The sequence below is a fragment of the Tenrec ecaudatus genome, chromosome 7, assembly GCF_050624435.1.
Source record: "Tenrec ecaudatus isolate mTenEca1 chromosome 7, mTenEca1.hap1, whole genome shotgun sequence".
Classification (NCBI taxonomy): Eukaryota; Metazoa; Chordata; class Mammalia; order Afrosoricida; family Tenrecidae; genus Tenrec; species Tenrec ecaudatus.
The window spans coordinates 32,870,671-33,447,386 of record NC_134536.1 but is presented as its reverse complement, the minus strand read 5'-3'; the positions used below and the strand labels follow the sequence as shown (position 1 = coordinate 33,447,386).

General features: G+C 43.2%; 1 protein-coding gene, 1 long non-coding RNA gene and 1 pseudogene across 3 annotated transcripts; 1 reads left to right on the top strand and 2 right to left on the bottom strand.

Moving 5' to 3' along the window:
- Nucleotides 1-29,593: 29,593 nt before the first annotated feature.
- LOC142452690 (alpha-enolase pseudogene) lies at nt 29,594-31,056 on the bottom strand (annotated as a pseudogene).
- Nucleotides 31,057-210,504: 179,448 nt separating this feature from the next.
- On the top strand, nt 210,505-560,238 carry PDE7B (phosphodiesterase 7B). 2 transcript variants are annotated; one of them, XM_075554498.1, is made up of 13 exons: nt 210,505-210,897; nt 315,087-315,147; nt 482,485-482,568; nt 516,819-516,970; nt 519,758-519,821; nt 522,894-522,989; nt 526,224-526,324; nt 527,677-527,808; nt 538,755-538,846; nt 543,359-543,503; nt 545,556-545,652; nt 549,947-550,027; nt 555,592-560,238. In XM_075554498.1, exons 1-13 carry the CDS (start codon nt 210,877-210,879, stop codon nt 555,873-555,875), a joined length of 1,410 nt encoding a protein of 469 aa, XP_075410613.1. In that variant the 5' UTR covers nt 210,505-210,876; the 3' UTR covers nt 555,876-560,238. The 2 variants fall into 2 exon arrangements, with proteins under 2 accessions (XP_075410613.1, XP_075410612.1); XM_075554497.1 differs by lacking the exons at nt 210,505-210,897; nt 315,087-315,147 and adding an exon at nt 399,794-400,285.
- On the bottom strand, nt 395,755-399,599 carry LOC142452689 (uncharacterized). The gene is made up of 3 exons (XR_012785343.1): nt 399,181-399,599; nt 397,550-397,720; nt 395,755-396,072 (listed from the first exon to the last, which is right to left on the bottom strand). It is a non-coding gene; the product is annotated as an uncharacterized LOC142452689 (long non-coding RNA).
- Nucleotides 560,239-576,716: the final 16,478 nt, after the last annotated feature.

Below are 576,716 nucleotides of genomic sequence, written 5' to 3'. Positions count from 1 at the left end.
TGGAGTATTAACAATTCTGTGGGAAAGGATCTTCCGAACCCACACCCGGACTGTAGGACCAGGACTCCCCTCCTGCTGTCCAGTGATGGTTTTGCAACACCTAACCCACAAATTTCCAAACTTACTTGGCCTACAGCCCCCCTTTTTGGAAGGAAAATTACTCAGTGGCCCCTGAAAATGAACAACTGCTTCCCATAATCCAGAATAAAGTGTTGATATCTGTGTTTTCAACCCCCAGCCCTACCCCGCCCCCATATGGTTCCAATGCCTCCCAGAGCAAACACTGACCTAAATCCTCATCACCCATTCTCGCCAGCCAGTGAGGCAGACAATGTTCTCAGCTCCATGCTATTGTTGGGGTTCCCTAGGCCTGGCCTGAAGGCAAAAGCCTGGTGAAAGAGGAACTTGGGGCGGATTGATAATTTAAAAAAACTTTCTTTGATTAAATGTAGGAATTAGCTGGACTTTTTTTCATTGTTGTTTGTGCTTTAGATCAAGAGTTGTATTCTTGTTAATTGCAGAACAGAATTCAACTCATTGTTTTACCTGTATTTTCATGTATTTGGAAAGGATTACCTGTATTTTCGTGTATAGGGAAAGGATTATTTACGGGTTTGCGTCACTGAAAAGTCTGGGTATAAATGGTAGAGTTGACTTCCAATGTGTTTGCGTAACAAACAGACTATCTCTTTATATCTCTCAACTCTACTTCCTCTGTGTTTACATCATTCCTACTTTAATAGCTAAGTGAATTCACACACACACACACACACACACACACACACACACAACCCTAACATGTTTTGAATTGATCTCTTCCGTCACTTCATATCAACAGCTTTTAAGTAAAGGTGTTTCCAGTCTATCCTGATGGTTTGTTCTTCATCTTCTCTTCCTCCATGAGTCTTACTTAGCATGTCCTACCCATCTAGGCATGGCTTCATGCTCTCTAGCATTTCTGAAATGACTGCCTCCTGTTTCTCTCAATATAGGAAGAATTATGCTCATTTCATTAATAGGAAAGCTGAGACTCAAAGTGCTTCAATGTTTCCCCAAGTTCTCAGCTGATAATGGTAGAACTGACTCCTTCCAGCCTCAAACTGTTTTTCCTTCCGCTGTGGAATCTACCTCTCTGTGAAACATCTTATTGATTATGCTGTCACATTTCTTTCTTTCTGTGTCAAATGTGGGCAAGATCCCACAAGAATTGAGAACTATGGATGGAAATCTCTAATGAACATCAATGCAAACATCCTTAAGAAAATACTGGCCAATAGAACACAAAAATGCATAAAATGAATAATTCACCATGACCATGTGAAATTCATTCCAGGGGTGCAGGGATGTTTCAACATCTGAAAGTCCTTCAGCATTATTTGCCATATTGACATGAAAAAGGATAAGAACCGCAAGGGCTCAAGTAGAAAGGAAATGCTTTGAGAATGATGATGGCAACAAATGTGAAAATGTGCTGGACACAATGGATGTATGTATGGATTGTGAGAAGTGTTGTACGAGCCCCCAATAAAATGAATTTTTTTAAAGAACCACATGATATTGATAGATGCAGAAAGAAACATTTGACAACATCCAGCACCCTTTTCTGGTTAAGACACTAAAAAAGATAGGAATGGAAGGACAATTCCTCAATATAATACAAGCTATGTATGAAAAACCAACAACCAATGTAGTAGTAAATGGGGAAAAGATGAAAACAATCCCACTGAAAAACGGGACCAGACATGGATGCCCCTTGTCCCCACTTTTATTTAGCATCATTCTGGAGGTCCTAGCTAACAACATAAGGCAAAGGAATGACATCAAGATATTCATCTGGGGGGAAAAGAGATGTAACTGTTGCTATTCGTAGATGATATGATTTTATATATTCAAAACTCCAAAAGCTCCATTGGCAGAATATAAGATTAGCAAACAGAAGTCTATTGGACAGCAGGCACAGGACCATGGAAGAGGAGATAAAAAATGTAGTATCCTTCACAATAGCCAAGCACAAATGGAAATATCTAGGGATATATCTAAACAAAAAAGAGAAAGATTTGTAAGAGGAAAACTACAGAACACTATTACAAGAAACCAAGAGTGACCTCCTCAAATAGAAGATTAGCTCATGCTCATGGATTGGAAGACGTAATATAATAAAGATGTCAGTAATTCCCAAGGTACTATAAGTTTTACACTGTCGATACAAATACCAATATAGTCCTTCATAGAATTGGAAAAACTGACTACCAACTTCACATGGAGAGGGAAAAAGTCCAGAATTAGCAGAGAACTCCTCAAGAAGATGGACAAAGTCAGAGGGCTTGATTTATCCGACTTTACCTGATCACAGCCACAGCGGTCTAAACAGTGTGGTACTGGTATAATGACAGATATTTAGACCAATGGAAAAGAGCTGAAAACCCAGAAATAAAATCAAAAGCATACAGACAACTGATCTTCGATAAGGACCCCAAGTATATCAAATGGAAAGCAGATGCTTTCTTCAATAATTAGTGCTGGAAAAAATGGATATCCACTTGCAGAAAAATGAAGCAATTCTGAATGGCCAATAAACATGTGAGAAAATGTTCCCAATCATTAGCCACAAGGGAAATGTAAGTTAATGGCAACTTTGAGATGCCACCGAACATCCTCAAAGAGAGCCCAATTAAAAAAAATCAGAAAGCAACACGTGTTGGAGGGGGTGTGGTGAGATAGGAACTCTTGTCCACTGCTGGTGGACCTGTATGTATTGGTAGCCATTATGGAAATTGATTTGGCAATATCTAAAACAGATGGAAATCGAGCTACCTTCTGGCCCAGCAATCCCCCTAGTGGGTGTATAACCAGAAGAGGTAAGAAACAGACCATGGCCAGACATCTGTGCTCCAATGTTCATCATGGCACAGTTCACAATTCCAAGAGTTTGAAACATCCTAAATATCCATCAATGGACAAATGCATTAGAAAAACTGGTTTATACATACAGTGGAGTACAATGCATCCCTAAAAAGCAGGGATGAACACATGAAGCACATTATTGCATAAGTAGAGTTGCAGGAAATTATGCTAGGTGAAGTAAGCCAAGCACATCAGGAAAAGTCTAACATGAGTCCAGTAAGGTAAGCTTAAATAGCATAAAAGGCCTAGGGGAAAAGCTACTAAGGACATACATTCCTGGGGCCAGACTCAGGCATTCTTGCTGGGATCCGACACAACCCATGGATGCTTATGGCAGCCAACTAAAAAGGAGAGGAAAAGAAAGGGGAAAAAAGGATGTGGATAGTGGGGGAACAGGGTACTAACTCACCTATGGGGAGGGCATTGTTTATGTCTCCACAGGAAAGGGAGAGAGGGACCCAACCTCAACCAGGTACACTAAGCTTTGAAGGCAACATATTGACATGAAGCAGAGGACTAACAGAGAGGTCTGAGGAGCCAGCCCCAATCCCAGCTACGTCAACCCCTTCCCAGAAAATTACACTACAGAGGACAGCACTGAAGATACAGCCCTGCAAGAGTGGTGGTGTGCCCACACCACGGGGGAGCAAACTAACAGAGAAAGAGAATTGCATCCTGGCCCCCCAAACCCTGAGGACAACACTCCTGCTTGGAGCAGCCACGGCACAGGGAGGACTGTCGGGCAGGCCCCACCATGAAACACGACATTCCCTCACTAACTCACAGTGCTGCAGGGGATATCACTGGCGACAAAGTGAGGACTTGTGTCTGGTCTGACCACTGTTCCCCCACCTCCTGGTCCACTGGGGCATTGCATGAAGGAGTGCAACAGAGCACCAAGGGGAGCAAAGCACCAAGGGGAGGAATCCCGAAAATAGACTTCAGCTTCAGAAGGCAGGGCTTGGCACGCCATTGGACTCAATTGGAAAACATACATAAGGGTCAAAAGACAAACCTGGAACTATTTATAGGCCTTCTTTTTCTTCTTTACTATCTACAAAAGATAGGCAAGATAAACAATCTCAAAGAGAAATCACTGAGATTGTCAGTTCTAGAGGGGCAGGGGAGAGGGGGACATGGGGGAAAGAGAGTGGGGAGCCAACAAACCCAGGGACAAGGGGACAACAAGTAATCTCAATTCTATGGTGAGGAGGGTGTAGAATGCCTGGTGGGATTTGATCAAGTGCAATATAGCTGAGAGGAATTACTGAGAGCCAAATGAAGGTCTAACATGATAGTGGGGCAGGAGAAAAAAACAAAAGGAAATAGAGGAAAGAACTAGGAGGCAAAGGACATTTATAGAGGTCTAAATACAGGCATGTACATATGTAAATGTATTTATATATAACAATAGGGATATAGGTCTATGTACATATACTTATATGTTAAGTATCAAGGTATCAGCAGGACATTGGGTCTCTACTCAAGTCCTCCCTCAATGCAAGAACGCTTTGTTCTAATGACCTGGTATTCTGTGATGCTCACCTTCTTGACACAATCCCTGAAGGCAAAATGGGTGCATAAGCGAATGTGGTGAAGAAAGCTGGTGGAACCCAGCTATTAGAAGATATAGTGCCTGGAGTCTTAAGGTTTGAAGTTAAACAAGTGGCCCTCTAGCAGGGAAGCAACAAAGTCTACATGGAAGAACCAACCAACCTGTGTAATCATGAGACGTTGACGAGATGAGGCATCAGGCATCAATCCCCCCCCCCAAAAGAAATCATATTGATGGGAATGAGGGAGGTTAGAGTGAAGACCCAAAGCCCATCTGTGGACAATTGGGTCACAGAAGGGTCACAAGGAAGGGACAAGCCGGCCAAGGTGCAGTACAGAACCGATGAAACATACAACTTTCCTCTAGTTCTTTGATGCCCCTCCCCCACTTTCATGATCTCAATTCTTTCTTACAAATACAGTAGATTGGAGCATGTACCGTAGTACACACAGAATCCAGGACAGATAACCCCCCAGGAATAGTATTGGGAGTAGCGATATTCCCATGCGGGTAGGGGAAGGTGGGGGGTGAAAGGTGGAACTTTCACAATTAATTATCGACCTATTAACACCCCTTTCCCCTTACCCACCCCGGAGGGGGTGGGGGCGGGCAAATAACAGAAACATGGGTGAAAGGAGACAGCAGATGGTGTAAAATATGAAAATAATTTATAACTTATCAAGGGTTTGCAAGGGTGGGAGGCCAGGGGATGGGAGGAACAAAGAGGAGCTGATACTAAGGGCTCAAGTAGAAAGAAAATGTTTTGAAAATGATGATGGCAACAAATATAAAAATGTACGTCATACAATTGATGTATGGATTGTTATAAGAGGTGTAAGGGCCCCCAATACAATGCTTGATTATTATTTTTTAATTCTGGGCCAGATTTTGGAGCTGTGGAAAGGACTAGATTTATGAGGGGCTTTAAAAATATAGGCCTACAAGGGGGTTTCCATTATATTTGAATTCCATTCTTTCATGAACTTTCATAAGTCCCTCCATCTAGTTTTTCATAAACTAGAAACAGTTTCAACTATGCCATCTATGACAGGTGGATGGCCAGGATGGAAAGAAAGGAGGTGTGGGGAAGAGGTATGTAGATAGACCTCTCTGAATGGGCCAAGAAAGTAAATGTAATCATGTCTCATGTGAATGCTCACCAAAGGGCTACCTCTGAAGAGGAGGACTTTAACCATCAAGTGGATAAGATGACACGCACTGTGGAGACTGGTCCTCCTCTTTCCTCTGCCACTTCTGTCATCACCCAATGGGCACATGAACAAAGTGAACATGGCGGCAGGGATGGAGGTTATGCATGGGCACAGCAAACATAGACTTCTACTCACCAAGGCTGACTTGGCCACTGCCACTGTTGAGTCCCCCTTCTGCCAGCAGCAGAAGCCAACATTGAGTCTAAGATTTGGGACCATTCCTCGGGGAGAACAACCAGCAACCCGGTGACAGGTTGACTACATAGGACCACTTCCATCATGGAGGGGACAGTGTTTTGTTCTTACTGGAATAGACACCTACTCTGGATATGGATTTGCCTTCCCTGCACGCAATGATTCTGCCAAAACCACCATTCATGGACTTGCAGAATGCCTCATCCACCAGCATGGCATCCCACATAGCATTGCTTCAGATCAAGGAACTCACTTCACATAAAATGAAGTGTGGCAATGGGCCCATGCCCATGGAATCCATGGGTCATATCATGTTCCTCATCATCCAGAGGCAGCTGGCTTGATAGCACGATGGAATGGCCTCCTAGAGACACAATTATGGTGCCAATTAGGTGGGAAAAACATTGTAGGGGCTGAGGCAATGTTCTCCAGGAGGCTGTATATGCTCTAAACCAGCAGCCAATATGTGGTGCTGTGTCTCCAATAGCCAGGATTCATGGGGCCAGGAACCAAGGGGTGGGAGCTGGAGTGGCACCACTCACTATTACTCCTAGTGACCCCCCTGCAGCATTTTTTCTTCCTGTCCCAGCAGCCCTGTGTGCTTCAGGCCTGGAGGTCCTGGTCCCAAAGGAAGGAACTCTCCCAACTGGAAACACAGCACGGATTCCACTGAACTGGCAGCTGAGAATGCCCCCTGGCTACTTTGGGTTTCTCATTGCCTTTGGATCAACAGGTCAGGAAGGGTGTCACTGTACTAAGTGGTGTGATTGATCCTGATTACCAAGGAGAAATTGGACTGGTGTTACATAATGGAGGTAAAGAAGAATATGTCTGGACTCCAGGGGATCCTGTAGACCATTTCTTAGAACTACCATGCCCTGTGATTAAAGTAAATGGTAAACTATAGCAACCAAATCCTGACAGGATGTCTAATGACTCAGACCCCTTATGAATGAAGGTCTGGGTCAACCCACCAGGCAAACAGCCACAGCCAGCTGAGGTGCTGGTTGAGGGCAAAGGTAATACAGAATGGGTAGTAGAAGAAGGTAGTTCTACCTATCAGCTACAACCACATGATCAATTGCAAAAGCTAAGTTTGTGATTGTCAGTTTATCTTATTTATATGTGCTTATTGAATATCTTTCCTTTGTTCATGTATTATGTCCCAGATACAATTAGACTCAGTGTGATTTCATTTATATGTATGATAGATGCTTGATTTTGATAGGTGTAAGTGTGATTTCATTAATATCTGGAAATTATATATGGCTAAAGAATGGTGCATAGGTGCCAAGCTGGCAAGGGGTAGACTGTGATAGGTAGGTTTCTTGTGCCAAAAAAGGCCAATAGGAACATGTGGGATTAATAAGGTCACAGTTTGATTGGAGGGCAAAGAGATAAATGGGTCGGCAAACCCCACCTCTCTCTATCTTGCTCTTTGGTGATCGGACCAGCAGGTGTCTGCTAGTTCTCTGCCTCAACTTGTGAGGTACACTCCCTGTGGGACAGCCAACCTATGGATTGTGTTGCTAGAGCTTGAGGTTCCTTCGAGACCTGCTTCACCATGCTGCTGGTGTATACATCGCTTGATCTTGGAACTGTCTCATCCAGTCTTCTTGCTGACTGTTGGTGAGCTGTCCTGCCTTTTGCTGCCTATGGCTGGACTGCTTACATTGACCTTTGGAAGACTCAGCTCTCTGCTTCCTTGACCTTGGACCCAGAGGCCCTGGTGACTTGAAGGACTTCCAGTGTACTAACTGTTCCATGGAAGTGAGTTGAACTGATTATGTATGTATATATAATCACAGGTGTCCTGGTTTTGTTTCTCTAGAGAACGCTGTCTAACATAAACAGAAGGTATAAGATATGAAAATAATAATAATTTATAAATTTTCAAAGGGTCACGAGGGTGGGGGAGAGAGAGGGAAAAAGAGCTGATGCTAAGGGTTTGAGTGGAAAGAAAATGTTTTGAAAATTATCATGGCAACATATGTAAAAGTATGCTTATACAATTAATGTACGGATTGTTATAAGAGCTGTATGAGCCCCCAATACAATGATTTATTTTAAAAGGAGTCTATATATAACAAAACTTTTTCAGTTTCTTTGTTTTTTTAATTTTTTGTTTTTGTTTGTTCTTTAACATTTTGTACATTCAACATGTTCAACCATCTCATCTAAGGATTTTGTGGGTAGAAATGAAGATATTTTTGTTTTGTTGGTTCATTTTTATTTTGGCTTGGAAATTTTTTCCCCCAAAGAAAGGAAATCCTTTTTCTAAAACAAAGCAGAAATAAAACAATGAACCACAGAACTGGAGGGTTTGTGTGTGTGGCTAGAAGACAGAACTCCCTCTCCTTTATCTTCTCCTTGAATGTTGCAGCAATACCAGAGCCTCTCCGAAAAACGCAACTTGGAAATCACTGAACCAGAGAGGGATTTAAGTAGAATCAACATTTCTCACCCATTTTATTTAATTACCTCTTCTACTGTCGTGTCTAATAATCAGTAATGTCAAGTAACTTTTCCATATCTAAAGTAAATCTCTGCAGGACTTCATTGGAAATATTTTAGTCATTTATTTAGGTGGAAAATAAATATTACACTTAATAAACCTCTGTGTATCTCTAGCTTCTGCAACCACATCTCAAAAGGCAGTTAATTACAGCCCTGTGTAAGCAGACATTCTGACTCTGTATTTCCTGAATCACTCTGGGCGTGATGTCACTGCATTATTTTAGAGTTCTTCTAAAGGCATTCTCTATTCCTCTCCTGTGGAACAATCTCCTTCCTGCACATTTCAAGCCTCGGTTGATCACTGAGTTGTGACATTCAAATATCAATAGTCGGACTTGACTGTATTTTGTGTTCCAGATTTGCAGTTCCTACTAACTAATTGCCATCAAATCAACTCTGACTCGGGGAAAGCCACGTCAGTGGCTGAATCTAATTGTGTTCCACAGGGTTTTCCCTTTGAGAAATGGACTGGCAGGTTTTTGTTTTAGGGGCCTCTGGATAGATTTGAGCCTCCATCTTTTAGGTTAAAGTTGAGTTGGCTAACCATTTACACCACGCAGTGGCTATTTAATGAGAATCCACAAAGGTGAACACTAGCCAAACTGAAATTTATCACGCAGTGACTATTTAATGAGAATCCACAAAGGTGAACACTAGCCAAACTGAAATTTATCATCTAGCACCCTGCAGTTTCAGCTTTCCTCACTGAGCACTAAACAGATAACCAACCTCAACTACACTGCATGATCCATCCTTGCCTGTGAAGCCAGTCAATTCTACCGTAAGAGCACACACTGACAGCTGACTGTCTCCTCTCTACCCCCACGGTGATGCTGGCTTAGTTATCTGAAATGCGGCAGAGAGCGCAGTGCTCATTAAACACGCCCCCATTTCCTAGCCTTGCAGTTAGGCAGAGCCATGTAACTAGTTGTGGCTGCAGGAAAATGGCCTGTGTCCATCCAGAAGCAGAAAGGAGTCAATGCAGGGCTTTGTAGTTGTTTCCTTCCCTACGGTGGTGACCATAAAGATCATGTGTTTCAGTTGGCCGAAAGACAGCAGAGCCTAAGTCCCTCAATGACACTGTGGAGCCTAGTCCCCTATTCACCTGTGTCAAGCATGGAGAAAGAATGGGAAATGTCTTTTTGGTGCCCCAAGACAATAGCATTTAAGCATTGTTTGTTACCCCCATCATAACCTGTCTTATGTTGACAAACACAGTCACTAATTGGTCTCCTTTGTCTAGTACATCCCTGTTTTATTCTTGTATACAACCTTAGAGGGGAGTTTTCTAAAAGGAATATTTGAGCACGTCACACTAAAGCCTCATCCCCACGTCCTGCACAAACGCTTCAGCTATTTCTTATAGCACCTTCACCATAAAGGAGCCTTTCAAAAGTTTCATGGAAAATTCCATTTTCTTTCCATTCCATTTTGCCATGACATTTTTGAACCCCCTTGTATTCTAATGACTGGTCTATAAAGGGGCTGTGATGATCTGCCAAAGCTTGCTGCAGTCTCTTCTCCCATTGTCTCGCATCAGCTTCCCTGTGCGCTCACCAACTGTCTGCATATCCTCCTTAGAGCCTATTTACTCACTCCTGGGCCTTCAAGTAGGTCACTTCCCGGTGTGCAATCTTCTCCATCCTGACCCCTTGTCTACTAAGAAACTCGTGCCCCTTGCCCCTTATTAAGGATTCATCTCATTTTCTCATTTCATCTTCATTTTATCTGTAGCTATTCTTCATGGCACTAAAAGCCAAAATATGAATGTAAAAAGACCAGTTGCCTTTGAATGAACTTGAAGTCATGACAACTCCACATGAAATAAGACTAGAACTGTGCTTCACAAAGTTTTTAATGGCTGATTTTTCAAAAGTTAATTGACAGGCCTTTTCCTGAGGCATCTCTAAGTAGACCTGAATCATTAACATTTTGGTTAATAGCTGGGTTTTTTAAGCATTTAAGTCACTCAAGTTCTCTTCTAAGATCTTGTTAAGTACCAGTAAGTCTGTTCTGTATGGTAGTCACCTAATCTGGTGTCAATTTAAAGATTAAGAGTGTAGTCTGTCAATCAGATCATAACCAATGAGACTTCTGTGTGGGCATGGCCTTCTCCTGAGAATTCTGGAAAATCTGGGGCTTCCTCCTTCTAGACACCTCCCTCTCTCTACTATTCCTTGGAAGACATTGCAGCTGACAGGACCTCTGAAGCTGAAGAAGCCATGTAGAGAGACCTCTGCCAGCGCTGAGATGCTTACAGCACCACTGGATCCAAAGACTTTCTACCCACTGGCGTGTGATCTTCTGTATTCAGCATCATTGCATGTGTTTCATGCGTCTGAAGAGGACTGTATGGACTGCTGTCGGACACATGGGCTAATGTTGGACTATGGACTTGATGTGGACTGGGCTGGGATGTTTTCTCAATGTGTAATTGCTCTTGTATAAACCTCTCCCTTATACACATATGGGCCATGGATTTGTTTCTCTAGTTTACCCTGACTAAGACACAGTACATACGTGCATCATGAAGAATGGAGCTATTGCCCAGTCCTGGGCCATCCTCAGAATTACTGTGCAGAGCCTATTGCTGCTGCCACTGTGTCCATCCATGCCATTGAGGGAATTCCCCTGTTCAAGTATAGTATACTTTGTCAGGAATTTCATCTTGCATGGGGTCACAATCAATGCTCATGGAAACAGCAGCCAAGAGGTCAAATGCCACATTCCATTAGGTACATCTGCAGCACAAGACTTCTTTAAAGTATTACAAAACCCCTTTAAAGGATGTTACTTTGAGGACGACGAGGCAACTGACCCAAGCTGTGGTATTTTTAATCGTGTCATATGTATATGAAACATATTGGATATTAAATAAGGAAGACAGAAGAGAAATTGATGCATTTGAACTACTGTGTTGCTGAAGATTATTCGAAGTAACATGGGCTATCAAAAAGACAAACAGATCGGTCCTAGAAGAAGCACAGACAGAACGTACTTATAGGCAAGGTCAGCCACCTTCATCTCATGTCCTTTGGACATGGTATCAGAAGGAACCAGCCCCGACGAAGGACATCATACGGGGCAAAGGGAAGGAGCACTACCGAGAAGGAGGCCTCCAAACAGACGGACGGACGGACACCGTGGCTGCAACAGTGGGCTGGAACCTAAGAACAAATGTGAAGCTGGCACAGCCCCAGGCAGTGTTTCCTTCTGTTGTACACAATGTCGCTATGAGTTGGAACCAACCTGATGACACTTAACAACGATGAAACACCAAATACTTAACGAAGCATCATGTCCTTTTCCAGGGCCATTTCTACAGCCCTTCTGGTGGTGTCCACACTGTGTGAGACAAAGTCTCACCATCCTTGGTGAGGTAGGTAGTTTATTGTGCCAACCTGGCCAATAAACACATGTGGGGTTAATTGAAGGTTGAAGGGATAAAATGGCTCAATGAGCCTTGCCTTTCTAGTTCTAGGGTCTCTTGCTTTGTGAAGGTCGGACCAGGGTACAGCTGCCTTAGCCAGTTCCCTGGGTCAGCTGGCAAGGCTCACTTCCTGTAAGACATCCCTGAGAAGAAGCCACATGTACCTACCCCAATGTAGCCCAGGGTGTTGAAGCACCCATGTGGAGACCCCTGCCAGCGATGAGATGCTTACACATTCACTGACTCAGTTTTCCTCCTGCAGTCGGCATCATAGTGTGTGTTTTGTGAGATGGAGGAGGACTTTGTGGAATGGTGTTGGACATATGGGTTAATGGGTTAATGTTGGACTTGTGCACTTGGGCAGCACTGGGTTGGGATGTTTTCTTGGTGCACACTTACCCTTTATATAAAACTCTCTCTTATACATGAGTTTCTGTGGATTTGTTTCTCTAAAGTGCCCCGACTAACACACTTGGTTCTAAGGATAATTTGGACTGAGCATTTCCCATGGCATTTTTTGCTCTTCTGCAGTCCATGTGTCTCCAATATTCTTCGCCAACATAATCTGGAGGCATCAATTTTTCTTAAGTCCTCCTTGTTCATTGTCCAGCTCTTGTATGCATTTGAGGCCATTAAAATTACTGTGGCTTCTATTTGATCTGCAGAATGCATTGTTCATTGTGTTAAGACTAGTTGTGTTTCAATTATGCATCTTATTAATCCATCAGAACGTGAGGGGAATTCTAAAATAAAATCCTCCATCTGTAAGGTTGTAGGGGCAAGGGGCAAGAACTAGACTCCATAGTAAAGTTGTCTTTTCTTGTGGAATTTTATAATGGTCTATTTGTGTAGATACACATTATTTCATTAGTTAATAATTGAGTAATGATACTAAACAAAGCATTGTAATATGTCCCTTAGCTAAAGCATACCTTACCTAGTTCCAGTTTGAAATTCATGGAGATTCTTAAAAACACTAATGTTTAAATACTGATCTTCTCAAATACTTCAGTTTCTGAAAAGAGCCTGGGATCTGCAGAGTCATTTGCCATCTTTCTGAGGAAGTCTTGTACTCACCTCTCAGGCCTTTCCCTGGAAATTATAAACCTTCTCATTAGCTTAAACCATTTAGGCAGGGATTTGACTTGCCAGATTGAGGGACAGCCTTTCTCTGCTCTTGAAAATGTAATACAGCACTATGTAGTTCCAGGATTCATATGAAATATAGGAGTACAAATGTAAGCAGGTTTGAAGGAGATACATGAGAAGGGGAATGGACGTTAGAAAGAGAGGGCAGACCCACAGGTGTCCCTGCCTGGTCTGAAGTCCACACACAGCCTTGGGCAGGGAGGGGCCAGCTGACCTAAAACAGTCCCGTCAGTGGAGCTAGCACAGCGTCTTCTCCACACCCGGGCATCTTCCTTCATCCACATCTCATTCTGCAGGCCCCTCACCTGGCCTCCCTCACCCTCCATTCTCCTCACTTCAGGGCAGAGGAAGCTAACACTAAGAACATTTTCTGCATATCGTATACATTTATTTCATCCTGATTCTCACTTCTCTCTTTCTGAGGAAGGTGGAATCCCTGTCAAGTTGATGCCCAGAAATTTCATGAGCGGTGTATGCACACTACAAGTTATTCTGCACTTTATCTCTTTCTGTTCCCCATTTGGATCATGTTTTATTAGTTCCACATCAAATTATGAAACAGACTACTCCCCAGAGCACATGGCATCATGCATTTGTAATCGGCGTGACGTGGAAATGAAATGTTCTTAAACTCTGCTGAAACAGTAGTCAGATGGACCCATGACCACACTGCTTTGACTTCTAGTAGGACATTTCATTTTTAAGTGTGTAGAAAGTGACATGGCAGTGAATGGCAGGCTTCCAGCCAATGGGTGTGCAAACCACTTCTTGGAGGAAAAAGAAATGTGGAGAGTCATGCCAGATGGTACTCTTTGTCACCAATTTTCCAATCATGTTCCTTCCAATTTCCTGACCATCCAGCCAAGTCATTAGCCACAGCCCATGAATCAGTATACAATCTCACATCTGGTCATTTCTCCTTCTAGGCAAACTGAGCAGCTAGGTGCACTGCCTGAAGTTCTGCCCATTGGAATGATTTCCCTTCACCACTGACCTTTAGGGAGATGCCAGACAGGAGCTGTAGTGCTGCTGCTGTCCACTTACGAGTGGCATCTGCATGTCAAGCAGAGCCATCAGTAAATCAAGCATGGATTTCTGTTCTTCAGTTAAATTATCATAAGGAACTTCCCAGGAGGTCATAGGTGCAGACTGGGAGAAGGAATTTTCTGTGACAGGAGTGGAGACTGGGTATCTTGGCCCCTTCTTCATGCAGTTTACTGTCCCTTCAGGTCTTGCTCTAGCCTGATCTCAGATACACCACTTCCATTTAACAATGAAGTGTTACTGTGCATGTCCAAATTATGACTCTGTGGGTCAGACAATACACAATTCACGACGGGCAGCTCAAGCCTCATGGTGACTTGCTGGCCCATAGTGAGACATTCAGTCTCTACTAAGGTCCAGTAACAGGCCAACAGCTATTTTTCAAAAGGGGAATAGCTGTCTGCAGAGGATGGCAGGACTTTACTCCCAAATCCCAACAGTCTATGCTTTGATTCACCAATAGGGGTCTGCCAAAAACACCCTGCATCTTTATCTACAACTGACACCTCTAGCACCATCGGGTCAGCTGGACCACATGTTTCCAGTGGCAAAACAGCTGGCAGGGCAGCCTGAACCTGTTGCAGAGCCTTTTCTTGTTCTGCGCCCCATTCGCAATTAGAGGCCTTTAGTGTCACTTGATTAATAGGTCGTAGTAGAACCCCCAAGTGAGGGATATGTTGCCCCCCAAATCCAAGGAGTCCAACTAGGAATTGTACCTCCTGTTTTGTTGGTGGGGGGAGGGGGACCAGATGCAATAGCTTATTCTTCACTTTAGTAGGAATGTCTCGACATGCCCCACACCACTGGACCCCTAGACGTTTTACTGAGGTGGAAGGTGCCTGCACCTTCCTTGGGTTGATTTCACAACCTCTTGCCCACAGATATTCTACCAATGAGTCTAGACTCTTTGATACAGCCTCTTTAGTGGGTCCAATCAGCATAATGTCATCAATATGATGGACCAGTGTGACATTTTATAGAAGAAACAGGTCCCTTCAGACTAAATTATGGCACAGGGTGTAAGAGTTGATGTACCTCTGGGGGAGTTGTGAAAGTGTATTGTTGTCTCTGCCAGCTGAAGGCAAACTGCTTCTGATGGTCCTTCAAGACTAGTATTGAGAAAAAGACATTGGCCAGATCAATAGCTACATATCAAGTACCAGGAGAAGTAGTAATTTTCTCAAGCAATGAAATTACATCTGGAACTGCAGCTGCAATTGGAGTCACCACCTGGTTAAGTTTACAATAATCCACCATCATTCTCCAGGATCCATCTGTTTTCTTTATAGGACAAATAGGTTAGTTAAAAGGGGATGTGGTAGGAATCACCACCCCTGAATCTTTCAAGTCTTTGATGGTGACACTAATCTCTGCAATCCCCCCAGGAATGTGGTGCTGCTTTTGGTTTACTATTTTCCGAGGCTATGATAGTTCTAATGGTGTCCAATGGGCCTTTCCTGCCACAATACCCTTATTCCACATTTCAGGGATCCAATTTGGGGTTTCTGCCAGTTACTAAGTATGTCTATTCCAATGATGCATTCTGGAACTGGGTAAATAACCACAGATTGGATCCAGGGGCCCACTGGACCCACAGTGAGATGTACCTGAGCTAAAACTCCATTGATAACTTGACCTCCATAAGCCCCAACTCTGACTGGTGGGCCTTCAAAACACTTTGCCTCTCCTGGAATTAGTGTCAGTTCTGAGCCAGTGTCCAGTAATCCCTGAAAAGTTTGATTATTTCCTTTTCCCCAATGAACAGTCACTCTTGTGAAAGGCCGCAGGGCCCTTTGGGGAAGGCTAGAAGAAAGACTAACAATATAAACCTTCGGTGATGTAGCAGGGTCCTCCTTACAAGGGACCCGGCCTCCCCCTCATTCAAGGGGTTGTGGGTCTGTAAACTGGCTCAGGTCTGGGAACTGATAGAGCAATCATGACTGTCTATTCTGCTGTTCACCTGATCTACCATTCTTTCGCCTGTACAGATCATGCAAACATTTAGTAGGCTTCCCATCTATTTCATTCCTAGGGACACCGTGGCTAAGTAGCCAATGCCATAATTCCACACGAGACAGGTTGCTTTACTACGGAAACCTTGTTGTCTATTATAACCACGCCCACCCTGTTTCTGTTGATTCAGGGCTGACACCTGCCCTCTACCACCACTGGGACCAATTAGCCCCACTGTGGGCAAATGTTGGCGTTCACTTAGGGCAGTTCCTGGTGTTAATCCTGGTGCACATAAAATAGCAATTACAGGAGTCTTAAGAGATGCTGGGGCCCACTTCACAAACTTGTTCCTCATGGTTGTGGTAAAGGGTATGTCCTCAGGACACCCCCTTTTTGGTCTAGGGGAATATCCTAATAGATCCATTCCAGCATACCAGTTTCCCTAAGCTTTTGGATGCCTTGTTCTACAGTGAACCAAGGTAGGTCAGGTACCTCAGGTTGGTCTAATCTAGGCCATCTGGCAGTCCATGCTTCAGTGAACCAACCAAAGAATGAATTAGATCCTCTCTTGGCCTCTTTCACTGAGACACTGAAAAAAGAATCTGTGCTTAGGGTGCCCCATATCCAGAAACTCTGACTGGTCTAATGTTACATTCCTGGCACCCTTAGTAATCGTTCCCAGGGATGTCCCCCAGACTTGTGCTTGTGCGTATTGGGAAATGCAAGCAGATCTTTCTGAGTAGAGTGCACTTCTTCCTGAGTCATCATCTGATTCTCACCATAAGGAACTTTCTGAGACTCAATTCTAGTCACAGGTCTAGAGGAAATACTGGGTGGTGGGGTGTTTCCTAGGGGTTCTCAGCAGTATATTGTAAGACATCTCCCCCAGGCAATGCTACAGATGCAGCCCCACCTGGCATTTCAGCTTCAACAGTTGGGTTAATCTGCTCAGATGTGGGTTGTTGTACTGATACTTTGTTAATCCCTTCAGGTGGGAGGGGTGAATCTCTTGAGTGGGGTGGCTCAATCGACTCTAGGGACTCAATATCCTCCTCTTCTGGATCATCAACCCATATGTTCTCATCCCATCTTTCAGGGTCCCAATTCTTTCTGATTAATGCCCTTACTTTAATAAGAGACACTGTGCCAGATGCTGTAAGTCAGCTACTCATAGGATGCGACTCTGGGTTTGGTTTTCAGCATTGTCAGGTCTGTTCCTAGAGAGAAGGCTTTCCTTTGGAGCACATGCAGAAGTTTTAGGTCTGTTATTCAGCACTGGAGACGTGCTTCCGAGGTCCTGAGATTATCCCTTTCCTTGATCACATTTTCTATTGGAAGGAGGACCAGCCAACCAGCTTCCCTATGCTTTTCATCCGGACAAAACTGCTGGAAAATATCAAACACGTGAACACCCAGAGCCTCTCCTCTCACCAGCACTTCATCTATTGGTGGTGCTCCTGTGGATATCAGCTTTGCTCCTTCCCACCATGGATTAACACCACCCTCTCTAGTAAGGGTGGCAGACTTATCCATGCTTTTAGGAGTGGAGATGGCATTATCAGTGCTGTTAAGCCTAATCAGACTGGAGAGCCAATTTTGAGAAGCCCATATTTATGACCTTGTTTCTCTAGAACCACTTCCTATACCAATCGTGTTAGACAGGGTTCTCTAGAGAAAAGCAACCAGGACATTTATGATGAGATAGATAGATAGATAGATAGATAGATAGATAGATAGATAGATAGATAGATAGATACAACATGAAGGACTATAACAGCTAATTAGTCCAAACAGCAGCACAGAGGGCTCAGTTCAACTCACTTCTGTGGAACAGTTAATATACTGGAAGTCCTTCAACTCACGAGGGCCACTGGGTCCAAGGCAAGGAAGCAGACAGCAAGCCTTCTATAGGCAATGTAGGAAGACCGATCACAGGCAGCAAATAGCAGGGCAGGTCACCAACAGTCAACCAGATGACAGGATCTGACAGTCCCAAGTTCAAGAGATGTATACACCAGCAACGTGGTGAAGCAGGTCTCAAAGAAACCTCAAGCTCTAGCAACATGATCCATGGGTTGGGTGTCCTACAGAGAGTGTAGCTCAAAGTTGAGGCAGAGAACTAGCAGACACATGCTGGTCTGATCACCAGAGAGCAAGTGAGAGAGGCAGGGCTTGTGAGCAATTTATCTCTTTGTCATCCAATCAAACTGTGACCTTATTAATCCCACATGTTCCTATTGGCCAGGTTGGCACAGTAAACCTACCTATCACACTTCTGTATAGACTTGTTTTTGTTGTTAGATGCTGTTAAGTTGTGTTTAACTCATGGCAACTTCATGTAATAGAGTTGAATTACTCATTCCGTTTGCTTGGCTGCATTCTTTACATAAACCGATCACCAGATCTTTCTCCCAAATAGCTACTGGGTAGATTTGAACCTTCAGACTTTTGGTTAGTGGCTGAGTGTTTACCTGTTTGTGCTATCAGGATTCTTTATATAGTGGAAAACAAAACAAAGCAAGCATTAAAAAAAAATCCATAGTTGAAGCTTTCCTGATTTCTTGCTTGGGTGACTGACCTTCTCAGCACTGGGTTCCCTACATTTGGTCTTGCCCTTTGAAATCCTTCTTCCACATGGCTCCCAAAGTGATCATTCTTGACACACAAATGCACCGGTCCTGAGACTTACTTGGTTGTAATGCTTGTTGAATTACTGTCACATTTAGTCATTGCATTGGGTAAATCTGCCACCTAAGACCTCTTTAAAGTGTTGAAAAGTAAGGATAATACTTTGAGGAACAAGGTGTACCTGATTCAAGCCATGGCATGTTTAACTACCTCCTATGAATGTGCAAGATGGACATTGAATAAGGAGGACTGAAGGAGAGTTGATACATCGGAATCATGTTATTGATAACATGATTATTGAATACTGAAAACTTCATGGAGGACCAAAAACACAACAAATCTGAAGTACAGCTAGAATGCTCCTTAGACACAAGGATGGAGAGATTTGTTTCAAGTGCTTTGGCTAGTTTGTCAGGAGAGACCACTTACATAGATATTTCAAAAGAATAGATTTTTATTTGTTTGATTCATTAGATAAGGTTTAGCCAATGAGTAAATGAACAACAAGCCTCTTAAGGTTTTACTTGTTTCTTTGTACTGTTTGGATTTTTTATAACCTTAAAATTTAATAGTTCTTGTAAATGTTTTTTAAAATAACACATTAAAATATTGAGAAAGTATTTTCCACCCTTTAAAGTATGAAGAAAACTATAACTATAATTTGTACGAAGAACTCTTTTTAAATAGAATACATCACTGAAGTCTTCCTGTTTCAAATGTCCTAGGGGTATTCTTATTATTTTTACAGAGCATTAGTACAATTTTTTTTCTAGCACTGGTTTCCTGCAAGATAAATTCCAAACGTCTTACACCTGGTTGAAGACCTCCCTACGGCGGCCCAAAGGGACTTTCTTGACATCACTCACTATTATTAGACACGTTTTTTTGCCTCTCAAAAACCTTTTCCTCTCATATTTCTACTTGGCCTTTGGTGGAATATTTCAGTCAGAGGATTTCCATCTTTTCTTATTTCTGGAAAATTCTCCATTATTATATCTTAGAATATCATCTGTTCGGTCTTTGTTTATGCCGCTGAAATATATGTAAGGCAGGTATTAGAAATTCTGTTTCCTAATTTCCAGTTTATATACTCTGCTGTTTTATCTCTTTCTATTGTGGTACAGGAATATTTTGTTCTAGCTTCTAAGTTACCCTTAACTATGGTTTGTCATCTGTATAATTTATTTGCTGAAATTAAAGAAATTTTTTCTCCATGACTGTATTTTTCTCTTGGCTTTTTAAAAGTTGTGTATTTTTGCTGAGAAGCTCTGATTGAATAGTAGTTACACATTGAGCTGTTCTCTGTAAAGTCAGAAGTTTGAAACCACCAGCTACTCTGATGGAGAAAAATGAGGCTTTCCATTCTTGTAAAGAGTTAATGAGTCAAACGACGTGATGACAGTGAGTTGTCTTTTTATATATATTTAAAATATATTCTATGGCCCTCAGCCACTGGCCTCTCAGCTTCTGCCCTACTCAGGCAATGTTACAAACATTGTAACTTCTTGTCTTAGGCTGAGTTCTCCACAGAAGGAGAACTAGTGACATTTATGTATGTATATTCAGAGAGAAATTTATATCAAGAAATGGGTTATACAGCTATAATTAGGGCAAGTCCTAGTCCTGGTAGAGTCCAAGTCTATGGGTCAAGTGTTAGGCTAGACTCATCTCCTGACTCATGCGGCTATAAAAACGGATGAACTAAAGATTGACAGGAAGACCACAGGCTGGTGGCTGCAGAGGTGAATGAATCCCAACAGTTCAGGCTTGTGTCTAAAAGTGAATGAATTCAAGGTCAACAGGTCAGATGACAGGCTATTGATGACTCCTAGAATTTATAAGCAAGTTGGCAGGCTATTGTCGCACGTCCACATAACTGGAGGTTGATGTAGATCTAGGCCCATCAAAGGCAAGCAAACTTGTCCACAGAGTCCATTTATATTGGAAGAAGGCCTTTCACTTGGTTGTATCAGGGTGTTATCTGAGTGTGGGTGTTATGTCCCACCCTAAAAGTGATGATTGATTGGTAATACAACTGATTGATTGGTTATAGCAGAGCCCATCATGGAGGTGCACACCATGGGGGATTACATGGTATTCAGTCACACTATTGGGGATTACTAGGTCTTAACTGTCAAGCCACTATGAATACTGGTTCAGCCAAATTGACCAAAAAAACCCCCTAACTATCACACTTGTTGTTATTGTGGTTTTCATGTATGCAGTATCTTCATACTTTGTTTTTTAAATGAAATATTATGGGGTGGCATCTGACTTTATCCAGCTTCACAAGGAAGAAGGGAATGAATAACCATTATCAGCGTCACCTGAACAAGGCAGATTTCTGTCAGGCTGTAGTCATCCTGCCTTCATCTTTCAATCATTTTTATCCTGTTCTGACATCCATTGGTTCTCCCACTGCACTCTGCTTCTGTGGTTTCCTTTGATACGCTGTCGTAATGGCCACCCAGAACTCACTTATAAAGCTCTTCATTGTGGGGTTTATTAGGGAAACTAACAGTTTACGATTCAGTTGAGAAATGCTCAGGCTAGAGTTGTACAGTCAGTATAGGTTCTTCTCAGATGTCCCAGCAGAAAAATCTCTCTGACCCTCAGCTGCTTGGCCTGTCCTCTGCACTAGTCAGGCGATGTAACAAAGTTCTTTCAGGGCTACCAATTGTGGCGGTCACCTAATCTGGTGTCAATTTAAGGATTAATAGTGTAGGGGTGGAGTCTAGGCTGTCAATCTGGAGATAGCCAATGAGATTTCTGTGGGCATGACCTTCTCCTGAGGATTCTGGGAAATCTGGTACTTTCTCCTTGGAGGCAGAAGACACCTATCTCTCTCGGTTCACTCCCTTGGAGACTCTCGACTGACAAGGATGACTTCCTGCGAGGAATCTCTGAGGAGAAGTCACATGGACCTACCCGCATGCAGCCCTGAGAACTGGAATGGCCATGTGGAAGCCCCTGCCAATGCTGAGATGCTTCTACCACCAAAGACTTTCCACCCACTGGCCTGTGATCTTCTACATTCAGCGTCATTGCATAAATTTCGTGCGTCTGAAGAGGACTTTATAGATTGTTGTCGGGCTTATGGGCTAATATTGGACTTGACTGGGTTGGGATGTTTTCCTAATGTACGATTACCCTTTATATGAAACGCTCTATTGTGTACATATGTGTGCCCATGCATTTGTTTCTCTAGTCCACCCAGACTAACACACCAATAAATGCCTGAAGAGCATGCTATTCCAATATGAATCTAAACCCGAGGTTAGTCAGCTTCAGCTCTGTGGCTCAGCAAACCCAACTCCCTCAATTAAGTGCCCCAGTGTGATAGTTGGATTTTGTGTCAACTTGGCTGGGCCGGAATTCAGTGGTTTGGCAGTCAAAGCCTTGTGATCTCCCACAATGAGACTTAACATACAGTAATCAGCTCCACGACGGAATCTTCTGTGAGCAGCAAGGAGTTGGAAGAAGATGAGGGTGGAGCACGCCCCCATTATTCGGATCACAGCATTGATGCACTTGAAAGGAATTTTCCTGGGAGGTGTTCCTGTCTCCTTGCTGTCTGTTCCCTCTAAGTCCTAGGATTTGGAGATTTCCTTTCGACTTTATGGAGCCCTGGTAGTGTAGTGATTACGTGTTGGTCTGCTACCCTCAAGGTCAGCAGTGTGAAACCACCAGCTTCTCCTCCAGGAAAGATGAGGCGCTTTACTCCGTAAAGCACTACAGTCTCAAAACCACTGAGAGACGGTTCTCCCCTGCCTTACGGGGTTATCATGAGGCAGAATGGACTCCGTGGCAGTGAGGTTTTGTGTTTTTATTTTTTATGTCTTGCTTTTCACTTCTGCTACTTACTGCTGCACTCTTGGAGAAGGGACTCTCCCCGTGCTCAGTTGCATCTCACTGGCAGAACTGTTTACTATTTCTCTACAGTCCAAACACGGTATGTAGACTTTCGTTTCCACTCTTCTCTCCATATTGAATAAGCAACCGCCAGTTCCATGCCCACCAAATTGTTACAATGGAGTCAATTCCAAGACCCACTCTGCAAGTCTTTTTTCTTCCAAGGACCAAATTTACCTGCAGCCACTTACTCTGTCGACATCCAATTAGTACTTCATAGGTATTAAGTACCTGATGCCTGTCAGTTGTCTTCTTGTGGGACTCTGAGGTCTTTACACTTTGGAGTCATTCATATTTATCCACAGGGATTCCCCTCGAACTAGGCACCCACCAGACACTCTCAATGCCACTGTGGGATAAGCTAGCCTCGGGGTCTGCAGTTCAAACGCATTGACCTCCTGGCCACACAGGGTTATAGTCTAGGCCATCTGAATGAGCAGTTCTGCTCTGTCCTGTAGGCTCAGGGCGAATCAGAATCAACACAGTGACTTGGTTGATGGGCAGAATGACTGGCATAAAGACACCCGGTTGTGGCTGTCAGGTGTGGGCAAGTCCGATCTAACCCATGGTGAACAAATCACTGCCTGGTGCTGTGTACTCTCAGTCTTATTGCTATTCCGGAGCTCATGTTTGTAGCCCTTGCGTCCACCACTCCCTGAGGGTCTTCCTCTCGTGCACGGACTCTTTACCAGTCGGGGGTTGATTCCTCTTGGTAACATGTTCAAGATAGGTGAGAGGAAGTCTCCCCAAGAATCACCTTCCAGTGTTTGTGACTGAATTGAAGGCAAACACCCAGGAAAACGATATTTGTTGGAACTTTGTTTTATTTTGTAGTCTCGTTCATTAATTTACAAGGCCAGAGAAATTTCATATTAAGTTCTAATTTACTGAAGGAGAACTGATTTTTTTCAAGCAGCATAGAATTAATGACCTTGAGAAATGCGCTGTGCCAACAAAAGGATCTTCCTTAAAGTAGGCAGGAAAATCAAGTGCATTTGTCATCTGCTTGGAACTTGGCCCTGAGTAAATGAACAAACAGCGGCCTCTCTGAACTCCTTTCACGGGGGCGACTTTCGAGTTCCAGTTGACAGGAGTCCGGGATGCAAACTACATTCCAATATTAAACCAGCCAATCAAACCTTGAGTTCTTCTGAAGACTTTCTGCTTTGCCCATGAACATGCGAACACCCAAGGGCACCTTCAAATTAAAAATAAACACACTGTGCTAAAGAGTCCTGGATGTGTAATTTGGTAGAAATTTAAGGGATGTCTTTTTATAGTAACAGAGTCTATAAAGAAAATCACATGCAGGTAAGGTGAGGTTCTTTCCTGTCCTAAGTACAAGGGTCAGGCAAAAAGAATTGCTATGAAATCTTAGAAATCTTCATTCAACAAAAATATCAAAATGTGAAAACTTTGTTTCCTGACATAGGCTTCCATCTAGGTCTGTACATTTGTGAAAGAGGGGTTTCTGGCTCTCTGACCCACCCCTGAAGAATTCTGCGCTTTGCTGTCTACTGCCTCAAAACAGCAGTTTGGGCATTTTCCTGGGACTCGAAGTATGTTCCTTTTGAATGTTCTTTGAGTTCTGAAAACCAAAAGAAGTTTGAAGGGTCAGGAACAGGGCTTTAGGGAGCATGGCTAAGGTGACCCAATGAAGTTCTCATAAGACAGCCCTCGCGCCCCTCAAAAACTGAACCAATGTGTTGTCGTGATAGAAAACAATTCTTGGGGCAACTGGAGTTTTTCTCACAAATTTCTGAACACTTTCCCACAATGCGCCTGGTGGTTATTCAGGGCCCTTTGAAGAAATGGCAAATAAAACTCAACATACACACACACACACACACACACAGTGTCATCTGAGCTGACCTCTCTGACTTGAATTTAACTGGTCCAGCCTATCACAATGTTGCTGTTGTGAGTAAACATTTTTGGGAAGACACCCTAACAAGACTAGGATGATTGTATTCCTGAGAGAACTTGTCAGTAGGGAATGTTGGCACATGTTTTGTGTGGAATCAACCCATGCATGTATGAAGTGGAATCCTAGTTTCAGTGCTCCTGGGCTCCTTCTCATGACTTAAACAACATGTAACTCTACACGTAAATACTGTCTCACCTCGCTCGCTGTACGTCATGGGTAAAACACATGCTACTGTGCTTTTAGTTCTAGTAATTTTTTTTAATGGACGATTTGACATTAATAAAAAGAATAACTAACATGTTTGTATGAGTGTCTTGTATGAGTGTCTTGAAATGGCATTTCACTTGATAGCTGTGCATCTGTAGGAAGTTAGTATGATTATTGTTTGCCTGTGGAGATGCAAAGATAGGAAGGTGTTAATTACTGTCTGCAAATCCTAGAATTGTCCTAAACTACCAGGGAGTCATCAGCACTTCCCATTAACGTCTCAACTTTGGGAAGACATATATATTTGTCCAGGATTCTCTTCGTTATGTGAAGATAAGTTCAAAGACATGGCGAATGAAGGATATGGTGAGAGAGAAGAGCTCGTGTTTTGAGACTTGTGTTTAATAAAGGCCTCGATGATTCTGCAGCCCTACTTTCCGACTCACTCTCACTTTTTACGGAGATGAAGGGAAGAACCTCCGCGTGGATTAAGCCATTGTTGCCTTACTCCATTCAAAAATCAATTCCTTTCTAAGTGCCACGTTCCACTCATACATTTCCTCTGAGATTCTTGATTAATTTTAAAGTTCATTATCACTACTAATGCGAGGCTTCAAAGGATGGGTGCCTGCTACATCTACAAGTTAGCACATCTGAGGCAGATTAAATGTAAATCAAGTCCCAACACTCCAAACCTACCCCTGGCTGCTGCCCTGTCATACTCATCTACACGCATGCTTTCTGCATCCCAGGCTCTAATGCAATCTGTTTTTCACTATCCCAGAGCCTAATACATCATGCTGTGTGCCCAGGACTCTTTATCACAATTACTTTTGACTTACAAATATCTTATAGAGGTGCATTCTTACATCTAGACTGGTGAAAGGAGAAAGTGCGGACAGTATGGCTTCCAGAAAGTTTGTACTTTAATACTCAGAGGATTTGTATATGTTATGGCTATGGCCCACTTCTCTTGTTTTCAGTAACAGTTTAGGTGGTGCACTTGTATTTATTTATGATAACAATTTAGACTTTGAGAATGTGGGAGAAGAAAATACATTTTAAATAAGATTACTATAAGTAAACAGCTTTAAATTGCATGACTTTATCTAGAGAACGGAGAACTGGGAAAGGCTTGGAAACCTCTCTGTAGATCATTAAAAAATTTCACTCGATGACTGGGGTAGGAGGCAAAAAATTTATGGACATCTTATGGTTATAAATTTCTGGTCTGTTAGCTTGTGATTCTACTCCTCATGACAAATGTGGGCCTTTCTAATGTGTATTTCAAGGATGATTCAACTTTCTGATCTGTATGAATAGAATCATGCTGCTGATGGGAAATTTCAGGATGTTGCTGGCACTATCAAGCTCACAGACAGCAAAATAAGAAGGGCCTTAATACTTTTCACAGGTTATCAGCAGAGACCAGTCCCTGGGAAAAGACATCATGCTTGAGAAAGTAGAGGGACAACAAAAAGAGGAAGACCCTGGATGAGAGGGATTGACACAGCGGCTGCGACCCTGGGCTCAGACGTAAGCACCCCTGTGAGGCTGGCGCGGGATCATGTGGCGCTCTGTCCCGCCGTGCCCATGGCCACTGTGAATTGGCACCAATGCGAGGCCACCTACTAACAGCAGCAACAACGTCCTGGGGAACCTGAGAAACTATGTCTGAGTCCCTCTGCCTCTTTCTTCTATCCTCTCCCCCACATGCTGGGCCTGGCATAACAGTGTTTATTCAATTAACAACATTTATTTGTTACCAGTCCCGGCTGGCAGAACTGAGAGCAAGACCGAAAGCGTAGATAAAAAAATGATCTCTGGCTGATTAAGCAAAGAGCAAGATGGTACTATAGCAATCAAAGCAAACCCCTGGGAAAAGGGGCTTTGCCATCCTTTTTTTTCCTTCATTCATAATATTTTAATCTAAGAAGGCATACTTTTTTTACTGAATAATTGAGTGTTATCTCTTCTATATGATTTATTAATGTCTATTGTGGGTATATTTGATTTAAAATAAAATAATTTTAATTAAATTTAAATCAACAATCAAGAAAACACCATTTAATGATTGTTACCCACATAACACATTTTGTATTTAGTCATAGTATCCTCTTAAACACCGTTCTTCTTCCTAACAATACATTGAAATATATTTTGCTTAAATTTTCTGTCATTAATTTTGCATCTCTATCAAAAACAGCTACTTTGGTTATTTGATTTTCATAAGCCTATTGGAATAGCTAGATACTAGTATAGACATTTCTTGCTCAATTGTTTAGAATAGACATTTGAGGATTGCTTCACATTATCTGTATTTTTAAAAATCATTTTATTGGGGGCTCATACAACTTTTGTCACAATTCATACATACATCAATAATGTAAAGCACATTTGTACATTCAGTGCCCTCATCATTCTCAAAACATTTGCTCTCCACGTAAGCCCCAGGCATCAGCTCCTTATTTTTCCCCTCCCTGCCCACTCCTCCCTCCCTCATGAACTCTTTATAATTTATAAATTATTATTTTGTCATATCTTACACTGTCCAACATGTCCCTTTACCCACTTTTCTGTTGTCCATCCCCCAGGGAGGAGGTTATATGTAGATCCTTATAATCCTTTCCCCTTTCCACCCTACCCTCCCTCCACCCTCCTGGTGTCGCCGCTCTCACCACTGGTCTTGAAGGGATCATCCGTCCTGGATTCCCTGTGTTTCTAGTTCCTATCTGTACCAGTGTACATCCTCTGGTCTAGCTGGATTTGTAAGGTAGAATTGGGATCATGATAGTGGTGGTTGTGGTGTGTGTGTGTGGGCAGAGCGGGGAGGAAGCATTTAAGAACTAGAGGAAAGTTATATGTTTCATCGTTGCTATACTGCATCCTGACTGGCTCATCTTCTCCCCACAACCCTTCTGTAAGGGGATATCCAGTTGCCTACAGATGGGCTTTGGGTCCCTACTCCACACACCCCCTCATTCACAATGATATGTTTTTTTGTTCTTTGATGCCTGATACCTGATCCCTTTGACACCTCATGATCACACAGGTTGGTGTGCTTCTTCTATGTGGGCTTTGTTGCTTCTGAGCTAGATGGCAGCTTGTTTACCTTCAAGCTTTTAAGACCCCAGACACTATATCTTTTGATAGCCAAGCACCATCAGCTTTCTTCACCACATTTGTTTATGTATCCATTTGTCTTTAGTGATCATATTGGGGAGGTGAGCACACAATGATATGATTTTTTTTTGTTATTTGATGCCTGATACCTGATCCCTTTGGCACCTCGTGATCACACAGACTGGTGTGCTTCTTCCATGTGGGCTTTGTTGCTTCTAAGCTACATTTGCTTATGCACCCATTTGTCTTCAGCAATTGTGTCAGAAAGGTGAGCATCATGGAATACCAGTTTAATAAAACAAAGTATTCTTGCATTGAGGGAGGGCTTGAGTGGAGGCCCAATGTCCATCTGCCACCTTAATACTAAACCTATAAATATATTAACATAAATCTATTTCCCATCTCATTTATAAATATATTCACACATGTACATGCCTTTATTTAGACCTCTATAAATACCCTTTGCCTCCTAGCTCTTTCCTCTATTTCCTTTTACTTTCCTCTTGTCCCACTATCATGCTCAGCCTTCATTTGGGTTTCAGTAATTCCTCTCAGCTACATTACCCTTGATCATGCCCTACCAGGCCTCCTACACCCCCCTCCCCACCGATTTGGATCACTTCCTGTTCTCTTGTCCCTGGGTTTGTTAACACCATTTCCTGTCCCCCCAGCATCCCCTTTCCCATGTCCCCCTGGAAATGTCAGTCCCATTGTTTTCTCCTCCAGATTGTTCATCCAGCTTATTTTATTTAGACAGATTTGTGGAGATAATAGCATGCACAAAAAGAAGACAGAGCAAACCAAGCAACAAAGAAAACAAAACAAAAAACAACAACAAAAAGTCAATGACAAAATAAAAGAACAACACAACAAAAAAAGAAAAGCTTGTAGTTAGTTCAAGGACTGCTTGTTGGTCTTCAGGGGTGTTTTCCGGTCAAGTCTGATGGGGTACCAATCCCGGCCCCAAAGTCTATCTTTGGTATTCCCTGGGGACTTCGCTGCTCTGTCCCCTTGCTGTTCTGTTGCACACCCTTAGTGTTTTTTCTCAGTGTGGTGTGGTCAGATTGGGTGGAATTCCCACACTGTGTCTCCAGTGTTGTACTCTGTAGGGCTATGGGTCAGTGAGGGATATCGTGTCCCATAGTGGTGCTGGCCATGTGGTCCTCTCTGTGGATTGGCAGTTCTGAGGGCTTTTCAGTTCTATATGTGGACACCAGGTAGTGAACTGAAGGATTGTGAATCAGTAAGATACCGCATTTTTCCTAGGAACAATCATGAATGTGCATTCTGGTCAGTCCCCTTGTTTCTAAATATTGCCCAAACTGGTCTGGTGAGGTCTTTCCAGTAATTTTTTTTTTGCTTGTTTTGTTCCATGACCGAAGTTCTTTTGTTCCAGGGTCAACTGTTTCAGTGTGCAGCTGCCTTAGCCAGTTCCCTCCGTCAGCTGGCAAGGCTCACTTCCTGCAAGACATCCCTGAGGAGAAGCCACATGGACCTACCCCGATGCAGCCCTGGGTGCTGGAGCAGCCGTGTGGAGACCCCTGCCAGTGCTGAGATGCTTACACGTTCATTGTTTCGGCTTTCCTCCTGCAGTCGGAATCATGCATGTGTTTTGTGAGATGGAGGACTTTATGGATTAGTGACCGACATAAGGGCTAGTGTTGGACTTTTGGGCTTGGGCAGCACTGGGTTGGGATGTATTCTTGATGTGCACTTACCCTTTATATAAAACTGTCTTTTTTTTTTCTTCCTAGGGGTCACTGATGTTTATTTTGCAAACAAAACCACTGGGGATGTTGCCTGTTGACACCTCGGGATGACACTGGGACACTTGGTGGGAAGCTTTCAAGAAGGGCAAGGAGTTGAGTCACAAGGTCACAAAGCTGGGGTTCCAACAGGTGTCAGCTGCTCTGGCTTGGCTGCAGGGCAGATCTAGTGAAGCGGAGAGAACGCCGACAAGCTCAGGGAGGGGCTACCAGAGGTCTGCCTGCCCAGCTTATTTGGCGAGGGGATTTCTGAACTTCTGGCGAGCAAACTTGGCCTTGCTGCCCAGCTCCTCTTCAATTCTGAGGATCTGGTTGTACTTGGCCAGGCGCTCACATCGGCACGGCGCACCAGTCTTGATCTGTCCAGTGTGGAGTCCCACCACCAGGTCAGCAATGAAAGTATCCTCGGTCTCTCCAGAACGATGAGACACCATGGCGCCCCACCCATTGGACTGGGCCAGCTTGCACGCCTGCAGAGACTCGGTCACGGAGCCGATCTGGTTCACTTTGAGCAGGAGGCAGTTGCACGACTTTTCATCCATGGCCTTGGCGATTCGCTTCGGGTTGGTCACTGTGAGATCATCCCCTACCACCTGGATCCCAGAACTGGCAGTGAACTTTGCCCAAGCGTCCCAGTCATCCTGGTCGAAGGGGTCTTTGATAGACACCACTGGGTAGTTCGTGATGAAGGACTTGTACAGGTCTGCCAGTTGGTCAGGTGAGATGTACCTGCTGGGGTTATCAGGAGACTTGAAATCTAGGTCATATTTCCCAGACCTGAAGAACTCGGAGGCAGCAACATCCATGCCGATCACCACCTTGTCAGTGTAACCAGCTTTCCCAATAGCGTTCTTTAGCAGTTCCAGGGCTTCTTTGTTCTACAAGATGTTGGGGGCAAATCTGCCTTCATCGCCGACATTGGTGGCATCCTTGCCGTACTTCTCCTTGATGACGTTCTTCAGGTTGTGGTACACCTCAGCCCCAATGCGCATGGCCTCCTTGAAGTTGGCTGCTCCGACGGGGAGGATCATGAACTCCTGCATGGCCACCTTGTTGCCGGCATGGGAGCCGCTGTTGATCACATTGAAAGCAGGAAAGGGCAGGATAACTTCGGAATTGCCAGCCAAGTCAACAATGTGACGGTATAGGGGGACTCCCTTTTCAACAGCTCCGGCCTTGCACACAGCGAGGGACACGCCCAGAATGGCATTTGCACCTAATTTTGATTTATTCTCAGTTCCATCCATCTCCATCATCAGCTTGTCGATCTTTTCCTGTTCTGTAACATTCAGCTTCTTGCTAACCAGGGCAGGCGCAATTGTTTTATTGATGTGCTCAACAGCCTTTGAGACACCTTTGCCCAGATACCGGGTCTTATCATTGTCTCGGAGCTCCAGGGCCTCATAGATCCCAGTCGAGGCCCCACTGGGCACGGCCGCTCTGAAGAGCCCTTTGGCGGTATAAAGATCGACCTCAACGGTGGGATTTCCACGGGAGTCGAAGATCTTTCTGGCCTGAACCTTGAGGATAGACATGATGGATTTCTGGCCGCTGGTTCTCGTCGCCCAGGAAGGAAGTGGAGGAGGCTGCAGACACCGACACGGGTGTTGGGTCAGCAGAGGGCAGATGCTGCGACTGCCCTAGAAGCTCCAAAACTCTGTCTTATACATACTAGTTTCTGCGGATTTGTTTCTCTAAATTACCCAGACTACCACAGAGGGACAAATCTGGTTGTAACTGATACTTGTTGTGGAGGGATACTTTTCCAGGAGGAAAGAGCTCAAAAGAAGTCAACTAACAGGAAGGAAGTCATGAGCGATATATTTCAACATTCTATGACAATAGCTCTTATATTCTAAGCATAGTTTCTTTGGGAAGCTGCAGAATTGACAGCATTACATGTAACTAAGTAAGTTTGGGATTGGGCTCATATTCATTATATATAGCATAATATAACCTTAATGGGATTAAATATAGTATAAAACAAAAATAAATTATTTTATTTTAAGTCATTTATTTAATAATGGTTGAGGATCAGTGCTTATAAAAACCATTTATTTATCCTTTAACAATACCAGATAAACAAATCCAAGAAAAATAAATGTTTGGATAGGCCGGAAAAGAAAAAAAACTATCAACTTCATCATTTTTACCATTCTACATATTTTCAGAAAAATCACACATTACTAAGGAAACACAATTTACCTCAAATTTCCAACTGGGCTTAAGAAATGTTTAGTCTGCATTTACTAATTCTACTTGAGAGGCTGGGTGGACGAAGGGACAATGAGCAGACCACATAAGACAATGGAATTCTGACACATCCCCTGCAACCAGCAGCCCAGGAAGCCAAACCACAACCATTATAGCAGTTGGCCCAGAATGGTCATGGTCAGGACTTGGTCAGTGATTCCCAGCTTCTCTATTTTAGCTCCTGCTTCCAACTCAAGACCAATGAAGTATTACCCTTCCCAAACGATTACATAAGATGCCTGCTCCCTGTTAGCCCGCCTCCAGCTTCCCCAAAGCAATAGCCTCCAATGAGGGCTTCGCTGGAAAATTCCCTTTGTCCACTCCACAGCATTCCCACACCCCTACTTATCTTCCAGTCACTGCCAAACACAAGTACTGCTGCTCAACTCCCGTAATAGTCAAGCTCTGTTCTCATTTGAGTGGTCTTCATTTATTTCCACATAATAATTTAAAAGGTGGGGAGAATCAATGATCCTTACACACACACACACACACACACACACACACACACACACACACACTCACCTCCCTTTCCTCTGCCGAGAGAATATTTCTACTACAATGAGGTAGCAAAACACCCGGCTATACATCCTTGGCAAATCAGTGAACATTTGTCACAGGAGTCAAACTGGGTAACTTAATTCCACTCTGTAGTTTCATGAGATATTTACTGTGATTGCAGTATAAGTTCAAATCAGTAACTCACGCCTTATAAAAATAAAACAATACGGTGCATAGCTCTGATATTTGGAATATGTTCATAATATATTATGATTATAAAAACGTGCAACTATATTCCATCCAGAAGAATCTGTATTATTCTATAAATGAAACTTGTTGCTAGGAGATGAGGGTTAGAGCATGAAGTCTAGGAGTCTGAACAGTCTGAAGCCCTGGAGTTGGGGGATTTCTCTTTTTTTATGTTAATCAACCGCTTTTCATGTAAATATAAGCATTATCAAAAGGACTGAAGCATTGAGAAGCAAAGCTTGGGAACTTTGTGGGAATGATAGGATGGCTTTGGTTCTCAGGAGTGGCTGCCCTTTGGAATCACTTGGGGAAGTTTTAGAAATACTCATACTCCAAGCTCCAATGATTCCAATGTAACTGGTCTGCGTAGAGAGTCAGGCCAGGTGTTTCTGCGATGGAACAACGGTTCAGAAGCATTGTTGGATAATCCAGTCTCTGGTTTACGGCAGCGCCAGGGCCACACACATCTCAAGACACCTCCAGAGTCTCTGACTCCGTTTATAGGTTTGGCAAGTCATCTTGTACTGTTAAATAGGTTTACCCAGGAGGTGTTACCCCTGGAGAGAGACCCTGCTCACTGTAAATTATTAATTGACTTTCCGTCAGATCAGTCCTAGGCGAGTCAGAGCCCTGGGAGGCAGGGCTAGCACACTGACCTTTTAATAAAAAAAGGAACAGTTACTTCGAAGGCTTCTGGTTTGTCTACTCGTTTACACAATTGCTTGTTTCTGAATCTGCTTAATCTTGCTCTAGCCCAGTGGTTTTCAGTCTGGATTGCATGTTAGAATCACCTGGGAGCTTTTACGACACACTGTAAAGACCAATTAAATCAGCATCGCCGAGGGTGGGACCCACACAGCAGTGTTTGCTAAAGCTGTCTAGCAGATGTTGAGAACCAATACCTTAGGCCGTCGTCCTTAAGCACATTACGTATTGTTAAGTTCAAACAATCCCGAACCAGCGTTTTCTTTAGTTGACTTCTGAGAGCTATAGATGTGGACATATTTGGTTTTGTCACTTGAATTCCTCTGATAGAAATTGATTTAAAGATCCCCGAGGTCCCAGGATCACTCATTAGGCTGTTAACAGGAAGGCTGGCAGAGCAATTCCATGCAGTGGCTCCCAGGAAGAAAAGGTCTGTTTGGTCCCTTGAAGCATATGGCCTCAGAACCTCTCCTCTCTCCTGCAATGAATGCCGCCATGAACGGGAGCCACCTCCGAGGGACACAACAACCTCCAGCTGATAGGTGCCATGGGAGATGCTGCTGCTGTTATGTGCTAGCACGTCAGCTCCACTTCGAGAGACCCCATCCACAACAGAACAACAGGAGCTGGAAGCCATGCACGACAGACCAAAGCTCTGCCCGCTCCTAAGCCACCCCTCACGACTGTGTTAGGCTGGAGCCCATTATTATACTGCATCGATCTCTCTCTTTTACACGGAGCCTCTATCTTACCAGCCATACGTCCTTTTGTAGGGAGTGGCTATCAAACACATCACAACTTTTATCTTAGTCTCTGTCTTGGAAAATCCTTCCCGGGGGATAGCCAGTTCCACACAGGGACAAGAACTGCATGTGGATTAGTCATATCAATGGGCCAGCTTCCAAATAGAGCCTTAAGTCCCGGCTGAGCCTTCAGGTGATTGTAGGCCCAGTCAGCACCCTCACTGCAGCCACCTGGGAGATCCTGAGCCAGAATCATCACGAAACTGCTCCCGAATGCCTGCCCGTGAAAAGAGAGAGAATCAATGCTTGTTTTCAGTCAATACATTTTGATATAGTTTATTATGTAGGAATATACACATATCTTCTGCCCTTCTGACCCTCACCTCCCGTCTCCTCCCTGTTTAACTCACTATGCAGGGTTGATCTATGTCCAGGTGCAGTGAGCTCAGGTAGCTTATAGAGCAGCAAGGGAGGGAGAAGTAATATAGTGACTTTAAGGTCTGGCAGAAGAAAATGAAAAGAGATAAAATATGTCAGAACATTCATTACACGATTCTTACAACATTCATTAATAACTTTTCAGAACCTGCTGAGCTGATGGCATCGGGTGGGTTTTTTTCAGGGTCAAGCGTCCACACATGCACGGAAGCAAGCCCATTTCTGCCCATAACTGAAGTTTGCAAATCACACGTTCCTGCCAACAACCCTCCCATCTTGAGGTGCCAGAGAAGAGGCTACCCTCCTGGGGCCACCAAGCTCTCTTTCTCTTCCATCCATCTTGCTCATTAAAATCAATTCACATTTCAGTACCAAGAACATTAACCTGGCCTCCAACCCTTACTCGCATGACTAGAAAGCTCTGATTGTGTACACCAGGGGCACACTTCTATGGCTACATAATAGGCATTTAACAATGTATAATGAGCATGGTCTCTTTCTAATGTCTATTCTTATTGTATCCTTTTGATACCTACTTTAAGCTGTAATGTACTGGATGACCTAGGTTTTGCAGATAACCCAGATTTTCCAGCGTTTGAAGACCTTTTGATTTCTCTCTGCCATCCTTCCCATTGGACAATGATTCCTATGACTGAGGTTCCAACAAGTTTTGTACTCAAAACTGCTTCGATTAAGTCAATAGTCTCCCAAACCCTAAATGAGTCTAGTGACCCTTGTAAGCAAAAGCTAAGCACAAGAACCTGGTTCATTTTCTCAGCTGTCACAGCCCAACAATATGTACCAGTTTTCCAGAAATTTTGTTGAAGGACGAGGTAAGAGGCAGATGCAGTGGGGAGGGACAGGAGGGTACAAACTAAATGTGGACGTTCTGTGTTAACAACTGTGTTGAGCATGGCGACCAAAGCCCACACCACTACTGCTGCCTCCTCTCCCCCAACCCCCAGAAAGAGATATAAAAGCCAAAGCATATCTCATGTGAGTTATTTTAATATTTATCATATGAGGGCTTCCAAATATCACCCAAATCAATCTTTACATGATCCATATCTAATTTATAAGCAGTTCGGGGATGGAGTCCTATAGGGTCTCTATGAGTTGGAATGGATGAGATGGCAGTGAGGTTTTGGGGGCTTTGCTTTGTTTTCTTGTTGTTTTGTGAGTTTTCAGAAGTAGTGGGATCCTATCAAAAGGATAGTGATGTGTGAGGATCTGCTTGGGGCCATGGCTGACCATTGTTCCCGGGACAAAAAGCACACATCTCGGCGTGTGTCCCGGAGTCTCCGACAAGCTCAGATTCCTCTTTGTGGCTCTGCCATAGTTCCCAGCCCTCAGAGGTCCCGTGTCCTTGTATATAAGACGATCTGCAATTCTCGAAAGTGACTGTAGAGGGATATTGGGGGCTCACAACCCACTTGCCACCACCACCCTTTGGTCTGTGGGGATTTGAATGAGGCTGTCATGGTGAACAGGTTCCCACAGGGCTTCCAGATGAAGATAGATGGGAAGGAAAGGCCTAGGCATCTAGCCAGTAAAAATTCTCTGGATCATATGATTTAATCCACAACTCCTCATGGCACAGAACCAGGCAACATTTGTCCCATTGTAGTGTGGTCACCTCAGGTAAGAGCCAACTCCGCAGGAGCTAAGAACGAACCATGCCATACATCTAGCTGCCAACGTTTGCAAGCTCTCTCCTCTCTAGTTCAAAGGTCCATGTTTCCCCCACCACACACCCGCTACCCACGCCACGCTCTCATCTACTCCTATTAAAGACTCAGTATTTGCATAATTTCCTGGGTAAAGGCTTTCCTCCCACTCCCACCCAGACCATAACGACTTGAACTTTCCCTCCTTGTCATCGTTGTGCCTGGCAGGTGCCTGTATGCACATGACTGTCTCCATGTTAGACAATGAAACTTTCTTAAATCAGCAGCTCTGGGGTGGCAGGGTGCGGGAAGGGGGAAAAGTTACTATTTTATTCTTGTTTATAGTCTATTAACCAAGACAGTGGCTGAGACATAAAAGGGATTCAATAGACATGTGATGAAAGGAAGAATTGGTGGCTGGATGGCTGGATGGATAGATAGGTGGGGACATGGATTAATAAACTGATGGGTAAATGAACAAATGAGTAGATGTATTGATGAATGGTGAGGAGTCAGAATTTGTCAACGTTTACCAAAGTGTCAGACCCTTGTGTAGGTTCTGTGTGCATGCCTTTTACATACTCAGTCTCTGGGGAAAGGTTTTAAAGAAAGGAGCTCAGAGAGCTATAGCAACACACAAAGGTGCACATATTAATAAATAGTGAAGTTGGAATAATTTGAACTTTATTTTATGCGAGGCTAGTTTCCCTAAAGAAGCAAAAACAGCACTTCTTATATAGACATCTGAAGGTAGAAATTTATATCAAGAAAATGGTGCACACATAGCAGAAGCTGGTAAGCCAGCGGCAGGCAGGGAGGCAGGCTGATGAACCAGGAAGCAGGAAGATCAAAGGCTGGTGGATGAATCCAAGGTCAGTGGGTCAGGATTGCATCTGCAGAGTCCAATAAATTCAGGGTCAACAAATTAGATGTCAAGTCCCATGGAGGAGGAGGAGGCAGATGCAGGAGCCAGAGCCAGTGAAAAGCAAGCAAGCTCTTCACAGAGACTCCTTCCATTGGAAGGAAGCCACACCTCTACAGACATTTCATCAGGCGGTAACCTGAGTAAGGTGTTGCATTTCACTGTGAGCTTCCTCTAGCTGCTTGGTTCCTCATACCAAATCCCCATGATGGAATTGATTATACTGGGTTAGGTCCCATCAAGGAGGATCAGTAGGCTTCAGCTGCAAAACCACTGAGAATTCGGGCCCAACCAAGTCAACACCAAACCCAACTCTCACAGTCTATTTGATTAAAAAGCCCATGATCTTGCCTTGGTGCCAAATATATACTTACACACACAGAGTTTAATCAAAATGTGTAGTTACAAAGTTCATACATGCTTGGTTTTACGCTAAACAAAGCATGTTTCAACATGCACCTATAATTCTGAAGGGTTATTTATTGGTAGAATTTCTCAGAGCACACAGGACGATCAAGGGATTCACTAAGAAGAAGTTTTGAGAAAACAGAAAACTGGGCTGGTGAGCAAAAGGCCAGACAGTGGCACCAAGGAATTTTTTCCATCATGACAATGTACCTGCCCTTTCTTCATGGGTCCTATAAAACTCGTACTGGGAACCTCACCATCTCCATGCCATACCCTCAGACTTCCTTTTGTTCTGAAAACGCAAAGAAAAATATCAAAAGAACAAGATTTGAGTCCCCCAGGGATGCCAAAAAAACCCAAAACCAACGCTTGATGTGGTAGAAATGAAACAGCACAGAATTCTTCAGGGAAGCGCTGACTCATGGCCATCAAGTTGTTTCTACTTCATGTCTCCTTATGGGACAGGACAGACTGTCCCTGTGGGCGTCTAAGACTACACCTCTTTATAGGAGTAGAAAGCCTTGTCATTCTCCTGTGGAGCAGCCAGTGGTTTCAAACTGCTGACCGTGTAGTTAGCAGCCGACACAGGGCCCTGCCCCAGGGCTTCTTCAGGCATGGGCTAGCAGGATGGAAACACCACCTGGCGAAGTGTATACGTCTCGATAGAAGATGTGTCACACATGCAAAATACCCTCATGTTTAGATAATTTTGTTGACTACATGTCTCTATAATTTTGTAGTAATGCTTTAAAAAAATTTTTTTACTTACTTTCCTATTTAAGTTTAGGGAATGGAACCAATAACAAAAATACTATATTTAATAGAATCTCGTAGAACAGAAATCTCACTAGAACAACAACTGATGGAGCTACTAAGGAACTGGAGCAGGGCTGCCTGCTCGCGTTTCCCAAGCTGAATTCCAAGGAACAACTCAAATATCCTTGTCTACACGCATCCACAACCTTCCACTTGGCTTTGAATCTGCTCCGACTCCCAGGGACTCCAGGTGCATCTGAGGAGCTCTACTGCCTGAAAGGTGAGAGGTTGTGCTCCAGATTTCCATGGATCAACTTTTCTGTAGACGATCTTTCTTCAAAGGTGCTTCTGGGTGCATGCTAACCTCTTCACCTTTCAGTTAGCAGCGGCTATTTCTGCCAACAATGCACTAAACGCATGAAGATCTTGCCAGCAAAACCTCCTGAAACCATCATGAACTAGAATTCGCACAAGCAAATCTGTCCCGGAGGAGGAGGTGGAGGCAGGATGCTCCTTACAAGAGATGGTGGTAAACATGTCCCTTGGACACGTTACCAGGAGAAACCCATCCTTGGAAAATGACGTCAAGCCTGGTAAAGTAGAAGGCTGAAGAAGAAAGGAGGAAGACCTTCCATGAAATGGATGGGCACCGTGACTGCCACAATGTGCTCCCACGCGGCCATCTGAGGATGGTGCAGGTCGGGGTAGAGTTGTGTTCTGCGGTTCACAGGATCTCGACAGGTTAAAGCTAACTCAATGGTACCTAACAACAAAACAGGACTTCCCTGCCAGGAATTCACACCTGAAAATCACTGGCATCCAGTTTTATTTTTTGGTGCAAATTAGCATGGACCTTGTGGCCAAGCACACACAGGATAAAAGAGGTCTTAAATCAGGTTGGTTTGACTTTGAACACAAACTGACTGTCTCCAAGGCTGTAAGCCTTGGGTGAACTGAGGCCAGGGTGAGGCTACGGAGGGAAGAGGCCTGCCCAGGTGGGACTGCACCCTGAATCTGAAGTAGCACCACCTACAGCCTCATCTGAGAAGTAAGCCCAGTCAACACTTTTCTCTTCAAATGCCACCAAGCCCTTTGGCTCTGATGAACAGTGCGCCCACGAAGCAGTGGTCAGCCACACTGCGTTTAACTCCCGAGTGGACAAAAGGACAGAACGTACAGACAGGCCAAGGCTGGAGTCCTCAGTCCAAGGCACTGGATGATCCCAGGGTTGCCGGGCGCCTGAACTGGGCAGTGGCACTTTGCTTGAAAACCCTCAATCAAGCGGGACCCCGGAGGCCCTCAACTATAATTTCAAACCACAGAGGGAAACAAAAAGTATCCCAGACTTTTATTTTGCTGAGGAAGCGGATGGTTTAAATAAGTCTGCTTGACACATGCCTATCGGACTGCCCAGCTCCCTGGGTTTCCTGCGAGTCAGCCATAAGCTGCCCCCACCCCGCGTGTCCTGACAGGATTTATGCATTCTACATCTGGTATTCAGCAAGCGTATTTTTCTTCCCTTTTCATTGAACTGCTGCCCATACACACATACAGGGTCTCATTTTAATAGCCGGATTATTCCCTGTGTATTTAAATACACAGGAAACAGGAAATCATCTAAAAGAACACAGTGATCTCACGGTTATATCACTTTCCCCACAAGCCCTTTTGGAATCAGAGACAGACAAGATTCGGCAGCATATAGCTTTGGAGTTTCTCAACCTGAGACACCAACTGACCTCAAGTTGCCTCTTCTGGTTCTTAACGAGGACAAATTGAGAAAACAAAGCAGTGCGTTTATTCCAAGAGCTGGAAGGGGAAAAAAAAGGAGAGGGGGATGATTTATTATTTTGAATAAGAAACCTGTATTCTACTCTCAGACATGTGGGGCGGGATTTTCTAAGACTGACAGACTGAGCAGGGACTGGGGAGGGGGCAGAGATGGTAGGGAGGGCCTTTCAGGAGGGGCGGGGGCGGAGCATTCAAACATGGGTAAGGACTGCTCACAGCATCCTTCCCAGATGGAATGGGCAGGCGCCTAGCTACACAAGGGAGCTTCAGAAAGTTCTTGAAGAAGTCGAACCAAATTACGATGGAGATTTTTCCTATGACCTTCATTCATGTTTTATGAATGTTGGCATTGATGGACCGTGCTGATCAATGGCCGGTATATTTACTTATTTTTAGTTGAAATCAACCTGTGTGTCACAAAAGAATCCAAGTCCGCTTCAGGTTCCATTCTCCCCTTTTCTAGCCACTCACCCCCATGTTTGGATCTGATGGGTAAGGAAGGGTTTTTAAGACTGTGACCCCCCCTCTCTCTTTTTTTTCAAAAAATTAACTTCATTTATTTTTAGTTTTTATTTATTTATGAATATATCTTAAATGTCCCCCTTTTGTAAGGGAAATATACTAGTTATGAAAACATATTCTGTGTGGTTCCACAGCTAGCTCATCAAATCACATCAGTAACAGAATCCCATTCAAAGCTTTGTTATGCTGCTTTGTTTTGGTTTCTTAACCCTTTCCCTCCCTCCATAATTTCCTGGTCCTTCCCTCACTCTTAACCTTTGGGGTGAAAACCATTTTTATTTTTCTATATTTTCCTTTGTAATAAGGGTGTCATACAGTATTTTTCTCTAGGAGACTGAATACCTTTGCTAAGCATAATGTTCTCTGATTTTGTCCATGCCTTAAGGTGGCTGATAGACTCATGGTTGGTTTTTAAGGCTGCATCAGATTCCATTGTGCAGTCATGTACAGCGTTTGTTTATCCTTTCCTCTACAGTCAGAGTTTTTGATAGTTTCCATCTTTTTGCTATAATAGAAATTGCTGCAATAAACATAGGTATGCATGCATCTGTTCCTGCTTTGTTCTTTACTTCTTGGGGTAGTGACCAATAGAGGTTTGTGCTTGCATTCGCATGTACTTGAGGGAGCGCCATGCTGCTCTCCACAGTGGCTGTGCGATTCTGCAATTCCACCAGTAACACATGAGCATGGCGAGCTTCAGCATATGCCCCAGCTTCATTGCTTTCTGGTTTTTAATTTAATGAGGTGATAGCTCATTGTTGTTTTAATTTGTATTTCTCTTATTGCTAAAGAACTTGAACATTTCTGCATATGATTATTGGCCACCTGGATATTATCTTTGATAAATTGTGTATTCATATCTTGTGCCCTTTATCTAATATATCATTGCTAAATATTTTCCCACTCTGTTAGTTCTCGTTCAGATCTTCTGATGAAGTCTTACAATGTGCACAAATGTTGTCCTCTATTTTGTCTTTATAGGTGGGTATTTTTCATTATGTTTGGTAGCGTATTTATGCTTTGTATTAGGACCCCCATTGAAGGTCTTTGTGCTTTTTGAGTTTATATTTAGGTTTTTAATCCATCTTGAATTCAATGACTGATTTAATCCTCACAAAAACCATATCAGTATGCTTAGTCCCATTTTGCAGATGAGGAAACTGAGTTTAATTTCTTCATATTTTATAATACTGCAAGTGAGTTAATTTTGCCCCAGCTAGATGTTTTTTTCCATGAGAGCGTGTTTTCCCAGGATACATTTGTCCTGCATCTTCTGGGGAAAGGCTTGTGAATACATCCTTCTTACAGCAAACCAGGAATGCAGCTCTCACTCTCCATCACAAACTACCCCAACAGCCACCAAAGATGCTCAAAGCCAAGACTATGAGACACAGTAAGTAACTCCTGAACCTAGCTCTCATGTACTTTGATCTATACTGTTCCTTACATACTACCAACCATCTCTAATTGGTACATATGTCAACTCTGTTCACTTATATATTTGATTAATCTGGATATTTCCCAATCATGCCAGGGAATGGAATACTTGCAAAAATAGGATGTCTTCATTTTGCTTTTGAAACAACTAGTAACTCCAACGGTCACTTCGCAGTTCCAAGGTTTTCCCTTCCTCTTGTTTAGCATCAGGCCTTTTGCTCCTCTGACTTCACTTCCTTTTTCTGCCCCCGCCCCCCTTTGGTGAACATTCTCCTCTCCCACACATCCAAAACCATGACCTTTAAAATGTGGCGCAAACCTTCCCCAAAGCCTACCCCAAATGTCTCAGCTGCATTTTAGTTCCTTAACTGTATCCTTTCACCAGTTTACAACTTTAGAGTGACATTGTTTTATACATAGTCTCAATACTGTTTCCTAATCTTGCCATGTTTCCCTACCCCCACCCTTTTTTGTCTCCCTAGGCTTTTAAAGCTTATTTGCTCAAGGGAACATCATAATTTGTTATTTTGAATTTGAAATAGTGCATGCAATTATGTGCAAGCGGGGCAGTGGCTTCAGTGAACTGTACCGACTTAGCCATTGTGGAAGCAGTTATCTAATGGAAGTTAGCAAATGCTACAAATCAGGCCTGGCTCCCTTCTATGGGGCCAGTTTACCACCACACAGTGTCCTTGCTGCTGAAAGTAAGGTTCCCAGACAAGCAAATACCATGAGCATCGCTTGGGAATTTGCTTCTTGTTAGGTGTCATTGAGTCGGCTGTGACCCATTGCAACTCTATGCACATGGCCTTATGTCTGAGCCCATTGATGTAGCCACTGTGTCAATCCATCTCTTCAAGGGCTTTCCTCTTTGTCACCACCCCTCCACTTTATCAAACATGATGCCCTTCTCCAGGGACTGGTCTCTCCTAACAATAATGCCCAAAGTATGTATGACGAAGTCTTGGCATCTCTGCCTCTAAGGAGCACGCTGGCCTTACTTTTTCCAAGACTGATAGGTTTGTCCTTTTAGCACTCCATGGTGCTTTCAATATTCTTCTCCAGCCCCACCAGGCAAACGCATCGATTCTTCTAGGCTCTTCCTTACTCAATGTCCAAGTTCCACATGCATAGGATGCAATAGAGAACACCACGGCTTGGGTCAATTGTGCCTTAACCCTCAAAGTAACTTCATTGCTTTTCAACACTCTAAAGAGGTCTCACACTGCAGAATTGGACCTAAGGTAATGTGTCTCTTGATGACTACTTCCATGAATAATTGATTGTGGATCCAAGAAAGACAAAATGTATACTACTGGCTTAGTAGTATATGGTTTGTTAGCTAACTGCCTGACTCGGATTTTTGCAGTTTATCAAGAGCTCACAGGTATTTTGCTTGCATATTGAGATTTGAGAAGCAGGGCACTTTTAAAATCTCCTCTTATAATTCAGTTAATTTATCACATGCCTAATGTTTGTTATACTGATTACAATCCATATTGTAAAATCATTCTGATCCTTAAATCAAAATGCTGAGATGTGTTTACTCTATTTACCTAGTCATTTCCCTAAAGCTTAGATGAGTTGGTTTTCAAAAGTCTGAAATGTCCAATGTTCAAATGTCCAAGTTGAAGAAATCTGGATTATATATATTAAATTTTAAATATTAAATTAATAACCTCATAAATGGAATTTATGACATGTCAGTGTCATGGATTTAAGTGGAGATGTTGGGAAATTTTTTTGCTTGCAGTTAGCTTTGATGGCCTTGTGGTCTTCCTTTGTTGCTGTGTGCTGTCTATTCTGATCCAAAGCGACCCCGTGTGACAGGGATAGACATCCCGTGTGGTTTCCCAGGCTCTAATGCTTATGGGAGCAATTTCCAGGTATTTTCTTCCATGGAGCCACTAGGTCAGTTTGAATTTCCAGCCTTTTGATTAAAAACCAAACACTTGACCACTGAGCCACCAGGAACCAGATACATTTCTGAACCAGGAAATTCAGAAAGCAGCTATGCAGCGGTTCTCAACCTGTGGGCCACGACCCCTTTGGGGTGGTTGAATGATCCTTTCAAAGGGGTTTCCAGATTCATAACAGTAGCAAAATTTCAGTGATGAATGCAACTAACATAATTTTATGGTTGAGGGTAACCACCACATGTACTGTATGAAAGGTTCGCGGCATGAGGAAGGTTGAGAACCACTGAGCGGTAGCTTCTCTGTGTTCATAGGCTCTCCAGTGCAGTGGCGGACTGAAAATTTCACAAAGGTTTTAGTTTTTATTTTTCAGCATTGTTGTTTGTCTTGTTCTGGAATTCTGGGTAGACTAGTTAACATAAACTCAGAACTGCCCTTGAGACTTACAATACTAACTCCCAATGGGTTTGTCTGGGAAAGCAATTGCGGCTATTGACGGACCCAGGAACTTTGGCCTCTTACTACTTGCATTCAAATCCCAGTAAGTTGCCACTCATGAGCTGTTCAATCCTAGGAAATGCACTTTGTAGCTCAGTTTCTTCCCAGTAAAATGGAAATATAAGAATATCACCAAGCTCATGGCATCTGGGGTTCTGATAATGACACCCACCAGCTACTTGAGCTCAAGCATGGGGCCTCGTTTGGAACTTACCTCTAACACTGACAGGTATTAAGTTATCTTAACCAACCTGGCCTCAAACTGGCAAGAGTATAACACTGAGCAGATTTCCACACCTGTGAAATCTGAACAGAACAAATAAAATGATCTACATTCAAGAAGTCCTTTATGCATTACCAGAGGATTATATTTAAGACAATATTTTGTGTTTGAGAATATCTATCTCCCATGCACCCACCACCTGCCTGTCTGTTGTCCTGTGGGTGACTTGTATGTTGCCATGATGCTGGAAGTTATGCCATTGGTATTTCAAATATCAGCGGAATCATCCATAGTAAGTAGGTTTCAGCAGAGCTTCCAGGCCAGGACAGACTATGAAGAGGAAATAAGCAATCCAGACGTGAAGCACTTGCTGATGAAGATCGAGGATTGTAGCCTTCAGGATGGATTACAACTCAATGTAAAGAAGACCCTAATCCACACCACTGGACTAATAAGGAAGATCATGATAAATGGAGAAAAGATCGAACCTGTTAAGGGTTAAGTCTTTCTTCACTCCGCAATCAGTGCTTATGGAAGCAGCAGTCAAAAGATCAAAAGACATATTTCATTGGGTACGTCTGCTGCACAAGCCCTCTTTCAGGTGTTGAAAAGCTAAGGTATGCCATGGTGTTTTCAATGGCCCCATATGCACATGGAAGTTGAACATTGAATGAGGAAGATCAAAGAAGAACCGATGCATTTGAATCATGGTGCTGACAAAGAATAGCAAAAGTATCATGCATTGCCCCCCAACCCCAACAAATCTGTCTTGGAAGAATTGCAACCAGAAAGCTGCTTAGAGGCAATGATGGCAAGACTTGGCCTCGAGTACTTTGGACATGTTGTTGGGAGAGACTACTCTCTGGAGAAGGACATCGTGCTTGGTAGAGCAAAGGGGCAGTGAAGAAGAGGACGGCCCTCCACAGATGGATGGACACAGAGGCTGCATTGATGGGCTCAAGTAGGAACACTTGTGAGGATGGCACAGGACTGTTCCATTGTGAGTAAGGTTACTAGGAGGCGGAATCAACTTGATGGACCCTAGCAACATAGCAATAACAACACCACAATGAAAATAGAGTCCCGGTTGGGCTACGGGTTAGGCATTGTGCTGGTAACTGCAATGTCAGTGGTTCAAATCCACTCCGAGGGACAAGAGTTTACAGCCGCTTGCTACGAGGTTGAATCTACTCACTGGCACTGGGTTTGGCTTGTGGTTTTCGTGTTAGTGGTCATAGGGTTCGAAGGGAATAAAAGCACACAGACTTTGGCATTTTAAAAGTGTTACACTTCAGTGTAGTCAGGTAGCCAAGGAAATTGTAAGCAGGTAAAGAAAGATAACACATTTAGATGGTGCTTACTGATGAGAAGAAAAAGAACTAGTGGGTAGAATAAGTAGACTAGATGACCATGGGTGGCCGGGAAAGACCTCTCTGAGGATATGAGAAGGAACATTAGGGAGATTATTATACAAACAGAGCTATCCATTGTGTGTGTGTGGGGGGGGGGGTGTAAAGTAAATTATAGACATCACATAAACAATCCACCGAGAAGTGGGGAGCTTAAAATGTCTTAGAAATAAATTAATTTGGAATGAAATTTTAATCATTTTAGAGGTCTTAAGCATTCATGGCTCTCATTTTACCCTCAGATTTGAACTAGTGGTGAAACTTAAGATAAAAGGAAAAAAATTCAGGTTTCTTAGATTCTCCCAAATATTCACTTTGAGTAAACATCCTGATTGCAAATCAACCTCAGAAATGTTGGATATAATTTCTGTTACAACTAAGCTTTTTGTGTCAGTAAATCCTGAACCAAATAAAGCTTCGTTTTCTGTGTTTTACAGTCACGGCTGAGGGTTTTAAAAATATCTTGATTATTTAACTGAGATTCAGAATCAAAATAATACTTAAAAGTCATAGCACCTTGGAATGGAAGAGTATCGTCATCCCCAAAGCCACCTTGATTTTACGGAAGGTTAAGTGAAGGTTGAAAAGCAAACAACACAAAGAAAATAGGTCATGGTCCGAGTGAGGCTAAAAGCCTTGGTGTGGTGTCTAGTGACTGGGATCTGGCTGAGAACGACCTCACCCATCCAGTGTTCTCTGTGTATCAGGCACTGTTGTTGGCTCTGGGTACTAAAATGAGTAAACAAGTCCCCCACCCCACCCTCCAGGGACCCACTCTTCTTTTCCAAGCATTCAGGATGTTTAAAAGCTAGCCTAAGCAAGTCATAATTCATGATGTCCCCAAATACCACAGAGATGACTGCAAGTGACAAACTGACACACAGGAATAAGTCCTTACTTGGTCGCTGTCTTTCTGCATGACAAAAAGCAATTATGGTATTTTAATGGAGAAGGTTTGGAGTCATAGATTTTAAGCTTAAATCCAGACTTTGAGATTTAGTAACTTCCAGCTTTGGGAAAATGGCTCAACTTCAATTTCTAGTGATAAAATGTGATAGAAGTGGGCAACCCAGTGCCAGGGATATATAGTTATCTAGCTTTTGAATTTTTACTCATGTATTTAAATTTTCTTTTAGGAAGAATATATGCTTTATAAATGTTTGCAAAATGGAATGGCAGGACCAGGGCTATTGACTCAGACAATGACTATTACACGATACGAGGCTTAAATTATTTGCAAATAATAGGACTCATTTATTTAAGTTAATAGAGTGTTAATTACACTATCCATAGAAAGTGTTTGGCATTATATTAATTTGGCTGAATAACTAAATCTTTTAAAGTTTTCATAGAGCAAACAGATAAGCATGTATTTATTCATATGAAGCCGTGACTATGGTCATACAAGCTAATGGAAGACAAAAACAAAAGTGAATTCCTTCCTTTTTATTTGATTCCTTTCAAACTCTTGTTTGACCACAGAACATACTAAGAAACAGAACAGTAACATAGAGTCAGTGATTAGAGTCATGATCTATGGACCATTTGGCAGTCCAGGGAAACAGTCCAACCTGGCTCTTCAGTTCAGTTCTTATACTTACTGTCTGTACGATTTTAGATGGACTAGTTCTATCTTTGCGTTTCAGTAGCCTCATCTGTAATTTATGGGTTATAACAACTACCCTTCGATTGTGAAGCTTGAACAAAAACATCTGTAACTCTCTTAGCACAGTAACCAGCATAGAGAAATCATTTAATAACTGGTGACTATATTTTTGTTAAATCACCAGATAACAAGAGTCCACACAAGGTTGTTTAATCTACAAGCATTCATTGTTACTTTCTAGTGAGTGGGTGAATTGAGAAGGATAGTTGAGAGCCTGCCCACCATTTGCTACCTAGGTATTTAGCACAGTGTCAGTGGTTAGTTGCCATGCCGTTGCATAGCATCCCACCCCTATGGGATAGAGTAGAAACGCTTCTTAGGGGTTCTGTTGTTTCTACAAAAGCAGATCACCAGGTTTTATCCCAAGGAGGCTGTGAGTTTGAACTGTTGATCTTTCAGTTAGTAGCCAAGAGCTTAACCTTTGTGCCACCAAGGTTCCTACAACCAGGGTAGAGCATAATATATTATCTTTATGCTATGTTTTAGAGGTGGTCAATAGGAATATCCTATATTTCAGAGACTTAAAGTTTAAAATTTTATTTCACAAATATCTATTGGATGCCGATTATGTTGGTTTCTCTGAGAGACAAGAAGTGAATGAAATATGAACTTTATCCTCAAAAGGCAGAAAGATATAGTAAGTGTAGAGAGAATGATGCCTACATCTCTTTTAATGTCTCTATCCCCAATCCTCGCCAACTCCTGGAACCCTGCCACTCTGCCCTCGGGAATTTATGGTTACTCATAAGTATAAAGTCTTTCATGTGTCCTCATTCTCTTCTCTAAGTAGATCTAGTTCTTGTCTGACACGATTTTTTCCACTGGCTGCTCAAGAGCTGACCCTTTCATTTGTGTCCCTGGTCCACTGAGTCTAAAGCTAAGGCAGAAGCCCTCCTTGATTCTCCTTGCTACAATATGGTGGCCACTAGCTATCGGTGGCTATTTAAATTAAGAGTAATCCAAATTAAATAAAATATTTAGCTTGTCATCCACACTAAACACATTTTCAATGTGCTCAACAGTAACATGGTGAGTGGTTACTGTACTAGACAATGTAGAGAGCGGTTCCATCAATTCACAAAGATTTATAGGAATGACTATACTAGACAATTCTTCTACCCTTCTCTGATCCTCTAGCTTTGAACCTCTTGTCCTTGGTCTCAACTATCCAATGATTTAGAAGTCACATATTCTCCTTCCAGGGCTTGGCCCAAGTTCAGTTCAACCATCTACATAGAGAAGACTCCTTAACTTCACGTCTCAGTGGAAATTCCATGACCTTATGGAATCTTGTCTTTTTGTTCCCACTTCCACGACCAAACTTGCATCTAATATTCCAAGTCACTCCAGGATTTCTTCCACCGTACACATTTTAGATTGTATGACTCATTGGGATATTCATTCTTTATGCACACGTGATTTTCTTTCCCTGTTCTCCTGTGTTATTCCTCATCCACTAACATCCTACCTTGGGAAAATGAAACACTCTGCCTATTTTATATCCCCTAAGATAACTACAGCTGGAAAATAACTACTATCATGGTGAGAAGTCTCCCTTTAAATTAACTAACTCTTCCTGATTGATATTCCTCACTCTTCTCCTATCCCATCTTCACCCTCAGCAGATGGTGTTTTTTTCCTTGCCACTGTGAACTCAATTTGAAGAACTTCACCCAATTAAAACGGGAATCTTTCCCTTGACTTCATTTTTCTTCTTTCTTTCTAGGGACCTCCTCATTTAGCTGCCTCGGTTGGTCCTGTTCACAGGCAAACATTCTAAAAATTTTCTATACTAATTTATTCATCCATTCCTGTATCCTCATTCTATTGAGAACATCTCTGAAAGATTTTGACTTGATCGCTTTATTACAAGTATTATTTTACTTATTTATTTATCTATCTATTTATTTATTTAATCATTTAATTGGGGGATTGTACAGCTCTTATCACAATCCATCCATCCATTCATCCGTTGTGTCAAGCGCATTTGTACATTTGTTGCCATCGTCATCCTCAAAACATTTGCTTTCTACTTGAGGCCTTGGTATCAGTTCCTTGTTTTTCCCCCTCCCTCCCTCCACCCATGAACCCTTGATAATTTCTAAATTATTATTATTTTGTCATGTCTTTCACTTCCAACGTCTCTCTTCACCCACTTTTCTGTTGTCCATCTCCCAGAAAGGAGTTCGTATGTAGATCCTTGTAATCGGTTCCCCTTTTCTACCCCACCTTCCCTCCACCTTCCCAGGATCACCACTCTCACCACTGGTCCTGAGGGGTTCATCCATCCTGGATTCCCTGTGTTTCTGATTCCTACCTGTACCAGTGTACATCATCTGGTCTAGCCGGATTTTTAAGGTAGAGTTGGGATCATGATAATTGGAGGGGGAGAAGGAAGCATGAAAGAACTAAAGAAAAGTTGTATGCTTCATCATTGCTAGACTGCACCCTGAGTGGCTCATCTCCTCCCTGCAACCCTTCTGTGAGGGAATGTCCAGTCAGCTCCTCATTTCCCTCCTCCCTCTCTCATGAACCCTTGATAAGTTTTAGATAATTATTTTCATATTTTACATCATCCTCTATCGCTCTTCACCTACTTTTCTGTTGTTTGTCCCACTAGGTGAGGATTATATGTGGATCCTTGTGATTGATTCTCCCTTTCTCCCCACACCTTCCCCTTATTCTCCTGGTATCTCTATTCTCATTGTTGGCTCTGAATGGTTTATCTATCATGGATTCCCTGTGTTGCAGGCTCTTATCTATAGAAATGTGCATGTTCTGGTCTAATCTGATTTGTAAGCTAGAATTGAGGTAATGATAGTGGGGGGAAGGAAGCATTAAAGAACTAGAAGAAAGTTGTGTGTTTCATCAGTTCTATACTGCACTCTGACAAGCTCATCTCTTCCTTGTGACCCTTCTGTGAGGGGATGGTCAATTGTCTACAGATGGGCTTTGGGTCTCCACTCATGACTGCCCACCCCCTCCATTCACATTGGATATGATTTTGTTCTGGGTCTTAGATGCCTGATACCTGATCCCATTGACAGCTCATGATCACACAGGCTAGTGTGCTTCTTCCATGTGGTCAAGTTCTCCAATGACGTTCATAATGTTAGTCTAAGGATTATAAGATTGATCAAGCCCTGCTCTTTATTACATATTCTATTACTCAGCTTCCAGGAAGCCATGTTCATCTGAGATTCTCTTAGATCACTGGCCACTCCCTTTCATTCTTTGTTTGTTAGGTTATTTGCTTGTTCCCTCTCATCTCCCTACCCTCAGAATGCCATGCTGTTCCAGGGCTCTGCCTTCTTTCTGTAGTGCTACTGTATAGATCTATGTTACCCTTTGCAGTCTCATACATTCCCTTGGTTTTAAATGCCATCTGGGCATTAATTTTCATCCTTTTTATTTCCAGTGCAAACATTCCTTGGAACTCCCCAATCATGTGCAACTACATACTTAACATCTCCATTTGATTTGCCTTATAGTTACTTCAAAATTAATATCATTAAGTGAGCTGCTGAAAGAGAAGAGGACTTTGGATATTTCCTGTTGAAAATGAAAGAATACAACTTTCAATATGGATTACAAGTCAAAGTAAAGAAAATAAAAATCCTCACAAATTGGCAAATAAAATAATATCATGATAAGTGGGGGAAAGACTGAAATTGTCAAGTACTCCAGTCCTTGCTTATGGAAGCAGACATTAAAAAAATTTTAAAATGATGTATTACATGGAGCAAATCTGCCGAATATCTTACAAATCTATTCATGACACAGGATGCTTCAGTTTCATCTTTTTTCTTTAGCAATGAATAGTATTCCATTGTGTGTACGTGCCAATGTTTGTCCATTCTTCCACCAAGAGGCATTTAAGTTGTTTCCATCTTCGGGCTACTGTGAAAAGCGCTGTAATGAACAGAACACGGGTGTACATCTGTCTATCCGTGCCCAGGCTCTCATTTCTCTAGCACATACTCATATACCAAGTAGAGGGATTGCTGGGCCCTACGGTATTTCTAGTCTCAGTTATTTGAGGAAGTGCTGCGCCTCTTTCATCGTGGTTGCACACTTTCACAGTCGCACCAGCAGTGTATGAGTTTTGATCTCTCCACACTCTCTCCAGCATTCTTTAAAAACTCTGCTACAATGTCAGGAGAAGGTAGCACCATCTCATTGTTTTGATTTGCATCTCTTGACTAGAAAGTGATCACGGACATTTCTTCATATATTTGTTGGCTGCCTGAATATCTTCTTTGGTGAACTGTCTATTCATGCCCTCTGCTCATTTTTTCCATTGGATTATTAATCTTTTTCTTGTGGAGGTGTTGATATTTCCTGTATGTTTTTAGAGATTAGTTCCTTGTGTCGATGTGTCATTGTCAAGATTTTCCTCCCATTCTGTGGGTTCTTTTACTCGTCTGATAAAGACTTCTGATATTACAAGTGTCTTATTTTTAGGAGTTCATTTAAAAAAATTAATTTTAGCCTTTAGCTAACAGGGGACTTAAGAGCCAAAATGATGTGAGAGGGTACCTTAAAACAACCTGTAACATCTAAAAAGAGAAAAATCACAAAGAATTATTTCTATAAATGTTAAGAACAAACCACTGCGTAGGGGAAAAAATAAAAAGGAAAAGAAAAAATTCCCAGCACAAAAGAGAGAAAGTGCATAACAGTGAGACCAAACTCCACGCCAACAGCAAGCTGGGATCACATTGGGACAAAGGGGCCTGGAGTTTTAGCTCTTGCTCAAGAGGAGGGAGCTGAATAAGCATGGCCAAGATAGAGGACTCAAGAGGACCCTCAATGGAAAGTTGGGAATGGGGCCTGATTTGTAGAGTGCTAAGGGTGAGGCATTGAATTCATCCCTCTCAAACAGGAGGAAACACCATCCACGAAGAACTGGCGCCCCGTGCACATCACATGCTTTGGGATCTAAAATGGCTACATGTATTTGGAGCAGGGGTCCCGCGGCTCTCTTTTAAAGATAAAGTTTGGAGCCCTGAAGTCCAAGGGACCACATACTGCAGCACGTCAAGCTCCAGGGGAAGAGAGTTTGGGGAGAAAGGAAAGAGTCAAAGATCTCCACTTGACAGTGTTTGTTGAGGAGATAAAGGCAAATACAACATGGTGTCAGTTTTAAATTCTTGTTAAAAACATGGCTTCTTTCTATTCCTTGAGCCACCTATCGATAATTATTTTAATACCTTGTTAATTTTTCAAAAGAAATATTTACCCAAGAAATGAGGGTAGTAGAATTCTAGTTCCCATTTAGTTCATTTACTAGTATCAAGAGTGATTCTTTTTTTAATGAATAAATGTCAGTTCATAACTTGTTTTCCTTTCTAAAATGTTGTACTGCATTATAGCGGTTAAAATGCACTCTGGCTATAAATATAAAGACTATACACATATCAAATCTGGTTATTTTCTTTATGCCCTTCATAAATTTTGATAGAATCAACTTGGAAGTAACCTCAATGTATGGGTATTCGTATACAATTAATATCATATGGCATTTCATCATGAATTAGTGGACTTATAAGATGCTCGCCTTTCTAACATGATTACTGAAGAATAAAAGGATGTATGAGGGGTTAGGTAAGCAGAACCTGGGATAGGTAAGCCTGAAAGAAACAGGGACTGGAATGACAGTTTTTAACATGTCTTTTACTTTCTTTAAACGGAGATGTATTTATCTATTCTGTCATTATTCTTGTTAGACTTGTAACTTTTTTTTTTGGTGTTTATCTATAAAAGTAATCCAGGATAGGTAACCTTACAGAGAAAGCAACTGGACCAATGGTTCCTGGGGGCATGGGAGGGGAGGGGTGGAATGGGGAGTGGGAAGCCAACGATGATGGGTACAGAAGAATAGTAAGTGTTATAAAATTGATGGTGAGGAGTAAGTAGCTTTTCTTGATGCATTTGAGCAATTGAATTGTATCTGAGAAGAGTCACTGAAATGTGAATGATCTGTACATGTAACTGTAGTGTGGAGGGGGAAAACAATATATATGTGTGTGTGGAAGCAGAAGGACTTTGGAATTCTACTTAAATCCTGCCTCAGTACAAGAACAGTTTATTCTGATAATGTGACACTATAGGATGCTCACCCTCCCAACATGATTGCTGAAGACAAAATGGGTGCATAAGCAAATATGGTGAAGAGAGTTGATAGTGCCCAGCTATCAAAATATATAGCATTTGAGGCCTTAAACCCTTTTAGTTTAAACAAGTAGCCATCGAGCAGGGAAGCAGCAAATCCTACGTGGAAGAAGCATACCAGCCTGTGTGATCATGAGGTATCGAGTAGAGGGATCAGAAGTTCAAAAGCAAGCAACCAACTTGATGTAAAGGGGCGTGGACAAAGTGGAGATCACAAGCCACCTGCAACGTAAACTGCACAGTCTCTCTCAGAAGGGCCACCTGGAAGGGATGATAAATCCAGGTGAGGTGTGGCACTCACCCTGAACCACACAATGATCCACTAGTTCTTTAATATTTCCTTCCCTTACTATTAAGGCTGTTATTTGTTTTACCTCATTAATTATGTTAGATTTGTGTATGCTCATTTGTACATTTAAGATTGTTTGGTACATAAAAGTCAAGATAGATAACCCTGAAGAAACAGTAGCAGGAGTAATGGTCAATGGTTCCCTGAGGGTATGGGAAGAGGCTGGGGGCTGGTGAGGGTGGGTAATGGGGAATTGGTAGCATTGATGATTGTGTAACTCCACTTGGTGGGATACAACAACAGAATTGTGTGTGAATGGGTATATTGAATTGTGTAAGATATGCCAATAAATTATAATGATAAAAAATAAGCAGTTAAATATCTTTGGATTTTTGCATATTATTAATTAGAATTTATATCTTACATGATTGTATGCATGTATTTGTTGCTTTAATTTAAAAGTTTGAGCAACTAGTTTAGAAAATAATTCAGGTTTGGGTGTTTCCTTTTTTTTCCTTTGCCTTGTGAAAACAACTCAGTTCTAAATCTGTGATTTTTAATAATTAAGCCTTCCTGAAAATATCTAGTGAACAAAATAATCAAGATGCTATTCTGTAAAAAGAACAATATTTTGTAAACAACAAATTTCCATTATATTAATACTTCTGTATTAAAAACTTACATAGTCTTTTGGGTGCCAATTTGGAATATGAACTGTTTTCTTATTCAGCTCATATAGAAGAGAACTCTAAAATTGTGTGAAAAATTTTCACTTCCAGTATAATGAAAGTTTTCTACAAGCTTTTTGAAGGCTTCTCATGTTGTGCTTTCAGATGTGGTTTCTAGACTCTTAAAAAATTTCATGTTAAAAAAACCCCAAAAAGTCTCTGCTCTTGAGAAATACTAGTCCTTTGTGAGAAATAATTTGTATTCAAATGTCATTTTGAAAAGTCTGCCTGTGGATTCCTTGCTCATGAATCTGCCTGCTACATCCCGGCTTCTTTTTGTTTGGGCGCATCTTTGAAAGCTGCTCAATACTCAGATTTTCCAAAACAAGTCTTCCTTGGAAAAAGCTCCGGAGTCAGAAGTGTAAAAGTTGGGCTCAAGAATGCTCTTCCAAATTTGAAAAATTGGGGGAAGCTAGACATATAAAATAGGAGTCCTGATGACACAGTGGTGACTCATCGGGCTGCTAGTTTCAAGGTCAGCTGTTTGAAACCAGCAGCTGCTCTGCAGGAGAAAGACTGGGCTCTCTACGGTAAAGAATGACGCTCTCAGAACCTCACAGTAGCAATGTTACTTTGTCTTGTCCAGTCGCTGTTTGTTGGCCTCAAACCGCTGGCAAGGAGTGTGGAGTTTTGGTTTGAGATGTATAAAATGGAATTCTCTTTTATACATTTAACTGTCTTCAATGTAAATTGCTTGGCCTCTCATGCCAGTGTACATATAATCATTTTTAAAATAAATGCTACCTTCTTAAGTAAAATATCTAGTGTTGAAAATGTGCCTGGCATGATAGTTCAACTCTCCTTCTAAGAAATGACATGTCAGGAGAGACCAGTCCCTGGAGGCCGACACATGCTTGGTAAATTAGAGGGGTTTTGAAAAAGAGGAAAAAATCAACACAGCTGCTACCACAAAGCACAGCAACAATAGTGAGGATGGCACAGGACAGAACAATGCTTCGTTTTCTTGTGCATAGAGTTGCCGTGGGCCAGAACAGAGTCCATGGCAGCTAACAACAATGGTGAACATCATTTACTACATTGCAGTATGTGGATCTAATGTCTGAAGGGAAATACCGTGGATGAAGCCTCTGGGGAATCTTCTCTGACCAGAGACAGGGATGTGGACACCTTTGCTACCATGCAGAGTGCTACAGAAAGCGGGTCGTTGTAGGAGCAAACCAAACCCAAGACCAAACAGTGCCATTGAGTCAACGCCAACTCACCGCCGCTCAGACGGAGGAGGAGCGCTGCCACTGTGAGCTTCTGAGAGGGTACCTTGTGATGGAGTAGAAAGCGGGGTCTCTCTTCTTGCGAGTGGCTGGTCATTTTGAAATGCCAACCTTGCAGAGCAAAGGTCATGTGTAACCATTACAGACACAGCTCTTTTCCAGTTACGTTAAAATCTACCATGCTATCATTTAATCTCCCTTTTGACCTATTTTAAATTTGTTCTAGTTTTTAATATTTCCTGCTTGAGGTTTTCTCTGGTTTATTTTGCTATTATTATTATTTAATGTTTTCCAGTATGTGAACTCCAGGACAGGTAAATCCATAGAGACAGGGATCCGTGGCTTATTGGGGATATGGGAGGGGAGGCTGGAGGAAAAGGGGAGTGAGTCAGTGAGCGGAAGAAGGAAGAAAATGTTCTAGAACTGACTATTGTGATGACGGTCTGACTCTTTTTAACATGACCAAGCTACTGAGTGTATGATATGAATCATATGTCAGCAAAGAGTGGTATACTTACTCCCAAGGAGCTCTGGTGGCATGGTGGACTCACAGACACCTTGAGGTTAGCAGTTCAACTCAGTCAGTCAGTCCCAGAGAGAGATGAGGCTTTCTGCTTCCATGAAGATTTATAAATTTTAGACCCCAAAGTGAAGTCTCTTCTGTCCCACAGGGAATCGGTGAGTTGGAAACAACTTAATGACAATGGGTTTAGCTTGAGTTTTTTAGTTCATTTCTTGGTCACCCAGAGAAGGGGGTCTTTTCATTGGAAATCATAGTTGTGGAAATCGGACAATGGAATTCGAAGAGGCAGTCTTAATCAAGGATTGATAGCTAAGGTCGTGAGAACTAGAGATGCAGAGAAAATAAAATAAGAGATCTGGGCCTGATACGTTTCCAGCAAGAGTAAATCCAGGAATTCTAACAACCGCTGGAAATGTTTGGAAATTTATATTCTCATTCATCTTGTACTTGGAAAATCACGTAAGGACTGATAATATAGTAGGAGTGAGGGACATTGCCACCCATTTGTCATTGTGCTGTACTGTGATGGCGTTCAGGTTGCTGTGACCCAGCAGAGACTCCCATATCAAATCCCAACAAAGCCATCCATAGTGGACAGATTCCTGCCTTGCTCCCAGACTCACACAGACTAGGAAGAAAGGCCTGATCATCTTATTTCCAAAAGTTACTCGATGGAACCCTAGAATTTTAACAGACTATTGTCACATAGAGTGCTGGAAGATGGGCCCCGTACATTGGAAGACCCTCCCTAATGGTCACAACAGATTCCAAAATGCCAACCGTTTTGGAGACGGTGCAAGACCGATTAGGCGATGTTTTGTTATGCTGTACACAGAGTTGAATTAGTCCGAGTCCACTCAACGACAATGAACAAAAACAAGGTGAGAGTTTGGGTATTATTCTCCTAGAAATTTCCAAGGCTAAATATAGCTTTTATCAAAGTGAAAGTCATGTGCCATCAAACCATCTCGATGGCAAAGTGATATCACTGAGGGTGTATTAGAAATGAGCCATTGAAAGTATGTTTTATTAATATGACTGTATTTTTCATTGACTTGATCAAGGCAAAATCTTTAATATGTAACTCTAGATCATTTATATTAGGATACTATGTTTGTCTAAAAACAATTTTGCAACAATTTTTTCACATAGAATACACCATATAGGTTGGTATTCCCAAACCTAGCTAATGAACAGGAGCAACTTGGCAGCTTAACAAAGAGGCCATACACACACCCTCCCACTCCACATTCTACCCCCCATTGCCACGGAGTCAACTCCGACTCACACTGATCCAGTAGGAGCAGGCAGCCTTATCTTTTACCTGATCAAAGGGGCTCTTTCCGCATCCCACCACAAACTGATAACATCGAGGGCGGAGTTTGGGAATCTGGATTTTTTACAAACCTTTCACATTTCTTGGCAGCATTAGTCCCATTTTACAAAGTAGAAAATAGATGGAACTTTCCAGGAGCTAACTTGCCTACATTTTAATTTAGTAAGAGGCAGCATGGAGATTCTGCTGTAGCTCTGCTTGATCCTGGAGAATGTGACACTTAGTATAACTGAACCATCCTACAATGTACCGATCATGCTTGGGACCAGCAAATTTGGTAAGAAGTGTTTTGTGCTCATTTCTAGAAAGTTCTGACAATTTTCAACAAGGCATTTGCTCCCATAAAGATTCACACACCTCAGAAATTATGCTAAGTGAAGTCATCCAATCACAAAAGGAGAAGCATAGCATGAGTCCTCTGGGGCAAATGTGAGCAGCATGGTAGGTATGGAAAAGAAGCTACTTCAATCACGACTTTCGGGCTGAGGTACAGGAAGTGGGGGGGAGGTTAGACCAAACCCAAGGATGTACATGTTGGTCCAACACAAGAAAGGGGAACGGGGGAAAGGGGAAGGGAGAGAGTTGGAGGGGTGTGTGGCAAAAGTGAGATGATGACCAAGGGAACAGGGCTCTAACCCACCCAGGGGGTGAGTACCGGTCTTGAGCACCACACCATGAGGACAACGTGGCCACGTGGAAGGATGAATGAAAAGAGAGCTACAGGCTGGCTCCAATCAGAGACAAACTGTCCCCCTCCCCCCAAAAAAGGTGTGACGGAGAACGACACTAAACCTACAGGTTGGGGAGAGAGGTCAGCATGCCATACCCACACGGAAGCAGACCAGGAAGGAAGAAGAGAAAGAGAGAGCAGGACTGGACCCCAGGCTGGCACACCAGGCTCAGAGGATGACGTGCCTGTGGGGAGCTAATGGGACACAGAGGGGACTGGGCAGCCAACAACAGCTGGTGTCACGTTGTCCCATTAATGCAGCAGACTGTGACAGAGGACAGTTTTAGGGTCACACGGTGGGGAGGTAGTGCGGTCTGAACCCCCTGCAGTGGGGAACACACCAGACCAGCAGATGGAGCAAAGCAAAGCTATGAAGCCCTAAGGAGCCCCCCAAAAGGGACTCCAGGCCAGGAGGGGCAGCTCCTGGACAGTCATGAAGGCCGGTGAACAGACCTTTTCTCTTTCCAATCTTTTTTTAATCAGTTGGGGCTATGTCATAGTCAGTGTGCCTACCTCATATAAGACAGGCATGGGAGGTGTACCTGAGTAGGAAGCAGTGAGGCCAACAGTCCCTGGGAGACCTGGGGGGTGAGGGCGGTGGGGGAAGGGGGCGGTGAGCAGGCAGCACCATAGACAGGGGAATAACTAGGGTATTAGAGTAGATAAAAAGGAGGAATAGGGATCCGGGGAGGGAGTGAGGGGGGGGTGGTATCGGAGTAACAGCAAACTAACAAAGAGGAGGTACCAAGAGGCAGGAATAAGGGGAAAGTGATGGTGGGGCAGGAAGGTAAAAGGAAACAGAGGGAGGACCTACAAAGCAAAGCAATGGAAAGAGGTATAAACATAGAGGTATACATATGCAAATACATTAATCCACAAAAATAGAGGTATTTATATGGCAATACATTGAGAGAGTGGACAGACGTTGGGCCTCTGCTCACACCTTCCCTCAATACAAGAACACTTTGTTCTAACCAATCAGCAGTCTGAGGTGTTCACCCTCCCGACACAATTGCTGAAGACAAAATGGGTGTATAAGCAAATGTGGTGAAGAAGGCAGATGGTGTCCAGCTATTAAATGATATAGCGTCTGGAGTCTTAAAGGCTTGAAGTTACACAAGCCGCCATTCATCATAGAAGCAACAAGCTCACATGGAAGAAGTGCATTGCCGGTGAGATCATGGGGAGTCATCGGGGCCGGGTAATAGGCATCAGCAGACACATAACAAACAAACAAGTAACAAACATATTGTTGAGAACGAGGAGAGTTGGAGCAGAGATCCAAAGCCCATCTGTAGACAATGGAACAATTCCCCCCACAGAGGGGCCATGGGAAAGGGATGAGTCTTCAGGGTGCAGTAAAGCATCGATGAAACATGCTATATTCCTCTGGTTTTGGGGTTTCCTCACCCCCTCCACCACCATGACCCCAGTGCTGCCTCTCAATTCAGATTAGACCAGAACATGTACACAGGTATAAATAAGAGACGGGTGTTCAGGACACACAGAATCCAGGAACAGGAGTGGGAATATTGATACCAGAAGTGTAGGGGGAAAAGGGGGAGAGGAAAGGAGAAAGGGGGAACTGATCATAATGCTTGATACATTACCATACAAACCTCTCCAGGGGGGAAAACAATAGAAAACATGGGGGAAGGGAGACAGCAGTCGGTGTGAGATATGAAAATAATAACAATTTATAATCTAATCTATCAAGGGGCTTTGAGGGTGGGGGTAGGAGGGGGAAAAAGAATTATTTATAATTTATCAAGAGTTTATGTGGGAGGGAGGGTGGGGAAACAAGGGGGGAAATGAGCTGATATCAAGGGTTCAAGTAGAAAGAAAATGCTTTGAAAATGATGATGGCAGCATATGTATAAGTGTGCTTCACACAATGGATGAATGTATGGATTGTGATGAGAACTGTAATGCCCCTAAAAAAGCATTTAATAAAAAAGAAAAGAAATAAAAAGACTCACAGCCTCAGAAACTCTAGGAGACAGCTCTGTCCTGGAGACTTGCTAAGAGTCAGAATTGACTCAGTGGCCACGTTGGTGTTTTGTTTTGTTGGATTAAGTAAAAGGAGCTGAATGGCGTTATTAGATAATCGTAGGACTGCTAACTACAATGGTGCTGGTTTAAGCCCACCAGCCACTCTGTGCAAGAAAAACGAGGCTTTCTGTTCCTGTAAAGATTGACAGCTTTGGAAATCCTATATAGGATTACTGTTAATGGTAGTCGACTCATTGGCAGTGGATGGTGGGTGGGTAGTATTAAATAAAATATATCAGCTTTAGACTTTTCTCATTTTGCTTACTTCCTACTTTTATCTGGAGACTAACTAGAACTTGGGTCCATTAAGAAAGGTGATTAAACATAATGTGGAAATCACTGAGCATTATTAATATCACATGTTTACATTTTTGCTGGGGCTAATCAAAAATGACTTCAGTCAGACATCAACAGGGAGCTGTCAGAAATCCGAGCTGGAATGAGAACGTGGCACAAGGGACACACATTGCAGCTGATTGTAGGTGGACCTAGGCCAGCAGTCGGGAAGCTTTTGAGACTGAAAGGACGATCTTGTCCCTGACAACAACTCAAACACGATCCGGGAGCCACAACTATATCTACAAACAAATGAAATCACCATCATCTGAGTGATATCTTTGAAATGTTCTCAATTTACTTCCAAGCCACATGTACGTAACGAAAGAACAGCAGAGGGACTTTCTCCATTTCCAGATAAGACCGTTAGAAAGAAGCCTTTTGTGCTTCTAGATAGTCAGTCTTTTTTTTTTGCTTTTTAGGTTTATTTGTCACAGTCCTAGAGCGTGAGCTAGAGAAAATGTTCACACATTAAACTAATCTTCTTTATTTTCTTTTTATAGCATCACTTCCATCTTAGTTTTAATAGCATTGTTCTTTACCCTTCCAACAAACCATTCTGTACTGGGAAGAAAAAACAATAAATAAAACTCAGAGACAATTACCCACACGTAGCCTAGGAGCTGCTGTCCACAACTACAGCTACTGGCTGGATCAGGATTGAGCAAGAATTCTTTCCAGACTCAAATGCATTTCCCTAAGAATTCTAATTTGGGCTCCCGTAGGCAATTGTTGAAAGGTTATCGGCATACTTAATGCAATCTGCATTGTACTATAACAAACCCTTATACCGTAGACACCCACTCACGAGTTTCTAATAGAAAGGCCCTACTCTGAGTAAGCACTCTACAAGAAATACCGTATATACTCGAATATAAGCCGACCCGAGTATAAGCCGAGGTACCTAATTGTTACCTGGGAAACCAGAAAAACTGATTGACGCGACTATAAGCTTAGGGTGGAAAATGCAGAAGCTATTGGTGAATTTCAATAATCAAAACAAATGAAAATAAAATTACTAAAAATTGAGACATCAGTGGGGTAATGTATTTAAATATTTATTTTAAATAAAAAACATAAATAAAAGGACAACAAGTCATTTAACATTAGTAAACCAGCACAGTAAGTGGAAAATAAGTTCAACAAAAACAATAAGGTATCAACAATGATACCTTATGAGTACTATTCCCTGAGTTCAATCAGCAACCAAGCTAAAATGTAAAGAGTTAAAATCTTTCAAAACTGGATTCCTCATCATCATCCATATCCTAATGCAGAGCTTCAGCTGGTGTGACATCATCATAGACGCTGTCCTCACTGAGATCTGACCCGTGTATAAGCCGAACCCCAGGTTTTCAACTCGGTTTGTACATGAGTATATACGGCAGGACACTAAGACCTGGCTTCATAGAAGCAATATAATATATTCAGACTAAAATGTAAGTCTCCTAAAATTTCGAAGCCAAGTAGGTATAGAAAACCAGAGAAAATTGAATGGATTTTACTTGCTGGCAAAGGAGAAGCACGCTGTTCAGTGCTCTTGGTTCGCAGGCTCCTCCTGCATCCACCATCAGAATGGCTTTGCATATTTTACTCTCTGCTACCTCTGAGTGCTGAGAGATGCAGACAGGGGCCTGAAGATGTTTCTCTGACACTTGGGCCACTGTGTTTGGGAAGCGTATTTCACATTCATTCCCTCCATTCTCCAGTCATCAGCTAATTGCATGCAAGCTGGGTGTTTACAGTCTGGGGCTATGGAGGAGGGGAAAATATTTTGGCTATTGTGCACTGACGTCAATGGCTTAGGTCCCAGCTAGTTGAAGGACTCTTGCTGCTGTTTAGCAAATGCTTGCCCATTTTCTGGTTCAACTTGAACAATGCTTACCATTTTCTTATAAGTCGTATTGGAAGGTGGGGGAGGCTCTGTCAGGGAAGCAAACATCCTTCTGAGTTCAAGCACAATGTTTGGGTGATTAATTTGTACAACTCTATCGTACACATCTATATCGATGTTTAATTGTTTGTTGATTAACTCTTAAGTGTTTGTGTGAGAGAGGAATAAAAATAGGATTTAGATTGTAGCCTGGGTATGTGGCATTGAGTTAAACGATAATGGAATTTTCCCACAAACTGTGTTTACATTGCTTGTGTAAGCACTGGTTTTCTTAGTCAATATTTTGTATCATATAGAAGTTCAATATTTTGAAAGATTAAATAATATCCTATTCTCATACTTTTTATGACATACAGAGCCAGTCCTTGATACTCTGTCATCCTTAGAGGTCATTACTCTGGCAGCATTTGGTGGCAGGGCAAAATGGTTTTACTAAATTGAACGCACGCAAAAAGAAACGCAAGGCCTTTAAGTCCATTCCAACTCATTGCGACCCTATAAGACGGAGTAGAATAGCGCCCGTGGGTTTCCTATGCCGTAAATATGGGCGTGGTGCTGTGCGTGTTTGGTCCCATAGTGACCCGTGCACAACGGAAGGAAACACGGCCCAGTCCTGCACTATGCTCACCGTTGTTCCGATGCCTAAGTTCATTGCTGTAGTCCTTGTGTCGATCCATCTTGTCAGGGGCTATCCTTCTTCACCTGCCTGCCACTTCAGCAAGCATGATGTCTTCCTCTAAAGACTGGTCTCTCCTGACGATATATCCAATGTATATAAGACAGAAAGTTACCATCCTTTCCAGAGTACTCTGGACTTACTTCTTTCAAGACAGATTGGGTTGTCCTTTTAGCAGTCCATGTTACTTTCAATCTTCTTTGCCAGCAAAGCAGTTCAAATGCATCAATTTTTTTTCTGTGTTCCTGTTCAATGTCCAACTTCCTTTTTAAATTTTTTAATCATTTTATTGGGGGCTCATACAACTCTTATCACAACCCATACATACATCAATTGTATAAAGCACATGAGAACATTCGTTACCTGCATCATTCTCAAAACATTTGCTCTCCACATAAGCCCTTGGCATCAGCTCCACATTTTGCCCCCTCTCCCCATTCCCGCCTCCCTCATGAACCCTTGATAATTTATAAATTATTGTTTTGTCCTATCTTACACTGTCCGTCTCCCTTCACTCACTTTTCTGTTGTCCATCCTCAGTGAAGAGGGTATATGTAGATCCTTGTAATCGGTTCCCCTTTTCTAACCCAGCCTCCCTCCACCATCCTGGTATCTCCACTCCCACCATTGGTCCTGAAGGGATCATCCATCCTCGATTCCCTATGCTTCCAGTTCCTATCTGTACCAGTGTACATCCTATGATCTAGCCAGATTTGTAAGGTAGAATTGGCATCATGATAATTTGGGGGGGGGGAGGGCAAGGCAGGAGCGGGAGGAAGCATTTAGGAACTAGAGGAAAGCTGTATGTTTCATCATTGCCACACTGCACCCTGACCGGTTCATCTCCTCCCCACAGCCCTTCCATAAGGGGATGTCCAGTTGCCTACAGATGGGCTTTGGGTCCCCACTCTGCACTCCCCCACATTCACAATGATATGATTTTTTTGTTCTTTGATGCCGGATACCTGATCCCTTCAGCACCTCGTGATCACACAGGCTGGTGTCCTTTTTCCATGTGGGCTTTGTTGCTTCTGAGCTAGATGGCTGCTTGTTTACCTTCAAGTCTTTAAGACCCTAGACACTATATCTTTTGATAGCCGGGTTCCATCAGCTTTCTTCATCACATTTGCTTATGTACCTGCTTTGTCTTCGGCAATTGTGTCGGGAACTTGAGCATCATGGAATGCCAGCTTAATAGAACAAAGTATTCTTGCATTGAGGGAGTACTTGAGTGGAGACCCAATGTCCATCTGCTACCTTAATACTAAACCTATACATATATGCACATAAGTCTATTTTCCCATCCTCATTTATAAATATATTTACATATGTACATGCCTTTATTTAGACCTCTATAAATGCCCTTTGCCTCTTAGTTCTTTCTTCTATTTCCTTTTACTTTCCTCTTCTCCCACTGTCATGCCCAGGCTTCATTTGGGTTTCAGTAATTTCTCGGTTACATTACCCTTGGTCACGCTCTACCAGGCCTCCTACACCCTCCTCACTTCCAACTTGGATCATTTGTTGTTCCCTTGTCCCTGGGTTTGTTAATACCACTTCCTTTCCCCCTACTTCCCCCTCTCCCATGTTCCCCCAGAACTGTCAGTCTCATTGTTTTCTCCTCCAGATTGTTCATCCAGCCTATTTTATTTAGACAGACCTGTGGAGATAATAACAACAAGACAGAACAAAACCAAGCAACAAAAGAATAACAACAACAACGAAAATCCAATGACAAAAAAGAACAAAACAAACAAAAAAACAACACAACAACAAAAAAGAAAAGCTTGTAGTTAGTTCAAGGACTGTTTGCTGGCCTTTAGAAGTGTTTTCTGGTTGAGTCTGATGGGGTGTCAAGCCCTGGCCTCAAAGTCTATTTTTGGTATTCCATGGGGACTTTGTTGCTCTGTTCCCCTTGCTGTTCTGTTGCACATCCTTAGTGTTTTGCCTCGGTGTGCTGGGATCAGATCAGGTGCAATTCCCACACTGTGTCTCCAGTGTTGTCCCCTGCAGGGCTATGGGTCAGTGAGGAATGTCGTGTCTCCTAGTGAGACCAGCCATATGGTCTCCTCTGTGGATTGGCTGCTCTGAGCAGGAATATCGTCTTCAAGGCTTGGTGGGCCAGGATGTGCTCCACTCTCTCTTCCTCCCCCTTCATTTGTCCCCATGTGCTCTCATCAGACATGTCCCTCTCCCTGAGCTCAAGCTTTAGTGCCATCCTCTGTAATGAATTCTTCTGGGAGGAGGGGCAGGTATCCTTGTAGTTGGGATGGGAGCCGGCCCCTCAGACCATGAATATGAGGCCATTGACAATACCATCATTTGGCTAAGGAATACCTTAGTCCTCAGAGTAATATCTTTGCTTTTCTATACTTTAATGAAATCTTGTGCAACTTGTCTTTGGATCCCTTGACTGCCGCTTCCATGAACACTGATTGTGGATCCAAGTAAGACACAGTCCTGACTTCAGCTTTTTCTCCCTTGATCATGATGTTACCTATTGGTCGAGTTGTGAGGATTTGGGACTTTTCTCCCATTGAGTTGTGGTACATACAACAGGCTGACATCCTTGTTCCTGATCAGCAAGTGCTTCAAGTCCTCCTCACTTTCAGCTAGTAAGGTTGTGTCCTCTGCATATTGAAGGTTGTTAATGAGCCTTCCTCCAATTCTGGCACTTCAATCTTCTTCATATCATTCAGCTTCTCTGATGATTTGCTCGGCACACAGATAAAAACGCATGTTGAGATGATACTGCCACGTTTCCTGTTTTTAAACCATGCAGTGTTGCCTTGTTCTGTTTGCATAACGGCCCCTTGATCCATGTACACATTCCGAACAAGTTCAGTGAAGTGTTTTGAAATTCCAATGCTTCTCAAGGTCCTCCTAGTTCATTATGAGGCCCCAGTTGAATTCCTTGCAGGGGATGTTTCATTGTTTAAAATTAGGAAAGGTGGGTGTCAGGGTTGCATCCACTCAGCAACTTTTGATCTGTATCAGGGTGCTATTCTTTTACTGTGCTATTCAATTGGCATGCTAAGAAATCATCTGAGAAGATGGACTGCATGAAAAAATGTGGCAGCAGAACAGCCTATGATATGCTGATGAGACAACCTTACTTGCTGAAAGTGACAAAACTTAAAACATTTATCAATGGATTAAAGACTTTAGCCTTCAAGTATGGATTACGCCTCATCATGAAGAAAAGAAACAACATTACAACTGGTACAATAAGCAACCTCAAGATGAACATATTAAAGTTATCAAGGATTCCATTTTATTTGAATTCAAAACCAATGCTCACGGAAGCAGCAGTCAAGTAATCAAATGACCTATTGCACTGAATACATTTGCTGCACAAGGTCCTCTTAGCAGAGATAGAAAGCAAAGATGTCACCTTGAGGATTATGTTGTGTATGACCCAAGCAACGGTCTTTTCAGTTGCTTCACATGTACGTAAAAGTTGGACAGTGAATAAAGAAGACCAAGGAATTGATGTCTCTGAATTATGATGTCTGCAAAGACTATTGGAGACACAATAGATTCCAGAAGAACAACAGCAACCAAAAGGAAGGATATACGGAAGAAGCTGAGACAGAATGGTCTAAAGATGGTGAGACTTCATTCACACCCTTTTATCAGGAAGGACAAGGTGCTGGAAAGGACACTGCAGTTGGCAAAGTAGAGGGTCAGAGGGCAAACGGAGACCCGCTCCCTGAGATGGATAGATACACAGCTGCAGCAATGGGCTCAAGCGTCAGAACTACTGTGGGGATGATAAAGACCAAGTGTTAGTCTATTGGACATGGGATTGCTTTGCATCAGAACAACTGTGGGGATGATAAAGACCAAGTGTTAGTCTATTGGACATGGGATTGCTTTGCATCAGAACAACTGTGGGGATGATAAAGACCAAGTGTTTGTCTATTGGACATGGGATTGCTTTGCATCAGAACAACTGTGGGGATGATAAAGACCAAGTGTTAGTCTATTGGACATGGGATTGCTTTGCATCAGAACAACTGTGGGGATGATAAAGACCAAGTGTTAGTCTATTGGACATGGGATTGCTTTGCATCAGAACAACTGTGGGGATGATAAAGACCAAGTGTTAGTCTATTGGACATGGGATTGCTTTGCATCAGAACAACTGTGGGGATGATAAAGACCAAGTGTTAGTCTATTGGACATGGGATTGCTTTGCATCAGAAAAACTGTGGGGATGATAAAGACCAAGTGTTAGTCTATTGGACATGGGATTGCTTTGCATCAGAACAACTGTGGGGATGATAAAGACCAAGTGTTAGTCTATTGGACATGGGATTGCTTTGCATCAGAACAACTGTGGGGATGATAAAGACCAAGTGTTAGTCTATTGGACATGGGATTGCTTTGCATCAGAACAACTGTGGGGATGATAAAGACCAAGTGTTAGTCTATTGGACATGGGATTGCTTTGCATCAGAACAACTGTGGGGATGATAAAGACCAAGTGTTTGTCTATTGGACATGGGATTGCTTTGCATCAGAACTAACTCAAGGGTCCAAAACATCAAAACAACAAATCCAAATTACAAATATGCTTAAAATATTTAAGAACTCTATGCATGAATTTAATAACAGTAGCACAGGAAAACATCATGTAAAAAAGACTGATGCATAGAAGAATTAAATTGAAGTTCTAGGAAGGAAAGATATAATCATTGAAACAACTTCTCCATGTGTACATTCAACAGATATAGCTCAAGGGAGAATTTTTATGTAGAAAATAAATCTAATTCTATTTTTCAGCATACATCAGAGAAAGAGAGACTAAAACATCAAACCCATGAAATGGCAATTTAGGAACTTGAAGAGTAAAATGTTTCAGTCTAGAAAACACATCAATTGTTCAACAAATGAGAATTTGGGGGACATAATGAAACTAAATCCTCAAACTCAAGAAACAGGAAAAAAGAAACTCAAATAAACTAAAAAAAGTAAATCAGCTTCATCATTTTGAAACATTCCGGTAAAGTGTCAGAATACCAGAGGTACAAATCAGGTCTTAAACAGTAGAGAGCAAAGTTAAACTGGCTATAAAAATAATAATTCAATCAAGAGCTGACCTCTGAATGAAAATATGTAATAAAAATACTAGGATAATATCAACTTTTGAAAGATAAAAAAGAGTAACTGGGTCTGTATATCTAGAAAGATTCAAGATTGAATCATGTCATTTTCAGGTAAACAAAACAAAAAGAATTTAAAGCTAATGGTCGTTGCCAATGGATGTCTTTCTGAAAAAGAAGTCATCAAAGAGGAAAAATCTGAGATGCAAGCATGGAACAATAAAACCCTTAGGCTGGGAGCAATGCTAAACAAACATCTGATAAAATATGTCATTTGGGGAAGGTTTATAAAAAGCAATGGGCTCACACATAACAATGATCCTGTAACTAGTGCCAGACTGGGCATCAATTTTTTCGTCTCCTACCTGTAGGGTCACCTTGAATCAGAGCAACTCCAGGGCAGCCAGTCACGACAAAGGTGTTCATGCGCTGATCCTCAGACCTGTGAATGGTCTGTGCTACACTAATCCCAGTTGGACAGAGGAGTTAGACAAGAAAAGGCAGATCAGGCTGGGAAGTAATGCACAGCTTTAATGAAACACAGAGTCAAAGTGCTATGTGCTGCTTAGAAGTTTTCTAAAACAAAAGGTCTTTACTTAATCACACTGAAAACTGTCATCACATAATATGCATAACAGATTCCACTCGCAGGATGCCCCTGCACGTCTGCATTTTCATTAAGCTTTCTATACAGTGTATTTTATGTAATCCTCAAGGAAACACTTATTTAATTCTTAGGAATTTCCAATAAGGTTTTCTAATGTAAATATCTTAATTTAATGTAAAATTTTATGTATGTAAATACCACGCTCATTTTTGTTAGATCTACTCCTAAATGCCTTGTAATATGTTCGAGCAAATGATAGTATCTGTAAAATTCCACTTTTTAATGGTCATTTTATTCCATTGCGGCAATGGATTTGCACCCAGCCCCCTGATAACATGTGCCTTGGACATGAGGTAGTCACGCAGTGGCTACAGTCACGGGTTCGAACAAACGAACCAATGTGAGGACGGTGCTGGAGCAAGCAGGGCTTCATTCTATTGGACACAGGACAGCTATGACTCGGAACTAAGCCAGTGCCGCCTAATGAAACCCTTGTTGAACTCCCTCATTAATAATATCAATGCTAAGAATCCTTTGGAATGTTCTCTTGGGTTCGCTATAGAGAAGATAACATTTCTGAAAAGTGAAAGCTGTTTCTTTCCAACCTTTCTGCATTTAATCCGTCGTCTGTTCTGTCTGGGATGACAAGTACCTCCGGTTAAATGTTCAACAGAAGTAATGATAGTGGTTATAGATGACACAGGGTCCCAGACGGCAGTGACGAGGAGGATGCTGTGGTGCTTGGGCTGTGGGCAAGCAGACAGCCTGGTGGAGTGTGTTTATTTACTTTAAAGCACGCTTAGAGGTGGAGCGAAAGATAACTCCCAAACTACGATCTCTTCAGTCATTATGGCTAATACATCTCAGAACCACATTGTAAAGTGGACCAGTCAGCTGTAAGTAATTAATCTGGGTGGAACTGAGGTCAGAGGCACCCTGAATGCGTCCCTCACTTCATTCACTGCTCCCCACACTGCAGGTCTCCCTTGAATGCCATTTCCTCGCAAGGGCCTCCATTGACACTGCCCCGACGCCCAGGATAGGTTATGTGTCCTCTGTAGCAATCTGTTCTCTTCTGTCCCACAAGGCAAGCTGCCGCCCTGTTTCCACCAGCCGTTTGCTGTCCGCCTTTGGGTATGGTACTTGCCTTGATTTTGGAAACCCGCTGCAACAGAATCCCACAAAGTGGTGACTTTAAACAACCAAGCCACACCGTGTCACACATCCGGAGTGAGAGGCCAGGGGGTCTCTCGGTCTGGTTCCACTGGAGTCTTGGAGGGACAGTCCGTGCCCTGCTTCCCTCCTGGCTTCTCCAGGTGTTCCTAGGCTGGCAGCTGCAGCATCCCGTCGGGTCCTCTCGCTGTCGTTTCTGTGTCTCTTCTCTTTTGTGAGGATGGCACTCAGAGGGAACAACACCCTGTTTATGTAACTGATGAGGTGGTTGGTTCTGACTCAGAGTGACGACCTCTGACAGTAGAATGGGTTCCATAGGCTATCCTGGCTGTCCGTTTGACAGAAGCAGCTCTTTCTTCCGAGAGCCACGGGATGGGTGCCAAAGATGGTTGCTAATCTTTTCATTAGCAACGGTGAGCTTAACCATCTGGACCATTCTCCTGGCCACTGAATGGATTCCAACTCACAGTGACCCGATTGGACCGGGAGAACTGCCCTGTGGTTTTCTGAGACCGTGAGTGGAAGTAAAAAGTATACTCTTTCCCCTGCAGAGCAGCGGCGGTTTCAACTGCTGACCTCATGGTCGCCAGCCCAAAGGGTCACCCAAGATGGACTAGCTTAACTGATAACACCAACAGAGCTTTCTTCCAAATGGCTCACCTAAACAGGTAGCAGAAGTTAAAATGTCAACGTGTATTTCTTGGAAGGACGCAATTCAACCTCTGCTACTTCGGAACCCTTTCACCTTCCGTCTTCTCATCTACAATTCCTAGCACAGAAGGAAGTTGCGATGAATAATACATGGAATTACTAATTTAAAGTGCCGAGCATAGTGCATAGTACGTGGTAAGCCTTTACACAAAGCAAATCATTATAAACTTACAACTCTTACCCCAAACATGCGCAGCATTAAAAGTTGGACCTACAGTGGTTGGTTAATGGCGCCTGGTTGCTGCCACTGTGTCTTACACAGACCTATTTCTGGATTTATAAGTACGCTATAATAGTCTAAAACATTGGTTACATTGATAAGAAATGCACTCATTCTTTCAAAAGAAACTAGAAGAACATTCACTTAGATATCAAGAGGACTTGTCTATGGGTGATGGCGTCGTTGTGATTTTATTCCATGATTTGGGTCTTTATGTATTTTCCAAATTTCCTGCAGTGAATATATGTTTCAGTTGACTGTCCTACTGGACAATTTTAAACTCAAGACAAGTCTCCAATGGGGTCTTAATCTTCTAGAAGGTTCCTAATGAGTCCAAGACTCTCAAAGACCTCTTCAATACAATTCACAGTATTTTGCATGGAAGGGAATCCCTGTGTTTCTACAAAATTTTTAAAGTGTTCAATGACCCCTACACACCAAGGAAAAATACTTTCCTGCCACTTGGATCTAAAGCACTTACAGATAAGAATCCAAAGTTGTTGTTAGGTGCCATTGAGTCATTTTTGGCTCTTAGCAACCTGGTGTACAATAAACTAAAACACTGGTCCAGCCCCATCCTTGCTGTTATTCTAATGTTCGAGTCCATGACTGAGCCGCTGTGTCAATCCATCTCATAGCGGGCCTGCCTCTTTATCCCTGCCATTCTACTTTAACAAGCATGATGTCCTGCCCTTGGGGAGGTCTTTCCCTACAGCATGTCCAAAGCGGTAAGACAAAGCCTTGCCTTTAAGGAGCATTATGGCTCCTTCATTTTTTTTTCTTCATTTTATTGGGGGCTCATACAACTCTTATCACAATCCATCCATACATCAATTGTATAAAGCACATTTGTACATTCGTTGCCCTCATCCTTCTCCAAACATCTGCTCTTCACTTAAACCCCTGGCATCAGCTCCTCATTTTCCCCCTCCCTCCCCACTCCCTCATGAACTCTTGATTGTTTATAAATTATTATTTTGTCATACCTTACACTATCCAACAGCTTCCTTCACCCACTTTTCTGCTGTCCGTCCCCCAGGGAGGAAGTTAAATGTAGATCCTTGTAATCGATTCCCCCTTTCTACCCTACCCTCGTCCACTTTAATTCTTCCAAGATAGATTTGTTTATTCTTTTGACTGTTGTGTTAGACTGGGTTGAATAGAGAACAAATCCAGGGATATTCACATATGTATACGAAAGAGCTTTATATGGAAGAGTAATTGTATATTATGAAAACATCCCAGCCCAATGCAGATCAAGTCCATAAATCTGATATTAGCCCATAAGTCCGATACTAGTCCATAAATCCCTCTTCAGATTCATGCAGCATGCAATGATGCTGAATGCTGGAAGATCACAGGCCGGTGGGTGAAAAGTCTTGTGGATTCAATGGCGGTGGAGGTATCTCAGCGCTGGCGTGGTCTCCAGTCGTTCCTCCAGCTCTCTGAGCGTCTCAACAGCCGGAAAGTGAAGCACAGAGAGGGGCTCCCGCAGGGCTCAGCAAATCTCTACCTGGCTTGTCAACAGGCAGACAAGGCAGAAAGAGTGCGGCCCGCCTCCAGGGAGAAAGACAGGAAGTTCCCAGAATCCTCATGAGAAGGCCATGCCCACAAGGAGGCATCATCAGGCTGTGACCTGATTGATAGGCCAGACTCCACCCATATACTTACGTATCATGACATGAAATTATGTAATTGCCACAGCATTCCACAGTACCTTCAATATTCTTTGTCTTATCCATAATTCTAATGCATGGCTTCTTCGGTTTTGCTTATTCGATGCCCAACTTGCACATGTGTTTGAAGCGATGGAAGATGTCCTGGGTTGGATCAGGTGCGCCTTAGTCTTGACTGCTGCTTTCATGAGCCGTGGTGGTGGATCCAAGCAAGACGGAATCACTGATGACTCCACTCTGTGCTCCGTTTATCATGCTGTCACCTGTTGGTCCAGTTGTAAGGATTTTGACTTTCTAAAGTAAGTGCCACCAAGTTCCTTCTCATTTCAAAGGTTTTGTGAATAATCTCTGGGCTCGTGAGCCATTTGCATTGCATCTAATCTTCATGCACAATTTTAGAATTTAATCAAAATATTCATGGGAGATAATAAAATTATGGTCCGTGCTGAACTATAACCAGAAAGGTAAGTTATTTGTTGTCTGATGAGAACTCTAATATATGCCGACCTTCTAAAAATAAGAATGAGAGTTTTACATCACAGCTAGGTAGCATAATGACCTTTTCCTGTTATAAATCTCTTTTATGAAATACATATTGAAACATTACCTGTTGAGGATACATTCAGCTTTGCTCACTCTTGATCCTTATTTAAATAATAATATAGCATTGACTTTTTGCTCTATGTCTTTCAATGGCTTTCTCTAAAAGCCAAATAAAAATCCTAAATTGACTTTAGTAAATGCATTCACATTTTCCTCCTGAGAATGGAAATAAAGAGGCACTAAACGTTGCCTGGTGTGGATGTGTTATTATTATTTTTTTCCTTCTCATTGAGCTGAAAACCTTGCGGGGGCAATACCAGCACCACCAGCATATTTGAAAGCCTGCCGGATATTGGTTTGTTTTTATCCAGAGTTTCCCGAAACATTCTTATTTTGTTCTGATGCTTTCCTTTGGGACCCCAGTGCACAGAAACTCATGCAGACGTCTCTGACTCATCAACTGAAGAAGTGCACTCTGGTTAAAGAGGCCACATCATAAGCACTTAACGAATTTGTAAGTAGAAAGAAGTGAATTCACTTTTAATTTATTAGTCAGTAAAATTATTACTTCCCATTTGGGACAGATACAAAATTTGTGGCTCTTTTGAAATACCAGCCTGCAGCCTCATTTCTGTAGCGCGAACACTGGAAGCTTTTTGAGGTTGGCCCTATAAAGTGTTTTGCATATTTGCTTTTAATTTCAGGGCCAATCTTTTAGTTTTTACACACAGTATCATGGTGAATATTGGAAAGTGGTCTCCATATTCTTTGGGGGAGCGTGGGGGGGGGTAGTTCTTTCTCCCTTTAAATGAATTCATTACAATCCACTGCAGTCAGTTTGGATTTTGAAGACTGTCGTCTAAAACATACATACGGTAGGTTTGCACATTGTAGCCTCCCGTGGATTGATGGTCGAGAATGGCGCCAAAGGGCGTCCACATCCTGCACTCACCTTTTCCTCCTACAGAGTGCTTAACCAGAGCTCCCGCTAGCACGGGAATTTTCATTATAATCCTACATGTTGCTAAGAAGTAGGCGGAGCAGGAAGGACTTTAACCTTCTGCCAAGTCTTTGATAAGAATATCATCAGAATGTGGAGCCCCAGTGGCATGGTGGTTATGCTTTCAGCTGCCAACTGTGAGGTCAGCAGTTCGAAACCACCAGCCACTCGGAGATCTTGAGAAAGATGATGCTTTCTACTCCTATCAAGAGTTATAGTGTCTCAGAAACTCACAGGGAAAGCTCTACCCTACTGTAAAGGGTAGTCATGTTTCAGAATTGACTTGATGTCAGTGAGTTTGATTTTCATTTGGGATAATCAGAATATTCTGAGTAGGCCACTATGGATGACGAATGTTTGCTTAAGGTAACTTTTATCATTTTATTTCTGTTTGGCAAGATCAGGGCCTAAGACAGAAATGGTCCAACTTTTCAATTGGAAGCAAAATAAACAAATATATTTCCCCTAAGTTTTAAATCTCTAAAACCGCTGAGTCCTAGGACATTAGAAGCAATGAAAGAACTTATAGGCAAAGTCCCAACTATTGTTCAATAGGTTAAATGGATACCGAATTATGATGATGTTCAAAATAAAACATATCCTGTATGGAAATGCTACCTTTGTCAGAGATCACTATCAAATGTGCATGGGACTATTTCTTCTGTTTCATGACCAACTTAATAATACCAATGCCATGTCATTTACTAAAGATTTACTGTAACTTTTTATAGATGATCAAACAAATTTCCCTATTTATTTCTTTTCCAAAATTTACTGGGTTGTCTTTGCTGTTCACTTATAGTGATGATTTTTCTAAGAGATTTGTGTAGTTTCATGAAACCTTCTCTTAGGGTTTATGTTTGATATTGTATTAAATCAATGACTTTATTTGAAGAAAACTGACCTTGAAAAAAAGGTGTGTCTTTCCTATACTGTTCATTTATACTCATTACCAAGGGTATATAAGCTATTCCACAATGCTTTTGCATTATTACTTTGTTATATTTGTTCCTAGGTCCCTGGGTGGGTGATGTCACGCACTTGACTACTGGCTGAAAAGCTGGTGACTGGAAGTCACTCAGGTCTGGTGACCTGCTGCAGGAAGGTGACCGTGGACGATCCTGTGCTGCACACAGGGGCTACCCTGAGTCAGGATGACCTGAGAGCTGACAAACAACCATTTCTGTGTCCGGTGGGGTTGTCATGCATCGAGCTGCTAAATGCGATGTTAGCCACATGAAGCCATCAGACCTTCCATGGGAAAAGACAAGGCTTTCTCCCCTCCTAAAGCATTCCACACTCAGAAACCCACAGGAGCAGTTCTACCCCGCCCCATAGGGTGGCCATGAGTCAGGAAAAACCCAATGAAAATGAATGTGCAGTTTTACTTATATTGGGTGGGAGAGCTTCCTTTTAATGTGAGCTCTCTCTTGTGTTCATGAGCTCCAACTCTTTAATTCACTATAATGTTCTTTTTGTTTCAAGAGAACATCTGAAACTTCCATTTCCACACCACCTGCTTTATCCCCTTGGCTTTCTCATCGTCGTAGACAACCCCTTTTTAAAGTGTCACTGATGATTCCAGAATTTAAAGATTCCATTTCCCCTCAGTTTGGAGCCTCCCCAATTCAGCAACTTGGTGTGATATTGGTTCCTCCTTCCTTCTCCATTGGTGCCCATGGCATTTCAGCCTCCCGATTTCATTTAGGGGCCATCTCTTTGATCTCACCTAGCTCTTGATCCCAATGTCTTATAAACATAACGTTCCTCTTGTGACCTTCTCTCTCTGCATGCTTTCATCCGGTGGGCTCCGGATGGCAGAAGTTTCTGAGCGCTTTCATTTAAGGATGCAAATGTTTGACAAACTGATGCTGTTAGGAGCCATTGAGTTGACTTCCACCCTTAGTCAGTCTATATGTACAGCAGAATAAAACACTGTGTCTTCACAAACGATTCTGTTTGAGTCCATTGTTGTAGGTAATCAATGAATGTTTTCTCAAAGGAAAGAAAACTAACAAATCTAATAATCTAATCACAGCTAAGAGCTTATCAATGCAGAAGTCAGGTAGCTATTGATTATTCAAATTTCCACTCTATCTGGTTGTTGTTGTTTTTACGACTCATTGTTCTCATTCTCCTTTCAGTCGTACACTCCAACCAAATCACAGTATTCACTCTTCCTAATGCTGTCTTTGCTTCCAACGCTTCTGATCCTGGGGTGGCTTCCATTTCTACCTTCTGAAAACCTACCATCCCTTAAGGCCTGTATCCTGTCATCCTTTCATGGAAGTCGTTTTTCACTCCCCTTGGTCTGAATCTTCGTGGATACTATTTTATTCCATCCACCCTCATTACACTCATAGTCCTTAGTATTAAACATCTTCAAAACTGACACGAAGGAAAAAACATGCTAGCTCCTCATCTTGGCAATGGGGAAGGAAGTAGGTCTTGGACATTATTGGAAGGAATTTCCAGAGGATAATTTGGCAGTATATATATATCAAAGCCTTAGAAATGTAAATGGGTCCATGGATTTGTAACTTCTACTCTGAAATTTTCCTACAGGAATAGTGCAATACTATTCCTTATGGCATTTCAATAAAAGTAACACAAACACAAACATACGCACAAGCACAAGTAAGTGAACTAAGCACCACAATGGCTTTAGTTCTGCATCTTTTTTGTCTATACATGCAATAAAAGTCAAGCTCATTATGTAACACTAGGCCCAAGTGGGAATACATTTATAATATATGCAGATACAAACAGGGTACTAAAATATTTTGCTATAAGTTGACATTAAGAGGAAAGTAAATATTCTTAGAAAATAATTAAAAGATGCACGCCAAAATGATAACAGTGGTTTGGGGCATCTTTTTAATGTTGTACTTTTCCATTATTTTCAGATTTTCATGTCTGTGAAAAATGTTTACAATTAAAAAAAAGTTAGATTACAGGGGGGAAATGTTAGATGACAGAAAATAAAGGAGCTACAGCAAAGTGTGGTGAAGGAAGCAGATGGGGCCCGACTATCATTTGGGTAGTGTCTGGGGTCTTAAAAGCTGGCATTGAAGCAAGCAGCCATCTGAGCGAGGCATCCGCTAAGTCCACGTGGAAGAAGCACACCAGCCTGTGGGATCCAAAGACGACAGCAACCGAACCCAAATACGATAAAGGGAAAAGTATCAGTGTTTGAACTGTGAACACTTAATTTGTAGAAGGCTGTGGAGGACGGTGGGAACCCAGAGTTTATCTGCAAAGTATCTAGTCAGATTAAGGCTCTGGCAGATCCCCTCTGACCACAGGTGAGAGATTCAAACAGCCTTACTAACAGACAGAGATTATTATAAACTTAATTATGGTGGATCGACTATGGTACTCAGTCAGCTGACCTGCCTCATGACCCAACCTGAATTTGCTGTAGGCTTAACTATTTCTCACTTGTTCCCTGACAGAAATTTCTTCTCTGGCTTTTTAAATATTGCTAGTGTTCTATTATTTTTTTACGCTTTTTTGGTCTCTTTGTTATTATTAATGTTTCTTTCTCTTTCATTTTGTTTTTATTTTTAGTTGTTTTTATTGTGTTTCCCAGGTTATGAAACAGAGAAGGAATGGATGCCTAGAGATGTAACTGCAGCGGTTTACTTGGGACCTTGGTGGGAATGACGGGGAAGGAATTAGGGAGCAATCAATGTGGTGGGGGGAGTGGGTGGGCGGGGGGAGCCCTAGAACTGATTGTAATGCTGTATATGCAACTCTTTTTTACTACACTTAATCTTAGCCAAACGGTTGAGAAGCAATACAACTGTTTTTTAATTTACTTATTTTTATTTATTTTATTTATTTTTTTTTAAATTTTAATAAAATTTTAAAATTTTATTGGGGGTTCTTACAGCTCTTTTAACAGTCTATACATCAATTACACCAAGCACATTTGTCCATATGTTGCCATCAACTTTTCCAAAACATTTTCTTTATATATGAGCCCTTGGTAGTCACTCCTCTTTCTCCCTCTCACCCTCCCCCACCCTCCCACCCTCGTGAACCCTTGATAATTGATCAATTATTTTTATTTCCATATTTTACACTGTCCGCTGTCTCCCTTTACCCATGTTTCTGTTGTTCATTCCCCTGTGTGTGTATGTGTGGACGGGGGTTGGTGGAGGAGGTGGATGTCAATCATTGCAATCAGTTCCCCCTCTCGCTCCCTTCTCCCCCTATCTTACCCCAACTCTCATGTTATCACTACTCTCATTATTAGTCCTGAGGGGTTTATCTGTTCTAGATTCTGTGTTTAGACATCTGTACCAGTGTACATGCTCTGGTCTAGCCAATTGTCTAAGATATAACTGGGGTCATGAGTGTTTCATTGGTGCTATACTGCACCCTGGCTGGCTTATCCCTTCTTCGTGACCCTTCTGTGAAGGGATGTCCAATTATCTACAGTTGGGCTTTGGGTCTCCATTCTGACTCCCCTTGTTCATATCAAAATGGTTGTTTGTTTTGGGTCTTCTGATGCCTGATACCTGATCCCCAACAACACGTGGGTTGATGTGCTCCTTCCATGTGGGCTTTGTTACTTCCCTGTTAGATGTCTGCTTGTTTAATTTCATGCCTTTAAGACCCCAGACAATATATCTTGTAATAGTCAGGCACTCTCAGCTTTCTTCACCACCATAGCTTATGCATCTATTTTGTCTTCAGTGATCGTGTCAGAAAGGTGAGCATCACAGAAGGCCAGGTTATTAGAACAAAGTGTTCTTACATTGAGGGAGGCCTTGAGTAGAGGCCCAATGTCCATCAGCAACCTTAATATTAAACCCATAAATATATGTACATAGGCCTATATCTCTACTGTTATATATTAATATATTTATATATGTACGTGCCTATTTTTAAACCTCTTTTGCCTCCTAGTTCTTTCCTCAATTTCCTTTTACTTTCCTCCCATCCCACTATCTTGTTCAACCTTTACTCACCTCTGTATTTCCTCTTGGTTACACTGCATTTGATAGAACCCCACCAGGCATTGTATGCCCTCCTGGCATCAATTTTAGATCACTTTTTGTTCCCTTGTCCCTGGGTTTGTTAGCTCCCTCCTCTCTTCCCCCACTGCCTCCTCTCCCCTGTCCCCACTGGAGCCCTCAGTCCCACTGGTTTCTGAAGAAGAAGAAGAAGAAGAAGAAATAGCCTCTGAATAGTTCCAGGTCAAAAAGGAAAAAAAAAAAAAGTCCATGGATAGTTCCAGGTCTGTCTGCTGACCCTTATGAAAGTTTTCTGATTGGGTCTGATGCCGTGCCAAGCCCTGCCCCCTGAATCTGAAGTCTATTTTCAGACTTCCTTGGGGACTTTATTGCTTTGCTCCCCTTGCTGCTCTGTTGCACTCCCTTCATGCTATATACAACTCTTTTAAAAAGTGACTTAACTATGGACGTATATGATGTGAATTTTATATCAACAAATCTATTTTAAACGGTTAGAAAAATTGAGGTTAGCACTGAAATAGAATGTGGGGTATGCTTTTCAGATCCTCCCTTCCCAAGTCTTCTTCCCATCTCCCCCTCCCCCCCGCCCCACCACCCATCTCTGACACTGGCTCCCTATTCTCCTCACCTCTGAGGCTCACTCCCCTGCTACTAGAGATACGAATGCTTGACCAGCCATGCTCCTTCCGGGAGACAATGTACACCCAGTCACTAGAGATGAAGGGCTTTAAAGGCCTGGCCCTCTTGTCCCATTTTCGGAGAACGCTATAGGGTCATCCCAATTCCAGAGCTCCTGGTTCAATTGCCTGAGGCCTTTGTTGAGATTCCGGCCTCCCCATCCTTCCTGTCTGTCCAATGCTGTGCCCTTTATTCCCAGCAGCTGCAATCCCGAGAGCACATGCTAATGACCTTCCTAAGGGAAATCTCTACTTCAGAGTCAGGGAAGCTGACCTGGGCACTTGGCGTCTATAATTTCAAAACATGTCCAATTCTGGAAAAATTCTTGCAGTGTAAATTTAAGTTATTGATGCCCCTGCTTTGAACAAGAGTAGTTACATGTGTTTATGCATTATGTGCAAGCCACACTATTAATAACCCTAAGAGCCAGGATTTGGAAGCAGGTGGGTTTGGGTCTAAAGACCATGCTTTCTCCATTAGGCCCCATAGCTCTTTCTCGTCAGCCTTGTGCTTTCTCGTCCTTGTGCTTGTCTTGTCCTTCCTGGTAGACTGAAAGTTCTTTGGCAGCAAGGGTTTTGTTTTATTTCTCATTGGATCCCCTGCAGGGTATTGCATGGTATCTTGCACATAATAAGGACTTTGTGTTTGTGGAATTGACCCGAATTAGTGAAGCCTTAAAATGTAATCTACTCCTGTTTGTTCCATAGGAAGGGAAAAATAAATCATAATGTAGCAGCTATAATTTGTGTCTTAGGATAAAATTTCCTTAAAAAAGAGGGTTTTAGGAAATATACCATAAACACAAATAAATATTAATTCTCTTTTCCATTCACCTTCATATTAAATGGAAAAATACTGTTTCCTGAACTTTTACTTTAATTACTAATATAAACTAATTAGTGAGATATAATCAGTGTACGGCTTTGGTAGTGAATTTGATGTTTACGTTACATCTGTGATTCAGATATGTATGAAATCCAAGTTACTGGAGGAGTGAATCTACCAAGAGGAGAACAACGTCAGAAGGACGTGGGTTTGTTTCTAACATATGAATTGGACATATACGAACACAATTGCTGTTTTCTGTGACAGCAGGCAGAAATGCCTGAAGTGACCTTTCCAGCATTCCCTGGAATTTGTAACTGCAAGCTGAATTTCCTCAGAAAGAACATCCCTCAAAATAATGACCTTGAAAATAATAATTTAAAAAGCACATAGAACAAATATATAAGTGACGTCATGTTGTTCTGAACAAATACTGTTAGATTCAGATTCAAAGAGAGGCGGGGGGTATTTGAACATAAGCTACAAAGGCCATGGCATGAAGGGCTTTCTTTACTGACTACGTTTTTCTGTCTGGGAATGCCAGAGTCAAGGGCAAAACAGGATATTGCCATTACTGGGAAACGCTCGTGCTTGGTAAAGTTGAGGGGCGACGGAAAAGAGGGAGGCCCTAGAAAAGATGGACTGACAGAGGGCTGTGTCAGTGGGCTCAACATAAGAACAATTGTGAGAACGGTGCAGGACCGTGCAGTGTCTAGTTCTGTGTACATGGGGTCACTGTGAGTCAGAATCCACTCGATGGCACCTAACGGCGACAGTAATGCTGTACGAAGGGCCATTAATAAAAGTGTCATTGCTCAAGGGACTAGCCAGGGCACAATGACTCTCTCTGTAGAGTGCATTGTTGATAACTGCCCCAACTATGCCATAACTGATTGAAACGGCAGTCTGATGATCTATCGCCTGGTGGATGAACTACAAAGTCACTAAGGGGGCATTATTTCATGGGCCACTATTTCATCAGTAGGTCAGAAACCTTGAGTTCTAACTCTCCACTCTTAGGAATTTATCATTTTGGTTGACTCCAAGGGTTTTGGATCCTACTAAAATATACATTGCCTGAGAAGATAACACACTTCAATTCTTTCATATAAATATTCCTTTCATTAGAGAGAAACACAAAAAATATATGCTTTAAGACATGAAGTATATCTTTAAACCCTGAACAGAATATACTTTAATTGTAGTTCAACACAGTTAGGAAAACTGTCAAATCTTAAACAGGAGCCTTAAAAGTCTGCCAGTTAGCTTACTTTAGGCCACCTCATCACATCGTACCCCTTTCTAGTCAGCTCTGTTCTAGAAGTTCTCCACATATTTCCGTGTGAAGGGTAAGAACTATCCCCCAGCCTAGAAGATAAATGGCACGAATCACATCATTCTCTGGACTCTAGTTCTTTCTCTGGAATGGAAACAGCCTTTGAATCCATTCTTTAAAATCAGAAAAGGTGTGTATCAGGGTTCTATCCTTTCGTCATACCTATTCTATCTCCGTGCCAAGCAAAGGATTTGAGAAGCCGAGCTGTCTGAAGAATGCAATGCACCAGAATTGAAGGAAGACTCGTCAACAACTTGTGATATGCAGATGACGCAGCCTTGCTTAATGAGACCAAGAAGGCTTGAAGCGCGTACTGGTGACGATCAGAGAGCATACATTTAATCTGGAGTGCATCTCAACATGAAGCACCAAGCACCTTCACAACTGGAGCAATAGACAGCAGCCTGACAAGTGGAGAAAAGCAAGACATTATCAAAGGTTGGATTTCACTTGTATCCAGAATCAATGTCCACATTAAGCAGCCATCAAGGAAGAAAATGGTGAGCTGCACTGGGTGTATCTGCTACAAACAGACAAAAGCACAAACTCTCTGCCATCAAGTCAGTGCTGACTCAGGGCCAGCCCCCTGTGTGTTTCCAGACTGTCACTGTTTACGAGAGTAGAAAGCTAGCCATTCTCCCGCGGGGCTGCTGGTGGTTTCAAACCATCTCAGCCAAACAGGGAACCTCTACACCAGCAAGGCACAAAAGACCTACTTAAAACCTTGCTAAATAAAGAAGCTTGTGCTTACTCAGATGTGCCTGACCCAAGCCTTGATATTTACAGTTGCTGCAAATGCCCAGCAAAGTCGGGCAATGAATAAGGAAGACCACAGAAGAATCGTTGCCTTTGAAGTGGGACGTAGATGAAGAATACCGAATATATCATTGGCTGCCAGGAGAACAAACCGATCTGCCTTAGAAGAAACACAGCTGGAGTATTTCTCAGGTGTGAGGATGGTCAAACTTGTCGCATGCACGTTGAACATGATGTCAGGAGGCACCAGGTCTGCAGAAGGTCACCATGCTTGGAAAAGCAGAGGGGCAGCAAAACAGAGGAAGACTGTCAGGGAGACCACTGACCCAGTGACTACGGAATGGGCTGACAGGAGTATAACATGGGACTGAGGAGTGATTTATTCAATTGTGCATGGAGGCATTATGAACCACGGCCCACCTATCAGTAACAATGCCCTCTTCCTGCTTCCTCTTCATTATGAAGTTCCCCAAGTAGAGATGCCTGCGTATATTGGCATCTATTTCAAACCGACATTAAGCTGTCATTTGCTTACAAATTCCATATAATTCAATGGGACCACTCTTTGATTGACCCCATTCTGACCCCTTCTAGGTCCACCCTTGCGGAGAATTCTAATTTTAACATGAGATGAATGTCGTCTTGAAAAAGCTGACATTTAAAAAATGTTCTGTTTCACTACATTGGTTGAAAAAGTGTTTAATTCGGGAATCATTCAGACTAATAAGCAACTGCTTTGAAAATCGCCAAGTACCATTAATAAAATAAAACATATGTCATTAAAATGTATATAAATTATTTTAAACATTTGGTTCCTTTTCATTTCCACCTGGGGTCATCTACTAAAAGAGTATAATTTTCCAAGTGAGGACATGGAACCAGGGGACTGAAAGAGGCTTTCAAGGACACAGAGTAGGATGAAGAACCGAGACTAGAGAACGGGCAGTCCTGAACTTGTGATCCCTTTGAGTGACGGCCAAGCTCACTCATCTGCCGTTCATCAGCTGTCGTTAGTAATATGTGCTGCATGCAACACTGGAGTGTGCACCTGGCTGATGTCATCACATCTGTAAGCTTCTCGGCAAGGTTTCCAACCCCAAAGGCATAGATTGGATTTGTAAAAATACTTATAATAAGAGAAATTAGAAACAAACAGCTGAAAGAAATGAGGTATTCCACTTATGTCAGGAACAGAACATGATTCTTTGCGTTCAAAAATGTGAGGTTAGGTTTAGGAGTAGAGAGAGCGGGAAGGTTTGGTTTAAGATCAGAGAGAGAGGGAAAGAAAGAGAAGAGACAGGAGAAAGAGAGCAAGAGCAGGGAGAGGAGGAGGAGGGGAAAGGGGGCTGAGGAAAGGGAAGGAGTGAAAGGAAACGAGGACGGCAGAGAAGGATGGGAGGGAAAGAGACCGATGCAGACGTGTCTCTCCTTGTTCTCTTCGGTTGCATGTATCCTCTTCGCTCCTGCTTATCCTCACCTCGCCCTTTTCCTAATGCAGGGCTTGAATGATGGCTGGCTGGATTAAAAGTGGATTTGAACAGCATTATCAGTTAAGAAATGGCTTGGTATTTGTGGCATCTGCTTTTGAATAAAGATGCCTACACAGTTGGAACAGCGAACGCACAGGCGGTATTTTGCAACAAAGGGGTTTATAAATCATGCGTGGAGTTACTGACGCCATTTAACTAAAGAAGTCAGCTGCCCATCAGATGACGTTCAATAACAGTTGACATTAAGCAAGGTGAAAGAATGGTGCCCCATTCATTTGACAGCGCATCCCCAAGTGGCAGGGAGAACCCCGACTGAAAAGGGACATGTGGGCTTGGTAAATTGCTGCGTCAATTGCTTAGTTATGGAAGTCTCTTCTCAATTAACACTCCATGAGTGTACAGTATAGGAGTTTCAACGCTACACATGCATTTTGAGAAAATGTGCATATAACAATAAAACAAAATAAAATACTGCTCAATGCACTCAGAACAGTTACTTAGGTTGATTTGAACATTTCAATATATATTATGATTAGTAGACCTTTGGTTCTTCCAGTTTGTCTTCCACCAGCCCTCCCCTCAATTTCTTTTCTCTTTCCACTCCCTTTTCTTAAAAAGAGTCGCTACTGCATCAGGGCATCCAACTCAGGGCACCCATGTCTACCAGAGTCTGTGTGACTCTGCTCCTTAAGGTTTTCAATAGCTGCTTTTTGGGGAGGATTTTCTTTCAAAGTATCTCTGGGTGGACTCAAACTTCGAACCATTCTGATAGCCATCAAGCACCTAATGAACTGTTTTCACCTCTCAGGGACTCTACCACAGAGCAGAACACACAAAAAATATACAGTCAATGACTTTTCTTAGAAGGGTATTTTAAAAAATATACTGCTGCGTGCTATTTCCTCACCCCTGTGCCTTTCTAGGGACACTGGTGGACAAAGATGATGCTTATTTACCGCTCCTCATTCACTTTGTCAGCACTGCAGCAGTTCCCATGCACTGTCCCCGGGAACCCCGCCTGCTTGGATGAACTCAGCGCTTGTCAAGATTATTGTCTGCAGACAAAGTTTATGGCTGGTACAAAGAAGTTTAGAATTTTAACGATGACATTTATGAAGAATATGGAAACTGAGACTTGTAAAGGAGCTTTTTCTGCTTGAATTTTTGGCAAAGAAAACAGGGCTATGAGAGGATGGAGGATTAGATCATGAAACATGTTACTTGGCAAAGACGGAGCTGGGGAAAATCGGATTAAAGACCTTGAGAAACAAAACACTTGTGTGGCTTTTGCATGTCAGAACCTTTCTCTTTTTTAGCTGGTCCCTATATTACTTTTTTTTACTCCAATTGCTTATTTATTCCTTAATACTATATATATAGAAGCACATGTTGATAGCTATTGAGATTCCTTTTGTTAGGGAGTTCCATCTCTCATTTCAGAGTTCGCTCATATTCTTTTGGTTATTTCATCTCTGACTTTTAGGCTATTGATGAGATTCTTGTCTGCAATGTATTTTTGGTTGGTTGGCCTTCAGTGGGGTATACAATAGAAAAAATATTTTTATCCTTTTTGGTTCTTTTCCCAAAGCATCATTAACAAATATTTTAAAGATATCAACCACAGTGTTGTCATATATTCGTTAAATACAATAAGAATATACAACTCAGGCAGCAATGAGAATATACAACACTGATATCGTCAACTATAATAATTTATTTCTGAATGAATTTACATTTCCAAGAGATTAAGAAAGTATATTCTGATTATAAGGCAAACAGCATAATATAGCTAGCATGGACTAATACTTTAAGGAATATTCAAAATAGGAAATTGAGTAAGTATGCTTTTTCCCTTTTTTTCATTAAAGAGGAAAATCATTTTGTATATGCACTACATTTTTTTTTAGTGAATCCACATTTTACATCATAGAATGTAGAACGGAAATCATGTGAGCAGAGATCAAGGTATTGACTTTATATATATAATTTTCATAGGAATATAAAAAGATCACAGTAAAATCCAGAATTCTTTAAACTAGAAAAGTTACCTTTATATTATCTAGGTTGTCTTACAGTTCAGAAACTTGGTGCAAATAAAATAAAAACAAAATGAATGTTGGGTACAACTTTCCTCTAGTTCTTAAATGCTTCCTCCATCCTCACCCCCCATCACGATCCCAATTCTACCTTACAAATCCGGCTGAACCAGAGAATGTATACTGGTACAGATAGGAACTGGAAACACAAGGAATCCAGGACGGATGATCACTTTAGGACCAGTGGTGTGAGTGGTGATACCGGGAGAGTTAGAAGGAGGGTAGGGTAGAAAGGGGGAGTTGATTACAAGGATCTACACATAACCTCCTTCCTGGACAGTGGAGAAGTGGGTGAAAGGAAACGTCTGATGGTGTAAGATATGACAAAATAATGATAATTTATAAATTATCAAGGGTTCATGAGGATGGGTGAGAGAGGGGAAATATGAGGAGCTGATACCAAGGGTCAAGTAGAAAGCAAATGTTTTCAGAATAATGAGGGCGACAAATGTATAAATGTGCTTGACACAATGGTTGGATGTATGGATTGTGATGAGTTGTACGAGCCCCCAATAAAATGATTTTAAAAAAACGAATATCGGAAGGAAGTTATCTAATTTAAACTGTAAAATAAAAAGGTTTATTTTAAAATTCTTTAAACATGGGATTTTATTTTTATAATCTAGCTAATTTTTCCATTATGTAGAAGCTATTATAAATTTTAGAATAATTTCATTATATAAGCCTGTTATTAGGTGCAGTCCAGTCAGTTCCAACACATGGCAACCCTTTGTTCAGCAGAACAAAACGCCAACCTGCCCTTTGACAGCCTCACAATTAGTCTTGTCCTTGAGTTTGCTATTGGGGCCACTTTGCCAATACTTGAGGGTCTGCCTCGTTTTCATTTTACGAAGCAGGATGTCCTTTTTTAGGGACTGATAACACGTCTAGAGTCCACGAGATAAAGCCTCTTCCTCCTGGTCAAAGAGCATTCTACCTGTACTTCCTACAAAGCAGACTTGTTTGTTCTTCCGGGAAGTTCATATTCGATAACATCGCGATTCAAGCACATAATTCTCCTCTGGCCTGCGATACTCATGGCCGAGTCTTCACAAGCACAGGAGGGAATTGAAAGAACCTTGCTTTGATCCTCCGTCTCCAAAGTTAGTTACATCTTCGTCTTGTAAAACTTTCAAGAGATTTTGTGCAGGAATATCCCTCAATTTAATAAGTCACTTTCTTTTTAAAAAATCATTTTATTAGGGGCTCATGCAACTCCTATCACAATCCATTCATACATCAACGGTGCAAAGCACATATATACATTCATTGCCCTCATCATTCTCAAAACCTTTGTTCTCCACTTAAGCCCTTGGGATCAGCTCCTCATTTCCCCCCTCCCTCCCTTCTTCCCCCTCCCTCATGAACCCTTGATAATGTATAAATTATTATTTTGTCATATCTTCCACTGTCCGACGTCTCCCTTCACCCACTCTTCTGTTGTCCATCCCCCAGGGAGGAGGTCACATGTAGATCCTTGTAATCGGTTCCCCCTTTCCAACCCACCCTCCCTCCACCTTCCCAGAATCGCCACTCTCACCACTGGTCCTGGAGGGATCATCTGCCTTGGATTCCCTGTGTTTCCAGTTCCTATCTGTACCAGTGTGCATCCTCTGGTCAAGCCTGATTTGTAAGGTAGAATTGGGATCATGATAGTAGGGCTGGGGTGGGGGAAGCATTTAGGAACTAGAGGAAAGTTGTATGTTTCACCATTGCTACACTGCACCCTGACTGACTCATCTCCTCTCATGACCCCAGCATAAGGGGATGTCCAGTTGCTTACAGATGGGCTTTGGGTCTCCACTCTGCACTCACCCTGATTCACAATGATATGATTTTTGGTTCTTTGATGCTGGATACCTCATCCCGTTGACATCTCATGATCACACAGACTGGTGTGCTTCTTCCATGTGTGCTTTGTTGCTTCTGAGCTAGAGGGCCGCTTGTTTACCTTCAAGCCTTTAAGATCCCAGATGCTATAATTTTTGCTAGCCGGGCACCATCAACTATCTTCACCACATTTGTCCATGCACCCATTTGTCTTCAGCGATCATATTGGGGAGGTGAACACACAATGATATGACTTTTTTTCTTTGATGCCTGATACCTGATCCCTTTGACACCTCATGATCATGCAGGCTGGTGTGCTTCTTCCATGTGGGCTTTGTTGCTTCTCAGCTAGATGGCCGCCTGTCTATCTTCACGTCTTTAAGACCCCAGATGCTATCTCTTTTGATAGCCGGGCACCATCAATTTTCTTCACCACATTTACTTATGCACCCACTTTGTCTTCAGCAATTGTGTCGGGAAGGTGAGCATCATGGAATGCCAGTTTAATAGAAGAAAGTATTCTTGCATTGAGGGAGTACTTGAGTGGAGGCTCAATGTACATCTGCTACCTTAATACTAAACCTATACATATATGTACTTAGATCTATTTCCACATCCTCATATATAAATATATTTACATATGTAATGCCTTTATTTACACCTCTATAAATGCCCTTTGCCTCCTAACTCTTTCCTCTATTTCCTTTAACTTTCCTCTTGCCCCACTATCATGTTCAGCCTTCATTTGGGTTTCAGTAATTTCTCTCAGTTACATTACCCTTGATCATGCCCTACCAGGCCTCCTACGCCCTCCCCACCACCTATTTGGATCACTTGTTCCCTTGTCCCTGGGTTTGTTAATACCACTTCCTTTCCTCCTATCTTCCCCTCTCCCATGCCCCCACCGGAACTGTCAGTCTCATTGTTTTCTCCTCCAGATTGTTCATTAAGTCAGTTTATTTCTTTACTGATGCTTCCATAGACGTGGATTGTGAATTCAAGTATTATGAAATTCTTGACAATTTCATTTTTTTCTCCTTCTATCGTGATGCTTTCTATTGCCTATTTGTGAAAATTTGGGGATTGATGCCCCTACCCCCGCCCTCAGTGTTCAAAAGTCAGCAGTATATGATTCAATTGTTTATAATGAAGACATATATACTTTTTTTTTAACTTGGACAAATGTTTTTCCATTGTGATGGTTAGATTGTATGTCACCTTGATGGTACTAGCTCACAGTCTGGGGATGCTTTTCTTGTGCTTCTTCACTTTCTTTTTTTTTTTTACATTTTGTTAGGGGCTCAAACAACTCTTATCACAATCCATACATATACATACATCAATTGTATAAAGCACATCTGTACATTCTTTGACCTAATCATTTTCAAAGCATTTGCTCTCCACTTAAGCCCTTTGCATCAGGTCCTCTTTATTTTCCCCTACCTCCCCACTCTCCCCTCCCTCATGAGCCCTTGATAATTTATAGATTATTATTTTGTCATATCTTGTCCTATCCCGTGTCTCCCTTCACCCCTTCTCTGTTGTCCGTCCCCCACGGAGGAGGTCACATGTAGATCCTTGTAATCGGTTCCCCCTTTCCAACCCACTCACCCTCTACTCTCCCAGTATCGCCCCTCACATCCCTGGTCCTGAAGGTATCATCCACCCTGGATTCCCTGTGCCTCCAGCTCCTATATGCACCAGTGTACAATCTCTGCTCTATCCAGACTTGCAAGGTAGAATTCGGATCATGGTAGTTGGGGCGGGGAGGAAGCTTACAGGATCTGTGTGAAAGCTGTATTCTTCTTCGGTACTACATCACACCCTGACTGACTCATCTCCTCCCCTAGACCACTCTGTGAGGGGATCTCCAGTGGCCGACAAATGGGCTTTGGGTCTCCACTCTGCACTTCCCCCTTCATTCACTATGGTAAATTTTTTTTTATGCCTTTATACCTGATCCCTTCGACACCTCGTGATCGCACAGGCTGGTGTGCTTCTTCCATGTGGGCTTTGTTTCTTCTGAGCTAGATGGCTTCTTATTCACCTTCAAGCCTTTAAGACCCCAGACACTATCTCTTTTGTTAGCCGGGCACCATCGGCTTTCTTCGCCACATTTCCTTATGCACCCGTTTGTCCCCGGCGATCGTATCATGGAGGTGTGCAGCCAATGATATGATTTTTTGATCTTTGATGCCTGATAACTGATCTCTTCGGCTGTTGCTTCTTCACTTTCACTTTTAGATTCTGTGACTTCCTCTGAAGTAACTGAAGCGGCCTGCCATCCTTGGGAGCTGTCTGCTCCCTGCCTTGTTCCTGCTGACATTGAATCCATGTGACTCTGCACCATAGGCCTGTGATCCCCCAGCTTCCACCTTCACCTACCTGCTGCATCTCATTGCAGCTGCATAAGAGTGCAGTGGGCTCCTTCTAGCATCAGAACCATGGATTTGACTTGAGTTGAACTGAGCTGGGCTGATTTCTTCCTATAATGTTCTTTCTTATACATATATAAGTATAACTGGTTTTTGTTTCCCCAGAAAACTCAGACTAACACATCCATCTCCTCCCTACTGAATAGGGGAGAGAGACAGCTACAGTGTTAAAATACCTAAAACAAAAATGGTACTGTTAGGTACCATCAAGTCTGCCCCTACTCATAGTTGCCCTAAGAACAATAGAAGGAAACACTGCCCATATCTACAACAGCCTCACAATTGTTATAGTTGAATCTGCTTTGCAATCATTGTGATCATCCATCTTCGTAAAGGAATTCCACTTTTTTTCTGGTACTCCACTAAGCACGATGCTCTTTTCCAGAAACTGGTCTTGCCTGATAACATGCCCAAAGTTTTGCCATCCTCGATTCTCAGGAGCACTCGTTTGTATTTCCTCTAAAACAGATTGGTTTGATGTTTTTGAAGGTCACGTTATTGTTGTCGGTAATGCTCTAGAGTCATTTCAAACTCATAATGACCCAGGGTCCAGCAGGAAAAACACTACTCATTCTTACACTGTCCTTACAATTGTTGGTGCAGATGCAGAGACTCAAAGTTCCAACTGGAATGAACATTCTTTAAATAAAACAAACAAACAAAACTTGCTTTTCTCTTCAGTACACTGAGCTGTTAGGAATAGATAGTACATCATATGTATAAAAAAGAACTTTCTATCAAGAAAGAAATTTTTATCAATGAAGTGGGTCAGCCCAGTCCAACTACACTCCATGGGGTGAGATGCTAGCTAGAGATCCCTCCATCCTCAGCCAGCTGCAGGTTGAAGAAGCAGGAAAGGGAAGCAGGAATCTGGAAGACCACAAGGTGGAAGATCAGTGTCACATGAATTCAAAGTCAGCAGGGAATTTAGCAAGGTGCTGACATCTCCCAAGGTTGGTGTCCCCATGGGTGGCTAGCCCCAGAAGCTGAAAGGGGAGGGCCAAGAAAGAGAGACCAGTCCTCCAATAGGTTTCTTAATAAATAGGCCACAGTTCCATTAGGCTCTGACCTGAATTATGGGTTGGACTACACTCATATCTTCTTTCAGGTTCACTACATTTATAGGAAAATAGAAAAGCTGAACTGTCTGACTAAGTATAATGTCCTTTTCCAGGGACTAGTCTTTCTTGATGACATCTTCAAAGTACATGAGCGGATGTCTCACCAACCACACTTCTAAGGAACATGCCGGCTGTCCTTTCTTCCAAGACAGAGATTTGTGCTTCTAGCAGTCCGTGGCATGGGACTTAACATGTTCTTCCGCAGCATCATAATGCATCTGAAGTGATGGAAACTATCAGGGCTTGGATCAGAAGTGACAACCTTCTTCTTCCACACTGTGAAGCTCTCTTGTTCAGCAAATTTGCTAAATGCAATATGCCATTTTATTTCTTGACTACTAGTTCTTTGACAATGTATTGTGGATCCAAGAAAAATGAAATCTTTAACAGTTTTAATATTTTTTTTCCATTTGTCATGATGGTGACAATTTGGCCAGATTGAGGATTTGGGCTCTCTTTACAGTTTCTCCAATTATTTCCTAAGTACAAAAACTGAATAAATATTGTGAAAGTATACAACCCTGACACAGATCTTTCCTAATTTTAAACCATGCAGTATTGCCCTATTCATTTCCAAAAGACTGGCTCTTGAACCGTGCACAAGTCTCTCATGAGCACGATGACATGTTCTGGAATCCCAGTCTTTGTAACGTTATCCACACAGTGTTATTCACAAAAACACCTTTGCAAACAATCTTTCTGGTATCCCCTGCTTTCAGACAAGAGCCGACAATAGACTTCAGCTATGATATCCCTTGTGCCAAGCCCTCTTCTGAATCCAGCTTGAATTTCTGGCAGCTCCCAATCGACATACTGCTGCAACCATTTTTAATTATCTTCTGCAAAATTTTATTACTGATGCTGCTTGATACTTGCCACATTCTGTGGGGTCACCTTTCTTTGGAATGAGCACACATGTGGCTCTCCTCCAGTCATTTCACGAGGTAGCTGCCTGACAAATGTCTTGGTATAGACAGGTGAGAACTTCCAGGGCTTTGTCAGCCGTTGAAACATTTTATTGAGTAGTCTATTGATTCCCGGCGCCTTGATTTTTGCTAATGCATCCAGCGCAACTTGGGCTTTTCCCTTAAGTGCCATTGGTTCTTGCTGATATGCTCCAGCTCTTGAACTCTTTGATCAATCATTTTTGGAACAGTGACCACACGCTCCTTCCATAGTTTTTGCGTGTTTCTTCTTCCATATTTTCTCTACGGATTCCTTTAATGTTGTAATTCAAGGCTTGAATTTTCCCCCCTTCAATTCCTGACGCCTCATTTATGGGGAGGGCATGCTTCCTCTTTTGACTTTCCAACTCCAGGTCTTTGTACATTTCGTTCTTTCTTTCTTTATATTTCATTCTAATACTCTCCTTTGTCGACTGAAGCTGCAACTTGAAATTTTCTGTTCAGCTCTTTTGCTTCACCATTTCTTCCACTTAAATGTTTCTTTCTTTCCTGTATTTTAATAACCTTTTTCTTTCTTTATGCATGATGCTCTTGATGTTACCCCAATCTGTTCTTGAGATGTATGTAACTACAAATGGGGTCTACTCAACGTTGACTCTCATGCACTTGTTTTCATTTTTTCACCTTCAGCTTGAACTTGCATGTGTGCAACTGATGGTCTGTTCTAAAGTCAATGCTGGCCTTGTTTACTTGTGATACTGAGCTTTTCCATCATCTCTTCCCACAGAGGCAGTTAATTTGGTTCTTGTATGTTCCATCTGGCAGAGTTTCTGTGTGTAGTTGCCACTTATGTTGTTCAAGAAAGGCATTTGCAATGAAGAAGTCATTTGTCTTGCAAAATTCTAATAGGTGATCTCCAGTTTCGTTTCCATCACCAAGGCCATATTTTCCAATTATTGATCCGTCCTCTTTGTTTCAAATTTTTGTATTACAAACAGGAATAATCATGAATGCACCTCAATTACATGTTTGATCAATTTGAGACTGAAGAAGTTGGTAGAATTCTTCAATTTCTTCATCATTAGCTTTATTGTTTGATATGTAAATATGAACAGGTATATTAATTCTACTTTTGTGTGTAATATCTAATAATAGATATTATTAATATTATTACAAACAGCATTGTGCTTCAAGATAGACCTGGAAAGTTTCTTTTTGATGATGAACATGATGACTTCATCTTAAATTTGTCATTCCTGCCGCAGTAAGCCACACGATTATCTGATTGGCCAATGTCAGTCCACTTCAGATCTCTAACGCCTAGAATCCTGATCCTTATGTGTTTCTTTTTTTCATTTTCCACTGAGTTCCAATTTTCTGAGGTTTGTACTTCAATATTCCACATTCCGATTAGTTTTCAGACCTTTCCTGAGTCTAATTTGAATAGTGTTCTACCAGCATATGCAGGTCTCAAAAGCTGTGTTCCGTTCACACCAGTAAGATTGACTCTACTTTGACGAGGAAGCTCCTCACTAGCCATGTGTTAGTGCACTCCAACCTGAAGAGCTTATTGTCAGCCATGATATCATACAATATACTGCTGCTGTTCAAAACCAGTGGCTAATTTTTCACAAGTGGACCGTCTCTTCTTCCTATTCTGTTCTTATGTCTGGAAGCTTTGCTGAAGCCTGTCCGCTAGGAGTGACTCTGCTGGTATTTTCCATAGCAGGGCATGTTTTCCAGTACCACAGCAACGTGCAAGCCACTTCAGTAGGACAAACGGACAGACAAATGGGGCATATGAGCCTAGTTTACAGCTATTAATAAAATTACTTGAAAATGAAGTAGTATAACAGATATTCAATTTAAACTAGTGAAAACATGCTTTTTATCAATACAATTAGATGACTTTCTATTTTCAATATGTTTTTGCTTTATTACCAGGACCAAATATCTGTAGACTTCTCAGATAATCGACAGAATTTCCTTCCAAAGTACATCGCTGACTAACATAAGATTGTCTGCATGATATTGGTATTGTAAAGCAATAACTTAGTTTAAGAACTTCGCTAAGTGATTCCTTAGAGTCAGATGTGTTGATGTTAAAAATCTTAGTGAACACAGCTTACATAACAAAATCACATGCTTTCTTTTATTAGTTCCATATAAAATCCTATAGTTGGACAGAAGAGGTAAAAGTGAGAACCCAAGTGTCTGCACTTCCCACAGTTAGCATGTTACTGAAAGCAAGTAGAAGTTGGATATTCCTTTGGGAATGATGTCAATGTACCAGATGAAAACAGGCCGCTGTGTGCTGAGGGAAAGTGTCTGAAGTCCTCAGAATAAGTCATAGTGGTGTTGAACTGGTAACCACAAGTTTGCCAGTTCAAATCCACCGGCTTCTCCTATGGAGCAAAATTAGGCATCTACTCCCTCAAAGTGAAGGGGGAAGTGCAGAGTGGAGACCCAAGGCCCAAGTGTCGGCCACTGGAGATCCCCTCATAAAGGGGTTTAGGAGAGGAGATGGGTCAGTCAGGGTGCGAGGCAGTACCGATGAAGAACACAGCTTTCCCCCAGATCCTGGATGCTTCCTCCCCCCAACTACCATGATCCGAATTCTACCTTGCAGGGCTGGATAGGGCAGAGGTTGTACACTGGTGCATATGGGGGCTGGAGGCACAGGGAATCCAGGGTGGATGATACCTTCAGGACCAAGAGTGTGAGGGGGATGCTGGGAGAGTGGAGAGTGAGTGGGTTGGAAATGGGGAACTGATTACAAGGATCCACAAGTGACCTCCTCCCTGGGAGATGGACAGCAGAGAAGGGGGGGAAGGGAGACTCTGGATCGGGCAAGATATGACAAAATAACAATGTATAAATTACCAAGTGCACATGAGGGAGGAGAGAGCGGGGAGGGAGGGGGGAAAAAAGAGGACCTGATGCAAAGGGCTTAAGTGGAGAGCAAATGCTTTGAGAATGATTGGGGCAGGGAATGTGCGGATGTGCTTTATACAATTGATGTATGTATATGTATGGATTGTGATAAGAGTTGTATGAGCCCCTAAGAAAATGTAAAAAAAGAAAAGCAAAAAAAAAAAAAGAAGAAAATGATTAGGGCAAAGAATGTACAGATGTGCTTTATACAATTGATGTTTGTATATGTATGGACTGTGATAAGAGTTGTATGAGCCCCTAATAAAATGTTTTTTAAAAAATAAAATAAAATATAGGGGAAAAAAGATTTACATCTTGGAAGCTCTCTGTAGTGTCACCAGGAGGTGGCAGTCAGTTGGATTTCTGTTGGGTTGGATTAGAAAAATCAAGAAAACCCATTTACAAAAGAAACTGGTCGATAGTGCCATGTGAGTATTTTTTATCTTTTTACATAAAATTGTGGAATTTTAAATAGAAGTTACCTCACTATTTATTTCAACAAAACTCTCAAAACAAGAATTCTTTGACCTGATAGGATATAGTTTTCCTATTTGATAATCCTGCACTTAAAGTTTTCTATGATCACTTTCTCCATATTCTAAAGATAATCCATTCAAGTTTAGGCAATCTGGTTGTTAAAATCCTAACTTACATTAACTGAAGTTCACTTCTCTGGTATATAAAATACTCTAAAGCCACCAGGCTTTCTCTTCTGGGAGCATTGACTCCATCGCGTTTTCAGATTCTTTTGACTGCATTTACGTTAGGATTTTCTATTGGACGACCAGGCTCCTTGTGAGAGAAGAGAGAAGCAAAACCCATGGTTTTACTTTTCTCCATGTCTTTGAATAACAATTTCTTCCAGAAAGAAGACTATTCTTGCCCCATATATTATCCCTATGTGCACATAAACAAACAAAAGAGTTGTGACATCCAGTGTTTTTCCATGAGTCAAGGTGTCTTACAATACTCCTTCAATGCATGCAAGTGCCATTGGTTTGCTATCTGAAAAAAGTCAAATAATTCTTCTTTCTTACTTATCAAGTGATAGGGCCATTCTTTCAACCGCAGCAATGAGTGAGTGTTAATACAGTTGGTTTGTTTTTTTTGTCTTCTAAGTTACAATAAGCTGTAACATGGTCATGCTAGACATTTTTATTAACATCAAAGTTCTATTTATTTTAGAATGAATGTTGCAAATGGATTTGGGGCCTTTTGTTTATTCTGTCAAAATCCACCCAAACCCACGGTAGTCAAGTGTATTCAGGCTTGTAGTGATCCTACAGTCTAGAGTGGAACTGCTCCCTGGGGTTTCTGAGGCTACCATCTTCACTGGAGCAGAAAGCTTTGTCTTTCTCCATAAGAGTAGCTGGTGAATTTAAACGGCTGAGCTTATGATTAGCAGCCACCAGGTCTCTGTTTGCTTATTCCATGAGGCAATATAATTCATCACATGCTAAATGAGGTTCAGGAGGTCTCGATTCTGAATCCAGCGCTGGTACAATTTAACTCAGTAACCTTGGCATTCATACGTATATCTCGTGAAACTCACAGTTTTTAAGTCTTTGATTTGGGGTTGAGTTGATGCAATGGCTTTGGATTTTGGTTTACCTGCAGTTATTATTGATATAAATTTGTTTCCATTACTATATAGAGAACATTTTTACATGCTGAAAAATCACATATGTGGTAATGTCCCCTGGAACTAACTAGATCACAAATTGTTTACTTATCAGATCAAGAATCCTCCTTGCAATACAGGACAGAGTATTATGTGTATGCCGTCCTCACAATCATTGCTGTGTTTGAGCTTATTTTTCAGCCATTCTGTTAACCCATCTTGGTGAAGGTTTCTTTTCCATTGACCTTCTGCTTTACCAATCATGATGCCCTTCTTCAAAGCTCAGACAATTTATGCCTACTTTTTATTAAATACTTTTATTGGGGGCTCTTACAACTCTTATCACAATCCATACAGTCATCCATTGTGTCAAGCACATTTGTACATACGTTGCCATCACCATTTTCAAAGCATTTGCTTTCTACTTGAGCCCTTGATATCAGCTCCTCATTTTTCCTCTCCCTGTCCCACCCACCATCTCTCAAGAACCCATGATAATTTATAGATTATTATTTTTATATATTGGATCATTTTCTGTCTCCCTTCACAAACTTTTCTGCTATTTGTTCCCATGGGAGGGGGTTATATGTTGATCCTTGTGATTGATTCCCCCTGTCTCCCCCCCACCTTCCCCTTATCCTCCTGGTATCTCTATTCTCATTATTGGGTCTTGGTATCTCTATTCTCATTATTGGGTCTGAGGGGTTTATCTGTCCTGGATTCCCTGTGTTGTGGGCTCTTATCTGTAGCAGTGTGCATGTTCTGGTCTAGTCAAATTTGCCAGAAAGAATTGGGGTCATGATAATGGGGGGGAGGAAACATTAAAGATTATCTGACACTAATACAAATTTATATTTCAAGGAAATTCTAAAGTGCCTTATACTGATGAACTCATTTAATCACTCACAGCAATATCTGAAGTATCTATTATTATTCCTCTAATATTATAAACAAAGGAACTGGGGTCCACAATAACACTGGTATGAAGTGGCAGAACCGGATTTGAAACCCAGGGTGTCTGTTTGTAAGTTATGTCTTTCTCTCTCATTTACTCGCCAAGGCCAGATATATGAAAGTGTTGTATTATGTTATAGTGAAGTGAAAATACTTGGCATGTCTCTTTAAGTATAGTTTTTGCAACTTCTGCCAAAGGAACTGGCAGGGGGTAGCCCACAAAGAAGATATAAACTACTCTAACTCAGAAATTTATAAGTTTTGTGATTCCTCTGGTTGTAAGAATGAGCCACCTCAGAAGCAGGAACAGCAAATTCTGAGGGTGCCAGAAAGAAGAGCCACCAGCAGACCACATGGGAAATTCCTGCCTGAAGCTGCAGTGGCAGCAGAGGCACCAGAGAATCTCAACACTGAGACAATGAAAAAGAGCAGAGACTCCACACTGAGATTATAACAAAAAACAATGTGCAGATTTCCTGGTTTGGGAATTAGGTAGAGGCCAAGGAATCATGTGGCTGAGAGGCTGAGAACCAGAAGGAGCTATGCATAGCTAAGAAGAGGCTCTCGATAGGAAAGAACTGAATCCTTTGCCTGTTAGCATCCCTAATACACCTTCGTGATCGTGACTATTGTCTGTATGACCATTGTCTGTATGACTATTGTCTGTATGACCATTGTCTGTATGACTATTGTCTGTATGACTATTGTCTGTATGACTATTGTCTGTATGACCATTGCAACACTGTATCAAACCAACCAGAAAAGCAGAGTGCTGTGGGAGGAGCAGTTGATGTCAGAACAGTATAATGGGGGAATCATTTGTAGTCCATCAATCCCTGAGCCTTGTTTTTAGCTAACCCTTCGGTGCAGCTTGGACTTTTTCCTTCAGTACCAGGTCCTGATTAGTTCTTGTTCGTATACTCCCTCCTGAAATGGCGGAATTTGGACCAATTCTTTTTTGTTACAGGGACACTTTGAATTCCTTCCATCTCCTCTTGGTGCTTCCTACATCATTCCATATTTTTCCCATAGAATTTTTCAATATTGCAACTCTAGGTTTGACTTTTTTCAGTTCTTTCAAGTTAAGATATGCTGAGTGTGTTTTTACCTTTTGGTTTCTAACCCTATGTCTTTGCACATTTCTTTATAATATTTTACTTTGTCTTCTTCAACCGCCCTTTGACATTTTCTAATCAGCTCTTTGACTTCAAGTATCAGGGTTCTTTTGAACTTTTATTTCTTTTTCGACTTTCCGATGTCCTTTTGCTTTCTTCTGGAAGTAGGCTCTTGATGGCCTCGTCCTGTTCTCAGGTTTTCTGTCATTAGCGTTTAATACTTCAAATTTATTCTTGAGATGTTCTCAATATCCAGGTGAAATAAACTCAAGGTTGTATTTTGTCTCTTGTGGACTTGTTTAAATTTTCTTCAACTTCAACCTGAACATACATATGAGCAATTGATGATCTAATCCACAGTCAGTCCCTAACCTGGTTTTAGCTGCTGATATGGAGCTTCTCCACAATCTCATCACACAGATGTGGTCAATTTGATTTGTGTATTCCATCTGGAGAAGCCATGTGACTAGTCCCCTTTTGTGTTGTTGAAAAAAAGGGTATTTGCTATGAACAAGTTGTTGGTCTTGAAAAATTCCATCAAAAAATCTCCAGCTTCCTCTTTAATCATTAAAACCATATTTCCAACTACTATTCCCTCTTCTTTGTTTCCTACTTTAGCTTTTCAATGACCATTAATTATCAATGCATCTTGATTGCATGTGTGATCAATTTTCAATGGAAAACTTTCATAGAAATCGTCAATATCTTTAGCACTAGGTTTTGTGGTTACTGCATAAACATGAACAATCATTGTATTTGGCTGGATTTCCTTGAATGCAGATGGATATAATCTTATCCCAGACAGCATTGTACTTCAAGATAGACAATGGATGTAGTTTCCAGCATCACAACTACACACAAGTCAAAACAGTATGACATACTGACAGACAAGTGTTAGTAATAACAGTGTGGGAGTATGCAAATCATGTGTGGAAAACTCTAACTGGGGGACTATTCAGTTTTGTCGTTCCACTGGGTAGAGAAATAAGCCATCCCAGATATGGGAACAAAGAATCCCAAGACCATCAAGAAAGAAGAGCCACCAGTAGAGATCAATCATGTGAATCCCTGCTTGAAGTGGTAGAGAGGCTGCAGAAGCACCACAGACCACGAGACAGTAGCGGAGCCACATCTAGACCGTGAGGCAGAGTGGAGGGCAGGCTTCTTGCCCCATAGAATGAGGCAGAGGGAAAGGGATCACATGGCTGAGAGAACAAAGTGCAGAGAGAGACATATATTCCAGCATGGCTAAGAAGAGCCACTGTGGACCAAAGAACTGTATCCTATTATTTTGAACCTCTTATTTTCTCTACCAGCCTTCATAATCCTGAATTATTGCTTGTGAGTCCTATGTGGCACTGTAACAAATTATCAAACACAAGAAAAGTAGAGTTTCCTGGGAGGGATAGTTGGTGTCAAAATATCATAAACAAGGATAAAGGGTGGAGACAATTCTGAAAGCTGCCCTATTGCAAATGGTCCTGAGCGAGTGTAGAACTGGATTCTCTTTCTCTTCTCTGAAGCCCCAAGAGGCCAGACAAGACGCTCTGCCATTTCCTCATATGCACACTAAGACTGTACAAATCTAATGAGTATATGAAGAGGAAACATGCCATAACTAATAAAAACTAAACTCATGTTATCTCAAACATCAGACCTGTCTTCTGGAGCAATGAACCTAATTTATAACCACTCCAAGTGGAACAGAGAAAGAGAATTGTAAATTGTTTGTTTTAGGAAGTTAGCCAATGGAGCATGATAACAATTTTGACTGTTTTACAGATGCTTGAAAATTTTTTATTTTTTCTAATAATATTAATCACATATTACAAGCGGGTGGCTAATAGTTCTTAAGATCGGTTGCAGGGTACACAAAGCTATAAAATACATTAAGTACAGACAACATCGTGAATACATAACAGGAGAATGCTGTAACCCATTATCTTGACAAATACTTTCCAACTGACTGACTGTTCCTTATCAGTCTTATACACTCAGACTAAATAAATAATTGAATAACTCACTGCCATCAAGTTGATGCCTACTCATAGTGACCTTGTAGGACAGGACAGGGCTGCCTCCATGTTTCCAACACTGTACTCTTTACAGGTGTAGAAATCCCAATCTTTCTCCCAATCATATATGATGAGCTTCAAATTTGGAGGGGATTCAAGTAGCAATTAGTATGCCTAACTTTTCTTTGAACTCTGGGAAATAGTAATAGTCAATACATAAATATACTACAAAAATGATTATACTTATGGTCACTTCAAATCAAAATGGCAACAGTCTTACTCAAGTCTCACCCACAGCTCACAGCAGGCAAATGTTAGGGGTGCTTTAAATTGTCTATTACCGTATGATGGGCAAATAGGATTGCAATGGTAAATTTGGAAAAGCTATTTGAAAGTGATGACTTTGTCTTGGTTATCTAAGTGCCGTTGTAATGCGTGCCCCAGGGCCGTGACTTCAAATAACAGAACCTTATTTTCTCACAGATCTGGAAAGTAGAATTTCAAATGAGGGTGCCCATCATGTTCATCTTTTCTGATTCATGGTCCCTCATATTCCCTGATTTCTTGAAGTTCTATTTTTTGTACACAATTCTCACATGCCACCTTGTCTGGTTTCTCCAATGTGTACTTGCTTCTCTGTTTAATTTGTTCTTTTTAAAATTCAGAAATTATTAAGTTTAGGACTCACACTACTGTGGCATGGCCTTATCAAAATAATAAAGAAAGACAATTCTATTTCTAAACAGGATTACAGTCACAGGGATAGGGGTTAAGAGGGTAATGGCAATACTTATTTTGGAGTTGCACAATTCAGTCCTTAATGAGCTTGAATTGCTCTTTGAGGTTTGAGAATGCGATGGAGAGCTGAGGAGAAGCATTCAGGCAGGAAGACAGCAGCAGAAGCGTGGAGAATGAGAATGAGGATCGTGACAGGTGAGAGTTCGCAGGTGGCTAAATTCAAGAGTATAGGAGGGAAGCTGGCATGAGTGGAGATACTTTTAGAAGCATAGCCTGGAGCTAGATTGTGGTGATCCTTGAATGCTAAACTGAGAAGTTTGGGATCAATTCTATGCACAGCCTAGAGCTAGCGGAGGCTTTTCAGGACAAGTGTTACATAATCCAATGAATTGTAGAATAATATTTCTGGCAGAAAAGCATAGGGTTAGTTGGATCGGACATGACTGGGAGAAGGAAAGCGTTAGGATGTAAATGCAATTGTCCCAGCAGAAAAAGGCAGCGAGTTTCTTTTAATAAAGAGAAACTCTCTCACAAATAGAATCAACAAGATTAAACAGATGACATGCTAGGGAAACAAACGGTAAAAATGGAGAAGTGATGACCTCACGTATTTCTAGCCTGAAGACTGGGAAAGGAGCTCCTAGTGGTGGGAGGAGACAAAGAAGAAAAAGGATTGGAAAAACAGGTTCCGTTTTTCAGGGTTTTGTGTTTGCTTTTTTTGGTAAAAACATCCCCCTCTGTACTCATCGTTACTAATTTGCTCTGCACAGTTTGGTGCTGTGCTGTGTGTTGCTTATCATTAGATGTGTTTGTCTTCATACCCCCCCCCCCACCTGCCTGTCCGTCTGCGTGGCTCTGGCGGCTCACCTGTTGCAATGATGCTACAAACCCTGCCCTTAGTCACCCAGGGGGCGCACTGCAGCAGGGTCCCAGCCCAAGACAGACGAGTGACAGAAGAAGCTGAGTGGATTATCACGGGCATCTACGGGGAGGGAAATTAACCTATGAGATTCATCAGTCAAGTGGCACCAAACCTAAAGTAGAAAGGTTTTCTTCTAAACATCAGCATGGACTGCTTTTTATTTATTGTTGTTGTTAATAATGATATACGAATTCAACGATTTCTATGCACATAATCCAGTGACATGAATGATATTCTTTGAGTTGTGGACCCATTCCCCCATCTTCTTCTGAGTTCCCGGGGTTCGCATCAACCCATACAGTTCCCATCTGTTCTTTCGAGTCGCTGTAGTCACTATTTCACATAGATAGATTTCAAAAGGGAACAGTGTTCAAGGCAGCCATTCTTTACAACTGAAGCTAAATTACTGTGTCGGTTTAGAAACGTATTAGAGGGCGCGTTGGACTTCAGGTTTCAAGATTTTCTCAGGGAAACAATTTCAGGGTTCATCCAGCCTCCATGGCCTCTAGAAGCTTGGATTCCATGAGAACTCCAAGTTCTCGTCTACATTTCCCCCTTGAGACAAGGATTGGTCTGTAGACTCCTGACTAAAATGCTTTCTGTTGGTAGTTTGGCACCATTCAGTTCTTCTGGTCTCATGGCAAAAGAGACAGTGATTTATGGAGGAGATTCGCTACCTATTCCATGTTCTCCTCTTTATTAATGATTCCCCTTCTTTGTTGCTCCCGGAGAAGAGAGAACAAGTGCTGTAACTTGGTGGGGGGTAGGCAAGACAGAAGCTTATTTCTTAATTTGTATTTTGATTGGCTTATGCGAGCTCTGTCAACCTTTCACTAGTCAACAAGGGAATCCTGTCTACAGGAAAGATAACCACATGTTTCAGTAAAGACAGTCTTCAGGGTATCGTCCACCGGACCTCCAATGCTAGTTTGTCAATCATACTCTATTTTCAATCCATTTAACAATAGGAAAAAAGACCTGGTCATTGACTTCCAAATATTAGTCTGTGAACACCTAGTGGATGACAAGAGAACATTTCCCAATCTAGAGCTGGCAGATGAGCCTTCTGCGGCAAACCCCTCAGAGCACACAGTGGACACAAGCAAACGCATCATCAGGAACCTAGCACCCTGGGCACCATTTTGTCTGTTGCCTTAAAAGAGAACATACTCAACAACTCACAACAACAAAAATTACTACTACTATGACAATGCCTTTCCACGTTACAAAATTTCTCATCTATATATGTATTAGAGCTTTTAGAGCACTGGCTTAACATGCGAAGCTGCTTGTCACTGCTCAAAAATCTCTAGGGTTGCCCTCATAATCCTTTAATAGAAGGAAACTCATTCTTTCTGATATTCATATAAATTTGGGAATGGTTGGCAAATTGAATCACTACCTAAGTGATTTTTGAAGTTTGGTAAGACACTCAGGAGCCCTGGTGGCACAGTTGGTTAAGGCTGCACTAATAGTTGCAAGGTCTTGATTTGATTCAAAACTATCAGCTGATCTGCTAGAGAAGGATGGGCAATTGGTTTCCATAAAGATGGATAGTCCTGGAAAGCCAACAAGGCAGGTCTACCCTTCCTATAAGGTTTCTATGAGTCAGTTTTGACTCGACACCATAAGGTTTGTGGTTTGGGAAGAAGGTTGGTAACACTCTATAAAAAAAGGAAGTCATTCTTATCTAAAAATAATTATTTTATTCTGATTTTCATATTGTTTTTACAAAAAAGCTTTTAATAGTTTTCTGTGTGTAATACTTTATCTGATGTCAAAACGTTTGCAATTTCAAGAGTTAGTAATTTTAACACATCAGCTTTTTTGGTTGCACTAGCAGCATCCTATTCAAATATTCGGTGGGTATTTGTAAACTTTTCTTGTACTCATAATCACATTCAAAACGGTGTATGGTGAAGTGAAATTATTTGCAGTGGCTCTTCTAGATGTAGTCCTTATAACCTCTCCCAATGGCAGCATGCGTTGGGTGGGAGCACGCAAATAAAGTAGAGAACACTAGCTTCTGAATGTGTCGGTGTCACCATTTTCATTGAGTATAAGAGTGAAGCACTTAAGAAGCAGGGACAGCGAATCCTAGGATCTTCAAGAAAGAAGAGCCACCAGTGGTGCACATGCAAGGTCTGTCTGAAATGGCAGATAAGCGGAGGTGCCAGAGGCCAGAGCATCGAGACAGAGTCAGAGCCGAGGAGCTATGCTGAGAACATTACCCAGAGCAGAGAAGCTGCACAGAGACCATGAGAAAGAGCAGCGGGCTTCCTAGCCTGCAGAATGAGGAGAGCTGAAGGCTGGCTTGAGGAGAGAGGTGGCAGAGGGAGGGGCCAGTTGTCCATTTATCAGCACTAAAAGATCTTTGTTACACTTGCCAGAGCATGAGGCCAAATGAATTGTATTCTTGCTATTTGCTGATCCTGACTAGCTGTAATCTGGTCAATTCCTTAATAAACTTCCAGAATCATAGTATTGACTATGAGTTGTGTGGTCATTGCAATAGATTATTAAAACCAGCAGAGAAGGAGACTGTTCGGGAAAGGATGATTGATGTCAGAATAAGATAAAGAAAATTGGAGGGTGGCGGTATGTCTAATCTCTGCCACCTAAGAATCATCATTGAGCAGATGTGGAGTTGGATTCTCCTTCCCCTTATATGGCCAGAAGCCTTTACAATGTAGTTTTCACTGTTTAAAATGACCACCTTCTCTTAAATACTTTGGAAAAGTGTATTTTTATATTTTTCTGTCATGATTTTTGTTGTATAATTTTGGTTATGTGTGCTTACTTGTATTTTTTTGCCAATTCATCATCAATACATTATTGAGTAAAAGAAGCTTAATTCATGTCCCTTAAGATTCTATCTTAATACATACAACTTAGGACAAAGGACAAACTTCAGAAAGTTAGTCCAGATATCCTGGCATTGGTTGTAGTATTGTTTCAATTCTGCGGCTTTTCCTACTGGGCCTCCCCTCTTAGGTTAGTTGTTGTTTGGTGTTGACTTACCTCCAGCTCTTAGCAACACCATACATATAATAGAACATATTGTTGCCCTGTCTTGCACCATCCTCCGATGGCTGAGAGGCTTCAGCCTATTGTTGTAGCTATTGCATCATTGATTATTAATAAAGTTAATAATCAAGTACAAACCCTTTGTGCCACCCAGAAACCTAGATATGATAAGCCAATCCCATATTACTATTTTTTTTCAATTTTTCCCTATTAAAGAAACACATAGTGAAATCATATCATTGACACCACAAACCCCCTCACTCTCATTTCTAATTCAACTCCATTTCTCAGAATCCTAGTGATTTCAGTTTTTAAATGAACTTTATATTTCTCTTTATAGATGGTACTACCACTACCATTTAGTCCAAACTATCAATACTTTCATCTCTAGCCTAAAGCACTAGCTACTCTCATCTATTCTTAGCCACTCCTAATCTACTTTCCATACTAGAGGCAGAATAGCCTTTCAAACTACCAATCTTATTCATTTTTCTGCTTCAAACACGTGGATGATTTCTAGTTTCTCTTAGAATAAGGACTACATTTCTTAATAAACCATAACTGTCTTCTTCATCTAGCCTCCACCTCTGCATATTCTTATTTTTTCAATTGAAACATTATTTCTCTATTTTGTATTTTTCTTACTGTATTTTTTTTACAATTTTAAAAAATTTGGAGTGAATATATATGAATACATATGTACCCAAACAAAACCAGATTTTTTAAAGCTATGTATTTAATTAAAAAAAACAACCTTATCACCTTCAAAGTACTCTTAATATGTTTCTCACATCTGGAATTGTAAAATTTGACAAATTCTTGGAAACATTTTCTACACTCGTCTGTTTGGATGGCTGACAGCACCTCATTTTTTTTTCTTCACCTCTTCTACATCATCAACTTGCTGTCCTTTCATGTCCCTCTTCTTTCACAGAAACAAAAAGAAGTTGCACAGCGCAAGGTCTAGGAGTAAGGTATATGAGGCAACAGAGGCACGCTGTGTTTTTCCCAAAACTGGTGCACTGTGATGGCTGTATGACAGGTGCATTATAATGGCGGCAAAATCAGTTCCCTGTCTTGCCACATATCAAGCCTTTCTTGTTGCACACTGTTACACAATCTTTTCAGAAATTCTAACAGAAAGCATGCTTAATAGTCTGACCAGGTGAAACAAACTTCAAATGCACTATCCCCTCACAGCAAATAAACAAATGAGCACTGTCTTCATATTTGATTTCACTTGATGAGCTTTTGGGGGTGTGAGGTGAAGATGGTGTCTTCCACTGGCATGATTGATGTTTGTTTTAGTTGTCATAAGAATAGCACCATGTCTTGTCGTTAGTAATGACCTTGGGGGGGAAAGTCTGGGCCATTTGGAAGCCGTTCTTTCAAAGCATGGAATGTTTCCACTTGCAACTCTTTTTCCTGGTCAGTCAGAACTTGGGACACAAATTTCACAACAACTCTTCTCATTCCCAAATCTTCCATTACAATTTGCTGAACGAAGCTCCAAGAGAGGCCAAATAACTTCCCCATCTCTCCAATGGTCCATCATCAGCCTTCGTACACAAGTGCATGAACTTTGTCCACATTTTTGTCTGCTAAGGAAGTTGACAGACATCAGAATGAGGTTTGTCATCAATCAAAATTTCACCTTTTTTTGAAACGAAAAAGCAACTCATACACTTGAGTTTTTCCCATAGTGTTATCCTTGTAAGCTGTGTTCAACATCGCAACAGTTTCTGCAGCATTTTTCCCGAATGGGAAACAAAATTTCACATCCACATGCTGTTCTCTAAAATCAGCCATTGCTGAAAACAAATTTGTATGAAACTGCTTTTATGAATCATTGACCAGAGAGAACCTTCTCAGGTGACACCCCTGCGTGCACTAATTCAGAGCAAGTTGCTCAATGCTCACCTAGCAGGAAAAAGGTGTATACAAAGATCTGCCCAGTGGAACTTTATACCGTTTGGGGGGTGGAAGGGCAGGGAAGCACCTCCTCACATATTATATCATTCTATAGTTTAATCATATCAAGAAATATTGTACAATTACTACCACAATCAGTTTCTAAACATTCTTTACCTTCCTGGTCCCCTTGACCTCATCACCTCCCTTTTACCCCACCTCCCAGTACTTTGCCCCAGCCGCAAAAATGCTTATTCTACTTGTTGTCCTTATATCAATTATTATTATTATTATTATGGCCATCAATCCTGGGTTTCATACATAAGGAAAAAGCCCATCTTTATAATGCAAAAGCAAGAGAGTGGCCCCCAATGATATAATACATCTGCAATAAACCCTAATATGAACAAACAAAAAAACAAAATAGAAAATGTTGAAAACCCTATCAGGTCCAGCATACATCAGAGTAGGGATCAACTGACAAGGTTTTGACCATTCCCCTATGGCCTGCTAGATCTATTATTTTTGAAATATAAGAAAGGATCATAAATGTATTCAAATTTGAAAGTGGAAAATAACAATAGTTATTTATGACTTTTTCAATATACTGGGAAAATGAATAATTTTGAAGGAAAATACAAATTACTCAAATAAAATGAAGAACTCAAAAATAAAAATACATTAATATCTACAAAGAATATTTATTTTAAATACTTCAACTTATTACTCCAAAACTAACTCTTGGGGTAGGTGTGTTTATCAGTAATTTGTTTAATCTTCAAGAAACTATTAATTTCCTTACAATTTGTTTCAAAATATTGAAAAATTATGCAAAGCTAAGCAGGGTATTTCATAAAGCAAGCCTCAAATTCCTAACCTCAAGCCTACACTTGTAACTTTATATGGAAATAGCGTCTTAGCTGGTCAATGAGGTCAAGGAGAGGCCATTGTGAAGTCAGCGGATCCTACTTCAAGAAGATTGGAGTTTTAATGAGAAGGTACCCAAACCAAACTCACTGCCATCAAGTCAAAGCTGACTCATAGTGACTCCCCGGTGGCTTTCTGAAACTAACTGTTTATAGGCGTAGAAAGCCCTGTCTTTCTCTCACGGGCCTGCTGGTGGTTTTGAACTGCCAACCATGAGGATCACAGCCCAACACGGAATCACCACACCACCAGGAATCCTATACAAAGATCAGAGACATAGAACTGCATGTGATAGCAGAAACCAAGATTGGAATGATATGTCTACAAGCCAGAGAATGCTGTGGATTGCCACAACCCACCAGAAGCTAGGAGAAAGGCTCTTACCTGGAGCCTTCAGAGCGAGCATGGCACCAAATCCTGAGAGAAAAGATGTCTGTTGTCTCTGAGTGAGAACCCCCCAGGGGGAAGAGAGTGGTTTGGTTTGAATTTGAGATACTTTGTGCATTGAAGGTCGGCCTGGGAAACTAATACTCCACCCTTCACTCTTGTCTTCTGGAATACCTTCTTCAGACACAATGTCTGTATACAATCCCTTGACTCTGCTTTCATGCACACGCACACAAAGAAACACCCAAGCATTGTGACTGAGTACATGTCGACTCACGGAGACCCGATAGGACAAGGGAGAACTGCCCCTGCGAGTTTCTGCGACTGTAACTCTTCACGGGAGTAGAAAGCTCTGACTTTCTCCCAAGGAGCCCTTGGTAGTTTAAATAACCAACCTGTGGCCCACGGCCCAATGTGTGACCGCTAAGCCACCAGAGGAATTAAGATAGAAACTAAGTATCTCAGTAACTGCAGTTGGTTCTAATGTGCTCTTAATCTACATAAAGATATTGAAAATGTAAAAACATAGCCAATTAAATTTCATTTTTGTTAAAAAAAATGCCCATTAATGTATCTGGCTTACAAATTGGGGAGTGCACAAACAAAAATTATTGGTAGATCACTGATTTTTATATTTGATTTCTATCTATTTTCAGTGCAATTCTCTGCTTGATACTATTTAAAGAAAATGGAACTATTTTCACGTGAAACCCATTTTTGGAGAAGCAAAAGAATTTGAAATTCGAATTTCTTCCCATGTGGAGGCCCAATCTCCAGTTCAGATAGATGAACGTGGGCTTCCTCCCCTCCCTCCCCCGCTCCACCCAATCACATATGCTTTTATGCTCCCTCCTCTGCACCCCACAATCGATCTATCTCTTGTCTACAAAACATCTACAAGAAGACATCGCTGTCAAGAGGGTCAGGAGTAGTGTTCTTATGACAAAATCATTTTGATCTGTATATCGTGGACAAGGCAGTGGTGAGATTAAATAATGCAGTAACTGGTTCTCTTGAAATAATGACGGTTTAAGTGTAAAAAAAGAGGTGCCAAAATGTAGTGTATTTTTTCACACAGTTAATGCGTATGGTAGAAGAGCTTTACAAATAATGAATTAAAATCTTGACAACACCTGACAAAATAATACAAACTGTTCTTTAAGATATTTCCAGATCACTCTTCATTGGTGTCCTCACTCGCAATGTTCCTCGCCTTTATCTTGGCATCAGCAGCTGTGTGATTTAGTCTTTTTTAAAAATCATTTTATTGGGGCTCACACAACTCATCACAATCCATACACATTCGTTACCCTCATCATTCTCAAAATTCGCCTTCTGCTTGGGTTCCTACTGTGTGATTTAGTCTTAACCATTTCACGGTATCCTCAACCATTCCATGGTGGAAGCAGAATCCTATTCCTTTAGAGATAGGCTAATTAGACAATGGTCATTGCGTTTGATGTATTAGAAACAATTCGGTGACTCTGAGAATATGATATTCATCTTTGAAACTAAAACCCTTCTGCTTCTACGAAAATTACAGTAATTGTGTCCTGGCAACATTTTGAGCACGTGGGACGCTTTCAATAATTGCACAATTCACTCATAAAATCTGATGGGAATTTGGGGCTCAACACAAAGCTGGAAGGAATGACAGCGTGCCACTCTCTGTTTTGGGGGCACTTCTTCTCCCTACATTATATGCTTCTTTACTGAGGTAACAAACCCAAGGGAATAAAAATGTAGAATTTCATCAAAAGTATATGAGTTTTATGAATTGAATAAGTAAATATTACAATAGTCCCGTCTAATTTTTTATACCTGTGAATGTTACTATGGGTGCTTAGAACACTCTGTTGTGTTGATGGACGTTCAAAAAGAGTAGGGAATCTACCTTTGTGATTTGCACATCGGGCCACTGCCCAGCCACTCTGTTTGCAATTGCCATCTGAACAGCCGAACTCAACAAAACATTGGGTATCAGTTCTGCCAAGTTGTTGAAAACTGGCTAAATCCCACCACTGAGTAAAGAATATAGGAGAAAAGAATTTTAGCTGTTAAAAACAGGTACATAAAGACATTTTGATTTCACACAATTTTTACCATAATGCATTCTATTGAAAAACCACTCTTTTATCTAAGATTTTTGCTCTATATTTTTAATTTCTTGCCTTTTAAAGTTTAATTTTGGTTGCTATTTTGTTTTTAAAGTTTTCTCTTGTTCATTTAATTTTAAAATTGTATAACAAACATTCATGTAAAAATATTACATGCCTATCTATATTTCACAAAATGCTTTTAAGGCAAAGAATATTTTGTTAAGTGAGTAAGCCAATGATGGAATGAGAGTAATATGTTCTGACTAGGGACTCTATATTAAATAGTAACATGTCTAGCTTCATCTTTCAATATGGAAAGAGTCACACCCAATGATCTGGACAATCGGGTCTCTTTTGAGTATCTCAATGTCTTCTCTACAGCGGCTGCATTAAATCATAAGCGGCTTGCTTAGGTCCAAGCACATCTGATCAAGAACACCTGAGTTTGCTTCAAATAAATGTTTGGTCTTATTCACTGCCATTAAGTTGATGCTGACTCATAGTGACCTTTTAGAACAGGACAGAACTGCCCCTGTGAATTTCTGAGACTAAGTCTGTATCGGAGTAGAAAGTCCCATCTTACTCCCTGGGCTGACTGGTGATTGCTAACTGCTGACCTTTAAGATAGCAGCCCAATGCGTAACCCAGGGCTCAAAATGACCCACGAAGACCCCTCTCTCCACCTGGCCCTCTAGTTTAAGCTCCTTCCCCATGATGGTGGACAGAGTCATGGTCTACCCAAAGATGCTTGCATCCTAATTCATAAGCCCTGTTACCTTGTGACATAAAAGAATTTTGAGGGGATGATTAAGTTGAATATGTTGGAATGAAAGGTCTCCTGGGATTATCTGGGTGCACCAGTGTAATTACAAGGGTTCTTATAAGATGGAAACAAGAAGTCAAAAGGAGGGAGGCGTGTGCTGCTGGAAGAAACAAGTTGGAGTAAGGTGGGGAAGGGCGTAACATGGGCCACGGAGTTTAGGGACCCTAGAGACTGAAAAGGAGCCCAGGTGACATCATGACTTGTGAGTTGGACCCCTAATCATGAGGTTAGTCATTTGAAATTAGCAGCTACTTCTTGGTGCTACACTCTTGTGAAGAGTTACGGTGTCAGAAACCCACAAAGGCAGTTTTACCCTGGCCCAGGGTGGCCATGGGTCAGAATTGTCTGGATGGCCGTGTGTGTATATGTGTGTGTGTGTGTGTGTGTGTGTGTGTGTGTGTGTGGTGGTGTCTGGTTTGAGAGGCTGAAAGGCAAAGGAATGGATTACTGCCTCTAAAAGGGGCCATCTCTACTGCAGCTCAACTTTGGCCTCGGGAGATTTATTCCAGTCTCTGATTTCTAGACTGTAAGCTAATGGATTTGTGTTGATTTAAGCCACTAAATTTGTGGTGGTTTGTTACTATGGCAATAGGAAACGAATACACTAACCTGACCCCAATCTCCCGATGAAAACACACAACTCTGTTAACAGTACAGACGAGGTTTCATAAGCGCTGTATAGGTAGGTCTTCTACTGAAAGACCTTCCCACCCTTCATTCTCCGAACCACTTACTCCCATTAAATGTAAGTGTTCATGATACAGAAGCATAGGTTGAAAAAGGCTTGGACAGGCAGCATGGAAATGAACAATTAGGTAGGAAAGCAGATTCTATTCTAGTAGAAACTCTTGGAAATCGCACACACAGATCTCCACACAACACGAATACATGCATATACTAAATTTCATTATGTATAATGCATATGAAGAATGCAACATATGTGCAATTTTAATTATATATGCCTAAGTGTTCTAAAATGTACATAAATTAAAAACAATACATCCAAATCAAAAACAATTATCAGTCTCCATAGAAACACCATATTATTGTCACTATAAAAATAAACAATAGGAGCAATTTGGCAGTATCTATAAGGCATTCAGCTGTGTGGATCATAACAAACTATGGATGGCTTTGAAAAGAATGGAATTCCAGAACACTTCATTGTGTTCATGCAGGGAACTTGTACGTGGATTAGGGGTAATTGTAAGAACAGAGCTAGGCGATACTGCATGGTTTAAAATTAGGAAAGGTGTGTGACAGGGTTGTACCCTCTCACCACACTTATTCACTCAGAGTGCTGAGCAAATCATCAGAGAAGTTTGGGATATGTGAAGAAAAATGGAGCATCAGTATTGGAGAAAGGCTTATTGATAGCATTCACTATGACACAAGATGACACAACCTTGCTTGCTGAAAATGAGGAGAACTCGAAGCACTTGCTAATGAAGATCAAGAATTGCAGCCTTCGGTATGGCTTACAATTCCATGTAAAGATGACCCAAATCCCCACAACAGAACCAATAGATATCATCATGATTGATGGAGACAGGCTGAAGTTGTTGAGGATTGTGTCTTGCTTGGATCCACAATTAATGTTCACGGAAGCAGGAGTCGAGAAATCAAAAGATGTATTGCATTGGGTAAATCTCTTTAAAGTATTGAAGAGCAAGGATCTTACTTTGAGGGTTAAGGTACATGTGACCCAAGCCATGGTATTTTCAATTGCCTCACGTGAATGGAAGATGGACATTAAGTAAGGAAGACTAAAGAACTGATGGAGTTGAATTGTGGTGTTGGTGAAGAGTATTGAAAGTAACATGGACTGCGAAAAGGACAACTCTATCTTGAAAAACAGATGGGCAGAAAGCTCCTTAGAGGCCAGGATGGTGACATTTGCTCTTATATACTTTGAGCATGTTTTCAGGAGAGAACAGTACCTGGAGAAGACTGTCATGATCTGTAAAGTAGAGGGGCAGTAAGAGAGATGAAGGGACTCAAGGAGGTGGACTGACATAGTGGTTGCAACCATGGGCTCAAGCATAGGAACAATTGTGAAGATGGGACAGGACCAGGCAGTGTTCCATTCTGTTAAGGTTTCTATGGGTTGGAACCAACTGAATGGCACCCACCACCAACAACATCATCAAATGTAGATTGTAATACAACGTACTTCATATGACCTCGTTAAACGTACTGAAGAGCAAAGACGTCACTTTGAGGATGAGGGTGTCTCTGACCCAACCCAAGTGACACAAGCCATGGTATGTTCCATAGCCTCATATATATATATATATATATATATATATATATATATATATATATATATATATATATATATATATATGAAAGTTGGGCAATGAATATGGAAGAACAAAGACGAATGAATGTATTTGAATTTGGATGTAGTTAGGAATTTTGAAAGTACCATGGACTGCCAGAAGAACAAAAAATCTTGGAAAGAAGTACAGACTGAATATTCCTTAGAAACAAGGATGGTGAGGCTTTGCCTCATTTACTTTGGCTATATCATCAGGAGAGGCCAGCCCCTGAAGAAGGAACTCACATTTGGTAAAGGAGCAAGAGTCTTGGGAATAGAGGAGGACCCTCAGCAGGAGGGCTTGGCACAGTGGCTGAAACTATGGGCTTGAACATAACAAATGTAAGGATGGTGTAAGATCAGGGACGTTTTGGCTTCTGTTGCACATAGGGCCACAATGAGTCAGAACCAGCAAAGTTCAAATAAAATATGATACGTCTTCTAGCTCACCAATACAAAGCTTACAATTGATTCTCACGTATTTCATAAACATGTGAAACTTACTAAAACTCACTGCCATTGGGTCAATTCCAACTCATAGCGACTGTAAAGGACAGTGTAGGACTGCCTTAGTGGGATTCCCAGACGGCAACACTTTACAGGAGTAGAAAGCCTTGTCTTTCTCCCAAGGAGCGGCTGGTGGTTTCAAACTGCTGACCGTGCAGTTAGCAGCCCAAAGGGTAACGACTGCACCACCAATGTTAATTGCAACAAATTGTCTTATATGGATAAATTGAAAACATATCTATCATTTTCTAAATTAAAATTTAATTCATTAACAGAAAAGAGAGAAAATAAAATGTACTCGTGTATAGGAGTATGTCCATGATATATTGAGAGTGATGTGAAAAAGGGAATTTTAGATTAAAATATATCATTTGAGGCATAAAAATTCATATACATACAGATGTATTTTAAGAAGTCTCCCAGACAGTTGATGTATGGACTGTTATAAGAGCTGTAAAAGCCCCCAATTAAAAAAAAAAGAATTCTTCCAGAAAAATGAATTCCATCAGCATTTTAAAATATACAGATTTGAAAACATTATGACATATTACTAGCACAAAAACAGAGAAGGACTTTTAAGTAATGGATTTTTATTTTGAGAGTTAAAGGCATATAAATACGCTGCTATTTTCCTTCCTTTTTTGAAGAAGAAGAAGAGAAAGAAGTTGTTCCTGCCCTGGGGAATTGAGGGGATGTTACATCTCTGAGTAACACTTTGAAAATTTGAGTCTGTTGATCTTATCAAAGGTCATAAATGAATCTTTTTTTATTTGTTTAAAGCATATTTCTTTCTCTATTCTTGAGTTTAAAGTGGAAGAACAAAGTCAAATTGTCTTTCTTGACAGGATTGAAAAGCAAAGTTTTAAAAAATATCCTATGGAATACATTGTTTTGTTTTACATGAACTGTACAGATGAACTTCTCCGTGTAACACCACACACACACAATTGTTTGATGAATTTGGGCAAGGCTAATAAGAAAGTTTGTGCAAACACAGAATACAGCATATTTAAAACATCTCAGTGATGTTTTAACTATACTTGTAAAATTTTAATACGCTGGAGGGATTGTGAGTGGATCAGATCTAACCTCTATCAGTTGAACAAGGGATGCTTAACTGAATCCAACTGCAGATCCGCCCAGGAACAATTCCTAGGAGGCAGAGATCCAACATCCCACCGCCATCCATCCTTCTTTATTCTTACACCAATTCTCCTTGTAACAATACTCTACTTCTCTCTGCATTTGATCATCTATTGCAATGACACACAGAACTCACAGACAATATTCATGATTAGAAGGTTTATTGGGAAAGTTACTAGTCATTATCAGAAAACACTAAAGAGATCACCCCTTCTCAGCCTGGCCGAGCTGCATGCCTCTCTCTGGTCCATTTAGCCTTGGAGTCCCACGGCCTCTGACTTAATTGGACAAGCATTAAAACAGTCCTTAAGCACCAATACATGCCCAAAGGTCACCCCACTCTGCAAGTCAGCCTCCTGTCCCAAGGCACTCAGCTCCCATGGGCTAAGCAACCTCTTATGATGCCTCACTTCTCTGCCGTGCTCCTTTACTTTGTCTTATGGTCTTGGCTGCAGCCTCTGGTGCATCTATTTTCTTTATCCCTTCAGACAGGGACATTACCCAAGCTCCACTAATGCTTCTTCATTTTGATTCTTGTAGGAATCCTCTTACTGCTTTGGAGATGACTCACTTTTATATCCAGCAAACGGTAAAACTGACCAGTCCCCTAGAGTCCTCTCTCTCTTAGAATGCACCACTTGTCTGTCAGTTTGTCATATTGTGATGATTCTGTCACCATTATTTCAAATGCTCACCCAAAGGGAGCAGGTTTCAGTGGGGCTTTTAGACTAAGAACAGACAATGAAGAAGGAATGGGCTACTCACGTCAGAAGGAGAAGGAACCGCTGTAACCCGTATGCATAACTTGGCAACCTGTGTCAGTCTGGGTAGACTAGAGAAACAAACCCAGAGACACTCGTACGTGAATAAGAAAGAACTTTATATACAAGAGCAACAGTACACTAAGAAAACATCCTAGCCCAGTCCAGATCCAGTCCATAAGTCCGATATTAGCCCATACATCCTATACCAATCTATAAAGTCCTCTTCAGCCTCATGAAACACATGCAATGACCCCAAATGCAGGAAGACCACAGGCCAAGGGGTGGGGAGTCATGTGGATCCAGTGGTTTTATAAGCATCTAAGCGCTGGCAGGGTTCTCCACGTAGCTCCTCCAGCTCAGGGCACTAGTGTAGTTCCATGTGTCTTCTCAACAGGCATATCTTGCAGGGAGTCACCCTTGTCAGTAGAGAGGCTCCAAGGAAGTGAGCAGAGACGGAGTGTGTCTCCCACCTCCAAAGAGGAGCTACAGGAGTTTCCAGAATCCTTAGGAGAAGGCCATGCCCACAGAGGTCTAATTGGCTATTTCCTGACTGACAGGCTAGACTCCACCCCTACACTCTTAATCCTCAAATTGACACTAGATTATCTAACTACCACATAATCTTTCAGATAATGAAGGCCTAATGAACGGAAGAGATAGTGCCAGAGGATGGGCCCCTCCTGTTGGAGGCTACTTGAAATGTGAATAGAGGAGCTAGTTTCTCAGAATGGAGTCCATCATGGTGACATAACTGCAGAAAAGCCTATGGCAGTGGTCTTTTTGATCTTCATTTGCTGATGGGACATGACACAAAGTAAAAAGGAACAGCTGCAAAAATTTGCTAATGTCCATAAGCTTGAATGAGCAAAGTATGAGTGTAGGAAAATTGAAAGTAATAAAAAATTAAACAGAATGCATAAAAATGGATATCCACTGCATTAGTGAGCTAAAATGAAATGGTATTGTCATTCCAAATCAGAAAATCACATGATTACTCTGCCAGGATTAACAAAATTAAGAGGAATGGCCTTGTATTCATTGTCAAAAAGAAATTTCAAAATAAATCCTGAAGTACAATACTGTCTGTGATAGAATTATATATATCTGCCTTCATGGAAATCTAATCAATACCACTATTATTTAAATTTAAACACCAACCAAGAGAGCTACAGATATTTATTTAAGAATTCTACCAATGATTTCTGTTCGAAATTTAACAAGCATAGAATCAAGATGCATTGGCAATTACTGGAGATTGGAATGCAAAAGCTGGAAACAAAGAGAAAGGAACATTAGTTGGAAAATCGATACTTGGTGATAGAAACAAAGCCGAAATCACACGATAGACCAACGACTTGTTCCAAACAAACAGCTTTTTTAAACAACACAAAATGCAACTATACATAAAGACTTCTACAGTAGAATACGCAGCAGTAAAACTGACTACATTTGTATGACAAATGCAGACACTCAACATCAGCAACTAAAACCAGGCTAGGGGCTGACTGTGGAATAGACCATCAATTGCTCATATGGAAGTTCAGGCTAAAGCTGAAGAAAAAAATTAATTCCAGGAGAGCTTATCCCTCCTAAATTTGGAGAAATGTGGAAAACAGATAGGCTGTGTTGAACACTAATGACAGAAGACATGATGAACTGTAGGAGAACATCAAGAACATCATTCGAGAAATAAGTAAAAGGTAATTAAAAAGAAATGATCAAAATGGATGTCAGAAGAGACTCTGAAACTTACGGAGAATGGGAGAAAGCAAATGGAAGAAAGGATGACATGACGTCAAAGAGCTGAGTAGAAAATTTCAAAGGGAAGCTCAGAAGGAAAAAAAATTATAATGAAATGTGCAAACGCATAGGGCTAAAAAAAAAACCCAAAAGGAAGAACCAATCCAGCATATCTTAAAACAAAAGAACTCAAGAAATAATTCAAGCCTCCAGTTGTAATGTTGAAAAAATCCGTGGCCAATATATTGAATGATGCAGGAAACCTCAAAAGAAAATAGTAAGAATACACACAGTAACTGTACAAAGATGACTAATCGACATCCCACCATTTAATTTCAGGAGGTAGCATAAAGCAAGAACCAATGGTGCTACAAGAAGTCCAAGCTGCTCTGAAAGCATTAGCCAAAAACAAGACCCTAGCCATGGACAAAATACCAATTGAAATGTGTCAACAAGTTGCTGAGGTACTTGGAGTACTTCCTGCTCTCTGCCAGGAAATTTGGAAGAGAGCTACTTGACCAGCTGACTGGAAGAGATCCATATTGGTACCCATTCCAAGGAAAGATGACCTAACAGGATGCTCAAATTACAGAACAACATTATTGGTATCACATGCAAGAAAAATTTTGCTAATGATCATCCAACAATAGTTGTAGCAGTACGTTAATGGACACTGCCGGGGTTCAGGCTGGATTAAGAAAAGGACTTGGAGCAAAGGCTATCATTGCTGATGTCAGAGTAGCAGAAAGATGTTTACTTGTGTTTTATTGACGTGCTAAGGCATTAGACTGTGTGGACCATAGCAAACTATGGATGACCTTGAGAAGAGTGGGAATTCTGGAACGCAAGAGGAGAATACTTCATAAATTAAAATTTTAAAAAGGTGTGCACCAGGGTCGCATACTCTCACAAAACTTATTCAATCTGTATTCTGAGAAGATCACCAGGAAAATCTGCATGATGTGAAGAAGAGTGAGGCATGAGGGTAGGAGGAAGGCTTATTAACAACCTGAAATATGCAGACGGCACACCTTGCTTAAAGGAAATGAGGAGGACTTGAAGCACTTGCTGATGAAGATCAAGGACTGCAGCCTTCAGTGTGGCTTATAACTCCATGTAAAGAAAACCCAAATCCTCACAGCTAGACGATAAATGGAGAAAAGATGACAATTTTCAAGAATTTTGCTTGAATCCAATCTCATGGAAGCAGCAGTCAGGATATTAAAAGACCTGTTGCATTGGTTATACCTGCTACACAAGATGTCTTTTGAATGTTGAAAAACAGGGATGTTAGTTCGGGGCCTAAGGTCTGCCTGCCCCAAGTCATGGTAGTTTTAATAGCCTCGTATGCATATGGAAATTGGAAATTGAATAAGGAAACCTGAAGAAGAATTTCTTCATTTGCATTGTGGTGCTGGAGAAGAATATTCAAATATCACGGGCTCTTAAAAGTACAATCTGATCTGTCTTGGAAGTAGTATGGCCAAGGCCCTTCTTTGAGGAAAAGTTGATGAGATTTCATCTTAGATATTTCAGACATGTTGTTGGAGCAGTTCATCTCCTAAGAAGGACAGAGAGTTGAGGGGCAGCAAAAGAGAGCAAGGCCCTCAAGCAGTTGATTGACACAGTGACTTCAACAATAGGCTCAGGCCTGGGAAGACTTTCGTGAATGACTCGGGCCTGGGCAGTGTTGCATTCTGCTCCGTGTAAAGTCCCTACGGACCAGAACTGACTCCAGGGTTGAACACCTCTTCGAACACTCCTTAAAAGCAAGACTTTGTCTCATGCTTTTGAGATGTGGTTGGGAGAGACCAGTGCCCGGAGAAGGAAAACCTGCTTGGTAAAGCACAGTGGCAGGGGACAAGAGGACTCTCCCGCCGTGATGCATTAACACAGTGGCTTCAACAATAGGCTAGCACATGCTTTTAATAAATGTGAAGATGGTGCCGGACCGGGCAGTTTGGGATCCCCCACCCCATTGTATATTGCTATACGTCGGAACTGACTTCAGAGCACCTAACAACAACCAACACCTTATTTTTATTCTCCCACCCAGTCACTGGTTTGCAGTACAAAATTCTAGATAGAAGAGTGATGTCCAGTAAATTCGCTTCAGTGCACCTCTGAGAAACAGGAGTATGGTATAAAATCTGTACCTCGAGCATTTTCTTCTTCTCTTAAAAATTAATATTTTATTGTGTTTTTAGTAAAAGTTTACATAGCAGTGTCTTTTCATTGTCATTAGGCGCCATTGAGATGGCTCTTAAGTCATCGTGACTCCCAAACAGAAGGAAACACTTCCCAGTTCGCTGCCATCCTCTTGACTATGTTTGAGCCGATTGCGAAAGCCACTGTGTCAATCTGTCTCACTGAGGAGCGTCCTCTCTTGCTGACCTCTCCCTCACCAGACACAATGTGCTTGTCTAGGAAATGAAAACACTCGAGGCAAAATCTCACTATCTTTGACCTAACAAGCATTCAGGCTATACTTCTTTCAAAGCAGGTTTGTTTATAGTCTTGACAGTTCATGACATATTAGGTATTCTTCACCAGCACCCTAATTTAAAAGCATTGAGTCTTCTTTGATCTGGCTTATTTTTGGTCAAACATTCACATGCATATGGGGTGATTAGAAACACCATGGCTTGGATCAAGCATACCTTGCTTTCTGACATGTCTGAAAAAGATTGCCTGGATTCTATGGCTGGCCCCTCCAGCTCGACTAGGGCAAAGGTGAACGCAACTGCACATCTGTCCCAGGATGAGGGTTATGAGGTAGAAATGAGGCATGCTTTCACCCTCCATCTATCTTTTCTTGGTCATTTTACTGGTGGCTCTTACAGCTCTTATCGCAATCCATCCATCCATCCATCCATCCATCCATCCATCCATCCATCCATCCATCCATCCATGCATTCATTGTGTTGAGCACATTTGTACATATGTTGCCATCGTCATTCTCAAAACATTTTCTTTCTCTGAGCCCTTGGTATTGGGCTCATTTACCACCACCACCACCCTTACTCCCTCATGAACCCTTGATAATTGATAAACTATTATTTTTCCATGTCTTACACTGACCACTGTCTCCTTTCACTCACTTTTCTGTTGTCCGACTCCCTGGGAGGGGGTTATATGTGGATCATTATGATTGGTTCACCTTCCCTTCCCCACCTTCCTCTTTCCCTCCTGGTGTCACTATTCTTATGTTGGTCACACGGGATTTATCTGTCCTGGATTCCATGTGTTGTGAGCAATTATCTCTACCCATGTACATAGTATGTAGTACAGATTGTACATAGTACTGATCGTACATAGTTGTTACTCTGCCCATGAAGACGGTTCTCATGAGCATTTGCACTACCTGCTGCTTGGCCACTGCCCAAGAAAGTCTGAATTAGATCCAGCCAGAATCACTGCCTGGAGTAGGGGACATTTTGGGTGACAGGGACCCCAAGTACCAAGAGAGGGCATTGGCTATAGGTCTGAAGTCAACAGGGCCATGAATGCTGTTCTTATCCATTGGAGACATAAAGAGGTCCTCATCTGTACATTACCCAATGCTCCTGCTCCAGCTGACCTACGATCAACTCAACTTTTAGAACACCTGTCATCTTTCAGCTTTCCCAGCCAATGAGCACCCCCAACACCCACCATGCCTTTGTGCTGTGCTTTGCCGCTCCTCTTTTTTTTTCTTTCTTTGACATCCAAAGATTCCTGGAGAACTTCATATTTCTTAGCCTAGGCACGTGGCCCTTTGAGGTCCTGAGGCCAAGACAGTGGCTCACTCCTTTTTTCTGGAGTCACATACCGGAATCCAGCTCTCAAGCCCAGAGTGGGGACCTGGGGCCCCCTCCTCATTGTGGGCCTGGAGGGCTCATGGAGGGATGATCCCTTTCCTTGTACTCTGCTCCTCCCCACTTCCCTAGATGACTTTTAAGCTTTTCAATAAATTTTTCTGAAAATAAAAATAGGAGGGAGCATTAAATAACTAGAGGAAAGTAGTATATATCGTCAATGCTATACTGCACCCTGTCTGGCTCATCTCTTCCTTGTGACCCTTCTGTGAGTGGATGTCCAGTTGTCTACAGATTGACTTTGTGTCTCCACTCTGCCCTCTGCCTCATTCACATCAATAAGATGTTTGTTTTGGGTCTTTGATGCCTGATACCTGATCCCATAGAAACCTCATGATCACACAGGCTGCTGTGCTTCTTCATGTGGGGTTGGTTGCTTCTCAGCTAGATGGCCACTTGTTTATCTTCAAACCTTTAAGACCCTAGATGCTATATCTTTTAATAGCTGGAAATCATCAGCTTTCTTCACCACATTTGCTTATGCACCCATTTTTGTCTTCAGCAATCGTATCAGGGAAAGCAAGCATCACAGAATGCCGGGTTATTAGACCAAAGTTATCTTGCACTGAGGGAGTACTTGAATGGAGGCCAATGTCAATCTGCTACCTTAATACTTAACAAATAAATATATGTTCATATATATATATTTCCCTACTGTTGTATATAAATACATTTGCATATGCACATGCCAATATTTAGACCTCTATAAATTTCCTTTATCTCCTAATTCTTTCCTCTATTTCCTCTTGTCCCATGATCATGTTTGGTCTTCATTCGGGTTTGAGTAATATCTCTAAGATACATTGCCCTCGATCAAGCCCCAACAGGCGTCCTATGCCCTCCTCACCATTGATTTAGATCACTTGTTGTTCCCTTCTCCCGTGGTTTGTTGGCATCCCCTTTACTTTCCCCCACTGTCCCCTCACCCATGTCCCCCTGGAGCCATTAGTCCAATTGTTTTTTCCTCTGGATTGCTTATCCCGCCTATCTTATCTACATGCAGAGACAATAATAAGCACAAAAACAAGACAAAACAATATATAACCAAAAAAGAAAACAAACAGCAACAACAACAAAATCAACAGCAAAAAGAAAAAAAAGCCTATAAATAATTCCAGGTCTGTCTGTTGATCTTTAATAGTGTTTTCCAATTGAGTCTGTTGGGGTGCCACGCCCTGGTCCTAAAGTCTATTTTTGGTATTCCTCTGGGACGTCATTGCTTTGCTCCCCTTGCTGTTCTGTTGCACGCTCTTAGTGTTTCACCCCAGTGCAGTGGGGTCAGATCGAGCACAATTCCCACACTGTGCTTCCAGTGTTGTCCCTCATAGCACTATGGGTCAGGAAGGGGTGTTGTGTCTCGTGATGAGGCCAGTCCTATGGTCCTCTCTTGCATTGGCTGCTCTGAGCCAGAATTGTCCCTCCCAGAACACTCTACTTCTCTTCTAGTTTTGATAATCTGTTACAATGGCTAAATAGGACCCCTAAGGCAATACTCAAGATGCTTATGGAGTTATAAACGAAGTTAGCAAGTTACAAGTCAGGATCATAAATGTTAATGATGCCGTTCTTTTGTCTGCTGTGTCTTTTCTCAGTCATGGCAAGAGGCTTAGTTCTCTGGTTCTCCACCTCTCAGTCCAATGGCTCCTTGGTCTCTGCTCTGCTTTAGCAAGGGTTACAAATTTCCTACAGTGCTGAGACATGCCCAGAGGAAACCCCATCCTTCAAACCAGCCTTATGCCTACAGGCGCTCATCTTATTCATTCTGTGGCCTAGGAAACCTACCACTGTTTCCTGATGCCTCTGGTGATTCCACTTTTCTTTGGAGGGATCTTGCACATACTCCCCTCCTCTCTGCTGATCATGGGATTTCCTCTTCCCTGCTTCTGAGATGGCTCACTTTATACTCAGTGGAATGGAAAAACCAACCAATACCAAATTAAGCTCCATATTTATTTGCATATTCTCAACCAATTCATTTGGTGGGAGTTACAAAGACTATGAATATAAGACCCATACCAAGTAACTTAAGTGCACCACCATTTTAAAGAGATCTTTAGCAGCAAATTTTCCCAGGGCAATACATCATTTGATTCCTTAGTAGTTGCTCCCAGGAGTGTTGATTATAAATTCAAATTGAGAGACACCCTTGACAACTCCAGTTTTCTCTGTCTATTATGATGTTGTCTATTCATCTAGTTGTGTGGATTGTCATTTACTTTACATCGAGTAAACTCACACTGAAGGCTACAGCTCTTGACTTTCATCAATACATGTTTCAAGTCCTCTTTGCTTTCAGCAAGCTAGGTTATGCCAACTGCATCTCACAGATTGACAGGGAGACCTCTGTCATGCCATATTCTTCTTACACTCCAGCTTCTTGGATGATTTTCTCAGCATACAGATTGAATAAGCATGATGCGAGGACACAACCATGACACACCTTTTTCCTGATTCTAAACCATTCCCGTATCCTTTTGTTCTGTATAAATAACTCCCTCTTGGTCTATGCACAGTTTCTGCTTGACCACAATTATTGCTTAATTTTCTCTTTTTTCACAACATTAACCGTAATCTGCTATGATTCCCATAGTTGGATACCTTTGCAGTCAATAGAACCCAAGTAAACATCATGCCGGTGTTCGCTGCTTTCAGCCAAGATCCAACATATGTCAACAGTGATATCCCTCATCCTATATCTTCTTTTAAATCTGACTCATTTTCTAGCAGCTCCTTGTCAATATTCTGCTATCGCTGCTTTTGCACTAACTTCAGCCTGCGTTTACTTGTGCGTGATATTGTTCAGTAATTTCACTATCTGTCAGGTCCTCGTTCCTTGAAGGGGCACAAGTGTGCAGTGCGTCTAGTCAGTGGGTCAAATTTCTTGGCATCAGCCGGGAGAGTGCATCCAATGCCACAGCACTTTGTTGAAATGCTCCTACTGGTTTTTCCTCAAACCCTGGAGTCTTAGTGTTTTTCACTATTGCCTTCAGTGAAGCTTGGACATACACCTTTGGTACGATTGGTTCAAGTTCACGTGCAACATGAAATGGTTGAACAGCTACCAATTATTTTGTTACAGTAACTGTGTATTCCTTTGGTCATACTTCTTGCATCATTCAACATAGTGTCCACAGAAACCTCAACATTGCAATTCAAGGCTTTACGTTTTTCTTCAGTTCTTTCCATTTGACAAATGCTGAGAATTTTCTTCCCTTTTGTTTCTATCTCCAGGTCTTTGCACATTTCATTATCATATTTAAGCAGTTTTATTGGCATGTAATTAACAAATGGTACAATTCAAGTTTTCAATCATGTTAATAAGAGTTGCGCAATCATCACCACAATCAATTTTAGAACCTTTTTTCATTCTTATACTCATATTAGTACCCATTGTCCCACAACCTCCCCTGCCATAGCCCCAAAGAACCATTAATCCAACTACTGTCTCTATAGATTTACCTATCCTGAATTTCATATACAGAAAAATATTAACAAAGAAAACTAATAACAATAACAAAGTAAAACAGAAAAAAATCTCAATGAAAAATAAAGGTGAAACTATTAAAAAACTAGAAAAATTAAATGTGCCAAAAGGTAGGTCAAATACAACGTGCTAAATTTTAACCCAACTGCATTTAATTTTATACTTTCTTTAAATATCAATTAGAATTTAATGTACAGTGTGAGAAGCAAGCAGATGTAGTTCTAGATTTATTCTCTTACAATTTCTGCTGTGTTTCATTTCTTCTCGTAGATCATAGTTCCTGTTGAGCATCACTTTCCTGTGGACTGATGGTGAACTGTTAGTGTTTCACGTTGTGTAGTCTGCTGGTGGAATATTCTCGGAGATTCCATTTATCTCCATATGACTTTATTCCACCCTGGGGTTTGAAGGAATTTTGTTGTTGTTGTTGAATTTTGAATTCTGAGTTTCTAGTCTTTTATTTCAGAACATTGAAGATGTCGTTGCTGTCTTTCCTGGGTTCCAGTTTTATCTGACAATTTCTACTGTCATTGTTCTGCTATCTACTATCTGTGAAATTTGGGGTAAAAATTATAATCTTTTTAGACTTCAGCATCTTCCCCCCACCTGAAATGGTTCTAATAATATATGCTATTCATGCCATTCAAATTCAAAATGCAGAGCACACAAAATAATAGATTTAAAAATACCTTGAGTATAATAAGTATTCACAAAATATTCAATCTTATTTAACCTATTTAGATTTCGAACTTAGTAAACCCGTATAATGAGCCTAAATTAAAGTTTACTACTAAAATTATATGTGCATGGCAACAGTGTTATCAAAGAATATATTTTGAGCTAAATTGTACTTTGCATCATATCCTAATAAATCAAACCAAAACCAGAAAATGAAGATTTATCTGATTAAACAAATTATTATGGGAAAATTTTGCTTTAAATTTTTTCAAACTTTGCAATTAATTAAGTTTTCTGATTGTGTGCTTATGATTGAACTCATACTAACATGAGACTAAGGCCCAGAGAAATAGTTTGAATAAACATGGGAAGCTGTTTCAGGGTACAATTTCAGAAAGAAATTTAAGGGCTTGAGTCACGTATCTGTTTGAGGACTTCTCAATTTTAAACTTTTCAGTTGTCCATAGGGAACCACTTTTTTCTTTCTCCTATAAGCACACATTTAACAATACATTTTGTTGATCGAGACACCTGTTCTGCCTGATTTAGAAACTCTTGAATAATTCTATTGTATTTATAGTCTTTTCCTTTTGTATTGCAAAATGTTTATATGCAGTGTAGGAATTTAGCTGGTTCACACCAGTTCGGCAGAACCAATACCTAATTTTTGTGGAGGTTGGCAAACTAGTTGTTTACACGGCACTTGTAACCTGGCTTCTTTCTTACTCTTTTTAATGTCAATCTACACAAGTGTGTTCTAAGCACCCATCCTAACATTCATTCTGTCCATAGGTATAAAAAACTAGACAGAATTTTGCTTATACTGTTTATCAATTCCTTTCATAAAACTCATACTTTTGATGAAATACTACATTTATGTTCTCTTGCATTGGTTACTTCAGCAAATGGCTATATAGTGCAAAGAGGAAAAGTGCCAGTAACCACAGGGTGACGCACTATCATTCATTTCAGCTGTGTGTTGAGCCCCAAATTCCCACAGGATATTATGAGTGAAATTAACAATTCCTGAAAGTGTTCAAAGAGCTCAAAATATAGTCTGAGCAATTGCTGTAAGTTCAGCAGAAGCAGGAAGGGATTTTTCAAAGATGAACGTAACATGTGCATAGAAGAGAAGTGGCCGACTGTTGATAATATATTAAACACAATGACTTTGCTAATTTGCCTAGGAATGGGGTCCCACTACTACAGTGAAAAGACGGTGAAGGCTAAACCACAAAACCGGTGATGCTCAAGTAAAAGCAAAGGCTATTACAAATGAGGACCCCAATCAAGAAGCAATACAGAAATACAAATACCTTAAATAATCGTTTTATTGGGGTTTTTTGGTCAGGTATTATTTAGTGTTTCTCATTAATATTTTAAAACTTTTTTGCAACATAGTCCAGCTTGTGTACCTTTTTACTGTTCTTATTTAAGTATTAATTATATGACAGAGTAAACTACCTTTTCATATATTATTTTTTCATACTTAAAATGGTCATTAAAGTAGGGAACTGGTTAAATTATGTGAATCCCGCTACTGGTTATATGCAAACTTGGTTAAGAAAATGTGTATCTTAAATTGAAAGGGTTCTAACCCAAAGAACCCTTATGCACAACAGAACAAAACACTGCCTACTCCGGCACCACCCTCACGAGTGTTCCTATGTCTCAGCCTAGTTTTGCAGCCAAGGTGTCAATCAATCTCCTTGAGGGTTTGCATCTCTTTTGCTGCCCCTGTACTTTACCAGACATGATGTCCTTCTCCAGGACTGGGTTTTCTCTAGCATATCCAAAGTATATGTGTTAGGCAGGGTTCTCTAGAGAAATAAAACCAGGACACATGATTATATATATGAAAGGATAGATTTATATAGCAAGAATGAATACAGCAGCGTGTTAAACAGGGTTCTCTAGAGAAACAAAACCAGGGCACTTATGATTTCATATATATATATATATATATATATATATATATATATATATATATATATATATATATATATATAAATTTATACAGCACAAAGGAATATAAGAACTAATTAGTCCATGTAGCAGTACAGAGGACTCAGAGTTCAACTCACTTCCATGGAACAGTTAATATACTGGAAGTCCTTCAACTCATGAGGGCTGCTGGGTTCAAGGTCAAGGAAGCAGACAGCTGAGTCTTCCCTATGTAAGGCTATGCAGGCAGTCCAGCTATAGGCAGCAAACAGAAGGATAGGTCACCAACAGTCAGCAAGACAACAGGATCCAACAGTCCCAAGCTCAAGCGATGTGTACAACAGCAATGTGGTCAAGCAGGTCTCAAAGGGAACTCAAGATCCAGTGACACAATCCACGGGTTGGGTGTCCCACGGGTAGTGTAGCTCACAAGTTGAGGCAGAGAACTAGCTAAGGTAGCCACATACTGGTCCAATCACAAAAAAGCAAGAGGGGGGGGGGCTCACCAAGTCATTTATCTCTTTGCCCTCCAATCAAACTGTGACCTTATCAATCATACATGTTCTTATTGGCCAGGTTGCCACAATAAACCTACCTATTACACCAATGCATACAACTCTGTGGATCACAACAAACTATGGGTAGTTTTGAGAAGAAAGGGAATGCCAGAACTCTTAATTGTGGTCATGTGGAATTTTCACATGAATACAGAGGTGGTTATTAAAACAGAACTAGGGAATAGTGCATGTTTTCCAATCAGAAAAGGTGTGCGACAGGGTTGCATCTTCTCACCATACTCAGTCTGTATGCTGAGCAAATCCTCAAATAAGCTGGATTATATGAAGAAGAATCTGACATCAAGTTTGAAGGAAGACTCATTAATAACCTGCAATATGCAGATGACACAACCTTGTTTTCTAGAAGTGAGAGGACTTGATTATAGTCTTCAATATAAGGAAAACCAAATACAACTAGACCAATATGTAGCATCATGGAAAATGGAGAAACAATTAAAATTTTCGAGGATTTTGTCTTGCTAGAATCCATAACCAATGCTCATGGAAGCACCAGTCAAGAGATTAAATGACCTGTTGCATTGGGTAAGCCTGCTACACAATTGTCTCTTTATTGACAAGCACAGAGATGACTTCGAGGACTAAGGTCCACCTGACCCAAGCCATAGTATTTTCAGTTGCCTCATATGCAAGGTTAAGTTAGATGTTGAATGAAGAAACTGCAGAAGAATTAATATATTTGAATTGCGGTGTTAACAACAAATATTGAAAGTGCCATGGACTGTCACAGGGGCAAGCAAATCTTCCTGAAAGAAGTACAACCGGAGTGCTCCATGGAGGCAAGGATGGTAAGACTGTGGCTTACATATTTGGACATGTCCCTGGAGAAGAACATCATGCTTGGTAAAGTAGAGGGGCAGTGAAAACGAGGAAGGTCCTCAATGAGATGGATGGACACAGTGAATGCAACATTGGACTAAAGCAAATGAGCACTGTTTACATGGTGAAGGGCTGGGTGATGTTTATTCTGCAGTGCACAGGGTTGCTGCGGGCTGAAATTGACTTGATAAACTCTAACAACAACAGCAATAATTTCCCAGCGGTGGAGTTCCACACTTACTCACTTCCATTGAGTCAACTCTGATTCCTGATAAGCCTGTGGGTTTTTCTTTATGGGGCTAGAAAACCCCATCTTTCTCCTTTGGAGCACCTGATGATTTTTAACTGCTGACCTCCATGTTAACAGTCCAGTGAGTAACCACTATGCCACCAGGACTCTGTAGTGCTGAAGGAGCATAAATGAGTTTATATTCATTGAAGAAATAGTTAAGTATAACAAAATATCTTTGGAAATATAAAGTACAGTAATTCTTTTCTTATAGCATTAACCAAGAAGATAACATTTTTTAGCTTAATGACAATTCTTCAAATGTTTTCATGTAACAAAATGACTCAAGTACTTACAAGTTTGTGTCTTTTGCAGTGTACAAATGCACAGCATTTTATATTTAGAAATTTTATTGAGTTCCTGTTATACGTTTTCCCCATAAAAATATGGATACTAATAGCCCTGAAATTTCTGAATAATTGAATTATTTAGCAACTACCCCTGGAATGTTTTGAAAAGAAGGGGAGAAACGGAATCTTCAAGAAGTTGTGTATTGTAAATGTTTTATTAAATAAGTTAATAAAATATGGGTAGTCGCATTTATTTGGTACTTAAAACATTTTCCTACAGATTAATCTACTGAGTCACATGGTGGGAATTTGTAGACCTATCTTACATACTGACTCTTAGTGACTTGACAGGACAGGGTAACTGTTCCTGTAGGTTTCCAAGATTGTAACTTTTGTCAGGAGTAGAAAGTCTCGTCTTTCTCCCATGGAGCAGCTGGTGATTTCAAACTGCCAAGCTTATGGCGAGCAGCCCTCCGTGTAACCACTACACAACCAGGGCTCTCTAAGAGTCAAAATTGACTTGATGGGAGCGAGTTTGTTTTGTTTTAATGTTGCATACCAAAACTCAGAGAGCCAACACTAACTGAGTTCCAGTAAATAGCAAGAATTAGAGTGGAGCCACAGGCAGATGGTATAGCTCGATAATTTCAAATTAAAAGCCAAACTAACAAAAATATAATGTTACCATAAGCATGTTCTTTAAGACTTTTGTGTCAGATAGTGGCCAATTTGGCCTGATAGGAGAAAAATCCAAAGATATTATAAAAATATAGCTGCACGAAACTTTCACAGCTACACATACTATATCTAAAATAGAAATTTCTCTGGGAAAAGCTACTATAACATTTTAAAAATCATATTTTTTTGAAAACTAAACAGATAAAGAAAATATTAAAATAAAAACAGAAGACATTTTGAACACAGAACAAAGATAAGAATAATCACTGAATTGAATACAAGCTATGGAATGATGTTATATTAGTATAATGAGAGAAAACAAAATTATCACCTTAGCATTCTATGTGTGGCAAGACCACCCCATTTAAAGCAAAATAAAGATGACTTAGCACACAGGTTGAGAGAAGGTGTCACTGTGCGTCAGAGGGAAGGAAATGAGTAGACGGGGCCTTGGGCCAACACAAAGGAATGAACAGCTCTGTCTGGCAAAATTGCATTGTTATGGCAAAAAATCATAATGATCGATGGTAGGATATAATTTATAAACAAGACAAGAGAAGATGATATTATGGAAATGGAAATATATTGCTCTCAGGTTTTTTGTTATTCGTGAACACAGGCAATTTGATGGTAGCCCATAGGTAGTTGAATATGAATATGTTAGTCCCTTGAACATCCACCCTAAAGCAAATATCTAAGCAAATATTTATAACTAATGTACCAGTAGAATTTAATATAGAGTTCTAAAATTGATCAGTCAAAAAGGCAGAAATCAGGAAAGAATGAACCCAGAACAAATAAAACCAATGATCAACATGTACCCTAAACGACCCTGAGCATCTTTAGTCATCTGGGAGCTACAAATTGGTACCATGGTGACATTTCATTACACACCCATTAGGATGTCTATTTTTTGTAAAATTGCCAACACAATTATTGAAGAAATATAGAACAACTGGAATTCTCATTCATTGCTGCTGGAATTACTTAACGATTACTTTGAAGACTCTTTGAGAGCTAATTATGAAGTTAATACACACATACTCTATGACTTAACAAGTCTACTTGACCGCACAAAGTGGCTTCAGAAAGTTCATGGAAAAATCCCATTTTTCCACAAAATTTTTGAATCCTCCTCATATTTATGCAAAACGAGCATATGCAAATGACTTAATATGAAGATTTTTTAAAGTTTATGGGAAATGAAATGAAAAGATCATGGGATTTTCCCACAAATTTTATAAGCCTTTATGTATAGGAATATTCAGAGAAGCTTTATTCATAATGGCCAAGCTGGAATAAACGAAAAAAAGTCTCATAATAGGTGAGTGGGTAAGCAATTGTTGGTATTTTGTTATACTGAATAATAACAACAGCATTGCCACAGAATTGGTTCTGACACCTAGCGACCCTGTGGGACAGGATGAACTGGGCCTGGCTGGAATGCAAGAACAACAAACTAGCGATACAACAGACAACTCTTGCTAAGGGATTGGGGGTATGGGGAGCCGAGACACGGAGTTTGTGGAGTGAAGAAACGGTGTGAGGAGGGGAAGGAATCCTACTTCACATCTGCCCAAGGTTAATTCCTCATGCCTCCACCCTCCAACCACCTCCACCTTGGCTTCCGTCATCCATCCCTCCCATGTCGCTCTACTTCTCTCCCAGGCCTGAGAATCCATGGCAATGGCCACAGGGAAATCACAGACAGTGTCCACAGTTATGATGACTTATTCGGGACGTCAACAGGTTCCATCAAATCAGGATCAGAAAGCATTAAGTATAAAGTCCTTTGTCGACAGCAGTCTCTGCCCCACCATACTATCTCTCTCTGGTCCTGTGGGGGTGTGAGCAACAGGTTCTAGACCCTGATTTTAGTAGTGTTTAAACAGCTTTACATCTATCAAAACTTCTTACATAGGTGCACTGGGTAATATGGTAATGTGTATCAGGAGGGACCACTTCCTGGAAAAGGACATCATACTTCGTGAAGTAGTGGGTCAGCAGACAGGACATAGGTGTCAATTTGGGTGTACTGGATGACTGCAATCACAAGAGGGAGAAAGATAATCAAGGAGCCAGTGAAGGATAAAATTTGGGGGTGTTTATTAGGAATATAAATTGTTGAATCAATGATACAAACTATAACCCCCTCCTAATTAAAAAAATCCTAAACAACAATAATGATATATGCATAACTATATAGTTATATATGATTACTCCTATCTATCTATTTAGCTATCGATCTATCATCTATCAATAGACTTTCATAAATAGCACAGAGAATTGTCACAGAGCTGCAACAATGGGCTCAAATGTAACAACTGTGAAAATCGTAAGGATGTTATAAGACCAGCAATGTTAGTCCCGTTGAGCATAGGCTTGCAGACACCTAACAACAATCACATTATACATCAGTCTATATCAGTTCTATATCAGTACATTATATATCAGTTATATTTACTAGTTATTTTTACTACAAACTATTATTTGATTTACACCTTCTAGAAGAATTCCCCATTTGTCTCTTGGTTTGGAGTCTTTGGGTGGCATAACAGTTACCATGCTTGGCCGTTTGCCAAAAGTTGGAGATTCCAGTCCAGCCAGATGCACCTCCGAAGAACGGTCTGGCAATTCCCTTCAGGAAAAAAAGTCAGCCATTGAACCCTCTATGAAGGATAGTTCTACTCTGAGACACATGGAGCCACTCTGAGCTGGAATGGACTAGACGGCCATTGACTTTATCGTCTAGCTTCCCTGAGGAAGTCTCTTTACATTTCTCCTCATTAGCAGACCCTCACCAAACTAGCAATTTATATCTTTTGAGCTTCATGTGAGTTTAAACAACCCCACAGATTTCTCCAAATATCTGAAACAGGTAACTGAATATGTGTGTGATGTAAAGAAATTTTTATTACAATTGATCAGCTTGCTGTTAACCAAACCTTCTCAGACTGATTGCAATGCAAGGCATGCTGGGTGAGGAAACGTGCCGAGTGTCTGCCTCTTGGGATAAGGGTGTCTGTCCTCAGAGTACATAATAAGTGTTACATGTGTTTTGCAGATTAGTTTAAAATAAGAATCATGCATGAATTATGTTCACATCTAATATAAAGGTATTTTATCTGCATGTAACAAAGATAGCTGCATGTAACACAGATATCATTTCATCTACATGTAAATCTCTAGAGTGTGTTCGGGTTGGCAACAGAACAGTACCAAATAAATTGCTTACCTGCAAGTATTTTTTGTTTCCACCCTCTGGCTTTGGTTAATCATTACAGGCAACTGACTCTCATAACTCTGATTTTCTATACCACAGGGAAATGTGCAAAGTAATGATTTAATTCATTCCTAACAAGGGTTAAAATGTTTAGTCAGTTATTAAACTATCACTCATCAGTGCCAAACAACCAAATTAACACTCTCTTATTATTTCTATGATCACAAAACAAAACCTCAATCACTACGAGTGTGTCTTCTTTCCCTTTCACCGGGACTAAGAGGTGCCCATGAATCTGAAGTCAGCTCAACGACATTCTCACTTTTCTTTCTAAAAGAACGGCCTGGCTTTCAGATCTCTAACATAGGTGGTGGAATTTAATCCAGAAGCATGTTTTAATTTCAAAAATACTTTTTGACTGCATGAAGTTGTGATTGAGAGCTGAAGAAAAGTTTTATCCAGACTAATGAACCCTTTATAAGATCCAAACATATTTTCTAATCACCTTTTAGGTAAATTTACTCAGATAATGTATTACATTATCAAAACAAATGAAAGACAGGCATTTTAAGAATAAGTATGAAACAATTTAACATTTGAAATGGAATCCAGGACATTTGGGACCAATTTTTAAAATATATATTGAAGTAGATATTGAGTAAATTGCTACCGATTACATTTTAGGGGAAAGTTGCCACATGTTTATTCTGTAATCATTTCTGTTAATACTATTGACTTACATAAAATTATCTTTAAAAGCAGCCATGCTACTTTTCTTTTGTAGAGCATAGTTCTATATCACGGAGTAAATGATAATCTTGTTTTTGTTGTGAATCAAAGAAAACTATGATTTCTCTTTATTCTGATTTAATTGCCTATGTATATAGTTTCTGCTCTTCAATTCACTCATACATCTGTTCCTAATGTTCCTCTGGAAATAATATTATGACCACAAGGATAAGGTTTTGATGAGCGGCTCTGAAGTTACTTAGGCACAATATAAACAACAGAACATAATGCCTCCATGGAGAGTCATAGACGCTGCAGCCTCTTCTCATGGAGAAAGAGATGGGGTGGGGTATTCTACAGTGTCTGCACAACACAGCTGCAGAGCCAAAGATGCCAAAAATTAGCAGCATGTCAGCCTGCACACTCTAGAGGTTTTCTATAGCTATTGCTTCCAAATGTGAAAGTTTATCCAAAGTTACTTTGACTTTATTCTGTTCTGCCTATATTGGAGTTAAAAACGTCTAAGGACAGATAGACACTTCCCAGGGAAACTTCTAAAACATCACATTAAAACAATTTAAAAACTTCTTTGAAGGTATGGGGTAGTAAGTATTCTTTGTTAAGAAAGCAACCATATGGAAACAGATTTAACAACTCTTCAATGAACTGTTATGAGTAACATGTTAAAAATTGAGAAAATAATTCTACTGTGCTAAATATTTAGACAAATACAAATGGCAACCTGTCTGGAGAGAAGCAACAAGTTTCAGGACCATAAAACAAGAGGCATAAAACAGTGTCGCTTCAAAAATGGAAAGGACGAGGAAAACAGGGGGGCTCTTTTGGGGTTCTGATTCTCTACAATTTTCTACTTAAGATGAACAGTGTTAAATAACTGAATTAAAAAGACATAAAGGGTTTGGTTATTGTTTTTTGCTTAAATAGAACAGCATATACATGTAACTTAACAATTGAATAACAGAAATACAAGTCACAGTGCCAATTACAAAATGGCCAAAGGTTATGAATAGACATTTAACTATGAAAGATATTCAAATGGTCACCAAACATCTAAAAAGATGCTCAGTGTCTTAGCCATCCTTGCCTCTAAAGAGCAAGCATTCTGGCTGTACTGCTCCCAAGACAAATTTGTTTGTCCCTTTGGCAATCCAACGTACTTTCAATATTCTAGGCCAGAACCACAATTCAAACGCATCGCTTCTTGGCCTGGCTTCCTTATACAATGTCCCACTTTTACATGCATATGAGGCAGTTGAAACTATCATGGCTTGGGGCAGGTAGACCTTAGTCCTCAAAACAACATTCCTGCTTTTCAGCAGTCAAAGAGGTCATGTAGAGCAGATTTGCCTAACGCAAGCCATCATTTGAACTCTTGATAGCTGCTTCCGTGAGCATTGATTGTGGATTCAAGCACAATAAAAGCCTTGACAATGTCCATTTTTTCTCTTTTATCATGATGTTATCTATTGGTCCAGTTGTGAGGATGTCTGTATTCTTTACATTGAGTTGTAATCCACACTGAAGGCTGCACTCCGTCATCTTCACCAGCAAGTGCTTCAGTTCTTTTTCATTGCCAGCAAACATGGTTGGGTCATCTGCATACCACAGGTTGTTCATATGCCTTCCTCCAAGCCTGGTGCTGCATTCTTCATGTTACAGGCTTTGGACATGTGAGGAGAGAACAGTCCTTGAGAAGGACATCATACTTGGGAAAGTTGAGGAGCGGTGAAAAAGAAGAAGACCCTCAAGTAGATGGATTTTCACAATAGTTGCAATAATGGGCTTCAGCACAGGAATAATTGTGTGGATTTCACAGGTCTGTGTCAGGGTCTGGTTTGGAATTGACTCAATGCCACCTAAAACAACAACAAGGACAAAGGGGTTGCGACAAATAATATTAGGCCTGATGTTTTCACGCCTGTTCATGCTCTACTTTAGAGGAGGGGTGTTGTTGTTGTTAGGTGTCATGAAGTTGGATCCTACTCATTGTGACTCTGTGAACAACAGGACCAAACACTGCTCAGTAGACACCGAGGTGTGTTTGAGCCCATTGTTGCAGTCACTGTATCAACCCTCCTGCTTGAGATCTCTTTTTTAGGTGACCTTCTATACTTCCAAGCATGAAGTTCTCTTCCAGGGATTGGTCCCTCCTGACAGCATGTCTTAAGTACACTAGATGAAGTTACTAAAGAAGAAAGTTTGTCCTTTTACAAATCCCTGTTCCCTTCTCCTCCCCCGCCCCCATTCCTTATTTCCTCCTTAATCCTCCATCAGTATTTCATATTTGTCAATATTAACTGTAGTTTTACTAAAATATAAAATCTTAATTTGTACACTTTACAAAATTTTCGATCCCCTAACTCATGCTAAGAAGTTCCTGAGAATGCTTAGTTTGATTCTTACTTTTCTTTTTTCTTGTAAAAAGAATGTTTTGACAAGTACATGAGTATTCCACAGCCCACACCTAAAAAAATTAAGAAGTGCAATGGCTTAGGATATTCAGTGTATTAACTATTAAAATGAGCCTGTCACTCATTTTGATAAGTAAAACAGAAATATCATTATTCTGGAAGAACAATGCTTCCAACGCAATCAACAGTGAAGCCTTTGTCAACATGAATAGCTCCGGTGAAAACACGACTTGTATCACAACACTCTTGACCGTGGTTTTTCTCTGAACCTGAAGAGGTCCTTGGTACAACCTGAGAAAATGTTCCCTGTGCTCCCATCCAATGGCTCCTCGCTACTTTTCAGTGTTTGATTTTGTTTCTAGCTTCCGAGTCGCTGAGATATTTCCTTACTTATTGTTCATCTGTTTTAGTCTTATAAAGATAGAATAGAGTACCACGTCACAGCCACTTTGCTTTGTGACTCATTGAACACTAGTGACTGAAGACTAAATAAGTTGTGGATAATATAAAGAACATCAAAGAAGGGAAAGGAAAAGGTCATCCAAAAGACAGGAAAGCAAAACAAAAGACCCAAGTAGATGTCAGAAAAGGCTTTCAAACGTGTTCTTGAAGGCAGGGTGGCTAAAGCATATGGAAGAAAGAATGCAGCGAAAGAGCTGAGTGAAAATTTCCATGGGCACCTTGAAAAGGCAAAGTAAAGGTGTGTGTCAGAAGTATATCCTTTCACAGTACACATGTAATCTATATGTTAAGCATATATTCTGAGAAGCTAGAGCATATGAAGATGGAGGCATCAGGATTGGAGGAAGACTTATGCAGATACCATAACCTTGCTTGTTGAAAGTGAAGACTTGAAGCCCTTGCTGATGAACATAAGAAACTACAACCTTCAGTATGGATTGCTACTCAATATAAAGAAAATATAATCCTCCCCAAAGACCTAGTAGACAATATAATGATTAATAGAGAAAAAAATTGAATTGTCAAAGATTTAATTTCATTTGTATACATAATCAATGCTCACAGTCAGTCAAAAAAATCAAACAGCAGATTGCACTGGGCAGAACTGTGGCACAAGATTTCTTTAAAGTGTTAAGGAGCAAGGCTGTCACTTGGAGGAAAAAGGTGTGTCTGACCCAGGCCCTCGTGTTTCAATAGCCTCCCGTCCCTGTGAAAGTGGGGCAATGAATGAGGAAGACCACAGAGAGTCGATGGTTTTGAATGATGGTACCAAAGTACAACAAGCGGCCAAATCAAGCAAATCTCTCTTGGAAGAAGTACAGCCAAAATACTACTCGGAATCTCTGGTAGACATGCCAACAGGAGAGATCAATCTCTGGACAAGGACATTATATTTGGTCAAATAGAAGGTCAGAGAAAAAGCGGAAGACCCTCGACTAGCTAGACTGACACAATGCTGCGTCAATGGGCTCAAGTGTAACAATTGTGAGGATGGTGCAGGCTGGGCACTGTTTCATTCTAACGTACCGAGGGGCGCTTTGAATCACAATGGACTCATTGGCAGTGGGTTTGGATTTGAATTGTTGTTCCTGCCTATTCATAAACAGAGCATGAATATTGGTAAAGAATATTAAATATACTTTGAGCTGCAAGAAGGAGGAACTCATCTGCGTTGGTAACTATACAGGCAGCATATTTCTTAGAAGAGAATAGTGAGAGTTTTACCTGCTATTAGAAGGACCCGTCCCTGGAGAAGGACATCATAGTTGGTAAAGTATAGATAGGATCAGTGAAAAACATTATTTATGCCAATGTCAAGGAAAAGGCTATATCTCCTGAAATCTATATAATCAAAGACTGTCATCTATTTGACTAGCAAATAGAAATTTCTTCACGTGTTGTCATCAGAACAATTCACTCTGGTTAGCTCTGGCTTACTCTTCAATTGTAAAGCCTGGCTATGTCATATAATATAATATCTATTTCTAGTTCTGATTAGAAAACATGGATATAATAATTATCTTTAATAAGATGTGAATTTAACTCAACCTATTGTAAAATTAAAAAACAAATATATGTATGAATATGTACTGACAGGAGAATTGTCTGCATAATAAATTTCAAAACTTGCTATTTTATTTTTTAAATATCAGATTTAGAACCAGAAAGTTGATTAGCTGTACTGAATTATAGCAGATAGACTTATAATATATTATAAAATTTTAAAATACTTATTTCTTCAAATTAGCATTTTGAAGAGCATCCATCACCTTCATAGCAAATTCAATTGTTTGTTAATAAAATCCTATATAACTTGAATTTTAAAATATTTAATTATAATTTGAATTTTTATATCTGCATTTTAAGACAATAAAATGTTATTGTGTAATAACTGAGATGACAAAACTTCACAACATGTTCTCATTAATGCAATCTCTTATGTCGGAGGTAATAAGAGTGGCTGATTTAAATATTATCCCAGGTGTTGTAGACATGTGTTGTACATGCAGAGCAAGGACTGGGAGCTATAGACACTTGTCAGAAAACAGAAAGGAGAAATTTGTTTGGAAAAATTATCTTAAAAATTTTTCATTCAACCAAAACAAGAGTATGGTAGCAAGGCATATGCCTTTGGCGTGTGTGTCTGGTGATATAATTTCATTCTTAATATCTCAGAACCATATGGAACAATTTCCCTTTAAGTTAATATAAGTTAACAGATATATGCAAATATCTTTATATGTTTTCTCTCCCTCTCTCTTTCACAGCACAGTGTTTCACATCAGCTGAGTTCTTGGAACTGTAAAAAGTATACAGTTCTTTGTAGAACAATAAAAAATATATTGTGTATACAAAAGTGATTCTTCTAAACCCATAAAAAAGGCATTACCCTTTCTCATAAATAATAAACAGATAAAACAAGCTGAGATTATTACTGAATGCAGAAATTCTAATCTTAGAGGACTGGAAAACAAGTATCTTCCCCTAAGCCGAAGAATAAGAATGCCCAAGTGCTTTCTTCCCAACAGAGAATAGTAAAACCAAACTCCCGCCTATAAACCTGACTGCGCAGTGTGTCAGCTGAAAGATTAGTGTGTATTTCAGAAAATGCCATTGAAATCAATGCTTTTTATTAGTTTGAAAAGTTCACTTCCATACATTGAATGTATTTATATCTTTCTATTTGTTTATTAAAAGCCAGAAGACTTCACATTAACATCCCTGAAAATATTTAGCCAAGAATGCCAGTTGCTGATTATAGGCTTTGACAAGAAAAATTGGGCATATTTCCAATCAGATGCCTCTACTATAACCCAAACATAGCATTTGAAAATATAGTGCTCCTCTGCTGAAGCATGAGCAATCCCCAAATTAGCAAAACTGAGCAAATGAAATCTGGGCATTGATGCAGAACCAGTAGAGCAGGGAGTAAGCATAAGGCAGGCCGACAAGAAAACCCAATGATGTGAAACCACTCCAGAGCAGAACAGATCACAACTCTGCACGTACAAAGTTGTCGAATAACAACCACTAGCACTTTTGAGTGATTCCGTCTAGGCACGAAGTGATTTCCATGACGTGTTGCTGTCAAGCTGGCTCTGACTTACAGCAACACATTATGTATAACAGAACAAAACATCAGCTGGTTTGAGCCATCTTTGTGAGATTGGTACGTATTGAGTCTTCGATTGTGGCTGTAATGTCTAGCCATCTCATTGATTTTTTTACATTGGTTCTCTACCAACCATGATGTCTTCTTCTAGCAATTGAGCTTCTCTGCTAAGGGCCATAGAAACAAAGGGACGTAGAAGAGAGGTTGATGTCTTTAAGGAGCTGAGAGAAGATCAAAGATACAAAGAACCTTGGATATAAGAAAAGTGCAACGGTTCAAGGGAAGCCAGGTCATATTGGACCTTAGAAATCATGATAAGGAATTCCCCTTTAAAAATTCAAGCCACGAAATCACCGTTTGACAATGCTGTGGGTGCACCAGAAAGGTCATTCTTGTGGTTTTCCTGACAAAAGTGCATGTAACCTAAATCTAATCATAGGGAAAGATCAGATGAAATAAGATGTGACAGAGTCTTATGACCTCTATTCTTCAAATATACCCAGGCCATAGACGATAAAAATATGGAGGAACAGAATGATAGATTTCAGGAGAATAAAAACGTGTAACCACCAAATGCAGAATGTGTGATCTAAATTGGATCAGAGAGAACGTGTTCTCACCATTTTCTACTTAAAATTTTCAAAATAAAGTTTATAAGTGAGGCATTAATACTGTATTAATAAGAATCTGACTGTCATTATTATACTGTGATGATACCATGGAACATTTTGGATGCTGAGACATCGTTTTACATACGCGGCACCTCGTGGCAGCAGAGACCAGTTCCTGGAGGGAGGTCGTGCGTGGTCAAGGAGAGGGGCTGAGAGGAGGTGGGCGCACAAAGGGGCCGCTGAAGCATGGGAAAAATTATTTGGATGACGGAGGATTGGGCAGTGCTTCACTCTGTTGTGCATTGGGTCTCTATGGGCCGGAACCAACTTGCTGGCTCTAGTAGCCTAGGGATCTTCTTTCATCGTAAACTGTACATGTGCAGACTGAGAACCATCGAGGGAGGGCAAAGCAACATCCACTTCTATAGGAAGTAGGCTACATCCCTGAGGAATCTTCCTTCCAATTGCATCAGGACTGTGACTTGGTCAAGTGGGTAACACTCCACCCGAATCTTCCCACAACTGCTTCTCTGCTCACAGCAGACCCTCTCACGGGGTTGATTGCGTTATATTAGGTCACATCATAGAGGATTCCTGGACTTCAAATGCCAAACCACTTAGAATCCTGCCCAGTCAAGGTCGCATCACACCTAACTATCACACTTGGGAGTTGGTCAGTTTTGCCATTCCACTGCGTATAAACAGAATAAAAAGCAAGAAAGGAGATTCTCGGACTCCCAGCAATTTAGAGCCATGAGCACTGAGCATACCTGAGATCCCAGCATGGAAAGGTGCAAGAAGCGGTGGCGCCATGGACAAAGCGGTGCGCTTCGCCGGCCACAGAATGAGGCAAGCTGGGTGAGTGCAGGTGAGAGTCCGGTTTGCAGCACTAGAGCCACCTCGATGCATTTGTCGGCACTAAAGTACCTTTGTGCTGAAGTGAGGGGGGGCCCGCAGCTGAGAGTCTGAGAACCAGAGAGAGAAGTGTCTGCCTGTCAGCACAGTGGAGAAGAGCCAGTGTGGGATAAATATGTTCCTAATGTTTTCTAATCCTGACCTACTGAAGCTGTTACCTTCCCTAATAACGGCCCATAATCAGAAGTATGGAATATTGTCTGTTAGTTCTGGCCACTGTACTGGATTGAACCTAGCAGAGAAGTAGAGGGTTATAGGAAGGGCAGCTTGTGTAAGTTGGAGGGTAGAAGCATGTCTCAGCTCGGTCGCATAGGAATCATCCTTGACTGGTGTGGTTTGATCCTTTCCCCTTGAGCACCCCATGGTCAGATGTGGGCCCATGTCATTCCCTCCAGGTAACTGTATCTGTATATTCAATGCCGAAGGATCTGAGCTGGAAGCAAACTCAGAGCTTGGCTCCACATTCTGCTTCCCTATGCTATCATCAGTGTCCAATGATCACTTAGGGTCTATCAGTGCTGTCAAGCTTCATCGCCTGGAACGGTACTCACCGGCACCTATAATGGCTGCTGAATGATTTCTCCATTTTATTCAGTCAATGAATGAAATCAACTCCGGGAACATCAAACAAAAGAACACAGTTCTTCAGTCAGAGATGCTGAGAAGGAAGAAACACGCATTGTGAAGCCACAAAAACACCCCTCACTTTCCTTTATGGCAAGATTCCTGTGATGTTCTTCCCCTGAAAACCATTTGCCTTTAATATCCATACTGAGAAATAATTTCTCTGTAGCATATGCTGTCATGTTTTGACTCCTCTCATTCAGAAAATTCACTGCACAACACCTGTTGTCTTACAAAGAATTGAGCTCATTAATAGTCCGATGAGTAACAGTATATTTCAAAGGTGGCTGTAGGAGGCAGCTCCAAAACTTCGTGAAAAAAATGAAAGAAGAAGATCAAAGAATGTTTCCATCATTTCTTTCATCAACTTGAAGCCCCCTAAATATGTGTTTCATAAGTTATAGGTATGAATTTTCAAGCATTTCTTATTCATTAATTCAAATGTTGGCAGCATTTGGATCTCCTGCAGCTACTCCTAATAGTAGCACGAGGTCTACATTGTTGTTAGGTGCCATTGCGTTTGTTCTGTCTCATAGCAGCCCTGTGTGCAACAGAGCAGAGCATTGCCTGGTCCGGGGCCATCCTCACAGTTGCTCTTGTGCTTCAGCCCATTGATTCGGCAACTGTGTCAATGCATCTCCTCTAGGGTCTTCTTTTACACTGCCTATGTCAGTTCAGGTAGACTAGAGAAACCAATTCATAGATAGGCATGTGTCTAAAATGAGCTTTATATATAAGAGCAATTGAATTTTAAGAAAACGTCCCAGCCCAGTCCAGATCAAGTCCATCAATCCCATATTAGCCAATATGTCCGATACCAATCTGTAAAGTCCTCTTCAGACTCATGAAGCACATGCAATGGCGCCAAATGCAGGAAGATCACAGGCCAGTGCGGGGGGGTGGGTGTCTAGTGGATCCACTGGCAGTATAAGCATCTCAGCGCTGGCAGGGGTCTCCATGTGGCTTCTCCAGCTCCAGAGGTCTAGCTTCATCAACCTCTCTAGGTGTCTTCTCCACAGGAAGGCCTAACAGGCAGTCAGCTGAGAGAGAGAGTTTCTCTCACCTCCAAGAAGGAAATACAGGAGTTCCCAGAATCCTCAGGAGAAGGCCATGCCCAGACAGAAGTCTCACTGACTACATCCTGATTGACAGGCTAGACACCACTTCTACACTTTTAATCCTCAAATTGACATCAGATTATGTAACTACCGTACCGCCCCTCAACTTTACCAAGCATGATACCTTTTCTCCAGGGACTGGTCACTTCCTAGCAATGTGTCCAAGGTACTAGAAATGAAGTCATGCCATCCTTGCCTCTAAGGAGCACTCTGGCTGTACTTCTTCCAAGATGGACTTGTTTGTCCTTTTGGTCGCTGGTGTATTTTCAATATTCTTCACCAGTGCCATAATTCAAACACATCACATGTTCTTTGGTCCTTATAAATAACCACCTTTCACATGCACATGAGGCAACTGAAAATACCATCGCTTGGGTCAGTCCTCAAAGTGACCTCCTTGATTTTCAACCTTTTAAAGAGGTTGGGTGTATCCCATTGGCCCAACACAATGTGGCATTTGGTCTCCTGACTGCTGCTTCTGTGAGCATGGATTGTGGATCCAAGCAAGACCAAATCTTTGACAGCCCCAATCTGTTCTCCATTTATCTTAATGTCACCTACAGGTCCAGTTATGAGGATTTTTATTTTCTTTACCTTGAGTTGCAATCCATTCTGCAGGCTACAATCTTTGATCTTCTTCTGCAAGCAAGATGGCACCGTCTGCACATCACAGGTTGTCAGGAAGCCTCCTCAAGGGGGCCACATTCTTCTTCAACTAATCAAGTGTCTCTAATTATTGTCTCAGCAGACAGACTGAATAAGTATGGTGTGAGGACACAACTGTGAGCCTAGGCACACCTTTCTTGATAATAAATCATGCAGTATACCCTGGTCCTGTTCCTCTTCATCCGTGTGTAAGTTCCACATGAGCACAGTGTAGTGTTATGGGATCCCCCTGCTGCTCAAGGCTATCCACAGTTTGTTATGATTCACACAGCCAAATTCCTTTGCATAGTCAAGAAAACACAAGTAGACCTCCTTCCGTATTATCTGCTCTCAGCTAAGATCCATCGACATCAGCAAAATCCTCTTCTGAATCTAGCCAGAAGCTCTGGCAGTTCTCGGTCAATGTACCTTTGTTGCATGATCTTCAGAGAAATTGAACTTGCAGGTGATATTAATTATATTGTTCTATAATGATATTGTTTTATCATTTGTTATTTTTCTGTATTAAAGCATTGTTCTAGAAAATCTACACTATAATCACAGTTTTGATTACCTTGAAGTGCCTCAATATAAATATTTACTTTGGAAATTCAAAAAGAAATGATCCTTATCTTGGACCGTGTTTCATTTTGTTGGGTACAGGGGCACTATGTGTGAGAATTGAGCACATCTTGTGCATAGTTCTATTGAAGAGCAACTAGCTCAAATGTTTCAGGAATAATAGGTGAAGAATGAAAATGGCAATTCTGTGTAAATTCAAACTCAACAGTGGAATTCTTTGCTTAATAAATATGAAACAATTTCTGAGTCTCCAAGCTTGATTCTTATCACCAATCTAGAGACTCGGATCACAGTGAAAATTAAATATGATACAAAACCAAATCAAAAACCAAGCTTACTGCCATTAGTTGATCTGGATTCATAGTGTCCCTACAGGTCGGTGGAAAGCCACCTCATTGGGTGTACAAGGCTGGAAGTCTTTATAGGAGCAGATAATCCCATATATTCATCTGGAGGAGTAGCTGATAGATTCAAACTGCTGACCTTGGGGTTCGAAGCCTACCATGAACCTCCTATGCCACCAGAGCTGCAGAAGAGCACAAAGTAGCATTTTATGAGAGATTTAACATTTCCCAAATAGAGTAGCGGTTGGAAACACGTTCCTAGATATATGAAAAGAAAACTTGCTGAGTGGGGGTGGGGAATCGTCTTTATAATTTAGTTCAGCTTTTCCTTCAACTAGAGGTCTGGTAGAGTTAACCTGTAGCATAGAGAATTGAGAAAGCCTAAAGTTCTCAAAAAGGAGAGGCTTCTTGGGCAGCCAAGCAGAGAAGATAAAAACAAGCCTGAAAAATACTGCCCTGGGAGAAATTAGAACTACAAGGAGATGCTTTCCAAAGTTAAATTTTCTGTGGTCGCATAAGCGCCTCATGCTCATGAAAATGATAACTTCTTAGAATGGACACACACACAAAATAGCAACTGGAGACTGCTGGCCTGCTGCCGGCTTCTCGGAGTGAGAGACTGCTGTTTTTCAACCCAGTGGCCAGTTGTCATTAAGTTCCAGGCAGAAAGAACTCCTCGGCTCTGGAAGTCTCTCCTTAGCCATCTGAGTTGGGGCACGTTCTATGTACAGCTCTGTTGTGTAACCAGGAGCCTCACTGACACAGTCACAAAACTCTGCCAAGGACATGAAAAGATAAAAGAGAAGCCAAGGAGAAGGATGACCGACAAGTAGCATATGAGTCAAGGAGCCATCTGTGGGTTACGCTGTGAACTTTGCACAGGCGTAATTTAGTGAGGTGACTTTAGGCATCGTGAGGACAAAGGGGTGACGGCTGGTATTAAAAGTGAGACAGCTGGGGGATAGTGAAATCTGTTGGAAGAGTCGAGCGGTATTGGGTATTTTTGTTGCTCATTACAAGGCATTTTGATGACCCAGATGACCAGCTAGATACAACTTTCGGCAAGAGTTGTTGAACAGACAGATCGTGTTTGCTTCAAAAGTAGTTTCTGTCAGGGACATCTGGAGAAAGGAGAGCTGCAGAGAGACTGCTAGCAATGTGATCCAGTATTCCCTTACCTGCCTTTTCATGTAAAGTCATGAGTCAACTCTGACCCACAACAACTTCATAGGAGAGAGTACAACTGCTCCTGTGGGTTTCAGACTCTGCGGTGTAGAAAGTCTCAGCTTTCTCCTGTGGAGCAGCTGGTGGCTTTGAACTGCCGACCTTGTGGTGTGCAGCCCAAAGTGTAACTCCTGTGCTACAGGGCTCCTCTAATAATGTATATTTGACAAAATATCCCTCTGTGCTTCTAGTATGACATTTTATGTAAATTATTTAACACTTAAACTGAATACGAGAATGTTGTAAAATGTATAAGAAACTCAATAGGAAAGATGAACTGTACAAAGCCGGGCAGACACCCAGACCAGGCCTGTCACACAGTAGTTCTTTTCAAAAGATTTGCTGATACACTGACTGCTTACTTAGCTTAAGGCTGTAATAGTGCAGCATCAATTTTTAATGAGATGCTTTCCAAGTATCTTGCATTTATCTCCTAAAGGTAGCTTTCCTATATTCTGGGACTGACTTTCTTGCAGCTCTGTGGTAGAACAGGCACAAACTGAGATATTAGTTTGGCTTTTCTTTGCTTTTTATATTGCTCTTAAATATTTTAAAAGTATAGCATGAGAGCTATATGATTTTTTAATATCCAAGCTTGCCTCTAAGCTCATTCAATGTTTAAACAAATGAGGATTGGGGGTGCCAAGAAGGAGACGGGAAACTTTGTGAACTACACCCTCAACTCAGAATTCCTCTGTCAGACACGAGAGGAAGGATCAAATCTGCAGGGAGCTGGGGGGAGGGGGAGGAGGGTGCAGATAAATCATCTGTGGCTCTTTCAATAAAACTGCACGACACTGGGCTCGGGAGTCAGACAGACTTGGGTTAGGGTCTCGAATCTTTCACTCAGCCTAAATGTGCCCCCATTTATTTCCTGTCAGGGTGGGGCTGATAGGTGATCATGAAGACTACATGTTAAGCCAGTCGGTTCCAGATTATAGTACCTGCTCAGCAGATGTTACTCTCATTTTCATAGAATGGCTGATAGCGGTAAAACAGGATTCTAGGAATCACTGATGGTGCACAGAAGTAGTCCTGATAAGACAGTAAGTTAAGCATTGGTCTGCTAACTGTAAGATCAGAAGTTCAAGCCCATCAGCCTCTCCTAAGGAAATAGGTGACATTATCTGTAAAAATGTACAGTTTTGGAAGAAACCCAGGAGAACATTTCTACTTTGGCCTGCAGGATCACTATGTATTAGAATTGCAGTGGGTTTGGTTTGGTTTGTGGGCAACCATTATGGGCGATTGGGAGCAAAGAGCCATGGGGCCTGAGACTGCTGGGAGCATGGCTCGGGACCTTCATTGAGCCATGGAGATCTGTTCACGCCCCTGGTCTCAGACCCAGAGACCAGTGTGGATTGCTTCAGGCCAGGATCCTAATACGCCAACTCCGGGAAAGAATGTGTTCTGAGAGAAAGCCATCATTGCCTGCAGGAGTTCCTGGCACCCTATAGGACAAAACGTAGCAGGACAGGGCAGTCAGTCGGAACCTGGAGAACAACCATCAACTTCCCACCAGTCCAACTAACTGGCACAGGTGTGGAGAAAGCTTGACTTTGACCACTCCCAGGATGGCAGCCACTTGGGGGATCCTTGCCACCAGGTGCATTGATAAAAACAAATAGCAACCTATTCTAAACCGCCCAGCAGCAAATCAGAAAGAAGAATGGAATCTGGTCGATAGTGAAACACAGTTGGCCAAGGAAACAGAGATTCAAATCTAGCTCCCCAAAGTTTGCAAGAGTTAAAAGCAACAGAAGCAAAGACTGTTATGTACATAATCCTGCAATAGTGGTGTATTTACCTTTGTTGTGAATACCCATGCCTGTGGTGAAGCATACAGCAGGAAAAGTTATGAATAAAATCAAACCCCTTGAGAATGTATCACTGGGCCTGGGGGCTCAGGACCATAGTCCTCGGGCACGCCAAGGTCTATTGATGTGACAGTTAAAAAAAGACAATGTTCTTCCTCCTGCTTAGGGGAGTAGGAACTGTGGCTTTGAAAGTTCATGAGCAGCCATCTAAGGTGCAACCGTGGGCCTCTCCCCCTTGAAGGAAACAAGAAGGATAAACATCAAATGACATCTCGAAACAAGCAGTCCAATGGACTAATGGATCCTGCAAACATCAGTTTCCACAAACCTGAGACCGGAAAGAGAACTTCATGATGCCTGGCTGCCACTACCACCTGCTCTGAAAAGGATCTCATTTGGTAGTCCTGGATACATGGAGAGAAACGTGTGGAACAAAGCTCAAAATTATAAAAGAGAGCAGGCTGATTGGTTGCATAGACACAGGCAACACACACCATGGCCCTTAGTGACCCTAGAGGCCTGGCAGTGAATTCAGGCCTGTGTAGCCCGGGTGATCATTGAATGAGCGGTGGGACCTGTAGGGAGTAGCAATGGCTGAGTTGAAACAAAATAATGTATATGAATTATTGAAGGTAAAGCTGATTATCTGCTCTGAAAAACTTCACCTAATCCACAATAAAAGGGCTTTTTTCTTGTTTGTTTTTAAGTATAGCACCCAAAAAATTTCCTGCAACTAATGAGCATGATTTACCAATGAAATAATTCAATAAACTAATTTTAAGGACAGGTTAGTCACAGTTGGTATGTAAATTAGTGATTTGGAAGATGTAGCAAAAGAGAAAGTTTACAGAGTAGAAGTGCCCAGAAATGAAATTTATGACAGGATAGACAAATCAAAGGATAGCAATATGCTAAATGAATAACGGAAGATTTCAAAGAAAAAGCATATGAGGACAGTCCGTATTTAAGCAAATAACAGTGGAGAAATACCATGCACTGAAGAAAGGACAGAGCCTGCAATCTGAAAAGGCTTTCAGGAATTAATGAGAAACCTTGCACAGTGAAAATCCTCAGTGCTTTCTTAACACACCCCACCAGGGAATTTAGACCCAACTTTTTACTGAAGCTACTGAAAAATGTAAAAATAGGATTTAAAAAAATTGGATACAAAACATAACAAATAAATAAAATAATAGAAATTGGATAGTATGTGCCTGATGGTGTACAAGAATTACCAAGATAAACTTAAAAGAAAATAAGAGGAGGAAATCACAAAATGTGGATGCAGCATTGGGGCCCTTTTGTGTTCAAGAGGCGATTGCTAATCTGGAAGAGGCTGCTGTGAGTTTGAACATGATTTTTTAAAAACTATTCATGACTAAGAAAATCAAATTGAAGTCTGAGGCTGTGTTGGACAGGGTTCTCTAGAGAGAGAAAACCAGATTGTTAGTAATTATATATAAATATATTTATAAAGATAGATATATATAAGATAAGAAATTATATACAGATAGATAAAACAAGAAATTAACAGTTAAATTATAAAGCAGTGAGACACTAGCAGTCCTTTAAGGCTTGAGAGCCGCCAGTTGCCAGTCCCTTTCTGTAGAGAGAGCTGGGCTATATGTACCCAGGCAGCAAACAGCAAGGCAAGTCACCAACTGTCATCAACTGTAGGTCCCCAGCTCCAGAGACGAACATTCCAATCGTGTGGGCTTAAAGGGACCTCAACTTACAGTGACACAGTCCACAGGCTAGGCATCCCACAGGTAGTGCACCCCTTTAAATTGAGGCACAGAACAAGCAAGGCGAGGCTCACCGAGCCATTTATCCCTCTGCCCTTCAATTGTGTTTATCGGCCAGGCTGGCACAATAGACTATCGCAGAGGCCCACTGAGGTTGAAGTCTAGAATTTTGCAGTTGTTGAGTGCACAGTTCTCTATTGCCTTAATAAAATCAAATATGTTGATCTCTTTGTTTAAAGTTTGTATCTTCATAGATTAGTGGTCATCTTAGTCTGTTAATTACTAAAAGAATCATGTAAAATTTTCCCAATATAATTGTGGGCTCATTTACTCCTCCTTTTAATTATGTCAACTTTTACATATTTTGACAGTGCTTTATTAGGCGGATATAGATGAGTCAGTCAGGGTGTGATGTAGCACCAATGAAGAATACAGCTTTCCCCCAGATCCTGGGTGCTTCCTCCCCAACAACTACCATGATCTGAATTCTACCTTGGAGGACTGGGTAGGGCAGAGGTTGTACACTGGTGCATATGGGACCTGGAGGCACAGGGAATCCAGGGTGGATGATACCTTCAGGACCAGGGGTGTGAGGGGCAATACTGGGAGAGTAGAGGGTGAGTGGGTTGGAAAAGGGGAACCGATTACAAGGATCTACATGTGACCTCCTCCCTGGGGGACGGACAACAGAGAAGGGGGTGAAGGGAGATGCCAGATAGGGCAAGATATGACAAAATAATAATCTATAAATTATCAAGGGCTCATGAGGGAGGGGGGAGTGGGGAGGGAGGGGAAAAAAAAGAGGACCTGATGCAAAGGGCTTAAGTGGAGAGCAAATGCTTTGAAAATGTTTAGGGCAAAGAATGTACAGATGTGCTTTATACAATTGATGTATGTATATGTATGGATTGTGATAAAAGTTGTATGAGCCCCTAATAAAATGTTTTAAAAAAAAGAATTATGTATATTCCTAGTGGATTAATGCTCTTATCATAGAATGTCTTTATCTCTGATCTAGTTTCTTGTCATAGAGCCTCTTTTGGCTGGTATAATTATGGATATTCCTGGTTTTCTTTTGTTAAGTTTGTATTCTTTGTTTATCTCTTGATATTTTCGTAAGTTAATATCTAAGAAGGCTGAGTTAGAATATATTCAATGTGGTTGGTTTGGTTTCATAACTAGCGTGTCACTGTTATTGTTTTTTATTTAATTTCATCATCTTTTTTCTTCATTTTTTAGTCTATTTACACATAAAGTAATTATTGATATAACTGAGCTTAAACCTATCGCCATACTGTCTATTTTTAGTTGGTCTTTTTTGTCTCCTTGTTGTCTGCTTTAGAAGAACTCAGGTGTTTCCACTCACCGTGACTTCTTCACGAGCTTGTTAGGCTCACGTTCTTCACTCATGTCTACACTGCAACATGCACTCTTTCTGATGAGAGACTAAAAGAAACAAATTATTTTTCAATATCCTGGATAAGCCAAAGGTTTTCGATCACCTGAATTATCCTAATCCTTCTCAATATTTTGTGTTACTCTTGTCATGTATTTTACTTTTTTGGTTATTTTAACCCCACAAGACATCACAATGGTTAATTATGCAGTCATTATGAATTTAGAGTTAAGAACATATTTACTCGTTCCATTGTTCCTCTTGTTTTCCTTGGTTTCTGCTGAGATCATTTTACTTTGCCTTCAAGAATCCCCTTCAATGTTTCTTATAATCGAAGACCTCCTGACAATATATTTTCTCTTTGGGGTTATAAGAAAATAGTATTATTCATATCCCATAGCATGGAATATTAAAAGGTTAAAATTTGATCCTAACATCCTATGTTTTAATCTGGGTGAAAAAGAGAGGTTGAGATGAGATCGAAGGAGAAAAAGAAACAGATTTACTTCGTGGAAATGATAAGTCTGAAACTTGTGAGGCAGGTGGAAAGCTATGTTTCATAGCTCATAAAGTTGCAGGGGGTGGAGAATCCAAAATCAGTAGGGCAGGTGGCAGACTGGAGATTTCTCCATTCTTCTGTCTCAGGAATAGAGACAGGATGAGGCGAAGAATGGAGGTTTGAGTGAGAACAGGCTTTGACGCAACTTTTCTATGGTAAACAGGCTATTCTCCCATCCCACTGCCCCAACCCCCTTTCCACGCACTGGCTAATTCCACCAGATGACATCACAGACTGTCGCTTTACATTATGGAGGAGCACACAGTTTAATATCTGCCAAATCACTAAGAATCATAGCCTAGCCAAGTTGACCCACAATATTATCACAGTCTTGGGGACAGTTTGGTTTCTTATTAACATATGTATTTTTCTTCTATTTATGACAGGATCGCATGTACTTCCCACTATCACCCTAGCTAAGGAACCTTGAAGTCCCTCGCTCAGCATTTGGGTACCCTAAAGTCCATGTGGTGCACAACACGGAAAGCACTTTGGAGGAATATGTATGGATTCAATTGGCCCCCTTTTCCTGTGGCCCGTTGTCATGGAGATGAGTTGGCCACTCTCATCTCATTTGCATATGCTGACAAGCTGTGTGGTTGTTTCAGAAAAATAAAGCTGTTGCCATGGTGTCGATTCTCACACATACCACATTGTAGCACAGAGTAGAACTGCCCCCACAGGATTTCCCAGGCATCCAGATTGCCACCTCCTTCTTCTGGGGAGGGGCTGGTAGGTGCAAACACAACATTTTGGTCAGTGGCCAGGTTCTTGACCACTGTGCCAACGGGGCTCCTCGAAAACCAAAAGGCACCTCACTTGATTGGCCGAGCAATAAAAGACACTTGATTGGCCTAGCAATAAAAGACAACACCTAATTATTGGCCCGTGCTTGACCCCCTCGGTCTTTGGCTTTAATATTTATTCCTTCTTTATAGCTAATATTTAGAAAGTTACTTCTTGTGTTCCTTTAAGGCCATCTATATTACAAAATCTAGCAGGAAGACGGAATAAGAAAGACATGGCTGCTGCGTCAATCCAAAGCATAGTCATGAAATCAAGAACAAAGTTCCCCTTTGGGGTCACCATAAGAAAGTGCACTAATTTTTGTGGCCATTCAGAAAAGTTGAAAGCAAAGGACTACTGAAAAGTGACTTTAAGCCCTTCAAAGTTTGCTTAAATGCTATTTTAAAGAGAACCTATTTCCTTTTCAAAAATACCTTCACCACTCAGGTGGTCAATCCCACAAAATTCACCACTACAAAGTATCTAAATGTTTATTCCTTCGGCTTAAACTTTGCCCTTTCCAACCATTCCCTTATGAAATGCAAATAGTCCTGGCTGTCTGGATAGTTATGCTTGGTGTGGCATAGTTTATCAACTAGCGCTTTACTCTTGGCAGTAGAGGCCTAGGTGCCCACCAAAAAAAGGGGAAGGGGAGTGCTATGTGCAGGCTTCATGGACAGGAGTAGCTATAATCTTTGCCAAATGCAACCCAAAGTTTCAATGCCACTCTGGAGAAAAGTTTTGAAAACTCGAACTTCCAGCTCTGCCTTTCACCAGCATGCTGGTAGCGTGATGAATTGCTGCCTGCTGAGATCACCATGCTGTTCCTGCCGCACGAGTGAATAAGACAGCCTGCTGCTATTAAGTCAATCCACCAGAGAGGGGCAAAAGCTATAGTGAGAGTTTTTATTGAATACCTGTATTCAAGGAGACAGAGTGGATCTTGTCCAACACAGCCTGCCTTCTCGAGCAACTGGTTAATGGGGTGTTTTTATAGGCAAGGGAAAGGAGTTTCAGGAAAGAAAGTTAATGACAGATGGAAATCGTGCTAGGAGATCTTCTGGAGCAATCAACTTTACGTGGTCAGGCTCCAGATAGGTTGTCTGGTTCTTAGATTGTTCTCTTTTTTGGAGGAGTTTGTCCACATTTAGCTACAGGTCTTGTTAGCAACTTCTGCCCTTCAAATGGAGCTGGGTGTAATTTCTACTCTCTAGAGAGAAACAGCAAACATTTGTCTTCATGAAGTGTAATAGAGCTTCAATATGAAACAAAAGAAAGCAAAGTACATGAAGACCTAGTTTCTTAACATCAACACTTTCATTTTCCCTTGTCTCTCCTCTCTCAGTATATATGGACCTGTGTGTGTATACACGTGATCAATGTATCAACCTAAGAATTCCCCCCACCTTTTTTTGAGGTTATATACTTCACTAATTATTGTTGTTATCCTTTCAATTAGGAACAACCCAATTTAGGATAATAAATACAAAATTACAAATGTAAAATGGATACAAAAGTAAAGGTTTGTTTCAAATGTGGAAAGAAATGGTAAAAAAAAAAGTTATGAACATTCCTGGGGTGAGGTCCAGGTAGTATGGCAGGGGCTAGACCAAATCCAGGGGTATATATGGTAGCCAACTAAGAAGGAGGTGGGGGAAAGGAAAAAAAGAGAGAGAGAGAAATGGGTAACAGGGGAATAGGGCACTAACCCACCCAAGGGGAGGATATTGTTAATATCTACACAGGGAAAGAGGGATCAAACTTCAACCTGGTACTGCAAGATGTGAATGCAACACACCAGCATGAAGCAGGGAACCAGTAGAAAGGTCTGAGGGTTTTGTTTTGTTGCTTTGTTTTGATCTGTCTTGTTTTTTGTGCATATTAATATCTCTGCAGGTCTATCTAGATAAGATAGGCTGGATAAACAAGCTGGAGGAGAAAACAACAGGACTGATGGTTCTAGGGGACATGGGAGAAGGGGAGGTGGGGGAAAGGAAGTGGTGTTAACCAACCCAGGGACAAGGAAACAACAAGTGATCTCAAATCGATGGCAAGAAGGGTGTAGGAGGCTTGGTAGGGCTTGATGTAACTTAGAGGATTACTAAAACCCAAATGAAGGCTGAACATTATGGTGGGACAAGAGGAAACTAAAAGGAAATAGAGGAAAGAATTATGAGGCAAAGGACATTTATAGAGGTCTAAATATAGGCATATACATATATAAATATATTTATAATGATGGGGAAATGTATCTATATACACATATTTATAGGCTTATTATTAAGGTAGCAGATGTAAGAATATTTTGTTCTATTAACCTGGCATTCCATTGTGCTCACCTTCTGGACACGATCACTGAAGACAAATGGGTACATAATTAAGTGTCATGAAGAAAGCTGATGGTGCTTGGCTATCAGAGTTATAGTATCTGGGATCTTAAAGGCTTGAAGATAAACAAGTGGCCATCTAGCTGAGAAGCAACAAAGCCCACATGGAAGAAGCACACCAGCCTGTGTGATCACGAGCTGTTGATAGGATCAGGTATCATGCATTAAAGACCCAGAACAAAAAATCATATCATTGTGAATGAGGGTGAGTGCAGAGTGGAGACCCAAAGCCCATCTGTAGGCAACTGGACATCCCTCACAGAAGGGTTGATGGGAGGAGATGAGCCAGTTAGGGTGCAGTATAGCACCGATGAAACATACAACTTTGCTCTAGTTCTTTAGTGCTTCCTGCCCCCACTATCATGACCCCAATTCTACCTTACAGATCCGATTAGACGAGAGCATGTACACGGGTACATATAAGAGCTGGAAACACAGGGAATCCAGGGCAGATAAACCCCTCAGGACCAAAATTAAGAGTAGCCATACCAGGAGGGTAAGGGGAAGGTGGGCAGAGAACAGGGGGGAAGATCACAGAGTACTATGTATAAACCCCTCCAATGGGGGTGGACTATAGAAAAGTGGGTGAAGAGAGACATCAGTTAGGGTAAGACATGAAAAAATAATAGTAATTTATAAATTATCAAGGGTCCATAAGGGAGGGAGGGTGGGAGAGGGAGGGGGGAAATGAGTAGCTCATACCAAGAGCTCAAGTAGAAAGAAAATGTTTTGAGAATGATGAGGGCAACAAATGTACAAATGTGCTTGACACAATGGATGGATAAAAGAATGTGATAAGAGGTACATGATCCCCATAAAATGATTTTTTTAAAGAAAACGAACATGCTATCACTCCTCTTCCATTTGCCAGTCCCAGCATAGACACCTATCCACTGCAATTCACTAACACATAGAAATAAATTTTCAAGAGGATACTTCATCTTTGTCAACTTTATAATTTTCCTTGATTCATTTTTTCACACATTCCATGTTCTGATTTTTAATGGATGTTTGTAGCTATTTCTTCTCATTAGAGTCAGATAGTGCTACTATTATTTACAATGTATAGGGGGAGATGCTGAGTAGAGTATAGTACCTTGCCTATAAATAAAACCAAGATGAGAAGTAATCTTATGTCTCTATTGTGTGTGTGTTAGCTGTCATAAAGCGGGTCAATACAGCCAAGGTTGTAGCAAAGTCAATATTATAACTTAAGAGTCACCTCCAGAGTCCATACTTGTGACACACTATTGACAGCAGCATGTCACTGTTTCTAAAATTCTTTGGGGAAAATAATCATCCAGTTGGAAAATAATTAATAAAACTTTTTCTTTTATACAATGGCTTTTTTTATTGCTATCATCTACCTGGTTGTAATTGATTCATAGACTCTTACCCCACATTTATAGCACTGGAACAAGGATGTGACATATGTCTTATGGAAAATAGTTAAAGACCATCTAGAACTCCATCCAGTATAATTTGTTGGTTGTGTTCACTCGGATATTAAGATAAAGCAGTTTCGATATATAAACATATATCGATGGAATGTCAGTATATTATGATCCATCCCATAAAGAGTTCTGGCTATATGAATTGATTATCATGTGCCTAAATAAAGTTTCTTTCTTTCGTTTTTCTTAAAGAAGGACATATCAATCAATTTAAGTGTATCCAGAGGTCAGTAATTTAAACACATCATTTCAAAAGTTGAGTGATGAATATGCTTGCTTCAAGTGAATGGTTTTCAAAATCCCATTAATCATACCCATTTGAAACACACACACAGGGAGTGACGTGAAGAGTAGATACCACATTGAATTTCTCCTAAAATGTCTTTCCCAGTTTACAACACACCTTTAAAGCTGACGTACGAAGCTGCTACGACTTTGTAAAAATGACAGACTGATGGGAATCCTGAGCGGCACTTGCTTCGTAGAGTAATTGGAAGGTACCCTGTTTATGTAAATCAATGCTCCTCAGCGCAAAGAAGGAAAGATGTACCCTGCACCTGCAGCTGTGAAGAGCCGCGGCTGCGAACTGGGAGGCAGAGAGAGGAAGCTACGGAATGTGCAGTCAGGGGCGAAACATGAGGAAAGAGGACCGTTCACCGGTGTCTTGATGTGCAGATTGGATGTTCAAGTCTTGGTGTGCAGATTGCATGTTCAAGTTTTGATGTGCAGATTGCATGTTCAAGTCTTAATGTGCAGAATGTATGTTCAAGTCTTGATGTGCAGATTGGATGTTCAAGTCTTGGTGTGCAGATTGGATGTTTAAGTCTTGGTGTGCAGATTGGATGTTCAAGTCTTGGTGTGCAGATTGGATGTTCAAGTCTTGGTGTGCAGATTGGATGTTCAAGTCTTGGTGTGCAGTAAGTATAGATAAAAAGAAGATGAGTGGTAGCTGATGTCTCTATTTTGATGCTGCTAGTTGCTATTGTGTTGGCCCTGCTTCGGGGTGACCTAATGCACAGTGAGATGAAATGCTGTCTGGTCAAGGCCATTGGGTTATCATTGGCTTGTTTTCAGAAGGTAGGGTCCTGGGCCTTGCTTTCTAATGCATCTCAGTTTGGGAGCTCCACCTAGTCTGGAAGCTCCCACTTGGCATTGCAGCAGCCTGCAAGCATCCAACGCACATGAGGCATGCAGTGCCCCTAAACGACATTTGGGTTTCCTGAATGGAAGGCGCACATTCTACCATGGAGCCACCAAGGCCGTATCTTGTAGCTGTAATGCATATTCATTTGTTATAAACGCTCATTAATAATAATGTCTGTCTCTACCTCTTGGGATTGAGTCATGTCCTGCCTGAGCCACTAGAGGCAGACTTCGGTGCTCTCCAGCCACCATGTTATGCATGTCCTTTAGTTTCTCAAATGCCCCGGAGGCTCCTTCCCCTGCTCTGTAACGTCACTACCAGTCTGTGACACCCACATGGGGGATGACCCATCTGCCCTTGGCCAAGGGGCAGAGACGCTAAAGGAAATATCTTTTGCTCAGTAACATGGATGTGGAGTGCCAGATCCAAGTCTGTTCCCTGTCAACATTAGGGGCTGAGACAAGGACTACCCACCTTGCCTGACACATCTCCATGATATTTTTGAAGGACTTGCCACCACCTCAAGCTCTACCTTAAGGAGATGCCCAGGGACTGTCTGAGCAGAATGCGGAGCACAGAGATCACCACAACACAGAGACCTCTGGTTCCTCTCTCAGGTTCCTCCTTCCTCCAGCCAAGGAATATTTTCTACTTGTGTCAGCTGGAAACTTGTCATCACCTTCATACATCCTCCCTATCTTCCATTTCCCAAGCCACACAGACATTTGAAAGTCTCTCTCTCTCTCTCTCTCTCTCTCTCTCTCTCTATATATATATATATATATATATATATATATATATATATATATATATATACACATTTATATGTAGATATATAATCTGTATAATCATTCAGAAATATATGGAACATGTATATATACATGTGTGTATGTATATAATATGTATATATAATCATATATATATACAGAGAGAGAGAGACTTCATTCTTTTCTCTATCTGTAAGCATCCCTTCCTTGAGGCAAAGAATGTTTTTCTATAGTAAAGAGTCATGAGGGAGAAAACAGTTAATCTCATATTGTATAATATCAGGGGACTTCAAAAAGGTTATGGAAAAATTGAATTAAAAGATACTTGAATTTTTTCATGAACTTTTTGACACCGCTTTGAATAAGAATAGAAAAAAAGGGAGGAGGTGTATAGATCAATATGCTGCCAGAAGTTATGCTGAGTATGAAGACAGGCAAATGTTTTTAAATTTACTAATTTATAATCCAGTCTTTCTGTATAAATATGAATGTGTTTGTGTATTTGTAAATATATATCAAATAAATTTTAAAACAGCATTAAATCATTTAATTTTATCAATGGTTTTGAAATTAGCTAACCCTCATTTGAGTGATTTACTTCACAAAAAAAAAAAAACTGGCCACACACATTAGTAGCTAACATTTATTAAGTGCTTAATATATTCAATCACTTTAACTAGATTATTTCATTCAATATCCCAGCAGCCCTAAGAGGCAGGCACAATGATTACTCTGAATTTAGAGACGAGAAGACTGAAAAGTTGAGTAACTTTTCCACATTACCCCAGCTAGCAAGCTGCAGAGCTAGACTCCCAACTCCCACAGTAGAACTCCTGGTCAGTGCCCTAAGCTTTCTTTCTATCACTCTGGGCATTTCCTTTGTCACTGGAGATTGACCATCAAAGTTAGGATTTGGCTGTTTTTCTTGTGACAGTCATATCCCCTTGAAAGGGAGCAACTGAATCAATGCAGTTTGGATTCCCTCTGGCAATTGCTATGATATGGGTTTCAGGAGAGTGTTGGGGAAGCAGAGAGAAAGAAACCAGTTTGTCCGAGGCCAAAGAGTTTGCTAGAGATGATGGCTATTCGATTTAAGTCTTGGAGCATATCTGGAAATCAATAGAAAGAACAGGAGATGGGAGCCACACAGACAAGAGTGAACAATCTTAGCAAAGCACAATGTTGAGACATAACCCTGCTTGTGCAGGGTCACTGCCCAGAGTTTCTTGTTGGGGGACTTGAAGCAAGCATTGTGGGAGGAAGGAACCTCCAGGCTCAGCCAGGACAAGCCATAGACTGTCTCTCAAGCACCAGGGTAATAGCCTACAGAAGATGGGGAGCCTTGAGCCATGCTGAGAAGATCAGGACAGAAGTATGGCCAGTTGCCAAAGTACAATCTCAAGATGTCCTGCAGGGATGGACGATGTATTGCAAACTTCCCACTCACTGGGTCATCAGCATTTTATTTACTCATGGGTAAATTTATTTTTATGCTGATATTTATTATTTGTTCAACTCACTGCCAGCAAGTCGATTCCAACTTACAGCGACTCTATAGGACCCAATAAAACTGTCTCTGTGAATTTCCAAGACAGTAATTTTATCTTTATGGGAGTAGAAAGCTTTCTTCTATGGAAAGGCTAGGGGTTTCAAACCCCTGACCTTGTAGTTGGCAGTCCAAGGGATAACCCCTAGGCTACAAGTGTTTTTTCAGGGGAGTCCTTTTTCTTTTTGTTAGGTGTTGACACTGTCTTACAAGTGATTTTCAAAGAAGCAACATTACATTCCAGGAAAGGTTCTTTGTTCCGTTTTTAAGGTGAGTCTATGGGTCTCTCTTTGCACTTTCAGGGAAACAAACAGGGCAATTTTTATCCTTTCTGTTTTTAGAGCAGCAGCTGTAAAAGTAATTAATGGCTAAAGAAACTCGAGCACATCCTGAGGAAGGCCATTCTACATATAGTACTAACTAGCTGGGGAGCTGAAGCTGCTGTCTCCGTGGTGGTTCACAGAACCCTAGTGCAGACCCTGATGCGAGCTGAAGGACTTGAACCCCAAACTAGGACTCTACTCAGCACCCCAAGTCATTCTGGCAATAGCTATTGCTGCTGAAAAATTGGGTATCAACAGGTATTCTCAAATGATTTTCAAAGATCATGACTTTGATGCACATACAGGTTTTGTTTGGTATCATTTTATTTTTAATTGTTGGAGGTTGACACTGCTGCCTGTTGACACTTTGTGTCTAACCAGTAGGTAAAAAGGAAATAAACCTAAGTTTAGACAACCCCAAGTGATGAACATCCTCCACCCTCCCCCTGCCTTATTATTTATTTACTTATTTATTTTCATTTTCAGCCTCCAATCTGTTTGCCTCTTTTTACCTTTCTTCCAAATATATGAGGCCTCCTGTTGGGTCATTTCTGACGTATATGTACCATGTGCTTCGTTATTAGCATTGAAGTGAGACTGAAATCAGATAAACTGGATTCCCAGCCTAACAAGGCCCTGCTGACCCCATGACCTTGGGTACACTGGTTGCCTTCCAGACTTTTCAGGTTCTCATCTGCAAAAGGAGAGTCATACCTGCCCAGACTACTTCACAGTGTCCATACATGTGAAAGGATTTCGTAAGCTGTGATGTTCCATCCAAATATAAGAATTGATGTTATTGCTGGGTTGGAAAATTGTTCTTAAATATATACACTAAAAAACACACACCGGTTCAACAATCTATGTGTGCAATTCAGTGACACTGATCACTTTCTTTGAGTTGGGCAACTATTTTCAGCCTCCATTTCCAAATAGTTCCCCGTATAGCTTTTCTTTAAGGCACGATGCTCAAAGCGGCCATCTGTTTACAAATTAAGCTAAACTAGTGTTTGGTGGAAAGAAGATTCTGAGGGGCAAAGTTTTGGTGTAAGCTCTAAAAATTTTCTTGAGGCAGTAGTTGATTTCAGCAGAATAAGACTTCAGCGGCAGAGTGCGTGAGAGAGAGGGCAATCGGGCTGAATTTCCTTGGCGTCTTCTCATTGACTCACTCATAACAGCTTGTTGCCTTGTTTTCCCTTGCGGACATGGGGAAATGACATCTGCTGCATATGGAGGTTATCAAGAGCCTTCTGGTCTCTCTCCTCTTCCTAGCTCGGAGCTGAAGCCAACCTGTTCCCTGTTAGACCAGGAGAGAGACAGTCAGACTACACTACTGCTGCTCCTGCAAAGTGCTTGGCAAAGTGGAGTTAGGTGGTTATGGTTCTGGCCCGCCCTTGGGAGAATGCCCAAGGGATGTGGACCGCCCTGAGCCTGGCCACAGGAAGTTGGACCAGAAAGCACAGAGTCACTGAGTCCCAAGCACCAGGATCAAGCTCTTTCCTCCACCTTGTCTGTTTTCCAAGGGCTGTTCTTGCAAAATTGTCCAATATTTGGAACAGTCAGGAAATACTTTATTAGTCTTTGATTCCCCATTTTGAGAAGGTAAGGTAATATTTATCCAATTGACATTGGATAAATTTGGTAATAATTATGACTGGACTGTAGGCCCTGGGCCTAAAATTATTCTGACCAAGTGAAAACAGTAAAGGCTGAAAATCACATTCAAGATTTTAGTGAAAATCCATCTTAAGCCAGTTCTTTTTTCCTCTTTTTCTCTAATGAGTATGGAAAGAACTGGACAAGGGATTGTGCAAGGACTTAAATACTGCATCTGCTAAAGTGAGAAATAACGATTTCACAAATAAATGTTTTAATTTCTGCAAAGCTTCTAAAATAGCAGTTCTCAAACTCTTGGCTTGCTGGATTCCCTTACATACATAAATTATCTAAAAACCACAGGCATTTTATGCTTATGTAGACTAAGTTGCAAATATTTATTGTGTTGTAAGCTAAGCCTGAAAACAATTAATAATGCATTAAAATGAACAATAACAAGCCCATTGCTTATTAGCAAGACAATTATATGATCATGTGTCATGTCCCTAAAAGCTCAAGACCAAACTCGCTGCCATCAAGTGGATTCCATCTCCTAGCAACCCTGTAGGACAGAGCGGAACCCCCCGTGGGTTTCTGAGACTGCCGCTTACAGGAGTATGAAGCCTCATCATTCTCCTGAAGAGAAAGCACGATGCCACCTGGGCGCTTTGCTTTTCAACACTCTAAAGCGGTTCTCAACCTGTGGGTCATGACCCCTCTGGGGTTGAACGACCTTTTCACAGGCATCGCCCAATTCGCCACAGTAGCAAAATGGCAGTGATAAAGTAGCAACGAAAATAATTTTATGGTTGGGGGGAGGGTCACCACAACATGAGGAACTGTATGAAAGGGTCGCGGCCTGAGGAAGGTTGAGAACCACTGTTCCAAGGAGATCTTTTGAAGCACCTATGACCAATGAAATACATTAGTGCTTCAAATCCACCAGTTGTTCTGCAGGGGGGCAAAATGAAGCTGTTTACTTCTGTAAAGATCTGTAGCCTCAGAAACCTTATATAAAATTACTATGAGTCAGAATCAGCTTGGTGCCAGTGGGTTTGACTGAGTCTTTAGTAGCAGAGTGAGTTGCCTATTGGGCGACCAACAGCAAAGTCAGCAGTTCAAATCTACCAGCTGCTCCCCAGGAGAAAGGTGAAGGTGTCTGCTCTTGCAGAGACTCACAGCTTCGAAAACTCCAGGAAGCCATTCTACTCTGTATCACATAGCGTAGCGTCCCTGTGAGTGTGAATTCACGGAACTGATTTACCGACTGCACCTTCCATGGATATTGACTGTGGATCCAAATAAACTGAGATCCTCGACAACTTCAATCTCTTCTCCATTTATCATAATGCTGTCTGTTGGTCCATTTGTGAGGATTTTTGTTCACTTTACATTGAGTTATAACCTATCTTCAAGGTTGTAGTCTTTGATCTTCATCAATAACTGCTCAAGTCCTCCTCACTCTCAGCAAGCCAGATTGCGTTTTCTGCTTATCACAGATTGTTAATGAGTCTTCTTCCAAATCTAGTGTTATATTCTTCTTCATAAGGTCCAGCTTATAGAATTCTATGTTCTACATGTAAACTGAACAAGTAGTGGTGAAAGGATGTGTGGTGAACTCATGTTAATTGGTATGGCTCTTCTGTTCATCATCTTTGTAGCTCTCACCAAATAATTGGGTGGAAGCATACAAATCAGGTATAGGAGACTCTAGCTCAGCTATTGACAAGTCTTACCATTCTACTGGGCATAAACCTGAGCCACCACAGAAGCAGGAGCAGAGGAATTCTATGATCATCAAGAAAGAAGCACCATCGGCAGGTCCCTTCCAAAAGTGGGGTAATCTGTAGAGGAACCAGAGGCTCAGTACCAAGACCGTAGGACAGAGTGGGCAGAGGCCAATAGGCCATGTGGCTGAGATTTAAAGGACCAGTGAGAGACATGACTGTCAGCATGGCTGAGATGAGGTGCTCCAGGCAAAAGAACTGTATCCTTATCATTTTGTCACCTGTTAGCTCTTCACACCAGTTTTTTTTTTAGTAGTTCCCCTAATGAGTCCTATAATCACAAGTATTGTCTGTAAGTTCCATGTGGCTATTGAAATTAATTATCAAACACAGGAGAGAAGTAGAGTGCTGGGGGAAGTGGTTGGTGTCAGGCAAGTCGACCTTTGCCTCGTGGCAATCAACTGGTGTGGAGTTGGATCCTCCTTCTCCATGATGAAGCCAGAAGAGGTCAGATATAGCCCCATCACCTTTGATTCAGTATACAATCCTTTCAAATGCTTTTCCTGATTTTAAACCATTTGATATCCCCTTATTCTATTGAAAAGACTGTCCCTTCATCTGTGTACAGAATGTGTATGAGCACAATAAGAGGTTATCCATAACTCACTAGGATCCACAGAAACAAATGCCTTTGTATAATCAATGCATCTCTAGGTAGTAAGGATTTTCTTAGCTTAGAAATCATTGAGGAAGTTATAAAACCCCAATTTATTGATGACATTAAAGTCACCAATATGAAGGAGAACGAATTAAAGAAAAGATATCCACAAGAATAGTCCCCACGTGAGAAAGCCATCATGCACCGTAGAGTACTATGAGTTTGTACCAATTGAAGAAGTACTGGTGGTGCACTAACCCACTAGTCACTTTGCAGAAGAAAGATGTGGCAGTCTGCTTCTGTAGAAACTGGTTATCTTATGGGGCAATTCTGTTTAATTCTACAGGGTTTCTATGAGTTGGAATTCACTCGATGACAGTGGATGGACTGGATGCAAATTGACAAGAGTTATTTAAGACCCCAATAGATAAACCAGCAAAGGTATCTATGCTGAAGTAGTGTCTTAATATGGCTCTACTATCCATGTGTCTTTATGCATGTGAATTATGGTGCTGGATAAGAAATATTGAAAATACCATAGACTACCAGAAGAACAACAGATCTGTCTTGGAAAAAGTACAGCTAGAATGTCCCTTAGAAGCGAAGATGGCTAGGCTTTTTCTCATGTGTTTTAGATGTGTTATCAAGAGACAACAGTCCCTGAAAGAAGGACATCATGCTTGGTAAAGTATAAAGGCAGCAAAAAAGAGGAAGGCTTTTGATGAGATGGATTGACATGGAGACTGCAACAATGGGCTCAAACATAACAAAAAATTGTGAGGATGGCACAGGACCTGGTGGTGTTGCAGTCTGTAGTCTAGAGGGTCGCGATGAGTTGAGGCTAACTCCATGGTACCTAACGAACAGCATCCATTTCTCTGTAACTTGCACCAAATGACTATGTGACAACGCAAGTCGGGCATTTGAAACACTGATGGAAGGGACCGGGCAGTTCGGGTTGCCATACCCCTGTGTATAAGAGTCGTCTCAGAAGCAGGGGCACAGAGGATTCTGGGGACCATCAAGGAAGAAGAAGCACCAGTGGAGATCTCTGCCTGCAGTGGTGGAGGCTGAGACCAGAGGCTAAGACGAGGAGACTACGAGACTGAGCGGAGGCGCAGTGCTATGGTCGGCGGGCTGGCTTCCAGGCCCGCAAAGGCAGAAGCCAAGTGACCATGTGGCCAAGAGGCGGAGAGCCAGAGAGAGAAATCTGGCTGCTGATTGAGTAGAGGTGTTGCTGTAGATTAATGACCGTATCCTTAATATTTAATGAATGTCCTGGCTGGTGGTAGGTAACCTATTCACATCCCCCAAGAAACCACCATAAATCATGAATATTGTCTATGAATTATGTGTGTTTCTTGCAACACATTCTCAAACCCTGTAGTGAAGTGACGTGCCCATGGAGGAATGGTTGGCGTCAGCATAGGAGAAAGAAGATTAGAGGGGACGGTATGTCTGACCTCTGCCCTGTGGCAGTCATCCTTGGGGGGTGGGAGGGTGGAGACGGAGTCTCCTCTCTTGGGCAGTCGAAGGAAGTCCAATGTGGCCTCTGTGTCATTTACTCAGAGCCAGACTCGTCTGTCAGTTTCCTCAAGACAAAAGCATGAACAAACACAAGTTACTTGTTGTCATGAAAATCCATGTAAGATTCCTGAGAAAATGATAGCAGGACAAGGAAAAGTACCCTTTAAATAGAAAAGGTATTGCAGGTCCCACAGTCACCTGAGCTTGGAATGGGTGGTTCACTTCAAAAATAATTTAGACAATTGCTTAGTGTAGAAAATCCTTTTGTTTACTCAGAAGGTCTGCTTCATAGAAAAGCTCCAATTAGATTGCTTGGTGATACTTCAAGGATTGAAGAAGTTGATTTTTGAGAATACATTCTGGAATGGATTTTGAAGACCAACAAATATGATTACCATATATACTCAAGTATCAGCCGACCTGAATATCAGCCAAGGCACCTAATTTTACCACAAAAACTGCATTAAAAGTGTGCTGAAAAACTTGGCTTATATACAGCAACTAATTTATAAAACTTTCATTGTTGAAATTTATATACAATGGTTTATTTGAAAGTCTGGGAGCCTGCTTTTCATGACATGTGTACAGTCATTCCAACTATGGCCTTTCAGGACCCCTAACCCTCTGATGGACGAGGAAACACTGTCCATGCATTGCCTTCTCACAAGCATTCCGCCCACCCCTATGTCTCAGTACCACATATGAAAACAATTGCTTTGAAGGTTTAATTGGTATTTTTAAAAGGTATTTGAAGAGGAAGCCCAAATCCGCATGTTCCCTTTTTCCTACCATTAACAGAAAAGTCACAGTGAGGACACCGGTTGACCCCTGTATCTGGTCGCCCTAGACCAGAAGAGAAGTTCTGGCTTGACTCATGGGGGATTGGCTAAGTCTGCTGGCAGAAGAGCCAAACCATGATCCTGACGGTTGTATAAGAGCCTTCTGTGTGGTCTAGCAGAGAGGATGCTGGGCAGGGAGTCAGGAAATTCGAGATTGGCTCCTCCTGGTCCAGGGTGACATCGCTGCACTCCAAGTCGGGCCTTATGCCTCCAGCCTTCGGGTCCCTGTGCTCCGCGAAAAGCAAGGCCTTTGTATTTTGGGTAGAATCGCTATCACTTGTGATCTTCGACAGTATGGTTTACTCTCTGAATCTCCATTTTCTCATTTTTAAGTAGGAGAAGCTACCAACTTGCGATTTAAATGAAATAAAACTTACCGTATTGTGCGCTTTATTTCTGCATCTGTATCTACATCCACATCGGTATCTGTGTGTAGTATAAAACAACATCAGTAAATGTCGTTTTCTTCCGTTTCTCTTGGTGCTCACATGTTATTTCCTAACAAACGCTCTTCTAATTTATTTTCAGAGGGAAAAAGACCAGACACATCCAGCTTGCATAGTGTGGGTTAATAATGTATTGTAAGTGTTTCTCTATAGATATATTGACATTTTAAGAAGAAAAAAATTGACAAATTTGCATTATAGGTTCTACTTAAATGGTGAGGAAAAGCTAGTAAGAACTATGTCTGGACAGTTGGGGAAAATATCCAGAAATTCTTTGCATCCTGGATTTTTCTATTCAATTATTTGGTGTATGCCTCTGATAAGGATTGAATTTTGTCCCTCCAAAATATGTGTTGGACTCCTAAACCCTGTAATTGTGGACGTAATCCCATTTTAAAAAAATAAGGGGGGGATATTGTTTGTTATGTCAGAAGGCAGATTAATGTAGGCAGAGTCCTAAACCTAATCACTCCTGAGCTATTAAATGGGCACAGCAAAGACACAGACAAACAAGTACAAAGGGGTCAGACTAAGGTTATCTGGTGTCACTGCAGCTACAGGAAACTAAGATAGTTTCTAATAGTGAAATCGCCTCTACTGTGGACCAAGGAGCATATCAAGATTAGTGTCAGTCACGTATACTTTTCTTTGGTTTAGCTTTTCAGATTCCTTTTCAGAAGAGGCATTTTAAATGCCTGTGCATTGACGAACACATGCAGCTCATGTAACCTTGGTATATAAAAGGTGAAAGGGGAAATACAAAATAAAACTTTCCCATCATTCACACTGTACCCAGAGTTGCCACCGCTCACAATATGTTTGTCGATGTGGTCCTAGTGCTGTAAATACAATCAGGGTCACCTGTGGTGACCAGGTTTCGATGGGGCTTTCAAACTAAGACAGACTGGGAAAGAGAACCTATAGGTCCACTTCTCAAAAAATAAGTAGCTAGCCCAAACATGGCAATGCAGCGTGAATAAACAGTGCTGGAAGAGGAGCCCCTCCGCTGAGAAGGCACTCACAACATGACCCCGCAGCAGGGCGGCCTCCTCCAACTACAGCCATCTTCAGCCAGGTGACTGACACAAAGTTCTCGGGACCTTCCTTTGCTGATCTGGCAACGCACGCAAGGCAAAGAAACAACTGCAAGCTCTTGCTAATAATTGGAACATGGAAGGTACGAAGTAGGAATACCGGAAAACTGGAAGCCACCAATAATGAAGAGGAATGCATGCGATCATTCTCTTAGGCAGCAGTGAGGTGAACTGGACCGGGACTTCCAGTTTTAAAGGTTTTGTTTTAATGCTTTACTGTGATGAGAAGGAGTTTATAGAGCAAGATGGTTTTACATTCAATAATCCATGCACATTCTGTTTCGTAACCCTGATTGCGGGCCCCACAATATAGCAGCCCTCTTTCCATCTCCTACCTGTGTTTACTAGATCCATTCTTCCTTGCTGACTATCCATTCATGCCTTCGGAACTCTATCCCTGGACAACTGCTGCCCTTTGGATCACTTATGCTCAATCGTCCGAAATGTGCTACCTCCCTCTAGATGCCAGTCTGTCGTTCGAGTGAAAGTTGAGCCATGGAGTGAGTTCAGTTCCAGGCCTAAGTGATTAAGAGTCATAGTCTAGGCCAGCGCTTCTCAACCTGTGGTTTGTGACCCTCTTGGGGGTCAAACAATCCTTTCACAGGGGTCACCCGATCCATAACAGTAGAAAATTACAGTAATGAAGTAGCAACAAAAATAGTTTTATGGTTAGTAAAGGGTCGCAGCATTAAGAAGGTTGAGAACCATGGTCTAGGCAGTTCCACCAATCTCCACCAGACCAATAAGCAGGTCTTTTTTATATGTAATATTGTGTTTTGTGCCATATTTTTTCAGCAAGTCTATCCAGGACCCTTTATTGTAATCCTTTTTAGAGAGCTTAGCAGTGTAGCCAGAGACCACCCAACTCTTCTGTTCTCAGGGTCACTAAGGCTGAGATGTGCATTGTCCATTAGCTGTTTTTTCCACGTGTCTTTAGCACATTCTGCCTTTTTTGCCCCAGTGATGGAGACGCCTATAGCTCCACATTAGATGGCCACTTGTCAATAAGCACTCAGCACAGTAGAATGCAGAATGACATATGGAAGAGGACTAGCATTGCATTCCTTGTCAAAATGAGCATTACAAGATCTTTTCTGAAATACAACATTGTCAGTGATAGGGTAATAACCAATGCCTGCAAGGAATACCAGTGATTATAACTATTATGCAAATTTAAACACCAATCACTAATGTCACAGATGAAGAAATTGAGGTTTGTTTGGTTTGTTTGTTTTTTACCCAATCCTGCAGTCTGAAATTAATGAAAAATCCAATCAAAATGCACTGGTAATTGTTGATGATTGGAATGCAGGAGCTGGAAACAGAAGGCTTGCTAACTGGAAAACATAGCCATGGTGACAGCAATGATATGTGTGATCGCATGATAGAGTTTGGAAGACTGGGAACATTCAGTTTTCAACAGCATAAATGGTGACTGCACATGTGTACTTGGCAAGAAGTAACATGTAGGAATCAAATAGACTATATCTGTGGAAAGAGACAATAGGGAAGCTCAATATCACCAATCAGGGAAAGGTCCAGGGCTAACAGAACAAGGTCAAGGAATTGAACATCAACTGTTCCTATGAGAGTGAAGCTGAGGGAAATTAAAGCAAACCCATGAAATAAAAAATGTGCTTTAGAGACCACATCAAGAATAGATTCGTCACATTAACATTAATGATGAAAGACCTAGTACATCATACATGAAGAAAGGAAAAGATCCTTAGAAAGTAGACTAAGGGTTTCTGGGGGGCGGGCAGGGGTGGGGAGGGAAAGGGGGAGCTGATCTGAGGAGTTCAGGAAGGAAAACCATGTTTTGAAACTGATGGTGGTAGCAATTGTGCAATTGATGTGATTGAACTATGGAGTAATAGGATTCTGTATTAACTCCCAATAAAATAGTTTTGAAAAAATAACAAATGAATAATTAAATATAAATAAACTACCAACATCATTGTCAAGAGAGACTGAGACTTACTCTTGAATGTACAATAGTAAAAGCAAATGGAAGAAATCAGGAAGTAAAACAACTGAAAGAAACATTTAATGAGGCTCTCAAGAAGGCAACGTTAGGAATTATAAAATGGACAAAGACTTGGCATTAGAAAACCAAGAGGGAAAACACATTGACATTTTTCTAGTTGAAGGAACTGGAGAGCAAATGCAAGCCATGAGTTGTACAAGGATTCTATGGGCAAAAGATAAATGTTGCAAGACACATGGAGACCTGGAGCTGGAGGAGTCACATGGAGACTCCTGCCAGCATTGAGATGCCTCCACTGCCACTGGATCCACAAGACTTCCCACCCGCTGGCCTGTGATCATTCTGTATTCAACATCATTGCGTGTGTTTTATGAGTCTGAAGGGGAATTTATAGATTGGTATCGGCTATATGGGTTAATATCAGACTCATGGACTTGATCTGGACTGGTCTGGGATATCTTCTCATTATACAATTGCTCTTTTATATGAAGCTCTTTCTTATGCACATATGAGTGTCCGACTGACGCAAAATCGTAACAAACTATGGATAACGCTGACAAGAATGGGAATGCCATACACCTCCTTGTGTGAATTGAGAGCATGCTCATGGATTAAGAGTCCGTCTTTCAAAGAGAAGGGGATACTGCCCAATTTAAAATCAGGAAAGGTACGCATCAGAGTTATACTGTTTCACCCTACTTGTTCCATATAGATGCTAAGCAAATATTCCAAGAAGCTGGACTATATAAAGGTCTAGTGTACGTCAGGATGGGAGAAATACTCATTAACAACCTGTGCTATGCGGATGACCAGCCTTGCTTCCTGAAGTGAAGAGGATTTCCAGCACTTATTGATGAAGATCAAAGGTTGCAGCCTTCAGTATGGATTATGCTGTAACCTAACAAAAACATAAATTCTCACCGCAGACCAGTAAGCAACAACAACATAAACTAAGAAAAGGCTGAACTTGTCAAAATTTTCATTTTACTTTGATCTACCATCAACGCCCATCCAAGCAGCAGTCAAGAAATCAAATGTGCTCACGGGGTAAATCTGCTGCAAAATACCTCTGGGAAAGTGTTCAAAATCAAAGGGACACGGTGTTCCTGATCCGAGCCATTGTATTGTCAGTCACTTCATATGCATGGGCAGAGAAAGACAGGGCTTTCTATTTTCATAAAGAAGTTCCGTCTCGGAAACCCACATGAGCAGATCTACCCTGTTGATGGGGCCACGTGAGTCATCCTCTGTTCGACGGCAGTGAGCTTATATGCAGGAGAAAGGTGGCCACCGAATAAGAAACTGCCCAGAGGAAGTGATGCATTTGAATTGGAGGTGTTATCCAGGGGAGTCAGTTTCTGGAACAGGCCATCATGACTGGTCACACGGAGGGTCAGCTAAAGAGAGACTTTCCATGAGACGGTTGCAACAATCGGCTTGAACATGGCAAAGCTTGTCGGGATGTGTTGTGAGGGTGAGTCCGACCTGACTTGATAGCACTGAACCATAACAATACCGCTCAAGATTCCCAGGATAAACTAAAACCACTGCTGTACAGAAATAGTCTCGTGTGAAATGGTTTTAAATCCTCAGGCATGACACTTTGTATTCTTTCTTTCGAGCTTTTTTATTCAAAGGTGTAGTATGAGCATTTCTAATGGTTACAAGTACCTGACCCCTTAGAGGTAAAAGTCCCATAAAGCCCACATTTTATTTACTTTCTTGTTAATTATTGCTCTCCAAATAATATTCATGCGTTTCTAGGATTTCCTTGTTTATTTGGTCTCATGGTGGTGTTTGAGACAGACGCCTATGTGCATGACAAGGAGAATGCATGGTGCCTGAAAGTTACAAGGACTCGCTATCCTGTGGTCGGTAGAAGGAAATTATCTAACCTTAGTTGCCAATATGCTGTTAAGGGAAAAGTCAGCACATTTCTTCAGCCTGCCTCCTGCCCTTGTCACTTGCCGCTAATAGTAGGTTTTGCAAATAGGTTGGGGTAAGTGGACCCTAGAGAACTATTCTCTGTACCCCAAAAGCCCGCCCTACCCTTCCGCTTGGTTATTTTAAATCAGCAATGGGCCAATGTTGTATTTAACATCCACACAACTTTACTCCATCTATTGTGTAAGAAAACCATGTATGTCGAGTGCCATCCATCTATACTCTTATGCATTTACAGAAAACATTACTTAAAACAATCGTTTGTCTGAGCACGCAATTGTCTTGGCCATTCCTATTATGTTCTTTTGTTGGTGGTAGTGGTTTTCTGTTTGCTTTTATTTGAATTGTTTTGAGCATTTACTATTTAAGTGAAAAAGGATAATACCAAAGGTGATGATTTCTAGATCTTTCCAAATGCTTAGCTTCTTTTTCAAGTAATGGATTTTCAAGTTAAATCTCTGCTCATCTTTCCATTCAGAGGAGCTGCTCCCCCAGGGACATGCAACCTCATGCCTCATGCAGCAAGGCTGCCTGGTGCTTGCCCTGACCCCACATCTGGATTGTGTTGCCCATGATTATGGCTCTTGCTGACAGCTCAGTGGTCCATGGATTGTGGGTCAGAAAACAATACAGAAAAGTTGAATTATAGGGGGAAATGATGCTTTAAAAGGCAAAAGTTTACTGCTACCTCTTTTCACACTAAGATACTTTCATATTTCTTATTTCAATCAAGTGCAGGATAGGTTGGCTGCACTCCCTAGAAAACTCTATTTCCATAGAACGAGTCGTAATGAAGTAATCTGGTTGTGTGCTGTGGAGTTGACACCAGGACATAGCTATGCCAGTGGTAGGGCTGGGTGTCATTGAGTCAGTTTTGACTCACAGAAACCCTACACACAACAGAGCAAAACCCTGCCTGGTCTTGGGCACTCCTCCCAAGATTATATTTGAGTACATTATCGCAGCCACTGTCAATCCATCTTCCTCTTTTTCACGGACTCTTCACATGACCATAGACAATGTTCTTTCCCTGGTAGCATGCCCAAAGGATATGAGACAAAGTGTTGCCACTCTTCTTTCTGAGGAACATTCTGGCTAGATAGACCTCCAATACAAATTTATTTGTAAGTCTGACAATCCAAGATGTATTCAATATTCAAGTCTTCTTCCATTTTAATTGTCCAGCTTTCATGTGCATCCGAGAGAATTGAAAATATTGTGCCACGGGCTGGGCACAGGCCAGTCCTCAAAGTGAGATCATTGCTCTTCACTATGTTAAAGATATCTTGTGCAGCAGATTTTCCCAATCCAATATGCTGTCAGTTTCTTGACTGCTGCTTCCATGAGCATGAACTGTAGATCCAGACAAAATGAAATACTAGAAAATGTCCATCTTTTCTCCATTTAACATGATGTTTCTATTGGTTCAGTTGTGAAGATTTTTGTTTTCTGTACATTAAGTTCAAATCCATAGTGTGGGCTGCAATCCTTGATCGTCATCAGCAAATGCTTCACGTCATCCTCACTTCCAACAAGCAAAGTTGCATCATCTGTGTATTACAGGCTGTAAACAAACCTTCCTCCAGTCCTGATGCCAAGTTCTTCTTCACATTGTCAATGTTTATATTCTTTGACCAGCATCTGGATTGCATGAATATGACATAAGGCTACCACCCTGAATTACACCTTTCCTGAGTCTAAACTACGCACATCCCTTTATTCTGTCCATACTTCTTCCTGTACAGGTTTCAAATGAACACAATGAAGTTTCGTGGAATTCTCATTCTTCTCAAGGTTATCCATTGTTTGTTATGAGCACAATCAAACTGCCTTTGCATTGTCAATAAAACATAAGTAAACATCCTTCTGGCATTCTCTGGTTTCAGTGAAGATCCACCTGGCATCCGCAATGATACTCGCATGCCATGTCCTCTTGTGAATCCAGCTTGAATTCCTGGCAGTTCTCTGTGAATGTACTACTGAAGCATTGCTGGATTCTTTTCATCCAAAGTTCACTTGTATGTACTATCAATAATATTGCTTGATAATTTCTGCATTCTACTAATTCAGCTTTCTTTGGAATGAGCACAAATACGGATCTCTTCCAGTCAGTTGGCAAGGTAGCTGACTTCCAAATCTTTTGACATAGGTGAGTAAGTACTTTCTGGTGCTGAGTCAGCTTGTTGATATCTATGTCAATGTGTGTTCCATCAAACCCAGGAGCCTGTTTTTTTGCTAATGCCTCAGGGCAGCTCAGACTTCTTGCTCAGTATCGTTGGTTCTTGATTCCATACTACCTCTTGAAATAGTTGAATGTCAGCCAGTTATTTTGTTTCAGTGATTCTTTGTATTTCTTCCATCGATTTTACACTTGATCCTCTGCCAAATAGCCAAGAAGCTAGTCCTTCCATTGTCTTTTGATGCTGCTTGAATTTTTTAATATTTTGCCCATAAAATCTTTCAATATTCAAGTAATATGAGGCTTGAATAATTTTTCTCTAGTTCTACCAGCTTGATATATTTTGAGTGTGTCCATCCCTTTCTGGCCAGCCTATAGGATAGTTGAGCTTCTCCTGTGAGTGTCCTGATCTGTGATATTCATGGAAGCAGATCACCACATCATTTCTCCCTGGATTTGAACCATTGGCTTTTCTGTTCAAAATCAAGTGCTTAATCATTGTGCCTCGGGGCTTCTTGAATTAATCCCTGAAGACTCTTCCAGATATTACATTCCCAGATGTAGTGCATGAGTGGAAATGTGCAACAAAGGGCTAGAGGAATGATAGGTATCTACTCTGGGAAAGGGAAATGTGTTAGGCAGGGTTCCCCAGAGAACACAACCAGGACACCTATGAGTATCTATAAATAAAAGGATAAGTTTTATGCTGTAAGAAGGAATAAAACAGCCAATTAGTCTACACAGCAGTACAGAGGGCTCAGTTCAACTCACTTTTGTGGAACAGTTAATATACTGAATGTCCTTCAACTCACACAGGTTGGTGGTCCAAGGTCAAGGAAGCAGACAGCAGCCTGGCCTTGGGCAAGACTGGTAGAGTCAAACTTCAGGCAGCAGACAGCAGGGTGGAACAGCAATAATCAGGAGAGGGGGAGTATATTAAAGCAGGCCCAGAGGGAGTCTTGAGTCCAGCAATGTACCACAACAACATGATCTACCACCAGCATGGAAAAGCAGTGCTCAAAGGAGTGACAAGATCCATGGGTTGACTTGGCCCACAGGTAGTGCAGCACAGAGTTGAGGCAAAGATACGAGATGTCCACCTCAGTAAGCATTTATCTCGGTCACACTCTAAACAAGCTGTGACCTGGTTAACTCCACCCACCTGTTCCTAGGGAGGCCTAGTTGGCACAAGAACGCTATCACAGGAGGATAGAGATTCATAAGGAGAAGAAGCCCCAGGAGAGGAAGGTGGGGTAGAATACTGAGGGGGGTCGGGGGTATCGACGAATGGTTTAAACTGTTAAATGCAAAGTTGATGGCCTGAAATGTAAAGCCTCCACCTAATTCAAAATGAACATTCATTTAAGATAAATAAATAAATGAAGTATTAAATTCCTAAAGCTTTTTACTCCTAAGGAACACTGAGTCTTAAGTGTTAAAAGTAACATATATCGTGGAGTTGGCTCATGATATGACTAGTTGTAGATCTAAACTTTTTGATCCATAAGCTTTCCATTCACTGATTTCTGAGAAGAGATCACCAAGCCCTTTTCTCTAGGCCATCTTAGTCTGGAAATTCTGCTAAATTTGCTCAGCATCACTGCCAATGCAAGTCTCCACTTACCAAAGGATAGTATCCACACATGATGCACTGAGGGGTGGAGGGACCTAATCAGAGTCTTCCTCGATGGAATGGTGAATTCTACCACTGAAAGACCACTGCCCCCATATAATTTGCTTAGTTAAAAGTATCAAACATATTATTTAGATCTTTTGTTCCTATTAGCTAGTCATTCAAATTTATTATAATTGTCCCTGAGGCTAGCTAATCACTTTGTGTATTTAATTCAGTGCTTAGGTACTTGTAGATACTAGAAAGAAAAAGAGAGAAAGGAATGTAGATGAATGTAATTAAATAATTATGCCCATTGTTTACTATCACTACTTGAATTTTTACACTGATGGTACTGTAACTTATTTTATATAGTATCAAAGATAATTAAGGTGTACTAGTGGCATAGTGGTTCTCAAGTGGGCTGCTCACCACTGGGTCAGCAGTGGGAAATCACCAATTCTGCTGAGGGTGAAAGATGAGGCTTTCTACTCCCATGACAGCCACAGTCTCAGAACCCCCAGGGGTAGTTTTACCGTGTGCCAAACGGTTGCCGTGAGTCAGAATCAACTCAATGGCAGAGAATCTGGTTGTGGTGTTGAGTGGCATAATGGTTAAGTACTCATTTGCTAACTGAAAAGTCAAAGATTTGAACCAATGAATCATTCTCTGGAAGAAAAGACCTAGAGGTCTACTCCTAGGAAAATGTATCTTAGAAAGCCCTAAAGAGCAATTCGACTCTGCCCTATATGTGTGCATGTATAAACTCCACGGCACACAAAAACAGAACAAAGGTAACTGCTGAAATGAATATTTCCAGTAACAAAATTTTAGAACAGAATGTCTCTCATATATGCTTCTCACAATTAATTTTAAATTCATCTCTTTCATTTCAAACAGCATTTCTAGTTTGTTCAATTGTTATGCATTACTGGTGTGTTTCTTATGCTACCAGGTTTGATCCAGTCAGGCTCCTGAGATGAACTCCAGGTTCCTGGCAGTTACAAAATCATTCAGGAATGTAGACTTATAAGTAAGCCATTAAGGAAGGCTACATAACCCAGAAAGGCATGTGGTATTCTTACTGGGCATCAGATGATATATTTTCCATCACTCCTTCCCATTGCCCCAGATACCTTCTCTCAAAATAGACAGCATTTTACTCTACCAAAGCATATATATTACCTTTGCTTTCTTGTCCATTTGAGTGAAGACTGGCAAAGAGCACACGATAACTTTACAAGAAAACATAATTGCTAATTTAAGTAAATCATTGGTTGTGTGGTTTTGCCCTGTATTTCTATTCAGGCTTGTGTTGACTTTAGAGCCATTCTTTCTTCTGTTATTTTCCCTGATTTGGTGTTGACTATTTCTATTATGTTGGTTTAGTTTAGTTGTTTTTTTTTTACAGAAAAACATTCAAAATATTTCTAAAAGCTTGGATTTACCAAATGTTTGCATCAAAACCACTTGGGTTCCAAATGGTCCTAGTCCCCACCCTCCACCTCTGGACAATGGAATAAAATAATCTGGAAGTGGACAGAGGACTCTGTGTATTGAAAAAGTACCCCCATAGCCCCTACAGAGGAAGCTAGACCTACTATCTACCCAAAACAATTCCTCCAATTTTGTCAATGTCTGTATTTTCCCCAACTGAAGTATCAACTCCTCTATTTTCATGAGTACAATATTATACAGCTAAGTCTTGTCCACCAAATATCCATTCTGCCCATAATGACCATATATATGAAACACTGCCCAATCCTGCAATATCTTTACAACTGTTGCAGTGTTTAATTTAAGCCTATTGTGGCAGCCATTGCGTCTGTCAGCCCACCTCATCGAGGGTCTTCCATTGCTTTGATCAGCCTCTCCCATACCCAACATGATGTCTTTCTTCATGGACTGGTCCATCCTCATAACCGGCCCAAAGTCAGCGAAAGGAAGACTAGCCATTCTTGCCTCTAAAGGACATTTCAACTGTATTTCTTCAAAGACAGGTTTGCTCATTCATCTGGAAGTCCATAGTATATTTAATATTCTTCACCAAGCCTATAATTAAAACAGACGATCCATCTTGGTGCTTATTCATTATCCAACTTCTTCGCTCATATGAGTGAATGAAATTATCAGGGCTTGGTACAGACCAGTAGCACCAATATTAGTAATCACCTGTTTGGAAGATTCAGACTTGCTCTATACCCCCAAGTCCCATAAACTGTATTTATTCATTTTGCAGAGTCTTGGGAAGAACCAAAATTTTGCACGCTCAGGATCATACCATTGAGTGGATCGTCCCTTGATGTCACAAAAGTCAGTTGTGAGATTAGGTTGCATACACATGAGATAACATAACACACTTTTATACATGTTGAGCTTTTCCTTTGCATATCTAATGCAGAAAAGTTCCAGGTCCTATCAGTTTCTAGATTCTGTCCAATTCCTCTTGCCCCCTGATCTGACAGCAATGTTCTCTGAGAAAAGTAGGCATGCATGTCTGTTGCTATTGCTGTTATCATTTTTATACTATTTATGACATGGCAGTAAATATGAATAGTGCCTCACACATGAGCTATAATCTTTAAATCTTATCTATTTCAAAATTTTAATATTACAGAATTTAATATTCATAATTACACAGAAGCTGCCTTTGAGTAGGAGAGCATAGCACATATCAACTGCAAAGGCTCAATGTCTGCTTAATTAATTTTTTAACATGTTGGTAGAATTTAAAGAGATCTTGGCATTTGTTTCATTTTTAAATGTATGTGCATTGTTACGAAGTATCAACTCAGAATAATGAACACATTTTAGTCTATCTAATTTCAACTCACAAGATTGTTATAACCTTTAACATATAAACAGATGACAAAAGATATAATGACACCCAAAGTTGGGTATTTTGTGGCCCTCTCATTTAGTAAGAGGCCTTGGTGGTTCAGTGGATTAAGAATTTGGGTGCTAGCCACCAGGTCAGTGGTTCAAACCCACCAGCTGCTCCTGGGAGAAAGAAAAAGCTGTCTGATTCCTTAAAGTTCACAGACTCAAAATCTGATGTAGGCTCACTCTAGGTTGGAATTGACTTGATGGCAGTGGGATAGATTGTTCGATAGATAAACATGTGTAAACTGTGTATATCACCCTCTCTTTGATTTGGGGCAACTTATGTCCATCTACCCCATAACTCTTCTCCAACCTGACCCCCTATAGATGTGGCTAGTTTTCTTTGCTCACTAGAGGTCATTTGACCATTCAACTCTGGGTGTCATGTCCCACCTACGGGTTCCTATGCAGCCTCTCTTTCTCTGCCACGGATGACATACGCCGTAATTCCATATGCCAGCCTCTCTGGTAGCCTGTCATGTGGACTGTTTCATATTGTAATTCTAGGGGCAAGACAAGGAACTAGACACAAATGGATATAGTGCATATATGCAAAGACAAGACATGGGTATATTTTATGGCACCTAACTCAGGAGCTTCCTCATTTTACTTTGGGTTCATGACCACTCCCATCTTTACCTTGTCCAGTCCTTTGGATCTGCTCCCCATTTGGAGCACCAGATGTGCTGCAGGAACGTACCAGTTGGCTTCGGTTTTTCATCTTCTGGAACTCTCTGCACACTCTGGCTCTGTCTTAGCTCTCTAAATCATTCTTGTCTTCATAGCTTTAGGAAGATCCACCGACCTTGTTCCTGCCTCTTAACCCAAACTCTGGGGCCCTCTAGAAGCAGAGGTCCAAACATGGCATGGCCTTGGAAGTGTTTTTAGTCTAGGGGTCTAATCTTCTTGAGATAAGAGCAACACATGTTTTCTTTGATTCATTTTATCTAAGTGTTTTGGACAGTTCAATAAATGAATTTGTTGATAATGATTATAAACAGGCTTTCCTTTTAACTCTTACTGAAGAATATTCGGTGGTTTCCGAAGAGAAACTTTTGAATATTTGCATGGGGTTTGAAAACCTGAGGGCTAAATAGATGAGGCTGATTTTGAATGGTCTTACTAATGTATGGTGGAGGAAAAAATGTTGTGTGTTAAAAAATCTTATGTGGCTCACCTCTTCTGTCTGCAAAGACCAGAAAAAGGCTTTCACCTCCCAGGCTAGCCTCTGGAAGGACACAGGTTCAGATTTCCACATAATACATTCCATGTAAAATATTTCAGATTTCCCAAAGCTTCCTAGAGACATGTGTTTTAGGTTTGTTGGGTAGATTAAACAAAAAGCTAAAGATATATTTGACTGGGCATTAACCTCATTTTACATCTGACGGGGTCTCAAACATTTTGGGGAAAAGCCTCTTTTTGACCTATTGGTTCCCAGCTTTGTCCCCAGTACCTCGTGAATGTCGATGGGCTGCCAAGGAGGAGAGCCTGGCTCCTGAGCCGATGGCTGGGGAGAGCTTGCAGCAGAAGAACGGACGAGATCCAGCCATCTGAGCAAGGTGTGGAGAAGGTAGAGAGGAACCAGCATTGCTCCTTCGATTCAGGAAAGTTGGTCGGAGTACGATGCTAAAGTCTCCCTGGAACGTATCCTTTCTACAGTGGAGAGCACTTCAAACTCTGTGTGTCTCTATGTATTTATTTAAATAGTGAAAGGATTCATGTGTAAGCTCATTCCTGTTAAGGACATAGAACTCTGGGCCAGGCCTGGAGAGGAGGCTTTGGATCTGGCAATGAGCAACCTCATGTTGTGCATCATCTTCAAATACCTTCTCGATTTTTACCAATTCCAAGAAGGAATCAAACCTAACCCCCATTAAGCACGTTTAGGCCTATTTACTGAAGCAATTGATTACCATACCCAGAAAGTCAGTGGATAGGCTGCGACGAAATCCCTTGAACCCAAAGGACGGGAGCGGAGATACTGGAGAGGGTTTGGTCTGCCTCATCCATAAAAAGTGCATTAAAGACAGCGTGATGGGGAGTGCTGCTCTTTGGGGGGTCCAGTGCCAAGCTGATGGGAGCTTGGCCTTAGTGAAAACAGTCTTCTCTTCCTGCTGTCAGGCCTACACTCTAAGTGTACTCTCCTTGCTGCCCAGTTGTTGAAGATTGGCCCTGAGCTGCTTATGTTAAGCCTTGACTGTGGGTAAGACAAAGACCTTATAAGCCAACTTCGTTGAGTGCCAGACACAGGAAATTGGGGAGCTTGCCCCAGGATCCTGACTCCACTTTTGAAGTGGCCCTATACTTCTCATGCCAAGAAATAAACTATTGACGGAAGGTAATCCAACAGCTACATGACATCTTTCTGAAGAGCCTGGTGCATTCAGGCTACTTTGCGTTAATCTTCTTCTCCTTCTATTCTATGATTGCCAGCTCGCAGATCAATGAAAGTTTTACTCTTGATGTTTCTGGTTGAAGGGGGGGTGGGGATAGATGTGGGTTGATGGGGAAGGTAGAGATTGGGCGGAGGAGAAATCAGCAGCTGTCTGTTCCTAGAGGGTTGGCAGGAGCCAGGCTACAGAAGGGGAAGAGCTTCATGAAACTGTGTCTTGGAAATACCCATTACTGTAACAGGAAGTCAGGAAACAGGCTGCTGGACTGGTGGTCTGTGACAACAGTCAGGTCTGTTGAGAGGATGGGTTTAAAGACAAGCTGCTGCCTTACAGGAGTATATGCTGAAAGATCAGGGCACAATGAATCCAAAGAAGAAGAGATAGATTTGAATTATGTTGCTGGTAAAGACTATTTAAAATACCACGGACTGCCAAAGAAACAAACACATCTGTCTTAGAAGAAGTACGCCAGAGTGCTGCTCCTTAGAAGCAAGGATGGCAAAATTTTGCCTCATGTTCTTTGGACATGTTGTCAGGAGAGACCAGTCATCAGAGGGCATCGCGGTTGGTGAAGTAGAGGAACAGGAAAAAGAGGAAGGTCCTCTCCAAGATGGGTTGACACAGTGGCTGCCTCAATGGACTCAACATGCGAACCACTGTGAGGACGCCACAGGACTGGGCACCACAACAGGTTTGACATGCAGACGGTGGACAACAACGACAATAATAGTCACGTGTGAAAGGCAGCACTGGAGAGTCTCCAAAGAAGCCAGGAACAAGGAAGGGGGGTGGGGGAAGCTCCTTTGAGAGCTGGGAGTGAGCAAAAGTTGATAGCTCTGGTGAGTTGCCAAAAAGATTTTCAAGGTTACTACCTCTTCAAGAGGCGCCCTCGTGGTGCAGTGGCTACGTATTGGGCCGTGATCCACATGGTAAGCAGTTCAAACCCACCAACAGCTCTGCGAGAAAAAGACTGGGCTTTCTTCATCCATAAAAAGCTACATTCTCAGAAACTCACAGGGGTTTGCTGTGAGTCGGCATTGACTCGATGGCAGTGAGTTTGGTCTTTGACCTTTTCTTGATCAGTGACTATCTTGAGAAGGGTAATACTTGTGAACCAGGTTCTAGGGAGCTAAAGAAAACCCACGCCCTAAAAGTTAAATTTTTAAAAAGCTAAAACAAAAATTTTATAGAAAAAGTACATGGTGTATATGTATTTTTTATAAAGTATAAAGTGTATATGTGTGTTTCTTTTGAGACTTTTTATTTTTGAGGCTAACTTTCATAACTGGCTCTTTATCAGATTATTTGACTTTAGAAATACCCAGTCTTCAAAAAGTTAGTGGAAAAGTAGAATTTAAAGATAGTGGAATGTGAAAAATAAATAACATAATAATAATAATGTATAAATTTCCATGGGTTCATGAGGGAGGGAGGGTGGGGAAGGGGGGGAGAGCTGTTACAAAGGGCTCAAGTAGAAAGAAAATGTTTTGAAAATGATGATGACAACATATGCACAAATGTGCTTGACACAATGGATGGATGGATGGATGGATGGATGGATGGATTGGGATAAGACCTGTATGAGCCTCCAATAAAATTATATATATATATATATATATATATATGAAAGATAGTGGACTATTTCCACAAACTTTTGAAGCCCCTCCGTATTTTACTATCAAAAGAAGAAATGGATGTACTGGGATGTGTACAAGTGAGTTACATCTCCAGACAGTCTCACATTCATAACCCCGCCCCCCCCACACACACACACATGCAATTTTAACAGAATTGTTGTTTGGTCAAAGTTGGATGGTTTGCAGTTTGGAAAGTTGGGTGTTTATCAGCTTCTTCGCTGGCCTTCTGGAAAACTCGGTCCTCCTGTCACAGATGAAATTATGGCTCTGGTGGCCCATACATTGCTGAAGGACTCAAGGGCAGAAATGTATTTCATAACTGACAAAAACTTGGGACCCGTTCTTAATTACTTGCGTGGACATTGAAATTGATACTCAGAACATCTCCTTGGACTATGGTGACATTAGTGCCAATTATGACTGGCTATCCACATTAAATGAATACTATCAAAAGAAAGAGTGTTGCCACATAACTCTTTTCATCCCAATTTCAATTATAAAGGATATACACAAACACATGTGTAAAAAATATGTGCGATAGTTAGAGATTTCTGTGTTTTGACTGGGTCAGGAATTCTCAGTGGTTTTGTAGTTTAGCTTTAGTATTCTCCCATGATGAGATCTCCTCGGGGATGTTGCCTGCTTCCAATAAAACTGGATGCTGTGGAAAGGCTTGTTTGCTTTTTGCTGGGTATCAATTCTGCATCAGCTCTCCAGTTCACTGGACTTGAGCTAGTGGACTGCTAAAAGGCATGCTGCTGCCAGGCATTTCAGCAGCCTGCCACCTTACCTTTGACTCAGTCACCTCTCCAGTCAGAAGCCCACCATCTGACATGCCAATCTGGGTTCATCAGTTCCCAAAGCTCTGTGAATCAAGAGAAGCCTGCAGCTTAATATCTGATCCATGGACTAGGAATTTGACTGCCTCTATAACTGTATGAGACATTTCCTTGACATGAACTAACAATTAACTAGCTAAATAATTAACTAAGCCGCTCTCTCTCTCTTTATCCCTGACCCACAGAGAATATAAAATTGTTATTGTTGCTTTTGGTGTGGCCAGGTGTTTATTCTATAGTAACAGATCACTAGTAAACCACCCTATCTTCAGAGGGGAAAGAAATTATTCTGAAGTGGTTAGTCAATCGGCTGCATAGTAAGTGGTGGCAGAGATGACAAAAAAATCAACCCAACCTGAGCAATAAATGAGACTTATGATCCACAAGTCTAGTCCCGCTGAACACAGGTCCCGCCGGCTTCAAAAGAGGAAGGAATAAATCACTTAACAGGGAAAAAATGGAGAAAGAAACAATGATATTATGGTCAAGACTCAGAGTTCTGAAGTCAAACATCTTTGGACTCAAATCTAACTGGTGGGATGGGTGTAAGAAACAAAGTATTTCCAAAGTGAAGGCGGAAAGTTGGGGAGAGCAGCTGCGGTGAGCAACGGAGGTGGGAAGTGGCGAAGAAGAGACCCAGGACCAGACACTTATATCGCAAATGCAGAACGTTCTCAGTGGATTTCGACTTCCCCACATAGTAATTATGTGTCACATTGTGTACATACTCTATAGCTTGTTTCTGAAAACATAGTTGTGGGTCGGTGTTTGCCAACACTATTTTCCTAAGACTTGTTCCAACTGAATGGCCAGAAGCAAAAGCCTCCACGTCCTGCATAGTGTTTGTTCTTCCCTCTGCTGGAATACCCAAGGGCTTCAGATAACGAAATCGATAGTTTCCCTACCTATGAAAGGATTATCTTATAAATTCTTCAGCTAACCTACCCTGATGCTGCCTGGATGTCTAGGGGTGACAAGCCGGGAGGGAGCTCTATGTTGTCCTTTTGTGGTTACGGCTCACTTGGCACAAAGGAAGGATATTTTTTGCCACTCTGTTTGCTGACATGATCTACAGAGCCCAGTTGAGAAAATACTCTGAGTGAAAATAAACAAAAAACCCACCAGAACAAATGAGGGACGGAAGAACTTGGACGCAGTGGAAGTGTTGCGAAACCATCCGGGCATCTGATTTAGGGTGCTCTTGCACGAGCTTTAGAATTTCTGAGCACTCTCTTTGGGGTGGCTTTTGCTTTTCTTGAGAAGTGCTTCAGGACCTGACAACGTGCGGCTGCGCACAAACACGGAACCCCGCGGGCATGGCTCGGTGTAGCCAAAGCATGCGCTCATTCACAGAAAACCTTTATTCAGGCCTCCTGAAGAGGTAGACCGCGATCTGTTTCTGGGTGTGCAGATTGGAGTGCACAGCCATGGCCAATTAAATCAACAGGCAGATTTAACTTTAAAAAAAATAAATCATTTTATTGAGGGCTCTGACATCCCTTATAACAATCCATACAACCTATGTATCAAGCACACGTCACTTTGTTTTTCAAGCAACTACAAGTAGGAACATATTAAAATCTATCCCATTCGAAACCCACCATTAATTTGTAGTTGACATAACAAGCAGGGCCTGCTTCAGTACACCGGGGAGAGATCCCTTGGATAGTAGTTGGTTAGGACATGAACTAGGGCCCTGCAAAGATCACGAAGATTTTAAAGTACTAGACTGAAACAATCAGATGTGGGAAAGAACATAGATCTCATCTTCCTGAATTAGCTGCCTTTAATGCTTCTGAGGTGAAATTTTAGAGAAATGGGAAAGGCATTTCAGACACAGGGTACCTGAAGAGCAGCTATCTGCAGATGTAAGTAGTCCTAGCCAGGCTCGGCCAGAATGTTCTCAGATAATCCAGTGTGGCTTTATGGGCACAGAATTATTATCCCGAAGGGGCCCTGCTAGATAAAGTCCAGCTCCGCTGGGCCGCGGCATGACCTTCCCTGCCGGAACTTTCCTTTCTCGCCTTCAGAAGACAAGAGCGAAAGCATCGTGCATGGACGCACACTTAGAGTTCTGTTCTGACCCTTAACCCCTCATGCATCTTAATGGGAGTGACAGTGACAGTCTCTCTGAGCCTTCTATTCCTGCTTCATGAGATGGTACCAGTGATGTTCACATCACAAGAGCTCAGCTTACTTAGAAAAAGCACCTTGCACAGAACCTAGAATACAGGAAGGATTCACACCCTATGTGCTACCTCAGCTGGTACCCGTGATATTTCTTTGGAGACACTGAGTGGTTCAAACAATAGCAGTTGGGACTTCAGGGCACCCCAGAAGTCTCAGCAGCAAGGCATGGCAAAAACCTAAAGAGGTACAATCTCCTCCTACCCACATGGACTCAACAACAATCAACTCGCTTAATATTTTCTTTCAGAGAGATCTAGGCTATTTCTTGTTAATCAACGTGAACCAGCTGCCCTTATGGGCTGTTATTATTTCAACAGCCAAACTCCTTCAAAATTGGTGTTCTCAGCGTAGAGCTAAGCTGCCACCAGGTTGCCATCAGCCGACTCTGACACACGAAGAGCAGTGCGTCACAGTGTTTCCACGTTAGGCAGTTCCTCGGCACTTCTGATCCACACTCAACTACTGCATAATGATGGAGTGTTTGGGGCAGAGCTTGAAAACAAAAATAAATCCAGATTTGGTTGAGATTTCTGGTAGTTCACATCTCTTCAGCAGAGGACAATATTTGAGTAGTTCTCTATGAAGAACCACGCATTTTTTTTCTTTAAATCCCTGAAGTGAACCAAACAGTCAAAGGAGAAGGGCATATTCAGAAGAGAGCATTGCTATTTAAAAATGCCTTTCAATGGGATTCAGCACCACAGAAGGAATGTCGTGCAACTTTCCCCACTGAATGTGAATGTGGCTAGGATTGATCGTCTTGTTCAGTTACTCATTTTTCCTGGTGGATCTTAAAGGAACGTCCCACAAGCAAGCAAGACCACCTGTCAAATAACTACCCTGAGCAACTAGGAAACACCATCAAAAAGACAAATGACACTTGGCTGGGTCACATATTTATCATGGTCGGAAAGGAACTTTGATCATGTTCATCAAAGCCTGTGCCTGTTCTCTGAGAATTCATTTGTATTGTGAATGATCTGAATCTCAAATGATCTAAATTCATTAAAATCACAAAGACTAGACTCAATTAATTCCAATGATGATATGTGTTTGTTTTATAATGGCAGTTGGGTTTTCATTTGAAAAATTTAGAGGAAGAATCTCCTCTGTCTTTAGTCAGCCTCCTAATTACACTCATCTTATTTGATTGACAGATGAGGCTCTGGGGGCAAGAGAGACCGGGGAAGAGTGACCACAATGCAGCCCCTTATTCTCGGCTCCAGACGGCACAGGAAATCCTCAATTAAATTGTACCACTTCCCTCAACACTTAATAAAAGACATGCATTATATTTAATACCCTTAAACTCATTTTAAAAATGGTTTTGTGTGAAATAATGAAGTCGACTCATTTCTGCTAGGTTTTCTTTTTACTCACATTACAATGTCACATTTGCATCCTGGAAGAAATGGCCAATGTCCAGAGACTGAAGGGTGAAAAAATTACAGTTCTCTATTTCGCCCAATGACTCTTTTTCTGTAATACTTTTCCTCACTATGGAGAGGTAGAAAAGAATCATCTCACACATAGTCAGAAAATGATGCCCGTAGTAACATGTTGAGTAAGGTACTTAAATACATTGAGAGGAATGGAAGAGTCCCCGGGTCCAGAGGAAGAAATAAATGCAGCAATATGGCATCTCAGACAAAGACCAAAGTCTGGCTATAGATTTTTTTTTCCACCCCTAGTTCTGACTTAGAACAATGTCTGCCTTGTGTGTGTGCTTTCAGAAAGGAGGGGCTGGAACCTGACAATTAGCAGGTTGGCACATAGCCTACCCAGTTGTGGCTCCAACGAGTGTCTGGAACTGGGTTTCCTTCCACCTCTGTCTCCCTGGCTGGTGCATGCCATGGCCCAGGGGCATGGTAGCTAAGGGAGAGAGCTCCCCTATGGGAGGAGTTTCCATCCCCCGCTACCCACAACTGCACACGCACACACACACCACCTCGACACTTGGGTGGATTATAATTGTGAGGACGTACTTTTACCAAAGAAGAATTGATGTGCTTGAATGATGGTGGTGTGACGAATATTGAGGATACGTGGTAGTTCCACAAGAAGAAACAAATCTCTCTTGGAAGAAGTACAGTCAGAGTGCTCCTGCAAGACTTTGTCATACAAACTTGGAATATGTCGTCGTGGAGGAGGAGGATAACGTGCAAAAATGAAGAAGACGCCCAGCAAGATGAATTGACCTTTGGTTACATCAATGAACAGAAACAGAAATGACTGTGAGGGTGACCCAGGACGGGGCAGTATTTCATTCTGCGGTACAGCGGGTCACTAAAAGTCAGGACTGACAAGGAGGCACTTGGCAACACATTTACTCTGGGGATGTAGTGATTGAGTGTTGGAGTACTCACCTTCCATGTGGGAGACCTGCCCACTTTGTGGCCAATGTACCTCCTGGGCCATGACTACTCATCTGTCAGTGGATGCTTGGCTGTCCCTCGGGATCTGAAAGGGTTTCAGAAGAGCTTCCAGATAAGATGGACTCGGGATAAAGCTCTAGCAATCTACTTTTGAAAATCAGCCAATGAAAACCCATTCACAGAGATGGCACTGGACCAGACAGGGTTTCATCTTTTTGTGCCTGCATTTGCCACATGAAAGGGTCCAGCTCAGCAGCAGCTAACAACAACATCTACATCGTGGTGAGCATCTGAGAAGTATCCCTCACCCACCCACAAACCCAGCCGGGAATTGCTCATCCCATTGTGAAAAGATAAATCACCCTGTCTATGTTATGTCCACCACTCTCTACCCCAGTGTGGTTCTAGCAGTGTCTGCTGTCCCCAGAACAAGGGCCTATGGCCCTCTGTGGGACTGGATTAAGGTGGCCATTCAGGCTTCTGTCAACAAGCAGAGAGTGTGGCCTCAGGCTCAGTAGTTAACTGTCCTGAGACAGTTCTCATCCAGGTAGAAACCAGGAAGGGGGTCAGGGGCTGAGAGAGGCTCAGCACCAACAAGAAAGAAGGCACTGATGGAGAGCAGGGCACCTTTCAGAAACAATGTAACTATACTGGGATTTCTGGCAAATCTCTCTCATCATGCATTCTCAGAACGTTCTTAGAGATTCTGTCCTAAGAAATCACCTTGATTCTGTGATGATTCCCATTCCCATGGGAAGTCGATGGCAGCACTGGGAACAGATGGATGACAGATCACCATTCATCAAAACCCAGGAACCTTGATCCTATCCTCAAGGGTTACTTTGATATCCAAGGTAAGAATTCAGCATCAGTGAGAAGAAAGGTGGAGACATCTGGGACAGGTACCTCTGGGAAGGCACATAGTGACCAGGAAAGGCATTTAGATGGTTAGGAAACATCTCAAAAATTATCCCTAAGTCTGTTGGTGAATTTTAACAACATTTTAAGCTTCAGGAGATTATTTGGTTATAATACTAGCTTATCAACAATTATGTTTAAAAAGTTATGTTAGCATTATATCTAATTTATACTCATGAGAGATTGCTGTTAAGCACGGTTATTTTTACTTTTAAATATTTTATATTCTTTATTAATATAATTATTTAATAATAGAATTTAGTAATATAATTATCATTATATTTAATTATTTAACAACATAATTTCTCTTACTCTCAAAAATTTTTTAATCATTTCATTGAGGGCTCATACAACTCATCACAGTCCATTCATCCATCCATTGTGTCAAGCACATTTGTGCATGTGTTGCCATCATCATTTTCAAAACATTTTCTTTCTACTTGTACACTCAAAATTTTATATTATCCAGATAACTGTTGAGTTAGGCTCAATTAATACGAGGTCCTACCAGATGTAATCCTTTGTGTGATATATAATAATTCTGGATCCAGTATGCCTGCAGCTGGGGTTCTATTTTAGAGGGCAATACCTGCTAACAATCCGGAATGAGATGAGATGTTCTGATCTTAGTCGAGGGTGTGAAAGCACACTCTTTGTTTAATAGTTATCTTAGTTATTATTCCTCAAGCGGGATGTTAGGAATTATACACTACAGCTGAGAAGAGAAAGAACACTGTTTCTGGACTGACCTGGAAAAATGCTGACTGAATAAATTCGTAAGACGCCAATGCCTCCTGGATCGTATCTGGAGAGATAGGTGTGGTTCCCTGGGGGAGAATAGATTATTACATTGGGGTCAAATTTGATTGTACCATGTAACTTCCCTCAAACAATCTTTTCATGCATGTTGTCTTGCGTGGTATAGAACAAGTCCACTTAGAAGCAGGGGATGTGATCTCATCACCAGCCAGAGCCAGGGATGGAGCATGCCCTCTCGCCTCGCTTCCAGCTTACCCCTGCCTAACCTCCTGCTTTGGCACGGCACTGCATCACAGCGTCAGACGGTTCCTCAAACTTGCCTGAGTTCTGTGGGACACTGCAGTGATTTTCAGAACCCAGAGACACGAGCGAGTATACTCAAGGGAGGAGAGGGGTCTGGGGAGTGGGGTGGAGCAGGGCAAGATCTTGCAAGAGTTGGACTTGGGGGACTTTTTCGATCTCCAAGTCCTTCGATCTAGTTTGGTATTAATCCTTACAAAACAAATTACTACGACAACTGTCATCAGGTCTAGATTGCCTGTCGTAGAAGGCGATGGCAATTTCTCTTTCTTTGTCTTGGGATTTTTGTACCCACATGTCCACACAGCACTTCCCATTTGGTGAGAGTTCAATAATTTATTATAATAAGCACTGAGAACTGTTCCTGTTACCTTGATGCTGACTCATAGCAACCCTATAGGACTGAGAGGAAATTAGTCATAATTTGTCCAAGGCGGTGATCTTTGTGTGGGTACCCTGGTGGCATAATTGGCGACACGTTGAGCTGCTAACCTCAAGGTCAGCAGTTTGAAACCACCAACCACCCGGGACTTTCTACTTGCCCTGAGAGTTACAGTCTCAGAAATGCCAAGGGGCATTTCTACAGTGTCCTACAGGCTTGCCATGAATCCGAACTGACCCGACGGTAATGCGTCTGCCTTGGTTTAGGAACAGCTTTTTTTTTAAATCATTTTATTAGGGGCTCGTACAACTCTTATCACAATCCATACATACATCAATTGTGTAAAGCACATTAGTTTGGGGACATCTTTATGGGAAAAGATCTCTGTGTATTTCTACCATGGAGTAACTAGTGGGTCCTAATCACCACCTTATGGTTAGGGGTGATATACATAATCACTACACTACCAGACATAGCTTCAGGTGCTCAAAAAACACTTGCTTAAAATTCTGGATGGAGAAGCTAAGGAATGCATGAACGAATAAATCTACGTTATCCTTCAACTCAGAGACACATCTACAATAAACAGCACATTTGGCAAGCGTGGAAACAACCCATCCACATACTGACATCTGTCTTTTCGATAACTTTACCATAAAAAAACAAACCGACCCTACTCCCACGCAGCTGATTCACTTTACCATCGTTTCCGCTTACAATTACAAGTCAGTCAAGCTTGTTTATTTTTTTTAATTTGGCACAGTGTGGCACTACATAAAAATACCAACTGTACCAACCTAGCTTTCAATGATGAAAATTGGTTTACGATGGGCCCGTTAGGATTTTCAGTTTCTTTTCTTTCTAGACTGAGCAGAGCAAGATCACACAGTCTGCCTTAACTCCATACCCACTGACTCATCCAGACCCTAGAGAGAGCAGAGTATGTAGAAGTGTGCGTATATAGCCACAGAGAACTGCTCCTGGAGCTCTTCAATACTGTGACTCTGTGCAGAAACAGCCTTCCCTCTCTCCAGCAGAGAAGCCGGCGAGCCTGAACCACGAGTCTTGGGTCGACAGCCCGAAGCTGAACCCACAACATCACTAAGGTTTCTTCCCTGACCACGCAGGCCTCTGATCCAAAGATGAGCTTTCACTTGCTGATCAATCTCCCACAGCAGGTGCTGGTTAATAGAACCTGCTCACGAGTGCCCTGGGCACGTGGCAGACTCCTCATCCTTGTCACATGCCTCTGCTTAGAGTGCCACTTAGAGAAACAGATGGCCACGTTGGAAACCTCGTGGATGGCTCAGCCTTGACTTCTAACATGACTATGAGTTGCAATGGACTCAACACCAGTGGTGCTATTGAAGCTGGAGTGAACGCTGCTTCAAGTCCCTGGGTGACACAAATGGTCAGTACTCAAATCAGCAGGAAAAGTCCTGGGAATCTGCTTCTGTGAAGAGGACAGTATGGAAAACCCAGGGGGCCCGTGTGGTTCTGTGCTACATGACGTCGCCCTGGGTCAAACGCAGCTGAGACAACGTGTATGGTTTGGTCAGGGAACACTGCGAAGCCAGTGCCAAGCAGCAAGGCGGCTTACGAAGAAAGGTAAGACATCATCTCTGTTCCAAGGAATTGACCACCTGTTCCACCTTCGTTGTTTCCCACAAGATTTTCCTTTGTGGAGAGAGAAGTCACAGACCAAAAGTTGGGGGTGAGGAGGGTGGGAAATTAAAGCAGGACACCTGCCTTCATGCTGTTCTTGGACAGTGAAGAGCATAGCATAGGAAGAACTTGCGAAAACAAGGCAAAAACCTGATCGTACCCATTATGAACTCGCGCTGTGCATAGCAAACCAAGGGAAATCGTGGAGCCCTCTTCCGTTGATAAGAGTTAAGTTATGCTTGGGTTGTGGAAAGACCTCTGACGTTGTCACTGGTATGGATCATGTTTCGTTGTTCATCCCATCTGCGTTCTTGGTATGTCTATGGATTCTCTTGATCTGAGCTGACAAATACGTCTGGGCTATCGGTAGTTAATACCCTCCCATCCCTAAACTCTCCCACATCACTGAGCTGAACGCCAGCGAGTTCCTGTGTGTTAATACTGAAACCCAGGTGCATCCAGGGTAAAGGCTAGGTCAGCCCCTTTGCACCTTATCTTTGAGAAGCACTATTTTCTCAGCTTTAAATCTTGGATTAGGAGCCAAGCCTGCATCTCTTTCAGGCATAGCCGCTCCAGACACCAAATACTGAGTAAAGGCTCTTTGACCTTTTGCTTCTGCCTGATTTGGCAAGCATGAAATAGACCTGCTCATTAAATTTGCTTCAGAACGTCGAAGAAAATGCACAAGCCATCCTAGTCCCAAGAAGTGTTCGCTGCCTCCTCGCCATCCCCAGTGTGGGCGGGAGCTGGATGCTGACAGCTGTCTGCAGGAAGGAATTTTTAGCCTTTCTCACCTGTAGTTATCTGTCACTGCGGGTGGCTCGCTTTCTGAATATGGAGATGGGGTCTTGTTAATGGGAAAATCTGCTCTGCCTTCTGAACTCCACAGGGTTTTAGTGAGAGTGAAGATGGCTATTGTATAACCAGGCTAGTGTTGCTGCTGGGCCCTGTCCTTTTGACCTAGGGCAAACAACTAATGCTGTACCCGACTTTCTGGAAGGCCATCCGAGTCCTGTGCAGAAGCCTCGCCTTGACTCGGCAGAGAGCTGGCGAGGTTGCGGAAGAGACTGGGTCAAATTCAGGGTTATAAAGGCCAGCAGCTCTAAAGGGTTTATGGAGCATTCACCTCCTTGCCATCTTTAGTTTGACTTTCTTGGGTGCCCGTGCTCTGGTCTCCCGCTGTGTTGGTATGGAGTCTTCGAGCAAGAATTGTCCTTATCAGACACCCTAACTAATAGTTCTAAATTGCTCCATATTAGGGATTACATTGTATGTAGGCTGAAATCTTAAGTCCTGGGGGTACAGTGGTTGATGCTTGGCTGTTAAATGGAAGGTTGACGGTTCAAACCCCTCGATAATGATTCTTCGGGCGAAAGATGCAGACAGCCTCCTACTGTGAAGATTTGCAACCTTGGAACTTCTACTCTGTTCTACTCTGTTAATTGTCTGCAAGAAGACAAAGGATTCAATGACAATATTGTTTTGTCGTATACCCGTGTATGTCCTCTAGTTTGGGGAATTATTTTTAATAATCATTTTATTGGGGGCTCGTACAACTCTTATCACTATCCATACATCCATCCATTGTGTCAAGCACACTTGTCCATTTGTTGCCATTATCATTTTCAAAACATTTTCTTTCTATTTGAGCCCTTGGTATCAGCTCCTCATTTTCCCCCTCCCTCTCCCACTCTCCCTCCCTCATGAACCCTTGATAAATTATAAAAAAATTTTCATGTCTTACACTGACCCATGTCTCCTTTCATCCACTTTCCTGTTGTCTGCCCCCCTGGAAAGAGGATGTATGTAGATCATTGTGATCAGTTTCCCCTTTCTCCCCACACCTTCCCTTTACCCTTCCTGGTATGGCTACTCTCAATACCGGTCCATAGGGGTTTATCTGTCCTGTGTTCCATGTGTTCCCAGCTCTTATCTGGAGATCCTGTCATCGTATGGTATTCCCTACACATAATCAGTTTTGATGGCTGTGAAGCAAATGGGATACAGATGCAAGCGCAAAAGAGGAGGAGAAAGTCCAGCAGAAGATCACCAAAGACCGAAGGAACAGAAGCTACAAGAGACTAGAATCTCCTCCCACAACTGACAGAGAGGTAACCTCACCCTACTCTCAGTGCTCAGGATCCCTAATGGCACCGTGAGTTAAGCACTAGGTTGCTCACTGCCAGGTTGGTTTTTCAAGCCCAGGAGTTGCACCACAGGAGAAAGATGAGATTTTGTGCTCCGGTAAAGATTGACAGGCAGGGAGATCCTGTGCAGGGTCCCTGGGAGTCCGAATCAACATGAGAGCAGTGTGTTATAGTCAGTACCAAATTGAACTCATTCATAAACTTGCACATAAGAAAAATCAAATAGGATAAGACAATATTGAGAATTAAACTTAGTATGTCAGTTGTTGTTACAATAGGTTGCTTTTAGAAAAGAAAACTAAACAGACAAAACAACAGATTAAGCTTTTAGTAGGACAGTTATTCTTAACCTTGTTTTTCTTTTTAAACACCAAGATTTCTTTACTGTCTTCTCATGAATAGATTCTACATTTCTGAGAGATCTGTTCTGCCAGAAGGACGCATAGTGCACTGATTCTTACGCTCTACTGCCGAGGCTTCTCTTCCAACCATCCTGTGTCAGAAAAAAACATACTCCTGTGTGATTACTTACTGACATAGGCAACCATCAACTGGAGCTTATGAGGAGCGGAAAGTGATCGGCCGAGATCTGTCACATAAGCTAGCAATGTCCCAGCCCAAAATGAAGACCTTTAGCCAATGTGTTAGTCTGTGAAACTTCATTATTTCAAGTGAGCTTTTTACAGATGTTAAAATCACTCTAGGATGCCGACCCCCTTACTGTGCTCACTGAATTTCAAGATCTTCTAGTTCAGGGTCCCTGGTTAGGGCTTGTAGGGAAGCCCTACTTCCCATTCCCTGTACAGCAGCTTCAATTCCCATAGTTCAGGGCTCAAAAGATGCGCACCTGATATGTTGTGGTCCTAACCCGGGGTGTTTGAGTGGCTTGCAGTGGGCTGCGAGTGCTCCTAATCTGGGGTGGAAGAGGGAGGCGGAAAGCGGTCAAGAAGGGGAGAGGGCATGAATTAAGAGGGTGTGAGCAAAGCAGCTTCCGCTCTATAGAATTTTTTTTAACCCCGAGTAGAAATGTGGTATCCAAGGAAACAAGAGCAGTGCATGCTAAGGTTACATACTATCTGCAGCTACAAAAGACTGTTTATCTGATCCGAGACTACATTCAAAAGTCACAGGGGGAAAGTGTTTGAGAAAAGGATTGAATGGTTAATCAGATAGCTAGCATCTGCAGGATTTATGCAAGGTCATATGAAAATATATAATTTTTTAAATCCTGCCATCAGTTCTGATTCATAGAAACTCTCTTGGACCAAGTGGCACTGCCCCTGTGGGTTTCTGAGACTGTATCTCTCTATAGGAGTAGAAAGCTTGTCTTTCTCCCACAGAGCAGCTGGTGGTTTCGAACTGCTGACCTCGAGGTCAGTGGCCCACCTCATAACCACTACACCACCAGGGCTCCTAAAATATATAATAAGTGATGATAAATATAGGGTCCCTTATCTCTCTGTAGAACTGTTGACAACCTTTTTTTTTCAGCAGTCTGGCTTTTGTTCCATGCATGCAATTACATTTAAAAGTATGAAGACACACCCCTGTCATAGATCTTTTTGTACCTTGCTTTTGCAAAACACAATCCCCCAAAGGTTAGCAACTGCAAGCTGGAGATGCCCTGAGACTTGCTTTATACTTGAGTGATACACAAGAAAGCAAGCTTCCTTAGAAATTGAAGCTGATTTTTCACAGCCTCGCAGGTTGAGGTAGAGGGAAATCGATCGCAGAGAGGAGCCAACGCTGCGCAGCGCGCTGATTTCCTCGGGGCAACTGGCTCCACAGGCAGCAGGAGGAAGACAGGGGGGCCTTCAGAGGAGTCGTCCTGAAACCAGAGCCATTCGGGGAAGTGGGTGAAGGTTAGGACGAGGAAGGGGCAGTTCACAGACATTTCTGAGGGCATCGGAGGAGAAGGACTCTTTTCTGGGCTGCAATGCTGCGTTCCTGTGAGGGTGGGTTATTGAAATTCCACCTTCCCCATTGCTGGGCTTGCTTCATAAGCAGTAGAATTGGGCCTTGTCTTTTGGCATTGTCCTGAAGACAAACGTGGCTGTCTAGAGGTGATCAAATGTTAAAAAATTAAAAGCTTAACCTTATTCATGCTGGATGCAGAAAATGATATCTTCGGACCAGTTTTATAGTTTCCTAAGAGCTAGAAGATATGCAACTGTTGATTTTTCACTGTCTATCAAACATAGGGATGGTGGGGATGTCAGGATTGGCTTGATGGCGTCTAGCACAGAAAACATCGAGTAGGCTTGTGCCTGGCAACAAGTAGGCATGTGAAGTAATTAGGGGAAAGTTTGAGTTTTGCATTCATGTCTTTAATCTCTAGTTGTTCGTTAGTTTTAAAACTAAGAATATATTCCTGTTGACTAATATCTTTCTAAAAAATAAGGTGGATGAACCAGTCTAGGTATTTAAAGAGCTGTGAGTGGATGGTGTGTGTTAATACCGGAAACACTTGGAATGGCTTGTGTGTCGCAAAAGTCATTTTATATGTGACTCATTTACTAAGTTGGACCTAGTATTATGAAATAGTTTAATAGCATTAAGCATTTATACTAGTCAACATTGATCCTTCCCCCAGACATCAAACAGCAAGAGATTCATACGCTTGCTTTGCTTCTGAAGTTTTTCATTAAAATTATTTAATGATGTTGAGATGAAAAGCAAGAATGGACCCACCAGTTTGATTGTTCTGGGTGGGCTTTGTTTTCCTGTTTTGTGTGTGTTGTTTTTACAGAACTCATCTGCTGTAGCCAAAATGACACAGCAAACACTGAGATGGTTTGTTTCATATGTACACTTGGCTGGGCTATAGTGATAGGTTGCTTGGCCAAGCTCTTGTCTAGATGTAGCTATGATGCATTTAGATATGGTGGGTGCAGCATAGCACCAATGAAACACACAACTTTCCTCTAGTTCTTTGATGCTTCCTCCCCCCCCCCCCCAATTCTATCATGATCCCAATTCTACCTTACAAATCCGGCTAGACCGGAGCATGTACACTGGTACAGGTAAGAGGGAATCCAGGACAGATAAACCCCTCAGGGGTTTAATATCTGATATTAAGGGGTATAATATCTGATATTAAGATTAGCGATACCAGGAGGGTAAGAGTGGGGGAGAGAGGAGGAACTGACCACAATGATCTACGTATAACCCCCTTCCTGGGGGGCAGACAACAGAAAAGTGGGTGAAGGGAGACATTGGGCAGTGAAAGACATGACAAAAAATAATAATTTATAAAGTATCAAGGGTTCGTCAGGAAGGGAGGGTGGAAGAGGGAGGGGGAAAAACGAAGAACTGATATCAAGGGCTCAAGTAGAAAGAAAATGATGATGGCAAGAAATGTACAAATGTGCTGGACACAATGGATGGATGGATGGATTGTGATAAGAGTTGTATGAGCCCTCAATAAAATGATTTTTTAATAACATCAGTTGGACTTACGTAATGCAGATCCCGTTCAATAACTCGGGAGGGCCTTGTGCACTCAAGTGATAGGTTCAAGAGAAAATACCAAGACTTCCCCAAAGGAGAGGGGTTCTGACTCAAGACTCTCACAGAGGCAGCCAACTAGGCTTTCCAGCCTCCTGGCCTACAGAAACAGTGGACTCGCACACACACTGTACCCGGGCGCTTCTACATACCTCCTCTAGCCAGAGCCATGTTCAAACTTGTTTGTGATCATAAATCTGAAAAGTAAGGCCATTCCACACCCCTGGGATCTTTGTAGAAAGTTCCGCTCGTATATACAGTCAAGGCCCAGTTATCTCTAAGTGGATTTAATAATATAAATATTGACGCTCTGCCCAATCTCTTGTAGTCCAGCTACAAAAGATCCATGCACTCACTCTGTGTCTTAAAGGATTGATTAAAGTGACACCCACTACACTGACACCAACCATCCTTCCCGTGGCCCTCCATGTCTAGGCTGGGTCCAATAATTCAGTGCATTGGCCACACAGAACCCACATACAAAATTCATGATGATGGGGTAGTTATTAGGAAATTAATGAGTGCCCACAAGCCAAAATAAGTCAACAGTTAGCACACAGTCCTTGGTCCACAGCAACATCTTTCCTCAGCTGCAGCCACGTCTCCTCTCAGCTTTGTGGTCCTTCGGCCTCCGTGGACCAGGATGCCTACCTGCCACTCCCAGAGTCCCAGAGTCTCGGGGCTGCTCCTCTGTTCTGTCTGTGGTTTCTTGGTTTCTTCCTCCTTGGTCTCAAGGTTTCCAGTCTTGCCTCTGGCTTTCTGTTCCATTGCTGCCGCCCCCCACCCACCCCGCCCCTAATCTCTGTCCTCTTACAAAATGAAAACCTCATGTCTTGATCACTCAATTAAGTGTCCAATTTCTTTCCCCTTGACACACATAGTTTCGAATGCCACAACAGCTGAGCTGCTTCTGCATCACTGAGAGTGCTGTTGCAAAGGCCCCCCTTTACATGTTTTAGGGGGTATTTGTTATTATGCTAACATGTAACGTGTCCACCCACTCCCCCCAAACCATCACCGCAGTCAGTCATGAGAAGGCTATGAATCGATGACTTGCTAAATGCCAAACACTGCTCCAGGTGACGGAAACACGTGTGACCTCTATCAGCCAGCTATGGCTTCAGTAGCTTTGCCAGGTTCACTACTTAGTCATGGTATATGACTGACTACTTAAGACAGAGATGATGTGCTTTCCTAAAACGCGGGAAGGTTGTTTTAGTAACTTGGCGCTACTGTCACCCGAAATGGGTGGCTTTAAAGGACAAAAGTTCGTCTTCTCATAGCTCTGCAGCCTAGCAATCCTAGTCAGGGCCTCCGCCATGTTGATTCCTCCTGGGAGCCTCTCTCCTAGCTTCTGGGTTCTGCCAGCACAGTAGTTCACGGCACCATAGTATTCCTCTGTGTGTCTCTATCCATTCTGCTCACTCATGTAACAAAACCCAAACCTTGTTTCTAAATAGAGTCCTATCCACAATTGCAAAGGCCAAGGATTCAGCATATATTTGGAAGGGATGCAATTTAAGCAGACAAAGAATCTTCCTTCTCAGTGGAAGAACCCCCACCCCAAATAATTTGTGAGTTTAGTGGAACCCACATCTTAAATGCCCTCATGAGGCTTGGCCATGTTAGGGAACCTTACCAGATTAACCCGTAAATTCTAATTTAAAATAAATTTAAACTTTTGCACTATTCATGCCCTTAGTGTTGATCACTTTTATAATAACTACAAACACACAACAAAAGTAAACTATATAAATGCGCTCTGTAGGTCAAATGCACTAAGGGAATTTGCCATGTAAAGGAATCCTGGTGAAATCTTTGTAAAGAAAATCACTAACCATTTACTTATGATCGATAAATCAAGAAATAAACTTTGAAAGGCAATCTCTATAGTACAGAAAACAAACATTTTAGCAATGTATAAAATGTGACCCCTAGGAAAAAGCTATGCAACATGATGGGGAACTCGACCCGAACATACAAGCAATCTACTGAAAGAGACACTTTTACCTCTTGGGGTTTGAGGAAGCAACTTTGCCCATAATCTTTGCTTGAGGGTGTGCTTTATGGAACACTGTAGGTTAGAAAATTCTAATTTGGAGGGGAGAAAAGGTCAAGCTACATTAACCATTTTGGGGGGGGGGCTATAAAACTTCAGTGTGGTTTAGGTTATCAGATAATTTTTATGTTCAGAACAAGCACTTTCTAAACATCTATTGATGACAAGATACCAGCTCCCCCTTTGGAAAACGGAGTATAAAGAATGAAAAGCAGACTCTGAAAATGGAAGGAAGAACAGGGCTGAACACTGATCTGAGGGTGTGGGCTTGCAGGTAGGTGGACACACAGGGCTGGGGAGGGCTGCAGAGAAAGGCCCCAGGTCCCTGCAGGGAAGGGGGGTCCAATGCCATACAGGGTAGAGACTGTCGGGTGTTAAGCGGATGCTTGACCACCCTGTGTAGACCAGAAGGAAAGCTTCCCAGGCCCTGGGCCATCTTCCCCATCAACGGTCAGCTGGAGCCCCTTGTTGCAACCATCTCGTCAACCCATCTTCTTGAGGGGCTTTCCCTTTGCCGTGGACACTTCACCAAGCAGAATAGCCTTGTCCAGGGACAGGCCCCTCTAATAGCTTATCCAAATGACTCATTCTCCTTGCCGCCGAGGAGCATTCTGACTGTACTTTTTACAAGAGATATTCTACCTTCTGGCAGTCCATGATTATGTTCAATAATCGTCTCCAACAGCATGCTCTTTTTTGGTCTTCCTTATTTCTTGTCCAGGTTTTGCATGCAGATGAGGCCACTGAAAATTCCTTGGCTTTGGAAAAAGTCGTCTTAGCCTTCTGAGTGACATCTTTGTGGGTTTTTTTAATACTTTAAAGAGATCTTTTAGAGCAGATTGGCTCAATGTAATATGTCACTTTATTTCTTCCCTGCTACTGATTGGGGATCTCAGCACCCTAGTTTCTTTCTTGGTCTCCCTTTCTCCAGATGTTCACTTCTCTCAGCAGCGTGCAAACATTAAAGTCATATTTCAAAGTTCAAGTCCAATCATCCCTTTGCTGTTAAATATCTTCATAATCTGCAATGACTTGTAGGAGAAAAAGTCCTAATTCTGTCACCCGATTAAACGATCCGGCTATGGCTTTCCCTCTTGTGTCAAATTGGACTTCCTTTGGTCAAGGCTGAGTTTGACCAGTCTGCCCTTCTAAGTGCTACTGTCTTGCCATGCCATCCTGCCCATCTTTTCTTTACCAGGGCACCACCCATTAATCTCAGGCATCTCCCCTTTTACCATAGAGCTCCTACTTATCCTTAGGCCTCATCTTAAATGTCACATTCTTCAGGGAGAAGCCTTTGCTAAGGTACAAAACGTATTAGATTTCTCTACTGTAATGTCTTTGTCTAGACCTCCATAAATGCCCCTTGATGGAGGTCTAGACAAAGACATGTACATGCAAATATATATATGAGGATGGGGAAATAGATCTATGTGTCTATATTTATAGGTTTAGTATTAAGGTGGTGGAAGGACCTTGGGCCTCTACTCAAACATTCCCTCAATGCATGAATACTTTCTTTTATTAAATTTGCACTCTATGATGCTCACTCTCCCAACACAACTGCTGAAGCCAAAGTGGGTGAACAAGTAAATGGGTTAAGAAAGCTGATGGTGCCCGGCTATCAAAAGAGATAGTAACTGGGGTCTTAAAGGCTTGAAGACAAACAAGTGGCCATCTAGCTCAGAAGCAACAAAGCCCACATGGACGCCACACCAACCTGTGTGATAGCGTGGTCCCAAAGGGATCAGTTATCAGGCATCAAAGAACCAAAACTCATATCATTGTCTGCACACCTCCATGATACGATCGCCGAAGACAAATGGGTGCATAAGCAAATGTGGCGAAGAAAACTGATGGTGCCCGGCTATCGAAAGAGATAGTGTCTGGGGTCTTAAAGGCTTGAAGGTGAACAAGCGGCCATCTAGCTCAGAAGCAATAAAGCCCACATGGAAGAAGCACACCAGCCAGTGCGATCACGGGGTGCCAAAGGGACCAGGTATAAGGCATTATGCAAAAAAAAAAAAAAAGAATATATGTGTGTGTGTGTGTGTGTGTGTGTGTACCATAGTGAATGAAGGGGGAAGTGCAGAGTGGAGACCCGAGGCCCAGGTGTCTACCACTGGAGATCCCCTCACAGAGGGGTTTAGGAGAGGAGACGGGTCAGTCAGGGTGCGATGTAGTACCGATGAAGAACACAGCTTTCCCCCAGATCCTGGATGCTTCCTCCCCCCAACTACCATGATCCGAATTCTACCTTGCAGGGCTCGATAGGGCAGAGATTGTCCACTGGTGCACATAGGAGCTGGAGGCACAGGGAATCCAGGGTGGACGATACCTTCAGGACCAGGGGTGTGAGGGGCGATACTGGGAGAGTGGAGGGTGAGTGGGTTGGAAAGGGGGAACTGATTACAAGGATCCACATGTGACCTCCTCCCTGGGAGATGGACGGCAGAGAAGAGGGGGAAGGGAGACTCCAGATAGGGAAAGATATGACAAAATAACAATCTGTGGATTATCAAGGGCTCATGAGGGAGGGGGGAGCAGGGAGGGAGGGAAAAAAAAAAGAGGACCTGATGCAGAGGGCTTAAGTGGAGAGCAAATGCGTTGAGAGTGATTAGGGCAAAGAATGTGTGGATGTGCTTTATACAATTAATGTATGTATATGTGTGGATTGTGATAAGAGTTGTATGAGCCCGTAATAAAATGTAAAAAAAGAAAAGAAAATGATTAGGGCAAAGAATGTACAGATGTGCTTTATACAATTGATGTATGTATATGCATGGATTGTGATAAGAGTTGTATGAGCCCCTAATAAAATGTTTAAAAAAGGGGAAAAAAGATTTCTCTACTGTGTGCTCACTCCTAAATCATATCATATTCCATATCCCCTGTATCATACCATGTGTTTTACCATCTATCTTTACTGCTAACCATTTTTAAGCAAGAATACACTATTCTACTTCACTTGTTTATTTGCACCTGTAATAATCCCTCATACCCTGGAGAAGGCTTAAATTCCACATTTGATTTTAGGTTACTTTGCACTAATTTACCATGTTGAGGTCATACTAGCTAATTATTTTGTCCATGTCCTCTAGTCTCATTATAAAGGGATAGGACTAGAGAAGTCAGTCCCTCAACATACTGTATATCTTCCTGCCAGAGCACAAATGAAACCTTCTACGAAGCCTTTCCAGTTTCCCAGATAGAAGTAATTCCCCTGAATTATCATTGTACTTTTAACACCTTATGTCTTTTGTAAACCTTCTTTTTTTTTACTGTTATCAGAAAAAAAGCCTTATACTTGGAGCAGAGTATCAAACTTTAGAGAGCACATGCTAGGGATCATCGTCAGCCCTAATATATTGAGCATCGGCCGCTGGGTTCCTCACTGAGTATTTCTTGAATGAATTTAATACCCACATGTTCGTTGAGAAATTTATCATTACCCTAGAGCCGTAGCAAGAGAAGACTTGTATTTTGCATTCTCTTATAAAAATATAGGAAGTGGAATCGCTAGGACTTCGGAGTCATTTGTGTAGTGAATCTAAGAATAATTTTGGGAGGAGGGTATGAACAGACTGAAATAGGACTGCTCCTTTTAGAGTAATTTTACAACTCGCAAATTGCCCAAAGTGTGATTATTTCAGACAAGCTTCAAAGACCATTCCAGAGTATGCATTAATGGTGGTGTCTCTGAAGGCTAGTTAATGATAGCATTTTTAAACTCAGTAGTCTTAAATGAGTTTCATTGCAGTTGATGGGGAAAATATACAGCCATGTCCAATATATACACATGGAATTAAAAGACAATATGATGTTAGGTGTATTATGTTAGGTGCTGTCAAGTGGGCTCTAACCTGCGGCACCCTCCATGTAACAGAACAAGCCCCGCCCAGTCCTGCACCAGCCTCACCTTGCTTCCTTCTTTGAAACCACTGTGGCAGTCCGTCTCCATGAGAGTCTTTCCCTTTGTCACCTGCCCTCTGCTTTACCAAGGATGATGTCCTTCTCCAGGGGCTGCTCTCTCCTAATCACACGTCCTGAGTATGGGAAATGAAGTCTTGCTAGCTTCTCTTCGAAGGAGCATTCTGGCTGCTAGTGGTCCACTTCAGACTTGATCCTTCTGCTCGGAGTCCATAGTATATTCCATATTCTTGGCCAACACCATAATTCAATGGCATCATCTTTTCTCCGGTTTTCATTACGATCGTCTAGCTTTCACATGCATCTGAGGTGATTGAAATCAGCCTGCGTTGGGTCAGGTGTGTCTCTGTTTTCAAAGGGACACATTTGCTTGCTTAACGCTGTAAAGCAAGCAGCAGATTTTTCTAATGCAATTCTTGTTTAATTTCATGACTGCTGCTTCCATGGCATTGAATGTGAATCCAAATAAAATGAAAACCTTGACAACTCCAACCTTTTCATTTATCATGATGTTGTTCATTGGCTCAGTTGTGAGGATGTTTGTTTTCATTATATTGAGGTATACAACCTATATGAAATCCATATTATACATAATATAATGAGTGAAAATGAAATGGTTAATGAAGTTATTCCATTATGTTTTAATTCAATTTTCCCATAAACTTTTTGAAGCCCACCTCGAACATTTCTGTTATTTTAAGGATAAAGGTGGATGATGGATGGATGGATGGATGGATGGATGGATGGAAGGATGGATGGATGGATGGATGGATGGATGGATGGATGGATGGATGGATGGAAGGATGGATGGATGGATACTTAAAGTTTTCTAAAACTGCAAGTGTCAGGGGGAAGATTGCCAACAGTCACCTCCAGGATATATGGATGATATCTATTGAATTTGACTTATTAGAACAAATAATTCTTTTATTTATGAGTAAGAAAAACCCAATGTAAAAAGCCCCAGGCAATAATAATGATAATGCATTGCCTCACATAACTCAATGTTGGAACTTCACTTCTGAAGGATCATATCTAGGTTGGATACCTGCCTCAGTTGTGACTTCTAATGGTTCCCTTGGCTTGATTCCCCCATAACTTCTTAATTTCTAAAGTCCAGAGGGTCCCAGAATGTCCCTGTCATTCCAGTGTTCTGCCTTTCTATGGCTTCCAATACCATTTTCTCTGGCAATGAGCCTCTAGAATGTTATCCTGCCCGTATGACATTTCTGTTTGGGTGTCTCATAGGTTTTGTAAAAGCTAGGTTGATGTCTGTTACCACTTTCTGTTAAACTCAAGTGGGTGCTTAGTTTTTTTCCTGGCAGTATATTATCTCAGATGAGAGGCCTGGTGAGCCAATTCCAAGAAGTTAGCTATTGAAAACCCTATTGCATACGACTGTAGTCTGACACACAAAAGGCTTTCCCAGAGTTGGAACAGACTCCAGGGCATTTGAGAGACTGAGAACTGGTCATCTCGACTTTCCGAGGTGATGATTTGGTATCTTCTCTTTCAAACAATGCCACCACTTCTCCTATTGTATCTTTCTACCATTAGTCCAGGTTGTTATTTCACTGAGGAATGAGATGCGCTCAGAAGAGAACTCAGACCAGACTGCACCATTATTGCCGCCCACCTACCAGCAACTGAACTGTGCACTCTCCCTTCCGTTTTGTTCTGGTAGACCAGTGGTTCTTCTCCACCTTCCTAAGGCCGCGACCCCTTAATACAGTTCCTCATGTGGTGATGCCCGCAACCATAACATTATTTTCGTTGTTACTTCATCACTGTAATTTTGCTACTGCTATGAATCATCATGTAAATATCTGATATGCAGGATGTATTTTCATTGCTACAAATTGAATATAATGAATAGTAATTCATCACAAAACAATATGTAATTGGATATTGTGAAATACTTATTTCTAATAACAAGTCAATGAAATTGAAAGAATGCCTTTGTCTTTCAGCATACTCTGTTGCTTTATTTCATGTACGAGAAAGACTTAGCTGTCTCCTGATATGGTTTTTTTTCACACTTCCTAGCTTCTTCATATCAAACTTTGTGGTGCTTTTCCAACTAAACTCATTACCTTGGTAATTCCATTGCATTTAAAATTAGCCTCATGACTTTAAAACTCATTCACATACAATCACTTCTAGATTGTATTCACAGTCCAGAACTAACACCTGAATTTCATTCATGTATATTCAACTATCTACTCAACCTTTCTATGCTGTTATCTTAAAGATGACATTAATATAGTCCATGTCAAATTCCTCTCACTTTCTCTTGCTTAATTTCTTTCCCTTTTTGGCCATTTAAAAAAATAATTTTGCTGAGATCTCTTACAGATATTATAACAATCTATAATTCAATTAGACCAAGCGTAATTGTACAATCACTGCCACCATCATTTTCAATACATTTTATTCCTTCTTGAACTCTTTGATATCAACTCCCCTTTACCCTCTCCATCTCCTATTTCAATTTATGGTGCCTTTGTGAGTTGATAGGCTCAAATTTTGAGAGAGGCTAATGTACCCATTTCTCTCTCTTAGTATCTGACCCATTTAGGTACAAATCCTGTTGTGTCTAACATTAAAAGATCATCAGAAGCCAATCACTGTTCATCATTTCCAACAAACCCACTTGGGTCAAGACCACCATCATCTCTTGCTTCTTTCTTTGCAATGTCCCCTTACCACACAGAATTCCACACAGACACTAGAGTGATCTTACTAAACTGTGAATCAGATCACTTCATCTCTCTACTTACATCCCCACTTCTCGATTAAAATCCAAATCTTTACAATGACTAGAAAGTCCCTTATCATCTTCTGCTTCTTCTAGATCCAAAGCCATGTGTCTTACTACTGAACAGCCATGCTCTCCCTTAGTCGATGATCTGTTTGATGTTTGCTTGCCCTGTAAAGCTCCTTCCTGTACCCTCCCCTCACCCCCTTCAAGGTTGTGTCCCAACATCATCTTTGCAGTGATGCTTTATATACACATTCTACTTACGTTTGTCAAACCCATCTGACCAATCATACTCTCCCATATTTTTTTCTCCAAACTATTGCCACCAATAGATAGATTTTTCGGTTACTTTTCTACTTGGTCCCTATGCATTAGAATATAAATTCTTAAATAAAGGTCGGGAGTTTTGTTTTTGTTTCGTTTTTCATTGCTTTGTCTCCATCGATGCTTGGTGCAGGGTGCACAGTGACGGTATCTTTGCTTTGTTGAATTCTTTCCAGTACCATTCTTTTTATGACCCAAGACCAGGTTCTGGTCTCAGACTTTTCCTCTCACTAAATGTCAAGTCTGTGCTAATTTCCTCAATCCGAGAACCTTGACATTCTTCTCGACTCCTCTCTTTCTATCACATCTCACAACTTCAGAGCCTGGCAACCATATCTGCACGTGCCCCCGGAACTTGGGCCTCTGGCCTCCTCCACTGCTTTCACCCAAGTTCAAGCTCAATGGATTCATTAGTGCTGCCCTTGCTTCTACCCTTGCTCCCTAGAGTCGATCTTCCAATAGGAGAACCAGAGAAATTATTCTAATCATGGGCAATTCTCAGCTCGAAGCCCTCTGATAGCTTTCCCCACTTCGAACACAGTCCAGATAGTTTCCATGCCTGACCAGACACTTCCTCACCTTGTCCCAGACATACCTCCAAGCTCACTTATTCTCTTTGTTGATTAGCTTCCAGTCACTCAATTTCTGTTTTTGCTCCTTAAATGTATCATGTGTCCACCTGGGCCTTTAGGGCCTTTATACTATTTCCTCTGTTTAAAGAGCTGGAAGCGCATGACCTGCTTCTTCCTTTCATTCAGGTCTCTGCTCACAGTTACTGTATCGGAAAGCTCCCTTAACCACCCTACCTAATGTCTCTCTCTCTCTCTCTCTCTCTCTCTCTCTCTCTCTCTCTCTCTCTCTCTCTCTCTCTCTCTCTCTCTCTCACACACACACACACACACACACACACACACACACACACACGCCTTCCTCTGTCCACCTACTCTTCTTTATTTTAAAGCCCTTATTATAGATTACGCATTTTCTTATTTCCATGGCCCATCTTTTGCCATCCTGGCATGTAAACGCCAGGAGAGCAGACGCTATCTGTTTTATTTACCACTCTTTCAACACCCAAGGTGAAACCCCACCCACGCAGTATTTCTTAATGTCTAAATATAAATATCTTTCTCAGAGTCAAGGACTCTGGCCTTTCTTGGGTGTTGTGCCTACCTCGAAAACATTTTCTCGTGACCAGAGTCATGGAGAAATCTGACTGGCCAGCTTGAGACCCTGGCTTCTCTCTAGGTTGGGTGATGGGGGCTAGAGAGGAGACTATGCGATCCATACATACGAAGATAGAAGGAAATTTCCCAAAAGCAAACGGGAGGTTGTTGGCAGACTGCGAGGTGGGATACACAGGGGAGGTAGAAGCAACAGATGGTCACCACAGAGATTTTCCAGAGTGGGAAGAGAAGCAGGGATAGGTTGGGGTCTCTGGGAGAGAAAGTACCTCTAAATAACTGTATCTTGGTGGAGTTTGGGGAGGACACCCTAATACCACAGGCATGCCTGCCCGCCACCACACCGCTGTGCAGGACGCTCTTGAATGAGTCCCTGTGGGGAGTTGCAGGAGGGATCTCCCTTGTATGGAAAATCCTGGGCTTTGCTACAGGAGCTGAAGGAAAAGTCAGGGAAGCAGAGACCAGCTGCATAAACTGATACGTGGTTTCTATTTTCTACCGCACATAATACTGCTTGGTAGCTCATTTGCACAATTCTGCGTCCCTGGCTATCAAGATGAATTAACGACTCATTTTTAGGCTGGAGGGCGGGGGTGGGGGTGGGATGGGGGTGGGGGGGAATTTAGCTCAAAACCTAAGCAACAGCTGTGAAGTGGGCACATGAACATACACACGTATGCAAAGACTATAAATCTTTCTGCTATTATTTAGTTCAGGGTTTTGTGTTGATTTTCTGGTTTGGAGCTTAAAAAATGTTTTCTCTCTTTTTATATACCCTGCAAGGTCTTAGAAGAAAATATAAAAAATAAATAAAAACTTTAAATTTTTAAATGTATTCCTGACTATAGAAAATGTTTTTTGGGTTTTTTTGGGTTCTCCGGAGAGTGGGGTGCCCAGGCTAACCACAGGCACACATTCTTCCCATAGTACAGTCCTTTAAAATTAATAGCACATGCAGGGGAAAACTAAATCCTTTGACGTCACTCCTGAAATGAGGAAACATAAACAGAAAAGGCTCCACTCCAGTTAAGCTGCCAAAGTTGAAGCCGATTGGTCTCTGCTTTCCTTGCCTCTGGCGACTGACAGCGCGCCCCGCCGCCTCCCGGCTGGCTGCCCGCTCCCAGCCACTCGCCAGGTCTGGGCACTGCAGCGGCTCCCGCGGTCCCAGCCCGGTCTGCGGGGGAAGCGAGGGACACCCCCACAGAGCCTTCCTTCCACCTCCTCCCTGATCACTCTCTCCGCGCGCTCTTCGGTTTCTTTCTTTCTTTTTTTTTTTTTCTTCCTTTTTTTTCCGCCTTAATTCGATTCCTAATCCTGGATGAAGTTGCTGGATTCTGCAGCACAAGTCTTCATGACCGAGCAGCGCCGCTCGGAGATTCCAGGGCACTCCGAGGCCACAGAGCTGCCACTATGGTTAAATGTCTTGTTTAATGGTTGAGGTAGGTACAACACATTTAAGCGACCAGGTAATTTTCTCTTTCCAGAAGGGAGCCACCGAGCGAGGGCAGGGTTTTGATTTTAAATGAACCTGTTCATAGACAGATATCTAGATGATTTTAACCCCCCTTTGGGGTCTGTGATTGTTACTACAGCAACCAGCTTTTGAATTTCCTTCCTTTTTTCTAGGCGAACTGACTAACCGTGATCACTTAGCCTGTGTTAACCGTTTGGAGACAGCAGGGTTCATGGAATTCACCCGGTGTCATGAGAGTTCTGAGATTCCGGCATGGACTCTGAGCCCGGCTGGGCAGGGCGTCTCAATTTTAGCTGTTGTACTTTTATGCACGCAGCATTGGTCCTCCAACACGCGTGGAGATGGGTCCTTCTGTTCCGTCCTTGCTGTTGGGAAGGGGATTCATGAGGGCTGCGACCCAGAACAAAACCTGTTCGCTTGTTGTTGTTGCTTTTCCCTTGAGTTTGTCGTGTTGGTTGTTATCAAACTTCAATATGGAAAATATATATATATATATATATATATATATATATATATATATATATATATATATATATACATATATATTAGAAAGGGGGCCGTGGGGGCTGTGAGGGATAGAAGCTGGCGATAAGACTATCATAGATCACAGAGCGATTTCTCAAAAGTGTGTCAGATGAGGGAATTATCGGGAGAAAACTCACCCTGTTTCATTGAGAAAAATAAAAGATCTCAGATAGAGAAGTTGACAGAGGAGATGCAGGAACTGATATATATATAAAGATATAGATATCATTTGTTTTTTACAAATGAAAATAAAGCATTCTTTCCTTCCGCTGTAAATTTGCCAGTGATCTTTTTCTTTAAGAGTTGAATGTGGAGTAAGACATTCACTTAGTGACTTAAATCAAGGGGCCTGCGGGCTCATTACTGATCTCTAGAGTCTGTGCTTCAGAGTGGCGATTGCAATGTTGAAACTAATCTCGTTGCCGGGGAAAGAAGGCGTGTGCATGTATATACAGTAACCATTCAGTGCCGCAGGAAGCAGGGCAGTTCTGCCCAGCACTAACCCTGCCACGTGATTATGATGTATTGAAAGGGACTCTTGGCTAAAATGTTCTCTACCCCAAGAATTACTCTCTGTAGGAGTCAATCAAGAGACAGGTGGTTAGTATGCATGCATTTTCTGATTACTGTCATACAATCACAACTAAGGATGATTGGAAACCATGACTCTGTTGTCCAGATATCTTAATTGCTGCTTTTAAAGTTTCCTGTCTGGACCCTGAGAACCAGAGATCTTGAAAAGTGGGTCAGTTTCACCGTGCAATTAAGGAAGGTATCAAGCATGCGTTGCATCCAAAGGGTGAATAAAATCGTGGAAGACCAGCGTGTACCAAGTTAGGGACTGCAAAAATATCAGCTCTGAAACGCAGGGGGCGTGCTGTGAATGGGCAGTTGCTTTTCCGCAGCGCCCAGCGGGAAAACAAGGGCTTGTGTGTTGCGGAGGCATGGCGGCAGCTCTTCCATTTCCTCTGCTTTATCTTTTATTACGGGCTGGCAAAACAAAGACAGTGTCAGTAGTTACGCCTTGATTGGCATCTTTTAAAAAAAGAAGTTGCTTTTTGTCTCAAGTAGAAGCACAAAGTTCACTGTTTGCAACTCCAAAACCTGTATCTTTCTCTTTATAAAGATTTTGGCATGACACCCGAAACTCTGCTTTCAGAATATCCTTACTCAATTGGACAACAAGAGACAAAACCAATGGTGATTATATGTCTACAAATGAACTGGGAGAAACTTTTTTTTCCTCCAAATCAAGTTACTTAGGGTAAGAGTGGAAAAATCCAAGTGGCGTCAAGGACAGACATAAATTTAGGGGAAATAATTACAGCTATTGCATCTTTTCATTCCCTACATGATGTCCCTCACAAAGCCGCCCTTGTCAGTTCTCCGTCAACCCCTAGTCAAAATGTTTCAGATTGCACCAGCCTTCATCTATAGTGCAGATGTTACATAATTTCAAACACTTTCAATCTTGGCTTAGAAGCAGAGTTTGGGGGTCAGTCCAGCCCTAAAATATAATCTAGAAATCAACTCATCAGTGGTCCAGAGGAGGTCATGCCAAACGTTGACCTGTGTTATTTCAGCCAAAGAATGTCTTACTGCAAACAGATGCGAACACAAAATGAGAAAATTTTCTCAGAGTGGGACTGTGCCACCTGGAAAATGCCTCCGCCTAGTAATTAATCTTCCAGAGTCTAATTTGTTGTTAGCCAGCCTCAAATCACAGGGGAAGTAGCTTGTTGACACTCAGAACATAGTGTTGGAAGGAATTTATTAAGTGGTGAACTAATCCAAGCGAGACTGAAAGGGACTCCTTATATTAAAGAGCATCGTCCAAATTCAGCATCAGAACAGAATTTTAAACATCTCAGATGTTAACGGGTAGTCTACGTTCCTGGAGCCAGGTATCTCAACAGAGGACCCTCCATATTCAGAAACCCAAACCCAATGAACGCACCTTCCTATGGGTTCAGCGCACGTACCCAAAGAGAAGTCCCCAAACAAGGTTGGGCTCCCTGCTAAGAGGTATATCTGGCTGAGGACAGAGGAAAGTGGTCTTTGGGGAGGTTACTGGGTCCCTCGCACAGTGATGAGACCATCCTTCAGCAGCAGGTTCCTACGGTGGCTGCCTCATTTCTTCTCCAAATTCACCTTCAGGTGCACACTTCTATCGTCTGCTTGGAGGGCTCCATTGACTCAACACTGTTGACTTCTACATACATCACAGTTGGTTCTGTCAACTTCTCTATATCCTTCTGTGAGAAGATGTCTGCTCGATAAATTGGCAGTACTTAAAGCAGTTAAAGGAATCTTGGTGTTGTAGTGGGTTACATGTTGAACTGCTAACTGCAAGGTCAGCAGTTCAAATCCACCAGCCATTCCCCCCAAAAAAGATGATGTTTTTTGCTTCCATCAAGATTTATAGCCTCAGTAACCCCAAGAGGCAGTTCTACTCTGTCTGTCAGAGTCCCTAGGAGTCAGACAGAACTCTAGGACAAGGGGTGAAAAGCAGTTGATGACTGGGGGAAATGGGGTGGGAAGGGGGAGGGGGGAGGGGATGTATAAATCCAAACTTGTGGAATTTCCATTATGTTTCAGGCATTGTTATTGATTTAAAGTGAAAATGTGCCACAATTTTAGTGTAAAATCAAGGTGTTTATGCTTCTCTACCTTTTCAAGTCATCTAGATAGCCAAGAGGTTGCTGGTGTGGTGTGTTTTTTTTTAAAGCAGGAGACAGCAAGGGACCAGGGTCAGCATGGTCATTGAGAGGCGGCCTAGCTGGATGACTTGAGCCATTCAGTCACTCTTGACCCTGGGTGCTTCCTTTGTAAAAGTAATTGGTTGTGTTGGATTATTCCTGACATCTTTTTTAGATGTAGCTTTTCCTAGTGTTCATGCTCTCAATTTGGGGAATTTTTAAATTCTAATGTCCTAGAAAACTGAACCTATTAAATTTGTATTCATAAAACATTACTGCATATTTTCTGCAATCAAAACTTGTCTGTTGGGTATGAGTGGAAAAGATAGGTATGGTTCTCACCTCCCAGTAGTTCCTATTCTGGTAGATGTCATGAACAAATTAGTAGAATCTGTATAGACAAATAAAAGAATCAAGAAGGATACGTTTAGAAGAGAGAGTGATGAAGGAAGACTACATCAAAGAGATGATCTTGAGCTACAGAAAATTTAAGAACAAAACTACATCTTCCGTGTATCTTTGTAGATGATGATGGTGGTGGTGGTGGTGGTGATCACTTGAGGACATTGTAGTCCTTTTGATGTAAAATACTTGTAATGGTGCTCTCCCTCCCATTTCACGGTGGTGCTGTTGGGTAAGCATTGGACTATGAACCTCAGGTCCAGCAGTTCAAACCCACCAGCCCCTTCCTGGGAGAAAGATGAGGCTATTTGCTCCCATAAAGAGATACAGCCGCAGAAACCCCGAATAAGGTAGCTATGTATCAGAATAGATTCGATGGCAATAGGTTTTGTTTTAGGCTTTTAAAAATGGTGTTCTTAAGAATATAATGTTAGAGAGAATATAAATGTTGCCAGATGAGGTATGGGGGGTGAGAAGCTACTTACAGCACTGAGATAGCCATTTAAATCCGTGCATTAGCATCTTCTTTATCATTTGAGTTTATTACTCCTATGAATTAAAGTAAGAGTTCTTAAAGAGCTTGGAAGGCAACCCCTGATCCCAGTAGGCATCTGGTATACGCCAGGAATGTTCACCAGCTGTGGTGGACTTGACACTAGCACAATATGATGTCATGGGAAATGCTCTTGCTGAGTGTCAGAAAACCTTAAATAGTGGCTCAGAACATCCAGAAAACACCTGTTGGAATTATGGGAAATTTCTTAAAGGATAGAGGCTTCCAATTTTTCACCCTTAAAATGAAAATGTTGAAATACTTTTAGGATGCTTTTTTTTCTTTCCAAGTTTTATCATTCACTCCATTCGGCTTAATATTTTGATATTAGCATGCACTGATGTTAATTCTTGCATTTGTCCCCTCCCTGTCTGCTCGACTTTTCTTTATAGTTTGCCTTGGCTGGGACACACAAATTTACATAAGTTCACCCCAGATTGCTCGTTGCCAAGAAAAACGAATATCCAAGCAAGACCTTGGACTTTGGGGAGATTCTGGTCCCCCCAACCTTGGCCTGTTTCCCTCCTAACAGGCTGATGTGCAGCTCAGGGCGGCAGTATTCCTCGAGAGGGAAAGGGGAAATGCTTTTGTGTTTACTGTAACTGGGGACTTGACGAGGCAGATGTGTTTTCCTTAAATGCCATTCACTGTCCTACATTTTTAATATTATTTTACTGAACGTCTTCTCAACTCTAATTTTAGTTCCTTTGATGAAGAATGATTGAAAATCTGTTGGTAGCTAGCTTGAGGAATCCTCTGAAGAAATTGTTCTGTAGATTTCCCACGGAGACGGGTCCTGGGTTGCCCACTCTTACTTCGCCCCTCTAGTGGCTTGGACGCAATCTGGTTGCTCGAATGCAAAGGTTGGTAGGACCCTACCTGGTGCCGAGCTTTCCTGCGAGGACCTCCTGAGGATGAAGGTTCAGAACAGCTGAAGCCAGGGCAGTAAGAAGCAGTGTTCATACTTGTAAAATGATATGACACAAGAAAAGCACCGCTATTCAACAATATATAATTCTAATGCTATAGAATAACATTAGTCATAAATTTAATATTATGTATACTTTCTAATACTATATAAATACCTTAACGATATGAAGGTCTAGCTCAGCGGTTCTCTACCTGTGGGTCAAGATCCCTTTGGGGGTTGAACGACCCTTTCACAGGGGTTACCTATGACCATCGGAAAACGCATATTTCCGATGGTCTTCAGAACCGAGACGCCCACTCCTGTATCCATCTCTAGGTGGGTCCGCCCACATGCAGATACACCCACATACCAGGACCCGGCGTGAAGGCTGTTACCCATGCTACAACATACTTCAAGACAAAATTTCATAAATCTGTCATTAGAAAAAAATATTTCACAATATATAATTACATATTGTTTTTGTGATTAATCACTCCGCTTTCATTACGTTAAATTTGTAACAATGAAACCACACCCTGCATATCAGATATTTACATGATGATTCGTAACAGTAGCAAAATTACAGTTAAGAAGTAGCAATAAAAATAATTTTATGGTTGGTGGTCACCACAACATGAGGAACTGTATTAAAGGGTTGTGGCATTAGGAAGGTTGAGAACCAATACTCTAGATTCTCCCACTAATACTTTATATATGTGTCTGCATACAGTAGAGAAATATGACATGAATAGCATTAGGCAATATAGCAATAAAAACGCTGTTATATATTCACATTTTTTTCCTTCCTATAAATTTCCTCCTTCCATGCTTCTTTTTCTTTGTTTTTTCCTTCGCTCCCCCTGTCCCTCTCTCAAGTTCCTCCTTTATTCCTATCTACCATTCTGGTATTTGAAAAGAGAAGACAGAAAAAAATAAAGATTAGTAATAAGGTTTCAATGAATTTCCTTTTTTTTAAAAAAAGTAAAGTTTGTTTGTAGTTTTTGCTTTCTAGTGGTTTGTAAACTCACATGAACCATTTCATCGAAATTATGGTATATATATTTTTCTTATGTATATTAAAAACCCACCCCGCTATGATTGAGTTGATTCCAATTCACAGTGATGCTCTATAGAGTTTCCAAGACTAAGTCTTTACTGAACAGACAGCTTCTTCTTTATCCCATGGAGCAGCTGGTGAATTTGAACCACAGACCTCTGTTACCAGCCCAGTGTTTACTTGACAGTATCACCAGATTTCCTTTACATATAAATAGTCATCATGTAACATTTCCTTTCTACAATATAAAAATCATCATAAATAACCCGGTGCTTCATACACACAAGAAGTGGATTCTCTTCAAAAATTGTTTATATGTGACGTAATATACTGAACAATATTAAATTGTTTCACACTCTAAGAATCTCCTTTTCCCCTGAAATAGGAGACAATAGCCAAGGGTTAGTTTGTTGCAGGGGTATGTTTCCCTGGACCCAGATGGAGGTTGACACGAATAGGCTGCCCCATGTGTCTGAATTGTTCAACTCTTGATATCTAAGGATACCACAAAATCAATCTTTTACAAACTCTTTGACTTTAACAAACTGTAGTCTAAAGGCGTATATATACGTATGTTTACTTTGGTATTATTTGTAATGAAAAGGTCAGATAGTGTATGAATGCATTAGTTAGACAACCCCATGTCATTGATAGAACTTTAAAATAAAAATGAATTATAGAACTTATTCAAAACAAAGTAGAAAGCATTGTTTACATTAAGCTATGTAGTGGATGGAGTAATTCACGCAACTAGTGCTTTTCCAATTTGAATATGATTGATACATTTTGGGGGCTTCTAGCAGGGGGCACCCTTCATTTCCCTTTCTCATTGTGCTACTTGCCAGCTGTGCCCGGTCAGAAGACAGAACCCAGTCATTCACAAAAGTGTGGTAAGCATTCTCCGCAAAGGAGATGCTGCTGCAATCGCTCCAAAGCATGCCTTGATTTAGAAAAGGTCACTCAACCTTAGGGGAAATGTTGTTTTCTCTGTGATAGAAATATCGCATATTTCTCCGTCTTCAAAGCAAGCATTCTTGCTTTTTCAATTAAACTTTAATTGTAACTTGTCTTTAGCTTTTTTTGAAACACATGGACATTAGTTATTTAATTACTATGTAACTTTAAAAATTTTTTCAGACCTAAGTTTGGAGTAGAACTTTCCGGTTAGAATAAAACAAATGAGGTGAGCATAAAGCTGATAGGAATTTATGTGGCACCCTTTTGAATGATCAGAATCGACCTTTTCAGTCCTGGAAAAAATCATTAAGTATTACACAAATAATTTCAGTGTTTACCAAGAGAAGAAGTGAGAAAGACCATCCTCTCTTTCACTGACTGTGTTGCCCCAAGTGTCCATGTATGGGTGCAGGCGAGAGCACACGAACCCAGACTTCCTCAAACTGGCAGACCAGATCTGTGTTAAAGCTTCTGACACGTTGTGTGTGTCGAAAAACCAACAGTGGGACTCTCGTGATTATGGCCTTTCCCGTCCTGGAGTTAACCTCACCTCCGCGCTAGAATAAACAACCTCCAAGATCGAAAGGGCAGCCTTTCCCCAAGGACGAAGCTCAGGAGGAGACATGGAAACGGGAGACAAAGGAGGATGTGGGATAAACGGTCGTCCATTGAGGGGCTAGCGGTGGACGAGTTCTGTCAGAATATGTATGAAATGTTGAATACAGAACTGTGTTATGCTCTGTAAGCCTTCGCCCGATTAAGATGCATTAAACACAAAAAAAGATAAACAGTGATTTGGAGAACATAGGCAGTTTAAAACATATTGTCTCCCTCGATTGTGAATCTCTCCAAATGAAATAAATTACATGCATGTATGGAATTAAATGACAACAATATATAATGCTGAGGAATTAAATTGGAGCTTTTTATGTGAAGGGAGAGGCAAGATAGTAAAAAGAAAGAAAACAGTGAAGTTCAAGGTTTGTTTTGTTTTTGAAGGAACACGGAACTTACCACCTGGTCCAAGGTCCAGCGCTTAGAGTTACTGAGAGAAGAACTTTGGGCAAGTGGTCTTGCTTGTCGTGTTGCTAAGATGTAAATTTGAAGTGAGTTATGCTTGAGTCCTAAGAATGCCTAGGATTTCCTTAGTTTGGCTTTTATACATAATTAGTAGCTGCATTTGTTCATCAGATAATGCCATTCCACTTCATTCTCAGAGCATTCCTGGAAGGTGAGTATTGGCTCGTCCCAAATTAAAACCAAAGAAATTGAGACTCAGAGACTGCACACCTAAAAAAAAAGTGGGAGTCAATCCCAGCTATTCTGATTATGATTTTATTTGTTTTTATATATTTTAAGTGAGCTATGGTAAAAATGCAGCTTTAAGCATTCCAATCATGAGTTCAATGAAAATATTTGCACAAAAATATCTTCTCTAAAAACGGCAACTATACTCAATGTATTTATGTCCAAACATATAGAGAGGAGTTTGAAAAGGCTTGTATGAAAATGGAACTAAGAGACTATGGAAATTTGATTGAATGATTAAATCGTATGACTGGCAAAGGAGGAGGAATGGAAATAGGAAATATTCCTGATATGTGAAGCATATGCCAATAAAATTGTTTTTAAGAGACAATAATATATTTTCCCACAAACTTTCTGAAAGCACCTTTGTGTGCATGGTACATTTATGTATAATATTCTATATAACGTGCATCTATACATACGATAACCAAGGATATAGAGGGGGGACAGCACTTCAATTTAAATGCATTCACAATGACCGAATCTGACACTTCTGTCTCCCAAAGTTCTGCTCTCAGAGGCATATACTGTAGAATCTGGCCGGTTCCCTCCCTGACCCTTACTAGCTGTGGGACCTGACCAAGTTATTTAATCTCTCTGTGCCTCATTCTACTCATTTATACGATGAGGGTCTTTACTGTATTTGCATCAAAAGGTCTTTTGGAATATTGAGTGAGGCTTATTTGCAAAGTGTTTAGTATGGTACACTCATCATGCAAGTGCACCAGCTGGTGTTATTTGCTTAAAAGTTTAAAAAATCATTCCCTGACTTTAGAGTCCTTCTGAGCACAGAGCTGTCGGTACAGCTAGCTCTCATGTGGGTGTGTCCCTGTAGCTTATTGTGAATCTAATGTGCAGGTTTGTGATTGAGTTTGAATACCTCCTGACCGGCTGGCTGACCATTCACGTAAATACCCTCACTAGTAACTGTCTAATCAGGTTTGGAGGTGGAGCAGTTTGTATATTGGTTTGCAAGATGCTGCATATGCATATGTATCCTGCACAGTCAAAAACCACCCAAGCAAATCCCATCCTCATGGACAACTGTACTGAAACAGGCCAGGAAAGCTAAGATCATCGACCTCTGATGCCAACTGTGTGGTGGGTAATAAATCCCATGCCACATGCCATCTGAGGCTGCAGACATCTCCGCTTCCCTGCCCTGGCCAGTCCAGACCCCACATGCCGACACAGCAACTTTCTCGTTCTCGCTTACTGCCCAGGCACTAGGTGAAAGTGTAGGAGCGGACTCATTTGTATTTCTCTCCCTTCCCTGTCCCTCTCCCTCTCTCAATTGATTTCTTGACTGCTGCTTCTATAAGCATTGATTGTGGATCCAAGCAAAGTGACATTCTTACTAACTTCAGTCTTTTCTCTGCCCATGATGTAATCCATTGGTCCAATTGTGAGGACTTTTTCTATGGGGAGGTTTTCTTTACATTGAGTGGGAATCTGTACCAAAGGTTGCGGTCTGGTATCTTTCTCGGCAAGGGTTTCAGATCCTCCTTGCTTGCAGCAAGCATGATTCGACCTTTCAAATAAATAGATCTTGGCTTTGTAAACATTCTCTATGCGCACATGAATATCTGTTATCTTTTTTCATGTATATGTGTTTGTTCTCTTATTTTCTTAATAATTATTGTTACTTTTATTCTGTTCTTCCTTTAGGGTTATTTGCTGAGGCTTTCTTTTGCAATTTTCTTAAGATATTAGTCTGGTTCATTCATCTGCAGACTTTCTGCCCATTAAATTGATACGTTTAAAGATATAAATCGTCCCCAGACCTTGCTGAATCCAGGAAATCCCCATTATTCATCTCTTTTAATAGTGATTTTCCCCGGTTCCTCTCCACTTTCATAATGGGACTAAAATTACATTTCGGCTAGAATTATTTTCCACCTTGATATCCTTTTTAATAGATATCTCTTTTTATCCTCTAGTCCCTGTGTCCTTTATTTTGAATATTTTCTTTTGACCAATATTTAATTTTCCTATTCTTTCTTGAACTATATATGATGTGTCAGTTAACTCACAAATTGATTTCTTAATCTTAATTATGCAATTTTCTGGTTCTAGAATTTTTAGGTTTTAAAATAAATATTTGTTTTAGTTCTTTTTGTTTGCTTGCTTGTTTTTGGAGCTCTAAGTCCCTGGTAGCGTAGTGGTTATGCATTGGGCTGCTAACCTCAAGGTCAACAGTTCAAAAGCACCAGCCACTCCTTCGGCGGCAGGGAAGGCATTCTACTCCCATGAAGAGCCACAGTTTTGGAAACCCACAGGGGCAGTGCTGCCTGGTCCTATAGGGTCACTGCGAGTCAGAATCAACTTGACGGCTGTGAATTTTGGGGGGAAGGCTTCTGAAACTAAGTACAGAAATGTACAGCGTCTCAAGACTAGGAGTGGGAAACCAAGAGATCAGCCATATTGATTTCCTCTAAGGACTCTGAGCCTCTTTGCTCTATATCTTCTCCGCTTCTGGTGACAGCTGAGAATCCTTGGTGTTACCTGACTTGTAGATCAATCCAATCTTTACCTTTGTTTCCAGTTGGCTGTCTTTCCTCTGTCTCTGTCTTGCTTCTCTTTTATATGAGCACCACGCATACTGGATCAGGACTCCAACTTGACCTCCTGTTCACGGACACATCTTCAAAGACTTGATTTGCAAACAATGGTCACATTCACAGGGAGGACTTCAACATATATTTTGGGTGGAAATAATTCCATCAATAACATGAAATTTCTAGGTCTCTGTCAGGACTGTGCATATTTATTTAATATATGTGAAACTATATTATTTGAATCTCTGTGTACCTATTTCTAACATTTGTTAGTGCTCTTGACTAGACCAAAGTGTCTTGTCTTTCATATGCCAGGTTATTTTTGTTGGAGTACTGGACATTGCAGATAAAAACATAGCAATAGTTTTAGGCCCACTAGAATGTTGTCTAGGAGCCCTGATGCTATAGTGGGTTACACGTTAGTCAGCTAACTACAAGGTCAGCAGTTCTAATGACCATCTTCTTCATGAAAGGACGAGGCTTTCTAAGCCTGTAAAGATTTACAGTCTTTGAAACCCAAAGGGGTAGTTCTACTCTATCCTATAGAGTTGCCAGGAGCCAAAACGGACTCCATAGCGGGGAACGGATGAGATAGCATTCTTTTTTTTTTCTAACTCTCTCGATAAGATCTGCATTTGTTGGTGGCAAGTTATCAAGGGCACTTACAATATAGATTATCTAATATGATTTATAAGGTGTTTAAAAGTGATTAGTATATAATAGGCATTATATAACTACCCTCTCCACCCATTTTTTCTCTTTCTTTGATTCCTTTAAAGATTGTGGAAAGAGAAAAAGAAAAAGAAAACATCAATATCATATATGACATAAAAGACTCCAATATACACCAAAAGTAGATTTTTAATACATTTTTTGTTTTTTCATTATAACTGAAATAAATTTAAAATGAAATTTGTGTTCACAAAAATCACATATTTATTATAAGTACATAAAAATTAAGATGCATGTCTTTAATTTCCATATTTTACTGTAGTCATTATAATGTTATGTAAAATTTTCAAAAGAATTAAAATTTCAGTATAGCAATTACCTCATTTTATAATGGCTGTTTACCAGTGAAAACCTAAAAGCCAAACTCCCTGCCAGCCAGTCAATAACAAAACTGTAACTCCTTATGAGAGTAGAAAGCCTCATCTTGCCCCCTCAGAGGTGCTCGTGATTTGAAACTGCTGACCTTGTGGTTAGCAGTCTAATGCATAACCCACTTTGCCATCAAGGCCCCATCTTTATCAGTAGTACTTTAAAAAGCATCATTACTATCCCAGGAAAATCTTAGATTAATGAGTTATTTATAATAAACTCTTTCATTTCCACTTAGCACTCCTAATCAAGGATATTGACCAAAATGTACCATTTAATTCCTGATTTATTATTTTCCGCATGGAAATTAATGTTGTCTTAAATAGTAGTCAAGATAAGTTAGCTACCGTAACTTGTTAGCAGCATTATTTTTATTATCCAAATTGTTTTTCAGTTTACAGCGTCCATGCAAACAAATCTAATTCTCTGAATAAAAATGAAATTGACTCAATGGCAACCAACAAGTTTTATGGAATGTAATGTTTTCCATTAGTAATGTCATAACTCACAAAAAAATTAGTTAATATTAAGCCAAAAGATTGAACTAGTTCATGAGTTTTTAAACTGACTAAATATTTTTAGCTTTAACACATTACAGACGACAGCAAAGAGTTACTGAAAATTACTGAGTGACGAAATAGCAAATGGGAACATTTTTTATTTTACAGGTCCTCAACTTCTTGTGAAAGGGCATTTGAATTATTTTTCCTTCATATTAATACAGTAAACATTTTTACTGTGTTCCATCTTTAAAGAAATAAAAGCCAGTAATTGAAGGAATCCATAAAGGAATTTTTCAAAGGTAATTTTATGCGCTGAATTTCAGTAAAAATAAACAAAGAACCTTGGTATTAAGACCTGAGATCTTGACTGTTCTGTACTTCAGATCTCATTTAACAATGAAATAGACCTAAAATTTATGTCAAGAGGTCTGAATTCATAGCCTTTTTTTAAATGAGCATTTCACACTAGGAGAAATATTTCAGTGTGACTGGAGTCATGTTCAAATTCTACCAAAGACTTCTCTGCATCCTTGTCCTCGCCTGGAGCCATGTGTTTCTCTGGTCAAGGCCAAGATGACCATGCCAACCATTTTCCCTTGGCACATAGTGATTGATTATTTCCAATATCACTTTTGAAAGTTTATACTTTTTAAAAATTTAAGAGAATGATCCGGAAAATCAAAAGTAGAGAAGATTTTTTAAAACAAAATACTTGTTGTAGGAGCTGCCATTGAGACCAAAGACAGAAGGCTGGTGGGCTTTTTTGTCTGTGTTTCCCCATGGTGCACGGGAGGCACAAGAAAGCGCTCAGAACGCAACCCAACTGAATTTAGACACAAGCTTCAATGCAATTGAACGTTAAGCACAATATTCTACACCAGGGGATTTCCAAGGGCTCATGGGGGGGGGGTGGAATATAAAGATAATATAATTTTTCCATAAATTTTTGAAGGCCCTCATATTCTGTGTACTGCTTAGTTTAGCCTAACTGATTTTAGCATGCTGGTTCAATTGCTTATTACTGAGAGAGCCTCCGAATAACTATCAGTTAATTTGTGTTTCTTAATGTACTAGGTTGTGCACTTATTCAGGTGTCCACATATAAATAAATACGTGTAGCAAACCATTGAAATCAACATTTTTGTCAAAACAGTTAAAAATTAGCAATTTCATGTATGTGCATACACATACATGTACAGATGTGCATGCATTGAATATACACATATACACAGAAAATGCTACCAGGGTATGACTAAGGAGTAGTTATCAGGTCCCTGATTGAGTTTAGAATTAGAATTATTTTCAATAGCTAGAACTGGATAGACTTTCATAATGTGGGCACTTATAAAGTGTATACACACATTTGGGATGCAGCTGGGTAATAAGTACTATGTCTGCTGTATGTATTGTGTGCACGTCACTTAAATAAAAGAAACGAGAGAAACTGGTGACAATTAGCCTGTTAGCTTGCTTCACTAAGGGGCGGCATTGGCTCAGTGAAGACCATGTCTACTGAAGGAAAGGAGATGGAATCCAGAGTTTGGGTGCGAGATCAAAGCTGAGCCTGGATTTGTCGATACATATGTGATTGAAAGCCCTGGGACCGGATGAGACCACTTTGGAAGATGATGGAAATGACCGGGGTGGAGGACCAGCCTTCCACCAGTAGTGAGAAGTCAGGAGGAGGAGGAACCAGGAAACGAGTCAAACGTGTACACATCTGCCTTTTGCGTGGCATTCCCTATATTGTGGGAGCCCTGCCAAAGCTCGAGCGATGGAAGACTGCTCACACATGCAAGGCCTTTATGCATTTCTAGTGGGGAGGAGCCGAGGCTCCCGCCGGGCCCTGGTAGCAAGCACTCCCCATGTATACTTGAGAATGGATGTGGTCCTAGTATGGAACTCCATGTCTACTCTCAGGTTTGCTTTGCTTTGTTTGAAGAGCAATCATAACTCTATGTGACCCCTAATGATGGGTCAGTCAACTCTTTACAATCACGTCACTATCAGCTTTTTCTTTGTAAGAAAGGATTCCCTGGTCAGGAGCAATGGTTAAAATCCTGGCTGCTCACTCAAAAGCCAATGGTTTGAACCCACCAATGGGTACCTGGAAGAAAGAGGTGACAGTCCATTTCTGTAAAGACTTATACATAACTAAATACATACACAAGCACACTGCCACCAAGTGGGTGCCAACGCATAGCTACCCTATAGGACGGGGTAGAACTGCCCCCATGGGTTTCCGGAAACTTTATGGGAGTAGAAAACCTCCTCTCGCCTCCTCTGAGCAGCTGGTGGTTTCAAACTACTGATCTTGTGGTCGGTAGCTCATTATCTAACCCACTCTCCTTTCAGGCCTCCTGTTGTAAAGATCTACAGCCTTGGAAATTCTATGGGCAGTTTTTTCCACTCTGCCCTATGTGGTTGCTATGATTCAGAATTGATTCGACGGTTGTGAGCGTACTTGAAAGTCTGAGCGTTTCCAGTACACAAATTTGTAGGGCCTTACCATTTGCTGTCATTTGACCCGTTTTAGCGTCGTTTCAGTTTTTAATATGTTCTTTCTTTTTGATTGAGATTCTTTTTCTGTTTTATTTTGTCATTATTGTTGGGTTTTTTGTTTTGTTTTGTTTTTTGTTTGTTTCTTGTCTTGCTTTGTATGATTTCTGCATATGAAATCCAAGGTAGGGAGAGCTATGGAGACAGTGACTCGTGTAATAAGTAACCTAGGGACATGGCAGGGAGGTGGGGACATGGGGAGCTAACAATAATGAGTGTGAGAAGAAGGAAAGCGTTTTAACATTGATGGTCGTGGTGAACTGTTGAACTGTTGAATTGTATGATGTGTGAATTTGATCCTGGTAAAACGGTTACAAAATTTAAAGCTATTTTTGGTATAAAAGTCAACCATAGGAACCATAGGCGAACCACCCCACTGAGGCATGGTGAGTTGATTCCTAGTCAGGTCACAAAGCCTGTGTGATCCCCAATGGCATGAAGTCCCCGTGCAATGAGCACATAGATCTTACTGCTTTACGGGGATGCTTTCTTACTGCTTTTATGTCACAGAACCATTTTCTTCTTCTCCTGTTTGGGCCGACCTGATCCTCCCAGATAAGGACCAAGAGTTGCCTGTTGGCAGAGAGTGGAGAGGGGCCAGGGAAAGGTAATCAGCGGTTGTAGAAATTGTGTGTATATGCATGGAGGAAGGGAATCCTAGGCGACAGGCAGGCGATCGGAAATGGATCCCGCCTTTGACCACTACCTACACTACAATATCTAGAAAGCTACCAGGTTTCTGTGAATCCGCTGCCCTGCTTTTCAGATGAATTCCAATAATTCCCGAAAAGTGTTGTTCTAAGAACCGGTGGTGCAGTTAACACACCCTGCTGTTAACTGAAAGGTTAGTGTGTTGAGTCCCAGGGAGAGCGTGAAAGAAGGGCCTGGTTGAGGTGTTCCACCCCTGCAAAACCCGCCGTTGAAAATCCCATGGTGCGCAGTTCCACGGGTTAGAATCCTTTTAACGACAAATGGTGGCAGGCGAGGTAGACACCAACATACACATAGGAATATGCGTGTGTATACAGATTCATTGTCATCGAGTCAACTCTGATTCATAACGGCCCTCAAACATCTGGGCAGTGGTGGAGATGGTGGAAGGATCTATGTCATGATTATCTACCCTTCATTATTTCTATTCTTCTTATCTTGTAGGCTCCTATCATCTTTGTTTCTTATTTGAGTGACTGGCACTTAGGGAAAACTGAGTGGCAGGATTTTAATAATGGGGAGCAGTCATGAAAGGAAGGAAGGAAAGAAAGCAGTCAAAATGGGAAGGAGATTCAAAAGGAAATGAGTTCAAGGAAGTCAGAGGCAGGGATTTTTTTGGGTTGTTTGTTTTCAAAAGTAACTGGATGATGAAGTCACCTGGTTTTTCATTAGCTCGTCTGATTGTTCCTCACAGATGCCTCAGCGAGTTGTCAAAAACGATCTCACTCCAGTTTTCTCCAAGGCGGAAGAGTTCAGTTGCCTTGGCGAGTTGCTACCTTATGCAAATAAATTCAGCAACATCCTTATAATTTGCCTCCAGAAAGCAATCTAAGAGTTCTTTTTACAGATTGCAACTGGCTATTTTACTGTCGCTCCATGTGTTCGTCCGGGAAGAGGCCTACTGAAGAGTTCCCAGTGTTATCAATTGCTCAACTGGTCTCATGCGGGACCAGCCACACCACGCTAACACGGCTTTGGGCTCTTGAGAATGCTTTTCAGACCATACATATGAGGTTGAGTCAAAAAGTATTGCTGCTGGGCCCCAGCTCATGCATACCTATTTCTCTTTTTTTTAATACCACAATTACTTAGAATTATGTAATTACTTAGGATTGCATAATTACTTTGAATGAGTATTTTAAATTTCTCAGCGTGGGAGGTAAAGAAGAGGTTGTCTGTGTCACTACTGGATTCTAAAGTTTCATTCTTTGGAGTCAGGGAATTTTGCTCGTGTAAAATTACTCTTCAGCTTGTTTAAGAGTTACTTTATAGCTTCATAAGTTGCAAATTTTTGCAAAAGAACATCCCATGGAAGAGAAAAACAAATGTATTTTCTCTAATTGTTGGAAATTGTATTTATATAGGTCAATCGTGGGGACTGTGTTGTCAAAATCATCCTTTCTCCACTAGTGTCTTGTCTGCTTGATCAATTCCCTAGGACGGGCCTATTAAATCTCTGTAGCTATGCATTTATAATCTCCTGCTACATCTATGGATTTGAGAAATTTTCCTTGCCAATCTGTCCATTCTTGCTCTGCACACTTGGAAGCTGGCTGGGAAAGACTGGCAAAAAGGCCAAACCTCCATAATTGTCATTTCTTTCATCCTAAAATTATTCGTACTATGAACTCTGCTCCATTTAATAGCAAAAGCTGCTATTTCATTCTTTTACCTATTGTTTCCCTGGCATATCTTTTCTTTCCTTTGTTCTTTTCTTTTTAACCTCCTTACTTCCAACATTTCTCTGAGTTTATTGTGTGTGTGTGTGCGTGCATTATGTGTGCCTTTATAAAACAATATGATTGTTAATGCAACTGGAGACTTGCTGTCTTTGCCCTGTAGCTACATTCATTCAGACCGATGGTTTGTTTATTTGTGCAGGTTTAACAGTGGTTTGCTGTTCATTATTCTTTTCTGTTACTTCTTTATCTTCTTTTGCTGGGCTTTCTCCTTGAAGGACTGGGCTTTATAATGCTTTGCTTTCCCTCCATTGGGTCACATGACATGTGTTATTTTTATGGCTTCAGTGAGTACCCTTAACTTGCTTGTTTTTAATATTTTCATATTAGAATCACAGTATAAAATGTTTCTGTTCATTCAATATCGTTACCACCCTTCAAAGCTACAGAGGGAACTTACTTGAACCTAATTGTTGCTGAGTCCGTTCCCCAACTCGAGGCCACTCTGTGCGTGCCAGAGTAGAAGTGTAGGGTCTGACACAGTGGCTGCAGCAATGGGTTCACACAGACAGAGAGCTGTAAGGCGCAGCACCGAGTGGTGTTTGTCAGGTGCACGTAAGTTGGACACTGTGAGTTGGATCCCACTTGAAGGCACCTAACAACCACCAGGTTTTCAGGAGTCAATCGCCACGCTTCACTTGCGAGGGGCCTCTGAGTGGACGCTGGCCTCCACCCTCTTGGTAGCAGCTTTCACTACTCACTGTCCACTGTCTGCACTGCCCAAGGACCTAATTATCATAAATCAGAGGACATTTACACCCCCTACCCCCAAGCAAAACAGGTTAGTATTGTCGGATATGTGAGCGCCATCTTGTTTTTAAGAACCCCAGTGGCATCATGGACTAAGCATCGAGCTGCTAACGGACCAGCCACTCTTCAGGATAAAGATGAGGGGTCTGCGCAGTGCATAGCCCACCATAATTCACATGCATCCATTCTTCTGCTATCTCGTTGTCCTTGGCCATTTCCCCATGCTTACGAGAAGATACCAAAAAGACCATGGTTGGGATCAAGCATCCCTTCATCACTGAAATGACATCTGTACATTCAGAAACTTTAAAGAGGTATTTTGTAGCAGTTTATACAAAACATTACTTCATTTGAACCACTTAGTCTTTTAAACTTATTTTTGTAAAACTCCTATCGATAGACATTTGTTTACAGGATGTCACAGTTATAAAGAATATAATAAATATTAGTTCTTATGTTCTTGCATTCTCATGCTAGTCTTTCTATGGAAAAAATCTTGTAGTTGTAGAATTTATGGGTTAGATTTTTAGCACATTTAAACTTCAGAAAAAATATTATAAAATTACTTTTACTAATGGTCAAGTCTTATGCACAATGTGAGGCTACCTTTTCCCTTAGCCCTCATCAATGTATATTGATCATTTGATTCCTTGACAATATGGCACTGAAAAATGATAGATCACTTTAAATTGTAGTTTATCTGAATTATTACTGAAGATAGGTAATTTTACATTTTTGTCCTTGTCGGTACTCTTATTCTGTGAATTGCTTGCATAACATCTGTTATATTGTTATTAGCCTATTCATTTTTATTTGATTAATGGAAGCCTTTTATATTTTGAAATCGAGTCCTTTCTCCTATTTCTTAAGTATATTTTTGAAGGTTATATTTCATCTCTTGAATTTGTTTATTGTGTTTTATTTCCCCTGAAAATTTTTATGTAACCAATTTCATCCATTTGACTCTGTGGCTTCTCATTTTCAGACCATGCTTTTCAAAATTGCAAACCATTAAAAAGTTAAGTCGTTATTGAGTGCTTACTATGAGCTAGATATACCATGGCATGGGGGGGGGGGCGAGGAATAAAGATGAATAAGAAGCTTTCTATTACTTCAAAGAGTATCATATTAAATATAAAATATTTTGTTCTGTAGAAGGAATGAAGTAAATAGACCTTTTCCCCAATGCAAATAAACAAGGGAACAGATAACAATTCTCCAGATTTGTGTATTTTTAAAAGAAAAACTTAAGCCAGTCAAAACATCAACAAACATAGTAAATAATAATATTTAGAACCGAACAGCAAAAAAGCCAGGTTTAGAGCTCAAGGTCTGTTTACCTACTAATCCAGCCTCAAACATTGCTGCTTCTCTATGGAGGCAACTCCTACAGGAATCACAAAAAGAGAAGTTTTTTTGTTTTGTTTTGTTTTGAATGAATGTTAATGTTTAATCAAGACTTGTCTCAGTAGCATTTTTAGACACTGTATGAACAAGCTGATAAATGTGATGCAAGAGAAATACTGTCTGAGGCGTAACCCCGACTTTAAGAAAACATAATTGGAGAGGCAAACTATACCTAAGTGAAACACCCAGAGAATAATTAGAAGGCAAAATAGTGTGGGGCAGAGAATGATCCTCAGCGTTCATACTAACTCAATGTAGAGCTCCTTAATGTACAGTGTTTCAGATCATGATGACATTTGCTGACAAAGAATTCTTCAACAGAAGGAAACATAAATGTAAATAAAATGCATAGGTATAACATCATATAACAATTTCTGCTGCTACCATTAGGTGACATCAAGTCTGACTTTTACTTATATGGTCCCCAGTGATGGGGGACCACTACCCACACCCACCCCCACAGATTATTGTTAGGCTTTAAATTTTACAGAAGTAGTCTTTCACTCATGAAGCTACGGGTGGGTTAGAATGGACAACCTTTTAATTAGCTTAAACATTATGCCAGTAGGGTTCCTTTGAAGTATAGGGGTATATTTTAATACACACACACACACAGAGGGCACACCCCTGAGACACCAGAGTGGCAGCAAGCGTCTTTGCCAAACGTCTCCCCCAGGAACGACACTCAATATCAAGCCACCATAACTAGGGTCGATCTGTGAGCAATCTACGTGAATGCTATGTCACCTTTTAGTGTTGTTTGGTTTGATTTAGTAGGTCGTTCGGGGGAGCCTAGAAAAGCTCAACAAGTGTCTGATATAAGTGGTTAATTATTTCTTCTTTGGACTTCTGAAGGTTCGCACAGGACCACTCTACGTTCAGAGAGCAGAGGAACTCTTGGGAAGGTGCACACACAGACATCTCTTCTGCTCTCCGAGCGTAGGTGCCATTGGGTCCACTCTGACTCATAGCAACTCTATACGCACAGCAAATGACAAGACTCTGCTCCCTTGGCGTTTGTGCAAGTGTTAGTTTGGGCAATTGTGACTGCTACTGGGTCAACCCACCTTCCTCCTGTTCACTAACCCTCTACTCTGATGTCCTTTTCCAGGGACTACCATGTCCAAATTCATGAGACAAAGTCCCACTATCTCTACTTGGCGGTGCTTCCTCCAGCACATATCTTTTTGTCCTCTGGCAGTCCAGGGTATTTTCAGTATCCTTTGGCAAGTCCACAATTCAAAGCTATGAGCGCTTCTCCAGTCTCCCCTAGTCAGTGTTCAGCTTTCTCATGCAAGTGCGGGGATTGAGAAAACCATGCCTTGGATACCCCCAATTCAATGATGAAAAATGTTATCAGTTAAAAAGAAATACATATATATTAACATTTTAATATAAACATATACCAACAATGTAAAGACTACCCGGGAGGCTTGAGTTCTTTGGTACTGTAGTGCGGCAGAACAGTGAACAGCCCAGGAAGGTAGATGTGCTAGAAAAACCATTCATCTTTGTTTCCAGAGACATATGGCACTGAGGTTGCTGGCATGGCCCCCTCCTACACCTGGCCCATCAACCCTCCTGGGCTTCAGTTGACCAACACCAGAACAGATTCAGAGGGCAGAACAAAGGAGAAAACAGCAAACTACAGATAATCTTCCAAACAGAAAACAAAATCTACTTAATGATGGAATTTCTGCTCATGGTCACAGACATGTTGGTATATAATTTAAGGTCTCATAGATTTAGTCATCCAACAAAACAATTGTTGAATACATACTCTACGCCAAGCACTCTATGTTTAGATAGAAGTCTAGAGTCACTTTGTAGTCCGTTCCAGGGAAGCAGAATCTCAGGCAAGACGTGTGAGCCAAGAACATCGCAGACGCGGTCTGAATGCTCGGAGGATGATTCAGACTGAAAGTGTGAACACTGAAAGTCAAACAGAAGGGTATACAGAAATACGTGTGTCTTCCTTCTCGTGTTCTGGGATTCAGAAAAGAATCATTGGCTCTCGCCTGCCACTAGATCTTAAAGATGAGGGAGAGAGAGGAATTACAGGTGCTCAGCAAAGGGCATTCTGAAGTGCTTAGCTGAAGAATTTCCCATTGGGGCTGGCAGGGGGTTATCTGGGGCAAGAGGGCCTATGGAGATCAGCTTTAAAGTTCTGCAGGATCGCCCATAGCTGGCGATGCAAAGATGCAAACACACTGTTTCCACCAAGTGCTGCTCAGAGCAGTGGCTCTTCCTGGTGAACAGGAGGGAGATGCAGGGAGTGAAGAAGGGGGAAAGCGAGAGGGGTCTGGATGCTTTCTCTGCATGCTAGACTATAGACCTGGGGCTGATTCTGACTCACAGCGACCTTGGAGGGCAGAGAGCACCGCTCCACAGAATTTCCGAGGCTACAGTCATTACGAAGCAGGCAGCCTCAGCTCGGTACCTGGAGAATTCCAATTGCCAGCCTTTGGGTTGCAGCTGAGACATAACCTCCGTGCCACCGGGCACGGCTAATGAGACGACAAAAGCATATAGCTGCTAGCTGTTTCAATCCCAGGGATGCCGGAGAAGAAGGGGCTGCTTCGGTTTCCAGAGCACATCTCAGACCAGGCTGGGTGTTTGTACATTTGACTCAGTGTAACTGAGAACCGGGAAGACCAGAGCCACCCTCCCCCCCACCCCCCAACGAGACTGCATCATTGGCTTTTATCGCATTGAATTTGGGGCTATGCGTGTAGTGACCTGTGTGGCTGCATCAGGCTGAGGCCGTGGTGGGTGCCGCCTAGTGGACTTCTGCTCATAGGGACCCCAGTGGCAGAGGGTTCCCTGGGCTGTAGTCTGTACAGGCCGTTAAATGTGGAGCTACCGGTGATTTAAGCATCAACCCTGTGGTTTCCATGGTGCCACCAAGTTACGTGGGGCCTATCTTTTGAGATAGCCTGGAGTGGCATCACTGTGCTAGCAGCTAGCTAGCTAATAAAAAGCAGGAAGGTCCGTTCTGGTGCCTGCAAGCTAATAGCCACACCCTGAGACATGTGTGATAACCGATACCTTTGCCATGGCCTGTCCTACAGCAACCCTGCACCTGTCAGCTTAGAGCAGTGGTTCGCAACCTCCCCAAGGCCATGACCCTTTCATACAGTTCCTCATGTGGTGGTGACACCCAACCATAACATTATTTTCGTTGCTACTTCACACTGTCATTTTGCTACTGTTATGAATCGGGCGGCCCCTGTCAAAGGGTCGTTCAAGCCCCCAAAGGGGTTGCGACCCACAGGTTAAGAACCGCTCCTGCCTTAGCGTCATCTAAGGCTTACTAAGTCTTAGAGAGTGATAAGTAGACAGCAAAGCTCAAATTGGGGGTGAAGAGGGCAACTTGCACAGATACCAGATGGCATCTGTTGGCAAGTCACTGACATCTCACTGGACCCCACCCCCACACCCCTTGCCTTTCTCTATACTGTACCGCATTTAACATGAAAGGAACTCATGATATTCTAGAAGAATGCAGTTAAAATAATGTTTTTCTGTTGTTGAAGTAATGACACAATTTAATTTGTTCATGTTGTTTGTTTGTTTGTTTTAAGCATGAAAATGTATTGCAAACAAGCTTGGAGAAAATATCTCTACTTAACTTTTGCTCCCCTCCCTCCTGCTTTCAAGTTGTGGGACAGGTTTAGCATAAGCAGACTCTCTCTTTTTCTTTTTCTCTTTTTCCACAGGGAGGTAAAATCCTTTGTCTCTCTCTTTAAGAACACGATTTGAAACCATTCTTCAAATCAGTCTCCAACTTGCAGCCCATGATTACATTTGGGACAAGAAGTCCAGCCAGCCAGAGCAGCTGGGCTGATTTGTGGAGGAAACGCAGGCAAAGCCTTTCCCGTGTGAGGATGGTGACTCCCTCCTATTGGGCACCACAGGGCGCCCAGAGCTGCTTACAGCGTGCAGTGACCACCTGGGGACGCAGAGATTTGTTAAATTCTCTCCTGCCTCCCCTCGTGCTTCAGAGTGCTGAGGAAAATCTTCTGCGTACTTCATGTGAAAAAAAAGAACTGTCCTCAACTGAGAAAATATTATTTTCAACTTTTCGTGCCCTCTGCGTTTCCCATGCCCCTGTTTTTTTAGCCTCGGTGTAAAATCACATCCCACGCAGTTACTTTCCGTTTGAACATTCTGCGTTTGTCTCTTTCCAGTCATCAACTCTTCTGCCCCAGTCCCCTCAAGCAGTTCCTCCATTTACACCTTATGCGATAAATAAATCCACTGCACAGACTACACAGACGGGTCAGGAGACTGTTGCCCTGGCATTTCTAGCTGCAGCCATTTTCATTTCCTGAACAGGACAGTGCAGGGGCTGACGACAGGGAGAGAGGTGTTCGCTCTTTGTAGCGTGTTGGTGCAGTTTTTGTAAATCTGTGTCTGCATCTGGCGGGCAACTTCAGAAGGCAGGCTCTCCTGCGTTTGATGTGTCGTTTCTATTTAGTTCATTTGATCCATTCTACGCAATGATTGTGGCATCTGGTGCTGGCTGAATGTTTCCCAGGACTGATGGAGGCCTCAGTTTGTCACTAGGTACCCCGCTTTTTGACATTTATGTGCCGTTGTTCCATTGTCATGACCTGAAAGCTTTCACTGTTTGTGCGGAAGAGGGTAGTGTGCTTCTCTCCACAAGGCACACACGAAATATTGGGAGACACGTCTCTTCTTAGTCAGAGGAAGCATCCTCAATTGTTCCAGGCATTCTTCAATTGCCAGGGTTTCCAGGCCCCTCAACGTTCATTGTTTCGATTTTCGGATGCATGCCCATCCGTCAGGTTTCTTTCACCATTGACCAGGACAAACAGACTGCTCATACACGCTTTCTAACCATCCCTAATGCATTCATATGAACCCCACCTGTCTGTCAGTGGAGGTTTGTGCTCACTTCAAAGGTTGGGTGTTTGAATCCACATGGAGGCATCTCTGCCGAAAGACTGGGTGATCCACTTCTGAATAGTCAGCCACAGAAAGCCGAATGGAGCAGAGTTCTCTTAGAGAACTCACTCTGAGTTACAATTGACCCAAAGGCCAGTGAGCCTGTTCCCCTCACGATGGGACAGAATATAATCACCTTCTCTGAGACATACAGGCCCCCGCCCCCATCTTGACTTGAATTTCCAGTAAGGTTTGCTTCTTAAAGAAGTGTTTGTTGGTTGGATGTGACCCTACCACAATGTTGTAGGGTAGCAATTGAGGCAACTACTTCCTATCTCTGAATCTTGAGACGGTGACTCCAGCTGAGGTGAAGTCTCCTCTATCAAAGTGGATTTGAAGATGGACACATAAAGGGGGTGATATCTGGTTCATGGGCACTAAGCAGACTCTTTACCTGTACTTGGGAGGCCAGCTTAAAAGATTACATGGTATGCGGGCAGAAGTCTGCCTTTGTCTTGGTGTTTATATTAGTGGACTCTTACAACGTTTTCCTTTTGTGATTGACTAACTTCACTCAGTATAATGGTTTCGAGGTCCATCCTTGGCTTGAGGTGTTTCATCACTGTTTTTCAGGGATGTTTGTACCAAAATTCCTTTAGCCATGTTTCAGCTAAGGAGCCTTTGGGCTGTTTACAGCTTCTTGCTCTTGTGAACTGTGTTTCAAGGACCATGGCAGAGCATGCATCTGTTCATCTTCTGCCTCTTACTTCCTTAGAGTATCTGCCCAGCAAAGGTATTGCTGGTCCTTATGGTGTTTCTGTTTCCAGTTGTTTTAGATGTTGTCATGTCAGTTTCCACGGTGGTGACACATAGTTACAAGTCCATGAGCAATGTATAAAAGTTTGAATCTCTCTGCACCCTTTCTCACAATTGTTGTTCTTTGGTTTTTGTTTTTTTTTTTTTTAATCAATGGGGCTATGACGTGAGTAAAGTGGATCTCCTATCTGTTTTTATTTGCATTTCCTGAATGGCAAGAGCTGGTGAGCATTTCCTCATGTGTTTGTTAGACATTTGAGTGTCATCCACTGTGAATGGTCTATTCTTGCCCTTTGCCCATCTTTTAATTGGATTTTTTTATTATTGAGATGTTTCAGATTTCTATAGATTTTATTAATTAGTCCCTTGTCCATTGAGCCATTGCTAAAATTTTTCCCAGCAAGTGGGCTCTTGTTTTACACTTTTAATGAGCTCTTATGTTGTGCATAAACTCTGTCCATTTATCATATTGTATTAGATGGTGTGTTTCTGTGATTTTGAAAGCCGTGTCCCCGTATTCCAAATACCAGCTGGGTCACCCAAAGTGAACAGGTTTCCCAAGAGCTTCCAGATGAGGGGGAAAGAATAGGCTGTCCACGTACGAGACATTAACCACTGAAAACGTTGTGGACAGAATTAATCTGTCAGATACAGACGGCCTAATGAGTAGAAGCAGACATTGCCCGGGATACTGCCAAAAGATGAAGCCCTCAGGTCAGAAGGCTCTCAAAACATGGCTAAGAAAGAGCTCCCTTCCCAAAGTAGTGCCAACCATTGTGATGTGAATGGAATAAAGCCTGTGGGCGTAACGCCTTCGGAATCTTCATTTGCAATGCTGTCTGGGAGAAGGTAACATCTATCCACATGCAAGGAAGCCCAGTCAATTCAACTATTACTCAAATTTGGGTACCAACCACTAAAGCTAGTGATGGAGACACTGAAGAATTCTACCAAAGGCTTCAGTCCAAAATGGATAAAACATTAATCAAGATGCATTGATAATTATTGGGGATTGGAATGCCAAAGTTGGAAACAAAGTGGAAGAAACAGTAGTTGGAAAATATGGTCTTGACAATAGAAACAAAGTTGGCTATCCCGTGATAGAATTTTGCAAGACCAATGACTTATGCATAGCAAATACCTTTTTTCAATAACATAAATGGGTCTATCACATGGACTTCTTCAGACAAAATACACGGAAATCAGATTGACAACAACAGTGGCAAGTTCGGTATCAGCAATAAAAGCAGGCCAAGGTCTGGCCGTAGAACAAATCATTAATTTCTCATATGTAAATTCAAGTTAAAGCTGAAAAAAAATGAAAACAAGTTCAAGAGAAACAAAATAAGACCTTGATTGGGTGGGTCTGATTGAATCTACAGGCCTGGGTGGGAATGTGCATTCTCAGGAGGGTGGGCTCACACCAGAAGAGGAAGTCAAAAAGAACAAAAATTAAAATATTATGCTAGAACAAAAGTACAAAAAAATGAAGAAAATAAAATCCAGTAAAAAATGAAACTACTGTGGGTGGGGGTTTCAGCTACTTTTGCACTGGAGAAAGAGGATGGAAAGAGGAGAAAGCTACATGAGAACAGTGTAGCTTGGCTCCTGAAAATATCTGCATCCGTCTGCCCGCTCAGACTGCTATCCACTCAGAGCCCCCAGAGGTCTTCAGGGTGAGAGGTTTGGCAGCTGGGTTACCTCAGATCCAGCAAAAACCAGCTGTGCCAGAGAGGAGCGGCTCACAGAAACAGCTTATGCTGTTGGTCAAGGCGGGGGAAAGGGGAATCTGTCAGCAAGTGTTGCTGCTCTTCCATTTTAATACTTAGATTTTATGTTCACTTTCTCTCTACCCCAAAGTACGGGCTATGCCGCTTGTGGAGCCTCTCTCGGTAGTTGCTGAGGGAATGTTCTAGCACTTGTTGTCCGGTGGCCATTTGTCCCCCATCCCTCTTCTGGAAATGCCAGCCTGATTTGTGTTGTTGTTTGTTTTTATTGGTTCTGCTGTTAGGAGAAGGGAATCCTGCTTACTAACCTAGAGGGTCAGAGAGGAAGAGGAAGACCTTCAGTGAGATGGACTGACATAATGTAACAACCTAGCACTGTCGTCAGGACTACCGCAATGTGACAGCCTAGCAACTGTCGTCAGGTGGCCCAGGAGAGGGCTTCTTTCTGCTGTGCAGAGCGTTGCTAGGAGGTGGAACCAACTTGAAGGCACCTAAGCAGCAGTGACAGTAATGATGGCTCGCACAATAGTGACACAGAGAGGGTTAAAAATAGACACGAGGGCATTGAGATTTATTTAAATTTTGTCCTGTATTCTGTTTTCAAGCAGTCTAAGCAAAGTCTCTTACTTAGCAATTAGCCCATATTTCTTGAGAATGTCTTCATTAGTTACTTTATTGTACTAAGAAGATTTAATTAACTATGCTAATGTGTGCCCACTCACCCATTAGTGTAGTCAGCTGGTCTATAGAAGCACATAGATGTATTGGCATTACCTTACCGCCAGGGCTGCCAGGGAGTCGGCGCCAACTCATGGCAGTGCGCAGTGAGTCTGTCTGAGGAGCCCCGGCCCGGGGGAATTTCCTATAGCGGCAGCTTTTCAGAATCACATTGACAGAATTTCCTCTGAGGTGCCCCATGGTGGACTCAAACCCCCAACCTTTCCTTTTATCGACTGAGTGCATGAACCGTTGACACTACCCTGAGACTAGTCCTTTGGTATGGCTGAAGCTCAACCAGAAAGCTAGCCTTTTCTCTGCGGCTGCTCTTGTTTCTGACATCAAATTCAATCCATTCACTTGCTGGTTAGTTTATTTCATAATCTAGTCACAACCTACCTTTTGCCCATTACCTCACCCTTGATGACATGACTCCCCCGCTCATGACTCGACTGCCCTTACAATTTTCCTACATGTATTCTTTCATGTGTACTCACACCATTTTGCCTCTTGAAGAATCATCTCATAATGCTTTCCCTCTAAAATACTATTGCTTTTTAAATACTTCTTGTGTCAGCTACTGAATTAAGTGGTTTCCTTATATTATGCCATGTAATCCCCACAGGACACATGATAGTCCCACAATGTCCATTGTAAAGAACAAATGACCGAGGTTGGGAGAGACTAAGTCACCTGCCCGAGGTCGCATAGTTAGAAAGCGACAAAGCCATACCTGAGCCCAGATTTGTGTAACCGTGATGTCTAAGTGTCTAACCAAGATATTTCACTACTTCTGAGGCCATATTGCTCTGGTTAATTCTCTTTGTGACCCGATATAAATTATCTGGCATCTCTAAGCCCCAGTAAAGCTGATATAATATACACGCTGGCATTAAAAAGGTTCTTGGGATTTCATGAATGCCTATCACAGGTATAAAATAATACCACTCTCTTGAATTATTTAGAACCACAGATCAAGAAACAAAATGAATGTCAACAGTGAAGTATAATAGTTTCATTTTTCAGTATTTGTAAATATTTTCCAAATGTATGCCTCTAGGTACCTGGAAGATGAATGTGGCTAATATACTCTACCCCAATGTATATACACTAAAGGGAAATATGCATATTAGAAGCATATATGTAAGTTGTGGTTTTTTCTTCAGAAAATGAATTTCAGTAAACATCCGGTCCAGATTTTTCTAATTACTTATCCTTCTTAAACAAAATATACTGGAGGGCTATTGATATTGTTTAAGAGAACCGGGAAGCATTCATTCACTTATGACTTTGTTTAGGCAATAGAGAATGCAGCTATTTTGAGCTAGCTACTGGACTTAGGAGACACACCAGTGAGAAGACGGATCAGGTTCTTGTTTCCATGGAGTTGAAAATCTGAGGAATAAGTGTTTTATAAACAATCGCCTAAATAACTGATTACAACTGGGGGAAACACTGTAAAGAGAAGCGCGCGTGTTATGACTGGAGTGTGTGAGGGTGCAGGAACATGGACTGGGCAAATAAAATGTGCTCTCTATGAAAAGGCTTTGAAGCCCTAATACAAAGGATGTGTAGCAATTGGTCGGCTGCAGCAGGTGGAGAAGTACTGCTGGCAAAGAAACAAGAAGGTCTTGGAGACTGAGCCAAGACAGAGGTGAGAGGGTCCCCACGTGGTTCCAGACACAGCTTGAGTGAGAGCATTGTGTGCACATCGAGATGGGGAGGAAATGCGAGGCAATCACACATTGAAAATGTATGTACATGTGTAAGAATGAGCAAGGATGAGTAAGAATGAATAAGCGTGATCAGAGTTTTACTTTAGAAATAGTTTTCTGACTGGTATATGGAGAACGGATTGGGAAGAAGGCCAAATCCAAAGCATTTGCCATCTACGCCCAAATGCCTGTTGACGGATTTGATACAGACCTTAGAAGTAAAATGGGAAGGGACTGATGAACGTTTGCTTGAGGAATGGGATTGGGCGATCAAGAAAAGCTATCCAGGGTGACCTCTAAGTTTCCTTGCAATAACATACTCAAATGTCCACACTAACCTCGTTCAAAATAGGCAAACCTGAAACAATTAAAATGTTTAACTCGGACGGTGAAAAGGAAACGACACAACATGTGTAATATGTGTGCAACAGCATGCTGTTCGTCAGTAGAAAGGAATGAACTACTGAAACCTGCAACGACACGGTAGACTTCTAGAACATTATGCTAAGTCAAATAAGCCAGCCCCAAAGCAAACAAACAAACAAACAAAAAGCACAGTGTAGGATTTCATTGAGATGAAATGGCTTTTACAAGGCAAGTTTATACAGGCAGAGGGCAGGTCCGTGGTTGCTGAGACTAGGGGTGGGGGCAATCACATGGGAACGTGGGAGGATTACAGAAATGTTTTGAAACCAGATTGCTGAAATACCAGTAGTACACACTGGATAACTGAACTAAAAATCATATAACTGTAGACTCCCAATGGGTGGACTTTGTGGTAAATAAATTCTACTTCAGTGAAGCAGAAGAGGAGGAGAAAGAGGAGGTAGGGAAGGAGGAGGAGGAGGAAGAGGGGAAAGAAAGTTTTGCTTGGAGCTGGTGCCCCTTCTTGATTAACCAATAGCGAGGTAATCTTTATATACAATGTCTTTCTTCCACCCCCACTTGTTTCAGATAATCCTAGTGAACTAAAAATCCATAAATCCACTTACTTTGTACCCTAAGTTCATTTCTAAGCAGAACTTCAACTCTGGAGTTGACCTGAGAATATAAGTGGATCTCATCATTCCACAGTTTGGTCTTCAATGCGTCATGTCTATCTTGCAGATTCTCAAGGGTTTCTTAATCTCCGTTCAGGAAACTGGTTCATTTTAGAGAAGACTTGTGGTTCAGAAATAATGGCCAGCCGATAGATGTGCAGGTCTACCTCAGAGTCCACTCTCATCCTGGACTTGGTAGGGCCTCCACACTGGGTCCACCCCACCTGGCATGCTCCTCCCACAAGATCTTACTTCTTTTTCATATTAACCTGAGACTGTCAAAAGGAAGGCAAAAGTTATGTAGGTAACAGTTGTTTGGCTTGTAGAAAATATGTTTAACCTACATACTATAAAGCAATCCACAATATTTTATAAGCTTGTTCTAATGAGAACAATGCCGTTTCAGAAATGAAGTGGCATGATCAGAGATTTCTGAGGAAGCATGATGTTAGGATGTGATGATCCAGTCCAGAGTCACTGCCCTTTACTCTCCTGCTTGTTAGCACGGCCAGGGTTATGAGGCAGGTGCTAGGAACTCCCTATGGGGATTAGAGCTACGGATACCTTGTGCATTCCCACAAGTCCAAGTCATGGATCAGAGCGCTGATATTGATTCGTTCCACTCTGGTGAATGTAAATGATTCATGGGCAGCAGCACTTGTCTTACTAGAGAGAAAACAGAAAGAATAAAAAGGGCCCAGCTTCAAAGCTGCAGCTGGGCTCTACTGGTGGCTCCGTGTGTCAATCGGATAGATAGCATTTTAAATCGTCTAAGTGTTTCATAAACCCTTCCAAGGAATCAGCGCCATCTTCCTTGATCCTTCTCCAAGCTCTCCTTCTACTCAGTTTTGTAAATATATAACCACCTCTTGGGCAGGGATGATGCATATAAAATCCTAGATATAAAATGTGCATGTCACCCAGTGAAATGGCTAATTCCCTTGATCTTTTTCTACCATTTGGTAAGGATGCAATGCTCTTGTCTCATTAAGAATGCTAGGAAAATTGTGATAAGACTTGTATGAATCCCTAGTAAAAGGATTAAAAAGAAAGCTAGGAAAAGCAAGGCAACTTTTCGGAGCATTGGAGAAATTATGGATGCATATTAATGCAGTCCGAGCACAGTTGAGGGGATGGATTTAGAGACCTTCGGTATGAATTACAAATCGATGTAAAGAAGGCTAAAATCCTCATAATTGGACCAATGGGTAGCATCATGATAAATTAGGAAAAGGTTGAAATTGTCAAGGATTTTGCCTTGCTTGGATCCACATTCGATGCTTATGGAAGCAGTGGTCAAGAGTTCAAAAACCAGGTAAATCTGCACCAGGTAAATCTGCTGCACGAGACCTCTTTGGAGGATTGAAAAGCAAGGATGTTTCCTGGAGGACTAAGGTGCGCCTGACCAGAGTCATGGCATTTTCAAATGCCTCACGTACATATGAAAGTTGGACGTGGAATACGGAAGATCAACAAAGAACTGATGCGTTTGGATTAAGGTGCTGGGTAAACATACTGAAAGCACCTCAGGTAAAATACTCTGTGTTGGAAGAAGTATGGTGAGAGGGCGCCTTCAAGGCAAGGATGGCAAGACGTCATCGTCCATATTTTGAACATATTGTCGGAAGAAACCAGTCACTGGAGAAGGACATCATGCGTGGTAGTGAAAGGGCAGCAAACGAGATGAAGACCCGCATTCTGTCGGCTCACCTTTCTTAGGAGTAGACATGAATATGGATTTCTGGCAGTCAATTGGCCAGGTAGCTGTTGCCAAATCAATTGGCGTGTACAAATGGCATGGCATATGTTGGTTGAAACATCTCAGTTGTTATTCCGTCGATCCCTGAAGCTTTGCGTTTTACCGATGCCTTCAGAACGGCTTGGGCATCTTCTTTCAGGGCCATCCGTTCTTAGTCACATACTGCCTCCTGAAGTGGTCCAAGGCTGGTTAAGGGACTGCACATTCCTGTGATGCTTCCGTCATCATTCATTTGTTTTGCCCATTGAATGCTTCAGTATTGCAACTCGAGGCATGCATTGACTCCTTCAGTTCTTGACGCTTGAGAAATGCTGTGTGTTTGTCCCCTTAGGCTTTCTAACTCCGCGTCTTTCCTGGGGTACCTTGGTTACACTGACTATGCAAAGGCATTCGGCTGTGAGCACTCTAACGATAGTGGCCAACGATGTGAAGACTGTGAGCTGTGTTCATGTGGAACCTGTGCCTGTGTCGAGAGGCAGCTGTTCATGACAATACGGTACTCTGTCTTCGTGCGTGAGCCGCTCTGTGAAATTTGTCCACCAGTTCTTTCCCTTCATAACTCCTTCCACTCCCATTTTCCCCTCGACACGACAGAGAAAGTTCCAGAGTCTTTTCTGACATCCATTTTAGTCTCTCCTTTGCTTAGTGTACATTGAATGAAGGTTTTGCTTTCTTCATGAACATTTCAAATCTTTGTGGGTGATAAATCATTATGGATGCCAACTGCCACATCGTTCTCCCATGGGGTGGCTGGTGAGTCGAACCCTTGGTCTTTTAATTAGCAGTCAAACACTTAACCACTCTGCCGCTAGGGATCATCAATGTTGGCATCGATAAAGTAATAAACTCATATAACTATACTGTACTGCTTCTGTATTATTCAAATACAATGATAAATGGGAAATAATCCAGAATGCTAGCTAGGAATCAAGTCTGGATTATCACTCCAGATGTGGAAGAGAAGATTTTAAATGTTCAGCTACCTACCTTTATGTGAATTATATTAACCTGCATTGGGAGCTGGGTTGCTAACCCCAATGTTGACGGTTTGAATCCATCAGCTAGCTGATCCTTTCCGCTCTCATAAAGATCTGCAGTCTCAGAACCCCCAGGGGCCGTTCTACTCTGTCCTGGAGCCCTTTAGTCTGAATCAGGTCCACCACCGTGGACTGAAATATTTATCGCCACCTTTATTAAAGATGCCTGAGCATTGTGTACACTATATGTGCAATGGACCAAGCGGAGGATATGTAAACCAGGTGTGTGCTTTGTGCTCATCTTCACCATTGACTTTGTATTCAATACAGTCTTTCTTATTCTCCTCTCTTTGCCTATGACCTTGACTATCTTTGACCCCGCATGACATTCACTTGTACAGTTAACTTGTTCTTCCTTCTTTCAGACTTTTAACCAAGTGTAAACACCTCCAAGGTGGGCGTCTCTTACTCATCCTGTCTCTTGCTATGACAAGCACATAGCAGGTGCACAATTATAGTCTTATTAAACTGATAATCCTTTATCCAGAAATTAATAATGACAATATATTTTTAATCTCAAAAATAATTACCCCATTGTCACTGATAAAAAAAGAACACTTAACTTCAAGTTCTAAAGTCTTTTAAAAGTACATTTTCAGAAGATGATTTAAAGTAGATCTTTTCGGCTGTCACCAAAGGCATCTATTCTAGTTGAAAATCTTAACTGTCTATCTGTATTATATATATTCTGCATAATTTATACCCCACCTACTTCCAAAATTAACCGAAGGCACGATTAAAATAATACCGCTTATGGAAACTGTTAAGATACCAATACTAAAGCCACTTGTGAGAAGTTTTAGGCCTCAAATCATCTCCAGATTTGTAAATGCTTATGGAGCAACACACTGACCATGCCCATGTATGCCATTATCTCTGCAGCAAGTAGCATTTTGAGAGATAATTTATTTGTTAAATATTTTAAACTAGTTGCCAGTTTAAAATCAAATTATATGATTCTCCTTAAAATACAGGATGTGATATTATAGTTACTATAACCATTCATTTACATTTATTTTCCATATTATGACCTATACAGTATGTTTCCACCTCTCTGTGTGTGTACACGTAAGCATGAGAGGGAGAGAGAGAGAGAGAGAGAGAGACTAGAATTACCTTCGATGTGATAGCTACTGGGCTCATATGACTTGGAATCGTCTAGTCGAGGCAATGAATGATCTTGGCCCCAGCAAGCTTTCACCTCAATGGGTGCCAAGAATGTTGTGTAAATATCAACTAGCTCTAAGAGCTCAGCTTTCCATCAATGTTTTCCACAAGATGAAGCCCATGAAGACGATTGTATGGAATGAATCCTAACTGGAGATGACTCATGGATTGACCAATATGATCCGAAGAGTGAGGTCCAACCAGACAGGAATGTCAGAGGGTATCTGCTGAGTCAGTTACATTCAAGGCACAGGGGACAACTCAGAAAGGTCTAGAAACCGTTATTTGGAGGATTCGAATGGCTTAATCTTGATATATTTTTCTCTAAGGCTACAGGATGGTCCTGGGGACTTATTACGGAGAAGCTTCAAGAAAATTGAAAGCTGCACTGGTTAGAAAAGAAGCCAGGAAAGTCATGCTGAGGATTCTTATGTTCCATCACAACGTGACACCTGCTCGTTCTTGGAAGGTAACCTGGGTTACCTGCATACAAGGATTTCTCTGGAGAACTTTACTCCATCTACCCAACAGCCCTAGTCCTGCCCCTGCAGACTTCCCTTTGTTTCTGAAACTAACAGAACCACACGCAAATCCCTCGAGGACGCTCAACTGCTATTTTGACCTGGCGTGCATCCCCGAGCACAGGGGTGCAAAGGGCTTGTGTGCTAAACTCGCCACTGAGCCCTGGTGAAAGATACAGCACATCTTGAAGATCTCATTTAAATAGAAATGAAACCTTTGGAAGCATCCGTAGTAGATGGATTCTGGGGTGCAGGCCTACTCAGAGGGGGTCCAGTGGGACTTCTCTCGAAACACAATTTCAATCTAACTTAGAAAACTTTGTTTTTTAATGCCTTGAGTTTTCTCTTAGGGAAGATTTCTCACAAGAGACATTGTAGTTCATTTTTAAAATACTGAATTGTTGCCATTTCGTATCTTTATATCTAACGTTTTAGAAAGGGTGGCCATGGGGAATCCCTGTGTGTTCAAACAGAAGGCAATTGGATAAACCATCTGCACATCTGATCTTCTGCGTGAACGGGGCGGTGAAGGCTGCCCGCGGGCTTTGAGCAGGATCGTGTGCAGTAAGAGAGCTGCGTCCTCCTAAAAGAAGTCCAGACGTGATGCTGAAGCCATTTGTAAGGCTGGTGCACGGGAAGGCTAAGAAATGTTTAAAGGAGCAGAATGTTGGTACTTTCTCAAGGGCGATGCCGAGAGGACACAGGGGCAGGGAAAGGAAAGCACAGCAGAGTAGGACCAGAATGCCACTAAAGAGGATGTTGACGCCTTGTAAAAATGCCATGAAGTCCCTGACCGGCTCATGCAGAAAACAATTTAGCTCACAGGGGAACCTGATTAGTGAGGGAGAGTCCCACTGAAAACACAATGAAATGCGTGCTTTTGGAAATGCTAAGGAATTTTGCATTCAAATCAGATGCTCACGCTCCGGAAAATAGACTCTTGTTTTCGTCTGACCCTGGAGATGAACTCGCTCCCAGGGGCGAGGGGCTGGGACAGCGTGGAACAGAGGAGGAGAAGACCTGTTTGTGGACTACAAAGAAGCCCGCGGTCCTATAGCATCTCTTAGGGCTGCCAAGGCTGCCCGGCTCCTGCGTTATTCGGTCAACGAGTCTGTCTCTTCTTGACCCAGAAAATGGAAAGCAAACGTTGTATTACTTTTGATCACATTTTATTACATTACTTCTGTGCTGATCTGCCTGTAAGGATTTCAACAAAAATAAGAATCAAATATGGTCGTAGGCTCCTCCAAGGCAGATACGAACAACAGTGGTTTAGAAATACTATGGAAAAAGGAGACGCAGGGTAGCCTGGGGAGTGACCGTGAACACCTCATGCGAGGTTCTAATGTCTGCAGTGGAGTGCTCTGCAGACAGCTTGTGAATAAAGTCTTCCGTAGCCTACACTGGATTTGCTAAGCCATTAACTTTTATTTTCTTGGAGGGGACAAGGGAAGAGACACACTGGAGGGTGCTTTCTTAAGGAAGAGTACTTAATCGTGTACGTAGTGTCTCTCCTCCAGCGACTCTCCTTCAACTGGTGCATGCTCCATCTCAGGGTCACTGCTCACCCAATGGCTCCTGAGCCCTCCTCCAGCCCCCTCTTCTTCCTCGTGTTCTCTGTGTAACAGCCATTGTCTTTCTTCCCTGCAGCCGGTATCCTTCTTTGTGGTCAGCTTCACAACAGTGCACCCCTTAACTGTCAGCCAAATCAAGGGGATGCCTTCATCACACAGACACAGACACACACACACACACACACACACACACACACGCCAAGCATTTGGTGGAAATTACAGAGGCATAGATAGAAGAGTCATATGAAGAAATGTTACTCCACCACGGTACTAGAAGTTCAATGAACATTTTAAATAAATAAATGAGTGAATTGAGACCCTATCTTTGCAAGAAAAAAACCCACTGAAACAGGTGGGGAGGCTCCCATGAGAATGAAGGAGAGCACTTCTTCCTTCCCTTCCCCCAGCAGCCACCGCGATGCACTATGGGAAGTCAGAGACTGAGAACTGAGCCGGCTTCAGTGAAAGAAGGGGTCAAGCTCTAACTCAGTGTCCAAGAGCACACCTCCCGAGAGAAACTGTGCCCAGCAGCATTTTCTAAGTCTCAATGACCTCTCCAGGCTAGCCGGTTTCCATGAACCATACTCAGTTCATTGTCTCCACAGCAACTTGGGGGCCTCTGCTGTGTAGCGAGCTCATCGTTTTCACAGCCAGTCACTTCCGTGATTGGAATTATATGAAGAGAGAAAAATTCACAGAAACATTTTTATGACACATTCTATTGCCCTGAGCAGGGAAAGGAGCTAGAGGGCAGATTTCCTAGGTTCTAATGCTCTCTTTGAGGTTTCTGAATCTCAGTTTCTGTATCCAAAGCTGGGAAAATGGAAGACTTGAACCAGACCTTCTCTAAAGACATTTCCCTCGTGTCTTGGTCATCTAATAAAAGAAATATAAACACGCCACGTGGTTGGCTTTGACAAACAGAAATGTATTGTCTCACTGTTTAGGAGGCAAGAAGTTCAAATTCAGACCACCAATTCCACAGGAAGGTCTTCGTCTGCTCTCAACATCTGTGGGCCTGCTGCTCCTTGCGATCTAGCTCCATGTCCCTTCACAGCAAGGGGCTTCCAGGCCCCTGGGTCCAAAGCGTTCCTCCCCTCCTGGCTCTTCTTTCTCAAAGTAGTGAGACCCCGCTCCCCTCTGGTTGCATCCATGTCCCTTTTTTATCTTGTAAGATAGAAAGTATGACCCTAGCAAGGGTGTGACTTGAGTGTAGGTTCAATTTAAGGAAGGGTGTAACATAAGAGAAGGGTGTCTCAGAGTAAGACTCAAAACAACGCCCTCAGAGAGTCTATTCCACACACGCGCACACACACACACACACACACACACACTGCCACAATGACCCCAGGACTGCTTTCATTAACATAGAAAAGTTAGGGTTCACAAGCCTTCTCAAAATGAAGGCGAATCCACACAATGGAGAGGGCAGTCACACCATCCTGGGAATCATGGCTGGCCAAGTTCCCACATAGTGAGGGAGGGAAAACATCCCACCGGTGACAGGTTGTCACACCCAATGGTCCCCTTTGCACATAAAGAGGGTACCATCGCTCCCTGAGGTGGACGCTACGCGGTTTATTCTGCAGGTGTCACTGTCTGAGCTCGACAGGTGTTTATTTAGACGTACACAGGGAAATGGTTTATGGTGCTGCTCTCCTTACTGTAGTTTGAGATGAAAAGGGTGCATTTTTCCCCCACTATGTTCAGTTTTCAAAAGACTTGCCGGAGGAAGTCAGCCAATTTCTGCCCACACAACTTCCAAATGACGTCAATGGGAGCCGAGCACACAGATCTCTAGGCAAGTTTTGGCTCGGTATGTGAGGATTCTTTTTTTTTTTTTTAAAGAAGAACTGCAAAAATGATTCCTCTCAACTCAAATTACACAATTTGTTCTCCTTTGTGCCCTGAGTCAGCAATAGACATAATGTGGAAAATAAAGCTAGTTCTGCTTTTCGTACATCAACTAAAAACATAAAACAGGACACATTTACATGGAACACTGGATATTGGAGATCGGTATGTGCCCTCCAACCAGTGGGCGCCAGCCATGGCTCCCTGCTACATTCAGTCCAGAAGGTTGATAGATAAATGGACGGCCGGGAAAACTTACCTAATTATTCTGAACTGTATCTTAGATTTGATGCCCACTCCTGTTATTGATGGTGTATACCTCGAGCTCTGTCCTAACCCTCCGAAATATCTCTAAAGGAATTGCCTGGCAAGAAAAATAATTTGTGTTTTCTCCTCAGCTCAGCTTTATATAATAAAACCAGGTCGCTCTGACAATTTTATTATACTGAATAGAAATGTAGCCTAGAAGGAGAATAAAAACTAAGCGTTGCGTGGCTCTTGTGTATAATAGACACACAAAGCAACGGTAAGACTGGTGTCATAATTCTCTGGATTTTACTGGTGTGAAAAGGTCCCAGAAAAAGGGGTCTCCGAGAGGGTCAGCAATTTGTCCAGGGTCACACAGCTGTGCAAGTGGCATCTGGCTTCCTATCCAAGCAGTCTGGCTTCAAAATTGGTCTCCGTGGCCACTGCCTAGAAGGTCATTTTGTTTTTGCATCAGTTCGATCTTGGTATGAACAAACCTTCAGAGAGGGACTCGATTTCTCCTGGGAAACACCCCCGGCCCCTGTCCCCCCTTTCGCTCTGACCTCAAGTCTGTCTTTTCCCAACTTCCTGCTGAACTGTTCCAGGCTCTGAGTGGTGTCTATTTTTCGAGGAATGCGGGATAATGACGCAGAAACAAAGTCAGCAGAAAGGGGGAAAATTCATATTTATTTAGTACCTACAAGGACGGAGACGCCCTGGCGACATAGTGGGTTATAGTTGGAGTGTTCACCCGTGCCCAGCATCTCAGACCCACCAACCAGTCCTTGGAGGAAGGTCTGCTTGTCTTCTGTGCTGCGGTGGACTGGGCTTCGTACTAGACCACCCACATTTCTGTAATGCTGACAGGGCCGAAGGAGACGGGGTCATCCATGATCCTGTGTTCATGAGGAAACTGAATTTTCAGGAGGTTGTCAGCTGCCAAAGATCACACAGCTGGCAAAGTGGTGAGGCTAGACTGCTAACCCTGGGCTATAAATTGCCATCACCTGCACTAATTTTACTACACCATGCTATCGCCAAGGAGGAGGCGTACACAACATACAGGGCGGCGCCTTCACTGGAACAAGGGACACACTGGGGTGCTGTCATACACACGATCTAGTGTTTCAGCACACAGCAAGTGCTCAACAAACTCTTGAAGAATGAAGAATTTGGTCGCAGAGGAGCTTGCTATTTCCTTCATCAAAGCAGTTAACACGAAATAGCTCACCCAAGGAAAACCTCTTCAGTAACTCTGCCTGTTGTTGTTGTTGTTAGATGCCATCAGGATGGTTGTGATTCACAGCCATCCTCTGCACAGCAGCGTGCCCACGGCCAGGTCCTGCATCATCTCACAACCCTTGCTACACTTGGGCCCGTGGTTGCTTCGACTAGCTCAGTCCATCTTTTGCATCAGTCCTCAATTTTCCCAGCATCCTTTCCTTTCCCAGGGACTCCTTCCTCTCATAACATGGTCAAAATATGGGAGACAAAGCCTCAACGTCCTTGCTTCCAAGGAGCTTCTGCGAAGACATATTTTTTATTCTTCCGGCAGCTAGTGGTCTATCCGATATTCTTCGCCAACAACATAATTCGAAGGAATCAATTCATTTTCAGTCTTCCATATTAATTGTCCATTTTGAATGCATATGTGACTAGTGAAAATGCCATGACTTGGGTCAGGATCACCTTAGTCCTCAAAGATGGGAGTAGAAAGTCCCATCTTTCTTCCAGAGTGGTTCATGATTTGGAACTACTTAGCAGCCCAACTTGGAACCACTGCACCACCAGGGCTGTACCAGCATAATTCATGCTGTGAGTGAATCTTCCTCCAATCGTGATGCCACATTCTTCTCCATAGAGTCTATATTTTCAGGTTGTTTCCTCAGCCTCAGGAGTGAATACCTAAGGTAGAAGGATAACCCTGGCATACATCTTTCTTGCTTACAAAATATACAGTATCCTCTTGTCCTTCTCTTGGTCTGCGTACAGGTTCTGCAGGAGCACAATTCAATGTTCTGGAATTCTCATTACTCAGAGTATTGCCCATAATTTCTATGACCCACAAAGTTAATCCCTTTACACAGTCAATGAAATGTCAGTAAACATCTTTCTTGCATTCTCTGCTGTTAACCAAGACCCATCTGATATTAGCAGTGATATCTCTTGTTCTACAGCCTCTTCTGGATCTGGCTTGCATGTCTCTCAGTTTCCTGGGGGTGGACAGTTGCAAATTTTTTGTTTTAATTATTTTCAGCATAATTTTACTTGCATAAGATAATATGATAATTTGTGCATTCTGCTGAATTATCTTTCTTGGTAATAAGCACAAATCTGGATTTCTTTCAGTCAATTGGACACGTAGCTGTCTGCCAATTTCTTGGCATAGAGGAGTGAATGCTTCCAGCATTGCATCTGTCTGTTGGAATGCCTCAACTGCTACGTCAATCCCCAGTGCCTTGTCTTTTGCTAGTGTCCTCAGTACAACTCGGACCACTTCCCTTCCTGCCATCAATTCTTGGTCGCTGTGCTACCCTCTGAAATGGTTGGAAGTGGATCAACTATTGGGGGTGTTTGTTCCATCATCTTTTGAGGCTTCCTGAATCGTTCCAATTTTGCCCGGAGAATTCCTCAGCATCCCAGCTGGAGGCTCGCATCTTTCCCTCAGTGGTTTCCTCTGAGAAATGTTGAGCATCTTCTGCCGTTTTGGTTTTTTTCCACTCCAGTTCTTTGCTCATTTCATTTTGATACTTGTTTGTCTTCCCGTGCTGTCCTTTGAACTCTCCCGTTCAACTCTTCATCATTTCTTCTATTCACTTATGTTCAGAAACAAATTGCAGAACCTCTTCTGGCACCCATAATGGTCTTTTCTTTCTTTCAGGTCATTTGAATGACCGTTCACTTTCTTCGTGGATGATTTCCTTCATGTCATGCTACAATTCACCAGGTCTTCAGTCGCGTGTGTTGTCAAATCTCTTGTTGAGATAGATGGTCTCTAAAATCAGGTGGAATATACTCCAGGTTGTACTTTGGCTCTCGTGGACTGGTTTAAAATGACTTGAGCTTCACCTTGAACTTGTGCAATGGGTATGATCAGTTTGTATTACTGCTATATTATAGAACACTGCCATCCATTTTTATTAAACATCACAAACATTCTATTAAAAGAGGTGGGGAACAACATTTGGGGGCTGAAGAAGTACAAGGTACCTTCAATATTTGGGCAAGTCTTCAATGTCTTTGATTTGTTTGTTTACTTTTTAGGGCCAATAGTGGACAAAGAATTTCCGAGATTTGAAATTTTCTATAGGACTTACTCCTTTGTGCTCTGCCCAACTCAAACATTGTTGAGAGGATTTCACTGAATGCTAACCCCAAAAAGGTAAAAGGACAAATAGCATATGATGTTAATAGTAAACCTTTGAACTAAAACCTAAATCCACTGCCATTGGGTCAGTCCCAACTCCTAAGGATTCTGTATAGGATTTCTGAGGGTACAAATCTTTATAGGAATGGGCAGCTTCATCTTTCTCCCATTTGCTTACTAGGAAGTAAAAATCAGAGTCTGGTCAGCCCAGCTGGGTCCATGAGCCACTCAACATCCCCCAATCTAGGGTTTCAGCCCAAGGTGAAACCCCTCTTGCTGAGACTGAAAACAGGGATCCTACGCCAGGCAGGTGGGGAAGCCTCCAAGGGCTGCTAGTGTGCCACGTGGCCTTCAGCTCAGGTGAGCAGGGCAGGTGTTGGGGCAGAACAAATGAGCCATCAGCGTGGAGCCTGCCCTGCTAGCCCTACCTGGTGGCCTGGATTTTCCGCAGGTATGAATCTTTATGGGAGCAAGGTAGGTTTCTCTCTCTCTCTCTCTCTCTCTCTCTCTCTCTCTCTCTCTCAGAGCAGCTGGCGGGTCCCAACTGTGGATCTTGTAGTCAGTACAAAGTTCGCCCCACAGCTCCACCAGGTCTTCTTTGAACCAGAGATCATCCAAAACATTAGATGTATTTTTCAAACAAATATGAATGAGTTTTGTGCATAACTTCTGGTATGCTTAGCGGAACTAGAAAATCTTGCTCTTGAAGGGCAAGGAGAACTGGTGCCGCACCATGCGACAACTCTTTACAGGCCACCGTGTGGGATTTCTGTGAAAGCACCGTAGCTTTAATTGTGGTACACTGTAGTTTAAAGCCATTCCCTCTTCCGTTCAAAGAGAAAGTTTTCCTCAAACATAGTACCAATTAAATAAGAGGCAGTTGGGGCTCCCGTTGCTTTCCGCGGTGTGCTCGCGTCCTACCAAATGTCTTGCTGACAGCCAGACCCCACGGGGGATGGGCAAGCAACTGCATGTCTGAGCCGGACGTTGCCAAGCCTTTCGAGGCCAGAAAGTTAGCTTTGCATTGAGTAAATTATTGCACAGTGGAGCAAGCACCTGATCCTGTGGGGAGTCTGAATAAGTAAATACCTCCACCTGGAAGTGGCACCGAATGCTCCCAGGGCCCCGGAGCACCACTGACTAGCCTGGCGACAGCTGCTTGTTCCCAGGTGGCTCGGTCTGATTACCCGTCTTGAGGGTGGGCATGGCCTGGCAGTTCTCTCTTCCTAGCACAGAGCCCACATCATGTGTGACTTGGGTTCTTCAAGCGCATCCCCTTCCGGTCCACCCACATGTTCTAGTACATGCAGACACAGACGACAGATGGCCTGGGTCCTCATTTTCTCCATCTTTAAAAGATCATTCTGCTATGCGATAACCATTTTTGTCACTGTAAAGATCTCGATCAACCTTCTTCCCAACTCTGCTATGGCCTTCTAATCCTATGATATTCACAGCAGCGTAATAGCCCATCCATTACTATGTTGTAAAGCAATTATGATGGAGGCCTGGTGGTGCGGTGGTTATGAGTTGGGCTGCAATCTACAAGATCAGCGGTTCGAAACCAAAACCACCAGCAGGAGAAAGATGGGGCTTTCTACTCCCATAAGGAGTTACCTTCTGGGAAACTTACATCTTCGGTTTTTTTTACACTGGGCTCAGCAAACTATGCAGCCTGTCCTGCAGTCACATTGTCATGTTAACGTCGCAAAGACAAAGGGGACTTACAGATGTTAAAAACTGATTGTGGTGTTACTGACTCATGTGAGAGGTTTGGAGAGTAAGGTTAAACGAGATTTTTTAAAAGAAAGCTGGGAAATAAAGGCATCCTGATGCTTAAGTCTAGCTGCTCTTCTCAGCGGTGTTTGATACAGACGCACAGGTAGAGGTCGATGCAGGCTTGCAGCAAAGGAACACCTTTCTTTTACAGGCGATAAGTCAGCTGACTAGAAGAACAGGAAAGAGAAAGAGTCCCAAATGCTTTAACTCCGTTATGGTGAATCATGAAAGGCATTCGACACACTCTGCCTTTCATTATAATCCTTGCGTTGCCTCCTTCTCTGAATTCCTAATCCTTCCTTATTTATTTTGAGTTACTATAGTTTATAAAATACTGCAGATATGCAAAGATGCCCCCAGCGTTGAGATTAAACATGGCCAGACAAGCTACCCAGAGGCCAGGGTCCTGAACGCCTCCCTGATGACACGCGGCCATTGCGGCCTAACTGTGGTCCCTCCCATGTCTCCCCTTCTTTCTGTGCGTGGGTGCGAGCGCGCGGGGAGTGGGCCAGCGTGACGCTCGATGCACTGGGCCAACGCCAGCATGAATCCGCGGCCTTTCTGGGCACAGAAGGATTGATTGTGTGGCCAGGAGCTGGAATGCAGGCAGGTCACTTCTGGGAGCGGTTGAGCCGGCATCGTTTCGCTGGATTGTCCAAGGGGACGCTTAGCAGGGACGGACGGAGACTGCTGTGCTGTGGCCTGGGCGCTTCCTCCTCTTCATCATTCCTGCTCGGACACGACTGCCTGCCATGCGCTCAGTGCTTCAGCCTTGTCTCCCCAGCTAGAAGCTGTGCTTCACAAATGCTTAGAAATCCGCGTGGCCAGGCGAGAAGAGTTCGGAGCTGCAGGAGAGCCTGCCGGGGAGACTGCAGACAGTGCCCCGGGCTCCGTGGCTGAGACTGGAGGAATAAACTTGGAACCTGGGCAGAATAAGAGCCAGCCAGAATGAATCTCAATCAATCGCTCTCTCTCTCTCTCTCTCTCTCTCTCTCTCTCTCTCTCTCTCTCTACACACACACACACACACACACACACACACTATAGAATGTCCTCACACGTTGAATCACAAATATTTTAACACTATTTTAATATTTATATTGCTTGTTTTGACTAGGATTGTAATGAGACTTAAGAGGAAAAAAAGAAAAAGAAAAACTCCTCCAGGTTTCACCATCACACTGCTTTTGAGTTGTTTCTGACTCAGGACACAGTAGAACTGCCCACCCTGCCCTGTGGGAGGTGTGTGTGTCTGAGGCTGTAAAGCTTATAGGAGAACAAAGCCTCATCTTTCTCCCACGGAGTGGCTGGTGGTTCCAAACTTCTGACCTTGTGGCTAGCAAACCTATGTGTAACCCATTATACCACCAAAGCTCCTTGGGCTTTTCCCTAGAGGAGTTAATTTTTTTTAAAAAGCAGAGGATCCACAAAATTGAGGATTTGGGATGAGATGGTGGCCTACTCTTTGGGTTACTTCTAGGGTTGCCAACCATAAAGTCAGTGGTTCAAAACCACCAGAGGCTTTGCAAGAGAAAGATGAGGCTTTCGACTCCTGTAACGGTCTGCAGCCTTAGAAACATACAGGGGCAGTTCCACTCTGTTCCGTAGGGTTCCTGTGAGTGAGAGCTGGCTCTATGGCAGTGAGTTTGTTATGTCTGTTTTGTTGAGGAGATGGATTGACACAGCAGCAGCAGCAGCAGCAAGGGGATCAATGAGAACAACAATGTGGGACAGCATAAGACCAGGCAGTGTTTCCTTCTGTAGCACAAGGGGCCCCTGTGAGTTGCAACTGACTCAACACCACCTCCCAAAAAGACCTGTTCCCCAGAATGTCTTTATGAGCAGGTGACCGAAGGGCTTCCACTCGAGGGCATGAGGATCTTCTTGGGCATTTATATTTGGCAGGGTAACTGGATTGAGCCAGTTAAACTACCCCTTGCCAACTACCCTACCCACCCCACCTCGGTTTCCCTGCTCATGAAAAGTTCTGAAACACCACCAACGAGCAAAGCATGTCCTTGCCGAGCTGCTCACAGCTTCCCTAGCACCAGGGATCTCTACTGAAGTCTCTCAAGAAAAATAACAAAACAACAACTCACTGCCATTAAATGGATGCTGACTCGTAGCAACCTGGTAGAACAAGATAGACCAGTTCCCGTGAGTTTCTGAGACTGTAAATGTTCATGGGAGCAGAGAGCCCCCTCTTTCTTCTGAGTGGCTGGTAGTTTTCAAACTGCCTACTTGGTGGACCCCAGCCCACTGAGTAACAAGGTCCCTCTTTTATCTTTCTTTTATTTTTTTAAAGAGGGCTCTTAAATCACTGCCCAGCTCTAATGTAGCCTCCTGGCTCCTGCCTTAAGAGTCTTTTAGGCCCTTTCTGCACATGCTCAGCTTAGGAGGCTGGCAACAAGTTAGGGAGAACTCACACAGACTTGAGGCCCTTCCTTCTTTGGGGTTACCTCCACTTCAAGCCTTTTTGACAGCCCCAAACCTGACCTCCATCTCACTCAGTCAGTCGACTTGGACTCTCTTCTTCCTCCAGCTTCCATGTGCTATGATTTCTCTGAAATGCTTCAGTCAATGGGCTCTCCTAGTTCTCTTTTGTCCAGCTTCGATAGTTATTACCAAGAGGCTTAATCCAACAATCTACTCTACTGTGCTCAACCCTGGAAAATCTGGCTGGCAACAGTTAATTAGAAAGTTCTAGCAAAATCCTGGGGCATGGCCATGGGTGCCATATTTTTTTCTCAGCTACTCACTAAAAGGTTGACGGTTTGACTCCAGGCCTGGTGATCTACTTCCAGCAGTGAGCCCAAACCAAGCCCTCTACCATGAAGTCAAGTCCAACTGCTGCAGACTGGAACTGCTTGCCATGCAGTTGGAACACCCCAGGTTAGCACCAGCGCCCTCAACGAACAGGCAGCTGTGATCGTAGCAGCGGATCCAGGCAGCATGCTCCACAATTCCACAGGCTATCCAGCAGTCATGTAACCACGTCCTCTGCTGCAGAAATAAGGAGCCCCGGTACACAGTGCCAGCTGCTCCAAGGGAGAAAAGACTGGGAGATGTGCTGCCGTAGTGACTGCAGCCTTGGAAACCAGACAGTGTAGTTGTGCGCTAGTCGGACAGAACCCCTGTGAGTCGGAAACCATTTGAGGACGTACAGTCATACCAACAAACTGCTCTGGAAAGTCAGAGAGCAGGTTGTTGCTGGAAATTCAAGCACCTGGTTGCTGGATTGCTCTTCAAGAGTGGAACAGTCAAGGCGATTCAATAGACTACCAAAAGACATGTTCGGGATGTAGGTCTGGATGGGAGATGTAGATATTACCCAGGAGCAGCTGAACTTGTGACCACAGATGCAGTCCCCGGAGAGACTGAGGCACAGGCCTCGAAGAGGAGCCATCACAACATTCGGGAGGGGAGGGGGATCCCAACTTCTGATCTGCTCTTTTCTTGTGCCAAATGATATTTCGGAAGTATCAGGGACCATGAACTCTCTTCCCTGTAAACCAAGACTACCGACTCTACTTCAGAAATATGGTGACACCAATGTACACACTCAAATCCTTTCTAACTTGATTAAAAACAAAACTCTTTGATAGCATTACCGCCATAAATCCAGAGACATTGTTTTGTGGCATGAGGAGCACTTTTGTAAGAGTGACTCCGCGCCCCTAGAAAGACTCTGCATAATTACCTTACGCTCTGGGGGTGGAGACACGAGCAAAAAGTAAATTGGGAGAGGGGGCCAGTAATAGGTGATTGACAGCACCATGCTCTCCGCAGCCTACACAAACCAGTCACCGGAAGAAAAATAGGTGAAATGTTAAAATGAAAGGAAAAGACAAAAATATTAAGCCATAAAAAAGGGAGGTAGTGAGGACAGTGAAGCGTCTTGTTAAACCAGGCCTTTATTTAAGAATGGATAACTAAATTAAATTCATGAGCTGTCTGAGTAGTTAAGGATGGGAAGAAACTTCAAGGTGGTCCATTAACTCTCTATATCCACAGCTGTTTGGAAACAATACAAGCAAACACACATTTGCCCTGAGTTGGTGTAAGATATGAAAATAATAATAATTTATAATTTATCAAGGGGTCACAAGGGAGGGAGAAAAAAAGAGCAACTGATACCAAGGGCTCAAATAGAAAGTAAATGTTTAGAAAATAATGATGGCAACATATGTACATATATGCCTGGTAAAATTGATGTATGCATTGTTATAAGAGCTGCAAGAGTCCCCAATATGATCTTTTAATATAAAAATGACAGTTTTATACTAATTTTAACCTATAGAATGTAAGCAATTTACAGGTGCAGATCCTTATGAATGGATCTATAATTCTATGCTGTCTTAGCATAACAGTTCCCCAAAGGTGGATTTGAATATAAATTTTCATCACATGAATTTTATGTTTTTGTGTTTGTTGAGTATTAAAGAGATACACAAACGATTAGGAGCCAGACACTCTGGATGTATGGAGAAACGACTAAGGTTCAAATCTATTGGGGCAGGATGCTCACCTTTAGCCCCGTGTGGGTCTCGAGCACTCGGTGTGTACCCGCAACTACACACCACGGGAAGTTTCGAAGATTTAGCACAAAGAGAAGAGTGTAACATCTCATTATATGGATGAAATGTCGGAATGGTAATATTTTGACACATTAAGTAATTATAACAGTGACTAGAAAGGTTTTCATTTCCTATGCAGTTTGCCTCAGGTGTATATTGAGCAACAGAGTTTCCTATGAATTTGTGAGCTCAATGCACATTTGGGAATAAAAAGAAGTCAGAGGCTCCAAGAGCGGTAAACTTTCCGAGACAAAGGGGTTTTTCCAAAGCAAATGATTAAAACATGCTTATACCTCCTCAACAAACACACACCACACCACACAGGCATACACACACACTTTCTACATGTAACACTGTGATCGGAGCCCCGGCCGAATAGAGCTTGGATCCACGATCAGTGCTCATTGAAGCTGCAACCAAGAGGCTGAAAAACGCATCGCATTGGGTAAATCTGCCACACAGGAGCTCCTTTTAAGGAGCTGAAAAGCAAAGATGTTACTTTGAGGACTAAGATGCACCTGGCCCGAGCTAGGGTCTTTTTAGCCTCCTTTGCATGTGCAACTTGAACATTAAGTAAGGAAGCTGAAGAAGAATCAATGCACTTGAACCATGGTGCTGCCAAAAGAACATACAAATCTGCCTTGGAAGAAGGACAGCCAGAAGACTCCTTAAAGGCAAAGGCAAGATAGCGAGACTTTGGCTCGTGTACTTTGGACATGTTGCCAGGAGACACCAGGCCCTGGAGAAGGACATCGAGCTTGGTAAAGTTGAGGGACAATGAAAATAAGGAAGGCTCCGGACAAGATGGATTGACACAGTGGCTGCAGCAATAGGCTCAAATGTAAGACAAATGGCGAGGCGGGTGCAGGACCAGGCAGTGTTCCCTTCTGTTGAGCACTGCACTGCTGCGAGTCGGAACTGGCTCAACGGCACCTGACACCAGCACACGCTGTGATGAACGGAAATCAGAAGCTGCTGCCGAATTTGTTGTTTGGGAAGAATCTTGTCACTAGCATTTCTGAATATCTGACTAGTGTATAAGTTGGGGAAGAGGATAATTAGGAGAAAGGGAACATAGCCCAGAGAGATCGGTGGTAGAGAAGGAAATTTAGAAGGGTCTTCCTGAAAAATAAATGAAAAGTAACAAAACCTGAACGCCTGGGTTTCTAGGAGGAGCGTGGTAAAGGTGCAATTGAGAACAGTCAATACCTGAAAATAGTTTTCAGTCTGCAAATATTTATGTTGAGGCATGTTTTAACTTCATCTTTATAGAAGTCTCCAAGCAAACATTTTGTAGATAAGGAACTGAGCCCCCAGTTTAAGAAACTCGCCCACCATCACACAGTGAATCAGTGGGAGGACCACCTGTCCTGTTGCCAGGGATGGGGTTTCTCGGGATAGAGGACTGTCCATGTTAGGCAAATCGGGGCCGCTGGCCATCCTACATTTATTTGAACCCAAATGTTCTGTGGCTAAATACTATTCTCCTTGACAAATATTTCCCGATCACTTGTGATATGCCAGGAACCACAACCTGGCCCATGCCTGAACTGCCTTTTTGACCTGCAAAGCAGCCTCATAAATTAAGTAGTGGTTTTTCTCTCCCTCCTCCGACCACCCAACATGTTCCAGGTAAGGAAGTTAAGCCTTCCACAGACTCAGTAACTTTACCGATGTCACATAATTGGTAAATGCCAGAATTCAAACTCAAACCGTCCAAGTCTACGGCCCAGGCCGCTAACCGTACAAACTGCCCAGCCACACGATGCTCCCTCACCATGGTGTCTGCTGGGCTTTGGGCTCCACTCAGGAATGTTCTATCATGTTAGTAAGAACATATAGCAAAACTTGGATCCATAGGGCTCACTCCCTGGCATCCACCTGCTACGATAGTCACTCTCTGCTGCGCCAAACTTATTTCTAGTGGCTTTTCTCCTGTCCCCCATTTGACTCGAGGAAAGTACAATTGTGAACATGTCAGCCTCAACATGTTGTAATGAACCAAATGTTTCCCTTCCGGCGATTTCTGTAAATCTGCTGGTGTGTTTTAACACGGGGGTTGAGCTGGGTTGTTGTTGATGTTGGTGGTGGTGGTGGTGGTGGTGGTGGTGGTGGTGGTGGTGGTGGTGGTGGTGGTGGTGGTGGTGGTGGTGGTGGTGTGTGTGTGTGTGTGTGTGTGTGGTGTATTTCCTCTGTGGCTTTATGGGAACTTCCTGAAGCTAACCGTCCTGTAAATTAATGAAAATTCCTCTCCACGTGATTGTCCCTAATAGAGGTAAATGCGAAAGCATTGCCATCTCTCCTCAGTCCTCGGGTCCACTGCCTGTGGGGCCTGCGGGGGACATACACTCAGCAGGAGGACAGAATCACAAATCAAGACTCCTGGCTGCAAGGACAGTGTGTTGCTGCCGAGCCAGCCTTTCCCCTTGTGCTCCCAAATGCCTCCTCTTTCTGCCGGTTTCGGCTTTGGCTAAATGGAAGGTTAAGGAGAGCAGATAAAGCAGGCTTTGTTCATTTTGACCCAACAAGGAGCCCTTAGAAGGCTCACCTAAATATCCCGGCTTCCAGATGCTCCATCTGCAGCTCTGTGGCTTATTATGACTTTATGAACTTTGCTCAAGGCGGAAGAAAAATGAAGATAAGTCCCCTGATAAAATAGTACTGCAAACTGTGGAATTTATACACCCCAGCCATCCTCCAGGCCTTATTGCAAATCTCTCTCTCTCTCTCTCTCTCTCTGCCCCCTGCCCCCTTCCTATAATCACATATAGATTAATTTTATCTCAGCATAACAGCAGTAGATCCTGGCAGTGATGACATAAGCTCCAATAAATGACCGGGGTATTGTTTGTTTGTTTGTTTTTACTAGCTAGAGCTCATTATGCAAAACACTCTAGATTTAGTTTTTCCTGATATTTCTACGTGTGTTCCTGTAGGAAGCAACTTTAGAAACAGAAGGCATGGCTTCAAATTCTGATTCCACCACTTACTAGCTATGTGCTCTTGATACTTTATATGTCAAATGATTATTAGGATTAGGATAATACTTGTTTCCTACGTTGTTACGAAAATCAGAGGAATTCATATGGGACAAAATAGTGTCTGGTGCATCGTTAGCGCTAACAAATGTTACCTACTCTTAATTGTTATTGTCCAGTGTCTTTCAGAAGGTTGCCAGCACGACAGATCTCTAACACAAATGTCGTTATCTCCATGTTATGGAGAAGCAAACCAAACACGAATCTAGGTCTTCTACCTCCAAAACGCTTACCTCTTTATCTCGAATGTTCCAAATGATAGAGAAGTGTGCACACTTTTTTTTTCATGATGGTTAGGAGCCCTGGATAATCTCAGCTTGATCATCAGTTTAAAAAATTATAAAAATATTTATAATGTAAATTTAAAAATATATGGCCAAATTATGTATTTAAGGTTAAAATGTATTTATACTAATGGAAAATATTTCTATATCTGTTTAGTCCTCTATCATATTTTCCCAACTGGAATACAGAACTATTCATTTCCTCTGAAACAATCATGTTCAAGGTTTAGCACTATAGCTGACACAGAAGCATGCCAATTCCTGCTTTGCCTTCTCAATAAATACATCAAATTCTTCATCACTTTGCCTTTTGAGAAATTATTTTTTGACCCCAGCTTTCTCCTCTACTCCAGGTACATGGAGAGCTCCCACCAGGGCAGATAATTCACTCTCAAGCTATTTGCAATGCAACATCCTATCACTAGGACTGTTTTTTCACATTACCTCTTAATAGACACCTTGAACTTTTTTTCTATTCCCTAATCTCAGGGAGTAGCAAGACTCCACTAGTCTAGCGATGTTTCAGAAGAAGACCTACCTAATAGCAATAATTATAGTGAACTTAGAAACACAGAAAAATACCACAATGCATGAACTTCTTTGGAAATCCTTGGAAATCCTAGTAGTGATTTAGCACGAGTCTGTGATTTACATTACTTTCCACTTCTTTTAAGAGCTAAATACAGCCTAGTGAAAGAAAAGGCTTTGAAGGAAGAGCTGGTTGACCATTTCCTGCACAACGTACCCAGTCCAATTGAAATGTCTTGGAAATGTCTCAAGCTCCGTTAGCAAATTCTGCTAGGTGACGTCACTGTGGGATTTCTACCGAACTTTATGTTCTGATAAACAATGTGGTGGTGTCGGGAGTTGTCGCTGGTGAATTCTTTTCCTCTTGGGAGGTGCCAGCAAAATGCTTCGTTCATTTGCACGCTTTGTTTGAAGAGTGCCGGTGGGTAAGGGAGCAAGAGTTGGGGAATGACCAGACACCAAGGAGGACCACTTATTAACCTCAGTGCGTGCTGAGTGGAAGAGTTTGCTTTAGTTCAACTCCTCCTTGAGTGTGGGATAAGGAAATAAGGGAGTTTCTTGGAAAATAAGCCATTTTCCACTAACCGCCCCTTGTCTAATGTTTCCGTCTCCAGCATACTATAGAATTTGACAATAAAACACTCTGTGGTAGAATCCAGATGGCAAGGCTTATCTTGGATTGAATGCTCTCATTGGATGAGTGGGTGCATTCAGGAGCCTGGTAGGGTGACATGGCAGTGGTGAAAACCCTCCAGTAACAACAACAATAAAAGGACCCAGCAGGAGGCTTTACCAGCTCAGCCCTGAAAAAATAAAAATTCATGAAAATATATGGCTTTTCACTAAACAAGGAATAAAAATAATACTGTATTTTTCACCGAAATGAGCACATGACACTCACCCAACTGCCTTCTATCCCATTCTGACTCACAGTGACCCCAGAGAGGGTCCCCCGGGGGCAGGAGGTCCTTATGGGAGCAGAGTGCTTCACCTTTCTTCCATGGACCAGCTGGTGGGTTTGAACCTTCAACTCTGCAGTCTAAGGCTTTCTGGACAGAGCCTCCAGACTCTGGAACGCACGGCAACTCCCTGCTTATTCAGCTGTTTGCATGACGTTATGTTCTACGATGCTAAGCTTTTCTTGGAAGAATGAGTCTCATCATCTGGGCCTTCTGAGAGTCCAGGCCCTTTCCCCCAGCACACCACTCCCTCCCAGTCCCTCGCAAGGAAGACTACTTAAGTAACTGTTGATTGTAGAACGGGATTTTCTTTTTTCAAGAAACAAGGCATTGAAATCAAATATGAAAGCCTATTTGAAGGCCTTCAGCGGGGTGGGTGGGGGGTGTTAAACCAGGTTGCAAAAGCCATACTTGTCTGGTGAGCGGTGTTTCAGAATTTGAAGTCATCTTATCTAACAGCACATGATTACAACCGAAAAGACTCTTTCTAATCTAGTCTCCACATACCTTCCATACTACCCACCCCACTCCCAATTTATTTTTAGTCATCAAACATCTCTTGTACTCTCTTCCCAATCTCTAATTTTACTATGTAGGCCCCTCCTATCCTTCTCAAAAGCATCCCCCCCAAAATCAAAAGTAAAATTAACTGAGTTGGCTTGAGAATATCCAGTACACAGCCTGGCCCCCTCCTGCAAGTCAACAGAAGGAGCCTAAGTGCTCAGTTCAATTCACTGCCAACGCCAGGGTTCTGTTCGCTATGGTTCATACGAGTGTTTGCCAAAGTGGGCCATGCCGCCCCCTGGGGGCGCTGGGATGACTCAGGGCGCCTCAAGGCAGATACCTCTCTTGTATCCCAGATGGCAGCGTTCTATGTTACAAAAGTTTTTAATTGCCAGGAAAGTGCTGAGTAATTTTTTTTCCTTTCTGAAAGGGGGTCAGTAGGCCAAGTAATTGGGAACCTGTGAAGTTTACTGTAAAATGCAAAGTTCACATTTCACTCTTTACTGACGTTGCTCAGTCCTGTTTCCTCTGATTCCCCAGTAGACTTTCACTGTGACTACTGCTCTAACCGCTTCTCTGTAGGTCATGTGCAGCTCTGGAGAGCATCGGTTAGAACAGAGTCCTGTTTCGTGAGTCACTCAGGTGCTTCTGTGTCCCTCATGCCCTGGGACCCAGGGTGCCACTTTGGTTTGCCAAGCCCAGAAGGAAACGTCTGCAAAACCAGGTCACAGCTGCCTGGCTTCCTAACTTGGTTTGATGTACTGTGAATTCCCAAGGAGATGACGCACTCTGATTTTCCTATGTAAATTCAGGAACGATTCCAACCAAAAATGACTCTGAGTTTATCTGTGATGATATACGTCTGTACTGGCTGCTGTACAGATACTACGCTTGTGGTTGACTGTCCGTAATTATTTACTACACCTGGAAGTAGATGTATAGCATTTGTTCAAGACACAATTTCATTATTGAGAATACTTATGGAGATATTATTCCAAGGGGGTTTCTGTTTCTGCTTTAGGAATTGTTTCATGGAAGGTGGAGACCTCTTGCAAAGCACTGAATTCCAAACCAATGCTAGCTAGGAAACCGGATAACAAAATAAGTGATGAAATGTCTTCCACCAAGTTCTTTGCCAAATCTATGCAATATGATTGAGCTCACGAGGGCAACATAGATCCCTTTGTTTTACGAGATTTGAAATGCCGGAAGAACCAACCCTGTTGGTTGTCCGATTAGAATGTGGCTGTGTTCTATCTTCCAGTGATATTCCAGAGCCAGCCACTTCAGGGTGTTTGGGTCCCAGCCAGTGGCCACGGTGTGTTGCTTTCAAGTGCCATCCGTCCATTCTAACTCACAGTGTTTTGTACAATAGGACAAAATATCGCACAGTCTAGCCCCGGGCTTGCAGGCATTGCTAGGTTTGAGCCCGTTATTGCAGCTGCCATGTCCACCCATCACCTTGAGGGCCTTCTTTACACTGATGTTTTACCAAACCATTGTCTCCTACAAATACCGTGCCCAAAGTACATGAGATAAAGTCACAACAATCTCATTTCTGTACTACCTGACTGTACATATTTCAGGAACGATGTGTTTATTCTTCCGACAGTCCATGATGTATTCAATATGCTTCACCAACGCTGGAATACTGAGGCATGAAGCACGAAGAATTCCTCAAGTGAATTCTTCTCCAATATCCCTTATTCATTGTCTAGCTATCCCATGCATATGAAGTGGTTGAAAACATCACCGGGAAAATGCTCTGGCTGGGGCCAGGGTGCCTCAGTTTTCGATGTGACACACTGGCTTTTTACCATCTGAATGAGGTCTTTTGCAGCACGTGTGCCCAATGCAATGCACTGCTGACCTCCTGACTGCCACTTTCATGGGTACCGATTGTGGGTCTAAGTACAATGAAACCCTGGACAACCTCGATAGTTTCTCTACTTGTCATGATGTTGCTTGTTGGCCCAGGGGTGAGGACCCTGATTTCTCTATGTGGAGACACAATTTATCCTGAAGGCTGTGTTCTTGAGCTTCATCAGTAAGGGCTTGCAGCCCTCGTCCTCTCATGGAGCAAGGTGTGTCGTCGGCATATTTCAGGTTGTTGATGAGACTTCCCACTGCCTGCTGCCGTGTTCTTGTCCACCACAGCAAGCAGACTGAATAAGGATGGTAAAAGATGCGCATCGTTCACGATCTTACGCCAAGCAATAATCTCTGAATCCTATTCCAACAACTGCCTCGAGGGCACAATGAGATGCTGTAGAATTCCCTCTCGTTGTAATGTTCTCCATGAGTTGTAATTCACACAGTTGAACGCTTTTGCATAAATAGTAAAACACAGGTAAACATCTGTTTGGAGTTCTTTCCTTTCAACCGAGACCTGACTGGCACCAGCTGTGAGGTGTCCCTCTCTTTCGAACCTAGCTTGAGTGTCAAACAGTTCTCTGTTGGATACGAATTGTTGCAACCATTTTCATTCGCCTTCAGCCAAATTTTATTACAAGTGATTTCAATTCTATTGTTCCATAATTTCTGCATTCTTCGGGGTACCTCTCTTTAGAATGGGCACAAATATAACAAACAGATAGACTTGTGGTGGGATCATGGCAGAGATGCTTTTAATAAAGAGACCTTCTGGAAAATCTCTTCGATTTACTAGCACTTTCAAGAGATGTCGATCCTGTTTCATTAATGTTTCTTTTAAAATAGCAAAAAAGAGCTTATATCATCGGCAGAGTTTATGCAATCTTTGGTCCTCTTCTTCTCGTGCACATAAAACAGTTCAAACAATTGCACAGCAATGGTTGAGTGCTGCGTACTCTATTGTCTGCACCACGCAGTCCAGACAGCAAGAAGCTATGTTACCATCTCTGGAGGAGTTATATGGATCCACTATTATTTACTCTAAATAAAATGGAATCAAAATTAGTCAAAAATATGTGTAAATAGGTCCACAGGGAAGAAGCACACCAACATCCTTGAACCAAGGATTGTAATTTATATAATCCCAAGCAGAAGGAAGGAATAATATCAGAGCTTAGGTTGTGAGATTCTGGTGTGTAGTGGAAGCCAAGATACGTTTACAAGATCTATACAGGGAATCAGCCCCCAGTGGCTTCTCTGTAGCCATTATTGAGGCATGGATATTAACTGATTACCAAACATAGAATGTTAAAGAGATGACTGTAGGAAATCAAAAGGATAAACCTGATTTAAAAGATTAAAACCTAGTCACTTAATACCATTCTGATACACCTGAGCTGGTGTATTCAATATTTTCTGTGTGTTTTCATATTGAGCTTTATCTCTGATATATTTTGTCATTGTGGGTAACCTCCTTGAATCTTTGTTATGTCTTTTTCTGTTTTTCAATGTATGAAACTCAGGATAGTTTAAACCTATAGAAAGGACACGTAGAATCAGGCTTTCTGGAGGGTCTGGTGGGGGAGGTAGGAAAGTAAGGGGAGCTGATATCAAGGAGTTTAAGAAGGAAATGGATTTTTGAAACTGATTGTGGTAGCAATTGTACAATACTGGTTGATGTGATTGAATTATGGAATGGTGTATCTGTATTAGCTTTCAATAAAATGGTTTTGAAAATTATACACACTAAATCAAGGGGGGTGTAAAGATATTGATATAAACATCTAATTTGGTAGAAGGTCTAAAAGCATGTAAAATTGAGGTCAGGTGATTTTAGTACATATGAAATAATACATAAAGCTTGAAATAGTGGGAAAGTGATGGAACATTCAAGAAATTAAACCAGGAAAATTGACTGGTTAACAATGTTTGCATTATACTGTTGGATATGAGAACTTTGGCAAGTTATTTGGTAGAAGAGTAATATACCAGTAAATACCCTTGTTTTTATCTTTGGTATCTTCTTAGAAGAGATTTCTATTTGTGAACTTACTAGGGCAGTGAAAATTTCGTCACCTATATGAATATTATCAAACATCTTTCCTAGTATTTAACAGAATTAATTGAAACGTTGCCAGTTTAAAAGGTCCTACCCCTCAAAAGTAAAGTATATATTTTTTGTTTTGAATAGATATACATTGCTTTAAATCCCACATATTTGGCCAATAGTTCTCAAATGTGAATTGAATATTAAATATGTTTACTGTGAAAAAAGGCATTATATTAAGAACCTAAGTATATACATTTTTAATTAAAACAGAAGAACAAAACACGAAATACTTTAATCCATGACAAAGAATTAATAGGCTTAATAATAAAGAACTCAGAAATCAATTAATATTACTGCCAATTTAATTAAAAATATTAAGCTAGATGATTAGAAATACACAGTGAAAGAAATACCAAGAGGTGGTAGCTTGCAGCATGTGCTACAATAGTGCATTCATCTGTAATCAAGGGAAAATGACTAAAAACTATAATAAATATGCTTTTGTCTATCAAAGTCACGGTGATTTTTAATTCAACAACAACTGGAAACACAAAGGCACTGAGACAAGCAATCTCATTCAGTTTGTGGTTGAAAATAGACCCAATCTTCTGGTAATTTGTTTAACAAGGAGTATTGAGAAACGCATAAAAGTCCAATCCAGATCAATAGATCCAACTCCAGAAAAGTGCTCTAAGCTGATCATTTAAAAAGCATATCAAAACACACTAATCGTTGTGGTCTTTGTATTCTATAAATTGAAACCAACACAGTTGTTCCATTCTAGAGAAACTGCTCAATCGAGTGACATACACAGTTAAGCACTTCGCTGCTACCTGAATGGTGGGCGGTTCAAACCTGGGGGCCACCTGCCTGCATGAGCGAGGGCTTGAAGAGGGTCTCTCTGAAGAAAGCCTGTGTTCGTTCTACAAGTGATACTCCATAAACAATTCCTCTGGGACATGCCTCAGAACCAAGGACATCTGACTTTAAAAAAGTAGAATGATATTTTTTGTCTCTCAAATTAACAGAAAACATTTTATTTTTAATGTCATGACAACTGGAGACACAAGACAAGCAACCTCATTCAATTTTGGGTTGAAAATAGAACCAGTTTTCTAAGTGCTTCATGCACTTTCCCTCTCTTCATACCCACAGCAGCCCTGTGAATTATATTCTGTCTGTACCCTCATTTTAAAGATGAGAAAGCTAAGGTACTTTCTTCAACACTTGCCTAAAAGCACCCAGTAAACATTAGTTCATATCATTGAACTAAAAGGACAGAGACGTGAATCAAACAAACAGATCAGTGACCAGATTCATAAATCACAGCAGTGATCACAAGCCGTACAGTATGCGTGCTTTCTAGAGTCTAACCTACTCAGGAAGATGAGGCACCACAGGTGCTTCAAAGGACAAGAACCAAACCGAGGATTTCCAAAAGAATGAACATTCACTGAAAAAGAAATGGAAGAATATTGCAGCTGGAGGCCCCAGCACGTACACAGGCCTTCTGATGAGAAGACGTACGGCCCGCTGGGAGGATGGACTAGATTGACATGGAGCTGGAGCAGAGAAGGTGTGTGTGGAGGACATGATGTGCCATGCCCATCAAAGCTCTATCACGTGGGGGAAGGATAGTCTATTTAAAGGTGTACCGACGGAGAGTCCCACAGACTAGGTGGCTTGCACAAAGCCACACCATCCAGTTAGTGACTCTAAAATCTAACTGCGGGCTTCTGGTGACAAGGACCAGGAGGTGCTTGCTCTCAGGATGTTTGCTTAGAAAAAATGGTTTTCCAGCTTTGGAGTGGCACAATCGTAGGACATTTTCCAATAAATGAAAGAGATCAAAGTATCACAGCAGTATGTTTTTCATTTTAGAAGCATTGCTTTACTTCTGAAGGCAACCAGAGAGAAGTACGAGGCTGTTTCAGTAGCAGGGAAATGTGAAGTCTGGGTGACGGATGGTATTCATCACCTGTCTTGTAGCAAACTCGGCAGACAATGCACGTTTCTCCTTCTGTAGCCTGGAGAAAAACCTGCAGCATGTGGGTCAGTACCTGCAAATGACAACTGCTTAAATAGCTTGAATAACCATCTCAGGATATTAACTGAAAGGCAAGAAGTAGAAAGTTTCCAATTTTATAAATAAATTGTCAGAAATATGTAAGGGATATTGTAGCTCTTCACTGCCAAGAGTGGGCATGTTTGGACCACAGGTTCTTCAGGCAATTTAGATCTTCATTGTCTGGCATGAAATGCTTTGAAAATTTACCTTGGAACATTATTTTAAAAAGCTCTCTGAGGGTCCAGCAGAGGGGGAGCGGTGGGGAGGGATCTCACTCTGTTCTCGCTAGCTCTTCACATTCGTTTTCCGTCAAGCTCATCTCCTTGCTTATGATTGTATTCCCAGGGGAAGCATAGCTATCTTGTGATCTGAGGAGCCCTGGTGGTGTAGTGGTTATATGTTCAGCTGCAGTCTGCAAGGTCAGCAGTTCTATACCACCAGCCGATCTGTTGGAGAAAGATGGCGCTTCTACTTCCCTGAAGAGTCACAGTCTCAAAAACTCACAGGGGCAGGTCTATCCTGTCCTATAGGGTTGCTGTGGGTCAGCATTGATTGCATGGCAGTGACTTTGGATTTGGGGCTCGTCTTGTGCTCTTGCAATGTCAAGACTATTCAATTTATGACCCACATGGGCAACCCAGGGAAACCAATCTTTGCAGATGTCTTTTCTGAGAGGAAATTCGACAAACAAGAATTCTTACCGACACCTACTTGGAAAAACATGGAAGGCGCTTCAGCATGAAGGAAAGCAGTAGGCCCATACGCCAGCACAGCTCAGAATGTTAAACGACCTCGCAAAAATAATAGTCTTCCATTTAAAGATGATGTTTTAATAACATTTGCAATTAGAATCATCTTAAAGCATTGCTCGGAAGGATTTTCTTAGCAGCTTATGTTCTCCGCAGTCACATAAATAGCTTTTCAGAAATATCTGTTCTGCACGGCACTTGCAGGACTGTCCTTTCCCCTGACAATCATTGAGCACCACCTGGGCCATTTTGCTTCTCTTTCTTCGTCAGTTTGTTTGTTGGTTTATTAAAAATCAACCTCGCCACTGAACCTAGCCATTTCTACTATGTGAAAAGTGTTTGGTACATTTTTCTCATATTTTCCTGCATAACCCTCATCCACAAAAAGGAGAAACCAGCCTCTGTGCCACTCTCGTAAGAGTGAGACAGAACCTTAGTCACAGAACTCATTTATAACTCCCCCTGAATTCATATCCTTTGATGATCTCCTGGAGTCTTTTATAGCGCCAGGCTTTGGATTGTTTTCTCAATACAGCTTACTCATTGAATATTCCTATTAGCATACAATTTAATGAGCGTTTCCTTGAGCAAAAAGTTCATCAGGTAGGATATAATACATGTTTGTTATCTCTTTAGTTTTTCTGTAATATTTACACTAAATTGACCTGAGAGTTTTATTTTTATACATCTACTTGTGCTGTTTGTTTGCTTTTCAAATAACTCCGTGACTTGGCAATACGTATTGAACTACAGTGCACAATGTCATGACCTAACCATACTTCAAAAGGAGCCCTGGTGGCATCGTGGTAAGGTGGCATCATGGTAAGATGGCATCGGGGTAAGGCGGCTTCTTAGTAAGGTGGCGTCAAAGGTGATGGGCTGTGAACTGCAAGGTCAGCAGTTAGGACCCATCAGATGGAGCTTTCTTCTCCCCTACAGAGTGACCATATCAGAACCTCGCAGAGGCAGATCCACCCTGTCCTCTAGAATAGCTATGCATTGGCATCAACTTGATGGCAGTGAGCTAGTTTGTTACATTACCCTAGTGTTAGAAGCCTGGTGGTGCAGCGGTTAAGCACTTGGCTGCGCACTGAAAAGTCTGAGGTTAGAACCCACCCCGTAGCTCTGCAGTAGAAAACGAGGTAAAGGTGGCAGCCTTGGAAACCCTGTGGGGCAGTTCCGCGGAGTTCTGTAGTGTTGCCACACGCCAGCCTGGACAAGATGGCAATGGGTTTGTTTTGGTTCTTGTGTTATGTGGATGTAGATGGATTGTTGGCACTGTAAAACATGAGCCCTATATTAATAACGCATGTGACCCCATTTCCAAGCAGTTCTCTGGGAGATTCTTCCAGAAATCACCTTGCTTTCCTTGTGCTCTCTGTTAGTGTAGCGAACACTGGTAAACAGAGCTCCTGGAATTGGCATGTAAGTCATTTTCCCATATTTACCTCACTCTTCAATCCTTTAAAAATTGTACTTCCAAATCCCTGGCTTTTAAAATGGACCTGTTTCTAATTTAAAGGTCCTGTTCCATCTTATTTTTTAACTATAAATATAAATGTTAATTCAAGATAGTTCTTAAAACTTCTAGTAAAATTATTGAAATTATTTTAATAGACCCAACAAGGCACCTAGTTATTTCATGTACAAGTTCTATCTAAACTTCACTGTCCACATGTAGCTCTTGAGCAACTGAAATGTAACAAATTCAAACTGAGGTTATCTACAAGTGTAAAATATACACCAAAGTTTGAATGTGTATAATTCAAGAAAAAGTAAAACATCATTGATTTAATGCCAAAATGCTATTATTTTAGATCTCTTGTATTAATTACACATATTACTAAATTACTTCATCTCTATGTTGGTTTTGGTTTTTCTCATTCCTTTCCTTGTAATATGTAATATGTAATTCTTGTAATATGGCTACAAGAATATGGGAAACTACATATGTGGCTTTTATTAGATTTCTAAAGGGTCGTTCTGGCCCCCAGAGTTGTAATTCTCAATATCCTGTGGCTGTGCAGGCAGTAAGCAGCTCGCATGTGTGGATGTACCTAGCATTTACCTGAGGGGAGTGCACTCTGGCTTCGTGATGCTATACAGTTGTTTTTTAAATCATTTTATTGGGGGCGAGTACAATTCTCATCACTATCCATACATACATCCATTGTGTCAAGCGCATGTGTACATTTGTTGCCATCTTCATTCTCAAAACATTTGCCTTCTACTTGAGCCCTTAATATCAACTCCTCCTTTTTCCCCTCCGTTCCCACTCACCCCTACCTCATGAACTCTTCATAATTTATTATTATTTTGTCATATGTAACACTGTCTGACATCTCCCCCGCCCTCTTCTCTGCTGTCCATCCCCCAGGGAGGAGGCTCTACGCAGATTCTTGTAATCAGTTCCCCCTTTTTACCCCACATTCCCTTCACCCTCCAAGCATTGCCATTCTCACCACTGGTCCTGAAGAGTCATCTGTCCTGGATTCCCTGTGTTTCCAGTTGCTATCTGTACCAATGTACATCCTCTGGTCTAGCTAGATTTGTAAGGTAGAATTGGGATCATGATAGTGGGGGGAAGAAGTATTTAAGAACTAGAGGAAAGTTATGTTTCATCGTTGCTACCCTGCACCCTGACTGGCTCATCTCCTCCCAACAACCCTTCATTAAGTGGGTGTCTGGTTGGCTACCGATGGGCTCTGAGTCTCCACTCTGCACTCACCCTCATTTACACTGATATGATTTTTTGTTCCTTGATGCTTGATACCTGGTCCCTTTGACAGCTTGTGATCACACGGGCTGGTGCGTTTCTTCCATGTGGGCTTTGTTGCTTCTGAACTAGATGGCCACTTGTTTATCTTCGAGCCTCCAAGACCCCAGACACTATATCTTTTAATATCCGGGCACCATCAGCTTTCTTCACCACATTTGCTTATGCACACGTTTGTCTTCATTGATTGTATCGGGCAGGTAGGCACCCACTGATATGATTTTTAGTTCTTTGACGTCTGATAACTGGTCCCTTCTACACCTTGTGGTCAGACAGGCTTGTGTGCTTCTTCCATGTGGACTTTGATACTTTTCAGCTAAATGACCGCTTGTTTATCTTCAAGGCTTTAAGACCCCAGACGCTATAATTTTTGATAGCCAGGCACCATCAGCTTTCTTCACCATGTTTGCTTATGTACACAATTTTCTTCAGCAATCATGTTGAGAAGGTGTGATGCTATACAGTTTTACAGCAACAGAAAGCCACAGCTCATGGGTTTGAACTGCTGACCTGTGATTATCAGTCACCCACCACACCATCAGAACTCTTTAATACAAGTGTGCAAAGATAAAGAATTTTCCCATCAGGGATACATGCACACAAAATATCCATATACAAAGCCATAAGATGACAGCAAAAACTCTCTACCCAACCTATAAAGGCCCATAGTAATCAAATTTTAGTAAAGGATGATTTTTGTTGTGTCATAGTTTTATTATATTCTTCTTAAAACTTAAAGTTGGTTTAAGTTGACATCGTTGGTTATACATTAAGCTGCTAGTCACAAGGGCAATAGTTTGAGCCGACTCCTGAAGAGAAAGATGAAGTTTTCTACACCCATAACTATTTACAACCTTGGAAGCCCAGAGACTGTCTTGTAGGATTGCTATGATTCAGAATCTACTAGATAGCAGGGAGGGTTTTTTTGTTTTTACTCACGGATCCGAGTTTAACTTTGTCTTCCTTTGGTTTAGTGGTTCTCAGACTTTCGATGCATACAGTGCAATAGGCTCCTATTGCCAGTGCTTATTGGTAGCCCACCACCAGCGACTGGGATTATATAGGGATTTCTTAGGGCTCAGGGTCAGAATAGTACAGCCCTCCATCCATCGATGCTTAGAGAACAGTGTTGTCACCTGTCAGCATCCAAGTCACCAGTTTGTTCATCTTAAACGTCTTTGGAAATGCCACTTTTGAGTTGTTGAGTTGGGTCTTGAAATAGGCTGCAGGGTCTGAGGAAGGGGGCCAGTGATCTTGCAAAAAGAACAAGGGGATTCTATTTGTTGCTGTTCAAAACATTTCGCATAAAACTTTTTAAAGTTAGTTCACAAACTGTAAATTCTGGGATTGAGAATAGCTCTGGAAGGTTATAACGGGTTAAAGAATGACAAGCCCCACCTGTGCCTGTTGTAGAGAACATGCCACCTTCTCTTTGTTCTGTGTGTGTGTGTGTGTGTGTGTGTGTGTGTGTGTGTGTGTGTGTGTGTTTGAGCCTAGAGAGCGATTCGTTGTAAATAGCACTACGTGATCAGATATGCATGTAGGTCCCTGGATGGCACAGATGGTTTGTGCTCATCTATGAATCTAAAGACTGGTTGTTCATATCCATGCGGCAGCACCACAGAAGGAATGCCTGGTACTCCGTTTTCCTAAATATTGCAGCAAAGAAATCCCCAAAGAGCAATTCTCTTCTTTAATACATGAGGTCACTATGAGTTGGACTTGCCTGGATAGTAATGCATCTGGTTGCTTTTTTTAAAATAATGATAATTGTTTCCTAGGGAGCCCTGGTGGTGTAGTGGGTTAGCTTCTGGTCGGCTAACTGCTGTAAGATCAAGACCATCAGCTGCTCTGTGGGCGAAAGACAAAGCTTCCTATTCCTGCAAAAATTTATGGTCTTGGGACCCCACCGGGGCAATTCGACTCTGTCCTAGAGAGGCATTGGAATTGACTCCGCTGCAGTGAGTTTGATTTTTGAGTGGGTGTTATTGTTGATCAGATATGCGTAGAAATCAAGAGGTTATTCAGGCACACGGATTGTGGCCATTTAAGTATGTACACCAAAATCATCTTTTTTGTGTCTTCCTGGAGTTTACAGATTCTCTCGTTCCTTGCCACCGAGCTTCTGTCAATGACTAACAACTAAATTGCCAAAAGAAGCAAATTTTCTTCGCAAGAAGCCAGCTACCAGTGAGATGTTTTTGAAATGGTGAATTTAATGTCAACACTGGGTATTTCTTAAAGACTAACAGAAGAGTCCCCATCGGGCTGTGAAATACCACATAAAACACCCACAAAACATAAACCCAAACCAATATTTTGTTATCATTCCACTGGATTATATTCCATCCCAATGGAAAGGCTGTCCTGAATTAGAATTCTCTTAACTTCGCTGGCTTACTTGCATCCATCAATTTGAAATGGAGCACTCCGAAGCTTTGGAAGCATTTCTATCTTTCTCAGGTAGAATAAGGCTTTCCTTCTAGACTCTCTCTAGGTCACCATCTACAGCACAGAGGACTATTGTGAGTCACAGCACATTTTCAAACAACTCTTCTCAGCGTATTTATAAAAGTGCAGTCATTCTTGTGGTCCTTGAATTAGTTATATTTGTTTCTTCTGAGCTTGGGAGAAGAAAAATGCAATCGATAGTATATTTTGACTTTTCCTGAAGCATAAAAGCTGGCAAAGTGAGCAGTGTTTTGCAAAACGATTGAGAAATTCTCATTTTTATGCAAGACACACCAACCCTGAACATTATAATACTGGTCCTTGCAAAGAGAAAGGTTCTATCGTCCCTTTAAGACTTAATCCTTTGTGAAGACACCCTTGGAGCCCTGGGGATGTAGTGGGTGATGTGTTCTGCTGCTAACCACCAGGTAAGTAATTCAAATCCACCAGTTATTCCCTGGGAAAAAGATGAGTCATTTTGCTCTTGCAAAGTTTTACCTCCTCGGATTGTTGTTATTGTCGTTGTTTTGTCTTGTCTTATCTTGCCTCATTTTAGCCTGAATGAATTGACTGAATGGTAAAGAATGAACCAGTTGTCTGACTCAAAGAAGCCCAGTGGCATAGTGGCTACTAACCAAAAAAGTGGTTTGGGACAACCACTTACTCTCCAGCCACTCCCAGGAGGAAGGTGTGATTGACTTTGGTAATTATTTACAGCCTTGGAAACCCCATGAGGCAATTCCACTCTGTCCTTCAGGGTCATTATGAGTCAGAATCAATTCAAAGCATCTGGGTTTTTAGTTGACTCAGGGATAAAACAGTAGGTTGCTAATGGAAAGGTATGAACCCACCAGCCACTCCATGTGGCCATGTGCTTTCATAAAGATTGACCTATAGCCATCAAGTCGATATCAGAGGACAAAGTAGATCTACTCCATAGGTTTTTGAAGAATGCAAATCTTTTTAAAATCATTTTATTGGGGCCTCATACAACTCTTATAACAATCCATATATACATCAATTGTATAAAGCAAATCTTAAAGACAACTGATAACCTCATCTTTCTCCTGTGGAGCAACTGAAGAATTCAAGCCATGACCTTTTGGTTAAGAAACACAATGTTTAACCATCCGTGCCGCCAAGACTCCATCATAAAATTTACCATGTTGGAAACCCTATGGGCAGTTCTACTATGTATTGTAGATTAGTATGATTTAGGATGAACTAGATGGAAATGAATTTTGTTAGGTTGACTGACTTTCTGTACACTTTACCTTGTTTGTGACCAAATCCAAACCACTGTCATTGGGTCTATTCTGTCTCATAGAGCCCTGAAATACAAAGTAGGTTTGCCTTTTGGGTTTCCAAGACTAAATCTTTATGAGAAGAGACAGGCTCATCTTTCTCCCCCTGAATGGCTAGTGGAGTCCAAACGTTAACCTTTTGGTGAGAAGCCCAGTATGTAACCCACAACCAGGAGCCTTGGTGGGATTGTGGGTTGCAGGCTGACTGCTAATTTCAATTCCACCAGCCACTGCACAGGAAAAAGATGAGGATCTCTGCTTGGTAACAATTTACAGACTTGGAAACCCAAAGAGGCAGCTCTTTTCTGTCCTATAGGGTCGTTGTGAATCGGAATAAACTCTATGCCAGAGAGCTCATTTTTTGTTTTAAAATTATTTTCTGTTGAGTGTCTAAATCTGTGAAACGAGGCAAACAAACATTACTACAGAAAACCCAGGGACAAGGGAACAATAAGTGATCCAAATTGGTGGTGAGAAGGGTGTAGGAAGCCTGGTAGGGCATGATCAAGGGTAATTTATCCAAGAGGAATTACTTAAACCCAAATGAAGACTGAGCATGATAGTGGGACAAGAGGAAAGTCAAAGGAAATAGAGGAAAGAGCTAGGAGGCAAAGGGCATTTAAAGAGCACTTAATAAAGGCATGTACATATGCAAATATATTTATATATGAGGATGGGGAAATAGATGTATGTGCATATATGTATAGGTTTAGTATTAAGGTAGCAGAAGGACATTCGACCTCCACTCAAGTACTCCCTCGATGCACGAATACTTTCTTCTATTAAATTTGCATTCTACGATGCTCACCTTCCTGACACAACCGCTGAAGACAATGCGGGTGAATAAGCAAATGTGGTGAAGAAAGCTGATGGTGCCTGGCTATCAAAAGATATAGCATCTTGGGTCTTAAAGGCTTGAAGATAAACAAGTGGCCATCTCACTCAGAAGCAACAAAGCTCACATGGAAGAAGCACACCAGTTTGTGCAATCACGAGGTGCTGAAGGAATCAGGTATAAGGCATCATCAGAACAAAAAATCATATCATAGTGAATGACAGGGGCGAGGGGGAGAAGTGTGGAGTAGAGACCCAAAGCCCATTTGTAGGCCACTGTACATCCCCTTACAGAAGGGTCTCGGGAGGAGATGAGCCAGTCAGGGTGCGATGTAGCAATGATGAAACATACAACTTTCCTCTAGTTTTTAAATGCTTCCTCCCCACCACTATCATGATCCCAATTCTACCTTACAAATCTGGCTAGACCAGAGGATGTACACGGGTCCAGATAGAAACTGGAAACACAGGGAATCCAGGGCAGATGATCCATTCAGGACCAGAGGTGTGAGTGGCGATACTGGGAGGCGATACTTGAAAGGGGCAACCGATTACAGAGATCTACATGTGATCTCCTCTCTGGGGGACGGACAACAGAAAAGTGCGTGAAGGGAGACGTCAGACAGTGTAAAATAAGACAAAATAATAATTTATAGATTATCAAGGGTTGAAAAGGGAGGGAGATCAGAGAGGGAGGGGGAAATGAGGAGCTGATACCAGGGGCTTAGGTAGAGAGCAAATGTTTTGAGAATGATGAGGGCAATCAATGTACAAATGTGCTTTACACAATTGATGTATATATGGACTGTGATAAGAGTTGTATGAGCCCCTAATAAAAGGATATTTTTTTAAAGTTTAGAAAGCAAACAATAAACAATGACAACAGATTCCCAAAAATAAATAAATAAACAAGTGTTAAAAAAACAAAAGAAGAAGAAAAGCAATTGGAAAGTATATAGTTCACCTTTGTCTTATTGATGAGAATGCTGAGGCTCACACACTGAGGAGTTTGCCCAAGGTCATAAAACCCATTTACCGTACATGCTGATGTATAACAAAAAAAATATGCTGAAAAACTGGGGTTCAGCTTATATACGGGTCAGTAGTACCCCAGCAAGGTGTAACATATCACTGCCCCCCCAACCCCCCAGGTAATGGGAGTAGCGCCCATTATCTCGCTGGTGATTACCGTTTCTCAGCTGTTCATTCAAAGCCCCGCTGACACTGCAGGGCTTTGAATGTTTGTTTACTCACATCTAACCAATCAGAGCCGTCCTATAACATGGATGGCTCCAATTCGCAGAAGCACCTGTAGTGATTCACTTATGCTAGCAGCTGAACTGGTAAGGATGTGTCTGTAGCTGCGCTCTGTCTCTCCCCTCTGGTCTTTGTGTTAATTCACATCCTGCATCTCCCACCTGCACGGACTCTCCCCCATCCTCCCGGATAACACATCGTGGGGGCATTACCATGAAAATTCTTTTTCAAAGTCTTGTTTCTTTATCCTATTAGAAATGGATATTCTTGAACCAAAATAAATACACCGGTCATATGAGGCTGGTTTCAAAATGAAGGTTGTGTCAAGAGCAGAAGAGAGCAATAACAGTATTGCAAGTAGGGAATTCTGTGTTGACGAAAAGCAAGTGAGGGAGTGGTGGAAAATGAAGGCTGACTTGGAACAGATTCCAAAAGCTAAAAAAGCTCGTCGTGGTTTAACGTCTTTTTATGGGGCTCTAGAGAGTGAATTGCATAAATGAGTTATGGAGTGTCATCAAAATGGTTACTGTGTAACACCCATGGGAATCCACATAAGTGCTCTACAAATGACTAAGGATGACAAATATAAAGCACCAAGCATTGAAAATTTTGCTGCGTCAGCAGGATGGTGTACCCACTTCATTAATAGGTTTGGCCTACTATGTTTGAGACAAATAACAAAGATTTCCCAGAAATTGCCACAAGACCTTGAAGAAAAAATTACCATATGTCATTCCAGTCATTTATTAAAAAACAAAGAAGGATTTATAATTATGACCTGGAAGATATTGGGAATATGAATGAAACTGCCATGACTTTTGATCTTCCAAGCAATAGAACTGTGGCAAGTTTAGGAGAAAAAAACATTTTTCTCAAAATGGAAATTTTTTCAGGAAATTAAAAAAAAACACTTTACAGTTGTTCTATCATGTTTGGTTAATAGAACCTAGCTGCATCCTGTCATTATTTTTAAAAGAAAGACCTTGCATACAAACATCAATTTCCCACCAAGAATTACTGTGAGTGCACATGTTAAAGGCTTGATGGATGAAGACGGAACCAAAAAATGGCTGGAAGAATTTGGAACCGATGACCAGGAGCAGCCTTAAGGAAAAAGCCATCGTTACTTGTTTGGGATATGTTCAGAGCCCACCTATTGGTTAAAATAAAAAAAATTGGCAAAATTTAGTAAAGTTACTTTAGCCAGTTATTCCAGGTGGGCTTACATCTGTACTGCAGCCTCTGGATGTGTCTTTGAATAAGCCTTTTAAAGACCGTGTGTGAAGGATGTGGCATGAATGGATGTCATCTGGTCAAGACCGACTAACAAAAGGAGGAAATCTCATGAAGCCTGACATAGAGTTAATAGCAAAGTGGGTTGGAAATGCATGGGAAGACATTCCAGAAGACATGGTGCGACGTGCCTTCCAGAAATGTAGCATTGGTAATGCTATGGATGGCAGTGAAGACTGCACTTTGTATGAAAATGATGGTGATGGTGATGGTGATGACGGCGATCTCAGTGAGGACAGTGTCTATGAGGACCTCACACCAGCTGAAGCTCTGCATTGGGATACGGATGGTGATGAGGAATCCAGTTTTGAAGGATTTTAACTCTTTCCATTTTAGCTTGGTTGCTGATTGAGCTCAGGGAATAGTACTCTTAAGGTATCATTGTTGATGCCTTATTGTTTTTGTTGAACCTATTTTCCACTTACTGTGCTGGTTTATTAATGTTAAATGACTTGTCCTTTTATTTATGTTTCTAATTTAAAATAAATATTTAAACACATTACCCCACTGATGTCTCAAATTTTAGTAATTTTATTTTCATTTGTTTTGATTACTGAAACTTACCAATAGCTTCTGCGTTTTCCACCCTAGGCTTATACTCGAGTCGATCAGTTTTTTTCTGGTTTCCCAGGTAATAATTAGGTACCTCGGCTTATACTCAGGTCGGCTTATATCTGAGTATATATGGTATATACATGTGCTGAACTAGAACCTACTCTTAATTTAATTATTTTTGCCAGCACTTTCCAACATAACATAGCAGGACACACGCAACATGCTTCCAAGGGTGCCTTGGAGATATATAGATTTCTGGGTTCTGTTCTTTACCTCTTTCACTGTATGGAGCTGTTTCCAAAAGTCTGTTTTAAAAAATCCCGTGGCCTTTGAACTCCATCTTTCTACAAACTTGAAGCCCTCTTGTACCGGAGCATTTTAGCACACACATTGGATATCTTTATGCCATATAAAGTTTGAGAATCAATGTATATTGATGGATTTAACACTTCTAAATAAAAATGCAAGACATTATTTTATATGTATATATGTACACAGCCATGGCACCTTATTTTACCACAAAAACTGCATTAAAAATATGCTGAAAAACTCGGTTTAGACATGAGTATTTAAGATAGATAGATAGATAGATAGATAGATAGATAGATAGATAGATAGATAGATAGATAGATAGATAGATATCTGGAGAAAGGTCAGTAAGTCGGAGAAGAATATGATCATCCAACATTGTTGAGGTTAGATAAAATTTTATTTTGGATAAAAACATCAAAGTGGAAATGAACATAGCACCTATGTATGTGGAGACTATTATTATGGTGGACCTAGGAATCATTCTGGGAAATGAGGAAAAAATAAGATTGCATGGGAAAGAATTCTCATGGGGAAAACATTACTATGAAAGTTCTGAGATTTCATACTACTAGCCTTGGAATTCTCCATGTGTTATTGGGAAGGAAATGAAAAGACATAACAGAAAAATGTAATTTCCCAGGAACAATAGATTCAACCCATAAAGAGTTCAAGATCTAAATAGGAGTGTGTTAGGCTGAGTTTTATGGGGAAACCAAACCAGCAACACTCATATATGTATGAAAGAACTTTATATCAAGAAGGAAACTTATATAAAGGAAGCAGCCCAACCCAGACCAACTCAAGTTCATGGGCCAGATGCTAGCTAGAAGGCCGTCCAAACTCACACAGCTCCTGGCTAATGAAACATGAAGGTTAAGTCAGAAGCAGGGAGATCAGGCCAGTGGATTCAGAGTCACAGGGATTCAAGATCAGCAGGAAAACAGCAGGGTGCTGAAAACTCTGAATGTGGGCAGACCACATGGGTCACCAGCCCCAGAAACCAGATGTAGGCTCCTAGCAAGCAGGAAGGAGAAGAAGGCAAGAGAGAGGCCAGGTATCCTCAGAGCCTCCTATAAGTAGTTCACAAAGCCTCAAGGAGACATCATTGGGCTGTGTCCTGGTAGAGAAGTTGGACTCCATCCACACCTCCCACAAGATAGCAAGTGGCACAAAACTTAACTGAGGGGTAATATACCATACACATACACACATTTATATGTATATATATCTTACAAGGAAGGCTATCTAGAAAATAAGAAAAATGCAAACTGGCATGGGGAATTGGCAAAGGAGCAAATCGTCTATGACTAGTTGAGCAATGAGGGAGGTAGGGGCAGCCTCAGAGGATGGTCTTTAGGCTGCATCGAGGCAGGCAGGTGGAATTTATTCTCAAGAAATGATATGAGATTTTGTTCACCTAAGGAAACACTTTTATTGCATAAAATTGAATTGGGGGGTTTAAATTTTAAATAAGGTCCCCCCAATAAAAAGTTTATCTTTATTATATTTAAATTATTTTTTCAAAAGGAAATGAAATAATAGTTTGATTTCCTCTTTGTCTCCCTTGAGTCAAAATAAGCAACAAAAGGAAAAACAGAGTTTATTTGAACACACCAAAGTAGTAAAGCCCCATGATAATTATTCAAGGAACCAAAACCCTAACTCGCTGTCATTGGAGTCAATTCTGACTCACAGTGACTCTGTAGGACAGAGCAGGATACCCCCATGACTAAATCTTTACCGGAACAGGAAGCCTCCTCTTTCTGATAGGTTCAAATCATGCATCTTTTGGTTCTCAGTCCAATGAGTAATCCATTATGCCAACAGGGTTCTTTTTATGATAACTATTAATACTGAAAAATTACAAAAAGTCCTTTCCGCTTGTATTTAAATTTTAACTGTTACTTTACATCTAGTCATATTTAATATTCTCCCAAAGTATACATTACTGTGTGCTGATTCAGAAAAATTAAGTATTTACTCTTGATGCTTCTGATGGTGAGAATTTCTTACTTTAATAAATCTGAACTTCAAAATGCAAATGGCCCATGTAAGTCCTGTTTTCTGCATTTGACCAGTAAGCAGAGGTCCCAGACCATGGACAAGGCACCTCCACCCTTCACCAGAGTCAGTGTTTTCCAGAGATCTATTTTGAGCAAGACAAAAGCGCTTACCAACAGTGTCAAGGATTTGATGGTTTATTTGTTGTTTGACATTCCGTTGACATGTTAAACATTAGAAAAGATGCTCACCCTTAAAGATTCTTTGACTGAATGATGAGATCGACTTCTGTTGATGTGCCTCTTCTGTAGTATTGCACCAATGCACTAGGAGTAGTGGTTGTGCATTAGGCTACTAACTGCAAGGTCGGCAGTTCGAAACCACCAGCCCCCTGGGAAGAAAGATGAGGCTTTCTGTTGATGTGCCTCTTCTGTAGTATTGCACCAATGCACTAGGAGTAGTGGTTGTGCATTAGGCTACTAACTGCAAGGTCGGCAGTTCGAAACCACCAGCCCCCTGGGAAGAAAGATGAGGCTTTCTAACCCCCAAAATTGTTAATCGCCTCAGAAATCCACAAGACAGTTCAGCCCTGTCCTATGGGTCAGCACCAACTCGATTGCCGTGACTTTGGGTTCATGTTTTGTTTTGTTTATGGCACTAATATCAATCTGCTTCCTTCCTGCATTGCTTCAACAGCTGGGCAATCGGCTAACAAAAGGCAGAGAACGGCGGGCTATGAATTCTGGACTGTTTTGAGGGAAAAGGGTAGCGTTGAAGGCTGTTGATCCAGGAAGTGATCCTGGTTTCTGTGTGACCATTAGAATAGAGTGGGGTAGACTAATGAAAGAAGGGTCTACTGCCTGACCATGCAGTCATCTGAGCTATGAATAAGAGTGCTGTGGGCATTGGCCATGGGTTAGAGACAGGAGGGTGGATTTGAGCAGGAGAAACAAGAGAACTTGAAAATTCATTGAATTTCTTTGAAGCCGAAGGGTCTTACAGAGAGGGTAGACAGACAGAAAAAGGGAGAAGTCAAATAAGCTCTCTAGACTTCTGGCTAATGTGAGTGAGAAAATACAGGAAAAATCAAGATATTATTGAAATTATTTTCAAGCTATTCTGTGCCCAAGTATTTTAATGGGACATACCTGTCCAAGACTGCAATATATGTTTACTTTATTATTCACCATAGGATTTCTGAGGCTACTTGAAAATATATTTGTAATTGAAAGGTCGGGTTATATTTCATTTTTGTAAAGTATCATTGACCAGAGGCTTTTGACTTCATTATTTTGAATAATCAAAATAATTTCCTTATGGGGAAGCATTCTTGCCAACTCACCTCACCACATATTTGAAACATCAGCTGTTAATAGTTTGGCTGATATTTTATCTTCCTTAAAATCAGCCTTACATGAGAGGTTTCACATGTTCAACATTAGAAAAGATGCTCACTTTCTCTTTTGAGACGAAAAAGGAATCTATATGCTCAAAATTTGACAAACAAAATGAAGACCATAATTATTTCACATAGATAATATGCAAAATTCTCACAGTTGGACCATCATGATAAATGGAGAAAAAAATTGATGTTGTCAAGGACTTTGACTTGCTGGGATCCACAGTTTTACTCTCTTTGCATAACCATTTCAAATATTTCAAATATTTTCTTTGAAAATAACATAGATTGATTAGCTGACATTAGGATGTGAGAATACGTCTGGATGACCTGTTAGAATGAATGGCACTAGGACTCTTTCCCAAATCAAGATAGCTAGTTTGGAAAAACAATTACTCTGGAGAATTAGATGAAGAAACATTTCACTAGCAAAGACTCACGAAGAATGTTGGCAACTTTGAAAGGGAAAGGTCTGAATGGTGGCGGGCCAAGAAAGTAACTGAATATTCCTGACTTGGTTCCAAGCATTTAATATTTTCATTGGTAATAAATGAGCAGCAGAGATCATAACTTTTCCTGGAATAATAATAACAAAATATATTACAGGAAGTGTTACAAGGGAATGCCTCATCTCTTCATAATTTCAAAATGAATAGGTGAATTTCAACCCGGTGAATGGAGCTCTGCCATAATTTCAGCATCGCCCTAATTTAAGGCTTTTGGATGCACTCATTGCCACCTAGTGGATTCCGACGCCCAGAGACCCTATAGGACAGGGCAGAGCTGCTCCTGCGGGTTCCTGAAATCTTAACTTTGGGGGAAGTTTAAGAAGTTACGAAAGCCTCATCTTCCTACCAGGGAACAACTTTCAATGAGCAGCCCACCATGAAATCACTACTCCACCAGACTGAACACTCCACGTGATGCATTCCTGTGAAGATGTGTGTTTATAGGGGCCAGGATGGGTGCCGTGTATTAAAAGGGTAGATAAGCACACGGAGATAAATGTGCATCTACTTTAAATCTCTGTGGAATAAGGCAGGTTACAAATGCTCGTTAATCACACACCCAACACACACATATACTGATCTATACATCGGCTGATCCCTTCCAGAGGTTGACTGAGGGATAGAAATGAAGTAAACCTGGATGCAGACTTAAGGAACTAAGGTTGTAAAAGAAACAAAAAAGGAACTGTGAAGTGAACTGGTAAGTGATGGAAGGAATACAGGAAACTCAGAGAAAGAAAGGATCACATTTTCGCTAGGACTGGGGTGACAGGGTAGTGAGTTATTCAGTGGTTCGGTGCTCAATGCCAACTGAAAGTTTGGAGAGTTGAGTCCTTCCATGGGAACCTCAGAAGAAAGGCCTGGTGGTCAACTTCTGAAACATCAGCCATGGGAAGCCCGATGGAGTGCATTGCTACTTTTACACACAAAGGCTCCCCTTGAGTCACAGTTAACCTGATGGTGACTGGATATTGCTGTCTGTTTTTTAATGGTAAGAATAATTGGGGCAAAATATGAAGGGTTAATAAACATCAAAAGTAAAAAGGGGGGCAAAGAGAGAGATTCGTAGATTTTCATGCAAATAAGGTTTATATTACAGATGATGTTTACCAAACAATATTATGCTAATTTTTTCCTTTTTATTTATTTATTTTTAAATCATTTTATTGGGGGAATCATACAATTCTTATCACTATCCATACATACATCCATTGTGTCAAGCGCATATGTACATTTGTTGCCATCATCATTCTCAAAACATTTGACTTCTACTTGAGCCCTTAATATCAGCTGCTCGTTTTCACCTTCCCTCCCCACTCACACCTCTCATGAACCCTTCATCATTCATAAATTGTTATTATTTTGTCATATGTTACACTGTCTTATATCTCCCCCTGCCCTTTTCTCTGCTGCCCATCCCCCAGGGAGGAGGCTATAAGTAGATTCTTGTAATCAGTTCCCCCTTTCTACCCCACATTCCCTCCACCCTCCAGGCATCGCCACTCTGACCACTGGTCCTGAAGGAGTCAACTACCCTGGATTCCCTGTGTTTCCAGGTGCTACCTGTGCCAGTGTACATCCTCTGGTCTAGCCAGATTTGTAAGGTAGAATTGGGATCATGATAGTGGGGGGGATGAAGTATTTAAGAATCAGAGGAAAGTTATATGTTTCTTCATTGCTACCTGCATCCTGACTGGCTCATCACCTCCCCACAACCCTTCAGTAAGGGGGCGTCCGGTTGGCTTTGAGTCTCCACTCTGTACTTACCCATTGCCAATGGGCTTTGAGTCTCCACTCTGCACTCACACATATACAATGATATGATTTTTTGTTCTTTGATGCTTGATACCTGGTCCCTTCAACAGCTCGTGGTCACATAAGATGGTGTGTTTCTTCCATGTGGGCTTTGTTGCTTCTGAACTAGATGGCCACTTGTTTATCTTTGAGCCTCCAAGACCACAGACACTATATCTTTTGATAGCCAGGAACCATCAGTTTTCTTCACCACATTTGCTTATGCACACATTTGTCTTCATTGATCATATCAGGAAGGTGGGCACCCACTGATATGATTTTTAGTTCTTTGATGTCTGATAACTGGTCCCTTCTACACCTCGTGGTCAGACAGGCTTGTGTGCTTCTTCCATGTAGGCTTTTATTCTCAGCTAAATGACCGCTTGTTTATCTTAAAGTCCTTAAGATCCCAGACGCTATATCTTTTGATAGCCAGGCACCATCAGCTTTCTTCACCACATTTGCTTATGCACACATTTTTCTTCAGCAATTGTGTCGGGAAGGTGTGCATCCTGGAATGCCAATTTAATAGAACAACATGTTCTTGCATTGAGTAAGTGCTTAAGTGGAGGCCCAATGTTCATCTGCTGCCTTAATACTATGACTATAAATATATGCACATAGATCTGGTTCCCCACACGCATATAAATATATTTACATATGTACATTCCAGTCTTTAGACACCTGTAAATACTCTGTCACCTAGTTCTTTCCTCTATTTCCTTACACTTTCCTCTTGTTCCACTATCATGCTCAGCCTTCATTTGGTTTTCAGTAAATTCTCTCGTTTACCTTGCCCTCGCTGAATCCCTGCCAGGCCTCTCACATCCTCCTTGTCACTGATTTTGGATCACTTGTTGCTCCTTTGTCCCTGGGTTGGTCAGCACCACCTCCTTATCCCCTCCTCCCCCTCCCCAGTGCCCCCCCAAACCATTATTGTTATGCTAATTTAAATGTAAAAAATTCATGTAAAAACCTATTTTTACATGAAAAAGTAGCATAATGTGCTTTAAAAATATGTCTTGGGAAACAAGGGATGGTTGGTTAACAAAAAGTATAATGTCTGTGCTGTTTGTGTGAAAATATGTCAGGCATACGACAATACCATTGAGCCAGGCACTTTTCTGATCATGCCTAATCCTCACAAATAGACTGAGAAGTGGACAGCTTTTCTTCCAAATCGTAGAGAGGAATAAGCAGGCTCGGGTTTCCTAAGGTCACACAGTTAGTGCATGCCACCCATAAGCTGCTGGGCCGCTGGTTCGCACTTCCTCAAAGTTCTGGAAATGCAAACTGAAAGATCAAGCAAAGACAGCAACAGAGATCTGCTTTGATGGCAGTGCAAGTTAGTACAAGGTCACGAGTGAAAAGTAAGGTTTTTTCCTACTTTGTTAGCTTGATGTGATTAAGGGTGAAAGAGAACAACGGATGGCATATGTTATATAGACTTCCTGAGCTAAGGACCTTGTGTGTTTTATCCCATTTAATCTCATAACTCCGCATTTAAGTGAGGAAACAGAGGCTTGAAGAGAACAAGGGGCTTTATTTCCGAAGTCAAAGAGGTAGATTGGTAGAACTAGATTCAGACTCAGCGTTATCAGAAGCTAAACCCTGATGCTAAAACACTACCACAATTCACTAGAAAGATAGTATATGATAGATGAGGGTAAGTCAGAAAGTATTGCTGCGAAATCAAATGAGCTTTCTTAACCAAAAGTCTCAACATGTGAAGCTATTGTTTCAGGACATACCCTCCGCCTAGGTCTCTAAATTTCTGAAGGTGATATTTTACCTCTTTAATCCTTCCCCAAAGAAATCTGTGCTCTTCAATTGACGCCACATCAGAACAGCTTGGGGATCATGGAGACACACAAAGCATGTCCCTTTGAAATGTTCTCTGAGTTGGGGGAATAAAAAGAGATCTAAAAAGAAAGGGCTGTCAGGTGAGTGAGGTTAGGGTTCCCAAGGCGAATCTCTTCAGACGGCCCCTACTCCCTTTGCAGAACGAGCCGTTATGGCTGCGGTGGGAAACTCCCTCACACAACTCCCCCAGCCTCTGTCTCACCATGAACGTGTCCGTTTTCTGAGAGTTTATCCATGGTGAGCTCCAGTGACCATGCTGTGCCTTTGAGAAAACCTATCAAGATTTCCCCTTCAGCATGTCAAAAACAATCCCAACTCTGAGGGCTGACCTCTGCCTTGAATTTAACTGGCCCGGTAGATCATCGAGGACACCACTCGCACATTTCTTTTGAAGGCACCTTAATGGCACTTTCTTTGTACAGAACAAACCGTGCAGCCTTCGTAGCATTACTTTTTGACTTACCTGCATCGATTGTGTAAGTGCACATGTGTTGATATGTAGTTGTGTGGATATGTGAGTGTGCGCAATACAGTTCAGACCTATCACTGATCTATAAAGATGTGTGTTGAATTTTCCTAGTTTAATAGAATTCACTTCGCTGATGATTACTTTTCCTTTAAGAGTAATCTTTTCTTGTTTCAGTCTTTTATTAGTGGTATTCTTGTTAGGTTCCTTCAAGTAGTTCCAACTCATATTGTTGGTCTTACATGCCTTAGAATCGATTTTGACTCACCGCTAAACAATATACGCCAAGACTACACGTTCATTTGTCCTGCGTCTTTCTCACAACTTTGATATGTTAGAACCCATTCTTACAGCCATGGTGTCAATCCATCTCATTGACTCCTACTTTTTCTGTGATCCTCCAATTGTCAAGCATGAGGTTCTCCTCCAGGGACTGGTCCCTCCAGATTAATGTTCAAATAAGTGAGAAGTCTTGCCATCTGGCTTCAAAAGAGCATTCTGGGAGTACTTCTTCCAAAGTGGAGTGACTTTTCTCTCTCTTCTGACTGTCCATAGGGTACTCAAGATTCTTTACAAACACCGTGATCCAAATGCATCGATTCTTCTTTGCTCTTCCTTATTTATTGCCCAACATTTGCGTTAAAAGACAATGGTTTAAGTCAGGTGCACTTTAATCCTCAACATGAGATCTTTGTCTTTTAACACTTTAAAGAGAGCTTTTGCAACAGATTTCCCCAGCGCAATATATCGCTTCCTTTCCTGACTGCGGCGTCCTTTGGGCATGGACTATGGACCCTTTACAATTTCAACCTTTCCCGTTTGTCATGAGGTTGTGTCGCCTACATCTCGCAGGTCGTTAACAAGTCTTCCTCCAGCCCTGACGCAGCATTGACCCAGCTTCTCAGCAGGCAGAGTCAAGAAGTGCCGTGAAAGGATGCAGTAACAACAGGCACCGTGCCCGATATTGAACTATGAAACAGTCCCCTTTTCTGGTCGAGCAACTGCCTCTGACTCTATGTGGAGCTAGTAGTTCGGCTCTCCTGGACTTGCTTTCATTTTCTTCCGTTTCAACTTGAACGTGAATAGGAGCAATTGGTGGCGTGTTCCACATTCCGCCCCATTATCTAACTGATGATATTGAGTTTCTCCATCGTCTTTTTCCACGGATGTAATGGATGAGATTTCCGTGTCCTCCATCCACTGAGATCCACATGTTTAGTGTCTATTTAGGTGCTGAGAAAAGATATTGCTGAATTCTATCATGTGATCTCTGGTGTTATTTCTATCACCAAGGCCATATGTTCCAACTACTGATTTAACTTTACTTCACGTTTCAGAGCCTCTTTACCTATCACTTTTAATACATCTTGTCTGTATGTTTCATCCATTTCAGACTACAGACATTGGTGAAAATCTTCCATTTCTTCACGTTTGGCGTTATTGGTTGGTGTGTAAATTGAAATAGTAGGAGTAAATGGTCTTCCTAGTAGGCATATGGCTATTATCCCATCACTGATGTGGTGATGAACTTCAGGCTAGATCTTCTTGATGATGAAGGTGACGATGCTTCTTTTCCATTTGCCATTCCTGGTGCGGTAGACCATATGACACTCTCATTCAAAACGGCCAGTATCAGTCCATTTCGGTTCACAAGTGCTTAGGATATTCGTCAAGTATTCTACTTTATTTTTGACCACTTTAAATTTTCCTAGGTCCATTACTTCTTGGTATTTGATCATACTGTGGTGATTTGAGTTGCCAGAATGATGGTAGCCATGCACCCAGTTTCGCAAATACAAGAAGGGTCATTCTTGGTGGACAGTTTTCAGTGGACACTCCAAACTAAGACAGACAAGGAAGAAGGACCTGGCAATCTACTTATTAAAAATCTGGTCGGAGACAACAGTGTAGGCAGCAGTGGCACATTGTCTGACAGAGTGCTGCAGGATGAGCCCTTACGTTGGAAGGCACCTGGCAGAGCTTTCCCATCAAAATCGCGTTGACTTTAGTGACGCAGATGCAGTAAAACTTGGGGATTATCAGTTTCTGGTTTGACTGAGCAGAAATAGTTGCAAACATGCATTAATCATTAGAATATGACCTGGAATCTAGGTATGTACCCCCAAATCGAAACCTAAAAACAATGACACAAATGGCTACATGAACAGTGATGGTCACTGCTCCCTAATTCACAATAGCAAATAAATGAAAAATCTGGAGTGTCCAGACTGGCAGACTGCAGGACATACATCGAGCGAATACCGCACAACTATCGAGAACAATGGTGAGCCCAGGAATTGAACACAGATGACCCTGGATGACATAATGTGAAGTAAAATAAATAAAGCACATAAAGACACATACAGTGGGATCCTTATTTCATAAGAAGACAAGAAGACACAGGTAGAGTGAGCGAGAGCAACGTTCTTCAGTGGCTACCAGGGAAGGAGGAAGAGAGAGGAAAGTAAGCTTTAGACTATAGAAACTTATTTTCGGTGATGAGAAAGTTTTCTGAATGTACGTGAAATGAGCACAGCACAACCAAGGTAAAGTGAGTGCTGGATGGGCAGGCATACTGGTTTAGGGTACAGTGTGTACAAAAGTGAAAACAGACAGACGTGTATAAACCAAAATCAAACCTATGACATCGAGTGGAGAATTTCCCCCATAGGATTTCCAAGGCTGTAAATCTTTATGGAAGTAGCCAGACAGAAAGATGTGTGAGTCTGAACCACAAAGCCTTAGGATAGCATCTAAGTCTCCTAGCATCTGTCCCACCATTACCCCCTCATTGGTATCGCTGGGTACATGTAAATGCAAATTGGTGCTTGCTGACATATTTAAAAGGGGGGCTTCGAAGAGTCCACGGGAAATTTTCATTCTTTTCCAATTCCATTTTTCCATGAAATTTTTGAAACCTCCTTGTATCATTAAAGACATAAATATAGATATTCATCAGACGTAACCACCTTCTCCATAGTCTCATGGCACAACTGAGTCTATTGGCATAATATCATTCCCAAACATCACGAGCTTCCTCCTAGTGAAGAGAGCCGTGTGCACACCATGACATGCTATGAGCGTGCCTCTCCAGCACCGCTCCAGGTATCCACACACCGGGCACAAAGTGGAGACCAAAAGTTCAGAGAAGACATAAATCTACATAAGCCAGAGCCTCATCTATCCCTAGAACAGAAGAACTAGATGGTGCCCGGCTACCACGACTGCCTGGGGTCACAATAGACATTGTCAGAAAGACAGGAAAATATTGAGAATCCAAATTCTTAGCAAAGAAGAAAAAAATGAGCTAGACAAAATGGAACAGTAAAGACAGAGGACTCCTGCAGAGGGTCCTCCCTGAGACGCTCTGCACATTTAGATGCAAGCCCATGCAAAGAGCCTCTTCAGGGAAATAGCAAAGTGGCACACACAACAGAAGATGTTGCCTGTAAGTTCAGTGCTTTCTTTAAAGGCCATGTGCAGGAGACGGTTACTCCACAGCAAAGATGAGACAATAAGGGGCTGAGAAACCAGTGGACATGGAACAAACAGGACACATTGTAGATAGCCTTGGAACGTTGTAACTAATATCGCTGAAAAAAATCATTCAAAAATTGTGAGATGGGACCTAACTTGCTGTCTAAATTCTCACCAAAAAATCAATACAACAATCTTTTTTTAATAGAAAAATTTGTTGTAACTCATTAAAGAGATGCACTAAAAGCACAAACCTTCTAGGTTGCCAATCATTAGTTAACTAATAATCATGAATAATATATATCATATAGAAATGAAGTCAGTGTCACAGGCAGACTTAGGAAGCATGTTCTCCAGGATTTGTCTATTTCCCTGACATTTTCCAAAATTCTAGCCTTAACTTTGTCTCCATTAATTTGTGTCTCTTTCCTTGAACCTTCCCTCTAAGTTTTATAAAAAGACCTAATTTCAGCCCTGCTTAGTCTTTTTTAAAAAAATAAATCACTTTATTGGGAGTTCTTATAGCTCTTAAAACACTCCACATATCAATGGTATCAAGCACATTTGTGCATATGTTGCCATCATCATTTTCAAAACATTTTGTTTCTACTTAAGCCCTTGGTATAAGCTTCTCCTACTTCCCTCCCTCCCCCACCTGCCCACCCTGGTGACTCTTGATAAATTATAAATTATTAATATTTTCATATATTACACTGTCTTCTATCTCCCTTCACCTACATTTCTGTTGTTCAACCCCATAGGAGTGGCAGGGGTTATACGTTGATCATTTCAATCCGCTCCCGCTTTCTCTACCTTCTCCTTCACCTTCCCTGTGCCCTGGTATAGCTACTCCCATTACTGTTCCTGAGGGGTTTACCTGTCCTGGATTCTGTGTGCCAAGAGCTCTTCTCTGTACCAGTATATACGCTCTGGTCTAGCAGATTTTTAAGGTAGAACTGGGGTCATGATAGTGGGCTGGAGGAAGTATTAAAGAACAGAGGAATGTTGTATGTGTCACCAGTGCTGTGCTACTGTACCCTGACTGCTTGTCTGCTCCTTGTGACTCTTCTGTGAGGGGATGTCCAACTGTCTACAGATAGGCTTTGGGTCTCCACTCCACCCCACCTCATTCCCATTGATATGATTGTTTGGGGTTTTCGGATGCCTGGTACCTGATCCTGTCAACACCTCATGATCACACAGGCTGATTTGCTTCCTTCATGTGGGCTTTGTTGCTTCCCTGCTTGATGGCCACTTGTTGAACTTCAAGCCTTTAAGAACCCAGATTAGCTGGGCATCATCAGCTTTCTTCATCACATTTGCTTATGCACCCATTTTGACATCAGTGATCATGTCAGGAAGGTGAGCATCAGAATGCCCTGGTCTGTCTTAATAATAAAAACAACTCAATAATTTAGGAGTAGATTACACCGTACACATACATGCACACACAGTTTAGAATGATTTCCTTCCCATCTCTCAGTACTCAGCACTTGAGTATTTACATTTTTAAAAAATCATTTTATTAGGAGCTCATACAACTCTTATCACAATCCATACACGCATCAATTGTGTGAAGCACATTTGTACATTCACTGCCCTCATCATTCTCAAAACATTGAGTGTTTACATTTTAGTAGTTTCATTAGGTGCTAGTTCTAGAACATGGGTCAATAACAAAATGATATTAATGAAGATCTCTCCTTCTACAAAGGCTGCAGAGGTTCTTAAGGCAGTGAATTAATTAGAATAAGAACTACTAAACATCAAGCACACAGCCGCTACTACTTCAAGAAACCGATACTTGGCAAACTGTTGATTTAACCCTTGAAGCCAATACCAGGAAGATAGAACCTGGACACTGCTTTCATTGTCCTTGGGTGAACTCTGACTTAAATACTTTAAACAAAGTCTATGTGCTGTATCTGGGTAGTGTTTGGCAATGACAAGAGCTACTCATTGTGGGGGAAACATATTGATAAGTATTACTTTCCGATGGGAATTACTTTTCAAAGATGTACCACTTGAAGAACCTTTTGCTTTGGGACAAACTCCACTGCAAGTGCTCCAGAGTAGACCCCCTGCATGACTTTCAACAATTTTTTAATCGTTTTATTAGGGCTCATACAACTCTTGTCACAATCCATACATGTATCAATTGTGTGAAGCACATTTGTACATTCATTGCCCTCATCATTCTCAAAACATTTGCTCTCCACCTAAGCCCCTGGCATCAGTTCCTCATTCCCCCCTCCCTGCTCGCCCCTCCCTCATGAACCCCTGATAATTTATAAATTAATATTTTGTCATATCTTGCCCTGTCCGATGTCTCCCTTCACCCACTTTTCTGTTGTCCATCCCCCAGGGAGGAAGTCACATGTAGATCCTTGTAATCAGTTCCCCCTTTCCAAACCACCCTCTCTCCACACTCCCACTCACACCACTGGTCCTGAAGGGATCATCCGCCCTGGATTCCCTGTGTTTCCAGTTCCTATCTGTACCAGTGTACATCCTCTGGTCTAGCCAGATTTGTAAGGTAGAATTGGGATCACGATAGTTGGGGAGAACGAAGCATTTAGGAACTGGAGGAAAGTTGTATGTTTCATCATTGCTACATCGCACCCTGACTGGCTCTTCTCCTGCCCGAGACCCCTCTGTAAGGGGATGTCCAGTGGCCTACATATGGGCTTTGGATCTCCACTCCGCACTCCTCCCCCTCACATCCCTCATTCACTATGTTATGATTTTTTGTTCTGATGATGCCTTATAACTGATCCCTTCGACACCTCGTGATTGCACAAGCTGGTGTGCTTCTTCCATGTGGGCTTTGTTGCTTCTGAAGTAGATGGTCGCTTGTTTACCTTCATGCCTTTAAGACCCCAGACTCTATATCTTTTGACAGCTGGGCACCGTCAGCATTCTTCACCACATTTGCTTATTTACCCCCTTTGTCTTCAGCGGTTGTGTCGGGAAGGTGAGCATCGTAGAATGCCAATTTAATAGAAGAAAGTATTCTTGCATTGAGGGAATACTTGAGTGGAGGCCCAATGTCCTTCTGCTACCTTAATACTAAACCTATACATATATGCACATACATCTATTTCCCCATCCTCATTTATAAATATATTTGCATAGGTACTTGCCTTTATTTAGAGTTCTTTAAATGCCCTTTGCCTCCTAGCTCTTTCCTCTATTTCCTTTGACTTTCCTCCTGTCCCACTATCATGCTCAGTCTTCATTTGGGTTTCAGTAATTCCTCTTGGTTACATTACCCTTGATCCTGCCCTACCAGGCCTCCTACACCCTCCTCACCCCCAATTTGGATCACTTGTTCAATAACAACTTCTTAATAGAGGAATGACACCCACAGTGGTCAATTGGAGCTTATTTAAGTCCTAAGTATAGCTTTATTCCCTTATTCCTCTCTTTTAATTTGAGCTTTCACTAACTCACAGGTTTTTTAACTTGGCTGCCATGAAGTAATGGATCAGTTCAGCATATTTTTATCCCACATCATTTGTTCATTCTTCCTTTCAACCAGTATTTTCTGAGAACCTTCCATGTGCTGGACCTTGGTCTAGGTGCTGGGGAAAAGCACTGGAAACCTTCACATGCCTTCTATGGAATGAGAGAGAGAGAGAGGTGGATACTTTCAGTAATCATAGTATAAAGGCTCCATTTATTAGTATAACTGATAAGAGGATCACAGCTAGCGATATCTCATAGGAGTTTCAAGAGGAATTTCAAACACTGTTCTAGTCAAAGCATTGTGAGATCTAGTAAACAATGATACCACCAATTAGAAAAATATACACTTAATTTCATGAATTTCATTTTCACTTTCAGCTCACAAAACCTGTCAGTCATTTCTCAAAAGTATTGGGTTTCTTCAGCTCTAGCTTGGGGTTCTTATTGATGGGAAGTAGAACTTACAGGAATCTTTCAAAATGATCCATATGGTGCTGGTCAATACTACTTGACCAGTAATTGTGTTTAGATTGTCTACTGGGAACATCTTGATCATTGACTTCCCAGGAAGTTATACAACAAATTCTGATCCCTGTGGAAAAGGGCTTGTTCCTTTGTGGCTCAGAGACCCGGGGTCTGCATGTTAGGCTTGATGTTCTGGAAGTCATTTTCTCAAGCACTGATGTTATTTAATTCCAAGGACTGGTTTGAATTTCTTTTAATACTATAAGTGTATAGGATTACATTTAATTGTTGGTTTATGCACAGGAATATTGCCGCATGGAGATGCAAGGAGCACATTATCAGTACCTCTTTGTCCTGTATAAATATTCACTCAGTTACAGCTGGATCGGGTGCCAGGGATCTATCTCTCAATCATGATGGCTGCACAAAGATGTGCACAAATTGCCGATATCATTTAATGGGTTTTGCTGTTCAGAAGTTCTTATAAAAGTAACTTAAAATTTACAGTCTAAATCAAGAAACCCAATGTCTAAAACTTGAACCCTGGGACCAAATGTCTGAAATTTCACAATTGTAAGTGTATATTTGATGGTGACATGAGGGTCAAACAAAAAGACAGTGTTCCCAAGTGCTCACTGTTGTCAGTTGTCCAGGGCAGCAATGAAGCAATGACACATGATGACACATGGCTCTACGCTATGGAGGGTTAATGAGTAGGACCATGGGATTCCCATTCTTGGTCCGCTTTCTTTCGGAATACACCAATCAAATCAAGAGTGCCTTTCTTAAAGGACAGCATATGTCGTCATTAGTTTGCAAGAATTAGATTCCTTTCGCAGTGTGAGGAATGGAACCTTATTCCGGGCTCCCTGCTCCTTTTCTCAGCTTTCCCCCCAGCAGGATTTCAAATGGCATGGTCTTTACCATGTATTGGGATTCCATTTGATTAGGTTGACAAGTTACATTCTGATTTTTATGATCTACTCTTTGAAAAGGCCATTTGGATTGCACAAGATGTAAAGAAATCTCTCTGATTGCAAACACCCTGTACAAAGGAATTCTGGGTGTGAGGCAAAGTAGGTGGACCATTCTTCCGCTATTGTCCATCCTCACTTATTGTCAAAACAATGAGTACTGGGGAAAACAATGCTATTAAACACTTACTAATACGAGGGCGCTCACTTAGTAGGATGAGCTTTCCTACCTAAGGATATGCCCAACTGTGGCAAAGTGTCTCAGTGGTCGGCAAACAGGGGTGCTGGACAGGGTTTCCTTTCTAAATGATTCTAAATGCTTTTGGAATCTCTCTACTGCCTCAGTCAGATGGTGTGTGACCTGCGGTGACCACACTCGGATCCATAGCCTCCAGAAGCCAGGCTTCTGTCCAATCACTAAATGGAGCCCCACGAGGCCCTGCTGGATGAGGCCCTTGCCAACTCGCTCAGCCCAACTCTTCTGTTTCTCTGGACCCGGTCTTATTCCAGTCATCCTTCAGTGCCTTCCCTGCCTTCATCATCTGTCAAATGTGCAAGCCTGCCATGAATACATTATGAAGCCCACAGCATTCCAATTTGTGCAAGAGAAGAAGCCGCTAGGAGGCTGGAATGAGAGTCCAGCCTTAACACTTTAAAGGGAAACTAGTCCATGGAAGGGAGCCTGGTGGCATAGTGGTTACGAGTTGGGCTGCTAACTGCAAGGTCAGCAGTTTGAAAGCATTAGTCACTCTGCAGGAGAAAGATGACACTTTCTACTCCCATAAAGAGTGACAGTCTTGGAAATTCCCAAGGATAGTTCTACCCTGTCCTATAGGGTCACTATGAGTCCACATCAACTCAATGGCAGTCCATTCTTTTGTTTGTTTGTTTGTTTGTTTGTTTGTTTGTTTGTTTGTTTTAATTCTGAGGAAAGCCTGGAAGGTGATAAACATGACTTACAATCACTCTTAAGTTTTTGAAAAATAAAAACAAAACAAACTCATAGAACAGACCAGAACTGCAACTCTGAGTTTCTGAGATTTTAAACCCTTACAGGAGCAGAAAGACATATCACTCTCTCTTGGAGGGACAAGTGGATTTAAACTGCTCACCTCTCACCTAGCAGCTCAATGCCTAACCCAGTATGCAACCAGGGCTCTTGTTCTTGCCCTCTTCATTTACTGAACCTAGAACTAACATCCTGCAGCCTATTCTGTGCTTCCAACCTCCACTTAAGACTTGTCCTATGTTCATTCCCCTCTTTGCTATCTGATCATAGAAATCATTCTGAAACTGGCTCATGCTCTTTAGGATGTGACCCGTGTGTCTGATCACCCCTTCCATCCCAAGTCCAAGTGAGTTCCCCCGTGTCCTTGATGCCAAGGGAAAGGGTGCCTCAAAGACCATGTCGACTTTGACAGTTCCTGGGTATCAGCCCAGAATCCACATGATCCATAGGTGTTCTCATCACACACAACATCTAATTAACTCTCAAAAACTAGAAGTTCAAACAAATAAAGATTACTTGAGAATAAGTATAAACTCTATGGAATTACATAAATTTATCACAAGCAGGTAACCACAGATATGTCAGCACCTAACCCATGAAAAGCCCTCAGTGAAGAGTTTTGAATGAATTTGTTTTTGTTCATAACATTCTCAATGAAAGTGACTTTAGATCCTTAGATTGTTCTCTGGTAGGATTTGGATCTGGTGGGTACCATTTTCAATCTGCTCTTTTCCTCTCTGATTTCCCATTGATTCATTAAATGAATATGCTTTGGCCTCCCCTCCCTAGCCAGTACCAGCTTTTGTCCCTTTGGGGGCTTGCAGATGCTCAGAAGAATGACTCAAATCTGATTTAATATGATCATTTAAATGGCAGTTGAAAGTGCCCCAGTTTTCATGGCTTCTCTGCTACCAGTTCATTCTGTATTCTTGAAAATAACAACCCCCTGCATCCAGTGTGGTCTGACTCATGGCGGGACTCTGTAGGGCAGAATACAATTGCCCCTGTAGGGTTCTGAGAATGTCAATCTTTACAGAAGTAGAATGCCTCATTTTCTCCCTTAAAGGGGCTGGCAGTTTTGAACTGCTGGCCTTGTGATCAGCACCCCAACATGTAACCCACTACGACACCGGGGCTCCCTGAAAAATAATAACAACCAGTATTAATTAGATGCTTACTATCTGTTGTAGTTATTGGTTGTCATTGAGTTGACTCTACCTCACGGGAACCCCATGTGCAGAACTGATGTATTCCACCGGCTTTTCAAAGCTGTGATCTTTCAGGAGTAGACTGCCAGGCCTGTCATGCAGGGCACTTCTGACTGGGTTCAAACCACCAAGTTTTCGGTTAGTAGTTGAGCATTTAACTACTTTGGCCACCCAGAGATGCCATGCTTAGTGTGTACCAGGAACTATTCTAAGGGCATTACGTATATTTACACTCACTCAGTTAAACCTCATGATAAAGCCATGAAGCAGGTAGTAAGATTATCTCCATTTTACATATAAGTTAACTGAGGCAACTGAGGCATTAAATAAGTCGATGAAGGTGGTATATTTGATAATGTTGACGTCTTGATTTGAACAAGGGTGAGCTGGCTCCAGATTCCAAAGACGCTGGGAGGGAAAATTGCCCACCCACTCCCACCCCTGACCCAACTGATTGCTACATCTAGAAATTGATGTGATTGGAGGTCTCCAAGATTCCTCCTGGATTAACCGCTTGTGTGTCTGAAACTAACGCGCCCCGGTGTCACAGTGGTTGCTCCTTGGACTGCAGTTTGAAACCACCAGCCACACCTCAGAAGAAAGGCGGGGCTCTCTACTCCGGGCGAGAGTTAGGGTCTCAGGAAACTCGCCGAGCCGGCTCTTGCCTGTCCTATAGGGGTGCAATGAGTACGCATGGGCTCCATGGTGGTGAGCCTGGGCGTTCGGGTTTCTGGTGCTGGAGCGGTACTGAAAGCCCCACGCAATCCCTCTCTCTTTCGAGTGTTCTCCCTGGTCTGTAGCTTGTACAACCCTGCGGTGCCGTTTCTCTCTCCCTCCAGCCTCCTCTCTCCCAGCTGCTGTCGGCGCAGCCCTGTGCTGACCATCTCCTTCTACCCTGCCAAGCGCTGTGCCAAAGCAGGACCACTGAGGTCCTTTTAGGACCTCTCATGGCTTACGTGGAAGAACCGCGCTTTCTGTCGTGTACCCTGTACTGGCAATTGGCCCTCTCCTGCTTCCACCATCCTGGCATTTGCACAAGACTCTTTCACAGGCTTTATTTCAGTGGCGGCATGTATTTATTTGCCAGGATTGCCATAACAAAGAACCACAAACAGAGTGGCTCCAAACTACAGAGATGTATTCTCGCCTTGTTCTGGAGGCTAGAAATACAAAATCAAAGTACCCAGGCCTGCTTGCTCCAGGTGTATTTCCGATGTCATCAGTCTTTACAGGTACAGAACCTACTTGAGTTGTCATTATTGAGATTTGGTTTTGCATCGTTGGCGGGGGGCTCGGGGGGAGTGTTGGTTTTTAGTGTGCGTTTCATTGTGTGAAATGGACACCAGCACTCAGTGTGGAACATCGAGTAAAACCGCCTGCACTGGACGGCACAACATAAGACTAAGTGGCTCCCATCTGCCAGTGATCTGACCTCAACATCTTGCAGACATTGGAGACGGGGCCTCGCTAGTGCCCTCTACTGTCCAGAGTCAAAATAACAGAAAATACAGTTCTGAATTCCAGATGTGTTTGTACTTTAAAAAAAAAAAAAGAAGAAGAAGAGGGAGAAAAAAAAAATTTTAATCACTCTTAGGCCCAAACCAGATTTTCCCAGTTTAGGTTCGTAATGAGTAGTTTTTAAACATTTAAAAACAGGGGATATGTAATAAAATGCTGAGAGACTGGAGACTGCTGTTGCTGGCACAGTTCTAATAGAAAGCGCACGCCATTGAACTAACATTTTGTTCTCTGACAGAAGAAGCAAACAAAGCTGTTAAGAGCTGGTAGGCTCATTTTCCAATAGCAATAGCATTAATATCTTTCAAGTCACTCCTAGCCATAGCTAATTAGAGGTTTATGAGGGATGGCCCGTCCTGAAGGGTCACCTCAGGTTACAGAGCCCACAGATTTACTGTTGGCAGCCATGGATGTGTTGAGAATTTCTGCTCAGCTCGAGGTGATTATCTTTGTTTCTCTTCCTGTTACTAGTGTGTCCCCTATTTTGACTGGCCGAGGTCAGGTCGGACAAGGAGGCCCAGATTGAAAGGCCGTGCCAGGTTGTTGCTGGAGATCTGCAGTGACAGATTGTTGAAAACGCACTGGTGTGACGTTTTCACAGCCTGCTCTGGGATGGAAATCTGCTCTTTCACGGGAAAAACTTCGGAAGGAAAACATGAGCCCGAGCTGAAATCAGCCCCCGTTCCAAAGCTGCTGTTCTCTGGCAACAGAGTGCCAAGGGCTGCCAGGGTGTTGAGAGGTTAAGGCCTGCCTGTGCCACCCACACGGCAGACAGGCCTGCGTAAAAGAGCAGCAGAGCCTGTGTCAGGTCGGGAGCTCTGGGGAGTTGTGATGAGCTGCTACTCAATGGCTTGAGCACCAGCTGGAATGGGCCTCCTGTGGGTTTTCCACTAGGTTGCTCGTGGGGATTCTCATCATCCTGTGGTGAAAGCCAAGGGAAAGGTATACAATGCACCGGGCTTGGTACCCTCCCTGAAGTGGAAGAGTCCGTGGCCCATGCTATTGGCATCACTGTCTTGCAATGATTCATTGTAATGTTGAAGGAACCCATTGAGCGCCCTGGCTCTTCCAAAGCAAAGCTAGCCTCTCTAACACACGCAGGAACATGTTTGAAAATCACTCTTTGTGGGTTTGTTGTTGTTGTTTTAATCATTTTATTGCGGGCTTGTACAAGTCTTATCACAATCCATCCATTCATCCATTGTGTCAAGCACATTTGTACATTTGTCGCCATCATCATTTTCAAAACATTTTCTTTCTACTTGAGCCCTTGCTATTGGCTACTCATATTTTCCCCTCCCTCCTAAAATCACTCTTTGGCTCCTGTATTCCCCCATTCTTGTTGATGACTACAACTTGGATAAATTCTTCTAACCCGATCAAATGACGCGTTGCATTGCTTAAATCTACTGTCCAAGGCCTCGTTAAAGTGATGAGAAGCAGGGATGTCACTTTTAGGACTAAGGTGTATCTGACTCAAGCTATGGTATTTTCAATTGCCTCACATGCATGTGAAAGTTGGGTGTTGAATAAGGAAGACAGAAGAAGAATCCATGCATTTGAATTATGGTGCTGGGGAAGATTGTTGAAAGAATCATGGACTGCCAAAAGAACAACAACAACAATATCTGTCTTGGAAGAAGTACAACCAGATTGCTCCTTAGAAACAAGGATGGGGAGATGTCTTTTAACTAATTTTGGACATGTTATCTAGAGATACCAGTCCCTAGATAAGGACATTGTGTTAGGATGGATTGACTAGAGAAAGAAATCCAGTGACTCTGATATATGGGCAAGAAAGCTTTCTATCAAGAAAAACATCCCAGCTCAGTCCAACTCAAGTCCATAAGCCCGACAGCAGTCCACAAGTCCCTCTTCAGACTCACACAGCCACATGCAATGATGCAAGTGCAGGAAGATCACAGGCCAATGGATGCAGAGATGTGTGGATGAGAGGTCGGTAGAAACATGACAGGACTGCGGCAGCTCTCCAGGTCAGCAAGCAAGAAGGTCCAAGCAGAGAGGGAAAGGGGGGGGCCCAAGGGCCCTCCTTATTAGGAGGCCACACCCACAAGGAAGCACGATCACCCGTGGCTGACTGACAGGTGGAATACCACCGGTACACTTTTATATATCCTCAAGTTGACATGAAGTTATGTAACTACCACAGGCATCGTGCTTGATAAAGCAGAGGAGCAGCAAAAAGAGAGGAAGGTTCTCAGTAAGATGAATTGACACCACGGCTGCAACAGTGGGCTTAAACATCAGAACATAGGGAGGAGGGTGCCCCACGCAGTGGCGGTGTGTTCTGCTGGACATGGGGCGGGGCTGCTATGAGTTGGAACCAACTCTATGGCTCCTAACAGCAACAACAACAACCTGACTCCTGACTCCTAGTAGTGGGCTGTGCTCCCCTCCAGGATGGTTACTTGCAGGATCCTAATAAGATGTCTGAGCTCTAGCTATGTCCAGAGGAGTCCTCTCTTTGCCAACTAACTCCTTCCTGTCCTCCAGAAGCAGGAGCAGAAATGGGAGCAGCTCATTCAGAATCCTGAGATGGGGTGGCCACCCCATCCCTGGGGAATGTCCCATAACCTGTGTTCCTGACTCCCAGCTAGACTATGGCCTTTCTCATCTGATTTTGTGTCCACCCTCATTACAGTGCCTGCACAAGTGGGTGTTCAGTGATGATGCCTTTTTGCATGCTCAGTCACTCATTTGACAGACACGAATGGGGTTACAAACTTCCTTCTTAACAGTAGCTTCTTATGAACGAAGACCTAAAACACTTTCTCTAAACCAGTTGGCCAGGATTCTGGTCTCTCCTGGAAGAAATATAAGCTGCAAGTGCACAGCATGGTTCAAAAGCTTCTCTCTGTCAGGTTGGCCCCTTCTCCATCCCACTGCATCTCCAGGTCGTGGCAGCACGGGTGGCCACACTTTGAGGTGTTAGGTGGGGTGTCCATTCCAACTCATGGCCACCGTGTGTGCAGAGTAGAACCATTCTTTGGAGATCTCAGGGAAGTGACCTTTGTGAAGGAGTTTGTGAGCTCTACCTTTCTAAGGTGCTTCTGGGTGCATGGTTTCTACCTGGCAGCCTTTGGGCTAATCGTCAAGGACATACCTATACACACCGCCTTGGGATTCTTCCTGACAACACTGATCCCAACTCGCCACCATCTTGTGAATTTCAACTCATCCCTACTCTATAGGGCAGAGCAGAACGGCCCCAGCTGCACATCTTGATGAGCATATTTCTCCCGTAGAACAGCTGGTGGGTTCAAACCTCAGGCCTTTAGATTAGCAACCAAGCACTTTAACCGCTGTGCCACCAGCATTCTTCAAACAACACTTACTGGATTTTTCATGTCCAGAAAAAAAAAACAAACAATCTTTTCCCAAACTTCTCCAGGTAAACTTGGATGCCTTGCCGAACTCCCAGGTAAATGACATCTCCTCTCACTCCACCCGGGATAATCTCATCTCAAGGATAACGCCCAGAATTCAAGGATTCTTTAAGTCGTTTAATGCTCATTTGCGTGACCTTCTGTATTAGTCATTGAATCCCAAAGCTAGACCCTTAGGGAGTCAAGGATGGGCAAGCAGAACAGACCCAACCTCAATTAGTACAGCAGTGCACACACATGTGTCTACTTGACTAAAATCCTCATTTGTGGAATTCATGGACTGTGTGGCCAACTTACACAGCTGAAGGACTTAAGGTGAAGGCGAGAGTGAGGATGGAGGTCATTTTTGTTGAGCCTTGACCACTCCACGTTGTCTCCGTTGCTCCTGGCACAGGGGAAATGCCCTTTGCCTTCTTCTTGGCTCTAGCAACTGCTGAGTAGTTTGACAATAGCGAGCATGTTTTTCAAGCCCAGGAAACCTAGTGTTGGTGGTTTTTCCGACAGTTAGTCTAATTATATATCACCTTGTTTGGTGTTAAGTGAGATGTCAAGCACAGTGGTGGGGATCTTGGGATTTTATTCCAGCATTTCTTCAGCAGCATCTCCATGCTCAGTCACTAGATCCATGGATATTAAGAGGAGAGTTATTCCCTTAACCTTCTCAACACACACACTCACCACCACCTGTCGAGTAGATGCCAACTCTTAGCAACCCTCCAGGACAAGGTGGAATTGCCCCCGTGAGTTTCCAAGACAGAAACTCTTTATGGGAGTAGAAAGCTCCTTGTTTGGATAATTGTGATGGCGGTGTGTTCTGGAAGTCAGAAATTCCAGTAAAGTATCCTGGCTCCCCATTTTCCAGAGTACGGCTTTCCAGCCACTTCCTTGGTGAGCCGATTTTGCAGTCATTCCTGAAGGCCCAGAATGCACCTAAAATGAATGTATATGTCCTTAATGATTAAAAAATTAAAATTTAAGAGACCTATAACTATGGGAAGGAAATAATAATTGTTTAATTGTAGTCTTGTCTGCTAATAATATTTAACATTACCAACTTGTATAAAATTTAAGTATCTGAGCTGACACTAGAGCAAACATTCAAGCCACAAAGATTGCTGTCTTTGTTTTTTACTTATTGTTGGTGTTTCCTCTCATTCAAAGATACAAAGACGCCTTCACTAAAATGATTAACAACTGGAGACCGTTGAGAGGCTAGAGAATTCAAGTGATAGCAAATATTCAGAAAAGTAAAAAGATGTGTCAAAGCTTATCTGAAGTGAGAAAAATGTTAAGTGATTTTTAAAAGCTGCAAGTGCTGCCCATTGAACAATGGGAATGAAATATGGGTTTTCACTGTTTAATGAATCCTTTGAAGAATAATATTGTACTATTAATAGTATTTAAATATCATTATCCTCTAGACATAACCTTTTGATGGAAAAAGTTTTCTGAATATTTAGGTGTGATTTTTTAAAGTTACGCCTAGTATAGATTTTTTATAATGAAAATAAAAAGTACTGTACATTTAAGATACACATATTTTTATTACATGTTTTGTTGAAATATATGATGTAGCTAATGGAAAGAAGATATACTAAATTCCAAAAATTAATGTTGTCCTAGCCTAGATAGCAGAATAATACCATCTTGCTCTTAATTAATAGACAAATTTTAGATTTAATGTACACAATTCTTATTAAATAAGTATTAGCAACCAACTTGTTAAATAATTTGACTTCTAAAATTATAATCTCCTGTCACTTTTAATCCTAAAAAATATTATGAGAATTCAAACAGAACTTACATGTATGAGTTTGAGTTGCATTCTTATTTTTTGTGCTAAAATATCACGTAAGGTAATTAAAAACAGTGTACTTTTTAGTGAATTCAAAGCTAAACTTACAATCATATGGTGAGATAAAGATCCTCTTTTCCAGATGAGAAATATATTTTAGGTTTGGCAAAGTTAGACAAATTGCTTGTGGTAGGACAGTAGTTTAAGTGGAGCCAGCAGTGGGGTTTGAACTGCATTAGTTATGATAACATTCAGTCAGTGGTTAGTGGGTGGGAAAAAGGATGCAGTCTAGGAGCAGGTGAGACGCTCTACTTAGCCACACCCATGAGGAGGCTAGAGTAGACAGTCTGTGAGAGGCCAGGTGTGCCTCGGCTGAACACCTACTGACTACTTGGAAGAGTGCTTGCAGTCATTGCTTGATCATTCCCACATCTTTGAAATGGCCTCAAATATGGATCTCTTCTGGCTGGTTGGCCCTGCATCTCTTCTGGTTGGTTGGCCCGGGATCGCTGCCTTCCAAATTTCTTAGTATGGACTAGGGAGTGCTTCTAGTGCTACACCAGTTTGTTGAAACATCCCAATTGGTATTCCATTCAATGGTTTGGGCCTAATGATTTCAGTCCAACTTGGACTTCCTCCTTCATTATCATCAATCCTGATCATATTCTGCCTCTTGAAATAGTCAGATATTGACCAATTATATTTGGTATAGGGAGTATGTAATCCTTCCCTCTTCTTTGGATACAGCATACATAATCCAACATTTTGCCCACACTTTCTGAAACGCACTGCCATTGAGTCAGTTTCAATTTAACCAACTCCATAGGATAGAGTACAGCTGCTCCTGCAGGTAGGAGAGACTTTCAAGTTTGATAGGAGCAGACAGCCGTATCTTTCTGCTGCAAAGCAACTGGTGGGTGTGAACCACTGACCTTATGCTTAGTACCTCAATACATAGCCCGCTTTGCCAACAGGGCTCCTACAGACCCTTTTAATATTGGAACTTAAGGTTTGACAGTTTTCTCTTTATGCCAAATGTGTTCTTCCTTTGGATCTTCTCATTCCAGATATTTTCACAATTTAGCATAATTCTTAACTGTACTCTCAAACTACCTTTAATTTTTTTCTGTTCAGTTCTTGACCTCAGCATTTCTTCCAATTGCTATCGCTACTCTACGTTTAGCGTGCGTTTCAGAATCTCTTCCAACATCCAGTGTTGTCTTTCCCCCTTCTTTTCTTTTCTTTAAATGGCCTTCCACATTCTTCAAGTATTATGTTCTTGATATCATCCCACAATTCCTCTGGCCTTCTGTCGGTAGTGTACAAGACTTCAAATCTGTTCCTCATATTATCTCTAGATTCATGTGGAACATACTCAAGGATATGTCTTGGACTGATTTTAATTCTCTGCACCTTCAACCTGAACTTGCGTATGAGCCATTGATGGTCTATCCCTGACCTTGTTTTGGCTGGTGGTATTGAGCTTTCCTAATACCTCTTCCTACAAACAAAGTCACTTTGATCCCTACGCATCCCATCTGATTGTGCTGCCATGCAAAGTCACCATTAATGTTGTTAGTAAAGGGTGTTTGCAATGAAGAAGTCCTTGGTCTTGCAAAATTTTACCATGCAATTTCCAGCTTCGTTTCTATCACCAAGTGCCTATTTTCCAGGTACTGATCTTTCCTCTTTCTAATTCTCTCATTCTAAAGGTCAGTGATTTTCTATGTATCTTGATCGCACATTTGATATATTTCAAAGTGAAGGTGTTGGTTGAATTCCTCATTGTTGACTTTAGAGGTTGGCGCATAAATTTGAATAATGCAAAAACCAAACGTACTGCCATTTAATTGATTCTGGCGCATAGCAGCCCGATGGTAGTAGAGAGCGGACGTGCCTCTGTGACTAAGACTGTAAATCTCTAAAAGACTAGAAACATCATTTTTCCCCTGAGGAACAGCTTCTGGTTTTGAACTGCTTGTGTTGAGGTTGCCAGCCTAACATGTCAGTTTCATTAGTGTGGCTGATTGCTAAGGAATAATCCTGGCAGATAACTTTGGGAAGACAAAGAACCATCATTGGGTCTTCTATGAAGTCGTTTTAAGAAGACTGAAAACTGGATTAGTAAGCAAAGTTGTGTCCAGAAAGGTTGTCCCTCCACAACAGTGTGCCTGGTCATTCTTGAAGGGTAGCCCTAGCTGTCCAGTGAGGCTTTTGTTGGGAAACATTACCTTATTCACAGTCCAGCCATGATATTACTGCTTCGGGCTTCTTTTATTTCTCCCACACCCAAAGAACATTGAAAAAGAGCATGATTTGAGTGCTTCAAAGATGCTGTTTTGGTGTGGTGTGAATCCAAGAATGTAGAATTCTCCAGGGAAGGATTACAGAGATGGAAACGAGACTGTCAGAAATATATGTAGACCCAGATGGTATATTGAGAAATCATAGCTCCATATTTTGAGGTCTTTGTTGAATATAGATTCCTGGATTTTGTAGTACTTTTCTTTTTTAACTTATTCTCATGTATGAAGGGGCTTCAAATTTTTTGTGTGGAAAAAATATGTTATATTTTCATTTCATTTCCACAAACGTGTGAAGCCCATGTAAAGTCCCTTGGTATATACAGCATTTTGAACATGATTCTGCCCATATTGTGGACTCAACTGCGAGGTATCACTCCTCAGTCCTCTTGCCCTCAGACCATCCTTGACTGAAATGCAGCCCGCCTCTCTCCTCACCAGTCCATCCTCTTGGCTCCACAAATCAACATTTCTGATAAAGAAGGACAAGTAATGAACTAGTTGGAGGTGCCTAAGCTCCTTTCCAGTTCTACCTAGGAGACAAAGATGAGGAAGTGGACTTCATCACGGTGGAAAGGGTCGGTCAGTGATTCACTTGTCTGGTCAGTGAACCTGAGCAGGCCAGGAGTGTTAAGGAAGGCCGACTTCACGAGAGTAGCACAAAGTGGCCCTGGATTTATATGTGATCAAAAATAAGAGTAAGACCTCATAGCACGATCCTCCCCCACACACCACTGTGCCCGCTGAGTCCTAATTATAGGGCTGCTCTTGGGCTTTGGGTAGTCATGGAAAGTCCAACAACCTTTACTTGTCATCTTGTGGAAGCCCCTGCAAACAAACATGCTTTTCTGCTGAGAATCTGTGGGCTTTGTCCTTAACGAAGAGAGTTACACAGTGTTATTTCCACATAGAACACAAACTAGGATTTGATAGCATTTCCTAAGACACTGCTTTGCCAAGGAGCTGGAGGCATTTTAGAGAACTGTGATCTTTTCATGTAAAGTAATTATTAACTCTTCCAGATCATAAAAATACCAATTTTAAAAGCAAATAATGTAAGAAATAGATCCGAGCAATTCAAAAGAGCTTAAGCTCTGGACAAAACACAACTAAAAGAGGGACTAGGATCAGACTACATGGATCATTAACCCTCACATTTTTGCTCTGACGTGGCTCTGTGCTATATATTAGCATCCCCATGTTACCCTCGAATAAACGAAGCATGGAGAGATTAAATTATATCATGAAATATCTCACTATTTCAACAAAGGAGGTAGAAAAGTGAACCCACAAATGCTGAGTTTCCATCAGTATCCAAGGTCTTCTTGCTAACCTTCAGATGCACCCAACCTTCCTCACACTAGATGAGTCTCTTTGCTCCCATAGCAACAATCTTCCATGGCAGGCCTTTGTGTCAATTGCCAATCTCTACACACATGAAAGCCATCCAAATTTTTTAAAGAATTGATTTGAAAGTATTAGAGTTACTCTTTCCCCTCTCAACCTGCCCTTTTTTGTGTCAACCCAGCCCCAAACTCAGAACCATTGAGTCAATTCTGACTTCTGACTTGCAGTTAGAAGTCCAATGTTTACCCAACAGCGCCATCTGGTCTCCCGATTCACAACTGATTATGAACTCTTTGTATACAACATGTTAGACTGGGTTCTCTAAGAGGTCAACCCAATGATGTCTCCATGAGACAAATTACTATAAAAAAATAGCTCACACAGTTAAGCAAGTCAATAAGTCCAGTTCAATTTCTAGTCTGAGAGTCAGTTATGAAGCAGGAGACTTCTGGCTTTGTAACGTCCAGGCTGAAGAACCCAGGCTCTACAAGAACCACAGGCTGCAGAGGTGTCTCATCAAAGGTTTACAGGTCAAGCTTGTAACTGGAGGAGTGAAGGAATACACAGTGAGCAGGTCAGATGGCCAGCTGCTGACGGCTCTCAGAATCGGCAGGATGTTGACTCAAGTCCAAAGAATCGGCGACCAATAAGGCAGATGAAGGATCCAGACCCAGGAACAAGCAAATACAATTTCTACAGCATCGATTTATGTAGGCAGTAGGCCACATCTCAGAGGAAACGACCTTGCAATTGTATCAGGGCTGTGACCTGCACAAGGAGGCTGCACTCCATCATAACCTTCTTCCAACTGCTTGGCTGGTCACGGATCCCACCGTGAAGTTGACCACCCACATCGTATATAATCATGCTAGATCACATCATAGGGGATCACTAGGTCTCAACTCCCAAACCTCAACTGTCATCAAACAAACCAACCCAAACTCCCTGCCATTGGGTCAATTCTGACTTATAAGGACCCTATGGGACCGGATAGAACTGCCTTGGGGAGTTTCAGAAACTGTAACTCTTCACAGGAGTAGAAAGCCTCATCTTTCTCCCTCGGAGGAATTGGTGGTTTCAAACTGCTGACCTTGTGGTTAGCAGCCCAACACGTAACCACTATACCACCAGGCTTACCCCACCAGGTCTCCTTTACCACACAAAAGGATTTTTAATTAAGGGTGAATAAGACAATTCTTGACAGCTGGAATTTTTCCCCAGAAATTACTTTGCCTTATAATATATTAACTAAAGTTGTATCAGGAGTAATGGTTTGCTCTGAAATCTCCATGGTCAGCAGTTCAAAACCACCAGCAACTCCAAGGGAGAAAGACAAGCTCAGAAACCCAGAGGGGGATTTCGATGAGTCATCCTGGACTCAATGACAGTGAGTGAGTTGAAACTGCATTAACGAATGACTGGAGTGCAGTTCACCAAGTGGAGACTGGATAAAGAAAGAGGGACATGAACCTAGCATACCTCGGTCTCCCTGAGGGCCAAAGACATAAGTAATAGAACCAGTCAGTAAGGTAGGCCATTTACAAACAGCTTTTCAAGTCCCACATAGACGATGGTGGAAAAGTAATGTGCACAGAGCCATTTTTATTTTCTATTCAGAGTGTTACATAAATATTAGTCTCTTTTACTATGAACTATTTCAAGCATAGAAGGATGTTCACAGGATTATTTGAGGAACAGATCATAATGGGGGAAGTTGATACCCTTAAGTATCGTCCAACATTACATTATTCTATCTCTTCTTTCTCATGTCCATTCTTCCAATGCATGCATTTATGCATTTTATATAAACTAATCAATGCATCCATAAAAAATAAATACATTTTCAGATCTTTTGCATGTCACAAAAAAATGTATCAGATTGGAGACAGATCAGCAATTTTTTTCACCTGTTTTGTTTTGTTTTTGCTTCATATTATACTTTTATACTATTTTAATATATGCATTTATATAATTTGTATCATTAAATATAATTTGATACTGCACATCATATATATGTTATATGTACCATACATTTAGATAGCAGATATAGTTCTGATTTATCCATTTTAGCTTCTGTGTGCTGCTTCAACATATGAATAATATATTATTTGTATGTACTGTAGCCTTACATGAAAGCTGTCTGTGAGCCTTTTTCTAGGTATAAACCAAGAAGATGACTTGCTATGTAAAAGGGTATGCATATTTCAACTGTACAAGATTTTGGCAATTCTTCTACAAAATAGATATACCATTTTCTACTCCTACCTACAGTGTGTAAGAGTATCCATTTATCTGCATTCTTGATAACCCCAGTTAAAGGCTGGTATTGCCAGACTTCTAAATTTTTATAAACCAATGAGAGCAAAGTATACCTCATTAGACTAATAATTTGCTGTGGTTTCTTTTTAAATTAGGTTGATTATATTGTCTATGTGTATTGACCATTCAGATATGCTCCTCCGTGAATATCTTGCTCATGTCCTTCATCCTTTTTTTCTGTTGGATTATTTGTTACTTTCTAATTGATTTGATTTTTATTTATATATTTGAGTACTCCACATTTGTAAATTAGATTGCCACATAATATGGCTATTTGAACTAAATGATTGAATGGGGTGGGGGAGTGTTAGACTGGGTTGACTAGAGAAACAAATCCATGGGTAGTCATACATGTGTAGGAAAGAGTTGTATATGGAAGAGTAATTGTATGTTGAGAAAATATCCCAGTCCAGTCCAGATCAAATCCATAAGCCTGACATTAGCCCATATGTCCGATGCTAGTCCATAAATCCCTCTTAAGACTCATCCAACACATGCAATGATGCTGAATGCAGGAAGATCACAGGCTGGTGGGTGAAAAGTCTTGTGAGTTCATTTCCAGTTGAAGCATCTCAGCACTGGCATAGGTCTCCACACGGCCCTTCCTCACAGATCTCTGAGTATGACTAGTCAACAGGAAGGTGAAACAGAAAGAGAAAAACTTCTCAGAATCCTCATGAGAAGGCCATGCCCACAAGGAGGCATCATCAGAATGTGACCTGATAGACAGGCTAGACTCCACCCTTCACTGCTGATACCTTCAAGTTGACACAAGTGTTTGTTACTACCACAGGAAGCTTCAAACATTTTGTAGCACATGGAATCAAATGACAATGTAATTTCCCCCAAAATTTTCTGAAGCCCTGCTGTATCTCTAGAATTTTTCTTGCACCAAACTTTTTAACAAGTAGGTTTAAACTGACTTACAGACCAGCAAGCTGATATTTCCATGAGTGGGCATTTTAGTGTCCAAGATTATAGTGGCACTTTTTTTACCATTCCTTTATTGCTTGTGTTTCTTTTTGTTTTTTAACCCTAAATTCAGAGTTAAGTATAGGCTGCCTACCTTGGAACTTGTTTATGATTGATTGTGGACTAGGTGATTTAGAATAATTTAAGTACTAAATATGGACCAATCAAGGGAGTGATTCACCTCAGATTGTTTGGCCTAATGGGTTGCATGCCTTCCACTGATATCGAAACCATTGGAAGCTGGGTGTATCCTTGGCCAGGACTGTTCCTTGAAGCACACCGATCCAGTGCTCAGCTGGGGAGTTGAGGCATGAAGAAGCTATTGATCAACTTACCCCCAAAGTGTTTTAACTCTCAGGAAATCTCTGCACATGCTATAAGTCCCTGGACTCAGATAACCAAAGAACAATGTGGTGATCAGGTTGCACGGACGTGTTGTCTTGAAATCTTACAATAAATATATTTCATTCTTTCTTTCAGAGGTGTGGCGAAATCTTGTTTGAGAACCCTGATCAGAATGCCAAATGTGTTTGCATGCTAGGTAAGAAAGCTTCTCATTTTAAATATATTAAGCAGATTGATGTCAGGTGGACTTAAAATTGTTCTGTTGCCTTACCAAATACCATGGCTCCATTTTGCTGTGTTCTACTTTGCAGAAGTTTATGGGCCGTTCTACAGGTTTCTGGGTAGCTATAACACATTTTCACTAGGGAAATTTCATGATGAAACCGTTTCATGGAAATAATGTCAGCAGGCATGTTTTCTGAGTCTTTGAAATTTGGGGGGTGGGGGTCGTCATCCTTACATAGAGTTGAATGCTGTGAAACTGTGACAGAAGTGTAAGGAGAGAACCTTCCTGTAACACGTAAGCCAGAGATGATACGAGAGTCGACAATTAAGTATTGCCAACGAAGGACAAAGCCTGTCCTAACAATGGCTGAGATCAACCTTAAATCAGCACAACTATTCATGCTGTGTTTGTAACAAAGCAATATCACTATAATGAATATTCATTTACTCTTATGGAACATTCTATCCTCTGAATGTTACCAACCCAAGTCTCCCTCAGTGTCTCTGAGAAACAAAGACAGGGTCAGTAGAAAGTGAGAAGGGAAAGCTTGACCTTGGTTGATCTAGCAAGGAGCAAGCCTGGACTGGTGTCGCCAAGGGAAGTTCCTTTACAAGCTGGATTTGCAGTTTTGTTGGTTTGGTTTGGTTTGGTTTGGTTTGGTTTGGGGTTTGCAGTTTTATACACATACTCCAGGAAGCAAATGGGGGCATTATAAATATGTAATGGATTTCTTCAGAATGGTCATGAATATACATTAGTGTGGAGTTAGGATCCTTGGTCAGGTAATGTCTTGTCATGCCCCTCAATTTCAAATGTTGTCCGAGTTGGCCTGTTGAAGTCTGTCCAGTGGCTTTTTGTTCCTTGATCAAAGTTCTTTTGTTCTGGGGTCACCTGTAGGTTCTGACTGTGCATGTTCAGCTTATAACAAATAGACGCTTTCTGTACTGGGATGTTTTCCTGAGAGGATGGGACTCAGAAGAAATGGGTCATCAAGAAGACCAAAACAAGTGAGCTATGGATAGAATATGAAGTAATCATATTCACGTATTTTGACATTGCTTATATCTTCATGGCAGGGTCATTGAGAAGCTGGTTGGGGGTGATCACGAGAGTATTTTAGGAATGCATGGTCCTCTATTAGGGGCCCTGTTAGGTCAGCACACTGGGCGTTGGGCTGTAAGCACAAGGTCCGTGATTGGAAACCACTAATGGCTCCAAGGGAGAAAGAGAAGCAACGCCCTCCTGGAAAGACTATCTGCTCAGAAACCATAGGAGCACGTCCACCTGCCCTCGGGCATCTCTCAGAGTCAGAGCTGACTCCATGGCAGTGAGTTTGGGGTATTGTTAGGAAATTCCCCCATTTTATAGGTTAGGACACAGGCAATATAAATGTGCACTTAATGAGCCAGTCCACAGAGAGGACAACATGGCTGGCCCCACTATGAGACATGATGCCCCTCAGTGACCAATAGTGCTACAGGGGACAGCACCGGAGACACAGTGTGCGAATTGCACCTGACCTGATCCCACCACACCGAGGCAAAGCACTGGGGTAGTGCAGTGGAACAGCAAGGGAATGGAGCGGCAAGGTCCCCAGGGAATGCTGAAAGTGGGCTTTGGGGCCCAGGGCGTGGTGCCCCAACAGACTGGACTGGAAAACACTCCTAAGGGCCAACAAATGATCCTTGAACTAACTACAAGCTTTTCTTTCTTGATGTGTTTTGTTTTGTTCTTTGTCAGTGATTTGTTGTTGATGGTTTGTTGTCTGGTTTTATACTGTTGCTTTGTTTTCCTCAGTCTTGTTTTCGTGCATGTTATTATCTCTACAAGGCTGTCTAAATAAGACAGGCTGGATGAACTATCTGGAGGAAAAACAATGGGACCGACAGTTCCGGGGGGACTTGGGATAGGGGGAGGTGGGGGGGTAATGAAGTGGTGTTAACAAACCCAGGGACAAGGGAACAACATGGGACCCAAATTGGTGGTGAGGGGGGAGTGGCAGGCCTGTTAGGGAATGATCAAGGGTAAGGTTACATAAAGAAGAGGTATAGCTGTAACCCAGGTGGGGACGGAGCATGGTAGTAGGGGGCAGGAGGAAAGTCAAGGGAGATGGAGGAAAGAGCTAGGAGGCAAAGGGCATTTATAGAGGTCTAGACAAAGACATGTACATGCAAATATACATATGAGGAAGGGGAAATAGATCTAGATGTCTATATTTATAGGTTTAATATTAAGGTGGCAGAAGGACCTTGGGCCTCTACTCAAGCACTCCCTCAATGCACGAATACTTTCTTCTATTAAATTGGCACTCTATGATGCTCACCCTCCCAACACAACTGCTGAAGCCAAAGTGGGTGAACAAGTAAATGTGGTGAAGAAAGCTGATGGTGCCCAGTTATCAAAAGAGATAGTGTCTGGGGTCTTAAAGGCTTGAAGATAAGCAAGCAGCCATCTAGCTCAGAAGCAACAAAGCCCACATGGAAGAACACACCAGCCTGTGTGATCATGTGGTCCCAAAGGGATCAGTTATCAGGCACCAAAGAACAAAAAATCATATCATTGGCTGCACACCTCTATGATACGATTGCTGAGGACAAACGGGTGCATAAGGAAATGTGGTGAAGAAAGCTGATAGTACCCGGCTATCAAAAGAGATAGTGTCTGGGGTCTTAAAGGCTTGAATGTGAACAAGCGGCCATCTAGCTCAGAAGCAACAAAGCCCACATGGAAGAAGCACACCAGCCTGTGCGATCACGAGGTGCCAAAGGAATCAGGTATAAGGCATCATCCAAAAAAAATACCATAGTGAATGAAGGGGGAAGTGCAGAGTGGAGACCCAAAGCCCATTTGTCGGCCACTGGAGATCCCCTCACAGAGTGGTCTAGGGGAGGAGATGAGTCAGTCAGGGTGTGATGTAGTACCAATGAAGAATACAGCTTTCCCCCAGATCCTGGATGCTTCCTCCCCCCTAACTACCATGATCCGAATTCTACCTTGCAAGACTGGATAGAGCAGAGGTTGTACATGGGTGCATATAGAAGCTGGAGGCACAGGGAATCCAGGGTGGATGATACCTTCAGGACCAGGGGTGTGAGGGGCAATACTGGGAGAGTAGAGGGTGAGTGGTTTGGAAAGGGGGAACCGATTACAAGGATCTACATGTGACCTCCTCCCTAGGGATGGACAACAGAGAAGGGGGTGAAGGGAGACGCCAGATAGGGCAAGATATGACAAAACAATAATCTAAAATTATCAAGGGCTCATGAGGGAGGGGGAAGGGGAGGGAAAGGAAAAAAGGAGGACCTGAGGCAAAGGGCTTAAGTGGAGAGCAAGTGCTTTGAAAATGATTAGGGCAGGGAATGTACAGATGTGCTTTATACAATTGATGTATGTATATGTATGGATTGTGATAAGAGTTGTATGAGCCCCTAATAAAATGTTTAATAAATAAATATGCGCTTAATGAATGTAAAACAAATGCCAAAATCATGATACAAAGTTTTGAAACTGCAAACTTACAAGCCTAATGTTTAAATCCTCTTTAGCCCACTAACATAGGTACAGTGAAGTTTTAATTAATTACCGTCATGGAACAAAGCAGTAAGACGTACAAATAAAAATAATTCTTAAATTTAATTTTCATGAAATGTTATTCTCATCTATTCTAACTTTAACCATATTCATGAGCAAAGAAAAAAATCATTCATTTTAGCTTCTTCCAGTTGAGATTACCAAATGAGATGACCCAAAATTCATCAACCAAGGAAGGTCTGGGTAATTTATAATTTTAGGTAGTCAAATAATTAAAGGTTGTGCATACTTATAAAATGAAACAACGATATATTCTTCTAGCCTTCTGATCTGTCTCATTCCTTTGTACTATCTTTTAAACTCTTGGCTGCAGCTCTCGTGCAGTTTTATTTTTATTAAGGTGATGATTGGATAATGGCACATCCATAAGAAAATGAACTTAGTACTGGAACACATGAATAAGGAATGCAGCAAACATGTGCTATATGAATAACCAGTATTTCTTTCCCCTAACCATGGAAACACCTTAACATGCTCATCTTTTGAATACAAAGTAGGTAGAAAAAGAAAGGAAGGAAGGAAGGAAACCGAAAAATAAAGATGCCTTTGTCCACATGTATGTTACGACTTTGGGTTTGGGAAGCCATCTCACCACCATACCGCCACTGGGGCTGCAAAGGTAGTGGTTCAGACCCGCCAGCCTCTCCACAGAAGAAAGAGGAGGCTGTGTGCTTCCAGAAGGATTTCTATCTTGGAATCCTTATATAGGGTTGCTATGAGTCATAATAGATTTGGCGATGGCAAGGAGTCCTGGTGGTGTAGGGGTTACATGTTGAGCAGCTGCGATCCCCATGCTCAGCAGTTCGAAACCATCAGCAACACCTCAGGAGAAAAACCGGGCTTTCCACTCGCATTAACAGTGCCCATCTCAGAAACCCACAGGGGGTGGCTGAGTCAGCATTGCCTCAATGGCAGGGAGTTTGGTCTGGAAGTGTCAAATTCACCTTGAGGTTCAGTTTTAAGCAAGAACAAATTACGGCCGTGTATGGGTCCTACGGAGAACCATTTTTGTGTTTGGGAGACCAGTTTGGGTGAGAGATGAGGGTGAGGAAGGCGGCCTGTGGAGTTGGGTGTGTGGGGCATGAAGTACTTATTCCTTAGAGAAGCCAAATGTGGACAACGAGGAAAGGCACCCAGTGGTAATCGTGGTTGCCTTTCATCTCTCCTTCATGCTTCCAGTGTGCCTGGGAACTGGGTGTTCTTTCTTTTAGCCATGAGATGTTTCTGAAGTTTGTATAATTATAGCAAGGAGTGGACACTGTGTAGAAAGATTTGTACCTGATCAAAGTGATTCACCTATACCAAAGGGGAAAAGCCAAGGAAGACACATGATCTCTCACTTCATAAATATGGTGAGTTACAGGAAGGATGTAGCTTTTCAAATGGATAATGGACACTGTGAGGCGAAGGGTGTCAAGAGTATTTAAAGAAATTGCATAAAATGCTGACTATGGACTGTCTTCAGTTGATAGCCTTGCCCTAATAACGCATGTGGTTATTAGCTACTCTTGAATGGGACCTCGACTCGTGGCAAGCCCATGTACAGGGAAACCCAGTGACAGCCAGGTGGGGGCTGCACAAGAGCCTGTTGGCTGGGATGAGGATCAAACCTGGATCTCTGGAACCACTGAATCCCACCATTTTTTCCCTGGAGGAAAATAATCTTAGACAAAGAAACTTCAGGGTAAAAAGAAAAAGGCAAAAAGTAGGGTTTTGCACAGGGTTCATATGGCAAGCCTTAACCTGTATTTAATCAATATTTGTGGGTTTGAGGTCTGCACCTTCTCTATCAATCTTTTCTTTTTTCCGAGTTGATAATTTCCAGGCCATTTGTGTTGTTCCCTGCCATGATCATCCAGATGGACAATCTTTCCCACCTGGTATGATTTGGCATGTCCTTTTTTCATTATAAATCATTTTTATGGGTCACCAATTTTCCAAGGGAAACACCATAAAAATCAATAGTTTGTTAGCATTCAGCATAAATGAAGAGAGACTTAATTTTCCTCCACCTGGCTTTGAAAAATGAATGGTGCCCTCCCAGAAGTTCCTTCTTTCTCTAAGCTTTCATTTCGTTTCCCACAAAATGAAATCCCTCCCCTTCCCAGCCCAGAGCGTTGCCGTGATGATAGAATGAGAAGCCCTGTGAGGAGACGCGGCCTGCTGTGATGTCCTGCAAATGTCCTGTAGGGGAGTGTGTTTCCATGGCTCTCTCTGATCCATTGCAGAAATTGGTTGTTGACTAGGCAAATGGAGTGATCGTGGTCCACAAAGAGGTTTGGTCAGTTCATGGTCTGTCTGGGAGGGTCATGCCTTGAAACTGACTGTAGAGGCCAATCCCACAGAGGTTGAAGGAGATCTACGACCCCCAGAAGATGCTGGAGAGGAGTTAGCCTTTTGGAGCCAAGGTCCCTGCAGTGAGAGTCTTCCAGACCCAGAAGAGAGCACTGTAACACTGAAGATGACTGAGACAATCAGAGATGATGGGAAAACAAGAGCAGCGCTCAGAGCAAAAGATGATAGCAGCAGTGTCAGTGGGGAGAGCTGTGGGGCTGGCAGGAGGCTGCATTGACCTGCCCAGCCCACAGAGCTAGAGAGAGCCGGGCACCTTCTGGCACAAGACTGGCAGAACACCGTGTCTCCGAGCGAGCGCTGTTGGCAAAGTGAACACGCTATTACCCTTCACTGATCAGGGAAGAGGCTCCGTGGAGACCAGCAACAGAAGCCATTGGCTAGCATGGGGAAGAGAATGGCGGCAGACCAGCTCAGCCAAGTGAAGGGCCATCCGCTGGTGTGCCAAGAGAAAGCCCTCCCTGTGGGCATGACTGAGAAATCACGAAAAAGCTATCCTTGTTGGAAACAGTCCTAATGGACCAACTGTCCCCTGGCTCGCTCCTGTTATTTCCAAATTGATCCTGATCCAGAGTGGTAGCCTGTTGAATCCCAAATAAGGGACACACCTGAGAGCAAGGTCTGTGAGTTGTGCAGGGCCACTGCCATGAAGTAGACAGTGCTGGAGTGAGGGACGGCGTGGTTGGAGACGTTGAAAAAGTTGGAGAGTGCAAGTATGTCTGATCTGGACCTCAGAGGAATCAATTTTGCATCGGTCTTTATTCTCATCTTTCTTAAATGTAGACAGGCCTGTATATTGTATTACAATGTATCGAGAAATTGGTAAATTCTAAAGAATTGGAAGTAATTCATTATAAAAACAATTGGTTAACAAAATAAAGTATTGTTGATATTGCACACAATATGTCGGGACATGACTGAGACGCTAGGACATCATACACAGGTTCTTCAAAACTGTGCAGTGTTTCAAGGGCAGTATGAGTGTTTCATTCAACAGTCACTCAACAGATACACAGTAAGAAGCCCGTGTGACACAGCAATGTATTTGGCTGCTAACTGAGAGGTTGCTGGTTCTAAGCCGCTAGTCACTCTGCAGGAGATCCAAATAGCAGTCTGCCCTCCTAAAGATCATAGCCTTGGAAACCCTATGAGACAGTTCGACTCTTCCCTGTAGTTATGAGTCAGAATTAGCCCCATGGCAAAGGGACTTCATACATGCAAGGCCCACTACCCATCTGTCAGTTTGTTGTAGTATGATGGCTTTCATGTTGCTATGATATTGGAAGTGATGCCACTTGGATGTCCACTACAAGCAGGGCACCCATGATGAACTGATTTCAGTGGAGCTTCCAAACTAAGACAGACTAGAAAGAAAGGTCTAGTGATCTATATCTGAAAACTAGCCAATGAAAACCTAATGGATCGCAACAGCACCTTCTCAGATGCAGTGCTGGAAGATGAGCCACCTACATTGGAAGGCACTCAAGACATACAGTAACCTCAACAATGAACTAAAGCATGCCAGCAACCAGGAGGTGTTTCCAGGCTGGGCAACATTTCCTCTCATGGATGAGTCACCATGAGTTTGAGCCAACTTCATGGGCACTTACTGGGAATCCAAAGATTAGTTAGGCACAGGTCCTGCCTATCAGCAGGAGATTAAACACATGAAGCCCTGTGTCTGTGGCACTGTCTAGAGTGGTGAGCTATACAAAAGAGATAAACACATGGACAGAGAATGTATAATTCGGATTTATATATGCAAAGTATGGGAAAGTAGTAACATTTTACATAGATACCGCCTCACAGCCCAACGGTAAGAAAGTTGGGGAAGCAGAGAGAACAGACTTATTTCATCTCAAGGAAGATCAGCCATTGCATTGGAAGGTCACTTAGGACCTGATCGTAGAGGCTGGATTATTATCATTGGCTCTCTAAAGAACAGAAATGCCAAAGAAAAGAAGAGTTCTCGTCAACAGAATACTCTGTACACTATTTTCTCCTGGGCAGTATTAAGTACAGCCACTGGCCTGATAGGTATGAAATTAAATTATTTGAACCCAATGTGTACTTGAACCCAATGACCTGAATCCAAGGCCCAACGTTTTCAAAGTGCATGTTAGATTTTATCTGTAGCTTCCTTCTTGATATCAAATAACAACACATTTTCATTTAGGAGCAAGAGAGTATTGTCATTTTTACAATGGAAAAACCAATCTGTATTTTTCTCACTTTGTGGAACTCTGTCATGCAATTGCACTGGGATTTCTCTTGTCAATCATTTAGTATTATCACTCATATCCAATCGTGACTTTTATACATAGACATTTTTTCTGTTTGTAATTTATTTCTTAAAACATAAACAAGCTGCTTTCAAAGTAGGATGCTGTAGTGTAGAAGGAGAAAACAGGATGTGTTAGTCTGGATACCTTAAAGAAACAAATCCACAGAAACTCGTGTATGAGAGAGTTTTATATAAAGGTTAAGTGTGCATCAAGAAAACATCCCAACCCAGTGCTGCCCAAGCCCACAAGTCCAAAATTAACCCATATGTCCGACACCAATCCACAAAGTCCTTCTACGTCTCACAAAACAGACGAAATGATGCCGACTGCAGGAGTAAAGCCGAGTCAGTGAGTGTGTAAGCACCTCAATGCTGGCAGGGGTCTCCACTTGACTGCTCCAGCACCCAGGGCTGCATCAGGGTAGGTCCATGTGGCTTCTCCTCAGGGATGTCTTGCAGGAAGTGAGCCTTGCCAGCTGAAACAAGGACCTGGCTAAGGCAGCTGTACCCTGGTCCGACCATCAGAAAGCAAGAGACCAGAGAACTAGAAAGACTAGGCTCACTGAGCCCTTCAATTAACCCCTCTGCCCTCCAATTAACCCCTCTGCCCTTCAATTAACCCCTCTGCCCTTCAATTAATCCCACATGTGTTTATTGGCCAGGTTGGCACAATAAACTAACTAACTCACAGGGCATATAAGCTCTGATACCAACCTCAAAACTACATGGCCACAGGCAAGTCACATAAAGTGACATCGATCTCAGGTCACTCTGCTCTAAAATGGAACAATATTTTCTGTCTTAATGGATTTGTGTGGATCAAAGTCACAATAGCAACTAAAGTGCTTTCTGCAACTTCTTAGAAGTTCTGTAGGTGTAAGAATTATTTTACTAGCACTGATAACAAATGGGTCCTGTCCTTGCATTTGTTTTAGATTACAGCCATAGTATGTGTTATGTATATACCTGTATATGTGTGGATATATACATATATATATATATTGTATACTGGCTGCTTTGATACATTTTCAATATTGAACTGCCTCAATTCTGATCAAGTGACTAGGTAACTTTAAGTACATAGTTGCCATTTAGAAATAAGCAAGTTATCCTCATAGGTTATTTAAGAAAGGTTATCGTAAAGACTGTATTGTCTTTAAACATAGACCTTCACTTGACAATAAAAGTGAAGGTCTATGTTGAAAGAAAGAAAAAAATGTCTTAACGTGGTTTTTGATTTATCAAGGTTAAAATGTCTGCAGGGTTTGATTGAATTTTATAACTAGAAAGTTCTTCATCCATATCCTCTGCACACTTACATTCACTCTTTCTAGATATAACAGCATGGGAGCCCTGTAATGCTAACCGTTCTGCATTGGGCTGTGATCTGCAAGGTTGGTGGTGTGAAATCACCAGCTGCCCAGTGGGAGAAGGGCAGGGCTTTCTACTCCCGTAAACAGGCAGTTCTGCCACCAATGTGATGGCAGTGAGTTTTGTTTTTTGAGTAATCCATGGGCATTAGGAGCCCTGGTGGCACAGTGATTAAATTGCTCAAGTGCCAACCAAGAAGTGAGTGGTTTGAACCCACTAGTCGCTCAACGGGAGAACGCTGTGGCATCTGCGTCTGTCAAGAGGAGAGCCTTGGAAACTCGACGGGGCATGTCACTCTGTCCTGTAGGGAGGGGCCGAGGAGTCACTGTGGACTCCGGGGCAGAGGTAGTAGGTGTGTGCTTACGCACATCATGTCTCCAGACGACGTGGCTCATTCTGCCCAAAGTGCAAGCTGGCTGTTCTGAGCGCAGGGTGGGGGCATGTTACTCCCACCGTGCTTTGTTCCAGGCCGCGGCCTCATCTTTTGATTTTTTCATTGTTTGTATCATCAAATGGCACATTTATTTTATACTTCCTCTCCAGCCTGCCCTCGCCAGAAACCCACAGGCAGAATGTACAGCTGATGGAAGTGGGGGATGCGTTTTCAGCCGTCTCCTCTGAGTGTCCAGCTCCCTGCCCCTAGTAAACCAAACAATTCTGACTCCCAGTGACCCTGTGCGTGCCCCTGTAGAACTGCTCCCCGCTGCTCCCCGTGGGGTCTCCAAGGAGAGAACCTTATGGAAGCAGCTCACTGAGACCTTCAATCTCAGGCTCCTCTGGGTATCTCTGTGCCTCCAGTTTTGTGGTCAGTTGTCCAGGGCCCTGCCACCCAGAACCCCTGTCCCCTAGCAAGAACTCTACATTTGTTGAATGAGTACTTGTGGAAGGTGTGTATGTGATAGTAGGGATATGGCCCAGGAGTATTGAAGACTGATGGATGCCCTATTTAAAATCCTCTTCCATGATAGCCAAGGTCGGAGTCTGCCCCTGCATGAGTGACTACACAGTGCCCCACTCACATTACTGTAGGTGACAGGAGGAGAGCTTTGTTGCTCCCTGACAATAGCCAATTAAATCCTATGTCAGGAATCATGTGATTAACAATCAACTGTTGAATGCCTACCACATCCCCAGCTAGCAATGCTTTCAACGGGGGGCTTACTAACGGATCACACTGAAGGCTCTGTGTCCAAAGAGTGGATGCGCCTGCCGATGGAGCTTTGTGTTATGAAAACAGGAGGGAGTCCATCAGTCTGTCCTCTGTGTGTTTAGAGGAATGGATAGAAATTCCTTCAATCTTGTGTTTGAATAAAAGGAATTGAAAGGTTTTCTGCATTATCTTTCTGCCTTTTAAAAAATCCATATTTGAAAGGCCACATTGCTCTGAGTACGGAAAGCAAGTTTCCTGCTTTCGGGATTCTAGTACTCAAGAATGTCACAGCATTTCCTCAGCTACAAAGCAGCACACTGTTTTTCCGGCAGCTGAAAGCCAGGGCTCAGGCAAAAAGTCGACGCCAAATAACAACGCAAGAAAAGCCCACGGTGTTGGGAGTTAAATGGTCAAGCTAACAGTGAGGGGAGGGCAACCTTATACTAGACTCACTGTGTACTGGAAGGGGGGAAGGGTCTTTAAATGCGGCCTATCATCTGTCAGCACCCTATATTTATCACACCCCATCAGGAAAGACCAATGCCGGGAACAAACACCCTAGGTGCGGTACGCCGAGGGCCAACAAAGTGAGGGAAGCCTTCTAGGCGATGGATTGATCGGTGGCTGCAACGTGGGCTCCAGTTTTACCAATGACTGAGGATGGTACAGAACCAGACAATGTTTTGTTCTGTTAAGCTTAAGATCCCCATGAACTGACACTGACTCCATGGTAACCAATGACAACAATAGCTTCACCCTTCATCCAGACTACACAGACAATCAGTCATAATAAGGATGAGGGCAGAGCCCTGTGGGGAATGCGAGAACTGTATCAGGAAAGACCTTCTGTAGAAGGGGAACCATTGGGTATTGATGGGGGCGGTGGGTGGGGCATCAGCAGTCCCATGGGGGAAATGGTAGCATTTTAAAGCAGCAGGGACAGATGCTTAGGGTGAGGAGAATGGGGCCAGGTAGAGAAATCATAGAAGGTCATTGTGCCTGGAGAATAGGATGAATAAAAGGATCACAGAATCAGTGTGGAAGGACGGCGGGGCAGGTTATGAACGGCCTTGTAACAGGGTGAAGAGCCATTGGCCATTGACGGATGTTACATTGCAGAGCTTTGAAGCCCATTGGTGCTTTGGGGTGTGTTGGACTACTGACCACAAGGTCAGCAGTTCGAAACCACCAGCCAGCCGTCTGTGGGGAAAAGTTGGGTCCATCTGCTCCCATGAAGATGTACAACCTGAGAAGGCCTATCCAGGCTCGCTATGAACCAGCATCCACTCGATAGCAGTGAACGTGGATTTGAGTGGGTTGAAGCTGAGCAGCTAGAGTTAGAGGTGGCTTTAGACGGGTCACCTGGCACAGATGTTGCTTTCACGGGACTTGAAGGTTGAAAGCAGATTTGAGGGTCAAGCCTGGTTTCCCACCTGGCGTCCAGATGCGTAGAGGAGAGGCCTCATCTCAGACATGTGATGACACAGAGTCATGTGCATTTCTAGGCTGTAGGATTTTTCCACTGCACAGTGGAGAACAGAGAAGCATCGAATGAAGAAAAAAGTTGTAAATGTCTATTTTCTTTTGCATTCTTGTGGAAACTCTTCCTAGAAGATCCGCTTCAAATGTGGCCATTTTTAAGAGGGTATGTTTTTAATTGAGGCACATTAACACCAGGAAACGTGAGTCCAGGAAATGTGCCCTAGCTTTTACCTATCAGTCCCCTTGGGTCCCTTAACAATTAATGTGTAGCTCTCATATATGTATTGGTACTTTGAATTCTCCCACTACTGATTTTCTTAGTTTGTAGTTTGTTTATTTAAAAAAATTATTTTCCCTCTTTTCATTGAAATGTAATTTAACTACCTACGAATTGCTCATTTAAAAATATCCAACATGATGAAGTTTTACAAAGAAATAGCTTCCCCTGCACCTCCTTCTAGCTATCACCTCCAAAAGATCCCTTGTTTCTATCATGTTTATTCCCTAACTATGAAATGTATCGAGTCTATTGATTGTCTGCCTTCACTCAGCATTGTCCGTAATTTTCATCCACATCACCATGATGCTGAATAGTTCTGTTTCTTTCGTGTGTTGGTTTTTTATTAGTGAAGAAATAGTATTAGGGCCACATCTGACTAACTTCTTCTGGCTCCCAAGGCTAATTGCCACAAGGCAGCGATCAGACACGCCTCCACTCTCCATCCCTTTTTACACTGTTCTAACATGAAATGTCCCTCCCACGGTAGTGTCCATCTGTGATTGGGTGAGATCGTTCACAGTTCGTTACAATGTCCACACAGAACTCACAAGACAATACTCGTGATATGGGGTTTACTAGGAAAGTCAACCTGTGAGAAACGCTCAGGATACAGTTGTTCAGTCGGGAGAGTTTCTTCCCAGCCAGTTTCTGCAGGAAGGCCACCCTGGCCCTCAACCACTTGGACTGGCCTCGATCCTGTTCTGGCAAAGTTGCATAGCTCTTTTTAGGGCTGCCAGTAAGTTCCCAGAGGGGGTGTCACTCTGCTGTAGGCTTTATAGGTCAGCAAACCCAGCTCCCCCAATTAAGTGCCAGAGGGACCTCACTCCATAAGCCAGCCTCCTAATCAAAAGCACTCAACTTTATTTGCTCTGTGGCTTGGGAAGCCCGCCACTTTGTCTCATTCACTGGCTCTGGGTTCTGCTGCCCCTGAGAGACAAAGTAGTCAAGAAGGTTCCCTGCACGGAGATCTCAGGATCCAAAGAATACCCTCCATTCCTGGCTCTCCTCTCTTGATCAGAGCCCCTCTTATTTTATATCCAGCAGGATACCAATCACAATTAATCCCGTTAACCAGCATTCACAGCTAAATCCTATCCATGCCTTCTTGCACCTTTTCTTCCTGAAACCCACCAGGAAAGGGTCATTTGTTGGGAGTTACAGAGACTACGGCTAGAAGAGCCACATTAAAGAATTCAGTGGACTCCAATTAAAATACAATCACGTCCATCAAGTGTACAGTGCCTGTCACTGTTTGAGAACTGTGGGGACAGAGTGGAGTAGTTGTGATGAAGTCCACATAACCCTTGAAACCTAAAATTTTCACTATGTCGCCTATTGCAGAAAAGGTTTGTGACTCTAGTATCCAGTACATGGTCCACTGTCTGCGGGCGACCTAGTCCAGCATGTGTGTAAGAGAAAGAGTGAGTGAGCGAGAGAGAGAGAGAGAGAAAGAGAATTTACTTGTTAACACCAGTGGTTATGAACATTTTGGTCTCTCTAATTTTGGATGCTTATAAATAATATATTATGATTTTTTTCTTTTTGTTTTCTCCAAAGTCTTTTTATTGGGAAGCAATACAGATAACAAATCATCCCATAGTTCACTCACATCGAACAGTGTTGTACACTTGCTACTACAATCAGTTTCAAAACGTTCTCTGCCTTCTTGCATGCCTTGCCATCAGCGCCCCTTTACCCGCCCTCCCCCCTGTACCTTCCAGGGGCCCTCCCCCCCTGTACCTTCCAGGGGCCCTTAGTCTACTTGCTGTCTCTGTAGGCTCATCAATCCTGGCTTTCATGTACCAAAAAAAACAGAAAAGCTTAGAACAAAAATTCAAGAGGGCTATCCCTAATAACAAAATACATCAGAGCTAAACCCCAATATGAAGACACGCACACAGACAAAATGTTGAAAACCATATCAGACCCGGGAGGGATCAACTGACCAGGTTTTAACTGGTCAAGTCAGGTTTATCATTCTTGTTTCCTATAGTCATCTCTCTAATGCACTGTTTCGTAACCAGTTTATTCCCATCCCTCCATTGTGGATAGAGGGAAATCACCAGAGGCTTATTTCCTGTTTAGATCCCACAAATGTATCTTGGGGCTCCCACTGTCACCCATGGCTTTTTGCATACCAGAATATCACAATTTGGCCCTGATGCTATTTCCTCCTTTTGGCTTCAGATTTTATGATTTGCAATCCTTTGGTGACTGGTGTTGAAATGCTTCTTCCATGTGAACTTAGTTGTCATCTCAGTTAGATGGCTGCCTGTTTGGAAACAAGCCTTTAAGACCCCAGATGCTATTTTTTTATCTGATAGCCAGGCACCATCTAATTTCTTCACCACACTTTACTATAGCACCCATATCTTCTGTGTTTCCTTCCTGAGGGCAAGTACCAACCAAGCAGGGGCATGATGTGAGAACAGATTGTTCTTAAATTGGAGTTAGGATTCAGTATGTCTTTTCTCTATTTCTCTCTTTCTTCTTATTTTCTTTAAATCTACCTTTGGCTCCCTTTGGAGGCCTCCTTGTTAATTGATGGTAGAGAACGTATCGATCTCTCTCTGTAGCATAAAGGTCTTCCGTTAATGTTGTCATTGATTAGCCTCTGGTACTAACTTTTAAAACATACTTGAAAGAGGGATATTGACCAAATTTTTGTAGATATGTTTTTGTGAACAAAGTACACATTTCTCTTGATGGTCTACCTACGGTTATAACTGTTGAGTCACGCAGTGTGTATAAGTTCAGCTTTAACTGACTACCAAATAGTTTTCCAACATGGCTGTACCAAGCCACCTTCCAACCAACTCTTATATGCCATATATGCTCAATTATAAGCTGACCCCAATATCCCTCAGCCGAGGAACCTCATTTTACCACAAAACTTCGTTAAAAATGTGCTGAAACACTCAGCTTATACACAAGCATATGTGGTAATTCCCATAAGTCGCATCACACACAATAATTATCTTTCAGTAAAAGTTAGGATACAGAACTCATCATTCACCTCAATATAAATAACATTTTGCTCAATAGCCTCTGATAAAGATCATGAATATAATTTGCATAAATAAACCATCCGGTTGAGGATCATGGTGATGAAACAGGTGTGTTACCTGATGAGTATCAGACGAGCATCGAAGAGTTGCTGGAGTGCTGCATGCACCAAGCTAGTGATGCACTTTGTCGAACGCATGGAAATCAGTGTCCCACAAATGAGCCCCAGTAATGTGTGCGCGCATCCACGGGGGGACTACAAGCAAAACTGGTTCTTAAATAAAAACGCTTTGCTTTTCTCTTCCTGGAAGATATGTCTGCAATTAATTATTTTCTACTGATCTGGCATTATAATATGAAAATTATAGTTAAGGGCCTAATTCTGGAAAATGAATACTCCAGATTCTTACTGTGAAATCACAGGAGACACTACTCCTAAAATCACCCCCACCCCCCTTTCTGAGTCTGAAACCCCGAGGGATGCCCCTCTTGCAGGCCTTCCGGGAGACCGACTTGGCAGTGGGTTTGGTTTGGGTTTGGGGTGTTTTCTCCAGATTCTATGCACTCCGCTTGCTCTAGAAATAAAGCAGCCGAGTCTTTTCATTTTGCCTTTGTATCAGTTTGCTTCCATGTTAAATGCGTGCAGACAGGGGAAGGAGGTCACCTGAGCCAACATCAGAATGGAGATGAGTGAGATTAAATTTTCCAATACGAAGGGAGCATTTGTGACTTCATGAGGAGTGACCTCATGCATTCTTTGTGGCTTTTTTTTGTCTCTATACTGTTCCAAATGTTCAACAGGGTAATTTCCATTTTATAGTCTAAAAAATTCGGTTGTGTGTGTGTGTGTGTGTGTGTGTGTGTGTGTGTGTGTTGTTTTTGTGGTTTCTAAAGACACAGAAGTAGTTTCTTCTTGTTTCCTTGCTTTACCCAAGCCTTCCTCCGGGACACATCAAAGCTTCAGCCCTTTCCCCGGGTGGCACAGACCTAGATGGGGAAGTGGCTCCAGTGGTAAGTGACTGTGCCTTGTGGAAACCGCCGTGCCGGCTGCCACCTCGTGGAGAGGAGCCAGGGTCCTCATGGACCTCTCCCTCACAGCGACGCCTTCCCCAAGCAAAGGCACCTTTTGACATCAGCCATGCTCCTTGCCGAGGGCAGGTAGGCCCAGACATCCTGCTCCTGGTGTTATAAAATAGGTGTCACCCATTGACACACAGCCCACGAAATAACACAGAAGTTGCAAAACAATATGCAAGTCAAGTAACTGAGCTTTGTGGTTCCGTGGCAAGTGGAAGCCTTCCAGAACAAACACTCTTAAGAGCCAGTTGTAGCAGGGGTGGTTAAGGGCTCAGTCCCCAAATAGTGTCTAACAATATGGAACAAAACAATGTGGACCTTCCTTAGGTGCTCAATATAGAACATGTCACACACACACACACACACACACACACACAACCTGCTCCTCCTTGTCTTCAGTTCTTTCTATTGCCTTCAAGTTGATTCTGATTCATGGCGACCCTGGGTCCAGAGTAGAACTTTAAAGCAGTGACTCTGGGGAAACACATGACCAGGTCTGTCTTTCGAGCCTCCTCTTGGTGGTTTTGAACTACCAACCTCTCAGTTAGTAGCTGAGTGCTTATTTGCTGCACCCTTGGTGCCTTCTGTCTCAGAGGCTCGCAAATGTTGCCTAGGAAGCGTTTGAATTATGCCAGCAGAGCTCACAGTTATCGTTCAGCTAGGAAACAAACCCAAAAGTGATTGCATGTTTCCAAGAGCAAGTTCCCTGTTTGGTTCCTTCTCAACTGCAACCCCCAAGCAGAGGCTTTCTGACGGAGGCTGTGTGTCGGACACTCAGTGGGTTTACTTTCAGTATTCAGAGAAGAAATAGGGAAATGGTTAGCGACAGTGCCTGTCTGCCTGTCTCAAACGAGGAAGATTCTACATAACAGACATAATATATTTTTGGAATATGTATGAGTGTGCATGTATGCAGTATTTTTTTAATTTTTTATTGTGAATCAGGCCAAGTTTCTAGAAAAGATCATCCGTTTTACATGCAACCATCTGTTGTGCTTGATCTCATCCACTGCTCTCCCCTCTGCGTCCTCACTCACCCCACTTCCTCCCTGTGCCTCCTCTTTCCATTCCTCAGCTCCTCACCCTTATGAGGTTTGTCCTTCAGGCAAATGCTGCCCCTTGATCTCGAAGAGTTGCTTCTTATGAGGGATGTGTACCCATGGGTGCTATCACTCCTTCGAGGGACCTGTCTATTGTTTGACTGAAAACTGAGGGCAGGGGTTGTTGGTGAGTTCATTTCCAGTCCTGTAGGGTGGCTAGGGGTCATGGTCGTCAAGGGGTCCACCAATCTCTCTCTGACCAGTAAGCCTCATCTTGTTTGTGATTTTGTGGTTCATCTCACCGATTTCTCCTGCTCTATCCAGGCCCTGCTAATAAGATCCCCCTGTGTATATCATGTTGATTGCTTGGAACTGATCCACCAGCTTGTTCTACATCTTACAGCTTGTCTCATGCCAGCATGGACTACTGTGAGGGTCGGAAAAATAAAATAACCATAAAAAATAAAGAACCTGCTGGGAACTCTTAAAAATTAAATAGAAGGGAGAAAGACAAAGAGAAAGGCAAAACACAAACAAACAAAAGAAAAGTGGGTGAAGGGAGACATCGGACAGTGTGAGATCTAACAAAATAATTTGTAAACTATCAAGAGTTCATGAGGGAGAGGGGAATGGGGAGGGAGGGGGAAATGAGGAGCTGATGCCAGGGGCTTACGTGGAGAGCAAATGCTTTGAGAATGATGAGGACAACAAATGCACAAACGTGCTTTATACAACTGATGTATGTGTGGATGTGATAAGAGCCCCAATAAAACGATTTTTTAAAAATACCTGAGAGCAGTATGTGGTTGTGTCTTCGGAGCCTGAAGAGGCTTGGAGAGCCTGCTCAGGGACAGGCCCTGAGGGGAGCTTTCTGAGGATGAAGAGAGGGGCACGCCTTTGCAAAGCTGTGTCATCGGCCATTGCTTTCCCTCAGGAAAACAAAAATATGTGGGGTCCTTCTAGTAACCCACCTGTTTTTAAAAACAGCCAAGAAAGACGTTTTTTCTGGGCCCATTTTAAAATAAGCCACCACACTCAAAGGAAATTCAGTGAGTTCTCCAAAAGAGACAGCTTCTAAATCGCACTCATAACCACTGTGATTACCAAGCGCAGTCCTGCTTCATAGTAAGAGATAAGCTCTCCAATGTACAATTACACGTGTCCTGTAGGCCCAAACACACGAGCTCATTGCCCTCGAGTCGACTGAGACTCATGGGGACCCCGTGTTTTACCCAGCAGAACCATTCAGTCGGCTGTGCTTCACTTAGTCTTTCTGGAAACCTGTCTGGCACCAGGCACTTCCCGTGGCAGCCCTGGGTGATTTCGAACCGCCAACACTCAGGGTAGGAGATGAGCACAAACTGTGGGGGGAGGAAAAGACTGCTTTGTGTGTAACGTTTCGTTTATTACTTCAGCTGCTTGATTCAGAGCTCCTATCAGTCATATTCTACAGCTTCATGACCTGATACTGCTGTACTCATTCAGCCAAAATAAGCATCCAGTGCTTACTAATTAGGTACCATATGTACTCTAGTATAAGCCAACCCGAATAGTAGCCGGGGCACCTAATTTTACCACAAAAACTGCATTAATAATGTGCTTAAAACGTGGCTTATACATGAGTACATATGGTATATTCTTTGGGGCACCAAAAAAGGCAATGAATAAAATTGACAAAATGTCTTGCCCTCTGGAGATTCAATTATCATAGGAATAAGCGATGGGCCAGGTGAGTGGACAGTAAGCAATATAAATGAGTAAATCATATACAAGATTATTTAGGAAGTTGATAAAAAAGAATAAGGCAGGCCCACCTCTGAGGGGTAGAATAGCAGTAGCGGTAATATTTAGAACAGCCAAAAGAGCACATTCTTTCTGCTCTACAGACAGATTGTCCTCGATTGAATTCATGCTTCCATGCTGCAGATCCCGCTCAGTTCCTGGCTGATTGATGTACTTTATTCTCAGCCACCACCTGGCTGACCATGGGAGCTTGTGTGGTGCTTGATGCTTAGCAGAATTCCGGAGAGCTTCCCGACTAAGAAGGACTAGGAAGAAAACTCTGGTAATCTGCTTCTGAAATCAGTCCTCTTCACAATCAATCAACCAGCCAATATTCTGCTCTGTTGTGAAGAGGTCCCCATGAGTCAGGGGCCAGTCAGACATTGTTGAGAATTAAGGGTTCAAAGCAGAAACCCCATGCCCGTCTGTAGATGATAGGCTATCCCCTCACAAAACGGTCACAAGGAAGGGATGAGTCAACCAGGGCTCAGTCTAGCACGGGTGAAACACACAATATTTCTCTGGTTCTTTGAGACTTCCTCACCTAGCCCCCACTGTTATGACCCCAGTTCTGTCTTTCAGTTCCAGCTAGACCGGAACACTTACACCGGTACAGATAGCAGCTTACAAGACACAGAACCCAGGTCAGATAAACCCCTCAAGAATAGAAATGGGAGTATTGATACCAAAATGGTAGGAGGAAAGTGGGGGGTGAGGGGAGGAAGGGGGAACCAATCACAATGATCAACACATAACAACCCCCCAGGGGGGTGAACAACAGAAATCTGGGTGAAGGGGACAGTGATCAATGTAAGATATGAAAACAATAATAATTTATGTTATCAAGAGGTCATGAGGGTGGGAGGAGGGAAGGGAGGGAAAAAAAGAGGAGCTGATACCAAGGGCTCAAATAGAAAGTAAATGTTTAGAAAATGATGGTGGCTGCATATGTATAAATACGCTTGAAACAATTGATGTATGGAATGTTATAAGAGCTGTAAGAGCCTCCAATAAAATGACTTCAAGGAGAAAAAAAAAGACAGGAAGATGCTAGAGCAGGAAAGGAGGACAGAGAACACTCAAAAGACCAAGGGGATGAGTCAGGCTGGGCCCAGGAATGAGGAGCAGGATGGAAGGTCCTGGGAGTTACTAGGTCACTTTGAAACTCCACATTCATTCTGCATGAGACGAGGAGCCATGGGAACTTTAGTCTAAGTGTCATATGCTCTGACTTTGTCTTAAAACACAGGACTTATGAAGTTGATTTTCTGAATTAACAAAATTAAGGAATGCCTTTCTCGAGGTTTGTGACTTGAAATTGATATTATAAGCATTTATTTTTGGAACTAGCAACAGACTCAACCCATATGCTAAGTATGTTCCAGATGAATAACATGATTAATATTCATCTAACTCAGGCAGGTCCCCGAGCAGAAGTATCACTTTAAAGTAGGCGGAGCTTAGATGAAGTCCCTCTTGGCACCAAGGGTTCAGTGATCAACAATCTTGACAGCTGCTAACCACAAGGTCAGCAGTTCGAACCCACGAGCCACTGTGTGGGAGAAAGATGAGGGTTTCTGGTTTCTTTAGGAGTTACGGTCTCGGAAGCCCCCCACAGGCAGTTCTACCCTGCCCTATGGGGCCACGACGGGAGCCACCTGGAAGGCAGGGAGTTTGGGGGTTCCTTTAAGTGGACCTCCGAAGAGACCACGTGACCTGTCCACGAGCCCTAGGGGGAGTGCGCGTGCGCAGGTGCACGTGCGCGCATGCGCGGGGCTCGCGCTCTTGCCCTCGTGTGGGGTCCATTTTCAGTCACGAACTTGCTTCGCGCAGCAGAGACAGCGCGTACTGTCTGAGGCTGTGTTACCTGGCACTGGCCTTTACCTCGGGACTTACGTTAGGAAGGAATCCCCCGGAGGGCTTGGCAAGGAGGCGGAGGGGAAATGGACCGCGGGGAGAAGTGGGCTCGGGACACGTGGAGCGGCCCCCTGCTCTGAAGGCCTGCGCCCGACCCACCGGAGCAAGGTTGGCCTTTTATTTTCAGTGCTTCCTATTTGTCAACCCGTGGAGCCGGTCTTCACGGCACATCTGGGGTGGCACGGTCAGGGTCCCCTGGACGCAGCTAGCAAGGTCAGTGACAACGGCAGCTCAGCCCTGCAGAACTTTCCTTCCTTGATTTGTCTCGGCAGGAAGAGAAAGAGATTGATTGATCGATTGATTGATTGATTGATTTTATTGGAGGGAGCGATCTCTTTTCCTGTTTTCCCTTTTGATTCGCTGTTTTCTTCACTAGTCGTTTGCTACGCCTCCTCAGGAAGCCAGTTTCACTCACTAAAAACCAGAGGGAAAGGAAACCTCTCCTTTACCTAGAGCTTTAAAGCAGCGGTTCTCAGTCACTGGGTCGCGGCCCCTTTGGGGGTCCAACGACCCTCTCAGAGGGGTCGCCCGGTTCATCACAGTAGCAAAATGACAGTGATGAAGTAGCAACGAAAATACTTACATGGTTGGGGGTCACCACCACATGAGGCACTGCATGACGAAGGTCGAGAACCGCAGGCGTAAAGTAAGTGTTTGCAAATACCAGCGGAGCGGGGCCGACCTGAGGTTCCCCACGTGGGTTCGCGCAAGGCCCCCCACCGCCCACGCGCGTGGACCGGGACCAGAGTGCGGCGAGCGGCGCCCCCTGGCGGGACGGCACCAGCGGCCGGTGCCGTGTGCAAAGGGGCTGAGGCCCATCCAACCACCCTGCCTTTGACTTGCTCCGTTAGAAAAATGAGAACACCTCTTGGCTCTCATACCCTTTAATTTTGTCTCTAAGGAAGAAATGCGTGAGGATTTCTTAAGGAAGACCATCTAGATAGACTCGATCAGGTAACTCGATGAAAAGATTCCACACACACGCTGTATCATCTCCATTCAGATCACCTCTCACTATTGAGCAGCCATGCTTGCAAGTAGAGACAGGAAGAAATAGGGGATGCCCCCACTGGCAACATTCTCAGTTTTTCTAGTATTTCTGCAGGGAGTCCCCTCCCTGAACTACAAGTTTTCATGGACACACATCAGCCTGGGATCGGGTCTTTCCCTCATAGTCGCCCCATGCTGAGCCTGGTTAAAGCATTGATACCAATCACCCTCAGGTTGATTCCAAAGCTTGATGACCCCAGGTGTTTCAGATTAAAGCTGTGCTTCACCGGGTTTTCCTGGTTGTGAGCTTAGGCAAGGAGAACACCAGGTCTTTCTCCTGAGGTGTCGCTGGGTCAGCCTGAACTGACAACTTCTAAATTAGTAGCCCAGTGCTAAATGGTTTGCCCTGCCTCCACCCTCACCCCCACCCTGAGAGTAACTCCAGCATATTAATAGATCCAGAGAACTCTGTAACGGGGAGATTCAATTGTGATTTTTAAAGGTCTCATTTTATGTCCCACCTCTGAATTAACCATGTCACAATCTCTCTGTCTCAAGTGCCTGGTCTGTCACGTGAGTCAAGTACTGGGTAGGTAGCTTTAACTTTTGCTACATTGCTTAAAACTTTGGACATAAAATCAGGTTACATGACTAAAACATTTGGGGCTAAAAAACTGTCTGGGTCATTGTACAGTCTATGAAGAGCATGGTTGGTTTCTTGTTAGACACTGTGGTAGTAAAATGATTTTGCTTGTGCTAGAGTTTGCCTTCAGTGAAAGAAGGCTAATTGAACAGAATTGATTTCACTAGAATTTCAACCTCCATAACCCAAGGATCTTTCTTTCTGTGAAAGAGAGAACCTTGCTACCTGCACTTTGACCATCAGCACAACCTGCTTCCTGTCCCAGGTCAACAGCAAACATCCCTGAGAAGGGTCCTGATGCACTTTGCAGGCTTTCTCTCCAGAGCCACTGTTTTACAAGTCAGCAGTGCTCTTTAACGTTAGACTGCTTGGTCTCACTTATCTGATTCCCGCCAAACACACACTGACACTGCAGCACAGCTGGTGGCCACATCAAGAGGGGCATAAAGAGGAGAGGGCAAGAAGTCGTGGGAGAGAGAACATGGGAGCCAGTGCCACTTTGAGCTCGAAGGCCCACCGAGAATGTCAATTCCCAAGCCAAGGTGGCTGAGAACACAGAAACTCAGTGACTCCTGAGGAAGCGTTCTTTTAGCAAGACTTGGCAACAATACTGCTGCTTTTGAAGAAAGGCCTGCTTTTTGGCAGCCCCAACCCTGATTTAAATTCTTACTGAAAATGACTCGAGGATTTCTATGTAAAATACCCAGCGGTCCAATGTGCATATTTAGATGCCTGTATCAATGGGTATTTTACACACATAGAGATATATCTCTGCATGTGTTGCGTGTCATTGAGTTGATTCTGCCTCATAGCAACCCTATGTAACAGTAGAAGTGTCCCATCGTGTTTGCTAGTCTGAAATCTGCACCGGAACAGATGGCAGGTCCTTTCTCCCGGGGAGTTGCTGGTTAGCAGCCAAGCACTTAACCCTCTATGTACTTGTATGTGTGAGATATATATATATATATATATATATATATATCTCTTCTTCTAACAGTCTCTTTGAAACCAAACTCCTCTGCAATAAAGAACGAACCAGAGGTCACTGGCACATAAACTTTTTTCAGAACCTTCCTTGGCAAAGAGGGCTCACAGGTGAAGAGGTCACTGGCTCGTAAGCATGCCTTGAAATGTTGCCTCCATCTGTGCGAACTTTACTGCCAAGATTTCATAGTAAGCTTGGGGGTTTTATTTCCCCTTTGATTTCAAGACTGTCAAGTCCAGAGGCTCCAGACAGTACTTAAGTCTACAATAAAATCATTCTTGAGCCTGCGTTATTTGACGTTGCTTTGGAAAGATTCGTGGTAATGTCCAGCTCCATCACTCCCAGTCATTGCTAGTGTTCTGCCAACGGCTAAGAATTCCAAGGCTGTGTCAGTGGAAGGGGGGAGGGGGAGAATGAGACATGAGGAGGAGGAAACTTCACCCATGGGGGAAACTGCAAAAACCATGCTTTTATCAAAAGCAAAAGGAGAGTATTTTATTCGAGGAAAAAATAATAGTATCAGCATAAAAATAGCCTGTCATTCGCCAAAAGTCCAGATCTTTATTGTTTCATTTATTGAGCACCACTACCTGCCAGCCTAGAGGAAAAGAGCCATGGAAAAACTAGGCAAGCTGTCTGTTCTCTGGTAGCCTCTGTTTAAGTGGCCAAGAGAAACAAAGATCACTAATGTTATTGCTACATAATTCCAGGCAGTGGTAAAGACTACACAGGAAGGCAGGGCAGGATAAGGTGGAGAGTGGCGTACTGGCAAAGGGGAAGGGAAAAGCTTTTAGATACATGCTCTATAGCAGCAGTTCTTAACCTGGGGGTTCTCAACCTGAAATATCTCAATATTTCAGACATTTACATTATCATTCTTAACAGTAGTAAACTTACAGTTATGCAGTAGCAATGAAAATAATGTTACGGTTGGGGGGTCACCACAACATGAGGAACTGTAGTAAAGGGTCACAGCGTTAGGAAAGTTGGGAACCACTGCTCTTTAGGAAGGCATTTCAGGAAGAGAGACCAAGTACAGTAGAATCCCAGACCTCAACGTTAAGCCATTCTAGAAGGAACATCGAGATGTGATACAGTTGAGTTCCGAATCAATTTTTGCCATAAGAAATCACTGAAAATGGATTGATTAATCCATTCTCGACCACCAACTTTTTACCCTAGCCTTGCCTTTTATACAAAACATTACACAGACATGTCAAAGTAAATAAGTTCAGAGTTAAATAATACAATTTACATAAGAAACATAGCATTAAAACATGTTTAACAACTACAGTATGGCCCATACCTTGAGATGGACGAGGATCTGGATCTGTGGACACGGATGCGGAGAGGAGTTATGGAGAGTCATTGTTTGGAAGGGGAATCCCCTTCCATCAAATCAACTGGCCTCTGCTTTTCGGGAGTTTTTTCTCTACTTTGCCTTTTTTCACTAGGACCTGGCTGGATTTCTCTAAAAAAAAAAAAAAAAAATTTTTTTTTTAATCTGTCTAATGTGGTCTGCTGATGGTGTTTCCTTAACTGTTTTCTAAACGGGTTTACTAAATTATCATCAACAATATCAATAACATGATTAACCAGTTCCTTATCATGGTGATTCCTTTCAAAAAACTCTTTCTTGGGACCCATGGTTGGTTTTTTTCTCTAAAAACAGTACAAAGGGACAAAAACTAAAAAAATTATAGCAAAAAGTTTGGAACACAGCCGCAAAAGGTTTAAACAACCCGTACTAACAACGCCAACTAACACTGGGTGACGGACGCACGAACTGCTTTTGTTGACAAAAATCACCTGTGGCCGGTTGGATTCCGATGTTTTGTTCGAGCTCCGTTGCAAAATGTTGTCAACATTTCCCTTCGAAATCCGAAATGTGGAGTATGGAGGGGTTCCACTCTAACAGAAAAAGGAATGAAGCAGAGCAGGAATAACAGGGAGTTTGAAGAGGTGGGTGGCACCGGATCCTAAAGCCTGCTCCACGCTAGTACTTCACAAGCTTGAAAGTGCACACAATCACTTGGGGAAATGCAGGTCCCAATTCACTAGGTCTGCGTTGGAACTCAACGTCCTGCACGTCGAGCAAGCCCTCCTCTTCTCCATGCGGACACGGATGTTCCCCGAGCATGCTTGGAGCAGAAAGGCCCTCGCCCATGCTAAGTGGAGCGTGGGCGGTTCCGGCGGTAGAAGTCCCTCCTTCCCTGGGGAGACACGTTCAGTTCCTGGCCAGTACACCTCAGGTGCGGACACCGCCTGTCTGTCAGGAGGCCTGCATACTGCATGGGGTTCAGCAGCGTTTCATGACTGAGACGAACCAAGAAGAAAGTCTTCACAATCCCTTTGAAACTCAGCCAGTGAAACTGCTAAGGATCCCCGCTGATCCAATCTGCAGGTGATGGTAAGGATGATGCAGGGCTGGGCCACAATTTCACTTCATTTGCATGAGGTCTGCGCAGGAGTTGGGATCTGGCTTGACAGCCGCTCGCCTCAGCAGTGCCACTTTGTGTGCACTGCTTCAAACGGGGGCTCGTAGAACATAAAGAGCTTCTCCTTGCTGCTGTGTGGACAGAGGGCCTCCACACAGGCCTTAGCAGAGAGCAGCGACATTCGGTTGAGAAAATGAGATTGCTGGTTTGGATGAGCGTGGCTGATGTGGAAACAGTAAGACGTGTGCATTCGGGCAATATTTTGGAAGCAATGCTGGTACAACCTGCTGCTAATTGGATGTAGTAAACAAATGCCATAGAGGCTTAGGCGTGGGGGGCCCTCTGGTGAAGTCCTTGGTTGGTGCAGGTGAGCAGGCACGAACCGCTAGCTCAGAAGTTGAGGATTTGAACCCATCTCCACTAGCTGTGGGCTAGTTCTCTACCCACGTTGCTAAGTGCCTTCAAGTGAGTGCCAACCAGTAGCGACCTTATGTCCAACAGAACAGAGCACGGCGAGGCTGCGCCTTCCTCCCCATCAGCCCTAGGCTTGAGCCCATCATTGCAGCCACAGCCCAAAGAGCTGAAGAGACTTGCACCTCCTTGCTGCACACCTGGGGTCGTCCTGTTGTATTACAATTTAGTGGAAGGCAATTACCGTGTTGCCCCGAAAATAAGACATACCCATAAAATCGGCCGTAGCAGGATTTTGAAGCATCTGCGCAATATAATTCCTATCCCCAAAATAAGCCATCGTGGTAGGCGTGGCTCTGCAGCGCACTGGCGCGGAGAGGGATCCAGCGCAGGCAGCCCTTCTCGTCTGCCCCACCGTGACAGCTGCTATCTCGGAGGTGACCAGAGAGGTGCAGGCAGCCCCATCAGCAAGGTCGGCTCCCCTGTCAGGGCTCAGTCGTTCCGTGCGTGCTGCAAGCTGAGGCAGAGAGGGAGACACAGACAGTGCAAGTGTCCTCCGTGAAGTGAGGAGCAGGACGCTCTGCTTCAGGTGTGCGTGCCCTCGGGGAAGAAGTGAAGCTGTGGCTGCCGTGTGACTCAGCGCTGTGGGTCCATGTTCCAGAAGAAGACGACTGCACTCTATTTGAATCAGTGTAGATTGTTGTATCATACTTAGTAAAAATAAGACATCCCCTGAAATTAAACCATAGTGTGTCCTCTTGTGGAAAAATATGAGACAGTGTCTTATTTTCAGGCAAACACGGTAATAGCAAGAAGCCAGTGGAGAAATGGCTTTGTTACTGACTCCTATGGGAAAAGCAAGCACCCCACTGCACTCAAGTCTCTTCTGACTCGGAACCCTGGCACAGAGAAGAGCTGCCCCTGGATTTCAGAGGCTCTCAATCAATCCCATCTTTCTCCCAAGGAGCAAGCAGTGGATTTGTACTGCTAACTGGGCTTATACTGCCAACTTTGTGCTCACCAGCCCAACCCGTGAATCAGTTGGCCCCTCCTTCCATGCCAAGCAGGAGAATGATGGGTCCAGAGTGGCAACGTTGCTTTTCGGCAAAGCAGACAGAGACACCATCTCTGAGGAGTCATTGATTTTCACAATCGGGGGAAGAACCTTCTAGAAAGAGTTAGGAGCATGTGCCAAATTTGGGAGCTTCTGCAGAAGAAGAGGGGGGTAGATGTAGCATTTTAGACTTCCAAGGAAGTGACGTTTTCGAGTCACCGCGTTTGAGTACTAAGCTCATGGGACTTCTCAAAAGGCACTGGTGTGAGTTCTGGATCTGCTGGCTGCAGGGTGTGGAGCCAGTCTCTTAAACTCCTAGGGCCTTAGCTTCCTCGTTGCAAATAGCAATAACAGCACCCCGGCACCTTCCCGAGCAGGCAACTGCGCGACCCAAACAAAACAAAAATGCAAGCTAAAGCCACGGGCGAAGCAAAACAACGCACCATCAGCGCGGGCTGTAGGAGTTGTGTTGTTACATCAGTTGCCACCATTGTTCCAGCCACAATAAGCAGGATAATGTACCATAATGCTTCAAAAACGGATGTAAACACACCAAGCCATGCAGCGCAAGGGCCCTATGCTTTGCTGTTCTAAGAAGGCTGGAGTCTTTTGGCAAGCATCAGGCTATCCATCTTACTTTTTAGAAGTGAAAAAAAAGAAAACTCTAAGTTCATATGATTTTAATTATAATCATATTTGTATTTAAAGTGGGAAGCAACGGAAGGTTGTGGTGGCATAAATCACAAGTCATCTAATCTCATTTAGATTATATGAACACAAGATGGAAACCTTTGAAGTTGGTGTGTTTATTTTCTTCTTACCGCCCCCACACCCCCCCTACACACACACACACACACACACACACACATACACACACACACACACACACACACAATCACATGGTGGTTCTCAGAACTGTTAGGAAAGGAGATGTGATTTGTAGGAATTTTTATTTTTTAAAATAATGGGTTCAGTCTCTGTGCTATAAATCAGTGCTCAGTGGTCCGTTTCGGCCGCTGCTGCCCCATCCAGTGGTGCAGTCCATTGGAATAGACTAAGTCATTTGCTGACCATCACTACTGGAAGAAACGGGGAAAGAGACAAGGTGGCAGGTAGGACGTTCTCAGGACCACTTCAGGGAGATGGGGCTGGTGTTATTGAGGGGAAAGTGCTGAAATTGTCTTTAAATCATCCACTCCCAGACATCTTTGCTATTTATTTTCATCTATTTCATATTGTGCCCTGATTTCTGAAATAAGTCATCGGAAAGATGCTCGTTCCTAGGGTGGTGCAAAGAATTTGCCAGTGTCTACGAACCTAAAGGTTGATGGTTCAAACCCACCTAGTAGCACCGGGCAAGAACGCCATGACAACATCCCTCTGTAACCCTGGGCTCTTCATGGGTTGGAATAGGCTCAAGGGCAGGAAGACAGTCCACCCTCCACATCTTTAGTGTGTCCTTTGCTCCCCACCTGAGACGCAGAAATTATTAACTAGGTATGGACACTAGTAAGTGAACAAGATTAAAATATTCCTCACAGTTTGGGAATAGTTTTCAACATATATATTTTCATTAGGCTAGACCAAGACTAATCAGCCATTATATACTATCAATTGTCTATAAGAAGAGCTGACATTTTGGGGGGGACTTTCAGTTGCTACGCTATGCCATGTGTTTTATGCATATTATTTCTTTTAATCCTCAAATCATCCCTGTGAAATTTTAAGTGCTATCAAGTTCCTCTGGTTCCAATTAACCAAATGACATATGTTCTATTACATGTTCTTTAGTGTCAGCAACCTGAACTTCACTTCATTTTATGGGTATATCTTACATTCCCTAAGAACAAAGTGGACCTAGGATACCCGACAACCATGGCTGAACTTTTTAGTGCTCCATTTTCAAATATTTAAAAGTTATTATATGTATCAGGCTGAAGTGAAACAAAAGCAAGTCAATGACTTCTCCCCAAATGACTCATACTAAAGAAGCTTGGAAATCGAAGAGCCATCAACGCTGTGGTTGGTTCTCTCTTCCAGAGTAGGGGCTAATTAGGGCCTGATTAGGCTCATTCCTGAGCAGAATGCCCAATAAAATAACTAGGCGCTTAATCCTAGAAAGCGTGTTCTCATGTCAGGAACATGTGACAGATACTTCTTGTACTTGGACTAAAGCAAGTTTGAAACCATCTTTATAATTATTCAATCACCAAGGAGCCCCTGAGTAACACAAATGGCTAGCGGATCTATGACCAACTGGAAAGTTGCTGATTCAAGCCCATCCAACCTGCAGTGCCTCAGAAGAAGCACCTGGTGATCTGCTTCAGAGGGTCCCCAGCTGTGAAAGCCCTATGGAGTACAGTTGGAGTCAACTAACAGCAACTGGTTTTGCTGGTTGACACAATCACCATTACCATGCAAATTGAACGTTGGTCATCAATCATCTTTTCTGGTCCAAAAATTTTAAAAATCACAGCAATTCAATCAGGATGTGTTGAGTGCTTATTAGTTCCAACATATGGTGCTGATGATTCTCTATATGCATTTCCCAGCTTCCAAATGCCCTCTCCAGAGCGTCTCTCAGGGGTCACACACTCAAGTACCCCAGGAGCCAGGAGGGTGGTGTAAAAAAGCAAGGGACAGAGGTGACACTGAGGCCACCTGAAAAGAGCATGTGGTGGTGGTTCAGTACCTCCAACCCTATGAATCACAGAAGGAAACACTGCCCGCTGCTGTCACAGCCTCATCATTGGTTTTATGGTTTGAGCCCATCAATGCAACCACTGTGTCGATCTGTCCATCTCGTGGAGGGTCTGCCTCTGTTCGCTGCTTTGCCAAGTATCATGTCCTTCTCCATGGATTGGACTGGTCCTGACAACATGTCCAAAGTACGCGAGATGAAGTCTGGCCACCTTTACTTCTAAGGAGCATTCTGGCTGTACTTCTTCCAAGATAGGACTAAAATGGGCAGTAACTGCTCCCCTCTAGCTGCCTGATGTCATAAGGAAATGCAGGCTCTGGGAGGCCAACACCACTGAGTTTTCAAGATCATCTGAAAATCCAGATGTTTCTGCAAAGTATTCTGACTTGTAAATGTTGCAGATAGGACCAGCATAGGTGGTTTTTCTTTCTTTCAAATACAAGGGGGCTTCCAAAAGCTCAAGAGAAAACAATGTTCCTGAGAACTTTTGAAGCCCCCTCATGCAATGCAGCCAGGGCCAGTAGACTACCGTGTGGCAACTTTCGATGTAGAAATTTTTAGCAGGGAAGAGAAATTCATTAGTGTCCCTCCCTATTCTTCTCAGCTGTTCACTCTCCGCCCTCTCACATCTGAGCACCATCGCAAGCAGACCTCTCATCCGCTTGGAGCATTCCAAAAGCCGGCCCTTCCTTGCTGCCTTTTACCAGAGCCATCTGTCCCACCATCACAGATAAGAATGCAGGCAAATTTGAGTTTCTCCATAGAAGGGGCTTAAACTGACCAGTGCTTGCAGATCACTGGGGTGGGGGGCACTCTGAAAGAGACTGGGAAGTTAGGCAATGGGAGGTGGGGTCTCTGTTTTCAATTGAGTTTAAGGAAAAGGCAAGATGTTTTAAGTGAATGCAATTGAAGAGGTTTAGATGGATGAGATGCCAGACTACACACTATAGATCTGTGAGTAGAGAGAACCACTGAAATCAAGGAATGGATATCAACTCCATTGGAGATGCCCTACCTACGTGCTCTGTGTGGGAGCCATGGCCAGAGGAGGAGGGCCACGAAATGGATCTGAAATAAACCCACCCACAGGGATGGGACATTTCCGTGAGCTAGGGCAGATGTCTCCAACCAGATGAAAGAGGGAATGGCCGTGGAAGCAGGATTTGGTAACCTTGGGAATCTCTATATGAAAGTTCCTTTTAGAAAGAAAGAAATCTAGCCTCAGGGAACCCAGGAATGGTGCTCTTCTGAAAACCAGACACACTGTGGGCACAGGGGAAAGCTGTTTATAGCGGGATCCTCCAAGCCGCCTATTGACTACATCCCAGATAGTGAACGTGGTTAGAAAATGAGCTTGGCATACTCTTAGAAGGAACTGTGTAATCCCTTAGAAAGATTTTGATCAACAAGAATTCAACAGTTAAAATTAATTCCTGGCGAACTTGTACTCTTTACTTCTCAAGTAGTATTCTCCAGTGTCTAACTCCTTGGCTGGGCCACTTGTGGGGAGATGAGGGAGTCAAGGGACCTACAAGGGTTCTCTGGTCGTCACAGTGGGCGCACAACCCTCGTAAATGTCTTCAGGGGCCAATTTTACTGTTTCCCCAATGACTGCAGCGGGGACCTCTGTTGCACACCTCTCACTGGGGAAACGTTGCAGTGATAAGAGTCTTGCCTTGGAGCAGAGAGGAAGTAAGTACAACAGACCTCTGGGAAGATGACAGGCATCTTTCCAATGACTTTCTCCTTTTTTGTTTCACGTCCCTGGAATTCATTTGCTGCCCCTTTCTTTAATCAGGGGTAGGGAGCCTTTGTTCTGCCACGGGCCATTTGGATATTTATAACATCATTCATGGGCTATCCTGGGCAAACACTTCATGAACTCACTCCTAATCTGACTACTGGAACTGCTTCTCTTTGGTGAGGCGGGTGGTTGATGATTCTGCAGGCCTTATATGACAATCCCTGGGCCAGATGTTCCCCAACCCTGCTCTTGATCGTTCTATCAGAAAGCATCTCATGAATTCAAAGAGTGAACTGGGGAAATGCCTTGACCTGTATTGTAAACAGCAGCAAATGTCAATAAGTGTTTCAGAAGCCCCACGTGATTCCTTCAGGGGAAAGTCTATCCTAGGACTATGTTACCCATTCTTTTTATTCATCATGTCTTTTGGATTTCTCCTGGTCCTCAAATAGTCTTTAATCTCCAAATAATATACTGTCACTTCACCATACTTTGTGATGCCTTGTTTAAATCACAGACCTTTTACTTAGGGCCTGGAGCTCACCACAGAGAGAATGAGCTCTACTAGCATTGAATTTCTATGAGTAGGTTCACATATAAGGGGAAGAAAAATCCATCCTTTGAGTTCTCTGTATTCTGAGAGGGCTCAAAGCTAACTTGACACAACTAACAACAGTAGAATCAATGTGGAAAAAGGAGATCTGAGATCTGCTGAAGAAGAAGAGGTGGGGTGGCCTTTTATAGCAAGAAGCCAATCATCTGGTCCAAGGAAATCTAGTCCTCTTCATTTGGTAAAATCGCCAGCAATGGTAAGCCACTGAAACAGAGGAGCGGGCCACTGTCCAGAAGAGAGACTTATGAAAGACTCATCAAGGATGTCCATAGAATCATAGATCTGGGGATCTGACCTAGATCAAGTAAGAATAAGCAGATTCATGATCCAGCTCCAGGTAAGAGACCTGAAGACATTTAGTTAGGCGCCAACATCCTTTTACCATCTTCTGGTTATAAATCCACCAAGAAAACGTGAATAGACTCAAAAAGGCCCAAGAGAAAAACTAGTCAAGTAGGCCACCTGCTCATGGCATTGAGGACCGCCCCCCTGCCACTCACCCACACCCTAAAGGTTATGATCTCTCCAGGCTCATCAAAGAAAACGCAACAGTGGAGTAGCTTCCAGATCCTAGTTTCAGGTGGAGACAAGTCTTATAACAATCTGACCTCTTGTCCAGCCAATGTAGGTAAAGAAATAAATTCATTATCATAGCCATTGGGTCAGACCCACAATAGGATCCATGGACTTGACATGGAAGGAATGCAAGGGAGAAGGAGAGACAGTGGGAAATATAAAAATCAATGGCCAACTCAGCTGACCATCTGCAAAATGCCTCTGATTTGGAACACATAAAGAAAAGTGGGAATAACATAAAAGTGCATTCCAGTGTCTTGAAACCAATACCTCATTAGTTAAGGTCTATGGGAAGTGTATGCATAATGTGTATATTACCATTTATGCCTAATGAGGTTCAATGACACAAACCAATAGTTATAATCAAGGTCCTACCTGCTTCCCATTTCTATACTCAACACAAATTCCCAAGACCTCAACTTGTAATTGTTAGAACTCTCACTTCCAAGTATCAAACCTAATGCCAAGCTAGCTTAAGCACGTTTATTATAAGGACCCGGGGGGGCTTTGCAGAACTCAGACTTAGTAAACCTCTTGCTCAGACTTGGGAGGGAACTACAAGTAGAAACTAGAGAGTCATGTCTGCTTCCCCAAACAACTTCAAACTGGCCCGCGCCATAAAATAGACTGCAGGCCATCATTTTACACATACTCTGTCTTTCTCACTCACATTTCCTTCTTGCTGCCCCAAATGAAAAAACACAAGGTGAGCATCTCGTTGTCACTGTTGTGGTTGTTGTTGTCCTTAGGCGCCATCAAGTTGAGTCTGGCTCCTCATGACCCTATGGACAGCAACACGCCACATTGCCCAGTCTGGCTCATCATGACCCTATGGACAGCAACACGCCACATTGCCCAGTCCCGCCCCTTCCTCACCAGCCGTGTCATGTTAGAGCCCATTGTTACAGCCACTCTGTCCATCCATCTTGTCCAGGATCTTCCTCTTCTTCACTGACTTTTTACTTTACCGAGCATGATGTCCTTTCCGGGAACTGGTCTGTCCTGGCAACATGTCCAAAGTACACGAGAGGAAGTTTCCATCCATGCCTATAAGCAGCATTCTGGCTGTACTTCCAAGACAGGTTTGTTTATTCTTTTGGTAATTCATAGAATTTGCAATATTCTTCGCCAGCACCATAATTTAAATGCATTGTTTCTACTATTGTCTTCCTAATTCAATGCCCAACTTTCACATGAATATGAGGCAATTGAAAATACCAAGGAATGTGTCAGGTGCTCCTTAATCCTTCAGGTAACCTCCTTGCCTTTCAACACTCTAAAGAGGTCTTATGCCACAGATTTCTGCAATGCAATGTGTCATTTGATCCCCTGACTGCTGATTCCATGAGCATTGAGTGTGGACCCAGCAAGATGAAATCCTTGACATCATCAATCTTTTCTCTGCTTATTATGATGTTACCCACTGGGCCAGTTTGGGGAATTTTTATTTTCTCTACACTGAGCTGTGATCCATATTGAAGATGGAAACCCTTGGTCTTCATCAGTAAGTGCTTCAAGTTATCCTCACTTCTAGCAGGTAAGGTTGTGTCATTTGCTTGTTGCAGGTTGTGAATTCTGATACTGCTTTCTTAATGTAGTTTCACTTCTCTGAAGTAAGGTGAGAGGACACAACCCTGATATACACCTTTCCTGATTTAAAGCCATACAATTTTCCCCTGTAATATTCACACAACTACTTCTTGAGCCATGTACAGTACAGTGCAGTGTACTTCCCCAGAAGTGCAGTGAAGTGTTCATGGATTCCCATTCTTCTCAAGGTGGCCTATTGTTTATTATGGGACATAAGGCACACATGGTGGTGGTATAGTGGGGTATGCATTAGGCTGCTAACCGTAAGGTCAGCAGTTCAAAACTACTAGCTGCTCCTCAGGAGAAAGATGAGACTTTCTACTCCTATAAATAGTTACAGTCTTGGAGACCTACAGGGACAGTTCTGTCCCACCCGATGGGGTTTCTTTGAGTTGAAATCAACTTAACAACAAGCTTTCATTATCCCAACTTAAATACTGTATCTGTATCCTGTTCAATCAGCTAGGGTCAGCTTTATAGACTACAATATGACTAAGAGAGAACTAGTCTTTTTTGTGTGTGTGGTTAGTCTTCTAGCTTTATTTTCTTTTTCAAAGTTTTTTTAAATTTTAATTAAACCATTTTATTGGGGGCTCATACAACTCATCCCAACCCATATTACATCCACTGTGTCAAGCACATTTGTACATGTGTTGCCATCATCATTCTCAAAACATTTGCTTTCTACTTGAGCCCTTGGCATCAGCTCCTCATTTTCCCCCTCTCTTCCCCATTCCCCCTCCCTCATGATCCCTTGATAATTTATAAATTATTATTGTGTCATATCTCACACTGACTGACATCTCCCTTCACCCACTTTTCTGTTGTCCATCCCCCAGGGAGGAGTTTATATGTAGATCCTTGCAATCAGTTCCCCTTTCCAACCCACCTTCCCACCACCCTCCAGGTATCGCCACTCTCATCACTGGTGCTGAAGGAATCATCTGTCCTGGATTCCCTGTGTTTCCAGTTCCTATCTGTACCAGTGTACATCCTCTGATCTAGCCAGATTTGTAAGGTAGAATTGGGATCATGATAGTGGGGGTGGTGGTGGAAGCATTTAAGAACTAGAGGAAAGTTGTATGTTTCATCGTTGCTACCCTGCCCCCTGACTGGCTCGTCTCTTCCCCACAACCCTTCAGTAAGGGGGTGTCCAGTTGCCTGCAGATGGGCTTTGGGTCTCTACTCTGTACTCACCCTCATTTATAACGATATGATTTTATGCCTCATACCTGATCCCTTCAACACCTCATGGTCACACAGGCTGGTGGGTTTCTTCCATGTGGGCTTTGTTGCTTCTGAGGTAGATGGCTGCTTGTTTATCTTCAAGCCTTTAAGACCCCAGATGCTATGTCTTTTGATAGCTGGGCACCATCAGCTTTCTTCACCACATTTGCTTATACACACATTTGTCTTCAGTGATCATGTCAGGAAAGTGTGCATCATGGAATGCCAATTTAACAAAACTAAGTATTCTAGCATTGAGTAAGTACTTGAGTGGAAGTCCAATGTCTATCTGCTGCCTGAATACTAAACCTATGAATATATGCACGTAGCTCTATTTCCCCACCATCCTATATAAATATATTTACATATCTATATGACTGTATTTAGACCTCTATAAATGCCCTTTGCCTCCTAGTTCTTTCCTCTATTTCCTTTTACTTTCCTCTTGTTCAACTATCATGCTCAGCCTTCATTTGAGTTTCAGTAATTTCTCTCAGTTACATTGCCCTTGCTGAATCCCTGCCAGGCCTCTTACACCCTCCTTGCCACTAATTTTGGATCACTTGTTGCTCCCTTGACCCTGGGTTGGTCAACACCACCTCCTTTCCCCTGCCTCCCCCTCTCCCATGTGACTCCAGAACAATTGGCCCCATTGTTTTCTCCTCCAGACTGTTCCTCTAGCCTATCATATCTAGATAGATCTGCAGAGATAATAATACGCACCAAAAACAAGGCATAGCAAGACAAAGCAACAAAAGAGAGAACAACAATGACAACAAAAAAAGAAAACCAATGACCCAGAAAATAAATTATTTAAAGAAAAAGAAAAAATTTAAAAGATTAAAAATAGAAAGAAAAATCTGTAAATAGATCAAGGTCTGATTTTTGACCTCTAGGTGTGTCCTCCAGTCAAGTCCAATGGGGTGCCACGTTCTGGCCCCAGAGTCTGTCCTTTATACTCCCTCGGGAGCACCCTGCTCTGCTCCCCCTCCCCCCATTACTCTGCCTCAGGCCTTTTGTGCTTTGCCTTGGTGTCTGGGGGTCAGATCAGGCCAATCCCAATACTGAGTCTCCAGTGTTGTTCCCCTTAGGGCCATGGATCAGTGAGGAATATCGTGTCTCATAGTGGGACTTAGAGACATCTTATTTTCTTCTCAAATTGTAATGTTCTGATGAATCACCTGGCATTTTATTTAAATGCAAAGTCTGATTGAGTCAGGGATGGGATCCAAGTTACTGCATTTTTCACAAGAGTCTGGTGACAGCAGTGCTGATAGTCATGAGTCATGTGTTATAGATGATGAGTTAGAGCAATTCCCAGACACACCAGAGTTGACCATTTGTTTTCTGTGGGTAACGCAGCATTTACGCAACCTTTCGTGCCATTGTCTTGGTCCATAGCTGCTCATCATGATGTGTTGTGAAGAGGGCTTCATGCAGCCTGGCTTGTTTTCTTTGAGTAGACTCTTGGGTTCTCAAAATACTTTTCCTCCCACTCTTCTGGAATCTCATAAAAGCTCTCTGTCCCTCAGTGTTTTGTTCCCGTGGTGTTTTCATGAAGAAAGTGATTCTAGGGGTGAAACTATGTGGTGAACGGTTAATCCACAGACAAATTACCATAAATGCTTGACTATAAGGTACCCGAGTATAAGCGGGGGTACCTAATTATTACCTGGGAAACCCGAAAAACTGATTGACTTGAGTATAAGCCTAGGGTGGAAAATGCAGAACCTATTGGTGAGTCTCAATAATCAAAACAAATGAAAATAAAATTAATAAAAATTGAGGCATCAGTGGGGTAATGTATTTAAATATTTATTTTAAATAAAAAACATAAATAAAAGGACAACAATTCATTTATCATTAGTAAACCAGCATACTAAGTGGAAAATAGGTTCAACAAAAACAATTGTTATCAACAAAAACAATTGTTATCAACAATGATACCTTAAGAGTACTATTCCTTGAGCTCCATCAGCAGCCAAGCTAAAATGTAAAGAGTTAAAATCCTTCAAAACTGGATTCCTCATCATCATCCTTATCCCAATGCAGAGCTTCAGCTGGTGTGAGGTCCTCATAGACGCACGCTGTCCTCACTGAGATCGCCGTCATCACCATCACTGCTGTCATTTTCATACAAAGAGCAGTCTTCACTGCCATCGATAGCATTATTAATGCTACATTTCTGGAAGGCACGTCGCACCATGTCTTTTGGAATGTCTTCCCATGCATCTCCAACCCACTTTGCTATTAACTCTATGTCAGGCTTTATGAGATTTCCATCTTTTGTTAGTCAGGCTTGACCAGATGGCATCCATTCATGCCACATCCTTCGCATACAGTCTTTAAAAGCTTATTCAAAGATATATCCAAAGGCTTACAGATGTAAGCCCACGTGGAATAACTGCTAAAGTAACTTTACTAGATTTTGCCAATTCGTTTATGTCATCCGATAGGTGGGTTCTGAACATATCCCAAACAAGTAACGATGGCTTTTTCTTTAAGGCTGCTCCTGGTCGTCGGTTCCAAATTTCTTCCAGCCATTTTTTTGTTCCGTCTTCATCTACCCATCCTATAACATGTGCACACACAGTAATTCTTGGTGGGAAATTGATCTTTTTAGGCAAGGTCTTTCTTTTAAAAATAATGACAGGACGCAGCTTAGTTCCATTAGCCAAACATGGTAGAACAACTGTAAAGTGTTTTAGGTTTTTTTTTCATTTCCTGTGGTTTTGAGAAAAATGGCTTTCTCTCCTAAACTTTCCACAGTTCTGTTGCTTGGAAGATCAAAAGTCATGGCAGTTTCATCCATATTTCCAATATCTGCCAGGTCATAATTATAAATTCTTCTTTGTTTTATAATAAATAACTGGGATGATATATGGTAATATTTTCTTCAAGATCTTGTGGCAATTTCTGGGAAATCTTTGTTCTTTGTCTCAAACATAGTAGGTCAAACCTATCCATGAAGCGGGTACACCATCCTGCTGACGCAGCAAAATTTTCAATGCTTGGTGCTTTATATGTGTCTTCCTTAGCCATTTGTAGAGCACGTATGTGGATTCCCATGCGTGTTAAGCAGTAACCATTTTGACGACCCTCCATAACCCATTTATGCAGTTCACTCTCTAGAGCCCATAAGAAGATGTTAAACCACGATGAGATTTTTTAGCTTTTGGAATCTGTTCCAAGTCAGCCTTCATTTTCCACCACTCTCTCACTTGTTTTTTGTCAACACAGAATTCCCTACTTGCAATACTGTTATTGCTCTCTTCTGCTCTTGACACAACCTTCATTTTGAAACCAGCCTCATATGACCAGCGTTTTTGTTTGGGTTCAAGAGTATCCATTTCTAATAGGATAAAAAAACAAGACTTTGAAAAAGAACTTTCATGGTAATGGCCTCCTCCCTGACATGTTAGCCCGGACCGGGGGGGAGGGGGGGAGTCCATGTGGGTGGGGGATGCAGGATTTGAATTAACACAGAGACCAGAGGGGAGACACAGAGCGAAGCCACAGACACACCCTTACCAGTTCAGCTGCCGGCATAAGTGAATCACTATGTGTTCTTCTGCGAATTGGAGCCATCCATGTCATAGGACGGCTCTGATTGGTTAGATGTGAGTAAACAAACATTCAAAGCCCTCCAGTGTCAGTGGGGCTTTGAATGAACAGCAGAAAAATGGCAATCATCCATGAGATAACGGGTGCTCATCCCATTACCGCGGGGGGGTGGGGGGGGCAGGGGCAGCAAGATGTTACACCTTGCTGGGGTACCACTGACCTGTGTATAAGTTGAACCCCGGTTTTCAGCACAGTTTTTGTGCTGAAAACCTCAGCTTATACACGAGTATATACGGTAATATTATTCTGTTCCAAATATGTGTGCCCTTTGCTTAAAGAATGTATGTTTCATGAATGAATGAATACCTAGTAGGGGAATTTCAGTCAGGTATGTAGATAAAGAAAAAAATTCAGGCAGAATGAACACAAGAAGTGGTATCTATTGTTTTAAACTACTACAGTTTAAAAATGCAAAAAGTTCATGTGGGTCTATGCTAGTCATGGATTCTGGTTGGCACACAGAGCCATTGATGACTCAGCTATATCGCTAGTAGGTTGAACTGGCTTCAGAACCAAAAACAATGGCCCAAGAAGTCAACTTGGCTGTCCAAGATGACAACACCCAGGTAACTTATGTAATAGAAATACCCTACACTCGAAATTACCTGGTATGTATAATATGAATTGATTCTTTTCATAGAGAAACTCCCAAACTCTATGCAGTCAGCAGAAGAATAAGGGTGGGGGCCTGGTAGACCCCTGAATTGTCAGTTGACTCAGAGTCTAAGAATTATCCCAAATAATAATTGAGTTTGTCTGAAAGCCTGTCAATGTTAAACACACACACACTTATAGCAAGATGATTAAGACCCTAGAGTTTTCTAGATGGAATCTTCTCTTTCTCGTCTCATAGGTGAACATTGTCATGAAAATATTTCCCAGATAGCCTATAGGCATGTCTCTAAGCCTTCTCAGCAAGTGATTCTCTACAGACTCATTAGGATATCATTGATTCCTTGAGATAAAATTATATTGATCTTCTACATAAGCACCCAGAATCCATTTCAGTATGCTACAGATGTTGTTGCCTATTGCACCCACTGGTCTGACGATCTGGGAAGATGACAGCCGCTGCCGGCAAGACTCAGTGTTCACATGGGTCTCCTCATTTCACATCTGTATATTCTTTTTTTATATATACACATCTATATATCTTGCACACCACAGCAAGGTCATTTACTCCCGTCATTTGTAAACTCTTGGAAAATGGACTTCCTCAATTTGCTGTATATTCTGAAGGGGAAAGCTCGGTGTGCCCATTTTCTGGTGCCAGATGCTTCCACTGTGTGTATTTGACAGTACTTTCTTCCATCTATTCGACGAGCTACAATGAGGGGATGGAAGGAAGGAGTGATGGCTGCTGGAGGCCCTTCCTCAGATGGCAAGGCTGTTCACCAGGGTACCTGGAAGCAAGGACGATGGTTATTCAAGGATGAGAGTTCCTGGCCTCTGCTAATGTAGAACTTTCCGGATCGTGTTGGTATTAACTCTCAAAGTATTTTTATCTAATCTGAACGATGCAGACATCTTCAATTACATAATGTCATTTACCTGGTGAACATAATTTAGTTGGCAAATGCTTATATTAATTTGCCAAATTAAGAGGCCAGTTGGGTGAGCACATGGAGAATGTGGTGGTTCTAGTCCAGAGGTGCACATATACTCCCCCCCAAAAAAAACATAATGAAATTTTGTGTAGAAGGTATGATTCAGAGTAGCATTTAATGTGAGTAGAAGAAAAAAAGAAAATTAAAGATGAATCCTTATTATGGTAGTTCTAAACCTAGATTCTGGCCAGGTTTGAACTTGAATTCTGGTTAGAAAAAGAATTTTCTCAAATAATAACTGAGTCTGCCTAAAATATGTAAAAGTTAAAATACACTCACACATGTACACAAACTTAGAGCAAGTTGGTTGGGACCAACAAACTTTTTGCTAGATGGAATCTTTTTTTCCAATTCTAATGTACAGATTATAGGGATAATATTTCCCAAAGATCCTACAGGCTAGTGTTCTCAACCTTCCTAATGCCGCGGCCTTTTAATACAGTTCCTCATTTAGTGGCGACCCCCCCAACCATAAAGTTATCTTTGTTGCTACTTCATAACTGTAATTTTCCTACTGTTATATTTCAGGCGACCCCTGTGAAAGGGTTGTTAGACCTGCAAAGGGGTCACGACCCACAGGTTGAGAACCGCTGCTATAGGGCTTACTCATTATGAGATGGGTCATTGCCTGAATATGGAGGCAGTCACTTTCAGGATGTATTGAGATCAATGGATGAAGTGCTTTTAGGGAGTTTTCAATGGAGAGAGCTCAGAATTTTTAAGGCTGTTATCCATTTCTCTCTGATCCTCTGTCTAGTCCCCTCCATGATCACCATCTCTTAGGACAAAAGAAGAGAAACAAAATATAGATGTATACAAGGGGGCTAGGGGAAGGATACATGGGATACAGGATGGGAGGAAACTTAAGAGAACCTTCTGGAACCATTGTCATCCCATCGCAAGTAATGAAAGTAATTATGGAAACAAATGAGGTACCACTCCCCCCTCACCTGCCCTTTTACTCCCAGGCTCACTCTGTTCAAGCACCAGACTTGATACTCTGATTGTGTTTGCATTCCTTTCTCCATGGCTGTTCTCGAAAGGAAAGGGAGTGTCATCTTACTGTATTTTCCACAAATTCAGAGGAAAACCCCACTGGGAAAAGAACAAAACTCTCCAAATAGCCCAGTTTCCCTTATTCAGCCACAGTCATCCTGGAATGCCATGTGTCCTCAGAGCCAAACTGAAAGTGCTATTGAGAGACCCAGAGACCCCCACAGCTTTTCCAAGCCTGGGAGGATGCGGTGACTAGCAATATCTAGACCCTCCCAGAAACATTGTTTTTTTGCTGGTCCAAGGTTTTGCTACCATTTTTTGCTACACAAATAGGGAGATGAAAATAGAAGCGAGGTCGGGGCTGTGAAGGAAAAGAAGCTAAAGCTACCAGCATTTCTCATCTTTAAAGAGAAGGATTTCTTTGCACCTAGATTCTTCTTTAAAAACGTGCACCAAAGCCCCACCAGAAGATAACTTTAGTTCACCTAGCAGCAACTCACGCACCCACATACAAAGGACCAAGCAGATAGCCATTGTTTTGAGCCAATGCTCAAAAGGATCACTAGCCTTTACAACAGTGGTTCTCACCTGTAGGTCACAACCCCTTTGGGAGCCGAACGACCTCTTCACAGGGGTCACCCGATTCATAACAGTAGCAAAATTACAGTGAAGAAGTAGCAACAAAAACAATTTTAAGGTTGAGGGTCACCACCACACGAGGAACGATTAAAGGGTCACGGTGTTAAAAGGTTGAGGACCGTGGAATTTCCTATTTAGAGGACGAAGTGGAGCCTTCGTGAATGCACTGGCCAGTGTGCTAGCTGTGATGGTCCTGACCAGGGTGGCAGCAGATGGGGCCTCCCAAGCCCTTGAGAACACGCTTTCTTCTCCACATCCCTGGCAGCTGGCTGTTTGTGAGCTATGTTGCTCAGGCACCCAGGTGATGCTCTCCTCTCGCTTTCTGTCCCACTGCTACTATAACAACACTCCTGGGACCCAATTACACTTCAGCTGCTTCTCTCGCCAAGACTCAGCCCTGTGGCTTACAGGAAGTAGCCATGCTGCTCACCAGAGACCCTGGAATCAAACCTCTGTTTGGTACCTGGTCCTGTTCACTCGAGCTTTCCCATCACAGGACCTGCGAAGAACACAGGCCTTGCCTCTTTTGAGTGTGTGCTGACTGATTGGTGGTGGATAAAAGCTTCCTTGATTCTTTTTAATCAAGGCATCTTTGAAATAAGAGAAAGGGTTGTCACTGAGTAGCTGACATTTTTCTTTTAACCCTCTCCTCTGAGAGCATTGTGGGAAAATTGTCTACATAGCAAACCTCTTCCTCCTAAAGACTGAAAATGGTAGGTTTTAGAGCAACTTATAATATCATTGATTTAAGAAAAATCACTTAGAAGTTTTGGGGTTCATTTGTTTTAATAAACTGGATAGTAAGAAAATTCAACCTAGCTTTTCTTCCAGAACTAAGGTAATCATGAGGAAGTTAAAATATGGTTATACGGGAAGCGATGCCATGGTATTTCAAAAAGCAGCAGGATCACCCAGTATAGACAGGTTTCGGTGGAACTTTCCTGGGTGCAGGAAGGTTACACTTCACGATTGACTCAGACGAGGAAGAAAGGACCACAATTAACACTCATGGAAGCAGCAGTTAAGAAATCACACAGCATACTATTGCATTGGGCAAATCTACTGCAAGAGACCTCTTCAACTTTAAAGAGCAAAAATAATGTCACTTTGAAGACAAAGAACTATGATGTTTTCAATTCCTTCATATGTGCATGACAGCTAGACAATGAATCAGGAAGACTGTAGAAGAATTCACTTGACGTGTTGAGGAAGAACGAAAATGCCATGGACTCCCAAAAGAACAACCAAATTTGTCTAGGAGAAAGTTCAGAATGCTTCTTAGATGAGAGGATGGTGAGGTTTGACATCTTGCGATTTTGGACATGTGTCAGGAGAGGCCAGGAAAAGGATGTCATGCTGGGTAAAGTCCAGGGTCAGTAAAAAAGAGGAATGCCTCATGGGTTGCCACGGTGGCTACAACAATGGACACCAAGCTAACAACCATTGTGAGCACGGCACAAGACAATGTATAGTCTATGATACACAGTATCATGATGAGTCTAGACTGACTCAGTGGTGCTTAGCAATAACAACAGATGGTGGCATGCCAACCTACTTCTGAAATTCAGCAAGGGAAAACTCTGTGGATAGCAATGGAATGCTATGATGTAATGCCAAGAGATGAGCCCCCAAACTGGAAGATACTGCAACAGCCACAGCAATGGACTCAAATGTACTGACAGTCATGAGGGTGGTGCTGCACTGGGCTGCGTTTCAATCTGCTTACGTGAGGATGTAGTGCACTGAGGCAACCCAACAGCACAAGCTTGTTACAAGAAACCTTCATCTCAGTTCATCCAAAATAAGATAGCTTTACCTTGTCAGTTATTGCCATTACTAAGGAAATGCATCCTTGACATTATTTAACCAACATTTATTTCATGACACTCACTATCTTTTTTTATGTTGGAAATATAAAGGATTCACTTCTGTCTAACAAAGATACGTGTGCCAAATTAGTTTGCTCTCTCTTCTGGAAAATTAAATCCTTTTAAACCAAATTGAAAATCTAACCAACTTAATGGCTATCTGGTAGAAGAACTTGGTAAAATACTTAGAAACCAAACAATGGAGTAAATTTACTAGAACACGACAGCCTAGGGGAAGGAAAAAAAATCCAATGCCATGAAGTCTATTCAGACACTTAGTCATCAGATAGAACAGAGTAGAACTGCCTCTGAGTTCCTGAGCCTGTAAATCATCACGGGAGCAGGTGGCTTCATCTTTCTTCCCAGGAGCAGCTGGTGGGTTCAAATTGTGACCCTAGTGGTTAGCAGCCCAAGGTGTAGCACTGGAGTCCCTTTGGGGAAATAGCATCCATGTGATCCAGCGCTTATTCTTTTGGTCTTTCGTGGTACCTAACACTAGGGGCCTCAGTAAAAATTACTGAGTGAATGAATAAATCATCTGTAGGGAACTAATAATTTAATTGATGAGATTTATCAGTCCATTCATGCCAGAGAGCTACTCCATGTGGCTTTTCAGCCAGTCTATAAATAATTAGAGGCCTCTGATTCCTTTCTGTTTTCCTCTCCCTGTTGCCGCATCAGCAAGATATGTCTAAGATGAAACTCATGAGAAGTTTTAAATATTGATCATGCCTGTTCAAGAAAGTGTTAAGATTGTGGATTTCAGGAATTACTTTGTAATTAGGTTCTATTTACAAAAACTTTTAATGAAAGGCTTATGGGTCAGAAACAAAGTTTCCCTAAGCAAAGGTGTTGATAGTATGGATTACCTAGGGAGTGCATTGTTACAGATTGTATCGATAATGTAAGAAATAATGGAAACAACAAATATATACATATATCTATAACGTATTATGATTATGTACTTGACTGCCTTGAGGTATGAGGATGGAATACATAATTTCATTATGTAAAAGTAGAGGATTTGGCCATGAAAAAGCCCTGGCTAGGAATTTGGAATCCTGAATCCTCTTCAGGGTCTTGGCTACCGCTTCACATTCTGGATTCCAGTTAACACATCACAATAACATGAAAGGTAAGACTCTCACACAGGGAATGGTCCTCAAAGTGTGTTCCTTCAGATTCACGTTCAAATTTAATAGAGATGCAAATTCTCTGGCCCGCCCCAGGATTTCTTGAATCAGAAACTCCGAGTGGGATCTAGAAATATGTTTCCAAAAGCCTTCCAGTAACTTAATGGACATACACTTAAGTTTGAGAGCCCAGCCTTCCATTGTCTTGGAAGCCAATGGTGAAGGCTTTTGCGGTGACTGTGCCCCATTGAATTAATTCCTGCTCACAGTGAGTGCCTGCGATACAGGAAACAGCAGCGTAGGATGTTCCTGCCTGTGATCGTGACAGAAGCGGCTCTCCAGGCCCCTCACTAGTAGAGCTGCTGGTGGGTGTAGACCACCAGGTCTTCAGTTAGCAGCTGAAGGCTTCACTGTTGCACCACCAGGTTCCTGTAGGGAGGACTTTCCCTGCTCCTTTCCCCCTCTCCTCCAACACAGCGCCTTCTGCAACCTGGACGGTGGCATCCTGACGGGCAGGGTTCGAGATCAGACGTGCAGAAATTGAGGGTTGTGTTTTCATTCTTCCTTGCCCGCTTCTTTGCTTACACACACACCCAGCAACCCAAGTCCATCCGTGGCTACTCCTCACATTCCTTAAGCTAGGAGAAATCCCTGGCCCTCAGGTAAAGTGATAGACAACCCTTGGTTGTGATAATAAGCTATGTGAATATTTCAGTCCCGCGTAGTTCCTGCGTGAGTGCAATCTTGCTGCCTGAGTGCACAGAAAGAGGAGTCTCAATCATGTGGGCAATCTGGAAGCTGTTGGAAGGAAAAAGGGTCCCTGAGCTTTTAAGACTTTAGAACGATGGCTTGGATTACCTTCAACCTGCATATTCATATTTTAATGTTTCGTTGTGATTTGCATAGAAGTTTCTGGAGACGATCAGTTTTCCATTCAACAAGTCGTGCATGTTTTGTTCCGACACATTGATTGCAGTCCCCACAACGTGACAGCACTCTTCCCGCTTCTTCCCTGTGTTTACCACTTCCATTCATCCATCTTTCCTATCCATCCCTGCCTCTGGAGCTAAATTCCTGGGCACATCCCTCCCTTTTGAGCTTAGCTAGCTGTAGCGTGAGTTTGAACCTCCCTGGAGTTATTCCCACCGATTGGCCTATCGATTGTCTGGCTGAAAGTTGAGTTATGGGTGTCAATTCAGATCCAGCCCTGAAGAGTGACTAAGAGCCACAATCTCTAGGGTCCCACCAGTCTCCATCAGATGAGGAAGCCTGCTCTTTATTTTATTTTGTTAATCATTGCACTTTCGTTTCACATGCTTCTCTCACTCAACCCAGGGCCCTCGAATGTGACTCCTTTTGGTGCAGACAGTAGTGGTAGCAGCCAGGTACGATGGAGTTCTGGTCTCAGGAGCATGGATTTGCATGGTCTGTTAGTCTGAGGGACTGCTTATTTCAGCAGCATGTATATTTATTAAGAAGAACATTCCTGATAATGTGTCTGTTGTAGCTTTGAAATTTAAGAATAAACTTTTCTTTGTTCTTGAAATGAACTTTTAAGATGAGCAGATATATGATTTGTCACTAGAAAAGAATAATATGAGAGGTAACGGGAAAAATGACTCAAAAGTCCAATATTCATGCTTCATCTAAAGATTTAGACTATCATTTTCCAGTGTTTGGTCTTTGGAAGGAACACACTTGGGAAACTTTCAAAATAATTCTGTCACATACATAGTCATCTCCACGGACTTTGAAACGTTCTCATGTGACCTTCCCAACAGCCTGTAAAGTAGGCATAGAGTTATCACCGTTCATTTCCTTGGGTGAATAAAAGGGCCGAGGGAGATTCAGTGAGTTGCTCAATCTTACACTATAAATGATAAAGCACAATCTTGAGCAAGACACTCACGGTCAGTTGCTTCCCCCATCTTCATCACAAGCTGAACTTACCCATCTTGGCACTCTCTAGTCTCTGGTCAATCACCATGAGATTGGGTCAGGTCAAATTTCAGGAAGTGGCATCAAAGGAAACAAGAGAACTCTTTGATAGGCGGACTCTTGGTTGGCGGATATGAGGGGCTAGCCTGTATCTGATTCTAAAGGTAAATGTACAAAATCTATATGATAGGTTTATTGTGCCATTTGGAACAGGTGGGATTAATCAGGTCACAGTTTGAGTAGAGGGCAAAGAGATAAATGGCTCTGCAAGGCCCGCCCCCCTCTTTCTTGCTTTCTGGTGCTCAGACTAGCATGCTGCTGCTTTAGCTAGTTCACTGCCTCAACCTGTGAGCTACACTCACTGTGGGCCAAGCCAATCCATGGATCATGTTGCTAGATCTTGAGGCTCCTCTGAGACTGCTTCGACATGGTGCTGGTGTGTGCATCACTTGAACTTGAGGCTGGTAGGTCCTATCACCTTGCATTGCTTGAGTTCAATATCCCACATGGGCCTGTTTCACTAAGCTCCAGAGCTACTGACTGTTTTTCACCCACCCTGTTGTTTGCTGCCTGTGGATAGACTCTGCCTGCCTTGCCTAAGGGAGGACTCTGCTGTCTGCTTCCTTGACCTAGGACCTGACAGCCTACATGAGTTGAAAGACTTCCAGTATGTTAACTATTCCACAGAAGTGAGCTGAACTGAGCCCTCTGTACTGCAGTGTGGACTAATTAGCAGTTATAATCCTTCTTGCTTATAAATCCTTCTTGTATATATATATATATATATATATATATATATATATATATATATATATCCTGGTTCTGTTTCTCTAGAGAACACTACCTAACACAGTCTACTCCTAGAAAACGTCTCAGCATGGCATGGAGAGTTGGAAGTATCAACTATACCATCTTTCAGATGAATGTATTTTCATGGTTCTAAGCTCACTGATTTTCGATTCTTAGAATCATCTGGAAAGATTTTTTTGACTTAGATCCTCTAGCCCTTCCTCCCAGTGACTCTGATGTAGGGCGCAAGCATTGCTGTTTTTGAAAGCTCTCCAAGTGACTCTAATGGGTAGCCAGAGTTGAGATCCACTGGTGAGCTGAAATGGAAGCAAGACTGTTAGGAACTGGCACAGACACCGTCTTTTTGGCCTCCTGAGGTTCAGTAGAAAGAGTGTGCTTGTTGACAGGCCCAGGGATTCTATGTGGAGCCCTTGTGTAATTTCCAAACAAGCCAGAAAGTTGTGTCTACTAGAGAATTCCTGTGGGATATTATTAAAGAGTTTATGGTTAATTGATGGGTTGAATTAATGGTGAGCATTAAGACAGATTGAACCTCAAAATTCAGGCAAATTAACAAAGTGGCCAATGTGAAGATATCGATTTCAAGTTTAACTTTGAGTTTCCTATCTGTGACAAGACAAGCACTAGTGTTAATAAAAAGGATGCTTTCTTTACTTTACCGGTCAAGTGTGCATTGACCAGCCCGTGTAAAATGTGGGTCTTCCAGATAGACAGAAGCGGAGAGGTATAATTAACTTTAGAAGGCAAGGAATAAACAGCCTCCTAAAAAACAACTTCTAGAAATCTGAGAGACCCAGGGTCTGTCCTTAAACTACCCCTTCCTATAATAAGCCCCTGCACAAAGGAACTGCTAGGAAGTACATAAGTGCCTAAAGTTGTCTGTTGTCTCCAACTATGAGGGAGCTTCAAAATGTTCATGGATGAAATTCATTATCTTTGGAGTCCATTTCCACACACTTTTTGAAAAACCCGTGTGTGTGTGTGTGTGTGTGTGTGTGTGTGTGTGTGTGTGTGTAGTGGGGAGAGCAGGGAGTACAAGAGGGGATGTTGGTCTGACTGCTTCTTTATTCTTTAAGTATTATTGTAGACACACTTAATGCATAAATGTGTAAAAGTGGATGAGTTAGGAACAAATCATCCGTTTCGCATAAAAATGTGGAGAGGAATACAGCACAGCACTTGTCAGCTGCTGTCCGCCGAGTCCCTTTTGACTCCTAGGGACCCTGTGTGCAGCAGAGTGACACACCGCCTGACCCTGCGCCATCCTCACAATTGTTCTGAGACAGGATGGCGCTCCCTAACAGGCGTGAGTTACAGGACATTTACTTGAAGTTTCTATGTTACCAAAGAGATACACCTGACCCCACTCAACCATGGGGGGTTGAACAAGAACCCATGAATTACTGAGTCACTGGCAGTGTGGAACATATAAATGGACTCACAATTAGAAAACCCCTCAAAGCTAACTGGAAGGCCTTCACAATGAATGGAAGGGTACCAATGAGCCTGCACACAAAAACAAACCCAAAAAGCAATTCAAAGATACTTTTTAAACTCACAACTTGTCTTTATTATATTAGCAAGGTAATGAATCTCATGTATGCAACGGCAATGCAGTTCTTGGGGATCAATGGCTCGGTGTTGCAGAGAGTGAAAATGCATAACAATCTTCAGAACAACTGCTATACACCTACGACTACTAAAAAATTAGAGAAGGGTGACCACTGCTATGTAAGACAGCATATATTTTCGTTCTCCTTTGAAGAGATGGCATTACAAAAAAGGACGGAAATAATGAGTGCTGTCAGCAATTGGAAGAATATGAAACAAAGTTGGTCAGAGCCATAGAGCTTGGTTTCAGTGTGTCTTCATCTCACTGAAAAAGCACCCTGGGTTTGCATTGACTTCCAACTAAGTCCAGTTTCCTCACCCAAAATCAAGGCCTATCCAGAATTAAACCCATCCAACTGTTATTTCTCCCCATGTGCAGTAAAATGCAGTCAAACCTTTCAGTCTTCGCTGAAACTTTAGTCCCGAACACACAGGTCAGGCAATAGAAGAGTAAAAAAGTTATAGGACAATGATCCTTTATGGTCTGGAAGCAGACTATTCCGTAGGAAGAACTCCTTTTTAGCTCAGGGCCTCCAACTGATTGAATGAGGCTCACCCATTGGATGGAAGGTGACATGCTTCACTTACGGTCAGTTGGTCAGTCACCTGTCACTACTCTATGGCAGATTCTAGAATACTGTTTGTCCAAACAACTGGAAACACAGCCTAGCCAAGGTGACCATAAAATTAACCATCACAGACTGGAACGGCTATTCATAAGACAAGTTGAGTGAGTTATTAGGAAATGTTCTAGTTATAATATTTGTCATCCTTGACAGAACAAGAACCAAAAAAGAAAAACCCTTTTAAATTGAATTTTCCTATCTTATTTATTTTTTTACTTTTTAGTGTGAATTGGGGAAGGTTTACATAGCCTCAGTTTTGCATTCAATAAATTAGACACATTTTGTTTCACCTCATCCCTTTTAATCCCCTCAATGCATCATCGCTTATCCCACTTCCTTCCTGTTTCCATTTCTCCTTTCCAAATCTCTGTCCTTAGGTAAATGTGGCAATTAGATATTAAGTGGTTGGTTGTTCTAATACAGGAATGGAGTTCAATTATAACCTGAAGGGTGACTGACAGCCATAATCTTGGAGGACCCCACAAGTTTCTATCCAACCAATAAGCCTGGTCTCTTTCATGATTTTTACCCTGCTCTCTCCAGGACCTGGCAATGTAATCCATTCCAGAACAGTTGGTAGTGGTGGCCAGGCGCCATCTAGCTCTTCTGATCTTAGGGTTATGAGACTGATGTTTGTGGTCCATTGGACTCAAATGTTTCCATGTGTCTTCCCATATTCCTCCAAAAGAGAGACCAATGGTTGTCATTTAGAGGGTTGTTCATGAGCTTTTAGACCTCAGCCACGACTCTCCAAAGTCAGACAAGAATATTGTCTTTGTGAACTCTGTTATGCCAAGTGACCCTGTTGTCCCTGACGGTATCATCCTGAACCCCAAAGCCAGCAACTCATTGCCTCAGGACTTTTCCTTCTGTCTCAGAAGAAACACCTCTTTTTTATATAATCATTTTATTGGGGGCTTTTACAAATCTATACCAATCCATCATTCAATGGTATTAAGCACACTTGTACCTATGTTGCCATCAACATTTCCAAAGCAATTTCTTGCTACTTGAGTCCCTTGGTATCAGCTCCTCATTTTTCCCCTCCCACCCTCGTGAAACCTTGAGCAATTATATATTATTATTGTTCTTTCATTTCTTATACTGTCCATCGCCTCCTTTCACCCACCTTTCTGTTATCTGTCCCCCTGGAGGAGAGGGGGCTATATATCCAACCTTGTGATGCATTCCCCCTTTCTCCCCCTCCCCACTCCCCACCATCCCCACCGGCCCCTACATGATATTGTGTTGAGAGCTCCTGTCTGTACCAATATGTGTTCTCTGCCTAGGCACATTTGTAAGGTAGAACTAGGTCATGGTAGTGGGGAGTTGGGGGAGCATTCAGGAACTAGAGGAATAATTTGAGAAATAACTCTTTTCAATGGTGATGTATATAGGAATCTTACCCAGGGGACAAAGATTCCTAGATGAATATACTGAGGATGACAGCAGAGAATTTTTCAATTTTAAATCATGACTTTGCATGTTGGCATAATTATTGACTCATTTGTAAATTAGCATGATTTTTCTAGTGGGGTAGTTCTATGTATATTCAAATGAATAGAAAGATGATATTTACTGTTATTTTGCCATAAATATTTTGAGCAAAAAAATTAACCTCACTTAGAAATCTGCTAATTTATCAGTTGACTTGGCAACTAACTATTTATAGGCTATATTTAGATGTCCTTCAACTTACATGCACACAGGCCCTGTAAAACTAAGAAAGCAAGCCATGCAGCTCCGCTTCCTACCACTACAAAGGAGAGAAAGGCAGCAGAGACAAAGGGCAGATTTGTATCAATATGGGACAAGAAGAAGTGTTTCGGAACTCAGTTGTCAGCTGATTAACCCAATTAAACAATATTGCTTTGTTGCAGAGGGGCGAGGCATCCTGTCCTCTTTTTAACTCACCCACTGGCCCATCATTGTTCCATGTTAAATAGCAGAAACATACCCGTTTGCCCTGAAATGTAGTCTTTTATTTTAGCCTGGGTGTTTGAGGCCACTCCTAGGGAAAAATGTCCGCCCGATCATTTTTATTATTTTCCAGTGTGCCCGGCACGTTTGTGAGGTCCAGGGTGGGCTATAATAAATACACGCTCTCTGGGTGATTTCCTTCTCTGAGAAAGAACAGTTCCCACTCAGGACACAGGGATGCTGTGGAGATTTGCCACATGACTTTGGTATTTCCATCCCTGAACAGAAGAGTAAGGTGGTCAGTTATTACGACTGGTCAGAACCCAATAAACGTCCTTGGTGTTCTTGAAGGAGTCTGTCAGAATAGGCTAGATTCTGTGGCGATGACTAAAAATCCCCTGACTCTCCATCACTAAGCACCGTATGGGTTTATTTCCTTTTCACATCCGGGCAGCTTTCCTCCAAACAGTGACTCGGGACCCTGGGTGGTTTGGTCTGTAGCTACAGTGGAAGTACCTACGTTCCCATGGGTGGGGAAGAGAGGACTGGGGGACGATCCTTATTGGGAGGTGGCATGGAGTCAGCTTGAGCTCACACTGACCTGACTAAGAGAGGAAAATGTTTCAGCATCCCATACCGTTCTCAGACAACAGGGGGTCCCATTGACGCCACTGTGTCTTGCTGAGGGTCTGCCTCCTCCTCACTGATCCTCCGCGTTTGTGTTGGGTACTGCCCCGTGGATTCGGATTCTGAGCAGCCTGGTCCGAAGCTGTACCATGGCCCTGTACGGTCTCCTAAGCTATCATCTCTCCTGCATGGCCACTGGGTGTGAACCTCAAAAGGTAAAGGTTCTGTCGTTTATAAAACCTGGTTTGACCATTGCATCACCAGGCCCCTCCTGCACTCTGCCAAGCAGGGTGTCCTCCTGATACCAAAGTAAGCCAGAGGAAAGCTGGCCAGCTTCTCTTTGTAGAAGCATTCTGGATACCCTTCCTCCAAGACACCGGGGGCTATTTTAAAGAACTAAGCCCTGGAGCGGTTTAATCCCTTGGTCCTGGCCAGAACTCAGAAACATGGCTCCCAATGGTGCCACTAGGAAGGTTGGGAAATAGACATTTCTTTTATGCCAGGGAAGGGGGAGCAGAATGGCCAACTCGTCTCCTTTGCTCTGGAGATTCCTAGGCAAAGAGAAGAACCATGATACTCCGATCCGGAGGAATCCAAGAGGACTGGGGGCCAGTAAGTTGCGTGTGGTTCAGACTAGCTGGAAGGGTATAGATATTGTATATCCTGAGAAATATTTCTGAAACCTTTTAAAAACAGATTATATGAGAGAGAGAGAGAGAGAGAGAGAGAGAGAGAGAGAAGGCTGTTTGTTGTCTTCTGGGGTCAACAGCCTATACCAGGGCTTAGGGACTTTGGCTTCTCAAGAATATGGTGAGGCATCCAAGCTAATTTCCACGCCTGGCCCTTGTGTGTCTTTGTATTTCACATTCCAGCTTCTGTTCTTATCTCTTGGAAGGAGCCATTTAGGCTTGGCAGGTACTTGGACGAAGTTACTCTGACTTGAGGTCAGTTTCTCTGTAAGGAAAATCAAAGCGAGCGAGCAGCTGTCACTGGAAAGCAAGGTCAGAAACCCAGGGATGAGAAGCGGATGCCTTCGCCCGGATCACAGGAACCTCAAGGTCAGGGTCCAAAGGTCAGGAGAAAACAATGCCGGTTCTGCTTCCAAGGCGGGAACCAAGTCAGGCCAGAGACACAAGTGCGAGAGGGCAATCCCTGATGTCCTGGTGTGACTGCGCGCTGTGCGCCCCTATGCCCTCTCCCATTGCAAGTCACTCCAGGTCACTGCCCAGACCTTACACTGGCCAGCCTGCTTTCCAGCTGAAGGCTCACATGACTGGAAGATTTACATTTTACTCAGAACTCAGAGCTGGCTACTCCTCCGTTTTTCCTTCCATCTGCCCTCCTCCCTGTGCCCCTCCCTTTCCCCGCTGCTTTGGCTTCGGTGGCCGATGGGGAAGGAGGCTCATTTGAACAGTGATCTTCTCCTCGGTCAGCACTGGAAAACCCTCAAAAGTTCACGTGTACTTTTCTTTGCAGTAGAAACAGAGACCTTTCCCTGTTATCCACAGAACAGCGCTGGAAGGCGCTCAGTACTCCGTCACCTCCCTTCGTAAATGCTCATAAACACGGAGCATCTTCCTTCTCAGGGGAAGACAGGTTTTCAGTCACCACAGGCCCATTTATCATGATGTATTTCCAATACCACAGAGTCTATTGAATCTTAAAGCCCAAACAGCAGAGAATATAATGTTCCTTTCACAACCGATTCTTCATTCTTATTAGTTGGGGGAGCTCCCTGACCTTGGAATCTCTCCTTTTCATGATCGCAGTGTGGATTTGCGTCCCAGTGTGGATCTTGGCCTAAGGAATAATGTTCTCATTCTCTGCCGACTTGTCTGTCTTGGCTGACCAGAGGCTCACAGGGAAGGGCTCGGAGCAGGGAAGTGTTATGGTGTGTGTATTTCTGAGCGCTGAAGCCATCAGGGGACAGATACCATGGACAGGAGTTACCTGGTGAACCAGCTTCAATCAGTACTCCTCTTGGACATGATCCAGATTGGTAGGGCTTGGTGTCTTAGGTAGAACACAAAGGCCGCAAGTAGATGGCTTTGACCGACAGGAAGTCATTATGCCAGAGCTCCAGAGGCTAGAAGAAGGCAGAATTTAGGGCACGGGCTCTAGGGGAAGGATCCGGAAGAAAAGCTATCTCTTTTTAGCTTGTGTTCCTCAACTCCTTGTGACCACCTGTGGTGTGCATCTTCCCCTGTGTGTCTGCATCCTTCTTGGCGCCCAGCTTGCTTGTGTTATGTCTCATAGGTGACTGCTTTCTGACACACCCTTCACTGATGTTGTTCATTCACCGACCATATCCTATTCCGGAGTGGGATTACATTCACAGATCTAAGGGATCAGAATCTACATCTATGGGAGCAGGGGGAGGGGAGCACACAATTCAGTCACTAACAACTGTGAATCACAGATTGTGCAGGCATCTGTTGCCAGCTATTTTGCTTCGATGTACACACACACATACACACACATACACACCGACACAGGCACAGACACAAAACAAAAAGTATTGGTTTTCCAAACACTGAGCTGTTGTTAAGAATAACAGAAAAACGTGGCAACAAAAAAACCGATATGATACCAATTTAGTAACATGACAAATAGAATGAATGTCACAGGATCGGACATGTGTGTGAGTGTGTGTGTGTGTGTGTGTGTGTGTGGAAATCCTATAGGATAGAGTAGAAGTTGTCTTGGAAAAGGCTGTAGTAAGCAGACTGCCAATTCAAACTCATAGTGACTCTCTGCAGAAGGAAACGCTGCCTGCTCCTGCTCCATCCCCACAGTGTTATATTTGAGCCCGTGACGGCAGCCACTGTCTCCATCCGTCTCCTTATCAGTCTTCCTCCTTTTCACGGACCCTCTCTACTGTACCGAGCATGATGTCCTTCTCCAGAGACTGGTCTTTCCTGACCACATACATATGTGAGGAGAGAACTCACAACCCTCTGTTCTAAGGAGCATTCTGGCTGTCCCTCTCCTAAGACAGGGGTGTTTGTCCTACTGCCCGTCCACGGTACTTTCCATTGTCTTGGCCAGCACCAGAATTCAAATGCATCAATTCTTCTTCGGTCCTCAGGTGAGCATTTCACCGCTGCCCCATCAGGGTTCCAAGCTATAAGATCTACTTGTTCCATCATTTTGTGTTTGTTTGTTTGTTTGTTTGTTTTCAAAGTAGTATAGGTTTCATTTGGGTTTGGAGACTGGAAGTTCTGAGCAGATGATGATGATTCTGGAAATGAAGTTCGTGTCTCCCCGGGCTCTTTGTCCAGGTAGGCTTGTCTTCTGTGTGGCGCAGACCGTTAAGCGCTGCTCGACTGCTAAGGGGAAGGCTGGTGGTCTTAAAGCCCCTGTCTCGGTGAGGGAGATAAACCGTGGCCATCCACTCCCATTGAAACAATCGTCTAGGAAAACTATGGGGCCTCCTGCCACGCTATCACATGGGGCCACCATGAGTCAGGAGTGCCCCAACGGCACCTCACAACAGCATCTCCCTAGGCGGAGGCTCCGATTCCCAGCCAAGAACCTATTTATGATGACTTGATTAAAGAAAAAATACACAAAAGCACTGGAACCACCCCACTGACTTTCCTTTTTTACCAGCCTGGGTTTCAAATCTGCCACTTTCCACCTCTCTCTCATCAACTCCCCTCCCTCACAGAAAGCCTGGCTCTCTTCCCAGCCATTGCTCATAGGTCACCTGCCCACCAGCCAATTGTGCAGGAGGAACTGTTGCTGGCAGAGAGAGACCCCGAGGCTAGCTTTTCCCTCCCACGGGCTTGAGCAGGTTTTAGGCTCTTCTAAGGAGGCCATGCCCCACATCCTGTGAAATGCAGACATTATCAATAGCAACTGGATCATAAAATCAGGATCCATTCAGCGTGGGGCAGATTGAATGAACCCATAGAGATAGGGCCGCACTTTGAAAGTAACCCGTGCTTTGTCATTTTGTTATTACGTAAAGATTTACATGCTTAGAAACGTCATTGAGCAGGTCTGCTCTGCCCTACAGAGTCGCCATGAATTGGAATCTCCAGATGAGAATGAGAGTGTATTTTGGTTTTTGAGTTCTTTTATGCACAGATGGTTTCAGGATCATAGTATGGAAAGTGAAGAGGAGGAATATGTGTTTAATGCTTTACCATTTTATTTGTGGTTGCTGATGAGGGCCTCTTTCAACAATACCCTGATTTTCAGCAATTCAATCATGGTTGCTGTGAAATGAAGAAGGGCAGGGCATTCATTCCCTAGGGCGGTTGTAGCAAAGTACACAATTAGAGTGTCTTTCAAGAACACAAATAGATGGTCTCCCTGTTCTGGAGGCTACGATTTCCAATATGGGTGTCAGTAGGAATATAAGTCTCTCTGAAGTCTCTAGGGGAAGAACCATCTGGGTCTCTCCCGCTTCTGGAAGCTCCAGGCATTTCTTGGCTTGCAACTGTCAGTAAATCCATTGTCAGATGATTGTCTCTGTCGGTCTCTCTCCTCTCCTATGCAACAGCACTCAAATCCAGCAACGAGCTCTGGTGGCATGGTATGTACAAGGTGGGTTGCTAACTGCTAGGTCAGCAGTTCAAAACCACCTGCCGCTCCTCGGAAGAAAAAGGAGGCTTTCTACTCCTGCAAAGTTACAGTTTGGGAAAGTCATGGGGACAGCTGTACTGTGTTCTCTGGGGTCAGTGTGAGTTCGAATCTATTGGATAGCAGGAAGTGAGACTCACCCTAGTCCACTATGCCCACTGATAGCCTCTATAAGACCCCTCTTTCCAAAGAAGGTCGCATCCCGGGGGTTGTGTTGTTTCTTATTAGGGGCCATTCAGTTGGTGCCAACTTGTAGTAACCCCATGGCAAGTGAATGAAGCACTTCTCACAAAGACGGCATGTAAAAAGAACGCATCCTAGCCTCTCTCCTAAGGAGCATTCTGGCTACACTTCTTCCAAGTCCATGGGAGTGAAACATTACTTGCCAACATCATAACTCAAATCTATCAATTCTTCAGCAATCTTCCTTATTTTTTTACCTTCATTCTTCAGCACTTTAAAGAAGTCATCTGCAACAGATATTTCCAGGGTTTAGGACTTCATAAATTTTTTTGGGGGGTGGGGCACTCAATTAAGTCCATTACAGGAAGTTTTAAAATCTACATATTAAAAAAACATATAAGAAAAAAGAGAGAATCCCTTTGGCTAAATAGAGCACTCAAACAATAGCCGTACCATGAGAGCGATTTGCCCAGCTTTATTAACAGCATGTTGGAGCCCGGATTTTTTCCCCAACATAATTACTGGAGAGAATGGAGATCAGATTAGCCCCATTTTACAGTTAGGGAAATGGAGACCCAAATCATCCAAGGATTGCATCCAATATAACAAAAGAGCCAGACAATAGCTAATGACTGGCAAACGGAGGATATTCTTCAAAGCAGCAGCACAAATCATGTTGTCTTTGATGTAGCATGTGTAGAAGCAGCACCAATGTTTGCCTTTGAGATTTACAGTAGTCAGAGGGGGGAAATAAGCTCTATTCTGCTTTTTAAGTTAAAATTCCTATGGCTATCTAATCACTTCTCTGGGGCTAAGGGATTTGGGTTTTGTTTTCACTGAATCACTAAATACAGCTACATAAACTATAGGAAATGCTAAATTAAAATTTCTTTGGACTCAATCTTAAAAGTTTTCTTCTCTTTTCACAGTTGTTTGAGGGGGTGGGGCTAGGGATGAGGAGGGACAGTGGGTAACCTGGGAGAAGACTCTGAAAACCTTATCTAGTGAGTCACACTTAACTCTGTGCCAGGCACAAAGGTCAGTGCCCTCAGGCGACTTTGAGAACAGAAGTAGCAGTTAGCACAGGAGGATCCTAAACTTGGACCTGGGGACAAAGTTCTGATTTGTGAAAGAAGTGACAGCCAAACCAATACCTTTTTTAAAAATGAAACCAAAAACGCATAGGAATCTGGCTTGTCTGAGGGGTTGGGTAATGTTTCAGGAGAGGAAACGGGGTGTGGGAAGGCCTAGAGTGAGAGAAGTGCCAGCAGATAGAGGAGCTGGAAAGCAGTTCCTGGTGGCAGCAGTGTTGGGGAGTGGGGTCACTCACTGTACGCATCTTCTTTTGGAACTTTTTGAATAGATCCACTTTATCGACATTCATTCGTGCCCAAGGTTGAAAAGTTAAGCTTAGAGCTCGTGGCTGGCACACCGTACAAACAAGTGGGTGAAGCGTCGCCCGGGGACTTTGAATGTTTTCCTTGAGCTTTCTACTCTGAGCTGTGTTCCCTACTGCAAGCGGGGACCGCAGGACGGACACAGCCAGCCCGCATTTGCGTTCTACCAAGTCATTGTCCCCTTGCCAGGTAGTTTTTCATGGAGACATTGATTGTGATTATTTTTCCTGACTCTGGAAGAGCTACACGTTCATCTTAGGTAATTTAGAATATAATATCATGTACAAGAAAGCTTGATGGAAGAAAATAAAAATCCCCTTAACCTACCCCTGGGTGGTAGCCACCACCAAGATGAGCCTCTATCGAGTCTTTGCTCTGTGAAGGTCTGGGTTTTTCTTTGAACATATTTTCCTAGCAAACTTTACACTAATCTGCATGGGTTCCTTCTTTGTGCCTACACATAGGCTATATGAAGGGGTTTCAAAGAGCTTTTTGAATGGAATTGAATGCTAATGGAATTTTTCTGTGATTTTTTTAAGCTCTCCATTTGTTTAAAAATTAGTTTCTCTTCCATAATATACACGTGTAAATTTCTTATTTGGAAAATTACAGAGCTGCAACTAGTGTGTATCTTTTAGTTCCATTAAAAACACACACTGTACACGCCAAGCCCCTTGTATTTCCACAGGCTGGGCTCATGCAGTTCTTTCATTCGTTTTTGAACACACTGTGAAATGACATAGCGGTGAGTATCGTGCCCCTTGCACTGCAGATAAGGGGCATCCAAAGCACACAGCAGTTGCCTAACCGAGACAACCAGAAATAGAACCGGGTTATTTTGAAACGAGGTGGAGACGAAATTATAGGTAAAATTAAACGCTGGCGATTTGTATCTCTATTCAAAAGCCTCATCTCTTTGAAATACTAATGCATAAAACAGATTGGCCTTCTGTGGCTTTTCCATGAATTAAGAACCAAATCTGACCTTGGGGAGTTCACATGGCTATCAATAGCCAGTTGAAACCGTTGCATGGGAGTAGTCGCTGCCAGCGTCTCCCCCCCCCCCTCCACCCCCCGAAAGCTTAAACACACAGCATGAGAGCTACAATGAATGCTGAAAGATGAAGTTGAAAAAGAATTCTGAAGTTGAAACACACACACACACACACACTCCAAATTTTCAGAACAAAAGTAGCTCCGGAGTCAATTCCGTGACCTTGTCATTAGTACTCTTGACTTGGACATCATTTCCCTGGAAGCTAGTGGGACGCTTTTTCCTGAGTCAAGTCTGTTGGGAGTCCGCAAACCACCACAGACGTCACCGGGTCTCTCAAGCTTCAGGATATGCATGTGGGTCACGGCAGGGGCTGGGGAAGAGAGTTTTTAATCCCTTCCTTGCGCAGACTTGCACAATTGTCAGCGGATATAACCCTTGCCTTTCTTTGAAGTGTGAGCTATCAGAAACTAAATAAACCAGATGGAGTTGCTTTCTGATTCAAGGTGACAGAGCGGCCTGAGGTCTGACTGAGAATTCTGTTTGAAGCTGGAAAGAGTTACAAATCGGTTCCCTCTATATTGCGCTTTCTTTTGGGAGGCCAAAAAAATATCATTTTTCTTTTTTTCTACAAAATGCTTTTCATAGTGAAAAGAAGTAAAAATTGAAAAGAAGAGAAACTTAGGAAGATCGGCCCACAGATACATGAAGTTAGCAAGAGGATGCAGCGGGAACTGTCAAGAATGAAAGGCTGAGGCTGCGGCATTTGAACAGCCCTTATTCTTCTTGTGACCAGATAAATATACATTCTTCTTGCCCAAATTCTTTCCATTCTTGATGCAGTACTTTGGGGTGGGGGGTGGGCGGGGATTTCTACCAGGTTTTGGGCATTTTCATCTTTTCTGGGAATGCGTCTACATGACTAGGGAAATTTTCTAAACCAAGGAGCAGCTTTGGCAGCAGTGGCAAGCCTTAGTGTGTATTACGATGGAAACACCAGAGCCAGGCCTTTCGCACATGCAGGGATCTGCATCAAACAGGACACGTGAATTTGATGTTCATCACCGTGAGGTTGTGGGCAGTGAATGGTACAGAGGTAGCCATGTCTGACCTCCTCTGGCTTCCCGATTGCCAAGGGGCAGAGGTCACGGGCATGTCTCCGACCATTTCTCCCACGGCTCTGCTTCTAGGCTGGCCTCAGTAATTCATGGCACTGGCCACACAGAACTCACAGACAATTCTCACATTTGTGAGTCTCGTAGGGATGTTAATAGTCTACCAAAAGTCAGCAGCGGTAAACAGTTAGGATACAGTCAGAGGCCCACAGCAATACCTCTCCTCAGTTAACAGCCAACTCTCTCATACGTCCTCAGCCTCTCAGCCACATGGTCCCTGGGCTTCTGCCTCCGTAGCTCTGTCTCACAGTGCCACTGATCAGAGAAGACGCCCCATAGTCTCAGCTCTACTACTCTCAGTCTCCGTGCCATGCTTTCTGGGGCCTCTGGGCTCAGCCCCAGCATACGGAATATCATCTGACGGTCCTGAGCTCGCTCACTCACTCACTCACTCACTCACGTGCTGGTGCGCTCTCTCTCTCTTGCTGTCTCTATGTCTCTCTGTCTCTCCCTTCAAAGATGGCTCATCCTTACAGCAAAGGAGAATCGTAACAAAAGCTGACCACCTCTATTAGGGTGACATAGTCCGACCTCATCATGTGGTGGGAGTTACAGAGAAATGGGCAGAGGAGCCATTTTAAGAAGCTTCACTCCACCACAGTGTGAAAAAAGGTATTTTTCCATGTGTCATTTTTAGCTAGATAAAAGGAACCTTGGTCGATGATTTTCTAATAAACAAGAGTTTCATTAGATTATTTATGTCAAGACTATCAATTCCCCTTACAGAACCGCGTTCTAAATGCTCTTCGTATTTGCTCCATCTGCTTTTTCTGTTATCAGGGAGGAAAGCATGAAACAACCTCTTTGGACCTTTCTTTTTCTCACCTACAGAAAAGGCAGCATGATAAACTCGTTAAAAGTTACTGTATAATTAGATCATATAAGAAAGTTTCCAAAATATTGCCCAATACCCGTATGCAGCAGATTTTTTTGTTGTTGTTTACTCTCTTCTACATCCCTGCTATTTTCTGTGGGACTGAAACAGCCCAACGAGTGTGAGGGCCTCAGTGTACTCACGGTGTCACGCCCAACTAGTAAAGACACGAAGCCAGCTCTGTCCACAGAGCTCCCATTGAGGAGCACTGACTCGATGGCAGTGGGCTTGGCCTTGGAGTTTGACTGTGCACTGGCACATCATAAATGCTTAATAAATATTAGCTATTATCATACCACACACCTCATTTTCATCCTTCTGGAGAGGGTTTGTTTTCGTTCCCGTTTTCCCACTGATGAGACTGAGGCTTGGGAGAGAAAGGAATTCACCCTTTCCCTGTCACACGGCAGGACTGTGGCAAAGCCAGCACTCAAACCGAGGTCGACTCCGGGCCTCCTGGCCTCGCCATGGCACCCTCAAACACCCACACACACTCGGCAGGCAGGCCTCTGGCCAGCTCCATCATCTGGCACAGAACAAGGGAAACAGAAGCAAGCTAGAAGGAACTCTGAAGGAGGAGAAGGAGGAGGAGGAGAAAAGGCTTAGTCACTGCCATTCCCCCCTATGCATTCCAGGAGCTCACTCTAAACTTTCTTACGTGCAAAGCTAATGCTCTTCAAGGACATGGTTTGCCAGGTTGGCTATCTGGTTTCCCAGCATCTAGGGTACTGGAAGCATAAGAATCAGGAATTACTTGGAATAGGTTATTACAGCCAAGCACCTTAAAAACAGTAAAAAGGGATCTGATCGCCTGCCAAATGAGACATCGAGTTTTAGAAACCACCGTCACCTGGAGCCATTTAGCCCAGGCACAAATAGCTCGAAATGTCCAAATAGTCCTTGAAGTATAGTCTCTGATGTTCATCATAAAGTTCTTTATGTTGGAGACTCGTTAGGACAAAACTACGTTATACATTTTATATCCAAAGAGCCATCTCGTCCAAATAGTCTATTGCTTTTAGGTTAAGGACTTAACCAGGAAACACCCATGAAAACAATAAGCCACTTACACAGAATGCATCATTGATCCTTACATCTTAGCCACTTACATTCTACTCTTTGGCTCTGCGGGGCTCTTTTCCAGCCCGCGTGGCCATTTTCATTCTGCGACCGATGTTGTATCCATGGCGTCTTAGACGATGGAGGATTCGAGCATCACTGATGAGTCTGAGAAATGGGTTCCTGCTTGGTTTAAGAAGGAATGGGTCATTTTAATTTTACCACCAAGATTATAATCTAAAACAGGCTCAAGAAGAAAATTAACACATTTTCTGCAAACACATGCCTCTGATTATTCTAAGCTGCAGCATTTTTGAACACACATGTAGATATTTCCAGTCTGCCCTTACAACATTCTTTCCGCAGCCTTCGGCAGTTAGGGCTGACAGTGGCAGTGGATAAGAGAAAGGAAACTGTCCAAGAAGTATTACAGTGTGTCCGGGGTTGCAAACGACAAGTTGTTTTCTCATTTTAATCTCTTAACTTTTCATGGATCTTTGGGCAAATCATTTGATTCCCACAGAATTATCACAGCTTCCAAGGCTCAGCCTGATTAGCAAGAATGAATAATGAGTGAAAGAGACCAGGTTTACAGGTCAGATAGAGACTGTGAACCAGTGGGACGATGGCCCTTAGCCACTCAGCCCCATGAGGTCTGGAATGGAACTCACTTCCGTGGCTCTATTTTCAGCCAAACAATAAACTCACTGCCACTGAGTTTATTGCAATCCCAACTCTTAGCAACCCTAAAGGACAGAATAGGACTGCCCCCCAGGGGTTTCCGAGACTTGGATTTGTACAGGGGTATAAGCCTCGTCCTCCTCCACGAGCAGCTGATGGTTTTGAAGCTCTGACCCTGTGGCGGGCAGCTCACCAGGTAATCCACTATACCACCAAGGCTCTTTAGCGAAACAATAGTCACATCTCTAAGAGGTGCAAAACGTTAGTGAGGTACGCACACCTCAGACTATTCAGTCATTTGAGACCAAGAGGGCAGCATGTGCCCAAAGACAAAGTTCAGAAAGATTAGGGAAGGAGAAGAACGGAAACAGGAAACGCATGGAAGGAGTGGGATAAGTGGTGTGTGGTAGTTTCATAATCTCGTGTCAATCTGAGGATTATGAGTAAAGGGGTGGAGTCTGGCCTGTCAAACGGGTCTTAGCCAATGAGGCCTCTGTGTGGGCATGGCCTTTTCCTGAAGATTCTGGGGACTCCTATATTTCCTTCGTGGAGGTGGGAGACTCTCTTTCTCTGCTCACTCCCTTTGAGACATTCCCGTGGAGACGACACATGTAGAGAGACTGATGGAATCAGACCTCTGGAGCCAGAGAAGCCATGTGGAGACCCCTGCCAGCTCTGAGATGCTTACAACGCCACTGTATCCCCAAGACTTCCCACTCACTGGCCTGTGATCGTCCTGCATCCGATGTCATTGCATGTGTTTCATGAGTCTGAAGAGGACTTTATAGATTGGTATCAGACACATGGGCTAATATCAGACTGATAGACTTGGGCTGGAATGTTTTCTCAATATTCAACTGCTCATGTATATAAAGCTCTTTCAACATGAGTCTCCCTGGATTTGTTTCTCTAGTCTACCCAGACTATAACATCCTGTTACACTGAGGAAATTGTAATGAATGGGATGAAACAAATGTAGACAAATTGTTGAATGTACAACAGATGATCTGCTCGGTGAACCTTCACCCAATCACATTAAGACGTCTTTTTGAAAAATTGAATGGGGAAGGTGGTTGTTGTTGTTGTTGTTGTTGTTGTTGGTTGTGGTTGGGTGCCGTTGAGTCTCCTATAGAATGAAATGCTGCCTGGTCTTATGCCATCCTCACAATTGTCATGTCTGAGCCCATTGCCGTAGCCACTGTGCCAATCCATCTTATTGAAGGTCTTCCTCCTTTTTGCTGGCCTTCTACTTCAACAAGCATGAGGTCCTTTTCCAGGGACGTATCTCTCCGGATAACCTGTCCAAAGTAAATGAGATGAAGTCTCCCTGTCCTTGTTTCTATGGATCATTCTGGTTGTACTTCTTCCAGGACAGATCTGTTTGTTCTTCTGAATGATGAGGCAGAGTTTATTCAGTCTCAAATTGTGGATCCAACACATATTAAAGAGATGCATCTCCCTCTCCATCCTCTGGGACGTGGCCCGTTCTCGGGCAGCCTATGGAGTAGGGTTAGACAAAACTATGCCTGAGAGGTGGGCTGATGGTCCTTGTATCTGTTTTTGTTTAGAGCATTGCTCTAACACACTTCTCACTTAGTTACAGGCTGCCATCAGGTCTTCAAATTGACTGAGTCACAACAGAATAAAATGCTGTCTCCTCCTGGGTCATCCTTACAACCACTGGTGTACTTGTGTCCATTATTGGCACTAGTGTGCCAATATTTCTTGCCAAGAGTCTCCCCACCTTCTTTGACCCTCTCCTTCACCAAGGATGATGTTCTCTTCTAGCAATTAACCCTCCCTGAGTATGTGTCCAAAGAAAGCTAGTCAGCCAATGTGCTGTTCTGATCCATAAGGTTTTCATTGACGACTTTCCAGAACTAGATCACCAAGCCTGTTTTCCTAGTCTGTCTTAGTCTGAGTGCTCTGCTACAGCTATTCCATCGGGAGTTACCCTGCTGGGATCGAGAATACCAGCGGCATCGCTTCCCTCATAGCTGCACTCGAACCACCGCACAATGACAGCTGAGTGGTGCCAAACAGGATAAAACCATAAAGGATGGTCAAAAAATCCAATAACGTTCTGATGCTGCTTAAAAGAAGTAGTTCCATACTAAATCCGTCCGTCCGTCCGTCCATCCATCCATCCATCCATCCATCCATCCATCCATCCATCCATCCATCCATCCTGTCCCCTAGGGTCACTAGGAGTCAGAACCGCCGCAAGGGCAGGGAGAGCTATTTGTATGATAACCACTAGGCTGCTGACCTCAAGGTCAGTGGTTCATATTCCAAATACTGTGCAATCCCAATGAGTTCCATCCTCCTGGATGATAAATATGGTTTTCTAATAAATCATCTACCACTAGTTAAAATTGATGGGTGAAAAATAGGAAGACCCTTGCAGAGATTGGCACATCACCTGGAACAGTGATTCAAACATAATGCTTGTGAAGCTCGCTCAGAAACTGTTCCATTCTGCTGTACATGGGGTCGTTATGAACTAGAACCAACTCCATGGTTCTTCACAACGACAACAGCAATATCCTTAATTTTAAAAAAAATCCAGTGACCCACTGTTTCATTGATTCCCTATCTGTGGGCCTAGCCTCTGGATTAACTGATTGTTTTTTGTTGTTGTTGAGCCAAGCAACTGTCACCTTTTGCAGCCTGCCTGGTTTCTCCCTTTCCCTTCAGAAGCGCAGACGTGTCTCATGACCACCCATCCACCCTGGCTTCCATCTTCCTAAGAATACAGACTCTGCTTCTCTCAACTTCATGGCGTGATTGTGTATAGTGACACGTGGATTATTTAAAACAGCATTTGGAGAGTAACAAACTATAAAAATGCAAAGTACTATTACTAACATTCACCTGGCCCTGTGGGGTTATTAAATGAGTCTACGAGGATAAATGGTTTAGCCAAATGCGATGAGTAAGTTTAAGGCCATCACAGGAATATTTAGCTATTTGTCCTTTAGTAATTCACGGGGTGCTTTGCAAAAATGGCTTGATTTCATATGATTGGGAAGTTAATGTCCAGAAAACAGCTTTCAGAGTTTTTACAAACAGTGAAGTTAGATAATAAAAGAGTTGACTAGTTCAAAAGGAAAGAAAAGCCTTCGAGCCCCTAGCAGCCTGCATAAAGGGGTCGCCGATGCTCATGGAAACCCCCCAGGCCACAGGTGCACAACTTTGCCCCACCGAATACATTTTTATGACTTTGTGTCTCCATGCATTTTATTATTGAAAAATGTATCTGCAAAACAGTTGATTTGACAATAATCATTTTGTTTTCTTTTCTCTTCTTTAGAATTCGATTGCAGCTTCTACCCAGAAAGCATACCAATAGCATTTCTCCAGGGGGCTAAAGTTAACACAAAGGCATTTGACATTTTTAGCATGCTATATCATGTCACCAAAGCTAGACATTTTCTTCTACTAGTCATATAAATAATATATCATATATTATCGACATAAAGCATTATGTCCTTAGAATCTGTGTTCCAGTGTTGATGTGGGGTCAGTGGGGTTTTACTAAACTGGACCCACTTTCTTTTTCTTTTAAATTTCTTCTGTACGCCCATAATTCCCAAATTAATGTTTAGGGACAAAATACTCCTCTGTTCTCTAGACTCAGATGCCTCGTTGCTATCGACTTGGACATCTACTAAAAGGCATTCCAATCTTAATATCCTACAGAATGCTTGATTAGCCCTTAGGAATCAATCTATAGCTTACTCTCCCCGAAAATGATATCTGACCCCTCGCTGGTCTCTGTCCCTCATTCACAAGTGGTAAGCACACCCATGGTGGTTGTTCATTGCTCTCAATCCTTACCCCCCGCAACACACACACACACACACACACACACACACACAGCAACCCTGCGCGTGCCGAGGGGAACTGATCCACGGGGTTCTTTCAGGTGGTGAGATGTCAGAAGCAGGTTGCCGGGACTTACCTCCAAGGCACTTCTGGGTGAATTTGAGCCACCAGCCCTTCCGTTAGTCATCCTGTGCTTAACAGTCTGTGCCATCCAGTGACTCCCCAAGCACCCTACCTCTGAAATATTTCCTGACACCATACATTTCCTCCACCATCTCACTGGTAACTCCCAAGCTAAGTCAGTTGTTTCTCTTTCTTGCATTTTATTGGCTCCCAACCTGATCTTTTTCCTTTATGATCCATTCCTCATAGCCTAGGAATGTGATCTTATAAAAAACCATTTTCAATCATGCCACTCTCCTTCTGAAAACCTTCTAGTATGTTATCATCACACTTGAAATGAGATCCAAAATCATCCTCTAGTCCATACCATGCAGTGTTGCTTAGGTCCAGAACCTTCTAACACTCCCTCCCATGCTCAGAGGCCCTTTCACGCTGAAATATTACTGCCCTGCTATTCTTGCTGGTCTGTTTCCCAGCTCCTTCTCCCTACAGTCCTCTTCCCTCAGATCTCTGCCTGGCTAGCTAGCTTCCTCCTTTGGGCTCAAATGTCACACTTCATGAGTCCTTGCCTGGCACATAACTAGCAGACCCTCACCGCCACTGTTTTATTTCTTGCCTGAGTTTCTTTGCTTTGATAGCATTTATAACCACCGAGTCTTTTCTCATTGATGTATTTGGGTGCTGGTTTCTGGTGCTTCTCAGCGGAATGTGAAGTTGCGCTTTTTCAAAGTGTTGCTTCGTGTTTAGAGTAGGGCTTGGCCCACAGAATATGCAGTGTGTATGTTTGTGGTTAATGCTCTCACATTCATTTCCCTGCCTTGAATGTTGACAAGCGTGAGGAGAATGCATTCCTGAGCCTCGGCGTCTACCTGATAGGGGTGTGTCTTTTCATTCTTGAGCACTGGCTCACTGTGAAAACAGATTGTCCGTGTGGAGTTACCTTGGGTCCCCACAAGTTCCATCCTTCGGGCCCCTTGAGAGCCAGGGTAATCCCTCTGTCCCTTTGCTATGCCCACATGCTATGACATTGACCGAGCAGGAGGGGGAAGGAGTGGCTCTTCGGGTCTCCAGAAGGGTGACCTAACCCGGGCCCCTGTAGTACAATGGGTGGTGTTCCGCATGTGCACAGATGGCAACCAAGCTCCTTCCCAAACCAGACGTACCTTCTCTGCCAGGAACCACTGGTTAAGAAGCTACCAGATGCAAAGGGCTTAAGTGGAGAGCAAATGCTTTGAGAATGATTGGGGCAGGGAATGTGCGGATGTGCTTTATACAATTGATGTATGTATATGTACGGATTGTGATAAGAGCTGTATGAGCCCCTAATAAAATGTAAAAAAAGAAAAGAGAAAAGAAAAGAAAATGATTAGGGCAAAGAATGTGCAGATGTGCTTTATACAATTGATGTATGTATATGTATGGGTTGTGATAGGAGTTGTATGAGCCACTAATAAAATGCTTTTTTAAAAAAAGAAGCTACTGAGTCTCTCAGATTAGAGGTAGAAACCAAAAGAGATATAAAATGAGATTGGAAACAAAAAATTAACTCTCTTACCCATCCTCCCCTCTTGGCACAGAATGCTGAAAATGCCTCTCTCTCCAACTAGCTGCTTGGTGATGCAGTTCCACGTGGTCTGACTTTCCATCTGGCTCCGTGGGCACACAGACTTGTTTAGATGCTCTTGAAATCACTCAGGGTGCATGGCCCTGGGGTCACTGAGCAGGCGTCAGCTGCCCTGCTCCCGCACTGACCAGTAGCTGTGGTAATGGTGGCAGGCTTGATCCAGGCTTTCTCTCAGCGCAGAATAGCCTGGGCTGAGCCAGGTCACCCACCAAATGTTGATGAGCTCAGAGGCTGAAATCCCGCCTCTGTGAACTGGACAGAGCTCTAAAGAAACGTTGAGGCTTAGGGCCATTCTGTCTAAACACTTAACGTAGGTTAGAGAGACCACCAAAGCCCAGCGGGTCCCACAATCCCACCCCACGCTGTCCTCAGCAGTGCCCATTCCCCACACTTGAGTAGAGGAACTGAGGAACAAACATTTCTGAGTGACTCCTAGGATACTGCCCTCTGCCCCTGGACAGGGCATTTTTCCTTGGCCATCCTGGTTCCTTGATGGTACAATAGAAAGCTGTTCTCTCCTCTTGTTTAATACAATCAGCTTCCAGTGCAAAAATCAGCCATCACTCTCATAAGAAACTTCTGGGTTCTCCCATTAAGGAGCCATCCCTTAGCAAGACTAGAAGGGGGGGGCGTGGGGGGGGGGGCTAGACGTTATTTTTTAAGCCACAAGGACATCATTTAGAAAATTGCTACTTTAATGCCCTAAATGGTGTTTTAAGGCCCGAGCAAGGTAAAGGAGTTTCCCAAAGAGCTTTCTTTTTTTCCAGCCAGGAGTACGCTCCTTGAAAATGTCTTTAAGAGATGTTCAGATGTACAGATGGCAGTGCCTTACCAAGAAACTTAATATTTACCAAGAAGCACTTGAGATTTCAGTAACTGCATCTACCACGGAGTGCTAAGAGCGAGGGACGATGTTCAAAGCCTCCTCCGAGAATCGTGGGTTGTAACGGATTTCTAATGTGTTCGGGTGAAAGGACTCCGATGTCTAGTGCCTATGCATATTTACTGAAGATTGCACTAGAAACATCATTGAGTATTAAAACATACACGGATTTTTAGAGCTAGTGCTAAAGAACGTTCCCGTCGATCTGGAACACAGTTAAAAGTTACATTAAGAGGAAAAGTTAGGAGCCAGGGAAGAGACTGGTGCTGATACTGAGGTAAAGGGGTCAACATCTAATGGCCTCCAGAACCCTCGGGTGACAAGTTAGGTCATTGCTGGTGCTTGTCTGTACTTTTCTCTGTAGCTTCCTTTTCTCTCCATTTTCCTCTTTCTCCTTTTCCATAACCACTCCAAGCTTGCATCCCTTATGCCACATGACTCTTACCTCTCCTGGCGTTTCCCCGTCAGAGAGCTGTCGCCTTTGTCTTAGACTGGTTCTACTGATGGCATCCAGGGCTGAAGGGGTCAGGGCAGCCATTCCCATAGAGCAGGTCATCCGGACAAGACCCTAACAGCTCCCTTTTGTTGAATGCCTGCAATGTGCCTGGCCTTATTCTACATGCTTTCCAAGGATGCAAAATCCCCTGCCGTCCAGTTGATGCTGATGCATAGCGACCCTACGTAGACTTTCCAAGCTTATCAATGCTGATGGAAGCAGGCAGTCTTATCCTTGTCTTTCTCCCATGGAGCAGCTGGTGGGTTTGAACCACCGCCCTTGCAACCCAAAACCTACTCCACTGGGCCACCTGTAATCCTTACTCTAACTTATGTTCTCAAAATGTCCCAAGAGGCAGGTCTCGGTTAATCCAAGGCCTTGGTTCAACAGGAGAATAAAGGCAGGGGTTCCCCCGTAGAGCCAAGGAAGCCTGGTTCATTTTGATGCTGCAGCTCCTGTCTCTGAAGCTTCCGGAGAAAAGGCAAGTTGAAAGAACCATGGAAGCAGCACCTTGATCAATACGTTACTGCTAAGAGAGTTGCAACAACTGGGTAAATCCCAGATGAAACTTCCAGCTAGCCTCTTTCATTTGCACGTTTGCTCTCCTGGGGAAACGTGACTTTCCCACCATGTCCGTGGGAGAAAAGTGCTAACCCTTCAAGAATTTCGAGGAAACCAGAAGATGGTTTAGGTCAAAAGGAGTACTTGATTTTGCAACACCAAGTATCCCTGCTGAGGTCTCCCAAAAATGCTGTGGCTATCCCACACAGAACTCTTTCCATATTTTTACCACAAAAACAATAGTGCTAATTCAGCATACGTTGTCATATAGACCGCTTTGGGGGCTGCTCTTGGGATGATATCAAAGAAGCGAATACCTGTTCACTTAGCAGCCGGTGTCACAAAAATAGCACAAAGAATTTATAAAATCCCCGTGCAATACATGCTAAGTGAAAACAAAAGGGGGTGGAAGGGAAGATATTGGTGATAAGAGTAGCATATGTTTAGAGAATTTGTTATTTCAAATACTGTAAGTGAATTAATTTAATAGTAAATGCATGTTGGTTACTAGAATGGAATGCAAAAAGCAGTCAAGGATCTAGAATTTCAGAATGACTTGGGGGTGTTAAAAGGTGGCCTAATGATGCAGTGACCAAGCATTCGAATGCTAACCGAGAGGCCAGTGGTTGGACCCTCCCAGCAGCTCCGAAGGAAAAGATCTGGTAATCTGTTCCTGTAAAGGATTAAAGCCTATAGGAGCCCCAGGGAACCCTTCTACTGTTATAGAGAGCACACGACTACAGCAGCAGGGATGGTCCCTCTATCACTCACATCTCTTCTTAAAAGGTGCCATGTAAAGATGCTGGCACACATTGACAGTGGGAATCCACCAGCCACTTTGAGGGGAACAGAAGGGGAAGTTTGCTTCCTTAAAGAGTTAAAGTCTTGGAAATCATATGCGGCAGTTCGGCTCTTTTCTAGAGAGACGCTGTGAGTCAGAATTGACTGAAAAGCAGTGGATTTGCTTTGGGCATATAAAGCTGGTGTGGAATTTATAGGTTTACGTTTGTCTGGTAAAGGGACTGTAAATATAAACCACTCAGTAACAGAATTTGCCATGTGGCGGTAAGGCCAAAGAAAACAAGTGGTACAGAAACCAGATGATGCTTGGTCCACTGGCACTGTGGTTGCCTTTAGCTTCATCTCTGCATTCCTCTAAGGCAGAACAGAAATAAGCGGGCGGGGGGGGGGGGCGGGCGCAGATTTGAATCTCCCACAGGCACCAGTGTCCATGGCAAAAGGTAGCCCCTGTCACTTCTTAAACACCTGGAGACACTCATGGCTTCATTCTTGGTCCATAGACCCTTTCCATCTTAAGGGCAAACCGTGGCTGGCTTACTAGGTCTTTCTCCCATCACGTTACTCTGACACTGACTTGTCTACTCCTTTCTTCTATGTTAAGGACCCTTAGGATTACCCAGATAATCCTGAATCAACTGCCTCTTTTGAGCTTGACCTTAGTTCCTTCTCCTACCTTAGCTCCTCTTTGCCATGTCCTCTAACAAAGTGATAGGTTTCAGGGATTAACACGTGGATATGACTGGTAGGTCATTGTTCTGCCTGCAGTAGGTAACCTCAGAATGCACCTGGCATGTTTGAATAACAATATGAATTCCAAAGAAACGTTGTGAGTGTACAAGACTAAGTAACTTGAAGCCTATATTTCAAAAGCAGTAAACGCTCCATAAAGGGAATTGAACCACGTTTTGTAAGTAATGATCATTTTATGTCAAATTACTCTTAGCACTAGCTATCACTTTACCAGTTGTCACACACTGGAAAAATCACATGATAATGAGGTATGTCTAATCCCTAAGGCCATAACTTTTAAAGATAAAGGACAACCAAACTTTTCGAATAGTGGATAATCGCCTGGAAAACAATCCAAAAATTCACCTTACTCTCACAACTTAATTGTTACCTCTTCTGAATTGGAAAGCCTATGACAACATGACAGCATTCAAAAGGCATGTTACACAGCACATACAATACACAGCAAGCTCTATAAGCAGATGCAAGTCATAAGCAGGTTTATTTTTCCCTTGCGCTTAAGCAGGCAACAGAAAGTTAACATCAAAAGCCAAGATACATCAGAAAACAAAGTATGGAAATAATCTCACCAACTATTATAGAAGATAGAAAGCGGGAGGCCTCAGAAGTCCAGACTTTTATAAAAGTAAAGAAGGACATGTTAGTGTCCATATCTAATAGATTTTTAAGCACACAGTCACTTTTGATGATTTACGGTCTGGTAGGCGCAAACGCGATTAAAAAGGTGAGCGTGGGATGGAAAAGAAAGTTTCCCAATAGACACTCTTCGAGCATCTTTTGAAGATCTCGCACATGCGTCAATGTTGCCAACCAAGCTATTGTACTGGGTGGTTGCTGCTTAATGATGAGGCTATTAGTCTCTTAGTCATCTTACACAGTGAAAGATTCCCTGGGAATCCCTGTACAGTGCTAGGCAGAGTGTGTCGTCTTTATACTGCCACTGACCCTTGAGCCCCACATACTTGCACTGCGTGTGCCCCCTTAACGCAGGGCCATTTTCTTTCCTGGCTGCTACTGCAGGAGGTCTGGTGGCAGAGTGGGTTATGCCTTAGGCTGCAGACCTCAGAGTCAGCAGTTAGAATCCACGTTGCACAATGGCTTTGTTGTTGCTGTTGTTGTTAGGTGCCATTCAGTCGGTTCTGATCCACATTTAACCCTGTGCACAACAGAACAGCACACTCTGGTCCTGTGCCCTCCTCACAATTGTTCCTTGCTTGAGCCCATGGTTGCAGCCACTGTGACAGTCCATCTCATTGAGGGCCTTGCTCTTTTCCACCGCCTCTCCTTTATGAAGCATGATGTCCTTCTCTCAGGACTGGTGTCTCCTGACAATGTGTCCAAAGTACCTAAGACAAAGGCTCACCGCCCTTGCCTCTCAGGAGCACTCTGGTCGTACTTCTTCCAAGACAGACTTGTTCATCCTTTTGAAAGCCCATAGAGATTGACCACCTCAGAAATACAAAAGGTCAGTGACAGGGTCACTATAAGCCAGCGTTAACTTGATGGCAGTGGGTTGGGGCTTTGTTTTGTTTTGGTATGACAACAGCTCAGGTGTTCTGAATATCTGCCTTAAAACTCCTGTGATACTAATCATCTGTGTGAGTAGTTCGCATCTCCAAGAACTGTTAACCCATCACCCACCCATGCCTCCTTAACTAGAAGGACACCCTGCCCTAGTGGAGATGCTTAGTGATCATCACACAGCATTTTAAGCAGAGACGACACCCGAGCTCACCACAATAACAATGGGGAGGGGGGAGAAGAAATGTACTTCGGAGTGTGCCTGCGCAATTCAGATCCATGTTGTGCACGAGCCAACTGTAAATGACACATGGATTTTCACCTACCTGGGAGATCAGAACCTCTAAACCCCAGTGTAATGCAGCTGTCAGTCGTGACATGCCTCACCTTTCTTTTTCACCCTGGATGCTCTGGCCAGGACAGAGGAAAACACCTCCTAAACGATCTAAAGCATAGCCAAGGAGCCCTTGGCACGGAGTGGTTACACACGAGTTATTAAAGACACTGGGTCCCATGGTGGGTTGTGTCTTTTCCTCTCATGAATAGGTCTACCTCCAGGTGACCTGTTTAAAAAAGAAGAAGGGATTAAAACTTTGATATAACTTAAGCTCCTAGTTAATAATGTAGCGGGAACATAAGCATACTAGATCACAATCTACTTTGTTTGTGAGAGGTTGAAATTCTTTGCCTTGGAGTTAGGCATCCAGGGGGCACAAGGAATCTCACAAATCAGAAAACCAAGAAACCACGTGAGTCAGAACTTTGTTATGACCTGAGATTGGCCAAGTATCATGGTGCTGAAAGGCTTGGATCCCAATTTTCTCATTTCACAGGAAGTAGGCGGGGAATTGTGGTTGCGTATTGGGCTGTGACCCACATGGCCGGTAGTGTGAAATCACCAGCAGCTCCGAGGGAGATAGATGGACTTTCTACTCCTGAAAACAGTTATATATGGGGGAGGGGGGGTCGCTGCCATTGACTTGATGGCAGTGTTTGGGGTATGTTAGTGTTAATCCAGTGACTTTCAGCTTTCTCTTATTTTGTTTTAGAATCCTTATGCACCCCCAGTCCCTGGATGAGAGGAAATATAGGTGTTCATAACTGTAAGAACCGGGAAAATCAACAGGAAAAAGAACACAGCAAACCGTGTTTCCAATTACCAGCAGCTGCTTTCGTTCAGCCCAAGTGCTCTTGGTTAATGACCTGTACAGATGTTTCATCACATAAACATGGCCTTATTCTAGTCTCATGCCCTTCATCGCTGCTGCCCTCTAGTCCGTTTCAGGTGTCTCTTGCTGCTGTACTAGGTCTGGGGCTGCATACGTTTCAGACGGTACCTGCTGAAGGGTGGAGAGTTGGTTTTCGGTCGTCTCTGGTGTTTCCTTTTGCATTTGGCTGAGGCTCTGGCATGGCCATATGTTCCGCTGAGTCTGCAGAGCCATTGATCCCTGGCTGTGGCCTCATGATGTTTGCTTCCTTTGATTCCTTCATTATTTCTTCACGCAGTCATCTGGTCACCATTCATTCATGCTTGGAATTTTACTGTGGGGAAAGATTACCAGACTGCCTCCAAAGACCATTTCACATCGCTCTCTAATAAACCGAACAAAGGAGCAGGTCTTGGGGAGAGTAACAGTGACGGAGCTCAGCGACGCAGTCTTGCCTACATTCCAGCCATTGCAAAATGAACGATTGGAGCACAACGACATCCCGAGAAGTAGGGTTTGTGGGGGAATTGGTTCAGCTGGATATTGCCTGATACTTGGTCAGAAGCGACTTTCAAAAATAGCCATTTGGTTCCAAAAGTCTTTAAGACCTCATCATCTATCATTTTTCATCACAAGGTTGACACTTGGTCAGCAACCTTCTCTTTAATGTGAACTCAGAAGGGAAACGAAATGAATGAGACAATACTAGTTAAAAGCCAACTCGTGGTTCCATGTCGTGGCTGCCCCTGTACAAAACCCTTACTCTGGCATTGCAGCTGCAGTTGCTTATTTCCAGGTAACAATATTTTACCAGGGTTGGTGTGATTGTTCTGAAAAACTATAATGAGAGTACTGGTCAAGACTGGGACTCGTGCATATTCTTTCATATATAACTAAGGTGTAACAAGCAGTCAATATTTGCCACAGGCTAGTCCTCTAGCCTTGTGCCCAGAGTGCTGTGCGCAAACCCTGTCCGTGCCCAGAAAGCTTGTTAGAAATGCAGAATCTCAGGTCCCCATTCAGACCTGCTGAGTTACAATCTGCATCTGGGCGGTTTTCTGGGTGATTCCTATGAGAATTTACTAACATTTCGGAGCATTATTCTGGATTGGCATTTGAGAGACTCCTGTAGGCTTAGCTATTTTATGTAATTCATACTCATCGGGACCTAATAAAAGAGAAAAGGGGGGAAAGGAAGAATAATTTAAAGAGGCAACAGGTTTATACACCATACATTTGAGGCAGCTGATATTTCCTTTTCCCAAATTGGACCCGTAAAAATAAACCCGATAATTATAAATACAAATGAATGCCAAGGAAGAAATAGGTTCTATTATAAGATTTGATTGCCTGTCATTTCCCACTTTCCTTTTGCTATATTGTTTATACTGATATAATCTAGTTTATTTTTACTATTAAAAAAATAAATACTCACTGCCAATGAATCAATTCTGACTTATATCAACCTTGTAGGATAGCATACAATTACCCCCTGTGTCTTTCTGAAGCTGCCACATCTTTAAGGAGCAGAAAGTCTCATCTTTCTCCCTCAGCCTGACTGGCTGTTTCGAACTGTTGATCTTATGGTTAGCAGTCCAACTCATAATCTACTATGGTATCAGGGCTCCTTATTTATTTGTCTGCTTGATTGCTTATTTACTACTATAGTAACAGGGGGGAAAGAACTTCACTGGGGCTTTTACCAGCAACTCTCTGAGGTTGTCTAGATAAAGTCCTAGAGGACTTTTCAGACTGGCCTAATAAATTAGAGTTCTGAAAATTCATGCATCTCACTTGTGAAAACACTAGAAACCTATTTCTGACTTTGTTTAGGCCACCTTTAATCAGATTATATTTCATTTTGCACACTATACTTCTTTTTGAAAAGCACTCATATAAATTCAATGGAGGCCAGCTGGGGGCAATCAAAATTATAAAACTGTTTGTGGAATCAAGTGGGGACCACATATGTTTGTCTAGGGAGTGAGGGCAATGAGAGAGGCCCCAAAGAGACACATGTTCACTACCAGGGCATAACACAAAGCCATGAGGACAAGCTCATCCATCACACCCATGAGCAGTCCCCATGGAAAACCACATTCCCTATCCAGGGAAACTACTGTATTAACCAGAACATTAAATAGCCCACGTAAAATCATGCAGATTTATGCCCTCGACATGATTCATTGACAGTGACACACACATACCCCCCCAAAATGAATATTTATCCTATAGAGCCTCTCTTATTGTCACATATTTTGTCCTTGAGGTGTCCCGGTCACTCACACCTTGGGGACTGTGACTCCCTGACCCTGATAATTAAATCCCCCATCAGCTCTTCGTCGGGGCCAGTCTCCAGTATTTGTGGCTCTAATACTCCAGTCTTTAATTTCTTCAGCTCCTGCCTCCTGACTGGGGAGTTTGAATTTCAAAACTGAGATCTGCTTCATAGGATGTTAACATTTCAACTATCCAACAGATCCCAGGAAAGTATATACAAAAGTTAAGTTTAGGTAAATTTGTTCTGTTGACTGTAGGGTGGCTATGAATTGGGGCTGACTCAACAGCACCTGCACCTAGCAAGAGCAGCATAGCTTACAGATAACAATACTGAATCTTTACAGCATGTTATGGTTTCCAAATAACCTTCACATTTTAATCTTATTCGTACAAATCCTAATGTGAGAGATAAGGCTGTCACTGTTACGCTCATTTACAAACAAGGTACTAAGTGTGAGGGAAAGCTAAGTGGTGAATAAAGAGTGGAACCCAGTTATTTTAATACTGAAATAAGTAGTCTTTGTAGATTACTTTGGAAATGTCATTTTGTCATCGATCTTTTAATTGACATAGACACCTATGAAGGCAGAGTTATGGAAAGTGTACTCTACCACCACTGGCAGTCTTTTGCAGTCAGAAATAAATTCTGAAATTCAAGAAAGGTTACAGCCCAAAGATGCCTGCGTTACACACCAAAAACATCAGCTCTTCAGAAGTGGAAGACTTTGGGAAGTCATGTTCATGAGCTGACAGAAGAGCAGAGTGGGAAAGTTTGAGTCTTCCTGTCATCTTGTTCTCCAACCCTGGGCCACTTGTTATGAGACAGCTAGCCATCAGATAGTGAATCCTGAGTTAGCGAAGACATCCAAAAGTCAGAGTGCAGGTCTGGTGGCAGCAGAACCCCTGGCTTCTCTCTTTTTGTGTGTGCATAAAAGGTGGCAGTGGGGGTGGGGCTTTGGAAGAAGAAGGAGAGTAAGCCAAGAACTACAGTTTAGGTCAGAAAAGTGGGGCAATTCCCCAGTGCTTATAAAAGGACCTTGGCAGGGGGCTCGCCACTTGGAAAAAGAGGTCCTCTCTCTAGCTCTGGGTTCTCTCTGCAGCCCTCACTGTTACCACACATCTCTGCAGAGTGAATAAGAGAGGGGTAGGACATATTTTAAATACCTGTTGTGAAATCAAACTGTGATTCTGTCAGCCCCACCCTTCCTGCTTCCTCCAGGACCTCGTCTTTCTTCAACTGGCTCCACCTCACTGGTCCATTCTCCATGGGACGCTGGAAATGTGTGCTGCCTCGTGTGGTGGATCTGTGGGACCAAGTCCTTACCTTTTCCTATTTGCTGGCATTGTTCCTGAGGTTGGTTAGGGCCAAAGTTAAGACATTTCTGTTTCTTCTGAAGAACACTGTAAATTGTTTGCACTTCTTTTACTTAGACAACATTAAACAGAGTTAAAAGGCCTCCTTTTCCTTCCATTGCTTATTTTGAAATTCACTCTAAATGTGTTTGTGAAACCAAGACGATCTTAACGCTGTGTGTGTGTGTGTGTGTGTGTGTGTGTGTTGACACATCCATATTGGATCCTACTGGAAATAAATAGGGAAATGAATAGATTCTGTCAATAAATAAAAGTTTTCTTAAATGTGAGAGGGGGTGCGGTTACAAAGTGCGTCCTAAATGTTTCCGAGAAGACGATCATCGGGATAAAGTTTCGTGAGAAACCACTGATAAAGAAAAATTGTAATGAATGTATTTCACATTCTCCCTTCCTGAAAAAGGTACAGTGTCTGAAATTGAAGTACGTAATGCTACCAATGTTTTGTTTATAAATTCATGTTTAATGAGTGTTTACTTGTCCTGTGACAAAAATATCCCCAAACCTACACAATATTTACATAGACCAAGAATACTGAAAATGCTTCACAGTAACCCAGGTCATGAGTCAGCTATGCCTGTGACCCTTTCTTCTTGGCCATACACTTCAGTATCGGAGTTATCAAGTCTGTCCTTTATAGTACAACCACACAACAGAGGATTCTTGGTAGAACTAGGTGTCCATCGAAGCAAACTGGTTTGGCTTTGTTCATGCTGTCACACTTCTGCATTAAAGCACAGAAGAGAATGACCCTTTTTCCCTCTTGATGGGATGTTGAGTTGACTCACAGATCCTAAAGAAACGGATCAGGTTATTTTGAAAGTCGCTTTAAAAGTTCCAGTCTGGAGCATGTTCATGATAGATACTAACATTTGCGAGCAGTTTTACAAGTCACACAGTGATGGGACCTATTTGCTCCACAGCTCCTCCAGCACAGACCCTCCCCACCCACCTCTTCTCTCTGTCCCTCTGATCCAAATGCCAGCCTGCAGACTCGGTCTCCAGGTGAATGACATTCCGTGAGCACAGGAAAAATCACTGGCTTGGCATACTTGCTCAAGGAACACTCCGGAAGGCAAGAGATCACTGTTTATGAGATGTTCACTATGAAACGTAACAGAATGGGCTTTTAGAGAATCCAGGTAGTAAAGAAAGTTTATTTCCACAAGGGCTAGCATCTCATCTGCTTGTCCCAATCTCTGGGGTCTGCAGTTGAGCCAAAAATCTCTGAGCCAAGCTTTCTCGCAAGATTTCCTGTACTTCCTGTTTCTATGTGAGCCAGAAATACCATGGGAACGACCTTTCTTGTGGTATTTTTGCACTTCTACTCTGGGGTAAAGATAATTCCATATTGGGAAAAACGTTAAATTGGACAAGCATCTTGAAAATGCAAATCTTCAACTAAGTTGTTTCCAGCTTTGGAATGAATTTTGAAATGGCTTTAGATGACCCTAACCAATTCACATGTCTCCACTGCAAGTATTAGCAGTGTTCAATGACTCAATGTGTTGTAACTTCTCTAACTTCTTTTTAATAAGGAATTCTGAAAAATAATGTAGAAAATACAGCGGAGACTTTAATCCTTGGGTAAAAAGGATGTCATTTTAAAACAAATCCTGAGCGAAGAGTTGTATTCTTAATACACTGGTGTGTGTGACATATTATATCATATATTTGTTTTCTTTGTTCTTAACCCCTTTGTTCCAAGGGTCAGGATATCCTGATGCTTAGTACTATTGCAAAATAACTGAACAGAAATAAAAATAGTCAAACTCTTAGGAAATGCTACAGTTGTTATGTCAAGGAAGCCTGTGACTGAAGTGAATTTAAGACGCTATTCAGGGAAGACGCTAATAGAGTACACCAGACTACCTGTGCTTATTAAATAAAAGCAACTTCAACTCTAGAGAGGCTTCATATCCCCCAGGCCATTCGAGGAGTCAGGCATGAACAGACAGGGCCCTGGAAAGTGGCAGAAGCTCTGAATGGATGCCTCACCCCTTGCCTGGCTTAATAGTGAGAAAAATGAAGAAAGTCACATCTTTCCCATAAGCTGTTCCTTTATAGTCAATCTGGTTGTATAACAGAAAGAGCTGTGACATCAAAAGACATAAAAAGCAGTGCTGTGTGCTACCTAGTTGATTCCAGCTCACGGCCGCCTTGTAAAACGGTAGAACTTCCCATGTGGGTTTCCTAGGCTGAAATCTTTACGGGAGCAGATAAGCAGGTTTTGTCTCCCAGGGAGCAGCTTGTGGGTTTGAACTGCTTACCTTTTAGTGAGCACCCCAGTGTTTAACCATTGTGTCAACTGGGCTCATTCTAAAAGACACTGCTCTTTGTTGTGAATGTATGATGTGGTTTCTATGACATCTCTCGTCGTTTTATACTCCAAAGGATGATCGCCTTTCTTCACCTAGTGGGGTGCTGATGTATTTTTCCATCTATGAGAGAAAGAGGAAGGGAGGAAAGGAAGGTGGGGGGGAGGGACTTGATTCAGTTTGGAAAACTAAATTTACTGACCACGGTTGAGGAATCATTAAAACAGCACCAAAACTAGGTTGCCACTACGTTTGTGAGTTTCATCTTCAAACAACAAAAACAGGGCAATGTAAAGAAAGTACCCTCTTGTAAGAGCTCCCAATAATATGATTTTTAAAAGAAAATACCCTCTTCAACCATCTTTTTCCTCCCCTCAAAGTTCCTCGGCCCTCGAAAGAAGCATCAAATCACTGTGATAAACCAGACGAAAAGAATGCAGAGCCAAAGCAACAGCTTGTACATCAGCAACATAAAAGGCCAAGCAAAATACAGCACTTTGCAAGGCGAACCGTGGGGAAGACAGAAAGATGGGGTTATTACAGAATCCCCCAAGAAAGCAGGAGTGCTCACGTTCCAGTCGCTCCTAAAACCCCGATTTGCTGACGAGCGTGCCAAATACAATACCACTCACTTTCAGTGGCGTGCAGAACCTTTCACGGGAGCTACAGGGGTGCCCCCTTTTGCTCCCCTGGTTCTCACTCCCGACGATCACGCCTCCCTCTCTGAGCAGCGGGAACTCTGCGTGGCCCAGATTGTCCTCAGCTGAACTACTCTCAGGCGGAGGTACAATCGTTGGTGGTCCAGATATGTGGTCCAGTGGTTTCCTCCACAGAGTGGACCTTCAACACTCTTTCCTTTGTTCTCACTGCCACGTGTGTCCCCATGAATCTCCTGGAAAAGGTAGGCCTGCTTTCCTTCGAGCGTGGGTTTCTAACCCTCCCAAGCCATGGGTCCAGATTCCACAGCCCCTCTCACGTATGCATGAGGAATCTTGATGCTTCCCTAATTCACTTTTTCAGAATTCGCTTTGGAATGTGATTCAACGTTGTTTCCCTTCCAGCTGAAGGGCAGCTGAGGTTACAAAGGGATTTGACGAATAGGCCAAAACCCCAGTTGGGTTTGCTGAGAACTACATCCCAGCTCGAGGGGCAGGGGTTGGAGAAGGAGAAAGAGGATGGGATCTGTGGTCCTGAGGCTCTACCCAAGGGCCTTCTGAATAGCATCGATCCAGTGCAGACCTTGGTGGGCCTTTCAGGGAGAAGCATCTACAATTGGTTTTGTTTCCCAAGAGCTCCTTAGGCTGCCGGCAGGGCCAGCGGCAGTCGGCAAAGCTCCTCTTGGTGCTGTACCTCCGGGGCATCTCCTCACCTGACACCACAAGCTAGCTACCCTATGGGGACACCTTGGAGACTGCGGTCCTGCATGGCTAGCCAAGCCCTTTGGCACCCTTTCACCAGCACCATGGAAGCAACTGTCAGGAAACCAAACAATAGTTTACACTGGGAAAGTCTGCTGCGAAAAGGCCTCTTTAAACGGTTCAGAAGCAAAGATGTCCACTCCAGGACTCAGGCGCGTGCCTCACCCAATGGATGCTGTTTTCCACTGCGTCGTGTGCGTGTGAAGGCCGGCCAGTGAATGGAGGAGGAGACCAGAGAGGAGCTGGGGCTTCTGGAGCGTGGTGCTGGCAAAGAGGATCAAATGGGCCAGGAGAACAAGCACATCTGTGTTGGAAGAAGTGCAAGCAAACCACTCGCCTGAGAAGTGAGGCTGGGAGCCTCCCCTTCTATCCTTTGGATATGCGATCAGGAAGGGCCACCCTGAAGAAAGGCAACGGGCTTGATAAAGAAGAGACGGAGCCAAACAGGAAAGATTCTCAAGGATACGGACCGACCTAGTGGCTTCAACAGTGGGCTCACACACAGCAAGGACCGTGAGGCTGGCGCAGCACTGGGCAGTGTTTCATTCTGCTGTACTGATTCGATGGTCATACCAATGACAGCCAACCCTGAAAGAGAGAGGGAAAAAACAACAAAGAATTGCACACAAATAAATAAAAAAGGAAAAGAGAATGCTCAAATGTCGATGTCCCCCCCCCCCCCAGCGCAATCGTTCCAGCGGTAGCCTGGGATTAATTAAGTGCTGTGAACTCAGTGCCTGAGAGAGGAGGGGAGAATGCACGCTATCTCTAAGGAAAGAGCTCAGTAACAGTTCCTTAGCAGTGAGAAAGCCTGGGAAGTCACTGCGCTCCAGCCGCCGTGTTTGTGGAGGGGCTAGAGGGCAGGGAAGCTGTGCCAGGTTGGAGCAGCCTTGCCTTCCTGAAGCTGCAGAGGATTTTACAGGGGGTTGTCTTCCCCTGCCTGGAAAAGAATTTCCCCTCGGCTAGCGCAGCAGCAGCAGCAGCAGCAGCAGCAGCAGCCGCCCTACCTCCTCTTCTGGGGAACAGGGCAGAATGCCTGTGTTAGAGCGCTATTTCCACTCGGCAGAGCTAGGCAGGAGGTGGACAGTCCCAGAAGGTGTGCTGTCCTCCTCGCCAGGCAGCCAGTCGGGGTGCCAGCAGGGGCCGCTGCCCTGGGACTTTCCAGAGATGATCAGGATGGTCAAACTGGTTTGGAAATCCAAAAGTGAGCTGCAGGCAACCAAGCAGAGAGGCGTTCTGGAGAGCGAAGATGCTCTCCGCAGCTTTCCAGGTAAACGGGTGGTGGGGTGTCAGAAAGAACAGAGCCCGCTCCGTTTGCTCTTCAGTCCCTTCCATGGAGGGCCCCTGGCATTGAAAGGGGGAAAGGGGGAGAGAAACTGTGCTGTATGGGGTCCTAGGTCTCTGACTAATGAGTGTTGGACTGTATAAGAGAAATGCACCCTAAAATTGGGAGTGATGTGGAAAAAGGAATGTTAGACAATGAACCAGAAGCCTGAATTCTGGGCTCTGCTCACCCCTTACTGGACCCATGGGTTTAGAAAGTTCGTTTCAGTGCTCCAAAGAAAGGAGTTGAAATTGGATGTTCATAGTGCTGGTCCTGCCTCTAAAATTACTTGTTGACAAGTTAAGAGATATTTCTGAGTGAATATTCTTCCTATGTTGCTCTTGATAATAATGCTTTATATGAAGTAAAACATGTTATCCCCTAATATTTGGCCATAGAACTACAAAGATGTATAATGTTCTCAGGATTGAGTTTGGTCTAGAAACTTTTTTACATCATAGAAAAGTTGATCAACTGCCTTGCCTCAGTTTCCTCTTTTGAAAAATGACAATAATCCAGACTCTCACAGTGGTGTCAGTGAAAATGGACTGACTCATAAATATGGAAATGATGATTCATCGGGATGTCTGTCATGTTCCAAGAATGTGCTGGGCTTGGGACAATTGTGGAGAACTTCGCTGTGTGTCTAACCATGGGCTCAACAACCACAGAGCTGGTGACAGTCCTTGTGAAGGCTCCCAGGGGACTCTGAGGCCACCGTACACTAAGCATCTGTCCCCGAGCGGCAGAATGGTTTCTTCTCTTGGCAGCACTTTGGAAATTGGTGGGTTCCCTTAGGAAGAAAGATGCTGGGTGTGTGTATGCATCTGAAGCCTTGGCTTGTCCTCCACAGTGGAAGTCTGACATGCATTGGTGGTGAGAGATGAAAGACTAGTCCGAACAGATACACCCAAAATTACTTCTCCCTTTCTCCTGTTTTTGTAATCACTTCTGGTGGAAACTTTATTTTAATTAAGTTGCTTAATTTGGATGATTATTTGAATGATCTAAACAACGCCTTCTAAATCACCCAAATGTATATTTAGAATCTTGTTAAAAGTTAATGCTGTGAAGGCTACAGGTCAGACATGAAGGGACACATACTGTATTGTCCCCATTATATGAAATCTATATACCACGCTAATGCATCGTGGTTGCCCGGGAAGAGTTATTACTTGGAAGGCACTGATTCTCTCTTTGGGATACTGAAAAGATGCTGGAAAATAGATTATGGAGATGGTGTTGCACCACAGTCATTGTAAATAATGTCACCTATGCATGACAAATTAGCATGGCAACTTTTTGTTACATATTGATCACAATATGTTTATGTATATAGAAACAATGCCAATGTATATTACATATACATGCATGTAATAGACAAATATACATGCATTGTCTATGTATTGCATAGATATGTATAGAAGTAAGGCCTATATGTTGATATATTACATGTATGTATAGACATAGCATTGATAAACTGACAGTTTGAAATATGAGTGTGTGTGTGTGTGTGTGTGTGTGTGTGTGTGTGTGTGTAAAATGCTCTGGCAAAGGAATTATTTGAAAGAGGGAAAAAGTTCATTGGTGTCTAGTAAACAATGTGGAGAAAGACAGGTTTTCTACTCTTGTCAAGAGTTGCGTCTCAGAAACCCCGGGGAAAGTTCTACCCTGTCCCACAGAGTGGCCGAGAGTCAGATGGGACTCAGAGGCAGGGAGCGAGTAAACAATGAGAATTTCGGTAGGACAAGAAGACCTATGTGACTTTGACGTTGATGTCGCCAGTGGGAAATAAATGTGCAGAGAAATGGGTCCTGCTCAGAGGAAATGCGGTCCAGCGAAAGCTATCCCTTGTGCCGTGTGCAAGAAAATGAGAGCATCTACCTGAGCCAAAAACTTGTGACCTGTTGCCGGTGACCAGTCTTCGTTTGGGTAACTTGAAAAGTCAGAATTCCTATTTCAAAGTGTGCCTCTGAGTAAAAAATAGTTCATTCGAAAGACGTTCGCATGGCTGGGGATGTGGTTGTTGTAATTGTTGATGTTGTTGTTTGCCTCCGGCAAGTTGGTGCCAATCCAGAAGGACCCTCTGCACAGCAGAGCGAAACACCACCCAGGCCTGCCCCACCCTCACCTTTGTGATGCTTGAGCCGTTATGTACACCGTGTGCCGGTGGGTGCTTTTCCCACTCTGTATCTCTGTCTTACTAAGAAGGTACACTTTGGGACGTAATGCGTGCGACTGTGTTGATGCTCCGGCTCCTCTAGACCACTGCCTCACCTTCTGGGTGCACCTCAGCCCCCACCCCTTGGTCCTCAGGGGGGCTGCTCCTTAGCCTGGGGTCTCCTCTGCCCTTCCTCTGAGGGAGCTACCACATTTTCAGCTGGTTCCCTAAAGGTATCTGTTTACCTCCTCTTCTTCTTCCCCTGCCTTCTGGTTCTCAGAGAACTAGGCGCTCCCATGTTGGGGAAGGGCTGTAAAACCTTACTGTGACTACAAAAAGACATGGCGCCAGGGATTGAAACATCCCCCAAAAAGAGTAGCTTCCCTGTCCAAATGGCCTCAGACACGTCCTCACTCCTCCTATGCTCGAGGCTGCGCCTCCTCTGCGCTGTTCCTGTTCTCCAGCTGTGTGATTTTCACGTGGCAACAAGTCGGCGAGGGCCTCTGGAACACGACAGTGTCTTCCCCAAAGCCTGGCATGTTCCCACTTTTAGAAGGTGGTGCTTCTGCAGTAGAATTCTCACCCTCCGTGCCAGAGACCCAAGATCAGGCCCCAGCTGATGCGCCTAGTGTCCAGCCCCCGGCCATCTGGGAGGGGAGGGTTGCATGCTGTTATGACGCTGACCAGGTTGTGGCAGATCCTCTAGTTAGAAACTTCCATTCCAGTGACAAAACCCCTTTCTTGGTAATGACCTTCCCTCTTCTCTGACAGTCCTCAGGCCTCTCTTCTTTGCTCTCTTTTCCTACGGGTACTTAGCACACAACATTCTCACCAGGCTAAAAACTAAACACCAGGAAACAAAACAGTTCTAGTACACTGTGTTTATTTTGACTGCTTGCGATAGCAGATACAGAGATTGCCATTAGGAAAAGAAGATGAAATGACAGAGAATCTGAATGGAACCAGGAGTCGCTGCCAAGGACCTGCGTGAAGGTGTCACTGGCTTCTAATAAGTCTAGTGTGTCCCTGAGGATCCCTGCTTTCTTTTGCCCAAACCAAAGAAAAGACACCATTAGTTTTATTCGGGAGTCTTCGACATGTCAGTAACTGTATTCCTCACAAGTGAAATAGAAAACTGTTCAGAGAGTTGACTTAGATAAAGGGAAAGAGAAAAATAATCAATAGGAAAATAAATACTGAGTGTGTGTGTGTGTATATATATATATATATATATATACACATATATATGGCATTTTAAGCTGAGATATATAGAACTGGGGGATGGGGGGGAGGAGAGGCAGAAGAGAATCATTTTTATGTGCTAGGGAGGATACCATACATGGAAACATCTTCCTGCTAGTGTCGGGGCTGTGGTGGCTGGCGAAGGCTTGGGGGACACCTGGAGGAAGAGGAGTTCATCCTCAGTCCCTGTCAGGCCACTTGCATCTGGAAAGTGAGCCAGGATTGCTTACTGGCCAGTGCACTGTTCGCCCCGCAAGGAGGCCTGGAAGTTAATAGCGTGTTCACGTTCCCAGGGTCATCTCAGCTCACTGAATCCTGTCCCTTTGCATGGCTTCATTAATACTCATCCCTGGGTACTGCTAACAATTCATGCACCCAGCCACTAACCAAAAGCTTAGAGGTTTGAGTCCACCCAGAGTGGGAGAACAGCCCCACCACGGGAAACCCTTGGGAAGACGGTGTTGTTCTAAACCAGGTGTCATCAAACTACGGGCCGCGGGCCACATGTGGCCCGCCGAGGACATTTATCCAGCCCACCAGGTGTTTTTGCCCCATTTGTTGTTGTTTTTTTACTTCAAAATAAGATATGTGCAGTGTGCATAGGAATTTGTTCATAGTTTGTTGGGTTTTTTTTAAACTATAGTCTGGCCCTCCAACGGGTCTGAGGGACAGTGAACTGGCCCCCTGTTTAAAAAGTTTGAGGACCCCTGTTAATCTAAACACATGAGATCGCTGTGAATGGGAGTTGACCCAATGGATACTTGAGGGTCTGTCTGGTTTTTGTTTTGTTTTGTTATTAATACTCACATATGTTCTCCTCCATGAAGCAACTGAAGAATACTCTCACACTCTAGTTTGCATCTATATTTTTGATAGTGGGCAAATTGTTCTGCAAGATTAACTTGCTTGTCCTCAGTCACACACGGACACTGGGTCAGAGCCAGAGCAGGACTCCCTCCAAGAGTCCAGAGAATCACCGACTTGGGTCTACAAAAGCAGGGTTCCGACTGAAAACAAACATTGACCAGTTCAGTACACTGTGTCAGGTCAAAGTATGGGACTGACATTGGAGCCCTGTGCTGGGCAATTCACATTTAAGCCAAGATGATGTCCCTTAATATTTCACACTCATAGGAAGCAAGCATGAGCATTCATGCAAACTACATTCAAATTGAGAAAATAATAGTGCTATGCAGAATAACTGAAAGGATTGTACCTTCATTAAAATTTTCTATTTGTTGTGTGGGTTTTAGTCTTAAACCCAAGCATCAAGTTCTAGTGAAGTTCCCTGAAAATCTACTCCTTTATTATCAATGGAATATATGCTTAAAGGGTGGTGATGAGCAGATGCAGAGAATTAGGAAGAGAAAAGGGTGGGAAATAAACGAGGCGGTGAATACAAATATGATTCCCATTATGATTCTAGTCAGCAAGCTGTCGAAGACTAGCTGTCTCCTAACAGGATTTGTCCTTAGTTGAATAAATAATTTCATTTCAGAATTCAGTCCAAATAACTGCACACTCTGCAGCTGTTGAACTTACCTTTCTTTGGGCCCCCTCTGATCTAAATTTTATATTATGTTTTACTTATTTATTAACCTTGTTCCCATTTCAATCGTCTTTGGTTCCAAGAAAATATAAAAACTCACAGCTCCCTCAGGGGGAAAACACACCACACACTCATTTCCCCCCTAGCCGCTGTAACTTGTTCTGCCTTCCAAAGAGAATCCAGATATCCAAAATTTATTTTCTACTCAGCCCTGAAAATCAAACATTCTAACAAGAAAATCTCCAGAAGAATTCTCTGGCTCCCAAGTGCTATAATTCAGGATGATATTTAAAATATTATTTTAAAATAACTCAACTATTATGAATGATATAAGTTAAGTATACTAAAGAGTCACCATGTTTCCCATTGTCGTTCCAGGAGGATTTGTGGGAAGCATAGTGTACAGCAAGGAGCGCACTAGGCACCAGGGACTTAGTGAGAGAAGACCAGCTAGGAATTTATGGAGCAGAGTGAACTGAGCAAGCTTGTAGTAGCTCAGTATTCTGTATCAACTCAAAGGGTTGTCTGTAGAACTGTGGAAATTGAAAGACACTTGTAAAGATTCCAACATACTTTCAAATATCCCCCAGTCTTCATGGTGCTATTTAAGACAGGGCAGATTATTTTTTTAGCAAAGAACAAATTAGTCTTGACAGCAGATAAGCCTGACATCAATGCATAATATTCTTGTAAAATTTCTGCTGTAGGTAATAGTCCAAGTTCAATCTGTAGCTCCCCTGCATAATGAGCCTGATGATTCAATGCTTCCTTTAATTTCAAACACAGAATTGGATCAAAGCTGGAGCATCATCATTGCCTTGACCTATACTTGCTCCTTCCCTTGACTTCCTGGTTTTCACCAATGACATCACCTCTGTGGAAACCCAGGATCAAAACCGGGGTATCTACTTCTCCAGTTCCAGGCAGTTCCTAGTCTGTCAGGAGTTAAGTGTCTACTGCCTTGTTGGGCTTAAACCACCACCTCCTTGATACAGAATCCTGTGACTCTAGGCTCGGTACTTCACCTCTGTGCCTCAGCACCCCCACGCCCCTTCTGTAAAATTAGAATAACAATAGCTCCTTCACATAAGACAATGAATAAAAAAGATCACCGAAGAATTTGTGCATTTGGCTTTTCGGGTTGGCAACGAATATTGAAAATACCTTTGACTGTCGGAAGAACAAACAGATCTTTCTGAGAAGAAGGACAACAAGAATGCCCATTAGAAGCGAGGAGGGCAAGACTTGGTCTCACAGACTTCAGACATGTTATCAAGAATAGCCCGTCCCTGGAGAAGGACATCCTGTTTGGTAAACTGGAGGGTCCGTGAAAGAAAGGAAGACAGTCAAGGACACGGGTGGACACAGCGGCTGCAGCAATGGACTTGAACAGAACCATGCTTGTCAGGATGGCACAAGACCGGGCACTATTTTGTCTATTTTCGTGAGTCAGAATGGACTCAATGGCACCTGACAACAGCATATATTTCCTGAGGATGAAGTGAGATAATACCAGATTTTTAAAAAATAGTTCTTAGAAAAGAACCTAAACTCTGCAACCTCCTCAGGAAACACTAGCGATCATAATTGTTAGTGGTGCTTTTTTCAATGACTGGTCTCACACCCATTCCCTCCCCCACCCAATCTTAGGTCCCTTAGCCAAGCTTCATATTGTCTTGCGGTAGCCTCCACCTGCAATGCCCTGTCTGCCTTTCTCCTCTGCAAGTTGCTATCTACTGAAGTTCACCAAGAGAACATTTTCAATCAGCATAAGCCCGGTCCCCCTTCTCAGTGCTCTAATAATTCTCCATGTCATCGGAGAAAAACCAAAACTTTCAAATTCGGCATTCAGAGCACGCCACTCTCTAGTTTAACTCATTTGCTCCCATCTTATCTCCCATTATGGCCCTCTGAGTGCTGGAATTCCACCCCAGCAGGCCAAGTATCCCACATCTGCCTAGTGGCTTTCTGCTCATTGTTCCTGGTCCCTGAAACGACTTCCCCCAAAGTCTCCAATTTCTCCCACTCCTTAAGGCCAAAACCTGCATAAAGCCTTCCTGAGGCTACTGAGTAAAAGCCTGTCTTCCTCCTCTGAAGTCTCGCAGAACTTTCTTTGCATTTATTCACAAGCAAAATGCTTTTATTATAATGAATGTACATTTTCTTCCTCTCTTCTTAGACTTTCAGAGCCTGGAAAACATTCTTTTTATTATTTGTGTTCTCCCTAGCATACTTTACATGTCAGTCACACACATACACTTTGATGAGTGGAAAAGAGAGAGAGGGAGAAATTATCAGAAAGAATCAAATGGCTTACAGGATCCCATTAGAGGAATGAATGAACCTTCTTCTCCTAGTCACCGATGACTGAAGAAATGTGAATATTGGTTCTTCCTGATTAAGGAATGTTATTTTCATTTCTATTCTGGCAGCAGACGGGGGTTTGTCGTGACAGCTTTAAAAAGAAATAGAAGCACATACTAGAGTGAATTTCAGAACCACTGAGAAGGGAGAAAAGACACACAACACTGACATGAGAGACTCTCTTCATCGTGAGAAGTTGCAATTAACTGATAATTACACAGGACTTTAGAGAGCATGCGCATACACTGTCCATGCGTGTCGTGTCTACACTTTCACAACAGGGGCTCTCTCATGCATCTTGAAACGATGTGCGTAAACTGCAGGTTCCAAAGCTGCTACTTTGACAGCTATCAGTCTGCTGTAAGCTCCTCGACATCACTTCAGAAATGGAGTGCGGAAGGTCTGTGTTTCCCCAATCCTACAAGTGAGCTTTTGAGAGGATCGAGCTGAATGGAGGATGTTATGCTCACATCCTCTGCTCTTCGTCTGGCAGTGAGTTTTTCTCTCCCCTCCCCACAGCCCACCCCCTCTCTCTCTTAAGCAAGGCTGGCTTAACTGACAGGGAAGCATTGACTCTTGTATCCTAAAAGGAAAACATTAAAAGCTTCATTGTAAAACAGACTCAAACCTCCAAGTTATGATTTCTAACTCACAGAAGCAACTGAAAATACCCTTTTCTACTATCTACCCTGCCCCGCTCCACACACACACTCTTTAAGTAGAAATGCTCTTCATACTGCATAGCCAATGCCTGGGACCAGATCAAAAAGAGTCAGCCAAGCTCAAAGAACTTGTGATTGAAAACAAATCTTGATATCCTGCCTTTTTCCATTCATCCCTGCTTTTTGTTCGTGGCCCTTAAAATGTATTTTCCATCTTTAAAATCCTATGAGACCACCCTTAGAGATCAGTTTTGTATCTTTTTTCTTGCTTTAAATACCTGCAAACTGCAAAAATCACCAGGCCATCTCAAGTTCTTTTAAGTCATGCCCCTCCCCCTCCCAAAGAAAAAAGAATCTATGTAGGCTGTTTTATATATATTCTCAATCAAATCCCTGTCCTGAGTATGTTGTTACTTCCTTGACTCTCAGACAAGTACTGAGGGAGTGCTGATGAGTCCCCGGGCTCTGTTCCTTATCTACAGGTGGTCTCCGGTCCAACCAGAAAGATGGGACAGGATTTAGTGATGGATGGTCCTAGAAGTGAGCTCAAGAGACCAGTCTTCCTGCAGAAAACTAAAGTCACTGGGAGAGAAGAGAACAAACTTGCAGAGTGATTAACTAGCAGTTGCATGGGCCACAGAGAAGAAATTTTCAAAATCACATCAGGGTACAATGGAAATGAATGTGAATCAGAGTATTTAAAAGGAAGTTTAAATAACAAGGGTTAATAAGGCACGTGAATGAAAGAATTAAGTCCTTATATGTCCCTCAACCTCTGGAACTAAAGCCAAAGCACAATAATGTCTTCCTTGCTTCATTCCTCAGTGGCTTTGAGTGTCACTAAGATGTCTTTCATATGGGTATGTACACAGAGATAAGCACTTCCAAAAAGCTAAAGACGTGCACACTTAGAGGGTCAGTGACAAAAAGAATTCATTCAAAATGGTTTAGGAGGAGGACAGAAATCAGTAAGGTACCAGGCATGGACCACCAGGGGAAGTAAGTCAGGGAAGGTCACTGTAAAGAAATTAGATCAAAGTATAAGACGTTGCTAGGTGGTACAAAGGGTAAAATGCTCAACTGCTGAGCTGAAGGTTGTCAATTCAAGCCAACCCAAAGGCATTTGAAGAGCCAGGCTTAGTGTTCTGCTTCTGAAGGTCATAACCTTAAAAACCCTATATGGTACATAGTTCCACTCTGCACACATAGATTCACCATTGCCTCAACAGCAACCAACAACAACGACAGAAAAAGTTTGTAATCAAGAACACATGCAACAAATGACCCTCGGTGATTAGAAACAAAACAGAGATGCCAACATTCCTAACGGACCGGGCAAGCACACTAAAAGAACTAGATGGTGCTTGGCTGCCACTGCCAACTGTTCTGAAAAGGATCACATTAGAAGGTCCTAGGTAGAGTAGAAGAAAAAAATTGTATGGGCACAGGGTCGGGGCCAGGGGAGACTTGGACATGCTAATAACAACATTGTGATCAGTCTTTTCTGAATTAAATTGCTTCTTTTGGATGAAAACTTGGCGCTCTCTCTCTGTTCCTCATCAAAAGAGGTATCTAAGCGTATGTGTATCTCAGAGTCCAGCATGCCTCTCAGAATGTGTCTGTCACCCAACCATGGCAACGTTATGAACAGAAGGGAAGGGAGGATCGGCTCACCTACCACTCTGCCCCACCTGGACTCTTCTCCACACTTTACACACCTCTTCCTCTCTAGCATTACCTTGCACTCTGCCATCGCCTCCTCCTTCCCTCAGAAAAGTCCCCTCACATTGGAAGAAGCAAGAAACCATGTCCACAGGTCCATCTCCCCATATATTATTGAAATGAATAAAATAATACAGAAACTCTTTTTTATCCATGAAGATCTGTTCTTCATGTTATTCTGTTAATAAACAAATAGATAAAACTCCCTTACTCTGTCAAAAGATGACTACCGACTCACTCTTTCCATTTTTGCTATAACCTTCGGAAATGTCCCCAAGGCAAATGACGTCTCAAAAGGGATGGGAGGGAAGGATGCATACAAGGGACTGCAAAAGAAAAGGCACGTGGCTGTATTTCAGAAAACATCCTGTCCATTGTACTATTTGAACTGCCAGATGCTGAATCTTGTCCTTGGATGCTGTGTGCCCAACATTATTTATTTTCGTTGCATTTTCATGCATGGCCAAGCCAAATGAGCCTTCCCATTCCATTACCATCTTTGCTCTTAAAAATATATACCGTATATACTCGAATATCCACCAAGGCACCTAATTTACCACAAAAACTGCATTAAAAATAGGCTGGAAAAACTCGGCTTATACTCAAGTATATACAGTATGCATTTCAGCAACCATCTCAGAACTCAAACATGGCGCAGTTCAACTGTAATACAGAATGCAAGTCACACTTTCCTGGTTGGTTTCAGATTGAATGCTTGGGTCCTATATCTGCTTCAAATTAAGATTGTAGTCATATCACAGTGCACGGTACTCCTATTGGGTTCGCTACATTTTCTTGGTTAGACACGCTAAGCAGAAACTTCCAAATTGTCTTTGTCTTTCTCTGCACCCTGGCTCTGAGGGAGACAATAAGGTGGGAGGACCCAGAAAAGGTAAAGAGGAGGCTGCCAGCATTGTAATGGGCATCATGATTGCCTCAGCCAAGATGGTTTATCTGGAAAAACAACCACCCTGCCCCTTCTCTCTCTAGTCAGACACACTTACCTCTCAGCCTGCATTTTCCCCTTGGGATGCAAGTCGAATCCAAACTACTTTTCATTCATACAATAGTAGAACAAAGGAAGAGTCTTAGTCAAGGTCATGGATATATAAATTCACCAAACTCACAAAACCCATGGTCACTTATTTCTCTCCTCTACTGTCCTACTGTTTGATTTGGTGACTGGTTCACGTTAGAATGCAACTAACTATTCAAAAATAATGTAAAGCTAACTTTGCCTTAAAATAAAACAAGCTTCAACCCTCTAAAAGTGCTTTGAAACCCCCTAGGAAGTCACAGCACGAGACATGAAAATTGTATTTTAATATGCTACATACAAATAGCTAGCCTCTTATACTACACAGTAAGCATCAATTAAATGGAGATATGTTGCCAGTCTAGAAATACGACTTTGAGGCCTATGGTTATAGGCCTTGTTCAAAATATTCAGAAAGAGAAACCCAAGCCTTACAGGGTTTCTATACTGCCGTCTTCCCAGGAGCAGGTCACCACACTTTCCTCCGCCGACCTGTGGGTTCACAACTGAACACTGAGCCACGCGCTATCAGGGCTCCTAGAGAGAGGGGGGAAGAACTCAAATGTCTTGAGTTCTCTCCCAAAACAAGCCAATTGAGTTTCTTTTCCGTGTCTCCTCGGTGCATAACATTGTACAGTGTTCCTGTTAGAGAAGACATAGAGAAACAACTCCCTGATTCCAAAGTAGGATGGCCTATGTTTAAAGACAGTATAAATAAGGCTCTGTGGAAACATAGCGGAAGGAACAAGAGTGTCTATTGAACTACGTTTATTTAATGACTGCCATGTACCAGACACTGTCTTGGTGGCCTTAAAAATTAAAAGTTGTGAACCAGTAAAGTCTCGATGGATGAGTAAGTAGATAAGGAGGTGGATAGCTAAGTAGATGGATAGAGAGATTGATAAATAGATTGATAGGATAGATAGATAGATAGATAGATAGATAGATAGATAGATAGATAGATAGATAGATAGATAGATAGATAGATAGACAGGAGGATGGAATGATGGAGTCATAAATAAAGGTGATATCTACTATATTAAAGGTTTATGCACAAAGTCTGTGTCAACACATGAGGGAGCAGAGGTTTTTTCCAAGATAGGGATTTAGGGGGTTCCATTGAAAGGTCAATGACATGTCTCCAGATGCAGAAGAGAGGGAAGACATGTAGGAAACACCGCAGAGAAACAGTGGGACTAAGCCCAGCCATGGGATATGGATGTGTCCAGAGAACGTCTAGAAATGAGATTGAACGGGAAGGTTGGGTCCGACTGCCAAGGGCTCCACGTGTGCTTCTAGGAGAATGGTGGCCACCAATCAGTGAGAAAGCCCCCAGTGATTGAGTGAGGAGAAAAGATGCCTTTCACAGTTTCAAGAGCTCACTCAGCATGGAGTGATGGAGAGGCGAACTTCAGGTAAGCATACCAACAGATTTGTAACCATCATTTTGAGGTTATTTTCTCATTAACTTAGAAGCCGACTTCCCCAAGTGCTGCAGTATTTTGCACAGACCCACAAGAAGTAGAATACAAATCCTGAGGATGAAACCCTTGGCCACCAGACACCACCCTCTCTCGAAGGATTTATATTTTCATTCTTCTGTCCAGGCCTCCTATTCCAATCAGGCTCATCTCCTTCCCAAATCCAAGACCCAACTTCATTTATCCTCACAGTCTCAGAACAGTCTCTCCCTTCTGCTTGACCAAGGCATGGTTCCCACTGGCTGCAGGTTCCTGGTACTGTTTTTGTTTTGCTTTGTTTTGTTTTGTTTTGTTGTTAAGCAAACAATTCTCAGAGGGCTCTGTGCCAGGTGCTCCGGGAATGATGGGAAAATGCATCTGAAGGATTTACCTATTTCAGTGTAAGTGGAAATGTAATGAGTTTGATTGTACACATATACAAAGCAAGTGTGATAAGTATTCCTTGAAGATTGCCATTAACAGACCTGGCAGGGCCTTGCGATGGACTGGTCCTTACAGCGAAGTCTTTGAGACAGTGAAGCTCTCAACAGGATGTGAGCAGGTGACTTTCTTGAGGAAGGGGCATGGACATAGGTAGAGAGGCAGGAAGCCACAGGACACAGTTGAAAGAGAAATGAATTGGATTAGCTGGGTGCCACCTTTGCGATAAACAACAGCGGGAAATAAAAAGAGCCATCTGTAGTACGAGGTTGCACATGGATAGGAAATGTTCGTTTTTGTAGGGCCATTGGAATTTTTATGAGTAGAAAGTAGAGATATCTTTGAATTTCATACTAGAAATGTCCTTATACCAAAAAAAAAACAACCCTTAGAGATCATGTAGTGAATCCAGTTTGTTTTTTATTTGTTTGGGGATGAGCCGTTAACGCACTCTCTAACCCCCCTCCCCCTCAGAGATGGCCACACCACACTCAGGGTCACCAAGCTGTTTTTGACTCCCTGGGACCCCAACTGCGTTGGTGACTAACTCTGTGGCCTCTCAAGCTCTTCGGGTGTTCAATTCCAAAAGGCCTTTCTGCAGGATCTTCTCTCTGAAACCAATCCTCTGTCTTTTACACACACACACCCAAGTGTGTGGCTTTCATTCTGTACAAATAAAAATTAGGTATGTCTACATGCTTTGCACTTCTCTTACCTTCAAACTTGGGTTATACAATTTCCTGGCCAAATGCTTGTCTTCTCTTAGTGACTTTCCCCACCTTAAAATGAAAAAGAACCAAACTCAGTAGCATCAAGTGGATTCTGACTCATGGTAACCCTCTAGGAAACAGTAGACCTGCCCCTGTGGGTGTCTGAGCCAGTCATCTTTGTAGGAGGAAAGAGCTCCTTTTTCTCCAGAGGCGCTGATGGTGGTGTCAAACTGTTGGCCTGTGGTTAGCATCCCAACACATAACCCACTCTGCTACCAGGGGCCCTAGCCTGCCTGAACTGTACTAGAAAGGTTATCATTGACCATGAACGCCAGCGGTGAAAGGTTATCAAAGATTACCATGTTAAGAGGGAGTTTCATATAAAATGAATAGATAGAAGTGGCCCACCATCCCGGTGTCAATTGGCCTTCTATCTCTGTGGTAGCTGGTGTGTTGCTATACAGCTGAAAGCTACAACAGGGGCATGCATAGTGGACAGAGCTTCTAGACCACTGGTTCTCAGCCTTCCTAATTCCATGACCCTTTCATACAGTTCCTCATGTGTGGTGACCCCAACCATAAAATTATTTTCATTGCTACTTCATAACTGTCATTTTGCTACTGTTCTGAATCATCATGTAAATATCTGATAGGCAGGATGTATTTTCATTGTTACAAATTGAATATCATGAAAGCATAGTGATTCATCACAAAAACAATATGTAATGATATATTGTGAAATATTTATTTCTACTGACAAATAAGTGAAATTTTGTCTTGAAGCATGGTGTGGCATGGGTAACAGTCTTCACACCGGGTACAGGTACTCGTGGGTGGGCGTATCTGCATGTGGGCACCTGGAGACAGATAGAGGAACGGTGTCTCGGTTCCTAAGACCATCAGAAATATGTGTCTTCTGATCGTCTTAGGCGACTCCTGTGAAACGGTCGTTTGACCCCAAAGGGGTCAGAACCCACAGGTTGAAAACTGCTGTTCTAGACTAAGACTAGAAAGATAGGTCTGGTGGTCTACTTCAAAAAATTACTGAATAGATGCCAACAGACTATTATTGCCCTAGATTGTGCTAGAAGATGCATCTCATGTGTTGAAAGGCACTCAAGATACATACATTGTGGCTGCAACAATGGGCGTGAGCCTTCTAACAATCATGGAGATGGCGCAGGAAACGGCTGCTTGGTTCGGTTTAGACATGAGGTCACAGTGGATGGGAGTCCACTCAACTCAACAGCAACTGACAATAACAACAAACACGTGCTCCCTGCTGGGTGTTAGAACCATCCCAAGTGAAGTGTTCCTGTGATCCTGCTCCGTTGCTCTGCTTCTTGTGTTGTTGTCTGAGACAGAGTGGCAGCAGGTGGACGTAAAAATGACATGGGGATGACGTCTGACCTCCTTGGACTTCCCAAGAAGGAAAGAGAATCAAACTGAACACCAGCCCAAAAGTGACTCCTCTGAGGCAGAGATTAGTTAGGCCTCCACCCTCCAGCCTTCTTACCATTTCTGACCCCAGCCTGTCCCTCTCTAGGCACGCACACATGTCTTCTAGTCAGGAGTACCTCTTCTCAGCCATACCTACATCCATGCCTCTCTGTGGTCCGGTCCTTACCCCCTTAGCCACAGGGCCCCTTGGCCTCTGCCTGTTGGAACAAGTATTGCAAAGGGGTTATTTAGTGTGTGTGTGTGTGTGTGTGTGTGTGTGTGTGTGTGTGTGTGTGTGTGTGTGTGTTGACAATAAATGTCCAAAGAGTACTTTGCCATTAGCTTCAGCCCAAACGCACTTGGCTCAAGCTTTGTGGATCAGCAAACCTAGATCCCCAATTAAATTCTGAGGAGGACTGGAAGAACCTCACTCCACAAGCTAGCCTCCTGCCCACAGACACTTGGGTTTCTCACTTTGTGGCCCAGGAAATTCACTGCTGTAGCTCATGCTCTAGTTCTGGGTCCTGCTACTATGGCTCCTCGGCCAATGATCTGCCACTTCTTGGGTGCCACAGGTCTGCCTCATGGATCAGGTATATTCAGCATGCAGGGATCTCAGGGTCCAACGGCTACCCTTTGCCCCTGGACCTTCTTTCTTGAGGGCAGTCAGATTTCCTATTCTTGCCTCTGAAATGGCTCACTTTCTACCCAATGGGATGGCAAAATTGAGGCATCAATCAGTGTGGAGCGTTGGATTCACCCTATTTGCATAGGCCCACCCAGTAATTTGACAGGAGCTACAAAGGCTATGGCTAAGAGTCTATCAAGTACATAATTCACTGCACCACAGTGGGCCAGCAGGACCTGTGCTTGTGTGGCTATTGGCAGCTTGGGGTATGATACATTTGCTCAGAAACCAGTGAGGATTCACCTCTCCATGTCTCAGGCCCCCTTTGCAAACAGGACTGAGCCTGTCCCAGGGCCTGCCCTCAGAGAGGAAGTAGAAGCCGTTACCACCATGTAGGCAAGATTATATAAGATGGACAAGCCCACCATCCTCCCCTCGTTTCCTTGATTCGATAAGGTGTTCCATGGCCCCCTGGCCACTTTTCTCCTCTTTTCCTCTATCTTTGCCTCCTCCCAGAAGTCATCTTGGCTGCCTGCATCATGCTATTCACAGCCTGCCTGCCTCTTACCACCCAAATAAGGTAATAGTTGGAAATACAATGAAAGAGGCTTCTTCTTTTTAATAAACAATAGAGCTTGTTCCATTAAAAATACAACCCTACTCTGAACCATTGCAGAAATACTTTCTTTTTTTTAATGTTTGGACAGAACATCAGTGAGTGTGCGGGGTTCGGACTGGCGGGACTCTCTGATGTTGTTCTTGATTATTTTTACTTTGGGCTCCCTGTACCTCTCTCTGCTTCTAGCCGTGGCTGAAGCTGTCGAGTGCCATCAAGTAACCCTCTCTCTAAGTATATTTGGCCTGACAGGAAACAGGAAATACCAGAAAAGATCACAAGAAAAGCTGTAATCATAAGATTTCTAGCCTAATTCTTTTGACGTCAGCAGTTGAGATAAGTCAGATAAGCAATCACAAGCATCCTCGAGCTGTGTAGAGCCAAAGCCAAATATCCAGAGTACATCTTCAACCCTTGTGAACTCCCCCATTGTTGGGTGGCTCCTGCTCTCCTCTCTTCCCCCGCCCTGCCTGCCCCCTCCCCACTCCCACCAAGAAGCAGAGCCAGGAATTGTGAACTCTGGGTGTTGTGTCCACATGAAGATATTCAAAGACATTGCCCAGAGCTTCTAAAGTGGCCCTGCAGCCAGCTCAGCTTGCTTGCTGTGTGATAGCTGACCATCCCCAAGACACAGGAGAACGAAGTCTGTTCATCTAAAAAAGCGCCTGCTTCCAAACGACACAGATTTCCAAGCTTAGCAACTTGGCCCTTGACTTGGCATTGTTTGCGATAATATGCAACAAGATGCATCTCTAGACCCTGTGTTCTCCCCGAAAGGTGCCCATAACTCCAGGCTCCGCACCGAGGAACTCAACCACTACTGAATCAGCAGAAGCACATGGATGAGCTCTTCAGAAAATGAGGCAAGGGCTTGGATCAAGATCAGAGGAGATATCACGTGGAAATTAAAAATGTAAAGGTTGAGATCAGAATTTTTAAACTCATTTTATTGGGGGGCTCATACAGCTCTTATCACAATACATACATACATACGTCCATTGTGTCAAGCACTCGTCAAGCATCTAGGGAGCCCTGGTGATGTGGTAGGCTACGCATTCGGCTGTTGACCACAAGACTTTCTGCAGTCTCTGTTTATTTTGACCACTGCTCATCTGTCCATTTGTCTTACTGTGGGGGAGAGCAGGCTGACCGGCTGACGGAAGATAAGCCACTGGCCACGTCGCTGGCAGTTCAAGTACCAGCAAGAGCACACATGATGGACCAGTTTCAACAGAATTGCAAGTCTAGAAAGACCTGGGGATCCACTTCTAAAAATTGTTCAAGGAAACCCTACAGATTCCAACAGATGATGGTCTGATCATGAAAAAAATAATTATAAATTACCAAAGGATCATGAAAGGAGAGAGGGAAGAGAAATGAGCTGATACCAAGGGCTCAAGTAGAAAGAAAATGTTTTGAAAATGATGACAACATACATACAAATGTGTTTGACACAATGGATGGATGGATGGATGGATGGATGGATGGATGGATGGATGGATGGATGGATGGATGGATGGAGATAAAAGCTGTAAGAGTCCTTAATAAAAATTATTTTTTAAAGAAGAAGATGGTGTGATACAGAGCAGGACGAGTAACCCCCTAAGGTAGAAGTCGCTCACCACACCCAGTGACGGCAACAATGTCCCTGCCCACCCCCCAAGACCAGGCAATGGTTTTCTTTGTTGCTGTTCTGTTGTCGATGGGGAGTCCCACGTTGGAGCCCACTACACGAATTGGAGCAAAGACCAACACCCACAACCTGTTTCCCAGGAGATTTGGCAGTTCCTAAGAATTCCATAAACCACTTGAAGTGCATACGGACCCAACCCATTCTGCCAGAATGATGACACAAACCATGAAAAGGGAAGAGGGAAGCAGGGCCATCCAGTGACGGAACTGAGCAAACCACAGTCTGAACTTCCCCGCAGATGGGGCAAAGGGTCAACTAAAGGGGTTCCAGCCTCCTGGTCTCTAGGAAGATTTTGAGGGGGAAGAAAAACCAAAATTTTTTTCCAGGCCCTGGGCTGTGGAGCACCACTGATGAAGCCATTTTCTGAGTCAGCCTGTGTCTGCTAGAAGGGGCTCTCCTCCAGAGGGGGCTTGGCAGACAGGCGGAGGTACGCCCCCCTGAGGGAGTGCTGGAGACCCTCTCAGTGAGAGAGACCATGCAGTGGGGAACCAAAGTGAGGTGGCCCCAGCTTGCGACTTTCAGGTAATCTACCACGGCAAGGGTCAACAATAAGCCATACTGGTGGGGAGGGTGGATGGGAGAGTGAAGAGAAAAATGCAAGTGTCAGCAACAGGTTCAGCTCTTGTGAGTGGGGTTCCTGACATCTGGAAGGTCAAGCCCACATACGTCTACAGATCCCATAATGACACCCCTTTAAAGAGTGAAACCTTTCAAATGGGAAGAGAGATAGTGAGAAGCCCATGCCTCTTCTTGGATGGAGGACATGTTGGTTTGTTTTTATATTTGCTTATAGTATATGCCAGTCACTTAGGAAAATAAATTATCATTCTTCAATTACATACATAGACGCTCTGGCAGCATAGTGGTTATCTGTCAAGCTGCTAACCACAAGGTCAGCTGTTTGAAACCACCAGCCACTCTGAGGGAGAAAGAAGAGGCTTTCTACTCCCATTCACAAGTACAGCCTCAGAAACCCACGGGGGCAGTTCTCCTCTGTCTTACAGGGTCACTGCAAGTCAGAATCAGCTTGATAGCAGTGAGTTGGTTTAATCAGATGTACTTGTAAGATGTTCTTGAATCTGTACCTTAGACACCAGACCGAAACCCTGTACTTCACTGGTGTCATCTCCAGTTGTGAACACATGCCAGCAGTCAGAAAATGCATGTTGTATTAAAAATTCAGAGCAAATAATGGATTTTTCTTTTTTTACACACACTGTGCATAACATTTGCTCAGTGAAAGCCCTCTTAACATTTCCTAAGGATTCCAAAAACTCAGAAAGAAGAGATGTGCTGAGATTAAAGATAAACACGTTCACTTCAAGGAAACATGGTCAATCTGAAAACGGCAAGTGGCTGTCACACCTACCCAATCCCGAACACCTCCATGAGCATTACCAGACTAGCGAAGGCAGCTGGGCGGTGAGGGACGGAGAGCTGGGGGTGGGCAGCTTCTCTCCAGGTTGCCCTGAGACCACATCCAAAGAAACTCAGAGAGGAGGACTACCTGAGCACCCTCCAATGGGGTTCTCTCTGGAACAGGTTAATGGTGGAAAGAAACCTAGACTAGTGCTTTGCCGGAGTATAATAGGCTGGAAGTATATTTTGCAAGAGGAGGAAGAGGAGGGTGGAACACTGAAAGGTGAGAGGAAGCACAATTGGGCAGAGTAACGGTTGCTTTCAACAAAGGCCAAAAAGATAACACTAGCGCTCAGGAAGGGAAAAGGAAGCTTGACCAGATGATGCCAAGGATAGCAAAGACGGTGGGGCGGGGGGGCGGGGGGGGGAGGAGGAATCCGGAAGGCACTGGAAAAACTGGCTGTAGTCTACAACATTTAACTTCTTACAGTTGAACTGCTCTTCCGACCCACAGCTCACCAAGGTTGGGGCAACAGTGGCTGTCAACACGTGCTGTACACATATCATCCATCTTCACCATAATTTTGCCTTTACCTGGACACCAACTTTGTTCTAAGGGTCAAGCAAGATGTGTACAGATGCAAGTGTTTTGTGTACTCCCTGCTGTAAGATACTTTCGTGTTGCGGGTAGGTGTTCTCTCATCAGTTCCTAGCGGCCCTCTCTGTGTACAACAGACTGAAACACGGTCTGGTCCTATGTTGTTCTCGCCACCGATGTTATGTTTGAACTCACTGTCGCTGCCACTGTGACAATCCATCTCACGCAGGATCTTACAACCTCCTACCTAACCAAGCGTGATGTCACAACCTCCTACCTAACCAAGCGTGATGTCCTTCTCCAGGGACTGATCTCTCCTGATAACATGTCCAAAATACACTCAATTACTTTGAATCTGGCTAATTTTCTAAAAGGGTTGGTTTTGTTGGGGTTTTTTTCGGGGGGGGTAGGGCGTGGCTCTTAATGAGGGATTTAGTTCTTTTCTCCCCCTGTAGTTGTGGTTGTTAGCTGTTGGCCTGCAAAGAAGAAAAGTTAAAGGAAATAAAAAATTGCTCCACTTTTCTGTTCTCCTTTGGAAATAAGCCCTTCTTATTAGGGCTGGGGGTCCCTAGAATTTTTGTGTTCTTAATTATATTTGTATATAACTCTATAACTATATTTCTATGTAAGTCTACAAATGTACATAATTTAATTTTATCTACATAATTATTCTTAATTATATATGGGTCAGAAGTCCAGGTCATTATGTCAAAACCAGCTTTATGTGAAACTGGAGGATATTCACTTCAGATCACAAAATGGAAGATGATGACATTATCAAACAACTGCCAAACACTGAAAATCATGCCCCAGCCAGGTTAGCTCATAATTGCAATCATCATGGCTAGCATGACTTTCACCTCACATGAACCCTTGATAATTTATAAATTATTATTTTGTCATATCTTACACTGTCCATAATCTCCCTTCACCCATAACTTTTTTATGTTGTCTGTTCCCCAGGAAGGAAGTTATATGTAGACCCTTGTCATCAGTTCCCCATTTCTACCTTACCTTCCCTCTACCCTCCTGGTATCGCCGCTCTCACTATTGGTCCTGAAGGGATCATCTGTCCTGGATTCTCTGTGTTTCCAGTTCCTGTCTATACCAGTGTACATCCTCTTGTCTAGCCAGATTTGTAAAGTAGGATTGAGATTATGATAGTGGGGGAGGGAGGAAGCATTTAAGAACTAGAAGAAAGTTGTATGTTTCATTGGTGCTACACTGTACCCTAACTACTTGTCTCCTCCCTGAGACCCATCTGTAAGGGGATGTCAGTTGCCTACAGATTGGCTTTGGGTCTCCACTCTGCACTCCCCCTCATTCACAATGATATGATTTTTTTGTTCTTTGATGCCTGATACCTGATCCCTTCAACACCTCGTGATCACATAGGCTGGTGTGCTTCTTGCATGTGGACTTTGTTGCTTCTGAGCTATATGGCCACTTGTTTACCTTCAAGTCTTTAAGACCCCAGATGCCCGGGCACCTCAGCTTTCTTCACCACATTTTCTTATTCACCCATTTGTCTTCAGCGATTGTATCGGGGAGGTGAGCACACAATGTATGATTTTTGGTTCTTTGGTGCCTGATACCTGATCCCTTCAACACCTCGTGATCACACAGGCTGGCGTGCTTCTTCCATATGGGCTTTGTTGCTTCCGAGCTAGATGGCTGCTTGTTTACCTTCAACCTTTCAGACCCCAGATGGTGTATCTTTTGATAGCCGGGCACCATCAGCTTTCTTCGCCACATTTGCTTATGCACACATTTGTATCCAGCGATCGTGTCAGGAAGGTGAGCATCATGGAATTCCAGGTTAATAAAACAAAGTGTTCTTGCATAGAAAGAGTACTTGACATATAATGATGGGGAAATAGATCTATGTGCATGTATTTATAGGTTTAGTATAAAGGTAGTAGATGTTAATTGGGCCTCTACTCAAGTGCTCCCTCAATGCAAGAACATTTTGTTCTATTAACCCATACTATTATTATTTCTAGGGAGCCCTAATGGTGTAGTGGTTACATATTGGGTTGTGTGGTAGTTACATAATCTGGTGTTAATTTGGAACTTGAGAGGATTAAGAGTGAAGGGGTGGAGTCTAGTCTGTCAATCGGGTCTTAGTCAATGAGGCCTCTATGTGGGCATGGCCTTCTACAAATTCTGGGAACTCCTGTATTTTCCTTCTTGGAGACAGGAGATCTCTCTCTCTCTCTCTCTCTCTCTCTCTCTCTCTCCCCGAGACAATCTACTGACAAGGCTGACTCCCTGCTAGACATCCTTGAGGATAAGCCACATGGACCTACCTTGATGCAGCCCCAGGTGCTGGAGAAGCCACGTGGAGCTTCCTGCCAGCACTGAGATGCTTACAATGCCACTGGATCTGCAAGACTTCCAACCCACGAATCCAAAGACTTTCTACCCACTGGCCTGTGATTGAGGACAATGCACTCGGTGTCATTGCATGTGTCTCATGAGTTTAAAGAGGACTTTATAGATTGGTATCAGACATATAGCACTTGATCTGGACTGTGCTGTTTTCTCAATATTCAAGTGCTCTTGTATATAAACCTCTTTCTCATACACATATGAGTGTCCATAAATTTGTTTCTCTATTCTACCCAGACTAACACAGGCTGCAATTTTAAAATCACCAGTTTAAAACCACCAGCTTCTCATTGGAAGAAAGACTGGGTTTTCTATTCCTGTAAATAATTACAGTCTCAGAAACTCACAGGTCCGTTCTACCCTCCTATAGAGGGTCACTGAGTTGGCATTGACTCTATAGCAGTGAGTTAGTTATTCGTCTTTCTTTCTTCTTTAATCATTTCTTGGAGGCTTACAGCTCTTATAAGAATCCATACATCCATTGTGTCAAGCATATTTGTACATATGTTGCCATCATCCTTTTCAAAACATTTTCTTTCTACTTGAACCCTTGATATCAGCTCCTCATTTTTTCTACCCTTGATTTTTTTCCCTCCTGCATGAGCCCTTGATAAATTATAGATTATTATTTTCATATCTTACACTATCCACTGTCTCCCTTCATCCATATTTCTGTTGTTCATTACCCTGGGTTGGTGGAGGACAGGGGGCGGATTAATACGTCGATCATTGCAATTGGTTTCCCCTTTAGCTTCCCACCTTCCCCCTACCCTCATGGTATCACTTCTCCCATTATTGTTACTGAGGGGGTTATCTGTCCTGGATTCCGTGTGTCAAGAGCTCTTATCTGTACCAGTGTACATGCTCTGATCTAGCCAGATTTGTAAGGTCAAACTGGGGACATGATAGTGGGGATAAGGAAACATTAAAGAACTAGAGGAGTGTTATATGTTTTGTCAGTGCTATACTGTACCCTGGCTAGCTGATCCCTTCCTTGTGACCTTTCTATGAGGTAATGTCCAATTGTCTGCAGATCAACTTTGGTTCTCCACTCCACCCCACTCCCCACCTCATCAATGTGATTGTTTGGGGTCTTCTGATACCTGATCCTATCGACACCTCATGATCTCACAGACTGGTGTGTTTTTTTTTTCCATGTGGGCTTTGTTGCTTCCAGCTAGATGGCTGCTTGTTTATCTTCAAGCCTTTAAAACCCCAGATGCTATATCTTTTAATAGCCAGGCACCATCAGCTTTCTTTACCACATTTACTTATGCACCCATTTTGTCTTCAGCAAGCATGTTGGGAAGGTGAACAACACAGAATGCCAAATTATTAGAACAAAGCGTTCTTGTGTTGATGAAGTACTTGAGTTGAGGCCTAATGTCTGTCTGCTACCTTAATACCATATAAATATATGTACTTATGTCCCTATAATTATAAATATATTTACATATGTACATGCCTGTATTTAGATCTCTATAGATGTCCTTTGCCTTCTAGCACTTTCCCCTATTTCCTTTTGCTTTCTTCTTGTACCACTATCATGTTTGACTTAATTCGACTTTTAGTAATTCCTCTCAGCTGTTCTGCACTTGATCAAACCCCCCAGGCATTATATGGCCTCATCACCATTGATTTTAGGTCACTTGTTCCCTTGAAGTTATTCTTGTTTCTAAGAAGGTGTTGGCCTGCTAACCAATAAATAGGAGATGTGAACCTGACAGCTGCTCATGGGAAAAGATGAGCCCAAACCTACTTGATGGCAGAGGGTTTGGTTTGGGGTTTCTTCTTATTTGTAATAATTACCAAGAATTTTTCAGCTGTTTTTTGTAGTTTGTTCTTGAAGTGAATACTGACTCAAACCACATTATCTCAGCCAAGAAGAAAATTATAACAGAATCTTTACTTCAATATATTTGCGAGTCCATTGTTGCAATATTGAAAATATCCTTTCATTCTGATTTTTAACCAAACTTTCACTTTTTTTGCATGAGTATATGCAGTGTAAGTCTAATGTGATGTGACACCCAGTCAACTTCAACCTGTAACAGCCCCATGTGACTGAGTAGAGCTGTCTCATGGGGACTTCTAGGCTAAAATAGTCGAGAGCTAATTATTAGATCTTTCTCTTGTGGCACTCCTGAGTGGATTCAGACTATCAGCCTTTCTGTTAACAGGTAAGAGCTTAGCCATTGCACCACCAGTCTTCCTTTATATCTAATCAAATACAGTAGAACCCCAGACCTTGCTGCTAATCCATTCTAGAAGGAACATAGAGATGCAATGCAGTCGAGGTCTGAATCAATTTTTCCCATAAGAAATCACAGAAAAAATTGATTAATCCATTCTTGACCACCAACTGTTTATCCTAACCTTGCCTTTTTATACAAAATATGACACAGGAATTTCAAAGTAAATAAGTTCAGAGTTAAATAATATAATTTAAATAAGAGGCACAACATTTTAAAAGTTTTTAACAATTACTGTATGGCCCATACCTTGAGATTGATGAGGATCTGGATCCATGGACACGGGTGTGGAGAGGAGGAGTGGAGAGAGTCATTGTTTGAAAGGGGAATCACCTTCCATAAAATCAACTGGTAGCTGCTTTCAGGAGGGGGGTTTGTTTGTTTGTTTGTTTGTTTGTTTGTTGCCTTTTTTCACTAGGACCTGGCTGGCTTTCTCTTTAAAAAAAAATTTTGTCTAATGTGGTCTGCTGTTGGCATTTCCATAACTGTTTTCTAAAAGGGTTTACTAAATTATCATCAACAATATCAGTAACACGGTTAACCAGTTCTTTATCATAATGATTCTTTCAAAAAAACCTCTTTCTTAGGACTCATGTTTGTATCTAAAAGCAGTACAAAAAGCCACACCAACTAAGAAAATTATAGCAAAATGCTTGGAACACAGTCACAAAAGGTTTAAATAACACAGACAAACAGCACCAACTAATGCCAAGTGCCTGAAACGCAAACTGCTTTTGTTTACAAAAATCACGTGCATCGGGTTGGATTCTGATGTTTTTGTTCAAGTTCTGATGGAACATTTTCTCAACATTTCATGTAAAAATCCAATTATGTCAAATATTGATGCAGTTGAGTACCAGGGTTCGACTGTAAATTGCCAACATATTCTCATGGAGTTAGGGTGGAACTGTTACTTGTTTGTCAACCTGGAGTTCCTGGGTGATGCAACAGTTGATGAGCTTACTGCTAACTCAGAGACTGGAGGTTTGGTGCCGTGTAGAGATGCCGTCGAAGAAGCCTGACAATGGTGTGGAAAGACTCAACATTGAAAGCCCCCTGGAGCACTCCAAACCCTGGAGAGCCAATGAGAAGAAATCAAATGGAAAGCAACCATGTAGTCACTGCTTTTGATTTCTTGACTGTCAACTAAATCTTCATATTGTGAAAGACTTTTGATCTCATTTTTCAATTAGTTATTTGTGATAAGATGGCTAAGGTCGATACCAACTCATAGCAACCCTGTAGGACAGGGTAGAACACCCCCTGTGGGTTTCTGGGACTAACTTTTTACACAAGTAGAAGCCTTGTTCCTTCTCCGAAGGAGCTTCTGGTGGTTTCAAACTTCTGACTATGTGGTTACCAGCCCAATGTGTAACATACAGCATTAGAAATCTAGCCACCACTTTTAGGAATCAAGATTGATCACCTTAAACAACAGACCTTTGCAAAGAACCACAGGGGATGGGGTAGAGTTTTGCTAAACCAAGGGGTTTTGTAAAGACATCAACATAATGCTTCAGTTCTTAATGCAAGTGGTAAGAGTCAATATCTTCTAGTTATGTTTAAGAAAAACCATAGATTTCATCATAAGCTTTCCAAATATGGATGATCTTCAAGACAAGTACACCCAGAAAACACAACATCCCCATACTCAGTAATGGCCCAACAAACTTGTACACATTTTAAACTACCAGCAAAGGCTCCCCTCTCGCATCGAACTACCACCACTTCCAAGTGTTATTTTCTGGGAAGGGAGCAACAAAGAAGAAATAACACACAAAGAGAATTAAAAGTGATAATATCTGGTTAGTTGTTTTTAGGTGGGGGTATCCCAGTTCAGGATGTATTACCCATCAGCAGCCCTAGTTTATGGTATCCCCAAGCTTTCTGCAGTGATAAATCCCGATCTATGGCAGTTCTTAAGAAACCCTGATGGTATAACGGGTTATGCGTTGAGCCACCTACCTCATGGTCAGTAGTTCAAAACCACCAACTGCTGTGCAGGAGAAAGATAAAACTTTCTACTCCTGTGGAGTTATAGCCTTGGAAACTCACAGGGGCAGTTCTACTCTGTCCTACAGGATCACCATCAACTGGATGGCAGTGAATGAGATGGCAGTTGGCATCCACTCAGGAGTGGTTGGTAGCCTCTTGTGCTGTAAGGCATATGAAGGTGGGAAAGGGAAGAGGGAGGAAGGGTCTTAGTAGGTGGGTTTTTGTTAACAGAAATTATACTATGGTACTCGCTGCTAACCGAAGATTTGGAAGGCAACCCCACCCAGTGGCCCTGCAGAAGGAATGAATTGGGAATCTGCTCTGATGAAGACCACCATCTCAGAAACCCCACGGGGCTGTTCACCTCTGCCCTACTCTGTCATGAGCCCAAACCAACACACAACAGCAACACAATCGGTTGATTTACCTTGAATGCCTACGAAGTCCAGAGGAATTCCATGGAGAAGCAAACTATGGGAGAGAGGCAAGGGGAGATTTATGTCGGGAACAGTTTAATTGAAAGTAAAGACTTTTCATTTCTGCTGTGAGCATATCAGCAGTCAGATGGGGAAGTCGGCAACTAAATATGCATCATCCACTCATTGGATGCATGAATTATGAATGAGCCACTCTGAGCAGTTGTTCACAGGGACAGTGCTGACATCTCACAGGTGACCTGGGGTTTAGGATCAAGGTGGTCTTGCAAGGACTTGATAGAAGAGCAGTTTAAAGGATGTCGTTTCTCAAGCAGAGACAAGCTGGGGAGTGGATGCTGACTCCGTCCCTGGCTCTGAGTTATCCACCGTTCCTCCGTGCAATTATACAGAATTAATCAAATCCCTAGGCCTAGAATCAAAAAGCACTTTCCTACTTGCTATGCAGATGTAAACTTTCCTTCTCTCCCTCTGCACCAGAAGCCAGCCAGTTTATGGGCCAAGGAGATCTGAGCCGCGGTGGCACCTCTCCAGGAAAGCACTGTCACTTGACTCAGAGCCCACGTCTGATCTCAGCTCAGAGTGACAACTTTGGCAAGAAAATGGAGGTGGGGGTGGGGCTCAGAAGGGGACTTGCTGTGCTCTACCTGAACAGGACAAGCCTAGAAGCTTGTCATACAGTTTCTAAATCTGTTATGTAAAGGACTAAGAGCTTGATGATGGCTCGAATATTACCCTAGTGCCCACTTCATTAATCCTCCTACAATCATGCCATTTCAGCTTTCAAAACCATTTCATATTCAAGATCCTAGCTTACACCTTCTCGCTGTTTACATAATGGATGGCTTCCATCAATTAAAGGTTAATTATCCTTCAATTAAGAAAAGAATGGTGATGATCCTAGAATCATTGAATCCAGAAACTAACATTCTGCATCCACCTGGTGTTGATGGAAACCATGAATTCAGAAAGTTGCCAGACTGGGGGAAGGGATGCAGAAGGACACACTTTATGCAGCCCCCCCTTGAGAATTTACAAGCGGATTTGGAATTGAGATGCCAATTGAGTAACCATTCAAACACATGCATTCCGATGTCAACTATAGCCTGGAAAGTTAGTCAGGAAACAAACATATCAGAATCAGAATGGATACTGATATGAAATTGAGCTGATCATAATGAGCACCTACTCTAACACTTTATTCCTTAGCTGATCGCTATTGCATAATGCTTTTTATTTCCTGGATGAAGATTATTTCTAATCTGTGTCCTGTTCACAGACCTTCCTGCTGCCCCTGACCTTGATGGGTGATGGGGTGGTTTGGGTTTTGTTTGTTTAACTTCTATGTGATTTGGGCCACTTCCCCCTCCATCTATTTTCTTCTCCAGATCTGACTCTTCTACTCTGCCCTCTCTTCTTTGCTCGCCGCTTTAAGAAAAGTCTATATATTTAAATTCATATTTATAAATAAACAGTCCATTGCTTATAACTCTACAGAAGAGATACACAAGCCAGGACCTAATATCATTTTATTAGTAGGAAAGATATGATAGATCAAAGGAAACAAAAAGTGGCAAGAACATCTCAAATGTGGTGGTAGAAACAAAGGCAGCAAGGATGGCGCAGGACTGGACAGCATTTCCTTAACGTTGTGCGCAGTGCTACTGGTAGTGGGAGCCAGCCTTCTTGTTTTAAAGATCATTTTATTGGAGGCTCTTATAACAATCAGTTGTATTGAGCATATTTGTACATAGGTTGCCATCATTAGTTTCTAAACATTCTATTTAAGTAAGCCCTTGGTATCAGCTCCTCTTTTTACTCTCTCTCCCCATCTCCCACCCTCATGACCCTTGATAAATTATAAATTATTATTAATTTCATATCTTACACTGACTGCTGTAGTCCTTCCTCCTTGGTTTGTTCCCCCCTCTTCTCCTCACTTCCCCCATCCTCATTGTATAACTATTCCCATTTCTGTTCCTGAGGGGTTTATCTGACCTGTGTACAGGATTCTCTGTGTCATGACCTTTTATGTATACCTGTGTACATACATTGGCCTAGCCTGCAGCAAAAGGCAGAATTGAGGTCATGATGGTGGGGGGAACCAGAGGAATATTGGTTCCTCAAGGAACTAGAGGAATATTGTGTTTCATCGGTGCTATACTTCACCCTGGTTGACTCATCCCTTCCTTGTGACCCTTCTGTGAGGGCATGTCCCATTGTCTACAGATGGGTTTGAGGCCTCTGCTCCTACCGCTTCCATTCTCAACAATATGTTTTTTTGTTTGCTTGTTTGGGGTCTTCTGATGCTTATTACCTGATCTCGTTGACACCTCATGATCACACAGGCTGGGGTACTTCATCTGTGTAGGCTTGTTGCTTCTCTGCTAGATGGCCACTTGTTTAACGTCAAGCCTTTAAGACCCCAGACACTCTATCTTTTGATAGCCAGGCACCATCAGCTTTCTTCACCACATTTGCTTTTGCACCCATTTTGTCTTCAGTGATGTTGCCGGAAGGCTGAGCATCACAGAGTGCTAGGTTGTTAAAACAAAGTGTTCTTGCGCTGATGGAAGGCTTGAACAGAGGCCCAAAGTCCATCTACTACCTCAATGCATTGCCATATAAATATATGTACCTATGTCAATATCTCTTTTTATGAATTAATTTATTTACATAGGTGCATACCTATGCTTATACCTTTATCCATAGCTTTCCTTCTTAGATCTTTCTTCTGTTTCCTTTTACATCCCTCCTTCCTCACCATCACACTAGCCCTGCTTCTGCCTCTGAGTAATTCCTCTCAGCTAGATTGCTGTTACTCATATTTTTTTTAATTACTGTCATTGAGTTGATTCCAACTCAACAGAACAAATTCATTATAATAAATGCCATGTGATCTCAATTTAGAATGTGGAAAGAGCGTTTCCTTTATATCCTCTAATCCTCACAACAACCCAATGAGGTAAATATGGAACTATGACTTTAAGTAGGAGAACGGAGCCTAAAACTCTAGCTAAGAATAGCTGGAAGCCAGTCAAAGATTCAATGAGAAGGCTTCACACAATGTGTTCATGCGTTACCACTATGGACAGAACTGATAAGTGAAGCTCCTGAGTCCAAATCTAGGGCCCACTTTCACCCTCCAGAACCACTACCACCAGGTTGATTCTGACTCATAGCAACCCAGTAAGAAAGGACAGAACTACCACAAATGGTTTCCAAGACAGTTCATCTTTACAGAAGACTGGTTCCTCCCTTGGTTTGAACCATCTACCTCCAAGGTTAGCAGTCTCAACACTTAACCCACTGTGCCACCAGTATGCCTTTTATCACTTTATAGGCACCCTTTGAAACTCTCCCCTTCTTGAAGAAGAAGAAGAAGAAAACCCTTTCGAGTTGTTTTAGTTGTTATTCCAGGGAATCCACATAAAAAGATTGCCACGCTATTTTTAATAGCTTGTGGTTGCTGTATAGTAGATGCTCTGAAATTCTTTGTTGGCTGGAGAATGTAAATGAGCAAAGCAAATGCAGCGAAGTTGACTGCCACCCTGCCTTGTTTCACTCCGGAGTGGCCCTCTTATTCGCTAGCAGCTTTGCCTTCCAAACAAAGCAGTGAGGCATTGTTCTAGCGAGGGCGCTCTAGTCAGAGACTGAGAAATGCTGCACCCGTTTGAAAGCATAATTTTGATATGAGAGATGTGAGGACTCGTCTGGGTTCAAGAATTCTAGGCTCCAGTTTCCACTAGGCTTGGGCAATTAACCTAACTATTAGTGATTCATTTCCGCCCCTTTCTCCCACATATAGTAATTAAGGATTGCATTTCCTGCCAAGTATGAAAGTCTAATATGTTGCCAAGCATGGGACAAGCTTCTCTCTTACGGTTTCAGGTTTTTAGCAATCATGCACCCAGGGTGTGTGTGATGGGGTCCAACTCAGCCACTCAGACGTTAAAATCTGTCAAATCCTTGCATCCGTCATCGTCATGCTCAGCATTACACCGGAGTGCACCGAGACTCAACCAGACAGACGGACATCGTGGCTGCAACAGTGGGCTCAAACAAGGACACGTGTGAGGATGGTGCAGGCCGGGAGTGTTTCCTTCTGCTGTGTGTGAAGTCGCTTGTTATGAGTCAGAACTGACTTGACGACACCTAAAGACAACAAGGCTAAAGCACTGCAGGGCGATAATCCAGGGTGCAACTAAGCCATATGTGATTCTGGGAAATGCAAGTGTCTGACTTCTCAGAACATCAGTCTTCTTGTTTGTAAGTTGGGACCGTTCCTGACACGTTGGAATTCCAACATGATGGACATGTGTCAGCTCTCAAAGACCTTACCGTCTTGTGAAAAGATGGACATGAGAGCAATGACAATTCTGGGTACCATTGTGATGAAGAAGTAAGGACCAAGAAGGATCTGTGCGGACGTTGAGTGGATTCCTGATACATCTGGAGTTACACAAAGGGACTTCCAAATGTTCGTGGAAAAATCCCACTATCTTTTCATTCCATTCTTCCACAAGTATCTTTAAGCACATTGACACAGTGCTGATGAACTAGACCGTGCGCTCATGCTTTAGGTGAAATCAGTACAGCAAGCTTTGTGAGGTGCATACCACTATCACATATCTTTCTTAGATGAGAAAACAAAGGTCCTGAGAAGTTAGTAGAGTTGTCGAAGGCCACACACTGGTGAGTGGCAGGGGCAGAAACTAAACTCAGATATGCCATCTGAAGAGCCCACACTATTAGCCAGGTTTACACATCGACTCTGTTCATGGGTGTTTCCAGGGGATCGGAGAGTTGTCAAGAACACAGCATGACAGGGAAAGGAGACCAGCAGCTCTGAGGTCCTGAAAGAGCCCTTTCCCTCCCACCACGCCACTCCTCAGCTTCTCATGCCCAATGAGACTCCACCTGAAAGTTCAAATGCCTCTCTAGCCTGGATTCAGAGTAGTTTCCAAGCCCCCAGATGGAAGGAAATGCTGAGTGCCCTAGGCATGCACTGGAAGCTTTTGATTCTAGGCCATCCCAGATTGACACAAGGCCGGTGAGTGGGAAGAGGAAGCCAGGGGAGCAAAGGCTGAAGACTCAGGCCTGAGATTGAATCTCCTGTTATTCTAGATGCTTGAGTCTTTAATAATGGTTTGAGTCCTCAGAATCGTGACAGATTAAGAGTCAAGAAGCGAGAATGGAAAAGAACCCTGCTGTTGGCCATATCCCTGGGCAGATTTTTCCACCAAATGAGATTATTAATTATGCTAGCTACAAAACCAAGGTTCCATAAGGGGTGTTGTGAAAATGAAAATGAGTTACAAGTTAACAAGGCTGCATAAGGGGCCTTGTGTAAATGAAAATGAGTTGCAAGTAAACACCAGGAACTCTTGACCCTGAACTTGCAAAACAGTGGCCAGTGACCTGGAAGAGTAAGCAGTTTACCTGAGTTAACAGCATCTGATTAACCAAGGCACGGGGAAAATCAGGCTCAGCAGCAGATCCAGCTCGCAGATACTACATTATATGTGTGATTGGAGAGTTGAGATTAGAAGATAAACCACAAATATCTCCCAAAATTATGCACTCATTAATGTTTTGCCCATCCATATCCACCTCCTGGTAAGTCAGAACCTCATTACTTTACACCTGGTCTACTGCAGCAGTCCACTCGATGGATGTCTTCACCATGTCTGGACCACGAATCCACCCTAAACACAGGCTGCTCTTCCCAAGGTCCAGCTCAGTGTATATCATTCCCATCAAATTCTTTGAGTGGCTCCCCAATAATCTGACACTCAAAGCACACCATGAGCTTCCACTGACCCCATTTCTTTCCACTTCCTGCCTCATTTGCCCTTGGCACCAACAAAGCAGAACAGCGCCTGTTTCATGTAAACTCAAAATTAATAATAATAAGGAGACCTCTCTGCCGTGGTGTAATTTGCAAACTGTAGTGACCCTATAGGACAGAAAAGAACTGCTTCTGGAGGGTTCTGAGACTATAAATCTTTGAAATGGTTAAAGTCTCATCTTTCTCCTGAGGGGCGGCTGGTGGTTTTGAGTTGCTGACTTTGAGGTTAGCAGTCCAATGAATAAAATCACCAGGCAGTAGGCAAACAGAAATGAAAATTAGAAACCTTCCGCTTTCTAGTTCATAAACGCTTCTCTGCTGGTGACAAGTTCACTGAATGTCGGCCTGGGAATGAGTGGCTCAAAAGAAGTCAACAGCAAAGCCACGTAAGCAGTTATCCAGAGGCTCTCAACCAAGAGGTCTTAAAGGCCGTCCTCTTTATGCTGTGAGTTTCTCCCATTGAGTCCTATTCGGTTCCCATGTGTGGCCCAGGCCCTTTCTTAGCTGCCTCAGTTATCTCCATCTTGGTATCTGGAAGCTTCTCCAAGAACTACATAATGGAAGTAAGATAATCAGCTTCATTTCTTTCCCTTCCTTCTCAATTTGAATGAGTTCAGAAAGCTTCCGGGGTCTTTTGTGTAATCCTCACTCTTTCTCGAAGGCTTTCTCTGACATTCCTGACAAGTTAGAGCCATGTGCTCCTGTTCTTGCCTTCATGCTTCCTCATCACATGTGCAATATGCTTACTGCCTGCTGCTGGCCTCGGAATACTGTCCGCCCTCCAACAGCAGCAACCGTATTGGTCCACACATAGTGGGCCATAATAGACGCTTAATAAATAGTTGTGAATGAATACATAAACCAATTCAAAGAACAGAGAGTCCGGTGATTTGTAAGCCTAGAAGTGTTTTGGTGGGTGTGACTGCGCTTGTGTAGTGGTTCTGTCAGTTGTCAATAAGTTGGTGCTGACTCCTGACAGCCTGGTGTGCAGTGACACAGAGCTTGGCCCGGGCTCTTCCATCTGCACTAGTCTTCTGTGTTGGAGACTGTGCTTGCAGCTGTTGTGTGGTGCCGTCCGGCCCAGGGAGCCCATTTTCTATCTTGGACAGTACCTCTGGACAGAAAGCATGTTATTGTAGGCACTTAGAAGGTACTGTTGGGAAATATATATGTTTAAAAAAAAGAGTAAGGAGCGTGAATTTGTGATTTCCACATTGGGCAGCTACTCAGCCACCCATCTTAGAGAGAACCTTGATTATGAGTGCCATTTGTATAGCCAGTGTGCCCAACTCAACCAAAAATTAGGTATAGGTCTGCCAAACCGGTATGAACCGGCTGAATTCCACCACTGCTGTGTGTTCTTTTCAGTCAGTGCACCCTCAGCAGTAGCAGCAATCCAGGAGGAAGGCTCTTATACTTTCTTAGCACAGAGTTTTCCAGAGCCGGGGCGAGGTAGCCCAGGGATCTCCCTGTTCCCACAGCAGCAGAGGGGGTGAGCGGCAGAGAGGGGGGCAGGGGGCAGGCTCCAACCAGGCGTTTTATGTTCATCGTAGGGATACTGGTCTCCCTAGAGCCAATGTTCCTTGTTGACGTCGTTCAGTTTGATTTGGTCCTTGAGGATATGGAAGAAGTGGGAGGACTCTGAACTGCATTCTGAACAGAGATGTCATGCTGCTGAGCAATATGCTCATTTACCAAGTCATTTTCTTATTATGACATCCATAAATTAGGAGAAATGCAAACACCATCGAGAATATGATGCTTCTGACAAATTAATGGAAGGGGCATAGCTCAGGCAGCAGAAAAAGAATAGCCAGGTAGCTTTCATGATGCACATGCAAACCAGTTGTCTGAGCAGATAGCTAAAGTCAAAAGGGGGTATATTTTCTTCTTAATTGTCAACTCTGCAGAGTAGTCTGTTACAAAAAAAGAAACATGTATTCTAAGTAGATATATCACTTAACAAGTGAAGCAGAAGAGATGTGGCGATAGAGCACACACAGGTCTGCAGCTGGAGAAATATGAAGTCTGGTTGCCTCTTTGTCCCTGGCCCTTGAGTATTTGGGGCCCCCACTCCTGATCGCTGGAGGAATACCTTCACGCAGTGCCTCTTTCCTGAGTCACCAGGTGACTGTGGTGAAGTGCCAACAAGCTATTTCCCATCCCTAGTGAAGCCCGTGAGAAGTGGCTGAGACCCGCTCCAGGCGCACAGTCCTGGCGAGGGTGGAAGCATTGTGGAAGCCACTGCACCCGTCCATGTCTGTGAGGGCCCTCATCATGTCCACCAACCCTCTCTTGAGGATGTCGTGCTCCGTCCTGGAGGGCTTGCCCAAAGTACATGACGAGGCCTGTCTCGTCATCTCCGCTCCTGCTTCTGCCGAGAGACATTTTTTTCATTCTTCTGGCGATGCATGCTGTACCGGGGGGTTCAAAAGTTCATAGACATTGCTATTATCTTTTCATTCTGGTTCTCTGGAAACTTTTTGCAACCTTCCCTGCCTCTTGCAATCGGATCAGTTGTCCAGCTTTCACGTACATATGAGGTGACTGAACATCCCGGGGCTTGAGAACCAGGTGCACCTTAGTCCTGCAGTGATCCCTTTGCTTTGGGCCCTACAGAGGCCTTTGGTAGCACGTTTGCACAATGATCTAGCGCTTGATTGCTCGACGCCGGAGGGCGTTGGATTTTGGGTCATGTAAACTGAAATCTTTGACAACTCCAGTCCTTTCTCTGCTTCAGATGATGTTGTTTGTTAGTCTAGTTGTGAGGTCCCAAACCAAAGCCCTTGCCACATAGTGGCCCTACGTAGGGTTTCTGCGGCTCTAAATCGTTATGAGAGCAGGATCGCCTTAACCTTCTCTCCAGGAGCAGCAGAGAGGGTTCAACCACCAACCTTGTGGTTAGCACCCCCATGCCGATGTGACAGTGCCACCAATGCTGCTGAGCTGTGAGACAGGCATATAAAAAACATCAACCTCATGCATCTTCGTTTTAATGGTTTACCTTTTCCTCTGGACTAAATAACCCCAATTCTAAGTGAGACCTCATGAAGTTGATTTCTATCTCAACTCTTACCACCTGCATTGACTATTTTCCAAAGCCCGCTTGCACTCTCCCCACCAGACGAAACGCAGTATGCGCAAAACCTTGCACCAAGGGCGCCGACTGAAATGAACAAAGGAAAGGGGAATAGTGTTTACTTTATGTAGATTAGCTAATGGCGATCTGAACACCCACATGCACGGACTTCTCAAACCCAGAATTAAGGTATCACAATTGGTTTGTTTTTTTAGGTTTTGTTTTGTTCTCCATTTCAACTATTACAGATGGGACATACAAAAGGTTGTTGGTCTAAATTCACTCGGAAGACAGGGCAGGTAATATGCCTGTGAAAGACAGCCCTGAAAAGCCCCTGGGACAGAGTTCAAATCCGGATACATGAGGCCACCATGCACCAAATGTGACTTCATGGCAACTGGCTTAGTTATGTCACTTTTTTTTCAGATGTGATTTTTGACTGGTGAACTAATTCATTCTCTCTCTCTCTCTCTCTCTCTCTCTCTCTCTCTCTCTCTCTCTCTCTCTCTCTCTCTCTCAGGCGGGGGGTATTTTTAAATAGGGTTATTGGTATATACTTCATATATCATACCACGTAATCATGCAAGCATATTAAGGAGAGTTGTGCAGTCATCACCACAGTCATGTCAGAGTATGTGCTTCCTGCACTCATTGTCTTCAGCTCTCCCCATCCACCTCCCTGACCCCCACCGGCCCTGCCATGACCCAGTAATCACTAATCCAGTTACTGTCCATCGAGTTGCTTCTCCTGGATTTCTTATATAGACACTCATACAAAATAAAGCAGCAAGCAAACAAACCCAACCCAACAATGATGATGACCTAAAACAAAGAAAACCCTCAAATAAAAAGAAAACTGAGAATATTGAAAGCAAAAGAACGTCACCATGAGCCAGAGGGGAGAGCAAAGGATAAGGGGTTCCATTTTCCCTGTCATTGGCTCTGCGGTGCTCTATGTCTGAGAGCAAGGCGGGCCGCATCCTTGCACCTGGGCACAGATTTACGGAAGTGTGAGCCATGAGGGTTTACCAAAGGTTTCATCGATACACAAATGGATTGGGGGCTTTCACTGTCATCCACGGCCTTCTGCAAACTGGGTATTCATAATCTAAGCCCTAAAACCTATTCCTTCTTTGGCTTTGGATTTTATTCTTTACAATCCTTGGATCACACCAGCAGATGTGCTTCTACCATGTGGACTTAGTTGATGCCTCACTCAGATGGCTACTTGTTTGAAAACAAGCCTTTTTAAGACCTCACACACTATTCTTTCTGATAGCCAGATGCCATCTGGTTTCTTCATCACACTTTGCTATAGCCTCTCTTCGGTGAGCCCTTTCATGAGGGTGGAGTATCGAGGAAGGCCATGTCATAAGAACTAATTGCTCTGAGATTGGGGCTGGAATTAATTACAAGTCCCAAATCCATTCATATAGCTATGGTTTGTATAAGTCTCTGAACACTTTAGAAACATTATCATTTTATGATAGAGCACATGATAAATCATCCCCCTGGCGCATAAGATCATTCCATTGATAAGGTCATTAGCTTAGCCAATGGTGTAGAATTGAAAACTTTGTTGAGAAAAAGAAACTATATAAGTATAGGCTGGCTTCAAATGGCAAACCATGAATTGTTGACTTGTACAAATTAAACATTTAAAGTGACTGGACAGTATTTACACAAACAATAGGGGTTAGTGATAGGGCAAAACTTTCAATAACACTCATTAACAGAGGCAGAAGCATGCCTACTAGACATGTCATAAAAAGGAGCATTGAAACAGTAAATATAAGGCAGTCCTTGGCTGCCTTCAAAGCAAGAGATCCAATCCAAAGTCCAACGACCTCCAATTCCATAAACTTGAGATAGCAGTCATCTGCTTCTTCTCACACAGCGGTGTTGACCAGCATTTCATATCGATGTAAATGTGGCTTCATATCCCAGCAAGGAAGATGCGTTGCAAGATGCTGGAAGTGAGCCACCGAGTATTTCCCATACACAGGGTCCTGTGTTTTTTCAACACCTTATAGATCACTAATTGGAGTCTGCATAATTTGCCAAATCACTAAAAAATTGAAGTGAGTGGTCCATACACTTCCTTTTCAGAGTCGATGAAAAGAGGAAGAGGAAAATCGGCAAACAATAATCTGATTGATTTGGAAGGCACTGGATTTCTGGGTCTTGATTATCTTCAGAAGAGGACCAGTGGAAATCCTGTCTGAAAGTAGAGTGAGGAAGTCATGTTTGAATCTTTAAAAATTGTTCACTTGCTAGCTGCTTGAACCACATTCATCACTGCAGCAAACGAGAGGCAAATCTGCACTCCCTGTCGGGGGTGCTCTCGATGAAACTCAGATGGTGGAGAGCACACAGGCAGAGACCAGTCCACACAGGGAATCGGCTCGTAGCCATCGCAAGGCTGCGGTCTATTCTGAGTCAGGGTGACCCTGTATGTCTAAGAGTAAATCTACATAAGAGTTTTCTGTGCTGAAATATCAACTGGGGCAGATGGCCAGGCCTTTCTTCTATAGCACTTCTGCACTAGAACTGCCAACCTGTAGGCAAATAACCAAATAGAATAATTCTTCCCCCATGGAGGAATTAGAAACTGTTCAACATTGAGCCTGCCCTCAGACACAGAGTTGTGTTTTATCACAGTTGTTCTCAAGTACAAGACCGTATGAACAGACGGTATTTGAGGGACAGAACGTTGAGGCAGTCAGGAGTGAGATCCATCATCTCTCTTGCATCTTGACAAGATGGGTTGACGCAGTGCCTGCAACAGTGGGCTCAACATAAGGACAATGTGATTGTGAGGAGGGTGCAGACCGGGCAGTGTTTCCTTCTCTACAGAGAGTTGCTACGAATCGGAGCATTTTATGTGTTTTAACTTCTTATCCTGCCAATTTAAAGAAACTGGGTGTTCTCAATAAAATGCTTACACTACTTTGGAAAACTTGGTTTTGATATAATTATAAAAATAAGAAAATGGGTCTTTACATTTTAATTTTTTTTCTCTCTCCTGAGTTACTGTGTGAAAATCACAGTGAGTTGGCTTGGGAAGGATAACCACAAAAATAAAAAGTAAATAGTGAAATCAAAATGGTTAAGAAAATGCTGGTAGATTCAGTTAAAGAAGTGGCACATAGGTTCTAGAAGTAGTTTTAAAATTCTGAGTTGCCATTAAAGAAAAATGTGTGATTCAAACATTTAATCTGAACTAAAATGAGAAAGAAAGTGCCTGTGATTTAGAGACTATGAAATTGATATATACCCGGTGTGTTACTCTGGGTAAACTAGAGAAACAAATTCATAGAGACCCTCATATGTGTATAAGAAAGAGCTTTATATAAAGAGTAATTGTACATTAAGAAAGCATCCCAGGCCAGTCCAGATCAAGCCCATAAATCCAATATTAGCACATGTCTATAAAGTCCTCTTCAGACTCACAAAACACATGCAATGACGCCGAATGCAGGAAGATCACAGGCCAGTGGGTGGAAAGTCTTCTGGATCCAGTGACATGGTAAGCATCTCAGTGCTGGCAGTGGTCTCCATGTGGCTCCTTCAGCTCCATGGCTCTAGCACAGCTCAATGTGTCTTCTCCATAGCAATGTCTCCTAGGGAGTGAGCCTGTGTTCTGCCTCCAGCGAGCTATTTATTTCCTTAGTACCTCCAAATGAGATCATCAAGCTGCAATCTGACTGACAAGCTAAACTCCACCCCATCACTAGTCTCAAATTGACAACAGATTATGTAACTACCACACCCAGCTGTCAATCAGAATAGTGTCTGGGGTCTTAAAGGCTTGTATTCAAATAAGCAACCATCTAAACCAGGAGCCAACTAAGTCCACATAGAAGAAGCACACCAGCTTGACATCCAATGAGGACAAAAACAAAATTCAAATAAGACAAAGAGAAAAGTATCAAAACGTAAAATGTGAATACGCATTTGGTAGAAGGCTATGGAGGACAGTAGGAGCCCAAACCCCATGAGTAGAGTAACGAGTTAGATTAAACCACTGGCAGACCCTCACTAGCCACAGGCAAGGGTCTCATCAAACAGCCTGCTCCCAGAGATCATAGTAAGCTTGATTATGCTGGATCAAACTTGATACTTGGTCAGCTGACCGCCCTATTGATCCAACCTGAAAGTGTTGTAGGTGCAAGTATCTCTTGTGTGTTCCATGACAAAAATTGCTTCCTTTAATTTTTTTATCATTTTATTGGGGGTTCATACAGCTCTAATCACAATGTATACACACATACATTGTATCAGTACTTACATCTTAAAGGGCATTTTACATGGGTACAGGCTGCAGTCCCTCTTCTCCATTACTCTTTCACTCATACCCCTCTTTTTGGTTTTTTTTAATACTTTTATTGGGTGCTCTTACATCTCTTATCATAATCCATATATTCATTTGCACATATGCTGCCATCATTATTTTCAAAGAATTCTCTTCCCACTTGAGTCCCTGATATCAGCTTCCCATTTCTTTCTCCTCCCTCAAAAAACCTTGATAAGTTATAGATTATTATTTTCATATCTTGCATCATCTTCCGTCACCCCTCACCCACTTTTCCGTTGTTCATCCCCCTGGGAGGAGGTTCTAGATTGATCCTTGTGATCGATTCCTCTTTTCTCCCCTCACCCTGCCCCAATCCTCCTGGTATCTCTACTCTCATTGTTGTCCCTGAGGGGCTTATCCATCCTGGATTCCCTGTGTTTCAGGCTCTTATCTGTAACAGTGTGCATGTTCTGGTCTAATCCGATTTGTAAGGTAGAATTGAAGTCATGATAGTTGGGGGAAGAAAACACCAAAGAACTAGTTAAAGGTATGTGTTTCATCGGTGCTATACTGCACCCTGACTGGCTTATCTCTTCCCTGTGACCCCTCTGTAAGGGGATGTCCAATTGTCTACAGATGGACATTGGGTCTCCACTCCATGCCACCGCTCCCCCCACCCACCCCCTATTCACATTGGGTATGATTTTGTCCTTGGGTATGTTTGGTCTTTGATGCCTGACAGCTGATCCATTCGACACCTCATGATCACACAGGCTGGTGTGCTTCTTCCATGTGGGTTTTTTTGCTTCTCAGATAGACGACCACTTGTTTATCTTCAAGCCTCTAAGACCCCAGGCGCTGATCTTTTGATAACCAGACACCATCAGCTTTCTTCACCACATTTGCTTATGCACCCGTTTTGTCTTCAGCGATCATGTAGGAAACAGAATGCTGGATTGTTAGAACAAAGTGCTCTTGTGCTGAGAGAGTACTGTAGTCGAAGCCCAATGTCCATCTGCAACCTTAATTCTTAACATATAGAGTTGATAGTTCTATTCCCTTCTTGTTATAAATATATTAATCTCTTGCTATAAATATATTTACATATACACGTGCCTGTATGTCTTTTGCTTCCTGGTTCTTTCCTCAATTTCAGGGGTCCTCAAACTACAGCTCCCAGGCCACATGCTGCCCGCCAAGGACATTTATCCAGTCTGCCAGGTGTTTTTGCCCCATTTTGATTTTTACTTCAAAATAAGATATGTGCACTTTGCATAGGAATTTGTTCATGGTTTTTTTTTAAACCATAGTCTGGCCTCCAATGGGTCTGAGGAACAGTGAACTGGCCCCCTGTTTAAAAAGTTTGAGGGCCCTGTTCTATTTCCTTTTACTTTCCTCTTATCCTACCAACATGTCCAGCCTTCATTCGGGTTTAGTAATTCCTCGCTGCTACATTGCCCTTGATTTAGCTGCACTAGGCATCCTATGCCCTTCTCTCCATTGATTTTAGTTCACTTGTCCCTGGGTTGGTTACACCACCCCCTTCCCTGGATTTTTAAAGATTGAAGGTGGTTGTATAAGTCTGGGTACTTTAGAGAAACAAATCCACAGAAACTCATGTATAAGAGAGAGTTTTATCTATAGGTTACGTACACATCAAGAAAACATCCCAACCCAGGGCTGGCCAGCCCACAAGTTCTCCTCCATCTCACAAAACAGATGCAATGCTGCCGACTGCAGGAGGAAAGCCAAATCAGTGAATGTGTAAGCATCTCAGCACTGGCAGGGTCTCCACCCAGCTGCTCCAGCACCCAGGGCTGCCTCAGGGTAGGTCTATGCAGCTTCTCCTCAGGGATGTCTTGCAGGAAGTGAGCCTTGCAAGCTGAAGCAGGGAACTGGCTAAAGCAGCTACACCGTGGTGTGACCATCACCAAGCAAGAGACCCAAGAACTAGAAAGACGAGGCTCACCGAGCCATTTATCCCTCTGCTCTTCAATTAACCCCACATATGTTTATCAGCCAGGTTGGCACAATAAACTAACTCAGTGGTCTTTTCTTTCTTACTCTCATTAGTTGTATTGTGATCTTTATATATTTTTCCTTACCACTTTATTTCTATTTTGACTTTTATTGTTTCTATTGGATTTCCCAGATAGTGAAGCACAGGATTGGGTGCATAGAGATAATGACTGATGCAAGGGTTTATAGGAGATGCGGGGGTGAAAGCTGGGAGATGGGGAGGGTGATGGGATTTGGGGAGGAAACAATGAAGGTGGGAGGGAGGAGGGAACACTAGAACTGATTGTGATTACACAACCTTTTTTAAAGGCAATTTAACCATGGGGGACGGTTATTCTAAAATTGACTGTGGTGATGATTATGCAATTCTTCTTGAAATGATATGTGGACTAGGTGCCAATCAAAATGTAAAACAAATGAAAAAAACAATTGATATATCTTGCTGCTGTATGTCCCCAATACAGTTCAGGGTAGAACTGCCCTTTTCAAGGCAAAAGTCTTGATAGAACAACCAGGTCTTTGCTTCCATGGGAATCACTAACCTTTGGAACTACTGACCTTTCATTAAGCATTTTGATACCAGAGAGATCCAGGTATGTAACAAACACCAGACTCACTGCCACAGAGACACATATCCCAAGTCCGCTGCTGCTGAGTGGATTCTGACTTACAGCAACTGTGGAGAACAAGAGTAGAACTGCCCATAAGACTGTGAATCTCTACCAAAGGAGACTGCTCTGCCTTTCTCCCTTGGAGTGACCTGTACGTTCCAGCCACTGACCTTTTGGTTTGCAGCCAAGTACTTGGTCTCTGCACCATTAAGGCTATCTACACACACACTCATACACATGCACACACACACACTCATACACATACACACACATACAAACACACATGTACACACATACGCACAGAAACACATATACACACAATTGCACATGCGTACACACACAGACACAAGGACATATACATACATACACACACACACAGACACACAAACATACAATAGATCCATAATTAGAAATCTCCCTGTTGGTGAATTTTTTTCCTGAGCAAGCACAGCAAGTTGTAGGCAATTATGCTGTCAATTGAATATACTGACCTGCCCTGCATTTTTAAGAATTGAACCAGAAGGAAGATTTAAACCAATTTGAAGGAACAGCTACTTAAATTCAAAGCCCTTTGATGGAGAAAGCATTTGATGTGACTTCTGGGAGAGTTTATTTAGAACTGAATGAATTCCTTAAGCACCAATTGAACACAAGGAAAATCCCTTCACATCTGAATTCCCTATGGTTGGAACCCAGGGGTAGCAGTAAAGTAAATTATTCATTGTTTCACCAGGGGATTTAGGCAGAATCTCTATTAATCTACATGAATACCTACTTAACTTGCTTTGAGACTTATTTTTCCACATTTGTGGAAAAAATATAAATAAATTCTTTGAAGCCCTCTCAAATAATTATTAGTAGTAGTATAAATAAGTATCATGAATGACAAGATTATTCTATGTAAAAAAAGAAAAATTATGTGTGTCTTGATCTACATTTTTATTTTTAAAAGACCAGTGATGGATCCTAATTGGCAGTGTTTTAGACTTTCATCCATGCCTTATTTCATTCCATGAAAAAGACACACTGCAAGTTTTGTACACTTGTAAGCTCTGAAAAACACCTTCTCGTCATTTACAGTGCCACTAATTAGCATTTTTAAAAACTGAAGCATACTGATATTTATTTTCATCAACCTGAGACCTGATGACTGAGTTTGGTGTTGAGCCTTAAAATGCTACACTGGATTGACTTTGCTGCATGATCATTTTGCTAACACTTAGGAATCAAAACAAACTAACCTCAAGTCAGTAGAAAACAAGTTCTCTGGGCTTACCTAAGAACCAAATCCAGACTCTTGCCCAAAATGAACAATGGAAATTCCTGTGGCTGTAGAGAGAGAGAGAGAGCATCTCCACGCCCCCTCCAATGTCCCACTCTTCATGTACTTCAGCACATCCAAACCAAGCCAGACCGAGGAGTCCTGAGATCTCTGTGGTCTGCCGTTTCCCAAGTATTCCAAACCCACGCCTGGACCAAGAAGCTCCAGGAATCTCATCAGAAGCCTTGACCCCAGGAGGTTTCTAGTTGTATTTCCAAACCAGAGAGGTTTGGAAAAGATCACATTGAACCTTCGACCCACTCAGGGCTTGCCCATCAGTCTGTCTGTGTCAAGCACTCACCTCCAAGTACTTCTCCCACTCTAGAGCAGAGTTTAGTCTGCATCTGCTCTGAAGGGAACTTGGCTGGGGCCATTGATACTGTTCAGTTTAACAACCTAATAAATATATCGAAATAACCCAAGAAAACAACATTACAGAGACTGCCTTGTAGCCCAGAGACCATAGTCTCTTCAGCCAACCTCAGCCTTCACCTCAGTATTACTCAATGTTTGGAATCACTGAAGCATCAAGAAGATTGGACGAGAGGAAAAGTAAAATTAAAAATTATTAAAGGCGCACACACACACACACACACACACATACACGCACAAGTTTAATTCTCCAAAACTGGGTCTTGTGTTTTCCAAGAGCTAGAAAAGACAACAAAGAAGTCGTTCAATCCACAATTAGTTACAGAAGCACCAAGAAATTACTATAAAACTTCTTTGTGCCTTAATTTTCTCCTCAGGAAATGGTGGTAAGAATAAATCCTTCTGGTGTGTTAAGGATCAAGTGAGATGAGGTGAGCCCTACACAATGCACAGTCGTCTCTTCCTTAGCTTCCATTACCATTTCTTAAATCAATCATTCAACAAATAGTTATTGAGCATTTGTTCTGGTGCCAGGCACTGTCATTGGTCCTGAGCACACACTGGTGAATAAAACAAATATTATCCCTATTCGCATGGATGCTACAATCTAATAAGGAAAACAGAAACTATTGATCTTAAGAAAGATCTTTAAGCAAAAAGGGGAGGAGCAAAAAAAGGAGGGAGAGGAACAGATGTAAGTTATCTCATTGGTAGGATGGAAGTAAAAAGGGTTCAGTCATTGGCAATGGAGGCAGGTACTTGATTTGAGCTGCTGGTGATCTGCGGGTATTTGTACTTCAAAAAACCATCAACCATTAATCCCCTACAGAGCACAGTTCTTGCCTGACACGCAGGCAGTCACCATAAATTACAGTCAGCTCACTGGCAACTGGAAGCATTCGTTGACTGGTTTTGTTTAGGATTTTCTCCCTATTGATCTTGAGAAAGAAAACCTTCTAGCAACTGCATTGGACTTCGCTCCATTTCAACCTATGTCCTTCTAGTGCTCTGCTTCCCGTTGAAAAGACCATGACCTCGGAGAGTCCAAGTCAGACAGACCGCTGTACCACAGAGCCTGGCTAGCTGTCACCTTGTCATTGCATTTCCTTTTCTGAGAAAGGTCGCTGGGGAGGGTTTGACAGAGGCAAGCTGTTGATATTTAGAATCCTGACTTTGTTGATCCCTTTCCATCGTGCCAGAGGCCAGAGTGTGAGCCTGTAGCTGGCCCGGTTGCCATGTGGATAATGTCCTCACAACAGACATGGGTCAGGTGTCCATTTTGGAACTTTCCGACTTGTCAGCAGCTCTCGATGAGGCTGGTCATGTGGCTCTTATTGGCTCCCTGTGCATTCTGGTAGGAACAGCTAAGAGCCACTCAACATCCCCTTCTCTTTTGGAAGAAGATTCGGGGAATAGTGTTGCGTGTGACTGGTCTGTTCTGAGAACGTGATTGGCTTTTCCCTCATTCTGGTCTTCTCTCCTGGTTCCAGTGAGATGTCGGAATATCTGAGGTGGCAGTGTTGACAGGCACCTGCGTTTTAGTCTGCCTTCTACTCCACAGTCCTGGTGGGTCCCTGTTGCCCTCTTTTCTGTACCTCACATAACTAGAGCTTCCACTAGGGACCTCCAGTTGAATGATGTTCAGGGAACTGTCCTGAACTCAATACCTACAATGAGGAGTCCAAAAGTGCATGGAAAAAAATCATATTGAGATACTAGACTTTTTCCACCAACTTTTGAAGCTCCTGGTATTACTGAGTGCCTCTACATATCAGACACAGTAATAGGTTTTAGAGAAACTGATAGTTTTGTATGAAGAATGTGATTGGAGTAATTAACTAAAGGTTAAAATTTTCTTTCCCAAGTCACAAAATTAAAGTTATTGTGGAGTTTAAAATGAAGGTCTACTTAAGGGATCTGGGTTTTGTCCTCGGTACAAAACCTCGGCTCATGGCTGGCTTCTTGGGCAGATAATTCATCTGAAGAACTGACTGTGCCCTGAGCTTCTGAGGTCTGACCAAACCCCATGGTTAGAGTCACAGGAAGAAGCACTGCACGGGACACCAGTGGCAGACCAGAAGTTGCAGAAAAGTGGGATTGCTTTGACTTTTTCAAGCAGGCATCTGTATAGCCAGGTAGAGTTTACAAGGGTATCCAAGAACCAGTAGTCATGGATGGCGAGCATGTCTATCTTTTCAGCTGAGAATCAACATATTTTATAAAAACTTGCTTTGAAAGTAAAATGCAAGTAGCTGGGGAGAGGGGTTGAAATTTCACCACAAGTTCCAAATCTGAATCAAATGAAAAGTTTAGACCCTGCAAGCTAACCAAACTCAAAAAAAGCCAAACTCCCTGGCATCAAGTCCACGAGGACTCCTAGCAACCGCCCAGGGCAGAGGAGAAACCCCTGGCTCCACAGCTGCCGCGTAGACCTCCTTCTTGGGCGGAGGGCTCGTTCCCATCTCATTCTGAGAAGAAGAAGGCATCTGAAGCAATGAGAATTCTTTCCTCTGTGTGAGATCATTCCGTGGTTAATTCTAAGGAGGAAAAAGTTCGGAAACATCTTCACAAAATCGAAGACTTTGATGAGCGCTTTGTGGTTTTGAACAAAAATGTTTTCTGGTCACAAGTCTCTCTCTGCCTCATTCATTCTCCATCCCCACCCCATCCCCGCTCTCCCCTCCTCCCCCTCTTCCTCTCATTGTGTGTGTGTGTGTGTGTGTGTGTGAGAGAGAGAGAGAGAGAGAGAGAGAGAGAGAGAGAGAGAGAGAGAGAGAGAGAGACTTCCATTTGCCTCTCTTGAGTGCTTTTCTTAATCCACAACAGGAGCATATTTGAAAGTCTTTTTAAACTAGAATTTTTCAAAACATTGGGGTGGGGGGGGGGGGAATCATCTTGACATTCTCTGACAGCTGTAATATGGAAACCATTCCTAATGCACCAGGAATACAGCGATGTTAGACAAAGCCCCGCCCTGCAGATTTTCACCAAAAGGCAAGTGTGTCGGACTGCATTGCTTACAGCTGCTGAGTACTTATCCTCTTTGTACATAATAAATAAGACTTTCTAGAGGCGCCACAATGACCTGTGACTTCTTCAAGAGCATCGTGCACTTCCCTCTGCCTCCCATGTCAGGCTTGCGCCGTTGCTGCCTCAACTGTAGGTGGTTTTGTGTGTTATAACTGGCAGTACCACTACTTTATCACAGAAAGAGCTGATTCCGGGTGAATGTGGTTACATATTGCAATGGGATACCTACGACCCAAAATGCTGTGTGGCTCCCGACAGCCCCTTCCCTTTTCTCCTGTCTCTTCTTGAAGCGCCTCCTATTAGAATAATTGCTGAGAATGGTACCCTCTGTTGTGAGAAGAATCGCCTAGGTGACATAGCAGAGTCCCAAGGAAGAAAGTCTCAAGAGGAGGGATGACTGGTCAGAGGCAGAGAAAGCAGGCCTTAACTACAGGAGCAAGGGTGGCTTGGTGGTAGAATTCTCACTTTCCATGCCGTGGCTCTAGGTTCGATTCCTGGTCGATGCATTCTCAGGCAGAGCTATCAGTGAAGGCTCTCTGTTGTACTGCTATGCAGACTCACATACTGCATATGCACTGTTATGATGTAGAACCTCAAGATCAGGTTCTACATCAAGTTATTACTAATTATTAATCCTAAAATTATTCAGCCTACCTTTTCACACTCAAAAAACTACTTGGCACCGCCCCCTAGCAGCCCAGAATCCAGACTGTCTGCTTTTGCAACCGCCCTGGATCATTCCAGCACCCCCTCGGGGATGGTGTCACCCACTTTGAGAAACACTGATCTTGATGAAGACACACCTGGGGATATCCTTCTAAAAATCAGCCATTGAAAACCCCATGGATCACAAGGGTCTGGCCATGTTGTGCACCAAGCATTGAGGGCCAACTTGACAGCAGCTAGTAACAGCAAGCCTTGATTTCATCAAGCGTTGACCCAAGACTTTGATGAAGATACTATTTTCTGTGTCTCCATCTCTGCATCTCTGGAGGGCTGGCATGTTTTTATGGGACAGCTGGCTGTGGTAGACAGAACACATCTGTTCATCTCAACGCCCTCCCAAAATGATAAGAAAGCAATAAAAGGGAATACAAGCTCAGGGACAAAGAGAGTGGGAAAGGAAATAGCATCAGCAAGCAAGGGATCCATCTGGAGGACAGCCAGTGGATGGGCTGGTGTTCCCTAAGTTATGTTTCCTTCTTTGTACCATTCTGTGCCTGCAGAGGGGTGAAACATGGGGAAAGCGAACTAATTGATGGCTCAAAGCTTAGAAAGGCGTAGGAACGAGAGACTACAGAGACGCTGAAGACAGAGAGTAGGCAAGGGGAGAAGAGTGAAAACAGAAAAATTTATGTGAAATCTATACAAGTTATAGTGCAACCCCACCCCACCCCCAAATCTCTTCACCCACCTATACCTTCAAGCAAATATTCCTCTTGTACCTTGGGCAGGAGACTAGGGTTTACTCTGAGGAGGCTCAATCCAAAAAGCTCTAGACAATGAGACATGGGAATAGATGAGGTAGGGCAAGATACCATTCTATGATCACAGGAACAAAGCCAAGGTGTGTGCACCAAACAGTAATAGCCCCGATGATTTCTCTGTAGAAAGTGTCTCGCCCAAGACAAAAAAAAACAAATTTAACAACTAAAGTTATTCATCTATCTTGGTCCCTGGGCAAAATGAGCAAATCTTTCTCAAACCCTCACAATGAGTAAAGATAGAATAAATGTCTATGTGTGGAAGCAAAACACCAAGTCTTTCTCTTATGTAATGTTAGTCAGGGAGCTTGTAGATGATGGTTTCATGAAATTCAGGATTCAAAGAAGAGAGAGAGAGAGAGAGAGCAACTGATAAGGAAGACATAAATAAAATGTCTATTCAAGAGATAGGGAAAGAAGAGGAGCAGGAAGACAGTGACAAATAACTACAATAGGGAAGTCTACAAAAAGAACGACATTCATAAGAAAAACTTCAAACCTTATCATTTCAGATGCACACTAAATTTCTTAATACACAATAAAAGTATAAACATAGTACCCCACATGGCTCTGCTACGAAATATGAGGATTCTAATAATGCGTATGAAATAATCAAAAACTGGAATGATTGGGAAGGAAGATGAGGGAGTAAGGAAGCGGGTGAGGAGGATGTGTACAAGGGCTGATTCCTTATCACCATCAAAGGAAGTCAATGTATAAATCTAAAATTGAACATGCACAGCAATATAAATATACTATTTAGAAATGTGGACACAAATGCCACATTAGAACATCTCAGGATGTTTAGAGTCATTTCCAATGGGGTGTATGACTGGGAAACAGGAGTGGTGGCGAGACAGGGAACTTCTTTTGGGTTGTTTTAAGCCTTATGGAAAGAATCCCGGTGGAGCTACAGTGAAGCACTCGGCAGCTAGCCAAAAGGTTGGTGGTTCAAACCTCCCCAGGAGCTCCATGGGAGAAAGACTTGGTCATCTACTCCCATAAAGATTACAGCGTAGAGAACTCTAGGAGGAACGCTACTGTCACATGGAATCACTCACATCAAAAACTCGCTGCCAAGGAGGCCATGTGACCTATAGAGCAGGGTAGACATGCTCCGGTGGGTCTCTGAGACTATAGCTGTTCATGGGAGGAGAAATCTCCATCTTTCTCCCAAGGATCAGCTGGTGGTTTCAAACTGCTGACCTTGCAGATCAGAGCCCACTACACCACCAGGGCACCTTTCCTGGGATCATTATGAGTCAAAATTGACTCCAGCACCTAACAACAAAGCCCTGTGGCATTCATTGACTTTCTAAACCACCTCCTGTACTGCTTGTGGGGGAGGGGGGAATATAATCCATTTAAAATATGACTATTCACCCATAGGAAGAGGAGCTGTGGTGGTGGTGGTCTGAATGCACTGGGCTGCTAACCGCAAGGTCAGTAATTCAAATGCACCAGCTGCTCTGGGAGGAAAAAATAAAAGAGGATGCTTTCTACTCCCAGTTACCGACTGAGAAACTCACAGGGGTAGCTCTACCCTGTCCTATGGGGTCACTGTGTGTTGGAATCAACTCCACTGCAGTGAGTTTGAGTTTTCAGCTCATATGAAGTACACATGTCAACATGTATTTTAAGATGAAAGAAATATTTAAAGTACTTTTAATGAATATTGCCCTTCAAGGCTTTGAGGTCTTCTGAAAGGTAGAATTTTATCAATGTCAGTCTTTAAAAAATGATTATGGTAATGCATAATAAAGAGCCACGTGATCATGCCTTTTGTTGTGCTTCCACAATCCTGCATTGTGATTTTTTTTCACATGTGCACCAGACTTTTCTTTCATTGTTCATTGAATAGCTGAGCTACTTGATAATGAGCATGGATCTGTTTGGAGAGAGAGTCTGGCTCATGGAGCTACAAGCAGGAATCCATGATTAAATCCTCCAGAGTGATCTACTGCTAAGCCAAACCTGGAAGGGTTTCTTGATTCTAATCTTATCACAGGGTGAATTACGTTTGCTACTGGATGGAATGAATGTTCAGTTCCATGGGCGGTGAGCCTCCTGCCACATTCCATGTGAACATAGCACTTGGTGTGCCAGGTAATAAATTGAGGAAAGGAAGGTCATGCACGGCTGATGTCTCCCCAGCAGGAATCTTGAGCCAAGAGTTGTAGTTCATGTACCAGTGGATGTGACCTTGCACGGTACCACACAGCAGTCGAGAAACCAATTTGTCAGGAGAAAGAATCCCCCATGCCGAGGAGGGCCAGCAGTGAGTTGCATTATCTTTGGACTGATTTTTGATGGAAAACTGAGCACACGGAGTGTCTTTGCCACACTCCACCCTTACAACGCATTGGTCTTAGGGAAAAGGGAAAGAGCTCTGACCCAACAGCTTGATGACAGACATTGCCACTGCCTGACTGGTTCCCGGGAAAACCTCCACACTGAAGTTGAGCTGGTATCTTTATGAAACTTGGGCATCTGATCTTCCTGGTTCCAGACGAGTGATAATACCAAAGGAGATCTCAGAATACCAATAGTTATGTAAGTTTTTAAAAATATCCTTGGGCGGCGGGGAGACACTAACAAAATTTTATCTTTCTTCTTCTGGTATCTTGAGTCAAAAAGAAAAAGAATCTCTCTTTTTTTTAATTAGTAAGAAATATATGGACCTTTGTCTAAAGAAACCTGCTCCAAATCCCAAATATTTCATTTTGGGGCAGTATAAATTATATCATTAGAAGTCCATGAATTTACATTAATAAGTACATACGCAACTCAGAATGAGTAACATTGGAAGCTATATGCTATACACTTTTAAAAACAGCTTTATGTTTTCAAAAATGCTTACTATACATGTTTAAAATAAAACAAAAAGGTGCAAAGTGAAGAGTAGCCAAATGTCATCCCCTAGGGAAAAATCTGCTTGGCTAATACCTTTCCAGATGACTCTGTGTAGACACGCATACAACACAGCCTTCACTTTTACATAGACGGATCATGCCCTTCATACTATTGTGGAAGCTGTCATATTCAATACTCTTAAGAAGTAAGTTTCCATCAGGCCTGGGAGCACCCTGGCTAGTCTCTCCTTTCTAAAACCCATCACTTGGCATGCTCAGTAGATCAGCTTTACCTGTGAAAACCACAGCTTCACACCACATGTCCAAATCAGAGCCACATGCCACAGGTGGCTATTCAAACTTTTAAAATAGAGAAAGCTTTAAGACTCAGATTCTCAGTTGCACTACAAACCAATTTCAAGACCCAATCACCGGTATACGTGTGGTGGCTCCAACGGCAGCCATCCCAGAGCAATCTCACCATTCCAGAGATTTCTCCAGCACAAGAGCTGGGGCGAAACCAGATGCTTTGCAGACATCACCACTGAAGGCCGGATGTTTTATTTCTACACCAGGATTTTCCAATTACATTAACTTTTGACTCTTCAAACATTATATATATATATATATATTATACACACACACACAAACTTCACTACCATCAAGTCAAACCTGACTCATAGTACCCACTTGTGGGTTTCCAAGACCATAACTGCTTATGGAAGTAGAAAATCCAGTCTTTTTCCTGCAGAAATGCTGGAGGTTTCGATTTATCAACCGTGGGAATTGCCACCCAACGAGTAAGCACTATACCACTAGGCCTCTTGCTTGCCAACATAATAGATGGTTAAGTCTCAACTGTAGTTGCCAGAGTGCTAACTCAAGAGCCCAGCCAATTGGATGAAGAAGTCCAAAGGAAAGACTCTCACACCATCTCTGGGGATTTCTCAAGGAGCACAGCTTCCCAGCTGTTCTGGTGACTGGACTAGCCCTGGATTTAACACAGGGCGCCTTTGGAGCTTGCCCTCTTTCTTAGTGAGAGGAAGTGCGGGAGCTTAAGTGAGTCCACAAAGAGCAGCAGAGTCTGGGAATGGGATCCAAACCAATCCCCTACCTGCAGCGCCTCTGGCCCTTCTGCTGTGTCACAATCGAGAGAGGTAAAATAGCAGGGGAGCTTGCGATTCAGCCTCATGTTCTCAAGCTAAGCACATAACCCTTCCAATTTGGGTCTCCGTGTCTCTAGAGAACATGGCACAAAATTAAATTTTAGGCTCATTCCAATAACTTGGGAAGATAAACTTCCCGCTTTCCGAATGTGGGTTCGGGGTGAATAAGCACCTAAAGTTACATGCTCTCCAACCTCACACATGTCCCTCGTAAGTCTCTGGAGGCTGCAAGTTTGGCAGCAACAACAAACATTCTCACAGAAGGCTCCTTCTCCTTCCCTCTGCCAGTTAAACTTTAACTTCCTCAAAATGGCCTCCGGGGGTTTCATTTCAACACGTCTTCCTCCAGTCCTAGCAGGAGTCTAGAAATATGAGGAGAAGAAAATACAGCAGGAAAAGAGATTTTTACTTTCACTGGGTTCCCAAAATGGTTCAGTCTACAAGACAACTTGGAGTCTTTTCATATTTGATGTAAATAATCTTGTCTCTACTGAGTGGCTATCCGTTGGATATGAAGATCTTTCTTAACTCCCTATGCAAAGGAGCAGCCTTTCTGTATCAATTTGTCCATTCCTTTGCTCGAGAAACATTTATTAAACAGCTGCTATGAACTAGCATCAGAAACAAGTGCCCTCTTTACAAACATTAAGAAGAAATATCTCCTATAAAGGTATAAACGTAGGTGTGTGCATATGTAAATATATCCATTCATAAAACTGGAGATGTTGGCATAGGTACATATATTTATATGGCAGTACAATGAGGAAGTGGACAGACTTTGGACCTCTGCTCAAGCCCTCCCTCAACACAAGAACTCTTTGTTCTAACAACCTGGCATTCTGTGATGCTCACCTTCCCAGCATGATCACTGTAGACAAAATGGGTGCATAAGCAAATGTGGTGAAGAGAGCGGATGGTGCCTGGCTATCAAAAGATTCAGTGTCTGGGGTCTTAAAGGCTTGATGCTAAACAAGTGGCCATTTAGTAGAGAAGCAACAAAGCCCACATGGAAGAAGCACATCAGCCTGCGTAATCATGAGGTATCGACGGGAAACAGGCATGAGAAGACTCAAAAGAAACAAACAAAAAGATATATTGTTGACAATGAGAGATGTCGGAGTAGAGACCCCAAATCCATCTGTAGACAATGGGACATACCCTCACAGAAGGGTCGCAAGAAGGAATGAATCAACCAGGGTGAAGTATAGCACCAATGATACACACAATATTCCTCTGGTTCCTTGAGGCTTCCCCATCCCCCACTCTCATGACTCCAGTTCTGCCTTCCAGGTTAGACCGGAGCCTGTGCACAGGTGCAGTAAGAGCTCAGGACACACGGAATCCAGCTCAGATAAACCCTCAGGAACAGGAATGGGAGTAGCAACACCAGGAGGGTAGGGGGAAGGTGGGAAAAAGAGGGGAGGAAGGGGGAACTGATAAAACTGTGGGCACATAACCACTACCACCCCCACCCCCTGAGGGGGGCGAACAACAGAAACAGGGGGGAAGGGAGAGAGCGGTCAGTGTGAGATATGAAGATAATAAAAATATATAATTTAGCAAGGGGTCATGAGGGTGGGAGGTGGGGGGAGGGAAAAAGAGCTGATACCAAGGGCTCAAAGAGAAAGGAAATATTTATAAAATAATGATGGCAACATATACAAATACGCTTGATACAACTGATGTATGGATTGTTACAAGAGCTGTAAGAGTGTAAAAAGGATCTTTGAAAATAAAACAAAGAAAAAAAATCACTCCAGTCTTCCAAAGCGCTCTAAGGAGGAGAGGCCATGTACAACAGTGGCTGCTAGCATGCGCCCTGACACAGAGAGGCACCAGATCAAGAACACGGCGCGAGAGGAGAGTTCAGAGGAGAGAACTGAACTGAGTGCCCCAGCAGAGCTACAAAGGAGCCACACTGTGAAGGCGAGAAGGCCGATCCCGGCATAAGGACGCGAAGGCGGGCTGGCACCGTGTTTATAGAAAGCACACCTTAGGTTGGCATACCAGAGGGTATTCTGATGATAAGGCTGGAGAAGGAAATAGGCGCAGCAGGTTCTGGAGGCTCTCTCTTATGCTGAAGGTGACATAAAGCCAATGAAATTATTCGAAATGACCATAACAGTAGTGGCTCATAATTTCAGAGATCGATGGGGCATGAGTGTAGGGGCGGACCAAAGGAGGAGACCCCTGGGGGTGAGGAGAGAGTGAGAAATGTCTAATGTGGGGACTCCGGTGCCTCGGAGGAGAAAGAATATTGCTGCTGCGGGAGTTTTTTTACTTTCCTGGGAGCCCTCAGTGAGGCGGATTCAATAAATATTAGAAGGTGGGATTGTCAGGAATGGACAATCAGGTGGATAAAGAAGAGAAGACTAGAAGGGTCCCCAAGGAAATGGGGGGATAAAAAAGAGTCCTTTAAGATGTCTTTTCTCTTTTGAGGAGCGAGGGGACTACCCTCCCGGCCTGTGCAGTACAGGCCAACCGTTTTTCAACAAGAAATCGAGAAAGAGCACCTTGACGCTGGTGGATGCACAACCGGTTGTAATTATCAAAGGAAAATTTCGCCTCTTGGTGGAGCGTTCTGTTTTCTACATTTCAGTGACTCACACAAACAGGCAAAGAAACCTGAGGCCCTTGTTTGTGTGGGACAGTGTGTGTCTGGGCACCCATCTAAAGAGAACCCATCTGATCTCGGAGTCAGCAGTGTCTCCTAGGCTTCAGTCTCTGCGAACACCCGGAAGTGGAGCAAAACACTTACATTCAACTATGAGCCTAGCAGGAGCCCCGGGGTGCCGTGGTGACTCAGGGAACTGCTATCTGCAAGGTCAGAAGTTTAAAATCACCAGCTGCTCCAAGAGAGAAAGGTGTAAACAGTCACAGTCTTGGAAACTCACAGAAGTTCCATCCTGTCCTATAGGGTCGTTATGAGTCGGCATCGACTCAGTGACAGGGAGTGATGACCCTAAAGGCTCGAGGTTCCAACTCACGCAGGGATGCCATGGAAGAGAGGCCTGGCAACCTGCTTCCATCAAGGTCAAAGCCAAGCAAGTCCTGCGCAGCAGTCTGACTATGGCATTTAACTCAAGGGCCAGCTTAAGAGCAGCTGACAACAACAACATCCTTTGTTAAGCATTGAGAGTACAGACGAAATAGACCCTGCATTCGAATTGCTCACCGTCCTGTGTCTATCTACCCTGTGCTTGTGTATTTGTTGGCTATATCTAGTTATCACCCCAAATGACAGCAGTGGTCACATGAGTCAGAATCACCCAGAAAGCTTATTAAAGTACAGTTCCTGGGCCCTGACCCCAGGTTATGGTTCAGTACTCCAACAGGGGTGGGGCCTGTGAATCGGCATTCCTAACGAGTGCATAGTTGCTTCCATGGCTGCTTCTTGAAGGACCACAGTCTGAGAACCGCGATGTCACAGGTTTGATGGAGAGTAACTCTAATCTGTGAAGCAATGGAAGTGTCTTTCCTGTGTTCCTAAGGCATTCACAACATGATATTGACGTCAATGGGAATTACAAAGGCCACCAAGGGTGTCAGACCGAGACCTTAAGTGTTTATGGCCAACCCCTCATCACTTAGCTCCTGTTTTTCAGTCACAGTTCCCACTGGGCACTACTGTTGGTATTGCTCCAAGAGTTGCCGCAGTTACGGCTCTCGATGAGATCAAGCAGTCCCAGCTGGCAAGACGAGAGCAATGGGAACAGACGCTGCGCTGTCTGAACTCTCTTATTCCACCTGCATGCAAAAGTCGGAGCTTCGTCAACTGATCACCGAATCACCCAAGACGGGAGTGAGATTTCCCAAACATTGACACTGGAAAAGCTGTGGTGGCTACTCAGGACCAGTCATGCAGTTAGACTGGACCTCAGAAAAGATCAATGGGTAAGAGCTGCCTCCTGTGGCCTTGGGATTTGTCGGTTTATCAATCGCCCCGAGGTTCTGGATCCTCTTTTCTTATGAATGGTTTTCGATTGCAGATCTCATCGGGGGCAACCCAACCCAGGTTTCCCCATTTGCTCACCATGTTCTTGCAGGAGTCTTTCTGGTTTTTCCCTTCAGGGTTTATAACTTTCAGTCCATGGACAGGAAACCACTGGAAAAAAAGAAAGTCTAAGGGGTGAGAAGGGTGGTAGACATAAACTCCCGGCTTTCCAATTCTTATAACCAAGAGAAGAATGGCATCGGTTACGTAACTGTGGACACGAAGAGGGACTTGTTTTCAGTGAAATGCCAAGTTCGATTTCGGTCGTCCAGGGGACAAGGAGACAGCAAGTGGAAGTGTCCTGGAGTCGTTGCGGGTCCAGCTCTGGAGGCTGGCTTGGAGGGTGGCGTCGGGAGGCGTATGCTTAGAAGCCATGCCTGACACCCTGTCCATGAGAGCTCACTGAGAGGGACGTAAAGGAACACTCCGGATTAAGAACACAACCTGCACTTTCCATCCAGCAAAGTTCCAAATAAGGTCATTCTGAATCTGCTGCCTTTACTTATTTTCTGTTGAGTATTTCAGCTAGAGGATGCCATCGCGCTGGAACACAGCATAGGGCTGCAAAGAATAAGACACATCAAGAGCATGTGTGTGCCCCACCTCTGTGGGGTGGGAGAGGGGAGAGGCACACACTTCATTTCAAGTTTTAGTGGTTGATCGGGAGCATTTTCAGTTCTCATAAAAACAGAATAAAAGTGTCTGAAGGAGTCATGCTAACGACCATTAAAATGTCAGTAGCTTTTCTCCCCCCCCCTCTGCACACCAACCCCCACCCCTACCCCCAGCCTGCCCCCGGACCCGCCCACCGTATCATTCCTGGCATGTGATACTGATGTGGGGAAACTTTCAAGCCACATTTGAAAAGCCTCCCCCGAAGTTTCAGACCCACTGGTTTGGAAGAGCTATTTCAAATAACTCAAAATATACAGTGTAAACAAGCTGGCCTTTTAGTATGAAGTGTACTAAATTAAAGAAACCAAACGCTTTGGCTGGCTTGGATCCGTGTCCGAGAATGACTGGCTCTCTTCAGGAACCTTTTTCTTTGGAGTCTCCTCACCTCCTTCTCCCGTTACGCTCTCTCTCCTCATTCTCTCTCCTCTCAGTCTCTGTCTCTCTCTGTCTCTCTCTGTCTCTCTCTGTCTCTCTCTGTCTCTCTCTCTCTCTCTCTCTCTCTCTCTCTCTCTCTCCTCTCCTCTCCTCTCCTCTCCTCTCCTCTCCTCTCCTCTTTTCTCCCCTTCTCTCCTCTTCTCTCCTCTTCTCTCTCCTTCCCTCACCCCTCTGGCTCTATTTATCCTTTTTCCAGAGAACTGTACGCTCATCAGCTACCAGAGACATATCTTCCTAATACAAGCATGATTTATAATCCTGTTCTGAAAATAGCATTCATTGTTGATTCAAATGGTCTGTCTGTACTCACTGAAATGTATTTACTGACAAACCTTCCTGGAATAAGCGTCTGAACCATACCTACAAGTCGTACTTCTACGAGCATGTGACCATTTCCTGAGATTTAAAAATTAAACATTAAATGTTCCTCTTTTAATGCTGCTGCTAACAGGGACATTTACGCAGCCTCTAAGAAATCATGTAGCTCGAGAAATATCCATGGTATCTATTCATATAACACCATGACGTCTCACAATCCAAATTCAAATAGCCCATTCATTAAGTTTGAGGAGCCTTAATGAAACTGAGCAGCTTTCCCTGACTCTGAAGTGTTTACTAATCATATCAATGCTGCCCCCCAAAAAAGCAATTAAACTGCCTAATTTTGGGATGATGAAAATATTTTGGAATTAGATGGAGATGGTAGTTGCATAACATTATAAATTTGCTAACTATCACTAAATTACTCCGTTTAAAGTGGTTAATTTTTATGTTAGATAAGTACCCTTTAGTTATTAAAAAGATTTTTTTTAAACTTTTAAACTTGCAATTAATGCCTTGGGAAATTATTTAACAACAATTGATATATCCTTTCATCTGAAATATTTCAAGAGCTGTGTGAACAATTTACTTTCAGCTTTAGCTCTCAGGCTAGGAGCTCAGGGAGGGGAGGGGAGGGGAAGACCAAGTAATGAAGGAAAGAATAGGAAACAGGAATATGGGATGCCACAGAGCCAGATGGCAGGAAAAACTGGTCAACAAATCTGATTCAGTTATTGATGTGCCGTCTGAATCGGCCCAGCTTGCCATCAAGTTGATTTTGGCTCAGGGCGACCCTGTACTTTAAGCATTTTCAGAACAGGCCTACACACATAGAGTTGCCAATGGCTATGATGGCCAGGCCTTTCTTGTGAGGTACCTGTATTGGACAGGGTTCTCTAGAGAGACAAACCAGATTGCTAGTAATTATATATAAATATATTTATAAAGATAGATATATAATTCAAGAAATAAACCGTTAAATAATATACAGATAGATAATACAAGAAATTAACAGTTAAGTTATAAAGCAGTGAGACACTAGCAGTCCTTCAAGTTTTTGAGAGCTGCTAGTTACTAGTCCCCTTCTGTAGAGAGAGCTGGGCTATGTATACCCAGGCAGCAAACTGCAGGGCAGGTCCCCAACTGTCATCAACTGTCAGTCCCCAGCTCCAGAGATGAACATTCCAATCGTGTGGGCTTAAAGGGACCTCAACTTACAGCGACACAGTCCACATGCTAGGCATCCCACAGGTAGTGTACCCCTTTAAACTGAGGCACAGAACAAGCAAGCCATTTATCCCTCTGCCCTTCAGTTAATCCTACTTGTGTTTATCGGCCAGGCTGGCACAATAAACTATAGCAGTACCTCTGGGTGGAGTTGAGCCTCCAACCTTTCAGGTAATAGTCAAGTACCATTTCTGGGCCACCTGAGGCTCCTGTATAGCATATAGTTGGGGGCATGATCATGTTCTGAAGGTAAGATAAACACTAACAGACATGTTCATCGTGGCTTAGCTAATAAAGGTGGTAGTAAAATGTTTAGTAGGTATAAAATATTCTGTTATGTGTAAGGGGGAAACATTGTTGTCTTTTTTTCTGTCCTACCACTGTGAGATCCTGTTGTGTGTCAGCTCAGGCTTGTGCACGTCTTCAGTGTTCTTTTACAGAGAGACCTTTTTGGTGCTTCAATAAATCAAAGCCTGAAAGCAGAACAGGTTCCAACTAATTTGGTTAATTTCATTCAAGTGGGTGGAAAGAAAAAATAAATAATAAAGATACTCTCCACAGTCTCTTTGGTCTCCAAAGGACCCGTAGCCACCACCCTTTGTCTTTGCCCCCTGTCCCCCTGTGACTGGCCGCCATAGTTGACTCTGGCACTCGAAGCAGGAGCAGGGTGGGATGGGTGGGGCACATCCTGGATGGAGATGAACATTCCCTGGTGTCCCCACCCCAATGGAGCCTGACAGTAAATCTTCTCAATAATGACCTATCGTATTGGGCATGTGGTAGAGGGTCCAAAACAATAATTGACAAAGCAAAGCTATGGGGCTGTTTTGTTGGGTCAAGTTTTATTTCACCGAGTCTGACAGATCGTCTGACTCTGAGAACAGGAGAAGAAATACAGACCTGAATCATTCTCCTCGTAGACACTGCACACCAAGAAAGAGGGAGGGAAGTCTTTTTGTATCTTACTTTGCATCCCATCCCTTGTACCAAAAGTACTAGCCTTGTCCTCACCTGTTTTGAAATGTATAGGGATCTAAAGTGGGTAAGCATTGGGCTTCGACCCGCATGGTCCACAGTTCAAATCCACCAGCAGCTCCGGGAGAGAAATCAGGGGCTTTCTACTTCCATAAGCACTTATAGTGTCAGAACCCCATAGGGGTTTTTATGAGTCAGCACTGATTCAATGGTAGTGATCAAGACTTCGGAGCCTGGCGTCCCACTTGGTCTAGTTTTTGTAGTGCCTTGGGAGGCTGGTGTTCAGGGCAGCAGCTCCGTGCCTGGCTGACCTGTAAGCTGATGGAGTCAGTTCGCATCCCTAGGCAGATATGGAAATCTTGACTTCTATCAGGAAGATGTAGCCATCCAGGGAACACAGTGCTAAGGGCAAAGGGGCCGCCGTGGTGGGTAATGAGGGGGAGGGAGTCAATATTGAAAAGTAAAGGGAATCGACCAGGCTCTCACCCTTTTCTGAGGGCAGCTGGGGAAAGTGCACACTAGGTGTTGTGTTTCCTCCCTGTGACGTGAGTACCGTGGACCCCCCAAGTCCTGGGAGACACAGAGATGGCAGAGTCTGATGGAGCCACAGAGGCCTTTCCGAATTCAGGCCACCTCAGCAAGCGGGAAGCTTGAAGCTTTGTAAGCTTTTTGGATGGCTCTTCTCAGAATGTTTGCCCAGCCTCTTATGCTTTGCCCTGACTGGCCAAGCAGGACCATTTCCCACTGGGCTTGCAGTCTCTTCTCTCTCACACAGGTGTTTTAAACCTGGTCCGGCCGATCGGCATTCTGCAATACTTCCTAATGGGCACCCACTGAAAGAAACGCCACTTCTCAAAAGAGACATCGTCCCCTAATTGTGTGTTCTGTGCTTGGGTTGTATGCCTGGGTGACTGGAGTTGTAGTGCCTGGGCTTGGGGACACTGTGGTGGTGGGTGCCAATCCGAATAGGCTGCTCCTTTCTGATGCATCTACTTGCATTGAAGTAGGGAGCCCTTTCCAGTTCTAGTGTGAAGGTACTAATCATCTCAGCACTCTTTCTCTTTTCTTCTCAGTTCTTGACTATTTCCTTATGCCATCTGCTGTGTTCCTCCATTTTCTGCCACCCTCGCCCCGTGTTGAAACTCGGCAAAGGAATACACATCACAAGGCTGGCATATGAGCAGGCTGAGCTTCTCTTGTCCCCCCACCAAGACATCAGTGGTAATTTAGCAAGTCTTGGCATCACTCTGAGCATGCGTTAGATTTCAGGGTCACTTTCAGGGTATCCAGTGCGTCCAGTGAGTGAAGACCAGTGCTTATTGCCGAAGTGCTTATTGAAAACACCAAGCCCAAGAAGAAAGGTTGTTGGCGATGCTTTCCAACCGCTTGGGAATGTGAGCGCTAAAGCTGTGTGTAGACGGTGCCAAGGTAGACGGAGCAGCTGCTTCGGGAGAATACTGAGGAGCCAGCTGTTATTCCCATTGGCACCAGAATGAGCCAATCGCCACCCAGACTGCGGGAAGCCTGGGCCAGACTCCGGGAGAAAGAGAATCTTTCAATGCCAACTATTAAAGATCCTTCTTGTTTCTGTGCAAAGGCATTCTTGCCATCGATTGGGTACTATGTTCCCCTGTCGCTTCTCACTCTTTCTTCAAGACTCGTGGGGAGCATACCATCTTTCGCTTTCATTTACATCATTATAGCAAAGCACATTATGGTTTGAAACCCGGTGTTAGCTGGCTGGGCACCTTACACTTACGGACTGCACAGATGCAACCAAATACAAGTGAATTTTAAGGGGTGAATAATTTACCATTCCCGAGGGATCAGGCAAATGTTCCCAAGCTCGCTATCAGGGAACCAGACATGCTGGCTAATAAAAAACAGCATTTCAGTATTTCCCTGAGACGTGTGTTTACCTTAAAGTAGAGCAAAGAAGGACATTTCCCCCAAATTTATTGATCAAAAAGTTGGAAGGGCAAGAGACAGTTCTCCCCAGAATGTAGTCTGACTTGGTGCTAGGTCAATGTCATCAAAATCGGGCCTCGTTAACCATCACTTGGTGTAAACCGTTTTTGAGATCTGGTAGCATTCACTTAGAAAGTAATTAGGAGGCCACAGCTTTGCGCTTTTCTACTTTTCAATACATCTAAGCCATGGAAGTTCACGGACTCATTAAATAGCATCATCTTCTTTATATGCAGACTCCTAGTTCAAGGGTAGTTTTACTCTCCTATGTGTATTTAGTGGAGCCCTGGTGATACAGTAGTTATGAATTGGGCTGCTAATTACAAGTAGTTCGAAACCACCAGCCTCTACTCAGGAGAAAGGTGAGGCTTTCCACTCCTGTAAAGAGTTAGAGTCTCAAACACCTACAGGAGCAGCTCTCGCCTGTCCTTTAGGATTGCTCTGAGTTAGCATCAACTCGATGGCAGTGAGCATGTTATTTAGACTTTGTAATGTGATGTAGAAATGTAGCAAGGTTATGTTCCGCTGTTGAAAATGGTCCATCTCTTCCTCTTAAGACTATCCCAGAAATGAGAGAAGGAGGAAGGGAGAAAAAGAAAGAACAACATGATTACGTTTTCCATTGTTTCAACAAGTCAGTACTAGTTTTCTTTAAGAGTAGCTCATCCGTGACAATTATACGACGTGGCCAGGCCATTGTCAGCACACCCATACTTGTGAGACTGAAATCCAATGATACTCTTGAGTCTCAATCTTACCTGGGACAGCTCTAAAACAAGCAGGGAAGTTGCTAAGGAGCAGTCCTGCAAAGGCACAGGACGTAACTAGGTGAGAGTGGAGGAAGATGCACTGAAGACCCAGGTTTATAAATGAAGTGCTGGCTAGAGCATGATTCAACAACAGTAGAAGTGAGCGAGACGAGAGTACCCCAGAATGTGGGAATAAGCCAGTGTGCCCTTCTTTGGAGCGTTATTGCAGACATCTTCTCTTGAAAATCAGGAGAGGAAAAACAGGAAAGAAATTAGCTTGACAACTCACAGACACTACAGGAGGGTCTGCTCTATGCGTTGTCCTGTAGCTCACACGAGAACACAGTCTCTGTCTCCGGGAAACCGAACCCACTGGGGGAGAAAGAGTAGGGCCACACTCAATGTTCAAGGCAAAATATAGAGCAAAACTGGGATTCCACAAATGCCATGAGACAACATGGGATTAAAGACAAACACAAGACCCTACATTATATGATGCCATTGATATGAAATGTCCATAATAAGGAAATCTATAGAAATAAAAAAGGTTTCTGCTGGCACCTTGATTAAAATACTAAGTGGTTCAAACCCACCGGCCATTTCAGTGGGAAACTATGGGACGGTCGCTCCTGTAAAGATGTACAGTCCTGAAACCTCTAAGGGCGCCTCGACTCTGCCCTCCAGCAGCAATGAGTCAAATCAACTCAGTAGCAATGCATTTGGTTTTGTTTTCTGTTCTTTTAAAAATACAGATAGAAAGTCAATTATTGGTTGCTTCTGGCTGGTAAGGATGGGAGGATGAGAGCTAAAAGGTACAGAGTTTCTTTTGAAGGTGAGGAAAATGTAAAACTGACTCTGGCAATGCTGCAAATGTTGTAAACACTCTTAAGAACTATTGAATTATAAACTTTAAAGGGGCACATTGTATGGTGCACTGGCCAATACGCCACCCACTGCCATCAAGTTGATGCCAACTCATAGACTCATAGTGACACTATAGGACAGAGTAAAACTGTAAGGCTGTAAACCTTTCTGGGAGTAAACTGCCTCCTCTGTTGCCTGAGAAGTGTCCGGTGTGTTCCAACTGTGCTACTCCTGCTAGCTTCCCATCTCGTAACCCACTACACCACCAAAGCTCGTCTTACCTTACCACAAAGACACTCGAACAGAAGGTCCTGAAGACTGGGTGAGGGAACCGGGTTTTTCAAAAGGCAAGTCAGTGGCAGGAGTACTCGGTATGGTAGGACTGGTTCTTCCTTAGGGCCCTCTCCCCAAGCCTGCCCCTCCTGCACCAACCCATAAGGAACAAAAGCCAGGGGGCTCAAAAATATTCTTGTTCACCTGGAAAGAGTGGCTCACAAGTGAACTTCTTGAAGAAACAGAGGTTCTTCAATATCCACCACCTTGGAAGCTGATACAGTTCAAGTTTATTGTGCCAACCTGGCCAATGATAAACATATGTGGGGTTAATTGAAAGGCGGAGAGATAAATGGCTCGGTGAGCCTCGCCTTTCCAGTTCTCCAGTCTCTTGCTTTGTGATGGTCCGACCAGGGTGCAGCCGCCTTAGCCAGTTCCCTGCCTCAGCTGGCAAGGCTCACTTCCTGCAAGACATCCCTGAGGAGAAACCACATGGACCTACCCAGCAGCTCTGGGTGCTGGAGCAGCTGGGTGGAGACCTCTACCAGCACTGAGATGCTTATACTTCCACTGACTCAGTCGGCTTTCCTCCTGCAGTTGACATCATTGCGTCTGTTTTGTGAGATGGAGGAGGACTTTGTGGATTGGTGTCTTTGTGGTTAATGTTGGACTTGTGGGCTTGGGCAGCACTGGGTTGGGATGTTTTCTTGATGTGCACTTAACCTTTATATAAAACTCTCTCTTATAAATGAGTTTTTCTGTGAATTTATTTCTCTAAAGTACCCAGACTAACACAGAAGCCAACAGAAATGTGAAGCTTGTTGGGTCCAAAATCAATCCCAGGAGAATTATGAGTTTATGAGTGACTCTCAGCTTCTTTTCTAAGGATCGGGGCTTTTGCTCATAAGCTCGAGGGTCTCCAACCAGCTTGAACCATTTCACATGTTCCAGACAGCACTATTGGCCGCCATCTTTGAGCAGGGCGCCACGATGTCTAACTCGGCTTATCAAAAGGTTTGGTTGCCTCCTTACAGGGAGATGAAGTTTCATGTAGGGTGTCGATCTGTCCTATTCCCCATTCCAGTTACTTCTCTACTTCACTTAAATGTTACAAATTCGGGTCTGTTCTGCGCTTTGCTTCCTCAGCCATGACTAAACTGGGAAGAGCCAGTTTGACACTCTGACAACGGCGCCGCATCTTGGATAAGAAGAGCAGACAGTATTGCCCTCTGAGGGCCTCGCATAAATAACAAAAACAGATTGGCACCAGGTAGGCCTAACCAGAGACTAGAGCATTGACAAAGTTCTTGTATTTGAATTTATTTCAAGCAGTCAATAAATAAATGGTTCCATGCTATTAAACATGGAGAAAGGAGAAGAGTACAAACAAGGGCTTCTGCCGCCTGCAATGTGGTCCATTTCCCCAGCTCCCTTCTCAGAGAAAGATGGAATTGTTCATTTGATGACCCTAGTGCTCGGCATATTTTCTTTGGGGCCTTCTTGGGAATATTATTTTTGTATAACGCCAAGTTAATGAATGGGAAAGTTGAAAACATAATCAGAATGTTATATTGACACCGTTGTAGAGTTTTTGAATGCCGAAAAACAAGCAATAAATGGGAAGGATTTTGCCAAAGTGAATATTTCATGTGTCTTTATATAGGGCATATTCCCAAGCAGAAATATTACCAGAACTGAAAATAAAAACCACTGCCATCAAGTCAATTCCAACTCACCGTGACCCCGGGGGACAGAGTAGAACTGCACCACTGACATTCCACAGCTGTGTGTCTTGCTGGATGCACACTGCCACGGGTTTCTCCTGGGGAGCTCCTGGCAGGTTCCAGCCACTGTCCTTTCGGGTAGCAGTCGAGTGCATTAACCACTGTGCCACCAAGCTCCTTAGGAAAAATACACTTGGAAAAAAATTAGATAACCGCCTGTAGAACATTTTGATGTGTGATATACATGCGTTTCCTTTAGGCAGAATGCGTAAAGATTTATATTCTAAATATTTACTGTACTTTTTTGTGTGTATCTTTTTAGCCCTTCTGTGTTTACTCTGTCTAGGGCTCAGAGGAGGAATTTTCAGCTATTTGGGGGGAGCTACAAATCTTCTGCCCAACCACAGGCATATAATCCCCCCCGAAGCCATCTGTCTTCCCAAACTGTCTACTTTAGCGATACACACGGTGATTGCTAGTGGTCATATAGACACCAAATGGGATTTTTAGAGAGAACCCAAAGAGGTCTATATTAATGACAACCTTGAATGACCCAGAAGTGACTGTTCATTTTGTACCATCATGGACGACATCCATCTAAATTACCCGCTCCCACCCACGCTGATCAAGTAGAAGGCTGAATTGCTGTGAGGCGGCAAGGCTTCAGGAAGGAGGCCGTGCTGAACGCCTAGGGAAGACAGCCCAACAGCAAACCAGACAGGCCTTCAGGTAAAGTTAGGGATTACTTGTTGCTTACGAAACTAGGAGAAGGTGGACTTTAATTGAACGGAATGTACAGATAGGAAATGGCTTCACAGATACTATCATAATGAGGTCGGGCTTTGTATCGTTGTCTACTTTGTTTGTTTGCTTGCGTTCCTTCAGAACTTGAACTGTGACTCCCGTACAAGTACAGAATAAGAAACGGAGTTCTTTCCTATCATGCTCTGAATCTTACCAGCCACATTTGTGACAAATATTTTTCACAGACAGTAAGTCTTATTATTGCTGTGACAGTTTTGCTTTTGTTGAGTGCAAAACGGTGTGACAAAGGCCTTCCTTGACCAACACAGGACAAAGACCCTTCTAGGTCATAGGCAGACTGGTGTGCCTCTCCCATGGGGACTTAGTTGATGCTTCACCTGACTCTTTTAATTCTATTCTTACTCTAAATCTTCACTACCTTTATCTTTTCAAAAGTTTTTTCATATCTATCTGCTCAATAAAATTTTTAACTCATCATCAAAAGATAAGCTCTTTCTCATCTATAATGTGCCTTCCTATAGGTCAGCAATTATTATTGAGTAGCCAGGATATTTGACTTCTCTTAATTTCTTTCCATTATGTTTTCAAACTAGTAGAGCTTTTTCCACTTCAGCCCCGGATAGAAAGAGCCAAGAATCCCACCACCGTCCTAAGCTGCTTCTCTGTCACCTCTAGTCGGTCTTTGCCTTCAGATTCGAGAGTCAGAATCAATGCGATGACAGTGGCTTTGGCTTGGTGTTTGGGGAGGGAGTCTGAGCATGGGTACTTTAAAATTTTTCTCTGGTGACTTCAATGGGGAGACGATGTTGAGAGCCGCTGATGCGTGCCCCACTTTGTAGCTGAGCACACACCTAAAACGGCACACCCCAAAGCAGAACGATCCAACCCCACAGAAAGGAGACAAAGCAAACTCAAGTAGTAAAACCGCAACTATCCATAATATGTATGCTTTGGAGCCTTTAAGAATTACGTCTTGTTCAAATTTGGGCACCTAGAGGTTCGGGGGAATTGGGGAGCTAACAAGAATGAGTACAAGAAAGAAGAAAATGTTCTGAAATTGAGTGTGGTGATTAGTACACAACCCTTTTCAATATACTTGAACGATTAAATTGCCTGAGATATGAATTATATGCCAATAAAATTATTTTCTAAAACCATAGTCAGCTGTGTTTGCAGGTTGTTTCCAAGGCTGCTGGTGGTGGTTTCCATAGCATTTGCTTCACCTTTCAACAGTGTCATGCCCCAGAGAATGAACCAGTGCCCAGCCCCACCCCGATCCTCATGATCATGGGATGCCTGAGACCCTTGTTGGGACCATTAGGTTCCTCGGTCTCACTGGAAGTTTCCTCATTTTTGTTGACCCTCTACTTTACCAACTTTGATGTCTGATTTCAGCGATTGGTCTTTCTTCACGATGTGCCCAAGGTTGCCTTAATTGTATAGATCAGAGTTTCCCAAATAATATATTGTAAATGGGCTCCACTGTGCTGAGACCTTGATTCTCTTCAGCCCCTGGGGTGATCAGACAAATTGAGGACAACCAAGATCCAAGTAGACTCTTGCCATGAGCAGTCCAGTGTAGACTCAAATGCTGTGTGTGCAGCGAAGTGCAGGAGCAGGACTGCTCTGGAGAAAACGTGGTCGGTGAGATACTGGGTATCTGAAGTAATACACCAGGCAAAGGACAAGTTTGTACTCAGTGTGGAAGAAATGAGAAGTTCGACAGATAAATCCATCCGTTAGTTACAATTACATTTGCAGGAGTAAAGCCGTGAATAACTGCATATCAAATAGGGAATTACTACTGAAAGAATGTGGCCCCCTGATATCATCTGGCAGCATAAACATCACCGCCATAACATGATATTGTTTCCAAGCACAGTAATCCCTAATATAATGTTACATGGCTACAACAGACTGATAGGCAGTTGTCAGTGAATATTGAATGAAAATTAGTATTATGTCCTTATTCATCATCTCCAAGAGAACTATTTCACTATACTTAAATGAGTTTTTCAGTTCTAGTTCTGAAGCTCAAATAGATTAAAATTATGTAATTAGATTTGGACATGATTTATTTATCACAAAGAGAAGAATACTGTATGTGATTTACTACATATATATATGTACACACATATACTTCAGACTCTGTTAGATCTATATAAATATACATATATTATACTTAATATATTATATGCATAATATGTATATTAAATATGTTTAAGTATATGTGTATATATATGTACTTAAAGTGAGACATAGATGCTCTCATCAAAATAGATTCTAAAAGTTTATAAGGTTCAGCAAAGACAGGAATCACTAAAGACAAATGTATTATAATGTGTCTTCATTCTGTTAACCCCAATGATGGCTAAGACATACTCTCTACTTTGAAGTTTATCAATAAGGAAGATAGAAACCACATTACTCTGAGATCGCAAAATATCTCCATGAGCAAAAATAAATAATTATACTTAAAGAAGTCGATGAGTGTATACAGAAAGTTCTCTGATGAGATCAAGTATTTTAAATGTATAAGTAGCAGCAAGAAAAACAGAAGATATTTCCTAACCAAAGCAAAACACAAAATATGTTCAAAGCAATAAGAAAGAGGGTTGGGAATGGCAAGGGACCAAAGGACCCACTAAAATACTCCTCACACAAAGTTTGGAGTGAGAACAAGGGCAGAAAAAGACCAGGCCAGGGCCTAGGAAAGTGGCAATATGCTACAAAGAAGCAGAGCTTTGAGGAGAAAGCAAACCATTCTTCTTTTTCTCAATGTCTTTGCTGTTTTCTTTTTCTTGTAAAAAACAATTAATTCAAACTACAAAAGCCATAACTTTGTTTTTAGTAAAGGTCCATGTAAATGGTTGGCATGGAAGTCCAAGCTAGTTAAAATATATACATATATATATATATATGTTATAATCCCAGTGTTATTTGGCAAATTTTTCATCTGTGTATTCAGTGCATTATAATGAGTAATCCCAAACTTTTACAGATGGTTTGCTGATTTCCTATCCATAATCCTGGAGCAGTTCAGGAGAATAAAAACTAGAGAAACAACAAGAGTTGTCTGAGTCTTCAAAAGGGTAATAATGGCAGATTCCACTAAAAACAAACAAATACCAAACGATCTCTGTTTATCAAGGACTCCCACTTCAGTTTAGTTGCCAGGGGGAGATGGCCGGGTAAACAAATAACTAGGAGGAGAAAGCCTTTCAAACCCACCAGAGTTCAGATTAAACGAATGATTCAGATGGCCCAGTGGTAAGTTGGTAAGGCTCAGTCACAGAAGAACAGGTTTCAAGGAGTACTATTTTTGTACTGGCAGTGGTTCTTGAGTTATATATCTAGACTTCAAGCCCCATGAGGGCAGGACAGTTTTGTCTGTTTGGATCATAACTGTATTTTCAGGGTCTAGAACAGGGCCTGGCAGAGAGTAGATACTTAAAAATATATTTGTGGGACAAATTAGTAAATAGTCCACTGGTCTGCCACCCAGAAAAGAAATTAGAATGATGGGCATGACCTTAGGGTCATATAAGACAAGTATGCAGGAAGTGGGGTGGGATGGGGGTAGGACTGGTCCCTAGAGAAGTGAAGCCAGGGCTCTCTCAGCTCCTTCTAATGCTAAAATCTAAGTACTCCGAACACTGGAGCCATGGGGGTCCATGGTTAAGTGCTCAGTCACTAACCAGAAGGCCAGCAAGCCAAACCCACCAGCAGCTTCCCTGGAGAAAAAGCCTGGCAGCTGACTTCTCCTGGAAAGATCCAGAGAAACTGGGGAGGGCAAGTAAAGCTGCTCTCCAGGGTTTCCGAGCCTAGAAATCAGACTGCCCCATCTTAATACCACAGAGCGGCTAGTGGCTTTGAACCTTCAATCTTGCACTTAACAACCCAATGCCTAGCCAAACTGTGCCAAGACGGCTTAGAATTGACTCAGCCACACACATCAGCTACTCCTCCCACACACGGACCTGGTCCATGTACATCAGCACGTGCTCAACAACGTCCCTCAAAACATTTCTCTCAGAAGATTCTTGGAAAACATGTTTCAATGGGCAGATGGGTTTGGGAAATGCTGTGTGACCTTATCCTCTTGGCTATTAACTCATTAGAAAGTCTGCAATTCAAAAGAAAAGCATATATTGTGCTGTTTCTGTTTCCCAAACACGCTCAACTCCTCTGTCAGTTTGCCGCACTGTGACGGCATGTGTGTGGCTGTGTTGCCGGAAGCTGTGCGACCATTTCAAGTGCCAACAGGGTCACACGGGAAGAGCAGGTGTCAGTGGCACTTCCAGACTCAGCTAGACGGGGAAGAGGACATGGCGGTGCGCTTCTGAGGGACTCCAAACTCTAACTCTGAGTCGATGCCGACTCAGAGCGACCCCATAGGACAGGCTGGAACTGCCCCTGTGGGTTTGTGAGACTAACTCTTCGTGGGAGTAGAAAGTCTTTCTCCTGAGGAGCAACTCTTGGTTTCAAACAGCTGACCTTGTGGCTAGCACCCAAATGAGTAACCACAACATCGCCTTAGCTACTGAAAATGTGTTTAGCAACAGCATATTGTGATAGGTAGATGATATATATAAAGTTGACTTCTGTGATACCTGCTTCCCATACACGTGTAACTACAGGCCGGTTGATTCTGACCCTCTAGGGAGGGCAGAACCACTCCACGGGGTTCCTGAGACTCTTTAGGGAGGAGATGGTCTGATCTTTCTCCCAAGACTGGTGGGTTTAAACTGCAGACCAGCCAATGCTTAATCTGCGCCACCAACAGGCCTCCTTCCATATGACCACCAAAACCAAAAGCCACTGCCAGCAAGTCGGTCCTGACCCATGGGGACCCCATCTGTCTCGGGATGTTGAGGATGTAAATCAGTCTAGATGAGAGCAGACCGCCTCACCTTTCTCCTATAGCGCAATTAGTGACTTTTCCCTTAGCAGCCCAAAATGTCACCCACCACTCCACCAGGGCTCCTGATCCTTCACTGTAAGCGACAGCAGCCGAAGCTCAGTGACATCGAGTCGAGCTGGCTTAGTGGCGGCCCTGTAGGGCAGTGAGAGGATCATAACACCTTGGTTAAGGACATCGGCTGTTGTCTGAAGCTGGGCTCTCCACGCACACTCACTGGCCATGCACCACAGGAAAGGAGCCCCGATGGCACAGTGGATTCAGCACTGCTAACTATAAAGCCAACGGTTCAAACCCACCAGCCCTGTCAAGGGAAAAGGAGGCTGTCTGCTTCCCCAAAGCTGAATCCCCTCCATAATGTTTCTACTCTGATAGAGGTTCTCACTATGAGTCAGAATCCATTTGATCGCAGTGGGTTTGGGTTGGTTCATCAGTTGTGGTTGTTTTCTGGTTATTACCATAGAAATACAGCTTTTTTCTTTAATAGCAATATATGATTCTACAACATAGCTGCCATATAACCCATTCTAGCATTTTCCTTCTGAGTCCAGTGATCATCTCAAGTGCTGTGTTGGAAGACATGATGAGAATTTAAAACTCTCAAATGCTTCCCAGTCCTAAGCAGGCTCTGACATGAGGAAGAGGGTCTGAAGGTGCCTCCCGGCTGGCAGGCTCCAAAGAGCAGGCTCTCTCCCGGGACTGGGAGAATCTCCTGCCGGTGGACAGCAGCGTCTTTTCTTGCTATGTTTTGGCAGGTTTGTCCTTGTTCCTGGCCAGAAGCAGGAAGTTCAGAAGCTCATGAAAACAAACCATGCATACAAATGCTTCTCTCAAATTATTCTGCATTAAAAAATAAGAAAGAAAGAAATCACTCAGCAATATTGGGAGCTGTTTGGTATTTTATAATTAAAGCTATCTGCACTGCCGTGCCTGTCTTTTTCTTTCTTTCTAAGATTTGCTCTTGGCAGTGCTTTCCAATCAGTGGTCCTGTGTGTCCTCCTGAAGTACTCTCAAGTTTAGGAAGTGGTGACATGGGTTCCGAGCATCTTCATGACCTGGGCTCTCTTATCCTTGGGCAATTCTCAAATGATAATTTATTATCCATATCATTCTTAGAGGTTACTTCTATACTTGGAGTAGCTGTGATTTTCCCCCCTTAAAAAATCTCTTCCTACCATGTCAAAGAAGCATAGTTAGCCCAATTGCAAGCCAACATGAGAAAGTCCTGCTTCTCAAAATGTTGCTAGCTATTCAAAGTTCATTTACACGTCAACTCCTTAGCAAACTGAGAGCAATCCAAGCTCACTACCATCAAGTCTATACCGACCCACAGTGACCCTAGAGTACAGAGTAGAACCTGTGGGTTTCTGAGACTGGAAAACTTCAGGGGAGTAGAAAACCTCATCTTTCCCTCAAGGAGGTTTAGAACTGCTGGCCTGGGGTTAGCAGCCCAAGACATAAACCCACTATGACACCGGGGCTTCTGGCTCCTCAGCAAAGTCTTTGAAATTCCCCAACTCTGTATCATGTCCAGGATGTCTCATTCTACCTCTCACTCTATTCATTCAACCAAAGCCAGTAAGCTTGTGTCAATCCTCACTTCACGTGCCCTTCCAGCAAGATCCGTTGGGCATGCATTCGTTCTGTCTTAAAGCACGAAACAGTGAGCTTCTGCTTTCCCTCCTGCCCCTATGGCTGCCCCTTCGCTGCCCCTACATGCTAGGCCCTGTTCACTGCTTGCTTTCACTTCCTCAGCGACTTTATAAATGCTTCTTAAATTACAAATGTCTATCCCCAGTTCAGGGAGTCCTGGTGGCACAGTGGTTACAAGTTGGGCTGCTAATCACAAGGTAAATGGTTTAAAACCACCAGCCACTCCATGGGCGAAAGCTGAGGCTTTCTACTCCCATAAAGAGTTACAGTCTCAGAAACCCACAACAGCAGTTCTACCCTGCCCTCTAGGGTCTGAGATCCCCAACCCAGATATTCCCTCTGAGCCCCAGACCCATATGCCCAATTGCCTCCTTAACATTCTTTAAAACTCTCAATAGCACTTACACTCAGTACAGCCAACATTGAGCACATGAACTTGGTCCTTTTCTCCTAACCTTAGTTCTACTAGAAAACCCTGTAATTAGCACAATGACGTAATTATAGCAGCCAGATATTCAGACACATCCCTCTGCCCTCATATGCAACTCCTCGCCGTATCTTCTCAACTGTGCCTTCTAACTATCCCTTGCTCTTTTTCTCTGCCCTTCCACTTTACCAGGCAGGATGGAGCTCTTTGTTTCACCAATCCTGTTCCAGGGACTGCCCTTTCCTGAAAACAGGCCCGCCGTGCATGAAACCAAGTCTCACCACCCTTGCTTCTACGGACTGTCCTTCTTCCAGGACAGATTCATTTGTTCTTTTGACAGTCTGTGGAACTTTCCAAATATTCTTTGCCAGCATCATAATTCAACTGCATCAATTCTTTGGTCTTCTTTATTCAATGTCCAATTTTCACATACATAGGAGAAGACTGACAATACTATCGCTTGGGTCAGGCACACTTTAGTCCTTAAAGTAACATCCTTGCTTTTCAGCACATTAATAGAATCTTTGTGGGATTACTAGGAAGTAATCTTACTAAGATCCATAAATGTGTAAATTATTTATCCACACAGATCTAGGGTCTTCATGAATTGGAATGAACCCCATGACAAGTGGCCTTTCTTGTCATCTTCAGGGACAGGGATGTGGGCAGCAAAATAAGAATGGAGCAGCAAGCAAATAAGAGCAGTTGCTCCTTTTTTTTTTTTTTGGAGTGCCTGCTCTGACTCAGAACATACACTGCGCTATGTACTCCTAGAAGGTAATGCATTTATTTAAAGTGATGACTTCACTTTGGGGAGAGTCCAGAGTTATAAAGAATGACCAGAGATAATGTGAAGAATTTGTGAGTTCACACTGGTGTGTTCATTACTGAGGGCAGACCCAGGTCACACCGCCCCAAAGATAATTCCTTGAGGTCATCCCCGTCTCCTCAATCTTAGTAAGTAGACTTGTTCTTCATATTCTTTTAAGTTCTCTTACAGTTTCTTGGAAATCTATTTAGGCATCCCTGCTGCTTCTTGTTCAACTTGATTTTTTTATTAGGCTCCTCTGTCCCCAATGATGGAAACTCGCTTTTCTCTAATTTTCCATCGAAAAACCAATAACTGAAAAATGTAGTTTCTCTTGGCACTAGTCTGAGTTAAAAATTGACTTATTTTAGAAAACGAAGGAATTTCTATGCTACATCCTCATTTACATAATGTAAGTGGCAACATTTGTATTTATGACAACATATTTAATAATGCTAAGCTAAAGGAAGAACATTCTCAGCCTATCTTAAACTGAAAGAAACTGAGAAAAATTCAAGCCTTGGGTTGTAATATTGAAATATTCTATAGCAAAAATATTGAATCGTGCAAAAAGAATCCAAAGAAGATGGAAATAATACACAAAGTCACTGCAACAAAAAGAACTAGTTCGCATTCAACCATTTCAAGAGGTAGCATATGAGCAAGAACCAATGGTACTAAGTTTAGTCCAAGCTTCACTGAAAGCATTAGCCAAAAACAAGACTCCAGGAATTGATGGAATACCAATTGAACTGCTTCAACAAGCTGAAGAAGCACCCACTGGACGCACTTACGTGTCTACGTCAGGAAATTTGGAAGGCAGCTACTTGGCCAACTGACTGGAAGAGGTCCACATTTGTACCCCTTCCAAAGAAAGGTGACCCAACAGAATGTTAAAATTATAGAACAGTACCATTGATATTACATGCAAGAAAAATGTTGCTGAAGATCATCCAACATGGAAAAAGGGGTGTCATTGCTGATGTCAGATGGACCTTGACTCAAATCCGAGAATACCAAAGAGATGTGTACTTGTGATTCACTAACTGTGCCAAGGCATTTGACTGTGCGGATGATAACATGTTATGGATAGCACTGAGAAGAATGGGGACTCCATTATGCTCATGTGGAACTGGTGCAAGGACCAAGAGGCAGGTGTGCACACCGAACAAGGGACTCGTGCATGGTTTAAAATCAGGGAAGGTGTGTTTCAGTATAGTGTCCTCTCACTATACTTATTCGATCTGTATGCTGAGAAAATCGTGAGAGACATTGTATTATATGAGGAACAATGTGGTTATCAGACTTGGAGGGAGGGTTATTAACAGCCTCCCATATGCAGAAGATACCACCTTGGCTGCTCCCCATGAGGAGGCTTGAAGCACTCGTTGATGAAGACCAAGAATTCCAGCCGTCAGTATCGATTATAACTTGGTGGAAAGGAGACCCAAAATCCACATAGTGGACCGACGGGTAACATGAATACATGAAGAAAAGTTGGAAATTGGCAAGGATTTGATTTTGTTTGGATCCACAATCAATGCTCATGGAAGTAGCACTGAAGAGATCAAATGAATGACCTCTTTGAGTGAATCTCTGGGTGAATCTGAAGCACAACACCTCTTTAAAGTGTTGAGAAGGAAGGGTGCTACAAGTCTTCCTGACTCAAGCCTGGGGAATTTTCAGTTGCCTCATATGCATGTGAAAGTTGGGCATTGCGTCAGGAAGACTGAAGAAAAATGGATGCATTTGAACTGCAGTGTTGGCAAAGAATATTGAAAGTGCTGTGGGCTGCCAAAAGAAAAACAGATCTGTCTAGGAAGAAGGAGGGCCAGAGGCTCTGTAGGGCCAAGGGTGGCCAGTCTTCATCTCACATGCTGTGGACTGGTTGCCAGGAGAGACCAGTCCCTGGAGAAGGACATCGTGCTTGGTCAAGCGGAGGGGCAGCGAAAAAGAGGAAGGCCCTCGGCCGGAAGGATTGACACAAGGGCTCAAGTGGGTCCGAAGGGACTTCTTGGCACCTAACAACAACAAGCTAAAGCTGCCAGCTAGTAGAAGATCATTTGAGGATTCTCATTGGCTGAAACCCCCCTTTGCTGGGACTTTGATATAAAGATAGGGATTTTTTTTTTTTAAGTAGAGCAAGTTTCACATGTGCTGAAGGATTTCTTTTGTGCCTTTTGGCCAAGTGTGGCTTCAGAACGAGGAACCCCTGGTTCGTCTCTGTGCTCCCCAGAAGTTCTTTCAAGGACAGCCCAGGAGTGCAGAGCCAGAGGAAGAAACCACTGAAGAGAAGCTACCCTCTCAGGCAGGCTAACAGAAGGCAGGCCAGCCTCGCCTGAGAAACTGAAGCAGGAGATGGAAATTCCATACGCTAAATGCGGGTCACCACGGCTCTCTTGGCATTCACGCAGGAGAATCTCTTCCTGAATGATGGAAATGGACCGCCTCTAAGTGCCCGGGTGGCACAAATGGTTTAGCACATGTCACCTCATAACCCAGAGGTATCTCAGAAGAAAGGACCGGTGATCTCCTTCTGGGAAAACCAGCCCCTGGAAACCCTGCGGTGCACAGTTGTACATGGAGACGCAGGTGAGGCGCTGTAGGGCGGAACCAACGCTACTGTGTACTTTTGGGTGCTTGTTCCTACCATACCACAAATCTAAACTCAGTGATTAAATTACACAACCTTCCCCACCGTCAGCTTGGCTAGATAAACGTCTTAGGAGAAACCTTTCACTCTGCTGATTCTTGGAGTGGTCCTGGGAGCACTGTCCAGCTGTCAGCTGAGGCGCTGTCCTCTGCAGTAGGTTCTGGTGCGGGCCTTGAGGTTCTCTCTGCCTTCATTTTGCAAGGTTGTAGCAGAGACAGGAATTAGTCCTGTGCTGAGGGAGCCCAAAGGAACACATTCCATGGGTGAGTCTTCCTTTCCACCCTATACCACCTCATCTTGCTGACCTGACCGCCAGCAATTCTTGCCATTGCATGCCCACCCTGGGTCTCTCGAAGAGCCAGCTTCTCTCTGCTAATGGCTCTCATCCAAAGCTGCACTGCTGGTCTCCTCCGTCTCAGGAGCCCTAGAAGCACATTGGCTGCTGCTCTGTCCCTCCCTCGCCCCTCTCTTCCCCCTCGAACAACCTTGACACCAGCTCTGGAGCTCAATTCTGGGTCTTGTCCTGTGGCCGCGGTTCCAGCCACTGTGCGTCGTCATCGCTGTCAGAATCTACCCCCCTCCTTGCCAGTTACATAAGAGGCCACATAAATGTCTGCTCCCCAGCACAAGCTTTTATTTAGCAGAGACGGCGGCAGGGGCCAAGTGGGCAACAGGTCCATCCTGGAACCGCGTCCCAGTGGGGGCGGGGGGAGGGCTGGACATCCTCTCTGGGCCTGGGCTCCTCCAAGGCCTCTGCTCTCTGCGTGTGTTTGTAGCCTGAAATACCCGGGGGCGACGTGTTGTGCTTTCAGCCCGACGGGGCAAAGGAGAAGCAGTCCTTTCAAAATAAGAATTCCCCTGCTGTTTGTTTCATTTTGGAACACAATAAGAACCGACCGAGGACATGACTCTTGGCTGTCAACGCTTCCTACGCTGCTTCCACACAACCTGCCCTGTGCCAGAAAGAAAGAGGGAAAAAACGTTGCTCAAGTGAAACAAGACTTAATGAGTAGTCACAATAAGTGTTTAGCTTGGATATCAGGCCTTAGGTAAATAGATGATTGCCTCACGCCCCGGCCAGGAAAAGCAGTCCAGTTGAGACACGACTTGTTCTGTTCTTCGGTCGTCAGCCCCGAGGCCTCACCTCCACCGGGCCGGCTGTTATGAGTGGATTATTTCTCTCTGCCTACCAGCATGTTGAAGCACTTTAGGATGGAAAAAGGGCCTTATCGAAGCAGAGGAAGAGAAACAGAGCCATCTGCAGTATCTGCCCGACACATTAGAGACGTCCTACGACAGCAGAACCTTCCTTGAACGAGCATCTTGGGCTTGCGCCTATGGACGTTCCGTGGTGGAGACGTTCTGCCCTTGCAGAAGTCTCTGACCTCGCTACAGAGAGTAACGTAGGGTTCCTAGAACAAGAATCGACTATTCCAGACTCCAGAAAGGCCAGCAAGTGGTTTCAACAAAGAGATTTTTTTTAGTTGTATAGATTAGTACTGAATGTTTATTTGTTTGTTTTTATTAAATAATTTTATTGGGTTCTCATACAACTCTTATCACAATCCACACATACATCCATTGTGTCGACCACATTTGTACATTTGTTGCCATCATCATTCTCAAAACATTTGCTTCCTACTTGAGTCCCTGGTATCTGCTCCTAATTTTCCCTCTCCCTCCCCGCTACCCCATCCCCATGAACCCTTGATAATTTATAAATTTTTATTATTTTGTCATGTCTTACACTGTCCGACATCTCACCCACTTCTCCACCGTCCATCCCCCAGGGAGGTTATATGTAGATCCTTGTAATCGGTTCCCCCTTTCCACCCCATCTTCCCTCCACCCTCCTGGCATTGCCATTGTCACCACTGGCCCTGAAGGGATCATCCGCCCTGGATTCCCTGTGTTTCCAGTTCCTATCTGTACCACTGTACATCCTCTGGTCCAGCCGAATTTGTAAGGTAGCACTGGGATCATGACAGTGGGGTGGGAGGAAGCATTTAAGAACTAGAGTTGTATGTTGCATCATTGATCTCACTGTTTAGGAGGCTAGAAGTCTGAATTCAGGGCCCCGGGCTATAAGGGAAGGCTTTCTCTCTTCCTCCTCTCTTTCAGCTCCTGCTCCTGGGAGGTTTTCACATGCATCAGCATCTGTCTCACCACAACCACTCCCACCCCCATCTCTGCTCCTTTTGCGTACATGTTTAATAGCTTTCACATCTCAAAAGAGTGGATTGAAAGCATACTCTACACTAATCCTGCCTCATTATCATAAAAAAACCCCATAAAGTTAGGCTCTCCGACACTTACTGTTTACGGGGGATAGACTCAATTCCTCAGCAATGCCTGAGGGGCATCATTCTTGTCTGCGTAATCAGTTTCTAAGACTGGAGGACTTGACTGTGTAAGAAGGGCTGCTGCCCCATCACAGGTTGCTAACCAAAGGCAGGCAGTTCTAGTCCACCAGCCAGTCCGTGGGAGAAAGATGAGGCTGGCTGCTCCCCCAAGGAAACCCCCATACACAGTCATTGTGCATTAGAATGGACTCCATGCTGTGGAAATGCATTAGCAACAAGTCTTAGCAACAAACACAAAGTGAGTAACAAGGGTGGCTGTGAAGTTTGTCATTGTTCCTGTTGGTTTGCTTTGTTGTGTATATTTAGGAATCTTGGCTACCAACTTGCTTTGTTGTTATTTTGTTGATGTTTATTTGTTTTTCCCCAAATTGGGTTGTACCATGAGAATTCCATTTGATTAAAAAATTGAGAAAATTGGTTTCTAGATCATTTCAGTTTTGCCCAATAGATTTTTATGTTGTTTGTTTGTTTGTTTGTTTGTTTGTTTGTTTGTTTGTTTGTTTGTTTGAGATGAACTTGTCACTAAGGTTTCCAAATCCATTTCAATTTTATTTTTTTAATTTTAAGCCACTCTGACCACTATTTAGGGTTGAGGAATAAGAAATCTGGAGGGTTTTTGTTTTGTTTTCGAGGGAATAAGAGGGTGTTAAACATACACAGCCCATCTTAAGAACTGAGATCAACAATTTCGTATTACATTCATGAGCAGTTCCCATCTCTTCCCACTTTGCTTAATCTCTTTTAGTCTATAAATTGTTATATTCTTTAATATCAATATGGCAAATCAATATCAGAATACAGGAGGTATTCAATGCTTACCAATATAAAATTCAAAGCTTTGACTTCTTGAGTGAGGAAGGAAAAGAGAAGATGGTTCTTATGTTTCCTCGTTATCTGGGGCACCTCCGGTCTAGCAAAAACAAGGTTTAGGAGACTGGCTCTATGATTCTTCTATGTAAAAGCTTCCCTGATTTAGTTACTGTTGGAATATATTAGGTCTAGCTTATGTCTATCTCTTCTCAATTCCGTATTAAATGTAATACTTGCTGGATTTGGTCGTTGTATCTTCCCTGTTGACATTCACTTGGAGTCTACTAAATCTCAAAGAGTCCAACGCAAAGGGCCATCAAGAAACACAAAACAAACAAACAAACTTAGTTTGCTCATCCTTGCTCTGCAGGAGTTTAAAATGAAAGAAAAGCAACAAAAATTGCCAAGTATTGAGGCTTGTTTCAGATGCTCCTACACTGACTCTTCAAAGTGGGGCTTAGCTTCCTTTAATAAATGAGGCAAGTGAGGTTCTGGGAAGTAAGTGTCCCAAGATTGCATGGGTAGCCTTTGTCTGTGTCCGGTTTACACACACACACACACATACAGCCAAGCCAGGTACCTTTGAGTCGATTCTTTATCGTGAGTGTCAGTCTGTTTCCATGTAGAGGCTCGCTCCGTAGGGTTTTCAATGTTTGTGAGATTTAGGAAGTACATCACCAGGCTTGACTTTCTAGTGTGCCTCTGGATGGATTTGAACCACTGACTTTTCTGTTAGTAGGTGAGCTTTTATCCATTTGTACCACCCAAGGCCCTTTCAGATTTATGCACAGTCCAGCTGACGCAGGTCCAGATTCTTCGCACTCCATCGTGTTACCTCCATGGCTAAGAAGGCGGAACGGAGACTTTAAATGAAACCAACAAGTAAATACATCATAGAAACTCTACAGACAGTTCCATGTTAAAGCACGGCTACGTGTGTAAAGGACCTGGAACTGGGTGATCTTTATCTGGGGAAGAGAAAGACACACATTTTCAATAGACTCGAAAGCAGAGCCACATTATAACCTCAGGGATACGGAGAGTAAATGCTCATCTGAAAATAACTATGCTGGAACCAAGAGAAACAACAATGTAGGTGATGAACTTTTACTACGAAGTCTAAGAGCTACAAGGAGGCCTGCGGCTTCTATGGTTGAAGCACTGGGCTGCTAACGAAAAGATCGGCCATTTGAACTCCTCAGCCACTTGGGGGAGGAAAAAACCTAGCCATCTGCTCCCATAAAGATGCCCCACCTAGAAAACCCGCTGGGGCAGTTCTACTCTGCCATGCAGGGCCACTGGGAGTTGGAATTGACTCCACAAGAAACAACAGAGAGCTACGAGCCCAGTAGAACATTTTGGTCTATCCAGATTAAGACGTACCATAGTTATGACCCAGGGAAGTGAGGAAAACTATGGAAACTGTGTAAATTGCTAAAATTTCCACACATCCGATTTGCAAGCAAATAGGAGCAGAGTTCCACTTCATTTGTTAGAGAATTGCCAAGTTCATTAGACCCAGCATTCACTAAATGTCCCTTCCCACTCAGCGTACTCTTAAGCAAGGTGAATGGAAGTCATGTTTCTCCTGGTATCTGGTGTTGGAACCATTAACCTAATTGGTTAAGAGGATTTACAGGAGATAAGTGACTATGTGCTTGTCACTGTTTGCAAACAACATTTGTTTGGATTTTCTGTCTTCTAGGAGATGTACGACTAAGGGGTCAGACAGGGGCTCCTGCTGAACGCCGAGGTTCCTACCCATTCATTGACTTCCGCCTACTTAACAGTGAGTACTCAAGTGTAACTGGAAAGGAACTTACAAAAAGAAAGGAAAGAAATCCTATTTCCCTCTGCACGTCAATACCCTCGGAGGTCCACCTTCCTTCCTAGCTCCCTCTCTCCACCCACTGGGTCCTCACTCACCCTGTGTCTCTCAAGCTCCTGCCTGGATAATCATGCTGCCCTGCCCACCCTCTGAGAGCTTGACAGAGTGACAGAAGGTCATGCTAATGTTTATAAATCGTCAAGCCCTAGAGGGAAAGTCATTCCTTTCTTTATATACCACTTTTTCTAACCTCCAGTCTGGACTAGCCTAGAGGAGATCCTATTTTATTTTCAAACCCCCTGGGAAAACCTATCCCCCTCCCCCCGCCCCTTCGCAGCCCCAGCCACTATCTGATTCTCACCTCTCTGGTGCATCAGAGCCCCTGGGGTCTGCTCTTGAATTCCTAGTACAATTTTCCTGCAGGATGACTGTCTCAGAAATTCATGGTTCCAGCCTTTCCCCTGTGTTTTCAACATGCCCATGGGACTTCAAAAACTCACAGAAAAATGAAAATAAAAGATAATGACATTTTCCCCAGGTACTTTTTCAAATACATATATGCACTTATGCTATAAAGTATATATATATATATATATATATATATATATATATATATATATATATATATATATATGTTATGTGTGTCTCTAACACGGACTTCGACACTGCTCCATTCTAGAAGGAGCATCAAGATTTGATGCAGTTGAGCCCCGAATCAGTTTCTCATAATAACTGAAAACGGATTAATCCGTTCTTGACCACCAAGTGTTTACCCTAACCTTGACTTTTTATACAAAACATGACACAGAAATTCCAAAGTCGGTAAGTTCAGAGTTAAATAATATAATTCAAATAAGAGACACGACATTGAGAAAGTTGTTAACAAGTAGAGTGTGGTCCATCCCTTGAGGTGGATGAGGATCTGGATCTGTGGACGCGGATGTGGAGAGGAGGGATGGAGAGAGAGGCATTGTTTGGAAGGGGAATCCCCGTCCATCAAATCAACTGGTCGCTGCGTGTCAGGAGTTTTTTCCTTTCTTTGCCCCTTTTCACTAGGACCTGGCTGGCTTTCTCTTAAAAAAAATAAATCTGTCTAATGTGGCCTGCTGTTGGCATCTCCTTAACTGTTTTCTAAAAGGGTTTACCAAATTATCATCAACAATATGGATAACCAGTTCCTTATCATGATTATTCTTTTTTAAAAAATTCTTTATTGGGACCCATGGGTTTTTTTTTATCTAAAAACAGTACAAAAAGCCATACAAACTAAGAAAATTATAGCAAAAAGCTTGGAACACAGCTGCAAAAGGTTTGAACAACGTGTACTAACAATGCCAATTAATGCCAACTGACCAAAACAGACTGCTTTTGTTTACAAAAATCACGTGTGCGTCGGCTCAGATTCCAATGCTTTGTTCAAGCTCTGATGTAAAATGTTCTCGGCATTTTAAGTTGAAATCCAATTATGTTGAGTATTGATGCGGTTGAGCACCAGGGTTCTACTGTATAATTATACGTGTATATAATTATATGTGTGAGTATATGTATATGTAATACCTCAACAGCAATATGTATATAGATCAGCTCACAGCAGCCTTATAGAACAGAGCAGGCCCTCTCGATAGGGTTTCTGAGATTAGAAATCTTGACAAAAGCAGCCAGCCTCATTATTCTTCCGTGGAGTGACTAGTGAGTTTGACCAGCTAACCTTGCATCCAGCAGCCCAAAGCTTAACTTCCTGCATCACCAGGGATATATTTATGCTGACTCATCACGACCTCCCTGTTGGTTTCCGAGACTGACGGTTTACGGGAGTAGAAAGCCCAGTCTACTCCAAGGAGTTGCTGGTAGTTTCTAACCGCCAACCATACAGATCGCAGTCCAACGCACTCAGATGTGTGTGTGTGTGTGTGTATGTGGTGTTTGTGCATTGATGTACTTTCTTCCGAGTTTCTTCACCAGCACCATGTATGTATAAGTACCTTCCTAAAGATACTACAAGGTTACAGAAGACAATATCCCTATAGATATTAAAAGCTCACTAGTTATTGTTAGTTTACCAAGTAGAGTTCCCTGAAAATGATTATAATAAAGAACTATCAATGTAGATAATTCGGGCACTTAACTGAATAGCATGGTTAGGACTGAAGGGCTTCAAGCATTTCCTCTGTGCTGATTTCCAACCCTTGCTCAGTGAAGTAAAGAGTTGACGTTACGGCCGGCAACCCTATCACTGCCTGCAGTAATAGAAGCGTGTCACCACAGCATTATGTCTGCCATACCCAGTCACAGAAGACTGTCATATTCATACATGGAGTAGCTCTGCCACTTAACACATGAGCTAATTTATCTCTGGTCTCACGCCTGTCCTTGCCATGACCTGCCTGAGTTGGTAGTGTGTGTTTTTTCTGCTTAAAATGAGCATTTGAAATGTTCAGTTGATCCCCCATTATTCATGGATTCCACATTTGTGAATTTGCCTACTGGCTAAGATGTGCTTGTACCCCCATGCACTTTCATGGTCACCCAAAACCATGTACACTCACAATGGAGGTCAGACAAGGTGACATTTCTACTTCTCAGACTGAAAAGAAGTGTCTTTTTTGTGGTCTTTCTAGTGCCACACTTCTCTTGTTGACAATTCTGCTATCCAAAATGGTCCCCGGGCGTAGTGTGGCAAGACTACCCAGTGTTCCTAAGCATGACAAAGTGGTGATGTGCCATGCAAAGATGAGCATTGTTCAAGCATGAGTTATAGTGATCTTGATTTGTGAGTTCAACGTTGATGAATCAGGAGTATATATTCAATGAGGTGCTTTTCAAAGGAAGCGCACTAAGCAATGGATTGCTCACTTGATGAAATGGTGACCAGAGGCTTGAATTTCCCCTAAGAGCAATGACTCCACATTCACTAATTCAGTGTTTGCAGTGATGTTGAAGATCATAACCACTGCAAATAACAAGAATCAGCTGTAATGTTATAACAACTTCAAAATGTAGCCCTAAGAAGCAACCTGAGTCCCCCGTCAGCACAATTAAGTGCTCCACTTGTAAGTGAAACACTAAACGTTCAAATTCACCCAGAGGCACCTGGGATGAAAACCCTGACATCTCCTTCTGAAAGGTGATAGCTCCAGAGAAACCATGCAGAGCACAGACCCGCTCCAGAACACAAGGAGTCGCCCGGTCAATGTCAACTTGATGGCAACTGGTTTGGGGTGGTGGTGGTTTGAGATAAACCACTTGAGACTGACTTCTAAAATCCTTCATCCCTGATCAACTGATTGCCATTCTACATTTTGAGAGCCAAAGCTTACTTTCAGTGTCTACTTAGATCACCTACCTTCATTTTGAGTTTTATTTTTTCCCAAGTAGGCACCCAAACTAAAGACACCCTTTTCCTGAGGAACTTACCATTTTCTCTGTCTCTCTCCCTAAATGGACTCTAACCTAGGGATTTATTGTAGTTTGCTGTTGTGCTGTTGAGAACAGACTCCCAAGGACACGTGTCAATTCCGTGATTTCTGCAAGCGCAATCCAGAGGCACGGAGGACAGCCTTTGAGTTGTGCAACCATCTCCACCTTCCTTTTCTGAGCCACTTTTCCTCCGTTAACTTGAACTCACTGCCCCCTACGCTTCTTACCGAATTTTCAAGTGGCTGCTGCCAGTTTGCAGCTTGAACTTTGTAAAAGCTAAGAGCGAATCACTGAAGGCCTTAATCATGGGGTAGGCCTGCCTTCCACATTGCTGATGTCCACACACCGGTCCCTGCCTCCTCAGAGGTCCCTGGCTGTTTGCTTCTTCTGCCTACCTTAGTGGGTGCCTTGAAAAAGTTGAACCTAAATAAGTCAAACGGTGTATAACATAGTAAGCATGTCCCTGTTGGCCCCAGTCGGGCAGGAGACTTTAGAATGACTATCTAAAATAACATACTTGTACCAGAACTGTGCTTCTAGATGTTAAAACAGATCACTTAGAACAGGAGCCATGTAATGACAGACCATGTGTCAAATCTGCCTCCCTATGCCTCGTTTGCCAAATAGAATTCTACTGGAACACAGCCGGACTCATTGGCTGTTTCTCAAGGGTGTTGGTGAGAGGACAGCACAGCTGAGTCTTTGCCCCAGAGCTCACAGAGTGTGCATGACCAGAACCAGTTAAGACGTGACCCTGTACAGAGAGTTTGCTACCCTGGCTTCGAGTTTTACATATTTTTAAAAGGCACTTTCAGTCCTATTTTTTTCTTAATATAATCTGTGTGCGTGTGTGTGTGTGTGTGTGTCAGTATCATTCCTTCATTTTCGAGAATAAACTCAAAGGGACTAAGTTTGCGTGAGGCAGAAGTATCAGTAGGAAGGGAACATCTCTTATAATGGAGCTATTCGATTCCACAGGTAGATGTTCTGTCTGGGGAAGCACTCTGGGAAGAGGTGCGTCTTTCTCTGTGTCTTGGGGCACCGCTCCCCCACCGTGTTCACGCACTCACTACGTGTAAACCAGGTGGCGTGCTGTGTGTCCGTGGAGAACTGCACCCCACAGGTTCATCGGTGACTGTTTTTCAAAAGCCAGCATCTTCTGAGCCCCTCTGGGTGGACTCGAACCACCCATTTCTATGTTAGCAGTGAGAGTGACACTGCCCGTGAAAGTCACTGCTTACAAACGAGGATTCTTCCAAAATTTCCTGGGGAAATTCCATTTATCTTCTCATTCCATTTTCCCATGAATGTTTTGGGGTTTTTTTAATCACAATGTATGTTCATTTTTTAATATTCAAATAAGAGATCTATGGGTGCTTCTTCCTGTTCATTTCATTGGGTATGTAGCTGTAATCATCTGTAAGATGAGCCTGTCACCTGTTGTAGGTAACAAGGCCCAATTTGTACCTGTTCTCCAGGGATACTTACGAATTATGCTACCTTTCCCTCTCCAAGTGTTCTGGTTAGTACAGTAAAGAACATGGTCAGACAGTCGTGCCCTCAAAAGATAACTTTAGTGCAACACATGTAAAACGTTGCATGCATTACAGGAAAAAAGATGAGAAACACTCCGAAAATAGGCGATCCTTTCAGATCAGTGGAAATATATGAGTGTCATTTCCTGCTTGCATTGAGTACCGTTTCTACCATATCCTACGTAAATAATGCCCACTTTCTACCTCTTTTTGCCAACCACTTTCCCTCCCCGTTACTTTTGTAAATATTCTTTTTAATGGCGTAGCAATATTTACAGAAACACCTGTGGGGAGAGGAGAGGAAGGCAAACAAAGGCAGAAGGTGCAGGCTCTTCAGTAAAAATACAACATGAATTTCTAGAACCCTCACTGCACAAAGAGCAAGAAACTGCGACTTCGGCACCAGTATGTTGCACACGGAGCTAAGCATGAGGGACAAAACAAAGTGAGAGGAAAGAGTAACAATTCATTTTATGACTTCAGATAAGATGCTGACACAGAACTGGAGCAGGCCAAGACGGGTGAGAAATGTAATCTTCTCTATCCCAACACCTATTTCCTAGAGATGTCTTCCAGTCTCCAACTTTGGGAGAGACAAAAGAGAAAAGATGGAGAGAGGAGTGTGGAGAGGTGGGTGGCCACAGAGATGAGAGCAGGAGGGTCTCAGTTTTCTGCAGAACAGGCCCTGCCTACTATGGCCCCTTCTCCATCTCCTGATTTAATATCATCGGGAGCCTGAGCAGCTAATGACTAGGTGGAGTTGTTCCCGTAGCAACCACTGCAGAGCAACACAATGTGATTTCCACAGAGAAAGTGACAAAGAAGCCAGGAAGGTGGCCCTTGAGGGAATTAAGCTGGCTGCTGCTGGAGGTTCTGGGGGACTGAATATTAGCAGCCAAGAAGCGCCTGCAGACTCCAGACCAGCCCCAGAGCTTTGGAATAGAAGATTAATGAACTATTTGGCTTTGCCTGTCTGTTACTTGTTAATCTTGATTTTGAAAGCTCCCTTCCCCCAGATTCGCCTCTCCAGGCAAGACCATGTAGACACCCAAAGAGTCCGGTAATTGTAGAGCTACAAAACACTCGCCTGAGCGCCCTGTTTTTGAAAGAGAACCAAGGTGTCCATAGGTGAGTAGAGATAGATAGATGCCATTGTGTAGACCGACTCCTGGTGACGACAGAGAAGGAGCCGCTGTTGCAGTCCCACGTCCCCCTCTCCTTTATGGGCGTGTTTGAGGCTATCCCCGTGACAACTGTGCCCATCCATCCCCCGAGGGTCTCCCTTGCCCTCGCCGGCCGTCTGCTTCATCAAACTCAACGTCCTCCTCCAGTTATCCATCCCTCCTGATGACCTTTCCAAAGCAGTCAAGCCGGGCAAGGTTCTGCTGTGAGCCCTATGGTTTCCCTTGTTCACATTTCAGAAGGAGCTATTTGATGGTTTCTTCCTCACCTGTCTACTCTGCTGGAAGCTGGCATTTGAAACACCGGTGGCCTACCTTCCAGCATTGCAGCAACACAGGCAACCAACGAATGGACAGACAGGTGGTGGAAGTATGACAACCAAACTGCCTGCTGGCTTGGCTGTAACCTTCTGGAAGGTCACCATCTTGAAAGTCCTGTGGAGAGGCTCCACTCTGTACACACAGAGTCGCCAAGACTCAGAATCAACTCCACAGCAACAATAACAATACAGTTCATGTGTTTGTTTAACATTTTAAAGAAAGGAGCGGCCGGAGACTCTGGTGATTTTTTAAAGCAAAGAAAACTCTCAAGCTGTGCTTTCTTTCACATGTAAAACACTTTCACAGAAAAACTGAGGACCCAAAACCACCTGATAACCATGGGATACCAACAAACCACTCGGGCCAAGCGCTCCCGCATCTGAAAGATGAAGGGGCAGTTTGCTCACACACTTGTATCTCCAAGAGAGAATGTTCAGAAAAAGGTGGCAGCCTGTCCATAGTCTTATTAAGGAAGCTTCCGTGTTGCTTCTGAGGACCACTCAAAATGCAAAGCTCCTGAACACCAGTGTCACCAGGCGAGTTGAAAGAAGTCACGCTCCCTCCAAGCTGTGTTGCCCAGGCGGAAAGGGGTCGGGGCCACTAAACACCTGCCTCGGACTTCTCCTCACCCTCCTGAGTGCCCACGACCTGAGAATCCGAGATCCACCTTCCTCAGGGAGGAAGGCACGGTACTGCCTGCGGCTGTGCCCGTAGGGCTCCTTGGATTGCGCTCGGAGGTGTATGCTCAGGACTTCTCATTTACTATCGCCGCCGCTGCACCTCAGAGACGGAAGGGCAGGACCAGGAGGAGGGAACTGCTGACCTGGAGATAGGGTTGATAGCGTCCACGACGTTTCACTCATTCCCTGCGACCTCTGTTCCATCAGTGACCGTGGAGTGGGCATCTCCTGTACCAGGCAAGGGGCCCGGAGCTAGAGATTCAAAGATGAAGAAGACGTGCGTGTAAAAGAGTAAAGATATATATATCAATGTAAGACAATACATGTTAACACATCTAGTAACATAAGCAGGGATACTAGTTAGAGTAATAGGCTCAAATTACCAATAACCATTGAGAAGGCACAGGACTGGACAGTGAGTCCCTCTGTTATATCCAACGCCACCATGAGTGAAAGCCCACCCAATGGCAGCTGAACAACAGCATAATAAGACTAAACCTAATCTGGGGGGCGGGGGCTGTGTGTACAGGGTTCACAGGAGAGAGTAATGAACTTGAGAAGAAATGAACTTAGAGAAGGAAATGATTAACTCTCTCAGGAAATTCAGGAAGGGTTCCAGGAAGAGTTAAAACTATTTTTAAATGGTTTTATTGGCATATGATTCACGTGCCATGCAATTCAATCGTTCAATCACATCAAGAAGAGTTTTACAGCCGTCATCACAGTCCAAACATATTCTTTAAGCTCTAAGGAGCCAGGCAGGAGTCATCCACAACTCTACAACTCCAAGTCAGTAGCCGCCAGAACAGCCTACTAGGAGGGGCAAAGCAGAAAAGTGGAGAAAGGTCACTCAATCCACTGACTGAAAAAGGCCACATTTAAAGGGAAACCAGTATCACCTTCTTAACTGGGACGGAAAACAACCTGTCTTGTGCTGACCTGGCTGACACATTTCATGGACTTGATTTGTATCTGAGTGATGAAACAGAAGATTGAATCTGGGGGGCCAGTATCGCCTCTAAATTGTCAACCAATAGAACACCCACACTATGCGGTAACACTGACATGCTCCCAGGCTACACCAACAATTCAGATGGGACTGGAGTCGGTCAAAGACACCAAACTCAAGGGTCTGAGTAATTCCTTGGAGTCTCTCAAGGGTTGGGGACCAGGGAGGGAAGCGGCAAGTGAAGGGCACCTAAGACATCCTAGCCCTGGACTGAAGTCCATGTGTGCTAGAAAGGAAAGGTTGAGAAACTCCCTCTACCCTCAAAAGCTGACCAAGTCTTTTCATGTACAGAGCAAGCATTGCACTATGGACCATAAAAGAGAATGAATCATTCTGTTTAAAAATAATTGACATAGACAGTAAAGGAGGCAAGAGCAAACAGAGAGGGCCGGTGTGCCTTGTTCAGTGAAGAAGACTGTATGGTCTTGCGCTGAGCCCGCAAAGCTAAGCTAGCGTGTCGACTGGTTAAGCGTGTCGACTGGTTAGCGTGTCGACTGGTTAGTGCCTCACGACTTGCCTGGAACGTGAACTGACACATGAGTGCCATTAAGTCGTTAGATGGGAAGAAGATCCCAAACGCAGGCAATATGTTGGCTAGAGCAATAACAAGAGGCTTAGAATGCCAAGATAAAGAATTCGAACTGGATTTATCAAACAAAGATCCCAAGAGAATTTAGGGGGTTTGGGGTGGGGCGGGGCAGGGGATGGACGGGACTGAAGAAGGTTTAAGAAAATTGACATCCATGTGGAAGAGAGACAGACTCAATGAAATGCGCAGAAACGCAATCAGGAGACGGCCTGTGATGACCATAGAAGAGGCCCAAATGCAGAAAGAGGAAGATAAAGAGGCACAAAGAGGGAGATAAAATCTAATGGCCCTGAATATTAGGGCCCTTCGGGTTGGTCTGAGGAGCTGAAAAGTTGAAGATAAAGTCAAGGGTGAGAAAAGTTGAAAGGCGAGTCAAGGGAGGGACGGTGAGCTCAGGACAGGTTGAAGCTCTCACACGGGTCAAGTGAAAATGTGCAGGAAAGCGCTAGATCTCTGGGCTTGGAGTGCAGGTGAGAGAGGCCTGCTAGAGCACTCCAGTTAGAGACCACCGTCACCCATGAGTCACCTCGCAGAGCAGAAAACCAGGTGTCACACTGTATGTTTATTTCCGCATACGCGAGTTTTAAACGCACTGCAAGCACTTTGAACATGGTCTCTTGGAGACGCGTCTTTGGGAAAAGACATCGTGTTTGGTCAAGTAGAAGGACAGCAAAGACGAGGAAGACCCTCAGTGACACGCGCAGGGGACGCAGCAATGGGCGCAAACCTAACAGCCACTGTGGAGATGGCACAGGGCTGCGCCAAGTCTCGTGCTGTGGTCTCCACAGCGTCGCGGTGAGCGAGGTCCACCTCGCTAGTGCCTCACGACAGGCTGTTGATGATCAAGCCTCCAACTCTCCATTTTCCTGTGTGGAGCAAACACTTCACGCCACCCTCAGACCCGTGCGCTCGGGGCATTTCCAGCACACAGGCTTCTGGGGGTTCTGGAGACCATAGAACGCAGAGGAAATTTCTTTTGACTAAAGTTACTCTATAAGTCACTGGGCTATAGTGACTTGTTTGTTAAACAAAATTAAAAGTCAACCTCCTACCCAGAATCAGCCACAGCCTATCTCCGATGGCTTTATTTTAAAAATACCATGAAGGCTTGCTTTATCTCATTGGCTACCGTCCTCAAATTCTCAGAAAAGCTGAACAGTTTGTCAGTTTCCATTCTATAGATGGAGGACAACGGGAAGGGTGTGTGTGTGTGTGTGTGTGTGTGTGTGGTGTTTTATAGGTATGTCCTAATGTCCTGTCTATGCTTGTCCAGATTGAGAGCTCGAGGCGAACATACAAGATCAGGAAGATCTTGCTTTCATTCTGCCTAGCATGCTAAATTGCTCTGGGCACCTGGGTGCTTTATGACTTAAAAGTAACCTTGGAGAGAGGGCAATAGAGCTGACACCTGGGGGAGGTGACAGCAATTAAGAAAGTCCCAAGGGAAGGATGGCCTATGCTACTGCCCCTAACAACTGTGACCACAACAACATCACGATGAGAAGTCGCATCCCAGTGGCAGGATAAGCAGAGCCAGATGTGGACTCTCTGCGGCCCAGCAGCACAGACCAGGCTACAGGGAACACTAGAACACTTAGCTCACTGCCAGCAAGCCCCTTGTGACTCACAGCGACCTTATGGGACAAGGGAGAACCGCCCCTGTCGGATTCTACTCTTTACCGGAGTAGAAAGCCTCGTCTTTCTCCTGAGGAGTGGCTGGTGCTTTCCAACCGTCAGATACTGTTTTATGTGTTTTAGATGGATTGACTAATTTTACACACACTCACACACACACACACACACAAGATCCCTATGAAGTATATACTTCACTTTAAGATCAAGAAACTGAGGTCCTAAGAAAAGACGTAAGTCATCCCGGGTCATCCAGGTTCAAGTCCCCAAAACTGTCGTTCCTTATATATGAATTTGAAGGCGAAGGGTCACCATGGAAATGCAGGATATCCTCTTAGGGGCCATCTCCGTAGCAGTTACCCTTGTTTCGTATTTTCCATACACTTGAGTGACCATTTCCTTTTTCTAGTGCATGTAGATTATACAGTTTCCTTTTGGGTATGAAACTGTGCCAGTATTATTGAACAAATATTTCTACAATTTAATGAAAAAACATGTGGCTTAAACATCTAAGGGAACCGTCGAGTTGGCACTCCGTCAACTGTATTTTTCAATATCCCTAGCGCTCCCCCAGAAGGTGCCAGTTGACAAATTGCTCTTTTCATCACCCGACCTTGTGTGCTTTGATAAGAGAGAGCAGGGTGTGGTGGTGACAGCCCAGGACACTGTCAGCCACCTCTGAAGGAGGAAATGGAATCGCTACTGTGACAAATTAAAGTCAGGTTTGCGGCTGCCACCAGTTGCTTTAATTTTTCTCAAGAGGGAGTTGGTTATTTCCTGTCATGCAAGCGGTGTGTTGTTGAAAGAAACCGTTTCTCCAAATGTTTATAATTTTTTTAAAAACAGACTCATGGCCACGGAGTCCGTGCTGACTCATAGCGACCCCTGTGGGTTTCCGAGACTGAAACTGTTTATGGGAGTAGAGAAAACCCAGTCTTTCTCCCGAGGAGCTGCTGACGGTTTCGAACCACAGACCATTCGGATCACAGCCCAACATGCAACCAAGACACCACCAGGGATCCTATGTTTATAATAGTTTAGCAAAAAGAACCAGGATACAAACTTGCATGCCTTGCAACAAAGTCTCCGTTATGTATTAGAAATACACAAATTTTTAACAGGGCTAATTTCCAGGTGATGATTATTTCATTCTATTTTTCTGTTTCCCTACCACCACCACTACTTGCATATTAACCTTTTATAATCAGAATTAAAAATGAGTGTTTTTTTAATTCAATATCCATCAGAAATTGAATCTCTTTTTTTATGTTAAATAAAGTAGTGTGAAGAGGTGCAAAATGAAGTCGGAGACAGGGGCCAGAAAGCATTATTTAATAGGGCCACCTTGGATAAGTGATTGGAAATGGTGACATTGGGTGTCTCTCAAAAGCTGTACATAGTACTGGACACTGGTGGCCTCTCAAAGAGGAGAATGCACCCAGAAGACCCAAGGGTTGTAATTCGCATTTGCAGAGCACTTTAGACTTGACAACACTTTTCAATTCAGACTCAGCATACAAATGAAAACATAGAGCTTGTAGAGTGGCTATTCAAGTGTATGGAAGAGTTCCAGCCAAGACTCGGTCTTCTGATGTTTTATCTTTGCACTCAGCCACATGGCTGCGTGTTTCTACTGTACCTTACAAAGACAAACTCCGGAGAAAAGAGATACACCTGGCTCCCCTGTCCCAGGGGTTGGAGCTGGCCCCAGAATGTGTGGCCTAAGCATGGAAACTGACTGCGGAGAATACACAGCCTTGGTGGGGGGGAGGGCGTGGGGTTGTCACTGACCTCTCTGTAGGAGCCCTGGTGTCTTCTTAGTGGTTACACCTCAGGCTGCTAATTCCGCATGTCAGCAGTTCGAAACCACCAGCCTCTGCAGGAGAGCTTCCTGCTCCCATAAAGAGTTATGGTCTTAGAAACTCACAGTGGGCGGTTCTGCTTGCCTTCTACAGTCACTCTTAAACTCGATGGCAGTGAATTTGGTTTGTGCTTGTCTCCCAGGTTTTAAAACGGGTGAAAAAGAGCACCTACCTTGTAAAGTGGAAGTGAAAGTTCACGGTGAGCTCTCCATAGTCTGTGCCTGGGAAGACTCAGTCTTGGAAACCCTCTAGCACAGTGGTTCTCAACCTGTGGGTCGCGACCCCTTGGGGGGGGTGTCAAATGACCCTTTCACAGGGGTCGCCCAATTCATAACAGTAGCAAAATGACAGCGATGAAGTAGCAATGAAAATCATTTTATGGTTGGGGCGTCACCACAACACGAGGACTGTATGAAAGGGCCCCGGCATGGGGTAGGTCAGAAACCACTGCTCTAGCAGGCGGCTAGGAGTTGGAACGGATTGGGTTTGGTGGGGCTATTTGTATTTGCTTATCTCTGACTGTCAAAAGAAGCCTTGGTTGTACTATGGATTAAACATTGGGTTGCTAACTTCAAAAGTCCCAGGTTCAAACCCATGAGTCACTCTGCAGGAGAAAGACACAGCTGTCTCCTTTCCGGAAGCTTGGCAGTCTTGGGAAGACTCCAGAGCAGTTCCGCAGTAGGTCCCTCTGAGTTGCAACTGGCTCGACCGCAGTGGGCTTGGTGATTTCGTTTTGGTTGATATGTCAGCGATCCGACAAGCATAGGACGCTTACCGTGAGGGCTGGTGGAGAGTCTTGTGTTGACCCTCTCCCCTTTGCCCTTCTCTCACCTACTCTTCAAACAAGTTCCTGTTGAGCTCCCTCTCGGAGGTCAGATGCTCTGTTTCCAGAGTACAGGTATGAACACAGTGTTGCAGAGCCCAGGGCCTAGAAAAGTGCGCGGGGGTGGGGTTTAAAAAACTCTTGCAACGGGTTCCAGCCTGCTTACATGATGGTGAGAAAGATCCCGTTGAGAAAGGACAATGGGCTATCCTGGAAATAAATGATGGAGAGGCCAGTGTCCTGAGAAGGTGAGCGGGTCTAGCTGCTATTGTAATGAGTGGGATGTAGTGAGGATTTTGTAGCAAACAGGTAAGGAAGTTTCCATCTAGTGGTGTCTGGTTTCTCTTACAATATAGGGAGAAAAATCAAACCCACGGCTGTCCAGATAATTCCAACTCAGATCTTTGTGGCAACAGACAGGATCCTAGCCCAAGCCTAACCCACAGGGCCACCGGGAGCAGTGGAGAGTCACAGAGGCAGGCCCACATGATGGTCCATCTGAGCTGATGGCCATGTATTTGTGGCATGACTTAACATGTGGTTCAAAGAGTTCTATATTCCACCTGATCCCCAGCACGCCATCATCCAAAGTATCCCAACTATGAAATGAGAAATTCAGCAATGTTGCGATGGCCTGGCCCTGCTTTTATCAGCTAAGTCTATGCCACCGCTTCTACATTTTTCTCACAGAGTGAACTATGAGCCCTAGCACCCCATCCCTCCCTGTGGTCTGTGGGTCATACACCCCATAAGGCCTGTGCAGCAATGAAACAGTGTTCTCCGCCTCCCTGTGTCCCAGCCCAGCCCACCACTACCTTCATCACATGAGTGGCCATGTGACAGGGAGACAGCTGCGGCTACAACTAGCCCGTCCGTAGACAGGACCTACAGGGACTCTGCCTCCTCGCTCCCCTTACCTCAGGGGCCATGCAGAACAGACATAGAGGACAAGCTTCCATATTTCCTGGCTCTCTCCCTCCAACCAAGGGACTGCTAACCTCAAGGTCAGCAGTTCGAAACCATCAGCTTCTCCAAGGGAGAAAGGAGGTTTTCTACTCGCATAAATAGTGATATTCTCATGAGTGAAGGGAGACATCAGTCAGTGTAAGACGTGAAAAAATAATAATTTATCAAATATCAAGGGGTTCATGAGGGAGGGAGAGAGGGTGGGGGAAGGAGGGGGGAAATGAGCTGATACCAAGAACTCAAGTAGAAATAAAATGTTTTGAAAATGATGATGGCAACAAATGTACAAATATGCTAGATACAATGGATGGATGGATGGATGGATGGATGGATGGATGGATGGATGGATGGATGGATGGATGGATGGATGGGTTGTGCTAAGGGCCATATGAGCCCCCAATAAAATGATTTTTTTAAAAAGAGTGACAGTCTCAGAAACCCACAGGGGCAGCCCTATTCCCATCCTATATGGTCACTCTGAGTTGAAATGGACACTCCACGGCAGTGAATTTAGTCTTCTGGTTGGCTATGTGAAAAATAAGAATTCTCTCCTTTTCTCCTCATGCTTTCTTTTTTGAGCCCTAACACACTAAGCTTTATTTTCTGTTCTAGAGACAAAATCTTGGTAAAGACCAGAAAACTTTAGGGGTACACAAAAAGTCTTCCCATGGGTAAGATTAAAATAGATTGTCTTGAGCAAACCTCTAAACACACTGAAATGACTGATACCGCTTTCCATCCATTTATTCACTCAGTGAATAATTACTGAGGACCTACTATGTTCCAGGGGAGCCCTGGTGGTTTGGTGAATAAGAGTTTAGCTCTTAACTGAAAGATTAGTGGTTCAAATTCACCAGCTGCTCGGTGAGAGAAAGAGGAGGCAGTCTGCTTCCATAAAGCTTGACCACAGGGAACAACCCATGGAACAGTTCTACGCTGTCCTATAAGGGCATGAGGAGTCAGAATTAACCCAAGGACGCTAAGTCTGGTATCCTATGCTCCAGCAGTGAAAAGAAGACTAATAAATAAAACTCCTGTTTTTAAAGGACTTCGTCTCTTAGCCAACATTCCCACAGAGCTTATATTCTCAAATAAGTATGTTTGAGGGCAATTATAGATCTCTAAAAGGTTGCCATTATTTTGGCTACCGGTACCAAAGGCTCATTACTAATCACATTCAAAAATCATTTTCACAGGCAAACAGATTACATTCCCCAGGAATCATTTCTTAAAAGATAAGGGTTGATGAATATACTGCTTCCAGTGTATTCTCTGCTATAAAATGCTCCCTTAATTGAGAATTGCCAAATATGGGCAACATGATTTCAAAGAATTATAACCTAACTCAAGACTCTTAACACAAACGCTATTTGGGGCCTAATTTAATTTTTCTTCAGTGACTCATGACTTCTCAGAATCTAACAAGGCTTCAGAGTCAATTAGCTTAAGCGGCATTGTTATTCATAGGAAGCTCAGAAGAGTCTCGCTGAAGAATCCTGCCTGGTTGTGGCTTCTCGGCCTGTGAAGATCAGAGTCCGCCCGAGAGGCTGAGAGAAATGGAAAGCCGTGGGCTTCTGTTTCCGCTGTTTGGAAACAACTAATTGAGTGATACAGTGGGTGGATTTCAGCTACCCTTAATAGTGAGACCAATCAGAAACACCCTGTATACGGAAATTAATCATCAGACATGCCATCATCGTCTTGTGGCAGGAATTATTCTCTTACGGTATTTGAGCTCCCCGTTTAGCTGCTATCGTCGCCTGACACCCCCCACTGGCATGGCTTTTTTACGTGTCTTAAATAGAAATGGTTGCGGAAAATGAATACTTACAACTCTTTAAAAACCAAGTGAGAGGCTCTGGCGACCATTTTCCATTTTCAGTGAATGGCATAAATAAGAGGAAAGGACAGCTTGAGGTGACTTAAGGATAATTAAACATATGAAAATACAAAACTTGGGCTGAAGCATCGGGCAGTTCTTCAATGTGGAGTGGAATTGAAAATGTTAAAGTTTTCCAACAGCAACCAAATTGTAATACTCTTCAAAAATAACACGAGGGACCGTTTGAAACCCACTGGTCTCCCTTGTTCAGGTAAATGCCAAGTGGCAGGCTCAGGTGTGCATCCCCCTAGGCTGGGCTCGCCCCCGCCCCCCGCCTCCTCCCTGAGCATGCATGTTGTACCATAACCTCATGCACTTCCTTTAGACCAATAGAAATTGATTTTCATTATTTTCATGTGAAGTTCATGAAAATTAGACTCCATGAGGAGAGGGCCTTTATCTGTTCTCTGCTCTGATCTAGTGCAGAGAAACAAGATTGGCACCGCCTAGGGGCACAACAGATACTGAGTGGATAGAGGAAGGACTTTTGACATTTTCAAAAAAGGGCTAACAGCTACACATGGCATCTTCTGCTTTTGTTAGTTTTATGAAATATGCTGGCCACAGTGGCTGAAGAGGTTCCCATGTTAAGGAAAGTTCTTTAAAGAAAAGTTCAGTCAACATTATCTGCATGAAGATCATCAATGTTGTGTGGTACCGGTATTTGTACTGCAAATATTCCATCCAAGTGGATGTAAGGTAGACCTCGGTGTTATTTTCACCAAAGAGATCGTCTTCCTGATGTATTTGTCAAATGTCACCAGATTGGAAATGATCATTCTGTGATATAGTAACCACTCTATGTCCATATTAAAAGAAAACCTGTGGCTCACAATAGTCAATATGCAATAAACCGTGGAGGTGGCCTGGGACCGGAAAGCCTCAGGGTCACCAGGTGTCAGGGTGATAGCAGCTAGCCATGCTCACCTCCACAACATATTATCAAGCAGAAATCAAGAAAAGCAACTGATGGTCTAAATCACTGACCCATCCGGCATCCCTCATTATCCAGGGTGGTGCAGAAAGGTTAACACGCCCACCTGCTTACTGAAGGGTGGTCGGTCCAGGTCACCTAGGAAGCCAGGCCAGGTGATCTCCTTCCAAAAAAGGCAACCATTAGAACCAGTTTGAAGCGGAGGTGTACTATGATAATATAAATGGTGTCACCATGAGGCTGCAACTGGCTACATCCCTAGTTCCCTTCATCTAAGTTCCACTCCGCCCCTGTCATCACTGTGATGATCCAGCGTGACATGCGCACACACACACACATACACACACACACACACACACACACACGAGGGAGAAGGACACCCGTGTGTTTCTGGCAAATCTCAATAGCACTCCTGGGTTTGTTTTCTTTCCAACTCTTCTTGAATAACATCACACGGTTTGTTTAGTTTTGTTTTTCATTTTTTCTTGATGATAGACTCTTGGGTTCCAAAGTCGTTTAAATCTACAAGATGAGTTCAATGACTTCTAGAGCCAGTTTACACACATTCTGTCTGGTTTTCCTTATGACAGAACTGTCTTCTTGCTTATGCTTTGTTGTTAACCCTGACATGCCTCTCTTGGCCGAAAGTCGTCAAGAGCAGTTGTTGTGCAGTGAATCTCCAAAAAGTTTGGTTGCTTTTGAGAAAAGAAAAAAAAATTCAGAGTTGGGGCTCCTGCAAGAACCTGAAATTCAATCTAAGGAGAAATCTGGTTACCAGAAAATCCAATACTTTGGAAATGATCTCAGCCTCCCAGGGCTGCAAATCATGACGGCAAAACTGGAAAAGCAGATTCTTGGCATCTTGTTGAGTAGGCTTGGATCGAGTCGCGCTGAGAAACTTGCAACTGCAGCATGCATTGGGGTGTACAGGGAAGGGGGCGGGGGAACTCATGAACTTTGCAGGGTGAAGGACCTTAAACGTCACTGAACTCCTGAACCCTGCGCCCGGGTGCGATTCTTCTGACATTTTGAAGAGTGGTTCTGGGTAGACTCCAAAGAGCGTGCTCCTCACCCTTCATTTTAAAACAGTATGAAATCTGTCATCGGCATCGGGTCATGAAGAGGGCAGACTGCCACTTGTCGTTACTGAGAGCGAGGTTGTCTAGGACGCTAGAGAGGCTGGGCAGGTCTTGCTTTTTTTTTTTTTAACCAAGCGCTATGGGCTGGCACTTTGAGAGAGGGATTGATGTCCATGCTTTTGGAAAGGCGGTCTCCCGTGCATGCGTGGATCAAGGGGCCCCGACACTCCTCAGCAGAGGGATGATTTGACACCCGTCCCTGCGCCTCCTTACAGGAAAGCTGATCGTCGAGAATGACCGGTGGGGCTTTATGTGCAAAGATGAAAAGTTTAAAATCCTTAGCGCCGCTCACTCGCGAGGGAGCCTGGCTTTTCTCGTTAATTTCATCACGATGCGGGAATCACGGGAGATGTGGGCATGGGCTGTGCCTGTTGCGCTACTGGCCATGAGTTGTATGACGCTGTTTTAACCTCTGGCACTCTGTTTCTCTGCTTAAACACTGAGACTCGCGATAGGAGTTATTAACTCGAGGATTTTGTGGAGGAGCTCAAGTAGATGGAGTTTTCCTTCGACCTTTACACCTTGGCTCTCTTCCATTGGCCCCCTGTACTAACTGCTGGGGACTAAAGAGGACCTGCGCCAGGCTCTCTGCCTTCGAGGAGTTAACAGGATGAGAAGGACAAGCAAGAATGCCAATGCAGACATGGACGAATGGCTGCCTTGCTGACTCTCAGCTGGTGGTGGGGTTGCTTTGTGAGCTTCACACTGAAAACTAGTCAAGACTGAGAAGGTGGAAGAGGCCTGTCTGCCCAGGCAGCCCCTTCCTCCTGTTTGTCCTGCCACCTCTCTCTCCAGCTACCCCCAAAGTTAGCCTTCCCCATGACTCCCCTCCTACAGAGAACCTCACACTGCAGACTGTGCCTTCTGCCTCCTCCCATCAGGTCCTCTTCACCTGGCATTGCCCACCTCATTGCCAACTAAGTCAAGCTAAGGCAGTCATGGGTGCAGAAAGTAACTTTCCACATGCTATTTGCTCTTTGGCGATGTGGCCACAAGTGTTTGTTGAGCATGCCATCTGCGTCCTAGCCCTTTGGCGCCGTCAAAGGTGAGGCCAAAGTGGATCACTGCATTTCTTGAGAACGGAACCAGCACCAAATAACCTTTCTGGTGCTCATTTCCCACCTTCTGAATTCCAAGCAGTTTTATGGTAAAACATTTCAGACCTGTAATGATTAAAGTCGAACTCAAATGTGGCGGGGAGCAATGGAAAGGCCAATCCTCAAGTTCATGGAATGGCAAAAGGCCCCGAAGCGCTACAGCAATGTTGAAAGAGGAACGAAGTCAGAGACTCACACTTTCTGACTTTAAATCTCATGACACAGCTCTAGCAATCAAAACATCCCGGTACGGGAGTAACAACAGACACATAAGCAAGCCAGTGGGATCGCAATGAGAGTCTAGAAAAAACCCAAATCAAAAAACCAACTGCCCTCCAGTCCATTCTGACTCATAGCAACCCTGCAGGCCGAGCAGAGTTTCCGAGGCTGGAAATCCTCCTGTACTGGAGGAGACAGCTTCCCCTTTCTCCGGCCGCGGGGCTGGTGGTTTTGAGTGGCTGACCTTCTGGTTAGCAGCCGAAAGTGTACCCACTATGCCACCAAGGGTCCTATTAGAAGTAAGTCCAACATCTCTCATGGCCCATTGATTTTGAACAAGGATGCTGAGTTCATAATGATAGGGAACGAAGGAGACTCTTCAATCAATGATTATTGGGAAGATGCAAAACAAAAAACAAAAAAGGGAACAAGATCCATATATACCATATACGAAAACCACATTCAAAGTGGAGTAAAGACCTGCATGTGCCAGCTAAGACTATACCATTCTTAGAAGAAAACACAGAGGCAACACTGCTGGGCCTACTACCTTTTACAACTAGTGCTGTGAGTGGAGACTTCAGTCTCTTTCACTGGCAATAAACCATCCCTAATTAGAATAGGATTTAACATTACACAATCATTAGAAACATTTAGGAAACGCATACAAGACATGTATTCTAGGATGAAGGAAAGGGAAAATAGAGAAGGCCAGTGAGGAGTGTGCGCAAAAACTCTTAGTGACCCCATAGGACAGGGAAGAACTGCACCCATGAGTTTCTGAGACCATAACTCTGGATGGGAGTTGAAAGCCACATCTCTCTCCTGCAGAGCAGCTGGTGGCTTTGAACTGCTAACCTTGGGGTTATTAGGCCAATGTGCAACCCACTATGCCAGCAGGGCTCCTTGTGGGACCATGGGAAGCAAATAAAATCATACTCTCAGCCCACATCTCAAGGAGCAGACTCCCCTGCAGGTAAAATGGTAGGTGACATCCAGGCCTGCCTCAGAAGTGGTTAACGGTGAGGCCTGCGAGCATCCTGCCACAGGTTTATTTTGAGCAGCCTGTTTGCCCAAGTGCTTCCCTCTCCTTCTGTCCCCCAGAGCTGCCGTACTACTTGCTCTGTGTACACAACAAAGCTGTCCTTTCCAAACCAAAGTCTGTGGATTTCTTTGTGTAATAACGTAATAATCAAATCAAGTCACTGTCAGTAATACATGTGTTTTCAATTTCGAGGTCCACAAGTGATTTATTATTCACTTCCCAATATTCCATTTGTACGTTTAGTGAGAGAAACAGGAAAGTTACATTCGTAGAGCCACTTCCAATTTTTGCTATGAAATTACTTCTCTGGATTTTTTCTAGTTATTTTTTCCAGTTGTTTTTTTCGGTATGAATATTAGGTTCTTTCTGCCTCTGATGCTCCTACTCTGTGATACAATTGTAATCTTCAGCCTCTAAAATCTTCATTGATTTTAAAATGCAGGAGATTGAAATCTCTTTTGTCGTTTTTAACGATATTGTTCAAGAGGGAGAAATCCGAGAGTCTCTCAGTGTTGGCATATCACGGTAGCCTGGCAAAATCGTGTCTGGTGCCGGCCTCTCCTGCGGAGCCTACGCTTCGCCCTTTCCTGTCAAGAAAGGATGTGGCTGAGTGTCATGACCAGAGCCTCGCCTTCAGTCCCTGCTCTGCTCCTTCCCACCGTGTGACTTTGGAAAAGCCGTTCCAGACCCATTGCTTCATCTCTAATGTTCCTCTTAGTGCCCACTTGAGACCCGGGCGACGAGGATGAAGTGAGATGGCAAACATTAAGCACCTAAGAGGTACTCAAGTTTGTCTATCCCCCAAGGCCCCAAACCCTGTGCTTGTCGTGGACCGAATACATGGGATAGCAGGCTAGGCGTGGTTGTTTCAGGTTAAGGACACGAATAGGGACAGGTTAGGGCCCATGCAGGTGGGCACTGCAGCAGCCACGTAACACAATCATTTCTCCTCTCTTATCTAGCTCAAAGTGGGAAAGGTAGAGTTTTCCATAGTCTGTTAGTGGTAAGAGTCTTACTTAATCAGAGTTTGATCCTTGAAAATGTCCTACACCAAGGATTGTAGATGTAATTACTGCTAAAGTGGAACTGCAAGACACAGAGAGCCGTAGACTGAAAGACACAAATCTCAATGTCCACAGAAAAATCTCGAACTCTCTGCTGACTGAGGGGTGGAGAGTTACATTTAACAAGTTCAACTCCAGTCACCTTCATGCCCATTTAATTCAACCCAGCATATCACACAAGTGAAATATAATCCAAGCAACCTTATAACCCAGAAAGAAAAATGGCTTTGTTTATGATGTGCCTCATTTCCCAAGGAAAAGGCATAAAGGGTCCTTTTCTGGATATCTTTGGAGGCTCAAACCCAGGGCTCTATCAAGGGGTATAGTTAGTTCTAATCTACCCACCATTGCACCAAAGATGCTGCTCAGAACGACTTCAGAAAAGCCAACAACTTCAGAAAATAAAGGAAAACTCAAGTTTTCACAGACAGGAATCATTCCCGACATTCGCTGAGTTAGATGCTTAAATCTTCCGTGCTCTGGAAAATCCATTCAGTTCAAAATTTACATGGTTGTACCTACCACAAACAAGGGAATAGGCTAAGAGCCACGATGCGTCAGAAAAAATAAAAAGCTTATACCTCATCACTTCCTTATTTCTTCCATCAGTAAATGCCCTTTTAGCCAAGTACCATACTAAAAAGTGGCCCTGCCCTAACTGGCTCACAATAGTGTGCACAGCTAAAAACATCAGTGTTCACGAGAACACTCCCACAGCATCGGGGGGACTCAAAGAGGGATCCGGATGCATCTGACTAGGGGGTCAGAAGGAAATACTTGAGGTAGGCTTTTGAAGAGTGGACGGATAGAATTTCAACAGGTGGAGACAAGAAAGATGGGAATTTGTCTAGATTCAGAAGCAGAAAACCAAAGGGGGCAGACTCAGCAAGAACAGTGGCCTCTTTGTCTACAGGGAACTTGTGGGAAATAAAAATGGAAAACGAAGTTGGCATCCCACTGTGGAGGCCCACGAGTGCCGGGGTCAGAAAGATAAACTTAATTAAGCCGACATTGGGGAGCCATGGAAGAATTGGGGGCAGAGGACTGGTGTGGCATAAGTTGAGCTTGAGGAATAAATCTGTCAGTGGTTGGGGGATAGAACGGTGAGAAAGACGAGATGCTGTGAGAGGTCAGGCCACGATTGTGGGCCGCGGGACCCAGGGTGAGGAGAGGAGTGCACGAGTGTCTGAGTGGCACAACACCCACCAGGAAGGTGTTTAGTGACACAGACCAGTCTACAGATCGCCAGTTAAAAGGCCACACTGCTTTTAAATAAATGCTGAGAACTAGGGAGCTCATGCCACAGTTCCTAGCCTCTGGGGACCTAAAATCAACTGGAAGCTTGGCTACTTCCATTTGCTCACCACAAAGCATTGCCTCCAAACGGAGCATTTGTCAAACATTTCAAACTCTGAGATGCGGGGAGTTCAATAAAACCACACTGTGCCTGGCACATAGTCATCCCTGGGACTAAGGAAATTGGATCTGTTTCTCACTAATTCATTTAAATTTCATTCAAAATGTGATAGTGAAAGACCTTTCTATTGCGCAGAGAGCTCTGACGAGCTTGTTTTTCAGGCCTTTTCTCCCTGACAAGAAGGGAATGATATTTTCCCAAACATCCCTGGAGCCTGGAAGTTAGAAATTCGTAATCCGTAGAATCGGAATGTATAGTGTGGTAGGCAAAACAGTAGGCTAACAACAGCACATTTGGCCCAAAGTCAATGTATTGCACGGTTCAAGAAAACAAGACCTTGACCCTCCCTAGCCCTCTCCTTGCACGTGTCCTTGGCTGATGCGGCAGGTGTGGGTGCAGTGAACTGGAAAAGGAGTCATCCTAGTGGGTGACTCGAGTCGGCCAGGTTGGTTTTCTCTTCGCTGTCAAGAACATAAAAGAAAAGTGGCATGCAAAAAATATGTTAAAAAATAGAACTAAACAATATTACCCTGCCTTTAAAAAGGCTTTCCTGTTCCTCCTCCTCCCACTCTGCGGCAGGGTGGAAACAGAACTCTTATCCTAGTGACAGCCATCCCGAAGTCGTGAGTCTCTTTCCTCCACAGAGATGCTAATGACAGAGGGCTTTCATGCATCTCTTTTCCAGCCCCTCCCGCCCTCCCCCCCCCCCCCCGTTGGAGATTTTAAATAACTCCTCAGCTCCTTTTATATATATATAAAAAGTTAATTTTAAGGTGATTGTGTGTTTTAGTTTACTTTCAGTTTATTTTCTGGTTTGTCTCTTTTGGAGGAGATTTTGTTATTGATATTGATGCTGTTACATTAGGGATTTTTTTTTTGGTCTGTTTCATATTCAAACTCGTTTCCTTACTTGCTTTTTGAAGATAGAGCCTCAAAAGTACCCTAGATGTTAAGAGATTAAATGTTCTGTACCTCAGTTGACTTGCTTAAATTTCAAGTCATTTCTGATGACTTTGTCTTCGTATGAACATTCATGTGAGAACAATATCCACTCTGACAATGTTACAGCCCAAACAATATCCTTGGTGGTTTCCAAGTCCCAACTCCCCTTATTCTCACGTCCAGGGAAAACCCAGTTGCTGTTGGCTGACTTGATTCTGACTCTTGGCGACACCATGGATGTTCAGAGAACTGTGCCCTGCAGGATATCCCTGGCTGATCGCTTTGAAGTAGGTAATTAGGCCTCCAGTTAACTGTTTGCATCTCCCAGGGTCTCCTCTGGGAATATATGTAGGAAGAAATCAACAAATATGTCCCTTTAATAAGCACTGATTATCTCAGAGAAGCTGGAGTAGACGTAAAAGTGGGCTTCAGAAAATTAGTGGGGAAGTGGAATCAAGGGCACTGGAATGGAACTTTTCCATGAATTTTTTGAAGCCCTTTTGTATTATTTTCTTTTGAAAGGCTTTGGGGCATCTTTTTTCCCCCATGAATAAAATAGAGATTTTAATTCCCAGAAATGATAAACTGTAAAAGGGGAGCAGAGAGTGCTGAATTTTGAAGTCATGATAGCTGAGTCTGAACAATGAAAGTTGCTCTAAGGACATGGAAATGAATCAAAATGTTTAATGCTTGGAAATGTGCATTAGTCTTCTGCATAGACTGGCATCTTTAGCACCTAATCAGAAAGACTACAAAAGTCCACATTGTAAGATTTGTAAATCCATCAATAATCCTTTCTACACTCAGCCTCTTTAACAGATTCCCCCCCCCCAATTAATCCAATAGTCTATTACTGATAAGATCGACCAGACAACTGCATCTTAGAATGCTAATTTTAAAGCCATGTATATTCTTTCAAGAAAATTGCCATCCTGGATAACTCCACTAACCTGGAACATGTCAGGGATCCTAAAACTTGAGCTAATAAATAAGAAAGAAAGAGCTCTATTCAGGCTTCTCAGGACATCTACCACAGAAAGAATTAGCTTTTTCTCATTTTTTGTGACGCTACTTATTTAAAACTAGAATTGCAGCCCGATTTGGCCAGGGTTCAGAATTCTTGGGATTAGAACTAGAGAGCACACAACAGAATGTAACGTGGTTCCATCAGCATGCTTGCAGAATGGGGTAGAAATTCAAAGAAAACTAACAGAAGCATTAGCTCCAAGACCCTGGGAGGCTCTAAGGAGAACCAGGCGTGTAAATATGAGTGATAGTTTCAATCATACAGGTCACAATTTGTACTGTTGTTGTTGTTGTGTCACCGGATCTTTCTCCTTTGAATCAGTGGGTGGGGTTGAGTGCTTAAACACTGCACCACCAGTGTTCTCCTATAGCAGGGGTCTAAGGGTTGTTGAAGAAGGCACTTGGCTCTGGGACTCCATTCTGGAGGTTCAGAAATTAGCTTCAACCACTAGCATAGACATTTTTACAGCTTGCACTTTGTAAATCAGCTGATCATTCAAAAATGGCACTGGATGATGTTATTTCTGTAAACGAATTAAAAGAACTTATTCCAATTAAATCCACTTTTGTAATGGAGTTTCCATGGTGTGCAAGATCATGCAATTGATACAAGGAGCTACAAAGGTTGGTTTCTGACCTCAGAAAGTAATTATTTACACCAACTTCTCCATAGTCAATATGAATTTAAAATCTTATAAAAGAGCAATAAAGTAAATGCACAGCTATTGACCTAGCAGAATGATTGCTACAATAATTGTCAGCGTCTGTGTTAATAACACATTACGTTAAAGGTTCAATTGAATTAAGTCTCCAAAGCGCTGACATTTTCAGGGAGTTGGGCCTTCACGTTTCCTAGCGGCTAGTTCTGCTCACTTTAACATAACCCATGGCCATCAGGTCAACCAGGACGCTTGTTGAGCCTCTAGGACAGGGTAAAAGTGGCCCACAATGTTTAAAGGGGGGTCATCTTTCTGGAAGCTCCTCAGAGCAGCTGGTTGGTTCAAATGCCAGCCTTTCAGTTAGCAGCTGGGCACTTTAACCACTTTGTCACTGGGGCGCCTTCACCTTCCTTTCCCCAGAGCCACTAACTCTTCAACTTCCAGTACAGACTGGCCTCAAGGCACCAAATGTTCAGTTGAGGAAGCAGCTTCGCCATAGGGGTATGCTTCTGGGTTTGAGGTTTGGGGTTTCCTCATCTCAAAGAATCATCCTGGGTGTAAGGCTCTGTGAGTATCACAACTGATCAGCCTTAGGAGAAAACATTCTGTGGACACGGCACTCAAATGGAAAATAAATTTCATTAACTTTTTTTTAATATTCACTATCAACTTGTGAAATTTACAAATGACCATAGGCAATACGAATGCAAACATAAATAGTGCAGCAGTGTTTCAATGTGTCCCTATTTGTGAAACTCGCACAAGAGCTCCGAAACCAAGTGCACAGCAAGGGGATTTTGGAGTTGAGGTCAATGTCCCCTTCATCAAGGGGACTTCGGCAGTAAAACATTCTGCAGCACCAGCTCCTACTGATTCCCAGTGAGAGTCTAGCCCATAGAACAATAAGACCCAACCCACAAGGCCCTGTGAAGGTAACTGTTGGATGTCTTTAAGATATTAGTTATTAACTATGTAAAAGTAGTAAGCAAACAGCTTTACTAAGCACATTGCTAAAACTCTTGGTTTTCCCAAGAATTTACAGTTATCTGGAAGTTTAGCAAAGGTGAACATTTAATTTTCTACTCAGAAACTACCATCTTTTGATTCCTAATGATGAAAATAAATATGCTAGCTAGTCACAAAGTTCTTTCGAGAACAACTGGGTCTAATCTTTTTTGGCACTTATGTCACACATTTTTCTACATTTCAAAATGCCATGCCTAATGCCGGTTTTACCAAATGGTGCTTTGGGATTTTCTCCCCACCACCACTCAGCTGTGGCTTCAGCTCCTTACAGTCCAGTTTCCCTAGCTGCCAATTTCTGATGTCTTATTGCTCTTACCTGCTGCTGTTAGCTGCCACTGATTGGACCCTTGTGATCCAGACAGATTTCACTGACTGATTTCTCAGCTGTAGATCACCAGGCCTTTCTTCTGAGTCTTACCTGGCAGCTCTAATGAATCCAGGATTCAGTCGTGTAGCCATGCACGGTTTCCACTGTCAGACAGGTGGTGACTAAACTTGAAGTGTGTTGTCTAGGAATTAAACTAGGGTCTCCATGTGGGAGGCTAGAGAATTCTACCCCAAACCCTGAACCACAGTAACCTGGATAAATTATTGATGTTGTCTTATTTTATTTTGGTTTTGTTTTGTTTTGTTTTTGCATTACTGAGTATTCCTTCCCTTGAAGAACTATCTTCGGGTTTTGTTTTGTCTTATTTCCACTTAGATTTATGTATGTCCTCAAATAAGAAAATTAAGTAGTGTTGCTTGGATGAGTGTATATCCAAACTCACTTTTCTATTGTCTTCTTGTCTATTCAAAAATAACTGAGAAATGCTACAAAGCTTATCAGGGCGTGTTTGGGTATTTTACAAAATATCTCACCCACCAAAAATAAAACCTCCCTCCCATTGAGTCTGTTCTGGCTCACAGATGCCAAAGGACAGAATAAAATCAGTGCTTTGGGTCTGCAAGATGGTAACTGTTTACCAAAGCCAACAAGTTCTGCTTTCTCCGGAGGAGCAGCGGGTGAATTGTAACTGCAGTTAGCAACCCAACGGGTAACCCATCATGCCTCCGGTTTTGAACACAAAATTTAAGGGGCAACAAAATGTTTAGAAATCTAGCTAAATCATATTTTAATACAGTATTTTTTAAATCAACATTAACACAAAAAAATTCGTGAAAAATAAAATATCAAATTTAAAAAGGTCACAAAAAAACCTCAATGTGGTGGAAGGTCAGAATCTTACTGTGGTCATTACATAATCTGTTGTTAATTGGGGACTTGAGAGGATTAAGAGTGAAGGGGTGGAGTCTAGTCTGTCAATTAGGTCATAGCCAATGAGGCCTCTATGTGGGCATGACCTTCTCCCCAGAATTCTGGGAAATATGGTTTTTCCTCCTTGGAGGTGGGAAAGACTCTTGGTTCGCTCCTTTGAAGATTCTCTACTGACAAGGCTGACTCCCTGCAAGACATCCCTGAGGAGAAGCCATATGGACCTACCCTGATACAGCCCTGGGTGCTGAAGAAGCCATGTGGAGACCGCTGCCAGCACTGAGAGGCTTACAATGCCACTCAATCCTCGGGACTTCCCACCCACTGGTCTGTCATCTACCTGCTTTTATCATCGGTGCGTGTGTTTCATGAATCAGAAGAGGACTTTACGGATTGGTATCGGACATATGAGCTAATATCGGACTTATGGACTTGATCTGGACCGGGCTAGGATGTTTCCTCAATATTCAACTGCTTTTGTATATGAACCTCTTCCTTACACACATATGTGTGTCTATGGATTTGTTTCTCGAATATACCCAGGCTAACATACTTGCTGTTTTCTTCTTTCAATTAAAGAACAAAATGAATGTAAACATAACACCTCCAGATGATGGTATCTTTGGGTCAGTAATGTTTTAGCCAAATGGTAATCTCAGTTCATTAAAAAAAAAAAGGAAGAGAAAAATAATGCCATCAGCTGATTCGAACAGAGCAGAACTCCCTCAAAGGATTTCCTCCAAGTCTTCAACGAAGGAGCTACTGGTGAGTTCAAACCCAGTGGCACTACCATGGCTGCTTCATGCATCAGGTCTCCTTCATTTTAATGAACAGAAACCATTATTTCCCAGCATCTACACTGATCATGAGAAGCCTTGTAGCACTGCCTGGTAAGCATTAGGTTGCTAACCTCAAGGTCAGTGGTTCAAGCCCACCAATAGCCCCTCAGGAGAAAGAGGAGACTGTCTACTCCCATAAAAACTTACAGGCTCCCTATAGATAGGTCACTGAGTCGGAGCTGACTCTATGGCCGTGGGTTGCATTTGTCACTTAATTTATGTAACTACCATGATCCTAACCATGAATCTGCCTAACGTATGCTACTACTTAGAAAGCTAAATGAAAACTTGCAATAATAAGCAAATGTGGTGACGAAAGCTGATAGTGCCCGGCTACCAAAAGATATAGCATCTGGAGTCTTTAGGCTTGAAGATAAACAAGAGGCCATCTAGCTGAGAAGCCTCAAAGCCCACATGGAAGAAGCACACCAGCTTGGCTGACCACAAGGTGTAGAAGAGACCATTTATCAGACATCAAAGAGCTAAAAACCATATCAGTGGGTGCCCACGTTCCTGACACAACCACTGAAGACAAACGTGTGCAAAGCAAATGTGGTGAAGAAAGCTAATGGTGCCCGGCTATCAAAAGATATAGCGTCTGGGTTCTTAAAGGCTCGAAGATAAACAAGTGGCCATCTAGCTCAGAAGCAACAAAGCCCACATGGAAGAAACATGAGCTGTCGAAGGGATCAGGTATCAAGCATCAAGGAACAAAAAAATTCTATCATTGAAAATTTGGGTCAGTGCAGAGTGGAGACTCAAAGCTCAATGCTAGCCATTGCTGAGGGGTTGTGGGGAGGAGTTGAACCAGGCAGGGTGCAGGGTAGCAACGATGAAACATACAACTTTCCTCTAGTTCTTAAATGCTTCCTCCTCCCCTCTGCCCCCCCCACTATCATGATCCCAATTCTACCTGGCAAATCTGGCTAGACAGAAGATGTACATTGGTACTGATAGCAAATGAAAACACAGGGAATCCAGGACAGATGACTCCTCCAGGACCAGTGATGAGAGTGGCAATGCCTGGAGGATGGAGAGAATGTAGGGTAGAAAGGGGGGACTGATTACAGGAATCTACGTATAGCCTCCTCCCTGGGGGAGGGACAACAGAGAAGAGAGCCGGGGGAGATGTCAGACAGTGTAACATATGACAAAATAATAATAATATATGAATGATGAAGGGTCCATGAGGTAGTGGGGAGTGGGGAGGGAGGGGGAAAATGAGCAGCAGATATTAAGGGCTCAAGTAGAAGGCAAATGTTTTGAGAATGATGATGGCAACAAATTTATACATATTCTTGACACAATGGACGTATGTATGGATGGTGATAAGAATTGTACGAGCCCCCAATAAAATGATTTTTTAAAACTTGCAATAATCCGTGATTTCAATTTGCTGTGCTTAAAGGAGAACAGTGAGGCTTTCTCCTCCTGTAAAGAGTTACAGTCTGGGAAAGCCACAGGGGCTGGTCTGCCCTGTCCTATGGGGTTGCCGTTATGCTGATCCGCCTGTCACTTGGGGTGATTTCATTTGCTTTTATTATGTAAATACTGGCAAACACTGAGCCACATAGATTTTCTAAAGAGAAAATCCTACAAACATTTAAAATACAGGAATTTATTTAAAACATAAGGCAGATCATTGTGCATGGAACACAAGTCTTCTTTTACATAGCCACAATTAAGTGATCAGATGCACAAAATAAGTAGACTATAGTCTCCCATAAATTCATATCCAACTTTCCAAAAATCCATCCTAACAATGCTGCCTATGAAACTAGAATCCAGGTCTAGTTTCATATCTAATCCAGAATCCAGGTCAGGATCATACACTGCATTTAGAATTTACATTGAGAAAATACAATGCAAACAGAATTATCTATTTGGTATGTATTATTATGAAACTTCAAGCTCGCTTTGTCTTTCAGGACATCTATATTATTTCAGAGTGTGGGCCAGTTATTTTGTACATCTTTTCATTTGTGTTGCTCTGATGTTTTCCTTTGTGAGATTAAGGCGATGTGTGTTTTGGGGAGTCAGAATACTGCCGACGCAACGTTGGGTTCTGCATGTGTCGCATCTGCAAGTACCCAGTGTCTGCATTTTCCATGATGCCCCTCTCTGGTGTTAACTACTGAAAAACTACCATTTTTCTCTTCCCAGTTAATATACGCTCTGTGGGAATTACTTTAACACTACATAATTATCTGTTTGCTTTCTTAAATTTTCATGTAATAATGTTAGCATCCACTGATGAATTTTGCCTGAATCAGTTGTTACTATGATAGTTACAAAATAGTGAAATCTTAACTACTATTTCTCTACATTGTTTGGTTGACACTCTACGGAAGGGGATCTTTTGCTTCCCCTTGTTTATTTATGAATTCCTTACACTTCGTGTGAAGTGGTGGACTTTCACTTCGGTCAATGACATAACCAATTCTTGCATTTCTCTTCTAGTTGTCTCCTGTGTCGTTTATAAATTATCCCCACCTTTTCAGGGTTCCCCTCACTCCCTTATTTTCTGTTATAATACATTATTAAAGTGTGTCTTACACTTTCTCTACCCCAGCCCTAGCACCAGCCATTTCACCAAGGTGGTCTGATACCATTTCATGAGGAAACAATTTTTAGAAAAGAAAATCGAGTGGTAAATGTACTAACTGTTACCGGGACTGGTTGTTCTTAGACATGCAGTGAAACGTACTTGTTCTAAGTATATTGTTGTTAATATTGATGTTAGGGGCTATCGAGTCAGTCCTGACCCATAGCAACCCTATGCACAACACAAGGAAACACTGCCCAGTCCTGTGCCATCCTCACAATTGTTCTTGTTTGAACCCATTGCTGCAGCCACCCTGTACAGAACTCTGTCTTGAAAAACGTGTACACCTGTAGCCAGTTCTCAGCCTTGGTCAGACCTAACCCCGCAGCAACATTAGATATTGCCAGTCGTGCCTTATCCTTTACGATGCAATCTTCAGGGATCTTCTTGGAAATTATAGTCTCTTGGTTTTCTTTCTCCCTCATAGGACTTCCATCTCAGTTTCCTTTGTTTTCTCCTATTCCTCTCTATCCTTTTAAGGTTGAAGTGCCCCAAATCTCAGCCTGATTTGCTGATAATTGCCCTCAATTATGTTGGCCGGTGCAGTCCGGTCGGTGCTGACCCATGGCGAGCCCACATGCAACAGGATGCGGCTCCTCCCTTCTTTCTTTTTCCTTCCTTCTCCTCGTTCCAAGATTGATTTTGGTAAATGAAGGAGCCGCTTTATTCTCAACTCGGTGTCACTACACTGATACAGATGAGTGCGAATCCACCATTAGAATGACGTCCATGTGTTTCAGTATTGGCGTGTGCCCAAACACTCTCAGTTACCCGCCACTTATCTCAGCATGCACCTGCTTGCCTCTTGCCACACATGAAATCTAGATTCGTTTAAAATAAAAGTACTTTTAGTCAGGGGGCATTTCCAGAGAACAGTGGGTTTTGCTTGCCCTCGGTGATGGCCTTATGTGCATCATGCAAACAAAGTCATGCACTGATGGGCATCCCTGCCCCGGGGAGTGCCACAGGGTGAAGGTGGATCCCGCCCAGTGTCTCTGCTTCTGGTCTCCACTGCGATACTTAGTCCCAGAGAGGGAGAACGAGAGATGAGAAGACGCATGGAATAAACCAAAATGACTTTTTATATGAGTTGTTTATTTTCCTACTGGACTGTTAAATTGACTCCAGGTCCAAAACTGGCAGCAAATGTCACTTATATGACCCAAGAGTGAGTCGCCGAATTTCATCTGGGATAAAGCATACCTTGACAAACACTCCAGTACTGTGCTTGAGCTACATCTGGAAAATAGCCATGATGTGAACAGTCCGAGTTTTGAAAAAGCGCATGTGGCATGAGTTTACAATATCTCTCCTGACAAGATCCGTTTTTATGGCCACCAATAAGAAAGAGCGTGTGCCATGAGGAAGTGGAATTCCTCGCTCCATTTTGGCAGGGGGATGGGGGCCTAGGTCACTTTCGTAGCAATATTATTGACTTCTTCGCCATTGATCTTCCTAGGACGTTCGGGACCATCTTCCTCGTGCCTGAAATAGTGTGTGGTCTCAACTTTTCTAATTCGCGTGAAGGATCTGATCAAACTAGCTAGAGGTGTCTGAGCCCTGGCCCACAGTAGCAGATGAAACATTTCATTTTAAACGTGTGCAGAAATTTTTTTAAGTGTAAGAAATGTTTATACTATGAGGCTAACTCAAAAAGTATTGCCAGTGGGGTTCTAGTTTATACATGCCTAAGTTTATTTAAAAAAAAAAAAAAAAGGTTTCTCCCAGGTAATACACTTTCAGGTGCCTTAAATACTGGTATTTTTTTGTTTCCATGGGAGAAAACAACAATTTTGGGAATGGGGCTAATCTAAAAATGCTAACAAAACTCAAGTGGGCATCATCCCACATCACTGAAGCTTAGCAACAAGTTCACAGCAACGCTGCCCTACCCAGGCCACAATGTTTAGATGGGTCGGGCCTTTTCAGGCATGTTGGGAAGACATCAACATTGAATTCAAGCAAGAGATGTTACCTCAGAAGGTTCCAGCAACTGTTTGAGGGATTCCCAAGGTGATTTTGATTTTCTCAAAGGACGCAGGAGGATTATGGAGGCTTGTTATGAAGGTTTCGATAAAATGGAAAGCTGCAGTGTGGAGACAAGCCAATGTATCAGCTCGGTTTTGAGGATAGCGGGGGCTGTCCTGTGAGAACATCTAGGGAAACCTTACTTCATCCTCCCCGAGTCCCATCTTGCCCCTTTGGCTTTTGCTTGCTCTCAGTGATGGCCTTATGTGCATCATGCAAATGAAGTCATGAACTGATGGGCATCCCTGACCCGGGGAGTGCCACAGGGTGAAGGTGGCTCCCGCCCAGTGTCTCTGCTTCTGGTCTCCACTGTGATACTCAGTCCCAGAGAGGGAGAATGAGAGATGAGAAAACGCATGGAATAAGCCAAAATGACTTTATATATGAGCTGTTTATTTTCCTACTGGACTGTTAAATTGACTCCAGATCCCAAATGTTCCCAAGTTCAGAGAACATTTAAATGGACCCTGATTTGAGGGTTGAGGGTCCCAGACCGGTGTTGTGAGCTGGGAGAAACCGAAGAGGATAGAATGCTTTGGGAAAGGATCAGAGTACTGGATGCACCACATGCTCAAATAGACAAGTCTTTCTGTTTAATAAAGTATATAGATACTATTCTTTAATAAAATGTATAGGCATTTTTGTTTAATGATGTATATAGGTATTTTTATCCCATAAAATATCTTGGCATTTTTGTGTAATAAAGTTTTCTATGATTGTAAGCAACGCTTTGGGGGCATTCCATCATGTAATACCAACATAATTAACAAGGGAGTGAAAATTTTAATTCATATATTTTATGCCTTCCAAAATTATGTTCAAAAATGAAGATTTTAATAAACCTAAGGTGTGAGATACAGCATTTTTGTTCTAGAAGAATTTCAGTTGTATGTAATAGACTAAGAACGCAGAGAACTCTGTTTCAATTTTTCTCCTTTGTGATCTACTTTTCTAGAGAGGAAAATAAGGCTGATTTTTTTTTACATACATAAACTTCTGAATTGTGTCACTTTCCACAGATACAACACACTCGGGGGAAATTGGCACCAAGAAAAAGGTGAAAAGACTGTTAAGCTTCCAGAGATATTTCCATGCATCGAGGCTGCTTCGTGGGATTGTACCGCAAGCCCCTCTCCACCTGCTGGATGAAGACTACCTGGGGCAAGCCAGGGTAAGCTGGTTACACCTTTGTCTCCCCGCACAGCAAGAGATCGCCCAAGCTGTGGAGCCCCAAGCACCTGGGTGTGCAGTTCCCTCCTGCCACAGAGGAGTTCTGTGACTCTGGCTAGTTATGCAATGAATGTGAATGCCTACCTCACAATATAAAATGAAGTTAGTAAAAATACCCACCCCCGAGGGTGGAGACGAGGATACAAAGCGGTAAAGCATATATACCTGCTTAACATACTCGAGCCTCACACGCTACCTGTTCTCATTTTCAAATGCGCGAAGCAGGTGTGTAGACTGTGTAGAGTTGTGCTCTGCTGGACCGCTGGGTCACCAATGAGAGCGCAATGAAAGGGTCCCAAGTCACTGAATTCTCTCAGGGAACTGAGAGTGCTGACAGGCACCCGGCAATCAGCACCGGTTCCACTTTGGGTTATTGGGACAGCCCAGCATCCTTTTCACCACTTTCAATGCATTAAAATAAATTTTGTTAATATTACAATTGTTTGTGCAAAGCATCAGTCTGGATGAGAGTGGAAACTAATGGGTGCCCATCTAGAACAGTGGTTCTCAACCTGTGGGTCGAGACCCCTTTAGGGTTCGAATGACCCTTTCACAGGGGTCGCCTGATTCATAACAGTAGCAAAATTACAGTGATGAAGTAGAATGAAAATAATTTTATGATTGGGGGCGCACCACCACATGAGGAACTGTATTAAAGGGTCTCGGCGTTAGGAAGGTTGAGAACCACTGGTCTAAAAGAAGTGTCCGTGCACTCTCTAACCCAAACGACTAAGCAGTTTCAATTTCAGGGATAAACTACCTCCGTTTTAACAGAAGTCAAAGTTCCTGTCTTATAGCCACATGTTATCGAAGAAGAAATATCCACTACCATAAAAACCAACACAGCCAGCTGCCACTGAATCCAGTCTGACTCATAATGCCCAAGGGTTTCCGAGTAAAACAATGTTCCACAGTTGTTTTCACCCCAAAGGCTGTTCTTCCAAAACCACCAGTGTTTTCAAACTGCAAGAGTTGAGTTAGCAGCCAAATGCTTAACCATCTGCACCACCAAGGGACTCTTAACTATGATCCCAAACCAAAAATACCAAACTCGCTGCCGCCGAAGTCCATTCTGACTTGTCGTGATCCTATAGGACAGAGCAGAACTGCTCCTGTGGGTTTCAGAGACTTCAGCGATTAATGGGAGCAGAAAGCCTGTCTTGCTCCTGCTGAGCTAAACAGCTGATGGCTTCTAACTGTGACCAAACACGGAACCACTGTGCCGCCAGGGCTTCCCCATATATGGTGATAAACATATTAACACATACTATGGAGAAATGGGAGCCATGGTGACACAGTGAGTTTTGCCTTGGGTTTCTAACCGCAAGGTCAGCAGTTTGAAACCACTGCCCACTCCTCAGGAGAGAGATGAGGCTTTCTACTCTGCTAAAGATTTAAAGTCTTGGAAACCACAGGGCAGTTCTACCCTGCCCCTACAGGGTCATTGCCAGTCAGAAACGACTTGATGGCAGTGCATTTTTAGTGTTTTTTATTAAGAAATGAGTAGCAGATTATTAGAAAGTACTCATTCACAGCACCAGATTTACGAAAGGAAGGGAAAACACATAAGCCGTTCCTTCTGACAAGGCCAAGGCCTGAGATTGGATGGATGTTTAGAGAGAAGCAAGACTAGGCTCCCTTTCCCCCAGAAGGGCCCCGAGAGAGCCGTGGATTGTTTGGCTTAGGGAAAATGCTCAACATCAAAGGTAACCGCTGTCCCTCATTCTCACACAAAGTGAAGGGCTTTCTGTGCCACGCCCAAGGGCTCGGGATAGTCTTGTAGGACATAGGGAACCAGGTCAAGGGTAGGGAAAGGAGAGTGAGGTGATCTTTTCTTGAGTCCGTGACTATGGGAAGAAAGGAAGGTGCGGTTGCAGGAACTATCATTGGTTAGAATCATTATCTAGACCTTTACGTCTAACCGAGGAGCCCCAGTGCCTGTCCAATAAGCATTTAACTGCTAATTGCAAGGTCAGCACTTCAAACCCACCAGCTGCTCCATGGGAGAAAGGTGAGGTGATGCGCTCCCATAAAGACTGACATGCGTAGCAGTCTTATGCAGGGTCACTAGGAGTTGAAATTGACTCGACACACATGGGTTTGGCTATAGTGGAGTAATACTTCTGGATTGGAAAGGTCTTTAAATGACTTGATATTTTATATTGCTCCCGCTTCTGTTTCCTGTTACAGTAGTTAATTATAAATTTGGTCCACCTCAAAGAGATGAAGGTGCTCAGCAATTATTTTGCCTTTAATAGAACAGTTAGAGGGAGCCTCCTTCCTTTAGTCTATAGGATTGTGAGGTAGAAATTTGACTGTCACTTAGAAAACACCTGGCATATTCATGCTGATACCAACCATGTTCCAAGAACTTCCTGGGACCTCGTTTCACCCTCAAAGCAAATCTCTCAAGTAGAAAATATCGACATCGGCCACCTTTTTCAGATTGAAAACCTGGGATACGGAAAGGTCTTGGGAACTTGCCCAAGACCCCAGAGTTAGTACAAGAGATGGCCGACCTCAGAGCAGACCGTCTAATTCAAGGCTTCGTCCCATTACAAACGTGTTATTAGCGAAGAGAAAGACTTGCTTTGCCATCGCCTGTAGCCCATAGAGTAGCAAGTTAGCATCGTCAGCTTTTTGACTGTCAAGTTCCTTCTGTCTCAGAGTCAACGTCTGCCCCTCTGATAGGATTCATCCGAATGCTCTTGTCTGTTTACTTTTCCAGCACATGCTCTCCAAAGTGGGAATGTGGGATTTCGACATATTCTTGTTTGATCGCTTGACAAATGGTAAGTCACTCAGAAGAATTCTTTCCCTAAAGTAGGCTTCATTTCGTGAAAAACAAAATGTATGCGCAAAATGTCTGTGTGTTACTCTTTCTTCCTTCTTGCTCCTCCTTCCCAAGACTGATGTCAACTCAAGAAGGACAGCACAAGGGAAATTCTAGTCTGGCGAAGACTCAAGATTGAACTTGGCCTTAGCTGCTGGCGGCACCAGGCAACCCTAACAAGGCAGGGAGGGGCAGAAAGCTGGGTGACTGGAAATGGGGAGCCCAAGGTAGAAATGAGGAGGGTGCAGATACATTGTGGGGATAGCAACCAGCCCCACAGAACAGTCTGTGTTTGCATGGCTGAATGGGGAACGGAGGTGCTCTGTAAACTTGCCCTGAACAATGCTGAAGAAAAAGAATTTTAGGCAGTTTCCTTCTGACCTTGATGATCCCAAAGAAATTTAAGAACCACAAATTGGGTTCTTCCCTTGTAGAATGCTTGGGCTACATTCAAGAGTAGGAAGTTCATTGTTAGTCAATGAAAAGTAGGCACACTGACGGTAGGCAGGGGAGGGAGGGGGAAGAAAGGGGGAGCTCATATCATGGGCTCAAGTGGAAAGAGAATGCTTTGAAAATGATGATGACGGCAGATGTGCAAATGTACTTGACATACTGGAGGAATGTATGGCTTATGATAAGAGCTGTAAGAGCCCCCAATAAAAGGAAGAAGATTTTTTTAAAAAAGAACAGAAAAGTAGGCGCACAAAAAGTCCATCTGACCAGGCCTGACTCTTGCAGGGCAAGGTGTTGGTGGCTGAGTCAGCCCCGTTGTAACTATTATTCAGCTGCCTTTGGCACTGTGAGATGCTAACGACCGTGGAAGAGGGAGTGCAGCAGCTTAGGCTGTAGGGGAAGGGCAAAGTCGACATTTGGACAAGTTTCTCTTTTGCAAATTTTCTATCTGCCAAGGCTTTCCTTAAGAAAACAGTGTTCTTATTATATGTGATCTGCCCATAGAACAAATGCTGATAAGCTTATGAAGCCGATGTAAGCTATCACATTTACTGACCTTTTTCTGCCCCACAATCCACCGGATTTGTGCTTTTAGTCATTACAGATGTGGGGGGGACCACCACTGATAGGGTCCTAAGGAGGGACCCTACGGGAAAACTAAAGAGACAACAGACCAGACATGCAAGTGCTCACCTCTTCCGTGGAGTCTGGGAGCAGAGAGTGGGCGAGCGTATTCTCTCACAGGTTTCTGTAGTCTTGGGGCATGCAAGCCTGTCACACACACACACGTAGCAGGCAGGGGATGTGCTCGGGGCATACATGTGACAGGAAGGCACTTCAGTAGCGAGATGGGCGGGTTCTAGAGGGTCTGAACGGACAACCTTCAAGCATATAGTAAGCAACCAGGAGCTTGTAAGAAGCTTGTAAGACTGGCGTTATTACGGGGAACATTGTGGGTAATAACTTTCAGTTAGCAGAATGAGACCAGGACTCATCTCCAACTCGTGAGCGTGAAGGCCTTCCTCTACCAGAGTCTGCCTCCTAGACTCTTAATTATGAGCATGGAAATGTACCCTTATACCGTCTCTTCCGAGTTCTCAGTTTCCCACACAGGTGGTTCCCACCATTCTCCTCTTTAACTGGCAATGTGCACTAGAGAGAGATGCCAGCCTAATACCCAAATCACGGTTCCACCCTGTGGAAAGCCACGTGCGCCAGCAGGGATGGATTTCACCATCTTGCCTTTCACGTTACTCAATTCGCCTGGTAAATGAAATTCACTCTTAACCAATAGAACTGTTTAGTGATATTTCTGAAAAGGTGGTATGATCGTGGCTCTTATACATATATAGATGAACATGTGTCAAAGATATTTACTTAACTCAGCTGCTGAGAGATCCAGTAAGCTGTTACAGCTGGTTCAAGGGAGAATTCAAGGAACTCATATAAGCAGTAAGAAATTCTGAAATGAATTTACAAGTAACTGCAAAACACAGACTGTGGAAATCACTTGTATTTTCACCTGACTAGATTTGTTTACATGTATACGGGTAAAAATCACGAGGAATGTTGACAGTTTCCTGCAATTGAGAGAGTTGTGAAATAAAGCAAGACAGTGAAAACTGCAGAGACCCATAGACTCGGGATCTGGAGGAATGTATTTAATCAGCACCTAGTTCTCCATTGAAGACAAAAGTGAGACATCTTTGTAGCTCATTCCCAAGTCCTCATAAATTTCCCAGTGCTTTGTCCATTCAAAAGTCATTATTCTTAAATAACAGCCTTTTTTGAAATGCTCACAGCTTGCCACTGCATCCGTTTGCAGTTCTGTAGGCTTGATTATAAGGTGTCTTAGGGTCAATTCTCCACATGCACAGTACTTCATAGGAAGAATGGGCTCTGCATTTTAGGCACATGGTGGCTTGCAAAACCACTATAAATGTAAGAAACAAAGGTACTGGAGAAACATTTCAAGTTACTGTTAACGTTACACGTAGTATACGAATATGCATGGAAATAGCGCCAAAGTTCTGACAGGGACGGTTACAGCTCTCAAGATGACTGATCTTTGTACAAGTCTAGGCCGTGATTCTCAGTGGTTTGACAGTTATATAATGATGCTGTCACTGGCAACTCGGTGATCTGATGTGGTCATCAGCCAATTCCACACAATGACCTGGTCTTTGGAACCTAACCATGTCAACACCTGCCTCCAGGGGCCGAATCTCTGTCCCTCTTCAGGATGGGTTCGAATGACCAATCTTTCTGTTAGCAGTCAAGCATTTCCCTGTTTGTACCACCCAGGGGACCTCTTTGTATCTGACCCCAATTTACAGATCAGGAAACTGGAGGGGAGTTATACAAATCAGAATGTCTGAATCGATGTCACACATACAAAAGGAGAATGCCTAGGACCAAATCAGAGTGCTAGCATCATACATAGTTGAGTAACTTCACACTCAGAGTGGGGAATGCTTGAAGCCTAGAAGCTTCACTACAGAAACTTTGATCTTAGTGCCAGTCTTGATGTGTTCCTGGTGATGGAAACGAGCTCATGCTGGTGCCTGTTGTCTTCTAGGAAACAGCTTGGTAACACTGCTGTGCCACCTCTTCAACACCCATGGGCTCATTCACCACTTCAAGTTAGACATGGTGACCTTACACAGGTTTTTAGGTAAGTTCTTTCTTTCAAATCCTTACCTTCCCCCCAGAAATCCTGGCAGTCCATAGTACTGTGTCATGTACAGGGAGCAGGAATCATAGCGAGATGGATGAAAACCTCAAATTAATCTAAAACTATCTCATCTTCATTTTAAAATACAGCTTTCCCATCTTAAATCATTAAGGGGGAACTGGTTAATTACTTACAACGGAGGAAGGCTGTATAGAAGGAAGTCATCAAGAGCATGTAACAAGGGGGAAAGAGGAGCTGAAACCAAGCGCTCAAACAGAAAGCAAATGTTTAGAAAATGATGATGGCAGCATATGTACAAACAAGCTTGGTACAATTGATGTATGGATTGTTATAAGAACTGTAAGATCACTGAAGACAAATGGGTGCATAAGCAAATGTGGTGAAGAAAGCTGATGGTGCCCAGCTATCAAAAGATACAGCGTCTGGGATCTAAAAGGCTTGAGGGTAAACCAGTGGCCATCTAGCTCGGAAGCAGCACACATGGAAGAAACACACCAGCCTGTGTGATCATGAGGTGTCGAAGGGATCAGATATCAGGCATCAAAGAACAAAAAATCATATCATTGTGAATGAGGGGAGTGGAGACCCAAAGCCCGTCTGTAGGCAACTGGACATCCCCTTATAGAAGTGTCACAGGGAGGAGACGAGCCGGTCGGGATGCAGTGTAGCAACAATGAAACATGCAACTTTCTTCTAGTTCCTAAAGGCTTCCTCCTCCCTTGCGCCCCCTCATCATGATCCCAATTCTACCTTTCAAATCTGGCTAGACCAGAGGATGTACACTGGTTTTGATAGGAACGGGAAACACAGGGAATCCAGGACAGATGATCCCTTCAGGACCAGTGGTGAGAGTGGTGATACCGGGAGAGTGGAGGGAGGGTGGGGTAGAAAGGGGGAACCAATTACAGGGATCTGCATATAACCTCCTCCCCGGGGGACGGACAACAGAAAAATGGGTGAAGGGAGATGTCGGACAATGTATGATATGACAAAATAATAATTTATAAATTATCAAGGGTTCATGAGGTAGGGGAGAGCAGGGTGGGAAGGGGAAAAATGAACTTATGCCAGGGGCTTATATGGAGAGCAAATGTCTTGAGAATGATGAGGGTAACGAATGTACAAGTGTGGTTTATACAATTGATGTATTATGGATTGTGATCAGAGTTGTATGAGCCCCCAATAAAATGATTTTTTTTTATTTTAAGCTGTAAAAGCCCCCAATAAAATGATAATTTTTTTAGAAAGCTGAGAGAGAGCATATAACAAGACCCATATTAGCAAAACCCCAACAGGATATGCCTCAGATAACTTTTCATCTGGACATGGGTTGCTGAAAAGCTTCAATAAACTCTTATTTTAAATAGTATGGTTTGAGGTTGGGTTGGGTTGGGTTGGGTTTGGTTTGATCTGGTTTATTTATTTCTAGCTGTTTCAACAACCCTTCAGGGCATTTTATCATCATTGGGCCCACATTTAAAAGGTTTCAAAACATGTCCAAGGTCACACAGCTAATAGCTAATAGGTGACAAAGACTCAATTATATCTCAGGTCTGCCTGAGGTGGAAGCTGCAGCTTTCTACCCTACTCCCCCATCACTCTGGATCAAATGGCAGCACTGATTCTGCTTTGATTCTTATTCATATACAGGGAATGGTTCGGGGCACATTTGTAAGTACCAAATGGCTTCTCTTTGCCACTTAGCATATTTTTGGCTTCTGTTTGCCACATGGCTGTGCTTTGACTTTGTAATTTCACTTAACTCCATCCTGAGGACAACAACAGCGATGAAGACAGCAGGTTTACAGGGAGTTTACAAATACTGGGACTCCTCGAAGGATTTCCAGAGATTTTCACATTTAATCCTTCAGTCGATCATGATTTCAAACGATTCTTATCCCCATCTAATCGGGTGTGCCAACAATGATAAGTGATAAAGCCAGGATTAAAAAAATAACTGCAAAAGAAACCTGGTGAATAAAACAACAGAGGGGGAAAAACAAACACAGAAATAGTTTAAAGTACACCTGTTTCCAGAGACACAAGTAGCCTTAGGCTAATTTATGTAGCCTGAACGGAATGATAGACCCAAATGGAACTAGTTCTGATTTGTCGAAAGAGAGAGGGGAATGATTACTACTTCACTAGGCTGTTAACCAGTACATTAGGAGTTTGAGGTCACCCCCGGGGACTTTGGAAGGAAGGTGATCTACTTCAGAAATATCAACCATTGAAAGTCCTGTGGAACACAGTTCTGCTCTGACTCTTGTGGGGTCACCTTGAATCAGGGGTGCCCAACAGCAACTGGCAAAGAGGGAGAACACAAATAATTTGGACACGTGTGTATCCACCCAACAAATATTTGGCCAACAAAGTTAGTATCAGAATCCAAAGCCAACTCCACAGCCTGGGCTGAGCTATTACGGTACCAATTCTAGATCTGAACACACTTGACATTCTAATACACTGACCCCATCACCACCTCCGCCCTGTCTCTGTGACTAGTCGCTTCTGTAAGGAGCAAACCCAGCGGCCTTCCTGTGTCTCCACTTGGTTCCAAGAGCATTCTTTCCTTGCCTTGCAGTATATTAAAAATATAAGAAAGATGGCAGCTTCACCTGAATATGGGAGAAATAATCCAAAAATTCCCCAGAAATTCAGTGCTTTGAATTCCTGCCTGGAGAAGCCCCAGATTTAATTCAATCAGAATTTGTTCATCCAAAGCTAATCAAACCCAGGATTTGTTAAACCACCCTTGAATGTCTGTAGACTGATGCATCTGGGGCTCATTGAAAGGAACCCTTATTTATGGCATATCATTCATAAATGGCAGCAAGCTTCAATAATTAACCTATGCTGTGAAATAAAGTTCTTCTTTTTCTATGTATTTATTTTTCCTCTGAATGCAAGCCTTCATGAATGCCAGAAGGGGTAATTTATGAAAGGGATGAGGAATCCCACGGGCCTCACAAATCCTCTCGTCCGTCTCCCTTCTGCTCTGCCCGCCTCCCTCTTGCCTAAAAACAGCCCAGTAGAACCACCAACCTTGGAGTTCTTTTAAAGGGCCTCCAGGCCATATATTTAGGAAGAGCTGTTTTGGTGGTGGTGGAGGTGGTTGTTTTAACAAAAAAACACCCCCAATAAACCTGCATTAGTAAGCTCTTCATGGTTTTGTTTTGCTTTAATTGATTGAGTTATCTGTTTCCCTCCTAGTCATGGTCCAGGAAGATTACCACAGCCACAACCCGTATCACAATGCCGTTCACGCAGCTGACGTCACCCAGGCCATGCACTGCTACCTGAAGGAGCCGAAGGTAAGGCAAGGCCCCACTGCCTCCTGGACCACTTGGGAATGCCAAAGATGAAACCTGTTTGCTGGCCTCCCAAATCACGCATCGCATCAGAGGAACATTATTTTGGGTCATTCACCAGCTGAATGCGAGTTATTTCAATTAAACTTTCGTATCAGTTCCAGCATGTTGATCATGTTCACGAAAGCGGATGGGAATCTTCTAAGGGTTTCTTCCATATTTTTTTCATTTTTTTTAAGACTGCATTAGGATAAAAAGAACCTGTTCTTTTGTTCTGTGGCAATCCACATCTCAAATGCCTTCAAGAACCAGTATGTTCACAGAACAGCTGGTGGGCTGGAACTGCTGACCCAAAGTGAAATTTACTGCACAACTTCTGATCCAAGATGTTTAGCTCCAAAAATTCTAACATCTACCTCTAAGTACACAGGGGCCAGACAAGCATCCTAGGGACAGAACATGTGTTTATTTTCACATTTGATCCTTCCATTGACCGTGATTTTGAAGGTAGATGCTTCATTCCTGTTCAAATATCCCCATGACACTTTAACATCTGTAAGTCATCAGAACATTGTATTATATCACACAGTCATGTTTTTAAATTAATACGAGATTTCTGTTTTCCTAGCCAACAACAACAACCAAAATCACAGATTCTCACATACCCCCCACCCAGCTATTAATTACACATTAAAGAGCTAAGCAGGTTTTGCAATTTAGTCCACTCTGATCTGGCAATGATTTGTGGGACCCTTGAAATGTGAAAGTGAATTGTTTTAAAGGTAGCCATCACTGAAGGAGCCATCGGGGTTCAGTGGTTAAGCACACAACTGCTAACCAAAAGGTCCGTAGATCTTTAACCCACCATGCACTCCACGGAAGAGAGATGTGGCAGTCTGCTTCTCTAACAATCACAGCCTTGCAAACCCGAGAGGGCAGATCTCCTCTGTCCTGTGAGTCAGAGTGAATGAGCTCAACACACTGGCTTCAACTTTTCCCTTTCTTTGCAACTTTTTCTGGGAGCAAGAGACTGACTGTCAACTCTGGCTTCTCCCTGTGAGCCACATGGTTGTGTGACCAACAAACAGTGCCATTATATCAACAAAACAAACAATGGCAGTGGGGAGAGGAGGACGCTTGGATGAACATACCACTTGAATTGGCTGTCCTGGCCACATCGTCTCTTCTTGTTCTTGTCATTCCTGACTATCACCCTATTGAATGTCTCAAAGGGCAAAAGGCTGACTGGCTGGCTGGTGGGCCAAGATGATTCATTTGCTTTGATTTAGCCTAAACCAACGTGCACCTAGTCATGGAAATGCACCAACCAATCTCTCCTTCTGATTGTTTAACAGCTTGCCAGCTTCCTCACACCCCTGGACATCATGCTGGGACTGCTAGCAGCAGCAGCACATGACGTTGACCACCCTGGAGTGAACCAGCCATTTTTGATCAAAACTAACCACCACCTTGCCAGCCTGTATCAGGTAAGGAAGCCCAACACAAAGCCAGGCAGAGTAAGTGACCTTGGACCTGATGCTTGAACTTGCCCTTGGACTTGGACTTCCTTCCGGTTTAGCCTCTGATGGGGACCCCAAAGGAGATCAAGCTGGTTTATAGGGATACCCTGGGGATTCTGTTTTCTCCAGAGTGGGTTTGAAATTCCCTAAGTCAAACAGGAACCCTGACCCAACTCTCTCAGGGTCTGACAATTCCTCAGGCTCCGTGGACTATCCATATATAATGACCACCCTATGCCAGCCCTTATGGGATCTCTATAGATGATCTTTGCCAGGTACCATCTTGATTCAGGCATGCCCTTGAGGCCATTGCTGAGCTGTATTTGCCCTTGAGTTAGTCAGATTACCAAATCACCAGGTGCACTTTGTGGTTATAACACAGCTGTATGAGTAGATGGGCCTGAAGAATTCTTATCTACAGGGGAGTTGCCAGCGTCCAACCCTATTTCATAAATGAATGAGTCTTGGAATTTTCAACGTGGTTCTTTAAAAACTTGGGGTCTCATTAGCAAGCTCATTTAGTACAAAATTATTCAATGTGAAGTCCACTGTGGTTGAATCCACTTCAATTCATACCAGCCTCATAGGACAGAATAGAAACACCCCACAGAGTTTCCAAAACTAAACCTTTCCTGAAGCAGACTGCCACATATTTCTCCAGCCACCAGCCTTCTGTGAACAGACAATTGCTTAGCCACTGTGCCCTCAGAGTGCCTTCACTCCTTCTGAGGGAGTCACCGAAAGCACCTGCAGTGGGTCTTCTGAGGCAAGTTCGTGCTGGAAACCTCCTGATGGATCCTAATCAAAAAGCTTCATTGTATAAGCTTCTGCAGTTGAGGGGGTCCCTCCTGCAGGTCCTCCTGTTCTAGGGAGGAAGATCTGACCAGTACACCCAGGTGACTTAAAATGAGATCGACATCAGTAATCACACAAAACAAGAGAGCTATGACCAAAACATAACGAAGGTCAGAAAAGACAAGAAATGGATTCCAAGGATGGTTTCTGGAACAAAGCCTCCTGGGAGAGGGCTGGACCTTGAAATGTGAGTGGCATGTGGTGACAGATAAAAGGAGAGCATTAGGGACAGTGGGGCGCGGGGGGAGCTAGTGCTTTGGGAGTTGACATCCATTTCCCGTTATTATCTCAGAAGAACTGAAAACGGGACATCCTTGTGGCATTGAGTTCCGCAGAGTCCTGACACCCATACCCCTGCTCTGAGCTGTGTGTTCTGAGCTCACAGAGACTGAGACCAGGGGCGCTTGTTTTGGTAAACCAGGAGGATCAGTGAGCCAGGGAGGGGGCTGGGTCAGACAGTCTTCACTGTGCATTAACTGGTAGATGAGAAAGTGGCATAACCGTGTAGGTTGTGCATTTCAAGGAAGATTTTTTTAATCACTCTGCATAATACCTAAACCGAGGAAGACCACTCACAGCACATGAGGTTTAAAAATCACTGGAAATGTAACCTGCAAGCCCACCACGGGACTGTTGGCTGAGTGGGCTTTCAGAACTGCCTGTGCACATTTATTTTTAAGAAAAGGTCATTCGATAGATTCAGGAACTGTGAAGATTCATAGTATTGAGCGAAGAAAAAAAACAAGCATATAAATTCAAAACACATTCATACATGCACACAGTAAACATACATGCAGTAGAAAGAATGGGCCGGGCATAGGTGGCTTCATGAGCACCCTGTGCGTGACTTGGGTGCAATTCAGACTGACAACACTAAGATAAAAGAGAAGACCGCTTCCTCTCCCTTGCTCGTGTTAGCTGTGCTCTTCCCGTTGTCATGAATAAGATGATTGCGTAGCGCCCAGCCTGTGCTTTTGCCCTGAGAGAAAGCAAGTGCGGAGCAGCTCGAGTGAAGGCCTGGTCAGAAAGCTCCCACCCATGGTCTGTGAACGGGTTGGACTGCCAATCAAGTTCAAAAAGAGCCATCGAAGGCACGCCCACCTCTCCATCAGACCGGACGCTGTCCATCAGAGTGGACGCTGTCCATCAGACCGGACGCTGTCCATCAGAGTGGACACTGTCCATCAGACCGGACGCTGTCCATCAGAGTGGACTCTGTCCATCAGACCGGACGCTGTCCGTCAGAGTGGACTCTGTCCATCAGACCGGACGCTGTCCATCAGAGCGGACTCTGTCCATCAGACCGGACGCTGTCCATCAGAGCGGACTCTGTCCATCAGACCGGACGCTGTCCATCAGAGTGGACTCTGTCCATCAGACCGGACGCTGTCCATCAGAGTGGACTCTGTCCATCAGACCGGACGCTGTCCATCAGAGCGGACTCTGTCCATCAGACCGGACGCTGTCCATCAGAGTGGACGCTGTCCATCAGAGTGGACGCTGTCCAGGCATCTGGGGGTAGAATGGGAAGGAAAGGAACACGGAGGAGTCAGAGCCAAGAATTTTCACTTTCTTCCACCGGCCAACACCAAACACACGCGCACACGCACACACACACACACAAACACACGCACACACACACACAAACACACGCACACACACACACTTATCAAGTAAGCAAAAGAAGCTTTAAGTCAGATGTGATATTGGTTACTAAAACTGAAAAAGGATAACCCTCAGTTAGATTTCAAATAAAATAAATTTCCTTTGTATAGAGATCAGTGACTTGTCAACTAATGACAAAGCAAGCAATTTATACAGATAAAACAATTTATAAAATATTGCTCCATGAAACATACTCTACAGTCTATGTTATCTCGCATACATTCTATGATATCTTGCAAGAAATGTATCATTTTTCTTAGTTGCATACCACATTTTTAGCTTTTGGAGGTCAGCATTTTTAGCTTTTTTTTTTTCCTTAATGATTCTGAAATGTCAACATATAGTTCTCAGAACCAAGAGAAACGTTTCTCTCCCCCTACAAGCGTCTGTCTGCAGAGAGGATGGATCACCTCGCAATTGCTTCAGTAGGAAAAGTGTTTTGGATGGGGATGGTGGAAATTATAAATGGAAGTCTTCAATGTGATGCTGGGTTTCCTAAGGTCCTTGCTGTTCGGTGTGGCATGGTTAACAGGAGCCACATACCCCTGGCCCTGATGAGAACGCCACCCTGCCCAAGCGACTTCAATTGGTGTCACTATCTTAGAACTGGTGTCTGGGGAAGACACAGATAAAAAAAAGGGGGAGCCCAAACCTACTGCCATCAAGTGGATTCTGACTCCTTGTGAGCCTGCAGAACAGAGTGGAACTGCCCCCGGGGCTTCCAAGGCTGCAAACAGTGGTGGGAGCAGAAAGCCTCACCTTTGTCCCATGTGGATCCGAACTGCTAAGCAGAGCACCTCCACGCATATCCACCAGGACTCCTTCTAAACAAAGGAAAGTTGTCTTCCAAAAGACAACACACAAGGCGGTGCCATGGTTTCTTTAAGGGTCAAGGTCTGTGTCGAGCTCAAGGACCTCCCGTTCCCCCCGGACATTCTGGACGGGGACTGATGTAACATTACCAAGGACACCACTTGGCTGGTTAGGCAGGAACCCGGCGGCAGACTTCAGGATTTCCCAACAGTTTTGCTTCTCTGTTTCATGAGCAATTTAAAAAGAAAACACAGACTCTGTTCCTGGTGGTGTTTTTCTTCCGATTTCCTCTGTGTTGAAAAGGTGTCATTAACTCTGATTCCTATTGTATACTAGGCTTAGTTTATCAACATCATTCCAAGTAGTTTCATCAAAGTAAGTGACCAAGAAATGGGGGAAGGGGGGCGGGCATGGGGGGGTGGAAATTAAAACAATTTAAAGCTTCCTTGTCTATAGCAACTCTGCTCTGTCAGATTGTCTTTGACAAATAGAATCTTGATTTACTTTGAAACCCCGTGTTCATGGTTTATTCAATGCCAGATCTGTTGTTATTCAGGAGCAAGAGGGTTGTTTTGTTCTTAGGGTGGATAATACCTGATAATTCAGACCAAAAGGGCAATAAAGTTCCGCTTCAAGGTTTTGTCTTTCCCCAATTAAAATTCCATTAGATTTTTGTTGCTACAAGAGTGAACTCTTTCAACTTTAAGATGAAGATGGTTCTTAAAACAGTAGGCAGTTTGAGAGCCTAACCAGCTTGGCTGGCATCACGTGAAATTGCTTAGCGCAAGCAGATGCTTCATAAAAGCAGGCAGATGTGATACTGATGCAGCCTTCCAAAAGAGCCCAAGAATTTCAATGAATACGAAAGGCATAGAATCTCACCCTGTGTTCGGATCTCCATGAGCATGGCGGGTCATCTTCTTTTTACAGCCAGGAAGGAGGATCAAAAGTGTTTCTTTCACACATACAACTCTTCACACAATTGCCTCTGAATTCCCCCACTCTCCACTTGGACTCACTGATCTTATTGATGTTAATTTGGGCCTATCTCAGCTTCTTCTTGGAGGTCTTCCTTGTCTCCAAAAATCCATCCTACGTGGCCTTCTGCATGATTTCACAGCCCTGTATCACTTTGCCCATAAATATTCATCTCCAACAACATTTATCACTCTAAATTATTAGTGACTGATTAAATGCCCAGACCTTCTCTAGACTCTAAGCTTCTGGGAACCTATCTCAGTCATTCTGTATTCTCACTAACCAACAGTGTACTTGCATTCAGTGGCTATTTATTGGGTGATGGAAGGTTTACTGGACGGGTAGGTAGGTGGATGGATGGATGGATGGATGGATGGATGGATGGATGGATGGGTGGATGGATGGATGGATGATGGATGGATGGATGGATGGACCAGATCCATGCAGCAAGACAGACCCTGAACAGAACTGAGGGATCAGGAATGTTAGCAACAGTGGGTTTGGCAGGTAGGATCTGACCATACAGTGGCCCCAACACTTAGGGGAGGGAGACCAATAAGTTAAAGTATACTCACTCTCTTTCTAATAACCATTGCTACTAACCATCAGCATGAGAAAGATGAGACTTTCTATTCCCAGGAAGGGTTACAGTCTTGGAAATCCACAGGGGCAGTTCTACTCCATCTTTTAGCATTGCTGTGAGTTGGCATCAACTCAATGGCAGGGAGGAAGGAAAGAGAGAGGGAGGGAGGGAGTCGGTGAGTGAGTGGTCATTAGAGAGCCTGGCAGTGCTGTGAGGTAAGCCTACTTCTGCTAACCAAAAGGCTGGCGATCCAAACCCACAAGCCTTGGTGAGAGAGAAAGGTGGGACTGTCTGGTCCTGTACAGATAGATGCACAAAGTTTTGGAGACCCCATACAGGGTTGCAGTGTGTTGGAATGGAGTTGATGGCTGCGGGTATTGAGGATTACATTCCTACTGCCTGACCTGAGAGTGTAACAGGACCCTGGTGATGGGGTGGGTTACATGTTGAGCTGCTAACAGCAAGGTCAGCAGGTCGAAATCACCACCTCCTTCGCAGGAGAACGATAAGGCTATCAGCTCCCATAAAGGTTTACCGTCTCAGAACCCCATGGGGGCAGTTCTGCTCAGTCCTGCGGGATCGCTATAAGTTGGTATCAGCTCAGTAGCAGTGGGTTTTTGAATTGTATAATAACACAAAGAATGAGAAGCACTCTCTGAAAAACCCTTTATATATAAAACCATCGTGAATGTATCTTGGAGTTGACCAATAAATTCTGGTAGATGCTCTTTAAAGTCGGGCTCTGAACCTGACTCTGGTGATTGATCCATGAATGGTTCGTAGCAGAGAATCGACTACGGTTCATCATTTTTAAGTCTCTTTGGCATTTGCCTAAGTCTCCAGTACTCACAACAGCAGATCCCAAGTCTGGCTTCTCTCGTCTCCTGACCCAAAATTCAAACAGAACTCTTTTTCTTTTAACTGTTCCTTATTGAAACGGTTGCCGTTGCTGAACCTTCGGGCTTTGGAAATTAATTACTCTGTACCCATTCAACAAATATTGACTCCCCTAGGTGGCACCGTGCCACGTGCTGGCACACAAAGATGAATAAGACAAGCTCCCCACTCTCAATGACCGTCATGGCTGGCAGCAGCCTCACACTGGGCATGCGGACCCAGGGGTTAACAGACTTCCTAAGGGGACGCAGGTCTGAGTAGTGCTCACAGACTCCGGGTGCAGGCCCACAGCTCCTCTTTCCTCAAGTGCCCCTTTCTCCCCAGCAAACTGCTTGCTGCACAGCCCAGCCCTTCCCACTTCCCCGTCCCTCTTTCACAGTCATCCAGTCACACACCCCCCTTACAAAGGAAAGGCTTACCTGCCGCCTCCCCGCCTCCCCAACCGCATCCCAAATTGCCCTCTGTGTAAAAATGCCATGGGGGGTGGGGGGAACTCCTGAGCTTTGAGTGCCACTAACTCCCTCCGCCCTATCTCATAAAGAGCTCCATTGCCAATTTCTTCAAAGCAGCATTGCGTTGCCAAATGTGCGGTCCCGATATGTTTAAGGCCAATTAGCTACTAATAACCAGCGCATTGTTAATCAAGCTGGGACCTCGGTTCAAGACTTAGAGCCCTGGGTTGGAAACATTTGTTCACTTAAATATTTTGTGTACGTATTTTCATAATGGCAGAGAGAAATATGAGAGTGACAATGAAAGACTTTCGTGTATAAAAAACATAGGGCATTATATGGAGTATGGGATCTATGAATACAAGTTTTAAGAAGTTAATTTTAAATTTCTGAGTTAAAGAAAAAATTATTTTTGAGTTATTGTTGCCCCTCCCCCCCGATCAGTGATGATAGACATTAGGTGCCATCAATATTTAGATTCCCTTAGCCCTCCCACTGCCATTGAGTCAATTCTGACTCAGCTTGTTCTCACTGCTAATGAGTCCATTGTGACTCACAGAGACCCAATAGGACAAAGTGGTCTTCGTTTGTGTTTGCTTCTTTACTACTGAAAAGACCTTTGGGGAAAAAAACTATGCTTCTCACATACTCTTCAGATTTGGAAAAAAATAATTCTGAAAGATAATAACTTTCAAAGGGGTAAAAAAGACATTGTGTTGTGTATTTGTGAATATTGATTTTTCAATAGAAAATCATTGTGCCGCCCTTTCATGCATGAAATGCATCTCAGTGAATCTAATAGGAGCCCTGGTGGTGCTATAGGGGAGGCTTTGGGCTGACACCAAGATACATAACTGCAAGGTTGCAGTTCAAATCCACCGGCTTCTCCAATTGAGAAAGAGGCTGTTGGCTCTGATAAAAACGTAAAGTCTTGGAAACCCACAGGAGCACTTCTACTTTCTACCATCCTTACAGTGGCCTCCCATTGCCCTCTAACTTCATTTCCCCAAACTCTACCCTGTCTCAGTGAGCATTGACCTTGTTTGTGCTCTGTGGGTCCTTGGCTCCAGCTGTTTCCTGTGTCAGCTGCACTCTCCCCTGTAGGGAATGGACGCATGCAGATATTGGCATAGCTAACTGGCCAACTCCTCCCACCTTCAAGCCTTGGTTTGGTTCAGATCTTGCTTCTGCCCCAGGCTACCCTACCTGCCTCCCCGAGTACTCTGCTCCGCTTCGCCTTCGGGTCCCATGAACTCACTGTCTTCTGCAGCACTGTGCCATGTGCAGAAACAGAGCATCTATTGGGGACGGGGCTTTCCGTCAGTCTCTGCCCATTTCTACCACCCCAGCTCCTTGTCCATTGCAGGTAGTAACATATTCCAAGCATGTAAAATAGTGTCTGAAACAGTAAATCCTAGTAGAGTTGTTGGATTGGTTCAAATAATTTGCCTGGTGAACTATTTAGCAAAGATAGAGCCAGCATTTGCTGTGTGCAAGGCATGGGATGGCGTGCAATTGTGCGGTCTATTGACTTTTATTCCGTGCCAGCCTCCACGCCCACACCATTTCCTTCCATTCGCCTAGAGTTCTCCTCCAAATATGGTTCCCCAGCCAAGCTCCCTAGTACTCTTTCATTCTGTCTTTGCGAAGATGATTAATGGAGATGTGAAGTCAGACTGGCATATACCACAATGCTCAGACACTTGGGGTCTACAGAACGGCACGTGGCATTGTTGATCACAAGGCCTCATTACAGTTTCCCAGCCCTTTCAGAACCCGCAGGAGGAAACTCATGTCCATATCTATTTGCATGTGTCTTGCAAGCGAACTCTCCTGCGGGACGGGATTAAATGTCGCCGCAGGTTGAGCATCTGTTCTAGCACACTTGCCTCGTCATTCTCTGCTCCCATAAACCGTGCAACCCAAACAGGTTAGCAGAGCACATGCTTTCTAATAAGCAGTTTCTTCCGTTGTGTGTGGCTTGTGCCCCAAAGGAGCGAATAGGCCAGCTGATACACGCAATAAAATCTCATCACTAACTCAAACGGGCCACTTGATGGATGAAGAAGGATGGGTCCTCGTCCAGGGGAGAAAGGGATCACAGTTCAAAGCACGCAAGATTGCGCCCTGTGACGCTCATTATACACCCGGCGGGAGAAGAAAGCATTGTCTGCTTTTAGAACCAAGACTCGCTGCCCTTTTCTGGAGCTTATGTTTGTTTCATTGACCCCCCCCCCAATTGAGTCACTTCATGGGAGCCCTCTTTTCTCGTTGGATGAAAAAGCCGAGTGTGGTGTGCGTGGCTCTGATGTGGTGGGGGCATCATGACGGGATGATTGCTCAGCTCAGTCCTGGCTCCACTGTTGTCCTCATATTACTTTCCTTGCTGCATCCCCCTGTTTTTAACACATGTTGTCTTGTGTGTTTTTGTGTTGCTCTGTACAGGCAGAGGGGCCTATACGGTCCCACAATAAGAATCGCCTCCGTGGCAGTGAGTTGAGTGTACTTTATAAGTTTTTGTAAGCTTGTGACCCCTCTTGGAACAAGATGGAGAGAGAAGTCATAAGGAAGAAGATCCAGCAAAAAGATTTCTGGGCGTAGTGGTTACACATGGGGTTGCTAACTGCCAGGCTGCTGTTTGAAACCACCAACCCCACCTTGGGAGAAAGATGAGGATTTCTACTCCCCCAAAGAGTTACAGTCTCTGAAACCCACAGCAGCAGCTCCACCCTACCCTACAGGGTCACTGTGAGTCAGAATCAACTCAGTGGCAGTGAGTTTGGGTTGGGGCTTTTTTTGTTGGTTTGTTTTTGTTTGATTTGGTTTGGGTTATATTTGTGAAGTCAGTGGTAAGGTTGTAATGTTTGCTAGTTAGGACAGAATAATATGAATTCATTATTTAAATGCCTGATATTTCCTATGATTTAATGTAAATAGTAAACACCAAAGTCCTGACCCAGGCCGTGATATTGTCAGTCACTCATGTGCACATGCAAGCCGGACAGTGGAGAAGGGAGACTAACGAACGGAGTCCTTTGGGTCGCAGTGTAGGCAGAAAATAGCAAATATATCATAGGTTGCCTGGAAAACAACGAAAAAATCTGTCCTGGAGGAAGCAACGTTAGAATGCTCCTTAGAAGAGTGGGTGGATGGCGCTGCAAGACTGCATCCCATGTACTTAGGTCATGTTGTCAGGAAGGACCGTCCTGGAGAAGGGAAATCATGGTTGGTAGAGAAGCAGTGAAAAAGAAGGAGGCCGTCAATGAGATGGATGGACACAGTGGCTACAACCATGGGCTCCAATACAGGACTCGGCAGTGTTGTGCTGTGTTGTGTTGTGTTGTGTTGTGTGGTCGCTATGAGTTGGAAACAACTCAACAAGGCCTACCAACAGTAACAGCAAGACCAGGGGCGAGTCTGAGCGTAACACAGGTTCCAGCAAGACAGTTAAAGGAAAAAGCGATTACAGATTCGGTCTCTTAGACCCGTTGAACTAAAATGTCGATGTAGTGATATACTGCTGTTGATATACTGATCCAGAAGATTGAGAGTTGCTTCCCTAGCAATCGGGAGCTCTCTAGCATTCGCACACTGACTTCGAGGGCCGTGGTTCAAATGGCAGAGGGGTGACTTTGAGTGTGGGTTCCACAGCAATGACTTTCCAGGTCCAGTGTGTGTGCGAATGAATCACCACAGAACAGCTGCATCAAGACTGTATGGACTGGGACGCAGGAGGCTGAGTATGTCACAACCGCCCCGGTGACACAGAAGCAAGAATCTGGGGGCTTTTTAAAAGCAGCAGTGAGAAACAAGGATCAGTACTTCTGAATCAGACCAGGGATCGTGAGCTCCGTCTGTGTGTGAGAAACCTCTGGAATACTGTCAGGAATGTCGCTATAGCTTGAGCTGCCATCAATGGGTTAACTCATCGATGAGTTTTAAGGTCACTTTTTAGGATGTTTTATTATAACTTAATACAATCTTAATAAGCTTATTAATAAACATGTGTTTTATTGTAACTCGCTAATGAGTTATGAGGTTGCTGTGAGTTGTCTTACACCCCACAGACCCCTCATCTGCACGACACAGTGAAAAGCTGCCCTGTCCTGCCCCGCTCCGTGAGCCCTGAGAGATCAGGCGAGTGTGCTGCCGGGGGCTTTCACTGGCGACGTTTCAGAGGGAGGTGAAAAGCAGGCCTTTCTTCTTAGGCCTCCTCTGAAAATTCCACTGGCGCCTGCTCAGTGTTGTAGTAGCCACGCCAGCCTCTACTCACAGGTGATGGCTGACCATGAGAGGCACTGCCCAGAATCTAACCCTGTTCGCCCAAATGGGAGCCAAGAAGAGAACCACTGCCACCTTTCACCCACCACCCCCACCCCCAAACACACACACACACACACACACATTCTTAACTCCCTGTTTCACCTGCGTCCGTCTCTTCTTTGTGCATTTAATGTTGCCAGAAGAAACTCATTCCCCCCTGCTGCCCCGCTATCATGAGAGCCTGGAGAATAGGCCATGTAGTGATCGTACTGTGTGTGTCTGTTCTGTTGTACTCTGTGCTGTCCAGCACCAACTGGCCATCACCGGCCTCCGTGGAGCTGGGTTGAGCTCGAAAGACCTGTATCTGGCTTCCTCCTCATGTCGCATGTTGCTTTCTTTCTTCCTAGAATATGTCTGTGCTGGAGAATCACCACTGGCGATCTACAATTGGCATGCTTCGAGAGTCAAGGCTCCTTGCTCACTTGCCAAAGGAAATGACGTAAGTGCTGTGGAGGTGAGGCACGCCCATGACCGCACATTGCGGATAAGCTGTTTTCTCCGGGGCACACTTGCGACCCCCAGAGGTGAAAGCAGGGAGAGCTGGTTGAACCTTCTGTCTGAGGCGCATTTTATGTCTGAATGTCAACCCAGACATCAGAACGGCTCCGTGCACTTGGAAAGAGTCTTGACTAGAGTCAAGCAAGGGGCGGGGGGAAACTGCTACGAGTGAATTCTGACGCATAGCGAGACTAGGACAGAGTCGACCTGCCCCCTTTGTGTTTCTGAGACTTTAAATAATTACGAGGCTAGATCACCTCATCTGTCTGCTGAACAGCGGTTGGTTTGTTAGAACCACTGACCTTGTGCTTAGCAGCTCAGTGCCTAGCCCAGGACGCCAGCAGAGCTCAGGGGCAGCAGTAGTAGTAAATGGGTCTCAGCATTCACATCTACCATCAATCCTCTGCTGTGCCGAAACCTTGTCTTCTATATCACTTGGCAAAAGTACCAGTCCACGTGGACCCACAGAGGAAATATTTGTCAAGATGGCACACATGAAGTAAGCCTAGTCCCACGGTGAGCTGGGTAATTGTCGTCTCAAAACATGGAAATGACCATAGTCTCCAAATGATGTCTTTGGTTAAGTAATTGAGCTGGCTCCAACAATGTTTTCAACATTCACTGGCCTATGTAAATGATGTCAGTATGACTGGTGTCTCCTTTTAAATGGAAGAGGAAACACCAGTTTCCCGAATTGCTGCTTGTTAGCTCCAATATTCGAGCCAAGTCCTAGTAAACCCAAGGCCACTACCTCATTTTCCATGTGACCCTAAGTTAGCTGCTGTACTGTGGCACAGCCCCCCACTGCCCTCAGTTTAATTTAAATGTGTAGAACCCAAGGGAGCTGGGTGAGAGGAAATCAACAGCTGGCTGCACCCTGTTCACAGAGGACACATGAAGGTCAAGGGCCAAGGTGTCTCCCCCTAGAACCAAAAGCATGTCTGGGATTACAGGCTATTCCTGGCCGCCTGATAGGATCTCACTGGTTCCTAGCACCCAGAGGGATGAGGAATGTGCAGGAGGAACTTCAGTTCTGATCATTTTTTAACCCCCGGAACGAAATAAAACCAGTCCTCACGCCTGGAATAAAAACATGTGCCTTTTACTAGAACAATAAACTGCAAAGATTGAAATCATTAAATGAGAAAAGAGCTAAAAATAGAGCAAGGAATCAAGTAAGTCCAAGAGCCGAGCGAGCCAGCTGAAGAAAGGCAAGCGGGGGAGCAGTGAGGAGGAACCAGCGATGGTGGGGGGGGCCAGAGTGCGGAGCACCCACACGCCTGACTTGTTGCTCACTTATTCTCTCCCTGAAATCGCCCCACTAAGTAATAAAACGATGTCCGTGTCTCTGTGGAGCACACTGGGACTGGTGACTTTTGCTAGGAGTCTCAGCACGTGTAAAACCCACAACCAAGCCCAGTGCCATCAAGTCCATTTCAGCTCCGCCACCTCTTGTCCTTTATGTGGAAGGACAACAAAACGAGCGCTACCGCCATCAAAATCGTGTGGCTCGGCACGTCGACCCTCCCGGACACGCTGTGCAACGGTGTCCCTGACTTGAAAAGGAGGACAGGCATACTGGACAAACAGGGGCGTTCCAACACTGGTGGTGCCACACGAAGTGACTACTGTTGACGCTTCGATTCGTTTTTTTTAGAGTTTCATGTGGCTCAGGGCGAATTATTGGTGAAATAAAACTGAAATTAAAAACTGAAAACAAAAACAAAACACCTCACTGCCATCAAGTGGACTGTGACTCAGCGTGACCCTGTAAGGCAAAGCGGAACGTGCCTGGGGGCTTTCTTGCACTGCAAGTCTTCACAGGAGGAGAAAGCCTCCTCTTTCTCCTGCAGCGCGGCTGCTGGTTTCTAACTGGTGACCTTGTACTTGCAGCCCAGTGTGTAACCACTCCACCCCCATATACATCTGCCTGGTAGAGTTCCTTTTTGTTTGTTTGTTTGTTTTCTTTTTAATGCAACCACAGTTTAACACAATATGCAACTTACCTTGTATATTTTATGTTCTGACCATTTCACGTGCTATGTCAGCCTTATCCCCATATCCTTAAACTGTCACGAAAGTGAATTTAATGTCTACATCACAGTTGTAAACCAAAATATACTGACCAAAATGCAATGGAAGAGTGTTTAGAATGTATATCATTTCCAAGTTTTTGTCATTATAAACAATACCTAACAAATATTCTTTTTATTTTTGGTGTGTGTTTAGACAGTATATGTATTTTGTGGGGAAGGGTTATTCATTTTATTGGGGGCTCACACAACTCATCACAATCCATACATACATCAATTGTATAAAGCACATTTGTACATTCGTTACCCTCATCATTCTCAAAACATTTGCTCTCCATGTAAGCCCCTGGCATCAGCTCATTTTCCCCCTCCCTCCTCATTCCCCCTCCCTCATGAACCTTTGATAATTTGTAAATTAATATTTTGTCATATCTTACACTGTCCGACATCTCCCTTCACCCACTTTTCTGTTGTCCATCCCCCAGGGAGGAGGTTATATGTAGATCCTTGTAATCAGTTCCCCCTTTCCAACCCACCCTCCCTGCACCCTCCCAATATCGCCACTCTCACCACTGGTCTTGAAGGGATCATCTGTCCTGGATTCCCTGTGTTTCCAGTTCCTACCTGTACCAGTGTACATCCTCTGGCCCAACCAGATTTGTAAGGTAGAACTGGGATCATGATAGTGGGAGGAAGTATTTAGGAACTAGAGGAAAGTTGTATGTTTCATCATTGCTACACTGCACCCTGACTGGCTCATCTCCTCCTTGAGACCCTTCCGTAATAAGATGTCCAGTTGCCTACAGATGGGCTTTGGGTCCCCACTCTACACTCCCCCTCATCCACAATGATATGATTTTTTGCTAACAAATATTCTTAAACATAGAATTTTTACCCCAACTCTAATCCTCTAGTTTTTCCACACTTTTATAAATAGAAATGGTTAGTCAGAGATTTGTTAAGGTTCATGTTGTATTTTTCATATTGCTTTTCCAAAGAGTTCTGTATACCATTTGGTGAGTTACAAGAAAATCTACCAAAGTAACAACACCAAATTTGGGTGGGGGTGGGGTTATCATTTTTTAAATATGTGCCAATTGGACATAGACGCATATATATAGTCACTGTGAGTTCAAACCAACTCAGTGGCCCGGAACAACAGCATGTGTATGTGTGGTGAGAGAGAAAGGGAGAGAGATGGGAAATTTTAATATGCATCTTCTGATAGCAAAGGCTCCTTGGTGGCACCCTGGGTTAAGCAGTAGGCTGCTCACACAAAAGTCACCCATGCATACCCCCCAGCAAGCTGCTCCAGGGGAAAAGATGCGCCTGTCCGCTTCTGTGAAGAGGGGTGGCCTCAGAAACCCCAGTTCTGCAGGGGTCCTGTGAGTCACACTTGACTCGATGGCAGGATGGTTGGTTTTTGTTTAATTTTTTAAATACAAGTAATATACATATTTTTCATATATTCACTGGCCATTGCTGCTGCTTTTGTACACAAGCTTTTTATTTTTATATTTTCCTATTCATGGTAATTTATTATTTGTTTGTAAGAAGTCTCTGAATATTAGTTATATTAACTCTTTCATTGTCAATACCATTTACCTCAGTTTGATTCATATAAAATCTCACCTAAGACATCATATTTTCTGATGCACATGTAATAACTGATGAATCTTAAAGAGTTCTTAGAAACAGAGCATGATTTTTTAAATCCATACAATGATAAGAAATATTTTTAAAAGGAAGTGGAAACCGCCTGTAGTCCCTCTAGACATGTATTTCTCTTTTCTGAGACCAGAGCGATCCTGCCTTGCAAGCCTGGTTTTCTGCTTTTTAACATAACAACGCATTGCAAAACTTAATACTTGAGATCATGAAAACAGATGGACTGTGGTCGGAAAATAGCAATGCTGGGGGACCCTCAGAGGAGCCCTGGTAGCGCAGTGGATTAAGCATTTGCACTACTAACAGAAAGGCCAAGGTTCGAGCCTAGCAGCTCCTCCGTGGGAAAAAGATATGACATTCTGCTTCCATCAAGACTGACCACCTCCAAAGCCCCAGGAAGAGCTTCTACCCTGTGGGGTGGGGGCTCGGAGGCAGAGTCAACTCGCCACAGGAGGTTTGGTTTTCGGGGGAGGTGGGGGTGAGATAACAAACATAAGGCTGACAGGAGTCGGAGTCGATTCAGTGGCAATGGTGTTTGGGTTTCACTGAGCAGCTCTTGGCATGCCTCTGACCAAAGGTATAATTGGTGGTGGATGAGATGCAGCCTTTGACTCTTAGGGGGTGGACCTTACATGGTTCTTCGAATCAAAGGCAGCAATGAGACGGCAAGCCCCACAATGCTGAGAAGATCGATCTGCCTCTCAAATGAGTTTGCTTTTGTGTGTTTTTGTCTTTCATCCTTGTGGCTGCAGACAGGATATTGAACAGCAGCTGGGCTCCTTGATCTTAGCAACAGACATCAACAGGCAGAACGAGTTTTTGACCAGATTGAAAGCTCACCTCCACAACAAAGACTTAAGACTGGAGGATGCGCCTGATAGGCACTTCATGCTTCAGGTAAAAATAGGTTTCAGAATGCTGGGTGAAAACCCTTAAGGACGTGATGGATCGTGTCAGCACATCTGAGAACTTTCTCCCCTGGGCTACATCAGAGCAATCGCCTACCCTCTGAAATGGTTTGTGACACATGACAATTTTAAGTGGTTTGCAAGCAAGCAAAGTCTGAGTTTCATGTCAGTGACATGCTTCCTTCTTTGGGGACTGCTTCGCAGTGCTCCGAATAACCTGCTGGGCGGTGGCAGACAGTGAGTGTGCCCAGGCTCCAGGGCGTGGTACAGAACCGACCAGCCACACCTGTGCAATTTGAAACGCTGTCTCTATACTACAATAACCCCCAAAAAATAAAAACAAATACCCTTCCTTGACCTCGAACCTCTTTCATCAAACCTAGCTCTCCTGTCTACACTCATTTTCATCCAGGGCTAACATGTCTACCTAGTATGAGCATTTGGAGGCCAATAAATCAATTATTTTAAGCTGATGTACTTAAGGGCATCAAGGGCAACCCTTTTTTTTTTTTTTTTCGCAAGATGTCCTCTCTGATATGAGACAAAAAGGAGACATGAGGCCTAAAGTGGATGTCTGACCTGGTATCCAAACCAGGACCTTCTTGGCCTTCCTTTTTTCCGTTGACTTGAACTTGTCTTGGTGTCAACGGCTGCACGGTGGGCCCTGGGCTGACCTAGGTAGACCAGCTTTCACCAGGGCATGAAGTTCCACATGGAATTCTCTCCCCGCAGCCCCGCCCCTAAGGCTACACACAGTGGCTAAAGTGCTCTGTCTTTCCCAGGATAAGCCCTCCCCTCTAACCCGCCCACCCCCAGCTTATTTCTTCCCAACTAAGCCTCTAGTCCCTGAGCATTACAAACATGGGCAGAGCGTCTGATTTTACTGACTCAAGCCAAGGCCTTTGAATGGCTACAAGAATTTGCCTGGATGCTTTTAGTTTTTAAAAGACAGCTTGCTAACTCAAGGGAATCCCCAACAGACAGAACCTGGAAGGGAACCTTCGCCCCTTACCACTATTGACACAAACCGGTCCTCCCCCCCACCGCACTCTCACCCCCTACCCACCCAATAACCAGAAACTAAACAACCAAGTTTCTAACTTAATGTTGTCAAGGCTCCGTCAGACCCCATCCCTGCCCGAGGTTCTGAACTCCCAAGAAACAGGGTCTAAGCAAGCAGGTCTCATGGGTGGGCAGCACACACCACCAAGAGCTCCTCCAGGTCCCTCGGGTGGTCACGGGGGACAATCACCGACCACATCTGATATTCCAAGTCCAGAGCGGGGTTGGGAGACAAGTTAGCAAGACACCGCTTTAGCTCTGCCAACAAAACACACCTCCATTTGAAGTGCTTTCACCCCCAGGATGGCAGTCTGCTTGCTTCCAGAGACACAGGCATGGCAAGGCACACAGAATCATTTAAGGGATGTAGGGAGTCGGTCAGCAAGAAGAGTGTGCGGTCCGGTGATCTCACCTGAGCCTGGCTCAAATGCCTGTGACCGCCCAGCCTGCGTGGAGAAGGGCAGCAAGAGGAGCCAGGGCCTGGCTTTCCTTGGCCTGCCCACCTCAAATCTCATCCAGGAAACTTTGTGCTTCTGGCCTGTGGCCTGCCTCCCCTCCTCACTTGTGAATCGGAGTTTTGTGTCCTGCTGAGTAAGTGCCATTTCCTGCAGCGGCATGTCAGGGAGACCCTCAGTAAAGATGGGCTCACCCCGTGGGACAGGCAGTCCCTGGGTGGTACAAAGTGTCGACATGCTCAGCTGCTGGCCAACACCTGGGAGGTCTTAGCCCTCTCAGAAGTGCCTAGGAAGAAAGGCCTGGTGATCTTCCAAAAGTCAGCCAAAAGGAGCACAGTTACACCCTCTGGCACAATCAGGGCGACCAAAACTCAGGGGGAGCTCGGCAGCAATTGATTAGCACTGGTGCCGAGAGACAGAGAGTACCCACAGGCCCGCTGGTCTTTCAGCCCCTGGGGTTTGAGGTGCATTTGCTGCAGTGGGAGCAGCCTCTGACCGTGTCTTCCTGCGCTGTCGTTTCTCAGATTGCCCTGAAGTGTGCTGACATCTGCAATCCTTGCAGGATCTGGGAGATGAGCAAGCAGTGGAGTGAACGGGTGTGTGAAGAATTCTACAGACAAGGTTTGTGAGGACCGGCCGCTGTGCTCAATGCCTCCTTCGCCTTTCAGGCAGGCTCTCTCTGCTAGACAAGAAACAGCACATCTGTGCTGGCATTTGCCCTGTCATCGGCTCCTCATATCCTACTATCCCTAACCTTCCTCTTTGATGCTCCTGCCAACTATCCTGCCCTATGACAGGAAAAAAAAAAAATATATATATATATATGTGTGTGTGTGTGTGTGTGTGTGTGTGTGTGTCCACTTACTACAGAAATAAGCAGTAATGGGTTGCAGTAAAGATGACCAAAAAGGGAATGGAGAATACAGAGAGAGAGAGAGAGAGAGAGAGAGAGAGAGAGAGAGAGAGAGGTTAAATCGCTGTCCTTTACAGATATGAGAATGTGAGGGACAGGTTGGCTTTTACTCTGACCTTCATTTAATGAGCTGAGTGCAGCCCAAAGGCTAAATGCCATTTGGGGTCCTTTTTTTTTTTTTTAATCTTCCCCCAGGAAAATGTAAGACTCCTTTCTTCACCGTCATTTTCTTAAGTAAAGCTACTAAGGAAGCAGAACACAGCTGACCCTGAATGCAAGGACAACCTTTCAAACAGTGTCACTAGCAAAGGAGGAGGAGTCCACTACGCAAAACAGTGGCCCCCAAGGAGGGCCTGGGTGCTCAAAGATGAACTCATTCAGAAAGAATGAAGTCAAGGAGCCGGGAGGACCTGAGGGTGGCGGGCACCCCAGCCTCTGGCTCCTGAAGGCCCTGATGCTCGTGACAGGATCAGGTCTGAGAGGCTGAGACCAAATTAGGCACTGAGCGTTCCACATACCAGCTCGGTGGAGAGGATGAACAGCAACCGTGCACCTTTGGGGAGAAGCCTCCTTTGAAGGATGCATCAGTAGCATGGTGTTGGCCCCAAAGACAGAGACAAAGAAGAACTGATTGAGGTCTGTGGGGAGCAGAGGCTCTTCTGGCCTCCAAGTGGAAGTACTCCTGTAACTCAAGTATTTTCACTTGAACTGAGTGTGAGGGGTCACAGGTCAAAGGATCCGTTCTAGTGACCCAGGACATTCAAGCTCGGCCGGGGAGGGCAAAACAAAAAGAAACCTGATGAGACTGGAACCCGGGGTTTCAGATTAAATGTGATAAGGACTTCCTCTACTGCCTAATATGCAAACATTGACCTCACTCAGAGAGCGATGGTACATCTTTTGCAATCCCTGCGCCCTCTGACTCAGTCATGTGCTTCTGTTTGGACGGAGTGAGCTTAACGCCTCCATTCACTGGCCTCACACATTAGTTGGATTATAAGCAATTTGAGGCAGGGACGAGGTCACTTGGACATCTGGGCTTATTGAGCTGCTGAAGCAAAAGTTGGTCCCGAGGTAGGAAATCCCTCAGAAATGGGATTAGCCAAAAGAGGTGATCCTGTAAAGGTTCTGTGCAACGTCTGCACGTTGTCCTGATCAGATGTGTGTGTGGAGATAGCACCGCAAGAGAAAAAGGCCTAGAACATTTGTAACCTGGTCGCTGAATATCAGGTTCCATGCACCTTGTCCTCGGCCACGTCCACGTCTCCTGGCAGAGACAGGGCAATCAATAAGTAGGACACATCCGTCCTTTATCATTTAACCATCTTGTGCTCTCACCCAAGTCTGCCTGGTTAGCACGTGGAGACTCTCTGGTCTTTCCACTCCCTGCCCTCGACACTGAATTTGTTTTTTAAGAATTCTATAAGGATAACGTGTGTCATTTTGATTCATTTCATCTGGCTTTCAATTTAGGATTTGGGCTCCAAGCCAGCTCATTCCGGCCTCCTCCTTCCAGGCAGGAGTCCACAGACTGCAAACAGTTCCCGTCAAGTGACTTCAATGTGATTGATGATGTTAAACAAAGGGAAACTCCTGGAATCAAGGTCAAGGCAGGAGGGGAAGGGGAGGCCTAGAAAATGCCACAAAGGAGAAAAACTGTAATATTCTCAGAACACAGATTAGAATTCCCAACACCATGCCCTCCCCAGCTCCTTGGGGAAGTAGAATTCCTGTCCTGATTAACTTCGTATTTGCCCTTCCGCGGTCAAGTTTCTGTGGCACACTACTTCTGGGCGTGGTTAACCTCCAGCAAAATGGTGACGTTTCTGCTGTGCACACAAGCTCCTTGGGGGTGTTATAAGGGATCCAAAGAAGTTTATTTATCCCTCGTTTGTCCCCGCAAAATAATTGTCAGCCAAGCTCCCTGCGGGGAGAGACTGTGCCATTTTCTTCTTATCCTTCTGTACATTGATCGGCAAAGTGTCCACAACATCGCCAGTGCTTTGCAAACATCCACGGAGTGAGTGAATGACTATGTGATCTCGTCAGAAGGCCAATACCCACACATGAGAAACAGCAGGACAAAGCAGACATCACGGGAAGCGTGTAAGTCAGTGTCACACTGTTGGTATAAGTCACAGGAGAAGAGTGAGTGGCTGAGAAAGTCAGGATCCACGCTGGGCTTTGATGGCTATCTAGTGTGTTCTGCACTTTCCGGCACGGTAGCCACAAGGCACAAGTGCTATTTCAGTTTAGGTTCCAGTGAAATCTTCGTTCCTGGTTTGGGGAAGTCCTACTCCAAGGGCTACCAGAGAACATTTCCACTGTTGCAGAAAGTGCTATTGGAAATAATACTGGCTGATACAGAGGGGGATCGAGGTATGCAACAAAGGCACTGAGGCAGGGTCATCTCCCTGCCCATTAGTCCAGCTCCGTTCCGTAGAAGGTTAGAAATCAAGAAACATCGCAGTGAGTATACATATCACCATAGAAAGTGGATAAAGGACAACTTATACCAGGGGGTAAAAAAACGTGCATGGGAAAAATGCAGTTAAAAGATAGATCATTGAATTTTCCCATGAACTTCTTGAAGCTTCCTTGTGCTACTAATGTGCACAAAATTCACTAAGTAACAAGAACTAAGAACAAGTTGGTTTAAATTAAGAAGGAAAAAAAAAAAGACTAGGGCCAGGCAGAGTATCCCCAAAAGAGGAATAAACAGGCTTTGGTACCCCAATAAGGAGAGAGAAATCAAATCCCACTCCATCAACATCACCCTTCACAGAAGTAGGAAGAGGAGGAACGGCACTGATGGTGGGAGAATTCATTTTCGTATCGACTGGTTTCATGCCCTGCCCTCAGAAGGCTGTCACCTTCCTAGGTTGAAGGGCAAGTGTGAGGAGACACCCCTGAACTCCTCGGGCTAAAGATAAAATTATTTCCTCACATCAGTCTTTGTCATCACCAAGGCACAACAGTTCCTGGGAAGCATGGCTAGTTTTCGAGAAAACCGCAGGAATCCCGGATCTGCACGCTTCTACCTACACGTGGAGGACAGACACTGGAGCTAAGCTTCGCAGGGCAGAAGGGAGGCTTGGCTCTTGACTAACAACGAGACCTTGGGTGACAGACTGACTCTTCCTGTGCGTCCGTTTTTAATCTGTAAACTTGGGATTAAACCGTTGTTGCGAGCACACATGCATACTCTGCATATGTCGAGTGTGCCTAGCACACAGTGAGCACTGTGTGTTGGTACTATATTTTCATGGCCTCTAGCTGGGGAGAGTACCTTCACAGCCGTGAGCAGAACTCCTGTTTCCAAGGCCCACCTCTTCTGCTGATTAACCTTACTCACAATGTTTCCCCTCTAGAAGGACAGGGTGTTTAACCAAAGCAGGGGTTTGACTGGCGGGATGAATTTTTCCTGTGGTCTTCAAGCTGACACGGGCACAGAAAAGAAGTATTATTTCAGACTGTGTACCGTCTTACACTTCCCCTCAGGTAAAATTCTAAGGGATCAGAATGAAAGAAACTAGAACCCTATTTATCCTTAAAAGCATGGCTACGGACTGAGCGGCCATTCAAGTGAGGTCTTTCCCTGTCCTCTCTCCCACTCCCCACCTATGATTCTTCCTGGTTGTCTTCAGGTGGAGATTGAATGCTTAGTGTAACATCTGTATTCTTAGCCTGCTGCTCAAGTCAGCGCTTCCACTTCATGTTAGGAACTTGCCCTGTTACTTCGGACATTACTTTTACAGCTCTTGTTCAAAGGTTAGTCCCAGGGCACACCTAATTACAATGAACTTGCTGTCAATGATCATTGGCTCTCGAATACCTTAAAATTTCACAGTCGCTGGCTGAGCGTGATGGCGCAGAAGGAATCCTGATGAAAACAAGCTGGAAACAGCAATCCCCAAAATAACTTCTCCCGAGCAGGCCATTAAAAGCCATCAGCGCTTGTTCATTCTGGATTATTAATATGCTTCATCTTCCTTCTCGTAGGTGATCTTGAGCAGAAATTTGAACTGGAAATCAGCCCTCTCTGTAACCAACAGAAAGACTCAATCCCGAATATTCAAATCGGTGAGTTGAAGTCAATATTGACAGAGGAGTTTGGGATCCTCTGTCAGACCTCACAAAGAAGAGTCTGCACAATGTTGTTTTTGTTTTTTAAGATCCATTTCTGTTTAAAATTATGGAAATGAGAGTAAAGGCTTTCTTATACGACCTCACCATGTTTCACTTTGTATCTGAGAAGACAAATCAAAAGGAAACAGAGTAGGAAAAGTTTGCTAACTGCAAAGTCAGCAGTTCAAAATTACCAGCAGCTCCAGGGGAGAAGGGCAGAGCTTTCTACCCCTGTAAAGAGGTGCAGTCTCAGAAACTCACTGGGCAGTTCTGCCCTGTCCTATAAGGTTGATGTGAATTGGCATCGACTTGATGGTGGTGTGATTGGTTTTGGTATTTCCTGCTTAAAAATAAGGTGGCTCACACCCGCTTCAGGGCTTGAACCGTAGGAAGTCAAGAGACTCGGCATTTAGGGACACTCTACTTTGGGTCACCATCCCCTCACTTCCACAGACCCTCCCAGTGGCCCAGTACCCGAGACCCAGTCCTTCGAGCTTATTCCCCCCTGCTTCTCTACTCTCCACCTCAAAATTTACTTTCAGTTTCAAGTGTCAGCTGCAGTAAAGTCTTATTTTTAACTCATCCAAAAGTGTTAGGTATAAAATCATTGAAAAAAAATCAAAGTGTGGCATTTGAGACATTTTCCTAAGTGAAATATTTCTAATCAGCTAAGAATTTCAATTCTTCAGTTCTTCAAACACTCCATCAATTCCATCTATATTTCTTTTCCTCAAACTTTTCTTCTATTGAAACCATGCTCAGAATTTTAAACACCCTCTTCCTTATAAGCTGTGGCGCTGACGAGCACTGCTCCTATGACATCCTGTGTCTGCACACCTCAGGTCCCAGAACATGCACTGTGCTGCACAGCCCTGCACAGCTCAGGGTTCGGTGCCTTAACTTCAGGAGGGAGAGGGGCCTCCTAACAGGTAAACGGAGAAAGAAGACAACCAGAACAAGTTAGAAAGGCCTGCTTGCAAACACAGAACGCTGAGTCAGATCCATGGGCCACAAATGGTGAATGAAGTTAACTTTAGGAAATAGGGACACCATTGATCTAGTTACAAAGATTTGAATGAAACACACTAAAATATATAACTAGTTACATTGGAATTATGGATGATATTATTAGTTACATTGTTTTAACAATGAAAGTGACTCCTACACACACGTAGGAAAAGATCATTAAAAATAGGACCCATTTCAAATTTCCATGGAATCCAGATTTCTGGAGTCATGGAAGCTGAATAACTCCTGAAACTATTGGCCTGAGATAATCCTTAAACCTTATATCAAAGATATGCCCTGAAATCTCCTGAAAACCAAATGATTGTTTGGTTAAACACATGTTAAACTGTCTGCCTTAAGCACTCCCTGTTTTAGTATCTATCTCTGTGGGATGAAATTGACAACAGCAACTGCAAACTGCCCAGATGGGAACCCTGTGGGGCAGTGAGTTGATGTTACCGAGGAGCAGCTGAGACAAGGAGAGCAAGGCTAGTTACACAACTCCAGCGGGTCATCAAGATCACTGAGTTACACATGTGGAAAATGTTGAGTCGGGGTGTGTTTTGCTGTGCATATTCCCAATTGCAACAACCAATAAAAGAAACAAATAGAAAAGAGGAGAAAAAAAAGAAAATGATTAGGGCAAAGAATGTACAGATGTGCTTTATACAATTGATGTATGTATAGTGATAAGAGTTGTATGAGCCCCTAATAAATTGTTTTTAAAAAAAAGAAACAAATACTTTTTAAAATAGGGCCTAGGAGAGCAGAGGCTGCTAGTCAGGGAAGGCATGGAGCAATAGTAACAGAAATCCAATCTCATGAATCCTGTTTTCCCCTCCTAGCAGGGAAGGTTCTGCCGTTTAGTTTCAAAAGGAATAGACCCTAACTATACTCCGACTGCTTTATTGAGTTCCAGAAAGACATTCGCCAGGTCCTTGTTAAAGACCTTTTGAACCCCAAGCACTTACCCTGATAAGCATACAGCCTTGGGCTTAGGTGACAGGCCTGGTTTCAGAGAGGTTGTCCCATGTTGTTGTCATGAGAACATGCGTATTTTATCAGATTCCATGTCCTGATTTTCAGCTCAGGAAGCCATTACTATAGATAGCTCTGTGTAAAATAGGATGGAATCTGTGTGAATAAGGAAACCCCTGAATGTAAAGCCACATACAAATTAGAGAAAGAGCAGGTGATGCTCAAATATCCCTCAGCCCAATCTCCTTGGGGCTGGGTAGGGCGATGTGCAGAGTTAGACCAGTCACCACTGAGAACGTCCCAATAGGTCAAGGGGAGGTTCCTGAGAGATGCAGGCCCTGGTCCACAGACACAAAGTTTCCAGTGAATCCGAAGAAATGAAGCTGTTTCCTCTATTCTAACTCCCTGTGGATGAAAACGTGTCCTCTTTTTTTTTCTGTCCCAAACCAAATTGACAAAGCCCAGGGCGCTGGTCTCCGTTCAACTGTGGACACCACTTGCAGTTGCCTCACTGGAACTTGCACTTCCTGTCCCCTATGTCACTCCTTTCCTCTCGCCACCAAATTCTGCAGGTGTGGTTTTAAAAAGAAGGTATTACGTTGAATGACTGTCTAATTGGTTAACTCTTCTAGAAAAATGAGGAGAAAGCCGTTTTTCTTTAATTCCTGTCTACCCTGAGAGCACCATTCCCCTCCCCAGCCCCACCCCAACCACCTACCCCACCCTGCCCAGTTTCCTGGAACAAGACCAGGGCAAAATCAGTTCAGGTGGGAGGATAAATTGGGGCTTGGCACAACCACCTGAGAAATGAAGAGGCAGGTTGTTTTTATTTTTTTTCCAGTCATTTTATCGGGGGCTCGTACAACTTATACAATCCATCCATCTGTCCATTGTGTCGAGCACATTTGTACCTGTGTTGAGGGGCAGGTTCTTAACTCTGACCACAGGGAAGCCTTCCTTGATGCGTAAGCCCGCCTCATCATTTCTCTTCTGACGTAAATGACTACTACTAAGATAAGATGCCTTTTTCTCTGATAAGTGCAGGTAAACAAGCTGTGCAGGAGTGATGCCAACTCAGAGTCCCCCTGGGTTCTCAATAGCGGGCTTTTCAAAAAGAGATTGATCCCCAGGTCTTCCTTTGGTGGTGCCTGTGGACACCTGTGAGCCACTACTCAGGAACTCTGTCAAGTGGAAAGATAGAAAGAAAGATGATAGATAGATAGATAGATAGATAGATAGATAGATAGATAGATAGATAGATAGATAGATAAACCCACGGCTATCTAGTCGATCCCGATTCATAGGGACCCTGGTTCTGTAGAATAGACCTGCTCCTTGGGTTTTCAAGACTGGAACTGTTTAGAGGAACAGAGAGCATCAACTTTTCTCAAGAAATGGCTGGTGGATTCAAACTGCCAACCTTGCAGTTAAGGAGCCTAACTCATAGCCCGCTACACCACGAGGGCTCCTTCATATATCAAAGGTAAATTCAGGAAAACAGTGAGTTGAACTTTTTTTTAGACATTTGGGTTTTGTATGTTAGGGTTTGTAATTTTTTATACTTATGGTAAACAATAAGAATTCACAGTTCAAACTTTGATTTTTAAATAGTTTAATTTGTCAAACTATTACTAGGTATTAGAAATTAGATACAGAATTGTGAAGGGGTAAAGAAAACCCAAGAATATAAAATTCTTGTTGTCAGCTTCCTACACAATGTTAACAAAATGTTAGATAAAAATATTGAGTCGTTGGTTTATGTTTTCCTCCTTCGATTTAAATGATTTAACAATTTTAAGTCATATATTCATAAAAAAGCATGTGATACTGCAGAAATGTACAATAATATTTGGCACTCTGCATCCTTTTTCCATTTTGGTATTGACCTCAAAGATCTGTTTGCTATTTATCCAATAAACAGATGATCAGATAAACCTTTATAATTTACAAATATCCTAGGTTAGTTGTTGGCAGGTATGGCAATGCCGAAAACACTTGCCTGTTCTCCTACACCTGCATTTTGAGGAAATACAATAAAGCTGTGTACAGCCAAGAGGCATGCTGCAAACTTAGAGTGAGCCTTGTCTTTACTTAGCGCAGCATGTAGAATATGGAAACACTTGAACAGCAAAACATGATTACACAGCACCAAGTCGGAAATAAGTCTGCGGGCGTACAAATAAGAAAGCCTGGCTTGCAGGATAGTAAAGCCCACTGCCAACCAGTCAGTTCTTGAGTGAGCTTTAATATCCCACCGTCTTTACTAAGCCTTAAAGTGGGGTTTTCCAAAAACAAACCTACTGCGGTGGAGACCGCTCCAACTCATAATAGGCTCAGAGGCCAGAAGGAACGACCCCCAGCCTTTTCCAGGCTGTGAATCTTGCCAGACGCAGACTGCCACTCTCTCTCCCACAGAGCTACGGGGGAGAGGGGGGCGGTTTCAAACCCCTAACGTTTAGGTTGGCAGCTGGGTGCTTTAACTGCTGTCCTACCAGGCCCGCCTTCCTAGCAGGATTTAATGCGGGTAAAAATAAGAATTGAAAGTGAACTTTACATAAGTGAAAAATAAGACAGATGACATACTTCATAAAATGCGTCCTGTGCGAGGCGTCTTCCTGAAGTCATTGCCCTCCACTCGCCCTCCACCCAGCCTCCCGAGAACCAACACTGGCTTTTGTTCCTTCCTTCCTTGTTCGTTTATGCCTTGCTCCCTCTGCATGTGGTAGTAGCCCATCATTGTTGCTGACTAGGCTCGAGCAGAAGGTGCCCAGGTGGCACCGTAGGTGACATTGGGCTGCTACCCCAGGGTCAGCAGGTAGAAACGGCCAGGGAGAAAGATGAGGCTTTCTGCTCCCATCAAGAGTGCCAGTCTCAGGAATCCCCATGGGGCTGCCAGGGCCAGCCTCAACTTGACGGCAGTGACTTTGGTGCGGTGTGGGGGCTTTGATGGGTGTGGTTTGGGTTTGTAGTTGTGCCGGCGAGCATTTGGCGCTGATGACATCATTTCATTGTCCTCCGGACCCTCGGGCTTTGCGTGGAGCACCCTCCTGGGACCCTCGAACTGCTTTTGCAGGATCTCAGAGGCTGCGATATTTACCCACAGAGCCCTGGCGGTGCAAAGATAACAAGGGTCCACGGTTGGAAGCCCCTTGGTGTTCGCTGGAGAAGGCTGTGGCGGTCTGCGTTCATAAAGACGACCGTTCTGTTCTGCCCAGCAGAGTGGCCACGAGGCACTCAGTGCCACCACAGCAGGTTCTGATTTGGCTTGACTATGACCAGAAACAGACACCCAAGTCTGTGTCCAGGGGAGCAGCCTTTGGACGGTTTTGAACCGCTAACCTTTGAGATCCGAGATGAGACTTTAACCGTTTCGACTCTTGGGTGCTTGGTAGTCTCAGCTTTGGGGGTGTCTTTTATCCAATGAACAAACAGACACCGAGAGGTGCGGGGGCAAGCCCACGGGAAGACCCCCAGCGCGATGGGTAGGGGCCGCGTGGGTTCGCGGTGCTCACGGCCATGCCTTGCTCTCCTAGGTTTCATGACCTACATCGTGGAGCCGCTCTTCGGGGAATGGGCGCGTTTCACGGGCCACAGCCCGCTCGCCGAGAACATGCTGAGCCATCTCACGCACAACAAGGCGCAGTGGACGAGCCTGCTGCGCTCGCAGCCCCGGGGCGGCGGTCACAGCGACGGCCAGGGCGATGGCGATGGCGATGGCAGCAGCGGCCCGGAGCCCGCCGGCCCGAGCCCGGAGGAGGAGGCGGAGGAGAAGGAAGAGGAGGAGGAGGCGCAGCCGGGTCCCGCAGACGCGCCCTAGGCCCTGCGCTGAGTGCCCGCAGACACCAGCCTCCACCTTCGAGCGAGCGGAGAGGGTGGAGTGCCCCCCCCACGCCCCCCCCCCCCGCAATGGATCCAGACCCTCTCTGGGGGGGAGTTCTTGGCCACCCTCCTCCTCGTCCCGGACCTCCCCTCCTCTTTCCGAGTGTACAGAAGCCATTTGTCACCTCAGCGTTATCTGCCCAAAGGCGCGTGGGAGCCGAGTGCAGGGCGAAGCTGCCACCCGGGGCAGCGGCAAAGACTGGGGCGCCAGAACGAGGTGCTTCTGCCTTGTCTCCCAGGCCCTGGGTCACACTGTGACAGGCAGCGCTTCCTGCAGCATCCAGAGCCTGTCTCCTGCGCCCCCAGACTGCTGAGCCCCCAAGACCAAACCACCAGCATATTTGGAACCCCGCCTCGGCCTGTGGTGCAGGGCGCAAAGGAGCGCGCAAGCGAGAAAGTACCCTCTATTTTAATAATAATGATTGTAAAGATAATAATAAATCTTTTTAACTTTTGTATTTTATGCACTACACAGTGGATCTCAAACTCTGGACTAAGATTACTCCGTGTCCCCAAAGGGAACAAGGGATCATTGTTTTGTTCCGGACTTGACGCCGCCTGGGGTCGGTCGGTCGGAGGCCTAGCCTCTTCTCACCTTCAGAGTCCACGTTTCCTGAGCCCCGTCCCTTTGCGCCCTTAGCCCAGCCCTGTTCTGTTGCTGACCCCGAGGCGGTGGCATGCATGTTGATACCCACACATGTACATGTTCTGTAAATACCAAGCGCTACTGAGTCCCATGCCAAAATACATGAGTATTATGGGATCGCTACCTGCATAAACAATGGCACTGTGAACAAAAATACTGTTAGTTTTAATACAAGAGAATGCATTTGTAAATACGGTATATAGAGTTTATTAATATACTATGGTTTGCAGATAAAGGCCTTAACTTTCGACGTCTTTCATCTCCTAGAAGCTGCCCAACTTAATTCCTCACCGATGTCTTTCTGAACTGCCTGCCCATGTCAACCTGGACGCTTTCCAGCTAAGGTCACAGACCAACACGAAATAAAGCCCCTGAGGAAATCTTTTGGCAGCCTCCATGCATTCCGCTTGAGACCATAGCGTTTAATCTATGGTACCAAGCATCGTTTCCTCAGATGAAGAGACCCGTCAGCAAGCCTGGAGTCACTTGTCAACGCCGCACTGTTGCCCACTCTGTCTTAACCAGACAGCTGAGAAACGCTGGTGTTTATGGGGCTCTGGGAATGGGGCATGGCGGTGTGGCTGCCTCATAGACACAGCCGGTCTCACAGGCCTTCTGTGACCCTGTCGCACCACCGTCAGGGAACTCCCTGCCCCATGCCACACATGTGTCTGTGACAGCTACAGTTTGACCAAAGTACCTTTGGTTTATGATTGACATTCATTGCTTTGGCGTTAATGGTAACTGGATTTTTCTTTCTTTTTCCTTGAGTTCCTGTGAACAGCTATTTGGCTGAAGTTAACATTATTTAAGTAAGGAAAATATTTTTGGTTTTCTGAAAGACTTTACCTTGCTGGCAGGCCATTGTGGTTAATTATGGTTCTAGCTAGCATAATCACCACAGAATTTTCCTGCCTTTTTTTTTTAACCTGCTGATGCTTGGCCATAAAATGTACTTACTACAGCTTTCTTCTCTAGTCTCCTAAACTCTGTGAATTCGATCCTTTCTTGAGACGTTCTTAACAGTAGATGAAAATCAGCGATGCCTCTTTTCCTTTGCCCTGGTATCAGGTGGAAGTGGGAGGATGATTTCAGCCACTAGCAGGCTATTGCTTAAGCATGCCAGATGACAGCTAACTCTCCTTCCCTGAGGGCAACTTTTTGGCTCTTTGCTTCCATTTCCTCCTCACGTGCCGGTGAAATGCTAGACCCTTGACTGGATTGTACTAGTTTCTGGGGCGAGGCGGAGATTCGCAGAGTGAAGGCTTGGGGGAAATTGCCAGAGTTGGTGATTCTTTCCATTACAGTAGGAGGGAATGTCAGAGGGCGCTGAGAAAGTGTGGAAACCTTACGAAATGGTGGGTCAGTAAGTTGAGAGAAGAAGAGAGGTGGAGACAATGTAACATGAACTTGTTTGGAGGGTTTTGTTTCCTCCCCAACCCTAAGTGGAAACATGGTTTGATATCACTTTAATACTCTGGAGCTCTGAGCTTGGGGACTGCCCCAAAGAGGACGTGTGGGATGGAGTCCTGCTTTCAAATCTCTCTCTGTGGTTTGAGGACACAGAGGGCTTCTGGGTAGTCTGTTTCAAGGCCCCTGATCCAGTCGGGGCGCCGTCACTCAGAATGATAGCGTCGTGACAGAGACACCCACTTACCTGTGGGGCCTCTACCTTGAGCTGTGGAAATGGCTCTGTTTTAATTTAAGTAAAGGATATTGAGAATGTTGTTAGTTCCAAATTTACAGGGCCAAAGTGTTTATGTTACGCTTAGGTCTTGGGGAAGGGCCCACAGAGAAAACGACCAAGTATCCCAAGGTCAGTCTGTGAAGTAGCTACTAGTGCAATAAATCTCTGAAGCGAAATGAGACACGGGGCAGGGATTAACGTCCTCCTTCACTCAATCCTCTGGAGACTTCTTTTGGCAAAAGAAAGAAAGGGTTGTTAAAACGTGTTTCCCCCCCCCAGATGAGGGTTGGCTTTCATGCACTATCTAGATTTAGGCAAAAGGAGGGAAGTTACTAGTTGAAATACAGTTACTGGAGGATCTCTGGTTTTTATCTTTTCCATTGTTTCCTCCTAGACCGTTAATCATTGATTTAACAAGTTTGATTATTTTATTGCTAGAGAAGGAAGGACTCAAAGGGCTTTTATTTGCCATGGGGTGGGGGGTCGGGTTGGGTAAGTGAAAGCTAAAGTTAAAATTAAGTTGAGAGAGAAAGAGAGAGAGAATATGTTATCACTGCCAGGCCTGAGAGAGGCAATGCTGGTTTTTCACTTTAAACAGGAGCAGTCAATGTCAGAACCTGACTTGTGAAACCTTGACCTACCCATTCCTCCCCGCTAGGCTAAGCTGTTTCCACCTGCTTCCCGCGAAGGGACTTCCAGAGCATCCTGCAACCCTCCCGTCGGACAGTGCACGCTACAAAACACAGCCTGCTTTCAGCCATCGTTCTCCCGTTGAGTCAGATCTGGTTATGCGCTTGTATATCACTGCATTGCTCACGTTCTGTTCTTTTAAGCAAACCCTTACAATTGTGTTGCTGTTTTTCTGTACACATGTGAGGTTTGGGAAAAAACAAACAAACACCTTGCGACTTTTGCTCAAAATGTGGCCTAACTATTTGTTGGCATGCCTAGATGAACAATTAAAAATAAAGATCATTTCTTTAAAATACCACAAAATGAAAATAGACTGATTCTCCCCATGTGCGTAACCTGTTATCAACCAACCAGTCCATTTCCCAGAGAAGAACCCACTATTCAGGAAAGAACCGAGATGCAAAGCTGGTCCAGGTGACGCACCCTCCTCACCCAGCGGTCGCCCATCTCCATGAAGGCCTGGCATACCACTTAGCCTGAGGTTATAGAACACGCTCCTCCTTAGGCGGCATCGTTTCTTAAGTTCTGAGATTTTTCTGACTCACGTTTGTGAAACTTGTACATCAGTGAGCATGAGGTCCAAAGTTTCAGGTTGTGAAAACACAACAACCTCACAAATCATGGGTGAAGAATATGGTCTTGCGCTCCAGTGAGAACAAGAGGACAGTACAGTTGGGACAACTGAGTGTCCTCAAGGTTCCTGAAAAGTAGAGGACACACGGGCACTCCCGCATTTCCCAGACGCACCCTGGTGTCTTCTGACACATTCTCCCCGTTTGTAGTTTGCTAAGGTTTGTGTTCAGAATCCCATTCATTGCTGACTGTCTCCTCATATGCCGATGCAAAGCCACTTTCCTATCCTTAAATCAGAATCAAACGGGAGTCCCCAGGGAAATTTCAGATGTCAGCCATGCCAGAGGAAGAGTAAGAAGTGATCTGAGACACTGCCAATTGGCCAAGTCTCTGAGAGCAGGTAAATTCCACTCAACAAATATTTCAGAATGGGCGTGCCAGATGTTGTATTTGATGTTTGTAATGTAAAAAAATTCTAGAAGCACTCAGGCTTGTGTCAGAAGGATCAAGGGGGCTTATTAGGAAGTTTTCAGAAAATTAAAAGCTGTCTTGGTGAGGAAAAGACCTAGAAAGTTGCACTGGGGAATTTTTTCCAATCATGACCATCCGATTTATGTTCTTTGAGTGTCCGATGGGAATTCCATTGTGAACAATGACCCCTTGAGACGGTCTCTAAATTCAAATGGGATATACACAAGGTTGTATTTTGGCTCCTGTAGACTTCTTTTTTAATTTTCTTCAGATTCAACCTGAACTTGCACATGAACAATTAATGGTCTATTCCACAGCCAGTCTCTGACTTCGTGTTGCCTGGTGATATCGAAGTTCATCATCTCTTTCCCAAAGATGTAGTCAATTGGATAGTATTCTGTCTGGCAAGATCCATGTGTATACTTGTGATTCGTGTTGTGAAGAAGAAGAAAAAAAGTACTTCCAAAAAAGGAATCATTAGTCTAGCAAAATCCTATCATGTGGAATCCAACTTCATTTCTATCATCAAAGCCCTATTTTCCAACTACTGTCCCTTCCTCTTTGTTTTTAATTTTTGCCTTCTCATCACCAGTAAGTATCAATGCATCTTAATTGCATGTTTGGTCAATTTTAAATTGAAGCAACTTCAATTTCTTCATCATTGGCTTTATTTATTGTAGCATAAGTTTGAATAATAGTTGTATGGATTGACCTTCTTTGTAAGGGTATAGAAAATATCCTATCACATCCTGAACTGTATTTCAAAAGAGATCTTGAAATGATCAGAAGAGGGTTCGAGAGATGGAAACACTGCCTTTAGAATATGTCCTAGGTGGAGAATATGTTCAGAAATGTTGTTGTTAGGTGCCGTCGAGTCGACTCCAACCCATAACCACCCTGTGCACAACAGAACGAAACTCTGCACTGCCTTTCACCATCCCCACAATCTTTCTGAGCCTGGGCCAATTGATGTGGCCACTGTGTCAATCCATCTTGTTGAAGGCCTTACTCTGTACCCGTGTACATCCTCTGGTATAGCCAAATTTGTAAGGTAGCATTGGGATCATGATAGTGGTAGGGAGGAAGCATTTAAGAACTAGAGAAAAGTTATATGTTTCATCGTTCCTACCCTGCACCCTGACTGGCTCATCTCCCCACAACCCTTCAGTAAGAGGGTGTCCAGTGGCTACCAATGAGCTTTGAGTCTCCACTCTGCACTCACCCACATTTATAATGATACGATTTTTTGTTCCTTGATGCTTGATACCTGACCCCTTTGACAGCTCGTGGTCACACAGGCTGATGTGTTTCTACTATGTGGGCTTTGTTGCTTCTGAACTAGATGGCCACTTGTTTATCTTCGAGCCTTTAAGACCCCAGACGCTATATCTTTTGATAGCCGAGCACCATCAGTTTTCTTCACCACATTTGCTTATGCACACGTTTGTCTTCATTGATCGTATCAGGGAGGTAGGCACCCATTGATATGAATTTTAGTTCTTTGATGTCTGATAACTGGTCCCTTTTACACCTTGTGGTCAGACAGGCTGGTGTGCTTCTTCCATGTGGGCTTTGATGCTTCTCAGTAGATGGCTGCTTATTTATCTTCAAGCCTTTAATACCCCAGACACTATATCTTTTGATAGCCAGGCACCATCAGCTTTCTTCACCACATTTGCTTATGCACACATTTTTCTTCAGCAATCGTGTCAGGAAGGTGTGCATCCTGGAATGCCAAGTTAATAGAATGTGTTCTTGCATTATGTAAGTGCTTGAGTTGAGGCCCAATGTCCATCTGCTGCCTTAGTACCAAACCTATAAATATATGCATATAGATATGTTTCCCCACACTCATATAAATATATTTACATATGTACATTTCAGTCTCTAGACTTTTATAAATACCCTTTGTCACCTGTTCTTTCCTCTATTTCCTTTTACTTTCTTCTTGTCCCACTATCATACTCAGCCTTCATTTGGGTTTCAGTAATTTCTCTCAGTTACCTTGCCCTTGCAGAATCCCTACCAGGCCTCTCACACCCTCCTTGCTACTGACTTTGGATCACTTATTGCTCCCCTGTCCCTGGATTGGTCAGCACCACCTCCTCATCCCATCCTACCCCTCTTCCATGTACCCCCGGAACCACTGGTCCCATTGTTTTCTCCTCCAAACTATTCATCCAGTCTATCTTATCTAGATAGATCTGTAGAGATAATAATATGCACCAAAAATCAAGTCATAGCAAGACAGGCGATGAGTGAGAACACAGTGACCCATCATCATTTTCAAAACATTTTCTTTCCACTTGGGCCCTTGGTATCAGCTCATTTTCCCCTTCCTTCCCCCACCCTCTCTCCCTCATGAACCCCTGATAATCTATAAATTATTATTTTGTCATATACCGACCGCTGCTGTCTCCCTTCAGCCATGTTTGTTGTTCCCCCTGGGGCAGGACGAGGGAGGGGAGGTTTGCATCCATCATTGCGATTGGTCAGCAGTTGGTATCTTTGATTGATGTTCTCCCTTCAGAGCAACACCTCTTCTGCTCAGCCCGTACAAAAGAAGGTCAGACATCGGAGTCAGTGATTAAATAAGGATCTACAAAGCTGTCTGTGATGGACTCCGGGGTTTCGGATTTTAGTTGGGCAGAAAGGTTATTAGAAAAATGTTAAGTTGATATGGTTTTAAAATGCTTGAAAGTCTTATCTTAGTCATTGTGGCACTGCTGTGGCCTGGATCCAGTTGTCTGAAATGCCTTAAATTCTAGTATTACAAGGGCTGATTTAATCTTCTAGTGGCTTTTTTTCCTTTTTTCCTATTAGGGACCCAGGGTGGTTGAATTGGAAAAATATGGAATTTGGCATCAGACCTGAATTCAAATTCCACACCCTCACTTGCTCTCTAACGGCAGGTAGCGACTTCTCTTGGCCTTCATTTCCCCAGGGAGCCCCTCTGTCCCAGGGTGGCCGGAAGCTCAAAAAAATTGGTAATTTATATAGAGAGCACGAAGAACAATTCCTAACAAATTATTGTAAATACCCACTCATTTCATGAACACCTCTACAAAAACAACCACAACTGTGGCTTGGAGGTCTTTGTGCGCTTTCGGTTATACCGACTGTGTGCAAAAGAAAACACAAGGCCGATTAAAGGACATGGCGCGTGATTCTGTCTACAGGTGGCTAGCTCAGTCATACAACAGCCCTTCACTATGAGTAAGACGCTATGTAAAGAAGACGGCCTTCTTAAGGCACACACTGAGGAGGCTCTCCTACGACCAGAGACCAATAAGGGCCTGCCTCGTTTGATTTTAAAATAAATACTCCGAGAAAACCAGGCCGATTCAGCCAAGCCTTCACTGGAGTTAAAAGAAACTATAGCCTTGGTGCGAGATCGCCCAGTTCAGCGTTTCTCAACCTGTGGGTCGCGACCCCTTTGGGAGTCAAATGACCTTTTCACAGGGGTCGCCCGATTCATCACAGTAGCAACATGACAGTGATGAAGTAGCAACGAAAATAATTTTATGGTTGGGGGTTCCCCACAACACAAGGAACTGCCTGAAAGGGTGGCTGCATGAGGAAGGTTGAGAACCACTGGCCTAGTGGTTGCTAGATGCCACTGAGTTGCCTGTATCTCAGAGCTCCACCCTCCCGTCTCTGAGAAGTCTGACCACCTTCTGTAGCCGCGGAGCCCTTTGTTTCTTGGCTGACCATCTACTTTATCAACTGACCATCTACTTTATCAAACGTGACATCCTTTTCCAAGGACTGCTACCTCCTGATCCGATGTTCAAAGTTGAGAGAGAGAGAGAGAGAGAGAGAGAGAGAGTGTGTGTGTGTGTGTGTGTGTGTGTGTGTGTGTGCGCACGCGTGTGTGTATGTGTGTGGTGTGGTGTGAAAATCTCCGCAGGACAACATACACTCATTCAGCAGTTTCTGCCCAAACTCTTCGATAACACTAGGTGTATTTTTTTCCCACATGACAGGAGTTCAATTTTTTACCTCACATAACATACAAGTTATTGTTCAAGTATATTAAGAAAAGTTGTGCAATCGCCACAATTTATTTCGGAACATCTTCTTCTTGTGCTCCCACTTCCCCTACTTCTCCCCTGCCATGCCTCCAGATAATCACTCTCTCTCCAGTTACTCTCTGTAGATGCACCCATCCTGAGTTTCATATATGGAAGACCACCCAAAACACAAGCAGGAAGCAAGCAAATAAATAAGAAACAATTAACAAGGACTAGATAAAACAGAAAGTCCTCAATCGAAAAGAAAGCAGAAACTATTAAAAATTGAAACAACTTTAAAATGGGTCAAAAGGGACATCAAGTGATAGGGACATCACTTTGACCTAACTACATCTGCCACAGTGGACTTTACAATCTCTCCTTCTGATAGCCAGGTGACTCATATCCCATGAGTCCACCAGGGGCCCACGAGGCTTAATCTATGTGTGGGTCCTGCAAATGGATATACAGCCTTCGCAAGCTGGGTATTCACAATCTTAAGTCTCATACAATTCCCTCCTTCGGATTTGAATTTTATTATTTACCATCTTTGGATCACACAGACTGGTGTGCTTCTTCCCTGTGGATTAGGTTGATGCCTCACTTGGATGGTTGCTTATTTAACAAAAGCCAGTAAGACCCCAAACACTATTTTCTTTCTGATAGCCTATCCTCATTGAGGGAGCATTCTGACTGTAATTCTTTAGAGATAGATTTGCTCATTCTTCTAGCCAAAGCCAACCCAGTGCTGCCAAGCCGATTCCAAGTCAACACCATGATACAGGGTTTCTAATACTGGAAGCCTTCACGGGAGCAGAGAAGTTCATCTCTCTCCACTCCCTCCCAGCAACTGGAGAGTCTTGAATGGTCAACCGAACCCCACGGCACCACCAGTCCATGTGACATTCAATATCCTTTGCTAAAAACGTAATTCAAATACATTAATCCTTCTTTAATATTCATTCTGTACTGCCCATCTCTCACGTACATGAGGCTTTGGGTCAGGGGCACCTTAACCCTCAAACTGACATCTTTCTTCGTCAATATGATTTTGTTCTGGGTCTTAGATGCCTGATACCTTATCCCATTGACACTTCATGATCACACATGCTGGTGTGCTTCCGCCATGTGGGCTTTGTTACTTCTGAGCTAGATGGCCGCTAGTTTATCTTCAAGCCTTTAAGACCCCAGACACTGTGTCTTTTGACAGCCAGGCACCATCAGCTTTCTTCACCACATTTGCTTATGCACCCATTTTATCTTCAGCGATCATGTCAGGAAGGCAAGCATCACAGAATGCCAGGTTATTAGAACAAAGTGTTCTTGTGTTGAGGGAGTACTTGAGTTGAGGCTCAGTGTCCATCTACTATCTTAATTCTTGACATATAGATATGAGTACATCGTTCTATTCCCCTCTCATTATGTATTTACATATTTACGTGTTGTATTTAGACCTCTATAAATGTCCTTTGCCTCCTGGTTCTTTCCTCTACTTCCTTTTACTTTCCTCTTGTCCCACCATCATGTTTGGCCTTCATTCAGGTTTAGTAATACCTCGCTGTTACATTGTCCTTGATTAAGCCCCACTAGGCATCCTATGCCCTTCTCTTCATTGATTTTAGTTCACTTGTTGTTCCCTTGTCCCTGAGTTGGTTGCCTCCCCCCCTTCCGTTCTCCCACCTCCCCTTCTCCCGTATCCCCCTGGAACTGTTGGTTCTGTTGTTTTTGTCTCCAAAGTGTCTATCCCATACATATTATTTAGATAGACATTCAGAGACATTGATAAGCACAAAAGCCAGGCAAAGCCAAACAAAACAACTAAGGAAGACAAAGTCAATCAACAAAACAATAACAACAAAAAGAAAGCCACTGACAAAAAAGGAAAAGCCTATAAATATTTCTAGGTCTGTTTTCCTGACTTTTAGGGGTGTTTTCCAGTTGAGTCTGATGGGGTGCCACACTGTCTTCAAGTCTATTTTTGGTATTCCCTGGGGATTTCATCGCTTTGCTCTCCTTGCTGCCCTGTTGCAAACCCTTGGTGTTTCAACCCCCATGTGATAGGGTCAGAGTGGCCTCAATTCTAGCACTGTGTCTCCAGTCTTGTCCCCTGTAGCTCTATGGTTCTTTGAGTTTGTGTCTTGTGATGGAGCCGGCCCTATGGTCCTCTCTGTGCATTGTCTGCTCTGAGCACAAATATCATCCTTGGAGCTTGGTGTGTCAGGATGTGTTCCCCTCAGTCTCCATCCCTCTTTGTTTCTCCCGTGTGCTCTGATCTGACGTGCCCCTCTCCCCAAGCTGTAGCTTCAGTGCTGTCCTCTGAAATGCATTCTTATGGGGTGGGGGGAGAGCTGGTGTCCACATATTGGGGTTGGGACCGGCCCCACAGACCTCTCTATTGGTTCCCTGGTACATGCTAGTATGTTGTGTTCACCTCTTGGCACACTGGGTTGAAACCTGGCCCTCTCTCCCTCTCCTGTGGAGATATAAACAACACCCTCCCCTTGGGTGGGTTACGGCCCTGCTCCCCCACTACCCATGTCTTTTTTTCTCTTTCTTTCCCCCTCCTATTTAGTTGACTGCCATGTGTATCCCTGGGTTGGGTCTGGGCCCTGCCGTAGTACCTGGACCTCACCCCAGGAATGTATGTATATAGTATCTTTTCCCCATTCCCCATTTTTTAAGCTTACCTCAGTGGACTCATATTGTACGTGTCCTTTTGTGCTTGGCTTACTTCACTTAGCATAATTTCCTCCAGTTCTTCCCATGAGGCAATGTGCTTTTTTAGGGATGTGTAGTACTCCATTGTATGTATGTACCACAGTTTTTGGTTTTTAATCATTTTATTGGGGGTTCATATAACTCATCACGATCCATCCATCCATCCATTGTGTCAAGCACATTTGTACATTTGTTGCCATCATCATTCTCAAAACATTTGCTTTCTAATTGAGCCCTTGGTATCAGCTCCTCATTTTTCCCCTCTCTCCCTGCTCCCCTCTCCCCCATGAACCCTTGATAATTTATAAATAATTATTATTTTGTCATATCTTACACCATATGACATCTCCCTTCACCCACTTCTCCACCGTCCATCTCCCAGGAAGAAGGTTATATGCAGATCCTTGTAATCTGTTCCCCTTTTTCCCCTCACCTTCCCTCCACCCTCCCAGTATTGCCACTCTCACCACTGGTCCTGAGGGGTGCATCTGTCCTGGATTCCCTGTGTTTCCAGTTCCTTTCTGTACCAGTGTACATCCTCTGGTCCAGCTGTATTTATAAGGTAGAATTGGGATCATGATGGTGGGGTGGGGGGAGGGAGGAAGCCTTCAAGAACTAGAGGAAAGTTGTATGTTTCATCATTGCTACACTGAACTCTGACTGGCTTGTCTCCTCCCCGCAGCCCTTCTGTAAGCCCTTGTGTCTGATTTCCCACAGATGGGCCCTGGGTTCCCACTCCGCACACCCCCTCATTCACAATGCTATGATTTGATTGTGTGTGTGTGTGTGTGTGTGTGTCTTTGATGCCTGATACCTGATCCCTAAAATTCCTTGTGATCTCACAGGCTGGTGTGCTTCTTCCATGTGGGCTTTGTTGTTTCTCAGTTAGATGGCCCCTTGTTTATCTTCCAGCCTTTAAGACCCCAGACACTATATCTTTTGATAGCTGGGCACCATCAGCTTTCTTCTCCACTTTTGCTTATGCACTTGCTTTGTCCTCAGCAATTGAGTCGGGAAAGGCTGGTGTGCTACTTCCATGTGGGTTTTGTTGTTTCTTAGCTAGATGGCCGCTTGTTTATCTTTGGGCCTTTAAGACTGCAGATGCTATATCTTTGGTAGCCAGGCACCATCAGCTTTCTTCACATTTGCTTGTGCACCCATTTTCTTCAGTGATCATACCAGGAAGGTGAGCATCTCAGACTGTCAAATTGTTAAAGTCTCCTTGTGTTGAGGGAGTACTTGAGCAGGGGACCACTGCACCACAGTTTTTTGATCCATTTGCCCATTGATGGAAATTTGGGTTGTTTCCAACTCCTTGCAATTGTGAACTGTGCCGCAATGAACATTGGAGCACAGATATCTGGCTGTGGTTTGATTTTTGTTTCTTCTGGGTATATGCCTAGTAGGGGGATTGCTGGGTCATATGGTAGCTTGATTTCAATGTGTTTTAGATATTGCCAAATTGATGTCCATAATGGCTATACATACCTACAGGTCCAATAGCCATCGATGAGAGTTCCTATCTCACCACAGCCCTTTTTAAATTTCTTGACTGCTTCTTCAATGAGTTTTTATTATGGGTCCAAGTAAAATGAAATTTTACCATGCCAATTTTTCCTCCATTTATCTAGATGTTGTCTATTGATCCACATTGAGAACTGGGGCTTTCTCTACATTGAATTGTAATCCATACTGAAAGTTGTCATCTTTGATCTTTGTCATGAAGTACTTCAAATTCTCTTAGCTTTCAGCAATTCAGATTGTGTCATTTGCACATCTCAGGGAGCTAATGAGTCTTCCTTCCATCTTGAGGTCCGGTTCTTCTTCATGTGGTTCTGCCTCACTGCCAATAAGTCGATGCCAGGTAGAACTTCCCCTGTGGGTGGCTGAGACTATAATTCTTTACAGGAGTAGAAAGCCTCATCTCCCTCCCACAGAGCTGGCTAGTGGTTTCAAACTGCCGACATTGTAGTTAGCAGCCCAGCCCATAATCACTATGCCACCAGGAATTAGAAAGTTGAACAAACCTTGATCATTGGTCAAGATTTTAGGAATTCCACTCAAAGCCTATGAACCCCACTCATGGAGGTTCCCAGGAGCCTTGTCACTCTACGGGGTTCTTTCTGGCCACCCGCAGCAGCATCCAACGACCAGGGAAACCTCTGCAAGGAGATCCCCCTAAATAGACACAGTTCGCCCCATAGCAGTATTTTCCAAATTGTTCAGTAGCTTTGTGCCAAAAGGTATTCATTAAATGTACCTGGAGGATGAGGGGGTGGAAATTGTTTCACAGTCAAAGAAGTTTGGGAAGCAATGGCTTAAATACAATTTTCCCTTCTGTGTTTCTCAAATCTTCTCATATGCAAATTATACCTCCAAGAAGCTGATAGTATTCAGTACTCCTTGATAATTTGAATACAGAGTGTTTTTCAGGTAGTGTTTTAGAACACACACACATTTATCATTGCAAGGAGCGTGGTTTATGAAACGTAGCCAAGACAATAGCTTTTCTCATCACAGCAAAGTTTGTGGCTAGACCCCGCTGAGTGTCTGAGCAGAAGCGGTAACAAAGCACGGGATGGAGCCCTGGTGGACTTAGTGTTCAGAGACATCTAGGTCTTTTGAAAATCTGCAAATGAAGCTTACAGAAGTAACACTAAATTGGTTTCCTTTGCGGTTGAATAAGAGTCCCTGAGACATACGAAAAGAGAGCGCTGGTAGGACAGTGGTTGAGCACTCAGCCGCTCACTGAGAGGTCCGTGGCTCGAGCCCGCCAGCTGCTCCACAGGAGAAAGAGATGGCAATTTGTAAAACAAGCAGATGTGGAGACCCTGTGAAGGAGCGGTAGTCGACCCTACAGGCTGGCTCCGAGCTGAAATAACTAGATGGGACAGGGGTGGCACCCGAGGGCAGTACAGCTGGGTCACAAGGTCAGTTGCCCTCAAGAAGATGCCTCAAAAGAAAGGCCTGACACTCCACTTTGTGCAAAATCAGCCCTTAGGAACTCACCTCCTTGGAGTCACATGACCAGGAGTTGACTGAAGAGCAACTGGCTTGTGGCAGTCACACCCAGGAAGCGACAGAGACCAGTCCCAGGTCTCACCATTAACGGAGACCGTGGAAGTAGCAGATGAGTCTCTTCGTCAACCTTGTTACGAACACTTCCAAGGATGTTGAACTTACTCCTACTCTTCTTCCCAGTCAGCAGTGACTGGACGCTCTCCCAGCTGTTGGCAAACTCCCCCTAATGGCCCGAAATGTAGAGATCGGGGTTTGGGCTGTTTTGCTCTATTCCCCACTGCTGTTTCATGCGAACTGCCCTTCCCTGAACATCAGCCCTCACGTTTCCATATACATATGTTTTCTCAGAAGAACCTGCCACGATCCACATTTGAGAGGACAAAAAAACCCTTGTAAATAATAGCCAAGTACGTTTGTGTCATAGAACAGCCAGCATAAGTGAGAATTATAGACTATTATTCCAGACCAAAAATATTAAGGGTGTCCCTGGTTGGAGTAGGGTCAAAGTGTCTTTCAAATCTTCAGTATGTGACATGATGGGAAATGTTTCTTAGATGGCTCTACTGGCATTGGTTATTCACAATGTATCAATCGTCCGATAAGCAAAACTATCCCTTCGCCATTGAAGCTGTCTTCATCTTAATCTAATGAGAAAGGTGAAGTCTTTGTTTTGTTTACTTTAAACACCCCCCTTTTTTTTAATGGAATGATTCAGTAGTTAGCAGAGCCTGGTGAATGACTGACCCTGCCAACAATCTCCAGAAGTGGCAAGCAGCCGGACACAGGCCATCTCCCCAAAGCGACAAGCCAGTGAATCACGGCTTGGGCAGTTCAGTCTGGCAGCCCCCAGTGCCAGTCCCCAAGGAGGAGGAGGTAAGAAAAGCGGGTCCCCAATCGAGCAAGTGCGGTGTCCCACAGACTCAGTAGCCAGAGAATCCGGGGTATATTTGAAGGAAGGTCATGGGAAGACATCTTGGAATTTCCCGTGAGGGGAGGGGAGGAAGCTCACCTGCCTATCTGCCTGTCTAATAACCACAGCAAGAGATCGCTATGCATGGTGGTTTGTTCTTGTTAAGGGAGGTGTTTCGGGTACACTGAAAAGCTGTTTCCCCATGGTTGATGAAGGCTTTGACCAGATGCCAAGCGTATTGTAAAAGGTTGTCTGTATGAGTCCGACCACGTGTAAGAAGCCTGGGACTAATTGTAAGGTACATATGAACAAACACATATAATATGGCTACATGTGCATTTCTAGAACGGGTGATGTTGTGACAGACAGAGAGATGGTAGCACTTCATAGCAGGAACCTCAAGAATGGTTTTAGAGTTTGGTTAAATCTCTCCTGGAAGGCTGTTGTTGTGAGCTGCCACTGAGCCAGTCCCCATGGTGCATGTGGTCACCCAAGTACCACAGACACAGTGCGTCCGCTTTCAGAAGTAGATCACCAGGCTTTCCACGGAGCCACCGGGGCACCTTCCCACATGTACACTGATTTCCTACTAACACATGATTTAGTAAAGGGATCGTTCTTAGGATGTGAGCATTCGTGTGGGGGGAAAAGAAAATACCATTTTCCCTGGAATGAACCTCGCTATCCAGAGCGTGTAATCCAACAGGATGAAACGGTGCTGCTCCTTCTACCAGCAAGCACCAGTGTCTGTCAGAATCCCACAAGAGCATGCCGGGCAGGAAGGTTTTCATGGGAGCCTGGGTTCATTCGGGAAAGTTCTGGAAGGAAAACAGAAGCCGGCGTGGCTTTGGTGGCTACGGAAAGTGCTTACAGAGTTATGCATTTTGACCTATTCCTCAGCCCCCACGCCCCTAACTCTACTGCAGGTGACCCACGATCCGTGAGGTTCCGAGTTTCTTAGATTCTGCTCCATAGGGATGTCAATCATTGATTGTCCAGGAGTTGAGCACCAGGACAGGGACTCTGCAATCCAGATTAGCATTTGTAATTAACTAGCTGTTCGGTACCAAGTCAGAAATTTCTACCAGGGATTGAGGAAGCATAGTGGAACAATTACAGGCTTGACTCTAACACAGTCAGTTACTGGCTATCTATTCACTGCAGCCTGTTTCCCCACTCTCCGTCTGTGGGTCAATGAGGTAATGATAGTACCACCTTCAAAGGGTTGCCACGAGGATCCCGTGAGTTAGAGCAGTGCAGTTACATATGAAAGGCTCTTTTTACATGTGTCATATGAACAGAAAACATGAAAAGATGCTCGGCTGACCTTTCCGACGTGATCCGAGAAAAGGAGGGCCGCCGTATGTGATGTTTCCGGTACACAGGTGGGCCCCTATGTGCTTAGATATGCTCTTGCTTCTGGGACATGTTGCAAACGTGCTGCCATCATGGGGGCTGTTGCCTCCAGATACAGCCTTCTCTGGCTTATCTCATCAAATTCAGACTATATCACAATGTCTTGCAAATAACAGGTGCTGTGTAAACTGGTCGTTCGATTGAACTGAAGCTCAGACAAAAGAGTCACAGAAACCCTACGTTAAAGACATCCAAAGGGAGGCAGCGTAGGAAAGAGCGGAAGCTCCAGGGCCAGTGAGCCAGGGTATGGTCTGGAACCAATGCCTGGGAATGAACGTGCGGCTAAGATGTCTTTCAGGAATCTTCTGCTCAGTCAAGCTCTCTCCTCATGACTGTCCATACTGGTAAAGCAACCAATAACAAATTGCGGAGACCAGAACCCCAGAAGATACCCGGGATGGAGAAAGCAAATGTCTATCACCTTGGGGAGATAAAATCCAAAGCAAACACTTGGGGAAAAGTCTCAAACAAGACACCAACACAACTGCAAAGGAAAACAGAGCCCTCTCTTCTTCGCGGAGACTCTTCTGATTCCAGTGATGTCTCTTTATAAAGTTCCCGGCAAATTGACTTCATTTCATAGGCCAAGCTCCTCTCCAATTTTTCCTTCGTTTACTCACAAATAAAACCAAACTCATTGCCACAGAGTCAGTTCCGACACGGCGACCCTATGGTACAGGATCAAACTGCCCCTGTGGGTCTCCAAGGCTGTAACTCCTGACCGGAATAGAAAGCCTCGTCTTTCTCCCATGGCTTCGAACTGCTAACCTTGCTGATTGCAGCCTGAAAACCTACCTTTGATTTCAAGGACTCTGACAGCTTAATACCAAACTCTCCCATTTCTCAGTCATGTAAATAACAGAGTCAAGAAGAAGAAGCACCAGAAGTGGGCACAAGCTGTGGATGGGTGGGTGAGAAAGAGCTGCCTCCTCAGCCAGCCCTCCTAGGGAGTCCACGATTAAATGATTAAAAGTGGTTCACGTGGGGAATCATGATGTCTTATCAAAACATAACCAGAAGTAATTTGGACAAAAAACTAGCAGAAAACTTACCCTTCTCTCACCTGAGAAATTGAGACGATTTTTTCTACTTATGTACATTTTAAGACCGTAGATATAATCAGGACTATAAAATAATCAAATGGTCATCATATAAAGATTCCCCAAATGATTCTCTTCACTGTGTCTGTACTTCTCATGAACTCACTGTGACCCAACTTCATCTTAAAAACATCATGGAAACTCATCATCTTCCCAAATTCAGAGGAAATGTGTATTCCCTTATTTGACATGCTGGAAGAAAGATGGAACTTTCTAGTCCCATCGAAAGTTACAGTCAAAAATGGAAAAGAAAAAAAATAGTTCCAGTCTGGGAAACCCACAGGGGCAATACTACCTTGTCCCATAGGGTTGTTATGAGCCGGCATCGACTAGGTGCCAGTGACTTTGGGTTCTTTTTATTTTATTTAGCACAATCTCTCTCTCTCTCTCTCTCTCTCTCTCTCTCTCTCTCTCTCTCTCTCTCTCTCTCTCTCTCTCTCTCTCTCTCTGTCTGTCTCTGTCTCTCTCCACTTCTGATTGGGAATTGAGTGAAGGTATTCAGAACAGACCCATTTCCCATTCAGCAATCCGTCCATTTGTTGCTTCGTATCATTGACAATCCCCTCAATGGAACCTCACTTAACCCACTTCCTCCCTGTGTTTCCTATCCCATGTCTCCCTCTGACCCTCATCCTTGGGCAAATGCTGCCCTTTTGATCTCAAAAGGCTGATGATTCTGACCTTGGAAACCCTTCCAATTGTTGTTCCCCCTTTAGATCCACCTGTTGTTTGACTAGGAGCGCTGATGGAGCAGTGGCTATGCACCGGGCTGCGATCTGCATGGTCGGCAGTTCAGTACCATCAGCAGCTCCGAGGGAGGAGGACAGCGACAGTCTCAGAGACCCACAGGGGGTGGCAATGAGACTCGAGGGCAGTGCATTTGGTTTGGGGTTTTACTGTTTGGCTGAAAAGTTAGCCAGGTGGATGACTTTCATTTCAAACCCGAAGTGTGACTAGGGGCCATAGTCCTGGGGGTTCCAGCAGTCTCTCTCTGGTGTTCTGTATGATTTTTCAGTTCTGCTCCACATGTGTCTCCCACTCCAGTGTGGTCCCACTCGGAGCAGTGGGTAGGAGCAGCAGCACCTTAGGAGAGTGGACCGGATGTTTGTGTGGTGCAGGAGGCCCTGGGGTCATTGTTTCACATGATCCATTTTAATGACATTGGTCAATGTGGGCCACCATTTCTACTATTTTGAATAAGGCTGAATAGTTGTAAAGGCCTTAAGGACATTGAAAATGAGACAAAGAGTAGAAAAATCCATGAGCAGAAAACCCTACTGAACCCTGGTTCTGCATCATCAGGAGACCTTGCCATCAGGCCCCCATGGACAGGTGGGCAGAGAAGACATAGCTTCCCCAAGTGGAAGGGCAGCCTTTTACCGCTGACCCACCACTAACCCTGCGGGCTTTGCTCCTGCACACAGGCAGTAGTGCTCAGCAGGCAAAGCAGAATCAGCCATAATCCTTGCCTGCTGTGAGCTCAGAGCCAATTGGGGAGCCAAGACCTACAAACACAAGAAGACAACCAGCATGCAAGACCTTTTCCATCAGGACCCTTTAAAGGGGGATTTCATGGCTGATCTGGGCGAGAGAAGACATCAGAAAGGATGAAGGCCACAGGGGACCCAAGGGATGCGCCAGAGGGAAGAAATGCCAGCAGCCTGCCGGGAGAGAATGGCGCCCAGAGGGCCCGCTGCAAGTTGCTGCTGTGCTCAAGGGAGCAGGAGCACCGCGGGGTGCATGGCAGCATCCTGCGTGGCACAGCAGCATATTGCCAGGCCTTTCCACTGAAGTCCCTCGGGGAGGACGCTAGTTGACAACAAAGGGCACGGGCTGGTGGGAGGGCTACCAAGAACCCCAGACAGGAGTCTAAAAAACAAAACCACCGCCACCCTCAGTACCAAAACCAGAAACCAACGCCCTGCCAGGGAGTTGATTCCGCTTCATAGCGGCCCCACAGCGCAGGGTAGACGTACCCCTGTGAGTTTCCAAGACGACATGAACTCTTTATGAAAGTCAAAGCCTCGACTTTCTCCCCAAGAGTGGCCGGTGGTTTTGAACTGCTGGCCTTATTGTTAGCAGCCCAACACGCAGCCACTACAGCACCCGTTGGCTCATAGGCCCTTCTGTAGGATTTCTGAGGTTCTAGAGCAGTGGTTCTCAACCTTCCTCATGCCACAACCCTTTCATACAGTTCCTCATGTTGTGGTGACCCCCAACCATAAAATTATTTTCGTCGCTACTTCATCACTGTCATTTTGCTACTATTATGAATTGGGAGACCCCTGTGAAAGGGTCTTATGACACCCTCCCAAGGGGTCGCGACCCGCAGGTTGAGAACCGCTGCTCAGGCGCCTCCTGCAGCCTTGCGGCGAGCATTGTAACACTTACCCGGCCGGCCATCCAAAACCTCCCTGCCACTGAGAGAATTCCGACTCGGAGAGACCCTCGAAGGCAGAGTCGCTCCGCTTCTGCAGATTTTCTCAGACTGCGCCTCTTCATGGGACTGGAACGCCTCATCTTTCGCCCAGAGATCAGCGGGTGGTTTCACACTGCTGACCTGGGGGTCGGCGTCCAACGTTTAACCCGGGACACCACTAGGGTTCCTACTGAATGCGACGACCGGGCCAGCCGAACAACTCCATTGCGCTCCATGGTCCAGGGCTTCCGGTCCTAAGGACGCTTACTGACAATGGTCCCAATGGGGCGGTCAGTAGGTGAGCGACATGGTGCAGGCTGAGCAATTGGCCCCTAGCCTACTGAAAGAAAGAGAAGCGCGTTTTTGTTCCTCTCGCCATGGAAGAGGTGAAAAAGAGAGCACTGGAGAGCATCTCCCCAAGGAGCCCTCGTTGGACCGAAGTTCCCGCAGCTGGTGGGAGAAGGGGCGTCGGGGCTGTGGGGTGACCTGGCTACAGAGTTGACCGGGAGCCGCAGGCGCATGGCCGCGCAGCTGGCGGAAGTCACGCTTTCCACGAGCAGAGTCCTTATTTGGGGAGCACGTTGGTGTGAGGCGACACTCGGCCATAGCACCACTCAAGGCCGTCAAGGGATGATGAGCTTCCAGGAGCTGGAGGCGTGGCCAGGCAGCAATAAAGGGGGACTTTGGCACGGTGCCAGAACACGCGCAGGGCTGGACGTTTGGAATAAAACAAAGGATGGTCTCTCCGCCGCCCTGGGCACAGCAGAAAGCTGGTCCCTTGGGCAGAGCTGACTCCCAGAGCAGCTGGCAGAGGCAAAAGCCTGAGTGATGACCTGGAAAACACCATGGAGACCAAGGCAGCGGGGCTCAGAACGAGGGCAGGTGCCCGGCATCTAATCATGCAGACAGTCCTCCAAAGGGGTAAACCAGGGAGCTGATGTTTCTTCATGCCTGTTGCGCATTTTCCACACACTGGAGTGACCCCGTCAATTGCATCAGCCACAAAACCAAGCCCACTGCCAGCAAGGCAATTCTGACTCACAGGAACCGAGCAGAAGCGCCCCAGACCGCGGCCAGCGCTGTAAATCTTGACCAGAGCAGAAGGCCTCCGC

Coding starts and splice junctions, on each gene's coding strand:
- PDE7B (XM_075554497.1), top strand. CDS start 400,048: ATGCCTGTGTTAGAGCGCTATTTCCACTCGGCAGAGCTAGGCAGGAGG. Junction 516,971..519,757: donor ACTACCTGGGGCAAGCCAGG/GTAAGCTGGTTA, acceptor TTACTTTTCCAG/CACATGCTCTCCAAAGTGGG. Junction 526,325..527,676: donor GCTACCTGAAGGAGCCGAAG/GTAAGGCAAGGC, acceptor ATTGTTTAACAG/CTTGCCAGCTTCCTCACACC.